The sequence below is a fragment of the Ptychodera flava genome, chromosome 11 (genome assembly GCF_041260155.1).
Source record: "Ptychodera flava strain L36383 chromosome 11, AS_Pfla_20210202, whole genome shotgun sequence".
NCBI lineage: Eukaryota > Metazoa > Hemichordata > Enteropneusta > Ptychoderidae > Ptychodera > Ptychodera flava.
The window spans coordinates 25869700-26440367 of record NC_091938.1 but is presented as its reverse complement, the minus strand read 5'-3'; the positions used below and the strand labels follow the sequence as shown (position 1 = coordinate 26440367).

The 570668-nt window shown below is 38.3% G+C and overlaps 12 protein-coding genes and 6 long non-coding RNA genes across 27 annotated transcripts; 9 read left to right on the top strand and 9 right to left on the bottom strand.

Annotated features, from left to right (window-relative positions):
- Positions 1-14706: 14706 nt before the first annotated feature.
- LOC139143957 (adhesion G protein-coupled receptor F5-like) lies at positions 14707-56405 on the bottom strand. The gene is made up of 24 exons (XM_070714580.1): positions 56155-56405; positions 54389-54716; positions 41274-41563; positions 39518-39667; positions 38289-38402; positions 37768-37862; positions 36768-36953; positions 35952-36020; positions 34891-35011; positions 34606-34779; positions 31341-31413; positions 30020-30161; positions 29194-29243; positions 27216-27336; positions 26554-26651; positions 25890-25989; positions 25318-25439; positions 24509-24616; positions 23105-23165; positions 21585-21670; positions 19628-19754; positions 18288-18329; positions 17439-17639; positions 14707-16072 (listed from the first exon to the last, which is right to left on the bottom strand). The coding sequence occupies exons 3-24, from the start codon at positions 41350-41352 to the stop codon at positions 16004-16006; spliced, it is 2388 nt and encodes a 795-aa protein (XP_070570681.1). The 5' UTR covers positions 41353-41563; positions 54389-54716; positions 56155-56405; the 3' UTR covers positions 14707-16003.
- Positions 56406-68092: 11687 nt separating this feature from the next.
- LOC139143951 (adhesion G protein-coupled receptor L4-like) lies at positions 68093-104417 on the bottom strand. Of its 2 annotated transcripts, XM_070714572.1 has the most exons (28): positions 104205-104417; positions 100193-100373; positions 96552-96787; positions 95863-96034; positions 94399-94590; positions 92434-92769; positions 90612-90794; positions 88533-88727; positions 87183-87290; positions 86545-86639; positions 85787-85975; positions 85347-85415; positions 84468-84576; positions 83816-83938; positions 82895-82970; positions 81978-82134; positions 81360-81409; positions 80746-80860; positions 80245-80342; positions 79953-80052; positions 79386-79513; positions 78656-78745; positions 77790-77859; positions 77413-77498; positions 75291-75417; positions 72035-72076; positions 70382-70594; positions 68093-69958 (listed from the first exon to the last, which is right to left on the bottom strand). In XM_070714572.1, exons 5-28 carry the CDS (start codon positions 94520-94522, stop codon positions 69896-69898), a joined length of 2946 nt encoding a protein of 981 aa, XP_070570673.1. In that variant the 5' UTR covers positions 94523-94590; positions 95863-96034; positions 96552-96787; positions 100193-100373; positions 104205-104417; the 3' UTR covers positions 68093-69895. The 2 variants fall into 2 exon arrangements, with proteins under 2 accessions (XP_070570673.1, XP_070570674.1); XM_070714573.1 differs by lacking the exon at positions 92434-92769 and having other exon boundaries at positions 68104-69958; positions 104205-104381.
- A 14427-nt stretch (positions 104418-118844) lies between these two features.
- Positions 118845-128517, top strand: LOC139143950 (uncharacterized). The gene is made up of 3 exons (XR_011554697.1): positions 118845-119152; positions 123999-127400; positions 127659-128517. It is a non-coding gene; the product is annotated as an uncharacterized lncRNA (long non-coding RNA).
- Positions 128518-130172: 1655 nt separating this feature from the next.
- LOC139143949 (uncharacterized) lies at positions 130173-192416 on the bottom strand. 2 transcript variants are annotated; one of them, XM_070714570.1, is made up of 13 exons: positions 192217-192416; positions 170692-170833; positions 145398-145557; positions 144924-145142; positions 139100-139247; positions 138288-138391; positions 137786-137922; positions 137101-137295; positions 135183-135313; positions 134483-134589; positions 134119-134324; positions 133685-133752; positions 132701-132852 (listed from the first exon to the last, which is right to left on the bottom strand). In XM_070714570.1, the coding sequence occupies exons 1-12, from the start codon at positions 192323-192325 to the stop codon at positions 133686-133688; spliced, it is 1725 nt and encodes a 574-aa protein (XP_070570671.1). In that variant the 5' UTR covers positions 192326-192416; the 3' UTR covers positions 132701-132852; position 133685. The 2 variants fall into 2 exon arrangements, with proteins under 2 accessions (XP_070570672.1, XP_070570671.1); XM_070714571.1 differs by lacking the exon at positions 133685-133752 and having other exon boundaries at positions 130173-132852.
- Positions 192417-212582: 20166 nt separating this feature from the next.
- Positions 212583-218586, bottom strand: LOC139143947 (uncharacterized). Its single transcript, XM_070714568.1, has 2 exons — positions 218554-218586; positions 212583-216120 (listed from the first exon to the last, which is right to left on the bottom strand). Exon 2 carries the CDS (start codon positions 216102-216104, stop codon positions 214101-214103), a length of 2004 nt encoding a protein of 667 aa, XP_070570669.1. The 5' UTR covers positions 216105-216120; positions 218554-218586; the 3' UTR covers positions 212583-214100.
- Positions 218587-226865: 8279 nt separating this feature from the next.
- LOC139144442 (low-density lipoprotein receptor-related protein 1-like) lies at positions 226866-371688 on the bottom strand. Its single transcript, XM_070715142.1, is given in 88 exon segments — positions 226866-231459; positions 233157-233307; positions 233649-233736; positions 234377-234459; positions 235637-235762; positions 236143-236247; positions 237187-237318; positions 240003-240126; positions 240768-240970; positions 241376-241585; positions 242042-242111; positions 242748-242873; positions 243510-243683; positions 244386-244609; positions 245106-245284; positions 247617-247879; positions 248373-248495; positions 249093-249233; positions 250586-250720; positions 251385-251495; positions 252246-252374; positions 252965-253087; positions 253834-254199; positions 258240-258362; positions 259275-259511; positions 260400-260639; positions 261008-261204; positions 261987-262134; positions 263122-263171; positions 263583-263770; positions 264400-264746; positions 265550-265792; positions 266007-266255; positions 266863-267252; positions 269048-269218; positions 270440-270559; positions 275249-275365; positions 275919-276176; positions 276395-276587; positions 277154-277358; positions 278118-278298; positions 278638-278871; positions 279360-279488; positions 280299-280423; positions 280872-281144; positions 281795-281924; positions 282361-282495; positions 282934-283065; positions 283477-283605; positions 284170-284457; positions 284915-285027; positions 285524-285701; positions 286206-286388; positions 286391-286429; positions 287117-287242; positions 290531-290566; positions 292190-292434; positions 293408-293575; positions 294051-294255; positions 299094-299300; positions 299685-299819; positions 300511-300642; positions 301167-301292; positions 302529-302654; positions 303810-303935; positions 304059-304220; positions 304682-304759; positions 304991-305107; positions 305597-305716; positions 306214-306354; positions 306822-306944; positions 307843-308047; positions 308798-309038; positions 310278-310449; positions 310869-311108; positions 316038-316167; positions 316447-316460; positions 316979-317150; positions 317914-318136; positions 318972-319134; positions 320184-320432; positions 329739-329873; positions 330770-330892; positions 331218-331355; positions 333550-333576; positions 335506-335628; positions 338280-338390; positions 371497-371688. Coding segments are annotated over 88 exon segments (14262 nt in total). The 5' UTR covers positions 371576-371688; the 3' UTR covers positions 226866-231246.
- Positions 371689-376686: 4998 nt separating this feature from the next.
- LOC139143946 (uncharacterized) lies at positions 376687-382159 on the top strand. Its single transcript, XR_011554696.1, has 6 exons — positions 376687-376926; positions 378064-378285; positions 379681-379845; positions 380164-380983; positions 381559-381610; positions 381927-382159. It is a non-coding gene; the product is annotated as an uncharacterized lncRNA (long non-coding RNA).
- A 3946-nt stretch (positions 382160-386105) lies between these two features.
- Positions 386106-389445, bottom strand: LOC139143945 (P2X purinoceptor 7-like). Of its 2 annotated transcripts, none has more exons than XM_070714565.1 (4): positions 389136-389445; positions 387597-387812; positions 386947-387187; positions 386106-386670 (listed from the first exon to the last, which is right to left on the bottom strand). In XM_070714565.1, the coding sequence occupies exons 3-4, from the start codon at positions 387172-387174 to the stop codon at positions 386407-386409; spliced, it is 492 nt and encodes a 163-aa protein (XP_070570666.1). In that variant the 5' UTR covers positions 387175-387187; positions 387597-387812; positions 389136-389445; the 3' UTR covers positions 386106-386406. The 2 variants fall into 2 exon arrangements, with proteins under 2 accessions (XP_070570666.1, XP_070570667.1); XM_070714566.1 differs by having other exon boundaries at positions 386947-387182.
- A 14249-nt stretch (positions 389446-403694) lies between these two features.
- LOC139143944 (cornifelin homolog) lies at positions 403695-411467 on the top strand. The gene is made up of 5 exons (XM_070714564.1): positions 403695-403809; positions 408909-408990; positions 409700-409781; positions 410280-410428; positions 410841-411467. The coding sequence occupies exons 2-5, from the start codon at positions 408928-408930 to the stop codon at positions 410961-410963; spliced, it is 417 nt and encodes a 138-aa protein (XP_070570665.1). The 5' UTR covers positions 403695-403809; positions 408909-408927; the 3' UTR covers positions 410964-411467.
- Positions 406261-407646, top strand: LOC139143943 (uncharacterized). Its single transcript, XR_011554695.1, has 2 exons — positions 406261-406571; positions 407427-407646. It is a non-coding gene; the product is annotated as an uncharacterized lncRNA (long non-coding RNA).
- A 2533-nt stretch (positions 411468-414000) lies between the features above and the next one.
- Positions 414001-423264, top strand: LOC139143941 (cornifelin homolog A-like). Its single transcript, XM_070714563.1, has 5 exons — positions 414001-414111; positions 419340-419430; positions 420184-420265; positions 420997-421145; positions 422670-423264. The coding sequence occupies exons 2-5, from the start codon at positions 419371-419373 to the stop codon at positions 422820-422822; spliced, it is 444 nt and encodes a 147-aa protein (XP_070570664.1). The 5' UTR covers positions 414001-414111; positions 419340-419370; the 3' UTR covers positions 422823-423264.
- Positions 423265-427314: 4050 nt separating this feature from the next.
- Positions 427315-470608, bottom strand: LOC139143938 (nuclear receptor subfamily 4 group A member 2-like). Of its 4 annotated transcripts, none has more exons than XM_070714561.1 (9): positions 470562-470608; positions 467453-467622; positions 466364-466833; positions 434469-435769; positions 433732-433861; positions 433007-433176; positions 432299-432540; positions 431387-431565; positions 427315-429613 (listed from the first exon to the last, which is right to left on the bottom strand). In XM_070714561.1, the coding sequence occupies exons 4-9, from the start codon at positions 435678-435680 to the stop codon at positions 429357-429359; spliced, it is 2190 nt and encodes a 729-aa protein (XP_070570662.1). In that variant the 5' UTR covers positions 435681-435769; positions 466364-466833; positions 467453-467622; positions 470562-470608; the 3' UTR covers positions 427315-429356. The 4 variants fall into 4 exon arrangements, with proteins under 4 accessions (XP_070570662.1, XP_070570663.1, XP_070570661.1 ...); XM_070714562.1 differs by lacking the exon at positions 470562-470608 and adding an exon at positions 470213-470279; XM_070714560.1 differs by lacking the exon at positions 470562-470608 and adding an exon at positions 468589-468688.
- On the top strand, positions 468865-472773 carry LOC139143939 (uncharacterized). Its single transcript, XR_011554693.1, has 2 exons — positions 468865-468955; positions 472677-472773. It is a non-coding gene; the product is annotated as an uncharacterized lncRNA (long non-coding RNA).
- On the bottom strand, positions 471915-492402 carry LOC139143940 (uncharacterized). The gene is made up of 3 exons (XR_011554694.1): positions 491902-492402; positions 491481-491509; positions 471915-473388 (listed from the first exon to the last, which is right to left on the bottom strand). It is a non-coding gene; the product is annotated as an uncharacterized lncRNA (long non-coding RNA).
- A 2709-nt stretch (positions 492403-495111) lies between these two features.
- Positions 495112-512597, top strand: LOC139143937 (outer dynein arm-docking complex subunit 2-like). 2 transcript variants are annotated; one of them, XM_070714557.1, is made up of 18 exons: positions 495114-495233; positions 496037-496276; positions 496888-497063; positions 497507-497711; positions 498294-498537; positions 499436-499693; positions 500160-500320; positions 500795-500963; positions 501286-501432; positions 504823-504909; positions 506407-506616; positions 507115-507351; positions 507734-508060; positions 508588-508769; positions 509073-509187; positions 509791-509979; positions 511155-511376; positions 511846-512597. In XM_070714557.1, the coding sequence occupies exons 2-18, from the start codon at positions 496050-496052 to the stop codon at positions 511957-511959; spliced, it is 3270 nt and encodes a 1089-aa protein (XP_070570658.1). In that variant the 5' UTR covers positions 495114-495233; positions 496037-496049; the 3' UTR covers positions 511960-512597. The 2 variants fall into 2 exon arrangements, with proteins under 2 accessions (XP_070570659.1, XP_070570658.1); XM_070714558.1 differs by lacking the exon at positions 504823-504909 and having other exon boundaries at positions 495112-495233.
- A 1457-nt stretch (positions 512598-514054) lies between these two features.
- Positions 514055-517257, bottom strand: LOC139143935 (uncharacterized). Its single transcript, XR_011554692.1, has 2 exons — positions 516936-517257; positions 514055-514283 (listed from the first exon to the last, which is right to left on the bottom strand). It is a non-coding gene; the product is annotated as an uncharacterized lncRNA (long non-coding RNA).
- A 23156-nt stretch (positions 517258-540413) lies between these two features.
- On the top strand, positions 540414-548596 carry LOC139143936 (carboxypeptidase N subunit 2-like). Of its 2 annotated transcripts, none has more exons than XM_070714554.1 (2): positions 540414-540567; positions 545834-548596. In XM_070714554.1, exon 2 carries the CDS (start codon positions 545845-545847, stop codon positions 546943-546945), a length of 1101 nt encoding a protein of 366 aa, XP_070570655.1. In that variant the 5' UTR covers positions 540414-540567; positions 545834-545844; the 3' UTR covers positions 546946-548596. The 2 variants fall into 2 exon arrangements, with proteins under 2 accessions (XP_070570655.1, XP_070570656.1); XM_070714555.1 differs by lacking the exon at positions 540414-540567 and adding an exon at positions 541145-541597.
- Positions 548597-549000: 404 nt separating this feature from the next.
- Positions 549001-564846, top strand: LOC139143932 (uncharacterized protein aq_1088-like). 2 transcript variants are annotated; one of them, XM_070714551.1, is made up of 3 exons: positions 549001-549321; positions 556704-556832; positions 558939-564846. In XM_070714551.1, the coding sequence occupies exon 3, from the start codon at positions 559337-559339 to the stop codon at positions 561170-561172; it is 1836 nt and encodes a 611-aa protein (XP_070570652.1). In that variant the 5' UTR covers positions 549001-549321; positions 556704-556832; positions 558939-559336; the 3' UTR covers positions 561173-564846. The 2 variants fall into 2 exon arrangements, with proteins under 2 accessions (XP_070570652.1, XP_070570653.1); XM_070714552.1 differs by lacking the exon at positions 556704-556832 and having other exon boundaries at positions 549007-549321.
- Positions 564847-570668: the final 5822 nt, after the last annotated feature.

Sequence of the window (570668 nt, the reverse complement as noted above, 5' to 3'; positions counted from 1 at the left end):
ACTGTAAAACATGTCTACTTCACTAGCATGGCATTTGCTAATTTAGCTGAAGTTAAGGGTTCTGCAAGGTAAAATGCAACTAACTACAAGATTTCCCAACATAAACAATGGTCAAATTGTCTTGTTACCTGAACCCACCGATTCACTTTACATTATCATGTGACATGTAGCTACAAGAGCCTGCAGCTAATTCAAAGTTTTTTACACTGTAAAGTATGCACAAAACTACTGTTAACGCTTAGCCTCCCTTGTGAAACATCAGTTTCACTGTACATACTATTACCTTGACACATCCAACTCCAACACACACACTTTCTAAGCATGGCTAGGAATTACTCCAGTTTGCCACATAGACAGCTGTGACTTAAAGTTACTGTAATATCATACAATTATTAGTGACTTCAGGACAAATCAAGATTGGCTGCACCATAAAGAAAACACTCTTAATGTTTGTCTTATATTATAGCTTTGAAATTTAATTTGAGGTTCCAAGGGATAGCCTTATTCACATTTGTTCAAATGAAGATGAAATCACTCATCTGATAACTTTTAAAGTTTGTTTCAAAGTTTGTATGTTCGTTGGGATGACTCCATTCAGATTTCTTCACATGTGGAAATTTGCATCTGTAAATTCTGTAGACCAATTATTTTTCACATTTTGGTGATAAAGAAACTTTTCATGAATTGCCTTTAGATAGCTTTCAAATACTGCTAAATGGTGTGAGTCCCTAGGGTTAGCTTCACGCTAATTTTATCAAGTGACATTAAAATGAATTTTGTGGCAGTGCAACCCTTTCCATAAAAATAGCACAAAAAGTATTAAAGGTATACTGTCACCTGTTCCAATTTTGCCACAGTTACCATGGAAAGAGAAAATCTAACCTATCACAGATTTTAAGCGGGTGGCCGCTTTTCAAAAACAGTGCCCTCACATGGGCATTTTGAATGACATGGAACTCCCCTTTGACCATATATAGGCATATTTAGATTACAGGTGACAGCATACCTTTAATACAAACAGTGGCTGCATGTAGATATGCTGAATGATTCTACAGACTCATAAAATACTAGCACAGTGTGCATTGTGTAAACCACATCATGGCAAATGTTTGACTTTTCATATGTAGGGGTTCACATTCTCTGTTTAGCCCTCTAAGGAGACCGTGAAACGTAGCTCATTGTACTTACTGAGTGCAACCTTTTTTGGAGCCTTGGGATTGCTCCACCTGCAACCAGATGAATGGTTGCACAGGGCTGCTGCAGATTGATATTGTCTGTTTGTTGAATTCATTAACTATAAAAATAAGTAGGGAAAGAAGTTTGATTTTATTTTAAATTTAAGTTAAAGAATCTTAAACAAAAGCAAAAATAAAAGAAATTAGGAAACAACGACGACAAAGGAACATTCCCATTTTTGAAAAAAATTAAACAACTGTTCAAACAGTTGAACAATAAAAGGGATGTCATCGTTTCAATATGAAAACAAAAACAGAAAGAATCACAAAGAAAAAGTTAAATTTTTGTTTGCTTTAAACATTTTTCCCTAAAAGAAATTAAACCTCTTTTGTTTTTTCTGTATTTTTTGTTTCTATGTGTTGGTAATAATTTCATGCACCATCATGGTTTTTTCACTTTCATAAAGGCTTTTTGTTTTTTGGGTTTTTTGGGTTTTTTTTTGTCTGGAGCAGAAAATACACAAATATATAAATATCCCTAAAAATACACACCATTACATACCCAGCTAATCCCCAGGCTCGCTCTTCTATCACACGCGATTGTGCAGAACCTTAGTCCAAGCTTGGCGGTACTCTAAGCTTGGGTGAAGGTTTGCCAATGCTCTTCGGCCAAGCTTGTCGTCGATAAAGATTAATCCAATCTTGTTTGCAAATCTTGAGATAAGGATTGTGTCCAAAGCTTGGAACAGGGTTATTACCAAATCTTAAATCAAGCCTAGCTGGGATTAAGCTTCACTGAAGCTTGGCATTTAACCTTCACCTAAGGACAAACAACGGAGCTGTTACGTACGGCGGAAAACGCAGATACGCAGTTTGGTCGATATCGTATTGTATTCGAGTGATGTGTCCAAAATTCAAACGCATTATGTATAATAACCCCTTTATCATACATGCATCCATTGGTTTTGATCATTTCCCTGGCGGCATTTCGATACTCGATACGAAATCGACAGAAATAGGCCCTTCTTTATTCATTATTCGCGCCATACTCATATAGAAAGTTGGTTGCGAAGGAGTGATGGCAACCGTTTCACTTGTTGATATTATTCCGCTTTTGGGCCATTCCACTTCACTGGGTGGTTGTGGTAAAATTTCAAATTAAACGATTTAATTATTAAGATGTCAATCCGGGTTTCCATAATTTGAAGGATGTTAATATTTATATAAAATACCGAATTAAATGTGAAACATAGGCTGGAGTGTGTAAAGTGAGTAATTTTTCAGCTCTGAAAAATACTCAAAGCCCTTCATGAAAGTTACGAGGCCCACCAAAATCCGGTCAAAATCGACCTCGCGCAGCTCCCGGAGGAAAACGTACAGATATCTGTACGGCCTCGCCTGAAGTTGTACGAATGCAACGTGGATGTACATTTGTATAGTTGTGCCAGTCAGTTAATCTTGAAGAATTATCCATGTCCGTCCTTACACGTCCAATATGCCGAATTTATCATCTTAGAAAGGAATTTGTGAGCGGATTAGGGAATACTTGAAGTGAGTACAGCTTCGTAACTTGTATATACTGATTACTGTGTACATTTCGTTGCAATTTACGAATAAACCATTTCAAAGGTATTTACATCGTCTGATCGTATATTTTTGTCACTGGCTTGCCTAAATATGACTAAACTTGTTTAAACGACCTACATTAAAGTTTGTCTTTCGTGGGAGTATCTTTACTAGTAATATGATTTGTGTCAAAAACTTAACAAGGAACAGGATCACGAACTTTCTGAGTCACTACAAATCGTAAAGTGTGGTGTGTGCATCTCTTCGCTGTCGTGTATTTTCAGAAGTGTAGTCGGATTTTTGTGGCTCATTTATGGCTATACTCGATATAATTCAGTACATCGGTATTAAACCTTGTCAACAAGAAACTTGTCATATAGCGATTAATTCATAAAAGTCGTGATGCAGTCGATCAAGCCGCATTCTTCAGCTGTGCAGACGACATGAGCACCGGGCGTACTGGACAGTGATGACAAGAGGCGTTCCTGTCGCGATGTCGGTCTCAACGCAAACATATTTCAACGCGTTCGTGGTTATTTTATCCAAAGCCCGCTTACTGGTCTATATTTTTACTTAAATGTGGATCATAACTTTCAAACCAATAATTTGCCAAGACTCTGCAGCAAAATCGGCTCCCTAAACTGAGCAAAAAAATAACCCTTAATTAGGTCAAATGCTGGGTCAAGGGACCCAAAAGCTACAGTAGAAACGAAGATGATAAAAAGCTTATCCGTAAAGTTCGGCCCAAGCTTTACTGCCCAAGCTTGGAACAAGATTTGGAAGTTTAAGCTTTTATAAAGGTTAGTTTGCCCTAAGCTTCAACAAAGGTGTGCAAGGATAAGCTTCAGCTAATCTTGGGCGTCCCAGTCTTAATTTAAGGTCGGCACGCAAAGTCTTGTAATAAGCTTCGACGCTAATCTTCATCTAACCTTCGACCAAGCTTGGACTAAGGTATTGCACAATCGCGTGTGTAGGTTGACAGCCCCCAGGCGTCACTTGTCTTCTACTGTCGCGTGTCGGTCACATTTTGTCGTCTGCGCCGATATCAGGTTTGTTACTAAAGATAGCTGCACGCGCGCGCGCGCGACTTTCGTTCAACGCGTTTCAACGCTGCCTGAAATTCGGACAAATTTTGTTGTTGCATGCGCGGGTGTTGTTGTCGGAAAAGCTTGTTGTCTGAGCCATAAATTCATACGAATAAGTGTAACTTTTAGTTGCCATTATAACACTAACAGATTTTATTTTCGTCGTTCATGCGGAAAATAGGGACAAATATTTATTTGAGTTGTGTAGTGTTTGCCTTACCACAAAGTTGAGCAATAAAGTAAAGTAAAATTTATGCATATTAATGAGAGAAAAACATGACGTCATTTGCGATCAGTGCTATTCGAATTCTGATGCAGCGCAAGCGTCAATTTCGGCATCAGATCCGACAAGGCCATTAGCCTAATTTTTATAAAAAAACGCCTGTAAGTGATTCTGTCTTCGACACTGTTCAAACAGTCCGCATTCTCGCTTGCCAGAGCAATGATTTCCGCTCCGCTGACCTGCGCAAAAATCTCTGACGGGTAGGGCTGAGCTGTTGCCGTAAAGAGGCCCGTCGTGTACGACGATGAGTTTTCTCCGTTTATCTATATCAACGATACTTTGTATCAGCGACAAGGTGTATAATAACATTTACTGGCTAATAAAAGAGGTATATTTTATAAAGGCATGTTATATCATAATAATTTGTTTCGTATTTTTGTTTATTTACGAGTACTCAAAAAAAAAAACATGGCGGCGCCCAATGAGAAAGAAGGGTACACTTCCGGTTACTCGCATAGTATATTAATATGTACCGGTATGACCACGGGCATTCTGTTGTTCTTAAATGATGGTGTATAAGCGTGTAAACATGATTTCGTATTTTAGTTTCCGTTTGCCGCTGGAGAACTTACATCGTGATTTAAAAAAAATAAAAGCCTAAAAAAATGAGGTATTATTAATACAAAAGAAACAGTCGCATTCTGCTTGTTCACCTAACTGATTATTCTTTCTCACGCCCGGTCTCTCTGCACCGCGGCATGCACGGCAGAGTTCTTACCAGCGCGTATTTACCGCAATCATGAAGCGCGTAGAATGACGATGGTACGTTGCTATGACTGCCGTGTACATGAGCGCGGTGGCTGGAATGGAACGTGCACGCGACGACAGCTATGCACGCGAGCGCCTTTGAACTGTCGTCTGCTGTCCTGGCCTCAGAAATGTATATATACACAAGGGTATGCTCATATGAACATGGAACCTGACGATGTGCGTTACAAAAAAGGGGGGACAGGGGGACAGATATTATTACCCTCTGAAAAGTCCGCAAAGGTAAACGATTTTTTATTTTTGAAATGTAACTCATTGACGATAGAATGTAAAATATAGAATGAAAACAAAGAAAAAAATGTGAAAATGTAACCCTTTGACCTGCCAGGCTTGTTCACGTTCCGTTCGACCAAAACAGACTTAGTAAAAAGAAATGCACATTTGAAATAATCTTTCGGGTTCTATCGAAAGGCTTTCACTAAAACTGAAAAAAAATTAAATGTTCTTCTTTAGAATATTATATTGGAAGGTTTTTACTACGAAGAGAAATAAAAAATATGTCCTTTCTTCTGCGCATGACGAAACCACAGAACGGCATTTGCTATATATTAGCGTATTTTGCGACGTTCGAACATCCAAAGTCGCTACCGGATAACGGCAATTTGTAACGCACATAGTCAGGATTAGCGATGCATTTATTCTCGGTCATATTTCGAATATCTACTACATGCCTATCATTTTCATAACTTGATGTGTGCTACGATGCCATTTCAAATTTCATACGTCGTTTTCCCGACGGAATTCGACTCATTTCATCGGTAAATAATATCGTCGAGAAATGATTTGCATACCCTTGTGTATATATACAGTCCGGGTCAGCTCCAAAATTGGAGACGCTATACCATAATATTTTCCCCCTCTCATTAGCCAATCAGCGGCCAGCGCGCCATCAGTAAAAATTGTATTTCCTGGCAACCTCCACATGCGTCCTTCGTTACGTACGCCATACTGTGTCGAACTCCCGCGCCGTATTCTGTCATAATGTCGAACAGTTGTGAGGCCACTCTGTCAAAACACAATTTCAAAATCGCGTACCAGTTTTATTCTGGCTAAGACAACCAAACCCCATATATCGCTGTGATTCCTAGACTCTGGCTTGAAGTCCTGCGAAATATAAATCGTGTACCTACACAGATCGTTCAGAATACCCCATTTGTATCGGAGATGGCAGCGATACAAATTCTACCGTATGGGGAACAGTTGTGTGGCCACTCTGTCAACACATTTTCAAAATCGCGTACCATTTTTAGTCTGCGTTTGACAACTACAAAACAGGTATCGTTTTAAAGCTCTGACATTGCTCTTCTTTCTTGCAAAATGTTATACGCGTACCTACACAAATAACCTTTATAACAGTATTTCTAATAGAGATGACGAACATCCACAAAATGATTCTCGGTACTTGAGCGAAATCGATAAACAGGGGGTAGAAATGAATCGTCAATATTTCGAATATTTGTTCACTAATCGGACTCCTTGTTGGACATGACCTTCTGCAGAACACGTGGATTATGTTGACTGTCGAAATTCGTCGAAATTCACAAGACAGGGGCTTAATAAGCGGCCCAAAACTGCCGATCACACTTGGTGGGTAATTTGTGACCAAGCGTGACCTGTACTTTATTAATGAGTTAATGTGGTCGATGATTGGCTGAATGCCGGAATACATTATCATAATGAGTCTCCAATTTTGGAGCTGACCCGGACTGCTTATCAGTCTTCAGACCATAAAACAGACTCTTGTTTAGGTAAATGCCAGGTCAAATAGCAAAGTACTCAGCCAAGTTGCTGGGTAATTACCTAATTTGGTGTTCCGATAACTCGTGCGCCAAGTGTAATATTGTTAAACACTGGCTTCGTATCGTACAACTGCCACATTGTATTCTTGCTAAAGAAGCTTTTCTGGAGCAAATGGTAAACAACACTAACGATAGATCATGGTTTAACTGTTTAAGTGCTTTAATTAAAGACAATGAAATGGACTTTCTCCTTGATAAAGCTCCATCACTTAAACACCACAAAGTTATAACTGGTTTAATGAAAACAAATTTACTGCGAACGTCAAAATGAACCGGAGATCAACTTTGATAAGCCCCTATCAATTTCCCTCGCAATCTTCCAATATCCCTTGGAAAACACCGAGGTACTTTGGTTAGTGTTGCCGATAAACAGGCCAATAAACATACAGGCGCCTGCTGTGTTACCGCCATTCGATCTCCCTTCATTTCTGGCTCCCTTTCCGGGAAGAAACCATTTTGAAGCCCAAAGTGGTTGACAAGAAATGAAATAAAGCATGCGATTTAAGACCTTTAATTGTAATATTAATTTCAAACTCGATTTTTCACAGAACTTGTTTGCATTGTTACGTGCGTTGATCCTGTTATCGTAAAGTATTTCCCGTATGCAGTCATGTCACATGACATACTTGCAAAGCTTGCAAAGTAAACAACTGTCAGTGTGAGAGCACATGGATAGGCAATAGCAATGTTTCAAGTACAAGTTGAGTTCCACGGTAAAATTAGAAACATTCACACGGAACGACTGAGATACAGCCAGTTGGTATATCTAGTGACAGACAATGTCGTTGTACTGAGTGAGGCCCTGATTTGACTCTCGGCCGGCCGGTGAACTTATACTCATGGAAATGCCTAGCTGCAATAATTGTAGCCCTTGGTTGGTGGGGATTGGGCTTCTGTCGTGCGGCTCGCGCCTTGCCAGCCCAATCCCCACCAACCAAGGGCTACAATTATTGCAGCTAGGAAATGCCTAGCTGCAATAATTGTAGCCCTTGGTTGGTGGGGATTGGGCTTCTGTCGTGCGGCTCGCGCCTTGCCCCAACCGGGGCAAGGCGCGAGCCGCACGACAGAAGCCCAATCCCCACCAACCAAGGGCTACAATTATTGCAGCTAGGAAATGCCCAGTTCTGCGGTATTTCATTATGAATCTATGACATTGTTCACAGTGCTGAGCATGCGATGCATTTCTGTGGCGATACTGGTTTGGGAAACGCCTGTCAACCATTTTTCTATGATGCTTTTCTTGCCTAAAAATCCATTGTAAGGCAAATTGACGTCGACAGAGAAAAAATATTCTCACGATTTTATGAACTGGCATACCTTGATTACATCAGGGTCTCTCTATGGGCCCTAATGCAGTGCACATACTGATCGACAACCATAGATAAGACAGCAAAACTCAGCCGAAATTTCCGAGATTAACTGACACAGTGTTTTATATCGCTATTTTAAATCAAACTGATTACACAATCTCTGGATACAGAAATGGCATTTTGGTGAAATTTCAGCATCAAAAAAATCCAAAAACTTGACATGAGGACATCATGTGCCGATCAACAGCATAGTGCACGTGTGAAACTGGCATGCATTGACTCCATGGACTGTATAGAGCGTAGAGAAACTCTATGATTGACTGCACGGAAAAGCAGTCTGCATCTTGCGAAAACAACAACATAGCAGTGAAAACTGTAATAGTCACCAGTAAAAACTCTTCACAGATGAAAGGATAATTGCTTCAAACTAAGAAACTTCATGTTCAGAGGATGAAAATTTACATCGTGGTCCGTGAATGAAAATAAACAATGGCGGACGTTACTGTGTAATGAACTATACTATTTAGGTGACGGGGGTGGGCAGGGTCAAAGGATCAAGAAAGTACTGAAAAAACGTGTCATTTTCCCAATGATTCTGTCTCAGGAACTTCAGCGTCCCATTGTTTTGTAATATATAACAAGTGTGCCATGAGCTTCGTTGAATACACTGATATCAAACAGCCATAGCTGTAAACTGGCGCAAAATGGTTTGATCCATGCAGAAGCTTGCATAGGGAGATCGAATGGAGATAGCACAGCAGGCGCAGTGTATGTTTACTGACCAAAGTACCTCGGTGTTTTCCAAGGGGTATTGGAAGATTGCGAGGGAAATTGATAGGGGCTTATCAAAGTTGGTCTCCGGTTCATTTTGACGTTCGCAATAACAAACAATTATGAAGTCTTTTGGAAAAATTTGATCACTGATGAAAATAGTAAACTAAGAATGTATGCCAAAATAAAACGTAATTTTAGATTAGAACCCTACTTAACACAGTTACAAGGTGAGAAAAGAAAATTGCTCACCAAACTTCGCATTAGCAATCATGATCTAGCAATTGAAAAAGGGAGACACACTGTTCCAAAAACCCCAATTACTGAAAGATACTGCAATCAGTGTAACACCAACAGTATTGAAGATGAAACACACTTTTTATTAGTCTGTCAGAAATACAAAGTCCAAAGAAAGTACTTTTTCAGTAAAATCAATTTCCCAAACGACGATACTGAAAATCAGCTTATTTCTCTACTAACAAAACAAGAGTTATCTTTTAATGACAAATTGCAGATTATATTTTTACCTTATATAAACAAAGAAATACCTATTTATATTTATTATTAGCTACTATTATTATATAATACTTTATCTTTATTGAAGAAAAATGTGAACTTATTTTTGTATTACACTGTTATTGCTACAAATGTGATGTAAATCCTATATTTACAGGCAAGCTATAAAATATTATTATTATTATTATTATTATTATTATTATTAATATTACAAGTTTAGGGGCTATAAGTATTATATAGAAATGTAATAACACTAGTTCATTGAAGCTCTGGGAATTCTGAAAAAGAGGTGTTGTTCATTTTAATTTTGTCAACAGGGGTGACTTTAATTGTCGTACGTATGTTCTCTCCGCCTAGTTAGGTGTTCCTTTTGACATCACTACCGTTATGAATATTCATATACTTGCAAAAACTGACAGTCGCTGTGTCTGACAGCGCGTGCTCACAGCTGCTGAGCTGCACAGCGTAGCTTTCAAATGCAGGCCCATCGTGGCAGTCGTGGCGTGCACAAAACAAGGCACAGCGACTGTGGAGAGTCTATGCCAGTGTAATTGGCATTGTAAACGTATCTTCAGCGTGGCATTTGTAGTTGTGGCGAAAACCATAACCCTCTCCCTATGCTGACATTGTTGGGGGTTTTTTGTTCTTGTGCATTAAATGTAAGCAATCAAGGAAGTTTGCGGATGGAAATAGAGCAAAGGCATGAGTTTTCCGCGAGATCTGTGCCACAAATATAACTTTACGCATGTGCACTCTTTTGCCAGTGTAGTCTGCCAAGATGAGCATGCGCAATTGAGTGAACGTGCGCGTGAATGTGTAGTCTGTACACTACGTCTCGTGCTATATAATCATGTCGTTCAGCTTTGCATGTTGACAGAAACTGGAATTACTGCAGAGAATACTTTTCAGGACATCACATGTGAGTCTCTAAGGTAACAAGCAGGACGTTTAGGAAATCCTTTCAGAAAGTTCACGCCGCCTGTGGCCACTTTGTGGAGTATAAGCTTATAGTAATGTTATATGTACATGGAGCGTATATAGTATTTCTACTGTACAGTGTACATATTGCCGGATAATATGCGATGGAATTTTGCGTTTCACGTCGTTCAATCATTTAGATGGAAATGCCGCCCTTCTCCAAACTTTAAAAAAAACAGGGTGACAGATTTGGAATGCTAACTCTTGTATATCAAGAATGGCGTAATTTCATGAGAAGACATTTGTATTCGAGCACGGCTACAGTTTTTGATTCGAGAACTCTCATCATGGACCGTGGTTGTATTCAACAATCGAGAGGGCAAGGGTGAGTCGAACTTTTTCCTATGTCCATGTAGCACTCGTGCAAAAATAAGCGAATCCACAGGCCTTTGACGAATCAATAAATGCGTTTTTCACCAAACTGAAAGGTTGAAAGATCCGTCCGTCACTTTGGGACGAGCTAGATAAATGCAGTCAAACCCAGCTGGGCACATAATGTGACTTTGTTCTGGAAATTACGAAGACGACCGGCCGTGCGGTGGAACTTTGCAACAAAGTTTCAATGTCTGAACTGACGTACTTGAATGACAGGCACAGGAAACGATGACCAATAAAAACGCATTCTTGTTGCATTTTGATAATAATGTATCACAATGACACAGAAATTATGCCTCCTCCCGGCAGAAGGGCCATGGCCAATTTTTAGCCCTGCTACAGTATGTCTCAGTGCTGAAAAGGCCATGTTGTTGTCAGGTTGTCATGGCGACTTTTAAAGTTTGCATACAACTCTGAGAGTGAAACGGGTTGTTAATAGGTCACAAAACTTTTGAGTCCCACTGTCGTCCATTATACCTGTTTCCTTGGGTATAAAGGTGTGCAAGTATACACATCAAAAGACTAGAAAATTCACTTCATGGGCAGAATCTCGTAAAATAGCCTTTTCTTGTCTGGTTAAAGAAAAAAGATACCCCTGATCTAAAATATGCATGGTTTTAAATAAAAAAAAACTGTGGTTACCTAAATGGTTGCCATGGCAACATGAAAAAAAATGAACATGGAGTTCCTGCTGTGATAAATACACTTAGGAGAGCATTTGCGTAGTAACTGTGATTACTTTTAATGGAATTTGAAAAAACTTTGAAATTTTAAAATGCAAATAGGTTACTATGGAAACAGGGCAGTAAAAATGGATATCATGTTTTGTCTTTCTAACCCAAAATAACCCTTTGGTATAATATTTCTGTTGATTTCTGGATTTTTACACTGGATATTTGGTCTTTCTAACCCAAAATATCCCTTTGATATAACATATTCTGTTGGTTACTGGATTTTAGGTGGAATCTTTGAAAAACTGGTAATTTTTACTCCTGAATGGTTACCATGGAAACATCTCACATTAAAATGAGTGTGATTTTTTTTGGTGTGCTAACAAGAAAAACCCTTATTATCAATTTTTTACATCAATCAATAGTTCTTTAATAGGAATTAGGGAAAAAGCAACATTTTCAATCCCAAAATAGTTACCATGGCAACTCGAAACATTAAGATAAGTCTGGTTTTTGTGTTCTCTGACCCGAACTCCCCCACTAGGTAATTTTCTTATCAATCAAAGTAACTTTTCATGGGATATTAGAAAAACTGAAATTTTCAACCCCTAAAATGGTTACCATGGAAACATGGGGCAGTAAAATCGATATCATGTTTGGTCTTTTTGACCCAAAATACCCTTACGGTGGAATTTTCACGGAAATCGAACCTATTATTATTCACGTTATTATTTCTATATAATACTTATATTAATTATTATTATTATAAGCTGAGTCTGCGTATGTGTGAATAGGTCGTCAAACTTTGAGGCGTCACCGTTATCCACTACACATGCTATACGTTCTTCAAGGGCTATGATCTGCAGGCATTGATATCAAATGACTAGAAAATTCACTTCCGGGATAGAATCATGCAAAATAAATTTTTCATTGTCTAGATATAAATAAAAATACCCTTTACAAAAAAAACTCTTCATTCATGCGGGGGCTACCAGACCTTTTCTCTGGGCTACCAACTTCAGAAAATGGTAGCCCAATGGGACTACCAGGCCAAAAAGTTAATTTCGAGCCCTGAAACGGCACGGACATTGGATGGAAACATTTTTCAAAAATTCTTAAAAATTTCTTTGAACTTTGCGATGAAAAAAACTAAACAATTTAAGGTTGTTTCTGTTCATTTGGTATAACCGTGGAAGAAAAAAGAAAATTATTGATTCATCGCTCGTCCGTTCTGAGAGTTTCGAAAACAGGTCTATGATCAGCCAATGAAAATTGGTGGTTTTCATCGATCATTTCGTCGGCTGTCTACGCGAATGCTTGGTTCTGATGCTGAAACTGATGCTGGAACATGACAATCCAAATCACATTCGACTGATTTTTGAAATGACTCCGGTTTAATTTTGACGCCAACTTTTCTGACTTGTCAAACTGCAAAGGCAATTATAATTATCTCTTCCATTTCTCTTCCTCTAACCAAGGGCGCCATCCCACGGCGCCCAGAAGTATTACTTGTTCTTACCTCGAAAGTCCGTTATTGTATACATGTATTTTCGAAATTATTAATCATCCAAGAATAATGAAAGTGGTTTTATAATTTATCGCCGCAATTGAGAAGAACGGGAAAATTACATATCACAAACTGACTGCGACCAGTTCGAAGGAGCAAAATTTGGGCAGTTAGCTATTAAAGCTATTAGCTATTAAAGAAACAAGCCAGTGACGACTTTGGCGATAGGTGTGGTTAACGTCAACGGCATTGTCAACTAGTCACGCGAAATGCTGGTGTTGTTGCCTCCAAAATTGCCACTGATCGAGTTCCAACCAACATCAAATCTTTTTGTGTATGTATATGCGACTACCTCACCCTTTACACCAAAAACACCATTTCGGACCTACTGTACGAATTAAGGTAGTGTGCACCTCGAATGTGAAAGACTTAATTTTTTGTGCTTAAACTTTCCTCAATGAAACTGTCAAGCATTCTCTTACCAAATCAAGAATACGAACCAGGGCTCGCCGTGCAAAGTTTGGTCCTAGAGAAACAAATTACCTGTCATTTACCGATATTTGAAATTCAAAATAGCGCTGTTCACGGTTACAGGTTTGTTACTAAATATAGCTGTACGCGCGCGACATCGGACACGCAGCTTGAAATGCGGACAAATTTTATCAATGTTGCATACATGGCCGTTTTTTGCAGCTTGTACTCTGAGTCGTGAATATGCCTTTCAGTATTCATTGTTACACTAGCAGTCGCCCACTAAGATGTGTTTTCGTCGTTTTTGCATGCGTAATTTTCAAAAGCGTAATCTAAAAATGCGGACAAATATTTATTTTTGCATATTAATGAGAGAACAGTGACGTAAACTGTGAACAGCCCTATTGCCGGCCGACCACCCTCGTTGCCTTTAGAAAAGTAAACTTTCCAATTTTCAAAAAAAACTAAGACGGTGAATTTTTTCTTATTCCCATAGCTTTAAATTGAGCCCCCATGAGGGTAGATCAAACAAAATAGTAAATTTTAATTCTGAATATCTTTCTCGCTCATCTTTATGTTTGCTACGAACCATTAGTGGATTAATGGATATAATTAAATAAGACAGGGTTAAATAAGACGGTATCGTCGAGTAAACCCTGTCTGGGTGAAGTCACTGTACCATTCCGACGACAGGAATATAAGTTAAACTTTGACCCCGAACCGCGATACATCAAATACTGTAAGTGTAGTCATAGGCCTTGAAAATACAGAGGTCCTATTCGTGAACGAAACGGTTTGAAGATCACAGAATTCCTAGAAATAAGATTTCGTCGTATTATGTTGCACTTGCACTCCATCGAGTCGTTAAACTAGCCTGGGACTCCATCCTGTAGTTTTTGGCCTTTTTGTCGACACGTTATTTTTAAATACATCGCCTTCCATGATAATATTTCATTGTAATCTATGCATTTGAAGTGTTCTTCACACTAAACTTTACCGATCGGCCCATACAATATATTATACTAATGTTTGTAAAATTGTGTAATAAAGCAGTCTGATTGATAACACAAAACTGCGATGAAAGGAAAGGTCACTCCGATGGAGGCGAGTATCCCATGGCAATATGCTATATCATCTGTATATTATCTGATAATTATCGTGAGTAGAAATCGTGTTTTTGTTTCGGTGCCCATGTCAACTTAATTGATGTTTTTACGCTCCGTCGCCCTGGGTTCATCTGACCTCGTTTCAAGTCATCAGCGCAACGCTCTCACATTTCGCTACTTGTCATCACCACCGCGGCACTGATGCGCGACAGCATGAATGTTGGGTGGAGATAAAACTTCTCTGGCTTGAAAAAAAATAGCGCCCACAGAAGAAACTGACATCTGCTTATGAAGCCGGCCAAGGATGAAGACAATATCAGACTGTATATTTTACATACGGTTTATTTATGATCATGCTTGTCCCCAGACGTTTGCTCAGTAAGTATATAGGGGAAAGCAAAAGCTGTTGGTGCTATCAATAATACATTTACAGCTTACGACATTATGTTCCCGCCTCCTCGTCAAAACTAGCGGCAACTGAGGACTACGATCACACAAACAGCCTGAAACTCAGAAAAGTAAACAATACAACACCCTCGTATTACAAATACGCATTTATATATATTGACTTAAAATGACCTATATTGTATAAAAATCGAAATAATAGAGCGGGGCTAACTACAGATGACATTGTAAAGCTGTCAATTTAACGTAACACTGGCATTTCATTAGCGTGTTGCATCAATTCAGTTCGTACACCGACATAGTCATTTTAGAAAAGCAAATTCATATAAATGCATAATATAATTCCACTCAATATGAATACTTATCACCGATTAATCTTCTGTAATTGTCATAAAACCACAATAAGGAAATACAATGACAGCACTCGTTTGAACAAATTCAAAGCATTTCATCGCTTATTGAAAACAGACTGAATTGTATGAATGAACGTTCCTTCAGTTTCTAATTCTACTTGATTCCATCTGCTTGTTCATCTGCCAGCGCACAAAAACAAATGAAATTCTCCAAAATATTCTTGTCACACTGAATTTGATTGTAGAGCCAGAATCGAGAGCGACAGGTAAATATAAGAACACAATTTAGAGTTTGAATCCTTTGGTGAAAATGAATTCTACTGATAAATTATTCAGTCAGCATTTTAATTGCATCGCTGTACATATAATACAAAAGGTATGGTATACTTAAAGGTAAATCCGTAATGTGTTCATGTGTGGTGTTGTGGAGTACAAAACAAACAATTGAAAACCTATACTGACTGATACAACGGGGCATGAATTCAATATATCAAAATATCCCCCACCCCCACCCCCGCTGTTTTTCAAAAAGTTTCCACCCGTCCGATTCCTTTTGCGTTTTACTGAGCGATATCTTCGTTTTATCCTCTCCTTGAGACAAACATCTGTCATTTGTGTCCCTCTCATCAATGAACGCATGTTAGTTATTGGTTTCTCTTGCTCTGCCTCTGGAACTTGTGGCTTAGGAATTCGTCAAGGTAATGTTCCTCCAATCGGCACTCCTGAAGAAAACTGGGCAACATCGATCACTGCTTGGCAGAGATCACACTTCACAAACAAACATACAAATTATGATCACGTTGAATGGTATACAGCATCAGCCCAGGATTTTTCAGCCGTAAACCATGCCCCGCTTTCAACAGATTATTTGATTTCTTCAATTTTGATATCGTCTGACACACATGCGACGCCGACGCGGTTTCTGTGGACGGCCTGCAATACAAGAAAAAAAAGACAAAATAGGGTCGAATACGTCAATAAAATTATAAGCAAATATACACCTTCGTAGATTTTTAATTAGACCTATTTCCTCGCCTTGAAAGTTACATCTCAAGATTAGTGTGAGGTTGTTAAGTAGCATGTGAGTTTTGTTATCGTAAAAAAACGCAAAGCGCGATCTTGTATATACTAGTAACTATATTACTGCCCTATGTTTACCGCATTTAGTTGGCTGTAACGTTTGATGATATTTTCATTATTTTTGTTCTTGAAACAAACACATCTTCTAATACTTTTCTCTCCAGAGAGCGTTTAGGGTAGAATGTGCCCCGGGCAGGGACAGAAATTCGGACTCTCAAACTTTTACGTACAATTTTCGTTTTGGGCTACCGCGAAGCTTATCGTATGCGTCGAATAAGCTCTGTCCGAAAACTGTGACCGTGGGTGTAATATATATCAATGTGGAATCAGAGAAGGCAAACTTTTCCTTTTTTGAGTGTTTCAATTTTAGAATCCTATAAACGTACATAAGCTTATGCTGCAAATAGCGTGGGTGCTCATTACCTTGGGTTTTTCTTCTTTTTTTTTGGGGGGGGGGGGGTTCGTTGTTTTTTTAGGGGTTGACGTTATGGGGGGGATTATCTGACTTTTCTTTCACAGCGGACGGGGGGTCCGGTAAGCGGAAAATTGATAAAGGTTAAATTTAGGAGGGATGCCACGTGAGATGACAGGACAGGAGTAGAATTTGGTGGTTTCACTGTGCTTTGAATCCAATAAATGCAGACTATGCTATGATAGAGGTGACAGACTGACACAGTAATCTACGCGATGGCATTGTTATATGACTACCAATATGCTCAATTAAGAGGCTTCTTTTGTCCCTCATAGATAATTATGACAGGTCTTACTCATGCGCTTGCCCTATGATGACCTAATCTTCAACAGAGTGAAAACGTCGAACGTAGTATTTTAGCGCGAGTTTCTCTTTTTTTCTCAAGCTGCAGTATACGCCACCGTCACGGTAACGTTGTTTATAGAGACAGCAATTTACTATTCTGCAGGGAACAGACTGATGCAGTGTTCCACTGAATGGCATCATGATATCAATCACACAAAATTGCTCAGGCATTTCGAAAAATAAAAATAAAAATACCTTCTTCCAACCCTAAAAAATGACAAGTCCCTCCAAGAGACTTAAACAGTGACATTACCCGATACCTTTTTGGTGCACACTCAGGTTAAAATCGTATAGTGTTACCTAAATGTTATGGACACCGTAGGCAATACTCATGACTTGGAAATTGTGAGTGTGGAGCACTTTCTCTTACATGAAGCCAAGAAAGGTAACATGAAAACGTACCGTCTGGAAAATACCCTCAATGGCCACGTTTCTGTTCTTGCTAATATGTCGTCTGCGCACTTTGTCTTCCGTGATCGAACGCATGATTTTCATGTTCTCGTTGCGTATTTTATATCGCTCTATTTCAATCAACTTCTCTTCTTTCAGTGCCTCCCTGTGGAGTTGGTCTTCGAAATATTTGACTCTGATGGCTTCCAAGAGCTGAAAGCAATACATACAAAAGTTGGAAAGTGAGATATTTAAGGAAAAGAAACAGCAAACAAACAAAGCAAAAACAGCGAGCAACATCATGATTAACTGTTCTGCCGTTCAGTTTTAAAATTGCTATGAATCCTGAAACTGTTGGTCAAGACCTGGCCACAAATGACGAGCCTAGTGAACTCTAACTCTTGATCTGCAGCAAGGTGAAGATAATGGCAGTGCTCTGCTTTCCTGACGTACCAGGTTGCATCATATAGACGTAGAGAAAACAGGTTCATGGTTACATCAGATAATAGACGAATCGAGGCAGTCATTTTGATTTGCCAAGCCAAACAGGATGAATATTGATAAACAATAAATGAGTTGAAGTGGATGTGTGTGTGTGTAATACTGTTCGATAATCAAGTTGTTGCGTACACAATCATGGCATTCTCATCACAAGTAGTACTCTTGTTATATATATCTGACACCTGCCCGGTGCAAGCCAAATGATTCCCTTTTTATTATCATACATTTAATCTTCAGTATCCTGTCATCATCGCCACTCTACAGCCTCAATATTAACACAGACATGTACATTCAGTATGAATAACTTCCTTTTTTGGATTGTCTATAGATTGATAATACTGTATGGATATTAATAATTACCTCTTGGTTAGTTGCACAGAATCCTAGGAATATCAGAGATGCCTGAAATGAGACAAATAATGTATACAATCAAAACTTGGTATGAATGTATGTATGTATGTATGTATGTATGTATGTATGTATGTATGTATGTATGTATGTATGTATGTATGTATGTATGTATGTATGTATGTATGTATGTATGTATGTATGTATGTATGTATGCATGCATGCATGTATGTATGTATGTATGTATAACGTGCGATACTATGAGTTGAATTAACACGATTGGAACTAATTTGGGATAATTGGATTTTCATATTTTTCAAATTCTCAAAAGTTTTAGGTGTCCTATAGCTGAATGTTGCAATATTACAAATTAATTATTAAAACAAGTGTGTATCTTAAAAAGAAAAGTAGATGAGGTTACATTTGCAGATTAAATCGACATTACTTCACCATCCACTTATCCCAAATTAGTTCCAATCGCGTTGATTGTTGACCTTGGTACTTTAATAGAAGAATAAGGAGTTGAAGAAACAGTCTCAAAAGTTCACAAAAAAAATATCTCAATAAAAAGATATGTACCACTCAATGCAATATTTCACCGTATAATTAGACAATTAACTAATTTGATTCAAAGTCAAGTAGCTTTCTCTACCCGGCACTGAGTATGGCCCGTATTGTACAAGTTTACATGAAGGTGTACGATACAATAATGCAAATATGATGATCCAATAGGAGTGTCACTGCCCTAGGTTAGGCAATGAGTGACATTTGACATTTTGAGTAGTTACTCGGGTTCAATTTATCAATTATGTTATCTTCTACTACATCATGATGAAGTACCTGATACTTGGCTTGCCAACACAGTGAATACATTATGTAAGGTACATGTACCGTACATTGTTTTGGTCGACCATTGAATTACAACCCAGACAAATATTATTCTTTCTCTATAGTAACAGATGGTAGTGCTGCGAATGAACGGGTCAGACAATGGATAGTCCCAACGTTTTCTTCTGAGGAGCTCAAGAAACAATGGTTGGTGCACAATGACAGTACTAGTGATAAAGAACTATACACTACTGAGCTACAAACACTATTGGAACTAATTTGGGAGAATTGGATCTTCATATTATTCAAATCTCTCAAAAGTGTTAGGTGCCCTGTAGCTGAATGTTGTAATATTACAAATTACTCATTAGTGCATTGCCAAAAGAGAAAAACAGATAAGCTTACATTTGCAGATTAAACCGACATTACTTCACTATCAAAATATCCCAAATTAGTTCCAATCTTGTTAGTATTAAATTACAAACCATGTAAGCATTTCAAAAACAATCTTGACATATACTTACAAAGGCGAATAAGGAGGTTGCGAATATATAGGTATATAAGAAATAGGCGTTCATGGTCGTCATTTTACCGAAGATCCACGTCATAATCATAGTCGGAAACAAAAGGCTCACAATTAGCAAATCATTCCTGTGAATACAGAGAAACAAGTTACATATAAACATTCTTCAAAAGTATTGTCTATTTGCTGCATCATTCCTTTATCTTTTTTTCAGTATTTGTTCTACTGCAAATGTTTAGCTTTAATCCACGGAGTATAATGAAATGCCGGAGATTTAGGGACCGTCTCAGATTGTTGTATAAGTTCAAAAAGCGAATATTCGTTTACGGAGAGAGGGGGTTTGACCTCCATTCAATAGGGCCGTTCACAGTTTACGTCACTGTCTCTAATTAATATGCAAAAATAAATATTTGTCCGCATTTTCAGATAACGCTTTTGAAAATTACGCATGCAAGAACGACGAAAATACATCTCAGTGGGTGACTGCTAGTGTAACAATGAATACTAAAAAACATATTCACGACTCTGAGTATTAGCTGCAAAAACGGCCATGTATGCAACATTGATAAAATTTGTCCGCATTTCAAGCTGCGTGTGCGATGTCGCGCGCGTACAGCTATATTTAGAAACAAACCTGTAACCGTGAACAGCGCTATTAGTGAAGTTCACTTTCGCACTTTTATTTTTTGATTACAAGTTCTCTTTACTTAAAAATCAACAAAAACTGCACACTAGTGCGAACAAATTTTACTGTAATTATTTCCAGCTCGTTCGTGTCATACTGGCGGCGGTTAGTACTCAAACTTGATAGATTACTTGACGATGTAATGTTCACCGGGGAAACATATTATAGAAATAACGGGCGACGCGCTGACCATTAACGTTTATTTGTGGGCAAGGGCGAGAGGAAAGCCAAAAATTAACGGGCGAGGCTTGCCGAGCCCGTTAATTTGGCTTTCCTCGAGCCCGCGCCCACAAATAAACGTTAATGGTCAGAGCGGAGTCTGTTTTTTCCATTATATTATCAGCGAACCCGAGAAAACCGTCAAAATTTGCGAAAATTTCCGGAGCGAACGACAACTGGGCCCCAGAAACTGAGCAATACGCGACGCACTGTCACGTGCGCTGTAAAAATGGCAAATCCGGAGATGTTTTCAGAAAAAAGTATCTCAACATGACCTACAAGTGCTTCATTTTATTTTGTGATTGATGGTGATTTACGTTTGAGCTGTAAAGTTACGATACTTTGAGTTGTTAATCTTATTATTCATATTCACGGGCATGTAAACGAACCATTACTGTGTATTTGTGGTCAGTCACGTGGTTCAGCTCGACCAATCAAAATGCGACAGGCAGGGCATGATAATATCTTCAGTAACTATAGCAAAAATGCTACATTGTACTCTCAGGTAGGCGTCAACATTTCGCACTTTTGAACTTTGGTTTAGGGGGAAGGGGGAGGGGGTGTTGATGTTACCGAAGGAATTTCGTTTCATGAACTTATGCGACAATCTGATGGCTCTCCAACACTCGCCATGTTAGCATTGCTGTTAGCACTGATAATTGCATTCGTATGGTCATGATGGAGCGTTTTAGCATGGTGCGGGGAGTAGATAAGACAACGAATTGATATCCGCGTCAACATTACAAGCAAATTATGGTCAAAAGTTTGATACGGGCGTTCACCTCCTCTCTGAACAGGGGGTTGTCCTATCGACCAGCGATGCAACTGACTGACCATATGTATAATATATCATTATACCAGAGTCGTGCGTGCTGCAAGGAGGTACGCCATTCCGTTGTAAGATACATGCATGATGTGTACCTATACTTTATGGGTATGCAGTAAAACATTGGCACCGAAATCGTGAAAATGAACAAAGAGCAATCAGAACATTTGCCACGCAAAGCATGCCAAAACCTTCGGAAACAAAGAGAATAAACGTTATCAAGCTCACCATAGACGATCTTTCTCGAACCAGACGAATTCATCCTCTCTTTTGCAATACATCCGATGGGTTAAAATCAGAAGTGATAGGTTTATCTGTTTCGGTTAAAAAAAACGGAAAGCGAAAGATGAGACATCAAGTTCACATCTAGAATGCATGATGTACAAAGAATTCTCCACTGTCAATGCAAATGATATGTTTTAGACCGTTTGACAAGGTAAGTAATACGCTTTTACATTAATGAATATCATGATGTCTCGCTTTAACCACCTGAAATATAATTTCTGTTAAAATCGTTACTTATCCTTGACAAGGTAATCGAACTTGGCATTGGGAAAAAATTGCGTTAGCGCTGCCAACCTTAGAGTAAATTGTAAAAATTTCTCTACCATTACACATACACTTTACACGGGCTGTAACACAGAATGATTTTTCATGCTTTTCTTCCCTGAAACAAGTATTTATTCATCTCCCAAAGTATGTTGACATTGAAAGTATTGGGCTTGCAAACACAACACACTTTGTATAATAAGTAATGTCATTATTGCCAAATGATATTCACGTCAGAACCGTACTTCGGTGGCCAAGAATAACAATAGGCACTACACAGTTCTGTTGACAAAATGAGCGCTGGGCACTCTGACAAAGCAGAATGAAAAATTGCCTTTTATCAGACCACAATACACCGGTGCTCCAGCAGGTTCAAAGTTCAAGTATTATATAGTTTGCCATTTGTACTATTTCAATTTGTATTTGATGAGCCTGAAGGCAAATGTATTTGTGGACAATAAGTATCTGAACTGAATTGAACTGAACTGAACTGAACTAAATTGAATTGAATTGAATTGAACTGAATTGAATTGAATTGAACTGAACTGAATTGAATTGAACTGAATTGAACTGAACTGAATTGAATTGAACTGAATTGAATTGAACTGAACTGAATTGAACTGAATTGAATTGAATTGAATTGAATTGAATTGAATTGAATTGAATTGAATTGAATTGAATTGAATTGAATTGAATTGAATTGAATTGAATTGAATTGAATTGAATTGAATTGAATTGAATTGAACTGAATTGAATTGAACTGAATTGAATTGAATTGAATTGAATTGAATTGAATTGAATTGAATTGAATTGAATTGAATTGAATTGAATTGAATCGAATTGAATTGAATTAAATTGAATTGAATTGAATCGAAATGAATTGAATTGAATTGAATTGAATTGAATTGAATTTAATTTAATTTAATTTAATTTAATTTAATTTAATTTAATTTAAGTTAATTTATTTAATTTAATTTAATTTATTTAATTGATGGGAAATTCAACAAATAGAATGACGCCATAAACCATACAAATTTAAAACCTTATAGGTCCTATCTAGGGCCAGCAGAATCCCACATAACAAATGCTTCTGCCTTGAAGATTTTCTATTTGAATTTTCAGATCGCTTTTTTATGTAGTTTATGAAGTTTTTACAAGGCTAAAACAAAACAAGGCGTTCGAGCGATATTGGGACTTACCAAGGAGAACAGCAAAAAGATGGATTCCGAAACAACGGCGTCATTTTCTTTCAGAAAACAACTGAAAAAATATTAAAACGAGGAACGATCAAAAATAATATATGTCAAATGCATATGGCGGGATTTTAAAATGTTTAAAGTTTAATGTGATCGGAAGATAGTGTAAATGGGGTAAATGAGGAGATTTCGATTCGAGAAGTCGACTTGAAGATGTTAATTGATATGATCAAGGAAACTGGTCGTGACGGGGGCGTCACGATTTCTGTTTCGAATCATTCGTTTGATCGATAATGAGAAACACCCTAGCCAAAGACTAATGACGTTAGAAGAAACATGACACAGTCAATTAACGACAAAGAAAGCTCCGTATCCTCCTTATATCCAGAATTAAGTCATATTTTGACATCAGTTGTTTTGCTTTCCTCGCCATCCATTTACATCTCAAACTAAATCGTTCACAAAATTATCGGTTCATGAAATCACACATAATCTGGAGGTGGAAAAAAACTTGGGGTTTTTCTGAGCCTTGTGGGTTGTCACTTTCGACTTGCATCAACCAAAATCTCTCCGCCCATTTCGCAAGTTGGCATACTTTCATTGAAAGACTTAAATTCTGCGCAAACTTTCTTTTAGAAAACTCTAAAGCATTCCTTTTTAAAATCAAAATTAGGGGTAACCATGCAAAACTTGATAAGAGATAAAAAAACCAACTCAATATTTACCGCTATTTGAAATTCAAAAGGTCTGCCTTTCCTGTATTAACTCTATGGATGAAAATCAAACTTTCGATTTCTACAAAATAATCTGCCGAAAATTATGTGAATTCAAAGAGCTTCAAGATAAGACCCGACTAGTGATAGTTCGAAAAGTTCGAGAGTTCAAAAATATCTGTCCTCGAGGAGCATTCAAACTTAATCAAAATGGATTTGAACTAGTTGTCATTGGGGCTGCCCAGGCCGGTGTACTGAAACCTTTTCTGTTCGTTCCTGTATCAGCTAGTCCAAAATGATAGCCCTCAAGATATTGTCGTCCTCAGATCTTATACAACGCAGGTGAGAAGTCAATTTCTAAACAAAGAGTAGCCATTTGGTCCAGGTCTAGATTGTGGGTGTTTTGGCTTTGGCTTGTCGCGCGTCTTAAAGGTGTTGACTTTTCTTGAGAAACATCTTGTTAATTGCTTGCAAGATTCTCTTTTTTTTCATTGACTCAACACGATACTGACCTATAATTTATCGTCCAGTTGGTTTATCATTCACCAAAATCGAACAAGCGGAAAACTAAATATGACGTTGACAGCATACCGTATCATGTGAAGGGTGTATGGTGTTCACAACAGAGAGACAGTTCCAGGCACGGTTCTGCTCTCTCTCTCTAACTCTTGGAGCTATGTGCTTGCAAACTCACCTGTACAAATCTGTCAAGTTCTCCGAGCCCTGTGTTTCAGAAGCTGTAACGTAAGCAAACGTGGCGACAACTATCGGGAAAACCCAACCCAGAATGGAGTACAGCAGTCTGTAAAAAGGTTCAAGAACATCTCTTTGTCAAGTACTAGTCGGATCTTTACATCACAGCATTCCATTTTACTTGTTATGAAGTGACACCGGAGTAATTCAATTCTTTTTTTTTTAATTTTGCGTTCACTCAACATTTTGATTATAAGCGGCTGAGCGTAAAAATCCACACAAGAATTTTACCAACGCAAGCTTTATATTTACTCAATTATTCCCATGTAATATGAATGTTCATTCGACAATCAAAGCGGAAACTTCTTTTTTCACCTCAACAATTTACAGCAGCCACTTCTCAATTATTGGTTCTCGTATTTGTGGATGTGTGAAGTGCTTGTTAACAATCTTCTGTTCTCTATTGAAATTTTTATCAACAAATTTTCTTTGTGATATATCTAATAATTAACACTGGCCTTGAGGGTTGCTCGGCTTGACCTATTCCGACGGGTCAGGACAATGATCCCTTTGATACTAATGAATGGTACTCTTTTGCAAGATGTAAACGTACTTTTTGATGAATTCTGTCAGAGGTGACACTAGCGTGCACAAAGCGATATCCGTTAAATATTCACCATTTACTGTGAATAATTAGCATCGCAATAGCGCATTTGAAAAATGTCAATTACACATTTGCCTGATCGAATACTATTACACTTCGGGAATTACAAAGATTCTATGAGGACATTCAGGTTTTGCGATTCTTACCTCCTGTTCGATACACAAACGTAGTACTTCACTTTGAAAAACACCTGTAAAATCTGACACAGCATCCAGGCATTGCTGCTCATGGCTTCAACGTAGACGAACAGAGACAATACGCGACAGCCCTGGGTAAGAAAACGGGGGGAAGAAACCTAATATTAGAACACGTCACGCCGTCGACATGAATACATTTAATATGAAAATAACTGGTCACCGTGGTGAAAGAACGGAGTATCTGTAACCTTCGTATACGATAACGATGTGAACAATTCGAAAACAGATCCTACAGTTTCCCTGTTTTTGTTTGTTGTTTTTTATTTTCATTATCAGGTCAGCCTTTCCTTAAGAAAATGTACATTGCTGCAAAACGAAGGGGAAGTATATGTAGTATGTCGTTTGTTTTGTTTTGTTTTGCTTTGTTTTACGGTTGCGTCAACTTTGAGATAAAACGTAAGCTGTGATGCAATTACCAGACTCATCGGCTTCGGTCGCCTAGTCATGCTTTTTTGGTCAGCGCGCCTGCGCAATACAGCAAATGTGACAATAAAGGGGTGAAAAATACGATTTTTATTCACCTGCGTGTCATTCAGAAAGAGGCCGATGAGGACACAGACGGGAAAGAATAGATAAGCCAACGTTGCCTGGGCCATCACGACATATCTGTCGATGTCGATGCTGAAAATCAAAATGAATTTTCTCTGATGAATTGAGAAGAAACTCATTATCGTCAGTTCTGCTCCAGTGGACCATCCAGACATATTGTTGTCATCAATTCATTCTAGTAGTAAGGATGAACAGGGCCCCCTTTGAAATACGCATTATCTAAAAAACCATTCACGTTCAATTCAAACGTGAAAATTTTCAATTTAAGTCTGGTCAAAACATGTCTTGCCAATGTCTCGACGTGAAAGTACCAAAAGTACTCACAAATATCTCGATAGATGGATATCAATTCGGGTCAACCTGTTCACCCCTATATTCCCTGTAAACAGGTCCAAATCGCCATTGATAACAATGGATTTGGGTCAAACCATAGTGGTGGAAGGGTTAAGACACCGCCCAAGCATTTCTATGGTTAGATTTCGGACTGTTTGTGTTTTAAAACACCGGACAGTGGTACGCTTACAACTGGCGAAGTTTTACAAAATACTGTTCACACGGTAGGACATAATGACCACAACTTCAAAAGTTCACAATATTGTGATGTTGGGCGTCGGGATATCACGGACAAGTACTCACCGTGACATACAGATCAGGATGAATGATATCAGTATCAGTATAGCTGCTACGATGCTAGCTATGATCAAAGCGTACTTCTTGCCAGCTTCAAGAAAGGGCTGAGGTAAAAAGTAAGGAAAATACATTAAAGGTATACAGTCATCTGTAATCTAAATATGCCCATATATGCTCAAAGGGGCGTTCCTTGTAATTCAAAATGCCCATGTGAGGGCGCTGTTTATAGAAAGCGACCACCCGCTTAAAGTCTGTGATTGGTTAGATTTTCTCTTTCCATGGTAACTGTGGCAAAATTGGGACAGATGACAGTATACCTTTAAGAACGAGAGTTGATTATTTCTTGCTTAGCCTACGGTAAATTTCTAAAAACCAGCCATACACTGCGTATAATCATGTTTTTTCACTTCCTGTCCCCCTTCAGACAACAATCACATCCTCATGTCAATAAAATGACACCTTTGAAATGATAGCCACATCACGAAATATATGTGATGAAAAACTACTACTCTGGTGTTGCTTTAAACGAGTGTCAAATGAAATGGCTCTCTACGCATCCCCGCCCACACACAAGAGTATTCTCTCATACATGGCATACGATGCCAGACTAAAACAGCTTTGGTTTCTATTATGGGAACTTGGCAATGGACTTGATGTAAAATACTTACCACTGGCTTCGGGCCCATGATCGATTTGATCACAAAACTGCCAAGGATATTGCATTTGCAGATAGTATAACCGCCAACCAGGTCGACTTTGACAGCTCCACAGCCTGTACCCATCAGAATTCTGGAAATTTCAAGAATTAATGTTTCAAAAAATATCATTGAAGGGACACAACGATTGTATTAATAAAAAGACCTGACAACATGCAAGATTCACTCCTTTGCTAAATTCTCGGGGAATGACAATTATATAGTAGATGAAGATGGACAGAGCAATTTGGTTTCATATCAACCCCCACCCCTAACCCCTACCCCCGCGCTGGCGTAATTTACTATCATGGTGGTGAGACTCTGCTGTCATTCTCACCACTACAAGTCAGGCATTCTGGTTCTCCCCACCATATATGGTAATATCACCGTTGATACAGGAAATTGCCACTGGTGAGACTCAAGACTGAGGATGGCCAGCTTCGGTGACCAGTCCAGTGAAGATGGAGAATTTTCCCAACCATAGGTGAGAATTCAGGCTGCCAAACAGTTCGCACTATGTGTTGGTGAGAACCAGAATTTCTCATCTGGTAGCTGTGAGAATGACAGCAGAGGCTCTCCACTGGGGAGAAAATCGCACTTTCTCATCCCAGTCACATTGTCACGTTTTCTTTTCCATGGTGATTATAAATGAAGGGTGCCAATTCTGAGCACAGTGTGGTTTTATTCTTCTACAGCATTGACTCGACAATATATGAAACAATTGAGGCAACATCTCACGAGACATAAAGGCATTATTGAATGCGCAAATTGAATGATGTACTGTGAACTGAAAACAGTTATTCATTAGGTTTCATAAATAAATGATAGTCTCATACAATATGTCAACGTAGATACTTCATTGCATTGTCTAGGTGAACTAATTATTGAAATGAATTGTCTACACGCGTTAGGCTAAGGTAGAACGCGCCTAGGGACAGACTCTCAAACTTTTATCATTCTTTTCTGATGTACCACTCGTTGGGGTTCATTTTAAAGCTCTTAGTGTAAGAAAACTTTTCATTGGCTTAGTTTTTCGAAATTCGAAAATTTTTATTTTTCTTCATAGAGTTAATATTGGGGTGGCGGCCATTTTGAATTATTTAAAGGGTTATTTGCTTCTCTAGTACCAAAACTTGCACGGTAACCCCCCCCCCTCCTCCCACCCCGGATTTTTATTCTTGATTTCGGAAGGGACTGGTTAAAATAATACTTAAGGAAAGTTTGAGCAGATGGTACTTTCGAGGCGCAGACAACTTTAACTGTCCTCTATATAGTCCCTTTTCATAGTTGGCGCTAACGATTGTCGTGACCGATGGAGGAGATATTCCACTGGCAGCTCGTGTATATGACTTGAAACTGGCCCAGGTTAAATAGCGATTACATGGCATCATCACCTCGTTCAGATTTTGTCAACTATCTCGATCACCGATAACATTATTATCGGCAAAGGGCCTAGGGAAGGACGGGAATCCTGGGAGAGGAAGGAAATCCATAGTCTACTGCCTGATAATTGTCGAAACAGTTTAGCCCCACTCTTTTGTTCACACAGTCAAATGTTTTCTCCGCAAATTCTGAATAATATGTCACATCTTGGGAGGCAAAAGAAAGCTTGCGTATTCTTAATTCTGACCATCCCCAATTTAGAGTAAAAAGTGTATCCTTTAAGAATTGTCTACGTTCACGCTGTAGTCTCAGAAATCAGAATTTATCACCAAACTTTTAGCCGAACTATGAGTGCGATGACTCGACGCACGCAAATAACCACAGAATCGGCAACTCGTCAAAGTCTAGGAAAGAGCATATGATTCCATTTTTTGTCTAGAAAATAAAACGATTTAGATTATTGTGGTTTTAAGTAACGAATTTGAGACGGGGAGTTGTTTTTCCGAACACGCTGTCTGGATAACTCGACAAGCCCGAATAAATGAGAGTACTATTAACACAAACTCACCCTTCCTCGTGTTCAAATTCAATATAGTAACACAGTGAATTGTATCCAACCTAGGAGAAAAAGGGGAAATGTTGCTGTAATTCTGGAGTTGCTTGAATCGCATCAGGTAAGGGATGGACCATTAGATCTCGGGAGGGGGTGTTCAAAAACCAAAAACAAACATTCAAAGCGAAAAAATCTCCAGACTAGTTTGCAAATAAAAAAAGTCAGAACGCAAAAAATGACAAATCTGACAGTTTACTTTAACAAAAAATTAGCACATTATGACTCACATGGAAAAAACATTCAAACATTTACAATTGTAAAAAAATAAAAACATATTCACAATCCGATCGTGACCACCCCACCTCCAAAGATCTAATGGTCCGTCCCTAATACTGTACGATTCCAAACACGTTTAAAAGCATAGTTTCTTAGTTTCTGTAACAGTGTTTTCTTTCATAAAAACGAATTGCTTAATCTGTTTAAGTGAGCGTAATGCCGGATTTAGATTTGCTGCAGATGAATCCCGCATATCTTCCGAGGTACGTCACTATCTCAGAAAATAATTTCTTCTTACTGTAAACATGGTAAACGTATTGAGGGGAAACCAAATGCCGATTGTTCAACACCACGGTGGCATTTTGGACCCATTACAATTGTGCACGCATGGTGAGCCTTAAACGCAATGTATTGTGGGGGCAAGAGTGGCGAAAAGTTTAAACCCTGTTCGAAGATCACAAAATTTCCTTGAACTTTCTATGAAGGTTTGGAACACTCTCATGAAATTGGCAGTTGCAAAATAGAATAGAACAATTAGTCAAAGGTCAATTATTCTTCGTCTTACCTCATGATGGTACATCGTCATCTCAACATCATTACTGATTTCCAGAGTGTCTGTATCGTTGTAGACTATTACCGACACAACTTGGGAGTTCAGTTTCGTTACTGTCTTGGTGGCAGTTATTGCCTTGACCCACTCACGAGGTCTGTGACGAAGAAACAGTTGCATGTGAATGATATGTGGGGTTTCAGTAGACGTGTGGTTGCTCCAACAATTATTGTTGTTTGAAAGCCTGCGTGCCTGAAGCAAAGGACGTACTGGATAAACCTTCTCCGACTCATCTGAATCTGTCAGTCTTGTTCTAGTTGAAACTAACAACATGCGTATCTGTACGGTGCATCTCCTGTAATGCTTCAGTGCAGACTAAATTTACTGTGCAACCCAATAATGGTGATTCTGACTTGGCGAAGAACATGTATACACATTTCAGGAAACCACATGCGGGTTTTAGAACGTGTCTATACGGCCCCATCATTACCTGTAACAGTCTCTGAGAAATAATCCCTTTTTCGGGGTGTGAAAATTTGGAAATATTTCAGAGATGAGTACTGAGACCTCAACGGGTCTGACACTACGAGGATAACAGCGTGGGGAATTTCTTTCCGAATCGGTGTTAAGGAAGAACGCACCTCGGGGACAGAAATTCGGGCCTTCAAATTTTATCAATTTCCTTCTGACCTACCACTTGTGGGGGCTCATTTTGAAGCGCTTTGTGAAAGAAAGGTTTTTACCGTCTTAGATTTTCGAAAATCGAAAATTTTTTTTTCCAATAGAGTTAACACAGGGATGGCGGCCATTTGAATTTCAAATATCGAGAAATCACAAGTTATTTGTCTCTCTAGTACCAAAGTTTGCACGGTGACCCCTGATTTTTATTCTTGCTTTGGTAAGAGAATGGTTGAAAGTTTCATTGAGGAAGTTTGAGCAAAAGTTTAAGCCTTTCACTTTCGAGGTGCATATTACCTTAAGCGCCGAGTAGAGCACAGGCCTGAAACACTAGGTAGTTGACAATGATGTATCGCTAGTGATTTTACAGAACATTGTACACGGTCTGTACATTTTGGGGTCTATATTTGCCGATTTCGATGATACAAATGTATACAGGGTTAAGTCTGTGCAAGGGAAAATTTTCTAGACGCTGTCACAGTCCTGTAGAGACGTGTACTGTCAGGCGCTGAAATTTCAGGCCCTATAACACCTTCCTTCACATGAATTGACTGTCACAATATTTCATTGAGATGGTCAATGCAGTCACCCTCTGGCAAAACTTGGCACAATAACAGACATAGAATAAAAATGAGAAAGAAGGAAAGCTAAGTCTTACGGTGGTTCCACGGGTTCTTGTGGAAGGACGTCTTCCGGGTTCTCGTAGAGGTAAGTTATTACAATAGTAGCATCTGCGATGTATAATGGAAATATAACAGTAATTCAACAAATTAAGGTGCCTGAACGTTACCTATACGTCATAGACAATGTCAATTTGGCTTACATCTTCCGCCTAAAGTTTTTTACTTATGCCTTTCAAAATCACAAAGGAAACTTCAGCGAATTTGGATTTTCAAAAAAGACGAATTGCTCCTCATAGTAAGACCTACACTAGTTCAAAAGTCTGCTATTTTCACGTACTCTTCTTTTTTGGTCACTTGCGGCGTGGTAAGGTAAAATGACGGTAAGTTTTTCCAAACTGGACTTCTCGTGGTGTTTGATTTAGCAATAGACCACATCAAACGACGGTCAAAACCGAGTGGTTTACCAGTTGTATATTGGTATTATATCACAACATTAAACTGAAATTCTGGCGTGAAACGTCAAATTTCTCTAAATGAGAGCCCGTGCCTGTTCCAGCCGTGCCACACTACGAATATTGCACGATTATTTTCACGTCTCGACCAATCAGATCGCAGCATTTGCACCATCAATATACTGATATGATAAAATAAGAGTTTGACGGCACTACCTTTTCATCGGTTCTCATAGCGCATTAATTTTGAAGAGTCAGGTTATGATATCAAGTTATTGGATGCGAGGTTTCTAAAGAAAAAGATTTTTTTACCATGGTTACTGCAATTGTTACTTACCCATTTCTTCTAAGTGTTATGGAATGTGAGAGCAATATTCTTTTTTATGTGGATTAAATTTCACGTTTGATGTTTGCCGAAACGGAAAGAGTCCCTTCAAGCCCCTCCTTCCCACCCCAATTTGATTTCTTAGGTATGATATATAACACTTTTAAGCATGCTAACCATCAAACTAACTGTAACCTTAATTATCAACCTCTCAAAAAGTTGGTTTTGATGTGCTTCTTCCAAGGAAAGTCTGCAATTAATGGGACGCTGCACACAGCCTATTTTGCTCAAAATCATACTTTTTGCAAATATTCATTCAATTTTAATTAATTTGTAAACCAAGATTGGGTTGACCTTTTACCTTGTGAAGCAGTCGTAAGTTGTGTGATAATTTATGCAAATGTATGCAAATCACCCGAACTACTGGCTTCTCTTTTCTACAACTTTCAAAATTTTCAAATTTTCTGAAACATTCACATTGTTCTTTAAATGCTATATAACAAAACGAGTATTTTTTTGGTGATACAGTTCTCAAATTTTATATAGGAGGCATCAATTTGCTAATCATGTTTTAATCACTTTTTTTGATAGTTTGCCTTTAAACCCGTGCCATTTAAGAATGCGGATATATAATGCAAAAGAGAATAATAGTTTTTTTTACATAAACTCTTCTTTCAAGTCAAATATTACATTTTAGAAAATAGCGTCAATTTTATTTCTTAAATTATTTTTTTCATAAATACCAAAATTTGTGTTTTTCACCAAAAATATACACTACTTCCTTTTTTGAGTAATCTATTGCTACCATACTAAATTTCAGAGTCTCTGCTTTTTGAAAGAAATATAGTATGAGGGGGTTTCCTTGTATTCTTAAATGAGAAATATTCCTTTGAAAAAAAACTGTGATAGCAACGTGTAGCTCCACCTTAAAGTGATTTCCAAGGGGCTAAGGAACTCTTGCCGTGGAAACATTGTCACTCGGATTTCTGTTCGTTGATTGGCAAAAGAAACTGTTACATTAAAATCTGTTATTTAATAATTTAAATAGGATTATATTTTGCTGATTATATCTGCAAGAGAAAATTGCAAATTGAATCCTAGTGAATATTTTATGCCTTTACAGTATGTCACAAACTATCGAAAAAAGCGTCTTGAGGAAGATTTAGCCTATATGTACGTGTACAGCTCTTAAAACCAGGTTCAAATATTTATATCGGAGTCCCGACGTTTCAGACACTAAAGGCTCAATAACTGAAATATCTGTGAGTATTGTGTGGTCTCGTTCCATGCACCACTAGTTTCTAGGCCTGCTTCATGAAGCATGTTGAAATATTTATAATTATATGGCTTTTCAAGACAGACTTCGTATGCACGACGTACATATTTGTTATAATGGATGCTACTATATATACGCAGTTATCATTATAATATGACATCTTCAGTATGAAGCGTGACAGAACAGTTTTAATTCGCACAAATGTATCCATGGATATTATAACTATGCAATGCAAATAGAACGTTAATGACGATATCAACGAAGCACGTAGCATGTACTTCAGATGTCAAGAAAACGGGCCAGTCATGTTATCTGCACAAGCTACAAACTGTGTGTATCGGTGTGATAAAACGGGGTCTTGGCTAAGAGAATATGATTAATAAATTTCAAAACCACTACAAGACATGACCATAATTTGGGCCAATGGCCTTCAAGGTAGAATGCGCCTCGGGGTGAGATATTTTGATCCTAAAATTTGTAAAATTTCTAATTTACTTTTTGTGGGGGCTCATTTTAAAGCTCATGGAGTAAGAATTATTTTCACGGTCTTACGGTGTCGGCACATGGATTGCGGACATTTTGAATCTCAAAGCTCGGTAAAAGTCAGGTAATTTGTTTCTCTAGTTCAATACTTTTGCATGGTGATCCCCGAATTTATTCTTGATTTGGTAAGAGAACGGTTGAATTTTCATTTAGGAAAATTTGAGCAAAAGTTTAAATCTTTCACTTTGGAGGCTCATACTATCTTATGCGGATTTTGTCTTTCTCTTTGGTGTTATACGAGCCGCGGACGTTCAGAGTTTTACAATATTTATTCTGCTATGCTTCGTTTGTGGATTCATTTTGTCTCCCACAGAGTGAATAAAGATTTCGAAATCTTGGTTATGGGAAAATCGAAAATTTAGTTTTACCCATTAAGTCATTACCAAAGATAAGAGCTCACTCGGGGAATAGCGGCCATTTTGAATTTCAAATATCGGTTAATTTTTAAAGAATTTGTTTCTCATCCCATATTTTCCCTGATTAAGAAAGATAATTATTTAACGATTGTTAAAAAAGGATTTTTGAGAAAAAGTTACAAATATTCAGTTGCAGATTGCGATGAGTGATTTGTCTCGAACTACGCATTTATGAAAAGGTTGACGCGAAAATGGAGGACAGAGAGGCAACTAGGAACACTTTCGTTCAAGATAGTGTGCTTCAAAAACAATCACTACGCCAATTATTTGTGAGTGCATTACACTTACTTAATTCTCTCAACAGCTCATCTGGCAAGATTACAAAACTGTTCATTTTTGTTGGCGTACCGTCCGTTGGTTTAGTAGACGACGTGTCCCTTCTCTCCCTAGAGGCGGAGTTGTTCGACCTTGATGGCACCTTTAAATCCCAAGTGACGTCAGAGACCAGCAAAACTTGATAGACTGAAGAAAACAGAGTATTTTTGATAAGTTCAGCTTTCCGTCCTTCAATTGTAATAAAGCATCGTGTTGAATCAAAGATGTAGACAGTAATTTAAAGTTCCTTCAACTTACTTAAGTTCTTGGTTCTGATGAAAGTACCATGGCCAATTTTGCTGTAAAAGGTTTGAACGGAGTCGCTGAAGTCTTCTAGATGTTGGAGGACTTCGGGAGATCCTATCGATTGACCAGAAGCCTTTGAGAGAAGAACACAAAGCATTTCACTTCTAGGTTTCATTGATCGCTGAATTGCTGGGCAGATGTTTGTTTTATGCGTTGTTGATGAATAATGAAAGAATGATCTATGAGTTGGTAGATTTGACAAAATGCAAGGGGGATAGTGGGTAGTTATGTTACTGGGCTGACATTATGGATGGAAATATGAGAGTGCATGCTTCATCACCTTTTCCTTAAGGTAGTACGCCCCTTGGAATTGAAAGTCATACACTTTTGCTTAAACTTTCCACAAGGAAAATTTGAACCGTGCCCTTTCGAAATCGATTATAAAAGTCAGAGACTACAGTTCAAAATTTTGTACAAGAGAAACAGATAACCAACGTTTGAATTTTAAAAACGCCCATCATCCATGTGCATGTGCATGTGTCATGTGTTACGAAAATGGATTTCCGGCAACGAAACTAAACAAACACATGGTTTAATGACTCGGTGGATCAAAAAATGAATTGCACATTATTCTGTTCGTGCAAATATTCGGTGTATGGAAGCAGTGTGTCGGTAGAGATCAGAGGATTAGTGGGAGGTTCTGTCGTAAAGTCAAGTCAAGTCAAGTCAAGTCAAGTCTTTGTTGAAATAGTATCCCAATTGGGATCTTGATCATAAAGTACAATAAAGGTTTTGTAAAATCAACAACAAAAAACACGATTGGAACTAATTTGGGATAATTAGATTTTCATATATTTCAAATTTCTCAAACGTGTTAGGTGCCGTATAGCTAAATGTTGTAATATTACAAATTACTCATAAAAACAAGTGTGTAATGTAAAAAGAAAAGCAGATGAGATTATATTGTAGATTGAATCGGCATTACTTCACCATCCAATTATCCCAAATTAGTTCCAATCGCGTTAAAAAAGTACATACGAATGCGTTTGTTGTGTGATGGTGATTATACTCACATTGCGTATACGGATCCATTGGGACGCCATCTTTTCATCTAACAATGCGCTTATCAGCTCTATCATGTCCTGTGCAGGAAAAAAAAATGGATTGAAGTTTAATTAAAGTCAATCGGAACAATGATAAGACCTTGCAGATCAAAAGTTAAATCGTCAATATAGCCACTTTGTCTGTCTCTTTGTTTGTCTATCTGTCTGTCTGTCTGTCTGTCTGTCTGTCTGTCTATATGTCTGTAATGACGAGTGTTTGGCAAATTATAACATTTTCTTTCTTATCCGGAATGTATTTTCCGAGTGTCTCTGTGTCCATTCACTGTCTTGGATTTTATGGAAGATGATTGCATTTTTCGCAAGTAACTGAGTTCACGTTCACAACATTTTACAATTTTTATGATTTATTCTGTAATTACTTTTTATTATTTTCGACCAAACGGACATCACATTGCATTAGCTACAGGTTTCATCAAAATTTGGCAAAAATCTGAATAAAAAATTGACTAGGGTACATTTTATAAAGGCAACAAAAGTTGACTTTGGCGTTCAAAGGTTAATATGAATTTAATGTATATACATTTCACGAGTCATATATATATATACAATGTATATGTATATATATATATATATATATATATATATATATATATATATATATATATATATATATATATATATATATATATATATAAATTTATATATATGCATTTGACGAGTCATATATATATATAACCGGGAGGGCACATTGTATACATTTTGTGTATATTTATATATATATATATCGATAGATAGACGGATAGATAAATAAAAACGTTTATGTACTAGGATGTATTTCTCCTTTTCTTCTTTCGTTCCTTTGCGTTCGAGCGGGTCTTTCTTGATAATGACGTCAAGAAGACTGACAGTCAAGTTCAGATCTCCACCATGAATGTCTGCGTCGGTGGAGAATCTCTCCTTAAATCTGCTCAGTGCCTCGCCCACGTCTGAGATGTTTTGTGCAGTCGCTGCCTGTTAAAGAAAAACACGGAGTGCTCGTATCGGAAATACTGGATCACAATGACTAACGCTGTCTGCCCTTCAGTTAGTTGTCACAATATTTCAAGTGGCTTCTGTTCCATTGTTGTTTTGAGGCTCACAGTAGAGTGTTCTCAGACAATTTTTAAAGAAGTCCATCATTAAATTCAGCAATTTGTCAATGACTATTTACGTAAACGAAAGTACCCCGTCAACACTTGATGGCGCTTGATGGGTTAATAAGGTCCACTCGCTTCATTTTACCATATATGGATAAATGCAAATTTGCGGCTACCCAGTAACTTTGACACAGGGACGAAATGTTTTTATCCCTTCATGTGTCAACAATAATTGTCTTTTTTTCTGCGTTTTTGGGGCAGATAGAGTGTCCGATATTCAAATGCCGATGTCATCTTTACTCTACAATATGCACTGAAAGTCGTCACGCCGACGAAAACAATTACGTACAACACGATTGGGACTAATCTCGGAGAACAGGGTTTTTTAATAGTTTAATTTTGTGAAAAGTGTACCCCATAAATGAAAGTTGCAATATTACAAATTACCCATAAAATCGAGTGAATTGCTAAACAGAAAAGTAGATTAAATTTGCTGATTAAACCAGCATTACTACAATATCATATTCTCCCAAATTAGTTCTGACTACGAGCTACGAGCACCATCAAAGTACTGTCCCTTTTAAACAAATACTTCTCGAGAAATTATGGCTTTGTGTGCTAATTTATTCATTCGTTTACAGAGTAATTTGAAAGTGCCGGGGCAAATTCAAGTAATTATAAGTCCCTACCATCTCCAGCTTGGTTGACAGCTCATCAGACACACAGTTTATTGTATCAACATCGCCCCACTTCCCATCTGCGTCACAATAACGGCGCATCTTCCCTGCGATGTGAAAAACAAAGGAAACAAACAATCAATCAATATACAGTCGTTCATTCTTTATCACACGAACTTTGCAGCGGCAAGTACACTGTAATATGTAACTATCGAATGTACACCGTTGGATTATATTTCGACTACCAGGAATTTGTATTGCTTCTTAGAGTCTCTAGCCCAACTTGCCACTGATATGTGCATGGAACCTTATCGACAAATAATTATCATTGCCGTATATGCTACTTCAGCTTATTCTAGAAACACTCATTGTCGTAAAAAAAACACACCTCTTTGCGGCAGCAGCTTGGTGCTACCCGCAAAGATTTGATTTTTGCGTAGGTCAGCGGAGTGGAAATTATGCTCTGGCTCGCGAGAATGGAAACTCTGAAATCATGAAATTCATGATGAAAAGTTAAAACGCTATTGGCTTACCACGTGTCCCGGTCGGACAGGGGACCCGTTTTGTAAAACAATTCCGTCTTGTTTCGTCCCATTGCACTTGGAAAGTATCGTCCAGACCGGATGGACATTCTTTGCCTCTGACAGCTGGAAACAAAGCAAGATCAGGTGAATACCGATGTCAACAGCATAAGACGATCATCACAGTTTTCGCCACTTCTCGACAGATTTTTGATGCATGCAGTATTGTACGATTATCAATGATCTGATTAAAATAAGACGTACAGTATTAGATATATCCTTCTCTTTTTCGAAATGGTTCTATGGGATTTGCCTCTGCGGCACTCCGTATGCAATGCTTGCTCATTGATTCAGAAAAATGTCCCTGCTAATCAGTTTTTATCGGTTTCCCGAGATCCGAAATGAAAGATTAAATATCGACTGTTGATATTAAAATAACCTATGGAGATGTTCAGGAGCAATGTTTGGGAACAGTGCTTTATTTATGCGACAGTGGTATGGGTGCATGACAAGTTTTAATCACAAACATGGGAAAAGTACACGGCTTTTCTCTGTTTGGTTCTCATTTGAATCGAACACTTCCGGTTGTTGTATTTTTCACCGGCTTGAATCTGTGTCGTTTTCCTTCATACATAAACCTATGCCAGCTTGTGACGGCGACAAATATTCCAAATCGTCAGTGTTAGCGCAATGTCAAACTGGATATTAAACTCACATGAAAATGACCTATTCACTTTGCAAGGCAAGTTTCAGACAAAATCCGAAAATGAAATTTAGTTTAAGTGTAATGTAATCCGAAATGTAAGCAATGTTCAATTTGTGAATATTTTGCACAACATGGTGAAAAGTAAACAACTACTTCAGATTCAATATAATCAACATACAAATTATTATGATGTGCTAAGATCATCAAATATGCCAGGCAGTGAGTTCTTCCCAAAATTATTTTCGTCAATCATGGCGAAGCATTTTTCAAAGGGAGAATGCTTCACCATATTTTCCGTTTCAGTATAGTTAGGCTTAGAACGATTGAGTCAACTGCAATAGCGATACTAATAGTAGAGGAAAACCCAAAAGGAAACCCTCCACAAAGGCGGTTTAGTGATACATAATTTGCCAAAGAAACTCCCTGAGATTCTAGTAGTGTGATATTTTGACACATAAACAAGTATGCTCAGATACTCACCTTGCATACGTTCGTACAAAATAAATAAACGATTAAACAATCATCGCGGACCTACCATTTCCACAGTCTGGAGCCGATGCTTTCCAGCATAGCCCGTCGGGCTGTTGTTTTTTGAAACCTTTCATGCAAGAAGCACATTCACCCATGTCCGGACCGACGTTACTGTTAACTTTGTTGTCCTTGCTTCGTATCTGTAGGTCGGTTGCTGAAAAATGAGCATAATAAGCTTATGTTTAAAGTTCTTCTGCATTACTTTTTTCTTTAATCACTTACTCCACACACTTTTGGAGCCTCTGCCCTGTGTACTGACATTCGTAATCAACTGAGAATGAAGTCGTGACCTTGAATCAAATATTAATACATGATACAGAGGGCAAGGTCACGATTTATATTACCTGTCAGCAGAGTGATGCTGCTTACAACGATGATGTCTGATGATACCCGAGCTGAATGCGAAGTTTACAAACACGAAGTTCACAAATGTTGTTAACTTTCCACTTAGCATTCTTTGTCAACCAAAGTTTGGGCCTTTCCAGTATGAGCTCATTGACAATGTTTCAGGGAATGTCGCACGGTTTAATGTCTCTAATAGGGAAGAGATAATCTTAACTCCGTTTTGTCGGAACCTGGCCTACAAGAGGAAACTGCGCCAGAGCTGACTCGCAACTTTGGATGATTTATGTCCGTATGGTTTATATTATACTATCTCATCAAAGGGGTAACAAAGGATGTAAGAGTAGTATGACGTCGCTGTTTGAAGTTAGAGTCACATGATAAATCAAGTTATGTCTCATCATTTGTCCTGAATAACTGAATTTTGGGCATTCTTTGTATGGGAGGAGGGGTGATGGATTATCTTGAAAAGCGTTCAGATCAACAGACTAGGTAAGCTGTATAATTTACTTCGATGTAATCCGCTGTACACGAAATACCATGGACCGGTCTAAAAAGGCACGAATTCTATTGATACGTAGTCCAGAGGGACTGTGGTTGCTATTAATGCTCATGAGGTGAATTACGTCACACGAGGTACTATTACGTAAGATCAGGCACTGAAAAAAACATCGCCATGATGGCATTTCATCTTCTTTGTACCACTACGAATTCGTCCGTTAAAATTTTGCAGCTTTTATCCTTCTTCCACAAGGTTTCTTGTCTGGGCAGCTCGATGCTCCTCGAAATCGGTAGTGGGAGACTGTAGTAGAACTAACTACCAGCGCGAACAGACGGTACGACGCTTTCTTAGGGTTGACCATTTGATATTCTGGGGGGTCTGGAACATTGATGAGGTAGCATTTTTTTACCTGATCCATTGTACATATTTTTTCCCACTCTCCCACCTTTTACTTGTCAACCCTTCTCTAGCTGATATTTTTCTTTGACATTTGCTGGAATCTTTTTTTTTTCGAAAATCTTCCAGACCCTAGAAATGGTCCGTCCCTTGTAGTTTGTGCATTGAATTCAATCAATAAGGGTCATGAAGTCGACAGCTTCTGTGCCCTTACCTGAGTCATAACACCAGCGTGTTCTGCCCTTTTAGTCTATAAATTGTCCCCAAAATGCGTGCACATCACGCACATACAAGTTCATGAGTATTCCATGATCTTTCATCGTTCGATGTCAACACGAATAGATTTAGTACCCGGAATCTTCAGTTCTTACTTCAGAATTTTGTCAACAGAAAGTAAAATTCATGACCAGTCGGACCCAGTGACCGAAAATTGTTCCTTCAAGGCTGACTGACTCAAATTCCAGAAAACAAAGTTTAATATGGAAAGTTTGGATTTGCTAGGGCAGTCCGGAGTACTTACCGTTTCGCTCGCAAACATAGTGATACCTTGCAGAGTAATTACAGAGCGAAATATCCCCGGCTTGGCCCGATCCTAGCATGGTGACTGACACTCAAGGTTTGTCCGGTTGGCTCCCATTAGGTCTACACGACCTTTCGGGTCATTTTTCAAGAAATTGTCAAGGTTTTGTCTCAGGGTCTCCGCACATGCTAACCTTTGAGTGCTTGCCTCACACACTTCCTTCGCATCGTTGTACGTCAGAGGCACAGTACTGATCATGGTATAATAGGGTCGGTGTAGAGCACCCTGCTCTGAAAAGGTAAAACAAAAACTATAAGACAACTGACACACGGGCGGGAATTTAAAGAAGTCATGATACTCTCATGAGGACATCCGAAAGTCAAGGTTAAAATGGAACACGCCTCGGGGACAAATAGTCGGACTCTCAAATTTCTACAAACCTTTTCTGATCTACCACTTGTGGGGCTCATTTAAAGCTCTTGGAGAAAGAAAAACTTTTTCAATCTGTTTTCGAAAATCCAAAATTTAATTTTTCTCCATACAGTTAACACAAGAATGGCGGCCATTTTAAATTTCAAACATTGCCAAATGTTGGGTAATTCGTTTCGCCAGTTCCAAAATTTGCACGGTGACCGTCGATTTTTTATTGTTGATTTGGTAAGAGAATGGTTGAAAGTTTCGTTCAGGAAAGTTTAAGCAAAAGTTTATATGTCTTTCACTTTCGAAGCGCATACTACCTTAAAGAAGGACGCAGAACACGTTCAAGAAAGGATATATATTTCCTTGGTGTTATTAATGGAAAAAAATATGTTTAAAACTTGACGCTCCAGCTCTGGCTTTTGCAGACCAGTGTTATTTTTTCTCCCCGCTGACTGATTTGATCTTCACATATTGAATTTGGTCGGTGTAACCACCATGACTGGACTTCACTCTGTATTGAAGAGACCTTTGAATTTATCAGATGTGCCGCCATCACTCGATATTGCTGATATGCACTACTTATAACATCAGAAATATGCCTTATTATAGTTCATGGGTAATTTGACTGTTTATGGATATATATGGATCAGCCGTTCGTGTTAAGATACGGACAGAATCTAACGTCATGCAAGTCAAGTTACACCGAAAAAATTCAATTTGCAAAACATATAAGACTACAGGAAACATCACATCACGTGGTTCAACCCTCTTCAGTAAAACAAGATAATGCGTGTACAAGTAAATCGCACAATGGGAGAATAATCATCGGGAACCAGGATAAAGAACGGACAGTTGTCCCTAATTGCCAAGATAAGTCTGTATGTCCGTCGAAAGGTGACTGTCAATCTATAAAGGTATCACTTTCAAGGCCAGTCTCAACAGGAGTCAATGCTGAGATGGTTTACATTGGCCTCGCTGACACAACTTTCAAGACACGGTTCACTTATCACATACATTCATTCCAAAACAAGACCTAAGAAAACAGTACTGAATTATCAAAGTTTATTTAGCGTCTTGAGAACAATGACAGGGCATCTTATGTTCATCGTCGACTATATCTATGGCATCGAGTTGCTCTAGCACAATAAAAGATAGAACCTTTGCCTATCGGAACAAGCTGCAAATAATAAATGCTGATAACGTTCTGAGTTGGTCTCAAAATGTCGCTAAAAATATCAATATCATTTATCTAACTTTTAAGCTACCTAGGACCATATACCCTGAATAGGCAACCTAAAAGGTAGCTTCGACAGGTGCTGTCTGACGATTGCAAGATGTAGGATCCTTTGCTTTGGCATCGAGTAAAGTTAATTTCCCATGAGGATACACACACACACACACATATATATAGGCCTATAGGCCTATGGCCTGTTCAGATTGACGACTTTACGTCGGCCTAGGTCCGGACCTGGGCCGGGGCCGACGTAAAACACCAATGTGGACACGCTGAGTCGGCCCTGGGCCGACACAGTTTGGTCCTGGTGAGAAGGGGGGGGGGGGGGGGGTTCAGGGCCGACACAAAATTTGGTCCTACGCAAATCGCCAGTGTGGACACGTTGCGTCGGCCCTGGTCCCAGTTGACCAGGCCCCCGCCATAGTCACCCTATTCGCACAAAACAAACGACGTTGAAACTAAAGTTTACACCTATCGAAAGTTTTCAATCCAGTCTTTACATTTTAATATCATCCCATGTACTCAGAAATTCCCACCAACCTTTGTTCCGCAAACGAGACCATGTCATTCGATTCCACAGTGCACGTAATAGACTAGAGAGGCATGTCAAAAATGCCGCGCACTGGTTATTTCTCCACTGCGGTCTTATATATACCACATGCTCATCCAATAAATAGTGAAGATTTCTCCGATGATTAAAAGGGCAAGTGGTAGTCATATTTGCCCTTCTTGTGCGTAAAAACGCAGGAAAATCATGAACAGTAGAAACAGCGTGCCATTATTCAAATGCGCCATTTGAACTTTGACAGGTCGTACAGGAGTGTTTTTCGCGGAGCCGTACAACTTCGAGTCGAATATATTAATCACATGAACAGTCTTCTCTTCGTAGATGGATCAAAATTATTGTAACAAATTGCATGAATTTCGTCGCGATTTGTGTTTTATTTACGCGGAGTACTTTCATTTAACAGGTAAAGCGGCCCGTCACCCAGTAGATATTTTCATTCATAAATCCCATTAAGTCGAAACTTTTGATACATGGAACGGTATCTCTACCAATCAGACATACGAACTTGGTCACGTGAACGTGTCAACTATTGTCTCGCGCTGTCGATGTCAAGGCAAGTCGGCCATCGGCGCGACGGACATAGCTTTCACCTCGCTAGCGACGGATAGCCAAAGTGATTTAAAATATTTACGAATATATTTGTGAAGTAAAATGCAACGACATGATCGAAACAGTAATTCTCATTCTTAGGGATGCCGTGGCTTTTGAAAATGTCACACAAGTTTTCGACTTTGCAGAGCGCGAAAAATTTGGTTCGATGACACACATATGTATTATTAGGCCACATTGCATGTTTGTTTGTGGCCACAACGCTGCCGTCACCGGTGTCCGTCGATGTCATATGGAAAGCCGTTCGGGACCCCCGGCGACAACAGTCAAACCAATGCAAAATTACATAGGAATGCAGCGGCGACAACTGTTACACAAATCTGGCAGTACAACTGGCGACAACAACAAAATTTTGACCGGCACCGACAACTCCAGAGCCGACAACTGTAGAATATCACCCGACACCTACAACTTATCACCCGACACCTACAACTTAAAAGCCGACACCTACAACTACAGCTGGCTCACTGGCCCGGCAGCGGCAGCGCTGTTCATTTGGAAGCGCCTGCGCACTTTGATTGTACTCGATGCCGCTGGCGACAACTCCAGTCAATTCAAGCGGCGCCTACAACAGTGGTTTGTTCATTAGTAAACGCATGCGCACTAAGTTGTACCAAAATCCGCTGGCGACAACTCTTGGCACTGCTTGCAGCGGCGGCGACAGTGCTGCTCATTGGTAGGCGCATGCGCATTTACATGATACCAAATGCCGCTGGCGGCAACTCTGGGCACTGCTTGCGTCGGCGGCGACGGTGGTGCTCACTACCAAACGCATGCGCATTTAGATTATACACAAGACCTACCAGTCTGACAGTGTTGTTAATTTTTAATAGTGAGTAATGCAGTTTTAAGGTCTATCGGGAATATTAGGAACTATCACATGTATACTACTCTCTCTCTCTCTCTCTCTCTCTCTCTCTCTCTCTCTCTCTCTCTCTGTGGTCCTTTTGATCTATAGTAAGATTGGTTATTGTAATTTATATATCATGATCCCATAAGGGGATACGATTTCAATAAATGCAATGATCCTTTCATTCACCATATCGTAATATTTAAACAATCTTGGTAGAGCCGATGTGTGGAGTTGCCCTCATTTTCCTTTATATTCATTTAGGCTGCGTTCACAAAAAACGGTTAGGGGGGGGGGCTGGAGGAATTCAGGGGGGATTCGAAAATTTTGGGGGTAGTGGAGGGGGGACTTGAAAATTTTGCTCTACCTGTAGGGGGTACTTGAAAATTTTTGGGTCCCTTTTGAGTTTTACATTTTCCAATTCCAAGTTTTTGTAGGTAATTCAATGAAAAATGAATATCATTTTTTTATGTCATCAAAATGTTGTAATGTTAGTAATAATTTAACAAAATCTAGAACCATTTTGTCACATTTCATGACTTTTATCTCGAAAAAATCTAAAAGTGTGATTTGTCGTAAAAAAACAAACTTGAGCCTCGTAACAGGGCAGAAGCTACTTATTGATTTCTGCAATATTTCTATGCAATATAACAACTACAGTTTCTTGCTATCCCCCTACAGTATGCTCAAACACACAATATTTAGTTTGTCGACAAAATTTAGTTTGTCGACAAAGCCTGTATATATAAATATAAATATGTATTTGGTGATAATTTAATTGGAGTCCAGACTGACAGTCAGTTGTCAGTGATACAAATGCATGGTACACATACATAGGCTGTGATAGCAAGCTGAATAAGCCATGGACAATTCAACATGCTGTAGGGAGTAGAACAAGAACGAAGTTGTAAAACTGAACAAAAATATTGCCAAAATCATCAAAGTTTATACAGCCTACGGGTAGTGTCACTACCAGATACTACCCTGCTACTGCAGTGTCACTGTCACTGCATACCTGAACAGTGACAGAGACAGCTCTGATGTACATGGTAGTTGAAGAAGGGTTTGGGTCAAATGACACTCATGACAGTGAAACTCACTTGTACACAAGATCAGGCCAGAGAGCAACACATGGAAGAAAACATATAAATGTTTGAATTCTGGCATATGAGAATAATCAAATATTAAAAAAAAAAGATGGGGTCACCATGCTTGATTTTCTAAATTTTCACACTCTTATTATAAAATGATACAAAAGTAAAACTTTGAACAGTAAAGACTCGAAGAAAAAATATGTGACAAGATGGAATTATTTATTTTTTAACCAAATTTGCAATTATCACACCCAAAATTTCAGAGATTAAAACATTTATTTGATGGAATATTTTAACTTTCCGGTATTGTCAATTTTGAGTAGCATCTAATTCATATAGGTCTTGTAGTTTTGAAACAATTTTTGGTAGGTCACTGTGCAATACGGCAATTAGCCAGAATTCACAATTTTCCTACTCTCTCATGATTGCATTTTGTGTGCTCTTCAACGGGAGCAATTGATCTGACCAGAGTTGGATTAACTCAAGTTGGCTTTTAGACCAATACATCTAAAAAATTCATTGATGCATTTAAAGAACTTGCCTTCAAGTTGGGAATATGACTATACAAAGTGCTAATACAGGTAGTGTTGAACACCTGTGAGCAGAACGGCACAATACATGTTTATTTTTTCTGCGCTCACATCCTTTACAAATATGCGGGCCTGTGATAGTTGGGGGGGGACTTGAAAAATTTTGACCATATAGAGGGGGGGCATTTGAAAATTGTTTAGGGTACTGAGGGGGGATCTGAAAAAAAATAAGATTTCAATCGAGATTCCTCCAGCCCCCCCCCCTAATCGTTATTTGTGAACGCAGCCTTACATAATATAGATACAAACTTTATTTTAGAGAAGTGGTTGGGGTGTGCGACATGTAATTAATACACCCGTCCCGATTTTAGACCTAACATCTCGCTATTTTAGGACCCCATTTCAGATGTATTTCACCGTAGAGCCAGTTCACAAAATCCATAGCGTCGAAATTGCACAGTATTGTTGGATGAATACTTTAAAGCACTTGCCTGGCAAGGTCGACGTGACCACATCCGTTGGTGGGTGGTCTGGGCCAAGCGTACCGGAGTCATCTGATGTTATCGCTCGCTAGCTATGCGGCATGATTTTTCGAAAATATTTGGTGGAGACAAACTACTAAATATTTAGGTGTTAGAGCCTTGGTATAATATTGCTAGGTAAATTTGGGATACGAAATCATACCTGAGAAAGACATTCAGATGGGCAACATATATATTGTGAGTACACAGCCCTATCATTCCCCATGGGGATGCAAATTTCACCCTACTCATTCGTTACGAATGTTTAACTTTGTTTTCAGCTATTGCGTCCAGACTGCAACGATAGTTTATAAAGTAAAATCTTTATTGAAATCGTATCCCCTTATGGGATCATGATATATAAATTACAATAACCAATCTTACTATAGATCAAAAGGACCACAGAGAGAGAGAGAGAGAGAGAGAGAGAGGAGAGAGAGAGAGAGAGAGAGAGAGAGAGAGTAGTACACATGTGATAGTTCCTAATATTCCCGATAGACCTTAAAACTGCATTACTCACTATTAAAAATTAACAACACTGTCAGACTGGTAGGTCTTGTGTATAATCTAAATGCGCATGCGTTTGGTAGTGAGCACCACCGTCGCCGCCGACGCAAGCAGTGCCCAGAGTTGTCGCCAGCGGCATTTGGTATCATGTAAATGCGCATGCGCCTACCAATGAGCAGCACTGTCGCCGCCGCTGCAAGCAGTGCCAAGAGTTGTCGCCAGCGGATTTTGGTACAACTTAGTGCGCATGCGTTTACTAATGAACAAACCACTGTTGTAGGCGCCGCTTGAATTGACTGGAGTTGTCGCCAGCGGCATCGAGTACAATCAAAGTGCGCAGGCGCTTCCAAATGAACAGCGCTGCCGCTGCCGAGCCAGTGAGCCAGCTGTAGTTGTAGGTGTCGGCTTTTGAGTTGTAGGTGTCGGGTGATAAGTTGTAGGTGTCGGGTGATATTCTACAGTTGTCGGCTCTGGAGTTGTCGGTGCCGGTCAAAATTTTGTTGTTGTCGCCAGTTGTACTGCCAGATTTGTGTAACAGTTGTCGCCGCTGCATTCCTATGTAATTTTGCATTGGTTTGACTGTTGTCGCCGGGGGTCCCGAACGGCTTTCCATAATGTCAACTCGGATCCCGATCTCTCGTCAGTGTTTTCTTCTGACGGACTTTCGTGTTTGCAGTTACACATATCTCGCCCGTAGATACATCCATTTCCTAATTTTTTTAACTTTACGGAAACTCTGTTCTGTTGTGAGTGTCGCGTCTGAGTCAACTTTCGAAATACATCGGATTCCACAGCGCTGTACTGCAGAGAATACAGCTTTACAGCTGTCTTCGCTACAGCCTTACGCTGCAGCGCAGCGCTGCAGTTTGATTCCGAGCGAGAATTTTCGGAACTTTTTGTATGATGAAGGACATTTCTCGTTGTTAGTTGTATCAAATCTTAAAAGAGTGTTCTTGGTGTTCGGAATCACGATTAAGGGGAACTTCAGACCACAGTACGCGTAGATGGAGTAAATATATAGATCAGGCGACACAGGAATTAACGTTGCGCTCGAAACTTTATTTCCCCAGGTCAGCCTGATGGCTGCCTGGGGCAACTCTTAGCTCCGAGAGCCTGGAGATATGCTCACTCCAAGGCTCCCAAAGTCTGACTCCCAAATTTACAATACTTTGTCGACAAGAAAACTTGCCAACGCTTGTTTCACAATGATTAGGCCTAATACATAGTATGCATGAGACATGTCACAACACCATTGTTTTAATCCAACCTAATCCAACCCTTCGTATCGGAGACGTCTTACGCGTAGCACTGCAGCGTCGGTAATTCTCGTAATTATCTTCACTTAATAAAAAAACACTCCCAACCCCCAAACCAACCCGCGTAGATGAGGCTTCGTATAAAATAAAGACAAACGACTATAAATAATTAGATTTCTCTGTTGAACAATACCAATATTTGGAATCAAAGCGAGTCTACTATATACTAACTATTTGACCACAAAAACGCCTCGAACAATTGTCAGTTCGCAGACAAAAGACGCAGTTCCAACGATCATACACAGTTCTCTTGTTCAACTTCGGCAAATCTCGAATCTGCTCACCCTTCAAAATGTTGATACTCTTATCTTCTCATGGTTGATCTGCCTTGACGTGTTCTTCGCTGGCTTCCTTGGGTTGTGAATGATTCAGCTTGCCTCTGTAAATATCACCTTCTCCTGTAATTTGTTTCGGTCTGAATTCTGCATTGTCCATCCTTTATGTCATCCGGGGAATTTCACTCAGGTGTCCGGGAGCGACTCGCTTCTCGAAGTTCTATCGGGAAATTCAATTCAGCTTTGCTGTGAGAGGCTTCGTTTTCTTCGTTTTCGGGGAATCATGCGGCTCAGATATTGGCAGAACGACTCGCTTTGTAGCTCAAGGCTCGACCGGTGCAAATTAGGGAGCATTCGTTATTTACGGGGGGGCCGGTGGAAATCAGGGGGGGTGACTTTTACAAAACCGCTTTTGAGGGGGGGGGGTCAAATTTTACAATCAATGATTGAAGGGGGGGTCAAATTTTACAAAGGTTTGTATTGAGTTATGGAAAACAAAATTGACTTTGGAATTTCACCGAAATGTTGCTTGTGTAACCGGTGTTTCGAGACGGCAGAATAATAACCGACCGAAGCTCAGCCAAATTTATTTCTCTAGCAGGGCCAACAAGTCCGAGACTGGCGTTAACCTCTCTAGAGCAGCAACAGAGCATGTAGCCCTGAGTACAGGTCTGTGTGTTCCTGGCGTATACGGCCTCCACCACAGCCCTGCAACAGTCTGTGGAGATAACTGGGTCTCTGCAGCGAGATTCAAAATGGGGATCTCCATGGGTACACAACTTGTCGAGTATGTTATGTTTCAGAAAATGAGCGGTTTTGGAAGTTAGGAGAAGTCAATCGCATCTTTTCTGGATTGGTTAGGAGGTAAAGGTAGGCAGGGAAAGGATTTTGCCCCAATAGAGCAGAATGTCGGCCAAAAAGACCGTTTAGTCTTCATTGCGGTCCAGATCCAGGCCGCAGAGACCTCAAGTCTGTTCAAAAACCATTGCAGGGCTGTGGTAAAGGCCATATAATGCTGGGAACACACGTGCACACACCTGTACGCAGGGCTACACAGCATGGGGCATGAAATGAGGAACCAACACACAGCCATATAATTGTAACAAGCAACTTCTGTATATTACTATATTGTGTCAAATATCGAGGTCTACATATAAAATAGTAAAACCGTACTTCAAAACTATAAATATTACTCCATGGTAACAATAACCGTACTGATCGAGCTCCCGACGGCAGGAGTCGAACACACTTTCAGAACAAAACCTCTGTTCAAGCCCTTTCTAAATGCTTAACAATTTCTATGGAAAACTTAACGTTACCGCAGAGGTACCTCAGACTTGACCACGCGGCTGGGAAACACAAATAGTTCACACGCAACTTTAACTAATGTTCGATGATGAGCACAATTGTAAGTCCCTTGTAATGTCTGCACATGAAAGTCGGCGACAACACACGCAATTCACTGCTAAGCAGCGTCCAGTTCAGCTACCACGGGAGCAGCCATCTTAGATTTTTGTTTACTTCCGGTCGGGACATGCCAAACTAATCTGAAGTCTTCCTCTGCTAACTCCGCGCATCGACAAAAGTTCAGTGGAACAATCATAAATAATGTTCTCATGACAATCTCAGACATCTGACTGAACTCATAAACGGAATAAAGTTCACAGTTAACACACAATTTGCTGCAGAAAGATCAGCTTTCAACTTGTGGTGATATTATCATCTTAGCGTGCAGTGCGTATATTGCAAATATACGGCACGGCTTTCACTTGTGTGAGCAATGTTCGTTCCATCGACTAAAGTAGAGGATGGCGTAGGGTTTAAATAAACAGTCCGATCGGCATAAAATTCGATCTCTGCCACTCACCGGTTTCTTTACATATCTGCTGACTTGAGTAAGACTCAAAATAGAGAAATATCTGACTTAAAAAGCACACGCTGACACTGACAAACCTTCCAGTGCCAGTGCAGCATGCAACGTAAAACACTCTCTGGAAAGTTCCCATCTTGGACTCCCTAATTATACAGTGATAACACACAAGAACTCCCAGGCAAAATAGAAAATACACAGGTCCACCATACATAATCTATGAGAAGCTATGAATAATTTCTTTTAAATACAAAACTAGCTAAATCTGTGTATTTATAGACTCTTGATTATTGATATTAATGTACTTGATAAGACTAGGGTAGATACCAGTGCATGTGTGAGCAAGAAATTTGATTTTGGAATTTCACTGAATTGTTAATTCACTATCTTGTCAGAGGAAACTATGAATAATTTTTTTCCATTACAAAACTAGTTAAATCTGTGTATTTATGTACGCTTGATTATTGATATTAATTTACTTGATTAGACTAGGGTGGTAACAAGTGGATGTTTGTGCAAGAAATTTGATTTTGGAATGTCACCGAAATGTTGATTCACTATCTCGTCTATATGGAAACTATGAATAATTTTTTTCCAATAGAAAACTAGGTAAATCTGTGTATTTATGTACTCTTGATTATTGATATTAGTGTACTTGATTAGACTACAGCGATTGCAAGTTCATGTGTGTGCAAAAAATTTGATTTTGGCATTTCACCAAAAATGTTGATTCTCTAGTATGTGAGGAAACTTTTTCAGCCCAGGGCCACAGGGTGCGAAGGGTTAATGAATCAAATCTGATGAAATTTTTTTTCATGGGGGGGGGTCAAATTTTACAATTGATGAATTGAGGGGGGGGGGGTCAAAATTTAGAAATTTGATTTGGAGGGGGGGTCGCTTTTTACGTTTCATTTGTCGCTCAAATTCCACCGCCCCCCCCTCCCCGTAAATAACGAATGCTCCCTTATAGAAACATGACAGTTGAATGACTTTATGATTTTGCCTCTTATGTAGTTTTCCCGAAGATTATACTGTACTCATTTATTCAGTGAACTTACGTTGAGGTGTAGGTTTCGGGTTTATCGCCAACCGGGATCGCCAGGTACGACGTCCACATTGAGCCTTGCCTTACGACTGAAGCCTACCCGCGACGTTACTGAGCCATTAAAATAAAACGATCGACGGTATCCCCATTCGATTCTCGGGAATATCTATGGTTTTAGCGACTCGAAATTTCGTTGGACATGCCTTCTATGTTTCCATGTGTGGATTTGTCGGGTCAACTTTTTGTAAAAATGTCATGAGAGCGCGGCATCGATCACGACAAATCGGTCTGTGTCCGTCGCGACGTGCAGGTATGAACGTTGCTGTGAAAACGCAGGTATCTGTTGGCGGGTAGCGTGCGTCATTATGCGGGTCAAAGGTGGCGGGGTTGACCTTTGACCCGCATTACGACGCACGCTACCAGCTGCGTTTCCACAGTTTGTATGAACGGTACCATGCAGGGAAAAGTTCCGGTTGATGACGTACAACAGGGGTAATATGGATTTCTTATCTGTGCTGGTGTACGTCACACAGGTGGAGATACGGGCCAGTTAATGTGATAAATATATATAAAGTTTTACTTCAACTTGATGACTCCCGTAACTTTTGTCTGTTTTTCATCTCAAAAAGGCCGAATGTAATTTCATGTGTACAAAAGAGAGACGAGTCCTTGAATTTCCATATTGCCATTTCCTCATATTTAACGGTCTCTAAACAATTAATTGGAATTGTCTATCAATTTTTTTCACTTTTCAGCTTGTCATCATGGAAATCAAATGATATGAAAGAACCGCTTGCAAACACAACTGACAAATGGAACATCGATCTGAACAGTAAGGTGTTTTTATTAAATTAATATGAACTGTTTCTGAAAACAATGTGATGCTATATTATTTTAAAGTATGAAGTTATAGACGATTCCCACATCTCGTAACATCACGAAATAATTTCTCTATAAAACACATTGAGATTATCGCGCCACCAATTTCATAGTCTATCTCCCCATTTGTATCTAACTTAGTATAATGAGCCTCGGCCCTCTTATTTCCGGCCTTTCCTGTGTGACAGCCAGGGGTTCGGAAGAACTGTCCATGAACCTTCAGTACTGTGCCCCTATGTTTTAAAACGTGGAACATTGCGATCTACAACTATCATTTCGAATTCCCCGAGCATTCCACTTTATTCACACGGCCTATTTCTTAATTTACCTCTCTTCCTTCCCTGCAAAAAACCTCGTAAAATTTACCATTCAATCCCCGAATTCTGGTTGACCAGTCCTGGTAGTTTTGAGAACACTTTTTTGTCTTCCATTCCACGTATAGATTTGAAGGAGCCATGATGCTGACGCCTGGATTTTGTTTTCATGAAATCAGCAATTCACCTTCCTCTTGATTAATTTAAAAAGCATAATCACTTTAAGATGAATGTATGGTGGGCCATAATTACAACAAAAAAGAAGCTTCATACAGCACTGATATAGTTGGCATATGTGAGATTATCGGCTTACCGTAAAAGATCACTTTTTGATTGAAACCGTGTGAACGTTTGGTCAACTATCAACGGTTGAGATTGGTCGTGTTGGCGCGATTTTCGAAAGTTTGTTGAGTTTGTTGAATTAAACTTGAAACACTGCCCTCGGGTTACTTGGTCATCTATGTAATTTGTCTTCACAATTTTACAAGATTGTTTTGATCTGCCACTCGTTTGGACTTATTTTGAGGTCTGAGAAGAAGAGAAGTTTTTTCACTCTGTTGTGTGTGTCTGTGTGTCTGTGTGTGTGAGAAAATAAGATTGTAATCTCATATAGTTAGCAGTTGGTTAACGTCAATTTTGAATACTAAGGTCGAATATAAAATATGTCTATTTCATGTAACCCGACCTACCCTAGAAAACCCCACCGACGTCAAAAGAGGTTTTTTCGTATTTTCCAAAAAATGGGGTCAATTCTCTAAATTTTACCGTATTTACCATATTTTATGAGTCTCACCAAACAAAACTGATTTTTTTCAAAAAATTCCTCCGAGTACATAACTTGCCTAACCTTCCGAGATATTTTACCGGAAACACGTAATTTTTTTTATTTATCCGAAACATCATCGAAGTTAGAGCGATAATTTGCAGTGCTCATCTTAAATTTTGTGCGGCGAACCCTGAATTTTATTCTTGATTAAAACTTGTCGTTAAACGTTTCCTTGAGCATTGTATGATCAAAAGTCTACAACTTTCATTTTGATCGACTTATGAGCTTCAAAGTAGTATAAGTGGAAGTCTACTTACCACAAACGAAGCGATGTTCGGATGAACTGTTACAGGGCACTTCTGCCTTTACAGTTCCATCCCGGCCAAGCAGAGATGCTTGGCAAGGATCGTCATTGTCCTGGCGAATGAGAATGGAGATCACACTCAGTTCCTTGGTTTCCCAAAAAGCAACATTTAGAACGTCATGTGTCTTGTTCCACGGCAGAGAAGATATCAGAGGGTAGATCCAAACTCGCCATGATATATCCATCTTTTTCACACGCCTTCTTCGCTTCGTAGTACAGCAAGGGTATCGTGCTTATCCTGTAACACGACGTCTTATGGCGGATCTCGCCATATCTGCAAGCTGTAGAAATGGAATCAAATGCGACATCTTTAAAGGTACTTGCATTCTGATCTGACCTGGAACAGAAGATTCTGGACAGATTGTGGAAAGAGTTAAAGGAAAAAAGGCCGGAGAAGATCAAGAGAGAAAGTGATGTGAAGGACAAAGCAAAGACGCAGAGGTTGAAAGGTGTGGAAAATATTAAATTTGACATCACAACGCAACTGATCATACAGCCCAGCTAATTAAAACATAAATTAAAATTTGACGATGCTAACTTAAACGCATTTATTGCTTTCAAATTTCCTGCATTTTTGGAGGGGGTGGAACATTAACATTTTGACGGAAAATATACATGAAGTTAAATGTGTTACATTTGCACATAACAAGATGTAAAGCACATTTCGCGTTGTTTCGAAACAAAAAATATATGCTGTCACATAGACGACATTTGGGCTAATTTTTCAAGTAAAAGCGACAGTCGCGCAGGGAAGGGCAGTAGAGAGCGTATGATTTAGAAAGGGCCGGCGGGAGATTCTTGTGTTGGGGAATAAGTGAACTTCAAATCCTAGAACTATTTTGTATTTCAGAGGAAAAGAAAAGTGTTTAATAGTTTTTTTTCTGTGTTTTGTTTTGTTTGCTGTTTTTCTTCAAGAAGGCACCATCGGTTGATTGCGACGGACAACCGCGTATTGCATACACGAGCTTTCACTGTGGACCTAATAAGATACAAATTGATCTCCCCATGTGTTACGGAAATAACTCATTCCCCAAATATTTTCTCAATATTTTACACAAAATTTGATGTATCTGGAAACTGTTGACACCTATAGTCTTAATTTAAAGTCTTTCACTTACGAGGCGCAGAGCATCTTAACAATTATTTTCCCTTTCGCTGTAATCACCAATCTAAGTCTCAAGGAAACTCATTGCTATTTTGTAAAATTGGAGTATAGCGCCGTTCTATCGGTCATTTACAAAACATACTGAGACATTTCATGTTAAATTGAAATTAATCGCATATTTTTTAACTCCAGCTGTGTACCGACCAAACTTGTCGCGTCACGAAGAATTACAATTTTGAGGTATTTCAATCGCTCCATTTCGCAAAATAGCATCTCATCTACCATGCGAGATGTTTCGTTGAAATTTTAATGAACGATATTTAGTGGCAACATTCGCCGTTTTAAACCATTCTTTGACCAGTAACGTGTTAATAAGAGAAGGGTGGCATTGTGAAAACCCGCGGCAAGCTCAAGTATGAAATGGAAGGAATGAAAATACTCTTTGCCGATAGATCAGTTTCAATAATATATTTGGAGGTATCGTTTGTTCAATATTATTGACGTGACATCCCTAGCAAAATATCACGGCTACGTAACGCGGTTGTGAAATGTGAGTCAAAGGAGCAGCTAGATTAGAACAGGGTCGATATTATTGTTTACTTATGCTTACTTACCTGGACAGAGAGGTATCTGACTTATGCATAGTCCCAGTGTCAGGATGATCCATTTGCACCTGGCGATAGCAACGCTCACCGCAAACGTTTTAAGACAGGCGTCCTCACACCACTTGATCGACTTCACAGCCATCTTGGAAGTGAAACTGGCATGAATCTAATCAGCAGTATCTATGACAATCGCGTGGACACGCTGACATTGCGTTCATGTAGAAAACACACCCGCATGCTCGGTTTCACTATCTGCTGCCATGGAGACGCGCGTCGTGGTGCATGACGAACCCAATTAAGTTAAATGAAATTTACAGCAAGTGTCTTCGTCTAATTTCACTTCGTACACATACTCACCCAACCATAAATGGCTGTACGTGTGAACTGACAAATTCAGAAGTAATGGCGCTCAGGTTATTACTGTCGCGGCAACTTTTTATTGTCAAATGTGTATTTCTTAATAAGGTGAATATAAGTAAACTAGCTCAGTAGTCACTTGGCTATCCCAGGCTTATGCGTTAATTTCTGTGGGTTTTGCGTTCGCCCACCATCCTATGCGACAATCTGCCAAAGTATTTTGCTTCAACTTTTTGATCGCCTTAGTTTGAACGCGATAGTCTTTTCTATTCGTGGGTCCACAGCCTGGTGCAAATAAAGAAGATTAATTTGAAATGGAGCACAAATGTAAGTACTCTCTTGACTTGATCAGCCGAAAACAGAGCCCTGGGACAATACATATGCGCATGCGCCGTAGCTATTATTTCCTTAAGGGAAGGACGATAAAGACAAAAAAAGCACGTTGAAGAAGGTTGTTGAGATCGGCGTGGCAACGAACAGCTATAGGTGCCACCTCATTGGATGGAATGTAGTGCAAATATCAACTTCAACTTTCACGGGAAACGAACGGAAAATCGAGTAGCTACGTAGAGTGGCATTGTCCTTGAATTTTTTGCACATCTTGTTGTGATGCCAAAGATCTACATTTGACCCTGAAATTAAGGGCACATGTTGCAAAATAGAGAAAAAAAGAAACCTTCTTTGGCAAGATCCTTAAAATCTTAAAGCTTTCCGATTTTGGGAGGATGTACTCCGAAGGTTTGTTGTGATACCACAGGGAAATCAGTCTCCGATGTTTGCGTGGTGTTTGTTTATTTGTTTGTTTGTTTGTATGTTTACTATTACATACAAAGTAAACAACAACATTACTTAAACTAAAAAACATGACGATGTATGTTTGTTCGAAATTCAGGAGCTTCATTGGATGTGTATCGATATTGACGCTTTTGGGCCATTCTGACGGGTGTAGCATGGTCCTCTTACCCATTCCAGACACCTGGTACAGCCACGTTTTACCGAATAAATATTCGTGGTTCAAGATGGTACTTCCTGAAATTGTAAATTTTTTGTTTATGTGACCTGGTAATATTATTACTTTGTATGATTTGGATTATTGGGTTTGTTTTGATGTCATATTTCTCACTGGCCACCCCGTTGTCAAGCAGTTTTCGCTATGACAAAGAAAATGCCGTTAGAAGAATATAGGACACAATCAAACACACTGAGACAAGTAATGTCGGTATAGGCCTACAGTACGGAAAAACAAATAATCGTCGACAGGTGAAAAGAAGAAAATACGGAATAAATTGTTATGTCTAGTAGCAGTCTTAGAGAAATTAGGATAAAATAGGAAAATAGGAATAGATTTTTTATGCTGTCATGGATATGCTGTGTTATGTGTGGATTTGCGTTAACTTCGGTGTGTTGGAATGTTTTGCTACTGCCGTGTGCATTTTACAGAACCCAGTATACATGCATTCTCCATGCTTCTGGAAAAACCACTCACAGTTTCTATCAATAATGCATTATATTCCCTGAATTGTTGAAATCTCTATTTTTAGAATTAGTGTGTATTCTCCACGGCTGCAGCTTTCACCTTAGACCTTCAAAACAAAGCTGAAGGAACGTTTGTGAAAATGAAGGTCTAGATAATCATCATTAATTTCTAGGTTACCATGCCAACAGTGACCACTGCAAATGTTTTATTAAATTTCCTGAAAATGGAAATACCGCTGAAATTTGATACCCCTTCCTACGCATGGAATAAAGTGACGCAATCGTTGACATTTGCAAGACAAAGATAATATCTCTGTGAATAATTTCAAATATGAGTTAATTGAGGTCATTAAAATACGCATGCATAAATGTCCATGTCTGTCTGTCCGTCTGCCTGCCTGCATGCCTGTCTGTCTGTCTGTCTGTCTTTCTGTCAGCCTATCTGTCTGTCTGTCTGTCTGTCGGTCGGTCGGTCGCGGTCGGTCGGTCGGTCTGTATATAGGTAGGTAGGTCGGTAGGTAGGTAGGTAGGTAGGTAGGTAGGTAGGTATTTCAATTCAAATTTATTTCAGTACTTATGACCTCCGGCCAATATGTACAAAGAGTAACATTAATGTTGAATACAGATGGCTAGTCGAATTCAGTAATTACATCCAGAAAAGAGAAAAAAAATCAACTTATCTACAAAAAAATCAGCGTTAGCAAATACAACTCTTGTGATATTTTAAGTACGCTTGAATTAATGGTAAGATCTCTCCTGCGTTTTGTTGCTACAAAGATATATTTGCTCAATTTCCTCAAAGTGGCAGTATTTTGGGATGAAAGGAATATCTTGAATTTGTATATTACAGGAGGGTTAAAATAACAGGAAGAAATGTATTTAGCTCTCAGGTAATTGTACATTGGACATATTAGTAGAAAATGATCTCACCCTCTATATCTATGTATGTATCTATGTATGTGCATAAAGTATGTATGATTTACATATGTTGTTCGCCACATGGTGTAATACCGTTTCAAAAGTGAGATAATACACACAAAATATTTATTTACTTTTGATTGAGGAAAGAGAGTCGAATATTTGACTTTCAAGGTTGTATACACAGCTTTTATCTGATTCTACAAAAATTTGCAGCCATTTGTATTGCTGTGTTTTGACGGTCAGTACTTACTCCGTGTTTCTCAACCACAGATTGTGAGATTGTCCGAACATAGAAACAAGTCGCTACCAAGGTACCTCTTTATGCTGTGCAAAATCTGGAAGCCAATAGAAGAAAGTAGAAACACGCATCCCGCACACAACTTAGTGTTATTTTCCCGAAGACAGACGCTAAAAATGTGAATTATAAACACGTTTTTAATGTTGAGTGCACCTTTGGGACAGACATTCGGGCTCTAAACTTTTGGTCAAATAATTTTCTGGTCTAACGCTTGTTTGGGTCATTTAAAGCTCTTGGAGTAAGATATAAATTTCACCGTCTGAGTTTCCGAAAATCGAACATGTTATTTCCTCCATACTGTAAACACAGATTTGGCGGCCATTTTGAATTTTAAATATCGCTAATCGCTAATATTAGGCCATTTGCTCCCCCAAGCACAAGACTTTGCTCGGTGACCACTGGTTTTCATCCTTATGATTGAAAGTATCATCGAGGAAAGTTTCAGCAAAGAGTTTGAATCTTTCAGTTTGGAGGCGCATACTGCCTTATAAGCCAACACCCTCACGAGTCACCATTAGATCGATGTTGATATAAGCAATGCGCATCGCGGGATCCGGTCCAGCGCATTAGTTTCATTTTTTATTGGATTAATCACATAAATCTTATAGAATTGAGCGATCACAACTGACACCGTTTGTAATATTCCGCCTAACAAACAAGATCATAAGAAATTCATTGAAATGACGCTAATAATGATACGCTTTCTCTTAAAAACTGATGTTAATTTTCAACTGCAAACAAATATTCCCATCAAGTTATTCATAAATCGTCAGTGATGCCAAATCTCTTTAATTTATCGATTCAGCTTGCTAATGGAGTGTTTGAAAATACTTTGGTACTGTATAACATCACACGGAAAAATTTTCGGATAATTAAGGTACTATGTGCCTCGGGACAGATATTCGAGCTCAAACTCTTGCGATGCTTTTTAGTCTCCCACTTGTTGGGGCCAATTTGAAGCTTATGACGTAAGTTTCCACCCGCTATTCAAGTTTTGTGAAAATCGAAAATTTAATACATCCCAAGAGAGTTACCACAGCGGTGGCAGCCATCTTGAATTTCAAGAGAAAGGTTGATATTGGGTAATTTGTTTCTCTAAGACCGAATTTTGCGAGGTGTCCCTGGCTTTTATTCTTAGTTTTGAAAGGGAATGATTTAAAGCTAGCTGTCTCAAGACATGTCTGGGTAAAAGCTTCAGCCTTTCAACTTCGAGGCGGTTACTACCTTAATATTCTCCGTTAACAGTGCCAGTGACTCACACTGGAAGTCAGTTGATCCCGATACTCAAAAAAAAGACTCATCGATGCACTTGGTATAACCAGACATCGGCATACACATCCATGTATCTAGGGTACCGAGCGGTAGATGTATAGAATGAATGGCGTAAGAGAGATGATACATGAAAAAACTCTTACTCGCGTCATCGATCAGACAGTCTCTTTTAAGTTGACGCCCAATTACAAACGTAAAGTAATGTAGTTATGTACAGGCGACATGGAGTAACCGTGTGTGGTCTACTGCAAGACCATGGATCTCCGAATAAGTCAATGAGACGCGGGAATGTGTTTTACAAAACAAACATTCTTCAAAAATCTTTGCTGGACAAGATAGATCTTTGTAGAATATCGCCGGGGAATGGCCAATGTCATCGTTTCGTTCATTGTAAAGGTCACCCCCATAAATCTTTGTGTACATTTACAATCTTGAAGTCATTAATGAAATGACCTGAAACAATAATCTATATTTCGAATTATGATTAAACTTTTCATTATATACTCAGCTGCCGAGCACAAAATAATAGAAATGAATAATAAACACGAAATTACTGCAGCCCTTTCCATCTAAATACAATCCATCTAATTAGCGCGAAAGAAATGGACGCAAATTGAATTAACTTTGGATGTTATTGCAATTGTTAATGCCCGGGGCTAATACAAGATTACAAAATGCATAATGGCGCGTGACAGTATAAGAGATTCTCTTCCAGGTGAAAATAGTTGTACGAGCCACATAGGGACTGTGTAAGATCACGGTCTCTCAACACACCAGAACCGTCGCAAGATACAGTAACTTTTCCGAGAAAAGGTCAGAGGAACTGGACGGAGATTACAGGGGGTGTAAGGCTGGTGTTTGGGGGATGGTTTTCGCGCAAGCATTGTGAAGGGTTGTAAAATCTCACGCAATCCTTTCGGGGAGGGTCAACATTTATTATTTATTTATTTATTTTTCAACTATCACCACTATAAGAGGGCAGGATGCGGCCAATATAGCACTTCATCCAAAAATATAAAATTATAATACATTTGAGTCTATTGGGCAAACTATTAATTCCCTTTTCAAGGTAGTCTTGCTGTATATGCACATTTATATGGACATATTGTTAAATATTGACGTTTTGGCGAATAACTGCCGATTTTGCTGGAGTGTTGACCGGTGCTTTGATTACTGTGGAAGTTGCATTCATTGGCCTGTCCCATACTGCTTTTATAACGTGTAGATATGGCCGGAATGAATGGTACAAGCGATAGCTGAAAGCACCTGCAAATATTGAGCGTTTCTTGTTCCGATTGGTGTGTAGTTGTCGTTTCTTTTTACGCTTTCTTTTCATTATTAAGAGGAAGGCATGAAATTATCCTCACTATTTCACATTACGCTTTACATGCTGAGAATGACGTACGATTGAAAAACAAAGGAACAAAAACAAATGTGTTAAAAGCAATACAACGATTATATCATTTCACTTAGATCAATACATATTACTGAGTTTTCAATACGTATATTCTTGCTGCGGTATTCTGATCGTCTGAACTTCGGAGCGCTCATACGTCACGCACCTGTCCTCATTTTGGGTCAACCTGCCAAATTAAAAGGCGTTCACAATTACTTATTCTTTGTTTCTCTTATGTGGCTCTCCTTGGAATACTTCAGCACCGCTATCGGCGTCACATTACGTTCAAAAACTGACTTAAAAACCCCGAAAGTGAAAGACTTCAACTTTTTGCAAAACTTTCTTGAAGGAAACTACCAGCCATTCTGTTCGAAATCATGGATCAAAATCATGGGTCACCGTGGAAAGGTTAGCATCAGAGAAACAAATGGCCACCATCCCTTTATTAATTCAGTGGGGGAAAAAAACAATTTTTCTTATTTTCACAAAAAAAAGACGGTGACAACTTTATTTACTCAGAGAGAATCAAAATGAGCCCATATGAGTGGTGGGACAAGGAATTATCATCAAAAATTTGAAAATTTGAGTGTCCGAATATCTGTCCCCGAGGTGCATTTACTTAGATTTTACATTAAAGCAACTCCAGTGTATAAAAATGCGAAATTTCACTTTAACGAGCAAATGGTCATATTAATACGCGGACAAGAGAAGAAAATTTCATACATATTTGAGTCTAAAAGATGTCTTTAACATCGATGATTGAGTGTCACTATGTAAAAATCATTAGTAAATTAGTGAAATTAGGCCAAGAAAAATAGAAAGTTCGTTTCTCATCCTAGACATATTGCAAAATGATGCGGTGACGCGGGGTTTTTTTCTTCGCAATTTTTTATTCTTCAACCAACAAGAACGCTTTAAAAAAAACACATGAAGAAAGCAACATAGGAATGCATGCAGAGATAAATGTACAGCAGTGTTGCTTAAGTTATTTTGTATAGCAACAGTTCTGGGGTTTGACTGTTAAAGGTACACTGTCACCTGCTCCAATTTTGCCACAGTTACCATGGAAAGAGAAAATATAACCAATCACAGATTTTAAGCGGGTGGCCGCTTTTTAAAAATAGCGCCCTCACACGGGCATTTTGAATACCAAGGAACGCCCCTTCGACCATATATTGGCATATTTTGATTACAGGTGACTGTATACCTTTAATGCAGCAATGCACAGTTTTGATAGCTAAATATAATGGAATGTTAGTGTCAGTTATTTTGTTTACAGTTCTGTTTTATACAGCACTGTGTTATGCACTATCGTCGCGTATTTTTGCGGATTTTCATTTTATTTCCTCATGAGCAGAAAAAGGTTGACGCGGCGGGTCTGACGAGCGCGAGGATGAGAAACAAACTTTTATTTTTCTTGGCCTTAATTACGAAATTATAACGAAAGTCTGTCAGTGTTTCAATAAGGTACCGTCAATGAAAGCACTTAATATCTACTCGTCTCCTACTCACACACTATCAATTTGAAACCAGATCGTGTGTACTAAACGCCAATTGAACAATTTAGCTGCGGTGTGACCCTGCAGAAAGTCGTTCACCCTAATATGTCGGCGGTAAACCTATTGAAACAATATAAACAAACGAAATTGTTAAGAATGACCTTTGCGTTTGTTGACACGGCATCCACTAGGTTCTCTCCATCGTTTCCCGATGATGATGAACAATACTTGCGTTAGGATTGTTACAGAGGTCAATTTTCTTTGACGTCAACTTTGCTATTATGACGTAATGCCTTGACCAATAAGTCAAGAAATCATGAACAAACACCATAAAATGATAATGATACCGACCTAGCAGAGTGACAGGGTCTGATCAAGCATGCGGCATGATATACACATTTACAGAGGAGATGCGATGAGTTTATATTTTACATGCGTGTAAATAACCACTGTATGTAAGAGGTATGTTTACGAATATGGGGGGAAAGGGACAACATAGCAGTATGTAACTTCCGTGTTTAAGTAATAAATGGTGCTATCTTTGAAGACTTTGAGCCGCTACTCTGTTTCTGTATCCCACCGTCCTCTTGCTAGACATTCCCCGAAGGGAGACGATGAGCAGTAAAAGTATGTTTAGGCTACAGAATGCAATTTCTGTTTTAATTGAATGTACAAACCCAAATAACATTTTATTCTGTGCGATATTTGCTTCAAATGTAATTGTGCTCTTACTATAACATCACTGTTTGTTGGTTGGGAAGGCAATAAAACGAACCTTTGAGAAGAAATAGGGTCACAGTGAACCGTGCAGTGCCGTGGGAAGCTTGGCGTGTTCAGAACAAACTACCAAGGACGAACCATCTCGTCCCCATAACGGGGTGGTTAGAATGAGCCGCCGAGGGTAGGAAAAATTCTACCTAAGTGTAAGCCTTACATTTTTTGCCTTGCGCCGACTTTTTGAAACCAATGTGGATAAAATGTAGACTTTAACCCCGTTTTGGCAATCGATATGAAGAAAATGTAGAGACGACATAAGTATTGGACAAGAAAGTAAATTTCCCCCTCCAACTTTTAATTAGAAAATCGTATAGTTTGAGCTTTGTTACTGTTAAGATATGTACCCAATCGAGGACTGAGTGCCCCCTCCCCCACCCCGGGAGTACGAGCACAGTTACACTTATTTCTGCGTTTCAAAATTTGACAAATGCACAAATTTAATGTTAATGTTTCTGAAGGGACTGAGCGTGATGCTATGCGTCAGAATTTCACCCAACCTGTTCTACGTAAGTTCAAGTCACGTGATTCAGGATTCTTGCCGCCCTGCGGGTGTTCTTTTTTCTATTCGTGGCATCCTTTTCAAAACCCAACAGCCAATGAGGCACATACATTGCCTTTGTTCCTGAGTTCTCCTCGCCAATGAGGCGAAATAATCCCTTATTTTATGAGTTTTGTAACAATTAAGCAGGAATATCTTCTGGATACATTTGTAATCCAGGGAACAAATGCAGGTATTCGTTCTACAGAATCTTCATCAGCTGTCAAATTCTGACCACAAACCCGTGGGAGATGATGAAACGCTGTTCTCGTTTTGCTTTTTCTAAACAACGCGTCTTTCAAAGTCAGATAAATTTGCGGATAAGCTTCATGTCTACAGCTTATATAATTGATGCTATTTCACAAACCTGTTGTTTTGACGTAAAGTTGGTCGGATTTGATCCTGACTATGTCATTGCATTGGTATTGGGCCCGGGAATGCTTATAGCATTTAAATAATGATTCCATGTGTCCAATGTGGGGGACAATGTCTACATACAGTAGTCGTACACGTGTTGTCTAAGTTTGCACGATCTGAAAACATATGGACGGAATGTTCCATGCATAACATCAGAGTCCGCGAAACTTTGGTTTTGCAGTGAAGTGCTTGTGGCTTGCATTGGCATCACGAACCATTTTTAACGGATCATCCTTAAGAAGAAGTCATACAACAAAGTCTTCTTGAATTTCATTCAGCTTAACATGAACACACACCATTGCAACGTGTATCATATTTTGTTGCATGCTTTTTAGGTCAATGTCATGAACCTTATGGTTATGTTAATTTATTCGTCGAGAATAGTGGAATCGTGTTTCAGGTCTCCGTGACTTCGTCGGCGATTCCGTCAACCATGAAATGATTGAAGATTCCCCCAAGCAAATGACTCTCCCTCAGCTTCAATCGATTAAATTGTCAATTTTAGCTGGCTGCAACGAACGGGCAAAGTAAACATATCGTGTAAAAATAAAAATATAGCGAAGAAATTCATTCAACTGTTATTTGATCAATCGACGGTGGTGGTTATCGTGAAGTGACTCTAGCGTGAAATTAATCCAATTCTCTGAAAGTGATCAGCAATGGTGTCGAAGATCAGCTGCAACCTACCTAGTCTATAGTTGAAAATGAATCGTTGAGGGGCTGACAATTTCAAAGATATCCTATTTGAGACAAATACCCAAATATACACAAAGTTATCTGAGTCAGATCCAAGACCATCCCGAGGGGGATTGTTGAATGTCGCTATGCTGTTTCTCGAGACATACAGTTAAGGAGGGACTGTCGTTTGATCGCTTAAATTTTATTTCCTTATTTTGTTCATTCCCTCATGGCGGTAGACAGTGTGTTGTTTAACATTTTCATACTCTATACAATGACACTCGTACAATACTGTTGTTTACTTTGTCAAAACACCAGGAAAGACAATTATTACTTGATGTTTTTATTTCCTTATTTTGTTCACAGTCCCTCATGGGGGACTGTGTTTTGTTTTACATGTTCATACTTTTAAGACGCTCCTACGTTACCGTCACGTACCTCGTCTTAACACCATGAAAAATAACGGAAGCCTAATTAATATTGCATGGAAACTTTACTATATATCATTAAGACACTTTATTTGACGTTCGGGAGACATTTCAGCGTATCGGTGATCTGGGTCAGTGAGCTACAAAGGAAAGATCACGCATCAAACCAAGGCAAGCGTGGCTAATTTCCCGACGTTGCATTCAGGATAAAGCCACGCCGCCATTTGGCTGCCATGGAGACACTGTAATTATAAGACTAGTTCCTGTCTTTCTCTAATATCTGACTGCGGAAATTATTTTAACTCGTTGTTTTAATAAATTGGTAAACTCTCAACAACATAGCAAATAATGTAGTTGAGGTGTCTCCCTGCATTCTTTCATCCATGTCGCCATGTTTTTACGCTTGACTAGTGAGAGCGTATCTTCGCTTAGATTTCGAGGTAGAATGCTCGTCCCAGGGCTTTGGTGTCAAAACAGACCAACCCAATTTGAACATTTACTGTCCTGATGATAAGTGGTCCACAAAATCAAACTGGAAGATTCGTAGGAAAACGGGATGAGGGCGCTTTGGAAATGTGTCCAGGAGACGCGGTGTGGTAATTTCGACCAAAAGCACGGATGCGCCACTTTGTGATCGAAATTGTCGTCCTACTCAAAAACATCAATTATAGTGTAGCATTTTGTTTAGATATTTTCCTAAATTGACCTTGTGGCCTAATAGTGTGGCGATCTGAAATACACACGCAGTATCCTGACTCTAAGTCTTTTCAGGAGTAGGCCGACTCCCTTCCCTGGTGAGAAAGCAGACGGTGACAATGATCTTCTCGGTGTATGCCTCTTAGTGAAGGAAAGTTGAACTACCGAGGAAATTCCGTAACCGTAAAAATGGAAGATGAACGGTACAAGTAACTGCGATATAGCCCGACGATTGCTTAGAATTTTACCCTTGAATTTAGTTTGTATGACTGACAATGAATGACCGACAGTAACCCACCCCCACCCCTGCTCGTGGTGCATCGTGAGAATCCTCTCCCTTGTTTATTTTCGTGGCCTCTGAAGTAACCGTTCATCCTCTTGTAGTGAATGAATTGTTTAGACAACATTGACATTGACCGGATATGTTGACAGATAGTTCAGCCATGCTCGGCGTTGAGAGATACTTCCATCCTGTTAACCTTGTACTTAGATTTGAGCGACGTTCCTCATTATAGACGCATACCAAAGTCATGACGATACGCAGATCCTCGCTCAATATAAACTGTGCATTTTAGTGTGTTAACCTGTTGAAACGCCCCGACCACTAGACTTGTATATAGTCCTAGAAGTTTACCGTGTAACTTGTACGTTACTCAGCTATTAAAGTACGCCGACTTAGAGTATATCTGAGTACCTGTCGTCGTCTCTACTACCCGACGTTCTACCCCAGAGTGTACGTATCAATTTGAAAGCCGACCATAACTAGCCGCATCACAACCGTACGTGACATACCAATAGAATCGTATGGAAATTAATCAGCAATATTTTGTGTGCTTTTTCCCGTTCAGTATAATCCTTTTATGAGTTTTCATGAGTTTATTCTAATGGCAGTTATGTTGTTTAAGAATTTATCACCATAATATGAAATTTTGATCCATACATTTAAGGAATTTTCACTACTTCTTCCGTCTTAAATAGTTGCTAAAGTGATACACTGTCTTTCAATGTTGTTTTCATGATCGTGACACATTGGGCTACTTTATGAATTGCAGATACTTGCCAATGACCATTCGGACATTCGTTCACCGTACGCGATTTCTCGGTGATAACATAAAATTGTGGGTACTTAAGACACCGGCATAATTGTTTGTACCTTCGATTTTGTCGATGCCAATATCAGTAAAACTCGCTGTTAGATCAAGCGCTTGTTTTATTCTTTTAGTCAAATATCTGCCACATTATTTGAAACAGTGATTCAGTTGAAATTGACATTATTATTTATGTTCTTAGAAATAAAAGCACGTAAATTACAATGTCACAGACAAAGTTCTAATACTAACATTTTTCTTACAGGCAAAACTCATTCTCATTAAGAAGAAATTATTTCTTTTCAAAACATATTAGCGGAAGAGTAGCATTATTAGTAAAGCCATATTTCTTTCATTTTAGAAATTATCCTTGCTAATGGGGTTTAATGAGATTTAAAATTTTAATGAAGTGCAACATGTACAGTGAAAAAGTGAGAGTGTGGGCGGCAAAGCCTATCATGGTCACGGATAAAAGTTTAAGGCTTGAAAGTGAAAGACTTAAACTTCTGCTCACACTTTTCTAAATGAAACCTTCAACTTCTCTTAACAAATCAACTATAAAAATCAGCGGTCAGCGCGCAATGTCTGGTACTAGAAAACACCTAACATATACTGGTATTTGAAATTCAAAAGGCCGCCATTCCTGTGTTAACTGCATTAGGGAAAATAAAATGTTCGACTTTCGGAAAACTAAAATGATGAAAATCTTTCTTATTCTAAGAGCCCCTACAGGTGATAGATCAAAAAAGAATCGTAAAAAATGTGAGAGTCCGAATATCTGTGCCCCGGGGGCATTCTAATTCAAAAAGGGCACTGGCCGGTATATCTACTACATCAATCAGTGTATGGACATCGTTATTCTAAGACATGTGGGGTGTATGTACAGTCGATATATTGTTGGAACATTTAAAATGTATTTATTTTGTAATTAGCCAATAGGAAAAGGGAAAATTCTTCTGGAACAAATACAATTCTTCAAAATCTTTGTCTGGCTGAAATTGAACTTTACTATAGTCGACATTTTAGGATATGTTTGTTTGTTGTTTCGTTTCAAATTGTTTTTTTCGTGTCGATTTATAATCTCTGTATGATCGCCGAGATTATTTAAAATGCATGATCTCTCGATTTTGAATTATAAAAAGTAACATGAAATATTCAGCTGGACAGCGCTGCTAAGATCAGGTTGCTGTCTAATTATCAGGAATGCATGATAGCTATTAAATTGCATACAAACCCTGAAAATACAGAAAGAAATCCCAAAAACAAAGTGATCCTCACAAGAAATATGTAATCTAAAAATCACATCAGAAATCTTCATGTGTATCACAAACATTATAATTATAACAAAGTGTAATTTTTGTTAACATGTTGGTTTGAAGTTAATAGATAAATTCCACAGTCTGATATACGACACACACTCGTCCAAGTTGTTTCTTGGTTCTGTGAATTCCAAGTCTACAGAGCATTGCCAGCACTATGAACTATCACCATCTATGGATATCTTCTGCATTTACCTGTGTGAGCTGATTCTGTACAAAATGTCGTAATTACTGTTGTACCAGCCATTTTGGAGTTATCACTTAAAAACTTGTTTTATATCTTGTTCTTGAGAGTAATAAACAAGTCTAGCCAGTATTGCACAGTCGTGCACAGCAGGACTAATGGCATAATTACATCTTCTAAAATACATCAATTTACTTTTTTGTCATCTGTTGTCAATGCTGCTTTCATAGATTTATATATACGATTTTTTTCAGTGAAATACGGTTGCCCACTGTCTTTTGACAGCCTATCCGAGGACAAGTAGAATGTGATCATCACTTTTCATTATTCACATCGGGTCAAATGTCATGAAACTTGAAGAGAATTCAGCCCCTTAGGAAGTTGTAGTTCGCTGTAGTTCGACGGTTTAGAACACTTCCTCAACCGGCGCGACCTGACGGTGTTGTTGTCTCGAGACGGATCGAGTGGCCTTAAGAGAACGAAAACAAAATGAAACAGTTTATCGCTACCAATCGTCAATTTCAACTTCAAAAGACGTTCACAGAGTTTAAGATATTTTCCAATCGGTGTGTACATGTAAGCCATCGGCATACATCTGTGAGAATTATGATAACTTCAGACTATCGCCAGCGTCTTAATTTTCCCTTTCATGATAAGATGAAGGGCGAAATTTCTGTCGGATAAGCAATAACGCAGCCGCAAAAAAGTAACCGCGCACTTCTGAAATTTCATCTTAAGAAAAGGGCCACACAGAGTTGCAGTAGTTGATATAGATATTTATAACATTATTTTGGGCATCTTCAATATGTAATTAACTTTGCGATATGTGATCTCCTGAACACCTGAGCGACTCTCCTAAAACTACGCATGTGCACATCCGGGGCTTACGTACCAAGGAGAAAGCGTTCACAATGACGTCCGCTCTCTGTTTTTCCTTCATGGCTTTCATTCGAAGAGTGTCCTCGATTCGCTTCTTTCTAGTCGTGATCTCCTTGTCGATGTCCTTCCTCATAGCGTTGCGAATATCTTCGGTTTCCCGAAGTTCCCCGAGGGCTTCTCTTTCTTCTTCGTCGCCGAACAGTTTCACTCTCGCTGACTGAAGCAACTGCAGAAAGTGCGAATACATGTGGATATTGCATTATACATGAAAAACTGCCGCGTTATTTCTTGAACAAGGGAAGAAGAACACGCCATTCAGAACTAAATAAAGTTTCTGACTTACTGTGTATAAAACTGCATTTTTTTTTAAGTTCGAGTGAGTCTGTGCACTTTAATAAACACGATTTATGGGTATCATTGATTTATGAGAGTGACAAAATTGAAAGCACCGACAGCTACATATATTTCGATTGCAATAACGATGTATTCATCTATAAGTTGCGCTTAATCTGACTAATCGTGCGTAACGTGAATAGAAAAAAACATGTGATGAGGCGCAATTGTAAGTCACCCACTTTAATATGCTTCCAGTGTACAATTACTCTATTTAAACACACGAACAAAATTACCGAGATGACACAAATGACCTTGGCCGGAGCTGGGCTAGTGTCATCGGCCCTCTTTCCCGATAACGGTGAAAAAGGATTCTTTATTCCCAAAATACCGGGATTTATGTCCGAGGGGTACAGCTGAGAGTGAGCGAAGCGTCTTTGGGTCACCTACATCATGTATAACGGTCATCGCCTACTACACAGGCGTTCGGAACGGCAAACGACACTTCTACACGTAGTCATGGTTACGTGTAGTATTTTTTAGATTTTCTTGATGTTTTCTGTGAATTTAGACAATCAACCTCGTAAAGAATCGTTGTAAATTAGCAGACTTCTTCGATATCAGAATATTTCGTATAGTTGTTTTCAGAATGCCCTGTCATAAACTGCGTCACACGATCGCATGCGGACGAGGACTGTGTTGAGTACGTCCGCTAATTTAAGGTAGTATGCACCTCGAAAATGAAAGACTTAAATTTTTGCTCAAACTTTCCTCAATGAAGCCTTTGACTGTTCTCTTACAAAATCAAAAATAAAAATTAGGGGTCACCGTACAAAAATGGCGGCCATCCCTGTGTTAACTCTATCGGGAAAAATGAAATTTTCCATTTTCGAAAAACTAAGACAGTGTAAAGTTTTCTTACACTAAGAGCTTTAAAATTAGACCCTACAAGGGGTAGATCAGAAAAGGATTGGAAGAGTTTCAGAGTCCGAATATCTGTCCTCGAGGTCCGTTCATCCTTAAGCGTACAGAACGCGATCAGTGCAGTGCAGGTTAAGGAATGTAGTTCGGAGAGAATGTGCATGAAAAGTCCAGTTCAGAAAACGAACATGTGATTTTTTTTTGGTTTTCTTTGTTTATCTTCTAATATAGAAAACTTGTTTTGTAAGAGGAAGTTCAACAACATTGATAAATGTGAATTTCGCGAGTCTGAACGGCCGACTGTCCTACCTATAGTCCCACCATTATAATTCCAAAATTGTCGAACATGATTGCGTTCATATAACGATGAAAAGGTCATTTACTCGTCAGATTCTTACACACTGTGACTTACCTCGTGATTGGTTGCGAAGACGGCAAGAAAGACGGTAGAACCCTGGGACAGAAAACAAATACGATGAACTTTAGGTGATTAACATATGTTAGGAACAGAACCGTTCGATGTTGAAATGAGACAATAAGATTGATCAGACATAACGATATTTGACCTTTTATTGTTCGGCATTTTTGGCAAAGCTTCAGAGGCGGCGAGCGTTTTTTTTTTAATTTTTCGAACCAGCAAAATTCCCCACCAGTTACTTTGTTACTGATGACATAGAGTCTAGATTTTACAAACTGTCCACAATAATGGAGGCATTACGTATAAAGGCAGTGTTGACAGAAGAAATTCAACTCTACATGTTCCCATAAGAAAACAAAACCAACAAAACAAAACAAAAACTGGAGATGTTAATATTTTACAAAAATGCACTATTGAAATAATGACGATGTGGACATCTTAGGTGCAATTTCAAAAAAGAAATTTCCAAATTGGCTATAGTAGAAGCGGCAATTCCGAGAAACAATTTGCTACATACTTGCTAGGTGTCATATCATATTAATATTTTACGCTCTATTCTCCTTCAAAAAGGCCTAAAGTAAATCTTCCAGCCAACAAGCGAAACTAACCATTAAATATTCATTTTTTAAATATCAGTAGAAATACAGTCGGAAACATTTTGAAAATATTTTTTGCTTAAATACTATTCAACAGATAAAACTTCAGGTTTTTCGTTACCAGTTGCCTGTGAACTCCAATCTTTAACTGTTTTAAGGATCACTGCTGTAAGTTTTGGTGACGAGTTTCACTAGTTTTGTTTTTATCGTCAACTACAGTTTCTTGTTCTACTCCCAAAGCATGTTGAGATACACAGTATTCAGCTTGTCAACTCAAACTGTAAATAAAGTGCGTTGTTATTGTTGAAAAGTGAATTTTGGTGCGGACTAGCATTCATATGTATATAACAAACGGCGCATTTTACATGTACAAACAAAGGGGCCCCAGTAATCTGGTTTTGTTGTTGTTTGTGTTGTTGTTTATATTGATATTAGTCATGGTATTGTTGTTGTTGACAAATTAAATTCAACGAAAATAACTATTGTGTTGTTGTTGTTGAAAGGACGCTGTCATTATTTGACCCGATACAACTCTCTCCCAACGTATAAGTATATGAAGAAAGTAGATTTGGAGAGAGTTGCATTGGGTCAAATAATGATAGCGTCCTTATAGTGTTTCTTAAGACATCTGTATTACGTTTGAAATAACAACAAAGAAATTGTTATGTTCGTTTAATTTCATTAATCAACAACAACAACAACACGACTAATATATAAACATAAAAAACAATACAAACAACAACAACCAGATAATTGGCCTCCTGTGGTGCAAACGCTTTGTTGGCGTGCTAAATACTTGGTGTTTCAAAACACTTTAGGAAGTAGAACAAGAGCTTGCAATTGGCACACACCACAAATAGCTGAAAAAACTACTAGCCCTTTATTTTATCATTTCAACACATCCTGATACCATCATGAGACATTTATCGTTGGCTTAACAAATGTCAAACTCTGAGCGATAACTATCAGGCGATGGTAAGATGCCGTATACCCATTTTACATTCGCCAATATACATTGTACTTTCCTATGCTTGATATGTCGTCAAATGAAGTTGGTCAACTTGAACTTGATTCAGATAATGTCACTGCACTGTTAACAGGAAAACTGTCACGATCGTTGCGAATTTTCTTGTGCAATCGTACACAGTTTATCCGCTAAGTAAGCGACGTTAGCTGGTTGCTAATTATTGATTAATCATTTCAGCAAGCTGCAGGACAAAGTGATCGATCATAACGTATGCAAAGAAAACTATAATGAAAAAATTCATTATTATTTGATCGAATCGATGGTGATTGCGAACTGGCTTTGGCGAGCAATTAATCGAACTACTCGCTGGCTTCTGGCGATCAGCAATTATAGCATCGTGTCTGCCTGACTGTCCCTAGGGGACATGCATTGTCACAGCGGACTATTTCTAGGGTGTCCATAGAAACCGCGATTAATTAGAACACGCGAATTGTAAACGAATGAACTCATGGGATTGACCTCAAAACCACTCCCTAAAACTAAATTTTGTGCAAAAATTTGACGACGAACTGAAGCTATGATTTAAACTTCCCTTCCCAAAACACGATACATTGCTGAAATATGTATTAGTTTGTTAAAAGTTTAAACTCGTGACTGGCTTTTAAATAACTGATAATTCAAAACAGAGGCAAGGAATTGAATCATTCGCTTAAATATCTTCTTTGCATGAACTTTTGCATTGTAAGCTCTTATTTTGTACCTACTTGCGTGGGATTACTAAAAGTTTTGCTATCACTTCGCTGTTACGCGATCACACAACTATCAGAGCAGCAGACTTTGTTGATGATTATTCCTTCATGTTAAACAGACTTGTAGAAATTGTACGATGCCATGGAATAGGACGTTCTCTAAAAGGCAAAGAATCTGATGCGAAAATCTATGGATTCGGTTGTCTGGATTTTACAAGGAAGATCCCAGGAGAAATTTAATGCTTATGATAAAATATTTTATGTCACTTTATTTTCTTCTGAACTGTGTCATTATACGGTGCATACATTTAAGAAGGGATTGGGTCAGCTTCTGACAGGCAAGGTATCTCGTCATTAGTGAGCGAATTTGTCTCGGTTTTCGTGAAAATTCGGATGCGGTATATAAGAATGACCGTCATGCGATGTAAGTCGCAGGAAAACACATAGTTACAGTGAATATTCATTCAAGTTATCTTGTCCAGTATACTGAAATTGGTTTACGGCGTTGTGTTGTGTTTGCGACGATTGTATGTCGTGTTTTCGGCCGTCACAACATCCTTCACATTGTACCTTCAAGTAAAACACATGTAACCATAGTAACTTTCTGATCATTCTCATATGTAAAATTTAAGAGTTCGCGTTAGCGCGAAATGTGGTCGCATAAAGACGTTGCGTGTAGTGCGATAATTCTGACCATGCAGTAACATCGTTCATGTGGATTTTCCTGCCAGACACAAATCAAGTTCTGTCAGACCCGACTGAATTAAAATTGAATCCCGACAACAAGCACCGACACACGTGGGCATCCAACCAAGAGAGAGTCAGGGTAATACTTGACTGTCACGTGCCATTGTTTTAACGGACCACAGCGGAAAAAGATTTTCGGCATTTTGATATATTTTCCAATCAAAACACCGAAACGTCACGGTGCTTCCTACCTCGGTTAATATCGCGCCTGCGTACAAGTATCCAGACAGGAGAGAATCGGTGACGATGTAGACAAATTGGAACATCCATGTCCCCATCATCGACATTACGAGGAACATTCCACAGTGTGTCTCCTCCCTACAAACAAATACAAATATGATCTTCATCTACGATTGCTGGTATCAGTGTAATATGAGAGATCTCATTTTCATCAACAGTATTTTTTCTCATCTTCATTTGAAAACTTAAAAAAATCCACCCTTTTGTGAAAATTTGGAAAGCAAAATGTACATCGGAGTCCATAAAGGGATATAGTGGTCTGAACTGCGCCTGTGCGAGTTTCTTGTTTACGAACAATGTATTTAGTGCACGATATCAAGATGCAACTCATCATCGTAGCTGCAACATTTAAATTATACGATGATAGATTATGACAGACATGTTTTAACTGTCATCAATCACCATTGTGCCTTGGATACATTGTCGCCATGGGTGGTATGGGTCCCATACGACCTTTGAGCGCAGTTCCGACGACTATATCCCTTTAAGGTAGTGCATTTTTACGAGAAACTAAGACTTTGCCCTTTTATAACTCCAAGAGTCCCGAAAGTGATAGATCATAAAAGTAAATATGGAAAAAATTGAGAATCCGAATACATGTCCCCGAGGGGCATTTTACTAAATATCGATACAAACTTGTCGTCAATGCAAGTCTATAGGTATTGGATTATAAACTTCCAAGTGTATCGTCATGCATTCGCTCTCATTCGGCCATCACACACACTTTTGAACGCGTTCAAGGTACACAGTCACCTGTAATCTAAATATGCTCATATATGGTCAAGGGGGCGTTCCTTGGTATTCAAAATTCCCATGCGAGGGCGCTGTTTTAAAAAGCAGCCACCCGCTTAAAATCTGTGATTGGTTAGATTTTCTCTTAACATGGTAACTGTGACAAAATTTGAACAGGTGACAGTATACCTTTAATTATTTGAGATACCGTATACCAGTTTGACATTTGGTGTGACTGCATCAAATGTTGTGGCATTAAAGAGGAATATCGCAAATCCTGATTACGTGCTTGCCCATAAAAATATACAGCATAGCATATGACTATTACAAGACGTTCAATTACATTGACCTCACTGGATGTAAAGGACAAGTAATGCTATTTTTTGATGATATTTTTGTTTTGTATATCAATTGCAACCTCTTATTCTACTCCTCAAAGAATATTGAAACACCCACTATTATGCTTGTCAACTTAGCGTCTATATGTGTAAAATGCATTGTTATTGTTTACATTTGAATTCTAGTCCGGACCAGAAGTCAGTTTTCAACAATAACAATGCAGTTTCACATGTGCAGGCTGAGTTGACAAGCTGAATACTGTGTAGATCAACATGCTTTGGGGAGTAGAGAAAGAAATTATGGTTCACATTCAAAACAAAAATTATAAAAAAATTATCAGAAGTAAGCATTACTGGCCCTGTAACATCATTGTTGTAAGTTCGTACAGTCACTTAGGGGGTCATCATTAAAACATTAAGAGTCAGACTTTTCAAAATGTAATGCAATTATCCTTACACAGGAACTTATGCAGTTTGTTTTCATAGCAAGTCTTTTACATTAGGTCTGATTTTTTCGTGATTATATGCCTGTTATTAACTTTACCTAAGCTACGCAAACTAACACCATATTTTCCACTTTATTTTTTTTTGTTTATGGGATTATCTGCGGGCTCAAAGTGTTAGCGCCCTCAGAGTTGCCAAAATATGTAAAAATTACACATGATTTGAGCAAACTAGAGGGCGCAATCTCCGTTGAAGCCGGGGCAGCTGCAGTATAACGTGGACATGGCACCCAGGAAAGAAACAGAATCCGACTCTGATCGTTCGTAGCATTTGAATAGATCAGACCCGCAGCTCACATTGACAATCCACACTACAACTCTAAGGTGTGCGACAAGATTACTACAAGTACGTCTTAAGTTTCAATTGATTCCTTTGACATGCGTTTTTCATTCATTTGCTTGCTTTTTGGTTTAGTTTTATTTTTTATATCACGGTTCGATTTTTTTGCAGATTTTTTTAACATGTACATCTGAAAATGTGTTTGGGCAAGGTGACTCACCAGATTTGCTCTATTTCAATCGGATCGTATTTATCAAGGACTGTGTCGAAGTAGCGGAACGAAAGCCGCAGCAAAATCAGAGTAACCTGTGAAGGGAAACACACGTTATGATTTATCAGTCATCAGTGCGCATGTGTTAGGTTTTCCTTGCTTCTGCTTCTGGGGACTAATTGTCGCTCGACTTCCACCGCAGATGTTGACGTAACAGCGAAACTTTGTTTAGAATGGTAAATTCCGCGCCATTGTGCGAACGACACATTTTGTCGTCCAAAACCACGTCAGATTTACCTCGACACTGCAATGAGCGACCACCGATACAGTTTGTTCGCAAAATTCACCTAATAAAACATTTATGTTAGAGAAAACTAAAAACTTACCACGATAATGACCAGTGCAGCAGCTGGACCAAGCAGGGTTAAGTTACCGGTTCCTATCGTGTGGAGGCAACTACAGGACAGAAAATACAGTCATCATTAATGACAAAGTCCCCGCTGGATCAACTGTTTTTCGGAGCTATTGATTCCTGTTTGGATTGTAACAGATTGTGTTTGAACTTGGCACAATCATTGTAGCGCGACATGGCACACGTATGTTAAGACATGGCTCCCTGTACTTGTACTGATTTACTAATACATATGAATGTATTAGAAACAAATCGACATCCCTGTGTATGACAATCTCTTGTTCATATCGCTCAGTGAGAGTCTCTCTTGTTGAAACAGAGTCTGTCTTGTCCTTGTGCCAACTTTGAAACAAATCGATCCACTGCAGGCAAATTTTGGTGACGCACTACTCTAGACGTGAAAATATTGTACCAAAGTGACTACCCGGCGGCAATATAAGATCATATCGTAAACCAACTCGATGTGCATACAAGACATATCCTTCTACCAACATTGAATAAATCCGCCAAGGTATCGCCGATAAAAGTTTTCAGACAGTCGGACGAACATACTGACTGACAAGACTAACACATAAGTCCCTACTCCGCGATCATTTAAATATCGACATACTCGCACTTAACTTTCTGTTAGTATGTTCCTGTGCAGCATTCCAGTGATTCAATGTAGTTTTTTTATTCCTACATAACATCTCGCGAGGTAGTATACAACTCGAAAGCGAAAGGTTTACACTTTGGCTCAAATTTTCCTCAACGAAACTTCAAATTAATAATCAAGCGCTTGCTTGCCTTTGGCCGCAAAGAGATAAAGAAATTCATGGCACGTGGTATCAAGTCCCTTACCTGTTTTCCCCGCGGCTTTGACTTTCGAATATTACCCAGAACATCGAGTATACCATAGGTACGACCCAGCCAATTACACCATAGATAAGCCTAGGAAGGATATATACACCGAACAAGGAGACGAATTCAGATTTTGACCAGAAAGGGAGCGACACAATAACGACAATATAGTCCCTTTCAAAATTAAAGCTCCATAAGCTGTAACTTTTGACATATTTTCCCCTATTTTTGTTTTCAATGATGACTTACTTATGTTAATTGTCCTATCAAATAACACAGAATCACACATTAGTTTGGGATCACAACACGTACCATAGGCCAACAACAAGCAATTTTAAGTTGCCAATTTCCATTCTGGTCCGGACTGGAATACAATGTTGTTGACATCTGGCGCTTGGCGCGGCTGATTTTTTAGCGGCTGTGCATCGGCGTGGGAGGTAATTTATGATTTATTTTTATGGAAATACATCATTTTCGGAGAACTGAACATATTTTATTGACGTTTTAACATGTTTTACTGAACAAAAAAATAGGTAAAATAGGTAAAAGTTACAGCTTATGGGGCTTTAAAGTAATTAAAGTCAACGTTTCTATAACCTTATCGCTGCAGGAGCCAAAATATCGTCAATTGAAGAAAAAGTATCTGACCTTGAATATTTCTGATCACGGATGTGCCTTCATCGTAATAATGGGAAGAAGAAAAATATTTAAAAAAAATGTGCTGACTTACTTATATTTCCTATTGCTGAGAACGTAGAACTTCAGTTTGACGAATTGTTGAACACTGTAGAAGGCCATCCAGATGAAGTTACCCAGCAAGGCCACGTGCCAAATGAATTCAATGATGGTACAACTGGACTGTACATTAGAAGTAAAAGCATTCCATTAGGCCTAATTTGAAACGGATTTATAACAATAAATGTTCAGCAATACAGCACCGAGCATTTTCGTGTTGGAGAAGACGTAACACCAAGTATGTATGTATGTATGTATGTATGTATGTATGTATGTATGTATGTATGTATGTATGTATGTATGTATGTATGTATGTATGTAGTTGTGTGCATCTCGGTATGTACCTACCGTCGTACTTACATATGTAGTTACCAATGGAGGTGGGAGAGATGTTTTAGTACATATTGGTAGGTGGCTAGCACTTTAATGTCTTTTTCGTTCACTGCTACTTTCAGACCACTAACACTCTAGGATGCCGTATCTCTTAACTTATTCTCTGGAATGAAAGTTTGCTTTTCACACTATTTAGAAGTCTTTCAGGGCATCGTTGGATGAAACTTACCCCTTCCGTGGTGTTCGACAGATTGAGCACTACCGACAAGGGTAACAAAATAAAAGACGCAGCCATGTTTCCCAGTACAAAATATCGATCCCTCAATAACCTGTAAATAAAGTAACGAAATTATCAATCGAAATTACAAGACGAAGGAAAATAACGCGTTCTGAATATCTAAAATCATGATTTCATGATCTGTTCAAGTGACAACACAAATTTCTTCCGACATTGACAATACAGTTTGAAGATTTCAATTACATTTGGAGATTCAAGGGTTAAGTAGAAATCAGCAACTTGCCTTGACAACCCGATCGTTATCAGTGTGATAACCATGAGTACGATAGCTATGTAGTCCGTCGCCAGAAGAATACCATATCGAGCTTCAAGGACGAACGGCTGAAAGACAAGAGAGGAAAGATACCGACCGAATTCATTGGTATAACGAACATACTGGCTACTGAGAATGGCAAATCAATTAGTTGGAATTCTTCACCCTCAAGCTGTGGTGGCACTGTAACACTCCAGAAACAACTTTGTCAAAATGCGGCGATATTCCACTGGGAGTAGAACAAGGGCTTGCAAATGTACATAGAAAATGAAAATTGTTGAGAAAATCATTAAAAGTTGCAACAGCTCCTGGTCAGCTGAGAAGTGTAACAGCCTTCCGATGAGGTTAAGAACAAAAACGAAATCAGGGTAGTTTTGTGAGGATAAAAGTGTATACTACTGCCCATTCATTCATACAGTATTTCCCGGCGACATGTTACCCGTTAGAAAAATAATCGTAACAACAACTCACCACTGGCTCTTTTCCGATCGCCATGACAACAGCAAAATTTGTCAGGTGATCACATTTACATATAACTTCTGGACCAGAAGTTTGGACGTGGGTACATCCATCGGTTTTCCAGACGCTTTTCCGATTTTGAAGGCAAAGGATAATTGAAAGTAAGCTTATTATCGAGAAAGCAATGTGTCGTGTCAAGTCCTACCATCGACCCTTTTTAAGGTTCTATGGTTCTACCGATGATACATCACATTGTTATGGTAATCATGTGCGCATGCTCAGTAACTTTACACCTTCGTGAAATTGTTGTGTCGAGTTTGGTAACTTCATTTGGGATGTAATGTCGTGTGCTGACATTATCATAGATTCTCAAGCACTTTAAACTTTATCAAACTATTAAAAGCTGTCTTTTTCTGCATGTCTCGCTATGTGTTCTACCTCGAGATGCCTGTCTATATTTGTATCCTTTTCCCAGTCTTTGTGCATTCCCTCGTCCTTGTCTTTCTCCTTCAAGTGCTGTTCTGAAATGTTTTATGTGCGTGCTCACTCTTGGACGATGTAGTGGAGTCAAAAAAAACATCGGTCACGTTGACAAAAGGCACAAAGATTCAAGTTAAACAACTCACCCTGAGGAATCACCATATTGCATGTAGGAACACTTGGCACCGTAACCGAGCTGAAAGACGAGAAGTGTGCGAGACTTGGATTAGTGGGCCAATTACTGATTTAAGAAGACATCACACATGTAACTTATCTGACTCCAGAATGAAGGAAAATAAACCCCTTTTCGCTTTATTTATCGCAACATCTTCTCATTGTCAGTTGTTGCTGTTGACTCTTATCCATAATTTGCTACTAATATAAACTTAGCAAACTCACTGGTTAACAATGGATTTTTTTTAATTTATTGATCGATCAATCGATCTATTGAATGATTGATCGATCGCTTTAATCAGTTATTCCATTATTTGTTCGTCTGTTAGCTTGTTTGCTTTTATTGAGCTTCTGGCCGAGTAAAATTCATCGTAAAATAATGAGAAATAGATTCCACGATCTTCTCAAAACCATAATTGTTTTTAACAAATTTAACTATATTTTTTAATATTACACACTTTCTATCTCAGTCGGAAACAAAGTCCAGACCCCGATAAAACGATATCGATCTATTTTCTCATCGTAAATCTAAGCATTTGACAGATAGCGAAATATCTTATTTTACGTCATCACAAAATACTATGACGTACCTCTTTTGGTTCAAACTCTATTGTGATTGGTTCTTCCAGTGCTTTGATTGCACCGTCGTTATCAAACATGCTGACAGAGATGACTTCCGTGTTCACTCGTTTCACTATCTTAGTTGCTGTAATGGTATCGACCCATGTCCTCGTCTCCACCTTTCTCCTGTGTATGGATTGTGAACGCGGCATAGACCATTACATTTCGGGAGGGGTTGTCGGAGGTTATATGAGTAAGGTTTAATGTAATTTTACCATCCAAGGTTTAAAATAAACTGTTCAGAATTCAATGACCCAGTTATAGAAGTTTTATATAACAGTTTAAATTCCCATACATTTTTGTTTTTCAAAGCTCATTTCCGATATCTCATAAATAAAATATCTTATAAATCCCTAAATACAGGAACAAGAAATACCGTTACCAACATCTGACATCAACATACCGTGACAGCTTGTGGCTGATGACCAATGAGGTCACGCCCTCTTACGATGCACACAAGATGGATTACCAATCTTACTTTGTCCAACGCAAAATACTTTTATTATGGAAATTGAGAATACTACAGACTCACAATTAATACTCTTTTCGAGCAGTAAACCTCTCCAAGTAAAGTTTCTTTACACAGAATGACAACTAGACATATCATGAGTGAGCCCAACGTAATGAGCATTGTTTCGAAAATTCTTGACAAGAGTGTGAAGTAGAGGCGACAGAACATATTTCATTAAAAGGAAAGAAATTGCGATTTTACAAAGTGAGTTGATTATTTTTTCCAGAGTTCTAAAACAAAAAGGCAATCGCGAAGGGAACGGTTTCGTCTGTTATGCGCGTGTTGTAACCATCCAAGGTCCTTAAAGGAAGCAAAAAGTTTTTATGTCGGTCAAACTAGACGTTATGATTAAAACAAGTTTTAACTTTAACTTACCCGGTTCCGACAGATTCCGGTGGAACAATAAGGTCAGCGGGATTGCGGTACTTAAACGTTACGACGATAAGCTCATCTGGAAGAGGACCAGATGGTATTCTTTCTCACTTCCTTGTTTAGTTTTTACTCATTAGCTAACAAGAGGACTTGAAATTGGTGGAAACAGTCCGCTGTTATTCGCCGGTAACCTAGGGAGTCGTTGGAATAAGGGATAGCTCGAGGCCCCTCAAGAAATCTTTCACTTCGAAGGTTGTGTCAACCGATATTCACTCGGGCTGTTGACATTTTTCTCGAAATCAAACCAAACCTGAGGTTTGATAAATTTTAAGCGCTAGTAGCTGTACCTCTTGATGATTTTTTTGTCGTTATTTTTGTTTTGTATATAAACAACAAACTCTCGTTCTTCTCCAGACGCATGTTGGAACACCTCTAAGTTGCTTGTCGAAAAGCATGTCTACATTTGTAAACTATTATTGTTTAAAGTTGAATTTCAGTCCGGACCGGAATTCACTTGTCAACACTATACACATATACGGAATGCGTTTACGAGCTGAATAATTGTCTTATCTCAACATACTCAGGGGAGAAAAATAAGAAACTGTAGTTGACATTAAAAACAAAAATAGTGAAAGAAAACATCAAAAAGCCATTATTTGCTGGCACTTTTAAGAGACAATGGAGACGAATGCCTCCCCATTTGACATTACAAATAATGCATTAAACATTGAAAGGTAGCCTTTGTGCTACTAGATGAAAAATTAAACAAAGGATTTCAGAGTTCCAAGCAACTATATAAATTTTCATGAAATACTTGGTAAACCTTCTGCAGTGTAAGCATTATCGTATGTTGTCTTAAGTCGAGCTTTATTTGTCAAGTGTATGTTATCTGGCTTTAACCGTCTTAAAAACATTACAATTTACCTGAAGCATTTCTGTGTAGCAGATACGAGGGCAAAATTAAGCATGTGCCATTACAAGCATTTTCGGAGTTTTCTACGGAGCGTTTCGACATCCGGTTTGATGAGATCAACTCGATTTTCATACCTAAAAAGGAGAGACAAAAAATCGATTGTGTATATACAATTTTATGTGTTCACATCTGAATATAAAACATATCACTTTGGTACCGTTAAGGTGGAATGCGCTTCCTGGACAGATATTAGGACTCTACAATTTTCACAATTCTATTCTGGTCTACCACTTATGGGTCTCATTTTATAGTTCTTTGAGCAAAAATTATTTACGTTGTTTTCGAAAATGGATTTTTTGATCCCACAGAGTTAGAACGGGGATGGCGGCCATTTTGAATTTTAAATCTCGGTAAATGGTAGGTGATTTGTTTCTCTAGTACCAAGCATTGCACGGTGACCCGGTATTTTTATATTCTTGATTTAGCAAGAGAATGCCTGAAGCTTTCATTGAGGAAACTTTTGGCAAAAGTTTGTCTTTCATGTTCACTTTCGAGGCGCGTACTTCAGTCAACTGTTATCTTCAATTTTCGTAAGTGTCAGCCAATTACACATTTGCGAGAGTTAGAGGGTTTTTCAACACAGTAATCGTACGACGTACATACCGATATTCTTGGTGCTTGCCGCTGTGATGTCGTTCTGCTTAGCCATGGACCGTCCAAAGGTTTCAATGGCTTCGAAAATGACCAGGACGCCAGTGTCGTAACCCTTCCTCTTTGGAAAGAGAGCAAAAAACTCGAATATGAAAACAGAGACACTAAAGAGTTTGTCAAAGCAAATCAACGATTCTGCACTACTGAGAAAAAGCTGTGGTGACAAGTTGAACACTAATAATCTGGACATAGTTTTGGCAGTATAAAAAAGACTCGTTTGTTAAAACAAAACAAAAATAGCGTAAAATATACAAAAAGATACAGTTTAAATAGTTCGTTGAATAAACCAAAGTGCGCCTGACTCGGCAGTTAGGATTACATCTCAGTGGTGTTGATTTGCTGTGGTCTCTAGATTTAAGTACATATCATATCTGTGATTAAAACATGACTCTCAAAACTGTAGTTGTACTTTATGTCAGGTTCTCAACTTTCGGAAAATTATATCCCACCGAGGCTTGAAAAGGACAAAAGTTATGAAACTTATTTTATGACGTGCAAAGTGCCTTACGCTATACTTGTTTCTTATATCCCTAATAGATCCGTTATTGTTTGACCTGCGGATGTTCATCACATGATCCTCTCGCACATCCCATGCCCTTGCACGTGCATAAAATTAATCCATATGTTAGACACAGAATGACTTTCCTCGCAACGATGACCACAGAAACCCCTCTATATTAAATTTCATTTGAAATAAACTCGTATTGCAACTTCATCAGAAGGGTTTAAAAGGTCACCAACAGAGGGCTCACTGGTTGTCTTGATTGTGCAAGAGCATGGTCTGGCTATATGTGAAATATCCCATCTCCTGTCAACACCATGTTGCCTTACCAGATGAATATTTTTCCACATGTCTTCCTTGCCACCGTCCAAGAGTTTACTTGCAATCTCTAGGAAAAACTGGGAGAGGGAAATATACAAATATCACATTTTATTACGTACTCTGTGCTTTGCCGAGAAAAAATTGCTTGAAATGAGCATTCAAAACGCAAGAGTCATTATCATAGGTTCTCTATGGTAACTGAATTATACATAACATATTCAGGCGGTGATAGTCGTAACAGGTCAATAAACACTTGATGATTCAAAATATACTCATGCGAGTAAATGACTTGGTTACTTGGCGTGATGCTATCACCAGTACTGTAACCTCAGTCCTTTCATAGTGGTTTTAGCACCGACCAAGATGACGAACAGTCATAAGCATTTCCCGAATTTTCACATATGAAATATCATATTTGATATTCTGCAACAAAAGGAGTAACACCTACATCAACGAATCGTGATTTCTCTTCCGGGACAGCAGGGAACTCGACTGCGCCGAGGTTAGCGATTTCAATCAGGATCTGCGCAGATAGTCTGAGATCACCTCCGTAGATGGCGTCTTTCCTTTCATCCAGGAACTCATCAATGCCGCCCATGTGATCATTGGCGGCTTCAGTTGTGTTGATACTGCTTACCTGTGAAAGACAAGAATTAAGTTGAATCTGTTGCCATAACAAGGGGTAAATTGTTCATTGTTTGGTGTGGGTGACTGTATTATTGTTAAGTCCACGGTCTCTTCGCCCACCTGTGAGACTTGGTTCAAGTCTGTGATTGTGAATGTTTGAGTGGAGTGAACGCAATGATTTGTATTTTGCTTTCATGTGAAACGCGCGCGTGAGTGGACGCGATGAGTAGGGTGAACGCGATGAGTGGAGTGAACGCTAAACAGCGGAGTTTCACCCGGAATAATCCGGCAGAAACTAACTCACTACTGCGCAGACTCAAACGTGACGCATTCAATCGCTGGGAAAACCTGGCGTGAGCTGCCAAATTCCGGATAGGTTTGTACGAAATAGGAGAGACACAAGAGAAACTATTATAAATGATTTTATTTTTTTAAATTCACCGACTTGAACGAAGTCTACCCACCTGTGAGAAATCGAACAAATGAGTTTGGCGTTTCGGGTGAGTTTTAGCGGTGTTTCTTCGGAGAGGAAAGGCAGAGTTTTCAAATATTTCAGGAGTCCTTGTGAAACAAACTTACGTCTTGCAGCTTTTCGTGTAACAAGGCCGATGTACATTCAGTGGTGTCAGGCGCCAGCCATGTCCCATCTACGTCACATTTCCTTTTCATGATACCTTGAGACAAAAAAGAATGATATTTTCAGATCAAAACCACTGGATTGAAATCAATGGAAATTCAAGAGTAAGTCTGTCTGTCTGTCTGTCTGTCTCTATCCGACTGTCTATTCATGATACCTTGAGACAAAAAGAATGATATTTCCATACGAAAACCACTAGATTGACATCGATGTAACCTCTCTCTCTCTCTCTCTCTCTCTCTCTCTCTCTCTCTCTCTCTCTCTCATAGGTTAACTGCCGATGACAGTCAGGAATTTATTAATCACGGTTATATCGGGTTGAAACTGTTATCTTCGAAATGTTTTAGTTGATAAATTAGTTTTACATTCATATATGTAATTGGTTGACTCCACAATATTTTACCCCTGCAAATCGGCTTACTATAGGCTTCAGGTAACTTTGGGATGTACCATTCATATGATATATACTTTGCGATTGACTAAAAGACAATTAGTTCATATTTATTTTCAAAAAAAACTCCCTCCGCCTCAAGCCGAAATTCATCAGGATAAATCATCTTTTATTGATATTATTTTTTACCGTATGAAGATCCAGGACAGGGTATCCATGGTGATGAACAATTTGCTTGCGTCTTATTCCACGTGACGCCCTCAACGGTCTCTGCCTCACAAGTGATTCTAGCCTGACCTGTAATGAAATACTACATGGTGTTAACTTGTTCTGAGCACGAGTAGGGAGCGACAAATTAACGGGGGAGGGACAGGGGACAATATTTGGTCATTTTTCCACGGCCTCTACGAGCTCGACATGAGCCACACTTTAAGCCACCCCTCCCCATCTTGTATCAAGGAAATAGTTTACATGTAAAGGTACCTGACAATTGAAATAGTATTTTTTTAAATTAATTGACTTTTTGATTTGCTTTTTTCTAAAACAACAGTGATTATGTGCTAAACCGGCATCATTTCAATGAATACTGATATAAACAATAGATATTTAAATAAATGTCATTTCTGATGGTTTGCCATATTTGTGGACGGGAAGCAACAACAATGTTTGAATGCTAAATGAAAAATACATGATTTTAACACTTAATAATTTTTACTTTGACACCATCGGTTAGGGGTACGAGAATCAATACAAAAAATATCTACTGAGAAAGGACAACATGCATAATTATATACCATGTGTTTGTCTTCAAAGGAGAGTGCAGTGCTCAATGCAGTAATGAAGAGAATAATAATAATATCAAACGCCATTGGGGTGTTATAAATACTGTACGACAACCAAGTCACGTGACTATGGTGCCTTTAAATCCCGGAAACAGTCGTTTTGGCAGGCTACAGATTAACCCTAAACTAGTGAGATTTTGGATGATCGTCGTCCTTTGCTTACTTATAAAGGAGTTTTACTAAGTCTTGTACCATCAACGATACTATGTTTGAATTTGGTATGTCTTATCGCACTAGGGAAATTTTATGCACAGTTGGATATGAATGGGATTTTATGCACGCTAAGTTTTCTAAATGTTCTTCAACGATACCCTCTTTGCCGGGAGGGGAACATTTCTGTTCGTGAAAAGTGGCATGTCCCTATTGCCTTTTTTAGTAATCAGAGTGACATTGATGACTTCGCCGAGAAGCACAATCTATTAAAAAGTTTTTTTTTCGTCGTGACATTGACTGGCAGACAGTTAATGGGCAATAACATTGTAAGTGGTCTTAATTGCCTATGTACGATGAAAAGTTTAACTGTTGAAGGCCATTGTCTGGTGTAAACACAGTTCTCACTGACAGCTCTCATTGTACAGCCCCCCCCCTCCAACTTTTATCTATAATCCCTGGGTTTTCAGTGAGCAATCGCCGAAGAAAATCGTAAATGGCACGCCCCAAGCGCTACACAAATATGCATATATGGGGAACAGCTTACTGAGGCTATTTTGTGAGCACATCTTGGCTTCATATTCATCCTCTTCGTTAAGTTGGGGAAGACAAAGGTCACTGTCTCGGTCCAAACGATAGCCATCATCACAATCACAGGTAAAACCGCCCTCTGTGTTCACACACGCTTTTTGAGTATTGACTCCACCGCAGTGTTGCGAATTCTCCTGGCACTCGTCCACGTCTGGAAAAATAAAGAAATAAAAGAACTAATAAACAGTAGTCGCTGAAAACTTCCAAGGTTTCTCATTGTCTGCCAGGGCTTTTTTTTGTTTTTTACATGTGAAGGATGATTGCGCTGTTTTCCTGCAACGATTTCATATGACACAGGGAAAGAGTTCAGCAATTTGGAAGACTTGTATGAAGCATGAGACAGCTTGACAAGTTGTTTACGATGTGCTTCGGGGACAGATATTCGGACTCTCAACCTTTTACAAAATTATATAACGTTTTTGACTACCAAGTGTAGGGGATAATTTTGAAGCTCTTGGGGTAGGCAAACTTTTCAAGGTCTTAGTTTTTCTAAAATCGAAATTTTTCCCCTAGAGAGTTAACATAGAGATGGCAGCCATTTTGAATCGCAGATATGGGTAAAAAATGGGCACTTTGTTTCTCTATGTCTGAAACTTGCTCGTTGACCCCCCCCCCCACACACACACACACACACCGATTTTTATTCTCGATTTTGAAAGCGAATGGTTGGAAGTTTGCTTTGAGAAAAGATTTAGCTAAAGTTAAAGTCGTTCAATTCATTTTCGAAAGTTGTTACTCCTGTGGGTGCAGGGACTGTGCTGATAACCTGGATTCGACCGTAGCTCCACTTGCCGTAGAATAGAAACATATGTACGATCAATCAAATCTAAACTACCTGGTTTTTACAGTCGCCGTGTCAAGTATCTTTTCCCAATGGCGTTAGCGCAACATTACAAGATTACTTTTTTAAAGCCAGTCACACGAGTGAAGGGACGCAATTACTTCGAAAACAGCAGGTTCCGATTCCAATGCGCTTTACTGAATGCCTACTTGAACTCATTTCTACTGGACAAAGCGTATACCTGTTGTTAACTTCTTGGATTTGTACCTGTAAGTACGGTTACAAAATCAATTTCCTAAAACCATAACAACACTAATGAGGCCATGACATTCTTCACCTATGAACATTTTCTGTGGTAATGGTCGATGTTGTGTCTTTTCAGCACCCCTCTAATACAGACATGATGTCAAGAATTAGTATACGCCTCGAAAGTGGAAGACTTAAACTTTTGTTAAAACTTTCCTTAATGAAACTTTCCACCATTCTCTTACCAAATCAACAATGTAAAATTCGGGGGTCACCGTGCAAAGTTTGGAACTAGCGAAACAGATCACCAAAATTTTTGCAATATTTAAAATTCAAAATGGCCGCCATTCGTGTGTTAACTCTACGGGGAAAAATTAAGTTTTGGATTTTCGAAAAAAAAACTAAGCCGGTAAAATTTTTTCTTTCTCCAAGAGCTTTAAAATGAGCCCCCACAAGTGGTAGATCAGAAAATAATTTTAGAAATTTGAGAGTCCGACTCTGTCCCCGAGGAGCGTTCTACCTTAATGTAGTACATGAAGTCAGCATTGTCTTCTCTAAAGAGTTATGAAACTTGGTGGGAAATATAGCGAGCATGTATTTGACAGTCATCATATTAAATGTAGCTTATTTGTTCGTGGTTGTTTTAAGGCAGTACGCGCCTCGAAATTGAAAGTCTTAAACATTTGTTCAAACATGCCGTAAGGAAACTTTAAAAATTTCCTTTCGAAATCAAGAGTAAAAATAGGGGATCACAGCGCAGAATTTGGTTTACTAAAGAAACAAATTACCCAATATTTACTGATATTTGAAATTAATTGGCTGCAAACCCTGTGTTAACACTATGGGAAAATAAATATTTTAGATTTTTTTTTAAAAACTAGGACGGTGAAATATTTCCTTACACCAAGAGTTTTAAAATGAGCTTCCACGAGTGGAAAACCAGAAAAGTATAAGCCTTAATAGTTATCCCCAAGGCGCGTTCTACCGTAGTAAAGACGTGTAACTCACCACTGCATGACGTCATCTGTATTTCAGGGTTCCATTTGCCGTCCACACATTCGGCACGGTCATTGCCAATGACCTGAAAACCTTCTTTACAAGAGATGAAAATTTGGAGACCTTCTTCAAACAACATCCTCATCCTGTAGCCTTCGTCTGTCTCCGTGTCAATGCTACACCTCGGTTGTAAAGCTGGAGAAAAGAAATGAATTTAACAGGAGCTATGAACGACGTAAGCAGAGAAAACTTCAAATTTCCGATTCATTATATGTGGTCACAATAGCGCTGTTCACGGTTACAGGTTTGTTACTAATATAGCTGTACGCGCGCGACATCGGACACGCAGCTTGAAATGCGGACAAATTTTATCAATGTTGCATGCGTGGCTGTTTTTGCAGCTTGTACTCTGAGTCGTGAATATGTTTTTTAGTATTCACTGTTGCACTAGCAGTCGCCCACTGAGATGTATTTTCGTCGTTCTTGCATGCGTAATTTTCAAAAGCGTAATCTAAAAATGCGGACAAATATTTATTTTTGCATATTAATGAAAGAACAGTGACGTAAACTGTGAACGGCCGTATTCTGACAAGTTCCTTTGATTTCGGAGAGTCGGACAATATCAGGGCGACTCTATAACCTGGAATTCTGAATCGTGAACTGTGTTTACAAGAGCAAGGCCACTGTTCTGTTGAATATACTCACGTTTAAACGATAATAACACGACAAAATAATCTGAAAGTAGGCACTTGGAAATTGTACTCGTACGTACTCAGCGTTGAGAATATTGCACTGTTTTCATGTATGATATAAAAGTATCGTCAGTACAGGACGGATATGCTGCAACTCGTAACGTAGTGCCTCCAAGTTGAAAGGCTTTCGTTCAAACTTTCCGTTAGGAAACTTTAAACCAAGTTCCTTTCGCAGTCAAAACCAAAATTCCTAGGTCACCGCGCAAAATTTGGAACTAGAAAAACAATTTACCCGATCTTTACCGACACTTCGAATTCAAAATGGCCGCCGTCCTTGTGTTGAGGCTAGGGAGTGGCGGTGCAATAAAGTTTTCGATTTTCACAAAAATAAGCCAGTGAAATTTTTTAGTTACTCTACGAACTTAAAAATGAGCACCAACATGATGTGGCAGACCAAATAAGTACTGTAAAAGTTTGAGCCTCCGAATATCTGTCTCTGGGCGCATTCTAACCAAGGTCCATCCACAGGACCTTGGTTATGCCATATAACCTTGATATAGAACAAAATTCCACAATCTAGCAAAGCTGTGACGAAAGAAACAAGTTCAAACGAGACAAGTTTAGATGAAATTATTTTAGTGGTCTTCGCTTGAAATAGTTAAACATGCTTCGTAACTTTTAATAGTTATTGATATGCATATTTATGTTTCCTACTTTGTCAATATCAATATGGAGTGAAACTGAGATAAAAACATCAGCGAAAACCAGGCTATTCCGACGTCTGGCTACTCTCCCCCTGATTTGAAAAGACAGTGGAACTGAGTTTTTAACTATGCTGGTTTATCCCTGCACTGTAATTTCTCTCATGTTGTTCTACATAAACCAAATTTCATATTAAAAGGTGATTCAAGCCAAATGCCAATCATATCAAACGTAATCAAATCAAGCAATTCAAATAAAATCATCTCAAATTATGTCAAATCAAATCATACCAAATCAAATCATAGATCAAATCATACAAATTCATACCTGATCAAATCAAATCACATGATCAAATCAAATAAAAAAACCTCGAGAAAACTCTGTCAAATTAGCTCGGTAGAACATTTCAATGCCAATGGTGACCAATTGGCACTGCTCACCTTGAACTGGTAGGGGAAAGTATAAATCAACTGTGTTCAGAGAAAGGTCAACGGTAGAGGAGGCCCCCTGAGTGCGTGAATGTGTCGCTGCTTCTGTGGGTGCGTTATCGTTTGTGGTGTGCGATGTGGCGCCTGTGTTGGAAACCGTGGATGCAGCAGTTGTAGGAAGTGTTGCTGTTGAGACATCGGTAGTTGGCGCTGTGATTGCATCGCTTGTGCGTTGTGTAGGAGCTGTGGTGGCTCCATTTGACACCGTGATTGCATCACTTGTGGGTTGTGTATAAGTTGCGATTGGTTCAGTTGTCGATTGCCCTCCCGCTGAGCATGGCACTGGACCTGTAACAATGAAACACGTGATCGTCTGCTTGCGACAGCTGACGTGGCTGAAAAAGGCTCTGAGTAAATGTCAAATGTCTGTTAAAGGTATACAGTCACTTGTAATCTAAATATGCCCATATGGTCAAAGGGGCGTTCCTTGGTATTCAAAATGCCCATGTGGGGGCGCTGTTTTCAAAAAGCGGCCACCCGCTTAAAATCTGTGATTGGTTAGTTTTTGTCTTGCCATGGTAACTGTGGCAAAATTGGAACAGGTGACAGTGTACCTTTGACTTAGCAACACAGCACATTGGCAAAGATGTAGATCAGACTGGTGCTGCAGTTATCCCCGTTCAAAGTTTATTTGTGCTGGGTGAAATATTATGGTTTGATGTAGTGAGATTATGTACTGTTAATACTGCTGACGAACAATTAAACTAAAACAGTGCTGCTGCAGTCGATTGGCTATGTTATTTTGCAAATTGTACCGCTGGAAACTTTTGACCAAAATGTGTGAGCTGAGGATAATTTTGACCAAGGTTCATCGGCCAGGAAAACTTCAGACTATAAAGGGTTATGATGTAAGCAACTTTATCAAATCTTACGGGCCGGTAAAATTTGACAAAAATGAATACGCTAGATTCAGTAAATCCACAAGACGTTGAACTTCATACGTCGGTAAAAACAGGTCAAAATGTATGCTTGCAACCCTATCAGAAACATTACATGCGCAGAACGAGTGGATGTCTCTCTTGGGGGATATGAATTCATTGGTGCCTGAAAGTGCCCCTCAAAAACGTATTTGCATCTCCGATGGTGTGCTTTTACTGTTCGAAGCCCATGATCTGGGATCGAAATGTGGATTTATTGTATCAGGCGAGAATTGAACAATTTCGAAGTGGACAATAACTACAGGTGTAGGGGCGAGGTATTCCAATCGCCGTTTAGGGCATTGAAGCAAAATATACTAACAATCGTTTGACATAAATACATTGTATATAATTGAGTATTACATACTCGGTATTCTAAGTCCACCTGAGTTGTAGGTCTATCAGGCCCCTTCCTATCTACTATTTCAGGGATGTATATGTTTATTGTCAACTAGTATGTGGCTCAAAAGTGAACAACTTAAACTTTTGTCCAAACTCCCCTCAATTAAACTTTCAACCATTACCGTCAAGAATCAACATCAAGGGACACCGAGTAAAATTTGGTACTGGAGTAACCAATAACCTAACATTAACTACACGTGGAATTCAATATGGCCGCCATCCCCGTGTCAATTCTGTGGTATTTTCGATTTTCAAAAAACTATCAAGGTGAAATGTTTTCTCACTCCAAGAGATTTAAAACGAGTCCCAACAAGACCAGAATAAAACTGAAAAAATCTTAAGAGTCAGAAAATATGTTCCCGAGGCACACCTTAAGCTAATGGCACCTTGATGGAATGAATACATTGAGTAAACAACCCACTGGCAGCTCATTTGATGTCCAGCTTCAGCTTTGCCATCTACAAAACAATTTGGACTGTAACTTGTGGGACACTATGGGCAAACAGAACCCTCGTATAAACTCCCAAGACATATGCACACCTTCTCTTTTTCATTTGCAAATGTCTTCTTGTGGAATTGTGAAAACTGTACCGCTTACATTTCTCGCAGATGTAGGAAAACTCGCTATCCGGGTCCTCAGCTTTCCATTTACATCCTTGCCCATGGTGGTTGAGCTGTAGTCGGGACCCCCTTTCTTCGGTGGGTGTACTCGGTGTTGCCATCGTTGTCAGCCCACATGTTATTCACGAAATCAAAGCCGATCCAGTAGGGTTCATTTTGAAACACATTTCTGAAATATAGGCAAGGGGAAACGCTATAAGTGCTGTTATTTCTTTTGACAATACTTAATCTTTGTGTCCATTACTGGCTTTCAGCGACCATAGTTCTCTAGGGAGAAGCGCGAAGTCCGCACATTTTGTTGATGATTTCCTTATTTCCTTATATCAGCGATATTTCAAATAAAGATATGTATTTCCTATCACAGTACGTCTATGTGTTCCTATCAACGGCGATTGCAACCTCTGAGCACTTGACCAAATTAACACTGATGTTAGTCCATAACATTGCCCATTTTGACCGATGAGGGATTAAATCAGTCGGTCAAACATTTAGCAATACACAAATGACTTGGTATCAAAGATGTAAAGATATCATCAACAAAAGGATGTGTAAATTTCGTGCTTCTCCCAGTGATATTACTAAATCTTCAAGTTAGATCGATCGGCCAATGTATTATTACAAGTACTCGTTACAAGTTCAGGTCACCAGTTTCTTTTCCTACAATCTCTCCAATTTCGTCTTTACTTTCGAATCTGACAGTATTTTATTACCCACATCCAGATAGTGGTGACACTTAGTGTTGACGCCTCTACGTGGGTGTAGCTTTAATACAAAGATCATAATCGCCCACAAAAATGTAAAACTTGTAGTCAAGGCAGATTCAGTGTTTGGCTACTAATCAATTCATCACTGAGGATGACCATATCAACTCACATGCCTCACAATAATGAAAAACCGGGTTTTTTTTAAATGAACAGAAATAGATCAGTCAATCACTCACACACCGTAAGGATGGCAAGACAGACTTGATTCGGCCAATGTCCTGTTACAGTTCATCATCAGTTTGTTTCTACGATAACAGATTAAACAAATCAAATTTATATAGAAAGAAACCTTTTTTTGAGTTGGCCGTAAGAGCTCTCTGACAACTCTTCATTTACGGTTTCGATGTCGCGACCGCAGCCAGGTGACGATGGACAGCGCCCTCAGTAAAGGAAGCTTGACCACATCTTCCTTATACTAGTAATTGTGAACTACGAAAGTAGGGGTCCTCCAAAAGCTGCTGTGGAAGCGACTGGAACCCTAAGGATTATGTTGATTTGTGAAATTGTTCAGCGTGGGAGCAGTGTGTTACAGCTAAATGGACAAATTGCAAACCCTACTCATTCTGAGAAGTTTGGTGGCGTAGTGTCTGTAAACTTTATCATAACACTGAGCAAACACAAACATTTTAGAATGAGGAATGAGAAAGGATCGCAAGTAAAACACCAATGCTACTCACATAAGGTCCAGAACGAAGTTAAATTTTGCCTCCTCACGCATGATCACCAGTGTGCCGCCATGGCCAGTGCAGGTATTTCTTGCTTGGTTATATTTCTTTGTATTGTGATTTTCAAACAATAAACACGAGGTCCCGTACATCAACCAGTCTACGGGACAGTCGTCGGTAACACCTGCGATACGAATGAATGAATATATATATATATATATATATATATATATATATATATATATATATATATATATATATATATATATATATATATATATATTATATGGCGTTTTATTGTATTTATTGTTGTCTATACCAATTATATGTGATATGTTACTTCTCTCTCTGATTACTGCTATACATCATTACTAAAATTTCATATGATCTCATGATTCAATCTGCGTACCTTGGCAGTAAATACCCCATTCATTGTGTGACATTACACCTGGTGGACGTCCACACTTCGGTTTTGTCCATACATTGGGAGAAATTGCATCGAATTATCAATACTGAGCTATCCTGCGCTGTTGACAATATTATGGTATTTACCAATTGATAGCCGTACAGAATTCTCACTTGTTCATCAAGTGAGTATCATATTTATGCAGAGTGAGACTGTACTTCGGTGCATCAACATTTTATTCCATAGACAGATAGGCTACACCATCATTACAGTGTATGTTCTGAAGTCTATTTACCTGCAGGTCGTTGACAGATCACGGATTGTTTTGAGTCGCATGCCTCGCTCTCCAGTTCACAAACACTGCTACTTATATCAAGAAACACACAGTGCTTGTCGGACTTTGGATGACCAGGCTTCCACAAGGGTGAACTGTTGTCGAGAGGACTGCCGTTGTCCCACATGAACAAAGATGTTTGAGTGTTATCCCGTGTAATGCCGACCCAATACTTATCGTCTTGATTTGATGCACGCCTGTTATCAATGACAGTAGAAAAAACACTCAGGGGATGTAATATATTCAAAGTGTGGTTTCCTGGCTGACTATGTAATACTGCTGCGTAGCATACAAGGGGTGAAGTTACTTTCTTTTTACCAAGTTTGTGCTACATGTAAGGTCGATCGTCTCGTTTGAAATCTTTGAAAACGCCAAACGAGGACTTGACAACATTTTTTTCATCCAAAGTCCCCGCGCCCCTCCAAGACATGTGTACGCGTCTCCGTGTTAGTTTCTAACCCATGTACATAAAACGTACACATGTATGTTACTGGTACATACCCAGCTGTACGTCCTGATGGGTAAATGTATATGTATTGTACAAGCTGTGACGTAAAGGTCACGTGATACCCATCGTGTTAGATATCGTTCGTGGTTGGTTTAAATATTTGCATTTCGCTCTTTAAATGTAAAACCACTTTATAAGTTAATAACCATGTCCCTGCAATTTGATGATGGAAATTAAAAAGGGATTAACCTCACATCAATCATTGAAATGGAAACCTCTAAATAAACATCGGATTGAGTACATTCTTTGTTGTGAACAATACACGTTCTCATTACTGGTGATTAAAAAAACGACATTTTCCGGCATGGAAAAAACGCATGTGTGCCAGGCTACAACTACGCCTAAACATGTCGGATTCTTAAGGAGAAAACCCGTACATATATTTACTTTACTTTACTTTACTTTACTGATGGCCCCTCTCAAGGACCTAACGATGCATTTCAAAATGATATTCAGAATATCTGATATTCAATAATAACGGAGCAAGTATTATAACCGTCACCGAATTTAGTACTAGTATCATCGCGGGACTTCCAAATATACAATCGACAGGAGGGAAAGGTCATGTTTCCAAAAAGAGACCGAAGATTTAAGAGATGATTTTTTTCCCAAGAAATAGACGTTCCAATTTCTTTGACCCACCCACAAATAATAGGGGAAAGCCCATATACTATATGCTCTCGTGACAAACCTGTTTCAGTTTATCTCTATCTATCTATCTATCTATCTATCTATCTATCTATCTATCTATCTATCTATCTATCTATCTATCTATCTATCTATCTATCTATCTATCTATCTATCTATCTATCTATCTATCTATCTATCTATCTATCTATCTCTCTTTTTACTACCCATCTATAAACCTAACTACTTACCTACCTACCAATCGATCCAGCTATCTGTATGTCTGTCTGTCTTCTATGTATCTACATATCTATCTATCCGTATATCTGACAGACAGATATGTCTACCTATTTGTCTGCCTTTGTAACTGACTATCTTTAGTAATGCAGTAGTATTTGTGTGCAGCTCTTCTCTCTCTCTCTCTCTCTCTCTCTCTCACTCTCTCTCTCTCCTCTCTCTATATATATATATATAATATATATAATATATATATATATATATATATATATATATATATATATATATATATAATATATATATATATATATATATATATATATATATATATATATATATATATATATATATATATATATATATATATATATATATACACCTACTTTCAGGAGTAGACCTACTATTTCGACACTTCGAACTACAAACACACTGGATTCTCCTTGATGGTATAGCACTTTTTTTAGCCCTAGTTCTGGGTTTCCAATTGGTATATGCGCTCGGAAAGCTATGGTTTATCGTCTTTCATTTTCATCCCTGACACATATCTTGAAATTTGCATGGTCTGACATTCGTTTTAGCTAGACAAGACAAGCTACAGCGGTTTACGAACTGAAAACAGGTTGTAAGCCTGCATTCTCGGACAGGAGGGGCGGGAGATTTAACGGGGGACCTAATATCAAGGGTATGTGGGGACACTCGAAGGGATGTGGTGACTAAAAGGGGGACTCGAAAAAATTGCCTGATCAATATGAAATATGTGTTGGGTTGTTAATAAAATAATCGCAATCATACCCAGCCATAATCCGAAAACACTAGGTCAAAATTCGTAATACAACTTTATAAACATGGACATAAAACAGCACAGAACAGACAGTAAATCACCGGTACACACAACAAAGTCAGGTACATGGACCTCTGGCCAAAAGATCAATAAGTGATTACAACATTTGGCTAATTTTGGGTGGTTTTGTTTGTGTATCCACTACAGTTTCTTGTTCTACTTCTTGGAGCGTGATGAAAAAGTCCAGCACAGCCACATGAGTACAGTTAGCATTGTTATTGTTTAAATTTAATTCTAGTCCGGACTAAAATTCCTTTGTCGTCAATAACAATGATTACGGTCTTTACACATGCACATACAGAGTATTTACCAAACAGGATTTTGTTATTCTAGCATGCTGTGGGGAGTAGAACAAGAAACTGCAGTTGATACACAGAGCAAAACATACTTGATTGGCCAAAATGTCCCTTTCATACAGATATGTTGATTGTGTCCAGTTTTCCTGAGAGGTGAGGGAAGTCATCCTGTTTCCGAACATTTCTTATGTAATCGCAAAGTGAACAGTAGCTGTAATGTTTACCTTCATTTATAGTTTGACTTGTAATTGTACAGATAACACTATTATTGTTTATCAAGAAACTTACTACAGCCTAAAAGTAAATTTGTAACAACACTTACGTATATACATATATACTTTCATATTACAGATAAAGCAAGTTCTGTCAGGGTTAATATTTAATAGTGTACCTGTAGATTACCATGAGAAGTGAAATAATACTTTTGGGTGAAATTTCTTGAACACATATTCACTTATAACCATCCCATTCTATTCAAGTACATTTATATCAATTTACAAACATCTATAAATGCACAGATATTACTTGTTTTATATTGGAAAACTATTGTTCACAGTTTTCTCATAGACTTCCAAGTCTAAAGAATCAACATTATAGATGAAATCAAGTTTTTTACACACATGCACTTGTTGCCTGCCACTTCAAGCAAAGTACATTTACATGAATTACTAAACATAAAAAGTACAGATACAACTTGTTTTTAGAGGGAAATGTTAATAGTTTGCCCGAGAGACTCCCATGTATTATGAATCGACATTTTTGGACGAAGCCACACGTTGCATTTTAATAGTTGCGCAAAAAAATGGTGACCCTCCCCAAAAGGCATGTGTGAACTTTCATCACCCTTCAAAAATGCTTGCGCAAAAAGTGCGACCCCTGTACGTAATTTCTGTCTAATCCCTTTGAGAAGATTTCCAAATTATAGTAATTTAACGCATCGTGAGCTTGTTAGGGGTGCACTTGAAAAATCTGAGAACTTTTTCGGATTCCCCCCTCCAGAGGTGTTTGTGACAGCAGCCTAATAATCGTAAGTTACATAAAAAACATGAACTGTTGTTACATACACATAAAAATATACGTATAAAATACATACACTGTAGAGCATAAATATGTAGCATCACTGGAGTCTTGAAAGTGGGAGCGGGATGCAAGTTTTCCTTGACAGTACGTCTTCGATTGCTCATTTGTCATGTCCATATCCTTGATGAAGTAGCAGGGTGATGCATCAGAACTAGCATGCCACCCCGCGGGACAATGGTCCGTTCCGGTCACAGCTGTAATTGAAGAAACGGTGAAAAACAGTTGCTTGAGGACTGAAAGATTACCTTTTATGACCTGCACAGCTCATGTGTGCAACTGTCCATGCAAGTGCCCTGGCAAATATTTATTCGTTGAACGCCGTTGAACGTTGTAGAATAAAAAGGTAGGTGACCCAAGCTTCTCAAAATCAAGAATACCCGCCTCTACCTGTAATAACACAATTCTCTACTGGCAGATTGATCATATGGAACGCAAGGAGAAAACAAACGAGGGAAATGTGCTTTTACCCGTTTTTAGCGAGTGATTTTAAACTTTTGCTGAACACAGGACATATTCTTTCTCATCTTTGAAATGATTGGAAATTGTAGAGGCATGCAGAAATGGTATAGACTCTGACAATCTGTGTAATACGGCACCAAGGAGATAATAAATAGAAAGATAGATTTACGTATCTATTACCTGCAACTTCCTGGCGTCTTTTAAGGCAGAACGAGCCTCGACTCGGGCAGATATTCAGACTCTCATACTTTTACAATCCTTTTCTGATATACCACTCATAGGAGTTCATTTTAAAGCTCTTGGTGTAGGAAAACTTTTTACTGGCTTAGTTTTTCGAAATTCGAATTTTTTTTCCTCAATAGGATTAACACAAGGATGGCGGCCATTTTGAATTTTAAATATCGGTAAATCTTGGGTTATTTGCTTCTCTGGTACCAAAATTTACACGATGACGCCTGATTTTTATTGTTAATTTTGAAAAAGAATGGTTGAAAGATTCCTTGAGCAAAAGCTTAAGGCTTTCACTTTCGAGGCGCATAGAACCTTAATGAGTTATTTTTCTTCGGTTTGTAAGATGCGGTTGTACTCCCTAAATCATGTAGCAATGTTTAGTATTCATCTTATCAATAGGTCTGTATGTGCGTGGGTAAATGCTCAATTTTTGTTTTGTCATCGGCAATATTTTGAATTCGCTAAAGGTCTCTCCCAGCCCAGACATCTCAACTCGGAACATCAGCACTTTTACACCTGTAGTCTGCCGCTGATTCTTATACTTTTTTTCTACTAAACAAAATTTAGGAATTTATTTCACAGATATACCAAGCTAACGTTTGTTCGTCGTATACCCTTATGCATGTTTTTAGCAGCTCAAGTCCTCGGATGGATGGTTTCGCTGCAACTATTTGCATCTACCCGTCTTGTGTTTTCTTGTAGTATAAGCCATTCGCAGTGTCATATTGGAGCGCGGCGTCCATGTCGTTGAATACATACTACTTATGCTATGCACATGGCATAGAAACGGTATTTGTTTGTACACATTATAGTGCGTGAACTTCATGACTTTCATTTTTTATTTATATCTTTGATTAAGTATAACTGCATATTTCTCAATTTGTGCAATAATGTACCCCCTCCCAGACCATAATGGACGACGAAAGGAAAATTTGCACAACGTAGTGAACGAAGCGAAGCCGAGTAAGCTTATAATTACGTTGCGCAAAGTTTGCTTGAGTCCATTATTGGCCGGGAGGGATTACTACTGTTTGTTTTATACTTTTTGCATTGCCAGGGAATTTGTAGATGTAAAAAATACCTGAGACCACGAGACATTTAGTCTAATAGATTATCAGTAATAATCTGGTGGGGTGACGTCACGAAATCCAATTGTAGAAGGTTTCAATATAATCACAGAGAAACATTGACAGAGTCGCAACGCTTGCATGCCTTTTGTTCCATGGTCGTCTCGGTAGACTATTGGCTTTTCATATTCAAATGAGCTTCAAAAGGTGTAAACTTTTTGGAGGCTTTGTTGTGGTTGATAATTACACGAGATTATGCGAAAAATACGACGAGATGGCATCGTACTGCCAGTCGCGTAGCAACCATAGTTACTTTGTGAGCTCTCAGGCCAGCAGAAAACGCTGCTTCACGCCAATCAAAACATAACACGCCAGCAGTTTCATTAACATGTCCTTCCTTGACGCACATGTAAAAGACGGTATGACTGACCGTAAACCATTGAGTAAAACCAGACAGTATCGATAAAGACTTTCAAATTTGGTTCAAACACACTCATTATATATTCATAAAAATATGAGAGGAATTTTTAAAAACGGTAAAACTCACTTTCCTGAAGCTCAAAACAATCCCGTTTTCGCCAGCACGTCAATTCCGCTCAGCACCACACGACAACAACAACACAAACTTTGTCGAACATACTTTCGCTTAACAATTGGCGAAAATCCGAAAATTACCGAAGGATGCATGGTCGGAACTCTTCGGAAAAGAGAGGCGAGAGCAACCTGAGGCGAGGCGAACATGGATGGGTTACGTAACCGCTTCACGCCTTAAACAATACCCGTTGCGACTCTGCCTATGTTTCTCTGTGATTAATTGACTGTATTGTGTGTGTATGTGTGCGTGTGTGTGTTTGAAGTACGTATTAATATGTCCACTCGAATTCAATTTTATTTACAAATATTTTAGCTTGATAATTTTAATATGATGACCACGTATTTCTCAACGCACAAGTAGATCTTTTGTGTGCATGTTGTCTTAAACACTTCATTCCCGGGTATTTCCCATGAGACACAGGCCGAATACATGCTACACTGCCTAATGCCATGGATGTTGCTTAGCCCAGGTAGCGCGTCATTGTTCTCAGTCATTCGACCGATGAATAGTAATACAAATTTTCATTTCCTTCACTACACGTGTGGCTGTTACTGGCCTTGGATATTAATCATCGTCCATGCATTTTCATTTATGGATGGCGGCTTTCAAAATAGAGCGGTGCATAAATTATTGACAGGGTGTTCTGGTACCGTGGTACCTTGTTCTCTGAGTTTCAATTGTGTTCTTATAAAGCCGTACAGCATTCAGCGTAATTTCACAAACAAAATCCCATGATTAAACAATTCTAGCAAAGCTGTTAAATATCAGCCGAACATTTTTTTTATGATTGTATGGCGATGAAATGTGACAAAATCCACACTTAGTTTTTCCGCCCTTAGCTTGTCAATAGACAGAGTATGCACATTAAAGGGCCAGCAATGCTAACTTTCGATGATTTTTGTATCATTTTTATTTTGTATGTCAATTGCAACAGTTTACTTCTTTTTCTACTCCCCAAAAGAATGTTGAAACCCCCTCTATTTAGCTTGTTAACTTAGCGTCTATACGTGTTATTGTTTTCATTTGAATTCTAGCCCGGACCAGAAAGTCACTTCAACAATAACAATGCGGTTTACACACGTATGGGCTGAGTTGACAAGCTGAACACTGTGTATATCAACATGCATTGGGTAGAAACAAGGATTTATGGTTGACATTCAAAACAAAAATTGTGAAAAAATTATCAAAAGTTAGATATTACTGGCCTAGGCAGTATGCACCTCGAAATTGAAAGACTTAAACTTTTGCTCAAACTTTCCTCAATGAAACTTACAACCATTTTCAACTCAAGTATGAAAATCAGGGGTCACCGTGCAAAATTTAGTACTAGAGAAAAATTACCCAACATTTACCAATGCTTGAAATGCAAAATGGCTGCCATCCCTGTGTTAAGTCTATGTAGAAAAATAAAATTTTCGATTTTCAAAAAATTGAGACTATGAATTTTTTTCTTATTCCAAGAACTTTTAAATAAATCCCCACAAGTGATAGATCAGAAAAGTATTGAAAAAATTGAGAGTCCAAAATTCTGTCCCCAGGCGCGTCCTACCTTAAGACGAAATCAACGACCAACGCAAATTCAGAAGAGTTGCTGGTCCACGAGGCTTTTACTTACGAGGTGAGTTGATACCGTTCTCATCGGCTTTTATAGCGACATTGAAACATATACTTACGCTCAATGCTTAGACCTACAGCCACCATCACTACAACTTGGGCAAGACTCGTCTTCAGCCTCTGTCGACACCTTCGTCTCCGTCCACACATGATCAAAAACCTGTAAACCAGCTGGGTTAGGAGGTACCGAGTCCTGGCTCCCACGGTTCCCAGCTCGCTTAAACCTGGCTGATTATGAACTGATCCACACGAACATCACTCGGGTGTCGTTTCATCTCATTTTGATGCGTTTCCATGGATACCCCTGTCGCCGTGTATGTAAATAGGCATTGTTGAGTTGTCGCCTAATCAACGACACAGCAATCAACTGGCCGTCTCAGTTACATTATTGATGAAACTGTGTTCATCGTAATATCTCATCGGCTCATCACATTATTTTAGATTGATACGATGTCTCCGACACTTCGTCAGAACAACGCACGGTTCGTGACTCGCCGACCATTGCATTTATAAACTTTCATACCCACGTCACACCCCCCCCCCCCCTCATCGTTTCATATTTCGACTTATGGTAAACTCTTGACAACATTCTCATCGAAATCTCATACTTGAAATTTTCCCTAACATGACGTTCAATTATAGTTTTAAGCACAACTAGTTAACCTAATTGCCCGATTTTCAGATGTAAAATAGCCTTAACTCTTTTTGTATGTAGCTTAGGGAGGAACCATTTGATTTAAGGGGGTAGATGCACGAGTTTCTTTTTATCAATAATCAATATTAATAATTCAAAAAGATATTTAGTGTCGTATATATCCACTTAAAGATGTTCAAGACAGCTTAACAAATAAAATGTAATAAATAATTCTGCAAGGACAGAAGATTGACAAATTCAACACAGGAAGACAACCTTGAGAGGTCAAAAAGACTTGTACATCATCATCATTATCGAGATTGAACAGTCCAAGCTCATAATCAGTTGATTAATAGCTGCTGATAAACTGTGTATACTCAGGGTACATGATGTTTATCACGCTTGTAGCGTCTACGCAAACACCAAATTTCAAAAATTAGAAATTAATTTTCATGGAATGCCGATCATATATGTACGTTTCGATTATTGCGAAACAAATCCGGGTATAAATGTAACACCCTTTCTTTTTGTGCGAAATAACCGTTTATGGCACTTGCAGAGTATTTACATCGGCTGACTTTAATACGCAGACGGGTAAAACTTATAGCGTCCCTCCATGTTGGAAATAATATCTCACGTAGGAATAACATATACCTCACGTGCATGGGACGAATATTGCCAACGTTTAATGAATGTACCACACATGGCTAAGTCAAGCGCAAAAAAACACAAACTTTCATGACTTACGTTATGATTCTAAATTGCGAAATACATGTAAAGTGAGAATTCAGTGGATTTCGATTTGCAGACAGAGATATAAGGACCTCGAACCACTGTCTCAGATTCAGCGGTGATCAAAACTGCCATCTTTGTGTGGAAGCTTCAGTTACTGAAAGCATCAAGATCCTGTGGTATATCAATCCTTTCGCCCCGACATGTCAGTCGTGACACATGGATATGCGTTACCCTTGTGCAAAGTTTTACTTAAAGCATTTGGGTACTGTCTGTATCATTGCTTTAAAATAAAAAAAATAATAAACGAAATTGCTGCCTGAGCGGCCATGGGGAGTAACCACAGCACTTTGTCATTGTGCGGGGTTTGGAAAGAAATATGTTGAGCAACTGTGCGACGACCCTGTGCAGGGAATGTTTCATGATAAAAGTGGGCGCCAGGCGACTATATTTTGATCATATTGTGATATGTAACCCATAAATATTGCAATATAGTCTGTATACCAAGTTTGAATGAAATAGCTTCAGAAATGCCAAACAAAAAGGCCCAGGGCGGAAGAACAAAGCCAAATCCATAGACCACCACAGACATCCCCCGCGGGACTAATTACGACTAAAACGTTTCCATTGAAAGATATTTCTCAAGACTTGCGTCATTTTTTTCATTTTAGAACATCGACGGTGACCTATTCGCAAGCACTGATGCAGTACACGAGATGATATTCCCGTATGATCTGATCATCGACAGGCATTTGGATGTCTAATAAGAATTGCACAATGTGTATCATTCAGTTTTAGTATGTGACAGATATATGGTGGATGCATGTCATGTTTATGATTGTAACTAGCATAAAATTGATGTAATGAAGAATTGGAAACCCGATATCTTTCAATATACTGGTAATATGATCATATCTTACAGGGCCAGTAGATTACTATCGATTATTTTTTCTACTATTTTTGTTTTTAATTATGCAGTTTATCGTTCGGCAAGAGTTGTTTTAGGCCCCCGGAAATCACTTTAATCCTGACTTTCCATGGAAGAAGCACATGAATTACAACTTTTGGAGGAGTTTAGAATTAGAATTAGGGTTAGTTTTAGGGTTAGCATACTCAGAAGTGTTGTATATATCTTACCTAAGAAAAACATATTGGTGGGAGGGGGAGGGGGGACTTAGGGATTCTTTTGTTCTACTCTCCAAAGCGTTTAAAGATAACAAACATGTAGCCTGTACATGTGTGGACTACATTGTTATTGTTGACCAGTGAATTCTGGTCCGGACTAGAATTCAAATGTAAACAATAACATTGTATTTTACCTTAATAGACGCTGTGTTGACAAGCTAAAGGTTGGTGTTTTTTAACATGTTTCAGGGAGTAGAACAAGAACTTATCAATGGCATACTTAGCTCAAAAAAGTAGTAAAATTCGAAAACAAAGTTACAGCAACTTGCCCTTTGAAGCCTGTAGCTGCAATATATACAGCACTTTTCCAATACTGCTGGAAACAGGAATGCGGAGCATTAAACCGTGACTTAGTCCGGGGTTAGTTCATTCTGAGCATGTCGGTGATGCATATATAATCACTGTCCATCTTTTTCATCTCCAGGGGTCCTGCATATTATTTTATTGTTTACGTCATATGCGTCGCACGTAAAGAGCCCACACAAACTGTAGGACGGGAGAAATACTCAGATTTTAGAGTTCGAAAATATCTGTCCCAAAAGCGAGGTGTGCTCTGCCTTGCTCATTATCCAGGTTGATTTGATCACTAAAATATAGAATGCAAGCTTTTTGCTGCTAGGTTAAGTTGGCATAGAGTTTTACACTAATGTGGTCAATGACAACATTTCAAATGTTCAAATATATATATATCAAATATATATCAAATTTATATATATATATATATATCATATATATATATATATATATATATATATATATATATAACATACATACATTCATGCATACATGCATACATACATACATTTACCTATACCTACCATACATACATACACATACATACATACATACATATACATACATACATACATACACACATACATACACACTAAATACACACACACAGTAGAGCGATTCCTCTTTCGTAAAGAGCACAGTTCGCAAGGCTACATCGAAAATCAGGTGACACTGTTCACTCTATCGTATCCAAGCAGCAAGTTTAACACTTATATGAAGTCGTGGGTAAATTACACGACAGCTAACATACACGTGACCCAGCTAGATGCGAATGAACTTTCATGTGCGGGCGCTGTAATTGTCGTAAATGAACCTATGAAATGCTCCTGGAAAATAACAGAAGATAATTACAAAGCTGACACAGTGTTCATCTGAGTGCACTGGTCGAGCACTTACTTTTTATTTTGCGACATCGAGTAAGAAAACACTCTTGATTGGGATCATTGTGCATATACAAGTGGAGATAATTGGATGTATGATAATGCAACTATGTTCGGCGATCTCGATCCTGGAAATTATACATGTTGGCGGTTTAAATAAGGGCGTCAACATTGTGTCTTTCACCATTCGCTGTCGTATCCAGCAATTCTTATATTATCACGAAGTTCGTCAGCTGAATACATCCTCAAGATAGGAGCAAAACAAGTGTAAAGCGCGGTCAGAAACCATTGTTAACGGCGTAGGTAATATGACTTGTGAAGCCCGAACACACAACGGAATATATTTGAGTACCTGTATAATATATGAGCACGATTCAAGACCAACGGACACAAAACTTTTGATACAAAAGGCTTTCTTGGGACACTTGTCATGTGCTCTATCCCTAACCCAAACAGCCAACGACTCCCTAGGTCGCCAGACATCAATAAGAAACGATGACGGTGCTACTTATCTTCACTTTTGCCAGTGCAAGTGAAAAGCCTGCTGAGGGGCTCGAAATACAGTTGGATTGGAAACAGTTGATGTTCAATGCAGGACATGTTGACATTGAACAACACGGAAAGTTCAATTGCAGCAGAAGCCCATTGCATTGTGAGATCACGCGAGACTGTGATATTTATCGTTACCAGTGGGTTTCCAACTCTGTTCAGAGAATAAAGTTAATTGATTATTTTTTGTATGTTTTTTTTGGGGTTTTTTTGTATTTTATGAATTTATTATTGAGGTCTTCAATAATGCTAACAACACTTGTAGAAATGTGAGTACAGTTCTATCAAATCATGAAGGTAGGAGGAAGTCACCTCCATGATCAAACCTTACACAGTAAAAGCAAACATACCAATAAGTCCTTTTGTATAAGAGTCTCAGAGATACAATATTATGAAATTCTAAAATGGATTATACATTATGATGTAAATTAGAATAAGTGTTTAAGTTAATTGATAATTACTTTTAGATGATCAATTAGGTTTCAGAAAACAGTACTGAGTATTCTTGCCAAACAGCTTTAAACCATCTGACGGATAAAATTTTTCTCAATATTGATAATGGTAACTTTAATGGTGTTCTTTTGCTTGATCTGTCGAAGGCCTTTGACCTAATTTATTATGAAATTTTACTGCAGAAATTAGCAGTGTACAGATTATCAAACAGTGTTATTAGATGGTTCAAATTGTATCTGTCAAATCAACAAATTGTTAGTTACATTGGCTGTAATTCTGATCTTGGGTCCGTTTTGATTTTAATTAATGATCTCCCATCATCTGTGGATGCAAATTCCTTACATATGTATGCTGATGACCAAACGTTGCTTTGCAATGGGTAAAGTATATCAAGGATCTAAATATAGCAATGAACAATGGCATTCTTCCAATTTCGAATTGGGTCACTACCAATGCAATGTGTATAAGTGCTTCTAAAACAAAAGTCTTGTGATAACGATCCCTTATAAGTTGGAACGTGTCAAAGAAAATTGTGATCCTTTTTCTATTCATATTGCTGGTACAAATATTTCCTGTGTGGAGTTTGGTTCGATTTTGGGCCTTACTCTTGGTGAGACTTTGCCCTGGAACATTCGTGTTAATAATTTATGTACTTCATTGAGTAAAATAATTATTTTACAAGTAATTCGTAGAGTTCGTCACTTTACCCCCATGGGTAATCCCATTGCGTTATATCATGGTTTGATTCAAAGAGCCTTAGATTATCGCTGTATAGTTTGGGGTAACACGACTGAAAATAGTCACAAAGTCCAGGCTCAGTCTGTCGGTACAACCCCAAACACTCTCCGATTCAAAGTACCGGATACATGCATATAAAATGATCCGATGTGATTCCGCGAGAAAGGACGCCCTCTTCAGTGAAAGTTGGATAGCACTGACACCTGCATATAGCTTATAAAGGCTATATACACACGTATGACGTCAGCCATAATGCATTGCTAATTTCATTAAAATGCGCTTGATTAGAGAGGTATGATTGAAAGTGCATATGTATGCAAGACATTTTATTAAATTTCACCCCCCCCCCCCCCTGCCGTCTATTAATACTTGGGAAGTCTGTGCATTGATACGAATGTATTTGACTAGAGTAGAGAGGTCAGAAGTGAGTTGATGCACAAAAAGTTTCATATTGGAATTTCACCCCAAACTATTAACAACTTTCCCCACACTCAGCAAACTAGCTACAGCTGTGCATTCCAATGTGTTTGACAATTTGCATTAGGTAAATGACTCCAGTGAGCAACTGATGGAATACTAATGACATCTTTCAAGGGAAAAAACTAGCTTTGTGTGTGCATTTATATATGCTACATAATGGATATGAATGTACTTGACCAGAGTATGGTGGTTATAAGCGCATATACATGTATTAACAAAAGTTTCAGTTCACGATACATGTGGGTAAACCATTAACAATTTTCACAATACCTTAACTAGCTATATCAGTGCATTGATATGTGTTTGACAATTGACATGAATGTAATTGACTCGAATAGGTAAATGAGCGGTGCACATATATACAACTAAGGTGATATCGGAATTTTCATCCAAAACTATCCATTCACATCAAATGGGAGTCCAAGGGTATACATACACACATATAAACAGGCATTTAGCATGGGTTCCCTATGGTTAATTATAACAGTAATATCGTTTTGGTAAGAGCAAGACCTAGAATGTTGTAAATATGAAAAAGACATGGTCAAATTCCATAGAAGAACAGAATGACAGGAGCACAAATAAATGGGTAAACGTAGGTTAAACATGAGAGTCTATGGGGCAAAGGGTTCTGTGAAGGTCGTACATGCATTTCAATCTTTTAAATTGGGAACAGGGGGAGGTTAATGTTTTACAAATTGGAGAAGGCAGGGGTCATGCTTTAGAAAGGCGCCACATTTTACATGATGGCCTATCGTTGATTTCCTCCAGCCCACCCCTCGTAATAACTGAAAGCGCCCGTATTTGAGTATAAACTGTTAAGTATTATGTCCGTGAAGCGATAAACGAAATTTGCGGGAGAATCATTAACACACAATCAGACGATATATCAAATGCTGGGCAAAACAAATGAGAGAGAGAGAGAGAGAGAGAGAGAGAGAGAGAGAGAGAGAGAGAGATCTGCATGAAAAAGTACAATACAAGATGCGTGTACATAGAACCTGCTGTTTATTTTGTGGCTGAATCATCACTCTGCTGACAGTGAACGGAGAGTGCAATGTTTTCTCTCTACTTATCTACATACGAACAAGATACGTATGTTGATGGATAGCAGTTACGCTATAGGGCGCTGCTGGAGGGACAGCTTTCGCGGAAATCACCTCATCCCCAGTTGCTAGTTCAAAGGTCTTGTAAACACTCACGCTTTGAGTCATACAGTTTTAGCAAAAAAAGCGGTCATATCATGACGTGAGTACAAATTACTAGTAAATAGACCAAAGTGAAAGATCAGCACGTTCTGCGTAATAAAGCTTTAAACACCACATCTAGTACCAACATCGATTAATACCAACTCGTAGGGAGATCAGGTGCGCGTGTGCCAATTTTACTGTTTTACATACAATCATTTCACTCTGACTTCATCAGCGGTTTCTTGTGCATACGTCAGAGTGGCGGGCAAGTTTCGACCTCAGCGAAATTGAAGTCGCCCTGCTCACCGTTGATGAAACGTCGCTCAAGATTCTGTGTGGTTTGTTTCCACACCCCTACATGTTATTATGCATGAAAATCCAACCAAAGCGCGTGTCTATGTGTAGTATTGCTCGCTTTAACTCGCTCAGTCAATGTCACAAATGTTATGTGTGGTAATCAACTTGATCAGGCAGTGAAAAAACTTAAATTCAGTGCGAACGAGAATTTCACTTTAATATCTGAACGTTTTGCCAATAATTAACTTTTGTAAAACGAAATATTGCTTTCAACGCAGCAATATAACAGTACGCATGCTCAAAGGACGACCTTCGCCCGCTTGTTGAAGCCTTCTCTACTACTTGATCTTCTACTTCTATATATGCAAATCTGCTTATGACATATTACTTGTCAAATGCTGCGTGATAAGACAGTGGGTTCAAAATATCTATTTATTATAGTGCTTCCTACATAAATCAAAATTCTGTCAGCTATACGGAAAGTCAACAAATAAAGTGGTTGCGGAATTCTGATGAGTACTGTTGAAGTCGACACAGAAATATAAATCATAAAATGAAAATAATTAAACGCTAGCGAGTGTTGGTCTTTTGGAGATGGTTCACTGGCATCTGAACACGATTGGATCTATTTTGGGATAATACGGAGAGATGAAATCTTCTCTTTAAACATGCTTGGTTAGAGACCCTTGGGCTGCGCCTTTTTCGTCATGATTGGCATATTATTACATCATGACGTTATATTGATGTAATATGATATTATGATCTCATATTGATGCATATTGATATGTTGCATATTATTTATACACCATGATATCATTATTTATATTGATGTACTATGATACCATATTGATGCATTTTATATTGATATACTTTATTTTCTTTTATATTGATTTATATCAATAAATATACTTTATATTATATTTTATATAAGCAGAGAACATCGGCAATAAGCAAGTACAAACTTCATGATGATCATTCAAGTCAGAATAATTTCCACCAATCTCATTAAGATTTCGTACACATAATGATAGTTGCATAATTTTTAAAGCCGTTACTAATAATTAGCCGTATTGGTAATCGTTTGAGTAAATTTGCGCATGAACACAATTATTTAGAATGCGTATGAGGGTGTACGCACTCAGCTTTATGCTCTCTTAAAAATCAAATGTCGACCGTTTACTTTAAAGTTTATGTCTTCACTGATATTGTAAGCAGTACGTCAAGTAGTGCCTTCCAGTTCATACAATGTATATCGAACTCTTCTAACGCAGCAAAATATTGCCATTGGAGGTCTAGTGTGAAAGTAAACAGTCATGTTTGAAAAATACCAACTAAACTCGCAATTTCAAATGGCGACTTGTTAACGTGTCACCGGGCATGCGCACATTGCGATGTGTTGTTGGGAGAGTGTTTGAGGTTTTTTATGAAACCTATGCCCAAACGACGCTAACATGTGGTATATTTTAGCGGCGATACTTTCGTACTAGGGCAGGGAGTGAAGTTAAGCTAACTTATTGATCATGATTGAGGTTTTTAACAAATTGGAGACAGTTCGTGTTGGCGAGCATTGCTTGACAAACAGCAAGAAAGCAGTAATATTCATTGAAAGAAAGAAGTGTTTCGGAGATCAGTCGCTGAAAAAGTGACACCGGTCCAAATATTATACCCTGCCTCCAAACAGGAGACCATTTGCCCTCGGGTAAACGAATGGTCACCTGTCCTCGGGTCCGTATAGTCCATTGTTTTGGTTACAATGTTTTTATTACATGCCTCTCTTACATAGTTTTCACTCCATCATTTATGGTCATTTGCAAATCATACGCTTATGCTTTATTTCTATGTTTGATGAAAATCTATTAAAAATAGAGTGATTTCATATCGAATCGCGCATTGGTATATTTAAATCACTGTGATGTGGTTTATCGATTTTTTTATGCGTAAATTTCCAAAAACCTTATTTCCTATGTAAAACATGTAACTTGATCATTTTAAATATCTAAGTTGCTGGGTTGAAAATAGTTCCGGTTCACTTTCACTCAAATGATTACTATTCGTCAGCGACAACTTCCAATTGAATCCAATGAGGCACGCTACGTTCCGAACTCGATATATGAGGCATGCAATAAGTAATACTCCGTCTGTCCCGCTCCGTATTGATGTCCAGTGCAATTATATTCTGATATAGAGAAGAAACTTTCTTTGTTTCTGACTTAATTCAATCACAGACAAAGAGAAAATTTCTGTAATTCAATGCATAGCGCTCCTGAACTTTTATTTTTATGCACTTTTGTGCAAAGAAAACAAGAGGTAATGAATAAATTACAAGGAATCAACTGGGCATGTACCTGAGGTCATCAAATGACCTGATCTATGACGTACCCGTGACGCAATACGCAAGCCGTATTTAGCACCGAAGTGAACTGGAATGTATTTTCACGCCCGGTGATTCTGTGCTTTCTCAAATGCTGATAGGATTTTTCAATGTTCGGGCATCAGCAGGCATAGATGACATTCTCAAATACATAAACATGATTGAAAAACTGATTACCTTTTGAGTACTTGAGCTTCAATTTAAAAATTATACCAATATTGAAGTGAAAGAAAACTTCAATTTGAATACGGCTAGCAAAAGCCTTGGAAGGTTACTGATAAGGTGACTTAACTTCGATTTGTGAAAATTCTTATGAAATTCACAAATATAAATTTTTGGGGCAATTTTCTCATATTTTTGTGCTCAAAACATCATTTTTTAAAAAGCTGGTTCAACAGCTTTCACATTTACATTATAGGTTCCTAGGCCTGTCTGCTATCTATCAGGCGCAAATGATGTTAAAATGTGAACATTTTCTTCTTATTTTCAGTGAAACAGGTAATGATATACCTGTTTCAGTCATTTCAATATTTGATTTCAGGTGCAGGAAAGATTTTGTTGTTCACATTCTATTCGTGTTTCATCACCACAGCCATATGACACGGGGGCTACGAAAGTCTTACTTTGATTAATCTACTACACCACACATGTCGGGCATATGTCTGCCTCTTGACCTTTGCCCTCAGTTCAACGTTGCTGCTCTTACGATCGTGTGTCTCCTTTTACGATCAGCCATAAAATTGTATTGCCAGTCATCCGAGTAAACGACACCAGTGTTTGGTTCCTGAGATATATTTTTATCGTTTCCAATCTAATTGTTTGTATCCCATGGATGGGTACATTGAGCTCTTTGTTTGGGTTGAAGATCTGCCTACATGTACAGAAATTTATCTTTGTCGGTATATATGGGGCACCTTCAAAAGCTCCAAAGGAAAGTTATTGGAATTGGTTCCTGCGAAAGGGGCAACTTCCCTAAACATCTGTAGGGGAGGGCTACGTCCATCTGCGGCTTAAAGATCACATTGATGTGCCGTCGCTTACCAGCCCCTGAGAGGCTTAGAAAACACACCGATGTTTTACCGTTTTTGTCACAGTTACTGTCTGCCATCGGAGAATTACCAGCGAGAGGTTGTCGGGATACAGAAACAAAGTATTTGACTCAGGGTCTTCCAAGAATACACTGTTTATTTCTTATCCATGGATGTTACATACTGCCAGATGTTGTCCATTCGTCGCCTGTATAATTTTGTAAACATATCTCTGATATACAATGTTACTGTATACATTTATGCAAACTCATCATATCACCCCCTGGACATACGCATGCGTGATCAGATCATCTCACACTGCTATGTCACTGTCTTTATCATTTTCTGGTTTGATTTTATAAGTTCTTGACTTATTGGCCACTCGGCGAAAGGAAATTCGAACAAGTGCAATAGGTGAAAGGTATCAAGCGTAGCGGGCGAAAGGAAACAAGTGTACGACCTTTTGACATCAAAGTTGATGATGTCAAAGTGAATGATCACTGGAACACCGTACATGTAATATACCACGACCAACTGGGGTCAAACAGTGCATTCCTTACAATAAAGGTTTGTGTGCCATATACTCCTCAGTGAGAGAATGATTATTTACTGAAACAATGTATTCGAGTGGGGTGTGAGCTAAGGGCTGTCAAAACATATTAATATCAAACCAAAATTTTTCACAACAGATTAGCAATGCGATGCAAAACATTCATTCAGCAACAGGAAAGTGTGAAAGGCAGCTTAGCGTGTGTGAACATTATTACCGATTAGAAGTAACTTTCTACGATGTACTGAATAATCTGAAAGGGTCCCTTGCTGCAATAATGTAGCCTTGGTTGGCCGTGGGGCTTGGGCTTCTGTCGTGCGGCTCGCGCCTTGCCCTTGGTTGGGGCAAGGCGCGAGCCGCACGACAGAAGCCCAAGCCCCACGACCAACTCAAGGCTAAAATTATTGCAGCTAAAAGTTGCCATTGCTCTATCCCAAAAGCATGATGAAATACCTACTATTTAGCTTGTCAACACACTGCCTTTACATGTAAAATGCACTGTCATTGTTTACATTTGAATTGTAATCTGGGCCGGAGTTCACTTGATTAACAATATTCAATGTACAACTAGGAAACTGCCTTTAACATTGACAGTCAAAACAAAAACAGTGAAACAATCACCAAGACATACAGATACTGGTCTTTAATGACCATGCACAAGATGTTTCATCAGGGACTTCTGACTATATTTCAATGACAGGGTCATCTTCAACCAAGCAATTATTTTTTTTTCAATTTCGACGTTAAACAGCAGGAACTCATCTGAAAATATATAATTTTGCTTGATCTAGCACAGCCCTAATTTCGACAGAAAAGACATTTTTTGGAAAAAATGGATACAGTCTTTTCCTAAAATAACAAGTGATCGCACAGTAGCAGAGGCAAAATAATCAAAACAGGATATTTTATTTGATTAATTCACAGAATTGATGTATGTCAGACAATTGCAGACTTATGTCTGAAAGCCAGACAAAGGGGCAATTGGATCAGTTGTTTAGAAGATGCTTTGATCATAGAACCCCGAGAAAGTTTTTTCCCGAGGGTCTATGGTTTAATCAAAAAATTGTCTTCGAAACAAGATTAATCTATCTGGTATGATTACGTTTAGAACAAATGAATGACAAAAGCCAATGGAAACTGGCATTGATGTATTGAAAGTACATAATTTGTCATCCTATAGAGTACGATGACCGGCTATAAATAACACATCCTGTGATTACCAATTCCCGTGTTTACTTTTGGCGTACACATAGTGCTTGGATTACAGGCTGTCAAATAATGACATAGGTACATATTACACAGCTTGATAACCACGAAATTGACGAACTAATTGTTAAAAAGTTATAAATCTACCATAATTTGACAGGTATGAAGGAGTCAATTCGTAGAAAGTACTCAAAGTGTTAGAAGCAAGCTAGACAAGCCATTTCTAAACAATGATTTGACATATATGACAAAAACATCGCGAATCAAATACTGAATCATTTCATACCGTGTCATAACCGGAATGAATTGAAATGAGGACACCATTTTCATAACTACTATCGTAAACAAACACAGTGGGTGGTTTTTTCCAGATCAAAATGAGAAATATATGACTTTTTTTTCATTTTGTGACGAGATCCAAATGACATTATCCCTATGTCTTTCGATCAAGTTCACAGCAATAGACAAGCTGCATTTCAAGAAAGATCGAAGTTGACAGACAGCACGCTACGAAAGATACCTGTTTCTAGTAACACAACTCGAATATGTTGCAAAGTTTGGCAATTTTCATTTATTTTGCTTGCTGTTCACCAAACATTGTCATTGAAGATACATAAGCAGTCTGAGGTAGGATTTGCAATATAGGTTAGGGCAGATTACGGAAACAGAACAGCACAGTGTACATTCTTATGATATTGATTTATTTTTATCCTTTGATATTCTATATCCAGGGTCCGCTCTTTTAAAGTCACTTAAACTTCAAGTTTCCAGAAGCGTATGGACCCTGTGTATCTCAAATGACAAATGCATGTCTACATCTCACCGACCATTAAGCTCCGCTTTTTACTCATATACCATTACTCTGGATTTTTCTTATCTTGATATAGTTCATATGCGGTTCACTTTGTCATTGTGTGTGTTTCTTAGATATATAGTTCCTGGGATCGGGCTCCGCCAGTTGGATGTGTGATGAATACAATAAAATAAGATAAAGTAAGAAACAAGCAAGTATTTGAAATACAAAAATATGAACAAAATAATTTTTTTCTTTTCAAGGCTCAAAGCTTTCTTTCTATTCGAGCAGCGACCATTAGAAATACACTAACTAGATTTCGGCTATTGCGCAGCGTCTCCGAAGCGCCTAGCCAATTGATTGCTGAAATTCGGTGTTCTTGTTGAATTATTTCACAAACATCCAATCAGAGCAGACACCTTAAGTTGCTGTAAAATAATGACAATTTACCATACCCTTCCGAACTGCTGCACATTGCCAATTATTTTTGTCTGGTCTATGCTGGAGGTAAAAAAAAAAAATACTATGTCAGGTATTTGTTGTGTTGAGTTATCTCGGGGAGCAAGACATCTGGTTGGAAAATAAGATGATCCTAATCAAAGAGGTCAATAGGTCTGAAAGATTTGCATAGTGAATGCTAATGAACCTTTCACTACAAAAGTGTTTTGTATCAACCGACCACGGTTGGCGTGGTTCATACGCCTCGGGACAGATATTCAGACTCTCAAACTTTACAATTTTCTTTCTGACCTACCACTTGTGAGGACTCATTTGAAGCTCTTGGACTCAGAAACATTTTCACTGTCATAGTTTGTAGAAAATCGAAAATTTTAGTTTTCCTCATAGAGTTATCATAGGAATGACGGTCACCAAAGAGAATGAGGAGCAGGTTGTTTATATTGTTGAGCTCCAAATTCTTTCTGCCCTACCAGTGCGCCCCACCCATCCTTCAGTAAAGAATGCTTGCCTATATCATGATGAACATCGACGTGTTCGACTATACCACAGCTGGGAGATACCTACTAATCTGTTTTTTGTGTCACGGGCGAAACACTTGTGCAGTGTTTAATAGCCGTCGTTTGACTTTTACAGCAACTTATTTCAAGCCATCCATCTGCCGTCGTCAATTTCAAAACTTTTGCAGGCTACTGGAAAATAACATTTCGATATTGCGACACGGTCAAATGTATATACATAAGGATGAACTGTATGTCGGACGAGTGAAGTATTGTGATTTTTACTTGGCGATAAAATCAAGATCGGGGCAGAGGTGTTTGTCTCCTCTCAGTGGAATTGAAATTCGCCTGCCGTGTATAGTGTAAATGGACGCTTTCCTATGCGTTCGCTTCATCAATTAAAATCGCAGTGTCATAGGGATCCGTGTACGTATTACATTACCCGGGTCAGACGTCGGGTGGGCCGAGTCGTGACGGTTGACGACGACCAATAACAATTGGAACACCACATTTTTTAACGGGCGCCCCATAGTGATAGTGCGTTTCAACGGGAAAAGACACGCATTGCATGTCGAGATATTGCGTTGTTTTTCGCGCGTGCTTGTGTCGAAGGATAAGCCCGTCTCCACCCTGCTCGCTATCCGGACCAGATTGGGCTACATGATCTAAGGTAAGTCGGGTAGAATTCGAATGTTCCTGCTAAAGAGGTTGGAGGCTCAGAATCTCGGTTTTAAAAGCCTTATCGGTGTCGCCAAATCACAGTTAGAAACGTGATACAAGACGTCTTGCACAGATACGCGTCTAAATGTAGGCCTATATGTATTCTTTCACTGTCTATGTAATTGATGGGTCTTTAAACAGTCTCACGTGAACACAGTCAGCAATTTCACCGACATATTGTTCGAGTCAGCTAAGATTCTACACAGTCATTTAAACGGACACCATTTCTACTCGTTCAGAATATTTGGTAAAATTTGCGCCGATGGAGAACTATATATGTATTTTCGCGACATGCTCCTGGGAAGAAACAGTATTGTATGCTTATAGCGTGATGTAAGCATGTCACCAGTCATATTCCTGGATGCAACTTACAATTATACAATCTAAAGATTTCAAAGTACGTAGAACGTACAAAGAAGGTAGGCAAATATACCTTGCTCTGTCGTTCATGTTCATCATATATCTAACACACTGTCCTCGGACTTACGATATGTCACATTACATATAATGCTCAATCAATCGTATGGTTTATTGTATGGGAAGCTTCTCATGCCCGGAATCGACTGACTCCCTTTTCCAGTATCCGGTTAATCTCGCTGTCCAGACGCTACAATAACCACACACAAAAATCTGAAATCTGAATCCATTTGAGCTAGGAAAAAACCCTCTCTATTTTTGACACCAGTGTGCACACTGCATTGGCACAGCACAGCATTCAACTGAAGCAGTTTGCATATTGTCGACTGAAGTCCTCACAGGCGGCCTCACGGATACCATGGCATATCACTCATACTCTAAGCCGTATTAATTCAGATTCATAGCATGAACAGACAATGAAATATGTGTGCGTGGACTAATACACTGTACAGTAACACGGTATATATATCAAATCATAATCGGATTACATGGCAGGCCATTATCAATTTGATCAACAGGGAAAAATACTATTACAGTTGCGCTATAAACTGCGCTCTTCTTTAGACTTCGGTTTAACTAGTACTGGCAAAGCAGTTTTAATATTTAGGTCGCATTTTTCTCGGTTCAGTGTGGACGATGCTAGCATGATTACATCGCTTTCTACCGAGTTTCAGATTTTCATTTCCGAGGACTAAGTTCATAAATTGAAAACATGAAATAGAGGCTGTTTTCAGACGAATGGAATAGTGTTAGAAAGAATGTTGGACATGCGCCTGAACGTCAATGAGTGTAGCCCGTGTGCCCTGCAGCGATTTTCAGGCACAGCTTTGCTGCTTGAACCCTTTCAGCAGCATCTGTAATGGCCAACCATTTAGTGATCGAATTCCACACAGCACCGGACAGCGCTCATTTAATAGATGGATGGCGTTTGCGAAGAACGTGACTCTTAAATTGAACACTGACGACGTAAACAAAAATGTTCACCGAGTTGATCTGTCCACATATGGACACTCACAACTAAGCTAGCTGTCGTGCACCGTGTTTGAAAAACATTTCATTTTTTCTTGTTTCATGAAATCAGCTGCTCTTTCTCTAGACCACTGTCTTACCAGATCTTACTTCTCTAGATCACTGTCTTGTATTCGATTATTAAAAACAAAAACAACCCGACTGTATGACATAATTTGTGAATGTTGACAACAAATTAAGATGTAAGTGTATTTAACATCCGAAATTAAAAAAAAAACAATCAAAATAGTCAGATAAAATGAAAATGGAAACCTCAACCCAAAATAAATGTTGAAGGTTTGCTTCAACTATACTTTGTCGATTTAAACGCACATCTCCATAGCAACGTAACTGTTTTGACCTAGGAGATATGTGTATTTTCTGTAACCTGACCTGATTTAACCCTTCGGCAAGATTTACGTCCAACCAGAAACATTATCCGTATCCCGGAGACCAGATAATGGAAAATAAAGAAAAAAAGCGGCCGAGCATCTCTTTTTCCAAGCCATGTTACAGAATTTGTTTTCCTTTCCGCCGTACTGTAAGATTTTCTTCAGTTGTGCATGAAACCTCTCAAAACCCCGACTTCGGTTAGGCAATATTACGAAATAGCGAGATGTCAGCCTCGTCTTTTGCGCCATTGTCCTTTACTAAAAGACTAAAGCTAAGCATATTAATTGGGTAAAACGTTTAATTCGTACTCGTAAGTGAGAGAGTGTCGTTTAACGGAGAAAATAGGCTTGGGTTATATTTGACAACGATAATTTATACGTATTACCACATGGGGGAGCGGAGTCAAAAGTTCGCATTTAGAATTGAAATGTGGTCCATCACAGTGTTCATCTATGGAGTACAAAGTTTGTAAATCCCTGAAAAACTGCTTAACCTATGAATGTAAAAAGCATCGTTTATTTTTATGTAACGAGACAGAACCACATGTCACAGTAACAGCATTAAAAGTGCTCGCCCTTGAGACACTTAATACATCTACAGCGAAGAATTGAAGTAAAGAATGTTCTGGAGGAAGTTAGACTCGCTTGCGTGTTGACTCAATTTCTATTCCGGAAGAAATACGTGTCGTGGTCAGTAAGAACATGATTTATCGCCGCACATGCATGGGGAGAGGATACTTGTCTTATTCCATTCTACGAGGGGGCTATGCATCGTATCCATTCGATGATAGTTGGAGTATTTGACAACGAATTTGGCAGCATACAACCCACATACCTTTGACCAAATCGTAAACTATACCCCCGCGCGTGTACATTTTTCTCGTCACGGTCCAAGAGCTTTTTTAATGACCCGGTCCGTACGCTTTCTTTCCACCCAAGCAGTAAAATTATTTCTTGAGTTTTGGTGAAAGAAATCGTTCAAGGAAAAAGGTTATGTTCGAAGATTTCTTAGAATGCAAGTGTTATATATCTAGTGCAAACAACATATCCTGCGATATTTCGTTGATTTAAAAATATTTCAAGAACCTTCAAAGGGCTGGTAGCTGTGTAACTTTTGACGGTTTTTATCACTATTTCCGTTTTAAGTTAAGGTAGGAACGCACCTCGGGGACAGACATTCGGACTCCCAAACTTCCACAATTCTCTTCTGATATACCACATGTGGGGGTTCATTTTAAAGCTCTTGGTGAAAGAAAACTTTTCCAGCTTAGTTTTTCGAAATTCGAAAATTTTTATTTTTCTCCATAGAGTTAACACAGGGGTGGCGGCCATTTTGAATTTCAAATATTGGTAAATCTTGGGTAATTTCTTTCTCTAGTACCAAAATTTTCACGATGACCCCCTATTTTTATCTTGATTTTCAAAGAGAATGATTGAAAGATTCCTTGAGCAAAATTAGAGCAAAAGTTTTTCACTTTCGAGGTGCATACCGTATTACTACCTTAATTGCATTTTTTTTCAGAATCTGTTATCCCCAGTTGAAATATCCACCACAGCGTCTATACGTGTAAAATGCACTCCGCTATTGTTTACATTTGATTTCCACTCCGGACAAGAATAGACTTGTCAACGATAACAAATGCAGTCTATACATGTACAGGTTAAGTTAGCAAGCTCAACATTTTGTATCTCAACATGCTATGGGGAGTAGAACAAGAAACTGTAGTCGACATTTGAAAGAGAAAAACATCAAATGTTACATCTTACTGGTCCTTTAAAGAACTGTAAAGTAATAATAGGTGTACTAATGCACACAACACGGAGATGATGGGAGTTGAAAGGTGTGTTCCCAATATTCTTAGCATAGTATTAATAAACAGTAGACTGCTAGCACACTAACCGTGATGATTAAAGTTCAAATTGTGGCGTGTTATCGTGATGCTCTATCTTTATACCTCTTGCTGATGAAAATGAAGAGCAAGTATACTGAAATCGGTAAAAAACAAAACTGTAGCAGTGCCAGTAATAACAGTTTGTTGCTTGTAACGGTCTCATACAAAAATGGAAAGGAAAAAAAAGGAATAACTAAAGATGCAGAAAGATAACAATAATAATTCGTATAATGGCATCATTTTCACCTTGATCACTTGGCCTGATTTGTCTCAAAGATCATAATTATAGTTTATATGTTAGTATCGAATTTTCGACCTCAGGGAAAATCAAAGAAATTTAAATTAACTGGAGATTTTGAACCTCTCCCGAGATTTTAGTAAGTAGACGTTCCCTTAACGCGACACTTAAGTTCAATCTGATTAAAAAACAGATATAGAAATGGCGATGTGTCCGCCTTTGCTCGTTTTAGGCCGCCATGTTGGCAGATAGTAGTGCAGCCGTCGTAAACGACACGGGAGTAGCCAATAAGCCCGTTTCAAAAAACTCTAACCAAATGTGTTTTCAGTGTTTTAGGTACTGATATAGAATTTAAGAGAATTCTGGGCGAGACGATATTTTGGAGGGGAAAGTAAAAGCTGATCGCACCTGCACGATTTGACAAGCTTTCCCTCCCACCCACATTTTCCCTATTGCCCAATATTGCCGTGTACCCTCCAAGCCCCCAAACTCCCTAGTACTCTCTCCCCGCTGCAAAAGTTCCCCTCTGCCCTCTCATCAAACATAATTTTGTCCTTCCCACTAGAGTGTGCTTAAAATAACATAAACACAAGTTTCCCGGCCCACTGACATAAAAGAGATGTCCTCTTCCCCACCCACTAAGAAAATAAAACAAACGCCATTCCGCCACCGAAGCATTTGTGAAAACCATTTTTACACTTACAGCTTCATTGGCTGTCTCTGATAGAACAAGACAAACAAAGGTGGGAATGTCGACGTCTCCATCTCGACATCGGATTTTAATGAGATTGAAGCGAGTTGCGTGCAAAAGCGTATCTGACATCAAACACGTCTTTTGATTATTTTCAGATTTCAACATTGCAGAAGAAGATGACATGGAGTAACATCTGTGTTACATCACGCGCATGCTTGCTTTATTTCTTGCCACTGTTGATGTTCAGTCACGTTCAGGGGCAACTGTCTCCCAGCGAAGTCGGTGATTATGACGGCGACTGTCCCGAGGGCTGCTTATGCTATTATCCGTCAAGGGAACCGCTATTTGTGAACTGTCGCCTCGCAGGACTTTCAACGGTTCCCGTAGGAATTCCACTCACCGTAGTCGTTCTTGACTTATCCTACAACAGCATAGAACGATTGCCCACAAATGCATTTGGGTCCCATTTGGCTTTTTTGTACAGCGTAGAACTCGCCTACAACAACATCAAAACAATCGAAGATGGCGCGTTCAACGAGCTGACGAAGTTGCATGAATTGACACTGTCTGGGAATTACGTCGGTGAATTCTCTCCAGAAACATTCGCTGGATTGAGCAATTTGACGAGCCTGTTCTGCCACAATTGTATTGGCATAAATAATTTGGAAAATGGCGTATTCGTCAACGTGCCAAAACTTCAGCGCCTGCTATTAAGAAACTGTTCAATTTCTGATATTGGAGACCGTGTTTTTGATCACGTGCCGGACCTGGCGTACCTTGATTTATCTGAAAACGGATTGACAAGACTGCCCAAACTGAACAACTTAGCAAGCTTGAGAAACGTGACTTTTAGGGGAAATAGAATAACAAGCATCGATTTTACAAATTTATGGCATTCATCTAGACTGTTATCCTTTGATATCGGCAGTAATCACCTGACTAATTTGACCACTGAAATGGTTGACTTTCTATGCGCCTTGAACGAGGACGTCCAGGTACTGATGGACAACAACCCGTGGACGTGTGACTGTGACATGAAGCTCGTCGTCGTTAAGTGGCCGCGAGTTCCGAGGGTGTTACGGGAACAGATTACCTGCAGGTCCCCGGTAAAATTTGACGACATGGATTTGTGGCACGTACCACGCGACCAGATGTGTGCAAATCTGGACACAGCACGTCGAGGCTCTGTAGGTGACCCGTCGGGTGCTGACGAAGCTCTTGGTGAAGAAAAATATGTCCCTATCATAATCGGCGTAGCAATAGGCAGCGCCCTGGGTACATTAGCGTCTACGATCATTATAGTTGTCTGCATCTATCGATGCAGGAGTAATGTGTCACGCTCATCTTACATATAACGTAAGTTACATCGCGCACGTGACAATTTAATAGTACATCGAAACAACCTCTTGCCAGCAAAATAGATGGCTCATGAATTTAAAAAGGGAAGTGCGTCTTCACGCCTTGCAAGATTTGGTGTTTAGTTAGAATAGCATGTATAAATCCTCCAAACAGAAATGCACTGTTCTGTTTCTAGGGACAGTAAACATGTTTTATGCAAATAGAGCATGGCTGAAACAAATCTTTGAGGCTTAGTCTTGTATGACCCCCACTCCTAATGTTGACAAACCTTTCCTGCCTGGGATGTATAATGGGCCATTCCTTCACGACTGGCGTTAAAAGGACCATGGCTGTAGCTTACACAATATTTTCATAATTTTTGCAAAATAAACCCGAGTGAAGTTTCTTCTTCTCCTGGAGTACTAGTATGTTAAAAGTACAAACAATCAGCCTTGGAAACGCCCCGTTGTGCTCAATAAACAATTGACAAAGTCCTGTTCGAACAAAAATGCCTGTTGCCTACACTGCCAGTGGATTACTGCACACATGCAGACCATGTTGACAAGCTGGGAGTATTGGACGTTTCAGTGATTCCCCAGAGGGGGGAACTAAGATAAAGTTACTTTAAAACACCTTAAAAGCTACAGCTATTAAATACACTCAGTGTGTCAGTTTTCGGACAGGGTAGTGAATTTCGCCCAAAGCCGTTTCATAAATGACGAGCACTACGAAATCTTATTACCATACCTTTTGAAACTTTATTGTGTTTATCCTCAAACTGTGAACACGACGAAAGTGGTATTTAGGGGGTCAAAGTTGCCAAATTTTTGACCCCATGTTTAGGGCGTAGTAATCGGACTGCTATCGCAGTAATCGGACGTCGTATTTGGAATGTGATTAGGGGCTAAATATTGATATTTTGAAACTTCAAACCCCCGATTTTCATTTTCGATGTGTTTAAAAAACTGTATGTGGGCCTAAATATTCTTGATAATTAGTTACGTTTAATCCATGGACAGCCATATTTCGACGTGTTTGGCGCTTACCTACCGGACATATGGGTTGTCTCTGTGTGTTGCTTTCGGCACCTTTTATCATACGGCCTGGCTAACTTTGCCAAATTTGTAGCGCCCGAAATAGCTTCAACCAAGAAAAACTATTCAAAACGGGACATCAGTGTCACTTCACTTATTAGGAGGCCGCATGACTTGTGAAACATTATCAATACGGAACGAAGTGAGTACTATGAACAGCATGTGATTGAATGTCCGAAAACTGTCACACTGAGTGTAGTTATAGGGAATTGTTTTGACGGACTTTGTGCATCCTTCTTCTATCTCGCCAAGTAACACTACCGACCAGGCACGAAATGTTGTTTTTCATCAACAACAATTTCTTGAAACATATCCGGGATTCTACGAATAAGAAATCTGTTAAAATGTCGGCCTTATATGCCCTCTGACACAGTATTTAGATGTCAAAAGTGTGTCAGCTGACCCCATTTTGACCTATGTCCATCGCAACTGTAGTACCCGCCTCACTCGTTTCGTGGTTGATATTTTGAACTCTAATCTATGATATTGCATAGCATGGTGGATGTTAACATTTGCAATTTATTATCAACCAGTTTACACTACAGAACAAAATGAATCCACGACACCTAACCTGGGTTTTGAGATCAGAATTTAAGTGAACGGTTTGGACAGATACATACATTCCAATTTGTTTGCTTGCCGGAAAAGATGCGTCGACTTTTGGACAGAAGGAAACTAATGAATGGCTATTATGTACAAGATGTTGAATTAACCCAGATTTATCGACATCAAAGATGCTTTGTGCTATGTTGTGAGATCTTTTTTACGGAAGAGGTTTGCATTCTTTCATGCTTTAGAGAAGAATCAGCCGACATACATCAGCAACCATATTGGATTTCATGACGTCATGGAAATCTCGCGTGATTTTGAAGTTTTTCATCAAGCGTCATTTGAGTGAAGGAGAAAAAAGTTTACGGTCAGCAGATTTGAATTTGAGTAGGTCAAGGTTACTGGAATCACATACTTGTTTCCTTTCATTGGATTAATAGTCTGACCTTGACATGTATGAAAATTCCAATCACACATGTCTCATTCATACAACAGATGATGACAAACAAAAAATGTAAACGATATTTCCATGTGTGTCTCGTTACAAGGTAGTATGCGCTTCAGCTATTCTTGACCGCGGACATCCGGGAACTTGCGGTTTTCACGTCATTTTTGCGTCACACTGCCTCCCATCTGCCGTGAGAACAAAATATTGGAGTGTGGATTTTTCAACCTTTACACCAGTATTAAAAGTTTCAACATTATGTCAATGATAAACTCTAAGTTCTGTCCTTTGTCACATAATTTCTGAATTGTTCACTGTCCTGTATAGTCAAATCCCAATTCACCTCACTCGTGTGCGTGAGGTGAAAGTGACGTCACTCCGCCGTCAAGAATTGAGAAACACTGTCACGTCAAGAAATATATATATGATTCAAGAAACTTTTGCTCAAACTTTCCTGAATGACACTTTCAACCCTTCTCTTACCAAATCAACAATAAAAATTGGGGTCATCGTGCAAAGTTTGGAACTAGCAAAACAAATTACCCAACATTTTGCGATATTTGAAATTCAATATGGCCGCCATTCCTGTGTTATCTCTATGGGGAAAATAAAATTTTTGATTTTCGAAAAACTAAGCCAGTGAAAATTTTTCTTTCTCCAAGAGCTTTAAAATGAATCCCCACAAGTGGTAGATCAGAAAAGAATTGTATATATTTGAGAGTCTGCCTCTGTCCCCGAGGGGCGTTCTACCTTAACATGATACAGACCGACAACTCATACGACCAATAAATCAAAACAGGATTTGACAACATGACTTCATTTACGTCTTTTTTATTTAAATCGCTCACCAACTGGTGGAACAATGATGACAAAATAAAAAAGACAGAAATCCCTTTGAAACATGCGAACTGTTAAAAAAAATAATAATCAGCCATGATGAGGACGATGAATGTAATAAATAATTTTATTGTAAGAAAAAACAAGTCGTGATTGGATGACGCTTATCTCAAGATCCAATGACAGATAGCCATTGACAAATGCACCATAATCAACTAAAAAAATTTAAAATTTTACAGCTTGCTCAAATTAAAAGAAACATGTTTTGCATTGAGCAAAAATAAAAAATTCTCAATATTGTGGTTGCATAATACATTTTTTTTTGCGTTTGTTTTACTGTATATTTTAGACCCAAAATAACAGGGTTCCGTGATTAAACAAAACGAAGCTTGACAAAGGCTGCAAAATTCTACTCGAGGGAAAAAAAAGATCAAATATATACACACACTGTTGCTGATAACATAAGCTGTAAGCAATTTGGGTTACACATTTCAAATACTAGGAAGAGAATGTCAAGCCTTAATCCTAGGCGTTAGTAATTCACTACATGGGTTGTAGCTATAAATACAAACATGGCTTCTATTCAATTAAGGTGACCTCCCCTAAAATTCCAAAATACTATCACTATTATTATCAAACGTACATCATTTGACGAAGGTATTAGTTGGTATGGCTTAATTAATACTACAATTTCATAAACTATGTTATTTCTTGCCACAGGTTTATTCAAAGTGGATATTGTTTCGAAACTTTTATGTTTGACTATTGTGACTGAGATAGGGAGGCCATTATGTGACTAGCATTTCAGGAGAAAAGATATATCTTGATACAGTACACACTATTACAAATAACCTATTACAAGGCGTTTTTTTAAACTGTTTTAGTTTTTGAAAATTCAAACATTTTCTGTCACATTAAAAGTCGAACCTCAGTTTACACAATAAGGCTGATGAGATTTGAAAAGCTCTCACTTTTGAAAATTTCAGTTCCACCCAGTCTTTCTTGTATTATATTTCATCCATTTATATCTGCATCGAGTGCAGACAGGATAGGCCGCACATGCTATTAATAGATTGACTTATAATACTTGGAAATAACACACAGGCTTGAACTGAAATACTATCACTTCATTTTCTCTTTGCAACGGTTGATAAGCCAAGCGGTACTCAATCATATTATAGTGTAAGTTTCCTGTTTTCCCAGCCAGGCCGATGGGGCAACACAGTCAATAGCTGTGTGGACTTGTGTTTTATTTTCCAGTGTATTCTGTTCTGTTTGAGAAAGGTTTGTTTTAATCACCAAATCGAGTCATAATGCCTTGTATTCAACAAAGCCTGCATGTAATGTTGAAAGTTCTTGTTGACAACTGAGTTCTCTATTAGAACACTTTTGTCAGCGAAAACGTTGGTCGGGCTAATACTTCGTAATCCATCACATTTCATGGTAATGGTCGAGGAAATTTATGTATTTTACAAAACAAAAATAATTTTGTCAAAAGTCAATGTTACTGTCCGTAAGTAAAGTTAGCATAAATTATTTTTCAACATTGACGTGGTTTAAATGAACAGGGAAGACGTTTCCTGAGCTTTGATGTTTATAGGTGATAAAAGATGCAGGAAAAATTTATCAGGCCAAAATAGTTAAATGGTTAGCGTCCCCACACGTGTAGGTTTTTTGAGATTTTTCATGGAAAGAAGCAGTACATTAGAATAGGACTTTTTAGGTTTTCTGCCAACAAATAAAACCTTGTTCACAGATTTTGTAAAATGTACTGAAAACGCCTGCATGCTATTGCTTGCAGATTGTCACATTGTAATACAATTATGAAGGTGAAAGAGAAGTTGCTGCTTTGATTCCTGAATGGGCACACTCATTTTACATGAAAAACATGTACATATAAAACTTGCATGTCTATTTTGTGTTTTTATCAATGTCTGCTTAGCTTTCAAAATTTTAAGTGGATGCAAAAAAAAAAGGATTTAATCATTCTGGCCTTACAGAGAGAGAGAGAGAGAGAGAGAAAGAGAGAGAGAGAGAGAGACAGAGAGAGAGAGAGACAGAGAGACAGAGAGAGAGAGAGAGAGAGAGAAAGAGAGAGAGAGAAATTACAGCCATCGGCATCAAACTATTGATTCTCAGCTAAAAGAAGCCCAAATTCTGCAAACCATGAAATCAGGAAAAGCAGGATTGTAGTGTCTGCATCCATGCACAGGGATGCATTTCTGACAAATCTGATGTCCGACGTTGCTTGCAGGCACCGTTGTGGACTGTACATGGTAATATCGTGCTTCTCGGGCAGTTACCTATGGTCATTTATCATCCCCTGGACACTTGACCATAACTCTACCCCTGACCACTTAGCTCTAACTGGTGGCTAGGAAGTGCCTTGATGATAAATGTACAGGGGCTAACCATCCTGATAATACAATCTCTATCATGACTACAAGTGGCCAACCTAACATTATCACCCCAGACATCCTTGTTTTCATAAAAAAGAATTTTAGGATGTGGACACAAGGGGTAGATGGCCCCTCAAGGCGAGTCTTTCATATGCTTCGATTTTCACAATACATTTCTCTTGTCTGTTGTTTGTATAGACTTAATCTGCGCATATCTGATGATGATTCACAATATCACATTTTTTCCTGCTGTAAAGTGTTAATATACTTGCCTGTGTCAGTATTATGGGCAGTAGAAAATCAGGTAAGGACAGGACAAAGTTACACTGACAGGAAATCTTGGGATGAGGACCGGTCAGAATCTCAGTGCTCGGTCAAAGATCCATAGATTTGATTCTTTTACTACAGATGAAGTGTGAATTACTGAATTTAAAATTCCACTTTTTTGAATTTCCAATTACATGAATATAAAGCTTTGCAAAAGCAACAAGGCTGTGAAAAAATATTTTCAATAACCATTTAACTCATTCCTTCCAGGTCAAAAAGTTAATCCCTTATCTACCCTGTCTGACAGATCTGACCAATGTTCTAATGCATGCTGGGATAGCCAGTAAAGAAACATCAAAGCTCGAGAGAAATCTTCTTTTCGTTGGTGTCAATGCTCATTTTTCAAGGGACTATTTTTTCTTGATAAATGCACATGTACATAACATCTTCACGCGGTAAGGAAATACTCAGAACACATAGACACATTTAGCAATGTTCTCATAAAAATTATACAGGTACCCCATGAAACAATTGGTAACAAAAAACAATTTGTTACAACACGCTGGTCAATACTACAAGAAACAGCACAAGCTGTGTAGCTTTCTACATTTCCTGAAAAAAATTCACTTTTTAAAGGTTGATTACAAGGACTGGCTGCTTTTACAGTGCAAATAAAATTCTTTCAGCAAGATTCTGAAATCCCAGCTGCCAAAATACCAATTGGAAAATTCTGAGGTAACAGCAAAGAAAAGGCGTTGCTGTGATATTGACGAAGATTGTTATCATTGGAGACAGAAGAAAAAAACATACATGTTTTGTGCAAAACTGAGTGAGTTAACACTTAACCCTTTCCCCTCGATGATTTGGTCCAAACCCATTGTTATCAGTGGTCAGTTTGGACCTGTTTACAGGAAAGTGGGGTGAACCGGTCAAAGATAAGTTTGAAAGTCTCGTCTCTGACTGCAGAAACACTGCGACGATAATAACTGATTTCACAATTACCATGCTGGCTTCATTAAACAGTCTGTATTGATACATTATTCATGTTGCATTTGCTGCCAATGAGGAAAGGGAGAAAGATGAACCCACACTGTCCACAACAATCTGGAATACCCGCCCTCTGCAGGTAAATATTATCAAAACTTTTGTTTTCACTGGCATTTTTCATCTGGTTTTTGCTCATACCATCACGATACAACTTACAAAGTTTCGCCTGATGAAATCCCCTTAATCGATCATGATGCTTACTTCTAAAACTCAAAATGAAAACTACCAGCGACAAGTTTCAAGCAAGACACCATAAAAAAACAAACCTCTGAATGATCATGATTTTAAGACTCGTATATACAAATAATACTGATAGTTGGCCAAGAGGATGGCATGTCAAAGAAAATTATAAAAAAGAGAGTATTTACATCCAAATAAAAAAACATAGCACACAGGTTCAATACACAGAGGAAAAACCCCACTGCTAAACATATTTCGAAGAACATTTCTTCAGCAACAGGAGTGAGTCTTTGGACAAAGCATTTGTCGAGTTCCTTGTGCTTGAGTTGCATCTGAGTGCCCCTGATTGCTTTTTACAGAAACCTTGCGGCATTATTCCAGTCAATCAGCATCCTTTGTTGCTTTGAAATATGTCCTAAGCAATTCACGTTTTGCCACACAGCCTTGGTGAAATCTTCTCAAAGTATCGGTTTCCCGTCGTCAGACAGGGCAATATTGTCAGAAATTCTCACCATGTCTTGGAACAGGCTTCCTGGTTTGTCCACGTGTAATCACGACTGCATCATGCATCACCATCGCACAAGAGGGAACTGATCAGACACTGACCAATTAAACATTGTCTTTCAGTCATATGACATAACTGGGCCAACCACAGGCAGTGTCATCACTGTCTGCTGGTCATGTGATCCATCAGCTGAGTCAAGCAACATTAACTTGCATCAATCACCACAAAGTCTTCTCTGATGCATTCTTGCCCCGTCATGTGACATCTGAGAACAGTCCTTTTTTTCTATTGGTGCATAGCAGTCATGTGACTCATTATCATAAAGACCCTTGTGATGAATAACTTTCCCTAGACACAAAAAGGAGAAACAAAGAAAATCATTACTTGTCCATCTTTTACCATGCAATGCTGCAAGAGTGATAAGAAAGCCATGTAATGGCATCGCCATATTTACTTTGGCTACTTTTTTGCACCAAGGAAAGCAAAAATATCTAAAACCGAGAATGTTCCACTGCAGTATGAATTAAGGGGATGCTGGTTAAACAATGTCAGCTGACGTGTTCACATGTGAGCTGATTCAAGATTAGTTGAATAAAAAGGTACAAAACTGAAGTGCTATACAAAGCAGTGAGTGCACAGAGTAAAATAGTAACTATTTGTATGCAATGATATATTCATATGATGTATTGTGACAATGACACTCAGTGACAGTGAGAAAAAAGTTCACATCAGGCAGCCAATCTGACAGTAACACAATTTTTAAAGTAATTGCAACACATCTTAGAGGTTGACAGATAATAATTCAAACGGAGGTAAAATTTGTTATTTGAGTTATGCTTGAGAGAGAGAGAGAGAGAGAGAGTGCAGTACGGGTGATTTTTTTAAAGTCTGTGCAAGGGAACAAACGTGCTTGGAATCTGTGAGTATTATTTTAAGGATGCTGTGTAGGTAGATTTTTGTAGGAAAAAATCTTCAAAGACAGGCAACTGTTTATTTTTGGACACACAGTGCACAGCAATCACGTAGGTGTGAAGATGGTGTGCATATAGATTTACACAGACACACATATCCTTGCACAAACAATAGTGTAGTGACCAATCATTTGTAAACAACTGTACACATCACCTGAACACAGACACACACGCAAACATAATGTTCCACTGCAGGCACAGATAAGTACCTCAGTATTTGTAAGACTGTTTGACAGTCCTCACAGAGTCCGCCTCTTGTCTTGTTCGGTTTAAAGATCTTCACATCCAGATACGGCAGAAAACAAAAATGTTTTGACATTTTTGTGAGTTTTTTTATAAAAAATTTTGATTTTAATCCTGAACATTATAAAATAATTGAAATGAAACATGTAACTTCTGGTGGGAAGACAATGCTATTGTCACCACCAAAAAATATCATAGATTAATATTGGAACAACATATTTTATAAAATCCTTTCAACAATACATATCATCCCATTGTTTTCAATAGGGTGGGTGATCCCACATATGAGGAATTGGGGGGGGGGGGGGGGGGGGGGTGAAAGGGTTCACAGCAGAGCTTGCATAGATCGGGAAGTTTTGAGTAACTACCAACAGGTACAAAGTTCATAATAAATACTTACCTTTTAGTTTTTAAACTGTTGGTATCTGCTGTGATAAGTTTTTTGCCAGAAGCTGATTTTGTTCGTTTTCTGTGTGCGTTGCTATTTGTGCTATAACTATTACTACTGCTACAACTTTGCATTGTTTTATGGCCTGACGTACTATCTTCCGCACTTCGCCTGACGACGCTGGTCTTGGGCCTCTGGCTACCGATCTGCTGTGAAAACTGCAAGACAGAATGTGTCAACCATGAGAATCAAAGAGGTCGCTAGATAACAGTTGCAAAAAGTTCACACACAGTTTGCCTTGACAGGGAGTCTGAAAGTGAGAACAGCTGCCATTATTTCAAAAAAAAATTTGTTGCGACAGTGACCTTTGACCTACCTTTTTGTTGATCACACAGATAACGTCTTGCATAGGTAAGAAAACTCCATGGTTACGATGACACCAAAAGTAGCGTTTGCCATTAAAGAAGCCATCATGGCGGCCAACTGAAAGACAGAAGTAAAATATGTGATTTAAGTCACAGGAATATTGTTAACCTATCATCCTAACTTTATTCCTTGCATTGGACAAGACAAACAGGATGGGAGTGATCATATCACTTTTGATTCTACAGCCATTTAAAATACAGTGGAAGGAGCCATAGCTATTGTATTGGCGTTAACTCGGTACATTCCATTCCTGCAGAAGGGGATATCAGCATGTCAACAATATTCCCTGAATTAAAGTCTTAACCCTTTGAGTGATGTAATTTTCCCACCAAAATTATAGTGCAACATTTTTCAAATTTTTATAATTTATCTGTAGTTTTTTTTTGTAATTTTGGAACAAATGGACATCGTATTTCATTGGCTACAATGTTTTAGCAAAATTCCAGCAAAAATCTGAAAAAATTGACCGTAGTATATTTTGTGAAGGTGACAAAAATTTACTTTGGCGCTCAAAGGGTTAAATAAAATAACATAGTACGAGTTCTACCATATTTTTGTCCAATGAAGAAATCTGCCCAATGGAATGAGGCTGTTTCATGTGAAAAACAGGGGTTTCAAGGCAACTTTTAGGAGGGACTTTAGGTGCTCACCTGCAGCTTCAAGCTGTAACCCTACATAAACAACATGTGTAGAGCCTACATTGTCCAAGTGACCGATATATCTTACATATCCTGTCCGTTCTCCTCTCACAACAACGTGATCATCCACTTCTATTGGTTGTCTGTAAGTGTCAAGAAAAACACAAGATTACTCAACAATATTCACAAGTGTATCTCTCGAAGGCTTTCAAAAACTAATATATAAATCAGAAAATATAGTGAAAGTAAGCTAAAGCCCAATAAATACCGATACATAGTATACCTCTATAGGATAATTACTCCATATTTGGACACAGTCTTCTGAGATGCCACCAATCATGTGGCATGTTCATGTACACCTATAGAGGGCGCACTACTACCTGTTATACAGCCATTTCTGTCGACTCGCTTTGTTGGGCAACTCATAAATTTCAGTGCCTTCAACATTCTAAGTAGTCTTGTTTCGTTTGTCTTTTTGAATTTGTCCTACATGGATGTAGCACATTTGTTTTCAGGCAACATGTCAATTTTAAGCATGCCAACACAAACCAAGAATACTTACATTAACACTTTTTGTAAATCAATGCTTAAAGGTTTGACAATTCAAATTTTACCAAGTTGTTTCTATAAATTACGCTCTATTTAAGTTGTGTTGATTTTATTTCTCTGGTCATTTAAACAAAAGGAATATTCCTCAGTGTTTGTTGAGAAATCAACGTGTGGTTTGAACCAATTAAAACAGGGCACTGGACAAAATCATTTCTTTGAGCAGACAAAGGATTTCTGCTGTGTCATCTAAGTGAAGTGTGCCCTGCAGAAAATGTCCCCGTGAGCAAACACTAAAGAGTACTGGAAGAAGAAACCACGAAAGTGAATTCTACATCAGCGGTATTTACCATTCACTCGAGAGACAGATTGACAGGTATTTGAACGGTCTAATTACACCAAGAAGCTATCAGCATGACAGGTCAGCATGACAGGGATGAAGAGTGACGTACCACCCCTCTTTTGTCCAACTGCATTTGATTTGAACATTTTCGTACTTGAGAGAGAAGGTGATTGACCTGCCAAGAATGTCTAATGCCCTGTGTCAATATTTTCACTCATTAGGTCAAGATAAGAACATTACGCTGAATGTAGACGTTTTAAAAGCTGTCTTTACTGAGAGTGGATACTTTAATTGTACCCTTGTGGTGAGTAAATCACACAAATATTTGTGTTCCATAATTGATGATCGATCTGCAAACAGCTTTTGGTGGGTTTTTTTTCTGATTCTTCTTTTCGTTCTCTGGTTTCTGTAACTCTTCAAAGTTTTTCTTTCTTTTAAAAGTTTAAAAGCAACAACATTGTGTTATTGTTTACAGATCCACTCATCCCATTGAAAATAACAAGAATTCCACCGTAGAAAAGAGTTCATTAAAATTCCAACCTTCCCATAATTCCTTTGGGTTTCTAACGTTTTTTTTCTGGCGGGACGGTTTTTGTGAACTCCTTGCTATCATGATTTCACTCTCATTTTGCTAGTCAGTCAGCCTGTACATTTTAAAATTTTCATGAATTTTGGCTGCTTTTTCGTTCTCTTAGTATTTTAGTAATTATATTCTCTCTCTCTCTCTCTCTCTCTCTCTCTCTCTCTCTCTCTATCTCTCTCTAATCACAAACAAACACACAGATACACAGACACAAACAGACACAAACACACTGGTTATCAATACGCCCCATGTGGCAGACATAGTCTCAATCCCCTCTTCAGATATTTTGCCCAAAAAAAAGGCTTCCTAGGTTATTATTGGTGTAATGACATGGTCCTATTTGGGACATGATATACGTCATAAAGGTTGCAAATAGTTCTCTTATATTTTCCAACCGTAACGGGGAAAAAACACCTACCCTGCAGATAAATTATACATATGGTGTCTGTCATACTCACCTTCTATGATTCATAACAGCATTTCTTTCCATCAACACCTGCAGTGGTACTCGTTTCAAGCCGTTATTATTTTCTAAGGAATAGCACATGGAACATTTACATCCCAGCAGTGGACCCGGCACTGCTAGGGATGTCGAAGTGGAACATACACTCTGCGACCGTGGCACCAGGGGTGGCTTTTTCTTCATGTTCATGCTGTAGAGAGAGAAAAAGAGAGAGACAGAGAGACAGAGAGACAGAGAGAGAGAGAGAGAGAGAGAGAGAGAGAGAGAGACAGAGAGAGAGAAAGAGAGAGCGAGAGAGAGAGAAAATCAGTGCACAAAGTCAATGAAACTAATGAGGGCATTTTAAATTTCGATTTTACAACTGGGCAGTGAAACAGATGTTAAAGCACTTATTATACAAATTAGATACATATTGAGATTTTGAACAAACCAGATTTGTCAAGCACTGATCAAAATGCTATATTTATTAAGTAAACTTAGAAGTGATCACTTCTGTTACAGCATCAGTGGAACTGAAACAATAAATAGGAAACAACTTGATCATAATTTGGCCAATATAAAGAATTTGAACATCATGTCTGTCAAGACTTACTGAATTATTTTCACTATTCACTGCTTGAAGTGACGCTTGCTTAAAATCACCAAACATTTTCCAGATGTTTTCTTCATTTCACACTTACCTATTTATATACGGTAAATTAACTGATTCACACTCTGAGTTTTCGTGGTTACCATGGATACCATGGTTTCCTTGTTCGTCATGCCCCCTGTGACCTTCAACTTCATTTTCAATCTTCACCTCACAGACTCTCGTTCTCTGATAGATTGTAACGAAACAAAAATGATGCATTGAGTGAAAAAAAAACCAGGTTGGTAAATGCAGAATTGTAATGAATTTGACTGAATTGCTCAAACCACAATCCCATGGTGGAGGGGCAACACTCAACCACATTCTTTAAAAGGACATCGCCCTCACACAGTCCAAATGACATTTCCTTTGTATTTTTGTTTTCTGGATATCTGTTGCTCAAATCTATTTTTTTATGTGAACTTTGTTATTTATGACTCTGAACAACTTCGAATTACAATAAATATCTGTATGATATCTGAGATGGTTTAGTTTTTTAACAAATCACTATCAACACCCCAATTTGAAAAAGATAGCATTTTTTCACTACTTACATCTTCCAGCAGTTCCTCCATCGACTGTACTTTGTTTCTGAGTCTCTCAATTTCAGGTCTGACCAACTTCAACTCTTCTTCCAGCTGAACCTTGGCATTATTGGCTATCATGGAAACACAATATAAATATATTTTAACTCTGTTATGGTAGGATGTGCCGCGGGTACCGATATCTAGAATGTCAAACGTTTGACAGTACTTTCTTGGTCAACCACTTGAAGGGGTTCATTTTGTAGCTTATGGTGTACGTAAAGTTTTCTCTGGCTTATTTTTGTAAAAGGCAAAAATTCAATTTTCCCTGATAGAATTAACATAGGGGTGGTGGCCATTTTGAATTTCAAGTATAGGTCAATATTTGGTGATTTGTTTTCCTAGTACCAGATTTTGCAGTGACATCCGATTATTCATTCTTTATTTCACAAGAACGGAATAAAGTTTAGGTGTCCTTACAGAAAGTTCTAGGAAAAGTTTACGTCTTACACTAAAGTACCTTAAATTGAAATTGCGATAAAACCCTACCATTTGCTACAGCAACTCAAGGATCTTCTCAGAGGAAATATGATGCTTTCACTGAATGAGATTTCATGTGACTGTTATACTATTTTGACGTTATACTATTTTGGCCAAAAAGAAGAGTGTGTGAACCATCTAACGCATAGTACTAACCACTTGAATTGCCTGTGGAAACAAGTAAGCTACAGCAGTCAAGTATTATTCTTTCCCCTAACAATGAAATGACTACGGTATTCCACACAACACAGAACTGATGGGGGCAGGTGTGAATTTTCTGAGTTGCCTGTGAGTGTTTTTACCTTCTTGCCACTTCCTCTCCAACTGTTCAATGTCAACCATTGAACACTGCATCTCTTTATCCGACTTCGCAACCGGTCGCATCCTCTTGACAGAATTCGCTTTTTCGTTTACGACTTCTACTGGCAATGAATGGTTCGTATGTGCCACCTGTTTTTGTCAAAAAAAGAATAAGTGAGAAATGAACGTTGAAAAACTGTAAAAGCTGTGTTAAAATGGAATTTTACAAATCAGCATAATTCTGGGGGGTCCAGTTTTTATTAAGGTAGTATGCGCCTCGAGAGTGAAGACTTAATCTTTTGTTCAAACTTTCCTCAATGAAACTTTCAACTATTCTGTCACCAAATCAATAATATCAATATAAAATCAGGAGTCACCATGCAAATTTTGGTGCCAGAGAAACAAATTACATAACATTCACCAATATTCGAAATTCAAAATGGCTGCCATCCCTGTGTTAACTCTAAAGGGAAAAATAAAATTTTTCAATTTTCAAAAAACTAAGCTGGTGGGTATTTTTTCTTACTGCAAGAGCTTTAGAATGAGCCCCCACAAGTAGTAAATTAGAAAAGAATTGTAAATATTTGAGTTTGAATATCTGTCCCCGAGGCACATTCTACCTTTAGTGAAGGAAAGACTAATCGGAAAACTTCATTACTTTCATAATGTGATTTGGGCCAATGTTTTTCAGGTGCACCTAGCAAGCATGAAAAATCCTTTAATTAACTCCATAGCCTAACCTTCACACTCCAACTGAACAGAAAACATGGGGCCCGGGGGCACCGACGTCCTTTGTGCCTCCTTACTGTTTATTATTTGCCATAAATGTGAAATCTGGCAAAAAGTCAAATTGTTTGGACATAAATGAAAGTTAATGTGAAAGTGAATCAAGAATAAGAGATGGAACTCAATAGGATCAACAATATCTAAAACAGGAAACGGTGAACTTATATGATACAGAAGGGGAGAAAATTTAGCCACAAACTATTGTAATATAATGGACAATGGCTAATCTAAACCAAATTACTTAAACTGGATTGTTGGCATTGATTACACATGTATTTATTGTCCATCAAATAGAAAATAAATTTGGGCCATTGACTAAAAAACATTTGCTTGTTACACTCACCACACTTGTACTTAGTATTTGGAGTGTACACCTATCTACAATACAATGATAAAAAGTTTGGACTCTGAAGGTCAACAGTGCATCTTTAATGTATGAGACTAAATAAGCTTACCCCTCAAGTATGTATAGGCCAAAAACAATATTTAATTTTGAATTATGTAGCGCAGGGAAGGACATAGAATATGGTGAAAAGCAAACTAAATATAAAAACTGAATATACAATTATATGGAAATGTTGTTTTACAGTCATGAGTATCTAGTGTGTGCCGAGAGACATATTAAAATTGGACAGTATCATCCTGACCAGAGTTTGTCTGAGTGGTTGTTTCCTTCTGATTTTCTGACATGGTGATAGGTACAAAATATTATGTTATTCACCATAGTTAAGCAACATAGCTTGCATTTTGTTCACAGTAGAACTGAGTTTAACATGTAAGATAACTTTCTCATAAACTGTAAATTCTGGCTTGTGGCAGCTCAAACGTCGCAATACTACATTTTTTGATATGATATGGAGTGACTTGCACACATATGCAATATGCAGTGACAGTCGATATATTCATAGTAAGAGTCTACTACATTCAAGCATAGTGATGTTGACAACTACATGCATGCCAGTGCACGATTTCAAAGTAGCCAGGAGGAAATTCTAATAGTCTTTTAGTGGAAATAGGCCCTATAGGTATTAAACCACAGTGAAACAAACAACATTAGTTATCGTGACCTTGCTAAAGTGCAATCTCGGATCATGTATGATCTGATGATCATGCCAAATTACCATGTCGGATTATGCCGTGATTCTGAAGTGCGCGTAAATCGGTCAACATAAGCACACATAGACTCTCGCCAGTCGCTTGTACTGCTTGGTCTCGCGTAGCTTTCGGTATTTATACAAGCTCGTGCCTTCGGCACTCGACCTTGCGCCTTCGGCGCTCGATCGCCTACGTTGGATTACTACCGCAAGTGACTCCGGATCCGGTCAAAAGAAGGCACGAGGACTGTCGACAGTCCAAAGCACACACTGTCTTCAACAATGATGCTTCGGCGCTCGATCGCCTACGTTGGATTACTACCGCAAGTGACTCCGGATCCGATCAAAAGAAGGCACGAGGACTGTCGACAGTCTAAAGCACACAATGTCTTCAACAATGATGTCAAAATCAATGCACAACTGTCGAAATTACCCAAATAAGCAACAGAAACTTAAAGGTATCGCTGTGTCGAAAGGACAGTACATCAATATAAAACGACGCTAGTTTGTTATGACATGGAGGTAGAAGGACAGAGCGAATTCTCTCGCTCTCACCCAGCTATTACTAACGGGCCGCCGGTGGGATTGCCTCGCTAAAGCCGGTAACGAAGGAGCGTTTCGTGCCAAAAAAATACATGACAGCAACAAAAATACAATCACCGTGAACTTCATATTTACAAAACATCATCAAATAAATGCTAAAAGCTTCAAAACGTCAAAATTCGCACAAGACCGAGAAACAAGACAGCGTCGGTTTGATTTTTCAAAGTCCTTGCCAGGAGCTGGTCCTTGCAAAACAACGCTAACTTGTTATATGCGCATGCGCATATTAAGGAGAGACCCATTTGATTTCGGGGGGGGGGGTATGCAGGAAGTGGGTATGGGAACTTTTTTTGTCAGAGAGACAGCATTTTTTAATTTCAACTGTCACACCTGCATCAATTTTTTTATCAAATGGAGTAGCAGTGCAATTTTTCAAATTTAAGCCAGTGTTTCACATATCACAGGATGGTTTTATATATTCATTTTACATTCCAACGAATGAAAACAAAATGGAAAGTCTAGTATATATACAACTTTAAATTATAGAACACTTTTTTGGCAAATCAACAGTGATCAGTACTATACCTGCTTTTCTTTATAACAGTCAATTCCTTTTAAGTTCTCAGGGGAGATGTTATCTTTGTGGTCAGAGAAAACAAGGCTCACACATTGTATTTCATTATATTTGTTGTTCCTCAATTTTTCTTTGACAACTTGTAATCTTTCTAACATATTTTATGTTGAGAGAATAATATATTGGTTTTTACACTAGTTTATTGACTCCTGTCTTGTTTTTCAATTTTCACAATGTACAGAAGTCAAATAGTCCCATCTAGATATTGCCTGTACCATTGAGATATTGCAACAGAAATCCAGAAATATGATTTCTTGGGTCAGAAAAGGGAAGGAAAACATCGAGTGCACTGAGGTGTAAAGTAGTGAATGCTTATATCATAAGTGCTGGGAAAAAAAACCACATGAGAATTGCTTGTGGTAAAAACATTTGCGCTGCCTATGGCAGCATGCTAGCAAAGAACACATGAGAATGAATTTCCAAAATTTTGCTCATTTCAACTGCATTATGACAATTCCTTTTTTATTTATTTCTGTCTGTTATGAGAATTTTTTTTCTCAAGCCATTACAGGCTTATTTTTTCTTTTATTTCACCTGGTGACATTTTTTTTCTCAAAATCCTCCATACCCCCCCCACAAATCAAATGGTTCTCCCCTAAGTGAGTCCTGACCTATGCGGGCCAGTGGATTACTTCCTCAGTAGAACTGATATGCCTGCCGGTACCATCATTCTTCAGTCGATCAAAGGCGCCTTTCGTACCAAAAAATACACGACAGCCGCAAAAGTGCATCACTGTCAACGTCATAACTATAGAATATATTGAAATGCACAGTGAAACGTTCAAAAAGTAAAAAATGTGCCCACACCGAGAAACAAGATGGCGTCCGATTCGATTCTCAACTCAGATTTTGTCCTAGAGTTGTGCGCATGCGCAGACGGTAGCTTTAACGAAAGCGAGTCAAAATCAAGTAAATATAAAATAAAAATGGATAAAAATATTGTTTAAAAATAATACAAGGCATGTATCACCAATTTTGAACATTTCTGACGGCATTTCAACTATACGAACACCCATGCCAAATATCACAATAATCAAATCAGTGGTTTTGAGGAAAAATTGAAAATAGTGGTTTTCACAAAAAAGCTAAAAAAGTGACTTTAAAATGATTCAATCAAAAAAAGAAAAAAGACCGTTTGAGATACATGCCAAAGTGACCACCAGACCAAATTTCAGAAAAAGTTACTGAAGCGTTTCTGAGATACCTGCGTCCACAGCATACGGCCCACTGTATGCAACAACAGAGGCCGCGTCATCACATTAGTACTTTGGGCCAAAGGCCCAAAGGACTAAAAATCAATGCAGTTGCTTGTATTACCCAACTGGACAAAAAATCAAAGAACACCCCTCAAAAAACACTCATCATGTTCCTGAACAATTTCACGCCTATTTTGCTCGGTGGCAATTCCTCTTTGTCAGCGACATTTCAGAGATTGCACGACTCATTGCCAGAGAAGGGTGGAATAGTTCTACAAAATGCAGGTCACTCTTTTCATTTCAGAAAGGAAAGTAAAAAAGGAGAAGGAATTAGCTGAGAGTAGTTGATCTTTCTAGTGGTTTCGCTTCACTTTATTTTGATAGTGATGTATTGTTGTGCTGGCTTTTGGAAAGAGAAGCTCTTCACATTTGGTGTTGTGAATAAAAGCATTCCTCTTTCACACACACACTCCTTTAAATTGCCCCTATCCCCCTGCGATGGTAACAGCCTGCTCTTTCAAGTTAGAAAGACACTCAAGACCTAAACATACTTTGAAACGGGAATAAGGAGCAACCATTATTCTTGTCACTTTTTCGTTGCTCCTGTGTGAGCATTGACAGAGCTCTTTGTTAAAGGAAGTATAAGAAGGTTATTGATGTTGCAAACATTACACCTAGGACCCCTCTTGGTCACACTGATTATATGTGAATTAAGGGGCAGGACTCACCAAGAACTACCGGTACATCTCCTTCTCAAAAAATATTTTATCAACCCTTATCTTTTTTTGTGACAAAGTACTAAATTAGCAAATGTGATAAGAGGACATGCATAGTGAGGCTAGTTTATTTTGACCAGCCAGATACAGTACACAGGCTTTGTGCATTGACAGGTTCATATAGTATGCAATCATGCAAATATTTCTTTAGAGTGCAATAACATGTATGCAAATATTTCACATTAACTCTTTGATCAAGCGCCAAAATCAATATTTGTCACCGTTCTAAAATATACTCTTGCAATTTTTTTTCAGATTTTCGCCAAAATTTTGATAAAAAACTGTAGCAAATAAAATATGATGTCTATTTGATCCAAATTATCCAAAAATTTACAGAAAAATCTGCAAAAACTGGTAAAATGTTGTACTGAAATTTTGGTGGAAAAACATTACGGCACTCAAAGGGTTAAACTAGGACCTTGATGAGGTCTCCTGAAAAGCAGCTCTCTTGCTCCCCCTAACCTCCATCAACAAGAATATTCTCCAACAATTTTAATTTTTATACCCCCTTACCAAGGCACAGATTGTACAAAATGAAGCGGCAACATCTCTCATGGTGGAATAGTCCTACAACATTTCAAAGCGGGAGAAATGTTAGCAGTGATCATTACATTTTCAACAGCAAGTCAACTCTTAAAAATAGTATCCACTGGGAAAAGTTACCGGTATACAGGTCAAGTGTTTCTTACTGTAAATAGGTAAATACCTGTGTAGTATTTGGAACTGGAAATAAAAAAGAAATTCATAACCCGTAAGCAAGCAAAATAACCCAGAAAAGTCCATCAAATATTACGTACCCCGTTGATTGTAGGTTGAGGTGTTGTCTTTGGTAAATGATCACTTTGTAGGCTTTCATTTGAACTGCTGGGCCTGGCAAAAGATTTGCTGCTACCCCGTAGCTTTCTGGTTGGGGAAGTCTGGGGGGACTCTTGTGGGGTGCTGTTGGACCTTGGCAACTTTGGTGACGATAAAGATGATGAGCACTGACTACATCTTGAACACGGCCTGTTGAAATCCTGTGAAAAGGAAAACATTGTAAATTTGTAAATTCGTAAATTTTTCATAACAATAATCCCTGAAAATGTAGCTGCATATCTTAAATCAAAGAAATATTAAGATAAAAGACAAAAATATTTGATCGCATCGATGGCATTCTAGGATTTATATTCAAATGAATTCACAAACACGAACATGTAACGTTTAACCTATGACTACGAATATCTACAGTTGTGACCTTCAACGAGCTAATTTTATTCATTTTTTTTTCTTACCTTATTTTGATTCGTTGGGGCTGGCCCCTGATATGAAGTTATTGAGGGTGGGGTGGGACTGGTAGAGGTACTGGTTCTACTACTTCCTAGACTAGCTTGGCGGGGGAAATTCCTGAGACGTTGAAGCTCTTGCTTCTGTTCAATGATTATACCTTCCAGTCTGCGGTAAGAAGAAGACAAGAAAGGAAAAGTTACAAACGTTCACTGACAGGTAAAATCCCGGAGACATTTCCGCTACAAGTACAGTATCTATGTTTGATAGATGAACATCATGTAAAGAGGAAGCTATATTAAATTACTTGCAAACCATGGTCAAGTACTATGGCACAGTTGGTCAGGCAGGACACATGTTTATGGTATATACTGTGCTGGTACCTGCATTACATGGTCATGTCATACTGTACTAATTATTACATGATCATGTCGTACTGTACTAATTATTACATGATCATGTCGTACTGTACTTATTATTACATGATCATGCCATACATGTACTGAACTAATTATTATGCGGTCACATCATGTATTTTATTACTGCTTTTTGTTTTGTCATGTTATTTTGTTTGTTTTAAAAACTTAAGGTATTTCCCTCTATAGGCCTCGCAACCTTTTTTATCTCCTCAAAGGAAACATTTGTGTTGACAAAGTGTAACATACAGTAGGGAAAAGGAGTTCTGCAATATTTTGTACATACTGTAAATGAAAACACACAATTCAAGAAATCAGTGTGTGCCCTGATGCACCTGTGCGGTATGGTAATATTCACGGATAAGATGTTGTCTGTACCATCATGGTACACCTTGCTATGCCATGTACCACAGAGAAAATTCCCCACCGTATGAACTGATTAACCCTTTGAGATCTGTAATTTTTTCCCACCTACACTGAGTCCAACATTTTACCAATTTTAAGAACTTTTCTGTAATTTTTTTGATAATTTTGGACCAAATGGACATAAAATTTTCATTGGCTAAAGATTTTTATCAAAATTGTGGCTAAATTCTGAAAAAAATTGACTGGGTACATTTTATAAAGGCGACAAAAATTTACTTCTGCGCTCAGAGGGTTAAATTAATACAAATAAACAAACTTTGCATATTCATGTGTTCTAGGTCGGCATACAGTTTGGCAGACATAAATTACATAATGTTGTCTGAACAGTTTATGAACAAGCTAACCTCTAAACAAAATTTTTCAAAAATTTAAACAAACCAAAAATGTTAATGAATTAAAACTATTAAACATCTGTCCCTTATCCCTGAACGAGTATCAAAACCCTGTAGCTCAAGTAAAATTCACAAAAGGACAAGTCTCGTTGCCAGGTCTGAAAACCTCACTAGAATCTTCACAGGGTTCATTCACCGAAGCAACACTTATGGTTGAACTCTTGGTAAATTACATAATAGTGCACCAACTAATTCACTTCTTGCTTGTTTCCCCTTTATTACATCTCATTTTCTCTTCTCTTTTCAAACCCTTTTTTATCAGAGCAACATCAGTTAAGCCACAAAGACACAATGTCATGTTTTTCCTTAATTAAAACCAACAATAAGCTCATACAGCAGCTCTGTTTGCTACAACTCTCAGAGTTTTCCCCCCTCTCTCTTTCTTTTTTGTATTGCTTAACCTGTTCACTGCCGAAAAACACTTTGCTTGTCCACTTCTTTGACTCGCAGAAGCCTGAATGGGGCCGCAAACAGAAACTTCAATGGTGCGTAAGGATTTCTTTGTGGGTAGAGTGATCAGATTCCCACCACTTGATCACTTACAGGTATCACGTATCACTCATCTCTGGGGACTATGTTGTTGGCCATTGTGGGTTTCTCTGTTGCCCAGGTGGATGAACAACCTCACCCTACTTTCAAAAGGTCACGCTGACAACCACCTTCAAGGACTCCCTGACATTGTTTTTTCATCCGTCTGTATACCCGATCGTCTATTCAGATACCTGACACAGAAATTTTGGCCAGTCTCACAAAGGATTTATGTACACAGGTGCCCTTAGCAGAGAGGAGTTTCAAAGGCAATGTCAGTCTTTGGACTAAGTTTTCTTCCAAAACGTTTCATTTTATCCGAGCTGTCCACTTAGTCTAGTAACCTATGCTATGTCTGTCAATGAATGGCATATATTTGGTATAAATTTCACTGTGTTAGTTTGAAAATATTGATATACTCTCATGCCACAAGGTCTTCAATTTATGCTGCCCAAAAGTTATTTATCTCTCACACATCAAGTAGAGTACTTTGCAGCTTGACTGGAGTGTAATACAGTGCCCTCTAGAGTTCAAACTTTGAACTAGACACACACTACCGGTATTTAGGCATAACTCCCACAAGCTGATTGCCAATCAGTATCCAGCTTTCTTTCAATAAGTTTACCTTTGATATTTATGAATGGTGACTGACTCAATTTCTCCTGGAAAATGTGCAAGTTTAAAATCTCAGAAATTTGACTTTTTTCCATCGAATCAATTAAAAATTTTTTGCAAGTATCACAAACACAGCACTACATTATCAAGTCCAATGATTTTTTTAAATTCAGAAACAGAATATTTTTAATTTAGGCACAGTCAAAACACAGTTTCCACTATCACAGTAGAAACTGGATATGTTACTAGCAGTAGGCAGCCCACGCAATTTTGATACAGTGATACCACTAAGCCAATCCTCTCAACGATGGTTTACTCAATGTCCCATGGCTGCTTTAGACAAACATACTGGCTACTCAAGTCTCTATTCAAACAAATTTATCATGTTACACCACCATTTTCAAATTGCTGAACAACTGTTTTATTGGTTCAGGGAGACTTAATCGGAACTTGTCAGCCCTCGAGCTTGATGAATTTGTCAAAACAAATGCAATATCTCTTTACAAATTGGATTTTGCCCAACGAGTTTAGCAAACTAACCGGTTTCTCTACCGGTAGAGGGAATATGAGGTAAGGTATACAGATCTCCTCATATCAGGCATAAGGCACCAAAGACCGCTGACATACTGAATAGGAAAGACATGAAAATAATAGCCATCCACTGAAACATGTTGAGATACAGTGTTGAACGTGTGGACGCAGCCTGTAGGATTCAAATTGTTATTGTTGATGAGTGTGTCCTGGGTCATACTAGAATTCAATTTAGCAGTAACAGTGCATTTCACACGTACAGACGTTGAGTTGGCAAGCTAAATATTAGGTGTTTTAATATGCTTTGTGGAGTAGAACAAGAACTTGCAATTGACACACAGAGAAAGCATTTACAAACCAAGAATATCCACAGATTGAAAACTGCAACATTTGAATGACATAGTGGAAACTTTGATAAAAATTTTCATTAATTTTAAATGAATAGTCTGGATGAAAATTCATTTATCAACAACAACACTGGACACTGCACACATACAGGCTGAACTGACAACTATAACACCGAGAATTTCAAAATAATTTTGGTAGGAAAGTTTTCTCAAATATTGAACCAATTTAATAGAAAATACATCAAAAGTTACAGCTCAAGGAGCTTTTAAATCCTATTTGTATATATGCACAGTCTGTCATAACATGTACTTTATATTATAAATGAAGACAAGTGCGGTGATTCATACATCATGTACATAAATATTTGGAGTAGCGATGACACCGCATCGCACCACAGTATGATGTATATGTATCCTGACTCAAAGCGAGACTTTTCTCGCATACGACATTTCAATGGAGTGAAATCAAAAGATCTTGTTGCTATGCAACAGCCCATGAGCAAGAATCTGTCACAGTCATTAATCTAAGTTTGTTTGAAAGGGCAGCCCACGCCGAACCTTCCTTGTCAATTATAAGTCAATCAGATTTGGCTTGGAACCCAATGCCCTTGAAATTTCTGATTGTAAGTAAATTAGATGGCCCCCCTCTCAGCAGACAATAAATGACTAAGGGTTTGACAACTCCTCACTTAGTGAGAGTATTAAGGACATAGTGGTGTATAAAATGGCAATTTGCACATTCCTGGCAACTTCAGTGAAAATACTCAATTATAATGGTGGGTAATGAACTTTTAAATGAACTCTTAAAGAGGCTGAAATTTACAAGGAATGTTAAAGAGAATAGACTATACATGTACATGTATCTATTGACTATAGATCTGATGGAATTTGTATTTTTCCCCCTTTTTTGTCTGTAGTTTTCAACACCACAGTCATTGAAACTACCTAAGGTAGGGGGACTGACGTATTGCAGTCAAGTTTCCACATGTGCCACAACCTGAGATGCAATTTTCCTGGAATATTGCCAGATTTTCCAGAGAGCACGTGTGATGACTGCCCTTGGCCATTGACTTCACTTAGCAGCCAGAATGGCAACCAACATAGGGGCATTCAACACACGCAGCCAACATTTGTGATTTTTTTTATGATTTCAATATTCTTTCCCTCCACTCAAACTAAACCGAAAGACATCAGCCACCGTCTTTGTCCCGAGTTCCTCATAAGTTTGGCTTTATTTAACAACTTACAGGAATGCAAACGAGCTCAGGAATGACATCAAAATGCCTAAGTCTTTTTAGAAAATTTTATCTCTGAGCGAGAGATGGCGTTTTATGGATGACCTTGGTGAGGATATGCCATTCAACTACTCCTAAACAGCCCACATTAGTGAAGTTTATTACAGTATAAAATTATTTGTGTGATCAGGCTGGCAAAGCCTGCCTACATTTGTATTGTGACAAGACTTCTACACGCAATTGGAATTCCCCGACACACCAAAAAAAATAATGTTCAAGCTGTAAAAAAGTTCAGTACAACTTTGAAAATATAGCTTGGTATCTATTTGGTACGTACCGGTACATGATAGAAACGATGAAACTTATTTTAATAGAGTTTCGGTATTTCATTTTTTGGCTCTCAAGGTGGGCTGCCCCTTTTCTGTTTCCGTATAGACATGAAGCAACCTCTTTACAGGAGAGATTTGTTAGGTAATATCAAATCTTTGCCCTAGGAGAAAGTACCTGATTTTATAAAACAATTTTTTTTAACACACAAGGGGTCAATAGGATACAGGTATATATTTGTATTTGTCACTATCCACATACCGGTACAATTGGCCTACCAGAGGGCGATAAACATTTGCTTCATAATCCCCACAGTACTTGTAGGATTCAAATTTGCCGACACACAACACATACAAATACATCTGATGAAATATGTGACTGCAGACCTAAGGGTAGCTGGTTGATTGTTTGCGTCATGTGAAGAGGACAGATCAATGACCTACTGACCCCAGGGGGCAGCATGGTCCGCACACGGAATGTGGTGTCAGGTAATCTATACCTGCCATTTGGGAAAAAACCTGAACCCTCTTCAATCTTTGGACTATGTGAAGATTTTCTCTAACTACTTTAACAGTTGCTGGCAAATATTTCCAATGATGAAGGAGCCAGATTTTTTTTCTCAATCTTTCTGACTGCTGAAGCGTTGCTTTTTTGAAGTTTGCATTTCCAACCTACGCCGGGGAACAGTTGCTGAACAGCCTGACGAACATCAAATGCCAGGACCATCCAAAGATTTGGCATCACCATTTGACATCATCATCTAAACCATAAAACACTATCTGCGTCAGACCTCACGAGGGCATACTTTGACGTTACTATACATGCATAGATATATGTCATTCCATATCAGAGATTATTCATCACAGTTTAGCCTAGCTGTAAGTCCCTATTTAATAGTAAGTTATCGTCCACTTACATGTACATGTACCTTACAATGTCAAAAGATATGTACACTGTATACATTTGTGAAGCAGTTACAAAAAACTGTCACACAGAATTTGTTTTCAACATATAACCTACATGTTATTACGCCCACAAAAGTAAGCCGATACTGATTTCCCAGCTGTCATGATAATACTCAAGATTTCAGTATAGTGTGCAGCTATAAATGTGAAAATTACTCACACACTGAACAGACAGATGTAAAAAACCAAAAAGATTTAAATATGGGTACTTCATATGATTATCATTCTGCTTCATAAACAACAAAAAATGTTCACAGTTTGAAACTACCATCAACTGCAAAAAAACTGACGATAAAAAAGAACTAGTGTCTCAGGGTTTTAAAACATTCAGCTGAATAAACAATAGTTGTACTAACTGGTAAGAGAATGAACAGCACTCAATTATAACTATAAATTTCCTATCATTATGAACTACATGTGCGCATCCAACAAGAAAATTAAATATTGCTTTAATTGTGTTAGTTATTCATGTCCTACAGACTCTACGTCAATCAACCTTCATGGTACTAATACGCACTTACCGCCTTGCTTATCCCCCACCCACATGCATGTACAGATGGCAGTGACCCCCATCCCCCCCACCTGCTCCTTTCAAATGGCCTGATGCCAGTCGTATGTTTGACATTTACGGCGTGGGTTGGAGAAAGTCAGGGTTTACAATCGTAGGCCGCAGCGCTGACGTATCAACTGTACGACTGAGTAGATTTACTGGGCATATAGTTTATGGTAAACTCTGCTCTGGCTTGTTGTTTATGTTGAGGAAAACCTAAAACCTACATAAATCTACTTGATAGAGTCATCACATCGCTGAAGCAGTTTACAAGTCAAGCTTCTTTGCATTCCGTCCTATATATAGTTACTTTGGTATGAGACCAATATCTCTCTCTCTCTCTCTCTCTCTCTCTCTCTCTCTCTCTCTCTCTCTCTACTCTCTCTTTCTTCCCCTCTCTCTCTTTGTCTTTCTCTACCGGATTAATTAAAAAATTCAACTGTGATGTCTATTCTCAGGTCCTTTTTCCGCCTTACATTTAGATATATGGCTTTCCTCTCATCCTTTGCAGCTTTGTTCAATTTTCTACTCTCTGTTTATATAAATTCTTTACATAAACATATCAAAAAGTAATAATATTTTGCAATTTCAACACAAAGCTAAGTAAATAAATGTGACATCTTAATAATATTATTCTGAGAGTTGCTGAAAGCTGCGTAGTTTCCAAACTCATTTTTCTTCATAGTGTACTTTCCAGCCCACTCTGATCATATTTTGTCTGTCTTTCACCGAAAATGATGTGTGAGAATAACTATAAGATTAATCAATCCATTGAAAAATAACACTTTGATGGAAATTGGACAATCAAAATTCCTGATACCTCTACCCCGTCTTTATTAGTCTTAACGTATTCACCCCATTTCCATTTAAACTGGTCTATAATCAGCACTGATAACAATGGGCTTGGGCCAAACCATATGGTGGAGAGGGGATTCAGCTACCTGTGTATGTGCGCTTGCGACTCTTTAAGGCACAATGTGTACAATATACTATTAAATCCCTTGTGAAAACACTGATTTAAAACATCATAAATTTCAGTTTGCAAACTTTGCAGTTATATATAAATCTATTTTGCTTGAAACAATTCAGACCTAACGCTCTTCATCCTGTGTAAAGAGAAGCAAAACTCACAGATCAAAAGATTTGTTCTGGAAGGTGAAGGATTACAAAAATATGGCTGACCAAGACAGACATTATGACAATTAATCTGGCGAGATAATAATTAAATCAAGATTAGAATCAGGGCTGTACAAGGTTGCATTATTTTGGCAGGAGAACGCATTCTCAAAATTCATATAGATCTTCAAGGCTCTACAGGAAGAAAATCCACAAATGTTCGCGTTCAATATTGCATGATTCCCATTCAAAGTTTCAAGTTCTACAGTCAAATTGATACAGAAATGCCTGGCAGAGGACAAGACCACTTCTTCCATTAATATTGGTCTTTCAATCGCTGTTCCTCTTGGTTGAAAGCAACCTCATTGCCAACAAATACCAAACAACCAAACACTCTGCTCTTTTTTGTGTCTCAGAAGTCAATCAATGCCGGATACTTCTCATCCACAGAATCCTTAACCCTAAACAACCAAGCAAGTTCAGACAGACAGCCTAGGTCCCAGAAATCAAAGCTACCTGATTTCTTTTTCATTTCTGAAAGAGTCAGCTAAACAAACTCTCCTTCTGCCGTCTCTGACTGGTGGCAGGAGTGTGTGTATTTGCTTCTGGAAACCCTTAGCAACATTGACATGTCAAGCCATTCTCCTCAACTGGTGTTTGCCTTCATTCACTGGATGCATAAAAAAACCCAGGGCCTTCAACGGTAGCGTTGCATAACAAACCCTTTCAAAGTGTGTGAGGGGGAAAAAAGAGCCCGGGGCCTGAATAACAAGAATGACTCAGAAAGGATCTTCCTTTTGATACAACTTTCAATTTCAGCCCCCTTTTTGATCGTTGAAAGAATCCCGGATGAATGGAATCGCTGGGACAGTCATTACAGATTCTTCTTCCTAATCAAATCTGAAAAGGACTTCTACAGACATTTAGCTATCACCATGACGACATTTCGCTCATCATTTCTACAGTGAATCAGAAGGTACAATTGATGGTGTTAAAACGGCGTGAAGAAAAAAAAACGTTGCGCTTGATTCCCACGTTTTCGTTTGGGTACAGAGAAACAACTGACGACAGTAATGGACATGACTAAACTTGACACAGTCATGACTCTATCCAAAAAAGTAATTCATACCGTATTTCTGACATGTACACCATTTATCCAAGATACACAAATATTTGGGTTTCTGAAGATATTTTTTTAAAGTTCCCTGAGATCTCAATAATATACAAAAGAAAAAAACCAAGTATTTCACTTTTAGACATTTTCTCAAACAGCGACAGGCATGCAGTGCCAACCACCCGATTTCACAAGACCCTACACGTAACACTCATAAATCCTTTAATCCAAAAGAGCTATTTGTTACATTTTCTCAGGCAAAATCCTTTATCATTCAGGAAAGAATGAATAATTCATATCTTACAAAGAAACATTTTACCATCTCTTACATCAATATAATCATCCACTTACAGTTGTAACTTTTCTCAGACAAAAATCATCTAAATTTTTGTCAGAAAGACTTTAACTTCTATTAACCCTTTGAGTGCTGTAATTTTTCCCACCAAAATTTTAGCATTACATTTTCCCAATTTTAGGATTTTTCTGTAATTTTTTTGATACTTTTGGACCAAACGGACACTATATTTCATTGGCAACAGTTTTTTTGTCAAAAATTTAGCAAAAATCTGAAAAAAATTGAGTGGGGTATATTTTATAGAGGCGACAAAAATTGACTTGGCACTCAAAGGGTTAATAACCATATTCCCAATGAAAATATTTTTTAAAGTCTTGTCTGGATGAAGAAACAATTTATGATGATATGTCCATACAAACTTGATGAGCCAACTGTCACCTTATGAATATGACGCTTACACAATTATCTCAATGTGGGAACAGAAATCCTGACTTAGTGAACTGTACTACAAACAAACTTTAAATCTGTTCTCCTTAAAGATCAGGCTGAGGGTGTTAGACCTGATTTCTCAAGAAGAAAGTAACAAAAGGGTGTACACTGAAGTACATTCATACGCAGGGAGTTAATGTCAGGCCCTGCAGTGACCAAACTTTGTCCCAAATTAACTGGCTAGAGGTGAGACTACCTGTACAGGTACTGTACATCCTAGTGTATTAAATAAACAAAACAGAGTTAAGTATTGAAATAGTGGGTATGAGGTCTGGGATCATTGATTATTTTACCTAACCAGACCACTGGATTTTACATATTTAAGACTCAAGCAAACATTAGATATAATTAATTGATAAAAATTGCGTGCTAGAACCCAAAATTACCAACTTTGTCCGATCATTTAGGATCACTGAGTGAACACCACAACTCTGCTTTGGATAACCAAGTGAGGACAATTGATTTTCAATAATACACTATCATGTGATATCCGGCCCCTGTCTAAATTTATCAAGAAGCAATTCCCACAACTCTGCGACACATCAAAGGGATGTCAAGAACAGAACCCTCATTATTATGAAAATCCATCCCTGAGGTCCCGTCGTCTTTAATCTCCTCATGGGATGATCGGGGTCTAAGATTTAAATTTATTCCCTAATTCATCCAAGCTACCGGATCTTGAACAACCGCGCACAAATCTTGAGGGCTTCAACGTCATTATCTAACCAGCCACATCAGAGTCTAATTTTCTTTCCCCTATGTCTCTGTACCTACTTGATGAACAATCCTGATAATTTGGAACAATGAACCAGCAAAACACAACTCCACAAAGGGGGGCAGGGCGAGGGGAAAAAATGGAGAACAATGCAAAACAAACAGATTCTCCTCCCAAAACAACATTTTTCGAGAGCATGGAGCATCGACAGAAGAGGACAAATCAAAACCTACAATGAGAATATAAACAGTTAATTGGGCCATCCCTCATTCAAGCTATGTTTATTCTTCCTATCTCACACCTCGTTGCATATTCAATCCTGGCGCCTGGAGCTATCGTAGGCCTTAGAAAATCCTCAACGTAACAACTTTTAGCAGTGGCTGAAGACAATGACAAAAGTAACCCCTTCAGGTTATCGGCAACAAAAGTTCACAGTTAAACAGACAAATCTTTTGTAGCATGAGAAACAACAAATGGTGCTACCGAGATAAAAAAAAAATCACAGAAATTTGAAGAGAACTTTAGCTTGCCAAATACAAATACCTATACAGGGATTAGCCACGTAAAAATTACCAAGGATGGCAAAGATTGGAAACCAGCTGACGAAAATAGCACAATGGCACACAGTGTTTGACAAACATTTGCATAAACAGGACTTGACAGAGCTATCCTAAATTTAACCTTTCTAAAGATTCCAATGAGCTACACACAAAAGGGGAGCATCTTAGTTGTTACGGCAACCATGTCACTGACCTACAGTACCCTTTACGACCTCTGGTGTCTTTGCCTATCTGCCATCTTTTTGCCGAAAGCACATTCACACCAATGTTTAATGAGAGTTTTCAAAAGGATTTTCAAACTTCAGGGACTTTTTTTCCAAATTCCATCACTTTTTTGAGTGAATCTCTAAAAACCTGCATTCAGTCACCGCATCCCATGCTGGTTTGTTCTGATCACAAGCTGCATCCAGGATATCTTCCTCGGTAAAAATATCACCCGTGTCTAGTCACCATGCACCTTCTGTCTCCTTTTGAAATTATTGTGACTTGAGATATCCAAACAGTTTATTCTCTACTCCAGTGAACATGGCTTTTTGGTCACCTCAATGTACTGGGTTGTATGGTACACATTCTTCATTACCTCAATGTGATTAATTTGAGCGGTTCACAATCCTAAAGGCTCCTGCTTCAACAGGCAGCAACTTTCAAGACCACTTGATGGCAAATAAATACGCCAAAAAAAGGAGAAATCCACATGTACAGTACTGGCATCACTGAGTTAGCTTTCACGAGTGTTTCATCGCTATGTTGATTTGTATTGCCTTTACCATTCCTTGTTGTGCACAATACGGTAGATTTATACATTCCGTACTAAGTTCCTGATAGAAAACCCTTGCAAGCCAGTGAGAGCATCATTTCGATAGGTCTTACGTGAGAAAAACAGAAATCAACTTGACAAGACGCCATTTTAGTAGATCTATGAGGGCCATCATTCAATGCTGCCAGGAAATATTACTTCAAAGTCGTCATTGTGACGTGCTCAACAAGCAACAAATCTTACATTCGTGAATACCGTTTAAACATCTCTACACGACGTAAATGAGAAACAATTGTGATATTTTTTCATGCCACATAAATTCAACACATTCATTCAATCTTGATGACATTACTGGTTGGTATCTTTCTGCATCACCAACCATCGACCTGTATTTATAATGTCCTTGGCAAACCTTGGAGATCCCCGATGAGAACAATTTGGTGAGTGTAATAATGTACAGTGCTGACAGGGTAGAAATCGGCCAAGTACAGAAATGCTGTCAGTATCCACTATGACTTAGCAGGCATACAATTCGTAATGTGTGTTTCTAATTCAAAGATCTATAGGGATGCTCACAAATTTACGTGAAAAGCTTATAGATTTAACATCCCCCTTTGTTGCTACAGGGTACAAATCCATCCATTCTATGAGGGCTGGTTGGATCATGCTTTCAAAGGGGAGGGAGAGACCGCTGTGTTAGAATTTGTGGAAATACATACACAGTAGTGGCAAGGATGGGGTTGACTTTATTCAGGTGTGTCCAGGGCAACCACTCACAGTCACCTCAGCTGAGAAAACGAAAAGACATTTGGTAGGATTTTTCCTCCTCATATCAGATAATTCATTTTTAAATAGTTTGTTTCTCCAGCAAGCTTTTCTTGCAAAAGCATCAGAGCTAACAGTGACCATGTTCAGGTCCAAGGCTGTCTGTTCTCTGAGAAATCTATGAAAACTTTGTGATCACAGCAAACAAAGCAGACAGAGTACTGACAACAGAGAGTGTGCTGGTGGAAAAATACCGACCAATCCTGGATGAGTTCTAGAGGAAGACTGTACAAGGCAGACTATCTGATCATACCTGAGGTACCCAACCACCCCCCCATCCCCATCCGTTAGTCAGAGAGCACTAGGGTGTCCCACCCTTACAAGATGTTCCGTTCTGGCCCAGCTCCTGGGGACATGTCCTTGAAAGACCCCTAGTTTAAACACTGATCAACATACAGACACAACGGGCAGCTAGCATCTTGAATTTCGAGTGTTTGTTGATGTGCACGCTTGCACATCCATCAGTTGGGATAAAATACCAGGATCAAGACTGATTAAGGGGCTGTTGGGTGACACGCAAGGAGGGGGAGGTCAAGGGTTATTACCATGACACTGGAACGGATGAGCAGGTGCAGAAAATACCACAATATCCATGAAAAAAGCCAGACACTCCATATGTTTCAATAGTCAATTTTCGATTCTGTACACAAATATCTGTGAACGTCTTGGCAACAATGACTGCCCTACGGTTCTATCTCTGTCTGATGAGAGTGGCGTGCTGAATTAAGCGGCCAGCATTGTCACTGATGAGAAAGTTGTACGTCAGAGGAAATTTATAAGGAAAGCTGGCTGCTTGCCCACAGAGTGTTCGCCTGTGAGAACGGTTATCAATTATCAAATGGAGAAACCACTGAAAATATTGATAAACCTAAGTACGCCAGAGATTTTCTCTGGAATGAAAATGATAGTTTCTCAGTATACATTATCTTACACCTCCACTATTGTGTGAAAGTGTCGTCATGGAAGTCCCACTACTTGCTGTTTAATCGTTAGCACAGATGATTTTTTACAAGTACACTGTACTTTACCCAATAAACACTCTACAAAAACCCAAACCTAAACCTTATACAGTTCTTAGCTGAATCTGTATCCAACAATAGTATATCAGAGAGGGGAGTGGGGTCGAGGATTAAGTGTTCGGTGATGAAAGCAACTTCTGCATGGAGTGAAACGGAAGATAGACTAAAGTGTTCCCAGATATGCCTGACTGCAGACTTTTTCAAAGCAAGGCAGGGACAATTGCTGCTTTTCCCAGTCACCACTTAGAGATGGCATCAACCTTATTGTTTCCTGATGGTGTGGATGGATGTAAACGTGGGTGTGGGCAGCCTTGATTCGGGGATGAATGGACGTAATTGAGGACTTGGCAAAAGTGCTGTATCTAACATTTGCATAATTCATTAATCTAATTGGTAATTGATACAGAGGATTAAACTGGGCGAGCAGTTTCATTTGAAGTTAAGCATATAGTATAATGTCTTGCAAAGTTCAAAATAATATTAAAATCTCACCTACCAATATAGGAGAGTACCTATTACATTATGCTACTTGAAAAGGGGCATTCTACAATTTTGTTAGATAGAGCTTAAGATCTCTCACATTTGTGACCAATGTTCTAGATCTAACAGACTTAGCATAAGATACGCTGCGAGTGATCATGTGAACTGAGTTTAACTTAGTATTTTCAAAGCCACTTTCAGGTGCATTATTTTGAAAACATTCGATCAGTGGGAAAATTCACCTAAACAGAAACTACGTAACACTGAATTGGGTCAGTGCCAAGAAAGAGCTCTGAAAGCATGATCAAAGCCAGATCTGTCAACACCTGGTGAGGAATCATTAGCAATAATTACATGGAGACAGAAACCTAGAACATGCAAAGGCAATATATTAAAACCATACTGAGCTGTCAATTATCCTATCAATTACAGCTTAGTGTTTTGACATCGGTCAACAGGTTAGTTTAGACAAATAAATTACACAATACGAAAACCGTTCAAATCCTCCATGGATATATATCATACACACAAAAATATATACTGTTTATTTACTGATTACGAGGTCCATAAGTTTTGCAACTTAATTTCCAACTGAAGGTAAAGTTTCTGGGTAGAACCATTGAAATCTAGCGTACACTCTCTCTGCTGTGATACAATCAACTGTACAACATTCAAAATTTTAAATTCTTCTTTCCTCAATGTCATCAAAGTGCACTTAGAAATTGAACCTATAACCAAAGTTTGTGTGTCACTCTGAATGTCCTAGGACTGTTTCATTCAATTGTCACTGATGTTTTTTCCACATTTATTTTTATAACTTCACGTATGCAACACAGAGTTGGCCATTAACTTGGTCTTTACGGTGCGATTTGAATTTCAGAAGCTATCCCCTCCGAAACCATTTTGTCAGAAGCAAATACCCTGGACAAATACAAGGTACTACCGGTAGTTTGGAGTAGTTATCTAAAACAGGGGGTAATTCCCATGGTTGAAACAGTGTTCATGGTTTTAAATTTGTCACTTTGAAAGAAGAAATCATTTTCTTTTCTGTTTTGGAAAACTTTTCCTAATAATTTTCTTTCAGATACATCTATGGAGAACAACACTAAAACACATGCTGTCATGACAAATTTCAAGATTCTTATGGTTGATGTCAGAGCATAAGTCTCACAAATGAACAGAACTTATACATAAGCATACCTGACACTCACACCCCTTTTTCCCTGGATGTAGGTCCACCCACCCTTTTGAAAACATTGGGGGTGTATCAAAGCGTGACAGTGGCAGGGTTCAGAGTTACAGATCTGTCCTGCACTTCGGCCATGTCTTTAACCCTTTCACAGTACACCACAATTTGGGCCAAACCTTTTGATATCAACGGGAAGTGTGAACCTGTTACAACAGTATCTGGGATGAGCTGGTTAAATGCAACCAACAGAAACAAATGGGTGTTGCTCTTCATTATTGATTACCCATGAAAATAGAAACAGTTACGAAATGAATACTGACCACAACTGGTAAACATTACGCTGCAGAGTACACCGTACTATATACAATGTACTGAACACATTTCTGTATATACATTGTACCAAATGAATGTAGTTGCCTGTCTATAGTTTTGAGTGGTACAACTTTCTGGGCAATGGCAGCTCTGCACGGCCAATCTGTCAAAACCTTTTTCCGCTTGTCAGACATAAAGACGGTTCCGTAATTTATCATCCCCCATGGACATAACTGTCATAAATGTCACAATAAAACGACATTTTACATTTGACATGCACATGGTGGCCTGTACAGCACTGTCCAGGGTGTGTGGTGAAGAAATTAACCTAGCTCACAACAAGAGCTGGTTGTATGTGTGTAAATGGAGTTGGAGAGAATAAAATTCACACAGTTTAGCCCTCTGAGTGCTGTAACTTTTCCCACCAAAATTTTAGAGCAACATTTTACCAATTTTTATGAATTTTTCTTTATTTGTTTTGACAATTTTGGAGCAAATGGATGTCACACTTAGTTAGCTACAGTTTTTTATCAAAATTTTGGCAAAAATCTGAAAAAATTTGACTGGTCTAAAATATATTTCGTAAAGGCGATAAAAATTGACTTGGCGTTCAAAGGGTTAAACTGAGGATGACTTGGCTAAGCGGTTCAGGTGGTACAGTTGTGAATTCTTCAATCAACTGGACTTTGCATCAAAGGCCTTCCAGTTTGTAGGAGAGTTCTTTGAATTAAAACTTTGAAAAACAGAAACTATCCCCAATTAATCGACATAAATGTCAGGAGCAGGCACTAGAGTCCAATTTACCGACTCTTTTTTCTCAAGGAGACTGGTTCACGGTTACTTTCATAGATGTGAAGGTATGTAAACCGGTAAAAGATTTTAAACCAATGGTAGTCCTCTTTTTTCTTCTTTTTTTTTTCTCTTCCCCTCTCTGTGTCCTATTGTGAATTGCAATTACTGGCTACACAGTACAGGCTTTACGGTTGGGCAGACATTTTGAAAGTCCACAGTAGACTGCTTGGGATCAAAAACCCAAGCCAGACAAAGGCCGGCTTTGGATTCTTTCACGCCAACCAAACAGAACTCTGCGCTGACAATGCAGAGCAGAGCAAAGAAAGAAACTTCAAGGGAGAGAGAAAAGAATGCGGCGACGGCCACAGATTACGTGACTGCAAACTTATGAATTTTACAACATTTAAACAGTGTGGAGATGAAGAAAGGCAATCTTTTTTTCCCACGATCATCGTCCCTTGTGTTTTAGCAGCAGTCCACCTGTCTTGCAGTGTTGTTGTTTCCAGTAACTCCTATCGGTATTGCAGAACTCGGTGATTGCTGTGTGCACACACGGTACACTTGACTGTCAGCTGCTTAAATCCTTTGAAATGTGACTATTTACTATTTCAATACACTGTAAAGTATAGTTACTTTACATTTCTCTGCAACTGTCGATCGCACTGGTTCAGAATCCTAACTTCTCAACTTGAAAGTATGGTAATACACTAACTTTTCCCCTATATTTCTCTGAAAATTTACCCCAATTTTTCGAAAAGCATACAAAAATCAGAACATTTTGACTCTCACATACCGGTAGGTATGGAACATTTTATTTTTTTCCTCAAATTTTTGCAAATAACGAGGAAATCTTCGGCAATGTTGCCAAAAAATTTCTGAAAAATTGCAAAATCTGTTTGCAATGAAAAACATTGTACCTTGTGTTACTTCACTGAACACCAATTGACAAAATCTGTAAACAGGGACAGAAAACCGTGCCCTTTCTGGCTGAGCTAGAAGGCTTTCACAGTACTGGCATAAATTGTTTGTGAAGTTTTGGGTTGAAGATACACGATACGATGTTATCTCTCTTCGTCAATAACAGAAATATTTTAGTCAAATAAGAGTGAAAGCTGAGAAACCTGAATCGACCTTCTGCAAAGCCACAACCTTTTTGTCAAAAGTTAGTGAGCAGCACAGTGAACACCGAGAAAACAAACAGGATGTGGTTCTCCTAGAGATATGTAATGATTTGCTACGCTCTGATTACAGACCTTCTTTGCCCACCTCTTGCAAAAAGAGCAATCCCACACCGAAAATTATTAAACCTGAATGAATTCGATTTTTACATACATAGCCGCTACAATAGTCCAGTTCTCAAACTGTTGCAAAATATGTGAACTCCTAAAAAGAAACAGGAGCACAGAGTACACAAAGCAAATTGACTCAACTCTTTGCAAAACTGTAACATTTCTGTCACATTTTCAGAGAGCAAATATGCACTATGCAAACAGGATGTGGCTTTATAACAAGAAGTGGATACCTTCTCAACAGTAAAGGTTTCCGCACGTGGCAAATCTCCCCTTGCAGAGAATATTCACTCTCCACAGCTAATATTACAAATGGATATACTTATGCTAACCACTGATGAATTTGTTTGAAAAGGCCTCCTCAATCAGGTAATCATGGCTAATTGGTAATCTGCGTCATATACCAGTAGGTTTAAGAGTAAATATAAATTGCTAAAACAATAAAGAGTTGCTAAATGATGTTTAATATACTTTTCACCTGAACTTTCAATTTATGTGGGACCACAATAGTCATGAACGTATCTGGTGGTTACATATAGTTTGACACAGAGATGCACGGGCCTTCTTCAGGGATCTGAACTTACTTGTCCTTGTTTGTAACCGTGTAGACCACACAGTTCAAGAGTCATTCTAAATACGTCACTGATTGGATCAAAATGCTGACTTTCACTCTCATCAACATAGAGACTGTTGCTACGGAAATCATTGAACGATACGATTCTTTATTTTTTTCACATTCAACATTTGTCTTAAAAATTTAAGGTGTGAGATCTTTTTCATTTTGTTTGGTTAAGTTGATATTAACATCAGGCATAAAAGAAACCATCACAGCATTGCCCATTTCATATTCTGATGACACAACGGCTGAGAAGGCAGGAGTATGTGATAATCAGAATTGCGAAATATGTCATTGAAAAGAGCTAATTAGGTTCTCAAAAATCCTGGCAGTCTTGAATGGCACACTTTTCATTCCTTTTGAAGCTTAGATAAACAGTCCTTTCAAAGAGTCCAGCACAGTACGTGCATAATAAGGATTTCGTGGGCCTTGACTCACATCTCCAAAAACATTTGTGTGCCTGTGTATTTGCATGTAACTGTCAAGTCTTTCTTTTTGTTTGTTTTCTGTCTCATTAGCATGCGTGACCAACACAGAAACCTGGACACGCTGTATGAGAAACTAGCCAAGGTGCGGTGAGGCTGCAGGCTACAGACCGACCAACCGTGCTATTCTGCTCGGGCTTGTGTCAATTTAAACAAGAATCGGGAAGCAAAGTTTCCACAACCTTGAAACAATGGGAAATTTTCACACTTGACAATTGGCGGACAGGCTATTTTGAGCTTGGGTTCTCCTCCCACGGTTTACAAAATAAATACTGCCTGGCAGAGAAGAGACAAAGGTGTTAAAAGAAGGCGTGAAATCTGTGACGAGTAAAGTTGTGTAGTTAGCAATTGTTGTGATGGTGGGAAAAGTATTTTATGTTGGGTTTTTCCTGGTTCGAAACTGTTTTTACAAAACCCAATGACAAATCGAAATACCAAATGAAAACAATAAATTGTACTATTGTAAAGAAGTGTTATGTATAACTATTAAAATAGGACATCAACAAATTTAAAGGGTTGGATTGCCTGAGTCATGGTTGTGAGGTTTTTTTTCAAATTTAAATAACTCAAAGTCATGGTTACTACACAAGATTTTTTAAAACTCAGTGTGACCAATCAAAAACGTGATCTTTAACTGTGTACAATAATAATGGGTGCATATCTTTTTCCACAGTGTTTCCTTTATTTCTACATATTCAGAAAGTCAAATTTACATGTAGGACACATTTGTACAAATGTCATATTTTGTTGGATTTTTCTGGGTTTTTTTTCTCAAGTTACTGCATAAGAATGGCAATGCTTCCAACATAATGAAGTATGGAAATGGAATCTTTATATGTCACTTTTTATACAATATTGTACCATTAATACTGCAAAATATTTGCTCTAATTCTTTTCATGTTCATGTACCAGTACAGAAAGTTCAGAATGAAGTTGTAGAAGTGGGCAAGTGGGCCTGTTTATTTGATTATAGCCATCATAAGACCAGGATCAAGACATAGGCAATAGTCCTGAAGGCTGCTTCGTTATCCTGTAGAGCTATTTGACATATCTTGACACCAGTTTCAAAGTCCTGAATTCTTTCTCTCTCACCCAAATGGTCACAGTAATATACATGTATGTACGTCTGTCAGACCAACAGGACAGCAAGTTCAAAATCAGAGTTGTTCTCAAGCAGAGTTGGTGGTCCTGGACATGAGACCACTGACCATTATCTGTGGTCACCCCCTGATTACAGAATACTGTTTGACCATATAGCTTACTCACTGGGCCATGGGTAAAATGAATATCTCATTTAAAGCCCTAATAATTTAGTACTAAGCATGTCAAAAGATCAGACAGTTGAATAGCAGCAGGTTTAAAACTAAATTCTCTGATGTGGCTGGGTTATTTGTGAGTTGAAGCAGCAAAACCAACAAAAGATGTAGTACACTGGACACATCCATAGTCTGGGAACACTGATTTTCTAAAAGTTGTTGATTTTGGAGGTGATGGATTTTACATGATCTGAGTTGGTGGAGTTACACATCCGCTTGCGCTTTTTGTCCAGTTCATGATGTCATCACAAAGAAGGAAGGATTACTGCAGTAAAACACAGACAGCAGAGTCATGTCCACAACTCAATCAATCAATGTTATGAGTTTTTTTTGCCATACAATGCGCTGTCGTCTTTCAAGAGAATACATTTGCCCTTTTTTCTCAGAAAGAGTGTGTTGCTTGTAAGATATTGTGCCTCGAAAAAACTCATTACCAGTTTCATTAAGGGGATTTACGTGAAAACAAGACAACAAGGACTTTTGTCAAGAACAACATTGTTACGTCTATTTGAAATTGGTTTTGCTTGTCTTTCCTCTTCATCAATGAAAGAAAGGGAGGTACAAACAAATACCTTGATCCAAACAACTTAGATTTTTGTTTTGAAGACTGTCCTTTACAACTTGGTTCACCGACCAGTTTCTTAATGGTGATGAGGGTGTCCATCAGTAGCTGACCAATACTTAATTAAAATTAATTAAGGGCCACGCTAATTACCTACCGGGTACAAGGAGACCGCAACCTGTAAACTGGGCAGTAAAAAGTGTTTAGGGGCTGATGACAAGATTAGCCGGGTTATGAAGAGAAATCTCCCATTAGCCAATTATGGTAAATACCATAATCACCATAATATCCATCCCAAGCCTGAATGCAGTTATGCAGGGTGACATGTGTATGGCCGTATTTTCATATATTAAGCCTATTATGATCAGTTTTGGATTACTGAATGCAAACCTCGATTAGGGTATGAATTTTTCGTTGCTTGGACTTAGAAAAATGAGACTCGTCTAATTTATATTAGAAACTTTTAACTTGATATTTTACTAGTGTACAAATCATTCCCGTTTTTACCTACGTTGATGTGTAAGAAATTTGAGACATACAGAACAGCAATGTACATGTATGTACTGTGGTAAACTGATTTATATACTTGACCATGACACAACAGTTTCAACATAACAGTTGGACAGTTCGATGCTGTTTTGAGTTTTCAGTTGGTTAACATTGTGAAAAAACATCTTGCAGAAACGGCAGTGGACGTAAAAAAGATCACTTATTTTGCAAAGCGAATGAAATGCAAAGTATTTGAGGTTCATGTTAACTTTCTCTTGCAAAAGGGTGACTGACAGGTTTGTATTGTCAGAATATTGGAAAATAGATACAGGCTCCATTTACACAGGTGCGTATATTTGAGCAAGTTTGCAAGGTGCATCATGGTGCTTTGTGCACAAGGAGTTCACTTTTGACTTGACTTTGAAGCCATCTGTGTTTGTCTTTTGAATGTCACTGTCTTCATCAGCATAGCAGTACAGTACATGTAAAATACAAAAAAAAACAGGTCCTTCAAAGGAGTAAAAAATTGACAAAGTGAGATAAAGACAGACATTGGACCATGAATCCAAAAGACACAAGCAGAAGGCAACTGTGCAGCTTATTACACACTGGAAGGGTCAAAATATACTGGGAAGAAGGCCAATTTGGAGCAAAAGGGAACCAAACCCCTGAGGGCTTCAGAGAAAGATGACAGAAGACATCGAAATTTGAAAAAGAAAGGACGCGAAGAGTTAACAAATCAAGACAGGCAGTCACAGACAGCTTTCAAAAATGAATGCTAGAAATCCCCAATAAGCACTTTAAAAGCCCACTACAATACAGTGGGCTATGATATCTTTGCTTTACAATTCTTTCAACATTGGTGGAGGCTTATTGAGGATTACAACATAGCAACAATGAGAAAAGTTAATCCCTGGGTTAATGATACTCTTTGGCCCGCCATTGGAATCTAGTTCTCAATTTGAATATATGCAAATCAAAACAAAATAATCATAAGCCACCGAAGAATACAAAGGCTTGGGAATTTTTGCTATGAAAACAGTCTCCGACTGGATGAGTTTTGGAATGCAAGACCCGAGTATTCAAATGCAGCTCAGTTTCTGTAACAGAGTTCCTGGGGTTTTTTTTGGGGGGGAGGGGGGGCAACTGAAAAGCGTGCCTAGCTGATCACTAAAGGACGTCTGAATGCAAATTACAGGGCAGCTAAATCAGATGCACTATTCTTTCATTGGTTGGAGCAGCTCAGCTTAAAACTGTCTCTGGCCACGACATGTCGCTAGCAGTGCCATGAAAGGGTCATTTGAACAAATTAAGTCCTAGCCATGGGTATTGCTTATCATGAAATGAGGAAGGCTAATTCTTTGCAATTACTTTTTTTTTCTCTTTTTCCAGTGCTTTCTCTCTCTCTCTATACCTTTGTGTAGGCGAAACAAGCATCTCCGGATGTGTGTATAATTGAGAACTGGTCACAATTGATAAAAAATCGCTCTCTTCAGGGAAGGACGGATTACGCAGCACCATTGTGGCTCACCATTTCTGTTTGATCAATTGGAATCATCATGGCCGCAGGTGATATTTAGGGGTTGGGCCCCTGCAGCAAAAACGGCTCCATGGAAAATCACCAGTTGGCCGCTGGATGGTACAGGACTACCCTGAGGGGATTTTTCACTTGATTTTCTTGAGAGTGCCTGGGAAACTGGTGATTAATTTAGTTTATATCGTTCTGAACGGCATTCACAGACAGATTAAATGGTCAGCACAGATGGACAAACCCGGTCTATTCACCTTATCTCTATGACAGAGTATAATCCACCCTGCATAAAAACAATGGCAATACAAAATTTTACATGGAATTCTTGAGGTGTGGATTCAGTCGAACAGATTTGATCTAAGATGTGGCAACTTTATGCATTACATCATAACCTTCCATTTTCAGTAATTAATGTCCAAATTGAGAATGGAAAATCACCACGTTAATGATGCTACATACCGGTACAGCGTTAAGATTTAAAAAAAATGCCAAGAAGTTGCATTGTGTAGCAAGTTAAGTATGCACTGAATCACAAGAAGTTTCTAGCCACTTGGGATACAACATCTTTTCACTGACAACCTACATGTGAACAGTAAGTTTGCATTCACCATTTGCACAACTGCCGTGAGTGGCATTGTACAGCAAGGACAATCTAAAATGCTGACATCACTTTTCAGCAAGGTGAATGACTCCTTTTCACGTGATCTTTTTTTAACACATGCATCTGAACACATACTTACAGTACATGTATACATGCAAAAAGAACTTAAAACCCTGTAGTCAATTGAACACGTCAATCACAGTAAATGACAACCGAATGGCTGGGCAAAACAAGAAAGCAACTTTACAGCACTTTCAAACACAATTATCTGCATAACAATAGAAATTAAATTGGAGTCCAAATGAAGACAGACAGATAGAAAAACCAAAAAGTTTGACTAGAACAGTTTTTCCAGTCGTATCACGTTTTGTCCCAAAGTTTGCATTCACTTGTCACTTTGGAGCATCTGGACACATTTTTCAACTTTCCCATTATCTGCTATTTGTCTCATTGCGGCCATAAATTGTGCCATGGAATTACCCCATTGTGAACAATTAATAATTCTGTTAACACCAGTTCTGGAAATTGATGCCATTAATCAGAGTAATTCTATTGAATCTCACTTAGCTGTACTATCCTGTAACATACCCGGTACGCTAACTTGCTTGCTGGTATCAAAATTTCCCTATGATTAGGTACATTCTCAGAGTTTGGATTGTTTAACTTTCAAACTAGTACAATACATTTTCACATGCACTTTAATACAGTGTTTTACAATACACATGTACTTTAATTTATATTCCAGACAACTAAATGTACCGAAACAAGTCTACCTATGCACTAAATGAGATAAACCTCTATGATCGATCAATACTGTCTCAGAAGTCTAAGCTGGAAATCATTATTTCTGAATCTAAGACAAGTATAATTAGGGGAATCATGGGATTTGCATACTGAAATATCTGGTATGTTTTTATTTATTTATTTATTCATTTATTCATCTATTTACTGTTCTCATCTCTTCTGTTAAGTCTTACTTGATGGATGATTGCAACAAACAATAACATCAGAATAATTGAAAATTTGTCAATGATTGGCAGTTCATTTCTGTTTTTCCATTAGTTTTATAAGATGTAGCAAAAAGTTTATATCTAGTAATTTTGTCTTAAAATTTTAAGAAATAATGACAAAGTTTCCAGTTTAAGGAGCTGTAAATTATTTTGTGTTAGTTTTATTTGGATGCCTTCTACTACAACAGTAACAACAACAATCTTTTTTTGCAACTGTACATGGATATTTTGCAATGGAAATAGCGAGGATCTGCTTTACTTGCAAACACAATCAAAGGACTTTTGGAAAACCGGTTGTGCTATCTTATTACACAGCTAAATCAGATTAAACTAAACTCTTACAACTGTTGTAGAGCCTCTGGTATTAATTCCTGAGCTTAATCACATTACAGCTTGGCTCATACTTTTTGATGGTTTGGATGAATGACAGCGGACATGATTGTATTTAAATTACTACTTCATGATGTCCTTGGAATCCATTGGATTAACAAACAAAGTATCCAAAGATGAAAAGAAAGATACTTGAGATAATTGACATCGATGTAACACTGTTACACTGTTACATATAAGGATACAAGGTTGCAAAATTATACTGAAAAATGATACACTGGCTTCTGATCATTCAGAAGTTTGTTACATTGTATAGAGTGGTACCAGTGGTATTGCTTGACTGTTCTTGGTGTGGTATCTTATACAATATGATTTTGCCTCCTAAGTGAGTCATAAAACTCACAGGCAGTCAACCATATTTTAAATACCTCAAGATTTCTACAGGTAAACACAGAAGATTACAGAAGCCAAAGTACAGGTTTCAGTTGTACACAAATTTCTTTCAAGCAATCTATAAAAAGGTGAAAAGATGCATGAGTTTAACTAGTTTCACGAACAATCACAACTTTTTGCCATCAAAACTATCTCAAACTCCTGCTTTGATTACAAGTCAACTTTTACCCACAATGCATTTGAACATAATGTAGTTTGCCCCTCCCCCTCCAGCACAAAACAAAAGCTACTGAAGGTAGCAAGAATCCCATATATGGACTGCTTCATTTAACTAACCACCTATGAGTCATAGAACATGATAATATATCAACTGTTGCTTCGCCCAAGAGGGTTACTATTCACAATCATACCACTGATTTCAGCTGAAAGATTGCTGACTTTGCAATGAGCTTGCAGTTGAAATCAACACCTGCAACAAGTTCAGTTCAGTTTGATATTAAGTCATCTGTTGTGGTCAGTCTATGGTCTGAATATGGATGTACTCGTACATTTAGTTATTTTTTTTCAAATATCAAAATTACTGTCAGCATTGGTAGTCATTCGAACATTAGTGTGTCATATTTTCAAAAGTGTATGCAACAAAATTCAATTTGGCTGGTGAGTGGAATAGGAAGAGAAGACTTACTTTTTCTTAGTCCTGAGCAGATTGGCCACATCAGCACAGAGAGGCACAACTCCTTTCCTTGTACTGTTGATGACGAACGCGACTGCTTTAGCTGCCACATCTTTGTCTTCAACTAAACCTTCTATGTCATTGCTGGATATACCTGCAACACACAGAACACAATCATCAGTACCAGTGAATTTAATTAAATTGATCTGGGCACTTTCTACTGCAGAAGTTCACATACTTTGGTATTTGTGTGATATTTAGCCCACTTTGATACTCTTAATAAGGCATATCTGCTTTGCCATGCATAGAGGAAAATTTCTTTTTAGGAGGCCTACAAACTGTAAATGTAAAATCAACCCGGACACTGTGGTTTGGACTCAAATTTTTACAATTTTCCTTGTCGTCTGCTGTAAACATGGTGAAGTTTTCATAACTATTTTGTTTTTGTGAAAATCAAACATTTAAATTTTCTCCTCAGAGCTGAATTAGGGTAAAGTGGCAATTTTGAACTTCCCATATTGATATTTCTGTAATTTGTTAGAGTTCTACCTCTGTACTGAATCACCTGAGTTTTATTCTTGATCACGATGGTTTGAAGATTCCTTGAGGAAAATGGGAGCAACTTCCAGTCACAAATTACATTAATGCAGAGTGAGTGCACGAGAAAGTACTGGTTGGAAAATGAAATAGGGCAATGAGGGCGAATAACGTCCTGTAATGTATACTGTGAAAACAATCTTTCCCACATATAGCGCCAGACTAACATTAAAATCAAACACAAATAAATTAAGAAAAATCATCTTCCGCTGATCCTGTATTACCGCCCTATCAAACCAAAGAAAACATTTCCAAACATCAAAGGTTAAAGTTTTTTGGGGTGATTACATTATTTACTGTGGTGATGAAATTAAAATAAAAAATTATTTGCATTCCAAAGGCATAAATCATGGCCACTAAAAAGGTTACCGTACCCTACAAAATAAATGTGATGTTTTGTGTATATACACACATTTGCTGTGAATGTTATGAATGCATAAGTGAAATCATCAATTTATTTCTCACCCGATGTAGACATAGTTTTGGCTGATTCCTGTATCTGCAACATGCTATGGGAGAAACCATGAGCAGAAAAGGAGGAGTGATACCGTTCAATTTATGTAAACAACCCTTACATGTACCGGGGTAAATGCCAAATTCTATTGAGCATACATGTAGATCCTATGAATTTGTGCTTTTTACCTCGTAACATTCACCATTGTTTTTTACAATCTGTAAGTGGGAAGTTTCTCCATCAAAGTTATTTGGCAGTGCCAAATTACATTAACAATCATGTATCTACTTAATTTAAGATATGCGGGTTGATTTTGCAAAGATTTACAACTTGGTTCAGAGTCATAGGGGATAATGGCCTTGACTGGGTCAAGTACGAACACCGAAATATTTTAATTTGAGAGGAAAGTCATTACCAATCTCGTAGAGGATCTCTCTTTCTATTAATAAATTGAGAAAAAGGTGAGATTTATGAGTGTTGATCAAGTATGGTGCCTAGAAACTACTTTGTGCCATCTACTGTTAAAAATAAATGCAAATATGTTCTCACAACTAAATCAAACTATGACAGGTTGGGAGAAATTTAGTGCAGTTAGGGGCAAATGTTTTGGAATGCAGAAATTCCAAGGCAGAGGGGTCGACAGATCTATTCATGAGGAGAAAGAGTGAAAGAAATAGTAAGAACAGTGAGTGTGTGGGAGAGAAGGGATATCTAGTGGAGAGAGAGGGGGAGGGAGAGAGAGGGTGGGTGGAGGATGTAGGCCTTTGGTATGTACGAACAGACAAGCAGCACAGAGAGTAAGATAAGCTGCAAACAGTACTGAGAACAAGTTTTTGTAACTGGCGATTTTTACAAAGCAGGAAATGGTGGCTAAATTACTATTACATAAATGCAATGCCTCGGTTCTTGTCAATATTCACCGGTCGCTGTCTCATTTTGGAACATAATTGTGTACGCTTTAATGAACATTTGTTTGAACCTTGTGAAATAAACCAAGCTTTGGTGATATGAAGATATCCCAGTAAACTATTGGAGTGTACGCTTCCTTCTCTACATCAACCTTCAATATTCTTTTTACATTTCACTCACTTTGAGCGGGTCCACTTTACTGATCAAGATTCACAAGGCTGTTGAAAGTTTTCTGTTTTTATAAGCCAAGAGCACACACCCTTCTTGACTTTCAATTGAAGTTCAAATATCACAGCACATCAGGGAAGTGACATTGACATTGCATATTCAGTTATGGCATTTGTAAATAAACAAGTTCAAAGCAATAACTCTTTTTGGAAACCCATTACACACCATTTGACGTCATGAAGGGCAAGTTTGTCAAAGAGACAAGAATTTGACCACAACTTTGGACAGGGTTAAAGAGAAATACGTCAAAGTGAAATACACCCCCTGACAGAATTCGGAAACTGTTAAGTAAACAGGCATGGCAAATGCAAAGGTGCTGTTCATCAGAATAGCAAGTATTTGACAGTGAACACAACAGAGGTTACCATGGCAAGTCATTCACAGCTCTCTTTTGCCGTACAGCCGGATTATCTCCGTAAACACTTTGGCATCATCAGACTAGTCTAGTATCACAAATACAAAAAACACTTGCACTGATTGTGCCTGCTGAAAAAACTCACAGACACACTGACCGGTGGTCATTACATGAAACAAATGTCACATGACCAGTGCTTTGAATTTGTACAGTTATAACTGCATGATGTCTTCATCGGTTCGTCTGAAAGGTACGGCAAAGATATTTGACTGTGACACTGCGGTCAAATAGGGGCGTCAACAACAAATATTACATGAACCACAGAATAAACATGCTTTATTTTTACAGAAAATCAACTTCTGCTTCTGCGATTGCTTTTCCGGAATTCACAAAGCTTTATGAAAATCTTTGAGACAGGTGAACAAACATATCTTCTGGCAAGCCTATTCAAAAGGAAAACAATCTAAAACTTTTTTCTGAGAGAAACAATTGTACAGACACACAAAACAACAAACATGATGACAGTACACAGGATTACACTGAACATACGCTTTTGACTTGGTCAGAGAACAGAGAGTATGGAATAATAGAATCTCACACACCAAGAACCTGGGATCAGATTTCTCCCATGAGGTGGGGATATTTTGTCTCACATGAGCCGCATTCTCACATGACCACAAAATGCGTTACCGGTAAATTCACACTGGAAACATTGAATGATTTTTTTAACTGTATCAGTGACCATCCTACCGGTACTTCATGGCCATGCACTATTCCGTGTCACTAGCATGAACTCTGTGGTGAGTTTCACTGCCGAAACCCAAAATCCTTCTCTAGACGAGACATCCATCAGGAAGAATTGTTGATATGTTCCAAGTGCCCTATGTTCACTAGTTTTTTGGAAAATTCAACTGTCTTTTGTGAGTCTGTCATCAACCACATACGACATTATCCAAAATCAAGACAACGCTGTCGTCTGCCACTGCAGTGTGACCTGGTTACTTTGTAGTTTTGGTCTGTGTGCTATGCATTGCGCTATTGGATAACATTTTGCACATGGAGAAAGAAGCCGTTTTTATCCAATCAGAGTTCATGTAATATATACCCCTTTACTAGTGTATGTGCATTTACACACAGTGTGGAACAATTTCTGAGAGTGTTGGATCGATTTTTCCCACACTGTTGATCCCACAGTCCCAGTGGCCAAGGATGTGAGAAAACAAGATTTCAATGGCAACATTCTACTATTTGATGGATTTGATGAATTTGTCAAATTTCATCTCCACATGCGAGTTGGCGCCAGCAAAATTAAAATTTCCATATGAAGGCAAAGAGCTGAAAAATGTTAAATTATTTTATATTTGCAGTATAGCGTAAATTAGTTGCCGAAATTGGGGATATTTTGCCAATGCCCTGAGGAAGTAATTATGTGAGCATCCAGGGGACAGTATGGATGGGCATCCATCACTTACAGATCTCCACAGTGTTATTTTGATTAGTTTTTAAGAAGCTGATGTGACCTCAAAAACTTCAGTAACTATATTATGTGTAACCTGAACACTGGCAGAGTCAGATAATATTAACCCTTTTCCTGCCGAGCCCTTGTCCGTTATTCTCCCAAGTCAGTAGAAAACCGCCCCATAATATGTGCCTGCAAAAGATTGGCTCTCCTGCATGTTATCCTGCCAGCCATTTTGGCAGAAATCGCCCATTTTCAGGGTAGTTTTAGCCGTACTTATACGTGTTAGACTTCGATAATTTCTACATGCCCGTAGACAGGGGAAGGAGCTCAAGGGTTGCTGCAGAAAAAATTGAGGTCACCGGCTTTGTTTGCCCCTGGGAGTGCGTCATTTTATTGCCGTTTCATGTTTATTTTTTCGGAAATAAACTCCTTCAGTATTACGCACGTCCGCTAGGCACAAACATCACCTCACTCGTCTGTTAGTCAGAGGCCCTGAGGGTCGTGCTAGGGGTGCAGAAGCACCGTCAAACCTGTCCTGTTTCCCCAGGGTAGGGTCAATTGAATACGTACCTCCAACGACTTGGCAGTGTAGCACAAAAACTACGTTTTTGCCGTTGTATTAACGACATGGCTGAGCCATTGAAGCACAGCTTTACGTAGTTTTGCCAGCTCAGTTGGGAGTTGGCTTACGAGTGTTACCGTTCATTACTGACTTAATCGAGTGGTCCTCAGTCAGGTACGGTTTGTACCGACATGGCTTGGGCTGCAGCTAACCAGTGATAACCAGTCACTACCCCCAAGTCTTCAGTTCACTTTTGCGATGCACGGGTGCAACGCAATATGCTTCCATTGTTCTAGCCATCGACGTGTCCACATGCTGGCAGCCATATTGTACTGCTAGCTGGTTTGCATAACAAAAGCAGTCCCTGCTAAAATGCAGACGTTATCCCCGTACATGTAGCATATTGACCTCATGTGCCCTTTTGAATTCTCTGTACGCAAACAGCGTACGTAGTTACCAATGCATCGGCAAGAGGATACGTTTGCCTGCAAACCAGAGCCAGTACTTCGGACGGTGGAATAAATAAAAATCCAAAGCTACGTCCATTGAATGGCACGGCCAAGGCAGTGAAGGACGTTGCCTGGCTTGAACTTGCAGAGCTGAAGCCCAGCTTAGTACGTCGGACACCAGTTTGTAATGGTATTTCCGAGTCGTTCATATCCGTTCCATGGGAGGAACAAGTCGAGCTCGCCGTCCGTCAAAAATACGTTCTCATTTTCAGTCACGCACAACTGAATAAGTGACTTTCGTCTCGCACCATCGGCAACTGCCATATCTGCCAAGTCGTTTGCAAGAGGTAGCCTTCTAGATTAGCATTGCCGAGTTGGTCAAGTTCGGCAGCAATCTGTATAGTGCCAGGCAGCCAAGTACGTCCAACTCCGCCAGAAAACGTCACCATGCTATCCTGCCAAGTCCGCTAAAAAGCGGTAAAAAAAAACCAGCCCCCTCGGGTGTGGGGGACTGGCGGACAGGTTTCTGCACCTTTCCCTGTCCTTGGACTCCCTGTGAACCCATTTCGAGAGCAAACGCCGTTCCTCGACCAAAACCTGTCCTCAAACGACCCCTAGCGTGAGCAAGGGTTTGCTACACGTAGTTCCGTCGACTAGGCAGGAAAGGGGGTACCAAAAAGGAGCCCGATTTCCACCGCCTTAGGAGGATAACGGCCGTGGCTGCTCAGCTTCTAGCTACACCGAATTTCAAGCGGATTTTCACCGACTTGGCAGGAAAAGGGTTAAGTAATCTTACAGGTGGAATGTTGCTCAGGTCAAGAGTCACTGGTACCTGGCAAAGATCAGCAGACCGTACTAGCAGCTAAATCACTACAATGTGATAATTTATGTGAAGTCATATTTCTTAAAACTTTGAGAGTGTTTTTTTCAACTGTTATACATATATTCCTTGTTAACTTTTACGTCTGAGGTGAATAAAACTAAAGCACTGGTTGTCCTTCTACGTAAAACTGAAAACAATGCAAATTTTTCCACATATTTATGAAGAGTTTAGGGGCCATTTTAAAATTCCAGTATTAACAAAATTTGAGCTTTAACACTGCTCTCCAATTTCAGTCAGTAAATATGCAGATGACTTTGCATCCTGTTGCATATAAATATACAATTCAGTAAATTCTTAATCGGATTCAAACTCACTGTCAAGCTACGGCACCCAGTCACCAAGTGAAGACATCACAGTCAAACACCACTTGACTAAATCCCCAAGAGTGGTTCAATTTTCACACAAGGCTGTTACAATTTTCCTGATAAAATGACCTACTGTATTTAAAAGTTTATCTGCAATACAAAAGTGAATGGTGGTGATTTGAGTGTAAGTTTGAAGAGGTGGACAGGATTATGGTGGGTGGAAGTTTGCCATCACAAAACTAAAGACTCCCTATACATGTATGGCGTAGGTGGACACAGATACCATGATACAAGTACTTGGGATTAATCAAGGATTAGCATTTAAGTTCTTTTTAAATGAGATTATCTCGTCTGGCAATATGTGACTCACAGATGAGAATCATGACAAGTTCAATGCACAGAATAGCTATGACGACATGTCACATTCTCTTCAATATGGTGACCATTAGATTCGTAAATGTATTTGACAATTTTGTAAGCGTACTGTACATCAAGCTTCAAACTTTCAACACCTACACTTACAGGCAAGAACTTACAGCAGTAAGCTTTCATCCCACGATAACCAATGTGGGCATACATGTACCTGTTGCACTGAATTAAACCAATCACAGTTGTGAGACACAAACTGTGACAGAGCTATAAGAAACGTATGTCAGTCGAGAATGCAGCATTCATTGCCTCTAGGATTAGACGAAAAACCTCAACAAGGGTAGAATAGAGGCAACTGACATATTTTTGCCGTCCCCGATGAGACTGTAGTTTAAGTACCGCTGGAATGTGATAAGAATGACTGCACAACCCTGGTAATATTTACTTGAACTCTTTGCCCTCAGCAAAACAATTAATCATCGTAGTCTATACTTAACGTGCGTTCATATTACAAAGCAGGAAATGTTTCTCATCTACAAACCAAAATTCATGTCTCAACATTGACAAAGTAGTAATGAGGTTTCTAAGTATGACTTGCAGGTGTCCGTGAGCCTTCAAAGACAACAGTCACGTGCACGTCTTTCAATTTATTCTTGAAAATGGAGACTGGGGACACAACAAATTATGAGGGGAAGAGCGGGAGAGGAGGGGGAGAGTGGTACATGGTGAGATGAAAGACAAACAACATCAGGGGGACTGACAACAGGGGATACACAAAGATTGGTCTGGTTGCTTACCGGTATAAATCAAAATGCTTCATTTGACCCAGATATGCTTGAAAGGCAAAGACGAACAATTGATAATACACAGTGACCTGGTTTATTTTATCCTTGCTGGAGAAGATCACTCCATTGACATCGCCGCAGCGGCTAACTACATTTATTTACAGCGGTTGCGAGCAGACCTTTCAGCGTGTCATCTCCGAGCAATATTTTTCACAAAATATATCTGCCAATCCAGAACATCCTCTCGCTGATTTGCTTTCCTTGCATTTTGAAATTTCTGCATAACAATTAACATCGCAACCAGTGTAGCTGCAATGATGTGACAAAAATGAAATCGGACCAAATTTTTTTTTTCAGTCAACTTCGCTTCGAAAATCAGCAAAGAAAGAGAACTTTCCATTCCTTCAGAGCTACATGTGGTATGCATCTACTTGTGAAAATACACTTGTATTGAGAACAAGCATTACCAGGCATGTATTTCTGCCAAATATTTGTCGCTGGAATCTCTCCGGCAGTGCCTTGTTTGCATCTGCTTCCCGCTTTGTCTCAATATATTACGCTGTTTAATCGCAGCCGGCTGAGCTTTGTTCGACTAGTTCATGGATAACGCCAAAGCAATCTGGTGACAAGTCGTGAATGGCCTACACAAGGGGTCAATCAAGGTCACCATAAACTACTTCCGATGTTTATTTACGTGTGATAGATCTTGTTACCACCGCTGGACAAATTATATCATTGGTGATAAAGTAACTGCTAGGAATGTTGTCTTATCTGGAGCAGTGTGAGAGGGGCTGTGAGCAACAGTCGAACTGCACGTACAGCTCTGATGTGTTCCTACTATGTGTGGTACAGGGTACACTGGTACCATTATCCAGCCTAGAGTAGCTTAGGCCTGTGCTGCTAATGATGTACAACAACCTAAACCATGTATAACTGATAAGGAACACCAGCTTGAAAATGCACAGGTCTTTGTTCCTAGCAATACACACTGCAGTAGATCAACCCTTTGATCAAAATGGTGTCACCCAAACCAATTGTTGTCAATGGTGAGTGTGGACCTGTTAACAAGGAATTGGGGGTGGGGAGGGGGTGAACAGGTTGAGTTGTTATTCTGGGCATAAAATGAATGTTAGAAATAAGTATCAAGATAAAGTTCAGTCATTTTATCCAATGTATTAAATCAATGATATAATTCAGTATCATAATCTGCAGTACTTTAACAAACTACAGAAAATCACAGCATGTGCATGCACCGAGGAAATTTTAAATTTTGAAGATGATCAGTGTGCAAGTCATCATGTGCATCTATGACAGCTAAATGAGTTCTATTCCTACTCTTTGCCAGCAAATGAATAAATTGAAATACACACTGTTCCTATGGATACGGAGAGACGACAAATAAAACAAGTGTTCTCACTGACGTTTTAGATGATAGCACATACAAATTACCTATCTTCAAAAACCACACATACGTAATACTCATATAGAATTACTCTCAATGGGCCAAGAGCCACTCCTCACAGATTTTTCATGTTTATCCTATTACACTGAGGTATGGGCCATACAGGTCTGAAAAATCTCTAAACAGTAATTTATGTCACAATACTTCTTTGAGGGCAAGCCTGGGTTAGAAAATGTGCAGTTTATTATTGACTGTGAAACAAATCAATTTCCTTTAACGTTTGACAGACAAGCCCTACCATATAAGCTGTGGTATGAAGACTAAAATGTGAGTCTTAGGGATGGACCATTTGATATGGGGGGGAGGGTTCTGGAATATTTTCGAAAAAAAATTCCCAACAAATGTCAATAAAAAAATCGGCTGACTTGAAAAAATAATGTACGATGGATCAGGTAAAGCAAAATGCTACCTCATCAATCTTCCACAGCCCGCCCCCTCCCCGAATATCAAATGGTCCATCCCCTCCACTATAACATGTGTTACAAAAATCACTGTCCATGTGCCAAGGAATTCTGTATTGTATTTGTGCTCTGGTAATTATTTTCAGACTCCATGTTTTGGTTTGAACAAGTCTGAAAATTGCCAGACTGTAGACTGGTTTATTGAGAACACGAACTACAGTACTACCGTACAGATGTATAATCTCCCTTTATGATGTTGCTATGTGGTTTTTATGCTGATTATCAGTAACAACTAATTTTATAATCAATTTGTACACCTAGTCCATAATAGAGTCAATGATATATTGTACCCATGTCTCACATCATCATGCCCTGCTATCACAAACCATAGAAAAGGGGCATATGGAAAGCTGACATTGTCAAAAATCCGGTTTTCAGTCCTTAGCCTTTCCATTTTTCTATGAATTTCATAATTTTCAAGATGAAAGTTGCATTTTTGACAAAGAATCATGTTTGCAATCTGCAAGCTTTCCTTGGAAGCTACAAATATATAGGGATCTGGGCTATATCATTCTATTTTAAAGGCTATTGACCTACATGAACACTTTCTGAATCTTGTTACTTTGACGTATCAGTTTTGCAGACGTACATCGTCGAATGTTTCTCCCCTTCCTACGTAGACAAAGCAAAAGACGATATCCCTGACAGTCACGGCATAATCGCTACTCAACACCGCTGTTTTACGATAACATGACTTTTCAAAGAAACAAACTCTATATTCTGTTGAAGTGCCTGTGCAAAAAATCTTCGGTCAGATGTGATTTCACATTGGCATGAAAGATGTAGTAAATGTACGGTGCCACTGTGCACAAACACCTTTGATGTTCTCTGAAATATCAGCATCAATGGAAACATAACCCTATATTCTGAACAAATGCGTAAAATAAACCTGATGGAACCACATCAAACATTTCACATAACAATACATGAACATTTAATAATCCTATTAAAGGCTGGGACTTACCGGTAGACTATATTTTATACATATTGCAGTATCAATTTTTTTTCTCTACAAAACCTGAAATTCAACTCCCTAGCCATGACGTGGATGACTCACTTGTACAAGGACTGTTTTTCACTGTCAAGTATACAACTTACAAGCATGTCAACAGGAGACCTATAATGTTTACATTGCAGAGAGATAAGAAACAGGCAGCCGTGACATTCACCAATACAAAGTGGCACCAATATTATGACGATGCAAGGACACCGACGCACGTTGTGAATGGTATAATTCTGGTTGTGTGTAAAACTATTTGATTTGCTACTACAAATATAACGAAACAGCACTTTTTATATTATTCTGTTACATTTCACCATGTGCACAAAGTCGTAAAAAGAGTATACAGTCACAAATCTACATCAAAAGGACAACCGCATCGTTACATTCAGTGACGTAGATTTGTCCGACTTTTTTTCGCGGTGAACTCAAATTTGGTAGACTCTGTGTTGCAACACGTAAAACCAGCTATCAAATGACAAATATTTTCAAAGTTATCTTATTCTCATAGTCTGGATGGTCATACACTCCCATGTACCCTGCGCCCTTCAACGCAGTCACTATCAATTGCTGTGCACAGCTACCGTATTGGGTTGCTTTTTAAGTCGACAACCACTTGGCTAAGTAAATTGTTTTTCTTCTTTTTTTTCTGAGCGCCACTTAACCCACACTGTAAGTCTGTGTTGATGTTCTATCCTGAAATAACATTCAGCAAAATGTCAGCAAATAAAATAATAATGATCAATAATTTTGCATTGTTTCAGCATGTGCCTCTTATCAATAAACTTTAACAGAACAGTTTGCAGTACATTTCAATGAGCATGTTTTCATCTTGTGATCAGTATAACATATTTGTTTACATTTTCCATTCTAAATTATTACAAAACAATGCTGACAAGCAGGGTTACGCTATCTGCACATGCGCACTACAGCAAAAGTCATGCAGTCTAAATGCACCATAAGTACAGAAAAGTAACTAACTTGACCAGGAGACAGTCAAGCTGCAAGCAAGCTAGAATCTCATGTGATATGACACCCCCCCCCCCCCCACCAACAATACATGTACATGTACCCATCCCTGTATTATGGTGTATATACTCTGGTGTCACTCCTGAAATGCATGTCAAAGCTGTTGGTAAAACACTGCTTTGTTTTCTACTTGGGCTTGCCCCTTCTGATTGTTTTGCTGACTCCCGTCTCCAATTTCATTTGATGAATATGATCTTCTGGGGCCTCTTACGGAACCAAAGTCAACTCAGTACCTGTCTCAGTGTCTGTAGTGGCATACAGGACAAGCTGTAATGCTAGATCCCTCACCAAGAATGATAGTCTTCCAGAGAAATGCTTATCACAAGTCTACATGCTTGTAGAGAGAATGGGACCACGCTTAGAAAAGTGACCATCAGAAGGAACGAACTCAAATTCACAAAGCTCCACTTTAGCCTATCTTTTACATGGGACAATTACAGTAGAAGGAGGAACGGATGCCTATTGCTTTAAACTGAGAAGTTTAGACCACTGAACATGTATGAAGTTAGTAAATAACCAGCATAGGCTTGCACTGCAATGCACAATCACTCTTCTGCCTGCACATGTTGATAACAATTTCCGATTATACTCTTCAAACTCTAACAACTGATCAGATAATGGTTGGGATTTTGAGATTGTTATGTACATGTACAATCTTTCCGCCAATGAGGAAAATGTAGAAAACACAATGTCATATCCCTTGAGCAGAAAAATGTTGGCAAATTCTACATTACCGGATGTATATCTACTAAGTATATTCATTGAAATTCATTTTCATCATTTCCTGGTCATTTGGTCTTAAGGTAGATTGCATCTCGGGGGACAGATAATAATCTCAAATTTTTGCAATATTTTTCTGGTCTACTGCCTGTGGAGCTCATTCTGAAACTCTTGGAGTGAGTAAAATTTTAACCACCTAAGTGAAAATCAAAACATTATTTTTCCCCAGAGTTGACAAAAGCACAGGGATGGCAGCCATTTTGAATTTCAAATATTTGTAAATTTAGATCATTTGCTTTTTTAGAACCAAAATTTGTCCTGTGACTGCTGATTTTTTATTCTTAATTTGGTAAGAGTGTGGTTGGAAGTTTCAGTAAGGAAAGTTGGAGCAAAAGTTTAGGTTTTTCAGTTTTGAGGCATGTACTACTTTAAATAGCAGGGACACTTTGGAAGTTTTGTTAAACATTGTATCAATACAACACACCCTAAAACAACAGTTCTGAACACACTGAATGTACCAGTACCTCTGTGAGAAACATCAGTATAGCAAAAACAGTTTTGTGTGGACAATGAGACAGCTGGTGTGTTTAGCACAACATTTTAAGACAAGACAAATGTACGAAAACTCTGGGGAAAAAAATCGTAACCATTCTAGAAAGTTGTATCACATCAATGTGGAAATGGAACATTCTTGGAAGAGCTTCCGTAACATGTTAACCACATGTTTGAGAAGCATGCAGGTATTTCTATTCAAATACGCAAACTTGTTGATACATCCTTGACACTCTGCCAATGGTTTCTTGTTCAAACATTTGGCTAAAACCACTACATCTGCAATATATATTCCTGTAAATCTTTCTGCAGTTTGCAGCTGGTTTTGCAACCCCTGAAAGCTACAAAAACCTACAACTCTATGACTCTCTGGTACAGGGAAACCTCTTCTTTACATTTACCATTTCCTACCGGTAATAACCTTAAAAAATACAAAAATTTTTTCAAAGTTCAAAAATTGTTTCCTTAATTCAAATTCTCTTAAAATTGTTATTTCTCAACGCAATTTGCAGATTTTTATATTTTGGATTCCGAGTGTGAAATGCTCGTGTAAAGTTAAAATGTACCGGTATGTAGTAAAAGATCACCATATTAGGGGAAAAGTGTCATTACAGATATGTTTTTGTAAATATGTTGATTATCGATTTTTCGATGACATTGACTCACTATACAACCCGTAATGTGCTACTTCTCAGTCAAAGTATTCGGTGATAAAGTGTATATACATTAAATGTTGCAGTCATTGATGGAAATAGTTACTTTTCTCTCTGTTTTCATAGTAATGCAAAGTGCAGTATGTTATCTCCACTTGTTCCTAAGCTGCTATATCCACAAACAGTATGTACACATATACCCTTATATAAATGTACATACACTTTTTTACAATGTTTTCATTATATTTCTGTTGGGTGAATTTTTTTCCCTTCAATCCTTGATTACACAGTATTTACACTCAGCTGGTCCCAATACTAAGCTTTCATGTGAAAGAATTTAAAGTTTCTTCATTCTCAAATACTTGATGTATCATAACTGACTTGGTAATTTCAAACATTAGCCAGGAGTCACTTTCTTTGAAAAAAAATCATAAAATTTAATAAGTAGTAAATATTTTAAAAACTAGAAAACCATAAAACTGACATGAGGCTAGTGATACCACAACAAACTGTCTATTTGTGATATTTTATTTGACACAAAGTGGGAGATTTCTGAACATTTAGCCAAACTATTGAACTTTCAAAACGTCACTTTCGCTTCAAATATCAGATACTGTTTCAAACTCTATTTATTTGATGGCTACCATTAAAATTTTATGAGCAAACTATCACATATAAGTCGACTGCGGCTACTGTGAAGTGAAAAGACCTGTCAGCGACTTGTGACAAGAAAAAATGACGCACGTTATGAACCCTGCCGGAAACTTATGCTATTTTGTAAACAAAATATAGTATCGGAAGAAAATAAACATGTTCTCAACCTTACAAGGTCCTACGTGACATTGAGTAATTTTTCATTCAAAAATAACTTCTACTTGTGTTTTTGTACATCTAGCACTTTAAAGATTAACTTTTCTTTAATTTTTACAATACTGAGAAGACAAAGCAACAGGACTGTCGTGAAATATTTCATGGCTAAATTTTTTGGAAGTTGTGGAGAGGACCAGTAGCCAACACAACACACAACACATAACAGTCATACATATATACTATAGGCTTAGCAAATATAATACACCAAGTATTTGAAATTTGATCATAAGCAATTCTGAAGAAAGTTTTTTGTTTTCTGAGCTGTTTTACAGTCAGCTGTGATAAATCAAGTCTGGCCTGCTCTACTTTACTCCCAGCGCCACGGCAACCGGTAACCCGGCATAAGACGTTGTTTATCCAGCAGTCTATCAAATGACTTAATATTGTTTGCTAACATGATCTCCTGTCAAGTTGTGCAAACAATATGGATATGGCTGAAGTTGGTGTTTGAAGTAGGTTATCAACACACTCAGCATGCCCCGTTAAGTGTCCCCTTTTGACCTTTTTCTTATGTGCCATTAACCTGAATTTGATTACCCCCAGCTGATAAAATCATGAACTCAGTGCTAGGATATCACAACGCTGTGTTACAAACGCCTGCAGACACACACAGCATTAACAACCTATCATTTTGATATCGCTACGGCGCAACAGAGCGGTATCACCGACAGCGACCGGGGCGCTTGACACAGCTGCAGTATTTTCTGGTTATTTTCACCCCTTTCACAACCCTGCTCGGTGGTGTGGGTTAAACCACACCATTGAAAGACAATAGGGTTGCACCACATTGAGAGCTGGCAGGGGTTGGCAAGCAAGAAGGCTACAAATGCATGCACCTCAGGGACAGATATTCAGACTCTCAAACTTTTACAATATATTTTAGGTCTGTCACTTGTTGGGGCTCATTTTGAAATCAGTAAATAGGGTTTTCACCTGCTTATTTTCATGAAATTTAAAATTTTAGTTTTCCCATAGAGAGAACACAGGGGTGGTGGCCATTTTGAATTTCAAGTGTCGGTAAAGTTTGTGTAATTTGCTTTCCTAGTACCAAACTTATACACAGTGCCCCCTGATTTCATTCTTGATTTGAAAGTTTCCTTGAAAAAAGGTTTGGGGCAAAGTTTAATTCTTCCAATTTCCACGAGTGAAGTACACCTTGAATGGTAAACAAATGTCAATTATGATTAAAAACAAACCAACAATAGAAAAGTAACAGACTTTTCAACCTTGCAAACAAATTACTTGGTATTGAAATTGCTTCATGATTAAAAGGGCTTATTATTTATTAAAGTAGATATGATTAGAAATGGTCACTTCAATATTAAACTTGATGTTTACTGCTTTCTTCATCAAAATGATGCTTTGTACGACAGCTGTGCCATGCGATGGAAGAGGCCATTGCCCTCACAGCCTTGCTTGGATTCAATTAAGAAAAATGGCACTTCAATGCATTAATTAGAAAATCAAATGAATAAAAAAGTAATCATTTATTGATACGATGTGATGATTAAAGTGGTAAAATAGTTAGAGATGGACTGAATTACAGCCTGCAATATAGGTTGAGAAGACTCAAGGCTGGCTTGCAATGCAACTGAAAGTACCTGTGCATAGATTATAGTATTGTGTGGTTCACACTCCACATGAACATTGTGATTCCTGACAGGCACTTCATGTTATGTATAATACATACTGTAACTAACTAACATATATCTAAATCTAATATTCAGGGACTCTAGCAGTGATTTTTGTGGGGGAACATTGGTAAATGATTTGGGAACACTGGTAACATTACTGCTGTCCCTCTATCTAATTGCATTGATATACCAAGGGGAACACTGGTAAAATGACCGAGGAATATTCATTGACCAATAAATTTTCAACACCGTGGACTTATACAGTAGCCTTGCAAAACACACAGTAAATGATTGAAAACAGATACTAATTTCTTTTCACTCATGACATTGTGAATTCTAATGAAGTAAGCAGTTAACATGAATTGTTTGTTTTCGTGTTGACACTTCCTGTTTGAAATCATGAGTAGTCATGTTATTTATTCTGTGTATGTTTTATGAAATGGCCAACGTAGACCAGAATTACTCAGACGGTACATTTGCTTCACAGAGAACAATTTAAAGCTAGACAAACCCCCTTTTCTGAATGATAAGTACATGTAATATTGACGGATTCTAAAGTTCCCAGGAAAATCTCTCTCTAAGCAACATTCTTTAAAGGAGACTGAAATTCTCACAGCAAATAGCAACACTACGATTCATTTCAAAGTTACAGGTACTTAAAGAAAACACATTTAATAGTAACTCATTTACATCAGAAAGACACGGGCATGGATAAATAATAGAATTGCATGATCATGGTCCTATGGACATATCTGAGCGGCTACATTTGACCAATGGGTTTTGGATATACTTATCAGAAATACTGCGGCGACAGTACCCTCCCTTGTCAGTACTAGCTCACGGCGACAGTACCCTCCCTTGACAGTACTAGCTCACACACTGAGCATATACCCACTGACATACAGGTCACCTCTTCATACAAGTTATAACACTGTAAGTCTTTCAGCATGCAAAACAAATAACACAAGCAAAGGCCTGGAGAGGATGACAAATCGGGCGCCGTCTGCACTACTTTCTTGTCGATTTCCCCAGAAGTGGCTCTTTTTCATCTGAGTTTCTCTGGTGGCTGTGAGCATAAAGCAACCATGACGTACACTGATGTGTTTGTGAGAGAGAGGAAAAAAAGAAAAACAGATCTGACAATAGCGGAGGCAAAGAAGACGAAACTGACAAAAGGTTCTATTCTTGTCTTTTGAATGCAAATAGTGTTTCTTTCAAGTGAACCTGAAGACTAAGCAGCCCAAGAAACAAACCCCTCTTACAACTAACTCCCCTCTCTCTCTCTCTCTCTCTGTCAATTCACCGCTGACAAATACAGGCCTGTGAGGAACTCTGCCTCAACAGACCGAACACACCGTACAAAGGTTGTACAGATCACCTGATCGGACTCCTAAAGAGAGATCCAGCCATGACATGACTCCGTGGCATTGTCGTCTTCTGCCACCTAGAGTGAGCCTCTGAAAAGAAGAGTGAAATTGATACTCAAAATTTACATAATCAGTATTTGAGCAAGCTTGTGTTTTCACAGTTCCTAAGACCACTGAACGAAGATGTGGCCATAGTTTTGTGATTCTGGAATGTTGGGATCCCAATAGTATACACCAGTACCCCAACGGAGGGGCATTTCCCAAAGCACCTATGATTGATACACATGACCTTCAAAATCAACTTTAACTTGAGACTTCCAAACCACCATGGTCAAAACAGAGGTGGAGGAATTCACGGTGGATCTCTCTGCATACATTTTCCTTGACAGAATGATGACCTTTCCCCTAGAGAGTTATTTTCTGATGTCCAGTTGATGCTCAATGGACTGGCTGGATTGTCCAAACAAAGGCCATACACAGAGAGAGAATGGCCATCTCACATTCTGAAGTCTGCAGTGAGGCTCAGTAAACTCACAAACATAAAGCATGTACTGTCTGTGAGAATGTCAGTCAATTCTTGAAACTCGCGTCTGATGGGTAACAGTGGGCAGAAGCCATCCAAAGGTGGTAGTTGCGACACACTTTTATACAGCTGCCAACTAAGCTTCGGCTTTCATGACACCCTCCCATGACTTGAGCACGGAAATACGTTGAGCTCTGTGCGGGTGACTCAGGACTAGCTCTCTCAACTTCCGACAGTCAAGTAACACCAGGAGCTTGTGTAAAGAATTCATCTGTCACCAGGGTGCCTCGGACAAGTCCATGATTGTGGACACAACAGCATCTTGAAATGTCACACATCTGGCAAACATTTAACTAACGCTGGCGCTGGCATACAGGCAACTCTTTAGAACACCTACCCTACCAATGAAGTATCATACAACTAAGAAGCCCACTTGTTGAACAAATACTTCCTCATCATTAAAAGTCCTGTCTTTGTCAAGTTGGTGATCATAATACAAGAATATTTGAGATAATGTGAAGTTGATAATCACAATGGAAGACAATATCAGGTTGGATTTGTCTCTTGGATTTATTCATTTTGCAGTACGCTAATTCTCAAATTTTAGTTTTGTTGTCGAGTATTTTCCATAATAACCGACTATTATCAATGACTGTCTTCATGCCAGACAAAGTGAAACAAGTCTTCAAGTTAAAAGATTATCACTTCTGGGTTTTAACTTTTACTCAACATCGGCACGACTCACACCCTCTTTCATGCCTACACACTTCATTGAAAATGTAACTATGTTGGCTAAAATGATGGGGTCTGAAAGCTCTTAAACAGTCTAACTTTTGAACCCTTTCCATCCAAATGGTTCAGCCTAGAAATACCACTACTGAATAAAGCCAGTCCATTTTAAGTCCAGGGACAAAAAAAGGGTTGGAACAGCAAGCTTGGGGGGGGGGGGTTGTCATAGCTGATGAAATGAAAATGAGAAATAATTCATACACTTCATTAGAAGCTGCAGTCAGCAAACTTCAACTGCTGTAACAGGATTTTTGCCAGCTGGGATTTGTGAAAAATATTACTGAAAAGCAAAGCTGGGTTTTAGGAGAAAAATTATTGAACAGCCCCCACACTGATAACTACTTCACGCCCCCTTCTCATACAATCCCCTGCAAAGCCCTGCCCCACATTTTTACTGTGCCTCTAAAGAACATTTCTTTGCCTGACATGTTCTACCGAAAACCCTGACAGTTTGGATAAATCACCTTCCCTGGAATAAAGGAATAATATATCCTTCAACGTTACGTGCCTTTTACAAAATAACCTTTCATGTGTGAATGTTTGGTCTAAATTATATGTGACAGACTGTCACTGTCTTCCAGCCAGAACATGTACTGCATTTTAGTTTTATATCAGAGTCAATACAAGGCATGAGTTGCTGCTACACATGAGAATTTTCTAAACGATTTTCTGGGTAGTCCAACAAAGCTTGGCCAGTTCCACACCCCTCTACTGAAATGACCACGTACACACGATCTCTCAGTCGTACAAGCAATTGGATTCAAGACACCACAGCGATGTAGCAAAGGCCTAAATGACGTCAAATGACCTATTAAAAAGAAGGTTTGCTGCAAAACAGTCCAACACACTTCAATGACCATTCCCATAAAACGTCAATAAAAGCTGTAAGATAGCGCTATCCTATCCCTTGAAAATCTACTCCAGTTCGGCATATCAAAAAAGCTATGTCCTTTCTGTAGATTTTGGGGGTTTCTTTTGTTGGGCCGTTTTCTCTTATCCCGTCTAACTATCAATCTGTTAAATAGTAAATAATAGACACACGATGCTTTCGAACGGTTCGGTTTTTTGTGTTTGTGTTGAATGTGCCGATTGTTTCATACTCTGCCCGACCATAATTTCACTTTACGAGATACACAATCAACCTTCAACCGAGGCACATACCCACAAACGCATCCAAAGTTACGAGTGTGTGACCAATCTCACTGCGGTCTCATTACCAGCAAAGTTTACAACTCAATTGCATTATACCACTATTTTTAGTGTACCTTTTCTGATTCTAATTGGTGCGCTCGTAAAACAGTAACCATTGGAGCATTCAATTAGAATTAAACATGGTACCCACACTCTGTTTGTAAACAAATTATTTATATATTCAATTTCGATTTATAATAATACTGTTTGACTGTTTGAGGCATCTGCAAATATTAATCTGTTGATTTATCTCAGATCCTGAACTGTTTATTCGATAAAGCCTAATTTTTTGTCGCTTTACGTGAAATATGGATAACTTTGTCGTACAAAGTCCTAAACCCTAAACAGGATTCATTGTTAAAAAAGTATGTCATGCTGAAAAATGTCAGACATTTATTGAGAAATTGTTCTTCAAATTAACAGCCTTACATTTTTTTTTAAATTTCAAAATTGTGATAAATGACTATGACGTCAAAATTTCCATTCAACATCATGGAAAACATGGTATTAGTTTCCATCAACATTTGAGAGACAACAAACAGATATTGCTTTCTTGTCTGTACAGACAAGCGAATAAACATTCCCTGTCATGCTTTAAAACCAACAGTTATATAGGGCAGTGCGCTACTGTTTGTCGAGTTACGTCAAACCCAATAAATCATAAACAGCTTCGCGCCTCACACAGGGAAGAGCCGAGGCGGGTCTCCATTTTGACTATCAACAATTTACACAGACCCCCACGCTCGTTCGCGCTCGTTTCTCTGATTTCGTCAGAGCTGTGGACGCAGCTTTGCCAGAGACACAAATACTGGCTGACCCTGCATTCTGTTTGGCCGTACACAATCCGAGAGATGGCACTGTTAATAGTTATCCGTATCAACTGGTTACGCCTTTAGTTTTTCTCAGTTTGCGCAAATCGCAGACTTTACACCCCCCGTTTTCAGCTTTGTCCGCGGGAGGGGTGACCAAGCCTAGAACCCCGTTCTATATCTCAGGACTATGAGTTGTTGTTTTTTGTAAATTTAAGATAAAATTATAAAGTTCCATATTAAACTGAATTTAATACACGATTTCAGCGCAATTCATCTATGTTGGATCACCGGAAAGTAGCATTCCAACATCTCTCCCCTGGGTCTGCAATAATCCGGTAAATGACACCTATAAACTATGTACACGTATTTTACATGTAACTGTGCAGTCGAGTTCTGCCCGTTGTTGGCAGGACCGCGTCGCGCTAAACAGAATGTTTACCAATTTCACACCTCGCCTCCCATGTGATTTTATTAAATTTCAACTTGTGAGACCCGCTGATTCAATTGCTGACAGGAGTTTTATCCGAGAAACATTAGTCTTGAATCCATTCGCAACTGTTTTGTGGGAATCCACTGAGTCGATACCTTGTCCTGGAAACTTGGCCGCTGTATCCGATTCTAGCCAAACCATGTTTAATTTTCCCTCCGATCTTAGATATGAAAACCCCTGGAAACCACTCTGAGATATGTTAAACTTTGTTTGGGGCTCGATGCCAAAGACAGTGGACGTGCTAGATACACGTAGCTGGTAAGCCCAGTTAAAATGACGCTGCCTTTGTCATCTGTCAGTGTGCTAGCCAGTTCATTATGTGTGCAACTGGCCATAGATAATTTCCCCTCCGATTGTCCACTTTACCTTCATAATGGAAAACAACAAACCTGTCAACTTTCCGAGCGGTTTTACTCCGCACGCCGCTTGGCCGAGAACATCAGAACGGGCATTAGAATGTGTGGATGGCAGTGTGGGAGTAATTACTACAGATGTTTTGGTGTTTCAATCTCCAGGATACACAATCGTAGGGCCTGTTTCTATGACATGACTCACTGAACGGATAGGGTTAAACTAAAGACACACATTTGTACACTTGCTCGGCCATCAAGCGATATTACACTTACTTATATTCGCTCCGGAGAATGATCCACTCTCGTTTTCCCAGTATCTCAGCCACGATCCGGTCGCGCTCTCACTCAGCGGTGGGCTCCGATCTGAACTAGAATTGTCCATTTCTGCATGATTGTCACAAAACTACTCGCGTACGATGCGTTAGTTCCTTCCGAGAGGCAGCCATGTTGTACAACAAAATGGTCCGAGTCAACCGGTAAACGTCACTGAATAGCAAGGGGGCAGACGGTGAACGGAACAGCTGCAAATAACATCGAAGAAATATAACCGTTTGGGCTTGAACACAAATTATGATGTCAAAATAAGGAACTATACAGCCCTCATGACTCACAACTTTGTGAAGAGAAAGCGGGATCGTAAGACTCCGGGTAACTGCGAACACCCATTCGATTCCCGGCGGGAAGTGAAAGTAACAGCCAGGCCATCAAAGTTGCTAAGAGAAGGGAAAGAGTCACTCCGTCAAGGAACTGGTTAATGAATATTCATAACCTTATGCATTATTTATTTTCCAGTTGCCGTTCTACACTTTCTCTGTGAAACAATATAAAAAGACATGGGGAAAACTTGACAACTCATCAATCATAAACTGTGCAAATGTTACGTAACATATAATTGAAAAAGCGTGGAAAGTAAAGTTTAATACTAGGGAAAATGCGGATTTTGTCTAAATTGCAGCAAACGGGATCAACTGACACACTTTTACAGTAAACGAATCCTCGGAGCCTCTCTCAACAACTGATGCGGAAGTTTGCTATTTCCAAACGAGCTTAGAATTAAGAGTATATACTATAATCAATGTGCTATAATCATTTTTCATTTTATTTCAATGACAGGTAAATATATTTGCTTCATAACTTGAAGGCCTTTTTTCCTACTTCAAGTAGACCTACTACTCCTCGGAATTCGACGTACATTTTTTGGCAAATCCAGTCAAGTCAGGCTGGAGTAGTTAACAGAAAGCGATATGTCTGGCTGCAAGTCAAAACATATCGAGAAAGAGCCGGGAGAGGGGCCGTCTGGTATTCTTCTAGAAGTACAAAAGTTTCAATTTCTTTTCCCATTCCAGCCATTGAAACAGGTCGGAAGACAATGAGATCGCTGGTAGCAATACAAGCAACGATTGGAAATCGTAAACAATTCTTATTTACTCCTCCTTTCTGGCGCAAACTCAGTTTGAATACGGTCCGCTCAATGGGACTGGCAGCACGCTCGTCCACATTGTGCCTCCCTGCATAATGGCTATGCTTGCCTACCCATGCTGAATTAACGGCCACTAGCGGAACAGTTGCCATCTAACAGGCTCGCTAAAACAAAAATACAGCACAAAAGTCCGTGGTGCTCTGATGAACGCCGCCTTATCACCCGTTATTATTCAACTCAGTGCGGCTTATGTAAGAGAGTTGTAAAGTTCGTTGTGTCGAGGGACCGATCGTTCGGCCAAGAATGAGCGGGGATTTCGTTGTTACGGTAACTCTTGCCCAATTACACATAATTATTTCCGGTGAATAATGTTGTTTGTTTTGCTCTCATTCGATTAAGGCTGCAGTCATTGGGTGATACGCCATCAAGTGGTTAAATGGCTAGTCTCAGAAGTGCGGGAAAAATATTAAAGATCTGCTTTGTTGAGCTGACAACTTTGAAGCCTTGTAAGGACATATACAGACTAGGACTAGGTTGGCTAGGGCAGGAGACTATGGTTATTAACATATTGTACTTGTTAAGATGTAAATGGTGACTGAATTGTCCATAGGGCTGGGCAACTTGAGAGTTGCAGGTCACAATAATAAATAAATACTACTACTATTAACATGTTGTTCACTGTAATTCAAAATGAACGATGTCAGCGAATTCACTGGCAATGTTCTATATATCGGTGAATGACTCCCCCCCCCCTTCTAGATACCGATAGATACCGCGATCCCCTCCCCTAGTCCTCCAATACTCTCAATTTTTAGTCGTAAATATATTATAATCTCTCTCTCTCTCTCTCTCTCTCTCTCTCTCTCTCTCTCTCTCTCTCTCTCTCTCTCTCTCTCTCTCTCTCTCTCTCTCTGATGTTCAAGCGATCATGCAATCTGCCATGCAATTTGAGTTTTATAGTGTTTCTTTATATTTTAAACTCCAAAATTACTTACTGTGATATTGACATTCTAGTATTGTTATATTTTTAATATCTACGCAATAAAACTGGTACTTGTTACGACAAGGTGATATGTTGTATTGGCTAACCTTTCACGCGATCATCACACTCAAGCATACATAAACACAAATGCATATACATACGTACCGTACATATAAGTATATGTAGGTACGTAAATATATATATATATATATATATATATATATATATATATATATATATATATATATATATATATATATATATATTGTATATAAAGATCGATGGATCGATAGATTAATAGATTGATAGACAGATAGTGAAAGGATTCCTAGTTCGACTCTCATTTATGATTGGGACGTACGTACGTAGGAATCGAGCTAGGAATCCTTTCACTTCTGTCTGGTGTTTACATGATACATGAAAATATATATATATATATATATATATATATATATATATATATATATATATATATATATATATATATATATATATATATATATATATATATATATACATATATATATATATATATATATATATGTAATGTATTATATTTATATATACATATATACATATATATGATGTATGTGTCTATGTGTCTATGTATGTATGTATGTATGTATGTATGTATGTATGTATGTATGTATGTATGTATGTATGTAATAAAGAAGCAGATTTACTAGTAGATCTTTGGTCAATTATCTGTTTTCAATTCGCCTTTGGACTAATCATAACAATTTAGTATTATAATGTTGAAGATTTACCGGACTTTACTAACTGAACTAATAAATTTGACAGACATTGCCACCCGTTGCTAACATCTGTCAACTGACCTGTGAATCTGATACAAACAGTCGAACAGTGCTTGCTTCGTCTGCCAATAGTTTCTACATAAAAAGGTCAAAACGCTCTGAAAAGTAAATTTTCTACGACTGGACCAATGCACGTTGTTTGTTTTATTTCTCTGTTTGGAGCTCACACGATATTTTAGATTTGTATGCTGGATGGGAGATGATGTGCCGCTCCTGTTCTTTCAACATGTTTTTCCTGCGAAAATCAATCGATGGATTCTTTGCCAACAGACGCAAAACAGGAAAAGAGTTCAATGGGTTTTACATTTGGCCGGAAAGACTGGGACATTTGTAACAGTGAAAGCAGCTGTATCTTCCATCGAACTGTCTGCTCTCACTCAAGTACCCAGGGTCTCATGACATGTTTGCTAGATATTAAATCTAATATGTCACCCCTGGGTGACGTGACCAGCTTTTCGTGTTTGAACATCATTTCTTTCTGACCATCATATTCTAATAGACATTGTTTGAAAATATAATCCTCTCTCTCTCTCTCTCTCTCTCTCTCTCTCTCTCTCTCTCTCTGATATATTAAACTTTTTTAACGTTCTATATCCAATATAGAGATCTGTTTGAGTCGCGTTTACAAATTCAAAGTTTCTGTAAAATGCAAGTTTGGATAGCATGTCATGTTTTAACAGCGCACGAGTCAGCTTGGCAATTTTACTGTCTCTTACTGTGATCCCATCTATACTTAGTTATCTTGCAATATTTGTATGCAAACCCACGGGCTTATTGTTTAAAATTTTAATCTACACCAAAGTCTTACATGGTTATTCAATAATATTCCCGCATGTATTAATTCTGTTAATGATGCTGATTTGTGGTGAGAATTTCACATGTGAACAATGAAGTCTATCTCATCTTTAGGATAGAATGCGCACCAGGAATAGTGGTTTTCACTGCTTCTCTGATCTGCTGCTCCTATGGATTATTTCGTAGCCTATGGAGTAAATACTGTTTTTCACAGACTATCTTCATAAAAAAAACAACAAGTACGTTTCCACCATAGAGTTAATGCAGGGTATAGCAATCATTTTGAAGTCAAAATATCGTTAAAGTTTTAGGTAGTTCAAGTTTTGACTCTCGTCCAAAGCTTTGCACAGTGACCCCTGATTTTCATTCTTGAAGATCAAGAATCGGTCACAGTTTCTTCAATGAAAGTTTGAGCGAAAGTTTAAAACTTTCTGTTTTAAGTACCGAATAACGATAATGTCACTTCATACAGCAATTTAAGTTGTTGATCTGGAAACAGCAGTCAGCTAAAGTTGAATGTGTTGAACGGATGTGAAGTGAACGGCAGCCTTTCTCCATCATGTAGTAATATATCGTGTGCTACGTGGCCAGTCTCGTAGCGGAATTAGTAAAAAAAGGAACACAGGCTGTGACATTTCACAACTACTTTCCGCTATCGGTGTTTTTGTTCTGTGTACGTATACAAGCAACAGTTTTACTTACTATGCTGTATCGTTGTAGTAAGCACGGTACCAAGGCTTGGCTATGCACTTCAGTTGTTGTCGTCGGCATGTTGATATAAGTCCGGACTTAAAACCCACTTTAAAAAATTCACATACGAACATATGTAAGTCAGTACGATAATGAACATAAGTTCGACAATTTCAATGGAAAGGTGATAGAACAGACCCGTTGTTCGACACACAGTATGAAAATATATGAATAGCTTGTATTTATGAACCCATTGATGGTTGAGTTTTTTTACATTCGTTTCTTACAAAAGAAATTGTATGTAAGAGTTAGCTGTGACGGTTCTGGAAAATCGAGTGGCCGTGGGAAGAAACACCCATTATCAACGTTGACCTTGTATCGCCTTCTGGTTCTGTTATATCTGTTTGACGTCGTGGTGAGCACGGTTACTGTACTGTCGGCAAAACTTTGATATAAACCCCTGTATCCGGCTGATTCTATGCCGAAAACGGGTGTTCAGGCGCGCAATTGTCGCCGTTCGGCCTTGTTCTCAATTTTGAAAGAGGAAAGCTCATGAAAAAGGCCGAAGAAAGTCATCCATTGTTAAAAGAGGTCGAGGAACTCTCTCTGTACTTTTTTTAGATTATGGACCCTGTGGCGAGACTATCAAGGGGAATTGCGTACCCATGCGTGTTCCCAAAATCACTGGAAAAGGGGCGTTTTTTGTTTATTATCACGGTCCGTGAAAACGAGTAAGAGGGGGTACCTTTTTCCAAAACCTGGTCCGTATAAAAGCATTACAATACCCTTTAAAACCTGGTAAATAATTTTCTTGTCAGTACAACCATGCCATGGCTAAATTGAAAATGAGAATGCTTTAGATAATGACGTCATCAAGTACACTGTTTTTCCAAAAAGTAATCATGTTGCTTAAAACTTGAATGAGGCAAGCGGGTAATGAATACAGCAACAATAGTCTGTATTGATGTGTTAAAACGATCTCATTGCTCTATACACTGAACGTTGACATGGTTATAACATTACTGTATTTTGAAATTATCTCTCTCTCCTAGAGTTTGTAAATTAGGGTTGTTTTTGTTTGTTTAATTTTCTCCTATTCTTCTTAAAATAAGGGTGTCTTTTTGTCGAAAATCCCAGATAAGGGGTGTTTTGAAATACCGCGGAACAAGGCTGAGCTTGCATTAGTACCCACCCAAGCATCCTGTGAGTGCCACCGCCTGGCTTATAGACACGTCGATTTAATGGTTAACAAGTCGAAAGTCAAGAAATCTCTGATTTCGATTCAGAAACAGTTGAATAAAGGGAAACAATGCGCCGAAACCGTTCAGAACGTATAGTGCTATTGTAATTGCGAACTTTCTCACATTGTGATCGGCTACAGACTTGCAACGTCGAGAAACCGAGATATCTTACACTGCATGCATGAACGGATGCAGTTTAAACAAGGGATCTGCGGTTTAAAGGTAAACAAACCGTTATACCGCATGAGCAAAGAACATCCGTACGGCTTCCCCGGGTGTGCCGTGTATTATAGGCCGTGGAAAAGGCGTGGTAGGGGTAGGTATTAAAGGCTGGGGATTTTGACGGTTGAATTACTTCCATCCCATTTGTAACTGTCTCATTTACTGAGAGACTCAAAGCCACATAACCATAAGAGAAGCCGATCTCTTCAGGTCCTGAGAGACCCACACCAGGGTAGAATTATAGACGGACAATGACAATCTAGTAAAAGAACAGGACGCAAGTCGTGAATTCAGAGGCAAATGTCATTGATAGAACATTTGTCTGGCCGGAAATGTCAGTTTGTTCTTTGCATTTGAATTGCATTTCAATGCAATCTTCCAACGGATTGTCGTCAGTCTCAGTTGTTCACAAGAATGATTAAACATTTCTGTGAAAACTGACCGAAAAGCTGAAATGATGGACTCTCTATATATTGTTTTCCAGAACATCTTGTGTGATCATCTTCATCAATGAAATCGTATCCCTCGCTTGTTTCAAGGCTGACTTTATGCAGAGGGCTGGTAAAATGTATGGTTCCAAAGTTGTAATTTTTACATGACTAACCCGCTTTGCCTGTTCCCTGAATGACACTACAGCGGTTCCAATAGAAGGCTTGCAGATGATGATAGAATTAAAGTTAAACTGCCTGCTCGAGGCGGCTCATCGAATAACGGTAAAGAGAAAATTCAAATCCCATACAAGGAATTTTGAACGAGATACTGCACTACACAAATCATAAGCTTACCGTCCATATTTGTGAAAATTGTACTGTTGCTGGCGCAAGATCGTCAGTTGACGAGCTTGGTGGAAGTTTGACCGAATCCCTCTAATGTGAATTCTCGGTGAAACGGACGGTTGACTACCATATTTATGTCAATCACTGTAAATGTTTAACTTTGGCAGAAATAGGTGCAGGAGAGGGAACGCTACGTCCAATATTGAATGAGTTTAACTGGCGTTACGATCTGACTGACAGCTTTTGCAAGCTTTAATGGTATTTTATCCATTCTACAAAACGAGGTATGGGTTTCGTAAATTTGGCGATGAATGGACACTTCATCTGGTCTGGCGACCAGACGAACACATGGTAAAACTTTCAGATCGCTAGACCATACAAATTACCGCAAACATATGGGAGGAGTGCCATTTCACAGCAAATTTACAACTGCACCATTACGTCACTGTTCTGACCCCGCTTTTTTCCGACGGGACGGGTGTTTGGGGAATAGAGAAGAGGCGGCGGCGATTTACATCCATCAAAGCGACGTAAATCCCGCCATGGGTGTTCGGTTTATTAAAAAGTTTTGAATCCCACCGTGGAGGTCTCCTCTTCTATACGTCCATGATCACACACATGCACAAACCTATATGCAACTGTGTCATTTATAAAACTTTGTTCAGTCTGGACCCTTTGATGCATTAGTGGTTTTTAAGTCTCAGAAGAGTGGCCTAGGAGTGGTTGCATTGTGTAATCCTAACCACCAGCTTCCTGTACAAATTTTACAAAAAAATTAACTAGACCGAAGGTTTGCCTGCCAGGTATTTCTCTTTCCGTTGCTGCGTAATGAAGCCCTGTTTCTCCATCCATAGTATTCAGGCTCTGCCAAGGGCTGTACACGTTACCTGGCAATGACTCCGATTTCTCATCTTTTCTTTAGACAAGAGTGGAAAGGTTAACCCCTGTCAAGAAGATGTTGCGCTGGTTTGTACTTTATATTTCAATTGATGACAAGTCATAACCAAGAAGCAATACTCTTCAATGTAAATTTTATTTCAACACAAAATGCATTAAAAAACTGTAATTTTCCATTTTAGTTACACATGGGAGCAAACCCATCGGATGCCAGCTACACGCAGAGGTCGAAGTCACTATGCTCTTTCGACACCATTATGTTCGAAATCTCCGCAACAAAATATACAATCGAGGTAGGGCTACTGAACCACTGGCAGCAAATAAATGTTCTTCCAGATGGCACCCATCGTTTGTCGCTTTCTACAAAGCGGCAATCTTAACCAAACTTTGCAAGTATGTTTAGCCTACGGTGTCCATTTCGATGAACACGTGATCCTGTACCCTGGTCTGACTTTTGGTTTATTTTTTCATTCATTCCTTTACTTTACCATCTTTTTACATTCTATACAGACTTGTCATATTTTTCAGTCTGTCTAGCTAGTCTTTATTTATTTATTTATTTATTTGTTTGTTTGTTGTCTTTTCATATATTTGCATGGTCTGTGTATCTGTTGTTAACTTTTTGATAGTAAGTCTGAGATCCCTGTTTTCAGTAATCTAAATCTAATATACATATATACGTTGGTAACAGAAAGTGGAAATGCATGTACTTACATGTACTATCAGTAGCAGTAATCTTTGATGATTTTTCGCAATTTTTGTTCCTGATGTAAACTGCACTTTCTTGTTCTACTACCGAAAGCATGTTGAGATATAGTATGTATTCAGCTTTTCAACTCAACCTAGCCCCATGGGTAAACTGCATTGTTATTGTCGACAATTGAATTCTGGTCCGGACTAGAATTCAAATGTAAATAATAACAGTGTACTTTACACGTGTACACAGTGAGTTGACAAGCTAAATAAAATGTTTCAACATTCTTTGGGGGGAGGTAGAGCAAGAACTTTCGATTGACATACAAAACAAATGTAGTGAGAAAAATTCATCATATGTTACAACTACTGGCCGTTTAAAATGACTTGAAATTCAAGTTTTTATTTTGAGTTTAAAATTATCCAATGAGCAGTCCATACGAGCATGTGAGAGCAAGGCATTGAATAGACAGTGAATAGACGAGACTAAGTGCACAAAACATAAAAAGCGCTGTAACCGTTTCTAATAGGTTTGTACCAATTATGTCAAGCCTCTCCATCTACACTCACATGCAAACGATGCTAGTTAACCGTTACTGATAGCTGTCATTCAACTGACAATATGTGAACCCCTCCTGATATGAGTATGCCTTGCAGCCCTTGATAATTGTAATAACTGTATATATTATGCCTGTCAACTATTTACTGATATCCATCATTTAACTCATTACAATGTGAGGAACATTTTAACGATTATACTTGTCCACTCTTCATACTCACACGAGTCAATCATACATGTCAACCCATTCTGATAGACATCAATGGACCTATTACATCTGTCAACCCCTTGTCATAGCCGTCAATAAACACATACATGTCAACACTTTCTGACAGCCGTCAATGAACCCATTATTGTACGTGTCAACCCATTCTGATAGCCACCAATGCACCCATTAGGGAGCGTTCAGTTATTATGGCCGGGGGTGGGCCGGCAAATTCTTCCTGCGCATCAGTCAAAATAAGTGAACCCCCCTACCCATTGTACCAAAAAATTGATGACCCCCCTTTCAAGATGACAAAAATTTCATGACACCCCCCCCCACATTGCTTGAGTAAAGTTGCACACACAAACACCTCGGGGGTATGGAGCGATAGAATCCCCCAAAAAAGAGCTTAGATTTTTTCAAATGACCTTCCTTACAAACTCAAAAGGTGTTGATGCTCAGATTTCCCCTTCTGACTTGCTTATAATTTTGAAATTACCCCTCAAAGGGGTTGGACAGAAATTACTGGTGGAACGCAATATTTTTGCGCAAGCGTGTGTGTACAAAATTCTGATATTTGGATTTAATTAAAAATCAGCTGTTGATAATGTTGATTCACTATACATGGTATACATATATTTTCTCATACATATGTGAGTAATGCAAAACTATATCTATGCATTTATAGATATTTGATAATTTACATAAATGTACTTAAATGAAATAGGGTTGTTACAACTGGCATGTGGACAAAAAGTTTGACCTTAGAATTTCACCAAAAATGTTCATCCACTATACATGGGAGTCAATGATAAAATTGTGAATAATGTTTTTTCCCATGAAAAACTTGGTATACTTGTGCATATACAGACCTTCAATAATCAACATAATTGTACTTGATTAGAATATGATGGTTAAATGTGCATATTATGTGTTCAAGAAATCTGATTATGGAATTTCACGGAAAATGTTCATCCACTATACATGGGAGTCTATGAGGAAAGTATGAATAATTTTTTTCCAATACAAAAATAGGTAAACCAATGTATTTATGTACTCTCGATTATTGATATCAATGTACTAGATTAGATTAGGGTGGTAACAAATGGATGTGTTTGCCAGAAATTGGATTTTGGAATTATACCAAAATGTAGATTCACTGTACATGGGAGTCTATGAGGAAAATATGAATAATTTTCTTCCAATACAAAACTATCAAAATCTGTGTATTTAGAGACATTTGATAATTCATTTTAAAGTACTTAGTTAGCCTAGGATGGTTAAAGGTTGATATGTGTGCAAGAAATTGGATTTTGGAATTTCACCGAAATGTTGATTCACTATACATTGGAGTCTATGAAAAAACTTAGAATAATTTTTTTACAATGCTAAACTTAATTAATTTGTGCTTTTATAGGTGTTTGATAATTGATACAAATGTACTTGATTCAAATGGGGTATTTAAAAGTTCAGATGTGGACAACAATTATGATATTGGAATTTCACCTAATAGTATTATTTTAACTTTTCATGGTACTAGTAGTCTCAGTACAGGTAACTGTTAAATGATTAAACTTGCTATATCTCTAATATGTAAGTAATAGGAATTGTTCATTACCCTCAGTGCAGTGAGCTTGATTTAAAATAAGACAAGCCACAGAGTTGTCAAGTTAAGATGTTCATGTGACTGATAATTATACTTTTGTTCGGATTTACAGGTGAATAACTTCAGAGAATGAAATCATGCAACGAATCATTTGTATCTCCCAGAATATTTCTGAACACTGAAACTGCTTTTTGACGGGACGGATACTTATGAAAATTAAGTGACCCCCCCTCTGAGCTGTTTGAAAAACACATGACCCCCCCCCCCCTTTGCAGTTTTCAAATTTGAGGTGACCCCCCCTGGATTTTGCCGGCCCACCCCCGGCCATAATAACTGAACGCTCCCATTATATCTGTCAACCCTTCTCATAGCCGTCATTGAACACATTATATACATGTAAACCCTTTCTGACAGGAGTCAATGAACCCATTACATCTGTCAACCCCCTCCCGGACCGATAGCAATCAATGAAGTCAATGTACATGTCCACCCTTATGATTGCCATCAATAAACCCATTATATCTGTCAACCCTTTCTGATAGCCATCAATGCACCCGTTATACATGCCAACCCTTTCTGATAGACATAATAATATGCACCCATTATATCTGTTTACCCTTTATGATAGCCATCACTAAATCAACCCTTTCGTAGGAAGCCATCACTGCACCAATTATGCTTCTGTGTCAACACGCACAGAAAGTCGACATTGAATCCCAAAGTTCTTAAATGTCAGCCTTTACTAATAGTTACCATTATACCCATTATGAACCTTTCTGATTTCCATCCTGAACCAATTCCTAGCGTGATTTTAAATTCTGTCAAATTGCAGTCAACATATCTATATTATACTTGTCAATTTCTGATATCCATCAATATATCCATTTTGCCCCGATGAAACCCTTTCCAACGGCCATCATTGTACAAGTTATCACCACTTTACACCTTTCTAATAACTGCCGTACCCTCTGTACCATGGCATGTCTGCCAATCTCTCCATATCAACCCTCTCCCGATCAGTGTTAGTACTTTTGTTATAGTTTTTCTCCGGCAGGACTTTATCGTATTTAACGATCAAGATCCAGGAACACGATGCAAATAAAAGTTAACTATTACTGCTACTATGACTACAGCTAACACATTCGCGCAGGGATTTATTATACCCCTCAGACAATTTCTCATATCCAATACTGCCATGAATTTGCCTATCAATCCGTTCCTGGTAACTATTAGGGAGCATTCGTTTTTTTTACGGGGAGGGGGTTGGAAGAAAATTATTCATAGTTTCCTCATCATAAACTACAATGTATAATGAATGTATAGTGATATTCCAAAATCAAATTTCTTGCACACACATACACTTTTACTCTAATTCAAGTACATTAATATAAATTATCAAGTGTCTATAAATACACAGATTTAGCTAGTTTTATATAGGACAAAATGTCCTTAGTTTCTCCATGGACTACATTATGTATAGTGAATCAACATTTCAGTGAAATTCCAAAATCAAATTTCTTGTTCAAATGTATGTAATTACAAAGTCCAAAATTTTTTCAAACACTTCATATAACACCCTATTTTCAACAATTTGAGCTATTTCCCAGTATTCGAAGTATTATAAGCTTATATGTTATATCGTGAACATGGCATGACACTTATTTCTGTCGATCAACTTGCACATTTTATTTTTGTGAACAAAAGTGCTCTTTTCCGCTTGTTATCACCTGTTCAGACACAATAAAGCCACGTTCGTATTCTGTTTTATATAATTTTTGGTCAATTCTGTAGGTTTTTTGCCACAATTCCATACAAAACTTCGTAAAGTTTGACCCCTACCTAATCATTGATAGTAAAATTTTACCCCTTTTGTAAAATTCATCCCCCGATTTCCACTGACTTCCCCCCGTAAAAAACGAATGCTCCCTTACTGTGATCCGGGGCATCCGTCAACCTTTCTGTTCCTATTCAGAGATAGCTGTAGCCCTGTGCGTCTGTCGACCCTTTCATTCCAACTCTGAAAACAACAATGCAAGATATGTAGCTGGTTATAGGTAGCTTTGTGTCTTTTTGCCATTGCAGCATGATCAGAGAAAAGCTATGAAATCAACCGACCGGCACTCTGGGAAACCAGACTAACATTGAGATGGGTAACATGAGGGTAGGGTAGCGTGGTACAGCAGTCAAATATCCAGATCCTTTTGAAAACTAGGAAGGGTAGAATACATGAACTTTAACTCATGCATCGCTATACTTTGATGTGATTCAATTGATTGCAGTAGGATGGATAGACCTATATACAGGGAATGGGGGGGGGGGTTTATAAGCGTCCCCCGATGAAATGAATCCCTCTTTGTCTACTCTGTAAGCTACCCTTTCATCCTTTCCCTTCTGGTATCATAAATATTTATTAGGTGTGTTGGTAAACCCTTTCCAAGGACTCCTGTCTGCTTGAAGTCGATACAAACAGTAATATTTCAACCTGAAACAAAATTATAAAGGCATCAAAAAGGCTGTTGAACCCAAGTGAAAATGTTACAACCGCAGTGGACGGACATACACACACACATACACACATCTACAGGCTCCGCCATTCTATAGATATTTAAATCAACTGGGAGCTAACCACTCCCACTGAATTTTGAACGACATTGATTATATTACATGAAATAAATTAAAAGTATGTTTTTATTTACTATGCTGTCAGGAGATTGAATATTTCTTTCCTTGTTGGTTTGTTTTTTATTTTTCCCATTCTACATAGTAAGAGCACTACATGGAGAATCTCTGGAATATCAGTTAGGGCGAGGAATGCCGGTGAATAATGGATGTCACGACCAGGTTAAGGTGGAGTCAGTGAAAGACGATACCTCTGTAAACACAATACAAGATGAACAACGCAGCCAGCCGCTCTATCTTAGACCTCAAGCAATTTTATTGGGGACTTTTGTTGATGAAATTTACGAGTTCCCTCAACAGGCACTTTCCAATCCATAAATAACAAGAGAAACGATTTTAACTATTTTGAAAATCTCTCTCAAATTTGAAAAATCTTAATCATACTGATATGTCTACTTCAGGGAATTAAATAAAAGTAAGGTATTTCTCGAAAACTAGACGACTTGGAGCGATCACTTAGGGTTAAAATAACATTTCTTTCCTTTTAAAACTGTCTCTCTGTCTCTATACAAAGAAGTTTGACCTCAGACAGGCAGACTCCACCGTACAGACATTGCGATATCTGAGTTGTGCGTGCTCCACGTGTCTAGGATTGATTTAGCATGTCGCATTTTACTAAGTTTCTAGGTTTGGCCGGAGTTAAAGGAAATGTGGAGAATATATTAAACATTTGATATACATGTGCGCTGTAGACTCACTGCATCAGGTACGGACGATAACAGCGTTAGGTTCCAATCAAAGGATAAACATACGCTCTCTGAGAGCATGGTTTAACTTATCTTGATCACAGAGATGGACTACCTCTTAAAGGTCAACGATGTTTACTCCAAAAGCTGCTTTGTACACTTCGCTCATATTATCTTTGGCAACTTCAACTTATTCCCGAATGGAATAAAGAAAGGACGTTGGAATCACTTTAGAATCAACAAAGTTTGAAAATTTTAGTGAATTTTACTTGGCTGTTACAAGTTCCAGGCGTACGGAATTAGTCCCACATATGCCAATACTACGATAATAGTGTTATTTGAGATCAGAACTCATTTTCCTGAAAATCCGTCCGTCTGACACTTTCTACCTTAATCACACTTTCTCCTTATATTTTTTGGAGGGGATTCGTTTTACACTGAAAACAGTGCCCATTTCTTTGCCTTGGTAGATACAAAACTGAGAACACGATTGGAACTAATTTGGGATAATTGGATGGTGAAGTATTGTCTGTTTGATCTACAAATATAATCATCTGCTTTTCTTTTCAAGTTACACACTGTTTTATGAGTAATTTGTAATATTGCAACATTCAGCTATATGGCACCTAATACTTTTGAGAACTTCGGAAAGTATGAAAATCCAATTATCCCAAATTAGTTCCAATCGTGTTTGAGTATCAAATATGATAAAAAACACAAAAATAACTTTAGAAACGGTTGGCATTCACCAGAATCTGCACGGACGTCATAAAACAGGTGGAACCCTTGTTGCAGTGCTGGTTTAGGAAATGCGTGCCAAGGGTTAACATGGCTCCACAGCTGTTTTTGCAATGCACAGGATCTCAGGAATGGTGCAGGTTCTCGAATTACCGGTGTTTCATTACCCAATGCAATACTTTATGTGTTGATGCCAGTTGTAACGTGAACTTTACCAAACGCCAATTTCAGCACAGTTATTTGCATTCCTCTCCGTTCAAAGCTTCAACACGTTTCCGAAGTACCAAAACAACAGATAGATTATTGTCCAGCGTGTGGAAAACAGGGGAACAATGATTTGTTCACTGTGTATACAATTGACCCATACTCGGCATTCAAGAAGGCTTTCCAAAAATTCAAAATACAATCACACGTTATCTTGAAAGAAACAATGTATAAATGAACAAAAACTTTTGTTTTGAAGCAAAAATATTTACTCTGCACCAAAAGAAGCTACGTATACAAATATCAACAATTGATAACCTTTTAGTTGAAAATGGCATGGCGATCAGCTAAAACGTGCTATGGCTGTTACTCCAAATATGTTGCGATGGTGTTCTTTCGTACACGAGCAATAAAATGTCAAACACGATCAGGAGATGAAACATCGGATCTGGGGAGGAATCCTTGAAAATTTTTATCTCAATGCCCCTATCTACTGATCCACCGAGGGGTGTAAGAAAGTCTGTTGATGCGAGGGTTACCGAAGTTAAGGTGTTCAACCCCCTCCCATTAAACGGGCCTACGATCAAAACCAAGGGGTTTTGGCTAAACTATGATGGTGAAAGATTTTAATTAAAAAAATGCACTTGTCTTGGGTATGGAGAAAAAACTAAGTATCCGTATTTTCGTTCTGATTGTCGCATGAATATATATCTGACCTTTTGAGAAATAGGGCGGGGACAGTCAATGAACTCCTGGTGGGTTCTTGTTTGCATTCAACAATAGAGGGCGATGTTTCATTGCCTGAGTAGCCTGGAGACAGCCTGTTGGTCCTGTCCCCACTTCTCTTCACAGGCGGCCGGGACGTATTGAGTATTTCTCACTGTTTTCTCTATCCTCTCCCTTTCTTCATGCTCTGACTGATCGGAGTAAATAAAATAAATAATTATATAACCTAACCTAGCCTCTTGACTCTTGTTTTATTTTACACCCGATTACAAGGACGTTTATCTCTCATATACACATCTTGTAATTAATTAGTAAACACAACTAATTATGCTAATCCGTGGACTTATCAGGACTTTTATCGGTTGGGCAACATTGCGAAAGATAGGAAAAGTTCCTTTTTCATCTACATCTCTATTTGAATTGATCAAAGTTGATGAAACTTGCCATGTACATTGCAGATACTATGATATAACATTTTTGACAGTCCTTTAGGGGCGGCGTCAAAAGTTCAATGTCGGATAAAAAGCTTAATCCTTTTAATTGGGGTTTTGACCCCGAAAAGTTTCTATCCGACAAATCGATTTAAGGTCTTACCTCTGAAAGGAGAAACCTGGACTTTATTTGTATTGCTCTTGTTCACTCATCGATAAACTTCAAGTTTGTTGTTAATATTGTTGTATTTTCATTGGATAAAACACAAAATTAAAATGTGTACTCAGTGTAAATGAAGTATTATTTTAGTCGTTTTTTATTTCACCCCATAATTGACTGGTCCTTTGCTTCGCTTTACATAGAAAGAGCCTGCTAATAGGTTCAATGTAAGTCGATTAAGTTTCTAGGGAGGGGGGGGGGGAAACTAACATTGAACTTTTGACGTCGCCCCTTAGCATTCTTATTTCAACTACTTATGCATACTTAACAAACTTACCTAATTAGGGAGATATATTTGAATTGACTCTATCAAAGTTGACGAAATTCGCTATCTCCATTGAAGATACTATGATACCACATCAAAAGTCTTTCGGCATTTTTACTTCAGCCACTACAAATTTGCATATATAAAACTTCCTAATTAGGGATATATATATCTGGAGTGACTTTATAGAAATTGATGAAACTTGCTATGTTAATTGAAGATAATATGACATAACATTGTTAAAACTTTTTTAGTATTTTTCTTTCAGCTATTAATTTGCATTTTTAACGAACTTTCCTGATAAAGAATATGTCATATCTGAACGGACTTGATCAAAGTTGACAAAACATGCTATGTACATTGAAGATACAATGATAATATAACTGACAGTCATTTGGCATTTATTACACCAGCCAGTAACCAATTTGCATATTTCACTAACTTTCCATATTAGGGACATGAGACTGAAAGAAAACTACAGAAGTTTATGAAACTTGCTATGCATATTGCTGAGGCGATTGTGTAAGTGAAAGATATTTTGCATTTTCCATGTCAGCTAATTTATAATTTGCATATCGAGTGAGCTTTCACAGTTTGACATATAAAGGACTTGACCAAAAACAATTCCACTTGCTTATATAAAGTGGTGGCAGTGACAGCAGTCATAGAAATTTAGTCTTTTTATTTCAGCTATTTACTACATATTTGTATACTTAATGACCTTTAGAATTAATCTGTGGTGAATATTGTTCATGATGTTGATCATAACAGTTTCAATAAAGTTGCAAACATGTGGAAAAGTTACAATTTATAGACAGCTGCAATATATACTGAAACACGTGACCATTTTTGTTCATATCTGGTATAGTTTGTGCTCCCCATCTTATCTGTATTTGATAAGCCTGAAGGCCAATGACGTGTATTTGTGGACAATAAAATATTTGAATTGAATAATACTGGTAATGATGATAATAATGTATTGCAATGAGTGAACTCTTATTATCAGCTGTCTGTTTTGTAACTATTTATGTGAGGCATTCCTTGATGACATCCACTCCACAATAGGCCAATCAATCTCGTTTGCCAAAACTTAAAAAATTCCAAATCTCTCCAAGAGGGAACATGCATGATGGTCAAGGTAACGCTAGGCAGTATGGGTAACAAATAGCAACTATGGCTTGTCCCTGATTTTTCCGTGCTGGATTCAACCTCGTATACCTTGGTTGCTTGACATTGGTATCTAACATTAAGACAAGAGTTAAATTATCTTTGGAATGTATAATATGTAATGACACTGTTTAACAATAACAAATTTTGGGATCCTTTGTTGTTTTCATCGTAAGCAAATCATAATGCCACACTATGCAGCCAAGGATGCCGAGGTGCTACAGGCATTATCTGATAATATCGTGTAACTTGTCAAACTGGAATCTTATAATAGAAATGGTAAATGCCTGACATGCGTCTAATTTTTAAGTTAAAAACTATCTACTGTTGATTGACCAATCAGAGTGCTCAATTCAGGGTGTTTTATTTACCCGTAAAGCCTTGGTCACCAAATTCCAGAAACGAATGACAGCGCCGTAGTAAAGTACTGTCCAATCAAAAGTGAACATGTCATATTCTGTAGACATCTGGTACGTTTTAATATTCAAATTTGGTAACACAGCAGAAACCAGCTGCAACACAAAATCTGCTGTGCCCTAGGGCATTTATATAATGTGCCCTAGGGCATTTATAGGATGTTCCATTATGTTGGAAGGCTATTTCACAAATAAAAGTTTTAATTCATATCCTAAACATGTTACATTGACAAAGGGGACGGTTGACGTAAACACATTGAAAATGAAAATATATCAGTTAGGGGCGATAGTTTTTAAGTCGGATAAAACCCTCGTACTCGGGCTCTTCTGGTATATAAAGTCCAACCCTATGATAAAATGTCTCGGCCTGCGGCCTCGACATTTTATCGTTGGGTTGGACTTTATATACCAGAAGAGCCCTCGTACTCGGGCTTTATCCTATACTTAAAGTCTAAGATTAAAAGAAGAAGGGTACTTTAAGTAGATGTCAAATGTACGTTTTTATTGGATAATATCTGATAAAAACTTAGAAGGGTTCGGAAGTGAAATATGCTGGACATGCTGTCTTACCAGATAATATTGGATAAAATCTGTAATTTAGCAATAAGCACACCCAGCGACAGTATACCCATGGTATACCCATAGGAGGTCGTAGAAATGTTCGTCCCCAGGGGTAGGGGCGGGGATAGGTGTCTTGGTCTCAGCGCAGGTTTCTTCTTGCTATGGTTTATTTTATTTCAATACGTTTGACTACGATATGTATTGCCAATAAAGATTTATACTGCCAACCTTTGCTGTCTTGGTCTTATGTTAGCACTGGTTTTATAACGATTTCTTTTTCCTCTGTCCGCTCATAGACAGTACTGTCTATGGTCCGCTTCGTTGTGTCACGTATTTGTCCTTTGACAATCTTAGGCGATTTGTCACTGTGCTGCGTCTATTATCTGGTGCGTTTAATTGCCTAATGTGCAAAAGCAAGCAAGGGTAAATTACTAATCTGTGGACGCTGTCAGCAGATTATCACCAGAAGTCAACAACGAACGCACCAGCAAGGTCTGTTATGCCTTCCTGGCATGTTCGTTGTTGACTTTGTCAAAGTTAATCCGGTGATAATAACCTTTATTGGCAATACATATCATAGTCAGCCTGTTGACTTTGTCAATGTTAATCCGGTGATAATAACCTTTATTGGCAATACATATCATAGTCAAATGTATTAAAACCAGAAAAACAAGAATGACAAAAGTAATTAAGGTCTAACTTTAGGTACTGGAGGTCAACTTTAGCAACATGCATAGCAGAAACAAGCCCCTCTTAGTTTAGCATAAACGGTCTTCTCCCATCTACTGTCTATGGTTGCAGCTGGTCTGTTAATATGTAACAGTTCATAAACAATGACAGGAAATGAGTCAAGATCAGTGGAGTTTGCCTGTTTTCACTGGCATGCCTTCTGCACATTTGCAGGATTTCACTTTTTCTTCTTCATTTGCACATTTTGACACTGATGTGTTCATTTGAACAAATTCACATCTCAACCCCTGCATCTACCTGTACACCAAATACTGAAATGGTAGCTTTGGCGGTATGGGAGCCTTTGTGTGTGACGGACATACATCGGCACATACCCACAAATATACAGACATGCAAATCAGATGCAAATGAACTGATTCAGCTTATACGATAACCTCACATTGGTACACCAAATGTGAGCTAATAAAATAAACCATGCAAGAATAAACCTGTGCTGAGACCAAGACACCCCTACCCCCACCCCTACCCCTGGGGACGGACATTTCTACGACCCCTTATGGTATACCACAAGATTTTTGACCAGTTAACGACATATATGTATGAGCCATAGCGAGTGCATGTATGTTGTGAACTTGTCAAAATCCAGTGGTATACCGTCGCTGGGTGTGATGTCTTGCACTCTCCAAGTCATGCCCGACAAAATTATCAGACACTGAATATAATGACAATGTTGAGCGGTCATCCTGTAGCTACGATTGTGTATGTATGTAAATTACCTCGACTATACATGTACATAACATGGTCTGTATGTAGATGTGTATACATATATATGTGTTGTGTGTGTGTGTGTGTGTGTGTATGTGTGTGTGTGCACACATGCACATGCACGTCCATGCATGATCTCACATACTGGTACATACATACACACATCTGATACCAAAATATACAGAAATGATTGTCTAGTACATGTATATACTTTATTTTTTGAAAAAAGTGGTTTACATGCACACCATGTAGTACTACCAATAGGCTCACAAGCTGATGCAAGTAAAAACTAATAAAACCTGTCTGATTTTTGTTACGAGTTGAAAAATCTCTAAGTGAACATCGCTGTACAAGATGTAGATTCACACATATCCATTCTCTTTGGAGAGTGAAGGGATCTAAAAAAATAAGCTGTATACTTCAGAATTATGACTTAAACTTGTGGCAGGAGGGGGCTCATTTTGAAGCTCTTGGAGCAAATACAGTTTCATCAGCACATTTTTGTGAAAGCTGAAAAGTAAAGTTTCTCTGTAGTGTTATAAAACACAGGGATGGCAGCCATTTTGAATTTCAAGTATCAGTAAATATTAGGCAATTTGTTTCTCTTGTACCAAAATCTGCACGGTGACCATTGATTTTTATTCTTCATTTCAAAAGGAAATAGTTGAAAGTTTCTTTAATAAAAATTTGAGTAAAAGCTTGACACTTTCGACTTGCTGGCACATACTACCTTAGTGTACCAAACTGAAACGTTTCTAAGCTTTCAATTGAGTTGCAATTTCTCTCTTGGTGTTTTATTGTCTTTTGACACGAGCTGTAAATTCCCTTTACATCAAGTCACTGTTGAACAGGACTATCTTGCTACCAGTGAAAATCCTAGTTTGGCTGCAGAATGTTTCATCTATTTGCTGGTAGGTTTATCAGTTGCCCATTATCTGTATCTTTTGCATTTTTTGCGATAAGATCGTTTGAAATGGGGGCTTTAACAGACGAGCATTTATGATTCAAAGACCCCTTACTAATATCACTGAACATGATTTTGACAGACTTGTCCCGTCAAGGAATGCATAAACATGGTAATTTTTACAGATTCGAAGATGGCGACTGTGACCGAGAAAGTGATATGTATAACAGTGATCTTCTCTCTACCAAATTGATTTTTGTGCCGTTTTTTTGATAAATTTGACCCAAAAAGATGACAAAACTATGGTTGAGAAGTCTATCATATTGAAATTACTGATTCCTTCTTACTGTCTGTAAGATTATTACAGTTGTCTGAGATATCCCACAATGCACTGCTCTTTCAGTGGTACTGTTAAGTGTGTCTTTTTACTATCTTACACTGCGCAATATACTCCACATATAAATATGTTTTCATGAACGGCAACTTTATCAAATCCGATGATGACTATAACAAGAAGTTGGGCAAAACCATCAATATTTAAGAAAAATGCTTGTAAAAAATTAGAGTGAGTTGGAAAGCCTGTTTTCTGAAATTGAAATTTGAGACTATAAAGTTGCATTCACTCTCTGACAAGCTCATAGCAGCAGGAGACGAGGCCACATTTATGGAGAGTGTTCAGTATCAGATTCTTTTACCCTTTGAACCCTGACCTCAGTGACCTTTGACAAGCTCATCTTGGTTTCAAACACCTGATTATTTTTAAAAGGGACAATGACTGTTACATGTATATTTTCAGTATTGACGTTACCCTTGGTGATTGCCGCTGATAAAATGCAACATGAAATCCACTCTATTCTGACACAGCTTTCCACAGCTATTGCATTGAAAGGGATTCTGGTTGCTATGGCAACCCATGTGAATGATGAACATCACGTTGTCCTCAAAAGTGACACCGCAGTGCTCGCATCTCCATGTCCTGCTACCGGCTGCCTGCCCACTGCTTGTCGAGACCGCAATCTGTGACCTTGGTCTGTTCGATTGCGGTTCTGAACGTACAGCGCCCTCAGTGTTAGATTTGTCATGCTGGAATCCTCTAGCATCCTCACAGTCTCTTTGCTGCGTATTACTGGTGCTCGTGCTGACGTCAGTTGTTTGCACTCTGTCCGATGATCCGATTGTCAAAACTTCAGAATTTGTACAGTTACCGAGGCCCCCTCCTGTAAAATGGGAAAGTCTCTTTTGTAACTCTGACCCTGTGTTCATTGGTCTGTGTCTTTTTCTGCTTCTCTCCTCTAATTCTTTCTGTTCTTTGCTGACGTCTCGGAAGTACCCATGCAGTAGGCTTGCTTTTCTCTTCTGACTTCCAGTTATGCTTGTGGTGGCTTTGGTTCTGTCCCTGGCTGGCATGCAGTCTCTGTCGGCTTTCTCGGCGTCGTCAGTCATCTTCGTATGCTCCGTGCTGTCTTGTCTCTGTAGCATCTGTTCAATACAATTCAGGCTGGAGGAATTCAAAGGAGCAGCATCGGTACTCTCCTGTGTGTTTTCTGAACTTGCGTTATTGTCGTCTGATTCCTCGGAAACTTGAGAATCGGTTTTGTTGCCTTCGATGCCAGAGCCTCCACTTTGAAGATTCTTACTGGGGGTCAAGGAGCACACATTTGAGATGACGATATCGTTCCCTTGAATACACGAAGTAAGCTTGTCCTCATTTTTCCTGGTTGGGTGGAAGGCATCACTTCTGCCGTTGTCACTGCTGACTGATGGAGAGTGGCTTGAGCTCGTGGCCCGGGAGCTGGGTAACCCCAAGGATGTAGGAGGGGTGTCCTGGGATGGGAAGTACTGATTTCTCATCCCTGGAGCTTCCGGAGCAATTTGTGGAAATGCAGGCGATGCATTTCCGACATTGATGATTCGGCCGTCGTTCAGAACCATCCAGCTGGGTTCATGAGGGGTTACACTGGATGCACCCCCAGCGGCAATTGGTGATATGCGTGAGAAATCTCCCTCGGGATTGTCGTTGTGAGGTCTGTTGACACTGGGCGCATGCTCTTGCTGGTCGCGTAGGAACCCAATGTTTTGTTCAAGACGTGTGACTTGAGCAGGGTGCATCATCTCTGGGTTGGGCATCAGCTTGTCGATTACGGGCATCGCTGGGGGGCTCGTCTGTTCCTCTAGTTTGTGTTTCTGTTTGTGCCTCTGGAGAGAGCTTGAAAATGAACACCGGAATCCACAGATGTTACAGATGTAGGGTTTGTCGCCTTTGTGGTGGGTCATGATGTGACGGTCCAGTTTTTCCCTGTTGGGGAACGCCAAGTTACACTTGCTGCAGATGTGCTCCGAGCTGTGAGTCTTCACATGGGACCTCATCGTCTGCATGCGGCTGAAGCGGCGATTGCACACCGGACACTCATGGGGTTTCTCTCCACTGTGCATGCGCTTATGCAGCACCAACGTGTACTGTCTGGTGAAGCTCTGGCCACACTCATCGCACCTGTACGGTTTCTCACCGGTGTGAACGCGGAGATGCACCGTAAGATTATACTGACGGGTGAACGACTGGTTGCACAGCTCGCAGCGGAACGGCCGACTGTGCCCGAGTTCGTGAACCCTCCAATAGGACCGCCTTGAGAACATCTTACTGCAGTAGGAGCATTTGTACTGGTTCTCAGATTCATGAGTTTGCTTGTGTACCGTCAAATTGAGATGCGATGTGAAGGTCTGGCTGCAGATATCACAGGTAAAGAGTTCCAGGCTGCCCTCATCGGGGCTAGCAGTAGATGTAGGCACCAATTGGACATCAACATTCATTGTGGACACCCTGATCCTGTGGAGAGAAACAACAAAACTTTTACAGCAACTTTATACCTCATGTCATTGACAAATGGGGAAAAAATAGCTCTTTGTTCACATATTAAGGCCTTTGAGCGCTGTAATTTTTTCCCACCAAAATTTTAGTGCAAAATTTTACCAATTTTTATGAATTTTCTGTAATTTTTTGATAATTTTGGACCAAATGGACATCACATATCATTGGTTACAGTTTTTATCAAAATTTTGGCAAAAATGTGAAAAAAATTGACTGGGGTATATTTTGTAAAGGTGACATAAATTGACTTTGGCGCTCAAAGGGTTAAAATTGACACACTTTCACCTGTTACCATACTTTAATTTAGCCTGTTCTCTTGTTATACCACTATCAAACCAACATCATTGTCAAGTTGTTGTGCTGAGAAAAGAACCAATTGATATCCAGGGTGGTGTGGATGAAATTAATGTAGCAGCAAATCAAATTTTTTCTCTATAGTCAGTCTATTTTCTTCTCAAGCTCGTGATCAAGATATTTTTTTTCTCTTCAACCTTCTGACAAGTTCCTCCTAATCCTCCACACCCAAGAAACAAAATGGTTCTACCTGTTTTGATATTTGTCTTTGCCTGATGTTTCACTTGTACATGTACAAGTGACGTATGTGGCTACATTTGAATTTAATTAGACAATATTTTTGGGTGAAGAATATTGCTAGCATAAATTGCCCCAAAAATACAAAATTACAGATTTCATCAGAAATTCAATATATATTACTAAGTCATCTATAGAAACCTGTATACCAAATTTCAAAACTATCAGACCAGTACTTTTTGAAAAAAACATTTTTGACCAAAATGGCAAAAATTGTCTTAAAAATGCAAATTTGCATATTTCTGCACAATTTGAATAAATCTGAATATAGATCATCCCTAGGGACATATGTACCAAATATCAAAGCTATCTGACCAGCAGTTTTGAAGAAGAAGATTTTAAAGATTTTTTTTACCAAAAATGACAAAAATTGCCTTTAAAATACAAATATGCAAATTTCACCACGATTTGAACAATCTGACTGTAGTCACCCTAAGTAAACTGCATATTAAATTTAAAGCAATCGGACGAGCGGTTTCAGAGAAGTAGATTTTTTTACCAAAAACAGCAGAAAATGCCCCAAAAATACAAATATGCAAATATCACCACAATTTGAACAAACTTAAGTGAGGTCACCCCAAGTGAACTGCATATACAATTTCAAAGCAATTGGACTTGCGGTTTCAGAGGAGAAGGCAATTGTTGACGGACGACGGACGACGACGACGGACGACGACGGAAAATCAACCTATTTGATAAGCTCCGCGTCGCTGACAGCGGAGCATAGTGTGGGTAGAAGCATGAAAAGAGAAAGGAATGCATAAAGATGTAGGTACTAGGCTTTTACAAATATTAAACATCATGACACATAAGTCTGAACTGAGGGGCTATCAAAACCCTCACATTCTCTGTTATTTGCCTAATGACCTGAACAGGGCATCGGATCTGATAAAACCACCTGGAAGAGGGACGTTTATTAATTTTATCTAAAAAATAAACATTGATGGACCACTACCTCCACTAGGTACACTAAAGGGAAAGGGAGACTACCTCCATACCCTGGCAAGAACTACTGAGAACTAGGACTGAGGATGGTATATTTATAATGGTAAAAGCATGTCCTTCTGAATATGAGCTGTCACTGTTGCTGGTTGTTTCTAGCATGGAGGTAGTCTCCGCTACTACCTCCATATTTCTGCAAACAAATTGATAATCCTCCTCTGTAGCTGGTACAGCCATGGAGGTAGACTCTCCCCCTTCCACCTCCATGGTGGAGCCAGCTGATGGGGATGATTAGGTCAGGCAATTCCAAGATATTAACCGCTCTCTTTTAGATCCCATCGGGAGGTAGTGATTCATTATGAGTAGAAGTATGGACATCAGAGAATACTTGGTGCAGATATGCATGAATTAAGGCCATTAAAGTAGAGTTTTACTGTAAACAGCGGAATATAATCGGAATCCTCCACAGGCAGCAATCGCGGGCATTATCTTCTCCCTATAAGGTGTGCTACCTTCATGTTTCTGCCCAATTGGTTTATTTGAGTGATTAATAGCATCGAAAATAACCTTCGGTACAGCTTTCCACTGTCCAAAGAACCAAAACCATCGCTTTCAAAGGTACCAATAGTCAATACCATCACGTGTACACTGTTTACACTTATGAATGCAAGTGACCGACCTTCGATCATGGATCAACTTTGATAAAATGCCGTTCTCATTCTTAATGCTATGATTTTATAATACATCACGAGACAAACATATGCCACACTAAAATGTCTCACCTGTAGAAAACTGGACTCAAACTCCTACGTTCGAGCGTAACAATAAAAATACCATATTCGTCGATGATTTACATACCTCTGGGTTGCGTCCCAACTCGTCCCTGACAGTTGACCCGGAAATTATTATAGCGCCCTCTACGGTAAATGTGCGTGACCCTGTCGTTCTTAATTGGTTAAGTTGTCCGTTTTCTGACGACAGTCAAATTTCTCCCGTATTTGAGTTGTTTGATCACATTAAACTTGATTTATATTTAGATGTATTGTGGCTATGCTGATGAGATGAACTACTTGCCACACGATTCATCTACTTTGGAGTCCAAATAGATGTATTTTCACATTACTTTCACTAGTTATATCACTGTGTTTAATTTATTAATTTCAGTCATAATTTATCATGTTAAACTGGAGAAATGTGCATCTCCTTGCTATGAAATGTATGGATAAATTTGATTGTGAGCTCGATTTACCAGATGCAATCTCTGAAAGTTGGCTGTTGATGGAAAACTTTGTGGAAATTTGAACTTTTATGCATGTTCCATGAAAACAATATGGCCGGTATAATGAATTTTCCCTTTCAATTCACAAAGAACTCAGTCCCCAGAGGTTGATATGCAGTAAAACTAAGGCATTGTAGTCACTACAATTGGTTCATGAATATGACAATTGAAACTAATTCATATAATAATTACTGCAATGATATTTTTATTGTATTAACACGTTATTTCGAGGAAGTGAGACATAAATTTGAGGATGTTTCATAAATACCAAACGAAGCTCTATAGGGGAATCTGGCGAGTCAGTAGCTGCAACTTTGACTAATTTTTTGTACGTCAATTGTGAGTTCTTGTGCTGCTCCCAAAAGCATGTTACAGTGAGGAGCAGTGCAGATTTGACGTTTAAGTAGAGCTGGATATTAATAAGGTTGTAGTATATATCACCTACTTTGTTCCTAAAAATGTACACTTGTTTCAAATATTGCTTTACTAGTGGTTGGTTCTCAAAGATGAAAATAATAAACAATGCACAAATTCTAATCACATTGAACAACTAGTTTCCTGTTTAATTACGGCTTTTTACTAATTAATGATATCTTAGAACGCATTGGAAATTATATAGCCCCCCCCAGACAATACAGCACCACACAAACATGGCACTTCGGACTTAGGCCATTGACCAATGTTTCTTGTCACCACAGTATTTTGATATGTTATCTGCATGCTCGACTTTTTATTTTACATTATATTATTATTATTAGTTTTTTGTATTGAGCTCCCCGATGTCTGTAATTGGCTACATTTACCAAATGCACAGTCAGTTGCCTGTGATGGGTGAGAAAGCCCTCGTCAACTTGCTACAATCAAGTAATATTTTCTGGTTGTTTTGTCACCATACTGCGACTTTGGTAGTTTTTGTTAATTCACATTTTATACCCAGTGTGCTGTGTTTGTGCGGCTGGGTCTGTCTGGGGCTTTGTAATTTCCAATGCATTCCAAGATTCCATTTCATCAAATCTGCGCCGCTCCCCACTGTAAAACACCTACTATTGTAGTCCGTGGGCTGGAGGGGCCCACCGTGCACCCCCCACATCCCTACTACTTGGGTATTTTTTTTGTTCTTAATAGGACCTGCTGAACAAGAAAAAAGATGTTAACATTGGATATTTTGGGATGCACTACCTATCTGGGCTGGTTTTTGATTTGCATGTGCCGCAAAAAATGGCGAAAAATGGGTAGGGGTAGGGGGTACTATATCCTCCCCTACATTGAGTAAACTAGCGTGAAATAGCACAAACCATACAGTTTTGGAATGCTGAGATTCTGCTCTTTATGAGAAACACCAACTTTAGCAAAATTAATTTGTGTACATAGAGTAGGACGACTTTAAAATGAATTTTTTTGACAAGTTTGAAATTTTTACCCAAAATACCATGTAACAATTGTGATTTACTTGTTATTAAGCAAGATTTTGACAGCTTTTTGTGTGTTTGATTTATTTGTTCCCACATGTTAAACAAGAAAAAAGTGTTAACATTAGATATTTAACTATACACTACTTCTCTTGAGTCAATTTTGAATTGCGTGTATCTGTATGGGGTGTGCAAAAGCTAGGGGTAGGGGTACAACATTCTTTCCTTGATGAAGTAAACTGGCTTGAAATGCCATATACCTTATAGTTTTAGAAAGCTTAGATACTGGTCTTTCTAAAATGCATAAAGTTTTAGTGAAAAAATATGACGTCATAGAATTGGCTAACTTTAAATCGATTTTTTCTGGTAATTCAGTATTTTTAAACCGGAAGAAAATACGATAACTATTGTTTCCTCCTTATGAAGCAAATCAAACACATTTATGGATCTTATTTACTAATTGCAATGTGCTGAAGAAGAAAATAAATGTCAAAATTGGGTATGTACCATGCATTATTGTCTCTAGTCACTTAAAATAGCAAGTTTTGCTACATGGTATATCGTGAATGGGCATTTTATTGTTATGCAATGAACTAATGCACAGCCTAAAAAGAAGACTCGAAAACGTGCACACATAGTCATATTGCCATTTTCTCCTTCAAGTAAATAGATTATTGACGACTGTCTATTGTGATAATTTAATTTTTAAATATTTTTCTATAAAATATTTTGTTAAGGCTTATTTGGAAAATTGTCTATGCCCCCTTGTCTTACTTAATATAGCAAGCATTACTAACAATCTATTAGACCGAGGCTAGAGGGGGCGTCTACGTGCACCTCCCCCCCTCACCCCACAGGATAACAAACCTGTAATTTTCAGAAGCCTTGGGATCCCTAGAATAAGAAATGGGATTTTAACAGACAAAATATAGGGACTCAATAGCTGTTACGGTCATGTTTTGAAGGGTACCACAAAATCACGATTTTGTGACCCACGTGCATTTTTGTCAAACCTGTCTTCTTGTACGTCATCTGCTGAGCTTACTGTTTAACATGACCTAGCTTATGGGGTACCATTAGAAAGTTTTTTTATTCTTCTTTGAAATGGTATATTGCAATATGCAATATCTTCGATAGTTTTCATGAAATAGGGCCAAACCTTACCCCTTACCCCAAAGTTTTACGTCACAAATTACTGTCAAAACTAATCTAAATTCCACCAATTATTTACCTATACATAATACAAAAGGCAATACTGTGTATTAACTTTGTGTTATTTGTCACAGGTACAAGTAGAAACTTGGAATAAACTTTTAACAGAAAAAATATTGGGATCCTGTAGCTGTAACAGTCATATTCTGAAGGGTACAAAAAAATAACAGTATTACTGACTCGCATTCGTTTTTGTTAAACCTGTCTTCTTGTAAGTCTTCTGCTGAGCTTATTTTGAACATAACGAGGCCAATGGGGTACCATTAGAAAGTTAATTTACTCTTCTTGAAAAGGATATGTTGCAATATGCAATATCTTCTACAGTTTTCATGAAATAAGATCAAAACTTACCCCATACTCCAACGTTTTATGTCGCAAATTACCATCAAAACTAATCTCAAATTCTACCAATTATTTTCCTAGACACATTACAAAAGGCAATTCTTTGTATAAAATATATTTTATTTGGTACAGGGACATGTCAAAAATATGAGTTAGACTTTTAAGAGACAAAATATTGGTATTGAATGACTGTTACTGGCATGTTTTGAAGGGTACCGTGAAGTCAGAGTATTACCGACTCGCATATGTTTTTGTTAAATGTGTCGTCTGGTAAGTTTTCTGCTGAGCTTACTTTTTACCATAGCCTAAATTATGGGCTGTCATTAGAAAGACAATTTATTTGGCTTTAAATGACATATTGTAATATGCAATATCTTCTATAGTTGTCATGAAATAGGATCAAACCTTACCCCATACCCAAAGTTTTATGTCACAAATTACTGTCAAAACTAGCAAAACTAGCATTTAATTTCGATATATTCTATAAAAAAGACAAACTTAGTATGAAACCTTTTTTATTTGTTACAGAGACATTTCCAACTATGAAAGATACCATTAACAGGATAATTATTGTGATTTAATAGTTGTTAGCATCATAGTTTGAAGATAGCAGGATATATGTTGTTGAAACCCGTGAAATTTTATTAAACAAGTTTCCATGAAATTTATCTACCAACCTTTATTTTATCCGTAACGCAGATTGTCGGGTATCATTACAAAGCTTTTATCACTCTTTATTTTAGCATATGATAAAGTGCATTATCATCTGAATTGTAATGAAATGGAAAAAAACTTACCCCAGCCCTTAGTTTTATTTTGCAAACTACATCTGTTCGAAAACTTTGCAGTTTGCGAATTTGGGATATGGGACAAGTCTGGTCCTATTTCATGAAAACTATTAAAGATATTTCACATTACATTATGTCACTTTAAGGCAAAATAAATTTTCTTTCCAATGATAGCCTATAAGATAGGTTAGAGTAAAAGTAAGCTCAGCAGATGACTTACAAGATGTCACATTTAAACAAAAACACATACGAGTGGGCAAGACTTAGACTTTACAGTACCCTTCAAAACATGACAGCAACAACCATTCATTCCCAATATTTTGTCTGTTAAAAGTCTATCTAATATTTGTAACATGTCTCTGTAGCCAATAAAACAGATTTCATACAAATCATTGCCTTTTGTAGTATGTCTAGGTAAAAGTTTGGTAGAATTTGAGATTAGTAGTGATAGTAATTTGCAATATAAACTTAGGGGTGTAGGGTAAGTTTTGGTCTTATTCCTGAATACTTAAGAAGATATTGTATATTACAATATGTCATATCAAAGAATAAAAAATTACCTTTGTAACGATACCTCAATAGCCGGGTTATGTTAAAAAATAGGCTCAACAGATGACTTATAATAAGACAGGTTTAACCAAACGTATGCGAGTTGGCAATACTGTGAGTTTGTGGTACCCTTCAAAATATGACTATTACAGCTACAGCATCACAATATTTTTTCTGTTAAAAGTTCGTTTCAAGTTTCTAACATGAACCTAAAGCAAATATACTAAATTTAATACAAATCATTGCCCTTTATATTATGTTGCGGTCATAGTTGTCAGAATTTGAGATTAGTTTTGACGGTAATTTGGAATATAAAACTTTGGGGTATGGGGTAAGTTGTGGTCCTATTTCATGAAAACTATAAAAGATATTGCATATTGCAATATATTATTTTAAAGAAGAGTAAATTACCTTTCTAATGATGCCCAACTTGCTACATTATGTTAAAAAGTAAGCTCAGTAGAAGACTTACAAGAAGACAGGTTTAACAAAAATGTATGCGAGTTGGCAGTACTGTGATTTTGCAGTACCATTCAAAATATGACTGTTACAGCTACAGCATCTGGATATTTTTCTGTTAAAAGTTTATTTCAAGTTTCTAACATTTACCTGTATCAAATAAAACAAATTTGATATAAAGCATTGCCCTTTGTATAATGTCTAGGTAAATAATTGGTAGAATTTAGGATTAGTTTTGACAGTAATTTGTGACATAAAACTTTGGGGTATGGGGTAAGGTTTGATCCTATTTCATAAAAACTATAGAAGATATTGTATATTACAATAGTCATTTAAAGGCCAAATAAATTGTCTTTCCAATGGCAGCCCATAATCTAGGCTATGGTAAAAAGTAAGCTCAGCAGAAAACTTACAAGACGACACATTTAACAAAACATATGCGAGTCGGTAATACTCTGACTTCACGGTACCCTTCAAAACATGCCAGTAACAGTCATTCAATACCATATTTTGTCTCTTAAAAGTGTAACTCATATTTTTGACATGTCCCTGTACCAAAAAAATATATTTTATACAAAGAATTGCTTTTGTAATGTGTCTAGGAAAATAATTGGTAGAATTTGAGATTAGTTTTGATGGTAATTTGTGACATAAAACGTTGGGGTATGGGGTAAGTTTTGATCTTATTTCATGAAAATTATAGAAGATATTGCATATTGCAACATATCCTTTTCAAGAAGAGTAAATTAACTTTCTAATGGTACCCCATTGGCCTCATTATGCTCAAAATAAGCTCAGCAGAAGACTTACAAGAAGACAGGTTTAAGACAGGTTTAACAAAAACGAATGCGAGTCAGTAATACTATTATTTTTTGGTACCCTTCAAAATATGACTGTTACAGCTACAGGATCCCAATATTTTTTCTGTTAAAAGTTTATTCCAAGTTTCTACTTGTACCTGTAGCAAATAATACAAAGTTATTACACAGTATTGCCTTTTGTATTATGTAGAGGTAAATAATTGGTGGAATTTAGATTAGTTTTGACAGTAATTTGTGACATAAAACTTTGGGGTAAGGGGTAAGGTTTGGCCCTATTTCATGAAAACTATCGAAGATATTGCATATTGCTATATACCATTTCAAGAAGAATAAATCACCTTTCTAATGATACCCCATAATCTAGGTCATGTTAAACAGTAAGCTCAGCAGATCACGTACAAGAAGACAGGTTTGACAAAAATGCACGGGGTCACAAAATCGTGATTTTGTGGTACCCTTCAAAACATTACCGTAACAGCTATTGAGTCCCTATATTTTGTCTGTTAAAATTCCATTTCTTATTCTAGGGATCCCAAGGCTTCTGAAAATTACAGGTTTGTTATCCTGTGGGGTGAGGGGGCGGGGGAGGTGCACGTAGACGCCCCCTCTAGCCTCGGCCTAATAGATTGTTAGTAATGCTTGCTATATATAAAGTAAGACAAGGAGGCATAGACAATTTTCCAAATACGCCTTAACAAAATTATTTTATAGAAAAATATTTAAAAATTAAATTATCACAATAGACAGTCGTCAATAATCTATTTACTTGAAGGAGAAAATGGCAATATGACTATGTGTGCACGTTTTCGAGTCTTCTTTTTAAGGCTGTGCATTAGTTCATTGCATAACATAAAATGCCCATTCACGATATACCAATGTAGCAAAACTTGCTATTTTAAGTGACTAGAGACAATAATGCATGGTACATACCCAATTTTGACATTTATTTTCTTCTTCAGCACATTGCAATTAGTAAATAAGATCCATAAATGTGTTTGATTTGCTTCATAAGGAGGAAACAATAGTTATCGTATTTTCTTCCGGTTAAAAATACTGAATTACCAGAAAAAATCGATTTAAAGTTATCCAATTCTATGACGTCATATTTTTTCACTAAAACTTTATGCATTTTAGAAAGACCAGTATCTAAGCTTTCTAAAACTATAAGGTATATGGCATTTCAAGCCAGTTTACTTCATGAAGGAAAGAATGTTGTACCCCTACCCCTAGCTTTTGCACACCCCATACAGATACACGCAAATTCAAAATTGACTCAAGAGAAGTAGTGTATAGTTAAATATCTAATGTTAACACTTTTTTTCTTGTTTAATATGTGGGAACAAATAAATCAAACACAAAAAGCTGTCAAAATCTTGCTTAATAACAAGTAAATCACAATTGTTACATGGTATTTTGGGTAAAAAATTTCAAACTTGTCAAAAAAATTCATTTAAAGTCGTCCTATTCTATGTACACAAATTAATTTTGCTAAAGTTGTGTTTCTCATAAAGAGCAGAATCTCAGCTTTTCAAAAATGTATGGTTTGTGCTATTTCATGCTAGTTTACTCAATGTAGGGGAGGATATAGTACCCCTCACCCCTACCCATTTTTTGCCATTTTTTGCGGTACATGCAAATCAAAAACCAGCCCAGATAGGTAGTGCATCCCAAAATATCCAATGTTAACATCTTTTTTCTTGTTCAGCAGGTCCTAAAGACCAAAAAAATACCCAAGTAGTAGGGATGTGGGGGGGTGCACGGTGGGCCCCTCCAGCCCAAGGACTATTGGTGTATAGGCTAATGTCAACACATTCATTGTATACGTGTAAATTAAGTATGCTCTTAAGTTGTTTACATTGGAATTCTAGTCTGGACCAGAATTCAGTTGGCTACAATACAATCTACACATGTACAGGCCGAATTGACAAGCTGAATACTCACAGTGTATATCAACACACTCTGGCGAGTAGGACAAGAAATTAACTGTTGTTGACATTAAAAACAACAACAGGGGCAAAAAAAATCATAATGTAAAGCTGTGCTGGCCCTTTAAGACTTTCATAATTACCAAACTGAAGTTGAGTCTTCCATACAGCTAACGTTTCATTCAACACATTCGACCTGAACTATATAAATGCACAAGGGTCATTGCCACTGTAAGTTGTATCTAAAAGGAGTGCAGAGAATACTAGTTACGGATAAATAGGAATAACATTGCACAGTACTTTCTGGTATTTTTATTCTGAATATGCTTGAAATATAAATCACATGACGACTCACACACAAATTGATACTTTACACCAGATGAATGTCATTTTTGCGAGCCTTTAATGTTTATTTCTCAAAATAAAATGACCATCACAATCCACTATTGCAGGGAAATTTTTTCAAATAAATACAGATTCTTCTGTTTGTAAAACAACAAAACACATCAGCCGAGTTTGTTTTGACTTAGGGGCCGTGGATAATTAAAACATGCGCACTGCAAATGCAATTTCTGCGTTAAGGGGGCAGGGAGAGGGGATTTGGATGTATTTTGATTACCCTGCGCAAAAATGGCACTACATATTTTTATATCACAACATCTCGCTACATGTTTTTATGTATCGCAAAACATCATGCTATGTTGTTTGGTGTGTACCAGGCCAGTGTGGCACCGGTGCATGACCAGCATTCTTTAATGCAAGATTCAGATGTGATTTTAAGATACCAGATCGGTGAGTGATTTTAAGGCAAATACGATATATTATGTATGAAAGCACAAAGACAAAGAAGGCATAAAGTTAAACGGCATAAATTGTGTTACAAAAGGAAAGAGTTATAGGTATGCCCGTATTAATCAGATTACAAAGATTCGGTGTGTTACCGCATTGTTACAATTTGTTGCAACTTCATCGCGTGACGTAATTACTGATTGTAAGTATGCTGATACAGACTGAGGATTGGTTGGATTTCCACTCTTCCAAACTTTCATTTAGGACGGAGGGGGAGGGGGATTGAGGCCAAACGCAATCAGTTGCATTTACCGTGTGCATGCTTTAATTATCCATGGCCCATAGCAATTAAACTTTACTAGTATGTGGGCAGGTGAAAATCTGCGTACTTTACTCAGGGATATTGACACTCTCCCCGTTGTGTCACACTGATCACACACACATAAAAAAAAAACTTTTGAAGTGCCTTTGTAACCCCAAATCCCCAAACTTTTTAATACACATATTTGAACCATTACATACAACACTGGCCGTACTTCATAACCATGAAAAGGAGGCTAAACTTTGTAAAAACAGAATGAAGGAATATAAAAAATATTGCGCCCTTATAAATACAGAAACAAATATTTAAACAAACTATGTATGATGCAGATAACAATAGCTTGGGTTCCTGGGAAGTTATCTGCACCAAATGAACAGAAACTCTGGTTTAGTCAAGGTCCTACTGACTACAGAACACAACAACGTAGAATCAAGCTGGTTGAATTTTCAACAATCAAAAGTAACGAGTCATCAAGGTTGAATGTACTCTCATCAGTTCAACATCAGAGTAAATGAAAAATCCAAGATTAATGTAATGTGTCTGGCTAGTAAGTCTACATAAATATACGGCAAGCTGGAATTTTACTACGCTGCCACCGTGTTTTACTGTCAGCATTCAGTATATTTCAAAAAATATGCTGAAAAAGAACTCTGTCAAACGTGCAGCACTTCAGTGGGGCATAATTTACCATATTTGGTAAAATCGCAAACACCTTTTCTCTCCTTATAAGGTGCGACCACTCAAAACTGAAGTGCCCTGACAATAAACACTCGCCACATTTGGAAATATGCAAATAACCATCTCCCTTATAAGGTAAGTACAACCAAATATGGCATGATAGCAGGACTAATTTGCATTGTAGGAGCTTGCATTGCTGATAACACCTATGAAACCAAAGATGACACAGCTGTGAGACTTACCTATATCACTCTACATTTTGTTTCCAGTCACTTAACTTACAGATAAAAGAATAAAATTTCTCCCGACTGATTAAAAATTACTAAAATATCGTTTGCCTCTTTCCCTCTCATCTTTGGTACAGAGATTTACATAATTTCTAAATTTCCTCCCGTACATTTTTTAAGTCACCTGAGCTTTGAAGGAAGAAATGCTAGGTGAGTCTAACACAGCTGTAACAAATCGTACGCGGTGCCACTTATATATAGTAAATAGCTGTTCAGAAAATGAAGGTCTTCGTTGACCACCATCTACAAAATCTACATCAAGGAATATGCATTTCGGATTTTTTCTCAAGGATGTAAAAGTATGCTGTATTGGTGAACTAATTCATGAATGCACACCATGCAATAAATACTTCAAAAAATAGAACTATCATGATTACAGCGTGTTTTGGCTACACATAAGTAGCGAAACAAGCCACTAATCCTACATATCGGCAATCAAAGATATTTTTTGCGGAGCATAAATATAAAGTATATGCCTTTCACAAATGTGGTTTGGTAGAAACCTTGCCACCACCAGTGAGTGCGGACAAGTTTACAAAGAATCAGTGGTGTGCAGGTCAAAGGGTCAAACCCCTTTGTTTGGTCTCTCTCGGTTATCTAGACAATTCTGTTGCCTTGATTGGCTACTCGGGAATAATGAAAAAAGTATCAGGTCATTTGATTGGTCTGTCACCAACTTGTGAGTATGGAGGCTGATTGGCCATTTCACCAGGTGGCACTGTAATTTTGTGGTTGATCAGATAAACATGCGTGGCAAATGTACATATATTAAGGATTTTCTTATTTGCAATTCCAGACTTTTGTTATGAGTAGAAAAGAGGGTAGACAAGCTTAGCCTGGGTCCAAATATTGGGTCTGGGCGTCCTAAACTGACTGTCCATCCTTAGGGTTTCATCTTAGAATATTTAAGACTTATGTACAAATTGGTTCAAGATCAAAGAAACTCAGTATTCGGTACTTAGGGTCTCTTGCTAACACTGACCTTGTCAAATGTCATAATGCCAAGAGTTTCAATGCAACTTTTTTTCAAATTTCTTTTCACACCCTGTGATCAAAAGAAAAAGTTTGTTTCCTACATACCGAAGTGCTGATTACTTATTTTATTCCAATCATTACTGTGGTGAGAGACTCGAATAATGTAATATGATGAGAATAACAAACGTCCTTTGAAAGTCTAGCTATGAGGTATATACAGATGTGTTGGTGCAGTGCCTGTGTTTTGGATTGTGGAATATTCCGTGTGTGAATAAAATCAGGGGTGTACAGGTACAACCAGACGGGCAGTTGGTTGGAAATTACAACTGGCATTTTGAAAGTGGTATATTGCGATATTGCAAAAGTTTAACGTCTCACAAAATAATCTCTTGAATTGCAAGACTTTTGGAAATGACAATAAGTATATTTGTTACCTTGTTTTATACTGTGCAATCTGTTAAAATTCATGGATACCGGTAAGCGTGATAAAATTTCACATTTCTTTGCGTACTGAAAGAACTTGAATAACGTTACCAGAATATGATAAACAAACAATACAAACGACATCCTGCATATCAGATGGTAAAACTATTGTTTGTTACAGTAGGTAAAATGGCAAGAGATTGTAAACTTGTATAAGCACCTACTGTATGTACTTTCAGTGACATTCACACACAGAACAAATTTTTTTCAAGCAATTATTTTTAACAACACCAACCACAAAATTACTCACATTTATCAATTGTTCTGTAAATACTGTATTGATAGAAGTCCGAAAAATTTCTGGCAAGATTTGCTTTTTTTCTCATGTTCTGAAGAAATTTAAAATAACCCTGGTGGGATATTTTCCCCGATGAGTGACCTCACGCCTTCTTTGAAGGAAGTGTACTCATTGTCAGGTAAATTCTGAGAAATAAAGATCTACTCATCAAGGTGTTGAAGCCAGAACATGCAAGAAAGATTAAGGGGTCAAAAGTCAAGGGTCACGGCCTTTAACTCTAGCTGCACAGTGTGTGTCATATATTTAGGGTTGCCAGATATTTCTCTGTGTACGCAGGTACTTGTAGCCTCAAAATTATAGACAAAAATATCAGGGTTAAAATTTTCGACTCTCTTTGTACAGTCCTTTCCCAACACACCTTGACAATAACTATGCTCTCCCTCAAAACTCTCTACAAATATAAAACAAAACTGCAAATTTTCCAACAAGCTACATCTTCCGATAAAAGTCTACTACCGGTAATCCTTCCATCCATTCTTTGGGAAAAGAGAAATAAATAAATAAAGCAAAAGACTCTGAACATCCGATGCTAAATACTCGACGCCAACCTGCAAATGTATAGCACCATGCTAAATTTCCAAGATTTTTGAATTAAAAACAATTAAAAATGTTATTTGCAAAAATCACACCAGTTTTTCAAATCAATGCATGTCAATCGCTTCCTACGCTCTGCTCTGAAGTCATCACACTTTAAAATAAAAATAATTCAAATTACATAGCTGCAGTTATCAGAGCTCTTTTATCTTCAAAGTCTTTCATAAGCGAAAGCTACACGTTTATTTACATTACACGATATTTGACTTGACTTGGTACCCTACAACAGTTTTCATAAGTAGATACTGGCTATACAAAAGAACATCTGACGTCTTGTTCTCAGGACCAAATTCCAGTTTTGTTATCTTGTATAATTTTGCACGGAGCTCTATAATATTATTTTACTGCAGAATTGGATAATTTTCTTTGGCATTATCCATAGCATCCGGATCGTTGTAATCATCCCCTTCTTCTTCCGGATTGAGAGGACTGGTCTCATCCTCTGGCTTTAAGAGTAAAGAGTCCTTCTTGTCTTCTATACTCGTCAGTGAAGACGCAGCACTGGCGCCCCCGCTGTACAGAGTGTCGTACATCGGGTTTGAAAAGTTGGTGGCCTGTTTCAGAGTGGAGGAAACACACAAGAAACAAACCGTTAATCAGATGCATGATGGGGGAGGGAAAGCGCTGAAACACACACACAATCTGCTTGCAACTTACTTGAACCACGAAAGTTTCTGCAGAAAAAAAAAGAAATCTTAGAAACCAAGTTTGACATTCAGAAAGAAGGAAAAAAGAAGATTATTACACTGGGGTAGGGACACAAGGTCGTAGGACAGTCATGCAGCATGGTTTGAAAACCACAGATGCCACGGTGTCACGAAAAAAGTTCCAGGAAAAGGTGTGCCAAAAAAGAATAAGACGTGTTGCAGGGTGAAAAAAGTCCTAAAGAAAAAAAAAAAAGAATATTAAATGATTACACAAGAATTTACAAATACATTTGTTAAACTTCTGAATCTTTCCCCTCCAGCTCCTCCAAAGTCGCTGTTGCGATTGGCGTAGTTTCAGAATATTGGGACTCGGATACTTCCAGGGTTGTCGTCATGGGCGTGTTTTCGTTATAGTTTACAGTGTCGTAAAGCTGATTGGAAAAATTTACATCCAGCTGCATGTTTGGAAGATAAAGAAAGAAAGAGAGAAAAAAAACACAAACTGAACGATTTGAAAATGATGATGTCTTCGCTCAGGAGACCACATCAAAACCAAACAAGCCACATTACGACAAGCCAAATCGATATCCATTTTGCGAATTTTTTTACAGCCACTTTCACATCAATTCAAGATTCATTTCTGCAGATCATTCCACAAACAAACAAGTACAACCAACTTTTTCAGAGGGCGCCCTCTGGAGGCCCTTTGGAACCTATTAAATGGCGGACAGTCACTCTTGCATCAGTCCCTGAAACTGTAACACCTCAATTCATAGGAAAGTCGCAACAAAGTCGCCTTGATGCCTATGATACTTACAACCACAACATCTCCTTCAAAGTGTATGTACTGGTGTTTTCTTGATTACGTGAATCTCTGAAAATAGTTATTTACCCCTTTCACCATCATCGTTTGACCTGAACCCTCTGTTATAAATATGGTAGAGGACATGTCTACCAGGAATAGGAGTTGAACAGGTTCAGAATTGTTACGAGTAAGGATTGACAGGCCGGAATGACTGACCGAAATCTACTTTGACAAAATTCAACACATGCAGTACATGAAAAGCCCATTGGCTGCATCTCTTTGTAATTATCTGATATCAAAATTTATTCACATTCTTTTAACTCTCCCGATTTTGATGAAATGGCCTTTTAAAGAAAGAATTGACAACTTGACAGTTTTCTGTTCATTTTATATTTTCTGCCATTTTTCAAAAACTTGTCATGGTACACAGACAAAAGAATATATCATCCAAGTGTACCGGTGTGCCATGAGATCTTCCAGAATACCGATATAACAAATTATGCAAACGTTCTTTGCTCTATACATTGAACAAAACTGTCAACACAAAAGTTGCCATGAATGACATCACCACCTCCTGCCATTTCTTGCCAAGAGAGGGCGCTATCCCTATACCGATCAAACATTCCATCTTAGGGCTGACAGGGTACAAGAACATAACAGACACACACCAATATGGTTGTGAAAATGGCTGTAAAAATCTTACACAGATAAACATAACATGGAAACACTTCAGCTGATTGACAATATTGCAGTAAATGCATTGGAAAATTACTGATAGAATTAACACAAAAATTCATACCTTATCTGATTCTAAATTAAATCCTGTGTCTAGTAAATCCGGGGCACCATCATCGTCTTCATGTTGGTCATATAAAAAGGTAGGATTTCCTATTTCTACGTTGGTGGCGCCACCATTTTTCATTCTTTGGTGTTGAAAGCCACTAAATTGTCTATGTGAAGAGAAGTTGTACAAGAAACCTTTTAGTCATCACTTCCTCTTTTTTTAAAAAAATAATATTCCATCAAGAGCTTGAACATAATCCCAAAAATAGTGTGCCAGAAGACAAAAGGATGCATTGTGACAAATATGAGCAAAAATGTAATTTTGTAATAAGTACCCTTCAGGTCATCTTTAGAAAAATGTTTTTTACGATGTTATTTGTGGATGCTAGCAAAGGACATTGCTTTGCCAATTTTAATGACTTTATTCACTTTTGATTTTTGCACAAACAACATCCTAGGGTTTTTCCTGAACGGAAAAAAAATGATATTTTGATCTGCAAATCCTCACCTATTTCTTCTCCTATAGAGTATAATTATAAGTATAACAACTATGATGACTACAGCTAGTATAAGAGGTACTGCTACTGCCACTGAAGCTGAAAATGAAAGAGAGAAACCGCACATTCAGAGATGTGAGTGGCTATCAACCTGGGTCCATATACTCAAGGATTTTCAAGGACTTTTTTGAGCTACAAATATCATTTTCCAGATATCATTTTTGCGATAAGTCATTTTTATAATATCTTACAAATCATATTGTTTCAATATCATGACCAGTCATGTTGTAACTTTTGAAAATTGTGGCTAGTTTATCAGTTTTCCAGGACTCAATTTCATTTTCAAGACCTTTTCAAGGACATTCCGGGGAGTGCATGGACCTTGTTATCAACAGAAGTAGGTCACCTGAGGCTGGAAATACACAAAAACAAATTGCGTAACTCTTTCAATACAATATTTAAATGCCAACATCGGTAACTTAAATAAAGTTAAAATAGCAGTAAATATATTGAATCTTCCAATTCTGACTCCCCAACTTTGTCCACTTTCACAATATGGTAGCTGGTTTCACTTTTGTAATAACAGATACAGTATTTGGCTTCACAGATCTATGTGACACGTATGACAACATTAGTTGAACTTCAAGTTGGGCAAGATTCTATACACTGTATCATGGCAAAAGTTCTTCACAATATTCCATTAACCAAAGTTGATTCCGCGAGGACACTGATTACTTACTATTATCTTGCTTTTTGGCTCTTTTGCCGGTTTCTCCTTCTTTCTTCACCGAACACTTATCTCCGGTCCAACCAGAGTTGCAACTGTTGAGAGATGATTTACACACTGTGAGACACAGAGTCTACCATCAAACGAACTAAATCACCTTACTGCTGTGTGATATTTTGTCCTTCAAGACGCTTATTCAGAATTCACATCACAAAAAGTTGCTATACCAGAAGATAATTCTAGTAATGATTTTTAATTTTCTAAAGTTGAGTTTGTTGGTAGTTAGACTCTGAACAGACCCAAACAGGGACCCCTAATTTCTTGTCTTGTTATTGAGAAGGGTTTTGCAGTGTTCGTGCAAACACTATGGGCAATTATATTACCATACCCTGTCCATTGCGTTTTAGTCGGTCGAGCTGAACCACGTAACTGCCCACAAATACACAGTAATGGTTTGTTTTCATGCCCGTGAATATGAATAATATCGTAAACATAGTAACTTTATGGCTAAAACGAAAATTGTTATTTGAACAAAGATCATAATCAACCACAAAATAATATGGAGCATTTGTGGGTCAAGTTTTGACCTTTTTTTCAAAAAACTCTCTGGATTTGCAAAAGTTTTGCAGCGCGCGCACTACTCAGACAGATTCTGGGGCACCATTGTAGTTGTCATGGGAAATTTTCGTAAATTTTGAAGGTTTTTCGAGGTTTGTTGATAATATAAATGAAATAACAGACTCCGCACGGACCATTAAAGGGACAAAGTCGGCCGTTTTTCATGAATTTTGTTTGGTGCGAGATACTACTTAAATTGTTTGACATGTTGAAAGATACTGAATGACTGGGTGACCGTGCATTCTCGCGATGGTTTCATTTATCGTGTCTAAAACCGGGATCGAATATATGCATGGTCACCCATTCATTCAGTATCTTTTAACATGTCAAACAATTTAAATAGTATCTCGCACCGAACAAAATTCATGAAAAATGGCCGACTTTGTCCCTTTAACATTTATTTATGGGCGCAGGCGAGAGGAAAGCCAAACTAAGTTAATTTTGGGCTTTCCTCTCGCCCTTGCCCATAAACAAACGTTAATGGTCAGCGTGTTTCTATAATCTTGCCCTATCCATACGTCTCATGTTGCCACATCATGTTGTTGCAAAAAAGAATTGGACTGATCAACGCAAACAAAAAGAGAGGGGATCAAAGCTGCTTGTTTTCAGGGAGTGTTATCAATTCTGGGGGTTAATGTTGGTACATCAACTTACTGGCACTCTACACTGAACTGGTCGTTATGGACACAGTTGCCATTGAGACCACAATCTAGCTTTACACAGGCTTCTACAGATGCTTTCTTCTTCTCACACTGTTCACCTACAAACTCCTTCGGACAACTGAAACAGTTCAAAAACACACACATCATGACATCATCTCCAAAGGATAGAACAAATCTATCTGCAGCAACCAATTAGATTCTATGTTGTTTCAAGTGACACAGGACAGTATTAGAAACAGCTTGTAAAATTTTACACATTTACAGTTCAAAAATTCTCATATGATGAACCTTTTTATGCAAACTAAATCTGCCATAATTGTGGACTGCAGATGATTAACAGATGTGTCCCTGGTGAGTTTCCAAAACCGAACGGCAGTTTCAGATCACAATTTTACAGTGATCTAAATATTGCTTTCATCTATTTTATTTATGTTCCATGCAATCGGGTGATAAAGTACTTGAAATGGATTGTGTACTTGGTGTTCACTGAATACTTACGAGCACACAGGGTCATTTCCCAGTGTTGTACAGGTGCCTCCATTTTCACAGAAGCCTTCACAAGACCTATACTCACAATTGGAACCCGTCCAACCAGTATTACAGCTGGGTGATCAGAAAACAAAAAGATTGTTATTGAACAGACACATGCAGAGTTGAGTGGGATTTCTTAAATTTGTTGTAATTTGTGCCTTTCGACAGAGGGTTTAAAATGTTTGCTTTCTCAAGGGAAACTCTTAAGCCAGTGTTTTTCATAATCAAGAATAGGCAAAGAGCCACCTTGCAAAGTAGTTAGGGATTACAGAAACAAAATAACTGAAAATACAGATATTCAAAATTCAAACTTTTTAAAGCTCCAATAGCGGCGACTGTGTAATAAAACCAATCTCAAAATATCCTCAGTTTTTCAAGAGTTTTCTTTGAATGGGACCCATTGGACAAAAGTGTATGACACTGTCATAAGTGTAGAAAGTGGCAGGTAAATTCAAATGTTTTAACATTATCGTATCGTATATCTAATCATAGGACAGAGAAAATAAAGATTACAACTACAAAATGTTGGCAATCGTGTGTTGTGCATTCAAGTAAAGGGTATCATGCTTGCTACTTTTATGATTCCGATGTGTATGTGCAGGAAATACCAATTTTTGCACTTTTCCGGGGGTGGCACCATTTGATGAGTGTGGCACCTGTTTATTGTTCAGCCTGTGGAAACATGTGGGCACGGTCCAAATCAGTGAGCAGTGATACTTCTATACACGTCCTTCAGTTAGCACATTTACATGAACCAACATAGATTACAAACATAATGCATAAAATGAGGAGCTATTGGGGCTTTAAATAATGCTTGTAAATTTATTGATAAAAGCTCAGTACCATATGCAGTGCAGGGCAAGCACAAATGCAATACAGTAACTATACCTTAATTCTTTACACTGATTTTCACATTTTTTTGACATTTACATTTAGAAATACATGCATGCAAACCAGCTGATGACAAAGATGACATTTTGATGTCTGACAAAAAAGTTGATCCATGTTTACCTGCACTTTGCTTTCTTTTCCTGAACATTTTCATAGACACAGTCACCGTGAGGGGAGCAGTCCAGATGTGCGCAGTCGTCTGGGCGTGCCTTCTCATGCTCACAGTACCTGCCGCCCCATTTGCCGGTGCAGCTACGAATTGTGAAAAGGAGCAATACAAATCAATCAGAGTGGATCATATAATCCGGTGACAAGAACATGATATTGCGAATACAGTTTGATGGTTGCACAATCGAGGAAAAGTCATGTGGTAGAGACGATTTTGTTGAAGTAAGTCACTAGCATCAGCGAACCTAGATAACTGTCTATCAACCAACCCACTGAATGCTGGAAGTGTGACATTGTTATGTATTTACTATCATTTAGGGTAAGCAGCCATATCTAAACAATTACTGTGAAACAACACTATCATCCATCTTTTGTTTGCCGCAACTTAATTACAAGTACTGATACTGCAGTAAATTTTGCAACAACTTTACAAACCAATTACACACGAGTGATAACATTTAGATCAATTTCACTGTCCATTCTTAAGTGGTTTTCACTGTACAGCTACATTTCTCCACTCTGGTTCTTGCATGTGTTCATGTTGACACTGACTACGTACAAAGACATTTCGTCTTTTCTCTTTGGAAGTTTTATGAAATCAATTGATTTGCTCTGAGATAAAGCCGAACAACAACCTACACCTCTGAGGGCAGTGTAGTGATGAGTCTTAATTGAGTATGCAACTCAAATGACAGACATATTATCCATGCAAAGTATTCACCGATCAAGATCCTACACATGTACCATTGTGCAGCAAGTAGATAGGTTAAATCTGATTGGTGGATTGTCATTATTTATAGCAACTTAAGGAGTCTGCAACCAGGCCTATGCTCTACCTGATTGGTTGTTTGGAAATAATTCAACAGAAACCATGAGTTTCAGCCTACCTTTGGCCAAAAGTTTCCGAGATGCTGATCACTACCCCTCAAGGTTTAGAGGGCATGAGTGTTAGGGTCGATGGACACAAACCTTCAGTGATTGATGCATAATCATATCTGTAATATGTGTCCACTAATTCAATTGGATATTTCGTTATAAAATCATGCACAATATTTTATATATATATATATATATATATATATATATATATATATATATATATATATATATATATATATATATATATATATATATATATATATATATATATATATATATTTATCACATACATAGACCCAGTTATCCCTATAGTATGACGTCACACTATAGGTATATGACTATGATGAATCCATATTCCACATGTGGTGGATATGGGACCCGGACTACTTTTAAAACGTAAACAAAAAATCAGCTGTTCAGTTCAGAACTTATTTTCAAATCCCTCAAATGCAAAAGTGGGAGGGTAATGAAACATAAGGAAATATGGAGTATTAAAATATATGTGTAGAACACAAAATACCGTCGATACTAGAATTTTTATGAATTTGTGTTTCTTGTTGTTGAAACGTTTGATTTGTACACGCTGACATTTTAACGGTATGTTACCGGCCTTTTGTGTTGTCTACCTCGTCAAAATTGCCCTTCTCGATGTCCATCAAACAACATAATAAGCATAGCCGATAACCCAAGACACGTACCAATCATCCCTACAGCAGTAAGAATCTTTTCTGAAGCAACATTGACGGGTTTCAAATTCAACATCACGATCAATGCTGCCGCGGCAGTCAACCAGTCAAGCCCCCGGGGCGAGCTGATGAAGCAAAGAGCGTACATTATTTCTGACAGCAATGACGATACTCCAAACTTGAGACTATGAGAAGAAACGCTATTATATTTTTCAAGAGCGACGAGTTCACAATGTTATCAGCGCATTTAAAGGTGCAAGCTATTGTTTTGTCCATGCACATTGTGCATCACGTTTCCAGTATTGTACCTTGTTGTTGAACTTCCATCGTCTCGCGTCTGAGCTATTTAGAAAGACTCGTTGCTTGTATGTTGTCTTACCGATTGAGTCAGAGCCGAACACTGTTCTTCATTATATTTAAACACGCTCATTTTATTCGTAAAATATTAAACATACAATTGACAATTTCATAAAACATAATAATTGTTAATTTTGAAAATTTCATACAAACTTTGCAAAGAAGAATTATTTGAATGATGTTCGAATATTGACAAAAATAACCCGTTCTCGCCAGCCGCGGCTGAGTGTCGCCACATCCCGCTTGTACGTCCAATAATTTTATGAATGAATTTTCACTAAAATTGATGTTATAGTAAGTACCAAATAAATACCTTGCATTAAAATCCATAGTCTTTCCTATTTCCGCTTGATTTGCACAGAAAAAGCCCTATGAGAGACGCTAATTATCCATACGAGCAGCCCCAACATGTTGAGCTGACCACAGTCAATTCTGTGACCCAGCCACGACCGCATAACACAAGCCTATGAATTCTTGTAAAATACTCCCTCTCGTTTTTTCCCAGTAATTATCATTCCTGGAAGGTTTATTCACGGAAAACTGGGTCTATGCATGTGATAAATATATAATCCCCCCGTATTCCTCACTTGTGTGTCTGTGTCGCTGACTCGTGATTCCCCGTGTAGCGGCCATATCCCCCCGCGGGGAATCACTCGTCCGCGACGCAGCCACACTCGTTCGGAATACCGGGGGATTATATATAAATATATATATACATATATATATATATATATATATATATATATATATATATATATATATATATATATATATATATATATATATATATATATATATATATATATATATAGAACAAGTATCTTTGTTCAATTTAGGCTGACTTACTTGCACAGAAGATCTGTGGTTGTTTCATAACAATGGCCGCCATTTTTGCATCTCCCGACACAGAGATCAACTTCGCACTGTGAGCTGTTGTACCTTGGCGTACACTTACACCGCTTTGTACCTCCTAAAAAGAAATAAAAAACGAAAGTGATGCACAGCATAGATGAATATGACATTCTTTTGCTGTTTAGGTTACATTGCAAAATTCCTCCTGCATACCATCTGAAGACAGACAGACAGTGACCATCAGTAAAGTGACCATGAAGATTTTTTTTTGTACAGGTCCACCATGATGTCATAGATAGTAACCTGATTGCTGTAGTTCAGAACATTTTAAAGATTTTGTAGGGTGTTGATAGAATCTCAAAAAATGATGATATACAAGTGTTACCATAATCTGAGTAAGTCCGGATAAGGTCAATACTGTCTCTCTAGGCATAGACTAATATATATACATCAATCTAACACTGATTTCAGAAAAGAAATGTTCTTGAACGGCTAAAACAAAGATTAGCCCCAATATACTGTACAATATTGATAATTTTATCACAATTTAAGCAACTTTCAATGAAGTAATTCCAAGGAAGCTGCAACCTAATATCACTGGACCTGTTCGTTTTTACGAAGGCAAAATAATTTGATGGAGAGCACCAGGTAACAGGACATGTAGGGATCGATCATAAGATTATTACAATAGGAACGGAAAAGCCTAGAACATCAGAGTTTGTGAAGGCTTTGGTCAGGCAAACATGAAATTGAACTTACCTTCCAACAGACATTTTCCGTTATTCTTGCAGTAATCCTGGCAGTCTTTGAGCTCACAACGCGGCCCTATAAAGGGAGGCCTGCATACGCACTCGGCAAGCTTGTTGCCGCTAGGGCTGCTCACTTTACAAGTACCGTTGTTCAGGCAGAAGCTGTCGCACAGGTTGTTCAAGCAGTGCCGGCCCGAGTAGCTTCCTTTACACCTGGAAAATGCAATCGGAGAGAAAAAAGGGTGCCGTTTCTGCAAAAACTGAAGCCAGGGGTTGTCACTTGCCAGTTCCAGCAGAGAAAAGAAAACCATATCATAACAATATCATACACGAAAATACAAATAATCTTGGTGAAAGATTGAGTTTCATTATCATCCATGTCCTGACTTTGCAATATCACTGGCAGATATCACTGTATCACACTCACCAGCATTTTGGTTGTAAGCCCCGACAATTACAAGTAGTAGATCAGAAAAGGATTGTAAAAATTTGTGAATCCAAATAATATATCTGTCCCTACGCACATTCTACTAACATTTTAAGAATTTCAAGTGTAGAAAATTAGCTTACATGGTGAACCATGCTACAATCAATGATAAACTCTGAAAAAGTACTTACTTGCATGTAGGTATGCCATGTGGAGTTGTACAGGTACCGCCATTTTTGCAGTAATCCTGACATTTATCTATGGTGCAGCGTGCACCTTGGAACCTGTCAGTGCACACGCAGACCGGTCGGCCGTTTTTGGGTTGACAGGTAGCATTGTTAAGACAATGGTTGAAGCAAATGTCAACCTGGCATCGATCACCCGAATACTGCGCTTCACATCTGTAGTGGAGGAATTACATAATGCGATGTAGGCAACTCAAACGGAACGTAAACTCATTGTATCTGTTACCCTTTTTATGTGTCTTCAAAAATTGTCCTATCAGAAAAATGATTTGTAAATAAAGAGGACAGCTACCATTTGTAGAACATAATGAAGTCGATTCTCCTGTTGGTTTTTCATTATCGAGTGAGCTTCTCAGTTGAAAGTACTTTTCAAGAGATTTGGTAAGAAAATAGTTCAAAGTACTGTTAATGAAGACATTTAGTCACTTATTCTGCTTTGACTTTGCAAAACGTTCCAGTTTGATTTTTGTCCGATTCTTTTTGATGGAAGAGCAAAAGTTATAGTATATAACCATTGCAGTTCAACAAAATATTTTGTGATTTGAACAACATCCCCCTCCTAATCCTTACAGTTTGCTGTTGCAGTTCTCAACAGATCTATGTCACTGTTACCTGCATTTTGCTTGACCCTCGCTTGTGTCACACGTGCCACCATTCTCACACTTCAGATTTTCACAACCATCTATACCCGATAGAAAAACAGGAACAAAATTGTCAATGGGAGAGTTTTGCCATCTTTTGCACCACCTGTCGTTTTGCCATCTGTATGCTGCGGTAAATTGGCAGTTCATGCTAAAAAGTACGGTATATACTTTAATAATAAATCAATCGCTAAAGTGAAACCAGGTTGTATTACAGTAAAAATAATTGAAAAAATTTTGGAACTTTCAAGAAATTATTGTGTTACCGTAATAGCTCACAGTGTACTGACTTGAAGGGTCAGCATAGCTGCAACTCTTTATGATTTCTCCACTATTTTTGTCTGTGATGTCACCTACAGTTTCTTGTTCTTAACGCCCAAAAGCATGTTGAGACACCATCAACTTAGCTTGTCAACACAGCATATATATGTGGAAAATGCAATTATTGTTTACATTTGAATTCCAGTCCAGATCAGAGTTCACTTGTGAACAATAACAATACAGTCTGCACAATGTACAGGCTGAGTTGACAAGCTGAATACTGTGTATCCCAACATGCTTTGGTGTGTAGAAGAAGAAACTGGAGATGACATTGAGGTAGTATGCGCCCTGAAAGTCTAAGACTTAAAACTTTTGCTAAAACTTCCGAAGTATCCACGTGGTAAGAGATCACTCACCCGAAGAGACAGGTGTACATGAACCATTGGGATGGGTTACGTAACCATTGGCGCAACTGCAGACAACGTCTCTTTGTCCAGGTAGACACAAATCTTGACATTTACTCTTAAGACATGGGTCTTCAACTGCATAAGTGAAAAAAAAAACAACAACAAAAAACAAAATAACAAATAATAAGCACTTACAATATAGTAAACACCAGGAAGTATTTGTACATGCACCATCTACCGTAAAAACCCTATGAATTTGACCAGAAAAAAATAATTACAATTTTAAATTGTTGAATTATTAGAAAATTAACAAAGCCAAAATAATTTTAGTGGTCAAATTATTATGGATTTAAAACTTTGACAGTTCATAAGTGATATGCGTACCATCTTGGATGATTGAAACACATAAAGGTGACTTTCTTGAAATCCTGACTTAGACATTCTGTGCTGTACATTGTATGGTTCTGTGTATTTTACTAGAACATAAAATGTTCAAAACAGTTTGTCATGATTGGTTGGTTGAGTTACTAGAGATTGAAAGTCCCAATTTCCATCGGTGGTCAAACTTGTATGAGGGTAAAATAAAATTACGCTTTGAGTGAAAAAAAGGGTGGTTGAATTAATAAAGTGGTCGAATTGATAGGGTTTTTATGGTAGCTTTGCTGCTCCTATACTGATGGTTTTGTTGGCATTACAGAGATTTATCGTTTCACAATGACTTAAATCGACTTGCACAATCTTAAGATCGGAAAAATAGACCTAGCTACTAACCTTGTGGTTGCTTCAGTGCATGCACCACTACAATGTCCGATGCTCTCTCAATCCGCGATAGTAAGATAGTGACATTACCACCATACTTGGGTACTTTGAAGAGGGTTTTGGTTTCGTAGGATATACCGTAAATGTACTCTTCAAATACATCAATCATAAATGGTTGATGGCCACCTGTGTGTTAAACAAGAAAACAGGACATCGTCACAGCTCTAAAGATAGCTATCTAAAAGCAAAATGATGAACAATGTGTGTAGGAAGTGTTTTTGTTAAGGTTGGTCAGGAGGTGAATGTTACAAGGTTGCCCAGTCATTTTACCGGTGTTCCCCCTCTGTATATCAATGCAATAAGATAAAGGGGACAGCAGAAATGTCATCAGGGTTCCAAAATCATTCAAAATGTTCCATAACTTAGCAAAAACATGGAGGAACAATGGTTAGGAACAATTGTAAAAAACCACGCATTCTGCTTTGCTTTTTGATAAATCTGACTAGAGATTTGTCAATCCCCATTTTACAGGGAGGGGGTGGAGGGGTTAATGGAAGTATCGCAGTGTATTTCTAGGTAGTATCTGCCTCTCATACATTGTACATGGAAATTGTCACTGCTCCTTCAAAATCATGAAGGCAAATCATGTGTTACTGTGCAAAGTATAGGTATTAAAGTACTTAAAATTGACTGATATTTTGAATTCAATACTAGGTATCTTTTTCCTCATAAATATGCAAGACCTTTGCATTCTGATGAGCGATTGCATCTTGTAGTTGCCCAGATTATCCAGCAAGACGCGGCAAAAAATGTGAAAGACTGCAATGTTGGTCATGTAAAAACTAAATGGTGGTAAAATATAAACGGTAAAAAAAGCAAGGAATTTACCTCTAGGAAATCGATGAATTACAGTTCTGTCTGTACCGTCAAACTTCACACTCTCGATGGAATGTGCTTTGGAATCAGCCCAGTAAAGTCTGTTGATGGTGAAATCAATGGCCAATCCTGTTGGCCATTCCAGATGATCACTGACAAGAGTTCGCCGACTTGAACCATCTTGATATGCACACTCGATCTTGGCATCATCTCCCCAGTCTGTCCAGTATAGCATTCTGTCATGAAACAAAAAAAATAACACATTATTTGCTGTACATTTTGCTCATTTGGCGGTAATGGCTGTCGTGTGCCACCATACAACACTGAGAACAGACAAACAGACAATTTTTGATCGAATGTCATTAGGTAGCAGAAAAGGGCTATTTTGGGAACAATTCTACGGATTCGAAGTCTTCATGTTGAACAGTGATGGCTTCTCAAAATTTATTTGAAATATTCACAACAAAACAGAGTAATTGCTCGTTTTCCTAAACCAAGTAATTTACCATGATTATGATCTGTTCATTCATGAATACGATATTTATAATCTCATAATAAAATAGGACCAATGTCCCTGAAGCTACTATAGACGTTGATGGTATAGAGGATACACATAGCATATCACCAGATATAGTGAGTGCAGAGGTCCTTTGGCAGTACACATGTATTCTCATGGCAGAAGAAATCTTCAACCTAGACTTTCAATGGGAGTACGGACCCCGCCAAACTTACTTGTTTAGAGGGTTGACCACGACGGCATGTGGACGATCCAAGTTTGTATAGATCAATGTCTTTCTTTTGGTGCCGTCGATGAATGCTACTTCTACAGTCTTGAGGTTAGCGTCAGTCCAGTAGATTAGGTTGCTAATCCAGTCGATAGCGATACCACGCGGCTCCCTAAGCCCTGTAACCTGTATATAAACAGGGGAACAAACGATAATTATTATGAACCAGAACTTTTCATTTTACAGTGAAATGATACACCATGCATGAATGCAATTGAGGAAAGATATTTGAAAGTTGTATGCATCTTAAAAACTTAAAGTTTGGCTTGAAACTTACAAATTCTTTTGGAGATTTAGCCAACAACATCCTATCAGCTGGTCACAAAAATTCGAAAGTACGCAAGTTCGTTTTTAAAGAAATTGATCCAACTTTTGTTTTGGACCAACTCAATAGTATATCAATTACCAAGGCAACTGGTCTTGATTCCATCCCGGCAAAATTACTGAAATGTGGAGCTCCTATCATATATACATGTAGGTCCCTCACTTATTTATTCAATATGTCACTACGTACTGGAAAAATTCCTGACCAGTGGAAAATGGCCAAGGTTACACCACTTTTTAAAAAGGGTAGCAAATCTGACATGAACAACTATCGTCCAATATCGGTGTTGCCTATAGCTACAAAGATTTTGGAACGTGCTGTTCATTCTCAACTTTATAGTTATTTAAATGAGAATGGCCTCATATGTGAAAACCAATCAGGTTTTAGGCCATCACACTCTACCGAAACTTCCCTTTTAAATGTTGTCGATTATATTCTCTCCAACATGGACAGTGGAATGCTGACAGGTGCTATTTATATTGACCTATCAAAAGCTTTCGACACTGTCAATCATGTGTTGTTGTTGGAAAAGCTGTCAAAGTTTGGCGTGAACGGTCTTGAACTTGATCGGATGAAAAACTATCTAGCAGATCGCACACACCGCACGAATATAAATGGATCTCTGTCAGAAGCATCACCTGTCCAAATTGGAGTGCCCCAAGGCTCGATTTTAGGGCCACTTTTCTTTTTGATGTATGTAAATGATCTGCCATCTGTAACTAAATTATGCAAAGTGGTTTTATATGCTGATGAAACCGCATTGTTTTATGCAGCAGATGACTTACAAAAAATACAAAACTCGTTACTCAGTGATTTTATATCAGTTAGTAAATGGATGGATACAAACAGATTAATCCTTAACTTTGACAAAACTAAGTCCATGATTTTTGGTACACCTCAACGTCTCAGAAATAGAAATTTAGTTTTGAAATTTAATGATATCGAAATTGATGTTGTCAGTCAATTTAAATATCTTGGTGTTGTGTTAGACCAATACTTAAACTGGGAATCTCATGGAAATATGATTGCCAAATCTGTATCGAGACGTCTTGGAGCCATATGGTGTATACGCAAATTTCTCGACCAGAAAACCTGTGAGTTGATGGTGAAAGCGTTAGTTTTTCCATTGATGACGTATTGTGGCGTTGTCTGGATGACGTGCAGTAAAGGAATGCAAACAAAGATTCAGAGGTTGCATAGTAGAGCAGCCAAATTAGTTCTTGGTAGGGGAAAGTTTTCTTCGTCATCATTGGCCTTATCTCATCTAAAATGGCATCCTATAAACCATCAGTGGAATATACAGTTAGCTGTGATGACTTGGAAATGTTTTAATAGATTAGCCCCTCCATATTTGTCTACTGATTTTCAAGAGCTTATTTTGTTAAGCGCTTCCAAGCGTTTTACAAGATCTACTGTTAGTGATAAATTAATTGTGCTCATGTTCTGCCTACAGAAGGGTAGAAACACATTTCTGAATAGAGGCACAAGACTATGGAATATTCTACCCTCATATATAAAATCTCAAAAGGAACTTTTTAATTTTAAATCTTTAGTGAAGAAATATGTTTCATTTGTACGCTTTGTGTTTTTAAGTCTCGTCACTTTTGATGTACTTTTGTCAATTTTATTCATTCTACGTGTCTGTTTTTATTTGTTTGTTGTGTACCTTTTGCTTTTTATGCAGGACGTCGTGGGAGATCATAGAACACCTTGTGTGGGAAATGAATTGACTTATCCTGTTTAAATAAAGTAAAATAAATAAATAAATAAATTAAAGTTTTCAACTTCAAGACTTGAACTCATTCACTTTCAAAACCATTTGTATATAATACTACCTTTGACTTTCAATTATCAGTAACTTAAGGTAATTTGTTACCATACTACCAAAATTTGTGTGCTGACCCCAATTTTTATTCTCGATTTTGAAAGAGAATGATTGAAAATTTCATCGAAGAGGGTTTGAGCAAAAGTTTAAGTCTGTGGATGTTGAGGTGCACTTTCACCATTCCTGTGAGAGTACTTTTAAAAAGTGTTATGAATAATTTTATACAGATATTTTTTTAATTTGCATATTATTGGACATTACCGGTATTTGGAAAAAGAGCTACTGCTGTCAACTCTTAAGAGACTCACAATTATCTGTTCTGACGCATCTCTCTTTCGTCGCCTCTGTCCCCCATCTGACCCTATTCCGGGGGGACTCAGCCCTCTTCTGTTGATCGTCCCATCATGCACATTTGTCCAAAACATGGTCTGGGTGCCAAAGTGGTAGTCGACACTCTCAATTCTTGTGGACGTCTCGCCCTCATATTCACTGTCATAAGTATGCCCGAGTCGATCAGGATCCAGATGTCGAATTTCACTATCATTTGGAATTACAAGATAATCCGGATCACCTGAAATCAGAGGATAAATACATATAGGAGGAAGATTTTCAAAGGAGTCTGGTAAAGTAATGGGAAGAGCTTGGCATGGTAACACATCGGTGTTACCCTCCACAATACATATCCTGAATCCTACACAACTAATTCCCACACAAATTCCATGGTACTTTCTTGGACATAAGTGGGATCCAGACGGTGAGGTGATTAGAAAGTTTGTTTACATTTTGAATGTAATGTCCTTATGATTCCTCTACTACAGTCAGGTTCATAAGATCTTTGGTAAATATTTTACTGGCTGTACCACATGATCAGCAAATGTGATCCCTTTCTTCACTGTCCACATCATCCTTTCAATGATGTCCATACGACAGTACCAAAGTGATTCCTAGCTTCACGTCCACATAATCTTCCGTCACGCCCACACCATCCAAACACAATGTCCACAAGACTGTGGCCAAGAATCCCAGTATGATATCTAATGGAGAGTGGGAATTTTTTAACTCACCCTCAGCTTTACACGTTCCATCAGGTTCCTCAAAATACCCTTCAAGGCACCCACACCTGTAAGACCCCTTTGTATTGAGACACACTTGAGAACACACCCCGTATTTCTCACACTCGTTGACATCTGAAGAAAAAAGAAAGTTCTGAACTGTAAATGGGTGAAAAACAAAAACATGTTTCTTTTTGCACACCAGACTGCTTTAGTTTATCACATACGATGCTAAAGGCTGAAAAACTTGACCCTTCGACAACAATTGCTAGGATCATGTTTGCCAAAGATATTGTTAAGAAGTGTACAATCTTGTTAGAACTTTCTGCAAGCTGATAAGGTAGCCATGATGACACAGGAAATTTCAAGCAGCCACAACACTCAAGGGGCTGAATGTTCAAGCTGAAGAGAGATAATGAATGTGTGGATAGTTCTCTTGTAAAATATACTTTTTGAGCTTTTTCATGCTTGTTTCCCACATGTTTCATTTAAGAATGTCTATGCAATTTCTTCTTTGATCGTTTTCTACATATCCCTTTTGTGGTCCAATTCTGCTGATGAAATTACAGAAACTGTGACAGGAACCACTGTCTGAATGAGTACGGTGAAGGTAAAGTTTCTACGTCAAATCACAGCTCAAACTTTTTCTCCCGTTTTCAATTGTAAGTATATTTTGCATATCATTTAGTTCGCACATGGACATAAAAATGTTTGTTTGCAGGTAGACGTTACCTCCACAGGTGCGCCTATTGCTCTCCAACTCGTATCCCTCGTCGCATTTACAAAAATGGCCACCTTCCACGTTTATACACGTGTGATGACAGCCTCCGTTGTCAGTTGCACACTCATCAACGTCACCTGTGCCAGGACGAGCTGTCAATATGTGAGACAGAAGGATATCTTGTTAGACTCATGATATGACGGGCGAATTTTCAAAACTTCAAGAACTTGCTGCAGGGGACAAAAATCACTCATTTAAGGGATGTAATAGCATCTAATTTACAAAACTGATAAGCATAGAGCAAACTATGGTACAGCATTCAACAGTTTGTCAAAACGTGGACAGATATTAACGCCAAAGATTTCCAAACTTCTCAGAATGAGATACACAATACCTTACACAATCTACCATATTACGGTAGGTTATATCGAAATCTGCATTACATTAACTTGTTTATGCCACATCAAAATGTTTTACAACTGTAGATGACAACTTGCCTAGCTGGATGTATTTATGATGGTCTGACCAGCTGCCTGTCAAGTCATGACCTGACAGGCAATTTGATTTGTAACGTAAAACTGACATAACAAGAAAACCACTGTCAGTGACTCATGAAGCATGAGTGTGACAATTTTCAACCCTCTCTCTTGAAAAACTGAGTGAGACTACACTGCCTCTTGTGTGATTAATGGATTAAACTATTTTCAAATCACTGGTACAGAAATTTGCGAGAAATTTGTGAGAAATGGACACTTTCTCGCTGTATTGCGAGAAGTAAGCAAGAATACATACTTTCTCGCGATCAAGCTACGAGAACTGTGCTTTCTCGCATGCATCTGGGATAAATTGAATTCTAGCAATCAATCAGCGAGAACTATGTTTTCTTGCTCTGCATCTGCGAGAAAGTGTGAAATTTTTGTGAAATGCTTACACAGAAGAATACAATTTCTCGCAGATGCAGAGCGAGAAAACAAATTTCTCGCTGATTGGTTGCGAGAATTCAGTTTTTCGCAGATGCTGAGCGAGAAAACACAGTTCTCGCCAGCTGATTGCGAGAAAATTAAATTCTCGCTAAGTTTTTGCGAGAAAGTATGTATTCTCCCTTACTTCTCGCAAAAAGAGAGAAAGTGTCCATTTCTTGCAAATTTCTCACAAATTTCTGTACTAGTGAATGGTTTGCATGAAAAGATACTGCATTTGTACGTGGAGAGGGTTGCCCATGAGAAGGCAGCTGCATGTATGGTGGTGTTATAGACTGTATTACTAACGCCTGGTATTTGTCCATTTTCAAGAATTCTACCATACATGTACGCATATATGGGAAGAGAATTCAATATGGTAGACACGCTAATTGTTGATAAGGATTAAATTTTTTTCCTGCTTAAAGGGGTGATTAATTTTTTGCTGTAAGTGCCGATCACCAGTGGGTGATACATGGTGCAGTTGGTGACAAAAGCATAGCCTTGAGCGGTGGAAACAGCCATAGAAAAAACGCGACACTCACTGCAGTTTGCTTCATCAGAATGGAAGCCGTCTTCGCAGTCATCTTCATGGTCACACACAAATACATTTGGAATGCATCGATGATTGGCACACTTGAACTCGTACGATTCACACCTTGGACCTGAAGTGGCCTGACCTAAAAACCGACACACATAATATAATCATGCATTTCAGACTCATGAGATTCAAAATGGTCATTAACATAGGCGCCTTAAAATGTCACGTGGCATAGAATGCACCTCTGAAATATTCTGACTCTAAAATTTTACAATACCTTGCTGGTATGCCACGTGTGGGGACTCATTTTGAAGCTTGCGGAGTGAAAAAAGTTTCAATGTCTATTTTTGTGAAAATTGATTTAATTTCACCCTGTAGATTTAACAGGGGGAAGGAAGCCATTTTGTTTTTCAAATATTGGTATACTTTACTTCAGGTACTTTGTTTCTCTTGTACAAAAATTTGCATGATGTGTTGTGAAAGATTGAAATTATTCAGTGTTTTTTGTTACATTTTCATATTTTGCATGCTATAGCTTGATGTTTAAATAGGATTCCAAAGTAATATGACACCGTGTGAACGTCATCAAAAGCAGAATTTGTTTCAACACATGGAGAACTTATTAGCCAATGATGTTCTTGTTTATTCTTATGTTAAACCAATAGTTCTGTGTTACCTTTCTTTTAAAAACCGAGCAGTGAAAACAAAAATTACAATGTATTGTTGTACAGCTTTATACTTGGTGGACAAATGACACCATACAATATGGGTTTTTCTACTCTCATGTCCAAAAGCAGACTTACATGTCTCGTCTGAATTGTCACCACAGTTGTCTGTGCCATCACAGACCATAAAATTGGCAATGCATATGTGGTTGTCACATCTGAATTTATCTGCTGGGCATTCCAGCTTGCCTGAAAGAAATTGATTGGTTCACGTTAAAGACAATTTATGACGGAAGTGTTCATTCATGGAACGGAATGTACAGAACTGCATGTCAATTCTCTATCAGGGTGCTGTAACTCACTATTTTTCTAACTTTATAAACTATTTTTTATTAATGGATAGAATGTGTACATTTCTACTCACTATACATGCTACCTATCATATTTAAATCTTGTTACATATTGTACAGTTTATGTTAATGACAAGATTGACAATCTCGGAGGGACAATAAAATTCATTCCAGAATGTGACTTGCATTCAAAAATCAAGTTACAGATGGAACCTGCTTCCAATTACCACACACTTGTATTACTTTTCTGAGATTTTTATGTTTTTTTGTATTGAGTTAATCTGTTCACCCCAATTCCCTGTCAATGGGTCCATACTTGCGATTGATAACAATTGGTTTGGGCCAAACCATTGCAATGAAAGGGTTGATAAAGTAAATCTCAGAAGTTCTCTATTTATTATACTGAAACGGCCTGCATTGTTCCCTGTTGCCCATTGTTTAAAACTTGATTATTCCGGGACAAAAACCTGAAGTCTTATAATTCATAGCTAAAAAGCATTTGAAAATATAGAGTTCATTGGTGCTTCATAGCTCATTTTTTTTGCAGAAATACTTCTGGATGAACAGACACTGATGAATTTGTTGAAAGGCAAACAAAGATATTGGTAGTGTATACATATTAAAGTCTTGAATATAATTTGCCACTTACTACACATGTATGGGTTTTCATCGGAGCCATCATAACAGTCGTTATCACCATCACACCGCCAGGGTAGAGGGCGACATAGGGTGTTATTACATTGGAATTCTTCCGCACCACAAATAGGGCCGATAGGTCCTGATGAAAACAAATGACAATAAGAAAGCAAATATTTTGTGAATAATCACCTTTAAGCATATTGTTTGTGTTAACTGTAAAAGTTTTGCATAGATTCTTTCAAAAAAAAAAAGTTGTGCTGTATCTCCTACAGCTATAGTGATTTTGAAACACTACTGCACAATGCATGGTGCTGACAAGTATTTCTTCAAAACAAAACCGTGGATTAATCATATACCATTCACAGGCTGTGTCCATTTATTGAGTTTTAATCATTCAACTACCAAATATCTTGACCAGATATTATGCCTCTTGCCAAACAGAGGTAAGCTACAGTAGTTCCTTGAATTGTTAATCATATCAAAGAACCTCCGGGAGAAAAAAGATTATACTTTCGAAATGTGTAAAACTTGTTTAAATCTGTAGAAAAATCAAATATGAAGCTTGTACTTTGTTAGACAGAAACACAAAGAAGTAATTAATAAACACAATTTCTCATACAAAGTATACAGAACAGAATTTTACAAAAAGTAGGAACCATTTCCCTCTTTTATCTACAACATCCCCAAGAACCGAGGGAGGGAGGCATGGTTTGAGTCATTGTGCCCTACCTGTGTCACAGTTTGATTCGTCAGAGCCGTCTAGACAATCAACATCACTATCACACCTCCAATCTGCTGCTATGCAGTGACCGTTGTTACACTGAAATTCTGCAGAACTACACGTTGTGACACCTGTGAGGCGAGAAAAATTGCTAAAAAATTAGAATAATCTGCTTGCAATGATCAGATTGTGTTGCAAGTTGAAAAACATCCTGTGCCAAAACTAAGGGTTAGTGGGAAAAGACAGTATTTCACTTCAGGTACATGTAGTTTGCGCAGTGAAATTGAAAGATTTAAACTTTTCCTCAAATTTTCAGTGAGAAACTTTAAGCCATTCCCTTTAAAAATCATGAATAAAATCACGGGTTATTGTGCAAAATTGGGTATTAGAGAAAGGATTTACCCAGTATTTACAGGCTCTTGAAATTCAAAATGGCCGCAATCCCTGTATTAACTCTATGGGGCAAGAATTAAAATATTTGATTTTCACAAAAAATCAGCCACTGAAAATTTCATTTACTTCATGAGCATCAAAACAAACCCCCCACAAATGGTAGATCAAAAGAGTATTGCAACAATTTAAAAGTCTGAATATCTGTCCCTGAGGTACATTCTACCCTAGTAACTAGTGCATTAGCTACAGTGTGGGCCACTATGAAAAGCCTTTCCCTAAGTATGCAAAGGTTTAGGTCCACTTATCTTTGCTTCTGACAAAAGTGATTCAAACTCACAGAAAATGAGTTTTCATAGCAGCCTGGCTATTTTCCCATTAAAATAATGGAATGGTCTCATTAAACTGTACTAAATTTATAAATGGTTAAGATTCTACCATTTTAGTGCTTTCAGTAGGGGGTTAGCAAGGGATGAGTCAAACATACCACATCCTGAGCCTGTTTCATCTGAGTTATCACCGCAATCATCCTCCCCGTCACATATCCAACGGCTTGGAATACAGCGCTCATTGCTGCATCGGAATTCACTCTCTGAGCATTCCCTGGCAACGCAGTCCTGCTCATCGGAGGAGTCCCCACAGTCGTTGTCGTAGTCACACTTGAAGCGCAAGGGGATGCACCTGGAATTGTCGCAGCGGAACGTTTCCGGCTCACAGCTTTGCGACTCACAGGCGTCACTGGGTTCATCTGACAGATCGCCACAGTCGTTGAAGCCATTACAGCGCCACCGGAGTGGGATGCAGCGTCCTGTATTTTTGCATTGGAACTCACTGGGTGCACAGGTTCTGGCGCCTAAGAAAGTAAACCACACTTAAAAGTGAACTCGTGCTCATTTTTTCAATAGTTTTTTTGTCATGGTCATGGGTCAAAGTTTCTACTATAGGTTACAAGAGGTATCAGAGTTGCACTACTGCATAAGTGTGTATACATGTACATATCAACTGCACAACATACAATGTAATAGCTGTATCTATGTCAGCTGCCAAAGCTGAATTACAAAAGCATACCATCTTGCCACAAAAGATGAATTGTGTGATCTGAGTTGACGAAATGTCAGCCAACCAAGCAGAATTATGGGAGTTGGCCACCAAAGCTGAGCTTTGTCTCAATATATAAGTGTATGGGCTTCGGCCCTCAAAGCTGAATTATATCGTGAGTCTATGGATGCTGGCCACCAAAGCTGAATTATGTCATTCTTCAGTATGGGTGTTGCTCACTGATTAAAGCTGAATTATGTCAACCACCAGAATTATATAGTTAGTGTAAAGTATGGGTGTTGGCCATCAGAGATAAATTATGTCAGACGTGTACAGTATGGTGTTGGCCACAAAAGCTGATTACTTATGTCATGAGTCTATGGGTGCTGGCTACCAGTGCCGAATTACGTCATTAGTGTAAAGTATGGGTGTTGGCAATCAGAGCTAAATTACGTCATAAGTGTAAAGAATGGCTGTCGGCCACCGAAGCTGAATTACTTATGTCATGAGTCTATGGGTGCCAGCCACCAGAGTTGAATTGTCATTAAGTACTAGTGTAAAGTATGGGTGTTGGCAATGTAAGTTGAATTATGTCATACTGTAAAGTATGGGTGATGGCCAGCAGAGCTAGCTGAATTATTAAAGTGTACAGTATGGCTATTAGCCACTGAAGCTGAATTAATTATTCCATGAGTCTATGGGTGCCGGCCACCAGAGCTGAATCGTCACGAAGTGTACAGTATGGGTGTTGGCAAACATGAATTGAATTATGTCACTAGTGTACGGTATGTGTGATCGCCACTAGAGTTGTTAAAGTGTACATTATGGCTGTTGGCCACTGAAGCTGAATTAATTATTCCATGACTCCATGGGTGCCTTCCACCAACGCTGAATTTTGCCATAAGTGTACAGTATGGATGTTTACCCCATGAGCTGAATTATGTCATAAGTGTATGGTATGGCTGTTGACCACTGAATTATGCCATAAGTGTACAGTATTGGTGTTGGCCAATGAAGCTGAATTATGTCAGAAGTGTACATTATGGGTGTTGGCCACCGAAGCTGAATTACATTGTGTGTCATAAGTGTACAGTGTGAGTGTTGTCCACCAAAAATGAAGTATATCATGAGTACCTGGAAGGGTTTTGTTGGCCACTGCGACTGAATCAAGAAACAAATGTACAAACATCATCATTATGTTATTAGTGTATGATCGTTGGCAGCAAATGCTGAATTCTGTGATGATTCTATGGATGACAAGCTACCAAAGCTTAATTACACCAACCTTAACTTGCTATTAAAGAAAATGAATTCCCTTAATGTAATTGTGTTTAAATGAATTACATGCCATTTGGCAACATGCTACCACTTATAAGATATAAGTTGTCTGCCATTTCATACACATGTCCCTTTAAAGCCCCTGTAGCTGTAACTCTTGAAATTTGTTGACCTGATAAAGGCTTTCTATTTTCTCTGATTTTCTTTAAATTCTACAAATTTAAAGGATATAGTCTTTTACTTCTGAAAAATTGGACATTGACAAGTAAATTTAAACTTTAACCATTATTTGGATTTCCCGCGATTTTTAAAAACTGGTAATATTACAAAGAAAACAAGTCATTGACAATGACATAGTCCCCACTTGTAATAGGAGTATTAGTCTTGATGGGGCAGGGAAATGAGGTCATTAAGAAGTATCACTAAAGTGTATATGTTCAAATCTATGGACACATAGGTCTATGTCATTGTTCCCAATTTGAAACAAGAGGCATGTCTAAGTTATGGTTCTAAATCGGGAAAAAAGATCAAACCTCTTGCTGTATCGGCCAGCCAAGAAATACATATGTGCATAATAAATGAGGTACAAGATGTGACATCTTAAGGTCTATAATCCTATCAAAATTGAAGCGTAAAGAACTTGTGGTTACTGAGTTATGCATATATATGCATATTCAAGGTCAAAGGTCATCAAGGTCACGTGACATTTTGAAAAAAACTTTGTACTGCTAATTAATCCATATATGCCAAAATTCAGACCTCTAGCTCTATTGGCTTGCCCACAAATATATATGGGCATAATTAACGAGGTAAAGCATGTGTTGTCATAAGGTCTCCCATCCTACTAAATATAAAGGACATAGCACTTGTGGTTACCTATTTATTGACATAATCGTGTATTTTAGGTAAAAGGTTATCGAGGTCACATGACATTTTGTCAAAAAAATTCTATCCTATAGTCTATCCCTATATACTAAAAATCATACATTTACCTCTATTGGCTTGCTCAAAATTAGATATGCACATAATTAATGAGGTACAATATGTGGCGTCATAAGGTGTCCCATCATACCAAATATGAAGGGTGTAGCACTTGTGGTTACTGAGTTATGGACAAATATGTATATTTGAGGTCAAAGGTCCCCAAGGTCACGTGACATTTTGTCAAAATATCCGAGATATCTGCGTGAACGGATGGACTCACATGGATGGACTCACGGACTGACATGACCCAATCTATGAGGCCCCCTGGACTTTATCTTTGGGGACTAAAAACTGTGTCACTGCATCCTTTTTGCAATATGAATACGATGAGAAACTAAATTTTTATTTTTCTTGGCCTTATACATGGGAGTCTATGGACTGCCTTATACATGGGAGTCTATGGACTGCCTTATACATGGGAGTCTATGGACTGCCTTATACATGGGAGTCTATGGACTGCCTTATACATGGGAGTCTATGGTCTGCCTTATACATGGGAGTCTATGGTCTGCCTTATACATGAGAGTCTATGGTCTGCCTTATACATGGGAGTCTATGGAGGTGAAAACTAAAAAGTCCTCTATCACGGCCAAATTTGATCTCATTGTGAAACAAATCGACGTGCATCTGTATGAGGTATGGTACTATCCTTGTACCAAGTTTGAACGAAATCGCTCCAGGCGTCTCTGAGATATCTGCGTGAACGGACGGACGGACGGACGGACGGACGGACATGACCAAACCTATAAGTCCCCCCGGACGGTGTCCGTGGGGACTAACAAAGCATATGATGTCCCAGTGGAAAACATTCAGCACTATGCATTATATTGGACTGCTCTATTGTTTCTGTGAAGATTCCAATGCATATATGCACGACGTACAGTGTTTTTGCTTTATTTGCATGAGGGCGCCATTTTATGTTTGGGCAAACGTTTAGTATTTATCAAGCTCAAAATTGCACATGCAGTCCCAGTAGTCAGTTTGTTATACTTGTATAAACATCCCTCAATGAGTACATTCCCATCAACTTGTTTTAGTTTGGAAAAGCAAAAGTTTGGTTGAAGATAGAAAAGGGATTGTAGTGTTTTGTTTACAAAAGGTATCATAGCAACCATTTGCAGTAATAGTATCATACCATGCAATTTGAGAAGAGTGTCCTTTTCTCATGCCATAGTTCATTTGCTATGCACATAGATGTTTAGATATTTATCGCTTTCATTTAGCTTGAATGTCTTGCATTATAATGCGTATTTTGCCTGATTGGTTACTTCCGTCTGGTACAGAAAGTTGGGACTGATAATTTTGATCACACAAGGATACAACCACACTGTCAAACAGCAAAAGTTGCATGCAATCTGGTGGCTGATTTGCCACTTTACCAAAAGTTTCTACGAAGAGAGAAATACAACTCATTAGTGCCATATTCACAATAGCACTCAGTTTTTCTATATGCTACTAAGATCTTTACGGTTTACAAACCTTACAGGGTCAGAGAGGGTCTAAACATTCAAATTTATTTGTCATTTGTACAAGTTGTTTCTGAAATAATGCGGTATTTTGCTCTCCCGTCAACTGGATTAATATCCAACTTACTGCAGTTTGGCGGTTCATCAGAATTATCTCCACAATCATTGTCACCGTCACATAACCAAACATTTGGTATGCAGCGTTTGGTGCTCTCACACTGGAACCTGTCTTCCTCACACGGAATGTCTTCTGTAGAAAACAAACAACGGTTTAAAAATTTAAACCTCCATCACTTCAACCTCTCTGTACATTGGTCTAGTCAATCTATTGAAATAGCGTTCATCGCAATTTCGGGTTTTTTACTAAATATAGCTGCATGCGCGCGACTTTCAGACAAATATGCTGAAATTCGGACAAATTTTGTCGTTGTATGCGGGGCTGTTGTTGCAGCTTGTAGTCTCAGTCATCAATTCATACGAATAAGTGTGACGCTTAATAGCCATTCTAACACTTGCAGGTTTTATTTTCGTTGTTCATGCGGAAAATGCGGCCAAATATGTATTTATGCATATTAATGAGAGAGAACAGTGACGTCATTTGCGATCAACGCTATTAATGGGGCTAAACAAAAGTCTAGAGCAGAAAGAGGGTAAAGCATGCTAGTAAAACAAAACAAGACGACAATAGAAACATTTGATTTGAGGAAATCTAGCATGAGATGTATAATATGGCAAGGTCAAATTAGATGAGTTTCCTTTGCTATGTGCATGGTTTAAGGTAGTATACGCCTCGAAAGTTAAAGACTTAAACTTTTCCTCAAACTTTACCAAATGAAACTTTCAACCATTCTCTTAAAAAATTTACACAATAAAATTCGTGCGTCATCGTAAAAAGTTTTGAACTAACGAAACCAATTCCCAACATTTTGCCAATTAGAAATTCATAATGGCTGCCACTCCTAGGTCAACTTTATGGAAAAAAATTAAATTTTGGATTTTCTAAAAAAATAAGACGACGAAAGTTTTTCTTTTTCCAAGAGCTTTGAAATGAGCCCCACAAGTGGTAGATCAGAAAAAGAATTGTAGAAATTTGAGAGTCTGACTATTTGTGCCCGAGGTTCGTTCTCCCTAAAGAATTTTACAGTCCCTAAAATTGTCTCACCGCAGCCCTCTTCATCCTCTCCTTGTTCACAGTGCCTGGTTCCATCACACCGCAGTGAGGCCATGATACACTTTTCATCCTTGCTGCATTTGAACTGGTTGGCCAGACAGGTGTGGTTCATGCAGTTCATTTCGTCGGAACTATCTTCACAGTCGTCATCTCCGTCACACAGGAAAGCCGGGTTGATGCAGCGTCTGTTGTTGCATTGGAACTGCCCCGCCCTGCACACAAACGGACCTGCCACCACAAAGACAGCAAGACAATTAAAAGACATTTCTTCGCATGAACTCAAGCAAACAAAACACTCCAGTGAGAGATAACATTATAAATTCATTTCTCCTTACTGAATTTCTTCATTCTGTTGGGAAAAATTCACAAATTTTACACAAATTTATTTGTTATGCTGTCATGTACTGTTTTGTTTGAATCACTCATACACCAAAGTATTTATTTAAGCTGCATAGCAAAGTTTTGGTCTGAAACTGATAATTACAACCCATTGAGTAGACTGAAAAAATTCTTCATTTCCTGAGTCCCAAACCATTTTTGTCCATGATAATTTTTGTCAATGTTAATTGATCCTATGAATCATCAAATTTTATTAGAATCCTATTATTTTCAGTGGCAGTATTGGATTTTTGTATAAACGAAGTCTCACTCTTTTAAAACTGAAAGTTTGTTTTCCAATCAAACTTACTACTTCCTCTCCTCCATCATTTAAAACTCCATCAATTGTAACTTTTGATGGATATTTCACGACTTTCGTCCTGTCTGTAAAATGCATTTCATTGTTCTACTTCAGAGCCATGTACTGATGTGAACTTTTCATTACCAGTCATCATAGCCAATATTTGTGTTACTGGTGTATGTATGCCCATTTTGATTGGTGTAAACTGAACTTCAGGCCTAACATGAATTCATTTGTCAAAATAACATAATCCGGATTATGCTGCATGTGCTGCACTTTGTTGGCAAATGCAGCTAATACCCTGTATTTCAACACACTTGAGGAATAATAAGAAGAGAGCGTACTTGTTCTATAGAACCAAAATATAAAAATATCATCACGAGCTACAGCTATTGTCTGAAGTAAAACATGGCAAAATTTCACGCGTAAGCACTTACGACACGAAGCTGGTTCATCCGACCCATCCCCGCAGTCGTCCTCCAGATCGCATTTCCACCAGAATGGAATGCATTTGTCGTTGCGACAAACAAACTGGCTGGCGGTACAGTTCGACAGGCAGGTGCTCCGATCGGCTGCCAGGTAAAAGTTATCCGGACACGCACAAGTGCGCCCCCCTCCAGGCGCAAGTAGACACAAGTTGCTGCAGCCGCCATTGTTCTCGCACGGATTTCTTGGCACTGTAACAGAGTAAGAGGTGAAAATCTCATGTAGACTTCTGCCGTGAATTCAAGCAATCTATTTCATTGTGATAAGAAAATGAACACTCTTTACATTTTGCCTTCTTCATTTTCCTTGATTACCTCTACCTGTACAAAACCAAACACCCTTAGCAGGCTGGTATTATTTGGGGCAATTTCAACATTTTGCCGAAATGAAATAATGCACACAGTCTGATTGAAGATAAGTTACAGTACATGTGTAGCGTTTCAGTGCAGAATTCAGAAGCAATTCAATCAAACATGTTGACTTTTTCAGACAATGACACCACTTTAAGGTGATGTGAGGGTTTTGGACATAGCAATTTAATTCATTGAAACGCACTCACCTGCTGGTTGGCGTAAAGGATGGTAGACGTGCACGTCCATGGGTCTGTGTACCGTGGTGACCAGAGTGGTGGGATTTGCCCCGGTGTATTTGTGTGCTCTGTGTATTCCCTTGGTCTCCCAGTCACTCCAGAAAACATAATCTTCAAACACGGAGATGGCAAAAACATGCGGCAAATTCCCACTAATAACTGTTCTCCTGCAGAAACCAAAAGGTTTATTTTATTAACATACATGTAGTTAGGAAGGCCTATGAGAAATAGTCCAAGTTACAAGTTCTGAACTATGATGACTTGGCATATTTGAAAACAACTGTGTGTGAAAACGCAAATTACAACTATCTCATAATATGTACCTGAAAATGACTTTCTAGATGTGAACTCGTATACATTTACACATTTCCACAAAATGTTCATGTCTGCGTCACAATTTGATTCCTCATGGTACAAGAGGAAGATATTGATAGGTGGGGCAGTTAGCGGAACTCAGTTTAAAGGGCCAGTTGCTATAATTTTTCATGATTTTTTTCATGTTAACTGTTCTACTCCCCAAACACGAGATGCACAGTGAATTCAACACAGTGAATGCAAAGTGAATTCTCATCTTGACTAGAATTCAAATCTAAACAACAACTGCGTTAGAGTACCGGTACATATTATACATTTAGACTTTGTGTTGCTAAGCCATATAGTTGGTGTTCCAATGCTTTGGGAAGTGGCATAAGGACTTGCAATTAACATACAAAACAAAAATAACAAAAAATCATCAACAAAAATAGTGAAAAGTAACCATAAGGTACAGCTACTAGCTCTTTAAAGTAAAACTTAATTATTTTAATGATGAAATCTAAACTTCCCCGCACTGAGATTTCAACTTGTTGACTTTTAATACAGTGCAAGGCATTGGTGTAAAATGTGCAGAAATGTAGCCTTGCCACAGCTAACATCTTCACAAATGGGTCATCATGCAAAATTTAGATACCTGTTTGTGCCGTCCACGTCTGCAAACTCAATGGTGTCTTCTCTAGCATCTGCCCAGAACAGTTTACCTGTAGTGTAGTCTATGGCTAATCCATTTGGCCATCCTAACTTCTCCGTTATCAGATGAACCATTCCACTGCCATCCATACCTAAATTGTGAAAGGAATACACACAAGGGTTACGGACAGTCAATCTGTACACCCCTATTCCAAGTAAACGGGTCCACAATGACTATTGAAAAAAGTAGGTTTGGGACAAACTACGATGGTAAAAGGGTTAATAATGGGGAAAGCACTTTGTACTAATTCAGTTGCTCTCAAACAACAGAATCTGATAAGTATTATGTTGATACAGTAAAACCTGTCTAAACCGACCCCTACAGGGACTGAGAAAATCGGTTTTGAGAGGTGTTCGGTTTAGACAGGTCCTTTTAATATAGAGTTCTCTTGGAATGGGACTTGGCAAAGGGTTCAGTTTAGACAGTATTCCAGTTTATACAGTGTTCAGTTTAGACAATTTTCACTGTACATTGTTTCAAGATACAGTGGCAGTGGAAGTCAGCTGGGTGCTTCACAATGGAGAGTTTTAAACTTGTGCTAAAATTTTCCTGAATGACTCTGAACCCATCTCTTTTATGATCAAGGATACAGTTCAAAGGTCAAATTTCAAAGTTTGCTACCAGTGAAAGAAATAAACAAAACGTTTAATTCTTTAATGCTACACAAATGTTCACTTTAGCAAGAAAAACTGAAAATTTTGATTTTCACAAAAGTAAGATGGTGAAAACTTCTGTTGGTCAACAAGATTTAAAATGAGTCCAAACAAGCCCCTGGTCAGCCAGGCATTGTAAATATTTGAGAATCGGAAAGACACTTGCTGAAGCCAACCTGTCGCAATGAATTGAGTAATGTGTAAATGATCTGCTCTTAATTCCCTAGTCTAACATATGAACGGATTAAAATAAATTGTTTATCATTGTCTATTAAAGGCTGGTTTTTCAAAAATTACATTTAATTTCAAAACAGCTTATATGGACTGGTATTACGAGTAGATGAAAATGTATGTAGATACAGATAATGAGCTTAATGCACTAGCAGTGTGATGCAACAAAGCAGTGACCTGTGTGTACCACATACCTGCTCTGCCTATGAACGGTTCTCGGCCCCAGTCTGTCCAATACATATATCTGCAACAGAATGATAGAATTAACATTTTTCCTTATGGACACTTTAATCCAGGCACTGGAATACTGATCGGACCATGGAAAATGACTCCAGACAAAACCACCCACATTTGCGACAGCAATCAAACCAGGGTCAATGTTGTTTAAATTGACAACTATATGTTACATGAATAAATGTGCCATTAATATGTAGAGCTACCTAATCTCTAGGCCTATTACAGTAATTTTATATTTTCACCCTGTTACTAGAATATGATTTTCTTTCAATTCATGAACTTCAAGAGAGGTAAATTCTGACAATTATTGTTTTAATTATTTTGTCTATCTCCTAGCTGTGGCATCTTTATAATCCTTTTTTCTCTCGACTCCCCTCCAAAAACTCTCACATGACAGTATACTAAGAGCTAGACGTACCCCGAGAAAGGGTCGACGACGATGGCCCTTGGCTCGTCAAGACCAGAGTTGATAAGAACTTTTCTGTAGTCTCCGTTCAGCTTGGATACTTCAATAGTATCACTGGCCTTGTCACACCAGTACAGATTCCTGGCCACCCAGTCCACGGTCAATCCATCTGGATTACGCAAGCCAAGTGTGTGTAACCTCTGTGAATGACACAGTATAGGTGAATCCTCATTGTTTCTTTCGGAGAGGGGGGGGGGGGGGGGGGGAATTGCCCCTTTATTGTAGCGTAGATGTGTTCTTGTGCAAGATTGGGTATAACTATAAAGTTTGTTTCTCTTTCACTCATAATCTTTATTCTTGATATTGAAAGAGAATGGTTTAAGTTTGCTGCATGAAAAGTTTAAGCAAAAGTGTGAGTCTCAGGGTGCACAACACCTTACAGATACAAGACTGTTGACAGATATAAAAGTAAGGGTCCACACACTCAAAGACATTTAAAATTCAAGAGCTTTTGAGGACTTTTTAAGCAATATTCATGGACTATCTGATTCTGAGGTCCAAAATATTAGTTTCAAGGTATTATTTTCACAATATATCAATTTTCTACAGTTTTTTGATTTTCAGATATTGTTTTTCATAACATCCTGCATGATCAACCTGTAATTTTTGGTAACTGGGGTGGCAAATCAATTTTCCATGACTTATTCCAAGACTCAGTATCATTTTCCAGGAGTTTTCAAGGACTTTATTGGTTGCTTGAAAATTCAAGGACATTCGAGGAGGATTCAGACGGTCCCAGAAAGTAATAAAAACACTGACAGCTCAGTACCTCAACTGTGGCATTCTCCACGTCTAATCTGGCTCGACTGATGTTGCTCCTTTGGCCTGTCACATCTGACCAGTACACGTACTGTTCCTGGACATCGAAATCAAGCGCCACGGCATTGACTAGATCTGAGATAACGATATCATAATTCTTGACGCTTCCATAAAAGTCGAGCCTCCTGAGATAGAACCGATTGGAAAACAATAAATAGGGATGGACGTCTGAGCTGTGCTTGCAGGTTCTTCCATCAGCGTCCAGCTGGTATCCGACTGTGCAATAGCAACGATAGCTGCCTCGCTCATTGTGACAAAGCTGACTGCAAGGCAGTGTTTCACGACACTCATTCAGATCTGAAAGACAAACAAGAGAAAGAGGTGTCAACAAATGATTGTAATAAAGTTTCTTCTACAATTTTGGAAAAGGTTAGGATGTGCCTCGAGGTCAGATATTTGAACCTTCAAATTTTCACAATACTTTTTGGATGTACCACTTGTGGGGGTTCATTTTAAAGCTCTTGACAAAAGAAACATTTTGACACTCTTAGTTTTTCAAAAATAAAAACTTTTGTTTTTCCCAATAGAGTTAACACAGCCATTTTGAATTTCAAATATTTGTAAATGTTACTTAATTTGTTTCTCTAGTGCAAAATTTTTGATGTGGCTCCTGATTTTTATTGTTGATTTGGTAAGAGAATGGTTGAAAATTTATTGAGGAAAGTTTCAGCAAAAGTTTAAATTTCTCACTTTTGAGGCGTGTACTACCTTAACCATTTACCAGTAGGCATACCGGTACATGTATTCATAAAGTGCCAAAAAACATAAACTGCAATTGATAAACAGTGAATGTAAACGCTACCACAAAGGGCTGATGCCAGTCTCTGCAAAGTTTGGATTCAGTGAAAATTGCTGCAATTTCGAGTACACTTTCAGCAATTTCAAGTACATCTTGAAACGTGCAAGCCATCTGAACAGCGTTTGCTGCAGCAATATTTTCTGTCATAGATTAGAAGTAATTTTATCTCCTAGCACAGTGTCAGGAAGGTGACAATGCATTTCATTGAAAAAAGGATTCTGAATCAAAGTCTGACATAGGACAACCAATCAGAGTTCTACCACAACATCACATGACCATTCTGCAAAGCATCAATACACACCTTCACATGTTGAATTATCACTGCCGAGAACATATCCTACAGGACACAAGCATCTGAATCCAGTTTGCAGATCCTCACATTCGTGGCTGCAATGGTTGATGTTTGGATGTTCACACTCATTGATGTCACAACTTCTCTCATCCGAGCCGTCTCCACAGTCGTCTGCCCCATCGCATACCCTGCTTGATTCTATACAGGCACCGGTGTCACACCTGAATCGATCGGCTGGACATGTTACATGGCCTGAGACACAAAAAAATTATAAATTTTTGATATCAGGATTCAAACAAATGATTAGAAAAACTACTATCTAATTATCTACATCTCATGGGAAGAACAAAAAAAAACATTTACAAACACAACTGTCATTCCAAACTCTCTTTTTTACTGATATGTACCTGACTCTTTCATAAAACTATTAGCAGTAAAGCACATGCATCAGAGTCTTAGAACTCACCACAATTGCTGTTATGAGGGGCCTCGTCTGAAAAATCATGGCAGTCGTTGTCACCGTCACACTGCCACTGCTTGGGAATGCAACGTCCGTTTTGACACCGGAAGTGGCTGTCTTCACAGCCCGGGTACTCGCATGACTCCGGCTCATCAGAGCCATCACCGCAGTCGTCGTCATGGTCACACACCCAAGACATCTGAATACACCTTCTATTGCTACACGCAAACTCGGAGTCATCACAAGTCTGCGACTCTGTGAAAAAAACGCCAGATTTATTAATTTTCAGAACTAGACTTAATCGGTAATAATCACTTCGATAATGGAAATCTTTGAGGTGAAACTCTAGTATAGTGAGATGACTGACATTTGTTTGTTTTCCAAAAATTCATGATGGGGCCTGAATCTAGACTAAACAAGAAAGCTATCGAGCAGGACACAATGAAGAACGACAACTATTTCCAAATGTTTACTGGGAAAGATGACATTCAACTATTATTTCTGAAGTCTGAGCAGATTGTTTGGGTTTGATGTCCGCAGAGACCACTTTGAGGGATCCAATCAAAGGCTCACTGGAAATGTCTTGATAAACTTACTGTATCTCACTATGTTATATCACTTGATACACTTACTGTTACAATACGCCTGCTTTGGAGGCTAATCCAAAATATTTTGACACATCTACTACATTTCTGCTTTTGGGGGCTGGTTACAAGCCCTTTGACATACTTAATACATCAGCGCTCAGGCCCCACCCTTAATCTGCAGAATTACTTGCCATCCAAGAGGCCAATCCCAAATGTTTTGATTCTTTCACCACACCCTTTCCAGAGGCTAATTGCAAATCTTTGGACAAACTCACCACCACATCCCTCCTCTGGATGTTCATCTGTTGCATCTCCGCAGTCGTTGTCTCCATCACACTTCCAATTATTCGGGATGCAACGCCGTGCTTCCACACAACGGAAGTGATCGGCATCACAGGTCACTTCCGTGCAATGGTGCCGCGTGCCATTCTCATCAGATCTATCACCACAGTCATCATCAAAATCGCATATCCAGCGGGTTGGAATGCAGCGTCCATTATCGCACGCAAACTGGTCACTGGGACAGTCGTATCGGCACTTGTCGTGTTCGTCGGAGCCATCGGGACAGTCGTTGTCACGGTCACATTCCCAAGACGGGGGAATACAGCGACCTGTTCCACATCTAAAGTATGAAGCTGGACAGGCATCTGGGGATGGTGTTAAACCTGTATGTATAGAGGTGAAGGGTCAGAGGTCAAATTGTCAATATTGAAAAGAAGGGAACATTTAAATGTTACCAGTGTAGTACTGTTACAGTTGTAAAGTGTCACTAGTGTGGTGTAGTAACAAAGGGGCAAATATCTAATGATAGTACAACCAAGGTGCCTGGAAATTGGACACCAAATCAAGGACTTATCAGTGCTATATAGTGAGCCATCTGGTCATTTAAATTGGTCATTTGGTAATCAGTGAGCCACTTTTTAACTTGATAGTGATATCTCTTTTTATTTCAGCCAACTACAGACACTTCATGCCTGTGGGGGCATGATTACAGATAATTCAGTATAGAAACATGGCTGCTTGTTACTACATGGGATGAAGACTGAATAAATATAATAATAATATTTTGGATGATATCATACTCTGCATTGCAATATAAAATTAATTTGCAGACATATGAAGTCCAATTTCCACTTCGGCTGTAAACTTGTGCAAGTTATATGTATAATGCTGCTTCACAGGGGTCAGATTGTAACAATGGCATGTGATACAGTGTTCACAAGATTTTACGGAGGCACTTTCTTCTTGTAACGTTATCTTGACCTTGAAGTCATCGGCAAGTTGAAAGAAATTGAGGGGAAATGGGTGGTTTCATGTCGTGTCACTAGATCTGACATTTCAAGACTGCTTCCTATTTCAAGTGGACGCTCTCCAAATATCTGTTGTCCTAATAAGTGATACTATTCTAAGGAGGAAAGAGAAGAAAGCCACACGCCATTTCATTCTGTTATGGCATATGCTCACAGTGATATACGGACCCTGAACTCCTTAGCTCAGATTACAAGTGTGTCATTGATGAAGATTCAGATTACGATTTTCTGGACTTTAAATTAGAAATACTATTTCTACACAATTTTTTCTGTTTTGATTGATTTTATGAGATCTTTGCATAAAGTTCCAAGTTAAATGTGGACTGTTGGTATTTAATCAATACTAGATATGTTTGAAATATGTTAGCGATTTGAGTGCTGTATTTTTTCCAACCAAAATTTCAGTGCAACATTTTACCAATTTTTATGAATTTTTCAATAACTTTTCTGATAATTTTGGACAAAATGAACACAACTTTTCATTGGCCATAGGTTTTTATCAAAATTTTGGCAAAAATCTGACAAAAATTGACATAGGTATATTTTATAAGGGTGACAAAAATTGACTTTGGCACTGAAATTGTTAAAACAGAATAATGGCCCTTTAAAAACAATTTCATGGTGGGTTATATCCAAGAGGTTTTCTTCTATGGAAAATCATTAATACAATGAAACCTGTTGAAAAGCCGAACCCGGCTAAATTGGATACCTGTCTAAATTGAACCCTTTTCCCAGTCCCATTCCAATAGAACTTTGTGTTAAAAGGACCTCTATAAACCAAACACCTCTCCAAACTGAACAATTTTCTCCGTCCCTGAATGGCTCAGTTTAGACAGGTTTTACTGTATATTGTAACTTTTGAAATTTGTTGTTTTTGACAAAGCTGCAATTTGGCTACAAATAATTTTGAAGTGCAATTTTTCTAAGTACTTATATCAGAGACCATATTTTAACTGTTTCATCTAATACTGCATATATGTTGAGGTGCTCAGCTTTGTTTCTATCCTGATCTTTATTTAAGGTTGCTGAATCAACTGGAAAAATGTCCTTGTTTAAAAAATATGGTACAAAAAATTTTGCTTGCCGTCAGTTTTGTCTTGCTGAGAAATTCTGAGGAACATGAATAGTCTAATCTAGCATTTATCCTCACCGTCGCACTTTGCTTCATCCGAGTTATCACCACAGTCGTTTTCGCCATCACAAACCCAGTCCTCCAAAATACACACAGCTGTGAGATCGCAGTTGATGTACTTGGGGATGTCAATGCTACCGATGGGGATTGTGAAGCCCGGCGGACGGTAGGCAGTGCAGTTGCGAAAGGCTGTGGAAGACCAAGAAAAAATTTGGAAGGAGATTGTTAGTCTGTGGTCAAGGCTAAGTACCTTGGTCAATTTCCTGGAGATCTGAGACTGAATTTGATGAGAGTAGTGCTGACAACTGCAGTATGATGTTACGGTATAACCGTCCATATATGATATTAGAAGTTCCAGACTGAAAAACAGACAAAATCTGTCCATTTCGAACATGCATTTGCTGCTGCAGATTCATGTCATAACTCTTGACTTGTGTGATTTTCATATTTTTATTCTGACACTGGCAGGAACAGATGTCTAATTCGCCATTCTGGAACACAAATTTCTGATAAAAGATCATCAAACAATGCCACATAAAAAATTAACCTTTTGAAACAAACAATAGCATTGTGATATGCCGTATAATTTGCAATTTCTTCAGCACTTTTACAAAAAAGCCAAATTTGCAACAAATTGAGAAAACAAAGATATCTGATCTAGATGTATGTATTTTCATTGACTATTAATTGTATTTTGTGATAGTGTTAACACTGAGAATAGAGCCACTTTGAATTTGAAACACTAATGAATTTGAAGCAATTCACGGCTTAAAACTTTCACAGAACATTTTACACTTACAAATTTAAACTAAATCACACTGTCACGATGGTGAAAATAAGCTGCTTTTGGACTCATTTTCTCCAGCTTTATAACCCTTCTGCTCATCAGTGAGTGTAAGATGTATTGGCAGATACTATGTTATCACTGAGCCAATCAGTGTACTACTATGACCTTTGAACTATGGATGTAACTTGAGTGAAAGACAGAAGTCAACTTAAAGGTATACAGTCACCTGTAATCTAAATATGCCCATATATAGTCAAAGGGGCATTCCTTGGCCCATGCGAGGGCGCTGTTTTTAAAAAGCGGTCACCTACTTAAAATCTGTGATTGGTTAGATTTTCTCTTTCCACGGTAACTGTGGCAAAATTGGAACAGGTGACAGTATACCTTTAAAGGTTTGTGTATTAACTCAGTTTAATGTAACAGATAGAATGGGGCAAGGGCTGATTCTTATAGCTTCCTCAGTACTACTGCAGCAGAAAAACAATAGATCGAACTAGAAGTGAAAGACAAAAGTCAACTATAAAGAACGTAGTTTAACTAACAGATAGAAGTGGGCTACAGGCTATTCTGATAGCTTCGTCAGTATTCTTGCAGCAGAAAAACAATTGAATAAGCACACTCACGGCAGCCCATTTCATCAGATGAGTCATGGCAGTCAAGGTCCCCATCACATCTGAAAGTATTACTGATGCATTGCAGTCCACTTCTGCATTGAAATTCATCGTCCTCACACTCAGTACTTGCTGTGAGTTTAAAGGTAACAAAGTGTCACTGTTATTCCATCACTGGTGCACAAACAAGATCTTTCCGATTGTTGTGTCAGTTTATTTTTTCCAGAAGATATTTGCACTTGAACAAATGATAATTCGTTGGAATAACGAATCTTCAACACCAAGGTTGAAGACAGTTTACACATTTTCTACTTACTATACAGAGGTGATTTTACGGGTTTTGTTTATCTTAATATTTCCTTAAATATTTAAAATAGGCTGTAAGGAGAAATGATAGTATTATTGATTGGTATTACCATTGTTAATATTATTATGATTGTTAGTAAATGGAAAGAACAGTGTAATAATAGGCATGCATGGTGGGCTCTAAATCGACAGACACAAGCGATGAATACTCAGTCAAATTTGTTTAAGGGACAAAGATGTTTTCTTTTCAAATTATTCATCAATTTTTTTTTTTTCAAGTGCGGGTGCTATTCATGTTGCTCTGCTCAATTGATAGCTAAAATATCAGTCGTCCTATCTCTACTCCGTCCCTGCTCGTAGATGTTACAATAAATGCTGTGATGACACAATTTATGGTACACACCAAAAATAATGTCAGCAGCACATTGTGAACACGCAGGGAGTGAGCACAGATTTGATGATAGATAATTCACCATTTATGGATAGATATGAAGGTACATTTGAACAGAAGGTAATATAGGATATTGTTTCATCGCTGCTGTCTGCCGACAAGCAAGTGGAACTTATGTGAGCTTGGCAAATGCTGATGTCATACACCTTAAGCCCATGCATCCTTATTGTGTAAGAGGTTGACACGTCCACCTTTGAAGATGTGAATTGCAATATCAGAAGTGGACAAGTAAATCTACCTCATTTGCATATCCATACAAGAATGTTACTATATATGCTAATTTATCTCATAAACAGTGGAAATTCTAGTGATTGGATTTGAGTACAGGTTGCATATCAGTAGGTGACTTGCTGGACAGGTGGTTGCATTTGGTAGATTCTGTAGAGATCAGAGTATGGGCCAACTGCCTAGTTTGACGGATTTAGTACGGGCACAATAATGGCAAATATATGGCCTTCCTAGATGAATCAATCCAGTAGTTAGTTGTACTACTTGGCTGTGATAATTGGTATAGATGGATAAGGCCAAGGAACAAGCTGACAAGTGGTCATGTACCGGTACCCTTCTACCACATCATTGTATAGTGATTATCTGAATAGATGAGTAAGACGAAGTGGCCAGTGGGTATGTGGTCAGACAAGGTAGGTAGTACGTGCCTTGAAAGTGAAAGATTTTAATGTTTGCTCAAACTTTCCGCAAGGAAAATTTCAACCATTTTTTTTTTAAATCAAGATTAACAATCAGGGGTTATCATGCAAATTTTGATACCAGAACAAAAATTTAATGAACATTTAGTGATATTTAAAAATCAAATGGCCACCATCCCTGTGCTGTAACTCTATGAGGGAAGATAAAACATTCAATTTTCACAAAAATGTTACAGCAAAAACTTCTTTTACTTCAAGAGCTTAACAATGATCCCAAACAAGCGGTATGCAAGAAAAGAATCATAAAAATGTGAATATCTATCACTGACGTGCATTCTACCATTGAAGTTTGTAAATGGTTGCGGTAAGATGGTCAAACAGATCCTATTCAATCTGAAATGGCAGATATTGCATCAGTTGTTACACATTGCACACAGGGAATGTGCTGGGCCAGCAGGCACATTACAAGGAAACAGCAGGATGACTTCACAGTCAATGGATAAACAGATGGATATTACTGAAATTGGCGGAATAGAAAATTATTACTGGTATCAGACGCAGGGTGGTCAGAAAGAATGTGACTGGTTTTGACACTTGGTAAAAATCGTTAATGCTTATTTCTTCCATTGCTCTGCATTGAACAACATACGTCTATGATAAGACATGAAATGTTTTGATCAACCATGTACATCGAGACGAATATCAGAGGACATCAGCAGATCCACTGGCAAGTGATTACCTAAACTCTACAATACAAGTGCAGATGATCATTGATAATGATGAGAGAAATGAATTGTACACAGGGCAAAGGGATACTGTTTTTGGAGATGTTATCATACATTAAAAAAATTTTTAAAACTATGTTTCAAAGTTATGGATTTATAGCTTTTTGATTACACCATGTCAAATAAAGGACCCTGATTGGATATGCAAATGTGATTGACGTGTCAATGAACATAAAGTTTTGATTGAAACCATGCCTTTTGCATGGTGCTATGAAAAATTTTAGGAAATATATTATGTACATTAAGGTAGAATGCGCCTCGGTGACAGATATTTGGACTCTCAGATTTTGACAATTCTTCTCTAATCTACCATTTATAGGGACTCATTTTAAAGCTCTCGGAGTAAGAGAAATGTTCATCATATTAGTTTTTCAAAAATTGAAAATTTCTTTTCCTCCATAGAGTTAACACGGAGACCATTTTGAATTTCAAGCATGGTGAAATGTTTGGCAACTTGTTTCACTAGTACCAAAATTTGCAGGGTGATCGAAATCTGATATTTATTATGGATTTGGTGAGAGAATGGTTGAAAATTTCATTGAGGAGATTTCGAGCAAAGGTTTGTCTTCTACTTATGAGGCGCATAGTACTTAAATATACGTTAATTATCTCATGCAAGTTACAAGTTAGAATAACCATACCAGCTATCAGCTGAGACTTACTGCTGTCTGCAGAGGTCAGTAACACGGATTACACCATCGCCAAAAAGGAAACAAAAGGGTAATAACATACTGTAACTACAAGCAATTCCAAATATTACTGCTGGTCACGCTACTGCTGGGTCAGTTATAAAGAGCATGGGTTGGAGATCTCTGGGTGAAAATTCCAGTATGTGTAACATGGAAAACTTGGAGAAGGCAAAAATAATGAATTTTGGATGCTGTCCTGTCAGAATTGCTATTTGTATATTTTCCTTTGTAGATTCACTGTCAGAGATCGGGTTCACGTTTACTTCACATGCACAATACAATTCACAGAGAATAAAGATTGAACATTTTAGGACTGTATGGTGGATCAGTATTTAAATGCTCTAAGACAAAATGAGGAGTGATTTCTGTTTGTTTCTCTGACATGAGCATTGATGTCAGGAAACACAACCTTTGTTTTTAGATTCTTTAAGGTTTTCCATGTTACACAGCACATCTACGGCGGGTTGTGGGACAAACACCTCATCAAATATGCAAATACAATAAAACAACCTTAATTGCGTAACCAAACATGCCAAATGCAGACTATAACTAAATTGATCACAATTTCTCTTTGAGTCTCAGTCAAGCACAGCTGTTTTCAATGACTCAAACTGATTATCTTTGTATCATTTTTGTTAATTTTGCACTTTTTCAGATCTCACATCTCTGAAAATCAACTTTTCATACAAAGTTTCTTATCAATATCGGATTGCACATTGAAATGATTTGTGATGTTCTCTTATGATAATTACAAATTTGTAATGTGACTTCTAAACAATAACAATGAATTTTACTGTAACAAATCAGAAACCATGGTAACCGTTTTGGTATACCTTGTTGATAGCAAACTTAAACTGCAGTGAAGTATTGAGTTTTTCGATCTTCACTTCCCATGATGCAACAGTGAGATGGTGCATCAGGAGTTCATAGAAGGGAATATTGTTAAATTCAAAATACTTCTCAACTGATAAATGACAAACAAATGAATCCAACTTATTGTTTGTGAGTTCCAAGGTACCATCATAAAATTTTGACTGATTTTCTTCTATATAAATACAGTGATCAAGAACTTTGGGGAATAAGTCATGAAAAGTTATGATCATTTCTAGCATGCTAACACCACCTGTACACCTTATACAACAACAAAATAAAAAACATCGAATCCTGTGAAAAAATATTGTCATTATCATATAGCACGTCACAGCTTTCCCGACCAATTAAAATTTCAATAAGTTTCAAATCATCTACTTTATAATTTCAGATGCTTGTGCACAAATTACATCAAATTCTTTTCATAGATTTTCAAGAATGAAACTAGAAAATCAAAGATATGAATGACTGGGTTTTTTTAACACTGTGAGAATATTTTTTGAGAGCAAAATTTAAACACAGGAAATATTTGGTGAGCTACTTTTAAATAATGTTTAAAATCCCCATGAGGAACTTCAATACGGTACTGCATATACATATATCTCTTATAATAGGGAAATGAAAACTTGACAAAGACTGCAATGACCGGCTGAAAAAGATGAATTGAACTTTATTAAGAGTCTAAAATGTTACTATCAAACAATTTCAGTCAGATTAATAAGTTTTGATACATAAGAGAGCTTGAATGTCAATATAAAAAGTGGGCCAGTGAACACAACGTGACCTAGATCAAAACGTCAAAGAATTTCAAAGTGTCTGTGGTTTAACGCGTTAGTTGGAGTGAAATTTTTCATCATGGGGTAAAAAGACAAATCAGTTACAATAAAACTGAAAACTTTACACGATATCCGGAAATTCATAAACTGGACAAAAACAGACTTTATAGTTTTGTTGTTATGATAAAAAAAATTGCGATTATCCCAGGAAGAAATGGAACAGCCACAAGTCTTTTGATGTGGAATGTCCCATTATGGGAAGTGGGTAGGGAGCCAAACAAAAAGTACAGTACTCACCACAGCCAATTTCATCGCTGTTATCATTACAATCATTTTTACCATTACACTTAAAATCCATATGTATGCATCTACTGTTTGTGCATGGAAAGTAGTCTGGTCGGCAACTTCTTCTTGCTACAAGAGAAAATATTTCACAGATCCTTTTAAGATGCTGTTACGTCTTTACGTGGGTGATTAGCTTAAATGAATGAATGTTACAGGGCAAATACCTGTAGTTTTTTGATGATTTTCTTTTCACTATTTTTTTTTTGTATGATAATTGTCCTTGTTCTACTCCCTAAAGCATGTTTGAACACCTACTATTTTGCTTGTTCAAAATTATCAAAAAAAAATTACAGGAAAATTCATAAAAAAAAATATTGTACTAATATTTTGGCGGGAAAAATTACGGCGCTCAAAGGGTTAACTGGCCACTTTCATAGACACTAAGTTTCCTTGTATCATATGGTATGTTTTTTTTGTATAAATCAGCCAGTTTGATTAAGAAGACACTAACAGATGTCTTATTTGATGCATTTTGCTAACAAGCTGTAATTAAGCCCCTTTTGTACTAAAGTCAGCATTACAATGTGGTGAAATTAAATTGCCTTTTCAATAAAACAGGATAATTTGTAAAAAAATCGGCTGGTCGATCATGCTTAAACAATATGAAATAAATTAAACCTACCACAGTATGCAATAGCCTCATCAGAATCATCTGCACACTCAGGGAATCCATCGCAGGTATACTCGTACGGAATGCAGGAACCATCTCCGCATTCAAACTCGGATGGGGAACACTCAATGCCTGGCGGTACGCACCGAGTCTCATCAACCAGTCTGTAGTCTCCCGTGCAGTTGCATGAGACTGTTCCCTTCTCGTCAGTGGAACAGATCGCTTGATCATCACAGCCGCCATTCAGCTTGCGGCATAAGTTCTGTTCACCTGTAATACGTATGTACGAAAATGACAAACTGAAATTTTTACCGAGATTTGAGCTCTCTTTAACAATAATCCTACATTGTGTGTTATACAGGTGTTTACTTTGTAAGGCATCTAGTATCTGTGTGTTGCCCCATCTTTCAGATAAGTAACTTTATAGTCATGACAACTGCTTCTATATGAGTATAGAGCTATGATATACAGAAAGGCATTAAACTCACAATCCTCAGCATCACTGGCCACTGTAATTATGCCCATTGGCTGCTGGGCAATATTGCTGCGGAGGACAGTCATTTCTTCTCCGGTATATTTATTGATTCGAATAACGGCGCGCCTGACCCAGTCAGTCCAATAGAGATGATCCATGTAGACAGCTAATCCAAATGGATGAACTGGTTCTGTATGCACAATTACCTATTTGATGGAAAGTGGAATGACAGTCAGGTAAACAACAGCTTATGAGCGAGTGATTCTATTGCGTATGATGCCCCACTGACTTATTTATTAAAAGGACCAGGAGCTTTTTTTTCACTTTATTCGTTTTTAATGTCAACTATGGTTTCTTGTTCTACTGCCCAAAGAATGCTGAGGTACCAAGTATTCTGCTTGTCAACTCAGTTGGTACATGTATAAACTGCATTGTCACTTTTGACAATTGAATATTGGTCCTGACAAAAATTCACGCATAAATAGTAACAGTACATTTTATATTGTATATCAGCTATGTTGGTAAGCTCAACACTTGGTGCTTTAACATGTTCTGGGGCATAGAACAAGAACTTACAATCGACGTACAAAACAAAAATAGTGGGAAAATCTTCAAAAGTTACAGCTGCTGACCCTCAAATATTTCAATAATCATATTATTGACTTGCAACCCTCCATCCTCCTCTCGCCTGTATATAAGTCGATCTTTGTCACAGAACCCTATTTGCAAGATGTTTCCCTACATTTTGATGAATGGTCTGTTCTTTGCTCACCTGTCGGTTCCCTCCTTCAAAGTCGCACCTTTCAATCTTGTCCAGTCTGGCATCTGACCAGTACAGCTTGGCTGCCTTGTGGTCAATGGTGAGACCATTCGGGGTCTGAATTTCCTCGGTGATGATGGCCTTCACATCAAAGCCACCTTGGAAAGACTTCATTATACTGGGATTGTCGTCGTTCCAATTGGTCCAGTACATTCGCCTGTTGTCGGGAAGAACCAATGAGATGATGGGTACTGACTGATATTCTCATAACATGGATACTATGTAAAAGTACCTGTGATAGGCTAATCTGGGACCTTCATCTGAGACTCCCAGTTTACGATGCCATCTGGCACTTGTCCAAGATCATGTTTTTTTTTCGCAATCTGGGACTGGTCCTAGATCGCATTTTGCAGTATGGAACCATTCCCACATTAATTGCACTTTTGTGCAACTCTAACATTGCACAACATTTTTTTTGCTGCAACTAAAGTTGTGAAGCAAAGATATTGTCCATAAATGACCAAGAGTGTGATACGTCTTCAGGTGTATTGATTACACTACTTTTAGCAACACACTTTTCTGTAGACAGTTATGAGGCAAAATGCTGCTAATCTTTTTCAACAAAAATACAAGAAATTGTGAACCAAGTGACAAAGACATGCTAGTTTAATAATGATTGTTCTTCCTATCAGCAAATTCGGTCACTGACTGAAATAGTGAACAATCTTCAACGACTGAGTACCTTCTCCTGTAAGTTGTTATCAGAACAACGTTCAATGTTATGACGATAAATTTACATCACTATGCAAATCAATGCAAAACTTTCTATGCAAATCAATGCAAAACTTTCTACCAACATGTCAATCACTTCAAAAAATATCTTTGATTGAGTAGTGAATAGCAGCTACACATACATGTAAGTCAATTGGAGACACTACTGGTATCACAAGTCACTGATACAAAATGGCTGACTCACCCTTCACATACGTCAAGCACAATTGCTCTAGGATGGTCGGCTGCTTCCATTCTGACTAGGACTTCCCTCTCAGCGGCAGTTTCATCAACTCTTATCCTGTTAATTGTAGAGTCTGTGTAGCCTGTCCAGTACACCTCCTTGAATATGACATCATAGGCTAGGCCTTCAGCAGAGCCGATACCTAAGTTGCAAAACGCAGTGAAGAAAATTGTTGAGATTTCACATTTTTGCCAAAATATCATATATTACTCTAAGTTACGTAGTAGATATTTTGTGGCTTCTCTGTGATATATACCCTCATGTAACAAACAAGACCAGATGAGTTAAAATAAACGGTATTGAATTTATGATCCTGTAAATTTTCCATGTTTTTTTCTGTTTAGGTACGAAAAGCTATCAAGCATTGTTACAACAATCCAGGACAAGTCAAAAAGCTTTAAATGTGAAAATACGCACGGACATGACTACATCCTCCCAGACTTTGTCCTGGGGACTATTAATAATTACAATCATTCTTCACCTGAAATGATGGTTCTGCGTCCAGTCCCATTGAAATTCACCATCTGTATGTTACCCTGTTGAATGTCGGTGTAGAAGATGCGCTTGTTTAAGTGGTCGAATGCCAGGCCAATCACACTGCGTATGTGCTCCCCATCTTCGATTGCTTTGATTGGCTGATTAGGATTGGACTGATCAAAGAGATGAATGCTCTTGATGATTGTCCTCTCAGAGTACAGCAGGAATGTGTCGTAGTCTGTTGCCATGGATACAAAGGGAAGCGAGAATTAAAATCTTTCTTATTTCACCAACTTCAATTTTGAAAAATTTCTCATTGGAGCTCATAAAATCTGCAAAACAAGATTAGCACTTCAACATTTTAAGTCACTGAAAATTGCAGGTACAGTATGTATCATCACAGTTCTGCAATACACCCATATTACATCTAATATGGGCAATAACTACTTGTCATTGATGGAAACAACTTCAAATATTAAATTCTACAACAATGGTTAAACTTTGTGCTAAAGTTTGATTGCAAAGATTCCAAAATAGCTTAAAGTGGCACTATCCGGTAATTTTGACAAATTTTTTCACTCATTTTGTTTTTAGTGTCAACTACAGTTTCTTATTCTTCAAAAATAAAGTTATCCAGTGTAAATTTTTTTGCCAAAGTCAATATCAGATCAATATGGAAATAAGTGGTCTGCCTGAACTCTGTTGGTTTGTTATATGTTTACTCACCAATACATGACTTTCCATCATCAGCTAAGCGGCCATGGGCACACATACATGTCTTGGTGTTGTTACCAACATATAGACACAGCTGTTCACAGTCTCCATAGTTGTTTGCCATAGAGCAAAGATTGGTACCTGTTGTACAGAGAGAGAATGAGACAGACATACAGACAGACAGAGACAGATAGACAGAGAATTAGTATTATTGACAACTTATCTGAGTCCAGAAGAATTTATTATCATTAAATACAGATTATGTTCATGTGATGTACAAAATGAAGTTAGTTAAACAATGAAAATTTGAAAAACCAATGTTTTATCAGTTGTAGCTTTCAAGCATATGGAAATTCAACACTAGAACCTATCTATCCTCATGAGTCAACTTAGATACCAATCAGCCCACAATCTAAATTGCCAAAAGAGAATACAGAAGAACATACATTATTTGTACAGTAGTGTGACTTTGTTGACAATTTAGGAGTCTACACAGAGAAAACTGGTCGGTGTGTTAGGTGTTGCTACATTGCTGTATTATGTTTGAAATGTTAAAGGCCCAGTAGCTGTAACTTTAGATGATTTTTTTTTTCACTATTTTTGTTTCAGATGTCAAGTACACTCTTATTCTACTCCTCAAAGTATTTTGAGACACGCAGTAATCAGCCTGAGAACTAAGTACTGTACATGTGTAAATCACATTAATGTTGATAGCTGAATTCTGATCTAGTGGACTAGAATTCACACATAAACACTAACAGTGCATTTTACATGTATGAGCATGGTGTCAACAGGCTACATAGTATCCCAACATGCTTTGGAGAGTAGAACAAGAAACTTTAGTTGATATCATAGACAAAAATAGTGTAAAAATCATCAAAAGTTGCAAGCTACTGGCCCTTAAAAAACTGGCAGGTATATGTTTACATGGATCAACAATGAGCAACAAACCTGTCTGTCTGTTTCTATTGTAGACATGCACATCTTTGATCATCATGCCTACATCATTTCTCATGGTGATCAGTCCACCGCCGTTATTTTTGTTTGCCCTGTAGATGGCGCCCTGGTCTTTTGTCCTGTCCAGTAAAAAAATGGATATATAAATGAACAAAGTCTGACTGTGAATACATTCAAAAAGCAATTGTAAAGCTTGAAACATGGTAAACCAAGTATTCATATATGGGAAATATATTGACGTAATAATGTATATTGTATAAGTACATGAATCAAATTCTAATAGCTTATTATATTGTAAGAACAATTGTATCATACCCTCCATATTTTACAACAGTACATAATATACTGATACTCACAGGCAAGTCTGTCTACATTTCATATCAAATTTTCAATTTGTTGCAACTAGTTTATAGGGTCTATATCAAGATCACAACTGGTGGAAGAGACATATCACACAGAAAAAATCCCTAGTAATGATTCTAACTTGTCACATGACTTGCTCTACAGGAATTCACCCGCACACGTGTGTGCTCACATGTGCATACAAGCCCCAATCTCACAGCTTACCTATCAGTCCAATAGATGAAATCCCCAAACTGTGTCACAGCAAACGCATCTTGGTGCTCGTCCCGGATGACTGATCGGGAGGTGCCGTCGAATCGGACTCTTTCTATCTTGTCGGTCCTGGCATCACACCAATACAAGTAACTGTCCTCGTAGTCAATGGTGAGACCGTTGGGCCAGCCCAAGCCTTCCGTTACGATGGCCTGTCTCTGTGATCCATCAGTCCTTGCTCTCTCTATTTTGGCCTCAGTACCCCAATCACCCCAGAAAATGTAGCTGCAACATTTGAATTCAACAAAACTCTATAAAATCTACAAAACATTGACAATGTTTCTCCATACATATTCATAAAATTTCTCTGTGTTCAAGTTTTAACATTCACCACATTAGTTTTCTTAGACTGAACACACAGCTTACCATTTTACATCAAAAATAATTTATTTCCATATTTTTGATTCAGCACATTTCTTCACAGCTCTATACTGATGGGGACCTATTTGTCTTGTCGTTCACATATTCCTAAACACATCTTGCTATTATGATTAAGACACTGGGCCCAATCTCTATTATGAAAATGATGGAGTTTTCTTAGGGGGGCTATCCTGCAGTTTTTGAAACAACTGGACCCCATAGGATTATGTTTATCTGTAAAATTCCTCTGTGCGGGCATAGGGTTATCAGTCGAGCCTAAATACGTGATAATTTAGTGTTAGTTCAAAATAAACTCGATGACAAAAACATTCCATGAGATGCCTGCTTTTCACTAGTACCTATCTATTCTATTAGCAACATTCAGCTTTATACAATTATCAAGTTATTCCATTCGTAATATTCTTAAGCTGTTTTATTTTCCTGTTTGTTTATCCATATCTCTCACCTCTCTTTCCAAAATCTGAGACAAAAAGTAATTTGCCTTTTAATCTTACCCTTTAACTGGATGTACAACAATAGCTCTTGGTTTATCCAGGTCAGTGGAGATCAGCACATAGCGGTTACTGCCGTCAACCCTGGCAACTTCAATCAGATTCAGCTGCTGATCTGTCCAGTAAATGTTTTCTAAAAACAAGCAAAGAAAGGACATCAAGATTATTTGTTTTTTAAGGTAGTATGAACCTCTGAACTTTCACACTTCAGCTCAAGCTTTCCTGAAGGAAACTTTGAACCATTCTATTTCCAGATCAAAAATAAAAATCTGGACTCACCATGCAAACTATCTACTACAGAAAACAAATTACCTAAAATTTACAGACTTTTGCAATTCAAACTGGTCGCTATCTCCATGTTACGTCTAAAGAGAAAAATTAAATATTTTGATTTTTGCAATAATAAATTAAGACTATTGTTACTCAATACCATATATGGTATTGAGAAAAACTAAAATACCATATAAGGTATTTTACTATTCTTACCTTATATGGCAGTGAGTATTTCCCCTCATTACCATATATCATGGCAGCGATTACACCACATCATTGAAAGAGAACAGACTTACTAGCAATCCAGTCGACAGCAATTCCTTCAACTCTGCCCAACCCATTGGTGAGGATGTCTTCTTTTCCAGTTAAATCTCTCTTGACTCTGTGGATTGTACTTTGCATGGTGTCAGTCCAGTAGATGTAATCCTCCTCTGTCAAGACAACCAATCACAAGAATGTTGCAAAAAAAGAGAATTTAGCCGTTTCCTGTCATTATAGTAAGACTTTTTCAAAACTTTAAAGAAAGAAACAGATTCAGCATATTCTTAATACACTGAGTCAAATCTTTGTTATGAAAACAACTGAGTTTTCTTCAAGGGCCTTCCATAACTTTTGATGCAACTGAACCCCCTAGGATTACAAGTGTATGAAATCCATAAGTTTTTGACGCACCCCCTAAGATTAATAATTTCTGAAATCCATAACTTTTTGAAGCAACTGGACCCCCATCTGTGATTAAATTGATTAGTACCGGTACAATTGTTCAAACTTTGCAAAGTAATTCATAAGTTATGAGGATAATCCGCCTACAAGGAATATTTGAATATATATACACTAACCACAGATACATGTAGAGGTGATCAACGTACCTGCATCAAAATCTATGGCAACAGCAAGCGTTGCACCAGTGATTGGAGTGAGTACGTCAGTGTTGACATCTGGATCAAAGGATATTCCACGAATGCCAGTATCGATGGAATACATCAGGAACGAAGCAATACCTGGCAGAAATTACAACACAATGTCAATAATTGAGAATGATGTTAAAACTCTGAGACAATGAAATTTATGAGACTGTGCAGTATAGAAAAAGTAGAATAAAAGCTTGATCAAAATTGGACTGATATTTGAATAAACACCAAAGTAACTGACAGTCTAGGTCAAAAGATCCAATATTCAAAGTCGAAGTGGTCCCTCTACATATCAGCCACATGATTATGATGGCGTATACACTACTATATGGAAAATGTAGACAATGGATCTTACACAGATCATTTGTTGTCACACTTGGAATTTCTTGGAAATTCATGCATCATGTACACATTTCTATGGTAACATGTTCATATGGTAACATATTGATACCATGGTAACAGGTAATGCTTACTAATACCATGGTAACAGGCAATGCTTACCCTCACACTCAGAGGGCTGTAATTTGCTCACAATGTACCCTGCAGTACACTGGCAAACCCTGTCTAACGCTGATACAGGCAGACACAGCTGCTGGCACCCTCCATTGCTCTTCTCACAGGCATTGGTCCCTAAAATTGAAAGCATACAGATGTATAGACATACAGATGAACACAAATGCATGTATGCATATGGAAATGGGAGCTAAAATATGGCAAAAAAGAAAGCCACTTCAGATAAACTGTAAAGCAGATTAATTTATTTTGTAACATTCAACAGCTTATATGCATAGGGATTTTTCTCTGTGAAAGTTTTAAAGGCACCAGCGTCCCAAAGCTGAATTTTGCAGTCTAATTGTGCACCTTTTGAATAGCGCTCTGAGAGATGAAATAGCTAGTCTACCGAAATCTCTATGGATGAAATGCAAGGAGTATTTGGTTCTGACAATGAAGCTGTTTGTATTTTACAAACTGGAGTGCTGATCTGACAAGCTTTGATATCTAATTTTTCATTGAACCATTGAACAGTGCTGCTGACTAAATAAACAAAAATTGGTTTATTTCAACGGTCGTTGACAACTTCACCCTATTTCCCTTGTACACAGGCTCATATCTAAAATTGGAACCAGTTAGTTTGGACCACACCATTGCAGTGAGAAGGGGTTATAGACATCATGATGATGAGCAAAGTCAAACCTTGTTGTCCAGAGACGTCATACATGGCCATGTCCATGATATTGGGACTGTGGTTCCGTAGCACCTTAACCTGCACACTCATGTCACTCTTAGACTTGTATCGGATATTTTCACTCCCTCTCTCTGACCAGTAAATATGTTCATCATTGACAGCGATGCCCCACGGCTGGATGTTATCCTCCTGATAAACAGTCACTGGGTTCTGACCGTCGAAGTTGGCGCTGCGGATCGAGTGGCTGCTTTCATCAGTCCAGAATATATCATTAGTTTCCATATCCAAAGTCAAACCTGATATCATAGCAAACAGCCCAAGTTAAAGTCTCCAAAAATTTTATACTGTTGTGAATTTGCGTCATGCATGAACACTTAGCAACTCTAAAGACATCAATATCAGATGTCTACTAATCATCTACAGCATAATGTGAAGTTACAAAATTGAATACAGCCTGATACATAGTTACAAATCTTTGTACACAGTATTAAAAGTACTAGTTTAGCAGGTAAAGGAATATGGACAATATATTTGCAATTTGTTTTATTCTTTGCATTCTACTCATGTCAGGTCACATTTTGTTGTCTTCTTTCATAGTGCTAGAAAAATAATCACAAATTATTTATCTCATGACAGAAAGTATCTAAATTAACCAAGTTCAATTAAGAATGAATTATACTAATTAATAAATTAACAGCTGTTACTGATTCTTGTTTTGTAAAACTGAACATTCTGGAGACATGATCCGCATACCTTTGGGTTTGATGGTTTCTGAGCCAACTGGCTGGATTGTGCTTCTATCTGTTCCGTTCATGTTTGCCATCTGTATCCGTGGATTTTCACCATCGTCAATCCAGTACATTTTTCTGAAAAATGACAGAAAGCATTTTGAAATCAGGAAAAGAAAAAAATGCTACCCATAAAACAAAGTATAATTACAATATAACTAATAACAATCTTTATCCCATTTCTAACAATTCTCTCATCTATATTTTCGTCAAAATGGATATACATTGGCAGTAGATAATGCCATGACTGCTACTGCGCATCTTTTATTTATTTAGCAAAAAATAATATTTTCAAAAGTGACACCTGACATCTTCTTGTCATTTTCAGGAACACACGAATATAAATGATAGGGCCACTTAAGTTCCTGATTTTCAGAAATACATGAATATAGAAAATGGGACCCTTTAAGCTCTTCATTTTTATAGGAATACACGATTAAGGATGACACGGACCCTTAAGTTGCACTATCAACAACAGCAAAGTCCCTCACCAATCTGTGGAGCACATGATGTACATGCAATGTCAATCACCTTACTCTGTCAGAATCTTGAACAGCAGATGCTTGGAACTTACCCAATTTTAGGATTGACAGCAATTGCCTTGGGTTGATTCAAGTCGGTGCTGACGATGGCGTTACGGAAGGAACCGTCTAATTTGGCCACATTGATGGTTTTCTTGTTGCTGTCATAGCTCGTCCAGTACATATTCCGTGATATCCAATCAATGGCAAGACCGTATGGATTAGTTATGCCTGAAATATTACAAAAGCAAAAAAGACTTTCAAGAAGTTGTCATTCTTTGAGGATCAGAGTGCCATATGTGAGATTGAGGTAGAACGCCCCTAAGGGACACATAGTCAGACACTGACAGTCAGACACTGACACTCAGACACTCAGTCAGACACTCTAACTTTCACAATTCTTTTCTGATCTACCACTTGTGGTGGTTCATTTTAAAGCTCTTGGTGTAAAAATTTGTATCTCTAGGACCAAATTTGCACGGTAACCCTTGATTTTTATTCTTGATTTTGAAAGAGAATGGTTGAAATATTCCTTGAGGAAAGTTTGAGCAAATGTTTAAGTCTTTCACTTTGAGGCACATAATACCTTAAAACAGTTATTTTAGTGTTTACATTAAATCAACTCTACCAAAGCATGATTAAGATAAGCTAGCCAGTCAATAGTTGAAGTTATTGCATATATTCTACTGTGCAGAAAAGGAAAAACACACAAGCAAACATTGAACTTTGACCCACCACTGATAACTGTCTCCATCCCTGTACCGTTGATGTAAACTCTCTTGATGGTGTTGAGTTTTATGTCAGTCCAGTAAATTCTCTTCTCTACCGCATCAAAGTCTACACTTGTTGCATTTTCCAATTCCGGCACTGTCATTGACGGAATGACGTTGAAGAATCCATCCTGGAGGTCAATTCCCGGAGTTCAGTTTGCCTCGTGAAGAGCAGGAAGTGGTCGTCAGCTGTAGAGGAACCAAAATGGAATGTGACTGCACTGTTCTAAATTCTGATTTATTTTTGTGACGGGAAATTTTCCATCCTTTACAATATTCCGTTGCAAAAACAAAGCTTTGGCTTTTACACTTTAAAGGGACAAAGTCGGCCATTTTTCATGAATTTTGTTTGATACGAGATACTACTTATATTGTTTGACATGTTGAAAGATACTGATGGTTTCATTTAATTTGTCTAAAACCGGGGTCGAATATATGCATGGTCACCAATTTATTCGGTATCTTTCAACATGTCAAACAATATAAGTAGTATCTTGTATAAAAAAAAATTCATGAAAAATGGCCGACTTTGTCCCTTTAACAAAATACTTTCTCACAGCAGCCATATTACCATTGTAGTGAAATGCATGTAAATTGTATCCTCTAGAAGCATATGATTATACACTGGAATTCGCAGGCTGTATGATCATGAGAAAACTGTCAACTGATTTGGTATTGAATTTTTTGTGTGTTTTTTAGCCATTTACCCGCCTATACCTTTCGGACTTTTGAAATGACGCAGAGCAAAGAATTTGTTTACTCTGGCCTTACTGTGTATACTGCCTTCAGTCCCTGGGCAAAAAATCATCGTATTATGAAACAAAAATTATGAACTGATGACTGAAAATGATAGATGTGATAGGGAGCAAAAGTTACCTCCACAGGATTTTCCATCAGGTGCCAGTTTCATGAGATGTGGACATTTACAGACGGGCTGGTTGGATGTTCCAATCACGCACAGATGAGTACAGTCAGCATTGGCACACGGATTTCCATTATTACCTAGCACAGTGACAGTGTGAGGTCACCCGGAGAGAGAGAGAGGAAGAAAGTGGTACAGTGAGACAATAAAGATAGAGAAGGAGAAGAAACCGTTGGCAGGGCAATTGAGGATATTGAGCAAATGCAGTAAGCACACAAGCATCGACAGAAGGAAATAAATATAATTCCAAACAGTACAAAAGAAATCACCAGAGATGTAGGGGGAAAAACACAACAAAAAACATGGTTAGTGAAAAAAATTGTAGACAGTCTTCAGCAACATGCTTTGGCTTTCAGGGCAATCAGTTTGTTTTGTTCTCATGACAAGGCAGGAATGATCTGGCAGTCAGGTCGATTAAAAAAGTCTGAATGGAGAAAAATTACACTCCTTTAAGCAGCTCCCTCTTATCATCAACATAAAATGCATTATTTTGAGGTGTTGACGAAAACCACCCATTCACAAATAGTTTGTTTACATTGAACACACTTAATCTTCACTGATTAAACCTGTCTGTACTGGTACTTCAGATGCTGTTTTGAGTATGCTGTTTGGGAGGGATAAGCTTTGTACAAAATTCAAGCCACTGAAGACTTTTTGATTTTTTGATTTTCCTGATGGTATTATAAACCCAAAATAACACTGACTAGGTCATGAGAAACAAAGACTAAAACTCTGCCCTCACAGCAAACCTGAAATATCATAGCTACCACCAAACCAAATATCTTGTAAAATGCTGTAATTTCACCTAAAGTCAATAGATACACTTATTTGAAACTCACACCAGAGCAATTCTACAGCAAGGCAAAAGCAACAATTTTACTCCAATTTGGATTCTATGAGATTTTGCTGATCAACATCATTTAAAAAAATTACAATCAATGCATTTCAATCACGGTTAGTTAGGATTCTGGAAACCAAATACTTTTTTCTGACAAAAGGCTGTATGAGGAAAATAGGCTTCTTCTACCCTCTATACAGAACAAAATATTTGAAATCAGTTGACACAAAATGTAAAATTGCTTGAATATCATGTCATACAATGATTCTACAACATCTCTTCGGCAAAATGTACCTCAGAGACAGATATTCTGACTGTCAAATGGTAACTGTACTTTTCAGATCTACCCCTCGCATAGGCTCATTTTGAAACTCATAGAGTAACTTATTTTTGTGGTATTCAAAAATGTTATTTTTCCACATAGACCTAACACAGGGATGGCGGCCATTTTGAATTTCAAGTGGCAGTAAAAATTGTGTAATTTGTTTCTATAGTACCAAATTTTGCACAGTGACCCCTAACTTTTATTCTTGATTTCAAAACGGAATAGTTTAGCCCTTTCACCACCATGGTTTTACCCAAACCCATTGTTATCAATGGTGATCTTGGACCTGTTTACAGGGAACTGGGGATGAACAGGTTAAAGTTTCCTAGGTAAAGTTCAAGCAAAAGCTTTTGACGCATGTACTACCTCACCCTAACAAATTTTGGAATGACCATATTGCTTTCTACAGCAAAGCTGGACTTCTAGCGCTGTAACTCAGGGTGAGTTAAACTTGACAGATTTCAAATATGTTGTTCAATTTAGATAACTTAATCTTCTGAGAAAAAAAGTTTCTGTAATGACAGCCAACACCAGCGCCCCCAACTGCACCCTAAACATAAGTTATTTCAGCATGCCTACAAAACATTTGCACCACTTGTTAATAATAATTAACAAGACCGAGTAGAAATTCAACACTGGATGGTATCAGTGGGACATGCTAACACAAATCATGTTAGTGGGGAGTCATTCTTTTTTGCCAAAATATTTATTGAAACAATACATGAGCTGTAACTTTTGATAATATTTTCACTATTCTTGTTCTATAAAAACACTTTCTTTTTAATCTCCTGAACCATGCTGAAATACAAATGGCTATTCTTGTCAACACAACACATATTGTGTAAAATATGGGGTTTTTTACTGTTGACATAAGTTCTAGTCCATTGGACAATAATTGTATTGAAAAGTTCGACATGACTTTTGAGAAGAAAACAAGACACAGTTTTGTAACCAGAAGAAAAACTGGAAAATGTATCAAAAGTTACAGCCAATGGAGCTTTATAATTTCTCACCCTAGCTGACAGCAACAATCAAATACAATTTTTTATGGTAAAGGTAATAGAAATATGACTTCCATGCATCTGATATTCTACCACATAATCATTACGCCACCTTAGTTTTTAACTACATGGTAAGTTTTTCTAAACCAATCAGCTACACCCATAGCCATGACAACGCATTTTTGGACTAACATTAGATCCCACAATATCTGAGAAACTGAAGGTTTTCAAAACCATTCGCAAATTTTCCAACATAAGCATGCTTCATTTTTTTCACAATCTTCAAACAGCAGTCAACTCACAGCAAAATTTAACTCGTTTGTACTTTAAAAGTAAAGGGATGTAAAAGATCTCATTTAAGAGAGCTGCAAATCATTATTGACACACTGACCTCTGACATCACAGAAAATGTTTAATGACCTGTGATGTCATAGATACTTGCTGTATGGACACATAAAGTGACCTGTGAGAGATCTCAAGTAAAAGATATTTCCTCACTTATCTTTGACACCATTACAGGAGGTACTATTTCTCTGAAAACATGCACATACTATTTCAGTGGCATTAGTCCAGAAATATTTGACAACCAAATCAAATTTCCAGCCTAGTTATGAGCGCTAAAATCAGTTTATAGCAAACATATGATGATAAACCTCACCAAGGATGATTTCAATGAATGACGACATTATGCAGTGGCAAATTTCATTTCAAAATAATTCTGTATGTTTCTATGATCAAGGTATTGCACCCTTCATTTGAAAATCTGAGCATTCACTCACAGTTGTAGCCATAACTCTTTTAATAGACACAAAGATAGCTTTGCTGATTAGAAAACTGAAGGAATATGTTTCAAATTTACTGAAACTCCAAAGATCACCAATTGCTAGTGAATTTCACTGTAACATTGACTTTGTTTGCAACTTTCAATTTTGAAATACATCAGGAGGTGAATCCATATCCAATATTCACCACAGGCCCTTTGTGACACACTGGTGTGACTGAGATTTTGAGGCTTTTAAATTGTGATTCAAATGCCAAAAAGGGAGAAGTTCAATCATGTTTGAAAGTACAATGGCGAGAAAACCCATAATGTACAGAAATATTTTGCAATTCATGTCTCTGACATCTGCATTTACCAATTATGTCATCCATTGAACTCATAACCTATATTCCTTTCATATTTTCTTTTGCATTTTTGCAATACCTGCAGGTTGTCTAGATGAGTGGCGTGCTACAATGCCTGTGAGTAAAATCAGAGTGTTGCCTGGTTACATCAGGAACTGAGACAAGATGAAAGAGACAGGCTAGAAAGAGTTCAAAAAAAAAAACTAAAAATAAAAGGTTAAACGGCCAGTTCTGACTTTTGATGATTTTTCCACACTTTTTGTTTTTAATGTCAACTACTGTTTCTTATTCTACTCCCAAAAGCATGTTAAGAAACACAGTATTCAGTTAATCAACTCAGTCTGTACGTGTGTAAACTGCATTGTTATCGTTGACAAGTAAATTCTGGTGTGGACTAGAATTCAAATATAAACAATAGATTGTAGTGCACTTTTATGTGCAGACGCTGTGTTTGGCAAGTTAAATTGTGGGCGTTCCAACATGCTATGGGGAGTAGAATAAATACTTGCAATTGAAATTTTAAACAGAAATAGTGAAAAAAAGTCATCAAAAGCTACTGACGCTTAAAACAAAAAGTGGAGTTAAAAAAAGAGCAATTCAAAGGTGATAGGATTTGACAGTTAAATCTTAATTTTGTGAAAATACCCCAATATTTTGAACTTTTTTCTGTCAAACCCTGCCACTCCCGATTGCAAAATTAAAATGTCAATATAGGTGTGACAGCAGAGATGAGAGTGGAGAGGCATGAAAGAATACCAAGCGAAGAAAAATTACTTGAAGACTTTGATTAAAATTCTAGGTGTTGCACGTCGTGTCAAGGATACAGGGACATGGATGTTACTAGAGTGGCCTTGACTTTATATCCTCAGTGATGAACCATATTTGTTTATAACATCATTGACAACTAAGTAACAATGAAACATATTATCCATCACATACAATCTTCCTGTAAGGAGTGGCCAATGTCATTTTTGATTATAAAAATGTACTAAATTTGGTGAAATTATCACAAATTAAAGCAACTTTTCCATGAGAGAACAGTTTCTGGTGTTAACAAAGACAAAACAGTCAAAACAAGACATCACTGCCTGGAAGCCTTTTTTTGAACTTGACAAAGCTTTTGCACATATAATTTAAATTTACTTAATTTTAGTCAGCTTATCAATTAGTAGTCATACTGATCAAAACAAAAGAAACCAGAAAAGCAACACTGGTTTGGCAATATGTGCTATTCCGCAAAACAAGCTCAGATGTATTTTTCAGAGGGGAATGCCAACACTCTATGTACACTTATATTTTTGAATTTATTGGCTAAAGAATAAACAAGATACCCTGTATTCTATTGTACAATCAGTGTACGATTGATACCTTTGACAGAATTTTCAGTTTGGCAGGATTACAATCAATTGATTCTATGCGCTTTCTTTGTGGAATGAAACAGCTGAATTTGAACAAAATGAATCCAGACTGACGTGATGAAGATCGGAATAGAGAAGTTTGATAAAAGAACAGAAAAGGACAAAGAAAGGTAAGAGCTATAAAGATGGACTATAGCAAAAGCTACGTGCAAAGAAGTCCCATCTTCCTGAACTATTTTTTAACTCACTGCATTGTATTTTTTTTTCAACTTTGAAATCTTAGAGACATGACGACTTCTGACTTTGTTTTGAAACTCACAGGTTATACAGATATTTTTTTTCACTTCCAATTTCTCATCTGCTGCCATGGTTACCCCTACCTGTAGGTTGCCTCGTTTTGTGGTGCATCTGGACGTCGAACGGCTGCGTGGTCGTTTTCTGGATGACCGTGACGTTCTCCCCGGTCCATTTGTTGGCACGCAGTACGGAATCACTCCTCCAGTCTGTCCAGTACACGTGACCCTCAAAGAGTGTGACAGCAAATGGATGTGACAGATAGTCATGGCCGTGCAATATCAAAAGAATATCAGATCCATCGTACTTGGCAGAGTGAATCGAATCAGACCTAAAGATAGACAAAAAATCCATCATGGCTACCATTTTCCACTCTCTTAAAATACAACTGATCAGAAATTTATTGCACTGTCTGCAAATTGTCACCACTTCAAACCTTTCACACCAGTTTCTGACTGCAGAGGTTCACCTTTGCTGTACAAAACAATAGGACTGTACCAACAGTTTTGTTGTGAAAAGGGTAAAGGTCAGATGTGACAGTTCATTAGGTGACGCTGACTTGTGTTTTATATGATTTTCCATGACAGTCAGAAGCTGTTGTAACCTGTGATGATATTTTATTTACCAGTATTGTTTTTCATGTCAACTACAGTTTCTTGTTCTACAGCCCAAAGCATGTTGAGATACACAGTATTCAGCTTGTCAACACAAGCTGTATCAGAGTAAACTGCATTGTTATTGTTGACAGGTGAATTCAGGTCTTGACGAAAATTCTGATGTAAACAATAGCTGAGCAGTGCCTTATATATATATAGACGCTGTGTTGACAAGCTGAATGTTTCAGCATGCTTCTGGGAGTTGAACAAGAACTTGGCCCTCAAAAAAAATACAGAAAGAGACAGCAGTGCCACATGAAGTAGTCAATCATAGAAAGTTTTTACAAACAGGGCTATATCTTACCCATTTTTGGACAGCACAAAACATATCAACTGTACACAAGCTGTTAGTGCCTAAAAGTGTTGAATTCTGTTGTGGATCAAGTTAGTCTCCGGTTATTGCAACTTTACAGTTCAACAAATTCTCAGTTGATTTTCTTATTCAATGAAGTATGTGTGCCATGTAAAACTTTCAAAAAGTAGTCTTACATATAAAACAGAAGAGTATTGCCTATGAAAATTCAGACAGTTAACAAATTTGTGTGAACAGTGTCACATCTATAATGCATTTCAAGTGTGTACCTTACGCATATTCAAATCATACAAGGCTGGGGAAAGATTTAACTGAGAGAGTGAATTGACCAATACCTGGCATCGATCCAAAAGATTCTTTTCTCAAGATAGTCTATACTGAGTCCATTGGGCCAGCCGCCCTCAACGAGAGAAACGTTCACAATCACTTGTCTTTCTTCACCAGCCATCGATGCCCGCTCGATGCGCGGCTGACTGCTCTCCCAGTCAGTCCAAAACATTAATCTGGAACAAAATTCATAAGAATTAGTCTGAAATAAATACAGTTAGTCACAGATGTAAAATTTCATCACTCATTTGGTTCATGAAAATTACAGTGAGGGTCTGTGTCACTTGAATTCAAGAACTTTAAGGGAGTTTTTCGGCAATTTTCAAGGACTTTTTGATGTCAAAATATCAATTTCCAGATAACGTCTTTACATTATATCATTTCTACTTGTCATTTTTGCAATATCAAGACTAATCATGTTGTCATTTTTGAAACTTGTGAGGTTGATAATCAGTTTTCCAGGACCTTCCAGGATGCTTGAAATTCATGAACTTTCAATGACTTTCCAGGAGCAAACAGACTCTGGATTTACTCTACCATTATCGGTAAATTTGGTAGATTGAGTTGAAAGACATTAATCACTGCCAGCTGTTTACCACAAACCAGATGTACATGTAGGTGAGCAATTTCCCACAATGCCTTGCAACCTACCCTTCCCTAGGATCTAGAGCAATGGCTCGTGGGCTTTCCATCTGGCCAGCAACCAGGGTGGTCCTCATGCTACCATCAAGTTTGGAAACCTCAATTTGATCGAGATTGCTTTCTACCCAGTAGAGGTTGTCCCCTATCCAGTCTACTGCAAGACCCTCAGTTGTTGCAAGACCAGTTTGTACGACTGCTTCAACATTTGTCAGACCTTCAGAAAAGAGGAGCAAGTTTTTAAAAAGATCAAATGATCAAAACCAATTTAACTTTTAAAGAAAATGTACATAATTATTCACTTTAATCTGTGCAAGACTCTTCAATTAATATATATAAAAATAGTGTCAATGACACTGTAGCTCCCATCCTGGACTATTTAGTGTTTGTTCTTTGGTCAGATATTTGAACATGTGTGAAAGGGATAAAGTGCATGAAGTGAAAATACTTAAATGAAATGTACTGGAGACAGTGAAATATGTTTAATGTAATTATTCAGAATATAAAATGGAAAAAATACAGAATTAGATATATCGAATACTGTGATACAACCATTAACTCAACAAGTCATTTACAATGACATAGTCCCCACTTGTAATAGGAGTATTAGTCTTGATGGGGCAGGAAAATGTGGTCATTAAGAAGTATCACTGGAGTGTATATGTTGAGATCTATGGGCACATAGGTCTATGTCATTGTTCCCAATTTGAAACACATGAGGCATGTCTAAGTTATGGTTCTAAATCGGGAAAAAAGATCAGACCTCTAGCAGTATTGGCCAGCCAAGAAATACATATGCGCATAATAAATGAGGTACAAGATGTGACATCTTAAGGTCTAATATCCTATCAAAATTGGAGGGTATAGAATTTGTGGTTACTGAAATATGCATATATATGTATAATCAAGGTCAAAGGTCATCGAGGTCACATGACATTTTGAAAAAAAAAATTATATTGCTAATTAATCCCTATATGCCAAAAAATCAGATCTCTAGCTCTATTCGCTTGCCCAGAATTAGATGTGTACATAATTAATGAGGTAAAGCGTGTGTTGTCATAAGGTCTCCCATCCTACTAAATACAAAGGACATAGCACTTGTGGTTACTTATTTATTGACATAAACATATATTTAAGGTAAAAGGTCATCGAGGTCACATGACATTTGGTCAAAAAATTTCTCTCCTATAGTTATCCCTATATACCAAAAATCAGACATCCAGCTCTATTGGCTCCCTCAGAATGAGATATGCGCATAATTATTGAGGTACAGTATGTGGCGTCATAAGGTGTCCAATCATGCCAAACATGAAGGGTGTAGTACTTGTGGTTACCGAGTTATGGAAAAATATGTATACTTGAGGTCAAAGGTCACCGAGGTCACGTGACATTTTGTCAAAATATTGTTTTGTTTTGCTAAGTTATCCCTATATACCAAAAATCAGACCTCTAGCTCTATTGGCTCGCTCAAAATTAGATATGTGCATAATTAATGAGGTACAATATGTGGCGTCATAAGCTGTCCCATCATACCATACATGAAGGGTGTAGCACTTGTGGTTACTGAGTTATGGACAAATATGTATATTTGAGGTCAAGGTCACCGAGGTCACTTGACATTTTGTCAAAAAAATTGTATTGCTAAGTTATCCCTATATACCAAAAATCAGACCTCTAGCTCTATTGATTTGCTCAAAATTAGATATGCGCATAAGTAATGAGGTAAAATATGTGGCGTCATAAGGTGTCCCATCATACCATACATGAAGGCTGTAGCACTTGTGGTTACTGAGTTATGGACAAATATGTATATTTGAGGTCAAAGGTCACCGAGGTCCGTGACATTTTGTCAAAAAAATTGTTTTGCTAAGTTATCCCTATATACCAAAATCAGACCTCTAGCTCTATTGGCTCGCTCAAAATTAGATATGCGCATAATTAATGAGGTACAATATGTGGCGTCATAAGGTGTCCCATCATACCATACATGAAGGCTGTAGCACTTGTGGTTACTGAGTATGGACAAATATGTATATTTGAGGTCAAAGGTCACCGAGGTCATGTGACATTTTGTCAAAAAAATTGTTTTGCTAAGTTATCCCTATATACCAAAAATCCGACCTCTAGCTCTATTGGCTCGCTCAAAATTAGATATGTGCATAATTAATGAGGTACAATATGTGGCGTCATAAGCTGTCCCATCATACCATATATGAAGGGTGGTAGCACTTGTAACCTCCACAAATGTAATAATCTCCACAAATGTAATATCAACCATAATTGTAATAAAATGCACCCATAAATGTAATATCACCCATAAATGTAACAAAAATCAACCATAAATGTAATAAAAACACCAACCACAAATGTAATAAATGGTAACCATAAATGTAATAAAAAAATCACCCATAAATGTAATACTTGTTAACCATAAATGTAATAAATCTATTTTGTCCTTGCAATTGAGGAATTAGCCCTTAAATATTGATCTATGTAATAAGGAAAGCAACTCCACACATTATTCATTTCTTAATTGTTTGCGTTTAGTGTGTTTTGCATATTTGAAAGTGTATTTTACGTTTCGCTGTTTGTGTACAGAACTGACTGGCCATGGCTAGACACAGCTGTAATCTGAGTGTCAGTGCAGTCTCTACTCCAGAGTGGGGAAGACTCTATAAGACTACGATCCTTTAACGCCGTTTTTTCGAAAATTGCCATACTTTCTTAATCAATCTCCTCAAATTCGTCTTCAGTGGATAAATTGTGTGGAATAATCGATAGATTGTCTGTATTCCCATGTTGTCCCACTTGAAGTTTGTTCCTTCACTAGGGATGCTAGGATGTCTAATTTTGTTGTTGTACTGTGTTCAATGTAGTGTTCGTATTGTTTTGTACTAGATTGAAATATATGTTCTCGTCAACATGTTTTGTGTCGTAAGTTTCTGTTATAAGATTTTATATTTCTCTGTTATTTGTTCTGAGTCATCTGTCATAAACTTTGTGTGGTATCACTGGTTCACGAGTTATTTTGACGCTTCCTTATTATGTAATTATCAGTGTCTAGAACTGCTGTTCCACTTCCATTATCTAACGGTTTGATCAGTACCTCGCTGTTTTCTGATAGTGTTCTCAAAGTGTTTCGGAAAGGAAACCTAGTTTCAGGAAAGTATGCAATAACATTACACTAGTCTTATTAAAGTTATTATTTACTCAGGGCATTGATAAACAAATGATCACATATGCAAGTTCAAGTTTATTACATTTATGGTTGAGTTTTATTACATTTATGGTTAATTTGTTTATTACATTTGTGGTTGCGGGTTGTTACATTAATGGTTGACTATTTTATTACATTTGTGGTTGATTTTATTACAACTGTGGTTGATATTACATTTGTGGAGATTATTACATTTGTGGAGGTTACAGCACTTGTGGTTACTGAGTTATGGACAAATATGTATATTTGAGATCAAAGCTGCGTGAACGGATGGACTCACGGATGGACGAACAGACGGACATGACCCAATCTATAAGCTCACTGGACTTCATCAGTGGGGACTAAAAATTGTGTCACTGCATCCTTTTTGCAATATGAATACGATGAGAAACTAAATTTTTATTTTTGTGGCCTTATACATGGGAGTCTATGGAGATCTGCCTTATACATGGGAGTCTATGGACGTGTAAACTAAAAATATGCAAATTTCACCACGATTTGCCCAAATTTGGGAAAGGTCACTCCTATGCACTTCCATACCAAGTTTCAAATCAATCGGACTTGTGGTTTCAGAGCAGGAGATTTTTTGACCAAAAATGGGAGAAAATTACAAAAAAATTCATGAAAAATAGCAAGTCCAAGATACTGACCCAAGATGGGCGCAATCATTTCATGTCAGCCCAAAGTACTTACATGCTAATTTTTCATGTAATCTGCTCAGTGGTTATTGAGTTTTTTCAATTTTGACTGTTTTTACATTTTTTCACTTAATTTGCATATTTTTGGCAATGACAACTTCATTTGAACAAAATCTCATCTACAGCCCATCATCCATGTACACACCAAATATCAAGATGAAATGTGCAGCGGTTTTGGAGTTTTTGATGTTGACGGACAGACATACAGACATACAGACATACAGACATACAGACATTTTCCTAGCCTATAAGAATAGCTTCCATTGCCATATATACATATGGCTATGGGAGCTAAAAATCTGCTTTGAGCAATCCGTAATTTTATAAACCAATTTTTCAACTACCTTGGTTTGGCCCACAGTTGTCAACGGTGAGTGTGGACACAACTGCTAACTTCAAATTTACATGTGAAGGAGATCAAACATCGTTCTTTGGTAAAAGATACTTAAATATATCAATTTGTGTTCTTCACAAGATTAATTGATATCTGAATATCCGAGTTACATGGTTTTCTTGTTTGCAGAAGTTTTATTTAGTATGCAAAACATGCTAGGAACCATCTAGTGACATTAAAAAATTTGCATATATTAGAGATGAATATCTATTAGGTATTTTTCAGAGTGTTAAAGATAATTTGTGTAGGTTTTGCAACATAAGATTTGCTTGTTAACATAACTGGAATTAATTTAGAATAATTGGATATCGCAGTAATGTATGTTTATTCAGCAAATTTAAGCTCATCTACTTTTCTTTTTTGGCAAAGTCACTACATTACGGGAAGGCTCCATTAACTTAGGAATACCCGACTTCCCTAGAGGATCAATTTCATAGACCTGCCTTTCCTACAATGGCACTACAATGGCACCAGCTGGATTAGATAAACATAACTATGGAACATTCACACCTTGGGGATTAAAAGTCTTCTGTTTGTCACCCAAGCTGGTCAGGCAAGAACTCGAGTTTCAGGTACTATGCCACTTAATGCAGCCTTCCCCTAATGACTTTTATGGATAATTCGTAATATTGCAACTTTCAGCTACATCTATAGGGCACCCAACACTTTTGATAAATTTGAACAAATAAAAGAACCTACATGTAATTCTCCAAAATTAGTTCCTATCATGTCTGTTTTGCTCTCACCTGCATTAGTATCCTCTGCAGACAGCTCTCCTCTGTATATCTTGTCATCCACAACATCGGTCCAGAACACGTACCCTTTCTCAAAGTGGAAGTCCAAAGCGATGCTGTTGCGTAGGTTTGATATCAGCGAGGTGTAGCTCATGTCGCGAATGTTGATGCGACGCAGCTCGTGACGATTTGAGAAGATCAGGAACGGGACAGACGGATCTGAAAATTCAGGAACACGAAACAGGGTTGATCATTGATATAAATATCTGTAACATGCTTTTGAAAAGACCTTTGAAAGTTGATACGAATGCAATGTTTACATTGTTTTCACCAATGTTGAACTCGTCTGTCAAGGATTCAAAACCCAATCAGAAGGTGCCACTTAACTGATTCATAAAATGAATGAAATGTGTCCCAACTTTCTGTCTGAACCGTATTTATGAGAAGCCAACAAATATGACTACTAATTCTACAATTTCTGCTGCAAGTATTAAAAGAATATGCAATACCTTTCATTGACAAAAATAAGTTCCATTCATTGAAGCGGTTGCACATATTTCACTCATTTTTTTCAGTGTCAAATGTTTTCTATGTAAATCTTACCAACACTTTTACATGACCACCCATCAGGCTCCAGAATATAACCTTCGTAGCAATCACAGATGTACGGACCTCTGCTGCCCTTCACGTTCACACATATCTGACTGCAGCGTCCTTTTTGCCGGCAGAAGTCTTCCTCTGAAAATGTCACAGAATTGGCATAGAGCAAGTTTGGAAAAAAGTCAGTACAAAGAATACATTTACAATTTCCTTAATCAAAGGGCCAGTAACTGTAACATTTATGGGTTTTTTTAATTTTGTCTTCATGTCAACTACTGTAACAGTTTCTTGTTCAACTCCCCAAAGCTTGTTGAGACATACAGTGTTCAGCTTGTGGACTAACCCTGTATGTGTGTAGACTGCATTGTTATTGTTGATGGGTGAATTCTGGTTCAGATTTAAATTCATATGTACACAAAACACTGCACTTTTCACGTAGAAAGACTGTGTTGACAACCTAAATTGTAGGTGTCTCAACATGTTGTGGTGAGTAGAACAAAAATTGTAGTTGAAATGCAAAACCAAATTTGGTAAAAACAATCATCAAAAGTTGCAGTTACTTGTCTTTTAAATAGAAACGAAAATCAAGTTCAGAATACAGATTGAAAAGAACAAAAAGCTAACAAATTCTAATTTTTTGTATCTTCTGTTACGATTATCAAAATTTTCTCATGAACCATATCCCAAGAGTATTTACTCCATGAAAGGCAAGTGCTTTTTAGTCCACAGGGCAATGTGCATGTACACACAATACTGACTCAACTGTTACAGAAATCACTTTTTATGCAGATACTTAGGGAGTTGAAAATATCAAGCCTACTTAACTTACCTGACCTTATACACTGTCTCTCATCTACATCTAGCTCCATGCCCTCTGGACAGCCACATCTGAAGCCATCAGGAGTGTTGTAACATATGTCACTACACTCTGAGTTGCCACCTAGTTCACATTCATTCCTATCTGTTAAAACAAAAAACAAGCAGCATTCGCAAATGAATATCGATATTTTGTATTGTATCCGTGAAAATACAGGTCCTCTGAAAAGTCACAGTGGTCCATACACTGAAAGTCACTTCAAAGATTTTTGAGGTTTTTTCAGCAATTTTCAAGGCCCTTTGAGGTCCAAAACACCATTTTCAAGGTATAATTTTTACGATGTGACATTTTTATGTATTATTGTACAGATCATTTTCACAATATCATAAATGATCGTGTCCATATTTTCAAAAATCCTGAGTCACTTATCAATGTTCCAGGGTTTTCCAGGCCTGGATTTCATTCTCAAGGACTTTTCAAGGACTTTCAAGGAGGATTTGAAATATTCAGATTGTTTTAAAATCCAAGGACTTTCACCGACTTTCCAGAAGCGTATGACCCAGAAACTCAAGTCAAAAGACAGAAATATGACAGATCAGTCGCTTAACTCAAAAGTCGGTTTGAAAGATGAGGAGAAACTGACTGATTACACGGCACAGTGCACTTACCACATGCGGGACCTTCATCGGAGCCATCTTCACAGTCATTGTTGCCATTACACAGAAACTGTGGCTCCAGACAGCGGGTTGACAGGCCACAACTCCACTTGGGAGGCTTACAAGTCCCAACATGAGCTGTTACAGAAGACACACAAGAAATAAAACATTAACAGACATGTAGTCAAGGAGGACAAGATTTAGTATCTACTTTGATAACACCTGGGCCATATTACAATTCTGTGTTATCCTGGGGAAGCTGAAAATTTGATATGAGGTGTAATCCAAGATAAAACAAATTACCACCATCAGAAGGAAGGGACCCACTCTCTTTTGCAGATGTGTGAAAGCCACATATAAGATTAAGGAAAAGTATGTAAAATATTTTAATTAGCAATTCATTCATATCTGTAGAGTGATATACTCATACTGCAATTATACTATACAAATTTGCTACAGATCAATATCTCGTTGCTATAGAACTGCACTTCTTGCAAATCTTTCTTTCAAGATTGGCGTCTTTTAGGTGGTGGCGCTCACACTCAAACTTGGAGAAAGGGAGGACTGTAGATTGTTGACAATGTTTGATTAAAGAACTCTGTAGTTCCTATTGCTCTAATAAGGAAGAATAATGTGCCTCGGAGACAGATACTCAGACTCTCAATCTTTTACGATTCTCTTTCTGTCTACCACTTGAGGGGGCTTATTTTGAAGCTCTTGGAGTAAGTAAAGTTTTCACTGGCTTATAGCTTTGTGAAAATCAGGAACTTTACTTTCCCCCATAGAGATAACACAGGGATGGCAGCCATTTTGAATTTCAAATATCAGTAAATGTTGCGTAATTTGTTTCTCTTGTACCAAAATTGGGACAGAGACTCCCAATTTTTATTCTTGATTTTGAAAGAGCATGGTTAAAAGTTCAGCCCTGTACCAAAACAAACTGAACTTGAACTTGCATTTGAGGAAAATTTGTTTAAAATTTGAAGTCCTTTATTTTCGAAGGGCAAACTTCCTTAATTGGCCACATTTTAAGAATGCAGTATGTAGAAAATGATTCTAAGATTTCAACAATGCAAGCTCATACCGATTGACGTAGTCAAGTTTTCAGGAAAGAATGACTTTATAACTTAAGTGGTACTGAAGCATATCTACAACTTAAATTTTTATCTCCCTTTTAGCGCTCAGCTAATTAATTACAATAACACCAACTTTTGTCATAGTTATCCGGAAGATAAAAAAGTGCGGCCTTTTTTCAGAAATTCTAAAACTTTTTGCCCAGAAATCAAAATGCTTGGACAAGATATATGCTTTGACAGCTGATATCAAGATACAGTGATTTTTTTCCTATTTGTGGCATTTTTTTGAAATACTTACCACAATCAGCTTCATCAGAGTTATCATCACAGTCGTTGTCTTCGTCACAAACCCATTGTTTAGAAATGCACTGGCCATTGTTGCATGCGAACTGGGTCAATGGGTCACACGTCTTGTCAATAGAAGCTGATGGAAAGATCAGCAGAGACAGAAATTCGTTGAAATTCAATTCAGTCAATTATTCTGATACGGCATGATCATTCATAGGAGTCATCTCGCAATACTGATTTGCTTTCAAGTAATGCTGTTCTGAAAGTTTCAAGGGGCCAGTAATGCTAACTTTTTATGATTTTTTCATTATTTTTATTTCATGCGTTTATTGCAAATTCTATATCCTACTCTGAAAATAATGTTTAAACACCTACTATTGAGCATGTCTACATGGCGTCTATATGTGTAAAATGCACTGTTTGAACTCTACTCCAGACCAGAATTCACTTGTCAACAATAACAATGCAGTTTGCACATGTACAGGCTGAGTTGACAAGCTGAATACTGTGTATACAAACATGCTTTGGGGAGTAGAATAAGAAATTATGATTGACATTAAGATTAAAAATTGAAAAAAAATCATCAAAAGTTAGCATAACTGGTCCTTTAAATACAGTTTCTTGCATACAGTCAAAACAATTGTTACAAGTGCTCAGTGTTCGCCTCAAACACAAACAACTTCAGTATGAGTAATCTCCAACATTACTATTGACAAATAAATTCTAATCAAGACTGATAATTTTTTTCAACTCAACACACAAAAGTTGTCAATGAAATCGTATAAAGAGACAGCTCTATGTATATACTACCTTTCTGAAGATAGAACTCGCCTCGAGGATGGACATTCAGACTCTCAATTTTCACAATGTTTTTGGTCTGCCACTTGTGGGTGCTCATTTTGAAGCTAATGCGGTAAAGGAAGTTTTTATGGGCATAGTTTAATGAAAATCGAAAATCTAACTTTTAACCATGGCATTAACACCTGTATTGCAGCCATTTTGAATTTCAAATAAATATTGGGTGAGTTGTGTCTTCAGCACCAGAATTTTGCATCCTGACCCCTGGTTTTCATTCTTGATTTCCAAAGGGAAAGGTTTAAAGTTCCATTGTGATACGTTTGCGCAGAAGTTCAAGTCTACCTTAAGTCTACCTTAAGTCTATCTTAAGTCTACTTTAAGTCTGCCTTAGCAGATAACATACTGAGAGTGCCACACTATACCGAACAATTGGTGCATAATACGTACATGTTCTTGTATGTACATTGTAAGCTCTGTGAGTTGTGCTACTTACTACAGTCAGCTTCATCCGAGTTATCCCCACAATCATCTTCACCATCACAGCGCCACCTTCCTGAAATGCAGTTGTCATTTGAGCATTGGAACTCATCTGTGTCACAGCCAGCAGGTGGCCGAGGAGCTACAAACAGACAAGAAATGGGCACAATGATACAATATATTCAAAGAAATTACAAATATATCTCGTGAGACATTGATTGCAAGTTTGAAGAACACAACACCTAAAAACAACTTGTATACTTACAACAATTTTCTTCATCAGAATTGTCGCCACAGTCATTATCGCCATCACAGACCCAAACAATTCCGATACATTTGTCTTCTGTACGACATTTGAACTCATCTCCATCCACGCATATAGGATCAGTGCAGTTCCTTTCATCTGAATTGTCACCACAGTCATAATCTGTAGAGGAGTTAACATCAATGTTTTTATACCAGAGAATTAACAGTTCCCCTAAACTGAGTTTGCAAAGTGCTAAATAACATGGCAGCCATCTCAAAACTGAGATAAGGAAAAAAATTCCCAATTCAAGTTTTGCAGCAAATTCTCAACCATTTTTCTCATTGATTTTGAAAAATGCAAAGGCTAAAAGTCCTTACAGTAACAATCTTGTAAACAAAGTATATGGCAAGTATTGGGTTGTTGACTGCACGGCAACAGAAGCCTCTTCTTTGATGAGCGGCGCACATGGCACTTACGATCTCTCTAAAATGCCCTCTTCATTGGCCAATATAGATAATCCTACCTTATAACTCATTATTACAGTAATTGAAATTTCTATGACAATTATAATAAAAAGTGGATGAACGAAATAAAACAAGTTCAAAATATGACAAAATGAATGGGTAAACTTCTGGCCATACCTCCATCACACCTCCAGGTCATAGGAATACACCTTCCATTTGCACAGCCAAACTGAGTGAGCTCACATGTTGGATACACTGCAATGATATGAGGAATTCAAAGGCAATTTGGACAAGGAGGTTAACAGCAAATTGTCACCAATTGTAAGTACCGGTAACTAACAGTATTATCGATTTTCCATTGTAGAGACAGCACTCTCGGATTCAAAATCAGTTACGACAGTTTAACGCTGCTTATCATAAGTCTACCGGTACGCCGCAAACAAAAGGAAACAGCTTTATCACAAATTGTTAGCTTTTGACACTTACCACAGTCGCCAGGTTCATCTGAATTGTCACCACAATCATCGTCAAGGTCACATTTCCAATTCAGTGGCACACATCTTCCGCTACCACACTGGAACTGATTTTCTCCACAAGTATTCTCTATGAAATGAAAACATTATTTTTGAGAAGAGGTTTCAATCAAGTTGATTACAAACAAAGCTCCTGCAGATGAAGTTGGGTCTTCTCAAACCCTCTTCCCTCTTCCCTTTTATCACATTCCACTTTGCCACAGAAAACAATAGGGATGTACCACACTATGCTACTGAAAGGGTGACCCAATCATTCATGCCTTTCTGCATCACCGTATGTTCATTGACTACAGTAACTCTGACCCAGAGTTTGTCAAAATCTTTAAAAATGTTGAAAAACTGTTTTACATCAAGTACTATCATCTCCATCTCTCTCTCTCTCTCTCTCTCTCTCTCTCTCTCTCTCTCTCTCTCTCTCTCTCTCTCTCTATTATGCAAAGTTTGTAAATACTATGTATGCTGAGATTTTCAAATATACACTCAGGGCAATTTTGCTGACACTGATAATATGGTTGACAGTATTCACTGACTGTATAAAATTAGCACAAGCAAGACTTACCCCCACACAGTACCTCATCCCCACCATCTGGGCAGTCGTTGTCACCATCACAGACCCAGCGTTTCGGAATGCACTTGTTGCTGGTACACTTGAACTGATCTGTTTTGCATGTAGAGTTGGCTGAAAATAAGATGAACAAAAAACAAATACAGTTACAAAACAAAACAAAGCGAGAGAAAAAAAACTTTTAAACAATGTTCCTCTTTTGTGTGGAAATTTAGACAAAAAGCCAATGTGTATGTAATATTTCAGGTTTTTGTTGAGAAAGTAAGTTGCACATAAATTTGAAAAACATACTGTCTCTTTTTGGAGCAGTAAAGTTCAATCAAAGTGACCTCAAAATTCATAAAATGAGTTTCTGTTACAAGATTTTACAATTTTGAGTGACTTCTTTCATTGTTGATAATTCTTCAAAAGTATTTTGCAACTCATTTGAATTGACAAAGATTTATTTTGCATGCTCTGCATGTGAGTTTGCGTACTTCTCTGCAAAGTTATTTTATCAATATCTGACTTATAAGCCAATGATAGTAGACTATGACATCACTTTGTAGCCACATTATCAAATCTCAGTCTGTAGGATGAGGTCAAATGTTAAGACATAAATGAAGCCTTACAACAGGTCTCGATGTTTTCATCTGAGTTGTCGCCACAGTCGTCGTCGCCGTCGCATTTCCAGTCAGCGATGATGCAACGTCCATTATTGCAGGCGAACTGATAATCCTCACAGGTGGGCCCAACTTGTCCGTCGGTATTGTCTGTGAGAGAGAGAGAGGAAACTCCAGCAAATGACAACAAAACGGGACAGTCTCACTGACTGCCTGTAGTGCACCAAGAATACAGATTTCTATCATACCCTTGTCTGAAAGATTTACTACAAGTGGAAACGAAATCCAGGCAGTGACCTAATTATAAGCTTTTAACACTAAATAAATTAAATAAATTAATATAAATTAATATAATTATGTTGCTTTTGACTAATAAAATTAGGATAACTCAATATAATTATGCTGCATTTTACTGATAGAATTTGCATAAATCAATATCATTATGTTGCATTTTACTGATAAAATTTGCATGAATCAATGTCATTATGTTGCTCTTTACTGATAAAACTTGCATAATAAAATCTATATAATTATGCAGGATTTTCCTGATAAAATTTTCGTAAATCAATATAAGTATGTTGCACTTCAAGCATTATACTGTAGTGCTAGACACTTACTGGAGCATGAGACTTGATCTGATTGGAGTTCATGGTCATCAGGACAGGCACAGACTTTGCCGTGGGGAACAGCCAGACAGAGAGCAGAACAACCACCATTATTTTCTGAACATGAATTGCTTCCTACAAGGACAAAAAACAGAAATTATGAGAATAAAAAATGTGAATTACATCTATGACTTTTAAATCGCAACATGTACATGTAGCTCTTTAAAAGACAAAATTTTATGAGAATGGGGAGGAGGCTAAGTGAGTGTAAAGGTATTGTTTGCTGCCCTCTAGAGTTGGAACTATGAAACTGACAGCTTACATTACTCACTGCAATAGTACGCTGAAATTGACTACGCTGCCTGAAGGTCTGGTAAAGTATCTGAAATTTGTGAATGTTACAGATAAGTTGCCACAATTGAAGGACACCAAAATATTGACACAACAAAACCAAAAGAAACTGTGGTGAACTACTTAAAGGGAGGGGTCATCGGAACTGGGTGTGTGCGACTTTCTTTGGGTCATCGGAACTGCGCGTGTGCGACTTTCTTTGTTTACAAACAATGTATTTAGTGCATAATATCTAGATGCATCACAACAACATAGTTTAACATTTAAAGTTTGCGATATTCATTGTTTACAAACACATTTTACCTTTCATCAATCGCCAACATACTAGATACAGTGTTTACATGTTATAGGTTGAAGGGGGACCCTGGCAACCTTTGAGCAGAGTTCCAACGATCCCCCCACGCCCCTCTCAATAAAACCATCTTCTTCATGTGCCTAATTTTTGAACTCTTCAAAATTTGTGTGAAAGAGTCTACACTCACAACTGAATACACTGTACTTGGGTGAAACCAATATAATACACAAAGAGGTGAAAGAAGGCATCGATCAGGATAAATTAACGTGAACAAAAAAGTTCCATGCACTAGACAAGAATGAGTTGATCATGAAAATACCAAGCTGAGGAAGGCACTGAAAAAAAATTAATACAAAGATCACCAAGAGATTTGCAAGAATCTTTTACCTTCTTGAAGCTGTTGATCGTAGACACCGATCTCAAATAAGGGTGGATTGTCAACTCGTACCAGCTCGGGGGTACCGCCTCTCACAGGGTAACGGTATATCTTGCCAAGCCTGTATTCTGACCAGTAAAGGTAGTTGTTGTAAAAAACCAGACCGAACGGATGCTCCAGGATACCGTCAATATGGAAATCATCCCTATGAGCCACCTATCAAAAGTTCAAAGGTCACAAGAACGAGTGAGGATTTCTCATTGCATGTATAAGAGTGTACTGGTACAGTTTGAATTCATTAACATTTACTTTTTTTTTTACACAGAAGGTTAGTATTTTTGCAAAGCTTTAGAAGGACAAATAAGTGCTTTGGGAACCCTGCTGCTGTTTCTTGTGATGCCTCATTGAAATTCCGTTGATATACAGTGGGCAATTAGCCTGCAGCTTAAAGTGGCCCCGGTATACTTCAGTCTCACCTAAAAGACAGCTTACCATACTTTATACCGCGGCAACCCACACTTTCAATTTTGTATTTTGCGCAGTGATCCCCCTGCACTTTGCTGCTGATGTTTATTCAAAAGAACTTGCTTTAAACTTGACTGCAATGTATTTTGACAAAGAACACAGACATATCACTCTGTGCAAGACACAATTGCATGTTAACCCTTTGAATACTGTAATTTTTCCCACCAGAAAAACAACATTTCACCAGTTTTATGAAATTTTATGTATTTTTTTTTATAATTTTGGACAAACATTTCATTGGCTACAGTTTTTCATCAAAATTTTGGCAAAAATCTGAAAAAATTTGACTGGGGTACATTTTGTAAAGGCGTCGAAAATTAACTTTGGCGCTCAAAGGGTTAATGAAAGGTCTGTTCCACTTGATGGAAAATAAAGGTAACTAAGTTATTTTCTTCTAATTTACAGAAATGCCTGGGTTGCTACGTCAAAATACTGACTTACGGTTTGTCTGTCAGTACCATCCAAGTTGATCACTTCAATCTTATCATAGAAGGCATCGGACCAGTAAAGTTTGCCACCTCTTCTATCGAGAGAGAGACCGTTTGGCCATAGGAGTTCCTTTCCTCTTACTGACAGTGACGAGACAAACTCAGTCCGATCTGAACCATCGAGCTTTGCCCTCTCAATTTTGGCCGGAGGGTTAGTTCCTGCATCCTCGGCCCAATCTGCCCAGTAGAAATAGCTACAAGAAACAAATGATTATAAATTACCCAGACATCTAAATGAGATAGTTATACAGATACAGTCAAACCTGTGTATAGTGGTCACTCACTGGACTAAAGTAAAGTACATGTGGCGGTGGCCTTTCTATAGAGGGTGGGGTTGTGGCATTACTTTCAGGGTGTGTGGTATGCTGAGTGGTGAATTAGGAAAAGATAACAGCAATAATTTTATTTTTATTTATTTTATTTATTCTTTATTTCAGACTGAAATGTCCATATAAGAAAAATACAAAAGGAAGCACCTGAAAAATTCTCTCAATCCCTGGGATATAATGAAATTCCATAACATAAATCTTGAAAATCATAATAAATTTATTTAGCTTATGAAAGCTTGTAGTGCAAATATAAAATTGGTCAAAGTAGATTTTCATTTCTTGCTTTCCAGTCTGAGTATTTCTTGACAGGTTATTCAAAGTCAGATATATTGACCATTATACACACAGGTTTTGTTCCCCATTGGAGCAATTACATCCTTCTGCAGACAGGAAGCTTAGTTTTATCAGTTATCTGTGGCTCCAGAATGAAATCAGCTATGTTTTGTTACATCTTAGGCAGCAATCATGTGTGGGGGGAATGCCACTATCAACACTCTGTGTATTGTAATATCTCAAGATCTCATTTTCAAGGGTGGGGGGAACATGTCACCCATTTGTGGTTATTTTGAGGGGGATTTTATTTATGCAGGGGGGGATTCTGCAGTCGTGTACTCTGGAGAAAAGCCTCAAAACATCAAAAGATCTTTTACAGCAACACCACAACACTTATAGTTCTTTTACCGGTTCCATGATGCAGTGCGCGCCAGGGTATACAAAGCGTACGTTACGCATAGAACTTTTTAGCCGTAGGGTACACGCAGGGTATGTTAATCATAGAACTCTATGGCAGATTACACCCTGACCTATACCGTATTGTCGTCGCTGATGTTTAGATTATACACGGGGCATTATTTGGTATTGCAAATTTGTGTTATTCGTCTATAACAATCCGTTGTACAAAACAAATAGGCATGTTTCGCTGTTTTGAGCTTATATACAGTGTTTGATAAAGTCACTGCAATGCATTGTGGGATAACCGGGAAAAGGTCTATTGACTTAAAGAAGTCCGTGAAAAGTTTTGTAACACCTGTTCTATTTGAGCTTCAAAGAAAATAAAGTTACATGACAATAAAACATGAATGACCCCCTGACCCTTTCACTTACCCACGTCCAGGATCAACCACTATTCCTCGGGGGTGTCCAAGGTCTTCATTAATGAGGGTCTTTCTGTGATAGCCAGTGAGGTTAGCCACACTGATGGTCTTGAGTCCATCGTCTGTCCAGTAAATGTTCTTCCCCAGCCAATCGACAGCAATGCCCTCACAGTTGTAGATAGCTACACAGTAAGATATGAGGAAGCCATCATTGAGTATGAAGTATGCATTCCTTTGGAGTACTCAGCTCGGACCAACTCATAAGTGAAGGTAAATAATACTTGTTTGCGTACTGATGATTTCGCATCAGTGGTTGTTTGAAGAGCTTGTTAACACTCTGCCAATCTTTTGCTTTCCATCGAAATCTTTAGTGACAAATTAAATTTCTTAATTAATTAACAAATATGATCATAAAGAGGGATCTGTTAATTTTTTTTCATAAAAAAAATAAGTATATTTTTTGGCATGACGAATTAGTTGTTAAATTATCAATGCCTGTGTTTGAGGTCTCAAATATTAACTTCGGTAACGTCAAAATAAAGTGAAAAACACTTGTCTGTTATAAGAGGGTAACAATTTGAAATAATATATTCAGACTTACAGGTCTCTATCAGAGTTTCCTTCTCGATGGAGTTTTTCTTTTGTCGACCAATTACAAAGCGTGTGCTGTCCGAGTAATAGATGTAATCTTCTGCCGCATAGAAGTCAACACCACGAGGGTTACCAAGGTTTTCCACTGGAATGATGATTTCTCCGGAATCTTCATCCGGATCAAACGGAACGCCTCTGATGGTTCCCGGCTGTCCTTTACCATAGAACAGGAACTGGTTTGATGCATATGCTGCAGAAATACAAGGGTATGAATTAACTCTCGGGGACACGTGGTTATGTATGCCCATCACCAAGCAGCGTGTGAGCAAGACAGAAATGGTGCATTTTTTTATTTTTGCTTCTTTAGCTTAATTTTCTTTTGCTATGCAGCAGCACCACAAAATGAACTCAAGCCATACCAGTCAGAGCCAAAAAAATTTAACCACTCTTTCAGCCATTTTCTTCAATCACGGCCAAAAAGACAACAATTTAAATTTTTCATCAGAATATATCATGGCTGATTGAAGCAGCGAATTCTTTGTCAGTGATGTGCAAGGTAAAAAGTTCATTTATTTCTCTATACAACAAAATTAAACAGCCATTTTGTCAAAGACTGGGCATTTCACAAGCCATTCAGCACAATGGAACAGCCATTTTGTCAATGACGGGGCATTTCATAAGCCATTTAGCTAGCATTTCATTCCAGGGCGGCTAGTCACATCACTTTTTTTAAGCTGATATGGATTTTACTCCACACAGCAAACGTGTGCAGCTCGCCAGCTTTTGTTATTATTTGCTTCATTGATTCATATTACTAATATTTTTTTGCATCATTAGTGAAAAAAAATATTCTAGCAGTGCAACGTGAACAACAATAGAAGAAACGATGGGAAAAATAACACAGAAGATCAAACAGATGGACAGAGGATTTGTAATTGTAATCACAAACAGAAAGTATAGACAATTAAAAAAAAAAGGAAATGTACAACAGCAATGCAGGTCAAATATAACACAGATGTAATGGCTTGATAGAAAGGAAAATTATTCTTCTTTTTCTTTCAGTTTTCTGGTGATGTCCGAATTATTTTTTTTTCAGAAGTAAAATGTGCTAAATACGCCTGTGTGGTGTGACAGTGATTTGCAAAAGTCTGGTTGCTCAAGACGAGAACCTCAGTCCTTCTAGTCTTCCATACATTGGTTCATTGGTTTCTTGTCACTTTTAAAGAATATGAATTACAATTTTTTCACATTGGACATGATGTGTTTGCTCTCAGGAAAAAAAGATTTACAACTTCACACTGTTACTGGATCATGTTTTAGCCTTTGGATATGTGAGATTACAATATACCATTATATAATATAATATAAGCCTTGTTCGGTATGCACCAATAATGCTCAGTAATTTCTGGCATAATAAAGAGTTGATGTCATGGTTTTGCGAAGGAGGCATTCCTGGAATTTTGAAAGCCAGCCCCTAGAGCTGAGAATGTTTCTCCCTATAAAATGGTCGTCAACAACTCTCCATGTTGAACAAAAAATGGCCAAATGATAATCATGAGATGGTAAGTTTTTCCACTTGACCCTTCCACCCCCATTTGCTAGTATTTGGGTCCTCCCGCCATATTGAAATCAACAGGAACGTACCATAGTCAGTCAAAGACCTGTACACAATTTGAATTCATCTATTCACCCCAATTCCCTGTCAACAGGCCTACAATCATCATTGATAACAATGGGTTTGGACCAAACCATGTTGGTGACAGGGTTAAACCAATGCATGGGTAGACCGAGAATTTATTTACAGCAGAAAATGAATTTGAATATGCAAATTTTGAGATCAGTACAGAATTCAGACATCGATGGCAAAACTGAAAATGCGGCAGCTAACTTTTTTCTGGAAAGCGCACAATAATTTTTTTTACAAGGATCGAGAAAGAAATGATAGAAAAGGTGACGGAGGAGGATAAGGAGAACGTTACTTCCTGGATCAGGTAGGGGGGGTTTATTTTTTATATAAGAATATTTCACTCAAGTACCTTCATCTGGAATAAAGAAGATTGGTGATGAATATGGGATGGAAGGAAGCAATGGAGAGATTGAAGTGGTGTTAGTATAGTGAATCTTGCAATGTTTTTTGTAGTCATAATGTGTGTGTGTAATATACATGGAATGTTGCAACAATGCTTTGTACGTGACATTTTCAGTGTACAATGATGTGTTCTGATGCATGTTATGATTTGATCATCGTTTGTGATGCAACATAAATGTACGTTTAGTATGTGATGGGGCTGGGTTTGTTATATCCTGGGAATGTTAGCTATTAGTTTGCTATATGTATGAATTCTGTTAAAATTCTGCACCTACATGATGGCTTGGATTTAGTGCCGCATGTTGGACAGATGTCCAATGTGTGTAAAGTGAATGTATTGTTTAATATTTAGTAAAAATGTTTTTTTTTGTCATGATGGCTCTAAGTAATTGTTTCTATCCACACTTCTACAATGATTTGTTGATTAATTGCTTTTTCGGAAGTAGCTTCATTAGATCTTAAATGAAAGCTTCTGTTAAACTAATGACAGATGAAAGATTAGAGTCTGATCTAAATGTTAGCACCGATTGGTTTCTTGGTTAGTGTCTATACCATAATAAACGGAGACAAATACATCTGGTTATGATTTGTTACGAATTAGCAGTTCCTAATGGGCTGGTTACTGAAGGTTTTGATATGTTAAGAATTAGCAGTTCGTAATGGGCTGGTTACTGAAGGTTATGATTTGTTAAGAATTAGCAGTTACTAGTGGGCTAGTTGGGACAGGCTAGCTGTAAAAAACGGTTACAGCCTGGCATCGCAGGTTGCAGTGGTATGATACATGTATGAATAACTAGTCATGGTAGATGGGTATGACGAGTTATGTATTTTTCCTTATTCCAGTTGTTAATTTGAGACTTGGAGGAGATAAGGCAATGGTACAACAGATTAAATTAAGACAACAGTTCGAGAATAATTAAACAGTTGTAGGTACAGAAAAAAGTGGCGATGAAATTCTAAGTTATTTTTTTAAAAAAGCTTGGAACTCTACTGTCTATGGAAAAATATGCTGTGAAGAGCATTTTAATAATAAACACAAAATACAGTCTGCAAAAAACAATGTGTTGTACTACTTGAGAACAATACAGGTGATAATGAATTATTAGTTATCAATGATATTGTACCGTATCTGAAAACAAAAGTCATCAAAAGTCACAAGCTGATATTTATATTCTCTGTTGCCTTCTGACTTAAAATACGCACCTAAGTTACTTCATTAACATTCGTTAAAATTACTGTTGTTTGATTGGTCAGTGTGTTGGTCATGTGACTGGGAGTATGAATGGTGTAAGATGTGATGGAAAACAACGTGATCATCAAAAATACATACAGAAATTCAAAACATGAATATGACATTTGATCAAATTTATTAACAAGCAAGAGAACAGTTAGATTTATGATTTATTTTGACAACACGAAGTACTAATATAACAAATTGTGTAGATATGTTCCTCTTCTACAATTTCACTATGAATATACCAGTATTTTGGTACACAGAACCAATTCTCATGGTTTATCTCAGGCAGATTCATTGTACACTCTTCTCTACTCTGTCAATATCACTCAGTGAAGATGCACTCCCTGTAAGCTCAAAAGTTTTTTACTAAAACGCTCCAAAAGAAATCAATTTTTGATAGCCATTTGTCGGCCATGTTTATTAAACACATGAAGATCTCTTATAACACATGAACAAGACAATTGATTCTGAAGAAAGTTTAGTGAATTTTGAAAGAACTTGTTTTGATTCATCACTGATATCTGACAGTCAACTGTTTGCTTTTTGGAAGAGAATCAAGCAATTTTCAAATATTCCGGCAAAATTACAAATAATATGAGATTTCATCGGCAGCAAAGAGAAAACACATTTGATTTAATACCTATAACATACGAAAGTATGATCAAAATTAGAACAGTAAATCGAGAACACCTGTAACACACATGGAAACCAACATTATGATGTGGCGATGTGTAGGGTAAATACAAAACACCACAAACATGATGAAAACACCAACTGACATTTAACATGAATTTACACTTTACAGTCTACACCATGATTCCTGCAACAATGAAAACATGCAAATCACTTCCAGTTTTGAGAGATTTTTTCAACCAATACTGGTACTACCTATGGAACGGCTCTAATTGGTAGGATGGGGACGACTGGACAAACAAACTAACGGTCGGAAAGTACAGTACGAGTGGTTGTGAAGATTACGGAAAAGAAGGGGGAATGTTCACTTCTCTGAAAAATGTTCACTATAAATGCTTGGGACCAACTAGTAAGCGCTCACAATATATTTTTCTTTGTTGACATGCAAATGTACCAAAAAAATTCTAAGACAATGCACAGGAACAAATTAGAAATTTCAAATATTAGGTGGTACTGTATGTTACATGTCCAATGCTTAGTAAAATCAAGTCAGTTTCTGGACATCAGTTGGTATGCCGTAATGGCTGTTCAACAGGTAAAACATGCAACATCCTTATATCCCCAACAAATTTACGCCACCCAAATGGGACCTGATATTAAATATGAACAACAAGGGTAGCTGTACCGCTATTTCAACAATATTCATACATTAATCAAAGACCTGGCTGATGATTGCCGTGAGTGTTCACCATCTAGAAATTGATATTAGCACAAGTAACACGGTGCAGATGGAATGAGACACGTAAATTTTGGACACCAGCCGACATTGGTGTAAAAATAAACAGTCTTTTAAAATGAAGAGAATGGGGAGTACATCATCACAGTGCCCAAAACAATTTTTCAAAATGTCTAGCTGTACAAGTTATTGCAGTTTTGATTCACTTCATACGTACATACAGGGTAATTGTTCATGGATTTGGGACGTATCATAAGTTCAGAGAAAACTCAATGCACATACTTCACAGTAAACTAGATTGCTACATTTTCTTTTGAAAACCTGAAGAGTATTTCTGGTGCTCGCGCTGATGACTCTCTTCCCAACATAGGGTTTCAAAAACAGATTGCTTTTATGACATAACTAGTTGTACACATGTGTACTGCCTTGATTTGGATCAGGGGGGGAACTATACTACACTACAATATAAACTGAAAATACATACCAGTGCAAGATTTGCCATCACTGGCCAGCGAATAGCCAGCCACACATCTGCAAAGTTTGGCACCAGCGGCTCCTATGAGACACAGCTGTTCACAATCACCTTTGCCATCGTTGCTTGCATTCATGATCAACTAAAAATGAGAGAAAGTGAAGATTCAAGATTACACACATTAGGATACTCACATGGTCACTCAAACCAAATGTATTTTACCTCTGTTTTAAAAGTTACAATGAAATTTCCTGAGACCATCCCAGTTTGATTGATGTCAATACGAAACTTGAATTATGATGTGTACGCGTTCTTCAAAATAATACAGCCTCTATACTGTAAAAGTATTCATTACATTTCATTGTGATTTTCAACTGCACTTTAATCTTATAATGATATATTTTCACTGTCAGAGATTCACCTCCATGGACTCTCCTGAAAAACAGTTCACATTTTCCCCGAATAAAGGAAATTTGTCTCTCAGGGAAAAGAGAATCCTTGTGTTTAAATTTATGCTTCTACCGTATTCTGCAAATGGTCATAACTTTACCTTACTTCAAAAACAATGCCCTCGTTTGTCATATTTGTCAGATTATCGGTAAATGTTAATATTCAGTTCCATATTTTCTTCTTTTTTCCAGGTTATCTTTACACGGGCAAGCTCTGAACTTGCATTTCACAATGTGATCAATTGAATCAAAAACATCCCTTGGCTGGGATTGGTATTGATCGCTAAAATCACTATCTCACATATCATACATGTATAGCACAGTGGAAAGTGAGTTCACTGCTCTTTTTGCCTCAATGTGTTGGTCTGAAGAACACCAATTTTAATGCTTGACATTCAAATACTATTTTTTTCTGACAAAAATTTCTAGGAGCAGGGCGTTTCAGTGCAGCAAATAAGAACTTCTCCTCGGACAGAAATCAAAATTTGCAACTCTTTTACTTACTTTGTTTTTGTCTGTATGTATGATACACTTGTAAGGCTCCGGCACGGTTCATACCATCCCTGATCTGCTCAACCGCTCCTGTAAACTTGTCTACTTTAACAATGCTGTTGTCGTGCCAGTTGGTGGCATACAGAAAATTTTCAAACATGGTGATGCCATACAGGTGCTCAACCTGAATGAAAAAGATTTAGATGGATAAAAGGTAGCAAATTTTGCAAATTTCTCATGAAAACAGTATGGGCATCGTTGAAACACTGTCTGACAAAATACTTAACCTGCTATTGTACTGCTGCAGGTGATCGAAGCAAAAACACAGATGTAAATGCATCATAATTCAAATACACAATCATAAATATGGATTTGTTGTTGTGTAAACAACCTTGAGAAGTTATGATTTGCGACTATGCATAAAATAGCTTACAGAATGCTTGCATAAATTTATAATGCTGACATTCAAAAATCTGACAGGAACCATAGAAATTGGCTTTGACAATGTTACACAGAGTAAATGCGCAACAATCCAACCACAGAAATTATTGCAATTTGCCATTTTGATAGATGAAACGTTTCAAATTTGCTTGAAATTTCTGAAAGTTTTCTTGAAATTGTCACCATTATTGATGACTTTCAGCTTTGCTTTGACTGGAAACCTGTAGAAACAAAATCTTTCACAGCAGGTCTCATACCCACTATGTATATCAATTATGGTTTATATGTTACATCACTCTTTGAGCGTGTGCTTGATCTGATGCATTTACCCTCATCTATGAGTGTGAATGTATGATCGATATTATAATGTAAGTAAGGTAAACTTTGAAGAAGTGTTTTGTGAATGTTGCCAGTTTCAGACAAGGTCTAAGTCACTGATAATTGATGCAATTTCAAGTTAACTTTAAAATGTTCCCGCTGTTCTAGTAGTTCAAAAGGAAACACACCTGTTCTCCATTGACAACACTCCTCCTATGCGTACCGTCATAGTTCATGCATTCAATGTAGTCAAGGTAGGCGTCCACCCAGTATACTTTCTTCTGACTGTAATCCAGGGTAACTCCGTGAGGAAAGACAACCTTGGTTTCCACCAAGGTGCGTCGGTCCGTTCCGTCCATGTTGGCTCGCTCTACTTTCGGGTGTGAACCCCAGTCAGTGAAGAACATCAGCCTTCGAATGAAGAAAGAAGACGACGAAATCAAAATGTGATGGTCTTACTGTTTTGTTTACAGCAATGATGATTGCAATGTAACAGCACTGGTAATGTGCTCAATTACTTGTCGCTTGGGGGCGCTCTTCATGAAAGTGTACATTACATATATAATAGAGCAAAGTAACGAAAAAGCTTTCAGAAACAGGATTTGCACTAGCTATGTCTTTGAGATTTCAAGAAAAACTTTTTGAGTTGGCAGTTCCAGATGACAAAACTACAGGCACATCAAATGAGTGGCCCTACTGCGTAATTCAATACAGTATAAAACAGGTGTGAATTGGATGAGCCCGTTATATGTAGATCATTTTATCATCCTTCTAAAAAAAGCGAGTACAACACCTTCAGACCAACACAAGCTATGGTACATGATATAATAGCTCTGGAGAGACTAAGAGCAAAATGTACCAGGAGCTCCTATAGGTTCAAAATACAATTATCTCCTTGAATGTGCAAATGAGATGTATACTGTCAATCTCTTCAAATAATCCTAAACCCTTTCACCACTGTGGTATTGTCCAAACTCATGGCTATCAATGGGGTTTTTGGAACTGTCCACAAGGAAGTGGGGATGAATAGATCAAAAGGAGACTTGAAATACTCCTACAATGCATCCCTAATACTGAGTACTCAATGCACCAGCCCTTCGACGGTCACCAATTTTGCACCTTTCCCATCAGCTCAAAAGCAAATTCCCTGTACACAAACATCCAAACTGTACCCTTCTCAGGAATCTCTAGCAAATCACCCAACCATCCCACCCTCAATACAGCCACAATGTCAAATAAGACTTACCCTTGCTCAGGGTCAAGTGCAATACCCCTCGGATTGACGAGATCAATGTCTATCAAGGCCACACACAATGAAGGTCCTGGTTTACACATGAAAATTCTATTGGCAACATCATCTACAAAGTAAAAGTTGTTTGCAACCCAGTCGATTGCAAACTGTTCAACATCTACAAAGAGAGACAAAGAAAATATCATGATCACATGCACTCTACATTTTTTCAATATAATATTTAAAGGGCCAGAAACTGTAACTTTTGATGATTTTTTCATTATTTTGTTTTTTTTGTCAATTGCAAGTTATTGTTCTACTCCAAAAAGCATGTTAAACACCAACAATTTAGATGGCCAATGTCTGTATACATGTAGAATGCACTGTTTACATTTGAATTCCTAGACTAGAATTTATTTGTCAACAACAACAAAGCAGTTTACACATGTACAAGCTAAGTTGACAATCAAACTGAATACTGTGTATCTCAACATAGCAAGTAGAACAAGAAACTGTAGGGTAGTTGACATAAAAAATAAAAACTGTGAGAAAATCGTCAAAAGTTACACCTACTGGCCCTTTAAAAAACCTTGTACCTTATAACAACTGTGCAACAATCATTTGTGATGGAATAGAAAAATGAATTTGAGAGTTTTTAGCCTGCTAAATTTCCTGATATTGTCAAGATATAATAAAGAACACAGATCATCTAACATCTAAGTGAGGAAATTGAGCGCCATGTGTTCAAATGGATGAAAAATGTTTGTGAGAGGATTCCTATGCATACATGCACCATGTCTACCATACATTGTACATTGGCATGGAGGCTTGTGAATTTGATTGGGGTAGCCGTTTCTTATTGATATTTTTCAAAATTATACAAGCAGTACCTGTCCACAATTGACCAATTGACTACTACAATGTTATAAAATTGATGTACCAATCACACTATGAACATGTGTAGGTCACGCCAGAATTTCCAGCACTCAAGGTTTATTGTGATTCATTAAGGCAATGGAAAATTCTGGAATTCCAGGCAGTCAAGGGTGTTTTATACATTTGTATACAGATACTTAAATCAGTAAGTAAATCAACATTGAGGAGTTGTAGTTTGAAAGTAAAATAATGCAGATATCAAACAGTTCTGGCACATTAGCCACTTTACAGTACACATACATGAACTGTACATGGTGGGTCAAAATGGGACAGTTAAACAATATGACTTACGGTCAAGGTGAAAGAAGATTTCGATTTCTTCAATATTCTCTGGATCCATGGTATTTCCATGGGCACATTTTAGTTTGCTGCCACCAGTGCCAAGTTCATGATCAATCCAACACACTTTCTCCTTCTCGCGATTGAAATCCAAAGCTGCCGCTCGGAGGGCTGGGATGAAGTCCTGGGTGAAGTCGCTGCCGTTGAGAGAAAGTGTCTGTATGTTTATCGAATTGGCCACAACCAACTTGGGTATCTCATCTGAAATGTAGATATTTGTGAAAGAGTTTGATCAATACCAATCTATGAAAAAAGTCTGGCCTCTTACAACCCTATGCCTTGCAGCTTACCATACAATAATGAATTGATAATATTACATTTCTGTTGATGCCACACCATGCTATACTGGGTTCCGTCTGATATTGTCCATATGTGGGTACTTTATATTTATTTTTTATTTTTAAATCCATCATCCAACAGGCAGAACACCCAATTACAAGATGAGGTACATAGATCCCACTACCCAATGGAGCAATGAGGAGTAAAGTGCCATGCTCAGGGGCACAACACTGTGATTGAGTCTCGGACTCACCATCCTCTGACAGTGAGTCCATTACTCTGGACTTACCGGGTCTAAAATCACCATCCTCTGATAACAAGACAGGTACCCTAACCACTGCACCACACTGCCTCCTTATTTTGAACTATTATATTCAGTGGTAACCGTTGAATGATACCATAGGTCACCCCGGGGTCAGGGTTCAAAGGCTTTACTAACAGAACACAGTGTAATGGATTTACCCCTTTCACCACCATGGTTCAGCCCATACCACAGGCGACCCAGACACTATCAATAAGCTTATTATTGAGTTTTTCTCACTGTTTTCTCTATCAGTTCCTCTCCTTTTCTTCATCACAGTCCCTCTATGGATATAGGGACTGTGTCTTCATGCTCTGACTGATCGGAGTAAATAAAATAAACGGTTATATAACCTAAACTAGCCTCTTGACTCTTTATTCATTTTACACCCCATTAGGGAGGAGGTCATTTCAAACAGGCGGTACCTCGCGCGGATTCCGGGGTATCCCGCTCATACGTTTACCTCGGTGATTACCGCACCTCAGGTGCCGTGAATATTCATGACGAACTCATTACCGCAGGCTGGAGTTGGGCCATTCACACCTTTATTTTAGTCCCTTTTGCCCTAATGATCGAGGTATCTCCGCGGCATTAAAACGTCCGCGGTAAGTCCGCGGGAATTAAAAAGCTGGGAGGGGTGACAGCTGTGCTGCAGTTTACGAAAATCAACCTGATTTTTTTTCTTACTTTGCGCGATAGCTGGAGGGACGTGCTGATTATTTTTAGCCGCAGACGTTCAACACTCGTCGAAGGGTCTCAAATTTCAAAACAAAAGATCAAAGGTCAAAGGGTTGAAAACTTGTAGCAATTTTACTGCAGTCTCTACATTTTCGCCTACAAATTACTATCGTAACTGATCATATATTACCCACCACATTTCACGGAAATGCTCAATAAAATGTTAAATAAAATTTTCAATAAAATATTAACTGAAGCAAAACAATGGATTGAAGCTCTGTATTCAAGATTTTACAGAACAAGGTAGGTATGCTCCAGGTTTTAAACGTTGAGCAAACAGAAAAATGTGTTTTACAAAAATAACCTCGAAATATTTTTCATTTTCTAATTGGAAATTAGTGTTTTTTACGTTGTTTGCATTGTAGTTTTCCAAGTATGATTGAGAAATTTAACATACCAGCTAGCGTGACTGCCTTGAAATTTATTTACGGATCTGGTCGAGAGCAAGTCAAATAATATTCTATGCATAAAATTTGACAAGCTCTGCAAAATGCCGCAGTGGCAAACTGATCAAAATCATGATCGCTCATGCTGTAATGCTGCCAGCTGACTGATGTCAACAGTAGACAAACATGTTTAATACGTATCCTTTGCCTATGACAAGTATTTAACGTCAGTTTTCAGGGTAATGTCATTATTAGGGCAAAATTCGAACGCTGACATGCTCCCGCTTTCTACATTTGCGGAATTTCCGTTTTCTGTGTCCGATCTCCCTGAACTTGCATTTGATTTCATCATGTTGAATAACGCTTCACCGTCTATGTAGTGATTTATTTTCGATGTCTTTCTCCGTCTGCTTCTGGTCGTTTCTGAATCCTATGTGCGTTTTTTTAGATTCCCTCGCAAATACGCTCCGATACATATTTGTTCTGTCTGAAATAGTGGGCCCGAACACGGCCTTCTAGACTATCTTACGACCAAAGGAAGTGTATTGTTTGCACGCTTCCTCTCGATCAGACATAAGGCAAGCTAAATATTCTGATAACAACGGAACGGGACTTGTTTTAGTTGATATATTACGACAAATGGTGACGAAATTTGAAGTATCAACGAAGGGTCCCGCACAACCATCGCAACATGCTGCCGACGCGTCTCACTGAACAACAATAACTGCCCTGGCACGAACAGTTCAGACAATGCAATCGTGAATCGTGATATCGGTGAACCTGTTGCTATCAGCGTAGTACTAGTACCGCGATCAGCGAAAGTGTATACTGGGAATCGCTCTCGAGGTCAACCGGTAACCTTGCTTTCCCGACTACAGTCCGAATTATTCCGACGTTCACGTCGGGTATAGCTTACCATAGGACTAACGATACGCCCACGAATAGCCGACCATTTCCGAATGAAGCCGACGTTTGTTTCGCTCAAACACGGAACAGAAAGTCGACGTGTCTTTGGAAAATCGGAAAGAAAGAACCGAAAACTCTCATTCATCAGATCGTACGCTGTTTGACGGACCCACGCGTCCGCTAAAAAGGGAGAGTGGCGCACTGAGTGTGGAAGTCAATAAAGTTGCTTCAACACATTTGATATTTGACAAACTGTTAACGATGTTATAGGTGTGACCGGCGTTTATCCCGTTTTGAACAAAAAACAAATGAAAGTGTTACATTGCCAAACAATAAATACGCTGAAGAAGACAGGCCACCTGACAACGCCGGGGGAGGTAGTCGGCTGAACGCAAAGATGATAATCATTTGTAGGGTTTCATTCATTTTTTTCTGAGGAATGATGCTGAAGCATTCACAGTATTTTGACTGTCATGAAGGCAGTATCCAAAGACTCGGGGCGTTTAAACAGAATGTAGGCTACAATTGATTAATTGAGTCTATTCAACGTATGTTGCTACTAAACCACAGTTTGTGGAGGGACTGTGACTAAACACTGGCAATGCACTAATGCAGACTTCGTGCGTAGTATTGTAGACATCAGTGATACACATTAGTGTTGCAGGGTTGACGAGTTCAACGCCCTCTCCGCAGTCAGTCTCACGTTCAACAGAGAAAAGTCGATTTCACATGTCCCCTGATGACGCAGTGCCTCGCGAGGGCCGTGTTTTGAACTAGAAAAAAAAGACAGAGTTGAAACCGACCGCCACAACGAGCCAGCATCACCAGATGTTGAACCGGTTATAACGCGGCCAAAATTACAGTTAAACTTACCGAATAAACGAGACAAGAACTTGTCTAATTTAAAAGCAAACTGCAAAAAGTGGGCAGGTTTTCGCGAAGCTCGACGGCAAAATCTATGAGGAAACATATCCACGGTTTAATAGTTCAGCCATGTATCTGATAAGTTAAAAACAATGACGTCGCTACCATAACAGTACAGCACTACAACATTTAATAATTACACTACCGTCAAATAACATCAGCAGATAGTCAAAATAACCAATATTTGTCGCGATATTTTCGGATGTTACGACCAACCAGAGGAGATCTGGGGTTGTCCTGTCTTGACCTCGAAATTGCAGCGGAAATATTTCCCAAACCCGATGTCGCCGTCACACGTAGTCAAAAACCGTCTGTTCGCATCTAGTCTCGTGCCAAATAAAATATGTCGCTAAGTTTCGATGAAGTTTAAGCTGCGAAATTGCCATTTTAACATTTGTTGTAGATCGCTGGCTGATCCGGATATCGGGGTTTTTTCTCTCTCTTTGTTGCAATTACAAGTGCAACACACAGAGCACCTACGGTTTATTTGACGGGATCACAGAAAACTGATTACATTATTACTTCGAGTGGTATCTAAATACAACCCCGTGAATCTTTGAATAACATCGGGATGTGTAGAAACATAACAGATCGAACGGGATCGGGATCGGGAACCTGAGTTGTCGGATCGAAGTAACGTACATTCAAAGTTCAAAGTTCGTGCATGTCGTTTTTTTTATACCACGTCGCACGCTCCCAATTCTGAGAAATTGTCTTGGGACCATACTTCTATCACAACATGTTCCTCGCCACCCAAACAAGCTTCTGTGTTCAAATTTTTGAAAGGGAAAAAGATAGCTCCGATCTCGGGTGTTCAAATAAATAACCAATGTTTGTCTACCTTGTTTATAACATAGTAAAGTTGGTAAGCTTATGCATTACTAAAACCATGACGTAAAGTTTCGCACTGGGGAAAATTTTTAACGTAAGCTGTAGAGTTTTATTATTGCTTCAGAACTTCAATATTGTTCAACAAATAGACCTTTAGCTGTAAGAAAGAAAACATACTTACATTACAAGCATTTTTACGTCAAGTTATACCATGGTCTCTTTCTTTTCAACATCACGTTTCTTTGTGATCAGTGATGTCATTTTTATTTTAGAAATATGATCAACTGCCCGATGTTACAGTCGGGAAATAGTACAGTTTTAAAACTGCGAGCATCTTTCCAATCGGCGTACACATTATTGGTGGAACCGAAAATATTTACATTAAAGACTTCCGCATGCCCTTGGATCACCATATCTGTACATGCAATGCTACATTGTTGCAGAAGTTTTTTTGCACATTTTTTGTGTGCGTGTTTGTTGCAATTTTTCTAGGTCACTTCGACAGACAGTACGCATTGAAAAGTCCCGAGCGCGATTTCTAATTTAAGAACGCGTTTTAGGAAGTGCCAGATGACCGTTTTAGGATCCCAGGAGGACATGCAATCTGATTCGTTCAACGATAGACACTAGTGTCACTCAACCTAAATTGCGGTCGACCTCTTCAGACCCCGGTAAAAGCCATTACTGATATGACAAGTTGAACACTGTCAGATGACCGTGTGCGAGTCCTTGCTCCTTCGCTGGACTTGTCACACATCGGCGTTACTGTCGGCAAGATCAGAAGACTACGTCACAAGCTTAAATGACGTGCCAAACGGTGCGGTTTTCCGCGGGACAATTTATGCATGCGAACTCATTAAAAGGCGCTAACTGCTTTACCTCACGTCCCGGCAGGGTAAGAGGGACACCGCGGACTCCACGCGAGGTACCGCCTGTTTGAAAATGACCTCCTCCCTTACACGGACGTTTATCTCTAATACACACATCTTGTAATTAATTAGTCAACAAAACTAATTATGCTAATCCATGGACTTATCAAGGGTTGGTCAACATTGGAAAGATAGAGATGTGTTCAGTAACCTTTCCTGTCTTTTGCGATGTTGACCAACCCATAAAATCCCTGATAAATCCACGGATTAGCGTAATTAGTTGTGTTGACTAATTAATTACAAGATGAAATGTCCTTGTAATGGGGTGTAAAATAAATAAAGAGTCAAGAGGCTAGGGTTAGGCTATATAGTCATTTATTTTATTTACTACGATCAGTCAGAACATGAAGAAAAGGAGAGGAACTGATAGAGAAAACTGAGAAAAACTCAATAATAAGCTTACTAATAGTGTTTGGGCCGCCTGTGCCCATACCCATCGTATTAATCAATGGTGAGTGTGGACCTGTTTACAGGGAGCTGAGGAGGGAACAGGGTACGGCTTATGTTTCGATATCAAACAATGCAAAACCCTCATCCCATATGCAAACATTCAAATCATACACACCTGCCATCGAAGAAGACAGAATTTTTCACATGCTAGAAACCCTATACAGAACGGCACGGAGTTGGCTGGTTCTATGCACCGCAATGCACAGAGGCTTTTGCAGGTTTTTCTGTTAATTTATTTAGCATGGTATAATCAAACAACTTATCATACGATTGCAAGAATTGGTTTTATGCGCCTTCTGTAGTTTTATAGGAGGGCCATATGTGTGTCCTTCATCCAGCTCCATACTGGCATTTAGACAGAGTTCCAAAGAAAAGTTGTCATGATCTCGTATGAAAATAGGCTGATTTGACGCCCCGCACAGTGATTATAAAATGTGTAATTATATGGTTTTCAAGAAAAAAGTGTGCACTTGGTCATTAGCATGGAAAATTGTCTCCAAGTACGCATCCAGTGATCCATGGAGCCATTTATGCCTTGCCACATACGGTACTTTGTGACATTTTCGTAGTAACAAAAAAGTAACAAACGCTGAATCTATTAGTATTACATTGATCTGTTTCCCCCTGTTTTTATATTTCAACTTTAGAGACTTTCTTTGGCTCATTTTACATTTAAATCATTAAAAGAAAACTATGATCAGTTCACAAATTTTTTGTCACGTCATTGTGTTACTCTGAGATCATTGAGAATTATTAGCACTTTTCTCTGATAGCTTTTCTCAATTCTCAATCTAGCAAATTATGCACCCCGATTTTGACATAAAACTACACTAAAATTGGCAGACAGTATATCTTGATTGACTTTACTGAGAGGTTCAAGGTCACTGCCAAATTGAAAATACTGCAATCAGCATAAAACTAGAATGGCAGGTAATTTGAAATATGAAATCATAACAGGTTCAATAATCAGTATCATCCTTGGTCAGTAAATTAACAGGTCCAATAATCAGTATTAGCCTTTGTCAGTAAATTAACAGGTCCAATAATCAGTATTAGCCTATTGTCAGTAAATTAACAGGTCCAATAATCAGTATCAGCCTTGGTCAGTAAATTAACAGATCAAAGAATCAAATAGAAAATGACAATAATAATCATGCAGGTATCTTGAACCACTGCTTCGTGGTAGGTGTCCAGAATGGGTTAAATCTTAAATCATTCTGTGTTGCTAGCGTTAGACAGAATGGTTGGTTATTTTTAAATAATACCATGAACATGATGGCGTATGCTAGGTCGGCTTTATAAATGTGCTGTGTACTGGTTGAACAAAGACTTTTGATAGGGCAAGAGTAGGCCATGTAGTCCTCTTAGTTACAGCCTGCTGCAGGACTATGAACGTACAGCACAGTACTAAGAACAAGCTTGTGCACTTTGTGTACAGACACTGATAGAAAACACTGGGCTTTGCCAATTTGAATTAGTTCACTAAAATCCAGCCAGTAAGCAACATGCAAACATTACATATTAGTTCAGCATTGCCAGTAGTCAAACAAAGCATTGCACAAGACTATATACATAGTAGTCAGTACAGGCATACACGGTATTTCATAGGATTAATTGGAGATCGGGCCATCCATGTACGGTAGATATTTGTCGGGATTTGTCGGGATTAACTTTTCCTTTGCTGACTTGAATTTTGTATAGTGACTCTGTTGTGCTCTTGGCATCTCAAAGACTATGAGAAATTCAAGTTCAAACCAACTGGTAATAGCAGTTGTCATTTTGATATTTCAAAACTGAACATCTGTATTTTGACTGTCAAAGGGCATTGAACAGACAACATTGTAGAATCAATGGAACCTGTGAATTACAGTTTGATGTACCGGTACTCATTCATTGAAAATTGAAAAACCTTTCAGGTAATTTCAGTTTGGTAATGGTGAACTGTAAGCATTATACCCTCTCAACTCTGGGAGAAAAAAAGAGACTCTGGGGATATAAGACGAGAAAAATAAACATTGCCAAAACTGGGAGTCACTGCGTCAGAGAACCTGACCTATTAGGTGAAAAGAGCAGGACTTGTCAAAGACTATCTCCAGAAAAAATGAGTAAATCAGAAAAAGGGCATATTTAGGGAAGAAAAATTGAATGGGTATATTGGTGGGATTTTTGTACCAAATGGCCACTAGTATGAAGGGCTAGGTGGGTTGGTAATGGTTTCCAACAGAAAGACATGTATGGTGGCACCTACACAAATAGGCATGAAAATTGGCATCACTAAGGTACCTGACTGCATTACAGTGCCAGTAGCTGTAAATTTTGATGATTTTTCACCATTTTTTGTTCTTTATTTCAACTACCCGTTTCTTGTTCCACACACAAAAGGATACTGATATATGCAATACTATGCGTGTCAACTCTGCCGGTCCATACATGTACTGTACGTAAATTCTTGTATGCAAACTAAAATTGAAATGTAAACAAAAGTGCATTTTACATGTACAGATGATGTGTTGACAATCTTAATATCAAACGCTTTGGAAAGTAGAACAAGAAACTGTGGTTGACATTCAAGACAAATATTGTGTTTACATTTGATGCCGTATATTCAATGGTTACACAAAAGTAGGTAATTATCCAGCAAGGTAGCTGAGCAGTTTGTTATATGCTCTGGCGTTTACCTAAACAAGCCTCGGATCTGTTATATTGTCTGAAGACTGATATTAAGGATTCCATCAAACTCAGCAGGCAGCTCCTCCACTGAGTTTTTCAATATTTTATTACCCCTTTTGAAACTCTCCCATGAACAGGGTGCCAGTGGAAAATGGTTTGTTTGAGTACAGAAAAATCAGTTTACTAAGTGTAGGAGCTCCCTGCTGAGTTTGGTGGATTCCTTATCAGTCTTTAGACAATAAAATAGACTCTTGTTTAAGTTAACGGCAGGGCATACAGCAAATTGCTCAACTAAGTTGCTTGGTAATTACTTCATTTGGCATGCCAAATATACCCGCTTCACCTGTAAAAATCAGCAAAATTTACAGCCAATGGCCCTTTAATGTTTGCTTACAAACTAACACATGAAATAACATTAGTACACACACAGTGAATCCTGACTACAAATCGTGCCTTTTTTTTTAATTTCCAGGCTACTTGTTATAAACGTTCAAAAATTCAAAACATACACCACAAACATTGGAAGCTCACCTTGACCTTTGATACGCGACAATGGAAGATGAATGATGGACAGAAAGTAGGATAACAGTCATGAAGGTGAAAGTGACAAACGACATAGCTGAACACTTCAAAACTTTTGATTTGTGGTGTAATTTCAAAACACGCCACTGAGAATGGAAATTTTTTTCTATATCTTTGACTCAAATATTTTTGTAAATATTCAAAAGAACTTCTCCCAATTAGAGAGTTGACCATCTTTTGTAAAATTTTTGAGGCTGCAAATTTTGAAAATCTGAATAAATGCCTTGGATTGATCTTTTGCTAAAATACCTTTAGAAAACATGCTATATGCTAGAACGAGATAAGACATCCTGTTAAGTCTACCTTTTGAAACGGAAACTCAAATTTTCATGACATTTCTCTCAACTTTGAAAATCAAACAATCAGAAAAATTACTCATTTAGAAAAACCAAAATGGCATTATGGGTAAAGGCAGGGAACTCAATCTGTATTGCATAGGATGAACATTCCCGTGGGTATCTAGACAAAGGATGATGTTGAATCTGCATGTGATTACCATGACAACACTTACCACTGAGTGAGTCACAGCTTCGGCCATCTTGGTTCAGTTTGTACTGACCAGCTCCACAGCTGCATCGATAGCTGCCGATAGTGTTGGTACAGGTCTGTTCACAGGCACCGATGACGTCTGCACACTCATTTACATCTGTGAATGCACGGTGACAGCAAAGAAATGACAAGAATATAAACGAGTTTGAACTTCAAAACCGAGTTTTGATGTGACCACCAAGACATGCAGGTAGATCTGAATCATCTGGTATCATTAGATATTTTGGGGACAAAGTGACTTTTTCCAGTATTATTTTTTTTGTTCATGCTACTTCTAATGTGTCCATCCTGATTTACTGTGAACGGATCCGTTATTATCAAAGCAATGTGGTTGTCGGCTAGATCACTGTGGTAGAATGGTCAAAGAATGATATCGGATGATATGAATGTCACCACTGATGACAAAACAGGTTTAGATAATCTAACACATATCACTGTGAGTCAGTTAACCCCAAACACTTTAAAAACCTTACCAGTACATCATGTATTTTCATTCAATTCCCTCTTCTCTAATCATGCAGAGCTAAAAACATTTTGTCTTACATTTTTTTCAGCATGTTTCAAAGTTTTGGTCCCTGATCTCGTAAATCATGCAAATTTTACAAAAATGATCACAGGACATTGACTTCCTGCCATTACAATAGCACTGATTGCAAATGATGTCATTTTATTTTCTCTCATTAATATGTGCATAAATAAATATCTGTCCACATTTTCCACATAAATGACAAAAATGAAACCTGCTTGTGTTACAATGGCTACTAAAATTAAGTCACACTAATTCGTATGAATTTATGGTTCAGACTACAAGCTGCAACAACAGCCACACATTCAGCAACAAAATCTGTCTGAATTTTAGGCAGTATTATCTGATCTCATGCGTGCATTTCCAGCTACATTTAGTAACAAACTTGAAATCACGATCAATGCTGTTTCAATTTGAGACTTTCACTTTGAACATCCGAAATGGTAAGGAAGACATGACCAACTCACCTACACACGAAGTACCATCCGTGTCAACTTTGAAGCCTTCATTACAATAACACAGAGGTCCAGTGGGACCATTTCGACATTGATACTGGCAATTGCGTGTATCACAGGCAGTTTGATCAGGAGCTATGAGGAAAAGATGAGGAAAAAACACACATAATATGAGAGTCATTGTACCAATGTTTTCATGAATATCACAATCTTACATGAGAAACACAGCATCCTAACCAAAGTTAATATAGTGCATGATTTTAGGCTAATGAATATATATTGTCTATTGATGATGAATCAAACAATCTAATTAACATACTTCGTATCAATAATGAACACATTTGTTTATGGAAATCAAGCATAAGATGCCAAAATGTTGTTAGCAGTCATGTGTAATTTATGATAATGTATGCAAATGAATGCGAGACATAGTAGGTGAAAAGCTTGTAATTTTACTCACAGCAATGAGCTCCTTCATCAGATGCATCCTCTGGACAGTCAACATTGCCATCACAGAGCTGGTTCACATGTATGCAGACAGTTTGCCCAATACATTGGAACTGGTTGGCCCCACAAGCGAAAGACGTTTGAGGTGAACCTGGTGTAAAGGCAATCATTAATCGCATTTAAATTAACTTGGTGTGGAGATGTGTCACCAACTAAAAACCAGACTTTTATCTGTCAGTGCAATCAATCTTGGATTACTCCAAAATTCTAACTTTTTTCTCCTTCTATCCAAAACAAGGATGATGTGATCAAGCTAAATGACTAGCACTTTTGAAGGAAATGGTGCTTATTGCATGTAAGTATGGGAATATCGACCAAATATACTTACATGAGCAAATTTCAGCATTTTGTTAACAAATACTTAATGAAGCAAATGTCTGAGAAACTAGCCATTAAACAAATTTAAATTTTGGATGATGAGTGCTTCTCAAGAAAAAAATGAAAAAACTTGCTCTGAACATTTTCATATGCAAATTTCATCATCATTTGAATAAGCTTTCAGAAAGTCATCCTTGGAGACCTATTATATGATTTTCAATATAGTAAGACATATGTGACTTATGAGAAGCTGTTGAAGTTAATTCAAGAAAAGAGGAAAACGTTCTCAGAAATCTTGTGTTAATACATAAGTACATCCATGAATCCAAACACACAAACACACAAAATACATACATACATGCATACTTTTATACAAAGTTTGCATACACATGTATGGTTCATACAGACAAAAGGCAAGCTGATCCAACAAGTTCCCAATGCTTGCTATCAAGACATGTTGCAAATGAGAATTAAAAGTGCAGCACTAAAAAAAAGGCATTCCATCAACAATTCAGCAATCACACCAACCTCCTTTTGTCGTGAATTACACATCAATACATCATCAGTATTGACACTATATTTGTAAGACTGCATGGAAGCCCAGCCATGTGTTAATCATTTCTAAGACTATTACTTTTTTTTACAAACCACACACTGTGATGGAAAGGTCTTCCTTCACATAAGCTAGTCAAAATATTGGGTTATAATTTCACAAACACTTTTTATACAAAGCCCTATGAAGAGCAAATTAAACAGCAGGTGTTAGAGAGCAATGAATATGCATATTATACAAGAAGTATCAAAGCCAAAATTAGTTTGGGTTTTACTTTCACATACATTTTACTGATAAGCAAGTTGTTATTCACACTTTTATTCAGTCAACTACAGAATGCTTATACTCTGGCAATGAAACTGATTTTAAATTAGTATTGTCCCCTGTCACCTTACACCTGACATTCATAAAGAGAAATCACAAGAAAGAAAAATGTTGGTCATTCTCAAAACTAAATCCAGACTCCCTAAAGCCACAATAGCTGCGAATTTTACGCATTATTTTCATGATTTTCTTTCAAACCAAAGTTGGTTTGTGCAGATGTGCTAACTGAAGGACGTGTATTGAAGTTCCGGTATCAATGTCACTGCTTGTTGATTTGGACCATGCCTACACATTTTTGGAGGTTAAATAATAAACAGGTACTTAACTAATAAAATTGCACCCCTTGGAAAAGTACAAAAAATATAGTATTCCCTGCACATATACATTGTGATCATACAAGAAACAAGCATGATGCTATTTACTTGAATGCACAACACACAATTGCAAACATTTTGTTGTTGCAATCTTTATTAGATTTTGAAAATGGCAGGAAATCTAAAATAGTGTTAAAACGTCAAAATTTACATTCCACTTTCAACACTTATGATAGTGTTATACACTTTTTCAGTCTTTAATGGGACTTATTCAAAGAAAATTCTTGGAAAACAGGATATTTTGAGATCGGTTTATTACACATTCGCAGCTATTGGGGCTTTAATTCGCTTTGTGAAAAATTCAAACACAGACAGTGAAACTTGTTGATAAATAGAACACCACTGCTTTTAACATTGCAAGACACTCGTCAGGTGGCAAAGAAGCCTTGTAAACTATTCAAAATAGAATTGCATGAAAAATTTTGAGTTTGTTCATTATCCTGCATCTGTCTATATGTTCAGTCTCCTAGCGTAACTGGAGGGACGACAGTAAACAAATGAGTGATGAGGCAAGGTTCATTGTATGCGCTTTGTGACTACTAAACTCTTCACTTTATTGGCTATTCATTATATTGAGGGATTATTCTGATAAAAAGAAATCAGTTGTTAACGATAGCATGCCACAAAATCAAAGCAATAGGCACAGAACAAAGGAAAGTCAGGCAAAATTGATATCGCACACTATGCCTGCCAAACTGTGGCGACATTGTACTTACTATAAATACAACGTGAATCGGGCTCCGCTGGTGTTTATGGTGTGTTATGCAATTGGTAAAAAATGTATTACATGAACGGCATGAAAAATGAAAGGAAAAACATACAAAAAGAAGAAATAAAACATCTGATGGGTGAGAATGAGTGAGAATCGAAAGCAGAGCTGAAAAAATTGAGAGAGTGGAGCACAATGTACATGTAATAAGTTGTTAAATAAACTTGTTGTCCTTGAAATTATGGGATAGGTTCCGTTTTTGAATCGCTACTACGGGATAGGATGCAGCTCAGGAGTTCCAGTCACTGAATTCTTGGCTATGTGAGCTCTTGTCATAGGGTGGGACAGGTCAAATAGATGTACAAATACATTTAACCCCCTCTAAAAGTTCGGGGAAATTTGTGAAATATATCACATGTACTAAATTCCTCCCTGTCAAAAGTTTACAAAATTTGCAATTTTTTTAGCTCTGCATGTGGTGTACATTGTGCAGAAGGAGAGGTATGAATGAAACATGCATAAAAAACAATAAGAAGATGAAGATGAAAATATTACACAAACTCTGAAGAGAAGATCGAATTCAGCAATGCAAATTGGTTGAAAGTTAAGCTGGCAACGAGAGGATCTAGGTACCACCAGAGGGCGCTCTTCACAACTGCTGGATTGTACGATACACTGTCTGCCAAAGATCATGTCATTGAGATTCAGAAATACTATCAATGCAGTATAAACCATCAAACTAAACCTTTACCAAACATTTTCACTAGGATTATGCTGCATCATGGACCACTCGAATACTGCCCTCTTTTGATAATAATTACAAAGAAATCCATTTAATGTTACAGAGACAAACAGCTACATTGAGTTTTGATGGTATTTTCATTCTATTTTGCTCTACAAACATTGTATGTTTTCTTCTATGTGAAGTACGTACCAGTATGTTTGAATACAAAAAATTTGCCTTGCTAAAATGCATAACTGCGTATGATAAACAATGTCACTGTTGACAAATGAACTCTGGTCCAGATGAAAGTTGAGTTGTCTGTGTATTACATACACTCAAACTGAGCCAAGTAACATTCAAACACGTGATTGTGACAGCAGAGTTTGGCAGTAGAACACATCGAAAGTTACAGCTGATGTCGCTTTACGTTTCGTGAACATATCAAATCTCATGTTTCGTGAACATACTGTATCACATCTCAGCACCATGTAATCGGTGTTGTGTCGGCTAAAATATTGATATGCTACCCATCACCAACAATGACCACGCTGCATGGCTTCCTGGACGAAACTGACCCCACCTACTGACCAAGTACACCCAAAATGTTAGACCAACGGATATCATACTGAGATTCTTACCGTAATAGTTGCGAGTTTGACTCATTCAAGACAGACCACAAAACATACATGTAATAATCCTACATTCTTAAATTTTTCAGAATTTATATTCAAGCTTTTGCTTCATAATTTTAACTGCATGCCTTCACCAACAAATCCTTTTTAGTCCAAAAGAACACATATTATTCATTACAATGAACCAGAAAGACTACATTCATACCATAATTTATTCTACTATCTTACACTGATTGTATGAAAACATATCAGCCTACCAAACCCATTCTTTACCATCTGACAATGATTTATCATTAGCAGTATCCATGAACTTGATGTGATTTCTTGCATTATCAACATATGCTAAACTTTTCTTTCAGCATTCAAGGTTAACCCAGCAAGATACCGAAGACTATATCGAACAGGCACATCTTTCATGCATCATATTTTACTAACAAGTTGAAATTCATAACTTCCGAAACCCAAAGTCGACATTCATCCTTTCATCCACTTTCCCCCATCTTTAAGGCTATTTCCCCCATGTAATGGTACGACCCAACAGCAAATAAACAGCAGAATGGTACATGATTGAGGTTGCAGGGGAGGATGCTTGACTTTCTACACTCACATTCATCGATTTCTTCGTCCGAGTTGTCCCCACAGTCGTCTTCTTGGTCGCATCTCCAGCCTCGCGGGATGCATCGGTTTGTCGTCCTACACTTGAATTGACTCGCCGAACATGTGAGAGCAGCTGTAGGACGAAATGAAAGTTGTAGTTTATCTCATTGTGGACTGGAAGATTCGTCGCTGGAGGCAGGGCTTTGGCAGGGCTTTACTCAATACAAGAGGAAGAGTGCAGCCTTGCCTCAAGCGACGGATGTTCCAGTCTAATTTCATTGCAGCTGCTGGAATGTCCGAATCAAAGATCTGATGGGTACTAAAGGTGACACCATTACTTGCAGGCAATCACTCCAACTTCTTGCAAGCAATTCATACGTTGCATTTTAATCCTGATCAAGTTTCAGGAATACAAATTGGAAATTACAACCATACAGCCTTAAGCATACATTACTGTATTAGCCTTTTCCCTAAAAAAATCCACTCTTCCATGAAAACAGGTCATTTGCATCGTAGCACTGTACTGCTAGTCCCTGCTTAAGGTAAAGGGCGACGAATTCGGACGCGCACACGCTTTAGAACGTTTCTGCGCAGATTTACTCCAGCCTGCCGCAAATGGGTTATTTTGCAGCGCATGTATTTAACATCACCTGTCATTGTTGAAATTGCGCTTTTACCTAATTTTTGACCCAGTCTCTTAGAAATACATGTGACCTTTAACCTTGTCATATTTTGACCCCCTAGGAAGCTGGATTTTATTCAATATGAGCGCAAAATTAACATTTCTCTCCCATTTACTTGGCGCATATTACCCATTCACCTGGAGATATTGTAAAAAGTAGCGTGGTGAAACCCTTTTATTAAAAGTGTAAACTAAATGGTATTATGTCAGGATTTTATTCGCCGAGTTTGGTCAAAATGACACCATTCACAGCGACAGGAAGAAAGTTCGAAAATTATGTAGTGATATAATTTCGATATCGTAATTTTGTAATCGATACTTATGTTAAAATTTCTTTACAAACATCATGAATACTATACATTCGATAGATATTGATCTTAATCCTTGTATTTATTAAATTAACTCATTTGCTAAGCGTTTTATAATTGCTTTCTTTAGTTTAAGTGAATTATATCATTTTTATTTATTTCTAACGACGCCATTTTAACGTCAGTTTCCATGGAAACGAGCGTGGTGACCCCCATTTTTTATTTCATTTTTGCACTTGCACAACTTCAAAGATATTTGTGCAAAGTTTCAAGAAAATGACACCTCAACCTAATTTTGACGTAATTCGTAGTGCTTCCCTGCTTAATCCACACATGGCAGATTACAGAACCTGTAGCGGTAACTTTTGATAAATTTTTCACTATTTTTGTTTCTAATATCAACTATATTTTCTCGATCTACTCCCCAAGACATGTTGAGATACACAGTATTCAGCTTGTCAACTCCGCCTGTACAGTCATGAAACCTGCATTGTTATTGTTGACAAGTGAATTCTGGTCTTGACTAGAATTCAAATGTAAACAGTAACCATGCATTTTATATGTACAGAGCAGTGTTGACAAGCTAAATAAAGGGTGTTTAAATATGCTTCGGGGAGTAGAACATGAACTTGCAATTGATATAAGAAATGAAAAAAATGGGAAAAAAATCATCAAAAGTTACAGTTAGTGGCCATTTAAAAATTGTGTCACCTTAACTTCAGTTTAACCCTGTCTGAGGACACTGACTGTGGTCGTACTTTGAATGTAAGTGACACAAATTGATGTGGAGAATGAGGTAAGAACCAGTGTTTAATCTCCTGACAACCTATAAAAGTACACATAACATGTCAAGGCATGCCTCAATGATCAATGGTCTGGCAGGAAAATCACCATCTTGAAGCATTTAATCGGATTAGCTCAGGCATAGATTCATATTAAACAGCCCACTGTGTGTTGTATCTGTGTCAAGTTCGCTATAAATGGGTCAGGTCAAAGAAAGGGGGGTCAGGTACTTTGATGGAAGAGCTATAAATAATCAATCAGTGCTGCATGACTGAAGCCAATCTCATCTCTGTAGGGTTAGACTGGGGAAGCGATGGGTTCAGGTGTGTGGTAAAGGTGAGGCAGGTTTTGCCTGTTTTAGTTGAGCAGGCCAGGTTACGCCAATACTGTGTACTTTCATTGGCCTGTACGGCTGAGATCATTCCCCAAAATTATCTACAAGATTAGATAGGAAGTGGGTATAACTGCTGTGACAGGGGACTACAAACCCCAGCCTTAAATCTATCATACCCCCCTGTGGGCTGAGTTGACAAGTTGAAAACTCGGCATTTCCTCATGACTTTGGAAAAAGACCAAGAATTTTGCATATTGGACAATATATTAGAAAATACATTGTAGGTTACATGTACATCTAATGAAGCCGTGAGACAAGCCATTATACAAATTTCCTGCGTAGCAGTGTCTGGGAAGTGAAACCAACATTTAACAGATCACAGGCATTGTTCACCGTAGAGGAAAGTGAGAGTAACAGGAAGCTGGAGGCATTGAACTGATGTGGAATTTTCATCAGGCCTGAATTTGTTTACGGTTATACAAAAATTAGCGACCAAATTACAGAATTATATCCTCCTATTTTAAAAGAGCTGCATTTTTAATGTCAAAGGTGAAAGTTGATAGGAGAAATTTCCAAATACATTCACTGATGGTCTTTTATCTGGTCCTTGTTTCAAACTCTTTCAACCCTAAAACTTTTAGTTTCGAGTTACTTAAAAACGATTTTCATGAACTTACGACAATCCTTTTCATCACTGCTGTCCCCGCAGTCGGCGTCTTGATCGCACTTCCACACTAAGGGAATGCATTGGTCTCCACTGGCGCAAGCAAATTGAGAACTTGTACAGTCTGTGGAGAAAAATTATCACCATAGTTAGACATACTAGGATGATGGACACATAATTCGTGTATCTAGTATCTGTGCGCCTCACAGTCAATCTGGCCCACAGGTAATAAAAATGTTCTATTTCACCTAAATTGCCAACAGATCTAATCTAAGAAATTTTGGAAAATCCTAAATTGAATCCGAGAAATCAGAAATGTGAACAGTTACAGGGCGCACATCCTATTACATTTACAAAATGATTTTCTCTGATAAATACGTGAATGATACAGACTGTGATTGGAATGCAATGACATTTTGAACAGAAGTAATATTGCTCGCAGGCTATGAGGCCAAAAATAGAAATGGTTTTTGGTCTCATCAGTGTGTGCGTCAATTTAGACATGCATGTAGCCGTGTCAGCATTTATTTCAGGGTCACTTTATAATCATGACAATATGTTGCGTACGGCAGAAACTGTAACATTTATTGTCTGTACAGGATCACACACTCACAATTTACAATTCTGAATGGTCAAGTTATTATTGTCATCCATGCAAGATGTCAGAATTACCATATTGTATGTAAACATCTCTGATTTGATTTTTTATCAATGTTGGTAGTTGGCTCACATAAGCTCAAAAAAAAGAACCAAAAGTAAAATCAAAAACCATGTTATCACATCATTTTCATAGGAGAGTCCGGAAGAAGACCATCATCAAATCAAAAGAAGGGGATACAAAACATTACGGCGACTGATGAAGGGAAATAACTGAAATCTTGAAACACTGTTAGACAAATCAAAACATAAAACAGCTTTTCTGGGACCTAGGTCACATGACCAGGATGGAAAGCACTATCAATTAACAAGTGTCTGGCCATGTATTCCACACAAAATAACTACAATGATCCCCTCGGATTGGATGTGTGAAGTTGCATTCATTGCCTTAATACACACATGACTACAGCACACCTCTGGCACTGAACACACATGAAAACATGACCTCTTGGTGAACCCAATATATCGCAGACAGAGGTCAGGCTATGCACAATTAACCTGGCGGGCGGTATCTGAATCACGACACAAATAGATACGACCATCTGTCCAGCAACTAATAAATTTTGCAAGTTTCAAACGGAAATGCCTGTCACAAGACAGGATGTTGATATTCAAGCCATAGTTACTAATGGAGGAGGAGAATTAGGGAGGGGATATGGTAAAATATAACTGCCTGCATTTTATAACAAATTGAATGTGAAACATGTGAAATTAAAAATATACAGATATAGTGGAAAGAATACCAGTACAATAAAGAAGAAGGTTGCAAAGTCTCAGATTCCACCTCAAGGACCAATATTGGGATTTTCAAATTTTTCAAGTAACTTTTAATCTTCAACTTTGGGGAGGGGGAGGGGTGTTCACTATGAAGTTTATGGAGTAAAACTTTTCAAAGATTTATTTTTGTGAAAATCAAACATTTATTTTTAACCCATAGAGTTAGCACAGGTCTGGGATGGCAGCCATTTTTAAAAATATTGAGTTATCTCAGTCTGTAGTACCACTGATTTCATTCCTTATTTCAAAAGAGAAAAGATTAGCGGGCCTTTCCTTATGGAAATTTTATGCAAATGTTTATTCTTTCAGCTTGGAGGAACAAACTAGCTGAAATCCGCTTATAAAATCATAGTTGGTAGCCACTGTAAAGTCCCTTTTGATTCATTTACAATCATCTAATGATGATCTTTACGTTAAACAAAAACCCACCCTACCATGAATCTGTCACTTATAGATGGCATTTACTAGGTTGTCCCATTGTGTTACAATAACATACCAGTATTTACAGTTTAAAGGAACGGTTGCTTTTTTCCTTGGAGTCTGATCGGACTAATTTTCTGCTCACTGAGATTGACATTAAAGACATTATACATAACAATTTCCTAAAGCAATAAAATGCAAGATTAAACGTAAAATGCAATTTTTTTATGACTGCCATTGGAGATAACGAGTTCTAGCTGTCTGCCACAATGCGACACATTTCTGACCCATATGTTTTCTTTCACACAAATTTTACACACTGCTCAAACTGTACGCATTGTATGTATTATTCCAACATACCCATTGGGCTGACTCAAGGAATTTTCTTGGACTCAAATTTCAAGAATATGCTTAAATTTAATCAAGCACTTGTGAGCTAGGTCTTGAAATTATGGTGAACACTGGTTGTAATGTTACAGTATCATAATTACCTCATTAAAGCTAACAACAAGCATGCTTTTTGTCGTCTTTCTTCCTTTATTTATGTATGATTGTCTATTTTTTGTTTGTTTGTTCACTCATGAACCAACAGGTTATTTCAATTGCATGTTCACTGTTAAAAATTTATTAAAAATACACATAAAAGTGTATATATGAGAAGATAGATAGATGGATACAGAGAAAACAAAACTGTTACAGATAAATACTTAACGTAAAATGTACAGAAAATAATTTACATATTTAGAGCATTATTAGAATAGAAAAGTCAAGACATGTTTTGCAACATGATTTTACAATCACAGATCAACAGATGGTTAAAAATTGACATGTAAAAATGGAAACATATAAACAAAAATGTCGAACAATTCCGCAACATGTACGCTGAAGATTCCTTTCTCCTTTGACGCACTTTTAACCATAATCAGATCCATTATCCAGAATTTTTAAACCATTTTTGACATATGCAAAAGAGTGAGCCAGCCGGCATGTTCTGATACCTTGAACAAGCATTCTACACTTGTTGGCATATTGCCAGTTCTCCATTGATGCACTCACTGTAGCACATGACTGAATGAGTCACATTTTTTGGATCAGTCCCAGGTTTTTCTTTTTCAGTGCATAATATCACACAGTGTGACACAGGTCTGTCAAATTTTAGATAAATTCACCATTAAATTTCTAATAGTTCAGAAATATCAGGGAACAACTCGAGCTTCACTGAAAATTTCTACATGTTGCTTGGCAACTCCAATGTATAAGTGTTATTACAGTAACACCTTGACGATTTGCTTAATTAATTTAATGCGGTCATTGAAACAATTATGTGTGGATACGCTGCGCAAAGCATCAACTGTTTGTCACTGAACAAACTGACTTGCTGCTGAAAAAAATTGGCAAAGGCAAGCCTGTTCCATCAAACCTACCCATTTAACATGAGCAGTGCAAATGTAAATATCGGGAATGTTAGCCCATGGCACAGGTGTGTTTGCTCTCAAAACTATGAGAATGGTAAAGTTACTCAATATTATTCATGTCATGCAACGATACATTAATACTCTGCTAACTATATGCGAAATTGTCAGGTTATTCGTTGGAGAAATGGCTTGAAAATTTTTTTTACACAATGTTGAAGTCTACTAACTGGATCAGAACGAAAACAAATCTGACCAACACAAACGTCAATTAACTTCTCTTTCACCATGACAACACAAACTATATTTTGTATTTAAAACACTGCCAAAACAATGTCATCCAGTGTGAAAAATAAACTTCCGTACCATCAATCGAAACACAGACAAATATTTAAAGAATGCGGAGAAAAAGAATGGCCATACCAGTAGATCAACAATTTCAATTTATGGCAGCATGCCGAGATATTAAAACCTGACAAATAGACTGTTCTCATTATGAAATAGGCTGCTGGCAACAATAAATTGTACTTGGTTTTGTGTCACCATGCTTTATGCGTATTTTACCACCAATGCTATTCTGATGAAATTTCACCCCATCTTCCTCATTTATGATGGATTGTTTTTACCCTTCAGGGAGTGCATGTGGATAATCAAAGCATACATATGACCAAAAAAATTGCGTCAATGACACTGTAGCTCCCATCCTGGACTATTTAGTGTTTGTTCTCTGGTCAGATATTTGAACATGTGTGAAAGGGATAAAGTGCATGAAGTGAAAATACTTAAATGTAATGTACTGGAGACAGTGAAATATGTTTAATGTATTTATTCAGAATATAAAATGGAATAAAATGGAAAAAATACAGAATTAGATATATCGAATACTGTGATACAACCATTAACTCAACAAGTCATTTACAATGACATAGTCCCCACTTGTAATAGGAGTATTAGTCTTGATGGGGCAGGAAAATGTGGTCATTAAGAAGTATCACTGGAGTGTATGGGCACATAGGTCTATGTCGTTGTTCCCAATTTGAAACACATGAGGCATGTCTAAGTTATGGTTCTAAATCGGGGAAAAAGATCAGACCTCTAGCAGTATTGGCCAGCCAAGAAATACATATGCGCATTATAAATGAGGTACAAGATGTGACATCTTAAGGTCTAATATCCTATCACCATTGGACGGTATAGAACTTGTCGTTACTGAGATATGCATATATATGTATAATCAAGGTCAAAGGTCATCGAGGTCACATGACATTTTGAAAAAAAAAATTATATTGCTAATTAATCCCTATATGCCAAAAAATCAGATCTCTAGCTCTATTCGCTTGCCCAGAATTAGATGTGTACATAATAATGAGGTAAAGCGTGTTGTCATAAGGTCTCCCATCCTACTAAATGCAAAGGACATAGCACTTGTGGTTACAAGTTTATTGACAAAACATATATTTTAGGTAAAAGGTCATCGAGGTCACATGACATTTGGTCAAAAAATTTCTCTCTATAGTTATCCCTATATACCAAAAATCAGACATCCAGCTCTATTGGCTTGCTCAGAATGAGATATGTGCATAATTATTGAGGTACAGTATGTGGTGTCATAAGGTGTCCAATCATACCAAATATGAAGGGTGTAGCACTTGTGGTTACTGAGTTATGGACAAATATGTATATTTGAGGTCAAAGGTCACCGAGGTCACGTGACATTTTGTCAAAAAAATTGTATTGCTAAGTTATCCCTATATACCAAAAATCAGACCTCTAGCTCTATTGGCTCGCTCAAAATTAGATATGCACATAATTAATAAGTACAATATGTGGCGTCATAAGGTGTCCCATCATACCTACATGAAGGCTGTAGCACTTGTGGTTACTGAATTATGGACAAATATGTATATTTGAGGTCAAAGGTCACCGAGGTCACGTGACATTTTGTCAAAAAAATTGTTTTGCTAAGTTATCCCTATATACCAAAAATCAGACCTCTAGCTCTATTGGCTCGCTCAAAATTAGATATGTGCATAATTAATGAGGTACAATATGTGGCGTCATAAGGTGTCCCATCATACCATATATGAAGGATGGTAGCACTTGTGGTTACTGAGTTATGGACAAATATGTATATTTGAGATCAAAGGTCATCAAGGTCACATGACATTTGTCAAAATATCGAGCTATCTGCGTGAACAGATGGACTCACGGATGGACGAACAGACGGACATGACCCAATCTATAAGCCCACTGGACTTCATCCGTGGGGACTAAAAATTGTGTCACTGCATCCTTTTTGCAATATGAATACGATGAGAAACTAAATTTTTATTTTTCGTGGCCTTATACATGGGAGTCTATGGAGATCTGCCTTATACATGGGTGTCTATGGACGTGTAAACTAAAAATATGCAAATTTCACCATGATTTGCCCAAATTTGGGAAAGGTCACTCCTATGCACTTCCATATCAAGTTTCAAATCAATCGGACTTGTGGTTTCAGAGAAGAAGATTTTTGACCAAAAATGGGAGAAAATTACAAAAAAATTCATGAAAATAGCAAGTCCAAGATACTGACCCAAGATGTGCACAATCATTTCATGTCAGCCCAAAGTACTTACATGCTAATTTTTCATGTAATCTGCTCAGTGGTTATTGAGTTTTTTCAATTTTGACTGTTTTTACATTTTTCACGTAATTTGCATATTTTGGCAATGACAACTTCATTTGAACAAAATCTCATCTACAGCCCATCATCCATGTACACACCAAATATCAAGATGAAATGTACAGCGGTTTGGAGTTTTGATGTTGACGGACAGACATACAGACATACAGACATACAGACATACCGGTACAGACATACAGACATACAGACATACATACATACAGACATTTCCCTAGCCTATAAGAATAGCTTCCATTGCCATATATACATATGGCTATGGGAGCTAAAAATACTTTAGTTGCTCAGAGGGGGAGGGAGTTTAGCTTATTTCAACTGTCCAGGCATAAATTAATACCAATTTAACAAAGATTATGCCATGGTTATGCTATGGGCACTTTGTGTACTGTATATATACAAAGGTATGTTTAATATTCCATCACTGTGCATATTTTGTTTTAAAATGTCTACCTTTTTCAGTATTTAACAATTTTGGAGGAAGTTCAAATCATAATTTCGCTGTTGTATTTTCCCATTTTGTTCTGGAGATGGTTGAGGTCATGCTACGAGTTTCATTTACCATACATGCATAAATACAATTTTCACACTTTACAAGTATCACTACTAACTACTGAAAACAAGCCTACTTGCATCTAAATAGCTACTACACAAATTCTACTTGATAGGAAATGGGAGAATCTAATTCCTGCCACGGTTTAAATTTACAAAGGAGTTCATTTTGAAAGGTGATACTTAACTTAGTGTTTTTGAAATTAGGTTCTGTAATAATGTAATTAGATCAGCTTAATAACTACCCTGTGTTTCAAAAATGCAGAACTAGAAATTCAGAGAAGTATCGGATAAAATGTGATAAAACTACAAGTCAACTTTGGTTGGAATTTGAATAATTTATTTTAGTCAGAAATTCGCTGTCGTGACAGTTACCGGAAATTTAGTAAAGGCAGCCGAAGAATGATTAATTTCATAATCAATGTTCTGTCTATATCATGCTTCCCTCACAGTTTCTGGTGTGCTACTACGGAAACGGCCTGTAATCTGATTTTCTATCATTCATCCTTTGAATATATGATGAGCACATATTTAGTCTGGCTGGCTGACTTTGCCCTAACACCAATAAACACTGTGTACTTTCCTGAGTACAGGATTGATGCTGGAACATTACAGTATTAAGGTAGTATTTGCCTAAAAAACAAAGATCAAACTTTTCCTCAAACTTTTCTCAATGAAATTTCCAACCATACTCTTTCCAAATCAAGAATGAATATCAGGGATCACCGAGCTAAGTTTCGTATTAGAGGAAAAAATCACCTCACATTTACCAATATTTGAAATTCAAAATGGCTGCCCTTCGCTGTGTTAACTCTTTGGGGAAAAATAACGTTTTTGATTTTCGAAAAACTAAGACTGAGATAATTCTTCTTACTCCAAGAGCTTTAAAATAAGCCCCCACAAATGGTACATGCGAAAAGAATTGTAAAAACTTAAGAGTCTGAATGTCTGTCCCCGAGGCGCATTTTACCTCAAAGACTTTATGGTAGAATGTGCCTCGGGCACAAAAGACCGGTGTACTATATCCCTAAATCTGGAACTAAGCCAGTTAAAGCTCTGGTTCTGTGGTTCCCAGATAGAGAAAGTGACTGCCAAGATTATAACCTCAGGCAGAGGAAACGTAATTACTGAACAATATCTACATTCGAAAAGAAAGTGTTTATACTGACGGGAAATTTGAAGCTTTACACCTCCAAAAACCAAACTGAAAAATTTCATTACTTAGGCCTCTATTACAACAACTTCAGGGAGAAGAATAAGAAAATTTACTTGCTTTCAAGAACACCAACAATGAAAAAAGACCAAATGTTATTGTCTGTTAAAGAGTAAATAATCTCAGCTTGATTGATGAATATCTTAAATTTCACGTGGTTTTTCAATTAATGTCAGACCGGTGTCAACCAATGGTTCTGGTCCTGAATTAAAAGGACGTGTGGAATTCTGTTGACTCAGTACGCCCAAGAGAAGCTGTACACACAAACATATGTGTACAAATGCGTATGGAAATACACATATTTCTATGTGGGCGGTTTTCGCACGTGGGTTTGTTTATACCGTGGTACATTCAAATTCCGGCTGAGGCTGAGGACACTGTTTACAGATCAGTGGTACACTTCCTATGGCATAACAACACCAGCAAATCAGCTGAAGTGTATGATGCTTATCTGATAAGATCATACTTCAGAGAAAGAAATTTGAAACTTGTACATGTCTTAAGCTGTATGATATTACAAAGCTGATGGCAAAGATTTAAATACAAGCCTAGTCTAGTATCTATACAGTCGTTTTGGAGCTTGCAGAAATAACTACATGGAGGCGTAGCAACTGGAGAGAAAAGCTCAGTTTATTTGGAGCTCTGAGAAACAATCAGAAGGAGGTAAAGCTACTAGGCAGCAGCCAAACACTAATAAGGTTGTCTAGTATCTATGCCGTTTATGCGGAGCCCTGAGAAACTAAATAAAGGGATAGCTTCTAGGTAGTAAAGCTCAATGGTAGTGTGGTCGGTGGGATCCCCTTGCAAATGGAATTAAGAATGCAACATGTGTAATCTGATATCTACATGATTGCATAGCAGATCAGTAACTATACAGGGTTTAAAAGTTCATTCAAGGACAGTGACTCAGTTAAACACTTACTGGATGTAGGTGATCTCATTTGTTTTTGTTTTTGTTTTCTTTAATTGTTTAACTCCCCACTTTCATAACTGTGTGGCATGTTTAGGTGGGAAAAAACTGTAAATATTTACAGTAAAGGGCCAGTAACGTAACTTTTGATGATTTTTTTGACTATTTTTGTTTTTTGATGTCCACTGTAATTTCTTGTGCTACTCCTCAAAGTAAGTTGATATACGCAGTATTCAGTTTATCAACTCAGCCTGTACATGAGTCAACTGCGTTGTTATTGTTGACAAATGAATTCCGGTCTGGACTAGAATCCCAGTGTAAACAATAACAGTGCATTATACACATGAAGATGCTAAGTTGACAAGCTAAATAGAGGGTGTTTCATCATTCTTTTGGGAGTACAATAAGAACTTGTGATTGACATACACAACAAAAATAGTGAAAAATATCACCAAAAGCTGGCATTACTGGCCTTTTAATTGGTAACCGAAATATTATGAGAATGTTTGCAGAAACACAAATATTTGCAGAAACCTTTTATTTGCACTTGCTCTACAACATTCTGCTCTTAACAGTAAGTTGTAAACCGTAGTTTTGCATATAATTATAAGTTCTGTTTCCCAAAAATTTGCATGTCAATTTGTTTCCTTTAACAATTCACTGAACTCCTAGCATAACCGTTCGATGACAAGTTACATAAGGTTACATAGACACATACTTTTTCTCTGAACCTCATCAAAAATTTGCTCTCACAAATACAGTACTTCCAGTAGATGACCAAAAAGTTTTGTGTCAAGTTGAGGCTTTAGACAACAATTTTACATTATTAATTCCACTTACACCAAGTTAAATGTCAACTGAAAAAGTACAGATCTTGCAGCAAAGGCAACACACACACACCACACACACACACACACACACACATATATATATGAAGGTATATATTATATATATATACATATATACCGGTATATACATATGAAGGTATATTTAATATATATATATATATATATATATATATATATATAATATATATATATATATTATATATATATATATATATATATATATATATATATATATATATATATATATATATATTCATTCTCTTTTTGAAAGAGCAGCAAAGGTTACTACAAAGTGTTGATCCAGGAAGTGCAATTCTGAGAATGACAGGAAGTTGTACTGCATTTGTGGACAGAAATTTCCCTTGGAGACACATACACGGTCACTCTAATTACAGTCAGAAAAGACACCGTGACAAAATCGGGAAATCTTGGTATTTGTTTTCCTCAGAAACCTCAATTCATCAAAAAAAAAGACTCCCTGCTTAGCCGGTTTGCTTTATACATCTCCGTGCCCTGACGGAAGCCAAGAAGGAAACCGCTGCACAGACAGATAAGACAGCATTTATAGTCTGAACATAGCGGTGATATCCAGTTAAATTGCTTCCTTTTCAAGGGAATTATTAGCCAACAATGTCCTTTCTTCCCCTGAACTGGTTCACTGATCCACTCACTTCACAAATGGAATTGAGGAAATTGCTCAGCCTAGTTGAATTTCTATAAAAATCACTCTGCAGATTAAACAAGAATTTTTCAATTTCACATTTCGCACTTCGTCGGTATCAATTCTCAAGACAAGATCCAAGACAAGATCTGGCAAGACATTGGACAAAAAGAACAATCAAATTCCAATCACATCACTTAACTCATTCACAAATGCACGGTGTAACCTGGTCTCTTGATCAGTCGCAAAGTTTGACGTTCCAAAACTTTCATCAAACAGAAACTGGTCGTTAATACCCTCTAATAATATTAAATTCTTCCCTGCCCAAATTTCCTTCCTGCATATTATATCTACTTACGACGCAATAATCCTACTTTCTGATCCATTTCTAAGGATTGTCACTGTACAACCTTTTCTTTCTTTGATATCAGTCGATAAAGGTGAGGCTGCTTTAACCCTTTCACCCCCAGTTCCCTGTATACAGGTCCAACTTTACCATAGAAAACGATGGATTTGGGACAAACCATGGTGGTGAAAGGGGAGGCTGCTTTAATACCTGAAAGGATCACTATCCTACTTTCAGGTAAAATGTGGCTTGGGGACAGATATTCAGACTCTCAAATTTTAAAAATACATTTCTAATCTATCCCTTAATGACACTCATGTAGCCCCATTTTCAAGCTCTTGGAATAAATCAAGTTCTCACAGTCATATTCTGTGAAAATCAAAAATTTAATTTTTCCCCATTGAGTTGATCACAGGGAGGGTAGCCATTTTGAATTTCACTTGTTCGTAAATGTCAATAGGTGATCTGCTTCTCTGGTACCAAAGTTTGCAAAGTGACCCCTGAATTTTGTTTTTAATTTTGAAAGAGAAGGGTTGACGGTTTCTTTGAGAAAAATGTGAAACAGATTTAAGTTTTCAGTTTCGAGATGCGTGATATGTATGTGCATGTCGGGTTCAAAGCCTACGTAGAAACCTTTGAAGGGTAGTACATCACTTTCACAGTAGTAACCCATAGCAACCACATGTCAAATGCCGGACATCTGTTGGTATCTTTCCATGAATTTAAAACATTGTAAAAAGGATTTTCCAAAGAACCTTTAGTTCACTATTGAGAAGCAATGCCCAGTGTATTGTTGTTGTTGTTTTGTGGATTTTTTAAAAGGGGAAATATCCTGTCCTTTGATGGTAGAAATGCAGGAATTTTGATAATGGACTTGACCAGTGCATTGATGTCTATACCTGGAAACTGATGAAAAAAGACTTTCTTACTGTCTGTCTGTTGAACAATTTGGTATTGATGTATGTTCAAATAATCGCATAATTCCCCACCCCCTCCTTGTATAAATTACAACATCTGGATTTAATATTTTTCAACCAACACTACAACAGGAAACATCACAAGCAACCCTCTCATGATAGAATAATTTCCATCAAACTGACCCATAAAAGATTCAAGAGAGTTCCCTCTGACCTTTGACCTTTGACCAAAAAAGAAACTTTATGCACATGCGCGAGTACATGAATGAGGATGAGTCAACGACATTTCCACAAAGTCCTCACTTGACTGGAGGAATTCAGAGAAATGTGGCAAGTTAGAGTGCAGAATCGATAACCCCATGGCTGCTAACTGAATATTAAACGGTGCTGTTAAGAATTATGCTTCACAGAGTAACTATTAATGTTTGGACACATGACAGAGGGACCATGGTTTGGATAACGGATTCAGTCACAGTGTGATGGTGATGGTGAAATCACAGAAGTGTGATACTGTACATGTTTGTAATCATAGTATCACTTTGTAACAATCTGTAATGTTATAGAACAGCTTTACAAATGTAGAATGAAAAGAGATACACAGAAAAACACACCAATATAAAATTGATAATATGTACAATATATGTATAGTGTATGTAAAATGTGTGCTAGCTGTTACAAATTTGTACCTAATGAGATTGGTTAATGTAATTTGTTTCATTGCATATGGTGATTTTATGGTCAGTTTATCTGTCACGATTTCAGTAATCACTCTGCATCAGAAAAGTTGTCTTGTTTCACAAACCAGTCCATGTTTATTTTGGGGGGTTTTTCAGCTGCTCAATTAATTGCCTGCCTTCAAAAGATTTAGAGTGCATATTACATATTAACCAGACTATTTATTCGCTATTAATTCTGACACAATGATTAATATTTGGCCCTCTTAATGTCAAATATGCAAACTTCTTCATCTTCATTTGATATCAATATGTGGGAGTATAATACACAAAGATCTAATATAGCAATCTGATGCTGAAAACGATACTACTGGTAGTTCTATCAGTTTGCAATCACCTCTAACTTGAATACTTATCATATTAGCTAAATTTGAACCAGATGCTGAATATGATGTCCACATGGATCAACCCTCTAAAATTTGTACTATTTCTTTATCTACCTCTTTAAGTCTAAAAACAAATTAATAAATAGTAAAATCTATAAATACCAAATTTGTTGTTGATGCTACTACATTTTTGTGATTCACATTAATGTTCAGATTGTCAAAGTACATATAGCACAATTAGATATATACAAGCTGAAGGGCTGTTCAGCTTTCACATACAGCTTTAATAAAGAAGAAGCCTACATTTTATCGATATATACTCAATATCAAATGTCTCTCAGCAGAAAGAGACTCTAAAGGTCTTTTACAAGCAATTCGCTTCAGTTCTAACTGCCAGTCTAGGCCGTCTCCAATAAACACTCCTATGAAACTAATTAGCCATAATATGTCTGCACAGCACGACAGCTGGTGCACGCTGACGCAAACGTTTTGGAAATCACGTTCTATATTCTGTGCCAATCTTTGTCCTGACAACACTGAAGGATTTCAGGTAGAAGTAGAGTTGGATTATTATTGATTTGACAGTCTGTGTGAAATCTCTTGAGGTCATATTAATATGCTTATATGGCTGAGGTTTGTGTATGTGCCATAAAACCACGCGCATATTGTCAACCTTGGCTAGAAGGCATGCTGTACTCTCTTTGAACAGAGCAACTGTGCCAGCTAGCAGGCCTCCGAAGAATCAGAAAGGTGATGCAATACTCAATGAACAAGTCATCGTTGATGACACAGTCCCCACTTGTTAATGGGTACTTTGATTACAGGTCCTCAGAGAGGATAGAGTCCTCTTCATTAGGTCTGTGATAAAAATACTTTTGAATAAATTCGCTTGATACATGTTTGAGTTGTAGTTCAAGACATGAAAAAAATCGTAATAAAATTGCCACCCGGCGGCCATATTGGATCGTATCACAAAACAAATCACTGTGCATATGTATGACATAGGTCAATGTCCTTGTACCAACTTTGATTAAAATCGGTTGAGATATGCCTGAGTTATGGCTTTGTACATGAAAAAAATCATAACAAAATGGCCGCACAGCAGCCATATTGGATCGTATCACAAAACAAATTAAGGTGCATATGTATGACATTGGTCGATCTCCTTGTAACAACTTTGAATAAATTTGCTTGATACATGTATGAGTTATGGTTCTGGACACGAAAAAACGTAATAAAATGGCCACACGGCGGCCATATTGGATTGTATCACAAAACAAATCAATGTGCATGTGCATGACATATGTCAATGTCCTTGTACCAAGTTTGAATAAAATCGGTTGAGATATGCCAGAGTTATGGCTCTGTACATGAAAAAATCGTAACAAAATGGCCGCACGGCGGCCATATTGGATCGTATCACAAAACAAATTGATGTGCATAGCTATGACATTGGTCAATGTCCTTGTACCAACTTTGAATAAAATCTGTTGAAACATGCCTGAGTAATGACTCTGTACATGAAAAAATCGTAATAAAATGGCCGCCTGGTGGCCATATTGGATTGTATCACAAAACAAATTGACGTGCATATGTATGACATAGGTCAATGTCCTTGTACCAAGTTTGAATAAAATCGGTTGAGATATGTCTGAGTTATGGCTCTGTACATGAAAAAATCGTAACAAAATGGCCGCACGGCGGCCATATTGGATCGTATCACCAAAAAATTGAGGTGCATATCTATGACATTGGTCAATGTCCTTGTACCAACTTTGAATAAAATCAGTTGAAACATGCCTGAGTTATGGCTCTGTACATGAAAAAATCGTAATAAAATGGCCGCCTGGCAGCCATATTGGATCGTACCACAAAACAAATCGACGTGCATCTGTATGACATATGAAGTAATCCTTGTACCAAGTTTGAATGAAATCGCTCCAGGCATCTCTGAGATATCTGCGTGAACGGACGGACGGACGCACGCACGCACGCACGCACTGACGCACGCACGCACGCACGCACACACGCACGGACATGACCAAACCTATAAGTCCCCCTGGACGGTGTCCATGGGGACTAAAAATTTGCGGATATACAAAAGTGGAGAGCTCCATCAGTGTGAATGGGTGTCATTGTGTCAAAGGCACTGTGACAGCTTACACAAGCTGGCATTGATAACCACACACAGAGTTCAATGACCTTCTGGGTATAACAGCACTCGCATCCAGACAACCTTTATGGCACATGCAGCTAATCCTAGTCTAAGTAAACCAATATTTCATTTGATAATATCCAGACACATACACCATGTCTCAAGGACAATTGTTCACTCTGGCCACGTCAGTACCGCCCAACTGATCACTTCAGAGACCTTTCAACATTCCAAATGTTCCCAGTTCCCGAACAATAGTCATTCACCAATCACCACTGGCATTGCCTACACCTGCTCATTCAGCTGTATCATCTCCTGTGGTTTTGCATGCATGTGTGATCATACTTGAACCCCCCCCCCCCAATCAAATATCACATTTATCCTTGGTGATTTTTGTAAGTGATCACATCTTGAGAAAGATATGACTTGTAACCAAAATGTAAATTTTATAATTGTAAATGCAACGTCAACACACTGAAAATTGTTGTCTGTTTTATAGTCACCTGCATAACATTTAGTACAGGTATTGCATCAGATCTTTCTGCTTGACTGTGCTAACAGGTGGAAGTTGAAACGAGACCATGATTGACTCACTTTTAATCCCTTAACAGTACCTGCATCTATAAACTGTAAATAAATACTGCTTGTGAGGGGAAAAAAGTCTGTGACCTAGATAGTCTACACAAAAGATATCCCCCCCCCCCCAACCCTATGTCAACATGCGCATAACACAAGCAACCAGTCTTTAAATCCGGTCCAAGCGTTGGTGTTTGCAAAGCGCAACTGTGGCAGTCACAGGCGATTTTATAATAAGTACAGCTGGTTGGTGATTTTACGCATTAGTTTGGACAATTCTACGCAATGTCTGTTACCATTTTAATGTCTCTGATTTGCACAAGCTAGGTGACCATCAGATGAATTTACTCAACATGAATTTCTGGAGTCACATGAGGAAACAGTGGATTTGAGATTGTTCAATATTTTTCAGTGGTCCTTATCATAACGTTTGTTTTTTAGATTTCAGACAGTAGCCAAAAACACCTTCATGCTTTTTCTTCCGTTCAGCCCGGAGATTAAAGTATTTGACGATAGGCTTGGAATGTGTTTAAAAGGTTCTAAATTGAAAGTTTCACAACATTCATAGTTGATGGAAATATTAACAAATTTGTCAAACTTCAACTCAAGAAATAAGGCAATTTTTTTTTTACACAAGGACAAAATCCAACAAATTAGGCATTGAAAATTTAAACAAACATTGCAAGGTTTTGCATGATATAATTCTTCAAAGACATTTTTAAAAAGCTAATCACTCATAAACTGTTAAAACAAATACACCAAAAAACCGATAAAGTTCAAATTTCAGAGTTTAAAAAGTTAAAAGAATTTTCTCTTCACTTGTAAATACAGAAGGAAAACTACAAATTAACTACACCGGCCCAAGACGCTTGGCTTTGCGGTAGCAACTACTGGCTACTACTAACATGACAGTCTGCAAAAGTTTATTCTGCAAAAGTTTATTCACCAAATTTATTCTGTTTTGATATTCATATGCCCACAGACTTGAAGCAAGTCTACAAACAAACTCATATAGTGCCGAACAACCCATGCAAAACTTGAAATACCCATTGTCAACAGATATTAATCTTCCTCCTACATATGTATTTTTTTTCCTTTTTTTCTTTTCTGGTCAATTCATTACTTACAAAAACATATACAAGAAGACTTGTTTGTAGTGTGTTTATACAAACAGAAGATCAATTTCATTAATTGAGATAGTACCAGCAGAGAAGTCAAATGACACAGTATTTTCATGTTTGTATATTTTCTCTTCTGGTTATGCGTGTCTTACGATGTAACACACCATCGCAGACTGATGACAACATTGTCCTGTTGTGTCCTACTGCAGAGCGTATTTTGAACAAATATAACCAAGATCCAGTCACGAAATGTCACATCCTCTGCATGTGCCCGCAAAGAAAACTGCGGGAATGGAAATTAGAGTTGATTTATACTCAAAGAACACATTATTGTCATGGCAACCTGAAATGAAAATTTTCGGAGCAGACACGACCACTTCATTTCATCTCTCAAATTTACACCACCTGACGCTCTCTGTTTCCAGTATGTACGTCACTAGACAAACTCAAAATAGTCTAGAATCTCTACCATTTCAGAACCCTAAACCTGCGCAGCTTTAAAAGTCAATAATAATTTGATAGTTTTGAGAAACCATACCAGTGATCAGATTTTAGACCTGACTCAATATGAGCTGCTAAAAGAATTGAGTCCCTCTTTTTGTGATATTACTGGGGTGCTTTTCTTTATTCAAAATCAATTTTACATTCCTATGATGACTGAAACATGTTCATCCATGCCCATTATACTGCTATTTGTGTCCTGCTTTGAGATATCATATGCATATTTGAAATATTCAAAGTGTGAACTAGCAGTTATGTCAATAAATACCGGTATTTTTTTGTATATTGGGCAATATGGCTAGAAAAGACCAAACTGTCCACGCATGTTTTCCATTATGGAAGACTACTTTGTAACATTCCCCCATGAGAAAATTACAATTCTCTCCTAAATGATTCCAAAAGGTAAATATTTAGTCTCTATTCCGTCAGGAAATATTTCGTTTTCAATTTATTTTAATGTATAGGTATTTTGAGCAGACACCTCTTATTGCAGGATTTTCCGTTGATTTTCATGTACATATATATGTGTACGTGTATTTGTACACTACCAGCCATAGTTTTCATCCAGTCAACAGAAAATTGGACTTTCCCACGAGAATACTGACCTGGTGATTTTCAAAGTACACTAAGCTGGTATTGCATCATCCAGAAATGTACTAATCCAAGAAGTTGATTTATTGCAAAAGCATGATTCTTGAATTTTCACACAGTCAGAAATTTGTTGGACATTATAGGAATTCTTCCAAAATTTTTTCTTTCTACAATTTACATCAAACTGTATTAATAGCAAATGAATGTCATTAATTTATTAATATGTTTCACATGAAGACTTTTGTTTACTCTGATCTGAACCTGAAATGGAGTTTGTGACTAAGTGCAAATTTTCCAAAGCACTTCTCTCTTTGGTATTTACAAGCACGGCTTGTAAGTGCGACTCAAATGTTAATGGGCCTCTATAAACGTTATTAGGAGATCAATGCACGTAAAATGCATCGTGTTTCGCATCGTGTTCCATTCCAACCCCAATCGCCTTGCGGCTGAGTACAATATATTCCGTGTTTACCATGGGTCATACTGAGCATTCCAGCGCAATCACAGAGTGCAATTGAGGTTATCAAAAGCCATGCAAGTATTTTTGGAATCCACTTTTATTATTGTAAAAGGGCAGAGCTATTTTGAGAACCATAATCGCTTCAGGAATAGAAACAACGTCGGGACATTTTTTAAGCACATTTAATCCCTTTCAGTAATTTTCAATGACATGATTTGAGCATTTTTTTTGAATTTGTGGAAACTTTTCTCAAATGCGGCATATGTACAATGGAGAACCAATCCACAATCACTTCTGTGTTTCATCCCGGGGTCTCTTTGTTTCTTGGGGTCTCTTTGTTTCTTGCGGTCAGTAAATTGATACAGAGATCCAAAATACTAGATAAACTCACAGTATAGTGTCAAGGACTTTTAAAAGGCTTGGTTTCATACCTTCTAAGAAATAAGATTCAGAAATGACAAATAACAGTCTCCATTAATCAAAATCCCTCCGAGAGCCGTTTCGCTCATTTGTATTCTGTACAAAGGAGTTAGATAACAGATACCTAATAGGAATGTCTGAAACATAAAAACCTGAAAAGATATTCACCGCAGTGTGGTTTAAGCCCTTGTAGGAACAATCAGTAAAGATGACTTGAGCTGATATGGATCGGAATCCTCAATTGTAGAACATGTCTTTCCGATAACCTGACCCTAACTTTTCCCTCAAGTTTAGAAACAAGTACAATGAAGATAAAAGGGGCAGGTTTTATCAGTTTTATCTCTATGCAAACAGATTAACTGTGCAAAACTTTCAACAGAGAATTAACCAAGGACTAAAATCACATAAACAGTCAATGTCAACAACCACTGTTAGAATCACGGATTGAGGACTTCCCGTTTGACATAATTTTGACCTTGTCTGAGGGGCACAGTGAACTGAAACGAAGAGTGTCACGAAAAATTCTTATTCTCATGGACATATTTTACGAGAAGCTCACGTCTTTTGGTCCATATACAAATATGCACGATGCCCCAGGTCATTTGCATTGCAAGTTCTGGTCACTGAACTTTCGAACTTTGTACAACTATCCTTTGCAAAGAGCATCAAAACCAAAAATACAATTTGGTGTACTTCCGCTGCTTTAGCTCAGACAGCCTCACGTTGTACCCAAGTGTCAAATTCTGTAATAGCAGACGATGCCGATGGGTTTCCATTCTGGAAAGGATGCCGACTAGTCACCGACAGTTTGCGGTTGGCAGCTCTGCACAACAGCGTTCTGTTTTCAGTTCAAAAGATGGAAAGTTTTGCAATAAATGTAAAAACTATCGACAAAACTGAATAAAAAAAATCAAGAATGCAAATCAAACGTACATTGCAGTTTTAAAGCATTCATGATGCAGCCTACATGAAGCAATCAATTTTCATGGAGTAACTTCAACACGTGGCCATCTATTTTTGACAACACTACCACTGAATATGTAAAGCCGGATACCACAAACCACAAATAGCTTTGCAGTGATACTAACTGACCCAGCAGTGTATTAATGAAGAACAAATCGTGACTGACCGGCGGACTAAAACTCTGAAACACAAATCCAGCACACGCGCTACACATTCATCACCACTGCAGAGTGTAATCTTGAACGCCATTAAGGTAAACACAAATTGTAAAATAAGTTCAGTTTAACTTTAAGGGCAAAAATAAACACATCACTACATCTATTCACTACATATTTCCTGTTTGTAATTTTTTTCTGTCTCAAGTACCTACTTTCCTGCTTCACTGATCTGACATGTCTTCAATGAAAGATCAAGTTGTTCTGACCTCTCTAAGGTCACATGCTCTGTCAAAGGTCACCAGGTCACCAGTGATTACTCCTCTGGTTGACTTTGGCGCGTATCACTGGCCAAGTGTCGGCCAGACTCGGACACATTCCAAGACACAAACTGCCTGCAGCCTTGGTGGTATAATACTGTCTGGAACACAAACAGTTGATCAAATTGACGACAAAGGGCTATATCCATGAGCCTCGTAACAGCCATAATATTTTTCCTGGATAGCCAAACTACATAACACGGCATTCCTTCAACACAAAATTTTCCATCAAACCAGACAGACAGACTACATGTACCTCTTTGCCAATTTCACTTCTCAGCAAAAACTGTAAAAACTTTAACCCTTTCAGTAGCTTTTTGTCACCTTTATAGAAATTCTTTTTTTCAAATTTTTCTAATGGTTTGATCAAAGACCATAGCTTATGAAAAGTGACGTCCATTTGGTCCAAAATTAACTTAAAAATACACAAATTGCATCAAAATTGGTAAAATGTTGCACTAAAATTTTGGTTGTAAAACTACAGCACTCAAAGGGTTAATAGTAACTACTCCAGCCTGGAAGACTTGGCCTCCTTGCTCTGACAAAACATATATCATCCCTGATTTGGTTGGATTGACCTATCGCATTATAATTCATATTTCTTTGTAACACTGGAAGATGAGATTCTATTGCTTTGTTTACAACTCAAACGGGGTCAGTCAAATGTTCAATGGAGTGATCACTCATTAGACAGATAGCATTGTCCAACATGTAATTGATGAACCATTTGGTTTTCTGTGAAGGCAGGAAGTCCCTGCAATTAATGACACACCCCGGTGCATTAGTTTCATTGTCCTTTTTATCACAGCTTTCAGATCGAGATACAATGCCCTGGGATTCCTGTCCTTTGGGTCAGATCTCATTGATTTCAAATGTTAGAGTCCAGTCACACTTACTTTAAGGTAGTACGCACCTCAAAAGTGACAGACTTAATCTGCTCAAACTGTCCTCGGTGAGACTTTTGACCATTTTCTTACCAAAGCAAGAATAAAAGTCAGGGGTCACCTTGCAAACTTTGGTACTAGAGCAACAAATTACCTACAATTTCCCGATATTTGAAATTCAAAATGGCCGCCATCCCTGTGTTAACTACTTTATGGGGAATATAAAATTTTCGCTTTTCGAAAAACTAAGGTGGTGAAAATTTTCTTTCATCAAGAGCTTTAAAATGAGCCCAAAATGAGTCAGAAGAGAATTGATAAATTTGAAAGCCCAATTTTCTGTCTCCGAGGCGTGTTCTACCTTAACACTTTGAGTGCTGCAATTTTTCCCACCAAAACTTTAGTGCAACATTTTATTAAATTTTATGAATTTTTCTGTAATTATTTTGATAATTTTGGACCAAATGGAAATCACATTCAGGGCTCGAAATTAACTTTTTTCCCAGGTAGTCCACTTGGGCTACCATTTTCTGAAGTTGGCAGCCAAGTGACAAAGGCTGGTAGCCCATGCATATTTTAGTTTAAGGGTTTTTCATTAACAGACAAGAAAAAGCTATTTTTCAAGATTCTGCCAGTGATGTGAATTTGCTAGTCATTTGATGTGAATACTTACACACCTCTAATAACCAAAGTAAACTGGTATAATTGACAACAGTGACACTCAAAAGTTAGGTGACATATCATTGGATTGACAACCCCTTTCATTCTGTGTCCAGTTGGGTTTGACTGCATATAGCATTTAGGTTGGTCCGGACAAAAGGAATGCCTAGAACTGACTGAATTTTATGTTCCAGGCATTTGTAGTCCGTGTGGACTACCATTTCACGGATATTAGTAGCCCCAGGGAAAAGTTGGTAGTCTGTGGACGCGGGACTACCGCTAATTTTGAGCCCTGACATTTCCTTGGCTACAGTTCTTTATCAAAATTTTGGCAAAAATCTGAAAAAATTTGACTGAGGTATATTTTGTAAAGGTGACAAAAATTGACTTTAGCGCTCAAAGTATTAACCAGGAAAGGGGAGAAATTGAGTCATTGCATGTTACTCTACCCTCCATTCAACTCATGTCATGGGTCAAAGCTAAAAGTGTCTCCATTAAACCATCTCATTAAACATTTATCACATTTTCAAATCAACTTTACAAGTAGTTGCCAAACCATGAATAAGTGAGTTCAATAAAACTGGAATGTATAAATGCCAGACAGGAAAATACAACGTTTCAGTGGTTGAACAACAAAGGAAAGCAGAGAACTGCCCAGTTTATTACAGCATCTTGGAGTACAGACTACCCAGATGTGCATAACACAGGACACAGTTCATAATACACTCTTTTTTAAATAGGGTTTACATAAAACTTAAAGTCATACTGTGGTTTTACACTCCCATCACAATTATGGACTGTATACACTTATGTGTACTATTTATTTTCAAGGTGATTATCTTGGATCTCGACTTCATCTTTTTTATGGATGAAGGCCAAAAGACCAAGTCGAGATGCTGAACAACAAGGGGATGGCACAATCCAAAAGATTAGCTTTTATAAAATCAGTATTTATTTCACTGATGCAAAGAACAAGTAGAGGGCTCCTCATAAACGTACATACCGGTACATGTAGTTTACACATAGGAACCAGGATACAACATTAATCTGAATATTTTCATACTTCAGACAGTGTAATATATTTCAAACCACACAATACAACACAATTCAAACAGAATAAAGAGTCACATGCCTATCAAAGCTACCGTGATTGGACAGGTATCTATCCCTAGGGTTTTTGCCAAGTGGAGTGTAATGTTGGCCTGATTTGTTTGTAAAGCTTCAGTGCACACAGATATCTTGCAAAGACCTGTTAAAATCACACCAACAAGGAAATGTGCGAAGGTGCCAATGTCAGATTAATTCTGAATCACATGATTTTTGTTTATCATACTATATAGTTCTTTTTGGAACAGAAGTTGCTTCGAAAATTCTCAGCATCACTTCAAAAAATTCTGTCTGTAAAGCACAAGACGTACACTATCAGCATACAGCTCATAGTCTCAGTTGGTGATTTTATCAGGTCTGAAGGAGTGCCAATGCATATGCTGCAGACAGAAAGAGCGAGAATTATCGACTGGAAGGCAGACGTGATTTGGCATGCCATTGGGTTGTGTAAAAAAATCGTCTGAGTTCCATCGCGTGTCTGGAATTTTGAGAATTGAACTTAATAGAACGTCAGACTGTCTGAGATACAACATACATGTGCAAAATGGGCAGGACCTTTTTGATGAATCGGAATTTGAGATTCACACTTTACAAATTATCTATAGAAATACTTAAACAATGAAAAAAAGCCTGGAAAAACAGCAACAGAACCCAGGCAGAGTTGATTGCGACTAGAAAACCCTAGAACAACCAAATTAAAATATACACAGGCACATACAGTATTTGTAATTTCTCTTCTACAATTTTTCAGCCTCAGATGTTGTTTTATTTAAAGATAATGTCATGCACAAATATGTTCTTGTTTAAAATGTCACCTCAGTGCAATGCATACACCCTTGCTACCAATATTCAATTTTGGAAAAACACAGTATACAGTGTCCTTTATTATACTTTTCTGTCAATGCTACTAGATTCTCACATTCTTAATCATAAGAAAGCTTGTTGTGTTTTGAAATTCTCATTTTGTGACGACAAAACTCTCTATGAAAAGCGACAGCCTATGTACACAGAGAAATATTAAGATGTAAAGTGAGATAATGAGATAGACGCTGAGTGACCATGCATATATAATTGGTCCTTTTCGCATCTCAGGACTTCTTTGAGGTGTAGTTTGAACCCTGACCTTTGAAGAAGGCTGACAAGAAATTGCACAGAGAAAATTCAGAAGTAAATTTGCTCTAGCTTCTGATGCATCATAATTTCACCTTGCCACCCCTATTTCCTATTCTAATGGTCTGGCATATAAATTGAAAAAAGATGGGGTTGCACCAAAATTTACAACAATTACTTTATTAATGAAGCTATTCATCTACCGAGACAGACACATTTTTCTCTGCAGACGGTTGGATTGTTTTTATCAGACTTTAGACATTCATCGTTTAAAAAAATGATATGAACTGACATGACTTAAAAGCATGTCATGCTTTTCCTTGTGATTGTTAAACCAACCAAACGACACCTTAAAAAAATTTCCATAGATTTACAAGACAAATGGCAATTGTTGAGAACAAAATATATCATTCATTACTCAAAATCTTGATGCTGGCATAAAACCATCTATGAATTTTTCAACAGTTCCCCCCGGTGACTGGCAGATCACATTACAATGAGATATATAACACTGAAAAATGAATGCCAATCTTAATTATTCACTGCAGGGGGAATAAAGTGCTGGAAATTAGAATAAATAATTCACACCATGGACAGAGTGAAGGACAGTCATTGAACATCTATCCACCCGAGACTTATATTTCTGTCAAACATTTCAAAATTACAATTTCTTATATCATTATGGTGGAAGCAATCCAGATGGAACTAGGCAACTACAAGTGTTAAGTAACCATTTGCTTGAGGAACTGAAGATTTGACATAAACATACATAGCACAGAGCCTAATAAATTCAGCACACTTGTTCACTGAGTCTGAAGCATGACTATTTTAAACAAATATTTACATTTCCAAGCATTTATTTCCTCTGAGAAATATGACAGGCTGGTTAAGACCTTTGCACACACAATACAAATCATCCCCCAAAAAATTAACCCTTTGGAGTGCCTAAGTCAAGTTTTGTTGCATTTTAGTATACAACACCAACATTTTCTTTCAGATCTAGACAATTTTTTTCAGATTTTTAATTTTGGTCAAAAAGTGCAGCCCATAAAAATTCATGTCCATTTGGTCCAAAATCATGGAAAAAATTACAGAAAAATTCATAAAAATTGATAAAATGTTGGTCTGATATTTGGGGGGAGGGGAATTACAGTGCTCAAAGGGTTAATATTCTACATAAATCAGATTATAGAATTGTGTTTTCACTGAATGATGGTTGTTAAGCTCTGTGAAATTTTTATTACATTATCAATGTTTGAACAGGTCCACAACCTATGTGTAATGTAAATATTATGAATTCTAACCATGCTAAACAAGATTTTATTCATATTTCTAATTTCAATGGTTGGCTAGGTCTGATTAATTTTCAAATGCAACATAACAAAATTTATTTGATCTCATTATTTAACACCATCTTCAAAGATGATGAGACATTATGCTAATAACTGTAGTTTTTAGTAAGAACAGAAAAATAATTGTTTCAAGTGTAGACTTACTCATAAACTTTACCGATTGTATTGGGGCAAAACAAGGTCTTACTTCTTGGGAAGGAAAATGTACATTTGGAAAAGATCAATCGATCCCATTTTTTGAAATCTTCGAAATATAGAGTAGATACTGAAGGCAAACGCAGTATCTATATAACATAAAAACACACCTGACCTCACTTATCAGTCAATCAAACAAGTCTTTCAGCTTAAATACACAGTCCTTCTCAAAGATAAGATACTGATTTGGAATAACTGTCCGGCTATAAAAACCATAGGACTCAGCATTGAAGAATCACCGTGGTAACAATCTGAACACACAGGATGTGGAGTTTTGATAAGTATATCCGCCATATCATGACCTTGGCTTAGAAGGTTGTCTGCCCTGATAGTATACCCCTATAAATCTACAGGGTTTTTGTTAAGGACAGATAAACCTTACCCGGAGTTCCCAATTTATGTTACCAAAGTTCCCCCCAGCACAGAGGACATTAGAAGTGATACTAAGGTTCAAAAGCATGAACTCATTTTTCTAAACTTTAGCAAAAACACCCAATCTCAATCTGTTCTCATTTCTATATACACGAACTTCTCACGAATGCATAATGAGCCATGAACAGGAATTACACAACCATCAAATTTGTCTCCTGGAAAACTACATCTTGATAAATAAGTCATTAGTCTGAATCTCCAAAATCAGCTCCTTTGCAGACTTTGTGACGGTCAAAGTTTTCCTTCTTTTTATTTAGTGATGGTAAAACAAAAAGAAAACTTTTGCCCCACTTTTACTTCCCCCAGAAGACAAAAAGTAAAAATGTCCTGTTCTGACATGAGCAGACAAGCACCACATGTTCATGAAAAAAGCTCCATACAATCTGCCAAGCTTTTCCGTCCTTGCGTTTGCTGCAGACATGATTTAAGGAAGGCCACACATCAAATTCCCAGGTGGCCATCAATTAAGTTCTATCAGTCAAATCGTGTATTCTTAGGTAAGGCATACTACATGTAACATCAAGGCCATTTTCAGAATCTCTTCACCACCAGTATTCAACTCAACATCTCTGTAACTTATACATCACTTCACAGAACAGAACCAGGCTGTCTAGCCCTTTCAAAACTATGGTTTACTCCAATTGCATTATTTCCTCTGGCACAGTTGGACCTCTATATCCAAGGAAAGGGGTGGAGGTTGAAAGGTTTGACCATGTGCCCCTCCGGGTCACTTGTAGCAACTAACAATGACAGATTATTAAAGCACAAAATTCAGTGTTAGTGCCAGGATTTTTTTCAAATTAGCAACGGTTTGCTAATTTGCTAAACAATGTGGCTATATAAATTCATGCCAAAACCCATTAGCCACAGCAACAATTGATTAGCCACGCAAATATATTACTCAAAACACAAAGATCATTAGATGCACAACCAGAGTGACACTTTTATTCAACATAAACAAGTTTGGATGTCACTGGAACATTTCTAAACACAACTGCTTCAATGTATATAGGTTCCCATATGATTCTACTGCCATTCTTGTGTCTGGTTGCTTCCGGAACCCGGAAGTAGTGGTGCAAAGGTGATCGCAGTTGAGTGATTGATCTAACAATGTACCCAAACCTTTTTCAGGGCGAAAAATTCAATTTGCAAGCATGGCTAAAATTTTGCCAAATGACAGTTTTACTAGCATTTTGTGAGTGTTGCGAGCACCAGTGCAAACACTGCAGTAATGTGACAAACACTTGTTTTATTATTTTCATCCAGGCTTCAGAAAAAAAGGCACTCACTTACGAACACTTACAACACTTATGGCATCGATTACTCGAACAAAATCGTTTTGTAGTTCTGCAGACAGATGGTAATGTAATTTAAGTAAGAGGTACCAGATCTCTGCAATAAATTTAAGTCTGTTTGAAAGAAAAGACTGACATGCTTAGAAATTAATGGGATACACACAACAAACCAACAAATGACCCTTTCTGTAATTAATCAGGATACTGTTATGTCAAAGAAGTCATTTGATATTTTTGGTCTTGTGAAATATTTATTTCTCATCAATTATGACTGCCTACATATTTCATCACAAAGGCCATATTTTAAATAAAAACAGATTTCATTTTTCAACTTACAAAGTACACGTAAGTGGAGGGACACAAAAACATATTGATTATTGTTCTTCAATATACTAAATTTTTTGATTTCTTCTTTAAGGTAGAATGCGCCTCAGGGACAGATATTCACACTCTCAAACTTTATCAATTCTTTCCAGATGTACCACTTGGGGTTCATTTTAAAGCTCTTGGTGTAAAAAAACTTTTTACCAGCTTAGTTTTTCAAAATTCAAAAATTTTATTTGTCTGCATAGAGTTAACACAGGGATGACAGCCATTTTGAATTTTAAATATCGGTAAATCTTGGGTTATTTGTTTCTCTAGTACCAAAATTTGCACGGTGGCCCCAATCTTTATTCTCGATTTTGAAAGAGAATGGTTGAAAGATTCCTTAGGAAAGTTTGAGCAAAAGTTTAAGTCTTTCACTTTCAAGGCTCATACTACCCCAAAATTATAAAACCACTTCCAATATCATGTTTTAACAATATCAGGTGTTTTCCCTACTGAAATGTGGCTAACCTAGTTTACGATGATCTTATGGTGCAACCCAAATGTTTCTCTGTATAAAACTACAACAACAACACTAAGACGTGGGCCCTCAGTAATAGAGTAGTATTTCCGAAGGCTGACAGAAAGGAATAAGAGTTAATGGACGGAAATTTAGTCGAAAGCTAATTATGATAATAAAGGACCAGAAAATAGACAGGAGAAAATATTTTTATGCTGTTGGGTGTCTTTTAAAGCAACTGGGCCTTCACTGTTCTGTGTAAGGTCAGAAAATGTGACACATACTCGTGACATCCTGTTAAAACAATAGCACTAAGGTGATATAAGTTGACACAATGGCTATTAGGCACTGGAATGTGCATTCTCTGAAAGATGGGGAGGGGTGGTCAATTATGGGGGAAAATATATGCACAATTAGAACTACTGATAAAATATTAATTCCAGATGCATTGGTGTGCGAAAAATGACAGGAATCTGGAAAATGGAAAGAGATATGGAATTCTGAAACAAAGCGCGCAACGCTCTTTGCCCACGCTCTGAAAATATATCAAGCCAACGACAAATTATATAACGTCACACTGACAAACCCCCCTTCCTACATACATTGGTCCATCCCTAAGTTTCTGGAGATTTGCCAAATTTCCTTTACTTTTCTTTGTAAGGGTTACGCTTGGTTTCATAACCTACTATAATATGGGTGACTGCCTGGGGCACTGAGCCAAATCCTTGGGACAAATCATTTGTCTGATTTTATACAGACACGCACAAAACACTGTTAGGTCCCATCCATGCTTTATCAAATTATTCATGTGCACATGAAAACAAAAATTTGAGGTCGCACGCAGTCAAAATATATGTACCGATGATAATACGACATAAATTCAATTGTATGCATTTGAGCCACATATTGATGGAACAAATTCAAGGATAAAAGTTGTTCAGCCTAGAGTCTCTGCTGTCTTACATTACAGACTGGCAGTAACTTGACGCGTAGAAGAATCATTAAAAAGGTTAGCAGCTGTAACCCTGGATGACTTTTTTTTCACTATTTTTGTTTTTCATGTTAACTGCAGTTTCTTATTCTATTCCCCAAAGCTATTGAGATACACAGTATTCAGCTTGTCAACTCCGCCTGTACATGTGTAGACTGCATTGTTATTGTTGACAAGCGAGTTTCAGTCCGGACTAGAATTCAAATGTAAACCAATAAAGTGCATGCCACTTGTAACGGTATGTGCTATGTTGGTAAACAAAATGGTTGGTCTTTTATCATGCTTTGGGAGTAGAAAAAGAACAAGCAATTGACATCCAAAATGAAAATAGAGATAAAAAATCTTACAGCTACAGGCTGTTTAGTTTTGGAAAAAGATCAAAGTATATACAGGTCATAGTTGTCAAGTTGTAAAGAGACGATGGCCTATTGTTTACATGTGATTGTGCTTATTCAAAGTTTAAAATCGGTTTAGATACTTATTATAAATTGTAAATTACTGAAATTGAAAAAGTTCATTATCCTTGTGCATGCATTTAAAGTACATGCACCAATTTTAATTTCATTGACATGTGGCTTGTCTCTACATCAACAAAACAAGACTAACAGAAACAGCAGTGAGAAGATATGAATGTCTGTCTGTAACTACAGAGTAGTTTTTTGTGGAAGAAACAGGTCCAATGTAGTCATTGCCAGCCACCATCATACCATAATTAACCCTTTGAGTGCCAAAGTCATGATGCCTTTATAAATTATGACACTGACAATTTTTTTTCAGATCAACACAATTTCTTTTTCAGTTTTTTCCCCAAAGTGTTAAGGAAATATTGTAGCCAATGATACGATATGTCCTTTTGCTCCAAAATTACCAAAAAACTGAGTTACAGAAAAATTCATAAAAATTGGTAAAAATGTTGCACTAAAATTTAAATAGGTGGGAAAAATGACAGCACTGAGAGGGGCAGCTACCATTAATATGTGAATAGAGGCCAAGTTTTGTAACACCATGCATTGATGACGTTTACTGGGGCCAGGTATCCCATTGTGAAACAATTACCTAAGTACTCACCATTCAGCTAGTACAGTGCATTACAGTACACGTGCTAAACACTTAAGTGTTTATACAGTGCACCTGTACATGTGCTAAACACTTAACTGTCTTTTTGTTGTTAGTTCAAACGTGATATTGTTTGTGTCTTCCACTTATGCATCTTAATCAGGCAAATAAACTCCACAACATTTCCATCCAACCTATCATCTTAAATTTCCCTACATGTTGTGCCACAGGTCTGTCGCCACGCCTCAACAGGTTGTTCAACTTCTCTGTGATCTGATCCTATTCATTTCACCACACAATAGAACCCACATATGAGAACACTTACACAAAACTTTGCATAAATTTGCATATCTGCCAGAGACAGATCTGAACGCTGTGGTCAAGATGCAAAATACAAACCTTCAAAATTAAAACACTTACGGAACATATCAAAACTTTGATATCTCAATGTTCATTTGATGAATTTCACACATAAAAATACTTTTTATCTGCTACACTTCCTTAATTAACACTGTAAAAATAAACATAATTTTTTGGAAATTACAGAGATGTAGATTGAGTGACTGGCGACGTTGAAAATTTGCCGCTCCCTATGGAAAGAGGCAGAATGTCTACAGTTAGGCAAAAAAAATGATTTGTTTCTGGTCACTGCCCACATCACTTCAAAGTGTGTATGTCAGCTTTTTTTTTCTGTTATTCATTTTCCCCTATGGAAAAATGGAAAAATTGTATCAAATTCCGCGAACAATTTTTTAAAAATTCGAAGAAAAAAATCATGTCGCCGCATCATTTTTGCCACATGTCAATGACTAGAAACAAACCTATTATTTTTTTTGGCCTTACATTGCCAAGCCAATCTTTTGTGGATATCAGTCGGTGTTTTGCCAGACTTTCCTCTTGCCAAAGGCACACTGTGCACCAAACATATGAATTTACAGCTTTACAACATAACTTTGCTGTAAAGCGCAACCCCCTTATCACCACAGCTCAAGTAGAAATAGCAAGGAATCAAACAAGCTTGGTATGTCAAATTTTTGTGAGCTGACATTCATGTTCAGAAGCTATGATAGTTCTTTTCAATGGTACCACTATTTTAGAAGCAGTATCAATCGGTCAATTGATTCATGGACAAAACAAAACAAAACAAAACAAGCTTGGTATGTCAAATTTTTGTGAGCTGACATTCATGTTCAGAAGCTATGATAGTTCTTTTCAATGGTACCACTATTTTAGAAGCAGTATCAATCGGTCAATTGATTCATGGACAAAACAAAACAAAACAAAACAAGCTTGGTATGTCAAATTTTTGTGAGCTGACATTCATGTTCAGAAGCTACGATAGATCTTTTCAATGGTACCACTATTTTAGAAGCAGTGTCAATCTGTCAATTAATTCATGGACAAAACAAAAAAAAAACAAAACAAAACAAAACAGATCGTGGAGACAAATGACAAAATCACACATGGTCTTTCATCTACATAGAGAATTTATGGCAAAGAACCAAGATACATGTACACAAACACTTGTATCACCAATAACTTTAGTTTGACCTGTAAGTTTGCAGGAATGCAATAAATTTCAAACGCTCTCGACCGTCACTTACGAAATGCCAGCAAATCAATATGCGAAACAAAAATGTATTCAAATACTGTCTACTAGTGGGGGTTACACAACACTGGGTCACTCATTCTTGACACCATCTTCACAGCCTTACCTTCAAGAACATGTGACTTAACCATCCTGGGGACCAGTGCTATCCCACTTTCTCCTTTATTTGCCTTTTTTTAAAATTCTTTTTAGTAACTTTTAGCAAGTATACAACGGTTAAATTTCAAACATATGTTTTACCCACCAAACTGGTTGGTAATTTATGGGAATTTAATGATGCAGCCTGACTACAGTGATAGGCGGCAGTAAAATGCTTGATCTACAAAATCTTGATAAACTATGCACAGGAACTTTAAAAAATTGCCAGCTGACCAGGTCAAGCAGTAATGGCATTAGCAACCTCGTGTTGTTTACAAACACTAACAGGACTGAAGTAGACCTCAAACGATCCTGGGAGCTTGTAACGATTAATTCTGCAAGATCCAGCATTACATGATCCTTCAGTCACATCGGGGCTGGGTTGAATTATGTCATTTTGTCCATTGCGAAGGGCATTGCCTGGTACTGGTACGGTCACTCCAGAACTCCATTTGGCAGTGGGCTTGGAGGTCATTTTAGCTGTATTTTTCCACTGGTAAGGCCCAAATTTAAGAATCTAATAGAGAAGACACCCCTTGCTCCTGGAGTCTTTCAACATTAAATTTGTGTCTTCCACTCTCAATCGGTTCAATAAGTTGGTAAATACTAAATGGCAAACAGGTGTTTGCGCTGTGCACCTAACTAATTATGGCCATGCGTGCTTGTTTCGTAAGGACTACAAAGTCAACTAAAATTAAAATACATTAAAAATTCTTGAGAAGTATAGCGTTCACTTAAGCATGATAAGCTCAGAGCGGAACATACATGTATTTCAATACGACCCAGTCCCCGTTCAACACGTGGATGCGTGGACGTTGACATCAACTCCCCCCCCCTCCTTCCCGCATAGGGTCAGTTTAAAGTTAATCGCCGAAAATGTAAATATACAATACATGCGGGTGCCTTATAACGGTTAACAGAAAGTTTGAAACGACATTTAATTAAACACTTCCTGGATAATCAACTTAGCCTTGGCATTTCTTTAGTACGAATAGTTGTCAAGTGGAAATTTGTTTATATGACTAGTCGATAGTCGGCGAGAAGCGTGTACCTGTACGCAGGGCCTCATGAATCGTCTGGTTCGTTCAGGCATGATCGCTACTAAAGCGCCGCTGTCAGACATTGATATATGTCGGCACGTCATGTGACCAAAACACAACCTGGCATTGATTAAATAAGAAACAATCGCGAAATGCCCCGAAACCCCCCTCTGGTTGTTACGGACTGATTATAATTTCATAAACTGTCGGCTACTTTTGTTGAAGATCACAGTCTGAATGCCAGTTCATGAGTATAAAAGGGAAAAGTCAGTCGAGTCGACTGTGAGCGTACAGCCGTGACATATCTCCACGACTCAAGGACACCGAAGGACAGTTAACACGTGTCAATGTTTCTATGTTTGACGCCGGTGCAAAACGCATAGCTGGGCATACATAAGGGACTTTCCTGTCCTAAAGTGTCGCGATCTTTGTCAATGTCCGGTTTTGGGCTGAATACTTGGACCAATATCCCGGTCAGCCGGCAAACTCATAAAATTAACATGTTACGTGCACTGAGAGGTCAATTTGTGCCGGCGCGCCAGCATATTTGTGTACACTCTATCCCTCGGCGTTTCGGTGACAAAGACTTGTTTTGAAAATACATTCCTGGTCTGCGTGCGGTAGCCGAAAATCTAGCTACTTAAAAATGCCATCTTAGACAGGTGACAAAACAATAACATGAAAAGGGCACAGCCCACCACAGACAACACGAACATGGCCGTCGTTCGAAATATTCCATTGCACTGTGACCGAGCTGTTACATACACACACACGATGTATTGTATACATACAACATGCCCAACAAAAATTAACGCGTTACCTTCCGATTTCCCTTGTCGAAATACGCTGGAAAACAGCACACAGAAGACTGTCAGCGACGTTCCTATTCTCAGCAGCATCTTGGCTGCCCAGTTTAGATATATCCGGACTCTAGTAGAGATTTTTCCTCTCTATCTATGTGTCGGAGACCGCCTCGCCGATCAGAGTGCGTAATACAACATGCAAGAGGGGACATATACATATGCAAATTGTGTGCAGTGAGAGTAACCTGGCATGCATGGAGATGATGTTACACAAAGACTGTTTCAAGATCCCCAAACTGCGTGGTTCACGCGAATTGTGTGTGGCAATTGACGTTCGGTTGTTTAATAAAATGAAAATTCCAGACATACGTATGCTACACGTCCGAGTATTGCTTACTGGCAAAACAGAAGTACAAATACAAACTTAAACGGTTCATGTTAGACATAAGCTTATAGGCGTATAGTTGTTTATGTATGTATGTATGTATGTATGTATGTATGTATGTATGTATGTATGTATGTATGTACGTACGTACGTACGTACGTACGTACGTATGTATGTATATATGTATGTATATATGTATGTATGTATGTATGTGTGTGTGTATGTATGTGTGTATGAGAGAGAGAGAGTCGATGCCTAGGACAAATAACAAACATTTGCCGCCGTATGCAAATTTTAAAATTTACTGTTTTAGAGGTTAAGTGGAGTATGCTCTCTAAAGATCTCTCAAAAATATAAGAATACGCAATCCAAAGCATATGTAATACAATAATTTGATGAAATAAGTGAAAATTTTAATCTATCTTATCAATGACGGTTGGCGATACAACGCTTGGCAGCGCTTAGTTAATACGATGAGATCAAAGTACATAGTTTATTACATACTTGATGAATAAGAAAGTACTGAATTTCTAAGACTTTATTCACAAAGTTTGGCTGCCATTTATCGTCATTTTTACAGTGTAAATTTTGGAAATAGTCGTTTTCTTTCCTTTGCCTGCCAATATCTGATATATATAGTTGAGTATGTATTGTTTATGTATGTATGTATGTATTATTAAAGTAATATATATATATATATATATATATATATATATATATATATATATATATATATATATATATATATATATATATATAATTATACATATTCCTAATTTAACCCTTTCAGGCCTAAAACCCTATATATAGGGGTAGTTCTGGTAAGTTACCAGAAAGTCAGGCCTGAAAGGGTTAAGGAACAATATAAATTATGCATAAGTGAAATATTACGATTTTTTATATAATTTTGCTGCATAGCAACCGCGAGAGATAGCAACACATTTCTGACGATGTGTGCTCCGATGAACAAAATATGGTGACTTTTCACAATGCTGCGTTTGGTATACGTCTGGTTGTCGAATATGATAATATATAGGGCTTTCCTTTTACAAAAAATATAAGAAAGTCGGATTCTCATATTGTTTCCACATTGTTGATATTTAAAATATCACTAGTTGCAACTATAACTGGCGACCTGTAGATATATGTCCTTCACTTTACGGATTAACTCGCTCTCTCCGTTTAACTGACAAAGTATCCCCCGAATCGAATTATTCTACATCTCAAAACGCTCGTTGATGGCGAATTTGACCTTTGACTTTTCGATTTTTTCCGTCCGGCTTATAAGATTCCTTGTTCTCGGCCAGACAAACTTTGCGATCATCGGACTGTTTGGCTATAAAGTGTTTTTTTCAAATATTTTTAGAGGACGAACACATAGATATTATGTTTTGTCACGTCTTCTTATCAGCTATACCAAAATTACTACCGAATGCACGTCGTGGCCACGCACATGACGGCAGCTAATTAACTATGGACGGGGTACCTTGAAACAGAGCGCCGAGTTTTTATGAATGACGCACTATTTCCCTATATGGAAACCGCGCCAAATTAATTAGCAATCGGTCGAGCGACAAGTACTATCATGACAACTTATGTTATGTGACATGTGACCGCATGTGACAGACTGCGTAAGTGAGAAAAGATTGCTAATGAATTTGATGAATATTTAATATCTCGTAAAACGAGACAAATAGTAATATGGCGAGAAAAATGTGTTCAACTCAATGTGACTCCTTCAGCCGAACCTACTATCCAGGTTCGGCCTTCGGCCTCACACTGCGGCCTTCGATGGACTATATCCAAGCAACGCTGCAAGCACCGGTGACACCAGGCATGAACGCGTAGGAAATACTACAGCGCATGAGAAAGATGGCAACCAAGACACCTCTATTATCCTATAGCCTCGGCCTATACAGTCGTTTTCTGTAGGCAAACAACTGCAACAGATTTTTTATGTAGTGTATAATACCTTTTATCGCCCACGGACAATGAATGATTCGTACCAAAAATACAATTTTATGCCCGGCTTGTATGCATAACCTGTTCAGAGGCATCAGTATGTGTCCGAAATTCAATCCGAAGTTGGTGATATGAATTGCCAAACGCTTTAGATTGACGTATTACAAATTTACAATTTACCCGGCAGTTTGTTGCCCTAAGTGCTATCCGAGTTTATTCCCGCAATTAACGTTTACTCAAAAGGCTGTTTTTTTAATCTTCGGAAATTCTACCACGGTTTTGCTGTATTTTTGAATTTAAGGTAGTTCGCGCTCTGGAAATGAAAGACTTAAACTTAAGCTCAAACTTTCCTCTAGCAAACTTTCCACAATTCTCTTTCAAAATTAAGAATAAAAATCGGGGGTCACCATGCAAATTTTAATACTAGAGAAAACATATTACCTTTATTTGAAGTTCATAATGGCCACAAAACTAAGCCAATGAAAACTTTAAGACTCCATAAGCTTGGAAATTAGCCCCCCCCCCCCCCCCCCCCCGTGGTAGGCAAAAAAATATTGTAAAAGTTTGAAGGTCCGAATATCTGTCTCCATGGCGCATTCTACCTTCAACTGGCCGGGACTTCCTGGGAGGCTAATAAATTGACTGAACGGTAACCCTGACATACAAAATGGTCCGCTGATTCTGTGACCTTCAACAGTTTTGCTAGCTGCAATACTTGTAGCCCGCATAGGCCATGCACTGCGGGCTCAGCCCTGTGTGCAACAGGTAGTTTTTTCGCTATGGCCACACTCTCTCTCTCTCTCTCTCTCTCTCTCTCTCTCTCTCTCTCTCTCTCTCTCTCTCTCTCTCTCTCTCTCTCTCTCCGAGGCTCAGTCCGATCTAAACTCTAAATATCAATACTTCCAGAGCTTAGAAGACGGACTGGAGTTTTCCCAGGCCCACCATGAATAATGGACTGAACTCATCACGGCCGTTTTGTTTAGGCTAAGTGAGAACAGGTCAATACAACAACCATGGCTGAAAAGACATCCCATTATGACTAAAACAATGTACTATGTGTACAGTTAAGCAGGGTGCTAACGAGATAACAAGCGAATGTATGCGAAAGAGCAACAATCTATGGAGCGAAGGACCGGATGTTTCTCATTGTTTCAAATTTCGGAGTGACGTGTCGACTTCGGTAAGGTTCTACGGCTCAGTCGTGCCCTGAACAGTTTGTAGGCCAATTTCCAACCGTAAAGGCAGTTCGCGACTTTAAAGTGAAAGACAAACCTGTGCTTAAACTTTCCTCAATGAAACTTTCAACCGTTCCGTCACCAAATCAGAATAAAAATAAGGTGTGCAAAGTTTGGTTCTAAAGAAACAAATTCACCAACATTTACCGATATTGAAAATCAACATGGCCGTCACCTCTGTTGCTAACCTATGTAGAAAAATAAATTTCTAATTTCTGAAAAAAAAACTAAGGCGGTGAATTATTTTCTACTCGAAGAGCTTTAAAACGAGCCCCACAAGTGGTAGATCCTAAAAGAATTGTAAAAGTTTGAGAGTCCAAATATCTGTCCCGAGGCGCATTCTACCTTAACGTAACAAAAGGTAAATAATGAAGGTAGTATTTTTTCTGTTAATTTTAATTCAACGAGGTGTACAAAAAATAATCGATATCTTCAGTTTTTATGCCGACAGAATAAGAAAATAACGTGATTTAAGGGAAATTGTTTTACACTATTTTGTGACGTCAAAGGTTCATTCTTCCACATCATGCGAACACCTGTGTTACGTCACGGGACCGTGGTTACGTATTTGCTTCAATTGTCGTGTAAACTGTAATCAGCGTCTCGGAAGCGGCAACAAAAAGCGCGAGAAGCTTTGCCCAAGGCTATGTACACTCAGCTTGAGCGCGGCACGTACAGCACAGATCGCATGCGCATTTTACTGTTGGCGTTATCAGTCGCAGCTGAGCTATTCTTGACATGACGTGCCACGAGCGGGCGCCACTAGGTCTATCGGAGCTAGGGAGATATTCACAGGAAAGTGACTTTGCACCTGTGCAAACGCAGATCAATCGAGCACAGCATGTGTATTTCGCTGTAAAATTTCTGATCTATAACAAATACAGGGCATCTTGAGTTCGATCAAATTAAAAACTGCCTCATGCATATCATTAAATTATGTAGCAAACATCTGCACAGGGTATGCAGGCAATATTCGTCAAGGAGTTATGATCAATAAATGTCATATATCAAACTCTTTTTATATCATACAAGCCTTACCTTTGTAATGTGTGTCGTTACTTCACCCTCGCTATCTCTGCATACTATTTCGAAGAAAACGGTCTATATCTGTTAATTACCCTCACTAATCCCCTCCATTAATTTGTTCTACCGATCACCAACGCGGGTGGGGGGGGGGGGGGGGAGTAACCAAGTAACTTGTTAGCAGCTCATGAGGCAAAAGTCCGGCAATACCCTGTCACATCTGTTTGGAGGCCCAGTGGTTCAGAATGGCACGATCAGATTTCAAAGTGACTTGCTTTGTTTTAAATTAAGCGTACTGGTAAGTTGTGACAGTTGCATGAATCCTTGTGTGACTTTTCTTCTTAAAGTTGCAATATGGATCAGAATTAACAGTTTTAAACGTTTACATTTCGGCGGTGGACCCTTCCCGAAAAATCGGTAGCCATTCCACTTGAAGATTCGACCACTAACCGGAACGCGGAGGTGACTCTACTTAGAGTAATCAGATTTAATTATCGAATAAATTGCAGTTTTGGTACGTACAGAACTGCGTCCTGTTCCGGGGGTACGGCGCAGAATTTGAAACGTCATTTCAAGACTTTGATTATGCACGCATGCGTATTGGGTGTATGATAAAGTTCGCGAAAGTGTGGCGTGGTGTGCACGTGTGTGGACATGGCAGCGATAGTGAAGCGCTCGAGCTCTCGGCGATCTTTCCTTACCGACTCCACGAAAAAACGGAGGAAAGCAGCAAGAAACGCCGGCAAAATAAACATTTTTGGTCAGATTGATAGATGGAAGAAGATAAAGAGTGACAAGGGACTAGCACACCACGTTGATGTTGCGAGGTATTTAATCGATTGGTAAGTTGAATCCGGGGTTAAATCATTTTGTGGAGGGACCGTGATTTTACGTCCTGTTTGAATGTGTCTGAAGCATGTCAGCATGCATGGGAGGTACTACTACAAACGAGCGATAGCAGCAGTTCTTTAGTCATCGCCGGGGAAAGTTGTGGCCGAGGGAACGACAGCAATGCTCAGAGGTAGCCACCTTCTGTTCTCCGTAGTGGGTATGGTCATATATTTTTTACATCCATGGTATGATGGAGCTAGAGCAGGCGTTCGGGCGTTACAATGCGATTTTGACTATCACTCAATCAAATGTTGCACATTTCTGGTCTGTAGACCATAGCCAGTATAGAGTTGGAAGGGGACTCGAACTCGGTCTGTAGTTAATCGAAGCATGGACGTCGCGAGTCCAGACGTATTATAGTGGCATGATATATAACGGTATTTCCATGTGATGATGTGGGCAAAACACCACCTCTATCAATAGTATCATTAGAAGGTGTTGAATGTACGGCAAGGGCTAACGTGGTCATGCTTCAGAGAATGAACAGTATTTGAAACAATGTGATGATATGAGAAATCAGTGTTTTGTGTTTAATCCGCAAAATACAACATTAAATTTATGTCCCTGAACCACTTTTTTCCCATTATCATCGAAACTAGTGTAGGCAATGCCATCGTTTTCAAAAACACAACTACGTCAGTTATTTACCATCCTTCGTTTGTGTACACATATATTTCAAAGTCTTTCTCAGTTGCTGTTGACGTCAAATCTTTTACTGGTTTTTCAAATTAGCTTAAAAAGGAGTAAGTCTGCATGGAGTTGATCAATTACATGTAGCTGATAGCTTGTTTCAGTTATGACTCTGCGTTCAGATATTCTGAGTGCTATTTAAAGCGGCAGGAGCTGAAATACAAGTAATCCATGATGTGAAAATATAGCACCAGAGTTTTTAGTGATTTCATTGAAAAAATTATTTATGAAAATACCATTAGAATGAATTCTCAAATGCTATTTTGGAATGCGTTGCATTACTGATGCATTCTGAAATGGCAAATACTTGCGTTTACGTAGATATTGTTTGCACCAAAACACCTTTAAGTTTGTCTATTAGTAGATGTACATGTAACCTTGTCTATTTCGGATCACAGGGAATGTGGGGTGGTGTTTCTGCACCACGTCATCAACAAACACAAGTGGATAGTTTCAATTTGTTAAACTGGATCTAACCATTGTCACCATGGCCCTTTGGCAGAGAATGCTGATGAGGAGAAGGAATGGTTAAAAAAGAACAGTAAAGCCCACTCAGTTCTGCGAAACATCATCTTTGATAGACGTTTCCTGAAGAAGATTCCATTTTATTTGAATGCAAGGTAGGAACATTATATAGATGGTAAATATTAGTGTTTACCATGACATATTAAACACCTACCCAGTATTACCTGGTCATGAAGGCAATTGCGCCCCTCTATTCCCCGAGGGGCCGTGTGTTACCAGAAACACATCGCTATTCCCCAAAGCCATAGGCTGAGGGGTTATAGCAATGTGTTTCTAGTAACACATAGCCACAAGGGTAATAAACGGGCACTATAGCCCGAATGAAGACCAGGTAACAGGTATTTTATAACACACCACTCGCTCATGTTGTATTATGTTGTAGTTTATAATGTGTTTTGATATTTTGCACTGCAACAATCCATTGTGACAAGTTTACTTGGCGATATTTCCACAGCGCTTACAGTTGTACGTGGTGCCACTTTCTTTCAAAATATATTGTAAGCATACCTAGCAACATCCTTGGTTGCACTTAAATCTTTTCTGTCAATGAGCTGTTCAAGTTCCTACGCTGTTGGAATGTTGTGGAAATCCATTACACAGAGAGTTTTGTCACACATCCCGGACACACATCACATTCTAGTCACCTGCCATTGTAACAAAGCTGCAGACAACACTATCATGTGACTGGACACTTTTCCAAATTTAGTCAAAACTATTTCCCCAGGGAAATAGGTTTTCAAAAAATAACCTCTGACGTCACTTTTGTAGATTCAGCAAGAATTAGACATCTATTTTCTCGCCACATGACATATCTGGCAAATGGCGACACTGAATGAGCACGTGGCGAGTTATAAAAAGTTTTAAAACCAACTCATGCTTCAACATTGAAGTCCAATCCTTTACCAGCAAACCTATGTGAATGTCATCCCAAAAAATTTTAAATTTGTTGCCTCAGTCTTCCAAATATAGTGAAATTTTACATTTTTTATTTTCGCAAATAAAGAAAAACTTGATGTTTTATTCACTAACTCTATATCCATCAGTCAATGACTTTCACAAAGGATTTCAGCTTCCATCCATGCGATGAGAATTTTAAACAATTAGAAAGCCATGCTGTTGTAGAAAGTTGCTGTGTCATGTTACAATGGGCAACTTGAGCTGTTGATTTTAGGGTAAGGGGAAGATGAGAGGAGAAGAGGTGTACCATGATGTGAAAGAACTGAGAGAGATGTATCTTGTTTCCAAAATGTGATATCTCAATTCCTAATGAGCTCTGTAATGTTTTCTGTTATGTGTATTCTCTAGAATTGGTGTTGCTGTGTCTGCTGCACCAATACCACATCATTGATGTGTGTCTGCTTACACATGAATACAGCAATACCACACGAATAGTACTGATAGTTTTCTCTGTATTCATTTGTTTGTAATGAACATATCATCATTCAGAATCTTTTTTTGTATATGAAGTCTACTCTTCTGTCACTTGGCAGGGAAACTGGTGAATTAGAAAATTTTCAGCAGCAAATACTTCAATATGCTAGTAAGAGGGGTGCCTATACACTGCCGGTTTATAGAGCAAGAAATCGTCTCGCAGCAATTGATCATAACATTCACTACAGCAGAAACATTAACAAGAATAGGCATGGTGAGATCATGTAAGTTAAACTCAATATATTTTGTTTCAGTCAAGCAAAAACCTACAATTATGTAAAAAAAAAGACAACAAGTACATGTATAGAGTCATGTCAGAACTCTGTGATATGTATGGCAGGAACAACAATGTATATTGCCAGCCAAATGAACAGTTTCACACATTGTGATGTTACAGTACAAGGAGATACAGCAAATGAATGTGTAGCTCTATCTTAAATCCATTACTATGTTAACATTAAGAAATTGCAAGGCACAAACTTTGTTTTGAAAAAATCATCAAATAGGCAAATGTTTTTTTTGTTTTTTGTTTTTGTTTTCAGGTATAAAAGAATCTACAACAAGAAAAGTGGGCGATGGATAGCCTCTCCACTGAAGGTAGAGAAGACTTATCCCCACATCAGAGAACTCAAAAAAGCTGTCATTCAAATGAGACTAGCTGATGAGGTTGGAATGTATCGACCAATGGTACTTGAAGACTCAGACCCAAGGAGGATCTCTGCAAACTTAGCTCCTGTAATACCACCACCAGTATCAACTTTGGTGCAAGAACAAATTGCTCGCAGATCATGAGAACACTAACAAGCATTGAAACTAAATAGCTCTGCACACTGTGTTTCCGCTGCCGCTCGTTTTTTAGTAAAAATACGATCATTTAAGGACTTTTACGAATTTTTTTCATCGGTAGTTCGTAAATATACGATCCTATCCAACAGCGATATTTCGATCGTATTCATGAATCATGGTATTCAATCTCATGCTACGGACATGTTTAACATCGATAAGGAGCTATAGAAGGCCCCCCAGCTTCAGAACAATTCTTTCAATCAAGACACGTGCTACATATTTTTACATTTGTAAAACACGGCCTATGATTGGTGTATCTTCCACACTGGGATAGTTATTGACCAATGGTATATACCCAAACAAAGTCAGCATAACTCGACCATATTCAAGATGGCGAGCAAACGTCCTTGTGAAGCAGGCGATGGCCTCTTTCGTTTTGGATTTTCTCAAAGCAAAGTGGCAATGTCAAATGTAGGACAGAGAAACGTAACCGAAGAAAAGAAGCAGAAAAACAGTAAAGAGTGCCACCAGAAGAAAACGAACAGGAAAAAAGCTGCCTTCAACGAAACACGGAAGGTCAGTTTAATATCCCAGACAGTCACTCGACACGATGCAACGCCGGGCCTGTGTGTCACAACAAGAATAGAATCTGGTTGCGACACACAGATCTCGCATAGCGGCGTGTTGAGTGCCCGTGATCGGCGATGCGATGACACATGAATTTCAATCGGAGAATGTTTTTGTGTATTATGTTGTTATTATTATGTTGTCACTATAGTCAAGGTTGAATCTCGTGGAAATTTGCTAGATTTTACGGTCATTCTAATTGGAATCAAAAATGTGGTGTCACCGACATTTAGGCCTATATTCTTGGAACGCGATCGGGAAGTTTTCAGATAGTACCAGGGGTTAATTAGAGCGAAATCGATGAAATCTGCACTGGAAAATTGATCGGGCATTTGCCTTGTGACGGCACTGTCTCGGACAAGGTTATCAATCGGAGCTATAATCATTGCATTTGCAGCCAAAATGCATATTGGAAAATGTGCCTTTATTAAATTAATAAGTATTGGATTTATTTCACAATAAACTTCAGCAAAGGAACAAGCGTGATTCCATGCATAATTTCCCATTTCAATTTTTTATTCCAGTGAGTCAGTGTGTCTACATTTGTGATTCTAGTCCATCCGGACTTGTGGAAAGGTAAATACTGAATTTTCTTTGTGGTGTGTCAAGTTACTAAATTGCTTTGCATGAATGCTGTAGTAGTCTAATGTATGCTAGTTTCAACTTGTAACAATCTTGGTGGTGGTAATGCTAGCTAATGTAGTAATGCAGTGGTCAAACTGAATTGTTTCCTTGTTAAATAATCTAACTCCTCTACACCAGTTCTGTTGTAATTGCTATCTATAATTCCTGGCATAGTAGTTTAGACGATAAAGTTCATGCTCCTCACCTGTATTGTAAATGTATATGTACATAGTTTGAGATGCTGAAATCATTTTATGTTTTGTTTCAGGCAACCTTTCCATGGTTGGATTATGACAGAGAAAGGTGTGTCATGCTATGTAAATGGTGTCTTAGGAGTGGAAAGTCAAATACCTTCACATCAGGGTGTAGCTACATCACTTAAAACAATTGTCGGAAACACACCAAAATAAAAGATCATCTTGCATCTTGTGAATCCATGGTATACAGATGGATATCACTGACAACTCAGTGATGAAAATAAAGAACTTTATTGTAAACAGACTAGTGTGTGTCATTGTGTTGTTTTGAAAAAAACAAACTGAATTGAAAACAATATATGTGTTAATTATAATAAATCAAAGATAAAAAAGCAGTTAATTGTTGCATTATAACAGTAATGGCTTTATTTGGGAAACTTTTGCATTTACTAATAAATTTTGAAATTTACTAAAAGTTTTAAAACCCAATTCGTAAATTTGCTAAAATATTTCAGCAGCCAGAGGAAACCTGGGCACAGTTTGTATTGCATTCCTTCTAGAAATTCCACCATCATCATCTTATGGATGCTGGAGTCAACTGGTACAATAGAGTGACTGTACTAAACTTAGCAAACAAATACAGGATTTAAAAGTTTCATTTTTATTTCATAAAAGTTTCATGTAACATTTGAACTCATTAAATGGTATACATGTGAGCCTTTGATTCTCAGTGTGACAGTTTACATCTTGATCTGTGCAAAGACAAATGACAGAGACCAGCTGTCTATAAAGTTACAACAATTTTGAAAGTCACATCATCTGATATGATGCGCCTTCTTGTAACAATATCTTGAAAAAGTTGCCATGAGATGTAGTTTTTGTGGACATTTTTTCGAACTTAGTCCTAATTTTGCTCAATTCAATGCTACCTGAAATGTTGGTATAAGCTGGCCCACTTCATCCTTGTTTACAGTTTTTACCAGAAGTGACAACAGTCAGAAACTTTTGATGAGACTTTCAGTTTTTACCTCCCATTTGCCATACATATATGGCAATGGGGAGGTTATATGGTTGAAAAAAGTCTGTATGTGAGATGTCTGTCTGTATGTATGTATGTATGTATGTATGTATGTATGGATGTCTGTCCGTCCAACGCAAAAACTCAAAAACCGCTGCACGTATTGAGCTGATTTTTGGTGTAGTGATGCCATACATGATGTAGATGTGCCGTTGTTAAAATGAACTTTTTAGTCCCATAGATATGCTAATGAGGTAGAAAAAAAAGCGAAAATGGTCAAAAATCAATAACTCAGGAACTACTCATCTGATCATTGTCATATTTGGGTTTTAGGTACCTTGGGCCCAACTCATTTAAACATATAGATTGGATGTCAATATTTGATGCTTTCTATTTTTAATGAATTTTTCTTTCTTTTTTTGCCAGTTTAGTAAAAAATCTTTTCCTCTTAAACCAATGGTTGGATCGCTTTAAAATTTGGTGTGCAGGTACCTTGTGAAAACTCAAAATAGAATTCATCAAAATTATGGCACAATTAGCATATTTGTATTTTTGGGCAATTTTTGCCATTTTTGGTTAAAAAAATCTTCTTTGAAACTGTGTATGCCATTACTTTCTAATTGGGTGTGCAGGTTCCTAGGAGTGACCTGAAGATGACTCTGTGAACTCAAGCTGAAATTTGCAAATTTTGTGGTACTTTTTGTCATGCTTTCAAATTTGGTACATAGGTGAAATCTAGTAGGTCATTCATTCAAAGTCAAGTACTGCCTGTGTGAATGAGCAGATTATGATTGTGCTGTTGCAGGCTGAGGTGCTATTTATAGGAATGATGCAATGTTAGACAGTAATTGATGTTTTAACTGAATTTGACTTACATTGTATGTAACTCTTGTACTGTATAAACCCTATCAATTCACCCAGAAAAAAATAATTAATATGATTTTAAATAATTGAATTAATAAGGATATCAACAAAGCCAAAATAATTTTAGGTGTAGAATTATTAGAATGTTCAACTTTTTTGACAGTTTATGGTGAAATGCTTACCATCTTGGAGGATTAAAACATGTAAAGGCAACTTTCCTGAATCCCAACTTTGACATATTCTGAACCGTCATATATTGTGCTCTGTATGTTATCTAAAAGAAATTGCTCATAATAGTTTGTCATGATAGGGTGGTCAAATAAATAGAGGTAGAGAAAGTTCTAATTTCCATTTATGGTTGACTTGGTAAGGATAAACTAAAATTACTTTTGAGGAAAAAAATAGAGTGATCAATTAAAAGAGTGGTCAAAGTGATAGGGTTTTTATGGTAAAGCTGGACTGTAAGATTCCTCATGTGCTATTTATAGCAATTATGCAATCTGTGTAAACAGTGCAATGAAAGTGTTACATGATTCCTTATAATGCTTTTGATGACCTTGAACTTCTTAAGTTGCAAACATTTGTCTCCTCTGTGTGCTTTCTCTGAGTACCTACAGGCTCAACTTATTCAACAGAACTTGCTTGCAATGTTAATTTGAAAGTTAAAATGTGCTTGGTTAATAGGATGAAATACTGATAAAGATAACCAGCTGAAGACTCTTTATAACCTGACAGATATGCTGTTTTTTATGAAGTAAATGTTGATAAGCAAGTCTTGTTTACTTTAATTAGAATGTAATTAACTCTCATTTATATTATTATAAGCAGTAGTATCAAGTTGATCAAGCTAATATTGACAAGTTGGTCGGCTGTTGGAGGTTAAAGCTGTAAAAATAAATGTATGCATGTATGCATGTCTATCTGTTTGTCTGTCTGTCTGTCTGTCCATAGACCCGTGTTTTTGGAGGGTCTATGGTCTGTCTGTATGTATGTATGTGTATGTTAGTTATTATGTGCGGATGTATGTCTGTCAACATTAAAAACTCCTAAATCGCAGCACCTACCATCTTAGTATTTGATGGACAGGTGCATCGAGGGGTGGAGATGTGAATTTGTTGAAATAAACATGTCAAAGTCAAAAATATGCAAATGAAGGGGAAAAAAGGAAAAATCCTACAAATTGCTAAAACTTTGTAACCACTGGCCAGATTTGGTTAAAACTTGGTATGCAGGCTCTTTATGGTGACTTAAGTTACATTTCTTCAAATTGTGGTGAAATTTTGAAAGTTGCATTTTTTGGCGATTTTCCCATTTTTTGTCAAAAAATCTTTTCTGAAAGCACTCATTCCATTGCCTTGAAAACTTGTATGTATGATCCTAGGGTGACCTTTGTCAGATTTGTTCAAATTGTGGTGAAATTTTCATATTTGTATTTAGGAGCAATTTTTCCCATTTTTTGTCAAAAAATCATTTTCTCCCAAAGTATTTGTTGGATTGCTGTAAAACATGATAGTCTTGATCCTAGGGTTGTTTTCTGTCAGACGTGTAAAAGTCATTATGAGATGGAGCATTTCATATTGCTGGGGTATAAGATTAATTTGGACTTGCAATGGAATTTTCTCAGTCAACCTGTAAGAATGGAATGTCATGTGTGTACTAGTAGTTAGTATCACTGCAAAATGGGAGGACAGTGTCATTGACACTATTTTTGTTGTATCCATCAGTGTAGCTTGTTTTTTATACTCACTAAGGCCAAGAAAAATAAAAAGTTTGTTTCTCATCCTCACATGCGTCAATTTAGACCTGCCCCATAAACCTTCGTTTCTGCTCATGAGGAAATAAAATGAAAAAACCCTCAAAAATATGCAACGATAGTGCATAACACTGTGCTCTATAAAACAACTACACAAAATAACTGACACTAACATTCCATTCAGAACTGTAGACATATGTCACTATTCTATTAAGCTGTCAAAACTGTGCATTGCTGCACTATAAGTCAAACCACAGAACTGTTGCTATACAAAAATGCTACAGCAACACTGCTGCGCATTTATCTCTGCATGCATTCCTATGTTTTTTCATGTTTTTGTGCGTTCTTGTTGGCTGAAGAAGAAATATTGAGAGAGAAAAAAAGATGCATCACTGCATCATTTTTGCAATATGTCTAGGATGAGAAACAAACTTTTTATTTTTCTTGGCCTAATACTGACATACCAAATACAGTTCGTGAATGCAACATGTGTGCAAAATACATATTACGGTATAACAGGAATGCGAGCTTGAACTTGAGATATGATAATGGTAACATAAGGATCTGCAATTGATAATTATAAAGTACAGAAAAAACATTGGGCCAAAAGCAAAATGTTTTTCAATATTTTGTTTAATGTCAAGTAAAGGTTCATGTTTTATTCCCTGTTACTGAGATACACAGTATTCAGCTTGTCAACATTGCCAGTATATGAATAGACTACTTGTTATTGTTGACAAGTGTATTTCAGTCCTGACTAAAATTCAAATGTAAACAACATTGAATAGAACAAGAATATAAACTTGATGTGACAATCAAAATACACCAGTGAAAAAAGCATCAAAAGTAAAGCTACTGTCCTGTCAAATATCAATAAATAGAATGTTGCAACAAGTACATGTAGCTAGATCATACACTACTCCAGACGAGATGGATGAAATCCTGTGTACTGGCCATAGGGATCTGGATAGCGATCCCTTATAGCCCAAACACAACAACTAGGTATAACACATCTGTTGCCAGCACCAAGACGTCCATGTTGCCACACAATGAATTGCCTATAAGCTGCATAGCGATTAGATTTACTCAGGTCGTCTTCATCATCCATAGCCAATGTGTCATTCCTATATGCCCTAGCAATGGCAAGAATCAGCTCATTCAATACAACAACTTGAAACTCCTGGAAGAAAAAAAAAGCTTTTGCTATACAATTTTGGTATGTAATACATACACAGTATACACCACACAGAGAGAATGAAATAAGAAATCAATTTCATTATATTTAGTAACTCTTATTGTGAAAATTATTCTAAATTGCTTGTTTTCATATGGTGTTACTCAATTCTGCAGCAAAAATGTACCAATGTTCTCTAAATGTTTTATTGACACATGTAGACTTGTAGGCTTACTGAATGTTTGATCATATTTCTGTTTGTTTTGAATATATGAAACTTACTTCCAGCCTTGATACACAGTGAGGTGGGAGTCTCTTACAGCAAAGTCTTTCCCTCTCTGTTGGCATTTGCCTACAGTTGCCACAGATACACCAGTCAGGTTTGCCTGCTTGAGGTGGTGGATGGTATCCACCAGACTTGTGTTCAGTTGGTTCCAAAAGATTAAAAACCAAGCCTGGTTGCTGATCCACCATTTTCAGAACAAGATCTTTTAACTGATCCTTTTTCATGTTATTTTCTTGTCTCCAGATTGAATAGAGAAATAAATGGTCATTTCAAACATGAAAACTCTGCAGTATTGATGACATTGGGAATTAAATTATGGCAATAATGAACAAATGCAGTTGTTCAATATTTAACTTGTATAATCTAAAACATCTCCAGAAAAAAGTTACCTTTCCAGTCCCCATTTACAGAATTTGAATACATCAGAACTTGACTGAACTGCACATGTCTTTTCACAGTTTTAATCTAAGAAAAACTTGTCTCCAAAAAGCAGGCCCTTCTGAATGAGAATTTCTTTGTCTTTGAAAAATACCAGCTATCAGTATTGAGACATGGATATAGCTAACATGTAAAACTTCATGGCCTGCATCCAGTCTGATGTATTATGTTTGTTCACCGAGGAAGATATCTGCAGACAGGTACTTACTGTAATCCTTTGTTTTCTCTGGGCCAAGAGATCTGTGCCTTCTTGGAAAGTTGCCTGTTGTACTACCCTTTGTCTTTGTCTGACTTGTCCACTTCTATTTCCAGCTGTCAACCTGTGTCCTCTCCCTCTCCCTCTACCTCTACCTCTTTGTCTTCTCCCCCCTCTGCAGTTAAGATTTTCTTCTTCAGAGTCTGAGGTAGCACTTGACATGCTGACCTGCCATTAAATAATATTCATTGACAATGAAAAAGCGTTTAACACTGAAATTACTCAATTTTTCATCAAGAACATTTTCCATGAAAAAATATCTGTGGCGTGATGCAATCAAAATAGCACTACTCTCAGTCCCACAAGCTGTAGTCTGAGATGGCAGTTGACCATCAGCATGAACGTGGACCCTCTTTATGGTCTGTGATTGATGTAGCAAACAATCAGTCAAGCATGTTCCCATGCCATAATAATATGGAACCTGTAATATGTGTAACAGGCATGGTTTTGTTCATAAGCAAAGAGACGACGGTCTAGTCTCATCTACCTCAATCGAGCCTGTCTGTCAGGCAGCTACCGGTCGCCAGCAGTGGCGGGTAAATAGAGTAACTGAACTCGACAAAAGCTGTCAAATAAATTTAGCATGCGAATTTCACGTTCTTGTCAAAATATAATGAAAAAGGAACGAATAACACAACGGGGAGAGGATTGTGTACAGAGAGGGAAGCGCTCTCGGAAACGGTTGTATATATGCATGCGGTAGCAGAAAATTTGTGTTCAATCTCGTCTGGATCTGTACGGTGATCCACGAGATGCCGTACCACATTCGTCGCTGATGTATTGATGAGAAAAATCATTTGCACAGCTTTACTTTTTATCACATTATTACACTACATTCCCGAAGCATCCAGAGATGTCGGCTGGTTGTGAGCTCGGTCGATGCCCGTCACGGCTATGTCGGCCAGTGGGACCGTCGGCCAGGGGGCACGGTTACTTCTGGCCACTTTCAAAGTTTCGTCATGTATAACAGACTAGTGCATTTCCATTCTCATGAAGTACAAACATCATTATTAGTGTACGCCTTGTACACACATGCGATCTTGAAATATTGATTCCACACTTTCTTTTATTCTGTTTATGGCTTGGATATGATAACAATAACATTCAGAAAACAGCGAGCGCGTGGTCCATGCTGAACACGTATTTACTTACGTGTTTCTGCGGATCGCCCGCGTACGATCGATCGAAACATCGTTTAATTACAGAACATCGTAGGTTAAAGTTTCTTTCATCAGACTGTGTGGAAGTTGTCATCGTTTACGGTTTAGTTAGAATTACATCTACTTGCCGCCGCGACTGGCCTAGCTGGTTAAATTTCCGACAACTCCGACCGGGCAAGCTCATCTCATGATCTCATTCTTACAAGCCGCGCCGACTACTCCGACTGGCCGAGCTCACATCAGGCCGACTTTCTCGTATTCTTTTCGAAACATAACGAAGCGAAGAAAGTTTGGCAAATGAAAACTTTACTATGAATTATTCATTACTTACTTCAAGTTCCGCCATTGTTGCATCAATATTATTGCTGTTCGAGTCTCGTGTACAACTTCTCAGGGAGAGAGAGGGGATCATTGACGTCATCAATCTTGGCGGTCTTGATCACGTGTACAGCAGAAAATCCCAATGTTTTTGTTTTGAAAGTTTGTTTACAAAACAGCTTTTCTAAGCGGCCGAAACGTATCAAAATGAACGAGTTTGTGTGCCGGGATTGGCGAGAGGTCTATCTAAGAAGAGTACTTCACCTTAGTATGGCCTATTAGCTGTAGTTTTACAAAAAATAATTGACAATTTTGATCCATATTGCAACTTTTCTTCTTAAGAACTCTCAAAGTTGAAAAACATTCGTTGATGACAATGTTCAGAAAGTACCCATCCCCTAATTGTCCTGGTTCCAAACATTCTGTCAACTCCCCCTCCCCTTCCCCTCAACTGTGTGATTTGGCCTCGTGGTAGGTATAACCATACCCCCCTCTAATGTCTATGGTATAACCTGCAAACTGTTCATAGTGACACTGAACACTGAAGGGTCCAAGGTTTTACAATATTGCCATATCATTGGCACGTTTTTGTTCTAATAATAAAATATACATCATCTTCTAGGTCCTTTCTGAAGTACGTTAAAATATATATTTTTTGGTTGTTTTACAAACACAACGGAATGTGTAAAAATAGAATGTTTTTGTTTACGTATGAAAGTCCGAACCGCAATTCACTTGTAAACAATAACATGTATTTATGAACAACCACACAGGCTGTGGTGGAAAAGTTGACCACGATGAAATCGGGTATGGCTTTTGCAGTAGAACAAGAGACTGCGTTTTCCAAACGGAGCAAAGAAGATGAACACTGTATCAAAAGTATACGGCTATCAATGGAGCTGAAAGTGACAAAATTCCGGGGGTCTTTTGTACGTAATTTATTAAGGCATTTTAATCTTACGATAAAAATGACGATGTGACTTCAATATTAGAATTCGGTACAGCCTACCCATTTTGATTTCGTTCTTTCAAAAAGTTCTATCGATATCTACAGGAGAAATGAATACATCCTATTCCGAGGAAGAAGTTCCTGTCTCAGACTCTCTGAGTATGGAAATCAAATATCACAAATTTCCAAGAAGCTTTCTTGATGAAGTAACAAAGGTGATATCGAACAAATTAGTCACAATGAAGATGCAGTTGCCCAGAAGAATGGTTTTCACGAATTTGCTTATGAGTGGATACACGATACAACACCTTTGAGCATATTTACACAGACGTGCAGTCGGCAGACGTAGACAGAAATACAAATGTGTTAATCAAGTTCAAGTTTGAAAAAGCGGGTAAATGAATCCGAAGTTTGAAACAGACGAAAACTGCGAGCACCGAAAGCAAATGTGAAAGTAAACCTTGGTGGCGCTGTTAGCGCGATGCTGAAGGGTTGACTCTCTTTTGCAACGATTATTCGAACTTTCTCTTTGCAACCATACATATCTAAAGACTGTCATCGGGTTTCTTTACAGTCTTCATTTTCTAATGTTACTTTATTTCCTTATTCCAAAATACAGTACTCTGTGTTATACCTTTTTCTCTTATCGTTGTTGTCAGAACCATAGACGGTAGAGAACTACACTGTCTACAGAACAGACAGTATAAAATACAGTAGCTCTGCATGGCAGGACTGGCGTTATACGCCCTCCCACCACTGATATTACTGTGGTGGGAGGCCGTTATAACGCCGGTAACACACAGCCCTGCTACGCAGAGCAACAAATACAGCACCAAGTACAAAACTTGTCAGGGCTAGAGAATGCTAGGGCCGGGTCGATGCAGGGCTCGAAATTAGCGGTATCCCGCGTCCACAGACTACCAACTTTTCCCTGGGGCTACCGAAGTCCATGAAATGGTAGCCCACACAGAGTACCAAAGCCTGGGACATTAAAGTCAGTCAGTACTGGGCATGCCATGTCTGGACCATCTACTCTTTGAGATGAGCTAAATGCAGTCAAACCCAGCTGGACGCAGAAATGCCAGACTATGACTTTGTTATGCAAATTACAAGACGACCATGCTGTGGAACTTTGCAACAAAGTTTCAATATCTGAATTGATGTACAAATGCAGGCACAGACCAGATATGAACTGAATTGCCTCGCGTGCACATTTGTAAAGTACTGCAGTGTTCTCCCTGAATAAGGTAACAGGGGCGTGGCGCCCTCTTGTAAATTCCGAGCCCCCCTTGCCAGAAATGAAAAAGATTTATTTTTTGAAAAATAAAACAATAAAATGTACGGGGAAAAAAAGTTGACAGTGATTTACAAGCAAAATGCGAGCGTGAGCGTCGATCCTGCAGACTGCAAACGTAATTCTCATCGATCTTGCAAATCTCGCGAGTTTGTGATGTCATCCGAGATCATAAGCCCATGTGCAACTCATCGAAGGCAGCCATATTTGCATGGCTCAGTCCGTAACGTTACGTTAGCCACGGTCCCTCCGTAGGGACTGTGCATTAGGTAACCGACTTAGCTGAGTAAACATGGCAAGGAGCTTGAGGGTAACCAAGGACAGCAGAGTACACTGAAGTTTTATAGGAGGTTAGAATTTCGTTTGTGTATTCCTTCCAAAAGCAAAACAACCTAATTTTAGGCTCGGCTGGTCGGACTTGTATCAGGATGAGAACACGTGAGTGTTATGGTGATAATTTTGCCATCGATGAGTAAATGTATGTCTCTAGACTCGCTATGTTTTCGTTTGTAATAAAAGTTATGGAACACTGTTTCAGATCTCTTTTCCTTTGAGTTTTTTGTACGAAAAAAATATGAAAAAATGCTCCCCAAACCTGAGTGTTATGGTGATAATTTTGACATCGATGAATAAATGTATGTCTCTCGCTACGTTTTCGTTTTCAAAAAATGAATCTTCATAATTGAAATCAGTGAACTGTAATAAAAGTTATGGTACACTGTCTCAGATCTCCTTTCCTTTGAGTTTTTTATACGAAAAAAATCTGAAAAAAATACTCCCCAAGTGCCACCAAATAACACCATTTTAATCGCTGTTTTTCAAAAGCTCCAACGGCAGGAGGGGGGACACCCCCCTCCTGACCTCCCGCGACCGCTAACGCGGTCGCTTGTGGTGCTTCGCACCACGTCTTCGCCCTCTTCTCAAAAAATCCTGGGGAGAACACTGAGTACTTCTTGGGGTATTGGCTTTTATGGCATTACATTGTTTTTATTCCCGAAATTAATCCAATCTATCTAAATTTGACATTATCCCCACTGTATTACGCAATGAAAAAAAAGAAAAGAAACCATTTGAAAAATTATGATCCAACAATATCTGTCGATGCAAGTGCAAATGGCTGAGCAGGCTCTTAACTGGCAGAGGTCGCGTTTGCGTATAAATTCTGCATATTTCACATATAATTGCCATGTAGAACGAGTTGACCTACTTCACAGTATCTCAATGCGCCCAAAAACGATACAATCATCTGTGCCGCGCCGTGTAGCAGCAAAATGAGTTCGTGACCTTTGAAGTACGCGTTTCAAAAAATAAATACCCATGGGAACCTGCTCACCACGCCACGCAACTCATGTACAGCTGACTATGGTGCACTTGTCAGGCGATGGTCGATGATTCTGGTTATTGCCTATATTGTCAAGTTCAATGCCTAATTTACGGAAACACGAACTCTGTCTAGTGTATTCGAAGCTCTGCGTACAGGTTGTGCACACGGCCTCTACCACGTGCTGTCCTGTGGACAGTGTGGTACAAGCCGTCGGCCTACCACCGTACCGCCGGGAAACGCAGACCTATTGTACGCAGGAGCATGGCAGGAGCTAGCCTACTGCTCCTGATTTAACATCAATGCCAACATGGAAATCTCATGAAAAATTTGTCATTGTTGGTTCTGTAGCTAATACAATCTTGAAAAGCAACTTAAAAGACACAGACTGTCAATACGTCGCCATAATATTATGCTGATCTCAGCGGAACCATGCCGGAATATAAATTCGCTGACACACACACAAGATTGAAAAGTGTCACTCTACATCTCATTCTCAGAGAAAAATGCATTGATCAAATATTATGACGCTAACCTTCGATAATCTAGCTTTTGGTTCGCTATGTCCAGAGTAACCCACACGATTCTTAAAGTCAAACGTCGACACGACGACATCAACAGTCGAAACTCAAGATTAGCGATCAGCGCGGCCGAGTGACTGAATTCAGAAATCACTTTGTGTAAAATGTTTTAGTGCAGCAGTACATGAAGTAGGTCATGGCCTTGGACTCTGTGCACGAACCTGATTGGACACTTCAATACCTTGACCCAAAGTTATTATTCATCAGCACTTCCATGCCATGAGGCTAGGTAGAGAACGTATTACGTACGCAGTGTACGCTGTGTGTTAGGAACGCACACAGGGAATGCACAGCGTACACTGCGTACGTACGCAGGGCTAGCGAGAGAGTTGCCGACATCGACGGTTATTTACGAAAAAAAATAAAAGACTGGCATTTTTGGAAGCGATCGAGTAGCTGAGGTAGGCAGGGATACGACTTGGGCCCAAGAACGCTGAATTTCGGCAGTAATTTGGCTTTTTACGTCAAGTCCAAAAATGGATTTGAAGTCACCAACTCTACGTACGGGTCTTTGCAGGGCTGTGGTGAGCGGGGCTATTAATAGCTGTAGCGGAACACACAGCATCGTACGCAGGGCTAAGAACGTATGTACTCATTTCTGGCGATCGAGCAGCGAGGGAAACAATCAATTACCAAGGATGAAGCTAATTTGCTAAACGATATTTTATCTTGAATAGTGAGTTGAATGAGTAATAAAATATCATATTTTTAATGTTCAATACGAGGTTGAAACACGGAGGGACCGTGGTTGAAACCAGAGCTATCCAGCTGTAGCCAACCTGACAAGCACATTTCACAGCGCCCTCAAACAGTCGATTGTTTTCACTTGTCATACGCGGCGTAACAGAAAAATTAAAACTTTCATAACTTCATTAATATCCAAGCCACGCCCACCAAAACCTTTTCAGTTCTAGCCATTTGAATTCTGAAGATGTCTACCAAATTTGACTGAAATACGTTCAGCCGTTTTTGAGAAAATGGACCAACAGACAGACAGACAGACACACAGACAGACATCGCTGCGACATAACCTCGCTGCGCGCATGCGCACGCGAGGTAAAAATGATGGCCAACTGAATGGAAACGCATTTTCATTACATTTTGATCAATAGCACCGAAATTTAGCCTCCTCCCATAGACCCTCGAAGGTCTATGCACCTCCCTACTACAGAAAGCCCATGGTCTGTTTTTAGACCTGCTGCAGTCGTGCTGAGAAGATCGTGGTCGTTGCCATGACGACTATCAAAATTTGCATTCAACTCTAAGAATGAAACGGGTTGTCAATGCGATGATATGTCACCAAACTTTTGAGTGTCACTGTTATCAATTATACCAGTTTCTTTGGGTAATAAAGGTGCATGTGCAAGTATTCACATCAAATAACTAACACGTTCACTTCATGGGCAGAATCTTGAAAAAAAGCTTTTTCTTGTCTGGTTAATGAAAAATCCCTAAACTAAAATATGCATGGGCTACCAGCCATTTTCACTGGGCTACCAACTTCAGTAGCCCAAGTGTGACCAGGGAAAAAAGGTAATGTCGAGCCCTGCGATGGGTACAAAGTCGTTATTTGACAGTGTATAAATATATGTTTATAACTCAGAATGAGAGAGGATCTGACGGTACTAGAATTTAACACACGTGATCAGCAATGGATTGAGAAATCGTTAGGCCGCATTTAAAAAAATGGTGAGGGGGGGAGGGGCTGGAGGAATCGCGATTGAAATCTTATTTTTTTTCAGATCCCCCCTCAATACCCTCAAAATTTTCAAGTCCCCCTCAATACCCTCAAAAATGTTCAAGTCCCCCCTAATTACCATATAGCCGCATATTTATTAGGAATTCACGCAGAGTAAAAAAAACATGTAATGTGTCGTTCTGCACGTAAATGTTCAATACTATCTCTTATCAGCAGGTTGTCACGTAGAGCCATACCTAGGGCAAGTTCTTAAATTGATTCATTTTTAAATGCATCAGTACACTTTTGGATTTCTCAATCTAAGCCGACTTGAGTTTATCCACCTCTGGCCAGTTCAATGGCACCAGCTGAAAAGCACACAAAATGACAATCATGAGAGAGTATGAAAATTGTGTATTCCTAGCTACGTTTAACCAAATTGTGAAAAAATGAGCACAGTGATCTACCATTTTTTTTTCAAAAGTACAAGACATATACAACTTAGATGCCACTTATAAAATGTTTTACAAAATTGACAATACTGGAAGGTTAAAATATTCCATGAAATTAATGTTTTAATCTCAGAAATTTGGGTGTAATAATGGCAAATTTGATAAAAAATAAATGTTCCATTTAGTCACACATTTTTCCATTTAAATTAGAGTCTTTACTAGTCAAAGTTTTACTTTTGTGTTATTGGTACAATGAGATATGAAAATTTCATTCACTGCATGAACTTGAAATGAATGGTTTTATATATTGATTTTAAGTGATTTTAGAAAAACCGACTTTTCATCGTATATTTGTATAAGGTCAATTGTGGTGCCCATCTTTTTTCTCTAATATTTGATTGTTCTCATATGCCAGAATTCAAAAATCCATGGTAACTGTTAGTCCCCTAGTCTTCTATGTGTTACTCTCTGGCTGGATCTTGTGTACAAGTAGATGTATGTTTCACTGTCAATTGAGTGTCCTATGACCGAAACTCTTCGTAAACTACATCAGAGTCAGAGCTACATGTATCACTGTCACTACCAGTATGTAGTAGCAGGGCAGTAGTTGTATTAACTTTTTATTTTGACAATATTTTTGTTCAGTTTATACAATTGTGTTCTTGTTCTATTCCCTACAGAATGTTGAGCTATCCAGTATTCAGCTTGCCAACACAGCCTACGTGTACCGTGCATTTGCATCATTCAATTATCACCAATATTTAGACAAACGGGCTTTGTTGACAAACTGAATATTGTGTTTTTCAGCATGCTGTAGAGAGACACCGAGAAACTGTGTTTGATACATTGCATAGAAATATTGAAAAATTATCAACAGTTGAAGCTCCTGCCGCATTATAAGGCCAACTTGTTCTACGAAAATTTAATGGCATTCATATATTTTTAGACTTTTTTGAGATTAAAGACATAAAGTATAACAAAACGATTCTAGATTTTGTTTAATTATTACTAACATTAGAACCATTGGACGACACTGATCAAAATGTTGGGAGTCAAATATTTTCAGGTCCCCCCTATAGGCAGAGCAAAACTTTCAAGTCCCCCCTCGACTACCCCAAAAATTTTCGAATCCCCCCTGAATTCCTCCAGCCCCCCCCCCCTCACCACTTTTTTGAACGCGGCCTTATATACGTTGCACTTGAGAATAAGTCCATATCGGTAGCGGAGATCAGAGGAATAACGAATGCGCGCAACTATACGAACAAATCCCCAAGAACTTAAACTTTCACCTACAGGATTGGTGAGTTTCCGATTTAACTATAGTTGATATTTTGTATATTTGTTTTGCTTTCTCTGAGATTGATAAATTAAGGGTTGCTTTATACGTTCTCAGACCGAGATTAAGTAAAATTTTGTCGAACAGTTCTTGTTACTTGTGTTGTATAATTATTCATCGATAACCTTTGCATCGGCGATAAACGCTGTAGTGGACAAAACTGTCCGAAATCGTAAACATGCTTAACCCTTTAGGTGCTGTAATTGTTCCAACCAAAATTTTACTGAAACATTTGTACCAATTTTTATGAATTTTTCTGCAATTTTTTGATAATTTTGGACCAAATGGACATCACATTTCATTGGCTACAGTTTGTTATCAAAATTTTGACAAAAATCTGAAAAAAAATGACTAGAGCATATTTTCTAAAGGTGACAAAAGTTGACTTTGGCGCTCAAAGGGTTAACGGGCTGGTGAAAAAGAGACATCTACGATAAGACTGCCTGGTCGACAAAGAACCATAGTGACACGCCCACACCAAACAAGAAGCACGAACCATGCAGGTAAACAAACAAAACAATGCAATGACAATAGACAGGGCAGGAAGCTGTCGTTGCCAAAGAAAACTTCGTTGGAAAAGTAAAAGCTCAGTACAAAAAGAAACGCCGAGAAAGAAGAAAAAAAGCGATGTACAAATAATCTCCCCAATACTAAAAGAAAACAAGCGACCTAGCGGCCGATATAGCTCCGCTGTGTTTATGTACAGAATAACTATTTTTGACACATGTTGATGAAGAAGGTGGAAATCTTTGATAACTCAATGCAGTGGCCAGAAAAAGTGGCTAAAATAAGCTGCAAAATACAAAATTGAAGATTTCATCATACTTTGAATATATCACATCCGATCATCCCTAAGAACATGTCAACCAAAGCTATCTGATGAGTAGTTTTTTGAGAATAAAATATTCTGACCAAAAATGGCAACAATTGCCCCCAAAAATAAAATTGCAGATTTCATCATAATTTCAAAATATCACACTTAGTTATACCAAATTTCAAAGCTGTTAGACCAGTACTTTTTGAGAAACGCATTTTTTGACCAAAAATGGGAAAAATTGCCCCAAAAATTCAAAATTGCAGATGTCATCATTATTTCAATAAATATCATTTAGTTCATCTATGGAAACCTGTATACCAAATTTCAAAGCTATCAGATAAGTAGTTTTGGAAATACACATTTTTTGACCAAAAATGGCAAAAATTGCCCCAAAAATACAAAATTACAGATTTCATCAGAAATTCAATATATATTACTAAGCTTATCTGTAGAAACCTGTATACCAAATTTCAAAGCTATCAGACCAGTACTTTTTGAGAAACACATTTTTGACCAAAAATGGCAAAAATTGCCCCAAAATTACAAAATTGCAGATTTCATCATTATTTCCATAAATATCATTTAGTTCATCTGTAGAAACCTCTATATCAAATTTCAAAGCTATCAGATGAGTAGTTTTGGAAATACACATTTTTTGACCAAAATGGCAAAAATTGCCCAAAAATAAAAAAAATTACAGATTTCATCAGAAATTCAATATATATTACTTAGTTGATCTATAGAAACCTGTATACCAAATTTCAAAACTATCAGACCAGTACTTTTTGAGAAATACATTTTTTGACCAAAATGGTAAAAATTGCCTTAAAATGCAAATTTGCATATTCTGCACAATTTGAACAAATCTGAAATAGATCATCCCTAGGCACATATGTACCAAATATAAAAGCTATCTGACCAGTAGTTTTGAAGAAGAAGATTTTTAAAGATTTTTTTACCAAAAATGACAAAAATTGCCTTAAAAATACAAATATGCAAATTTCACCACCATTTGAACAAATCTGATTTAAGTCACCCTAAGCAAACTGCATATCAAATTTCAAAGCAATCGAACGAGCGGTTTCAGAGAAGAAGATTTTTTACCAAAAACACCAAAAAATGCCCCAAAAATACAAATATGCAAATTTCACCATGATTTGAACAAAATGAAGTAAGGTTACCCCAAGTGAACTGCATATAATATTTCAAAGCAATTGGACTTGTGGTTTCAGAGGAGAAGGCAATTGTTGACGGACGACGACGGACGACGACGGACGCCGGACGACGACGGATAATCAACCTATTTGATAAGCTCCGCGTCGCTGACAGCGGAGCTAAAAAAAAAAAACTGAATAATGAGGAGTAGTCAACACAAATGATGTGGACTCAAGCGATGATCCCGATACAAACTTAGATAATTTCGACCCCGATAAAATTGATAAAATGACGGCTTATGCAATAAAATTCTATCTCAGATTTAACCACGTTATGAGCAAATAGAAATGATGGCCTTCAAACCAATACACACGACATCAAAGAAGAAGATTTGTCAAAGACATGACGAGCGGAGAAACGCAGACTTTGGAGAGATACCGACAATCAACTTATATTAACAGCTATCAGCAGATGAAGTTAATGATGATTATTGGTGTGGGTTGGATGATACAGTGAGTGAATGAGTTGCATAAGATGGTTTTGAGTTCAAAATATAATACACCTACGTAACAGATAAGACACCCCCAGCAAAGTTGTGTAATAAACCTTGGAGTGAAGGGATTAAATGCGTGATGCAGCTGAATTTATAGGTAAAATTTTCGGGACAGGTGAGACTTGGTGCACGGGCTGGGGGATCGTGCTTGGATTGGTGATTAAGCATTCGCCTTGAACTCATTTTGATGGTTAAACAACACCATTGAGTATTGACATTAAATTATCGTCACTTCGTTATTCACATCATTCTTTGTATATTTTTCGTTTGCTTTACATATTAACAGTTCTGTAGACACGACGCTTCATGCTGATGGTACACATATCAATACTGTCAATTTGAAAGTAATTATTTGTGAATGTCGTAGCTAGGCGCGTAAAAATTCTTGTGAACTACTATGGGAAGTCGACTTTTTTCTCGATCTAAAACACAACAGGCTGTACTGTTGACCAACAGGTCATGAAGGCGCGACATAGGCTTTTTCTTTATTATCGGATAATATCGTCTAAAATGTCTAAGTTAGAGAGTTCCAGGAATATGAGACCAAAGGGATCTAATAGGGATAATATTATCAACATTATCGGTAAAACAGTGTTTTCAGAATTTTCCACCCATCTGCTTCTAATATTAGACTCTAACTTAGATTTTAGACCAATATTATCGATTTTATAGGATATTATCCGATAAAACAGCATGTCGGGCATCTGCCTCTTCCCCACTCGTCTAATATTAGACTCTAACTTGAATTAATGTTAAGTTTATTCACATACTATAGGCCACCGGCCTCAAAGTATTCCATGTCAGGTATCAAACAGATGTACAGGACGCTCTCTCAGGAATTGGCGAGAGAGAAAAAAAGAAAGTAACAATAGCTATACAAAAGCAGGTGTTATTACATCGTTGCTGGGTCTCAGAACGCTTCTTCATACCAAAAGAACAAATTTCGCTAGATTGCGTAAAACAGTTGTACTCTGAGTCTGCATGAGCAAACTAAATTTTTGGTTTGACGGATTTAACTTAAGTAGAAATATTTTGGAATGTATTTGTTCTTAAATCTTGATAAAGAGGACAAATTACACAGAAGTTGAATTCATCTTCAATTGATTTTAAAATACAGTAAGCACAGGTTCTTTCTGCACGTTCGTTACGTAATTTCCTATCTGCCTCAATGCGTAAGGAATGCATAGATACTCGAAAGCGACACAAGGCCTCTCTGTACCGGTCATTTTCAATACAAGATAAATACATCTCTTGCTTAAAAGAATATTTGAAAGTACGGTAACAGTCCAGTTTGGGAAAAAGATGTAAATTTGAGCTCCAATTCTGAGAGTCAATATCTCGACATCTCTGTTTGAATAAATTAATAAAATTAACATTATTACCCACACTTTGGTTGAGCCATGCTTCACCCATGCCAAAGGAAAACAACAACATTTTAACATCATAGGCCCAACATGGTTTACACTTATTAGCTTCTTCACATTGAAATAAATAACACTTGTGCACAAGACGATGTTGTGGCATTGCAAGTAAACGTAGCCAATACTTAATAATCTTTACAAGTCTACATGTGCGTATCGTAAAACGGCCCAACTCACCCCTGACAGCGAGGGTGGATGCATTGCCATACAATTTCAATACGAAACGACAAAATTTATTTTGCACTATTTCAATTTGGTCAGCCGTGTGGAAGCCCCACATTTCACTCCCATACGTTAAGATTGGGAGGATTTTACTATCAAATATTTTAAATGCAAGATTAACATCGATAGTACCAAATCGAGCGATGGCTTTCTTAACTTCAAACACTGCCTTCGAGGCTTTGGCTGCTAGATGCCGTTGAGCTTGGTCCCATGAACCTGAGCTAGATAGTACAATACCCAAATAATTATAGAAAGGTACAACTTCAAGTTTCGTGCCATCTAGAAACCAATTTTCGTACGATTTTAATCTCCCTCTACGTCTGAACACAACTATCTTTGATTTACCCGTGTTTACTTTTAGTTTCCATTTACGTGCATACAAAGATAAATTATTTAAAAGACGCTGGAGCCAATAGCTGTTGAACTAAAAAGAGACAAATCATCGGCAAATAGTAAATAAAAAAGTTTTTTACATGCAATATGAACTCCTGCAAAATCGTGATGTAGTGCTTCCCCAAGGTCATTGATAAAGAGCGTAAACAGAAGAGGTGACAAGATGCTGCCCTGCTGGACACCAAGTTCACATCTAAAAATTCAGTTATTCCTACAGGAGTTTGGATACATGCCTTAACATCAGATTACATAGAGCGTTACACTGTAAATAATTTACCCCGAATTCCAACTTTGAATAATTTATAAAAAAGCATAGCATGATTGACCCTGTCGAAAGCTTTTTCAAAATCAATAAATGCACAATACAGCCTACCACTGAGTGACATATAACGATTACATCTAATGATTGTATACAAAATAAAATGTTGTCAATGGTACAATAACCTTTCCGAAATCCAGCTTGCTCTTCTACTACAGGATAATTATGTTCAATCCATTGAAGTAATCTACGGTAAACAATGTCACTAAAAATTTTGGTAATGGTTGGTAACAAAGTTATTCCCCTGTAGTTGTTAACAATTTCTCGAGAACCTTTTTGTGTAGTGGAATTATTAAACCTATAACCCATTGACTAGGAAATGAACCTGTATCGAGAATTTTATTACAAAGCGCAAGGAGAGCTTCTTTAAAAGACAGTGGAGCGTGTTTGAAAATATCTGGTGACATTCCATCAATGCCTGGCGCCTTATTGGTTTTTAAACGAGAGATAGCACCTTCCAGTTCTGCCAATTTAATTTCATGATCAAGTAGGTCAATATTAACATCAAAGTCAACATCTGTGTTGACATCAAGATTCTCTAAGAAAAGTTTGACTTCTGTATAAAACATATCATCTGGTGAAGTAGTATGTGTTTCAGACTCTGAGAATGAATTAGAAAAGAAATTATACCAGTCATTCAGAGGAATCTGTTTTGATGGACCACAGGTTTTACTTTTCAAGAGTTCCCAAAACGCTTTAGAATTTTGTTTTTGGCAGCCATTTCAAGCTTTAACTTTTCATTCTCCATATAGGACCCTTTCTTTAACTTTAGAAGGAACGGTAACTATTTCTAAGTAAAATATAGCTATTCCGACTATCTTTAGACTTACGAAATTGTCTTAATGCTTTGTTGACCCGCTGTTTCATTTGATAACATTCTTTATCAAACCAATCATTTTTTCTAGGTGAAGAACGAAATTGAGACTTTTTTGAGGATTTCATAAGACTTGCCGCATTTTCTAACATTTGCGACACAATATCTGCTGCCTGAAGGACATTGCCAATGGCAAGAACATTACGAAATGTATCTTGAAGAGTACCATAAGTTTCTCCTGTCCAAAACTTGTGAAATGTGTCTGCAAGTTTTTCATTCCAGTAGAATCTTTTGGGCCACTCCGAAACAATATTTTCTTCTAAAACACCATCAACAACACCGTTAACTGCAAGATTAAAAGTCACTGGAAGATGGTCAGAATCGGTCTTTGACAGACGGCAAAATCACTCAATAAACTGAAATCACAAACAAGGACAAAACATAATCGATGACACTAGCCCCAGCGTGTGTAATGCATGTGAAATGACCAACTCCCTTGTCTCTGTACAACCTACCATTAATAATTCAAGAAGTTGTTTACCATAGAAATTAGTACACTGATCATTCGAAGCTCTAGACGGAAGTTGTTCAATAGGAACAGTAAAATCATTATAAAGGGCAGAATTTTTCACATTTTCAAGTAGAACGTCTGGCTCTTCTGTCGTCCTGGCATTGAAATCACCACAGATGAAATATTTATAGTTTGGAAAACGTGCTATGTAATTGGCGAGTTCATCCTCTAGAATTGGAAACATGATTGACTAGAGTATGTGCTAGAACCTTGTGGTGAAAAAAAAAAAACAATACAAAGAGCAAAATAATTTTCTTGTTCTCCCTCAAAATGTACTTTGACATGCATACAACGATAATATAGCCCATACAGCTGTTTTGACCGGCTGTAAACAGGGCCAGGCCACTTTGATATAACTAGTTAGAGTAGAACAAGACAATCCCAAAATACCTTAGAGGTGTACTGGAAACACTATCAAATGTTACTGCAGCTAGTTTATCAGCAAGTTTGCACGACGTAAACTGGATTGTAGGGAACACTGATATCTTCGCTGTCAGCTCATACAAATCACAATTATCATATGAACAATACGCTTATTCATAACCCCCTGACTTCGGTATGCATCCATGTAATATTTGCTCAATATAAAAGGACATTAATCATTGGATGAAATGTTGACATTTTATGACTCTTATCACGATATAGAAGCCTTCCACCCTGAAACATAATGGTTTTTCCCACATTGTCATAATCACCGTTCTTGCGCATGTAGCCTTTATTCAAGCGCAGTGAGTGTCGTGAAGGTTTCTTCCCGTGTCTTATAGGAAAAGTGGAAGTTGGTGAAATAGTTCGGCTTGCAAAACAAACCGAGGTAAGTTTTTTGGGGGAAGGGGATAGGACTCGGTGTAGGGTACGTGGATACTCGCAGGTCATGCGCATCTGACTGCAGGCGAAACACTCAGAGGCAGCGTGATCGGTCTGTGCTCTGAATGCTGCGGCTCAAAGGTATTAAATACAGGATTTGTCACCATAAATAAATTGCGTTGTCGCGTCCGAGTTAGTGAGACACCATCCCCTTAGCTTCAAACACACCACCATTATGGCATATTACATGGTTATATCAAAGTGGAGCGTGTCCACTTATACACTCTGCAGTACGTATCGCGCATACACCTGCAAAATCCGGATCTCAGTCATGACAGGTGCAGCCAACGGAGCTATTCATCGAAAAAGCTATTCCAGGAGCAATTTTTGAGGGCAGGGGAAATTTTAATTTTGCTAGGGCAGGGGACATGTTTTTAGGTGGTAGGGGAGCAAATTTTAGTTTTTTTTGTAGGGCAGGGCGGATATCGGTTGATTGTCCTGGGGACAGGGCTTGGCGAAAAACTTTTTGAGGGGCATTGTTTCCAGGGCAGGGGAAATTGGCAAGTTTTTTTCGCCACAGGGCGAGGGAGCTTCAAAAATTCTCAGTGGGGAGGGGAAACAGGCAAAAATAAGTGGGGAGTGGGTAAAAATGAAGTTTGAGTGTGGGAGGGTAAGTCGAAAAATTTTCTGTGGGAGGGCAAATTATGAACAGCTAATTAATTACCCTCTTGACTTAAAATTAGTCAGTTCACATTATTTGTCATGCACAATATATCTATCATAGTAAGGACCTTTTTAAAAGTGCATTGTTCGTTGGCTGCACCTGTCATGAGCGAAATATATATGTATGATTTTCAACTTCGACACTTGCCCTATAATATTTTATTGGACGCCATAGCTCAGTATATATGCCTACGTGCTGCTCTAAATAATACACTATTCAAACGGGTCAAACAAACATCTCTAATTGTATTTTCTCTGTCTCAAAGCCACTTGACATAACTTGTCACTAAGCCTGTTTTGTGTTATTCCCCGCTGAAATCACAGTTGACAGAATTTTTTTTCTGAAGTAGTACAGTCTAAAGCTGTTTGCTTTTCAGTATATCTCTCATCAAGTTGATCTGTGTACTTGTTTTTCGATTTCTACCTTTGTAAAGAACTTGCTGGTATTTACTGAAAAAGTTTGAAATCGGAAAACGATGGGTGTACACCGAGCTCTGTTTAGCGTGACAATTGACACGTTCGCAGACCGTTGTCGCGTTCCCCTGGTCTCGCATTATATGTATCACAATACAATTTGAAGTCAAAGCTTCTCGAAGTGCAAAATTTGCAAGCAAATTACTTTCGTTGTTGCGCTTCAAATAATGCTTGTGAAATACTTGTTCTCAATATGAAACTTGGGATCGGGGCCTCAAATTCGTACGTGTACGTGATACACTACACATTCTCACTAGAGCACAGCCCTGTGATCAAGACGTGCATATGTGAAATCTCAATTACATAGCGCTGGTTTATGCCGGTCTTCTTGCGAGTAGGTCACCAGCGATTAACCAGAGTGCCACTAAATGTCACGTTTCTTTGTCAACTTGAAGGGTCGTACTTCTTTTGTCAGTGTTTTACAATGTCGCCCTCGACACATGTCGCTGTTGGTTGTGACAGACGGAGTTTTCTCCATACCTTTGGAGTTTTCTCCGTAGTAGCAGAGGTGCGTGTCACAAGTTCATCACCAAAGTAACAACAAAGAGCGTGGATCAATAGTGGAGATATATATCAAAACAACCGACATAGCCCTCTGTACGATGCTATGTTGCACAGCATCGTATGCAGGGCTACCGAAGACGACGATCACACGTCTTATGACGTCATCAAAAATCAAGAATTTCGACACACTGATCTACCATATATCACATGTTGTCGGGACTCCTTTGTAGTTTTTACGGTAAACTCACGCGCCCTCTTACGTGAAATTTAGAGAGTGCACGAGGAATCACCCAGTTGAGTTCACTTTAGAATGCCGTGCCGTAGCCAAATCACTCAGAGAACAGAGACCTGTGTAATAAATGTCAGTTACCTGTTTATAAAGCATTGGCTGTTTTCCGTGTCAATTCTGTTTGCCATTTCCATCGAGGAGTTCCGGCGAGGGGTCCCGGTGGTGGCAGTCTCGGAGCAGCCGGGTACGCACGCTCGTTAGAAATTTCGCGGAAAAGGGGGGTAATTTTAGTTGGACATCACGGAGAAATCTAGGTCCGTGAAATCGAGAAAAAGGGGTACTTTTTCAGATCACCCTCCGAGAATAGGTCTTCTCCCAAGACGCTTTCTTGTTCGAGAGAGTAAACCCAGCAGCGGTCCCAAAGCCATAATCCAGAACCGTCCCCGGAGAACCGTACATCTATCGTGAAGGTGATTGTAGCTACGTGCCCACCCCTCAAATCAGTTTGATAAAATTTAGTATGTTCCGGCTGTTTAGAAATCCAGTGACCGTCCCTGTGATGGTAATCTTTGTTCTTGTGTTTTATGAATTGATACGCTGTAATTACGGGGGGGAGAGATAGCTAATTCAACATCCAACAACAACATCCTGTATGATTAGCAATATGGCGGTCGATGGTAGAGGTGTTCTTCGCGGGAGATGCAAAACTTGTGCAGAATGCATGGAATTTGTCAGTGAAAATGACAGTCTGAGATGCGGTTATTGTGGCTGTGTACCTGGAGTACACACAGTGATTCCAGAAGTGATTCAAATGTTGGAAAGTGAGTTCTCAGAGTCAAGTAAGTCTTTTCAAAAACTTAGCCACAGTCCCTCTGTGGATAGAGGGACTGTGACTTAGCGAAACTCATAAATTAATAAATGTAGCTTGCTGCGGATCCGTAGCCCTACCACTCTCTAAATTTGCTGGTTGTGTTGGGGGACTCCCCCAACACAACCAGCAAAGGGAGTGGTAGGGCAACGGATCCGCAGCAAAAATATAGCTAGCTGTGCTGTTTGGTACATAGTGGCTGTGATATCGCAGGGGTGCTGTGGAATCTATCGAATGCGCTCGGGTCAAGGTCTGTGGCAATGACCCTTGACCCGAGCGCGTTCGATACACGCCACAACACCACTGCGATATCACAGCTTGGTCCATAGCTACAAGTTGTAAGGCATCGCTGGTCAACTCAAGTCAGCGAATCAACATGATATTGATAATGCCCACTGTTATTTCTAGTTGAATCAGTTGTCATTTTATAGATTGTACTAACACTTGCATGAGGTGTTTTGTAGTTGTAGTATTTCTCTTGGGTTGGTTGTCATTTATTTGGTAGATTATCTGTTCAGGTTATTGTAATAAAAGTTGCATGTGGTGTTTTGTACTAAGAAGTATTTCTAGTTGAATTAACTGTCATTCAGTAGATTGTACCCCGGTTTATTGTACTGACATTTACATGTAGTGTTTTGTACTACATGTAGTTGTATTAACAGTTGAGATTGTAGTAGATAGATAGTTACCTGAAAGCAGGAGAGTACTATTTATCTTTGCTGAAATTCTGTGAAAAAAATGTTTGCTGCTGGTGGCAAATTTCCCTTAGCTACAAGTGATTTTTCTACAAAAGGATTTTTTCTTTGTTTTTTTTTTGTTTTTGCAGCTACAGATGACGGATGATGTCTAATAACTCAAGAGCCATCAACTAATACAAGATCAAAACAGATCAGAAAAGTGATTGTATATGAGTGTGACTGATGAACATATGGTGAAGACAAAACATTGAACGATCACTGTATTTCAAGTTTTCATTATGTTACTAAGCATACATTGAACAAGGCAGTCTGTTACTGTGCACATCAAACAAAGTCAACCCATGCTAAGCTAGTGTATTATGTGTTCCTTTTTCACCAAGAGTCAGCACACTTGCTTTGAAATTGGTAAATTATGGTATTCAAATGTCTTTGCAAACATTAGGTAAAATCTCCCAGATATCGGAAAAAAGGGGGTGTTTTTCGCAGTGATTTTCTCCCAGATTTTCCCAAAAAAGGGGTGTTTTTCAGAGAAAAATTCTGGGAAAAGGGGTACATTTCAAACTCTGCTAACGAGCGTGGGTACCCACCCATCCAGAGACTGCCACCGCCGAGTTCCGGCGAGGGGTTTGCCCGCTGAGCACGCGTGCATCCATTCATTGTGAATGAATTTGATATTCTGGTTCAATCACAATCACTGAGAAATGCACCAATCAAAACGCAGGAACGACTGTTCCTTTCCAAAAACGATGACAAATCTTATCAACATGATAGATTTGTTATGTCATCAAACTTACAGTAACTTGTTGCGTATGTTTATTTGCCCTCTTGGGCGTTGATGAGAAAGAAGGCAGATGTATCTGTCACTGAGTTACGTATTAGATAGGGTCATCGTGTTTCCTTGGAGTTCTATTGAATCTACAAAGTGACGCATCTGTCTTAACCTTCTGAACCATCTACAGATACCGGTCGCAACTTTGACTGGAATTCATTTATTTTTTATTATACTACCCAATTGTTACGAGTAGTATAGCTGGACGCAATGGACCATCAAGCATATGTATGGTCGGCAATATATATATATATATATATATATATATATATATATATATATATATATATATATAATACACATTATATTTATATACATACATATATATACACATTATATTATATATATATATATATATATATATATATATATATATATATATATATATATATATATATATATATATATATATATATATATATACAAATTATGCCGACTAAAAAGTAACGATATCACTTATAATTTTCATTCATCCTGCAATCGTCAGAATTAAAGTATCCTTTAAGCCCCATACTCTTATCAATATGGTCCGGACGTACCATTGTACTGCTATTCTTGATTCTAGGTGGTGCTGAAATTTGATAGATAACATTTGCTTTGGTGGCGACATTTTGAAACGTACACTAGTACATCATAACATCACAATTAGAGCAGTACTCAGCAAATGAGATTAACGAACAAATTTGAATAACTTCATCGTTCAAATTCGAAAAACAAATATTTTACATCATGATACCATTGCATAATTCCACTAATTGACACAATTTTTCTCACGTTTCAGATTTTGAGTTCGAGAGAAAATGGCTACTGACATTCCTCTCGGTCCCGTCACAAAACAACCAATCAGTGCGAACCAGGGTCAGGTACGAGGATGAATCTAACTTTGCATATCATAACAAATGATTCCCGAACGAGGATTTTGATACACTTTTACTTCGACTATGCAACTTCTCAGTCCGTAAAATTTAACGGAAACCTTCTCCGCGTGCAGCTTATATGCATTAGTAAATATAGTTAGGGAATGTACTTGTTTAAACTCTGAACCCGAATTTTCACAGCCAAGTTGTATAGCATAATTTGATTTTAATGATTGACTTCTGCTTTTAATTTTATTATCGTTTTTTTAAAGGCAAAGTAAAACTTATTGACAAATAATTACTTTGATAGTAGAATATGTCTACCATCAACATGGAGCGTCATGTCTATATAACTGTCAATATAGGTAAATCAAACGAAATATGTACAAACTTTAAGATTTTTTTAAAAACAAAGTGAAAATAACATATCCCGTCAATAGTGCAGTTTCACTGTCAAAATGAAAACGAGTTCAAAGCACATCCTTTTACACCAAGTCTCATAGAATCCGAAACTTTACCTGTAAAATCAACGTTGTTTTCATCTGACGAAAGATGTACAAAGTTTTCAACCGTGAGAACAAGTAGAATTTCAAGTGTTTCTGCTTTTAACCCACTTTACTACTTATTTACATAGCTTTGCTTGGGATATCTAATCTGTTACATAGGCGTATTAGTTTTTGAGCTTATTCTTTCACTGTGTCGTCCCCGCCTTCAGATAGTGATTCCTCAGAAATACCTGCCTCAACGGCAGTGGTCCACCAAGCTGGTAGGCGATTGCTGTACTGATAAAGGCCTGTGTAAGTACCCTCGGTTACATGCAATGTACGTGACATGTACATGCAATGTACATGCAATGTACGTGACATGTACATGTAATGTACATGACATGTAATGCAATGTACGTGACATGCGACACCACATTGCCAACACTATGATAACGAGTTCGAGTGTGGTGTACCTTTCATGTCATCTGTTAAACTTTTTGGTGATATTTTCTTCATATCTTCCCCTTTCATTCGAAAATTTCATAATTTTGTGCGGAGTTCACTGATGAACTTACGCAATGCTGTAAATGGACCCGTAAAACGGACCCAGTACGCTTGAAGACATTTGAGTCTGTGTTCACTATTTTAGTGTGGTTTTTTTTTCAAAACGAGGTAATGGCAATCATTTGCTGGTTACAGCACAGTACAACTAACTCCAGTACTCCGCCAGTATAATTAATGCATGCTTGACCCTGACGGGAATTACACGTACAAAAAAGTCACTCTTTCCTATTGTCATAATTCTAATAGGTTGCAAAACCTTCTGCTGCCCATGCTGTGTGGTGCACCGAATAGCTCTGCAGGTGGGAGAGACAGAAAATGCATGCCTGCTGGCATACTGCGTTCAAGGAAACATTTGGCCGTTACGAACAAAGCTAAGGACGATGGTCAACATCGAGGTAAGGTTGTTCATATATTTTTACATACATTTTGCATACATTTTACATACATTTTTACATACATACATACATTTTTACATACATTTTTACATACATACATTTTTACATACATATATTACATACATACATACATACATACATACATACATACATACATACATACACACACACACACACACACACACACACACACATACATACATACATACATACATACATACATACATACATACATACATACATACATACATGTATACTACATACATACATAGATACATACATACATACATACATGTACATAACATACATGAATACATGCAATCGGTATTAATATTCCATGTCGTGTGGTTAGAAAACTCTTGGACGACGTTCGTTCACTTTTTTCACAAAATGTTCAACATTTGTTCCCCAGGGAAGTATCTGCGACGACTGTGTGTCTTCATGTTTCTGTGGCTACTGTGTTGCATGCCAGCTATCTAAGGAGGCCGATCTTCTGGAAAAGGAAGGAATCTTGGATTTCACCGCGAAAGCGTAGACGATACAGCTGTACCAGAAACCAGTACTCCCAATTAATCATCTTTGCAGTTGGATGTTTTAAAAACCTTGAAGACCAAATTCACTCTTTCCATATTTTTAAACAAAATGATGTATCTCATGACCCTTTTGGCCCAACGATAAAATTTTCCAGTTAAGTGTATTCGAAAATGTAGGTATCGGTTGGTTTAGAATCCTTTTTTCCTGTAAATCGGCTTGTTGCATGAATATTTCCGCTTTTCCACTCTTACGGTAGATCTAAAATGCACATTGTTTATTGAACTTTCACTGTTACAGCTCCAGTCCTTGTGACTCTTTCCTTTAAATTGCTAATTTATCGTCGACAAAATTGTCATATGACTTCCATCTTTCCACGTCATGCGTTCGTAATTATAACGTGGAGAATCTCACCATAATCGATGTCCAAAACTTAATATGAGGTGGAACAGGGCTTTCAGTCAACGCCGAAATCTATACCTATAAAATATTTGGATAGAACTGTTAGTTCTTCTTACACACTAGACTGAAAGATTCATCGTTTGAGGGCGCTCTCTACTTGGGCTCTCGAAAGACGGATCTTTCTTTCAGTCTAATTACAAACAAATTGTGGTTTGGACCATGAGTTGAAGTGACTTGAAGTTGATTCACTCTGCCTCTATATCAGACAAATCAATCAATCTCGAATGCAGAAGCCTTGGACTCAATAGCTGTACATTGTGACAAAGCAGATAACATAGATAGTCAATGACCTTTAAAGGACATTCTTAAGCTTGATTCGTCATTTCTCTCTGTAACGAATCCCCGGTCGTTCAATGAGCTCTAACAGTATGCTCGGATTTGATATGTCACAAAGCGAACAAAATCCGACGAACATTATAAATCGCTCTCTCAAACCCTACCTATGTTTTGTATTACTTATATCAATAATATAGTATCCCAGAGTCGGTGTTTCTTGTAATGAGATGTAATAAATACTCACTTAATTCCCGACCACAAAACGATTGAATTTAATTCTCATCTAAAATTCTTATTTACGCAATTGTGTCTATGTGCGTCTGTTTGTGAGTGTGTGTGTGTGTTTGTGGGGGGGGATAGAGAACTTCGGGTACACTTCATGGCTAACCGAATTTTTTCTGTTGTATGGTGTGCTCACAAGATCCCGCAAATCGGTCGGCTACAGTTTTCCCCGTCGTTGTAGGGAAACTCTGTCGTAAAAACTAAAAATAAATAGAACGTACTTTCAGGACAGACCTAACCCACTTTCAATCCCCACACGTTCATTACTGCTTTTACTAAATTTACTATGTGGGTGTCAAATGTATCCTGTTTTAAATTTTATCAACAGTCGAGTGTCGATGCTCGGCGCTGCACTGAACAAGGCATTGCAAAGTGGTTGATCAGTTTGTCCACGAGTCTCTGAGTTTCATTTGTGTTTGCGTATTTCGTGTGCCATCAGACCTTATAACGAGTGTAAAAAAGCAAAAAACGTTCTTGTTTGAAGAAATGATTTGATATATATCTAAAAATATTGGTACTCCAGTGGTCTTTCAGTTTTGATACTTTAAGTGTACTCCAAGGAACGAGAGACTGTATTTAACAGAGCACGAAAATACTGGCGCATACATCAAATGTACATGCAACGGCTGATGGAGCTTCAATAGTGTGTTCGTTCCGGCACCTTTATTATTTATGGTTTGAACAAAGATTTACAAACAATTTTATCAATCTCAGGGTGTGATCTTTATACTGTTTGCTCCTGGGTAAAATAAATCTCGTATGAACGTCTCTTTGTGAACGCTCACAACTGATTTGTTACAGTTGGTGATTAAGCTTTATCTCAAGTGTTTGCAGCAACTGTTGCCGGCGACAAGACTGGTTGACTAACCAGTGAAGCGCCACCAGTGGTGCATTTTGTATTGCTTGCTGTTGACATGATCGCATACTGTATAACAACCAGAGCCAGTTCGTCTCCGTACACGCTGCATAGAACTTTAAGATAACTAAACATGTTACAGATAGAACTAGAGGTGCACCAAAGCCAAACCAAGGGGTATTGTAGTCAAGTAATCGTAAAACGGGTATGTTGGTCAAGAAATTTCGTACCGGACATGAAATTTTGGTGCGTATAAGTTTTCGAAGTTTTTTAATCCCCAATTTCAATATCAATGAAAATATTTGACCGGCTGGACAAAACTGGCAAATGAGCATGTGTCATAATTTGAATTTAACTGACCGTAAACAATATATTTTTTCATGTTGTTTAAAGGGCCACGCATGCAAAATTCCGAGCAAAAATATATATGGAGATGAATTGCTTTAGCGAGAATAAAAATGGAGGAGAGAGAACGTGCCCCAGGGTTGACAACAGATCGAGTAAATTATCAGTGTTAATGTTTCGACATAAGCAAATGGAAAAGTCAAATTTATTGAATTATTATTGTGTTGGCACGGGCGTTGTTTGGCCTTGTTATAAGATATCTTGAATCAGAATGCCTCGTTGTGATGCTACCGCGTTCGTCATCAAATTCAACTTGAAGTACACGTGACACAGCGTGACCATTCGAGAGTAGCTGTCAAAATATTGGCATAAAGGGCAAACACACGGAACCTGCCAAGGACTCTTTTTGGCACACGAGAGAGAGAGAGAGAGAGAGAGAGAGAGAGAGAGAGAGAGAGAGAGAGAACACACGGGTACATACTTACCCAAATACACATATTACAAGCGGACTCTGAGCTAATGATTGCATGCAGTGCCCTTTCGTGAATATCGAATCCGAACACAGAAAGCGCTTACTGATTATATGCAGAGACACTGTTTTAATTTTTGTTTATATTAAAGAAATAAAGTGTCTGTGGTGAATGTAATTGCGCCATTGGGCTACTTGCGATTGGTTTGGATTCATATAGAAATGGCGATTGGTTGTCGTTTATAAATGTTTGTATAATCTACCTGACCAGGCTATACAAATAACAGACTGCATTATCGCTATACAAACCATTGCCACCGAAATTACGTAAGGTATGTAAAACTTTTTAAATACTTTCACTGTGTACTGCAGTTTGGTACATACATTCTGCCGTGACCGTGTTGTTGTTTACTGTCGTTGACTGTGGCAAGTTCTTTCTCCCGTAGATTTCTGAAGACGGAGGTAAGTCGGGTGGGACCCAGAATGGAATGAGTATAGGTAATACGCATGATTTTCTCCGACTTTTGCAAAGTGTGGCTCTCACGGCAATGGTCATCATAATCAGGGCGTGTTTGGTAACAGTCTGCTGCTGGTACGGTCAGGAAGTCACAGACAATATTAAGGGACCGTTCTTTATATTGTTGTTTCCCTCGATATCAATGTCGTGAAATTATTCGTGTGTGTCTTCCGGAGACTGTGGTACATGTTCTCTTTACACCTTTCCTTTGCTACGGTCATTTGTTGAGTATGGCTTAGCCTTCAATTTCACTTTTGGCGTTGGAACAAATACGCTATCGTAAACGTCTGCACCCGTTACTCTGAAATAGACACTAAAACGGTGTGCTAGCGGGAAAAATGTCCCAAAATGGGATTTTTATCTTGATTTCAACAACACAGACTTGGCACAATTAGTCTCTGAATTAGTTCATTGTTGTCCTTTACGGAGACAGTTGGCAACGTTTTTGACATTTTGGCAATAAGGTTCGCCAAAAAAAATACTGGAATTAACAACGAGTGGTGGCCCAACCAAACCAACCCATGCTACAGAGATCACACCAATTGGATTCATACATCAATACATTACGTGTACTATTATTACTAGTCAAAGTGAGTGTAATTTTTCTGTGACAAAAGTAGCTATTCGTCGACAGTCTCGGTTCTCCTACATATAATGGGTTTAAAGCTTTAACAAAACCAGGCTGACCCCATTTAACAATGCCACCGGCAAGGGCGGGGAGGGGGGGGTATTAGGCCTATAAAATGCTCGGACACGACGTAACTTGGGCCTTTTATCGAGGCAAGTCACTAGATATTGTCACTTTACCATAGGGACAGTAGCTTTAACTCATGAAGATTTCAAAGTTTTGCAGTAATTTCGTTCTGCCCATCAACTAGTTTCTTGTTTGGCCCTCTAAAATCATGTTAAAATACCCAGTATCTGGATTGCCAACACAGCCTGTACGTGCACAGCCATTGTTATTGCCGAAAAGTGACATAAGGTAGGACGCGCCTCGGGGACAGAAATTCGGGCTTTCAAATTTTATCAATTCTTTTCTGATCTACCACTTGTGGGGGCTCAGTTTGAAGCTCTCGATGAAAGAAAAGTTTTTACCATCTTAGTTTTCCGAAAATCGAAAGTTTTATTTTTCCCCATAGAGTTAACTCAGGGATGGCGGCCATTTTTAATTTCAAATATCGGGAAATTTCAAGTAATTTGTCTCTCTAGTATCAAAGTTCGCACGGTGACCCCTGATTTTCATTCTTACTTTGGTAAGAGAATGGCCGAAAGTTTCATTGAGGAAAGTTTGGGCAAAAGTTTAAGTCTTTCACTTTCGAGGCCCATATTACCTTAATATCGTAACATCTTGCAACACATTGCTGGCAATCTACGTATCCTAAGTAAAATAATTTAACTGATATGATTCTCATTAAAAAACAATATGGTAGCTGTGATTAGACAGTTGCCAGACAGGTTTCTGGGATTAACGGCATGGCATGCTACCACAACTAACTGTGGAGTAATTATTTATAATCAGGGAGGTGTGAGGTAAGTTAAGTACTGTTCTGTTAAAAAGCGAATTTAACTGTTACGAAACTAGGACTAGTGCGAACAAAAGAATGTTGTGATTGTGTTTCGTCAATGAGAACTGGCGGGTCTTCACAAACGCTTGGACGGAAATATTTTGACTTACCGTAAATACATAATGTATGTATTAAACACGCATCCATAGTGTTATTGAAAAAATGAGAGTCGTTTTCCGTCGAGTCATTACCGACCGAGCAATCGATTGTTTTTTCATATTCTAGCCTCACTGAGACTTGAAAAAATTACACAAAGTATATCCACTGCTGTCAAGCTAACAGCATGAACCGTGACCCGAACAGCCCTTTGGTTATTGACTTGAACATGAGAGAAACAGTGTGTCTCGCTTTCACCTCCACATTCGGCAACAACCGCGTCAGACTAACAACCAACTTATAGCCCTGTGCATATGGGCGGCAGGTACCATGCATGTGAAAAATAATTAAATTCCTTCCAATTGAGCAAACAATGGGAATACCATTCCGACTCAAGGTAATAGCAAGGTATTAAGGAATATTTTATTCTGCCTGCTCCTTAATGAGTGTTGTTTTGAAGTTTGCCATCATTGCTGCCGGACTTCGATACAACTATTGAGGTACCTCCGTGATCGATAAGACTTGAGACCACATAAATTTGAACTTGGTTTCATAGATATACAATAAAGTGTGCGGTGGACAGGTGCGCCATCAGAGACGTTGCAGTTTAGTGCAAGTGTACTCAATGAACTTGAGGGTGGGCGGGACACGGATCCAGTGCTTCCAAAACTTTCATTAAAAACCAATATGTTCCACCATTGAGGCATAAAGAAATCGTTTTCTCCTCGACTGTTGTAAAATTATTTTTGCAAACCCTTTGCGAACCCGGTACGACTCTGTGAAGGTAAGGTAAACACCTACCTGGGGAAATGGTCATTCAAGTTGTTTTGTTGATGCGGCACAGTCCCTCTATCCACCTGTGGATGCCGGTACAGTCCCTCCACCCACCGGTGGCTGGAGGAACTGTGTGCAGGTTAAAGGTCACCAATTTCGTAGACAGGCGCGAGTCCCCGGGCGCTTTAACATAACAGTCATTAACATAACAGTTATTTGTACTGTTATGCAAATTGATCGTTACGCTATCAGAAATCCCTTGAGAGAACCGTGACACTGCCCTGGTTATTGAACCACGGTCCCTACACAGGGGGACCGTGATTTAACTACATGTAAAATTTAAAAAATATGGAGGGTTTCCTTTTGTAGATAATGAATGATAACAATATAAAAAGTGTATAGTAGCCTTTTGTAGATAATGAATGATAAAATGATAAAATAGCCGAATGCCTTGATCCAAAGATATTTTGTACATTTCTGTAGATACTCCTGCCGACCTTGGGGTTCTAGGTTCAGTTTATGTAATGAAACGCAGAGTGCAGCCGTGTCGAGAAAATGTAATGTTATTTAACGCGCAGTTAATTGAAATTTAAGGGGTTGGTCAGGATCTGGCTGCCTCCTCCCGAAGATGAAATTTTTAATCTTATAAAAAGTCAGCTGTATGATTAATTAGAAACAAATCAAACTTCATATGAGAGTCATTGTCAGTAAATACAGCAGCGCATTATTATTGAATACCTGACATTGCATTTTGAAGGTACCCGTCTGCTTCCACCGAAGTTGGCGCTGTTCTACAGTATGAAATACCTCTATTAAAGTAGAAGGACAGATTCATTTTAAAAAATACGATTTTCAAGAAATACATTAACATATCATACAATATTATATATAGAAAAGGGTGGTCCTAATAGTAACTTGTTAAAATCTGCGCAATATTAATTACCATGAAGTCATGTCAGCCTTGAAGTTTAATTGGTGAATGGAAAATGAAATGTACACAACAGGTCTGCTATAAACACTCCCCGAAGTGCGCCAGATACTGAAACCGTGTAATGGCGTTTATGGCAGGTGTAATGCATTCAGTGCAATTGTGGGCTGATAGGATATAAAAGTTGCGCTCTCGTATGATAAAAAAAATCGCAATGACTTCCCTGTTGAGCATTTGCAAAGCAATGAGTGGCCTCACAGATCCACCAACCTCAGGAGTGAGAGCCGACCATTTTCGTAAAAGTACATCCACTTGCTGTGCCAAATGGTTTGGACGGCCCTTCTATCAACACGCGTGAAATTTGTCAGTGTGAGTGGCTTAAAGGTAGTACGTGCCGCGGTTTTGAAAGACGTAAACTTTTGCTCCAACTTTCTGGAAAGAAATACTGTAAGCCATACTTTTGCAAAATCAAGAATAAAAATCAGGGGTCATCACGCAAAATTTTGTACAAGAAACACAAATCATCCAATACTTCTCGACACTTAAATTTAAAATGGCCGCCCTGCCCGAGTCAACTCTATGGGGAGAAATAAATTTTCAATTTTTCTCATTAACACGAGCAGGTGAAAATTGTATTGCTCCATGTGCATCAAAATGAGCCCACACTAGAGGTAGACTAAAATGAGGGTCCGTATATCTGTCTCCGAGGCGAATTCTATCTGAGGCTGTAACATCAGTTTGCCGATTGCAGAATTCGCTCCCGTTCATTTATTTTGAGTCTTGCGCAAACCTTCATTCAGAGTTAGGTTAAAAATGAGACTAGTCTAAAATTAAATTTTAAGAGTATTGAAAGAGTAAGAGTATTAAACAACATTTCAGGTGACACGGATAGATTCAATATTGACATGACCGATATGTCGAGAAGTTTTAGTGACCCGTCGCGCCAAAAAAAAGTTCGCTTCAGGTTAACGATGTGCAGAAATTCACATACTTTATGGTGTATGCGTGTCACATCTTTAATCGGATAATTGAAACATTTGCACAGTAAGCCGTACTCATTACAATACTTCCAACCACCCCCCCCCCCTCCGAACAGGTGGAAGTGCGAAAATTCGAAATCCTAATAAACATGCATTTTAGTGCGAATTTGCACACTATGATCGAAATACCGTCGACCCCTCCTCCTGTTAACGCAATAAGTTTGGTTTGTTCTGCACATGTATCTATCATCTACGGCCAAGTAAAACTGCAGTGTGCGGCTGATCTTTTTACATGTGACTTTTACTGTTGCGATCAGAACATTGCTACATGGGAAGGCAGTACATATTTCCTCATTCTTTTGGTAGTTCATCCTTTCCTAACTCTTTTGGTAGATGATGGTAGGAAGAAAATAAAAAGCGGTTGAGTGTGAACGAAACAGTCCACCTTCCGCCAAAGGAGTCCGGGGCGAGGAATAAAGTAGTTTGGGAAACTCTCTGCTCTCATTGTCCGGCTTCTCATTGACGGAAATGTACCTATCATTGTCGTAGGACCAAACCCATAATACTCCATACGGCATTTTTTTGAAGAATCTGTAATGTTTGTTGCTATCCCATAATATGCAGTTGCACTGACGAGGCAGCCTTTCTACCGGGGGAAATTGTTCTGCTTCAAAGTGGGTAACATTAACAAATTACAAAAAAATCGCCCGCACTTCTGTCTAACCAAGAAACGTGGTGCTTCTTAACGATAAGGACTAATATTTAAAGCCTAGCACAACTTTAAAAAACACTTATGATTTTCCTTTTTCTTTTTTTCCCAAATACTTCAGGTTTCTTTTTGTATTTTTGGTAAAGAAATAGATGCTTGCCATGTCGGGTGTAATCCTGACATCGCAACCAGAGAGTATTAACACTGGTAAGGTGAGTGAACGACACGATCTCATAAACAACCGATACAACATACTGACCTGTTGTGATTACCTCAGCGTTGAAAGAGCTTTGTACTTGAGCGAACTCTGCCTCAGGGCGAAGTAAGCGTCCTTCGCATGATTGGCACTCGTTGAAATTCCTCACGGACAACACACGTACAATGGCAATACGAGCAGCCCGCATCGCAATGTAGTCAGAAAGATGATTTTGTCTGTAACTGACTATCTTCTTGCTTGTTCGCCAGCAATATCGTTTAGGATAAAACCCTATGTGTATATAGGGTCAGTAATTGTCGTAATTGAGCTGAGATCTTGCCAGCAATTGGTCATCGGCAATTTCAAAACAGCAAAACAATTCTGAAATACTTTATCTTTACCTGGCCGTATTCAAGAAAATATTAAAAATCTTTGGGCAACCCGTGCTTCGATTGTCTGGTCTGACTGATCATCCCTTCGCAATAGGTTGAAACAAAACAAATAATGCTGTACTGGGACCAATCGGTTTTGACTTCCTTTGTACGGCCTTTTCAAATTCTAATTTTGGAATACCGACACTGAGTTTGAAATCGACAATAGTTTGAATCATCGCTCATTCAAGTTACTCCCTTAATGCTGGTATAGAGTGCCATGTTCAATTGATTCTCAGAAAACTTCTTGTCTAAGTCCCCTTTTCTTTTTAATTATGCTCGAACATTTGCCAGGTTACGTCATAGTAACGTTCATTCTTTCTTGACGTTTCCCCCAGATCATTATTCCACAGAAGTACCTGCCAAAACGAGAGTGGTCAAGTAAGCTTGTAGATGATGCCTGTACTGATAAGGCTCTGTGTAAGTAGCTGTATCAAATTCCTATACACTTCTCAGTTGATAATGGTATAGGCAATTAGATATTTTTGAAGATGGGGTCTAACTTAAAAAATATTTGCAGAGCACAGATTACCTAGAATTTTTTTTAAGGAATGATGATTTTTGTAAAAAATATTCATATTTGGTACACCGAAAACAATGTGTGGATTCAAGTTTATTGTAGAGTTGACCTCCATGTTGAAATTGACCTTCGTAATGCTGTGTGTGTAAAACAAAAAGTGGTGTAAATTTGGAAAGCGGAAATTTAAATGCGTGTCTACATTTTGACCACCATCTCATCTCAACATGGCCAATTCCTAAAAAACAGACGTAAGCGACGACGTTCAAGACCTGGCTGTAGAGGGCGTCCTGCGTGACGCCCAAATATGCTTTCCTCTAAACCTGCAATCTACCTCCATTGCCTCAAAACCTACAATCTCTTCCTCGCAAAACTATATTTGGATCCATATATATATATATATATATATATATATATATATATATATATATATATATATATATATATATATATATATATATATATATATATATATTATATACTTCTTACAACCAAGACATAGCGAATTCCACTCAAGTTATAGGAAATAAATTTAACTTTATTGGATCTCATTCAATTGAGACTGGCTTTTGGGATATTTGGGATATTCCGAATGCAAAGAGTCGTAAACTTCTTCTTTGATGTGCTTATACAGGTATGAGTGCCGTCTGTATGCCTTGTTGCATGGTGGAGAAGATAGCTCGGCAAGTGGGAGAGACTGAAAATGTATGCTTTTTTGCATACTGTCTTCAGTTCAATATTTGGCCATTACGGACTAAACTGAGGACCATGGTCAACATTGAGGTGAGTGACGAGTGCACGTGCCCCGTGATAATCCCTCAATCCACAGTCGCATGTGGTTTGGTGCACAGGGGCGGACGGCTGGGCCTCTGACGTGGAACCTTTTCATTTCTTCAGAGGGGGCCGATCACCGTCTAGCTTAAACCACAAGCTTCTGTGTCTCAATCCATTCGATTGTCGTGGTGTTGGGACGCACACGCATCGAGTTGCAAACGAGTGAAATGCGCGCTTTACCCAAGGCCACTGGGCTCGGTCACTGTGTTTTTGAAAAAAAATTCGGGCGAAAAATCATAAAATACGCAATGTTTTAGTGGTGTTAGTAGAACGAACACGTTGCCAATGACTGATAGCCTTGATAGTGGTGTGATCGTGTAGTGCAGTTCAAACCATTGTATCGTATGCGTGTGTCCAAGCACAGCCTGGAGGGACGATGGTCCAAGCAAGGCAAGTGCCAGACACAGTGCATACTCCTCTCCTCTACTTATAACACAACAGGGATCCAGAAGTCCGGTTGTTGTTGTTTTTATTGTTGTTTATGTTTATTAGTCGTATTGTTGTTTATCAATAAAATTCAATGAACATAACTGTTGTGTTCTTGTTGTTTCAAACGTAATGTAGATGTCATAAGAAACACTACAAGGACGCTATCATTATTTGACCCGATGCAACTCTTTCCAAACGAACACTCTCCATGACTAATAAACATAAAAAACAATAACAACAACAACAACAACAACAACAACAACGAAAACCAGACTTCTGGGTACCCTGTGATAATACCGAGAGAAAGTGAAAGAAAAATTCCGTTAAATCATAAACAGACTGAAGACGTTTGATCATCTCATTCATTTCGTGATTAGGGAGCTTTTAGTCATTACGGGGGTGGGCCACGGGTGCTTGGAGTTGCCAATGTAGTATGCATAGGCACCTGTGGGATGGGACGGAGGAAATGTGGATAGTCAATCGTGTTAAAGGTGACCCTATCCCCAATTACCCAAACCTAAAATGTGATCCTCCTTCTCTTCCAATTTGTAAAACATAACCCTCCCCTGTACTCAGTTTGATGTATGACCTTACCAGAACCGCTTCTTCCCAGAGACTCCTGTGTTCACCCCGTTTTCATTATCCTTCGTTTGTGCCCTTGTTATTCAGTTACTCTTTTGAATTGTCCTTGTTCTGCATAATAGGTCTTTCTTGTACCAATACGACAAACCTACATATGGAGCACGCGCTACCAGTTTATATGAAAGCTCCCATAATACACAACTGAAACACGCTCGTACAAAGAAGTGTTTGCAGCGACCATGCCATCACTTGCAAGTAAAATAGATTAATAATATTAAAAATTCAAAGATATAATGTAACTGACTGGTGCTTTAAGCGTTTACTAGGAATTTTTCTCGCTTTATGTGTCAGAGTATTACGCCGTCGCGCTGCGTAAAAAGACGCCATTCCATACCAAAAATCGTCCTCCTATCCCCTGGTCCATCTCTATTACTCACGTGCAATGATATGACTTTTTTGCAGGGAAGTTTATGTGACGACTGGGTCAGCTCTACCTGCTGTGGCTTCTGCGCTCTGTGCCAGATGGCCAAGGAAGCTGATCTGTTGGAACAGGAAGGAATTCTGGATTTCAACGCCGACCGAGCCCTAGCCCAAATCGAAATGTCTGCCCTCTGATAATAACGTGTGTTCTTGTTCAGAATATAGCACGCAATGTATATGAAAAACGTCGGTGATTCTCCTGACGGTCGTACGGTACATCGCAAGCCCTACTTGTACATTATTTCCCAGTCTCCCTTTCTCATTGCAGTACGTTGTCCATTAATTAATTAATTAATTAATGTAAAGGAAACTGCTCTTATCATAGTATGGTAAATTTGTCGCATTGTCCTTTTCTGGGTCGTTTTTGTGCAAGAGACGCGATTTATTACATCGCAAAAATTAGCTGACGTTAACACAAAACTTTCTCAATATACAGGTATGATATTATTTCTAATTCTTTCAAAGTTTATTTCCGAACTGCAAGACGGCAAGATATTGTACAAGACATACCTGTGAAACGTATTGAGGAGTGTTCGCTGTATAAACTTTCCTAAATAAAGTCATCTGAATAAACAAGTGCTGCTGTGTTGGTCAGTATGTATGTATGTATGTATGTATGTATGCAGGGGTTTCATTAAGAGCCGGCAGCCGGCGAAATTGACCGGTTACTCTCACGATTTCGCCGGCTACTTTTTCGGAAAATTTGAACTCTTTCATCGCTGAAATATTTTTTACCTTCTGAAATGATACGGACAAGTTTCACAAACTGTGTAGTCAAACTTTGCAACGGCTTTTATGTGAAACAAAATTTAGAAGACGAGCGACTACTACGATCGCCTTGTACTACGATGCAGCACGGTCTTGCGTATACTACCTTAATAAAATCAGAATAGCAACGGACGATTCTATTGGCTACCTGAATTGCTGATCCCGATGTGGTGACCTTTATATACGCCGATGAAAACGTGCGTACTACACCTGTCGGCTGTCATTAGCTCAATTCAAAATGGTCGATGAACAAATGAAGACGGAAGCGATCGCAAGGTCAAGCTTCTCTGTATGAAGTGGGCCAAGAAACAAGAGAAGGATAATTACGTGGATTTAAACTGTTTTCGAAGACAATGACTTGATTTTTTTCTCACGAAAAAACTTCCCGATTGCAGTTCGAATTTAAGTAAGCCGCCGTGCGTTGCACCGTGGTAGGCGTAAATGTCAAGGTATATAACCAGCTGGACGTATTATATGTACTGCTTTTCGGTCTATCGACGCCAATAAAAACGTCACCCAGAGAGTGCTTAAAATACGATCGGACCTCTAAAATTCACTTCAAAAGCGATCGTCACGTTAAATCCAAATGTGAGCTTCTGAACGTACAAATTTTCATATCCTATATCAAGGTTCTTACTTTGCATACCCATATAGTCAAATAACCTTGAGGGTCTTTGTTTCTATTTACGAAATATATGGTAATGATTGTCATTTTTTACCGTTATTGATAAATAAATTATCCCTTTTACCTCCCCAGTGGTATAAAAGTTCTTCATCTACAGATTGCCATACCGAACATCAGGGTTCTTACAATAATTTTTAAAGCATTACATTATTTTAATGAAAATTTTCTCGTTTACTGTGCTTAAAATATATGTGTTTCATCCAGGATGGCATCAACAAGGGGATTTTCCACTTTAATAGAAAATTTCGGGGATTTCACCAGTCATGTGTTCTACTTGTACCTCTACGGTGTGACTGGCACCATTTCATTGGGGGGAGTGGTCCGCCTTGACAATTAATTGGGGTGCCAACATTTCAACAGAGGGACATCCCCTAACCGCCTGTCTAGATGTAACACTGTATAATATCATCTACATATCAAATTTATATCATTAATAACTAGTGAATTATTATGGTTTACCTCCTAAAAGCATAGAGGCTCTAAAGACTTCAGTTTTCTTTGTTCAAAATATCGTCAACATTACCACATTTTATTATTTGTAATAATGAATTATCATATTTAGGCCTAATCTCCCAGGTAAAATGGCTTTTATGATATGAACACAAATTGCCCTGGAACACTGCTGACAATTCTCTAAAAATACTAGAAATTCATGTGACTGTGAGCTGTAAAAAGTGAATTTTAACTCATTTTTCAGGGTTTCCGGCCTTCGGACCCTCCCCCACGACGACCGCTTTGTGGTCATGGCAGCTGTAAGCCGCCTACTTTTTCATTCTTGCCCCCTACTTCAGAACTTAATGAAACCCTGACTGTATGTATGTATGTATGTATGTATGTATGTATGTATGTATGTATGTATGTATGTATGTATGTATGTATGTATGTATGTATGTATGTATGTATGTACGTATGTATGTATGTATGTATGTATGTATGTATGTATGTATGTATGTATGTAGTATGTATGTATGTATGTATGTATGTATGTATGTATGTATGTATGTATGTATGTATGTATGTATGTATGTATGTATGTATGTATGGATGGTATGGATGTATGTATGGATGGATGTGGTGTGTGTGTGTCCGTGTGTGTGTGTGGTATTCATAAATCTATCCATAGAGAAAGATAGATAGAGTGGCAACGGGTATTGTTTAAGGCGTGAAGCGGTTACGTAACCCATCCATGTTCGCCTCGCCTCAGGTTGCTCTCACCTCTCTTTTCCGAAGAGTGCCGACCATGAATCCTTCGGTAATTTTCGGATTTTCGCCAATTGTTAAGCGAAAGTATGTTCGGCAAAGTTTGTGTTGTTGTTGTCGTGTGGTGCTGAGCAGAATTGACGTGCTGGCGAAAATGGGAGTGTTTTGAGCTTCAGGAAAATGAGTTTTACCGTTTTAAAAATTCCTCTCATATTTTTATGAATATATAATGAGTGTGTTTGAACCAAATTTGAAAGTCTTTTATCGATACTGTCTGTTTTACTCAATGGTTTACGGTCAGTCATACCGTCTTTTACACGTGCGTCAAGGAAGGACATGTTTATGAAACTGCTGGCGTGTTATGTTTTGATTGGCGTGAAGCAGTGTTTTTGGGTTGAGAGTTTCACAAGTAACTATGGTTGCTACGCGACTGGCAGTACGATGCCATCTCGTCGTATTTTTCGCATAATCTCGTGTAATTATCAACCACAAACAAAGCCTCCAAAAAGTTTAACACCTTTGAAGCTCATTTGAATATGAAAAGCCAATAGTCTACCGAGACGACAACGGAACAAAAGGCATGCAAGTGTTGCCACTCTGTCTATATGTTTCTCTGTGATCTATCTTATCGTATTTTTCTATTCTTTTTCATTCCATACCTTATCTGGCCCTATTTTTGCTTCCCCCTTGCATCGGACAATAGTTTGTGGAAAATGTTCTGACCAAAGAATAAATTTTTTTAGCATATATTGTGATAATAATAAAGTTCCTGTATGAGATCAGATCCGCTTCAACAAATAAACCATCCAAAGTTTAAAGTAATCGTACAAACCGACGTAAGAAATTTGAATAGAGAAATGTGCTATTAGATCAAAGTGACAACATCGGTTCCAATCATATACATATGCAAATTTGTCATCATTTTAATTTCAGAATGAGATCATCCCTTTAAATCTACAATTAAATTTTTAAAGTTACTGGACGAAAACTTTTAGTACAAATGATATCTTGCCCGAAATTGAGAAAATTTTGTCATAGCTGGCGGCGGTGAAGTCATCTCTACAAACATAAATACCATACTTGAATGCTTTTGGCAAAGTGGTTAACGACACTATGGTTGAATTTCATTTTACATGCAATTATCACCATCATTTCATTGAAGTTATCTCAATATTGAACTTACGGTAGTATACGCCTCGAAAATGAAACTTTCCTCACGGAATCTTTCAACCATTCTCTTTCAAAATCACGAATGAAAATTTGGGGTCACCGTGCAAATGTTGATACTAGAGAAACAAATTACCTAAGATTTACCGATATCTGAAATTCAAAATGGCCAGCAACCCTGTGTAAACTCTATGGAGAAAAATAAAATTTTCGATTTTCGAAAAAATGAGACGCTTAAAAGTTTTCTTACACCAAGAGTTTTAAAATGAACCCCTACAAGTGGTAGATTAGAAAAAGAATTGTAAAAGTTGGGAGTCCGAATATCTGTCCCCGAGGCGCGTTCTATACACTTTAAATTTGGAAGCTGTTTGACAATTGGAATAGTAAAAATATGACGTTTCCTTTCACTATTAATTAATCAATTTAGCAACCCGGGATGAAGTAATCATCAATAAACTTTACACAAAATTTTCATAAATTCACGGCAGCAGTAATCAAGATATCCACAAAATATGCAAATTGATAATAAATTATGCGAAGCTTGCTACCTGAATTCAAGATCTTCGTAACTGCACCTGTCCACGATCTTGTTGTTGAATGTGATCACATGTTTTGGAAAAATCGCTTCCTCAAATTAGACCGATAGGCATACAGACAGAATAGACACACAGGTTAACAGACAGGCAGAGATCGAGATGCGGCATCGCTTCCCGCGTCTCAATACGGCAGCTAATCACAGTAAAACACACAAAACGAAAATGAAAATTGCAGTGAGGAACATTTTGATGCAGCCGGCGACGAAAAAGGTTAGCATACGAAATTATAAAATTTATTGCAAATCAATGAATTTTAAACATCTCCAAAAATCATTCGACAATAATACAGCACCTCTCTTTGAAAAAAGAATAACAGCCGCCATCGTGATATTTCTGTGTCAAGGAAAAAAGGATGAAAGTGAACAAGCGGTCAAAAACTACATAACTCTGAACCAATTGGAATCGATAGTCTGTACTTAATTACATTAAGTGTGAAACGACCACTTACAGTGCAAGTGATGAGATGAAAATATGAAACTAAATGTTAAGAAAACATCATGTACTTTTCAATTATTGATTTTCTCGGTCAAAATCATATTTAAACAAAGCAATATCAATCTTGACGAAAACAGATTAACAAAACAAAAGTACTGAACTACATTTACGCAGAAAAATAAATTCTCTCCCTCTCACTTGAAAATCACGATTGGCAGTAAAGCTTGGCTTCCCGTCCACCGAGGAAATAATGTCTCTAAGAGCTTGCCTGTGAAGCTGATGATTGTGAACGTATCATGTTGGATAATGTGAATCTACTGCCATTCCATTGATTGTGAATATTTACAATGAAAAAAAACATTTCATAATCTCAAAATCGAAATTTACAACGGAACAATTAAGTAGAGTAACAGTGATTTTTTACAGGACATTAAGTTCTATTTCCTTTGACTGGTCTCTGCTTGTAAAATTTCATCATAATGAGAGTGTCGTTTGTGAGAGTGAAAAAAAATCGAAACAGTTTTTACAGCATGGTATAAAGATACAGGATAAAAATTTTCATAATACTTTTTCCTATTTCGCTGCTTTATACCGGACACAATGTGCTCTTGATAGGTCCATCGCCTTTGAAGAGTTTTTTTGCAGATTTTGTAAAGAAAAGTCAAATCAAAAAAATGCCTGAGCTTTACTGAGCATGCTCTCTTCTCTGCAAGAAATCTCGCGAGACCAAAAGTTAAGCATAGTGAACACAGAACAACCCAGCGATATTATCATACTTGTTCGTTTAAAAGCGGAATTTTTGAGATTTCAGCAAAAAGCGTGCTCAAACGATCTCTCCATCTTCACAGTTTCGTTTGTTTTGTGGAATAGTATTGCTCTTTTATCACTGACTTTCCTTGCCTGACCGTTGAGTTTGACAAAAGGTACTCAAAGGAAATCGTTCTTTTTCTGAACAAAATCAAATTCGACTAGGAGTTTACTTCAAAGTTTTAACTGCTCCTGAGAATTTCGAGACTGGGTAGATTTTAAAAACAAATCTATTTTTCTCCCAACCTGTTCATAGCTTCCTGTCTTTATTTGATTCCATGAACTCGAATCGCCATCATGTTCTTGGAAGATAAGTCCATGATGATGTTCGTTTTCCTGAGGTATTCTCAACTGCATGCAGTGTATTTTTTTCTCCTTTTACGCAAATTACCGACCAAAAGTAGTCGTCGAACTGTATTGAAATAGTTTTGCTTTACTGTCACTTGGTCACTTGCTTCTATCCACAAGTGCATGGCGGAGACGTGTGCGCCATGTGGAACATCAGTAGTACTAAACACCTCTGGGGGCGCACTTTTTTGCGTGGTCCTCAATAAAAAGTAAACGAGTGACTATTACAAATTGTGTGAACATACAGAGAATGGTAGTTCTTTGGGTCAAAGAAAGCACTGAATATTGTCCATCATATTCCAATGATACAGCACACTTAGAAATCACCTGCGTTAACAGAATGGATTCATATCATAATGGCTCACATTCCCTACGTCATTTTAGACCATTTAACTCGGGGGAAATTTTCCAATAGTCTGACTCCGGAAAAAAAGTACAACATATTAACGTAATTTTGCGCATGTGCTACATGGACCACTCTTCTGAAATATCAAATATGTACATATAATTACAAGTCTAAAATCCAAATAGCTGAGGATTTAGTCCATGATGAAGCTCACTCGCCAGGTCACTCGTCACCAAATGTCTCCACAGTTGTGAATGAGGAATAAACAGGTCGCGTGGACGATGACGTCACTTCGGCTTACTCGAACTCTCGTATTCCTAATATGGCAAGTTGGGCTGAAACATTCTGGACAGCATGGGCGGGGCCGGTATACCCCCTTCTAACTTCAGGTAGTAGAGCCGGTGAAGACCCTGTTTACTGAGAGTGCGCAGTTCCGGGATGAGGGACAGCAGCTTTGACATGTAGTTGGTGCGGCCCTCTACGGCCGGGCAGTTGGCAATGTGATCCTGGAGGGCCTCGATGAGTTCCTCTTGGAGTCGCTCTACCTTCTTCGGTTCTTTCAAACCGTTACGTTCTGAAAGTAAATGAAAGGTATTAAAGTAAGTAAATTCATCAGCAAACATTCATAGACTTCATGGTATATGCACGGTTACTCTGTTCTTGGTGTCTGACATAACACATTTATCAAAGAACTTATTTCCATGACAAAAATCGAACGCAAAGAACCAATCACACCATCAACAGAACACACATGCCAATGCCATAACTTTCTATTACTGTACTGAGAAAAGTAGACCGACTGTCTGTTCCGCAGCTTTAAACAGAAGTACTTTGTCCTGGGAAATCTTTTTACAGGTAAATATTGCACGAGACTCCAGATTTGGTGGGATCCGTCGACACACGGAGGTACAATAATTCGCACCAGTAAGTTCGTGAATTGGCCACGTAAATGACGTAGTTTCCGAAGAGGTGGACTGCATTAAAAGGCCAATAATCTGTAACGTTTGATGGATTTTTTTATATTTTTTATCTCATCTCTTCTTAAAATACAGCTTCTTCTCCTCCTCTTACAATCATGTTGAACTGCCTTCTTTAACTTGACAATACATTTTGTTTTAACACGATTGGAAATATTTTGGGATAATAGGATATTGTAGTAATATTGGTTTATTCAGTAAATTTAAGCTCATCTACTCTTCTGTTTTTGCAATTCGCATATTTTTAGGGTAATCTGTAATATTGTAACTTTCAGCTATAGGGTACCCGACACTTTGATAAATTTGCACAATAAATAGATTTCTACCATTTCAAAATGACAGATCCTATTGTTTTCTTTGAAATTGTCATTATTGTTTTGTCCATTCCCCAATTTTGGGTAATTTGAGAAAATAGAGGGTCATGTCCAAGGTGGCCTTGAACAATAGAGAGGTCATGTCCAAGGTGGCCCTGAAAAATAGAGGGTGATGTCCAAGGTGGCCTGAAAAATAGAGGGTCATGTCCAAGGTGGCCTTGAAAAATAGAGGGTCATGTCCAAGGTGGCCTTGAAAAATAGAGGGTCATGTCCAAGGTGGCCTTGAAAATATAAGGTAGTGTTGTAATGAACAATTTTTAGACATTTTCAACTTTTCAATTTCAAGATATCTTTTTAATACAAAATTTTACCAGCTACTTGAACTCCTTGTATTTTTTAAGTAGATAGAATAAAAAAATACAATTTTAACTATTCTACTTTGCCTTATTGAGGTACTAACTTCAAAAGTATGAAATACCTTAGTTTCCTGAACATCTACCACGCAATGAAAATGACAGTTTAGCAAAATAGGAGAGTTCAAAATGTACTATCAGCAGTCAAACAAAGTAGTGGTTAAAACTGTTCGAAAAATCGCAATTTGACAACCGTGATATATCAAAAACAGGTAAAGGATCAAAATTTGTAAGATTCAAAACATTCTGCAGAATTATATGATAAGTACAGTTTGCAAAATTTTTGTTTATTTCACTGTATTTACATTTGCAAAACAAGCAAATTTGACTAGATTTAGTAAAAAGCAGTTAACTTTGTTGCCAAGTAGATTGAACAAAATTAAGAAATTTACCTTAGTCTGTAGCAACAAATTATGGTCTGGTGCCTTATTTTTCAATAATTTTTGACAAACTTTTCAAAATCCTATAAACCCAAATATTTCCAATCGTGTTTTTTGCATAATGCCCAATTTAGTATTGTTGACAACTGAATTCTACTCCGGACTTGAATCTATTTGCCTACAATAACATTTCACATCGGCAAATCGCTACTCTTTATAATAACAAAAATGCGCCAAAACGACATCACTGAGGAAATTCTCACCCGTCACGAGAGTTAAGGCCGTCAGACACGCGAATGATGAGATATCGATGTCCATTCGATGGATTACTTCGCAGAAAGCGATGATGTAGTCCAACCATTCGCCGAAGCCGAACACTGCCTGGCAGCGATGCAGGACCTTGCCGTTGCAGAACACGACGTGCTGTTCGCTTGGATGATATCTGGAAAGTGGACACATAAATGGGTGATATTGTGCACACAAACGTCACAGGTAAATGTGAAGTCGCAGCTGTGTATAAATCTGAAGAAACCCTACATGACGGGTTTGATTTTACCTCTTCGACCACTATTGCACCAGTCATACGATATTTCAGTTAATTTTAAATAAGTATAAATTTCCTAATAGCGATAAAAGCTACAAGCTCGTTTATTATGACAGAGGAAATAATTCGTCAGCCGTCGTCTATGTCGGGAATGGGGAACAGAATAAATGGTGTGAAGATTTGGCTCGTAAAACACACCTAGAAAATGTACATTTTTCACTGTAGTCCATCGAAAAAATCATTGGCCCAAGTCTTTTGAGAAATCACAAGAAAATAGGGTCACTAGACGCATTTTTAAGCTGGTGTTCTACTTTGTCTAAGATATACTGATTTGATCTTAAAATGGCAGCAATTTGTTTTACAAACTCTACGAAGAAAGTTTGAATAAAAAGTATCAAGAAATCCACCGGTTGTAAAGTTCTGTTTTTCAACTCCGAGAATGAGTATTACTCTGCCAAAGTCCTACATGTAGTCTGAGAGTAACCGTGACTGTGTAGTCAAGAACGGCCATCGATTCTCAAGTTAAACTCTGCCAGTCAAACTAACATATAAATTGCGGTGACATGTGAAATAGAGTCAGTTTACATAATTTGTGCGCAGACGAGTGAGAATGGGAGATTGGTGAACTTACCGATAAGCTATCCGCAAGACAAGAATTTCAAGTGAGGCAGTTTGAAATAGGAGAAATCTATCCTCTTCGGGCAGATTGTTCCAGCCGGGTATTTTTCCCGCCCAATTCTTGATATGGTGAAACGAGGCGCAGAGGTTGTCGTAGAATTGTTGAAGCCTGTCGTGCGGATCGTTCGGCTTCATGGCCATCATTGACATTTCGTACAAGTCAAATTCCGCCTCTGGTTCAATGGGAACTCTGAACTGTAAAAAATTCAAATGACGAACAAAATCAGATAAAATCTCATACATTGGCTAGAATAATGCGTTCCAGATAAAACGTCTTGTACGTCCGATCATCCAAACCCAGAAATAGTATATTCGAATTGGGGTGGTCGGCAATAGGTATACTCAATTCTCAGCCCCTGAAATCGCTTTTTGTAAGGCTTCACTGATGCATACAGCAACACTTAACCTCGATAGTTTGTAAACCTCCTGAAAGTGTAATTACGTCATTATTTGTGCCAAAAACTAATGGATTTAAATTACCGTGCATATCCTTCAGGTGTCTCACATGATAGGATACTTCGAAATGTACTTTTTATATACACATTGCTTACCATATGTACAACGGGGTACTGTACATGCTCTAAGCTAGTGGCAAAATGCTATGACATAGGCTGCAACTGTAGTATGAAACGAATATTATAGTCTAACAAGACCTATTTACCTGGCTGTAGTCCAAAGAAGACTTTGTCGGGCAAGTGTCCAGGAACGCCCTCACCAAGGCTGTAATCATGCTGACTGGCGATGGTGGAGATTTAGCTCTGGAACGAGTCTGGCGAGCTACCGCGCTTGGCAGTCGTCCTCTCCTTCCCTTCAGGCCATCTTTGCGAACGACTGTCGGATAAAAAAAATGACAATTTTAGTTGTATTCTGTCAGCGATTGTGGCTTATCGAGTCAAACTATGTCTGTCCTACGGCCATGATCTTGAGCTCTGGGATAGATACTCTAAGATTGCTATCGGAGAAAGAATTCCAAAATGTCGATGCGTTGGTTCTCTGCTAAGCCTCGGAGTTTTTCTAGTTGTCATTGTGAGAAACTTGGCGGAGTCATTTTCACTTTTTTCGACATTTGCTTGAAAACAAAATGTAGGAAGATAATTCAAATTGAAATTCGCGGTAGTAGTACTGTTGCCAAAGATCTCGTCTGTTGCAATTTTTGATCAGCCACTTTTCGCAAGTTAAGTTATAGCAATACAAACTATATCAAATATGAGGAACGACAATTATTCCATCCAGAAAAATTGTCATAAGGACATCTTTTTCACTTTTTCATTTACGACGCCAAGTTCTGCGAATACTTTCTTAATTATTATTATTATTATTATTATTATTTTTTTTTTTTTTTTTTTGGGGGGGGGGTAAAATTCAAGAAGGTCATAGTGTGCCTACCTTCTTTCATCATACCGACTTCTAAACATTTCTGATATCGGCAATATTGGCAGTGGTTCCTTCTTCTCTTGTCGATTTTACAGCGTTCTTTCCCCAGGCACATGTACCTCGAGTTTTTCTGGACTGTTCTCTGTGGAGAGAAAAGAGCACGTGCGATTTATAAGACAGGCGTCGAACGTGAGAGGGCGCGCCTGACGTAAAGTTTTGGTATTTTCTTCATTATTGTAGAATGTCCTACGGGGCAGGTATTCAGACTCTCAGAAATTTACTTTACTTTCCTTTATTTCGATCATGAGAAAAAATGTTACAAAAATTCCTTCAAGCATGTTCCGTCAAGACAAATTAGTATTTAAGTGAGTATGGACATCTACTTTAAACGTTACATGTGTCGTCGTACTGGACTCCTAATTATGAATTTCAGACCCCCTTACCCCAAACCATATACGTTTTTTATGAGTTAACAAAATGAATTGACTATGCAAACTTTCACTGAACTTCAAACGACCACCTACTTCACCCTATGCGGAACAGTTTTTGTCTCGAAACATTTGCACCACGCATTCGAAAAACAGGCGTAATGGTATTGAAAATGCATTTTGGCAACTCCATTCGTAAGTGACGTCAGTACCTCGCTGACTATAAAGAACTGAGAGTTGTGTTTATGCAAGAAGTGAAAACAAACACATTTTCCGGTAAATATTCGGAGTTTCGGGTATAATTTTATGGTGCATACATACCTTGAAGAAGCCTTTGCAGCCCTCACAGGCGGGGACCCCATAATGAAGGCATTGGGCATCGTCACCACACACAGCACAGGGAAGATTTTTGTCCTGTTTCGGTTTCTTCTTTTTCTTGTTGGTTCCGAGAATTTCGCTGACAGTGTAAGCCGATGAGAGTTGCCGTAGGCCAGGGTTTCCCTGCAGCTGTCTTGTGCTGCTCAGAATGGCAGCAACAGTTAGGTTACTCCTGGTCAGTTGGATTCTGTCCACAGAGAGCGAAGGGCCTGCATGCGTAACAGCGCCCCCAGCGGCGAGAGTTTGCTGTTGCTCGGCCGACTGGTCATTGACGGAACAACCCCCGGTCGGCAAGGTCACGCCCTGAGGTACAGGTTCTGAGTCATGAGTTGAAGCCTGGGCAAGTTTTGCGGCAGAGGTTAAAGTTTCCGATTTGATTTGGATTTGTCGTGAAGGAATTCCTGTTGCAAAGTCGTCACAAAGTCCAGCTTGCAAATCCGACGGCAGATGATCACTAGATGGAACTGTACGATTATCACTGTTGCAATGAGATTTATCCATCGCTGGCTTTATATCAAGTTCACTGTTACTATCGTATGTAACAATTGATGATGTCACAGAAGAGATGGTAAATGACTGGCACAATCTGCCGTCCCCTTCTGACGACCAAATCTGCTCAGAGTTCGACCCTGTGAAGAAAGTCTCATCGTCGAAGGAGCTCGTAGAGGGCGGTATAACTATTTCCGTGCGTGGCTCGCTGGACGCAAGTGATGTCCAGGTATTTTGGCTGAAGGTGGCAAAAATTTCATTAGCATTCTCTTGCTTGTTTTCTCCAAATGAAAAGCGGTCTTCAGCGTTAGCTTCGTCTATTTGCTGATCGGTAACGATCTCTAGCGAATCCGCGAAAGCGTCATCGGTGTTAAATGGCATGGGCACTGGCAAAGGTACATTGTTCGCCTGTAAGATATCGGCGATGTTTGCATCTCTTCCGAGCGAGATATCAGAAAGACCGTCCTCTGACGTGTACTGGATGTCGCCGAATGGTGATGCGGGCAGACTGGCCGGCAGCAGATCCAACACATCGGCATTGAACGATTCAAAAGTGGGCTCGTTGTGGGCACTAGGAGGGTGAGAGAGGTGAACGCCGAGTAGACCCATGCATTCCTCGTTCAAGTTCTCCAGGACGGCTACATTTTGCAAGTGGCCAGGATTCATTGTCACACTGACGACAACACGGGGAAAATCAGTCACGCAAGTACTGTCCGGTTCTGATGAGGGCGCCTTTATTCGTGAATTACGAGTGTCTGTAATGTGAAATGGAAAAATAGAAAATAAACTATTGTATTGTATTTCTTGCACATACTTGACATCGATTAGAAACATAGCTGTGAAATACCTGGCTAAAACGCGCGCTTACCTCCCCAATGAACCAGATATGAACTGTAAATGCTCACGTGTTTCATTGTATATTGCAGTTATGTGTAAATTTTAACCTTTGCCACATGTTTGCAACTTCATTGAAAGTATTATGATCAACATGATGAACAATATTCACCACAGATTAAACTCTATAGGTCCAAACTAAACTCTATAAGTCATTACGTATTCAAATACGCAATTAGCTGAAATAGAAATAATTAATTTCTTTGACTGCTATCATTGTATGACCACTTTATATAGCAAGTGTAATTGCCTTTGGTCAAGTCCTTCAAACAATATATTCCAAACTTTGAAAGCTCATTAGATATGCAAACTATTAATTAGCTGACATGAAAACTTAAGTGCGAAATGACTTTTAATATTGATATAACCTGGTATAATCATCAATATACATAGCATGTTATGCCAACTTTGATCAAATAAATCCAAGTATATATCCCTAATTAGGAAAGTTCATTAAATACACAAAGTAGGAATTGGCTGAAGCGAAAATGCTTAATGCCTTTCAATAATGTAAGCCTACATAATAGTATCTTTAATGTACATAGCAAGTCTCATCAATTTTGGTCATGTTAAATCAAATATATGTCACTAAATTCAAATATATATCCCTAATTTCAAAAACTCATTAAATATTCAAATTAGGAGCTGGATGAAGTAAAAATGCTTAATGACTTTCAGTGACGTCATATCATAGTATCTTTAATGTACATAGCAAGTTTCGTCAACTTTGGTCTAGTCAATACAGATAAATATCCCTGATTATGAAAGTTCATCAAATATGCAAATAAGGAATTGGCTAAAGTTCAAATGCTTAATGACTTTCAATAATGGTCTTTCATAGTATCTTTAATGTACATATCCAGTTTCGTCAACTTTGGTCTCGTCAATTCAGATAAATACCCCTAATTAGGAAAGTTCATAAAATATGCAAATTAGGCATTGGCTGAAGTAAAAATGCTTAATGACATTTAATAATGTTCTATCATAGTATCTTTAATGTACATAGCAAGTTTCATCAATTTTGGTCTTGTAAATTCAAATATATATCCTTACTTTCAAAAGGTCATTAAATATGCAAATTGGGATTTGGATGAAGTAAAAATGCTTAATGACTTTCAATAATGTTAAATCATAGTATCCTCAATATGCATACCAAGTTTCGTCAATTTTGATCAAGTAAATTCAGATATATACGCCTAATTAGGAAATTTCATTAAATATGCAAATTGGTAATTATCTTTCACGTCACCCCTTTAATAACTTTCACAGCTGATATATCTTGATGTGATCAACATTTGTAGCAAATCTCATCAAATTGTGTGCAATCGTTCTCAATGTATATCCGGTTTTTCTAAAATCATTAATTATGCAAATGAGCAAAAAGTAAGCAAGCCACACCCACCAAAAACTAATCAGTTCTTACCATTTGCAAACTGAATCTATGTACCAGATTTGATTCTGATCTGATGAGCCGTTTTGAGCACACAGACAGACAGACACACAGACAGACACACAGACATCATTGCGACATATGCTAACGTGTCAACACGTGAGCAAAAAACCTGTACCGATGTAACTTTTGATAATATTTTTCGTTATCGTTATTTCATAATCTCAACGACAGTTATTTCTAATCCCCATAACATGTGCAGATACACATGGTACTGACTCAGCTGGTCAACTCAGCCTGTACATGTGTTGACTGCATCGTTATTGTTAGACTTGGTTCAAGTCGGTAAATTAAACAAAAAGAAAAGAAAACCATTTGTTATAGTTTCTCTTGTGTCGCTCCTTTTTCATGGAAACCTATTTGGAATTTGGCAGCTCAGGCCAGGTTTTCCTGGCGACTGAACACGTAACCTTTGAGTCGGCGCAGTTGTGAGTTAGTTTCTGCCGGATTCAACAACGCTATGAGAGTTTTTAATACGCATAACTCTTGAGGGATCGAGAGGTAACTCCTCCCAATATGCCAAATACGATGTCATCTTATAGATCAGTAAATACAAACGTCATCTCATCAATAATTTAAAGCAATGCAGATCGTGAAAGAGAGAATGCCAAGTCTGTGATTCCGGGAGAAACTCCCCTGAATAGCGTGCACCCTACTCATAGCGTTCACCTCACTCACGCGTTTCACATGAAAACAGAACACAAATCATCGCGTTCACCCTATACTCAAACATTCACAAATCACAGACGTGAACCACGTCCGTATTGTTGTTGACAAGTGAACTCTGGTCCGGACTAGAATTCAAATGTAAACAATGACGCGACGGTTCATTGTTCATGTACAAACGCTGTGTTGATAAGCTGAATAGTAGCTCATGCTTTGGAGAGTAGACCAAGAACTTACAACTGAGAGGAAATACATGTAAACTTCAAAAGTACAGCTACTGGCAAAACGATCGTGCTTTTCAGCATTGTGTTAGGATAGTAATCGATTATGCGCCTCGAAAGAGAAAGACGCGGAACTCTTGCTCAAATTTTCCTCGATGAATATTTCAAACTTTCGTTTATCAAATCAAGAATAAAAATTAGGGGTCATCGTGCAAAATTTGTATTAGAGAAACAAATTACTTGACATTTACCGATATTTGAAATTCAAAATGGCCGCCATCACTATTCTAACCCTATGGGAAACATAAATGATTCGATGTTTAAAAACACTAAGACGGTCATTTTTTATTCCGAGAGCTTCAAAATGAGCCTCCACAAGTGGTAGAACACAAATGTATTGAATAAATTTGAGAGTCCAAATATCTCTCCCGGGTGTGCATTCTACCTCAACAGTTATGTGTAATGCCAACGTGTCCCGGAATTCATCTTCGACTCGGAGATAAGTCTAACCAGAAAATCAACACCCTGGACGTTCAGCATCTGCTCTGTATAGTAAATGTCACTTGCTACAAAACTACGTTCAGTTTGCTAACCTACCTACACATTTCTCTCGGGAATAACGGCTTTGATTGTATTTTAATTTGCTTAGATAATCACAAAAGTAATATGTTACACAAGTTGAAGGTCCGAGTGCGGTCATTGATCCTTCAGTTTATCTCTGTCGACACTGTTATCTTATTGTTCACCGCATGCATGTGTATGAAGCAGATACTGATAGCTGAAAACGTAGGTCAAAGGTCAATATTGTCTGTCTACCAAAAGTCCTGGAGATACATTGCTAACCAAAGTATTGGAGACGGTGTTCGAAGTAATCACCCGTGTAGTGTTGGCGGTATTTCCCCGGTGTTGACCAATGTCAAATTTAAAACCACAAAAAGGTTTGGAAATTCATTCATGTCTACACAGGTAAACCGCCAATTGGCCGGTATTTAGGCGCGACTGTTGATCACAGACTATGAAATATTTGGAAAAAAAGTAAAACTTGTAATAATGGATGTGCCCGAATGCCATTCGCGCTGAATTTGAACTGCGGGGTGGTAAGGTAACAGTAAGTGGCAACCAACATTGAAGTTCACATATACACACTCAGACACGATCTGACACGAAGGTATCTGACATCGAGTGACCTTAAACCTTATATCAATCGTCTTTGTCTTTCCACAGACAGATAAAGTAATTAAATAAAATGATGTTTTGCAGTTGGGCTATCGATGTTGCCCTTGTTTTGTTTATGCGTTATCACTGCGCTCCCAGGTCAATGAATTATGACGTAAGCATCATGTTCCAATGACGAACGACGCCAGTTTCTTTCCAGCGTATAGCTAATGCTCTTGCTTATGCCTTTCGTCAATGAAATGTGAAATGCACTGCATCCATGGTGATGCACTTTTACAAGAAAGGACAAAATACATCTCAGTAGCTATGGACGTACGCAAACATCGGCACCTCCTCGGTTCATGTTATTGGCAAGGAACAATTATGTGGGTCCAGTTACCCAATTCCCTATATTTTTAACGCGACCCTAATTTTAAAAAGCCTTTCGTAAACGCAGAGGTGCTGTAAAGTTACGATACTTTTAGTTGTTAATCTTATTATTCATATTCACGGGCATGTAAACAAACCATCACTGTGAATTTGTGGTCAGTCGAAAACTTAATAAACACACGTTAAAACAGGCGAATTATATAATTCCAGGAGAACTTCAGCAACCGCAAGACAAGAAATAAGAAAAGACTTCAAAATAATTGCTTGAAACCTATCTAGCCTACTTTTGAAAAGAGTGAAATCGGCGCAACACGGTTTCTTTATTAGAGCCTTAGGACAACAGTAACACATAAATACACGTATGCTTGAGCTTGCAAAACCATACTGTCCACACGCCATCGCCCACGGTCAACATGAAAAACTTGCACCTCAAGCTCTGTCGTCAACTGAGTGGCTCAAAAACACTCGCTGACGTTTATAAGTCTAGGATTTCATTTTATGCTAAAGCACATTTCCGAGGTAAAAGACAAATTTTCTTAACGTCTGTGAACTGTTCTGAATGGCACGGTATTATCCGACTATTGAAAAGTTAAAATGTATTGATGAAATAAAACGTGATCCTTGATACGTTATCCATCAACATTAAGTCTACATAAACTGTTAATGAGTAAAGTAAAACAATACGTGCAAAGGAATATCGTCTGAAGAACTAATTTAATTTGCTAAACAAGAATTCATTCAAAATTCATCCTATACCTTCAAGAGTTATCTTGATTGAAAACTCTGCCATAAAATCTGCGATCTTTGTTGTTCTGCATCTTATAAGTAAAGTAGACAGTATTCGCCCACGAAGTCAAAAAGTATTAACGGTAGAATGCACCCCGGGGACATATATTCTCAGGCTTTAACTTTTACACTACTTTTAGGGGGTCTACCTTGTGGGACTCATTTTGAGGCACATGGAGTAACTATAGTTTTCACCGGCTTATTTCAGTTATTTTCTCTTAGGGTCAACACAGGGATGTGTCATGTGTCGGGAAGTGATGGGAAATTTGTTTCCCCAGTACCAATTTTCAAACAAATTCTATTCTTGATTTGGAAAAGGAATGACATTTAGTTTCCGAATGGAAAACTTGAGCAAAAAATTAAGTTTTTCCATTTCGAGGTGCGTAAATTTCGTCAAATTTAGTTGCATCCAATAGGATTGAAGAGTGACCTTAATCCTATCGAGAGTAAATGAATTTAATTCCAAATCTTGTAGTACACGTAAAGGGTGCTTTACAAATGTCACTTTATATTTCCTCGATCGGACGCTAGGGGGACAGCACGGTCGGGACAGGCAATATCACGTACAGTCCTGTACACAGTTACTATCGGAAGAAAAGCCAAGAACGCTTTGATGTTCAGGGGATCGTCGGGTTACACCGCCTCACAACTTTGAATGCGTAGATATTAATTTACTGGTAGTCAACATACAAATACAGTTGATAGAATTTAAAGGGCCATTATTTGTAACTTTTGACCGTTTTTTACCTCGGAAAATTCCATGTTGGAGGCTCATATTTGTTGCAAAATGTTGTTTTACGAAGAAACAAACATGATTAGTGATGTTATAGCCACATAAAACTGCTAATTTTTGTTCAAACGTGTTGCCCTTCCGACCTCCTTTGTTGACGTCTGGCATGCTCAGCGTGCTGGAGAGAACGCAGATATGGTGACGCCGCGATCACGCCACATGTACAAGTTCACGTTTATTGCGGGATCAAAACAACATTGCGTCGTGGATTGCCAGACATCTGGCTACGCAACGTGCTCGGACAATGGACTACGAAGTAATTACCGGGCATAAGTAATGAATATTTATTTTGAAATTGCTGTAAATGGCTCGCGCAGGTGCAGAAGAATGCCTACGTTGCAATCCGCGTGTAAACAGAGTTTGTATTTCTGTCCGGACAAAAATTGAAATTTTCGTTGTAAAATCACATGTTGTTTAGTTGTAGGGCACGTAATGTTTCCGAATAATATGCGATTCGCTGTTATTTGACAGGCTATTCAACATGAGCCAGCGATCATTTCAATCAAAACTAACGGAAAAATCGCCAGAAGATACAACTAATGGAACTTTAAATAGTTATTCTTTGTGTTTTTGTGTGCAAAGATAGAAATAAAATGCTCTCTATAAACTGACTATTGACCATCATTATTGCTAAAGTGTTTCTCAACCCCCTGAATGATCGACAGCAGAGAAACTACCTACTGTCTATCCCTGAACAGAATACCATGGTTTCAAGTTTACTGGAGTTTGTCATCAGCTCCTAAGTATGTATTTTTAGGTGAATATCCCGTAATTGTATCATTAACGTCTTTGTTCTCTTCTGTCTGTAGAGCGGTGCTTACGGTATCATTGTTATTGACCGCTCACAGGTTTGTCGACATGTCCCCCACTATCACCATCAGCGGTCTAGGAAAACCCATTGTTTTATAGGTGTTAATTTTCCCTACCGCAAGGATAAGGCTTGTTAGGTTTTTATCCTGGAATCTGTCACCCCTTTCTCTAATCACCGAAAAGTGAACGACCTGCTAAACTTGGATAAATTGATGATTCACAGTTTTATACATAGATAATGAAGTATTCTTTAAAGGGCAAACTCAACTGTCACTTTCAGAACGGCGAACCTTTGAACAAACTTCTCATTTGATTCCGCTTCCTTTGTACGGTGATTACAATGCAGTAATTTTGTCACCCGCCATACTTATAACATGTAAATCAATATACACAAAACTTCAAAGTTTGAAGTCTGCTGGAGCTGACTACTTCCATGTCATGCTCTACTGAAGACGCTAAATGGTAGCTCGCTCTCACACGTGCATGGACTTGATAATCTGCCTTTTTTTTTCACATGAACAAGCCAAATTTTTCCCGACATAAAAATACGGGATTTATACTCTGGGTATTTTACGTCATGACCGCCCTTCGGTACGTCATCAATTTTGTTGTGTGGCTCTTTTCTATCTTTCAGGAAGCTCGTCAATGTAAACAAACAACGATAATTTTTCCGCGGTCAAAAATTAAGCCAAGCAAAAGCACTTCAGCGAGACGTTCCAAAGTCTATAACGTAGTTTCATGTTGTGTCAGCAATTATCTAACAAAGCACGGTAGGAGCTCCTACTTCCATGAACAAAGTGATAAACTTTGTCACTTTGCTAAGTATGATTCGCTGTGTTTTACATCTATCTCCCATACAGAGGCTCGCACGCCTAGGCAAACCGTCAGCACTAGCGCTGATGATTACAATTTACAACACCCTGACGAACAGTAGCTGGTATAAATACTTGGAGTCCATATCCTATGTTATTCACACGTGTTGTGTTTTATAGGTATACATGTGCAAAAATGTCAAATTTGCTGTGTTAGTCCGCAATACAATGCGCCTATAATAAATTAGATTTTTCTTGTAAAATATAGTAAATTTGAGCTCTTATGAATAATGCATAACCATAATTTCCACACATAGTTTCCACAGAATTGAAGTTTCTTTCAGTTTTTGAGCGCGCAACTTACAGTTTGGGATATATACGGCAATGCGCTGCAGGATCGGTACAGTTACGTCACAATCTGTCTGGCGGACAATATGCCAAATTTGTACCCACTACAAACACATTTGTTATGAAATTATCCTTACATAAGGCACCAGCAGACTGCGAGAAGAGGGCGTCTTTGTATAAAGTGTTGAACGTCGCAAAACCCAAATATCATGGCATTGTAACACCCGTGTTTTGTAAAAGTATATGAAAAGCATTTTGGAAGTAAGTAGGCTGTAACATCAACAGAAAATTTGAAATTCAGAAACATTAAAGAAAAAAATGATTGCCGCCCAAATTCAATATGTTATCACCAAAACTGTTAATCATTATGATTTTTTTCCTGTTGCTTGTTGGATAGAACACATTTAGACGCACTGTCGACGGACAATGACCTTTCGGAATTACGCAAGTCTAATGGGCATGATGCGCTCGCTCAGACAGAAGGCGAACCACGTCACCGTGTCTAGATGAATGGATAGATTGCTTGCTTGCCTACAGTGCCTCCTTTGGCATGGCTTCCAAAACAAATGATGTTTTTATCAATGAGCGCAAAAAATTCTGCTTTGAAAGATTTCCAACTTGGCAAATAGTAATATCAAAGACACCAAGATCTAGATCGAGCGCAATTTTTTAACTGTTGGCCTTTATATGACGATTGCTCGTTACGTTCATGTGCCACGTCGTACCGTAAAATGCAACCGATTAAATAACAAAAACATGATATATGTATATATATATATATATATATATATATATATATATATATATATATATATATATATATATATATATATATATATATATATATATATATACGCAAGCTCAAAAAACAAAAGCGATTAGGGGCAAACCATTCGACCTAAGGGGGAAGAGATAGACGTAACAGCTTAGGCAGAATTTGTACCTTGTCACGGTGACAACATTTCACCTATTTCGCTGTTTCCATATACAAATCGCAGCACTACACAAAAACTAAGCAATATCTTTGCGCAGTTCATGACAATACCTTATCTTCGTGGGGATTTAATTTCGCGCTTTGTCAGCGTCATCGATGCGCTACTCACACTGCTTTGAATTGGCGGTTGGTCAAAGTCTCCATGTGTATCTTGTCACGCCACTTACAAAGAATGCCGCTCGCGCCGCACACAAAACACACGTTGACACTCTTACACCTCTGGTAAAACAATGGTGTAGTCACAGTCCCACCACCGATGTGCATTCATACTGCTCCTTCAAGAGACTATGAATGAATTTGATTGCCAAAATTTTGCCGATTACAAGTAAAACTTTGCTTTTGTGTGTTTGAGGAATTTTTCCAAAAAATTCGTTCCCATTTATCGACCAGGAATTTTCTTCCAGAAACTCCCCATCCCAAGAGTAAAATCAAACTGTTCTCCCTTAAAAGGTATACACTGCGGAGCCGTGTTCATGCGAAGTAAAATACTAAAATGCAGTTTCTGTGGGGTAGGGGATGTTACTATTGAATCATATAATGGACAAGCGACTGCGTGAAACATCTAAGGATAAAGAGTTTTCTCAGATGTAGTTCACGACCACATCAAACGATTTTTGCACGTTGACACCTTTCTCACATATGTACCATGGGTACGAATGTGATTTGTAAAACTATGTTTCGCATTCTTTGGAGATACCGCCAAAAGCTTTAAACATACACCCGAGCAGCTGCTAGCGAGAACTGAGATACGCCGAAGAACGTCACACTTGGGTATACAGCCCCTAGTCTACCACTTAGGCACCGCCCCTCTCCCGAACCACTTGGGAGACTGTGACAGCGAACAGAGAAAACGAAAGAACAATACAAAAAGAGAATACAAAAGAAAAATTAGGGAGAATATAAAATGGCAGGTATAGTGCCAAAGGAAGCATTCTTCACTCATGTGGCTTAGCCCGAAGATATGATTGGAGCGTCCGTTTCTAGCTCCATGATTGGAGTGACTTGGATAATTTTACAACTTCTCAGTCAAACTGTTTGGAGCTCGAAAGGCGGCGCGTCGAGAGATTCTGACTAAAGAGATTGGGTGAGGGTTTCGCGAAATACAAATTTGTTTGCGACAAACTGTTCCGATATCTAGTTTGACCTACCATTTCTAGGAAGATTCACCACCGCTGGTAAACCAGGCAGACTTTGTTATGCAATTTACACCTTTGAGACTAGCATGACTAGGCGTACGACAAGTACCCTGAACGGCAGTCCTCGTTTGAAGTATCTGCCGAATAGCACCGATTAGCTTTTCACAACTACTTTACACCAAACGATGAAATGATTAATTCGCGGTTCGTGCAGTGAAAGTTGCAGTTCCTGACGGAATTAAGGCTGAATGCGCCTCGGGGACTGATTTTCGGACTTTCGATTTTTTAAATTCTTCTCTGACCATGGACATAATGCTCTGACCTACCACTTGCGTAGGCTCATCTTGAAGCTCTTGGAGTGAATAAATTTTTCACCTTCATAATTTTGCCAAAGCCGATAATTTGATTTCTCCCATAGAATTAACACTGGGATGGCGGCTACTTTGAATTTTCCAATAACCGGTAAATTTCGGATAAATTGTTTCCCTTGACTACCAAAATTTGCACGGTGACCACACGATTGTTATTATTCATTTCGAAAGAAAATGGTTTTGAGTGTCAAGTTTCATTGAGGAAAGTTTGAGACAAAGTTTTCAGTCTTCCTTTGTCGAGGCGCCTACTATCTTAATTAATCTAAAGACAAGCATGCGCAGATTATCCGGAGACGGGAATTTTGACAGAGATATTACCAAGCTGACGGCGGTGGTGTCGATCACCGTGCGTGGACGTATCCCAAAGACGGTCTCTGGTATGTCATGGGTACGTCAGTGCTGGTAGGTACAAAGTGCCCAGCCACACAAATGAATCGATTGAAATGCTGCATGTAGTACACATGACAGGAGGGTAAAGTTTACAAATTGACTGGTGTTAATTAAACCATTTTTTAAAAAAACACCAGAAACTTGCATTTAACCAAAACAAACTTGTCAGATCGGCAGATGTTTTGAGATGCCTTATAGCTTATGCGCTTGCATATGCTCACCGTCTTTCTGCTAGCTACGAAAAATGATGTTGACCCATGACCTCTGATCCATTTGTGGTAGATACCAGTGGACGATAACAGGATAAAATGAAGAAAAATGTTCTGAGGAAAAATGCGAGCATGCAATTGACTAAGCCTTGAGTTTTACAGCTCCGAATGTACCAATGCAATAACCATGCCAACAGAAGGGTAGTAGAGAGCTGTTCTCTTCCCGTGCATGTTTACACGGAGCACCGTGGGTGAAGGGACTGTGTACGGAGGGACTGTGGTTATACATCGACAAGCTGGCAGTAATCCCCAAGGTAACGAAATTTTTTGATGGCCCTACCTGTTAGCTGGCGCAGATCCGCAGGGGTGTAGACAGACATCTAGGCAAACACTGTAGCAAAAGCGGGAGGTCGCTGTGCACACACTGTGTCTTCTATTCTGTAGATTAAAAGCGAAGTTCTGCTGCTCAAAAGTCCGCAGCGAACTCGTGAACTTCGACTGGTCGTATGGAAGCTGAGGCGATCAGCTGATCTGTACAAACTTTTAAATCCCCAAGGGCTGTTTACCTATGCATTGTTACGTGATTGGGTGTTAAGATTAATGTGGTGTGACGTCACGGGATTACCACTACAGACCAGACCGAGTATCGGCCAACCACTTCCGTCATTACAAAAACAAAAGGTAGCAATCGATTGTCTTGGTTGGACTATAGAGCTTGTGTTAAGGTAGTATGCACCTCGAAAGTGAAAGACTTAAACTTTTGCTCTAACTTTCCCCAAGGAATCTTTCAAACATTCTCTTTCAAAATCAAGAATAAAAATAGGGGGTCACCGTGCAAATTTTGGTACTAGAGAAACAAATTACCCAAGATTTACCGATATTAGAAATTCAAAATGGCCGCCATCCCTGTGTAAACTCTATGGAGAAAAATAAAAATTTTCGAATTTCGAAAACCTAAGCCGGAGAAAAGTTTTCTTTCACCAAAAGCTTTAAAATGAACCCCCACATGTGGTATATCAGAACAGAATTGTAAAAAGTTTGAGAGTCCGAATGTCTGTCCCCGAGGTGCGTTCTACCTTTATAGTGCTACCTCAAGGATTGGGTGCCCGGAGAAACCATAGAGATAAAAAAAAAGAAACTAGGCGTCCATCAGCGATGGAGACACCGAAGTTTAAACACACCACAGTCCCTCCAAGGGTTGCCCGTTTTTCAGTGATTGATCACAGTTCCTCGATTACAAGAGACGGTGAGACGAACAGCAACAACACTGTCCTTTCACCACTCGACAGTTGTAGAAGTGAGAAACAGATACGTGCGAAGCCCGCGAGTGGATTCCTTCGAAAAAAAACCCCAACTTTTCGCGCGATAATTTTGAAAGTGGGATTGTAGTGTCGGAACGGAGCTGTCAATGATGATATTACACATACGTATCCGTACAGCTTGCTTTTTCTGGCTGACTACAACCACACTTTTCATATTATGTCAGTAAAACAATAATTGACAAATTCCGAGGTGGGTATAAACTCATACCCATCAGACACCGAACACAAAGACATAAAGTGAGATACAAAATAAACTTGATAATTGATCCTTCGTAACGAGATTTTCCCTGCACAAGAAAGGAGTTTGAACACCAAGGTACAGCAGGATTTTCTCTCCTGAACACGGTGAGACTTTACAAACCTACATGGCTGCCGGTGGTGGCGTTTAAAATTCGCGTTGTGATGGTTGCTGAAGTCTCGGGATAGCTACCTGAGATTGCGTACAGTTGGTGAAGCATCACAGGACACAAGTCATGAAAGTCATAGAAGGTGCCCCAAATTAAAAGATATAACATTTCTCTTGAACGAGGATGTGGAGCTTTCTACATCCCTCTACCTATGTGCAAACACTGTCAACACCAAGTTGTAGGTGCTCGTACAACATACACATGAGCCATTTCGACGTCGGACCAAACTGGTACAAAAACGATATAGCTTTTCCATAAATATGTTCATAATTTGTGTCACTTAAAACGCATGCATTTCCTTTTTCTTCTGTCTCTCAAAAAAAGTACAATTATGGCATTGAAAAACAAAGTATTGGTCTTGTCAAAGTATTGCCAATATTCTATGCGATGTCATTTTGAACAATGAATTTTAGTCCGGACAACAATCAGCCACCGACACAAAAATTCGATTCAAAGAACACAGTATGCATATATAAGCATGAGATGACGAGCTGAAGGCGGACACAAAATCGGTAAACACAGTCAAACGTTATACCCCGTGGAGCTCTGAGATCACATGTTAGACATGAAGTAGATTTTATCGTCCGTAAGATTTTATCTAAATGTAAGGGTATTTTTAATTTTTTTTGTAATAGTACATAAATCGAATTACGGTTCGGGGTTGTGTCTGAAGGGAGGGATCCCTTCCTACCTCAGCAGTGTCCTCATTAATAATAATAGCAATAACAACAACAACAACAACAACAACAACAACAACAACAACAACAATAATGATAATTATTATTATTATTGTTATTATTATTGTTATTATTATTATTATTATTATTGTACTTGGGCCTCAGCCCAAGTACATTTGTTTTCATTCCGTGGGAAAAAACTCTGTAAGGTATAACCATTTCTGGCTGAGACCAGGGAGGGCAAAATGTCTTGGCTTCATCTTTCTTGGCATAATAAATGGCGTAATGATGCTAACTTTAAAAAGTGCTGCTCTCAGCCAGTCATGAATAAGTGAGATGTGAATATAAATGCTTCTCTATCTGAGTTTTTGCCACAAAATCTTCTGAATATAATCAAAATGTGCATCGAAATGCAACAATTAATGCACCCTCCGCTTCCTAAGCGATGGCACGACCCTTGCTACACCCACTGGACGAGCCAAAGTGGGAGGGGTAATTTCAGTTTGGTCGAACAGGAGGGCTCGAGACCAGAATTTAACATTTAAACTTGAAACATGTTTAATCACTGACAAGATGTGGACTAGTGTTAATCACAGTGAAAGTTTGAAAAGGAAAGGTTTTATATCCCGCACACAATGAAAAACATTACGACTGGAAACTGTACCCCCAGTTGAGAATAGTAATGCCCACAGCGATGAAGAACACTTATCCTTGAACTGAGAAAACCAGACCATCATTTCGAAATAGAGCTGCAGATTCGAGAAGCTCGTTCAAAATAGCTAGGTACACCCCGTAAGGGGTGGTTTCGAGTTTTGAGGGCAAATTTCGCCTCCTTCATATAGAAATCGTACGTTTGTTTTTCCAGGAGAACACACCATTTGACACAAAATTTGCATGTAAAGGGGTCGCCAGTAAGTACGTGGTCAAATCTGGCATAAGAAACAATATGAAATGTTGGGTAAAGCCAGTCCAAAATAAACTGATTTGAACTTTTGTGTTTTGTAATTTATACCACTGCAGTAACATTACCTTTTGACAACATCACACAATGTAATACGTTTTGAAACTGAATACTCCGACGTATTCTGTGTCTCCTTTGCTAAAAAATACGGTATGCCGATTACCATGTAAGGAGATGATGACGTCAAGACAGATTTGTAGTGCGTTTGGTCCTGGATGGTGCACGAAGTTTTGTCGAGGTAGCTTGTGTATTTATTTCCTAAATGGGAGAGATTAGGGTCGATCTAAACGAAGGCCGAAGAATGTTATGATACTCTAAGCGAGCTGAACTCTAACGCGAATGGTTGGATAATTTGGAGGATGTCTAGAACCGGGGTCTAGAGTGATCTCGTCTCATAAGATTATTTGGCGGTCAGTATTGAATTTCAACTGCGTCACAAGTTTGCAAAATGAGTATTCCGTCGAACGGTCAACGAACGATGTTTTAGAAATCTGGAGACATGGCACATCGCATTTTTATTTTAGTATTTTATATTTTACAAAAGATTTAAGAAGCAATGATTTTGTCGAAAATTCTGAAAAAAATATAGGAAGATTTGATCGCGAACACATTTTCACTTGGGGTCAACTAGCCCTGCGTACGATGCTGTGTGTTCCGCTACAGCTAAGGGACGGACCATTAGATCTTGGGAGGGGGGTGGTCAAAAACAGAAGAAAAAAAATTTCAGAGCAGAAAGTTAGGAAAAAAAAAATCTTCAAACTAGTTTGCAAAATAAAAAAAAAAAAAAAAGAAGACAAAGGCGTAAAAAAAAAATCTGCAAAAGTCTTTAAAATTTTGAATTTTTTTTAGATTTTACCGACAGAAAGCAACTTTCTGTATTTTTTAGTACATCCTCCCGGCACATTTTTAATTTTAATTTATACATTTAGAGTGACTGTATCCCTTATACTGGAAGTTGTGATTATCTTATCTTTTCAGGACTTTTGTATTCTGATCACTTGAAAATTATGAAATTATAGAACCTGTTTTCCTACTTGTTTCCTGCGTACAAACCAAGCAGGTACACTAGGTAAAACATTGAAACTATGGTATGGTTGTCAAGACAGAAAGTTGTATTTGCCTTTTAAGATCAAGGTAAACAGATGCAGGCCACATCATTTCATTTTTTTCACAGCATTTTATTGCAATGATGACTGCAAGAATGGGTGAACAAGTAGAAACACGTCAATAATGATAAAACAACATATCAAGTCATTATGTATTATTTTGCTTTTAAAAAGGTATTTTCAATTCTTTTTTCTCAAAAAACAGCCTCAAAAAACAACAGCAACACATGTTTTAACATTCAACAATACACTACGTAGAATGCCATCTATCCATCAAATCCCAACACAAAAACACACAAAAGGGGTTGAACTTTGAAAGTTTCTCGATAGCAAATACTGAATAAATCTGAATGAATAATCGTTTTTGTGTAGCAAATTTCAAAGAAATTGGACAAGCCCTTTCAGAGAATACAGATTTTTTGACCATGAATGGCATAAATTGCCCTAAAAAGACAAATATTGAAATTTCAACACATCTATACACATCCAATCAATTTGGACATGCTGCTACAGAGAAACAGATGTTTTGATCAAAAAGGGCAACAATTGCTCTAAAAACACAAATATGCAAATTTAACTATATTATTTAGCTTATTTTAGCTTCTCAGCTTGTCAAAATCAATGTGAATCATGAGATATGCATGATGTTTGGTGGGGTGCATGTAGCCATTTCACCACGCAGTAGAAAGGGAAGCCAGGAAACCAAAATAGTCATTTTCAAAACTATAGGAAGCTACTGAGGAGCAAGAAGACCATGTTTCAGAGGAAGATGTGTAATCCGAAAAAAATGCTCCCAAAGTGCCACCAAATAACACCATTTTTATCTCTATTTTTCAAAAGCTCCAACAGCAGGAGGGGGGACACCCCCCTCCTGACCTCCCCCGCAAAAATACTCCCCAAGTGCCACCAAATAACACCATTTTAATCTCTATTTTTCAAAAGCTCCAACAGCAGCAGGGGACACCCCTCTACTGACCTCCCCCCCCCCCCCCCGTGACCGCTTGCGTGGCCGCTTGTGGTGCTTGGCACCACATCTTTGCCCTCTTTATCTTCAGACAGCGACGAACTAAAAAAAAATTATAAATCTGAAAATTTACTCTGAAAAAAAAATTTGCACAGCTAATCTCAATTGGAAAAAAAAATTTCATAAATTTACAATAGTAAAAAAAAAATTTCACAATTTCATTGTGACCACCCCCCCTCCCAAGATCTAATGGTCCATCCCTAACCGCCCCGCTCACCACAGTGCAAAGACCCGTACGTAGGGTCGGTGACTTCAAATCCATTTTGGGACTTCACGTAAAAAGCCAAATTACTGCCGAAATTCAGCGTTCTTGGGCCCAAGTCGTATCCCAGCCTACCTCAGCTACTCGATCGCTTCCAAAAATGACAGTCTTTTATTCACTTCTCGTAAATAACCGTCGATGTCGGCAACTCTCTCGCTAGCCCTGCGTACGATGCTGTGTGTTAGCTGTAGCACATAGCATCGTACGCAGGGCTAGGGGTCAACCGGATGCGCTATTTTGCGGGTTGCGGGCTGCGGGTTGCGGGCATGAAAAAATGTGTGTTTTTTGATATCATTTTCGCCCTTCTCACACTTCAGATTAGTTCAACCGCCGATAAAAGCACAATTTTCAAAATCGTTTTCAACGCCGTTTCAAATAATTTTATTGTGGTGAACACGATTATAGTCCTAGGAAACTTTTCAAGTCACGCTGGATCAAATGCTTGAAGGGGGCATGCCGGCATGGAGCGACTATCATACTGCAGGTGCAAGTCATACGTTCATGATATTAGGAGATAAATTATTGAGAGCTGCAGAACACAAACTCATCCAAAGTAAACTAAGTCCTTTGTTGTACGTCTTTTTCTTTTAAAGATTTCATGAAAAATACACGGCATTTACAATACACATCACTTCTACGCTTTTTTAAGTCAAATCTTTCCTTATGCATTGCATTTAACTAGGCATTGTTTAATTTTCTGTATGAGTTGCCCTGGAACCGAATTGTGAATGGTTGCATTACAAAGAATTTACTTCCTATGGCCTGATACTAGAAATGTAACAATTTTCATTCCGCGATAAGTGGCGACATTTCCGAGGCGCGATTTTTTTTTTGTCAGTCTGGTATTACGTATATTTCTCACTTACATCCATGGCAAGAAAGAAAAGTGATTCAGATCCCTAATTATTTGTAATGGCCAGGCAGCTCGGAATAAATAAATTGGTCCTCGGAATCGCCGCTTTTAGTTTAGCAGATTTTGATTTTTTTCAGAAACATGACGTATTTTCACCCATTTGGTTTGGTCTGTTATAGCATCTTTAGTCCAAAAAATCAAGTTTACAGCATATATGTTTTCAACAGCCTTCAAATGTACAGTATTATGTTAAAATACACCATATAGTTGTGTTTCATTAATTTTAACCATCTTGACCTGATGGTGAAATACGGACTTCGCAGGAAAAGGGATACTGTACGATAGACCTGATCATCATTATTGATAAATAGACACACATTCTAAAGGTTTTATTTCTTATATACTATATGCCATATTACATATATTAGAAATCTAGCCATAATTCTAAAAACCCGCAGCCCGCAACCCGCAACCCGCACTTTAGCAGATACCGGGGTCAACATGGGGTCGCAGCCATGTTGCCTCAAAGCTAATATTTCTGTCTGCACTCAAAAATGTCGGATATGAACCTGAAAAATCGATGCAATTTCGTCAAAATTCGGCGAAATTTCAGCCTATAGACAAAATTTCATCTAGGTAAGGTAAATTTACTGAAATTTGATCGACAAATAATCCTTTGCTTGAACGTGACAGCTCGCCTTCTCCGGGAAGTCAAGTATCCAGCTGCCCATACACAGTTGCCCATATGGCCAGGTTTATGAGATTGTTTTCAAGCGAGCGAGCCAATAGAGCTAGAGGTCTGATTTTTGGTATATAGGAATAACTTAGCAATACAATTATTTTGACAAAATGTCACGTGACCTCAATGACCTTTGACCTCAAATAGATATATTTGTCCACAACTCAGTAACCACAAGTGCTACACCCTTCATATTTGGTATGATGGGACACCTTATGACACCACATATTGTACCTCATTAATTATGTGCATATCTAATTCTGAGCAAGCCAATAGACCTGGATGTCCGATTTTTGGTATATAGGGATAACTATAGGGTAGAAATCTAAATATGCCCATCTAAATATTAGACATCTACCATCGAGAACAAAAGAAATTTGCTGTAATTTGAATATTTAAGGAGTTTAAGCAATTTTCACTATAAATAAAGAACCCCTGCCTCAAACTCCACAAAAGTTGCTAGACATATTTTGCCGTTGTCATGCCATTGCTTCGTTTAATAACCAGTTAATCAAATGCCTAATTGACAGGAGGAAATTCAAGACCATATTTGAATAGTAGCATATATTGTCCTCAAAATTACTCTATCACGGCCCAAGTACTCATTGCCTTCAGCAATACTGCCTTGTTATTATTATTATTATTATTATTATTATCATTGTTTATTTATTTATTTATTTATTTATTTATTAATAAAGCGTCAATATCCAAAATAAAGTGATCAAGGACGCTGAATAAAATTACATCACAAAAGTAATTAAAATTTAAAAAACTGCAAAAACATTTAACACCTGAGTAAAAAAAACCATTTAAAAAGGAAAGTTTTAACAATGGTTTTGAAAGTCGACAGGCTGGGAAAACGCCGAATATCTAATGGAAGACTGTTCCAGTATGGGAGCTGCTACACTGAACGAACGATCTCCATATTTTCTTTGTACTTGATGGCATTGAAGAAGCACAGTCCCTCTATCTGGATAGAGGGACTGTGAACAGAGTCTTAACTGATTAGCTGACCTCAAGTTTCGACATGGAAGATAGAATGAGATCATATTTGAAAAATAAATTAATCCCCTTTAGGTTTTGTCATTGGAATGGCATATCGTATCTTTATTTCAACAGAACAATCTTATACAGTCGTAGCTTCATCGATAGCAGCCAAATTTAGACTCTGTCTAGTGCAAACATGACATAGATTTGAGACGAGCTTGTGCTGGCCTACTGCAATACTAACCTTCCATTAAGTACCATGGCTTTGATGTTACACTTACAATTACCCGAAAATGAATAAAGTTGCAACTGAAACGCCAAGATACTCACTGTCTGATATGACTGACTCTTTGAACAACCTTCATGAACAATCGCAACTTATCACCCTACTGTAAGCTTATATCGGAAATGAAACAAGCCCGGACGTGGATTTAGGCGATAATTTTCAAGTGTTTTTTGACCTAAGAATGTTTCATAAGAAACAAACATTTGATAAAATACATTTCTATTTCAAACGATTGCTTTCTTTTAGAGTATTACTTAGGATAGGGTAACTTGATAAAGACAAAGGAATTCAAAGAGGGCGTGGTTGCAAAATCGCTAAATATGATCCTTGCAAAGAGATTTTCCATCCTTGTGCCGCGTTGTCGGAAAATTCGGTACACACGAGAAACGCTGGGCGCCGGGCCAAGCCCTTGTAATGGTAGAAATCAATGATCATCTTAGGGTTCCTTTATTGAAGAATAAATGTAAACTTCTATCTGAAATAATGATTAGTAGAATTTCAGTCTTACCGAAACTTCAAATAAAAAGGAAATATGAAAAGAAATTCGTGTGTACGAGAACCACCATACCCGATAACCATCCAGGTTGTTCCACAAAGTGCATAGACAGACAGACATAGCAGGAAAGAGACTAAGGTAATATTCCAAAGGGCCTATTTTTTGTAAGGACACGTCCTTTGTTCTATAACTGTGCTTATCTAACGCACACATGAAACGTCCTTGCTTTTCTTCCCAGTGTAATTCCCCGACGGGACGATCTGCGTTCTACTCAAGGTAGATGAGCCTCGAAGAGAAAGTTCAACGTTTGCTCCAAATTTCCTCAATGAAACTCTCAAATCGAAAACACAAATCAGGGGTCACCGTGCAAAGTATAGCACTTGAGTGACAAATTACCTAACATTTTAGCAACACTTCAAATTCGAAATGGCCGCCATACCTGTGTTAACTCTATGGGAAAAATAAAATTTTTGATGTTCGAAAAACGAAGACGGCGAAATATTTCTTACTCAAAGAGCTTTAAAATGAGCCCCCACAAGTGGTAGATCAGAAAAGAATTGTAAAAAATTGAGTCTAAATGTCTGTCCAAAGATAATTCTACCTTAATCTCCAACAGACCTTTGCGATGTGACATGTTTTGAAATTTTACGAATTGTGAGCTGTCGATGGAGAGTGATTGAAATCATGAAAGATTCTATCTGTATCTCATAGAATACCATATGTGCAATGATGAATAAAGATCGAGACGGATATTAACGCTACTAAGACGTCCACACAAAGATGCATATGATATGATATATATCTATCATTTACCTGCTGTTACAGTTTCTTTCCTGCGAAAAGGAGGAAATTTCAACACCGGGGTACTACAGAACTGTCTCTTAATGGCTCAGCAAGCGAGGGGAGCCGCTATAGCTAGTTGTACTGTTGTCTTCGGTAACGGCGGCGCGTCGGTTTTGTATGCAAGTTAACATAAGTGTTTGAAAGAAATTCATAGAGCAACACCTACGCTATCATTGCTTCATCATTATCAGCTAGCTTTAGACTTTGTGTGATGCAAAACATGACACAGATTTGTGAAGAGTTCGCGATGGCGACGGCTGCCTACGAAACAAGACGGGAACAGTCGGCGTGATTTAGCAAGATCACGCGTTACTTTGTTCATACTGCATGTTTGGTAATGATAATGTTGACATCCTGGTTTTTTTGATGTTACATGTACAAGGACACGAAAATGAATAAAAGCATGAAAAGAAGCTATTGTGTGTCTGATATTACTCAATGCTATCTATAAATATATCATTCAACCTTCATGCACAATCGCAACATATCAAAGCTACAGTAACTATATATAAAAAAAGCAGCAAACCCGGACAAGGGCTTCGGCGAAAACTTTGTAGACGGTTTCATAGGAACAAAATTCACTTACATTTCTACATTAGATAAATGATTTTCTTTTTAAAAACACATTCATTTAGATATTCGCGACTTGATAAAGACGAAGGAATCCAACAAGAGGGCGTGGTTGTAAAATGATTGGCGGGTATGATCCTTGCCTACATATTCCTCCTCAGTGCCCTTATCCGAGAACCCCAAGTAACTCTGAGCAACATTCTTGTCATGGTAGAAACCAGTGCGTCTTTAGTGATGGATGAATGCAAACACAAACATAAGATCATGTTTAGTCAAACTATAGATGAACAATTGCACTGTATTCTTCTGTCTCACCGGAAAAGTGACATCATCCTTCACCCTTTGAGCGCCAAAGTCAATTTTTGTCACCTTTACAAAATATGCCCAGTCAATTTTTGTCAAATCTTTGCCCAAATTTTGATAAATAACTGTACCTCATGAAATATGTCCATTTAATCCAAAATTATCAAAATATTTTCAAAAAAATTCATAAAATTTGGTAAAATGCTGCATTAACATTTTGGTGGGAAACATTACAGCACTCACAGGGTTAAAAAACAAGATAGGAGAACAGCAGAAATGTATGCGTTTGGCAACAGCCATGTTCTTCAATAACAGTCTAGGTTGTCCAATATAGTGCATAGCTTGAATCTGTCACTTCAAATCAAAACGGGCCCTGTTTTAGAGTGACAGGTTCATTGTTTCGTGTGTACTTATCTAATGCGCATATTTTATCACCGTGTCCTTGCTTGTCTGTTTGATACTAATTCAGTGAAACAGTCTGCGCTCTACCCAATAATCTTATCTTTAAGGACGCTTGGATTTTTACACAACGAGGCAAAAAGGGAAGACTCGATAACCCACCAGCGGGGTCAAGACGGTGGTAAACTTTTTACAAGATTGGGGGACTTTAGGAGGAAGAGAGGGAATAAAGTACTTTAGAGAAGGAAGTTGCGAAACTGGAAGCTTCAATTTTCTTCTCAAAAGTTGTCTTTCGTTGACAACGCATTAGAATGGTACAATTACAATTAAGGTAGAAGGCACCTCCAAATCATGGACAGACATCCGGACTCTCAAATTTTCCCCAAAATTTTCTGATCTGTCGCTTCTTCGGGGAGCTCATGTTGACGTTCTTGCAGTAAATGAAGTTTTCACTGGCTTAGTTTTTGTGAAAATCGAAAACTCAACCTTTCCCCATAGACTTAACACGCGTATTCTGATGATGGCGACCATTTTGAATTCCAAATATGGGTAAATGTAGGGTAATTTGTTTCTCTGGTACCGAAATTTGCATAGTGACCCCCGATTTTACTCTTTTTTTGGTAGGGAATGGTTCAAAGTTTTCTTGAGGAAAGTTTGACCACAAGTTTAAGTATGTCCGTTTCGACGCGTATGCCACCTTAAGAAAACACACCAGCTGACGATGTCTCAACATGCCTTAACTGGCTGCCCCTGATACAGGAACGCCCGCGCCAACACAGTAATCTGACAACTGACCACAAATGGGAGGGGGCGTATGTCGTGTCCGTTGGTCAGAGTTGCCTGAGGGTGTTAAAGTATGTCGTGTATGGAAACAAGATATGCGATTCGCCTTCGTCTTCAACCTTGCCCGCTCGACCACTGCAGGAAAAATAGCACTTTCACTCTGCAAATCTGTATGTCGCATGAGGTATGCACCGACCATTCATCGCGGCATCATGGCCCTCAAACTTGTTCAAGAACAAACACATATGAAAGTTAAACAACAATAATTCAAAATGATGTTTCGCAAACTATCACAACTAGCAGCACTGACAGGTCCCGAAGAAAAAAATGAGGGGGCACGACCCCCCCCCCCCCAAGAAAAAAAATAAAAATAACTACAACAAATCTGGATATTCAAAGGGGCCAATTCCGAAGTACCATGCGGATGGCCTCCATATTTTTACTCAATGACAACCATAAGCTGACAGTATCATAGTCTGAAATGGCGAGTCCATCTGTTTTCCGAGTTTATTCGATGAAAGGGCTATATATTCAAATGACTGACGATCACAATTCTGCAATAATGTATCATCATTTCATCGATCACTGTTATCATTGAGCACAGTTTGTACTTGTGAGCACTAACACTGACTGTCAAAGTGTGGGAATAAGTAATGACAGCAACAACTGACTACCATCGGGTACTAAAAGTCAGACAAATGGGCTGTGAAAAAGGTTGAGGCAAATTAATTAATCTAAAAGACAGGTAGTTTTGCATTGCATTATTTTCATAGTTTGCCCAGCAGACTCCAATATGTATACTTATCGACATTTTTGGAAACAATGTCACATTTCTTGTACACATGTGTAATGCCAATCATATCTAGTACGAGCACTTGCATCGATTGTGAATCGTGTAAATGTACAGATATGGAAGTCAAAAATGATACTTTTGGTTGGAATTTGAAAATCAAATTTCTTATACACATATGCTCTTTGACCTACCTATCTTAACTACGTTTATTGTCAAAAAAGGCACATAAAACTCACACACACACATATAGATACATGTATATAGATATAGATAGATAGATAGATAGATAGATAGATAGATAGATAGATAGATAGATAGATAGATAGATAGATATAGATTGGTATGGCTAAAAAAAATAAGAAAATATTTTTTCTTGTGTCCCCGGCAGCTCGTTTCCATTGTTGTACATGAAACTAACAACAGACTGGATAAAAAGAGAATCGGACATAATCCTTCAGGTATTGACCAAGAATCAGTGAATACATTGAGGGTTGAAACAGATACGGAGTACCTCTTTCATCAGCGCGTTCCTGTAATACTCTGATGCTCATACTGAGACACAAATGCTTCTTCCAATTTATCAATTCCCCTCCCTCATCCTCTGTCTCTGTCTCTCTCTGTCTCTCTCTGTCTCTCTGTCTCTCTCTCTCTGTCTCTCTCTGGGTCTGACTGTCCCTGTTTGTCTCCGTCTGTCTGCCTGTCAGTCTGTCTCTAGCTCTGCCTGTCTCAAGTCCGTCTATCTGTCTCTGTCTCTGTCTCTGTCTCTCTGTCTCTCTCTCTCTCTGTCTCTCTCACACACACACACACACACACACACACACACACACACAGAGGTGTATAATGTATTTGATAAAAAGGGTACTGTATCGGCAATAAGCGAACGACCCAAGCCGGGACACTCCAGGATCAAAGTCAGGGCCGTAGCCTGCGGCCGGGAGGCGGGGGGGGGGGGGGCAAGGGCAGCAGCGCTCGTCCTGGAATTTTCCTTATGTCGATATGTAAATTTATGTGAATTACTCAAAAACCTGACCAAGCTAGGTTTTGCCCCCGCCTTGGCTATTTGGTTAGCCACGGCCCTCAAGATGGAACATGTCCAACACTGATTTAAGAGAAGATGGTCATGGCGATAACATCAGCCCGCAGACGATGCAAAGGATTTAATCCTACCTACATGTATTTACACTACAAAAATAGGTTTCTGTGGTTTTCAATTGAAGTTTCGGATGTGATTACTGATACGACCTGCATGTCAGAGGACCCAAGAGTTATGCAACTTCGCTGAAATATTGGTTTATGGGGTTTTATTGTACCTCTGTCCCGACCTGGTCAATTTATCTTGTTGAGAGTGCACAGTTTATAACTCAAGTCTGAAGAGTGAGTTTAACGAGACGTCATTCAGCCGAAGTCACATATGGATCTCCCTTTGACGCGCGGGATACTATAGTATCGGCACGCGCATCGAAATATTGTTCGAATGTAGTGGAATATTACCCAAGAGGGGTTTATGTGCCCTAGGGCAGGTGACAATTTGCCTGGCGTCAGGAGAGCAAATATGTCCCCGCGTCGAGGGTACATAGTCCCATTTTTTGCCTATAATATTAATGTCTTTATCACATGCAGCTCCTAGATATTTTCATAAAAAAATATAAAAGAAAATTACAAGCTGGATTTCAATGGTAGACGAAAATAAGACGACTGATTGAATGGCGCATGGATACATTCGCATGACTGTGATGCAGTGTGTTCCCTTTTTAATCCAATACCCGTCCAGTTGAAAATAGTTCAAGATCACTTTCAGTAAGGTGATGACTACTTATCCCTGCATCCAATGCGACAGGAGATGTTCGACATACGAGGCATGCAGTAAAAGTTCGGTTATTCTTTGCACACTTCAATTGATTATTTGCTTGCAAATCAAGTTCAACAATGCTGCCGTGAGTTTGATAAGACCGCCGAAAGCTCGGGACAAAGACGCCAAATTTCATTGCAAATTTTATATATTCAACAAAATATAAATGATGGCATACAATCATGCAAATCATTTATTATGATACTAGCTCTTAACAAAGGAGAGATTATTCCAACCTGATCACCTACAATCAAATGATAATGGCTTACATTAGTCGAGACAATATAGCATTTTTCTGTATGTATATATATATATATATATATATATATATATATATATATATATATATATATATATATATATATATATATATATATATATATATATATATATAAAACTTGATTGATACACTCTACCACAGACAGTTGTTTGGTCCGGACGTATTTTTATGAACTTGTGACACAACGTTTCGCTCCAAAACTGGAGCTTCTTCAGGTGTACTGTAGAACGGAAAATACAAAGATCGTGCTCATAAATAAATGCTGTACGTCACAAGTTCATTAAAATACGTCCGGACCAAACAACTGGGCGTGGTAGTGTGTATCAATCAAGTTTTCTATATTATTCCACTCCACTCTCCACTGGGGATCAACTGCTCACGTCCTATTGATAGAATATATATATATATATATATATATATATATATATATATATATCTAATATCGAATTAAAAGTCTTTATGTCTCGTAAGCCTAACTTTTCGTATGTCAGTCTGCAGCACAAAGACTCCCTTAAATCGATACCTGCCGCCCTCACGAAAATGATTATATGTATGTACCCGAAAACTATCACTCTTTTATTCCCGCTCTTTCTTTCCTGTCGAAAGATTAAAGTCGCGATAAAAAAGTCGGGTCCATCATTATCTTGCAGATTTTAATTTTAGAGAATAGCTCCCCATCGTTGTCAACTCTACGGATAAAAATATTTCCATATTCACACAAATGAAATTAAAACTCGTAAAAAGTGTGTTTTTCTCGAAGGATTCTAAAGTGACATCACATAGGGTGGAGTAAAGAAACGGTGAGTCCAAAACTGTACATGATGTAGCATTCCGTCTTTAAGACCCCCCCCTCCAAGACCCCCCGCTGAGCTTAGAACAAAGCTTACATGTAAATGTGCGCGATGCTTGCTCCTTTGCCGCCCCCAACAACCATATCTGACATTTACACCGACCGTCGAGCTTTATTTGTCGGAAGGTTTCGAAAAACCGAGTGATAAATGTATCCCCGGCGGGCTGAGCAAATTACGTGCCTGTGGGTTTCTGTTTGCCTTTCGGGTGGTAGAGCTTTAAAAAAGTACACCGAAACCGAACTCCCTATCAACCCCCTTGTGTTTGAGTCAACAGCTTGGCCCTTTAATGAACTCTAGCTGCCGGCGTAGGGGTCAGCCAGAGGACGATCATAGGGGCCCATTACCCTAGAAAAGGTTTATTGGAACCTATCAAGACTGGCACAAGAAGTGATGATTGAGTATTCGTGTCTTCATTTCGTTTGGAGGATCATCGCGTAGTATAGTTATTTGAAAGTAGGGGGATATAGGCAAAAGGGAAAGAATAGGGCTTAGCAAAGAAGTATCGCAAAAACACCAAAAGTTAAAAAATGCAATAACCTGATTGACAAAGAAAAGAATGGCTGCCGAAGCGTGACTCCAAAACACTGTCATTTCTGCAGTATCGTTTTCTCTCTTTTTTGAAAGTTGCCTCTTAAACCTGTTTTTGACGGTTTTTTTTTGGTGTTGACATGATATCTTAATATTTCACATCAATGGATCGGCGTACATAATCTGAGCAATCCATATCTTTAAAATGAAGATATCGCTCAGCTTTCCCCCACGCAATAATTCATGAGTAAAGAACATTTTTACGACACTCACTCCTCCATGTCATAAACGTCGGTTTTATTACTTGATGCTGGCCAGAGATACTTAGACGGCTTGTTTCCGTTATGTCAGCATTGCTGACGCAATAACCCTTTTCGTTTCACATGTAAATATGACAACGATTTTAAGAATATCCACAGTGCGAAAATAAGAATTTGTAACTTTGGTCGTAATAAGTCAGAATTGTATTAATTTGACTGTCTCGTCCACCAGTTACCAATTCTGCCTTTTTCAGAGATTTGCAATATCCCAAAAATCCATAAACTTTGTGGTGTGAGTTGAAGTACATCTTCAAATCCTGCTACCTGCACTTGGGTCAAAGTTCAACGTCATGAGAACAGCAAGCCTAACTTTCGTGCGACTATGCCGTTGGAGGCGCAAATCCATTTTCGAAGGTAATGGCTTCAGCCATTCGCAAGCGCGGCGTGCAATTTCTCGGGACAAGATAGTGATATAAATGTGTAGAACATAAATTCGTAACTGCATAAAATATGTTATTTTAAACAAACAATATTTTCAGGAACGAGGTGATTAAGTCACGAGGATTTTTTATTTTCTAATTTTTTTGACCGAGAGAAAATTTTGATATTTATATCAAACCTCGGGTGATCAACTGGCCTTTCTACAAAGTACATCAGCGTTCTTTTGTTTGTGGCCACGACAGTTAATTTTTTTCTGAAGTCGATTGTATTTTCGTGTGCTCCCGAGAATTTGCCGACCGAAGTAGACGCTGCCATTATGGATCGCATGATGCCATTGAAATAACGCGTATTATTAAACTTTTTCTTAATTTCAATGGTATTTTGCCGCGAATAATTGTGATCAGGTCGCTAGTTTTCAAACCTGGTTCCAGAAATCGCACTCGATTCTCGTTAGGCCTGATTAAGTGACAATTTTTGAAGTGAGTTGGAAACTTGACTGAACATTACAGCTAACCCGAAAACGATGTGGTTTATGCTACACACGAGTTTGACCCATGCAACCAACTTGTCGTGACTGGGATGCTACTTTCGGCTGAACAATTGAAATAATCGAAGAAAGCACAGCCCGTCCATGAGCACGCGCAATCTGTGTGAGAGGAAGACCAAAGGACTGTCACTGGGTATCTGCAACCTGACGGGATCGATGGATCGAAGATCGAAAAGAAGCCATGACCCTCCTCCTTGATAAAAGGAAAATAAACACTGTGATATGGTGACCCTCCTTCCGCCCTGCTTCCAACTCAAACAAAGAGGAGGAAATTCTCCCCAAAAACAATTATGCACAGCATCATGTTTCTATATGAGACTGCCCTTGGTTTGTCAGGTTAAATTTTAGACACAAAAAGACATTTGAACTGTTAAACAAAGTTCCAAAACTCTTCAGTCGCCCATAGGATGTTCAAATGGTTGTCATGACGACCGGGAGGACACGAGTTTCTGATGAGTTGTCCAAAGCGACAAAAAAGAGCTATATAGAAAATGACTGCAGCAAACTCACAAATATTGAATCCACTACGAGGTTTGAAGTGTGTAGATGTGGTCATGTGATGTAGTACATGAACATATCTGAAAATACAAGTCACCCTTTCAATGCGTAGTCGATGCAAATAATCGCACCATCTCCAACCAGGCCAGGTTAAGCGACAACAATAAACTTTGCATCCTAATTGTTCTACAACAGGCAGATTTGAAACCCCAAGGAGCTAGATCTCTTTGTAATTGTGTGAGTTCTTTATTGTAATCCGTTCGTACTTTTTATATCATTACATACATAAGCATTTCTCTCAATATTTTATCCTTGTACAGCAGTGTATAGGTATGTGTGTATGGTATCAGCAATTTTGTGGCGAGCTTTGTTGACTTCAAAAGTTCTACGATATGGCAATAAAGGCCTGTTTGGGTTACTTTACTACTCCAAATTTGAACTGAGTGACGAAAATGATTTTACTAGTAGTGCAAACATGGAGGTAGCATATACACATAGTCTTTGGGGTAAACTATTTGCTGCTCCTCACAGTCAGAAACACACTGACACCCCCGCCCTCCGCAAATCAAAAACATAGTGACCCGAGCAATCAATCAAATGTCGCGACCGATGAAAAACCATAAAGGACGCAGAATTTGCATATCTCTCGGCTGTCGAATTATTATCGATGTGGGGAGTTTATTTGCAAAAGGTCGTTGGAGAGGTGTGTCGCAATTGGCTTCCATTTTTCACCCTGGGGCTTCCACGCGAGTAGCGAAAATACCTCTCAAGCAGTCTTGCTCTATAATGGCAGAATACTCAGCCTTCTTTGGCCGCCCAGTTATTCACCCACAGCGGATCTCAAGCGAGAAGTGATCGCTTTGTTGCTCATGTCATGAATGGGTTACACATGTCTTGTCTGATCTTTTCCTCCAGCGATGACCAACGGTTTCACACAGTCATCCCCATGGTTGGACCATCTCTGCATCCATGGTGGGATCGACTAAGCAAAATATGTCCACTTGACGCTGGGACCTCTGCTCAGTTCCTTTCCCACCTCCATGGTTGTAGTTTTCGGTCAGAAATATTAACATAGTAATAGTGATTTACGAGTTTTACCCCTTTATTTATTTCCCTTATACCCACACAGATCTGACCAATTACCGAGACAATTTTGCTTTACAACACAGCAGCACCTGTGGTGAGAGGTATTATGGCGGCGGCTGCAGTTTCCGTCTAGAAGTCCACGTATAATTAACAGTAAACGATTTTTGATGAGCGCGTTGGTTCTGTCCTAAATTTCTGGGAAGCAAGCCTGTCCTGTCTCCTCAAAAGAACCTTTCTTGTAAGAGGAAACGACATACAAAAGCGATTCGGTTGAACGCCCTCCCTTTTCAGGGTACTACCTCCGTGATCTCACGGTATTTGCACCCTTGATATAAACAAACATCGTGAACTCGTATATTAGATTGAAAAAGTGTACTATATAGGTAAGAAACTCAAACCGCAGGGCGCGCTGTTGGTCTGTGAATTCTGGCCCGTTTGCACAACGACTCGCTGAAGTGGCAGCGATCAGCTGATTGGTCGTCTGACACTGTACAAACGAGATTTAACTATTTATAGCCGAGACTTCAAAGTTGTGAATGGGTACCCTCGTCCCATTATTATTTTAATGAGACCTTTGCACATTTCTTGGTTCTGACTCGAAATCTGCCGAGACTCAGATATTTGACCAAAATAACCTCAATTCGTCATTTTTTAATGGCTACTATTCTTATCGCCACTACTAGACGCATTCTCCCACACGTTTCTCTAACGCACTGTTGAAAATCCACGGATATCACGAGAAAGCATCATATATAAAAAGAGGATAGCTGGCTCACCGGTACATGCCGTGATCCGCTGGTAACCCGTCGCGAATCACACTCCTCCCCAGTCTGTTTCCACGTCTTGATCGATAACTTCCCCATCACATGCTTGACAACTTTTTCTTTTAACTTTTTGGGACGACGCAGAAATGACGGGCTCCGGGACAGAGGTCTGTGCTGGTCCGGCTCGGCGCACTGTTTGATCTGTTTGATCTGCGGTGAGGTGAGGTGGTTTTTTCTGTGTCATTCAACTTCGGTCATCCGTCGGTTCATAAAAGCGGAGCAGATAAGGCGATTTCAAGATAAATCACAGCGTGGAGAGACTGCGGACTGAACTTTCCACCCTGAAAAGCGTTTCTGGAGATCTGGTAGGGTGGGTGAAGCTTGCAACCAGATCTGGGTCAGCTTGAGCGACACGACACCCAGTGTCGTGAGAGCCCGTCGCGAGTTGCCGACCGGAAATGCCCTACGTCACGTCCAGGGTCCTATTGAAGAAAATGTAAAAAAAACTAGATTGACCGAGTGTGCACTGTGTTTTCTTTGCAAGAATTACACACAACAGAGCAAACCACGTTCCCAAACCATACAAAACTCGCAGGTGTGCATTTTCTCGCCAGCTCTTGAACTTCGATGTGAAGATTTGCAGCGCAGTCCGCCGGTTTATGCTGCTGTAATCGGCAGATTGCGCGTGTACTAGTGGGCATCATTCGAATTCGATTAAAATAAGACAGCACTGTCTTAGAGACACAAGTAAAATTTTTTACCACGAAACTTTAGAAACACACATACACGAAGGTGAACTTGCTCATATGTCATTTATAGATTAAAAATGTTAATTGTATAGTTTTGTTCTCCAAGCTCTCAGTCCATCGTGTACGGTACTCAAAGAGTGTATCGCAAGGTGTACAAGTGGGTCAACTTTTGATTACCATGGTGATAGTTTTGTTACACTAAGATGAATTTTTCGCGATTCAAAGATCAGAATGTTAAAATTAATTTTCTGCAAGCTCAATTTGTGGGGGGTTTTTTGTTCTTTCTCTTTTTTTGGTTTCGAGAGTTATATTAAAATTATGTCTCTGTTTCGGGAAATAAATGAAAGCATACCTGCAAGAGCACACACACATCCACGGTTGCCAGTGCAGGCTTCAGAGGGCTACTGCGACGTATTCCCCCAGACCACGATCACTCAACAGACCGTGCTCACACCTGACAGTAGGGCTGCAAAGTGCCTAGAGTTTGTGTTGGAGTGACCTTGACAGATTCTCCCATTCATCCTTCAAGACAACGGAAACGAAAACATCACGTGATTTTTATGCGTCATCTTCCAGCTACTGCCCTCCCCAAACCCCCATTCACTGGTCTTTCAAGACATTTCGAATTCGCTTATGCAACAAGACCCGTCACTGAATCGTTACTCAGCAAAATGCATTATATATTGGTCGGGAAACAAAGGTTGGTTGTTTGACAAAGAATATTCTCTCAAATGGTTTAATATTACGGCTTGTTAGATCTATATGCGGGGCACATCAACATCTTTCTTAGGAAACTTACTGCTGATAGGAAAGTGGGCGACTTAAACTTTCGCACATCTTACCCAAGAAGACTTTCTGTCACAGAAAGGCTCCTTGTGCAGTAAATTTATGTTCAGACAAGAAATTTAACTGATTCAGAAACTAACAAAACGTTGACGGTGAATTAACAATGCAGGATGACAAATATTCTGCACAGGGAAGTTTACTTTCAATTATCATGAAAACAAGGCGGTAAAACCTTAAAATCTGTCTACTGCTTTCAAAATGCGTACATACAAGCCGCAGACCAACGAAGCGTCAAACGATTTTGAGAGTCTGAAAATTTGACCCAGGCGCAGCCATCTTAAAGGGGCGGGGGAGTTTTAGCAGCTTTATCACTGAGCAAATTGACTAACTATGCACAACTTTCAAATGAGATCAGAAGAGTGAAGTCACATAAACAGTAAATGCCAACGACCATTAAAGCGAGAACCAGGGATTGAGGACTGTTACTTTGAACACGTAATCTCCACTTCTGAAATTTGCTCTCTTTAAGAAATGTAAAAGTGCAAAAAAGCATAACTGGCTAATTCACTCCGCTTTCTTGAAAATAATGGAGTATAGCGAATAATATTCACCAGGAACAACTACAGAACAAAGTAAGTTGGCAAGAATTCTCGATTGAAGTTTTGACGAGTCATTGCTCACTTCTCCTAATTAAAAGGTTACCCTTGACGGTGTGCTTGTCTTGCAAATAAGACCTTTTCCCACCTGAGTCAGTTTAATCCTTGCAACATCCTCCCCTCCCCCGACTTATTTTTCCCATTATGCTTTACATATCATGTAACCTTTGAAATTTCCTCCGCCCTAAATCTCAGAAAAAGTTCATATGGTCCTGATCTCGTGGGTCCGATATCCGGTTCATTGTGATCCTGCCAGCGTCAACATATTTCAACTTCCGAGCGAAGTGAGCAAAACAACGTGACGTGTTTATTTGTACAGAAAGGCCTGTTTGCCGTGCGACAGGTTATTTGTGCGTGGAGAGGTTTCTGGTACTTATTTGACGCAGGGGTGAGTTGATTGCAAAACACTAATTGTGAGTACCCAGAATACCATTATTTCTTATTTATACAAACCTATTCATCTTTGAAGATGGTCAAATATAGACTCGCTGTTTATTGTGTGCCGGACAAAGTAGCTCCACTCTCACTATCATGACCACCGACAAAGAAGACATCAAACACAAGAGGATAGAAGATATATAGATGAACTACATGCAGAACAGTAATCATCGTCATCTTCATCATCATCATCATTAACATCATCATCATCATCATCATCATCATCATCATCATCATCATCATCATCATCATTAACATCATCATCATCACCAACACCACTACCACCACTGCTATCACCATTGTCGTCATCGTTGTCGTCGTCATCACATCATCAAAATCATGATCATTATCATGATCGTCATCACTGCCACCAGCCCTCACTTTCAGTGATGTTAGTGGAAGAAGGTGGCGGATAAAAAGTTTGGAGCTCATTGCACAATAATGTTGTAATGCCCTTTCTGTTTGTAAACTAGAGAATGATGAACTTTCTTGCCTTATTCTAAAACATGAAGAAATGCCTGCTGGTTGACTAGTCATCAAAGTATGAATTGTGTAATGCCTGATGATATTTCTAACGATTGGGTTTCACTCCTGACTAGAAATCGCAACAACAACACAGTGCGTGTAGTTGTGTTCTGCAGGGCCTTTACCCGGCATTTCAACACTTTCAGGAAGGAGGAAAATGCATTCGTTATCTAGAATAAAATTACTGGCGAGATTTTTTAACACCGCTGCTCTTCCTTAAACACATACACATCTGTTAAGATGGCATTGTAAAAAGATACCTTAGTAGCCCAATGATGAAATTCGAAAGGTAAGAGTTCTGTGTTGTGAAGTCAATTCCTTAAAGGGACAAAGTCGGCCATTTTTCATGAATTTTGTTTGATACGAGATACTTCTTATATTGTTTGACATGTTGAAAGATACTGAATAAACGGGTGACCATACGTGTATTCGACCCCGGTTTTAAACACGATCAATGAAACCATCGCGAAAATGAATTAATGGTCATGACCAATAATTCATTTTTTCAACGGTTTCACTTAATTTGTCTAAAATCGGGGTCGAATATATGCATGGTCACCCATTCATTCAGTATCTTTCAACATGTCAAACAATGTAAATAGTGTATTGTATCAAACAAAATTCATGAAAAATGGCCGACTTTCTCCCTTTAAGGTCAACCCTCTTCTAAGTTTGCAGTTATGAACAATAAAAGTTGAAGACTGCACCTCGGGGTCGTCGGTCTTTCAGACTTGAATATTTTTACAGAACCTTCCCAGAGTACTGCTAGTGTCCCTGAGAATGAATCAGAATATTATGTTAAATTATGAGATCTCACCGTCTTGTTTGTGTTAAAGTAAAAAAACAAAATTACAAAATTAATGTTCGAATTTCAGTATCAGTAATTTTAGGTATAGTTCGTTTCTCTTATCCCCAAATTTACATCATAGTGACCCCTCTTAGTACCCACAATTTGCATGGTGACCCCGATGTTCCGTCTTGATTTTGGAAGCTACTGGTTTCAACATTTCTTAAGAAATGTTTGGGCAAAAGTTTCTATTTCGAGGCGCGAGTTACCTTGAATCAGTAGGCCGTGGTGATATCCAAACCTGTTGAGTATGGACAGAGAAATAACAGAACTCTTGACATTATAAAGGCCATAAGGTCGTCACGTGAGTATATGGTAGTTTTAAGTCCCCCATACAACTGTTTGCACTGCGGTTGTGTTTACAAGCGACAATTCAACTTCCAAAAGTGGGTGATATCAGATAAAATGTCTGGAGATGAAGTGTTGTCACATTCGTTGACAATGTAAATGATTTATTTTTTTACCTTTTGATCCGGCCAATCATTTGTAGACAGCTGACCGAGTCACGGGATGACAGCAGTACACATAGATATTCCTAGGAGTTTTCAAGTCTTTGGACACTATGTCTTTGCTTGGATTACATTGGATGAATTACATGCCAAAATGTGTGCTTACCAACTTTTATGACGGAAATGTAATGTTCCAATTTGTCAATCAGCTACATAGTGTACAGCTAGCTCTCAAAATAAGCTAAATGTGCCCAGAGTCGAGCTCAATCATCTTTCAATTGCATGGTCAATTCGTGCATGGTGTTATGGAAATGGAATGGAATAAGCTGAAAACTAGTAAAATCTTCCGAGAGAGTGTTCTCTTTAAAACGTATTTCATGTTAAACATTATTAGGAAGAATTTTAACTTTGTCTTTTTGTAGATTTTTAAATGTTACATTAAATGTTTGTCCGTTTAAAATGTATGTGGTTGTGTAGTACAGATTTCCTAATCTTGACGGTGATAAAGTCCCTTTAGACTTAACCAGGCCACCTTCATGAAACGAGTCAAAAGAAATAAGAATATAATTAATATATATTTTTCGATACAAACTCCTTGCGGTTGGAGAACATATATTTTATCCGACATTTCGATTATTACTATCAGATATAAGACAGTATAGTTAAACTCCGATTCCGACAATGCCTAAACCAGCCACTTTGTTTACTCTCAGTGTAATCGTAAAGCGGGGTAAGTAATTGTTTGTAAACAGACAAAAATAAACAAAGGACATGTGCAATGGACGATTCACGCTCTTCAACAGCATTTGTTGCAGATTTTTGGAAGATTACTTGGTATCCATGATATTTTGTTAAACAATTCGATGGGGTCGTAAAATAAAATTCTTAGGCGTCAATTGTAAGGCGAATTACTAACACTCTACAACACGATTTATCCTTCTTTGTGGTAATCTTTGTATCAATATAGTATTAAACATATCATACTTACCACGATTGTGTCCTATGAATGAGCGTATCGTGATAAAAACCAAATCAGATGTGTCCGAAAGTGGACAGCAGAGGGGACAGACTACTGAACTTGCACACGAGCCAAACAAACATGACACGAGAGCTAGACTTTAAAATACATATTTCATTGATTTATATGGTCTTAATCTACAGAACAAACATCAATGTTAAGAAGTTTGTACATTTCTCTTTGTTTCTATCTAATTTTCAAGTACATTTCTTTCAATCCCGACCGTGCCCTCTAGGACACTGAGGAATCGTACCTGAGGGACATTTTCGTAAAAAGCTACCTGACCGACGGTCATAGTATGCTTAATCTCTGGTGGCGACAGATGCAAGCATGTTTCACAAGGAATCCAATTTACTTTCTTTATCATCATACCATTTCCACTGATTTTACAAACTGCACACCGGCGGCCATGTTGGCAAGCTTCCATTAAACTTCAAGTTGATAAATGGTGTACAATCGGACCCTCTAGTTTATCCATAAACTCCTTGTACAATTCCTTGTCATTCAAACTATCAAAAAATTGGCAAGATGTTTGTGCTTTGAGACGATGAGACGATTCAGGCACGTTGAAAATCGCCATAAATTTTAGCACAGAAACGTGATGTGTTCAGTCATAGAAACCTGAGTTTACGTATTACATACTGCAAGTTTCAATTTTAGCAGTATTTTATACAATGAAGGCGAATGTTCAATGAATTAGGTAGTGAAGCATATACCAACTCTGAATACAAACCTAATGTAAAGATAATAAAATAAAATATATTATATTTTGGACTATGACAGGTTTGCTGAACTTTTCAAGCGAAAACAAGACGAATTCTCAATTCAAGTCGCGTCTTCTTTCTTCCACGTTTTAGTGTCCGTAGATCAAGAGCAACGAAGTCTGACGTTGAATTCTTTGTAGTAGCGGCTTTGCCATGCAGACGATACAATAAAATGTCCTTGTCAACTGAACCTTCTCAGGATTAAAATGTCCGACTTTTGACAACTTTGATATCTCCAGTGTTCTATGGAAAACCTACGCTGTGTAGATTTTCTGGAAAAACGGATATGACAACGGTACTTACAAGGTACGTGTGGATAAACATTTGTAAACGTTAGATACACTTTTGTGTGCTTGCATGCACGTGGTTTGATTTGTACTATAGGGTGCGTTTCAATTCATTGAGTACGTGTTTTCTTTGACCAGTCTATTGACACGTGCAATGAATAGACGAAAAAAGTTCAACGTCAAAATGATCTCCTATCTTTGGTAAACGAATTCATATTTTGTGTCGATATGACTGTCTCCTAATCTCCTAATGTCTGAAACTGACCAACAACAGTCCCTCAGGTTTGAAGCTTTTTCTGGATATGTCATGCCGGCTCGTCAAAGTTCTGACCCCTTGTACAACTTCGTCAACATCACTTGATTCACCTGTTTTGCCATTTACAAGATATACACAACTTCCTTATCGGCCCTTCAAGTGGTGAAATGAGTCTCGCCTTCTGTGTGACGTCTGTTGGTCGGGGCACTCTTTCATTATCTTGTCTATCTTCTTTCATGTCATCGTAAGGGTGTCCGTAGATCTAGAGCAAAGATAGCAAATCCCGCATGAGGATCTAGAGCAGACATAGCTATGTAGGAATTCACCTCCATTTTCCTTTTGTTTCTCCCTCCAACCGCATCAGACAAACTTTTGTAAATAGATCACTGCACTGACGTCGGCTGCACATCGACTTACGTGCGGCTGTTTGTACTGAACGTGGCAAGTGTTAATAGGCGTCTGGTACATTGCATCACTACACTGGCCTCAATCCTGCATTATCCATTTCGCTGAATTTCGACAAGTGTTGTTTGTGCTGCTTGAAGCATACAGAGTCACACGATCGGAATTACCACTGTCGTCACTCTGTTAGAATCTGTTTTCTCGAATTTCACGAAAAAATACAACACTGACAAGTTGCGTTCCCGATTGACACGCATGCGGAAATCTCATTTACGTTCCTTAATATTTTCACATCACCAACCTTAATCGGTATATGTTCAGGCATTGGTATTCATAATCACTGTGAAATTTCCTGAGCCCATCCACTGCTAGTTGTGCCATGCAGTATACGTTTGTATGAGATCTGCGACTTAAAGTATCAATCCAACTAGTACTTTCGAATACGTATTACGAGTGATAGTTAAGTCACATTTACAGTTGAGATTGTTAAATTAATAAATTATCCTGAATGAACAATTTCAACACTTCATGTTTGATTGATTATGCGACTTTTCAAGATATGTTCATGGTTTTATTTACAAATAGTGCAATATCGCGTTGTTGTTCATATTTCATTTGACTCCCATATCAAGTTTGCGAACACATAAACACTGTCATATGTGTGAAAACCTATATTGTCACATGTGTACATACATACATACATACATACATACATACATACATACATACATACATACATACATACATAATACATACATACATACATATATACATACATACATACATGCATAATACATACATACATACATATATACATACATACATACATGCATAATACATACATACATACATACATACATACATACATACATACATACATACATACATACATACATACATACATACATACATACATACATACATACATACATACATACATACATACATACATACATACATGCATGCATGCATGCATGCATGCATGCATATATACTCAACCTGACCACTTAATAAAGTAGGAGTCACGGGTGTTTTAAAAGTGCCTTTCAATTGCCTCTCGAGTAAAATATACCCGAACTGAGATATCTCAGAGAGAGAGAGAGAGAGAGAGAGAGAGAGAGAGAGAGAGAGAGAGAGAACTGGTAGTTCACAGTTTGTGGCTCTCAATAAAATTGTTGTGTTGATACATACTATCAGGTGTAGTATATCATCTCTCGGTACAAGAACTTGACAAGTTTGTTTATTTGTCTGACAATGGAAAGATATCTCTCGGTCATTGACATCTCTTAGCATCTATGTCAAGGCTATTTGTAGATGGCACCAGCACATTATATCACATCAGGTTGATACGTTTGAAGATTGTCAGCAGTTACACGTTTCGTTTTCTCATTGTGAGATCGCCTTCGCGTCGCACATCAATTTAATTGTTTTAGAAACAAGAGCTCTAACTTCAATAGAAGTGCCCCTCCAAATTCACGAACAGGATGTAAACAAAGTCTTCAAATCTCTTTCTCGTGGAGAAAGAATACTTTTACGAGCAATGACCGCCAATGGAATCGGTCGGTTGGACGGTTCATCCTAAATGAGCAGAAATCCCATTTTTTTTGTTTTCCAATTACAATACGCCAAAGGAGATTTTCAATCGCAGTGGCAGTCAATCTAGATATTTGGTTGAACTCCGTTATCATCCGATGTCACGGGGGGGGGGGGGGGGGGGTTATCAAGGACAAGAAATGCTGCAATGATTCCAGCTACAATAAAAATGCATAAATCATAGACCCTGTCCGTCAGATTGTAAACCCAGTACTGTAAATCATCTTCCACATTAACCACAGGATGACACGATAACCCCAGTATGTTAAAAAAACCAGTGATGCGATTTTCGTGGGATTGCTAACAAAGAGAGTGCATTTCGGAGCTTTTCGGGGAAAACTGGTTTGTTTGGCGTTGCAGGTAAGAATACTGCCCACCAACGCGCATTCAGCCATCAAGGTCACCGACCGGGCCTCTCCGGACAACTTGAAGGTTGTGTCAACTTGAAGTGATCGCAGGCTGATACGCTCAAATGTAGGTCTATTGGTCAGACAATGGTAAAATATCATTTTAGACACAGGGTACACACCGGTTATCGACCTCGCAGCCTGGTCAGTAATTAAGGTCATGATTATCAAATCCTGAACTTTGAATTTGATGTGGCCCGTATAGGCCATCCGAGAGTCGGTTTTACTCGGGTGGCGACTAGAGAAATAATCCAACCTGGCTCTCTTATCGCGAATAGAGTGCACATTACTGCTCTGCAAATTTGTTCGTATACCTATAGGGCCTAGAAGAACCGTGACCAGATCAGTTTATCTATCGCGAAAAGTAATAAGATAAAACTCCCCAAATCTACTACTATCGCTTTTATCTAAATAACAATGCTAAATGACAAGTCTCGAGCATTGTTTAAGCTTAATTCGTTTGATGATAATTGATAGTAACACTCAGATGTATGCCCATCACTGAAATCGGTGAACTTGGCACTGCAATTACGAAAAGTTACCGTGTAATCACGTGGTAATGTCACCAGGTAGTATCTGACCCAATCTGATTAAAATTGGATTAAGTGATAACAACGTTTCTCGGGCCTATACCTCTACGTGTAGACTTGCTCCAAGTTTGTGGGAATATGTTTATTAAAACATAAATTGAAGGACTAAACATCAGCAGACCGTCGCGCTAATGGTAGGATGTCGCGTAGATCGTGGGGTGAACGCCTTGGCTTGGCCAGCCGGTAACTCAGCTGCCGATAAAAGCCAGGCGACTGGCGGCCAGGCTACTCTGCTTGTTCTTTACTGTTCTGGTTTGCTGATGACCACCACACTGCTATACCGACTATCGTCCAACGATAACAGTAAAGAAAAAACCGCCATCCTTACACCTGAGTCAGATGGTCAGTTGTTGTCTGTAATATTTCTCCCTTACGCGTGTAGCACTTTTCCCATTCGCATGTAATTCAGTTCCATGCAATGGGCTACACTCACGACCTAATTAAAATTCAACTCAAAAACCGGGGAATGCACATGTTTTATTTCTCTCGTCAAGCTCTCGAAAGCTGTATATGATACGTTCGGGGCGGGAAGAAAAGCGCGCGAGGGAAAACCGTTAGTCGTTTCACGGAGCGCGGGCTTCAGTTAAAGACTGTAAACTGGAAAAAACTATATGTATCATATTAAACCGTTGACCTCTACATGAATGACAGTCCTTCAACACGCTACTACCAGTCGACTTGGACAACTATGCTCAAGGATATTTGAATAGGTCTTCAAATTGTAGCCCTACGCCCGCTTCATGCTGAAGTGTCGAATAGGATGTCGCGTTGTTGTCAAGGTGACCACAGACAAAGGGGATCTCCTGGTCTGGGAAGTTAACCCATTCTTTGCTGGGAAGTCGGACGGTTTGATGTAGCTGACAAGCACATTAAACCATACCATTACTGTAAACGGTACAAGCCTGTCCTTACTGTCTGAGTCGATACCATTCGCCTTGTTGCTTAACATTGTGAAAGAAGCGAATCATCAACTGTACATCACGTTAAAATTTGTAATGGTCAAACCATAGACAGTAGAGGGGGTTTCCCCTCTACTGTCTATGGTCAAAACATTGATTTGCGTTTGAGAAACCCTGGCAATCTGTCTATAAAGGAGACAGAAGTTACTTATAAAACCAGTCCTTCCATTAGCAAACGCCATGATTCAATAGAATATGACCTCATTGAATAGTAAAATAAACCAAATTTTCGTACTCACAATCTTGCAAAGAGTGACCTTCCATTCAAACTGTTATCAGTTTACTCAGGTATTCTATTGACCTCTCTCTCTCTCTCTCTCTCTCTCTCTCTCTCTCTCTCTCTCTAAGACACTGGGATGGTAAGGTACGGCGCGCCAAATGTTTCAAAAATATTTATCGATTCAGTGCAAAAATAAACTGTCTTTCTCGATTGAAATAAAAATTAGGTGTCATTACGGAAGAAAATAAGTAAGTAAAGTATAATTAAAAACCAAAAGACAGAAATGTCATTTAATACAATAGTTCGCGTAAAAGGTGCAATTAGTGCTGATTTTACGAAAAAAGTATAAGATGTTTACAGTGGTACGTACACAAAAATCACAGAAAAATCACTAAAAAACCACTAGTACCACTCGGGAAAAAATTACAAAAATTAAAATGTGAACCACATACAGAAAATCATTATAAAAGAATCAGACAAAAAAGCCATGCATACATAAAATTATTTATGTACCTAAGAAAATTAAAAAGCAGTACGTCTCATAAAAAACGTATTGTAGATAATCAAAAATATAATATGAACCACCAGCCGCTTTTAACAGTAAAGAGAGAAAATCACAGAAAAAATTCGGCAGTGATGGCTCTAGACAAAAGTGGACATCATCGACTAAAAAATAAATAAATAAAATAAAATAGAAATAAAAAAATAAAAAATGCCATGGACACAGCAAGTACAAAAAAAAGCGTGGGCCTGTGGAAAGAAAAAACAAATGAGCACTCGCCACTGCAAAAAAAAAAAAAAAAAAAAAAAAAAAACGGAAAAAAAGGAAAAAAAAAAACAAAAAAAAACCCCCGAGCACTCGCCACACAAAAAAAAACCCAAACGCGCGAGATTACAATTAATTTATTCAAAAAACTCATGGTTCACGTTTCCTTCGATCGATGAATCCCCAACAGCCGGGAACGATCACCATATACTCAAATGTTTGACGAAATATTAATTGAGCATTTCAGTGATAACTTGACATCTTGAATCCCAGCTGTTTGGCTAGGCCCAGCCAAGCAGAGCTACTTGAAACCGTACTTGATGAAGTGAAGTGCAATATCACCTAAGAACGTCCAGGTTAACTGTGAATAGTTCCAGAGAGTCAAGTTAACTGAGCCAATTTGAGACAGTCCACAGTTCAGATCACGAGCGAGACGTACAACCCATGTCCCTTCATAGCAACACTGCGAACATATGGATGCCTTAGGTGCGGTACGGCAGGGGGCTCACATGCAGGCCTTGCACCGAGCCGCTCTGTCATCGCCGTTATATGATTTCTACACGGTTACGTGTGGTTCGATACATAGCGGCCGGCGTGTTGAGAGAACGTCCATCGTTTTCCGTGTTCGACAAGACGAGCGACGCAACTATAAACAGTGTCACGTACTATGATGCAACCGCGATCCCTCAGGACCGGCACAAGCTTAACGAGTATGGCGAGAGTGTCCGGCCTTCGCAACGCCAGACACTCTCATTATACTCGCAGGGCTAGACCGGCACATACACGACATGTCGATCCCCACTGCAGAAAGCTTTATTTCCACACAGTCCAATATATGGAGCTACGATATTTGTGCAGTAGCTTATACATAGCTCTGGGTGCCAGGGCGGTGAGTTACCGGCGTTATACGGTCTGGCCGTGTAACGCCAGTAACTCACAGCCCTGCCACCCACAGCTACATTAATCAGTTATACAGAGAAATAGCGGCTGCTTGATCAGTGTTTGTCAAGTCGGGCGCGATCGCGTTCTACATGTACTACTGAAAACGTTGCCTCGAATCTGAGTGTTTTAGCCTGAGTATTTTTTTCCTTTGCCACACTCCGTTTAGAGGCTAAACCCACGGTAACACCTGGTTCGATACACAGCGGCCGCCGCGTGCAATTTTACTATGCAACTATGCATACCCACACGGCGGCCGCTATGTATCGAATCACACACGTAACCGTGGGCTAGCGGCCAGCCATCGTTTTATTGGGGTAGGACTCCATGGCTTTGGCACAGACTGTCTATGGTTTGGGAGAGGCGGCCCTACACTGTACAGCGAGGGGATCGCTGGTCGCCGGCGGCGCGGCGTGTACTGTACTAACGACGGGACCGCCGGCCGCTAGCTTACCATCTCAAGGGGGTACATTGAGGCACGCCATGAGCGAGGGCACCGCTGACAGCCGACGAACCACCACGAATGATTTGTCCACTTGTAACTGTTTAATATAGAATGGGACGTGTCGGTAACTTGGACGTCCATGAGATGATATTGAAGACTAGAAGCTGAGAGTCATCGCTGAAATGCCCAAAATATCTTGTCCAACATCCGAGTGTGATGATCCAAAACCCTCTGGCACTAAACTCTAACAATCAGATTGAAAATTATTCAATTTACATGTTTGGCTTTTTTTGCGGGGTGTCCCACTCTAAATTCTTTTCTCGAACGGGCCTCTTTTTTTCTACTGGTTTTCTTTTTTTTTTTTGGTAACCTCGTTTTCGGGTTTTTTTTTTTTTTTTTTTTTTTTTTTTTTTTTTGTAACCTCGTTTTGGTGTTTTTCAAGCTGACCTCGTTTTGGTTTCTTTTCAGCCTCAACGCCAGCGCGATCTCGGTCGACTTTTCAGTTGTGATTTTCTTTCTTTTTTTTGGCAGACCTGATGGTGGTTCGCTTTGTTTTTTTGTAGTAGAGAAAATACTATTTTTGGTTTTGTTTTTAAGCATTTCAATATTTTTTTGTGTGTGCTTGATTTTTTTTTTTACTTTTTTCCTTTATAATCAGCATTCATTGCAGCTTTACTTCAAATACACGTGTGTGTACGTCAGTAAGTATGGGATTGTGGTATTTTCAAATTTTTGCAAACAGTTTATCTTCTCATTACGGTTTAAAGGGTATTTTACAATTAAGTATTACATAACATTCTCCCCTTTTTTGCAATAATACTTTTCTCGTTTATTTTCCTCCGTAATTCCATCTAATTTTTATTTCAATTGAGAACGACGGTTGCACGTCATCTTTATCTGTACAGACAGATTCAAATATTTATTGACACATATTTTCAAATGAATGTTATTTTTGTGAAAAAGTACATTAATAAAATAAAATGATATGGACGAAAGAATTTTTTTCTTTATTATTCATACACGTTTAAGACTTTATGTAGAAAGAAAAATTGACAGTTTATTTTTACTCTATGATGATAAATATTTTTGAAACATTTGGCGCGCCGTAGTTAAGGCATGAAATCAACAAGATCAATTGGGTGTAAATACACTTGCACTTGTCGTACCAACACGAGTACACAGACTAATCGTGCCTAGTTGTGAACAAAGTTGTCTGCTTGTAGACAATTGGTGCTGCAATTTCGGTGACAGCGTGTAATTTGGTATCATCAATTTTAGCTAGTCTGTGAGGCATGTTACTCGAGCAAACAATTGAAACTTTGTTAAGTATAATTTTTTGCCCTCGACATCAATCAGTCCGATATCGGATGATATGTGCGCTTTAAAGAAGTTTTACAAAAACAAATAATAATTTACACTTTTGGTGCAAGTCTGAGTGATATGGTACAACTTGCAACTTCGTGGCCATCAGCAAGGAACACTTACCCTTGGAGTTCGCTGATGGTTTTAAATTGTGAGACTATGATTTAAAATTGGCAAATGTCCATTTCCCCTTGATTTGGAAATGATTTTAGCCCGCTTGAGCTATGTGTTGGCAAGGGTTCAAGACTTTAAAGGGAGGGGGTCGTCGGAACTGCGCTTGTGCAACTTTCCTGTTTAGAAAGAATGTATTTTGTGCATGATATCTAAATTCATCCCGTCAACATAGCTGTAAAATTTAAATTTCAGGATATTCATTGTCAACAAACATGTTTTAACTTTCATCAATCGCCAACGTACCCTATAGATACAGGATTTACACCGGTCGTAGGGGTCCCTGGCAACCTTTGAGCAAAGTTCCGACGACCTTCCCCCTCTTTAAACTTCGGATGTCTTCTACCCTGAACGGTAGCTTTTTCAGTGACCTTCCGTTTATTAGATGATACGGACCTTGCTGCGGATCCGTAGCCCTACCACTCCCTTTGCTGGTTGTGTTGGGGGAGTGGGGCAAGGGGAGTGGCAGGGCTACGGAACCGCAGCAAATACTGACCCTGCTACTCTTTGCAGACAGCAGTCACATCCACCTTAGCCCTTCAGGCCGTAATTTTACAAGGACGTGTATGGCGACGTGTCTACACATCTGAACTTAATTTTTAAACTGTTGGATATTGAAATGGAAACGAAAAGACAATATAAACGATGGACCTGATCACCAATTTCAATCTTGAATACCAAATGATTAATTTTATGAAGAACATACAGGAAAGGCAGAGTTTTTAGGTATGTGTTTTCTGAGTGTGACAGTTTTCTTAAATACAGCAAACACATATTTTTATAGAGAGTTTTTACATTCACTTTGTCCAAATTACGTTAGTATAGATCTACCACGGTTGCAAAGAACGCTTCGGAAGTACACGGCCTTCTGGAGGGAGGAGTCTACGGTATGACCGAACAGGCACCTGTATGCTCACAGAGGGCAAGTATCTACAGTCATTATCAAAATCCAATTTAGTGGACCAGGTTTGTTTGCAAGTGTTTGACATGTCAATTTTGTCCTTGTGACTTGTGATAACCTCGGTCATAAAATCACTACAATGACTAAAGGCACACACATAAAAAACGGGCCGACCAAAGAGTGAGGGGACGTGTAAGGTCTATAATTAACTCTGTTCAAAGAGACTCGCTATGTCGGCGAAACTTTTCCACTGTTCCTCTCAGCCTCAGTGAAAGCCAAACATCTGAACATAATATTCAAAAGCATGTTAAGCATGCACAGACTCTTCTTCAGTAAACCGTCTCGCTGTCAATGACTTCTTGCATCGCCAATTCTGCTTTCTCATGGAAAGTTCAGGCGCGTTGATATTCAATTCATGCTAACAAGAGACGATAATGACATGCAGTGCGCGTCAACGTTTTGAGATGCCATCAATTGGTCAATTAGGGCCGCATGACACTCGATATATGCAGGGAAGTTTTCAGGTCCGTGAACGTGTGTTATAATAAAACAGATATTCATGAATATTTACAAAATCAAAAATTTACAAAATCAAAAAATTTAATCTTCTACAGGAACGTTGTGTAATTCATCCAAACTAATTTGGGTCACTTTAGGGCCTAACTCGTGTGTTTTCAAAAGTACCAGATTTACAAAATTTTTACCCCACCAAACAATAGCAGACGGCGCAGACGCGCATATCAGATCTCTACGGTGTGCATGACTCTGTACTGAAGCGAACAGAGCACTTTAACGATTGCACTAACATCATAATATTTTAACGATGAAGCCAATAATATTGTTCAATTTTAATAATTTTGTTTGGAATGGCCTGACACTATCGAAGTGTTTCATTGACTTCTTGTGCAGATGAAGAAGCAGCCTAAGAGAAAGAATTTGAGTGACGTAGTCTTGTTCTCGCGGGCAAACACATTGAACAGTAAGAAAGCGCGTCACAAAATTCACTGGTATTGACAAAGCTTGGCCAAAGCTATAATGTATTTATAACACGCCTTATGCTCTTTCCGTGTTGTTATTCGTCAAAATACGTCACGTGACGAGAAAACAGATACGTCTGGTCCCCACTGAATCGACAAAAGCGACTTTAGAGGATATTTTTGAAAGACTACTTCCCTGGGGAAATAGTTTTTGCCCAAATTTGGAAATGTGCCCGGTCACGTGACAATATGCGTAGTGTCGTCTGCTGCTTTGAAACAATGGCGGGTGACTAGAACGTGATGAGCGATGAGCCTCTCTCTAAAACAGCAAGATTTCTTTCCGAAAGCGTGGGAACTTGAAAAGCTCATCGACGAAAAAGATTGAAGTGCAACCAAGGATGTTGCTAGGTACTCATAGGATATTTTTGTGAAGAAATAGGTACTATTGTTACCGCTGCGGAGAAATCGCCAAGTGGACGTGTCTCAACGGATTGTTGAACTTACCCTTTTCCATGTACTTTGCACAACACGGAGGAGACAATGATTGCATGGGCGCAAGCAGAATTCGATATCTACCTATCTGTCCCTCTGTCTGCCTGCATACCTGCCTGTCCCTGTCTCTGTCTGTCTGACTGTCTGTCCGTCTATCTGTCTGTCTCTCACTGTCTCTGTCTGTCTGTCCGTCTCTGTCTCTGTCTCTGTCTGTCTCTCCCTCCCAAAGGTGCGAGGAGTATAATTGATGACAGTCGCTCAGACATTAACAAGCTACCTGGTTTGCAAGTCTAATGGCTAAGTATGCATACATGAGCCTCGGGTTTTTAAAGAAGGGTCCATCGATATGTTTGTCAAATTGCATTGGAAAGTTCTAGACAACATCATGCAGTATTAAACCACCATGCTAACATCTTCCATCTTTTTCTCCTCAACGGTGGAGAACCTTCATGTACTTTCGAGATAAGCACAGGGACGGCGTAGGCGTAGTGCTATTCAACTGTCACAGCAAGAATTGTAAACTCATCACTGACAGTGAAAACAAAATCGTATTTTTTCCTCTCCCAAGCTTTCTGACTCGGCACGGCGGTCCAAGACACACATTGGAATTAAAGGTCTCTGAATTTCGAATTAATTCGACTGTTGTATACAGTATTTATATGAGGTTATTAATGCTGCTCTTCAGTTATCAACTTTTGTCGCTCGTTTTCTTCGTTCCCTAAAACAGATCAGGGGTTTCAATTACTGACAAAAACAAGTAGTAGTTGTGCCATGAATTCTAGCCATCGAAGTGCATTCAGTTGTACACGAATCAGAGTCATCCTGTTGGTCATCACATTGTCTAAAATATCTTGTGTAATTGTTTTGCCTGTTCAGTGAAAGTACATGGTTATCAAATGTTCGAAAATATGCAAGAAGAGATTATACCGCAGAATTTTTCTTCCAGACCAATGTTATGTAATGCATACTGGAATATCTCCGGCTCGTATAGACTTACGAAGACGTTAAGCACGAACGTGAACCAAACCACTGAAAAAGATATTCAATTGGTATGGGATAGCCGCACGGTCACTGAACTTTCAACCGTGGCGTCTTTTGTGAACTTAGGGACTGGACAAAAGTTACAGGGGTGGAGGTAGTAGGGCTTGTGTTTTTCAAAATGGCGCTGAGCGAAAAATAGTGACCTTTCAAAAGCGTTTACGAGAAAATAAGTGACCCTCCCCAACTTTGAATTGCTGCGCAAAATACAGAGACCCACTGCGTGTCACAGTACGTATCAACAATATCTTAATTGACATATAATTTCTCATTTGACCTTTGAACTTTCAAAGAATAATTTTTAACCTTTATAAGTAAACACTTTTATGCAAGTTTTCAAGTAATTCGATGAGAGAGAGATCACATTTCACAATGAATAATGCCATCATCTACTTGAAGTATGATTAGCTATTCAAAATCAATATAGTTTGGATTGTATTATTGTTTGTCAAGAAACCTATCTTACAGCCTAAAAGTCAAAATACATGTAAATGCACAGATACAGTAAGTTTAGTAGGAAAAGATATTAAATAGTTTACGCCTTAGACTACAATGAGAAGTTAATTAAATATTTTTCGGTGAGATTTCAATATCATATTTTTGTTCTCATCTGTACTTTCAAATACCCTATTCTAATCCATTACATTTATATCGGTTGCCGAACATAAAAGCACAGATATAGTTAGTTTGGTATTTGAAAAAAATATTTATAGTTTTCTCGTAGACTAGACCATTTTTGGTGAAGTTCGAAAAATCGTTCGAAAAATCAAATTTCTTTTACACTCATGCACTTTTTACCTCCCACTTCAAGCAAAGTATATATATATATATATATATATATATATATATATATATATATATATATATATATATATATATATATATATATATATATATATATATATATATATATATATATATATATATATATATATATATATATATATATATATATATATATATATATATATATCGTCCATATCTTGCCTTTTTACAGTAGTGCACAATATGGCGTCCCAACAGCCAAAAACAACCACCCTCCCCCCTTTAATTTCTGTCCAGTCCCTTAGCTAGGGCCCCAAGAGATTTTGCTTGGTGCGGTGGGAAAATAACTGAAACAAATCAAAGCCCCTGACAAAGACAACTTACAGTCAATCCGTAAATCGCGGCTTTGTTCGAAGTGAACAGTAAGAAACATTGACGTCATTTTATTCGGTACATTATTCTATTTTTCCAAGAGACGGCTTTTTTCAAACTGTTAATCTGTAACGCGAAAAGACTGTTACAGACATTTTCTCGGACACGAATTGGCGTCATTGTGGTGGTTGCTATTGTGTATTCAGAGTTCATAAAGGTCACTTCACAAACGGTCTTTCCAGTGAAACTTTTGTCATTTGTGACGTTTACTCAGTGTCATGCTAACTCGGATCTAAGTGCCGTCAACACATTGGGAAGAAGCATTGACGTATTTTGGCAACCCGATTTCCCACCATTTGTAAAAGGGGGGGGTGCGTCATGCGAGGGTTGGCGAGAAGGGCCGCGTGCGAGTCCCGCGCGATAAAAAAACAAAACAGAAAGTTTGATACATGAAACCGATATTTGCTCTGCTGATGTGCAGCGTCCTCGGAAGGTTGTATTTGATTGGTCGGTTGTCACCATTCACAGCAACTTAGGGAGTCCATTTGTGCGCTGATCTTCCTTTAGTGTTCCTCGAAAAAATGCTATGCATAAGGAAACATAGCATGTTTGACTATTTAATGCAAACCTGTCATCAGCAATTTTACAAAACAAACGAAGACACGATGAATCCACAAGATGGATCTTTAATCCAACTCAAAATGTACAACTATGCCGAGTGCGCGAACTACATATGTCGTGCATCTGATTTAAAATTCCATAATGTTCCATAATATTAGACCTAAAGCTCGAAATAATGCCCGTAATGGATAGACCGCACCCTAAGATCTTTGAGATGGCATAATGCTTAATAGATTTACATAGAACTGTTTTTCACGAGTTTGTTGCGGTTGATGCATTTTTCGCTTTTATTTCGATATCATCGGACGATTTTACACGGGTTTGACATGTCATGTAGAATCAAGTTCTTAAAACCCCTGCGCCCACTTACAAAATAAAATAAATTTTGCAAGTTTTAAATGCAGGGAATTAGGAACTGATTACTAAAATAGCCTCTTCTCGAAAGTGAAAGATTTAAACTTTTGCTCAAACTTTGCTCAGAGAAACTTTTTACCATTCTCTTACCAAAGCAAAAAAAGTAAAAATCAGGGATCACCGAGCAAAGTTTGGTTTAAAAAAATTACCTATGCAATGTTTTCCGATATTTAAAATAAATTCAATATGGCTGCTATCTCTGTGTTAATTCTATGGGGAAAAATAAACTTTTAGATTAAAAAAAAAACAAACTTAGAAGGTAACTATTTCTCACTCAAAAGATGGAAAGTGTTTAGCACTTTGTTGATCTGTGTGCACAGCTTCGCGATAACTGTTACCAACCCAAATGATTCTCCATTAACATTGACTTAGATTTTACTACTAAAAATGTTTGTTGTTCATAAACCTACCAGCAGTTTAAACTTCCAACAGCCTATTTCAGCATCTTTGAGGAAGTTCAGATCTTCATTATTTGACACTGGAGGGAACGGTGGCGGTCGCGTTTGTTTAAAGGGGGAGTGGGATTGCGGTCAAATGTGACGGGTTGCTTGGCCATGAGCTTGTTTCACTTGTCTCAATCATCTAAGGTAAGACAGTCCCTTTAAGATAAAATAAAATAAAAATTGAGAGACTTTTCGAAGTAGAAAACATAAAGCAGAGAGGTCGACAGATGCGTCTTCTTTAATAGATAGGTGAGAGGCGACAGCAAGAGAATGCCACGTAAGGATAGACGTCGCCGTACTCTACACCTGATTTAGGTGTAATCTGCCATAGAGTTCTATGAGCAACATACCCTGCGTGTACCCTACGGCTAAAAAGTTCTATGCGTAACGCACGCTTTGCATTTGGCTGGTCCCCGCCTCAGTGACAAGCACGTCTAGCTAGTCACGTGAGACGCAGTGATCAGCGAAGCTTTGCATATACCCTGGCGCGCACTGCATCATGGAACCGGTAAAAAACTGTTTATCGAGTGTCGAGCCCATACAACGACGACTTGGGCTGTCCCAATATAGAATTGCTTGCAAATGAAAAGCCTGGCACATTAAAAGGATGGTATTTGATCCTGAAAACCAGTCTTGTACTAAGTTACAGCAGGAAGAAAGTGATTTTCTTTAGTCTTGGGTTTCCAAGCCTCGCGCTACAGTTTAATACAGGCCTTCATGTTGATCCAGTGACCCAGCTAACATTTGTTATTAATAACAGACCACTTGGCGGCAAATGTGTATTCCAAAGTGAGGAATTCAATGTTCTTGGCATTCATGATCTAGATATACCCCAATCAAAATAATGTGACGCGAACACACACAATCTCGGAATAACATATAATTAGCGATCAATTAAAAAATTACTGCAAGATGCGCCAAGGTTTGTGATTTAAGAACCCATTGCCAGACCATTATGAAAAGATATTTTCATTTCTGCTTTCATGTTTGTCGAAGGGTTCTATTTACATTTTACGACCACCTTTCCATGTCATATAGGCACAGATCAGGTGTCTTCGGACGCTGGTTCTATCTTCTTGAAGTTCCGACGCATTCTTTGGGAGTTCACGCCATTATTTCGCTTGGCAAAATGCCAAATAGCTGCCAGTTCTTTAAATACCGCGGAAAATTCACAGACACGATTATCTAAAGACATCGGTTCTGTTTCTTTGATATAGAATCACTTGACACAGAATTTATCTTAGCATCACAGATAGATTTTAACCTGATCCTGTACATAGATTTCGGTATTATATCACTGTACTCAGTTTTTCACTATTTGGCAAAATATTATTGCCAGGAATTCACAATTTGGATACTCTCTCATAATTATCATTTTGTGTGCTCCTCAGCAGGTGCCATTGACCTGGCCAGAGTTGGATTAACTCAAGTCGGCCAATACTTATAAATCCAAAAATTCCACTGATGCGTTTGAAAATGAATCAATTTAAGAACTTGCCTTGCGAATATGGCTCTACAAACTGCTGATAACAGGACCTGTGAGCAAAACTGTGCAATACATGTTTATTTTTTTTCTGTGCATGTATCCCTTATAAATATGCGGCTATATAATGATAATTTCGGGGGGACTTGATAAATTTTTGAGGGTATTGAGAGGGGATCTGAAAAAAAGATTTCAATCGCGATATTCCTCCATCCCGACTCACCATTATTTGTGAACGCAGCCTGAGTGTCTACTTTTGTCCCTGGCATGGGACTGACCTTGTTTCCCGTGCCCTGTAAATGTCCTCACCACAAGAAACTATCGCGTGACGGACTCTGCTGCTTTTTCTGTGTGAACTTTGGCAATCACGCCACTGACAAGTCTCAACATCGCTTACATCAGCTCGTGACACACAGTCGTCATGATTTATGAGCAATATATCCTTACCGCGAAAAAAAAAAACTGGAACACAAAAGTTGAACAAATTTGGTTGTGGTAGACGTACAGCGGAGTACTGTAATTTGTGGTTGGGAACAGAACAAGCTATGGCTGAGTTTCTGTACAGAAAGTATATTCTAACCACGTTGGCTTTTTAGAGAAAATAAAAAGTGTGTCGCTGTCGATGTTGTGTTTGGAAATGGGAACGGATAAAAGAGTTTAAAGACCTAAGGAAGTTAACCTCATGCAGTCGTTGAAATCCAGAAAGTCAGCCAGACGTTAGTGGGTCGGAAAAAAAGCCTGTACTGTAAGAGACAGTCCTCTTAGAGAAGAGCTGCAATATGCTCTATGCTGGTCCAAGCGGATTCCATCTCCTCATCAATTTGATCTTGGCACAAAGACAGCCTATCAGAGGTTCAGGTGTAACTGGGTCGCTTTTTTATCGCGTTCTTGTAAAATATGCATTGACGACTAGGGCATGTACGATCATTGTCTCAGAAGCGATGGCCTTATTTCAGTGTATAGGCGTCACATGCCTACCTCATGGCAATCTGCTGGTGGGCACTTTTCGGCGAGAGAGCTCATCTCAGGAGGCCGCCCGACACCAAGACTGGCAAAGGACACAGTGGTGTTCCTTTCACGAACGGCAGTCAGAGTTTTGGTTCGACACACATTTACATGAAATTCAGGTTGTAAATTGCAGTCACTACTCTGTAAATGTGTCTGGCTACTGCATATTAAATACATTCATGTGAACACATTGTAAGATATCATAAATAAATCATAGTCTATTTTCAAATTGTCCTATTTTAGGTCAAATTCTCCAATTTCACTGTTTCAAACTTATTCTTGCTACCAGAATATATGCCGTCTATAATTTCGGTTGGTTTCTCAAAGTCAGTTCCCTTTAGGGTTGAAATGCCACGGTGTGTAAAAAAAGCAACTGGAAATTTCAAGAGAGCAGACATGTGAGGAAAAGTAGATTTTTGCATAGATAACTTTGACAGCAAACGAAATGTGGTCCGCCAGGTCAAGTAGTATGTCACACGCATCGACCTTATAAAGTCTGGGTCATGCTGACCCAACACTTGACACGACCACAGTCTTTCAACACAGGTGGGGCTTCGACGCGGCTACTATACTCCAAGTCATATCTTCAATCCAGACGAGAACGCCTGAGACATGACCTCAAGGAAAAAATTTAATATTTGCCATTCGGTCACCGGGCTCTTCGCGTTGAAAGGACTCCGCGTTTTCATGTGTAAACACGGACATATTCTGCCTCGTTGTAAAGTATCTTAAAAGTTTGAGCGTCATTGCAAGTCTATTGAAGATGATCGTAATTGCACTTGCCCAGAATAATTGTCTCTTTGTTTGTGTCTAGGGGAACATTGACAATATCCCTACTTGCTTCAATAATGCTGTCGGTAAGACACTCAGAGTGACATGAAGAGCGATGTATCCAAGGAGATGGGAAGTAATTGAAAAAAAGGGCCGTATTTCAAAACGGTATCGTCCTGAACGTTGCATTTTAAAAGCTTTCATAATCTTATCTATCAATTCATATTTCAGAACTGCACAGACACAAAAGTTGGACAAAGTTCTGTCAAGATAAACATAGTTATTGACCAAAATGTCTTGGTACACCAACCTTAATTACAGTTATACCAAAGCGTATAGGGACCTTGAAAACATGGTTTCATTTCAGCAATTGAAGAGAGGGCTATTTTGTTCAATACACGAACAACCAAAATTTCACAGCTTTCAAGATGTTTTCTCTCTGAAAGGCACAGTATACATATTTTCTGAGACTAAGTATTTTCATAATTTACGAGTCTATGATTTTATTTATTATTATGTTGAAATACAAAGTCTTTGTTCTGTTAAAAAAGTGGATCGTACACAATATGGAATGCCATCCATTTCGGACTGGAATTCCGATATCATATCAACAAAAGCATGCATCGATTATATAATTATACATGTGTACTACTTGAACTCTTGGCTTGATTTTGAGGAGGAGAACAAGAAATAATGTTTTGTAACCAGAACAGAGAAAATCGATCAAGAGTAACTGCTGTAGTGGTGTTCTGAGTTGACGAACCGTACATCCCTAGAGATTTGATTATGTTATCACTTCTACAAATGCACAGCCATCGTGACAAAACCGCAAATATGCACTTTGTGGTTAGAGTCACGTGCTCGGTAAAGACCACATCTATTCGTGTTCAGTCTTGTTCCACTTATAAGTGGGTGAGCATAGCTGAATAAGACCTCAGCTTTCTTCATTTGATGGAAATAAAGTTTTCTGGTGTGGTACAGAAATTTGTCTGTAAAGATGAGACAAAGTCGAACTGATCGAAAGGCAGTGAGAAAGCGTCACATCTGAAGTAAAGAGTATCACCATTGCGCATGCGCCGATATGAATGCACTGTAGGTTGTTTACATGGAAATATGAAAATATTGCCCCTGGCCTAGATACCTATGTTAGATGATGGACTGTTTAACGGTTTGTTATGTAAACAGCGTGAAGTGTTTGTACGTTTAAAAACTTACGTGATGCGTGGAGCAAGGACATCACACAGCTGCAAAGAAATCAGAATAGTGACGTAAGAGAGAGGTGTGTTGACGTTACAGAAGCTCGAGTCACAAATTGTGATTTAAAAAAATGAAGTATTGATTACAGAATCTTTCCATTTCAGAACAGTACGGAGAAACTTTACGGAACTTTATGTCTTGAAAAAGTTCAAAACTGCAACAGGTCAGAGGTCATCGTCTTTCCTTCGAGCGAGTATTTTTGGGATAAATCCCATCCTCGATGAGAAACAGTTCAAGGTTTTCCATTTCGAAGTCACGTGATCATCTGATCATGAAATTCACCAATGATGGTTCGAATTTAGATCAACTTTTTACCAATATCACTGCATTTGTTATTTAATTCGATGTCATTTTTGTCGCTCCCTGATAATTTACTTACCTGTATCCGCACATTGCACTCTTTTCACTGTCAAGTTCTCGGGGGCCAAAATTTACAGTGGTTTACTTTGAAGCATTGGCATTACGCGAAGTAGACATGTTTTCTAAATTGAGGTGTTGCCAACACTGTCATGTGTAATTATCAGCTGAGCAGTAATTCCAGTCAACCACAGAGAAATCAACTCTGCCAAAGTTGAAACATTGTCTGCAGGAGGTCAGACGTAGTCAAAACAACTACACCTGAAAGTAAGTGATAAGACAGTGCTCGGACATATGTGGTGGTGTTGTTTAGAGTACGTCTGACCGTCTGCTAGAAAATGTTTCAACTTTTGCAGATTTGATTCGTTTATGATCGACTCATGCTACCGCTAATAGCTGTTAATTGTATCTGACAGTGTTGGCAACACCTCGATTTAGACAATATGTCTAGTTCGTCTAATGCCAATGCTTCAAAGCAAACCACTATAATTTGTCACTGTTGCTATACACACTTCAAATACTAATTATAATACGAGTAATGACAATAAACTGTGAGCGATTAAACGTCCAAACAAAATAAAAATATTTCAGTGAAAATATATGGTTAGCGGTATTAGGATATCGCTGCAGACAGTTGAACATGCTTAATATTAAATAAACACGGATTAAAGTTGTGAGAAATCTCTTGTTGGCAGACAAGGCTTTATTACCATTTCTGGTTCCCAAGGACAAATAAAAAATGGTAAACAGATTATTTTGATCGGTTGTTATCATACATACAAATGTTTTTCCCCGTCCCATGACCTGGTTCCAAGGTTTTAACATAAATCGTGCGAACTCACCTCTCAATCAGGGTATAAAAGTGTCATTCAAAAATTAACCAATTCATCAACAAAAGCATATAAATCATCATTTTCATCTGCACCTCGCGTTTGTTTCGTCTTCTCCCATTTCCACTTCCCCTAATTCCGTTTCTCTCCCTCTCTTCCCCTCGCTATCTTCTGTGTCTCTCTACAGTGTCTGTCTATCTGTCTGTCCGCCTGTCTGTCTGTCTGTCTGTCTGTCTCTCTCTCTCTCTCTCTCTCTCTCTCTCTCTCTCTCTCTCTCTCTCTCTCTCTCTCTCTCTCTCTCTCTCTCTCTCTCTCTCTCTCTCTCACTGAGCATCGATAAACGGCACAAAGATGCAGGTAAAGATCAAAGTAAAACACGTTTATTTCTCTGTTGTGCCCAAATGGTTGTGAACTGAGAGACATATTTATTTGTGGTTAGCTGATGCCACAAAAAATGCGACTGTAAACAAACAGCTCGACGGTTCTCCTTTTGCGGTTACCGTCAGATAGTGGCGTGCAACCTCGACCTTAAACGCCTTTGAAAGTAATCTTAATGCCATAAAACGTCCATGTTGTGTGCTTTTTGCCCGACATTGAGTGAAGGTCAATGATCGACCCCAGTTTACCGGATAGAGGGGGCAGTTCATGCACTGGCCAAGGTTGAATGATGTTTGTACCATTGTTTCACCGGTGGAAAACAGCGATCCATGGACGATAACACCCTCCCCAAAACATCAAAACAGATCGGGAGAGGATAAAGACATTATACTGATGGCGTTGGGTACGTTTAACATATTCAAGGTACTACGCACGTTGAAACGGGAAATTTTAAACTTATCCTCAAATTTTGAACAACTATATTTTAAAAATACAAGAATCAAAATCAGGGGTCACCTTGCAAAGTTTGGTAACAGAGAAACTATTACCGGAAACTAAACGTTACTTGAAATTCAATATGGCCGCCATCCTCATACTCAACGTATGGGGAAACAAAAAACTTTAGATTTTCATAAGAAGGAGAAGGTGAAAACTTCATTGATTCCACAGGCTTCACAGTGAGTCCACAAGTCAATCATCATACTCTCCCACATTCTAGGATTGCATCTGGAGCAATCTTCGACGAAAGTCCGTTTAACACGGTAAAAAAGTGAATTGTGTTGAGATAATATCGATGCAAATGACCAAGAAATTGGACTCCGTTCTGCACGTAACTTTAAATCTGTATGAAATTTAAAGTAAAACATTTGGATAGTTCGTGCAAGGGTCAACCAGGTCAATTATAATTCTTTATTGGATACTGACCAGTCAATGCGACTGCCTGTTACTATATACTAGGCCTATATTTTTTATTCAGGCAGATCTCGTTCCCGCGCCAGAGAAGTGAATTTGTCTTGGGGGGGGGGGGGGGGGGGTTAGAGTTGGGGAGGGGGGGGGGTTACAGAGTTTAATGACATGCAGAGAACGTGTACATGAAACAGCGAACAGGCGCTCCACTATCTTAACAGGTAGGAGATTTATGATGACGAATGTGTTCGAACTCGCAACTAAACAACCGATAAAGATGATCGGTCCTTGTTTGTCTTGACTAAACGTGTCCCCATTCTAACGGTTTTTGGACTGTCAACAAGGATTTTGAAAGCACGTCTGGTACGATGCGTGTTTTTTCGGAAAGATGTGTGGTACCTTGGGAGTTTCTGGTACTGTAGTGATCATATGTGTTCCGGGCATTGTTCATATGCCCATGGTACAACGAAAAGTGTATTGCGATCAAAAGCAAATGTGGTAGTCAGTTACTTAAATGTTGAGAAAAGATACACGTCAGGCTTATCCCGGTCCATGAAGGGCGCTATTATTAATTATGCCAAGGGGTCAGAAGAACTTGAAGGGTGACCACTCAAAACATTATGACCAGAACTGGCAAACAAACAGGGAAAAGATGTCCGGCTACGGTGGTTGAGGGCGTAGTCGGTAATAGTATCCAAGACCTGCACGCACATGATTTGACGTTACAGAGGTAAAGTAAAGTAAAGTAAAGTAAGCCTTTATTGAAATCGTATCCCAGTTGGGATCTTGATCATAAAGTACAATAAAGGTTTTGCAAAAACAACAATGAAAGAGTATATATAATATATATATATAAATATAAATATCTATACATGAGGTCTGTGACTGCGATAAAAGCACTTTAGACCTTCAAGCGATTTTGTACAGTAAAAATTTTTACGCATAAATAATGTCAGCGATTGGCAAGTTTCTTAAATAGTGTTTCGGGGAAGTATTTCGACAGTGTTTCGAGTTTGACAATCGCCGACATAGGATCCCTTAAAAAAACAAAAGTATTACAAAATTTGTTAAAACCGCGGAGGGCGCACTTGATGCCCGTTTGACTGCGCATGCTCATCATCTCGTAGCAACGACAGAAACCAAAATAGAGAGAGGCACAGGCAGTAGAAGGAGGTGTCTGTTATTGTGGTCCCTCTAATACCGACTTTTGCGATAACAGCTCGTTTGCAAAGACACACAGGTAATTGTTTTAGGAACACAGCATCATATACTTTGTCGACAAATGCAGAATCTATTTCAAAGTTGGCCGACTTGAGTACTAAGTGTCGTTCTCATACAAGTAACGATGAGCCTCGCAATCCAACATGGCGTACTGCATGTGAGCGAACAGCGGAGTGACAGTCAATATTTTAAGATATGACAGAGTTTAGCGGGGATATTTTACATTGTATGTCTTAGAGATTCAACTATGATGTCTTTTTAACGTGTAAAAGACTTCAGGGACCATATTTTGCGTCAAAGCGAACATGTAAACAGATAAACAATTTGATTCGTCTCACTGTCCTTTTAATCGTTTTGGGTTAATGTCTACGAGTGGGAAACTAAATATTGTCAATGTATTATTGAATTCCACTAAACAACGAGCGATAGTTAATTCGATATGTTAGACGAATATCAGCAACGTAAATTTCATCGTATCGCTTCAGTGAAAATTATGTGTGTGTTGGTACATCCATCAGCTTTAGAATTACTTAGTGATAAAAACGATAACCAAAACAATGAACAAAATAAATCAACTCAGCGCCGTAGCCTGTCTTTTTTTCCCAAATTTGCGATAAACATAGAGATATGAAAAACAAGGAGAGTTGATTTTATTTATAGTGAACTTCAGCATCCCCAGTGGATAATTTGTAAAACACAATTTTATTTGTTTATATCATTCGTGGCATTTTATCCTTCATGGATCGTTAAATCTTTTTTCTCCTCAAATTGTTAAAGACAGATGAAATAATCTCACTGCTCTCTTCATAACTTTCTTGACAGACAACAGCTAATCATGGGTCAGACGTTGACTCGTGCAGCACAGTGGACCTCGGCCAGCGATGGCGGCGCGGGCAAACTTGAGTTCACGCCGATTAATGAGACCATACTGAACAACATCATCAAATTCGTGGAGAGTTTCCCTGGTAAGCATCCCAAAGAAGCACAGATGACCTTCAAGAAAGCACTGGAATGGCAGACAAGTCTGGAGCCATCAGCTTTCTCTGGTGGCTATGAGAACATGTAAGTTTTCATATATTTCTTCCACAAATTCAGTCGTACAGGATAGGTTTGGCAGTCTAGTCATTCTCTGTTGGTGTTTGACAAATTGCATCCCTCACCTTGTTAATTGTTTGATAATGAGTTGGAGAAAAGTTATAGAATAAATCACTGTTCATTGTTCATGGAAAAAATGTCTCAACAAGAAATACAATAATTTGACTTTATCTTTTATCATGGTTGCGTCACATACTTTGCAAAAAAGTAAATCATGACTGTGATATGAAAAACTACAGGAGTCTGGGCTCCAGTCACTTGGCTTTTCGCAGCAGAAGTTACTGGCTGGGCCAAGTGTGAGGGCCAAAGCATTCACCCATGGATCTGTGCAACAGCCTATCACTAACACTACAGTCTGCTTAAGTTTGTTTCTTCAGTTTATTCTGTTTTGATATTTATACACCCACAGACTTGGAGCAAGTCTGAGACTACAGTAGAAAGACCATAGTATGTCTTTTGCCCCAGAAAAACATTGTTGGGTATCTTGATAGTTAACATTGATATGAATTTTACACAATTTCCCTTGTCTTTGTCAATCAGGTAGATTTGTATCCTACTTTCTCATTTCCACTTTGCAGTGAGGATGGTGGTTTGAAATCTTCTGCCACGGACAAGGAAGAAACTCCACTGCTGGTTATGGAGAAGCGTGGTGAGGTCAACTACGTCCTGAAAGTTCTCTCTCTGGAGCAAGTCAGTGCTGTCTTGAAAGCTGCCGGAGATCAGAAAATCAATGAAGCCCGGTGTATCTTGGAGGGTGAGCTCAATTCACTGTTATCTGAACCATTCTGTGGTGTAATTCCTTCAAATCTGACACTGTCGTCTTTTTTCCCCACTTCTCACATTGATGTAAGTCACCATCACGACCAAATCTTTTTTCCCTATATTAATTGTGAAGTTTTGGTGCAGACCTGGCATATCTGCCTCAGTAAGTTGTCATTGGTCGATAACAGTCCAGATCATGGGTCAATAACAGTTCTTGCAGGTCAATGTAATCATGAGTTTGATAACTAAAAGACAACTACTGTAAATTATTTCAATTGCCAAAGGTAAAAATTGGTCAATAACAGTCTTCAGAGGTGTACAACCTATAGCCACGTAATCATTACCTTCTAGAAGTTAAAAGACAGCCATAGGTCGATAATGGTTTTTGTAGGGAAATAACTGACATATTGTATATCTACCATTTCTGTCTCACAGCCAACAGAGATCCACTGGTGAACATTCTTGGTGAGGGTTTTGCCAGTGTGGAGGGAGAGGACTCGGTGACAGTGCGTCTTCTTGAACAGATACAGAAGGAGGAAGGTGAAGCCAAAGAGGAGAAGGAAATGAAGTTGAAAGTGGCTCTGATTGTACAGCAGTTTGATACACAGCTGATGAGTCTTTCTATCAAGGAAATTGCAAAGTAAGTCACTGAATCTGGTATTCTGGGTGATGTGTGTGGCACTGGGAATTGTGGGTAAAGTGGCATCATGGGTAAAAAGTAGACCGGTGGATGGAAATGTTATCTTTAGTGTAATAATGTCACAGAGTAAAGAGTAATATTCTGGAAATTTTCTTGAAACAAAATGTAAAATTATTGTCGAAAGATGTGTTTATCTGAACACACAGAATACATGCCTTAGAAAATGTGTGTTGTATGTTTATGCATACATTTATGTGGCAGCATTTATTGTGCAAAAAGAATATGAGAACATATTTTTCTTTTATTTTATCATTAAAGTAATCTGTGAATACCTGCATTTTCCTTTCCTCTGAAATAAGCTGGGTTTTTTTTTCTGAACGGTTGAATCATGTGTATTAGTTTTCAAATCAGGATCAATGTGAATACCGTTACAAATACATTGTATGACACTAGAATCCTGAGACGAAAGAAGTGGAAAAAACAGATGAATTCAGATTTGGTATTTTCAGAAGAAAATAAGCACACATCACTGATGTCAATTATTTTTATATACTAATGTATTTTCACTTTCTGTTCCAACAGAGAAGTTCGTCTCAGACCCGAACAAGTGGATCGTGAAGTGCAGCTTCTTAAGTCATTCTCTGGAGAAGATGAGAACTGTGTGTTAGAGTCCATTGACTACACATCAGATTATGTCTTTTCAAACGGCTGTCGTGCCCCACCATGGAGACAAGTACATGGTGACATATGCTACCTGAAGATCAAACCAATGGATGGTGATTCTCTGTCAGTGACAGCCAGTACTGCCGGTATCTTTTTGAACAAGGTGAGAAAGAGTATTATTGAAACTCGCTTAATTTTTGTCGCCGTTACAAAATATACCCCAGTCAAATTTTTCCAGATTTTTGCCAAAATTTTGATAAAGAATGGTAGCCATTGCAGTGTGATGTCTATTTGTTGCAAAATTCGAATTCAAAACAAATACAGAAAAATGTTACACTAAAATTTTGGTGGGAATAATTACAGCATTTAAAGAGAAAAGAAAGTGGGATAAAAAAGAGTCGATGTCCTGCAAAAATACATATCCCTGTATCGTGCCCTGTCTCCATGCCTCCATTTCATCACAACTGAGATGCTGTGATTGTCAATTATTTCAAAAGTGTCGGCGCTAAAGTTTCAGACTATCAGTTTTAAGTCTGCGTATTCATATTATGCTACATTAATACCGGCGATTAGATTGCTGTTGTGTTTGTTAAATTTATTTTTCTTGTAAATTTATACAAGTTGATGTGTAAAAACTGATCCAGAGCCGCTCATGATAAAGTCTCCGGGATCCATCGAAGAATTGATTATCCTAATGTTGATCAAGTGTACAGGCGAATGCCCTCTATATTTTCAGCTAGGTAATTCCGGTGCACTTTCTACGTCATACAAAACAACAACAACCCAATCAATTTATGAAATTAACCCCTGCAAAACAAGTTAGGTTTTAATCATGTAAAATAATCCCACAGTAAAATATAAGTTATTTTTGTTCTAGTTGTATGAGCACCATACACTCTTCGCTGATTTCAAAGTTTATATCACTTGCTGATATGTCTTACGCCACAGAATCTTCATGGAGATGCTCTCAGGTAAGTTTACTTCAAAGTAAAAAAATTTCAGCTGCATTATGGTTAATTTTTTTTTCATCAAAAATCTCTCTCCCTCTCAAAAAACAACAGGGTGCTGAGAAGGATGACGGCGACATTGACTTTGAGAGGGAAGGTGACATCTACAAGGACCTCATCTGCCTCCTCAAGGAGAAGAGCCCCCACTTTGCCGACAAGATAGCCAAGAAAGACTTTTCTCTCCAAGAGGAGGATGGAGACGAGGGCAAATATGAAATCAGACACGACGATGATGGAGACTACTCTGAGAGAAAGGACCATGACAGAGGCAGAGACAAAGACGAAAAAGAGGAGAAGGTTGAGAAACAAAAGGTATGATGACTATGGCTTTGATTCATTTTGTTTACAATACAAAAAAAAGACAGCAGTGTATTTACAAATATTTTTGGACAGAGTTTGGTCTGTCTGTATTGTTCTGCAGAAGCTAAATGGGAAAATCCATCACCATAGGGCACTCAGCGCTTGATTCCAAAGAGGCAGGGTAATGCCTTGAGTGACAGATCTTTCAGGCTACACAGGGTAAACCAACCTATGTATTCAATTACACAAAAACAAATTATCAACATAGCTGCTATAAACAGTCTTGTATGTCAAAGTGTGAAAGAATCCTATGAACCATATCAACTAAGGTGACATACAAAGACACATACATTCAACGTGGTCACCCCCATTCCCTGTAAACTTGTCCACAATAACCATCAATCATAATTGATGTGAGCTAAATCATGATGATGACAGGTTGAATTCACCTCGTCTCTTTGTAAATTCTTGTATTCAGACGACCAAAAAGAGCAAGAAGAAAGCCGGACAGCAGAAACTAGAACCCTCACTGAAGTGGAGAAACCTTGGCCTGGCCCAGGAAGAAAATGAGAAGGAGGAAAAGAAAGATAAAGAAAAGAAGAAGAAAGTTGTCAAGGAGAAAAGACACTCCAGAATAAGGTCAGTTGGAAAATCTTCTTCAGCTTTAGACAATGTCCTGTAGAGTTGATTGTACAATGCATAAAGCTGTGCTTCTTTGAATGTCACATTTAATTTCTGCTGCTGTCTATATTTAAGAATAATTATATGTACTACCCTCGGCATTACTTTGTGACAGAAAAGTGGTTTAAATTCAGCATTTTGCAGCAGTTTCTGATAAAGATCTGAACTATATTTTGGAATTGTTAAATACCTTTTTGTGTCAACTCCCCCACAAAACCATCCATAATAGCCTCTGTCTGGAATAGGCATTTAGCAGATCTTGGTCAAAGTTTTTGTATGGTCAAATCAGCGTAACATTTCCCAAGCAAAATCCAGAGTGACCATAACAGTCGTGAGGACCACGCTTGGCCTGGGTCAAGTTGAAGTTCAGTAGGCCACTCTACAAAAGTTTCTCCTACAGCTAACAGGGCCAATGTCTTTGACACTTTACAGCAGCGAAGGGGGCAAGAAAGCCAAGACTCCGGCACAAGAGGAGGAGGATTTCAGCGAGAGCTCCTCTGAAAGTGAGGAGGAGGAGGAAACCCCAGACAGACGACAGGAATCCAATGCAGACCTCCCCTCAGAATACTGGCAGATTCAGAAACTGGTCAAATATCTCAAGGTTGGTGCTCAACTTCCTTTTTCTTTTTTTGAAACAATATTTTCGTTCACTTGGAATCTATAAAAAGATTCACCATTTGATCCATTGGAATATGCTTGCTAAACAATGGGATGACAAACTGGTGAGTTTTCATGTTGATCAACGTTCAGATAATCAATAAAAAAACTTCCTTTTTGATAATTTTCAAGAAATATGATAATATGAATAAAAATATGATGTTATTTACAAAATTTACTTTAACATGTACATTTATTAAATGTTCATTTATTTGTCTGTTTTTTACCCTAAATAACAAGTATGTATATATGTTTTTTTCTCTCAGGGAGGTAACCAAACAGCCACCATCATTGCTCTATGCTCAATGCGTGATTTCAACTTGGCCCAGGAGACCTGTCAGCTGGCCATTCGGGATGTTGGCGGTCTTGAAGTTCTCATCAATCTCCTGGAGACAGAGGAGATCAAGTGCAAGGTAAAAGTCGCTAGTCGTGTTGGACACCACTGTGTCATGATGTAGTACTGTGTTGTGCAGTGTCTTGCCGTGCCTTTTGCTGTGCCGTAAAGTCTAGTTTTGTGTCGTAACCGAGTTATTGCTATTGCTCACGTACACAATGCTGCACTTTCCCCCCATCATTGAAATCTGTGTTGATCTTTACATGGCAAAAAATCAGCTAACACTGGTACATACATGTGAACATACACACACAAACACAGACTCGCTTGCTGCGTACCTTCAGCTATGAATCGCCTTTCTGTAGCACTGACTAGTGAAGAAATGCTGTAATCATGACACAGAGCCATGACTAAGCATATTTCTTTCCGAAATCCTAAAACATTCCTTTTTGTGTTGTGTTGAGCAAGTACTTCATTTGTAAAAGTGTTGCAAAACAAAAAACTCCCCTGAAGAATGCTGTGAGATACAATGTAGCTTTGGTGTATAAGCAGATTTCAATTTCTTCAAAACAACCAATCATTCAAAGAATGTCTACAATAGTATTCAGTTTAATCGTTTCAGCATCTTATCTCATTTCCCACTCAGTGGGTTCCACTGAACAGAATGAAAACAATTAGCGTTGCAAATTACAGAGTTTAAGAAGTGTTGACAGCTAGATGTCATGTTCTGCCTGATCTGTCCCATTATCATTGTCATACATCATCAGTAAATTTTGACAAAAAAATTGATCTACTGCCAAAAGTGTTTTTGACAGTTTGATGCCGAAATTTTAAACATTTATTTTGATGGTGATAATTTTTGTGTGTGCATGTTTTCCCACCATTGTACCAATATCAATGAAATACATGATCACACTCATTCCTTTACCAAAATGGATTGATCTAGCTCCGTTCATTTACAATAGACAGGCTGGACTTGTATACTTTGTAAATGGGGATGACAGAGTCCGGCCCTAATTTGTTCAATCCACATCCTTGCATTTACTGTCATTGACTCATGTAAAATTATGAGTCCAGAGCTTCCACTCATTTACTGTGGTTTGATTCCAAGAGTTTCAAAAGCCAAGTGGGGTGAACAGCTCAATTTTCACTGTAGATTGTTGTCACCGATGACTCGCACATTCCTGGCTTGCTAGGATATCATAACCCATCCTCCCCCTATTCCACTGTACAATGAACTAACCCAACTGAATCACATAACACACAGTTATTCCAACAACAGTAGATATAGGTAGAATTATGCATTTTTGACTTCACATTTGGGATTTAACTAGCCAATCAAACCCTTCAGCTCAAATACCTACTTTAAATCCCAAGTTGTCAAGGCACCAACATTTTAATTTACCGTTTTGATCAGTAAAACCTGCACACTCACCTGTAGAAAAAGCATAAAAAATACTCACCCAATCTTCGTTAGTTTCTCAGCCACAAACTCTCCAACATCCACTGTTCCATGCCAAAATTCCAGACAGCAAACTGTCTTAAAACTAAAATCATCAGAACTTTGAAAAAAATCTGTACAGGGAATCAGACAGTGAGAACAAAGACAATTTGAACCCTTTAAGTCTATATTGAGTTTGAAATTTTGGTTCAGTCAGTTCGATAGAAAGACACATTTTTGACAAATGATGTGTATATCAGTATGAGTTAAGGTAATATACATTTTTCCTCAAATTTTTCTCAGGGAAACTATCATCTATCATAATTCAGAATGAAAGTTAGAGTTCAGTGTGCAAAGAGAAACAAATTACCTAAAGTGTACTGATCTTTGAAATTCAAAATGGCTGCTAAACCCTGTATGAACTCTATGGGGACAAATTAAAATAATTTCAATTTTCATAAAAATATTGTAATGAAACATTGACTTCACAGGCTTCAAAAAGAGTCCACAGAATCTGTAGACTAGAATTGGTTAGATTAGCTTGAGAAATCCATTCCCCAAGGCACGTCCAACTTTAATATTTCTAAAACCCAATGGTGTGTCCACTGAGAGTATGCAGACGAGAAACGGAGATTTTGCCTCAGTTGCATGCTGTTTCAAATTTTGGCGGGAAAATCTGATATTTTGCCGACAAGGCGAATTATTTTCCGTTTCTGCTCTTGTCATGAATTTTTTTTTTTGCACAGTAATTACACGTTGGAAGTCATCAAAAAACAAACTAATCTTAAGAATGTTAAAACCTTTTAATATATGCACACCATGAAGTGAATATGTGAAAGTTGATGTTTTAAGATGAATGTAATTTTTCTTTGTGCATATTTTATCTGATGAATGTTGGGAGTGAGAAAGATCATGTTTTCTCTTTCAGGTCATCAGAACTTTCACAAAAAATATACACATTCCTAAGCCACTGATAAAGTTTTGTAATATAAATCTATCACACTTTTTTCTCTTTTGCTAACCACTTCTAGTTTAAAATTAAACCTTCCATAAAGTTTATATTCCTAATAATAAGACACTCAGGACTGACTAAACTCTGGATCAAAATGGTGGATTAAGATTAACTTATTAATCAGCTTATAATGACAGATGTACACTTTATCTGGGAAAGCACCATTTAGCTGTAATTTTTCTTTCTTGTTTTTTCATATTTCAAGAGACAAATATTAAAAATTTTGTGGGGTGTAGCAGAATAAAAAAAAGGACTCTTGATCACGAGAAAATCAGATTGAATTTTTGAACTCAAATTACATTTTACTCAAAATGTGGCTGATTACTCATTCAATTCAAATGCAAACACTGATTGTAGATGAAAACAAATTTGTGTTTACTCCATATAATCGTCAATTAAAAACGTGAAATGCCTCCAAAGGCTTTCATTTTTGTCAGATTTAACATTTCATTCTTTAGTATCAACATTAATTTGCAGTGTATGCATATAAGTAAATTGAATTCAACTCATTACAACATGTGGGGCGTTCATATTCAAACTAAGCCCCTATAACTCACAAGTTGTCACTCTGTTTACAGTGTCACATATCACTCAAAACATTTTCAAGTTCGAGCTGAGAGTGTTTGCCATATTTTACTGATGACTCTGTCACTTCAATTGAAAAAACTGAAACTTCCAATGTGCTTTTAGCTAACAGATGTGTACATATAACTTGCTATGCCAGTATAACATTTTTAACTATAGGACACATCGCCACATGATAGTTAGAAGTACAGAATAAATATACCGCTATTTTAGCCATAATCATTTAACATACAGCTTTACTAAGGTGGAGGCTAGGCTATCAATAATGGCCGTTTATAAACTATTTTTGCTTTTAAAGTAAAACTAATTCCTAAACACCTAAACTGTAGTGGTATGAACTAGTAGTAGTAATGGAAAAAAGATTGCACCATTACATGTCAGGGGTGACAGGTCCCCTTTGAGTTGACAAGTGTGATGTTGTTTGTCATCAGAAAACAAGAATTTCAGATAAAATTCCAGTTACTGATCTTACCCCTGATGAAGAATTCCTTGTGGACCCACAAACAGAGAGACTTCAGGTATAAGGCCACACTAGATAATGTTTTTGTTTCTGGTAAAAAAACCCAAAAACAACAAAAAACACAAAAAACCAACAACAAAATTAACAGTTACATTTTAAAGACTTCATTAATTTCACACTGTATGACCAAAATGTTTTAGTTCACATTGCTTTTTTAATGACTACTCGTTTCTGCAAATGACCCATGATGAGAAACAAATATTTTATTTTCTGTGGCCTAGTGGAACGCTTTTTGGTCAGGGATACTGAAGGTTAAAATGACATTAAAAAGTTTATCACATTAACAGAATTTGCTATGTATACTTTTCCCTGACTTATTACAACATAACATCAATACACGTCGGATTTTGATAACTATACCATATCCGCCAATTATGCAGGATTTGGATATTTTTCCTGGAATTAACATCCACACTCAACAATCAGATTTTTTACCTTAAAATATTTGATAAAGAAGGGAATAACACAATCACAAGGAAAAGTTTGTTGTTTTTCCAAAAAGAGAAAAAACATGTTTCATATTTGTATCATATTTCACACACAGGACACTACAGTACTGTAAAACCCCAAACATAAATGTAGGATTGCTGGTGCATTAGATCATATCTATTCATAAGAATATTGGCCATGTGGATACCGTTCATTACTTTCTATGGTTATCAGTGGATAAGGAAATATTTCACTGTGTTGGAAACTGATTTTCAACCTCCAGGTCAAAGTGCATGATAGAGTTCAACTGTTAGCACTGGCTGATTGAATAGCTCCCTGACATGGTCTTAACAAAACAGTAGCCCGATAGGTCTACATGTGGCCAACTCCCAGAGACAAACATACACACATATCAATTCATATATACATAGACACAAAGATCTAGATAAACACACACTCATACACACACAAACATCCACATCTATATTACATACCATAAAAATCTAATCAGCCATAGGACACCATCATACAGCCATTCATCTTGAACAATAATCCATATACCATCAAGTTCAAGTTCATGTCACATGAGGCCCTCATCTCACATCCAACCCAACCCTACCCTACACATTGTCTTTATTGATGTTTCCTTATTAAAAAGTTGGATGAAATAACCGATTATATTATATTTCAATATTTTGTCTGTCTTATGTGCATGTCAGTGTTGGTGTATCATTTTGTAGTTTGTTGATGTGGATTGCATAACTAAAAACTGAGTGTATCTTAATTCTTATCATAAAAATGTGCAGTAATGCATGATGCAATGGCTGTTTATATATTCTGTGTACTTATCTTTAGTTTCTTGTAATTTTGCATGATACAAGTCTTTCAGCAGCGTTTAACAAATTACAAATTCAGATCCTTTTACTGTGCAAACTTGATTTTTATTCAAACAGCCATAATACTGTTTACTTTTTTCTAAAAAGATATATATAAAAAGATTAAAAAGATATATATAAATACCTAGTTGCAAAAATGGTTATTTGTCAATTTTGTCCTCCATTCATAGATTGGATCTTTGAAAATCCTGAAGGAAATCTCGCGCAATGTACAGATCCGCCGTGCCATCGCGGATCTTGGCGGGCTGCAGACAATGGTTGAGATCTTACAGTCTCCCAACAAAGATCTGAAGTGTCTGGCCGCCGAAACCATCGCCAATGTCGCCAAGTTCAGACGCTCCAGGAGAACTGTAAGACAACATGGTGGAATCAAGAAACTGGTGAGTCGTTTGTCCATCCCCTATTGTGCTTAACCCTTTATCACCCGTCGTTTTGCCAGAATCGATTATTTTCAATGAGAAGTTTTGAGAAAAATGGGGAGAACTGGTTAAAATAATGACTTGCCTTTATTTTGGGGGTTAGCTCCATAATAGAGGAATATAACTTTTCTGATATTTGCTCAGTGTTTGTCATTGTAGGAGTTTGCAGGAACTATCATGTTCTCCCCAATTCCCTGTGAACAGGTCCACTCTCACCATTGATAACAATAGTTTTGGGCCAAACCACTGTGGTGAAAGGGTTAACCTGATCACCCCAATGCCCTGTATATACATAGATCCAGATACATGGGTTGGTATGTACCACCATCGAACGACCTCTTTGGTGTCCTGAGTCTATAGAACACCACGTCCTTTCTATTCTGGAGTAAAACCATTGAAATCAACTCAAATGAAGTGTTATTGATAGCGCTGTTCTTACCGGCTGATTTTTTTTCCCAGGTTGGTTTGCTGGACTGTGCTCCCCAGGGATCAGAATCCGACAGCCCCGAAGTGGAGAAAGACATTGACGTGGCACGCTGCGGTGCCTTGGCCCTGTGGAGCTGCAGTAAAAGTACAAAGAACAAGCAAGCCATCCGCAAAGCGGGCGGCATTCCATTGCTAGCAAAGCTACTCAAGTCACCTCATGAAAACATGCTGATCCCCGTCGTCGGAACCCTCCAGGAATGCGCATCTGAGGTAAGGATCCCCACATCTGTGTCAAGCCATTCTACAACCTGACGTGATACAATAATAAGTTACAATAACAATCTATTCTAAAACAATAATGCACTGCGATAATAATGCTCTACGATAATAACTACGATAATATGCTCTTTGAAAGAATTATTTTTTCATGTTAACATGGTGCTCTTGATGAAGAAAATTTTATAATGATGACAAAACATTTCAAATTATTTCCATGGGTGAAAGTCATTCGAACGAAGTATTGACAATCATGTTCTTCATCGTTGAAAAGATACATGTAATGATAAGCACAGTCAGTTTAGGTCAGATTTTTCACGGTGTTTTTGATACCACATTTTATATTGTCATTTCTCCTGTTACATTTGTCACCCAGCAAAGTTACAGACTTGCCATAAGAACTGAAGGCATGATTGAAGACCTCGTGAAAAACCTCAACAGCGAAAACCCGGAACTCCAGATGCACTGCGCCAGCGCCATCTTCAAGTGCGCGGAAGAGAAAGAAACCAGAGACCTCGTCAGAGAGTATGGTGGTTTGGATCCCCTTGTCAAACTCCTCAACAATTCTGAAAACAAGGAACTGCTGGCCGCGGCAACTGGAGCGATATGGAAGTGTGCCATCAGCCCGGAAAATGTGCAACGATTCCAGGAACTCAAGGCTATTGAATTGCTGGTTGGCTTGTTAAATGAACAACCAGAGGAGGTGAGTTGAGTTTTCCTGGAGATAGAAGGTCAGAGTTTCCATGCTTCATTCTGATTGATCCAAGTTGATGTGATTGAATGCCTATTTTGCATAGAGGCTCCCTAGGTGTGTAGTAAAAGACTTATATTCTTGACGTCATGGTTGTCCCCTACTTTAAGCTTGAAGTGCTTTCACAATTAAAACCATAGTGGCTTTATACTCAAGTTTAGTTTTTTCACAAAAATCTCAGTTTTGTCCCTGCATCAAAATAAAGTGCAATCTAACCATAAATGGCTTTGAAGACCCATCCATATTAATTGAATCTTCTCACCATGCATCTCGAAATTGAAAGTAGTTTTCTGTGCTTGAACTTTACTCCGAGAAACTTTCAACCATTCTCTTTCAAAATCAAGAATAAAAATGTACAGAGTATAAAATCTACCCAAGCAGTAGACTACAAAAGTATTCTAAAAATTTGTGAATCTGAATATCTGTCCCAAATAGGCCCATTTTACCTTGACTTTCATTTTCATTTACTCTGTTGACAGGTGTTAGTCAATGTAGTGGGCGCCCTCGGTGAGTGTGCCCAAGAACCGTCCAACAGAATGTCAATACGAAAGGCTGGTGGAATTCCACCACTTGTCAACCTACTGACAGGTACCAACCAAGATCTGCTAATCAACGTCACCAAAGCCGTCGGAGCATGTGCAACAGAACCTGATAATATGACGTGAGTACTGAAATCTCAAAGTACGGCAGCCAATGGTTTCATCCGTCCTTGAATCTAGAACTAAAACAAATAATTCCAATATTCAAACATGGGGGTGTTGTTGTATCAGTGTATTTCATTTCAAGTTTATGTAAGCATAATTATAGTAAAGGGTGTCCATATCCTGAATCTCAAAGACATGGCTTATTACGACTACTTAGTATTCAAGAACTTTTTGTTTGAAATAAAAATATCTTTCCTAAAATATTTCGTGATGTTTTTTTCATCTTTGTAACATCCACTGGTTGTTTTCTATCTTGACAGTGTAATCGACAGACTAGATGGCGTGCGTTTGTTGTGGTCTTTACTCAAGAATCAGAACCCTGATGTTCAAGCCAGCGCTGCCTGGGCTATCTGTCCATGCATTGAAAATGCTAAGGTAAATATATACTGACCAGAGGCGAAAGAATTTTATAGAGTTTTTTATCATGGAATGTTCACTTTTTGGAATTAGTTGTTTTCAGTGTTCATTTGACCTTGTTTACTGATTCCTCCAACTCGATAGAAACTTCACAAGAGTAGATGGAGTTTGTTAAAGTTGACATATTTGAAGAGTTGTAAAAGAGCTTTGCTAGAGTCAGATAGCTTATGTATTCCTTTTGGCCCAGCTTCCCTGTATGTACATGCTTCCAATCCACACTTTGAAAAAAACGGGTTGTACATGTACCTAAGCTTAGAGGGTCAAAGGTGAAGAAACCCCTGCAGCAAGTCATTCAACATTGCAGCACAGTCTAGATCAGTTTTGTTTTTTTGAAGTCATGCTTTGGTGTATTCATTGGAAACTAGATCATCAAGAAGTGTTTGTGAAGCCATGCATCAGATGGTATATGTAGATGGAAGACCTATGTGTGGATGTTGCATGCATATGTTTAGCAGTTAATGTAACACATCCTAGTCCGTGTATCACAAAGCTGCATTTACTTTGCACAAGTCATTCACAACTGATACTCACTCCCCCATTTCGCCCCTCCTCCCCACACAGGATGCTGGTGAGATGGTCCGTTCATTCGTCGGTGGCCTGGAGCTGATTGTCAGTCTACTCAAGTCGGAACACATGGAGGTGCTCTCCAGCGTGTGCGCCGCCATCGCAAATATCGCCAAAGACGAAGAAAATTTAGCTGTCATCACTGACCACGGTGTCGTCCCAATGCTGGCTAAACTGACACCAATGGTAAGACTTTGGAGTTAATAGTGTTCTTTGCATATGATTTCAAACCCTTTCTACCAGGTATTTTGTACAGCACATTTTTGAGTCAAAAAGACACATCTTCTTCAACTACATCGGGAACTCTTCACTCAAATATGCATCTATAATGGTTCATATGCATAATTATTTGATCTTGCAATTATTGAATAATAAGCCAAGGCTTATGTCAATCATATTTGCACAATCCAGCTCAATGAATTTACCTAAATTAAGTTGTTGTCATTAGAGTTTTAAAACCTTCACTAGCCGCCAAACACTCTATAAAATGTTTTTGTACATTTTGCTCTTCACATGGAGAAATATATGCAATAATTGTTACCATTGTTTTAGCGATACTCATCGATACATATTACAGTCTGGGATCAATTAATAGTAGGGTGATGTTGTTCTAGGATGTAACTCTTCCACTGCTCCAATAATGTGTCAAAATTTTTATTATTTCTCTGAAAATAATGGATCCATATTTAAGGTTTCTCATCAACGTGGGGATCAGGTAACAATATCATTAAGAGGCTGTTCCCCCCCCCCCCCCACCACCTCCAATCCCCTATGGCCCACCTCCTCAATCCAAGTCCTTCCATGTCTTGAGTACTTTCCAATTTTTTCTAAAGAGTCTGAGAAAGGTTACTTCCATGTTCTGAGCCAGTGTTTCATGTCCCAGAGAACACGGCATGTTTTATTCTGGTTCCCTGTTTGCACCCAAACTATCTCACCGGGTGATTCTGCTTGTGTCTTGATTTTCATTTTTCATTCGGAAAGACATCCCTATGTGCATGGCCCACAGTTGTGTTTGCGTTGTTACACATCAATCGAAATGTACAAAGATGACACATATCCCCCAAAAAGTCTGTCAAAGCAACATCTCCCATATTTTGTTGTCTTCATAGTGGTAAGCTTCTGACAGTCAGTGGACGATGAATGTTATCGACAAAGTTTCAGACATATTGACAGATTCGAGTTCACCATCCCCCTATTTTCAAGGAGGCATAAAAACAATACGCCACGTATTTCACATTCCTTACGTCTATCCAAATTTGTGAAGGGATTTATTGAGACATTTGACCCTGCAGAAACTAATCATAATGTCATTTGATAATTGCCATGGTACTGACATTTTTTCTATCTGTGATATTCTACAGAACGATGACAAACTACGGAGACATCTGGCCGATGCCATTGCTAGATGCTGCATGTGGGGTAACAACAGAGTGGCGTTTGGAGAGCACGACGCAGTGGCACCGCTGGTCGGTTACCTGAAATCCAAGAACAAGGAGGTGCACAGAGCCACTGCTGAGGCCCTGTTCCAACTGTCCAAGGACCCTAACAACTGTATCACCATGCACGAACACAGTGTTGTCAAGGTGAGTCATTTTATGGTGCCACCAGTGTCCAATTATAACAAATCGTTTGTTTTTGAGTGTTGCCTATCCTAAAGTTTGAAAACTCTTCTTGCCTCTGCAAACAGTTGTAATTTACAACTAGAGTATTTGTTTACATTGTCCAACTCAAAAAAACCTCTGTTCCCACCTTAAAAATAAGTACTCATTCATTGGTTTGATTGAGGATGAGCACGAGCCATTGATTAAATTCAATGCAAATTAATTATTTAATTTATTCTGTTAGCCTTCTTTATCAATTAAATATTTTCTGGCTTGGATTGACAACATTTAATTGATTAACAAGATAAAAAAGAATTGGTCTCAGTCCAAATCTAGACATACCGAATGATATGTAGATAACTCTCAACAGTAACGACAAACAGCTGCAGTGTTACTGTTTGTTGACATCAATACTTACATCTTCCTTTTTCTTTGCCAACCCCATTTACAGCTGTTGATGGACATGGTCGGGTCAGAAGATGAGGGCCTGCAGGAAGCTGCAGCAGGATGCATTGGAAACATCAGGAGGCTGGCATTAGCCAATGAGAAAGCAAAATATCATTGATTTGACCAATAGGAATTCAGATAACAAATGAGAACATTCAAGACTATAACTGTCAACCAATAGGGACAGAGGTTACATTACTGACACCTTTGCCCTAACCGAAAGGAATTGCAATTTTCATGTACAGTCACACAGAAAGCATTGCATTGGACTGGTTGAAGGAGGAACACTTTTACTGTATTTTCAACAATGAGGTATTTTTTACAACAATATCGGTAAAAACAGTTATTGACCAGTGAATTATTGTATTTTGTGATAAGATGGATAAATCCAATAAAAAAACCCCTTAAAGAGTGTATAAAACATCATTTTCAATCGTTATTAATATAATTTCTTGTTTCTTTCCTGGTACATTTGTGGTAAATTCCCCCCTATTCCACAAAAAATTGTCCGTTGTAGTGTAAATAACCAATGCCAAATCCACCACTATTTACTTGTCTTTGGAATAGACCACACCTGGAAAATCAGTAGGGCTATACCATTATTTCAATGGAATTGGGGGAGAGAATTTACATTTCAACCAAGCGGTCGTGTCTTTTTTTCCTTCCAAAGTCAGCTTTGACTTTTGTACCATGCCTTTGTAAGATATTCAACCTATACTTAATGTATAATAAAGTGTTTCGAGTTTTTTTATTGAATATTTCATTGTTGTTGTCAGTATTTTTCCCAATTTTGTGATATGTATGCATAGAATGATAGAATCTGATCGACCTGTAAGTGAAAAGAAAACTATGACATTTGGTCGGAATTTTGCAAGTATTTCAAAAGTGAAAAAGGTAAACAATATAAATACAAAGTGCTGAGACATTTAAAAGTATATGACGACACTTTACACCTGACATATTGATGTGGGATAGGTCGTTCACTTTCCACAGCGGTAAATTGCAGTCCTCCCTGCGAGACCGCCCTCTAGCGGTAAACTCTTTGGTCGATGATTTGAAATCACTATTTTAACTGCTATCGTATTTTAGCCGTTTCTTTTGCAATTTCTGTTACATACTGTCAAATATTTGTTTGGAGTGAAGTCAGTGCAAAGATAGAAATCATTTTTTAAGTCGATTGTCAACTTCCGAATCGAAAAAAAATCGAACGCATCGTCCCTGTTGCACGTGCCGCGCAGTAAGCTTAGGGACCGAGCACAATTAACGGCAGGGGGGGGCCGGAAGAGAAAATGGGGGGGGGGCCCACGAAAAAAATGAGTGTTCTTGGGGTGGGCCATGAAAATTTCAGGGAAAGTAAGGGTGGGCCACCAAAATTTTTTACACCATGACAGACAGAGAATATTTTTCAGCATTTTTTTCCTTGTTGAAGCTGAGTTCCTTGTTAAACTTCTTGTAGCATGATGAAATACCAAGTCTTAAACCTCACAATGCAGTTTGTTATGTGTAAAATGAGCAATATTATTATTGAAAATTGACTTAATTTGTCAACAGTAATAATGGTTGGTAACGATACAGAGGCTCGGTTGAAACTGGTTATTTCATCATGCTATAGGAATCCCTTATAGAACAGGAATGCCTGTCAGTACCATGTGAAATTAGCATTCACATGGCTAGTTGGCATGGCTTAATGCATGTGCATAGGGAATAGGCAGTCAGGCAGTCCACATTCATTTCAGAAGCACGTAGGTAACATGTGTATAGGCCGAAATATTTAAATGAGCTAGCCATTCACATACATGTGAACGAATGGTTATTCTGAATCCACTCACACGAATGGTTATTTTGAATGCACATATGAATGACAGGGTCATCCTGGCAGAAAAAGAGCACCATGAAAAGTACTGATTTGACACCCGATTTTACTTATTTTGATGTTGCCGTTATGAATTTGGTAAACATTGTTACATTTGCATGTTTGCAAGGTGTAAGCAAACATCAAATAAGTGAAATCAAATTCCAGTAAAATCAAGTACTTTTTAACACAGCCTCTTTCGGTGAATTATATGATACAATGGTTGGAGATGTAATTTAACCATATTTGGCCTAAAACTAAGACAGGCCAAACAGAGTTAAAAGCAACTCTGACTCACCTGAACACAGCAAACACAAGCAGACTCACCTTTCCAAACGTTCAAAATAAAAAGCACAAAACATATCTGTAAGTCTGATGACCAATTTAATAAATTTTTGGCTTCAACAAATTTCATAGACACAGTGAAAAGTGATTTAGTCAAAGATTAGTTTTTAAAAGAGTTCATTTAACTCTGGCCAAGTCTTGTCTTTCATGTCCTATTTTGTTTTGAAATTTGACATTGAAGACTTCTTTATGTAAGTCATGATTATTCTTGCCAAATTTCTCTTGGGCCTTGGCTGACATGCACACTGAAATGAAACAGAAAGACGAGAATGAACTTAGCAACATTTATTAAGACAACAACTTTACAATAAAGTTTCAGAACATGTGTGTGATTTGTTACATACACATAGAGGAATTTTTTACATACATCTTTGCGAGTGCAAAATTAATACATTGAAAGTGTAACATATATGTCTAGAAATGTATTGGGTTTGTGTATGTTGTATTGACTTGACTAGTTGCCACAGCCACTATACCGATTAATTTATGTACATCTTTACAAAGTGAGGGCATCACAATTCATAATTTGAATCAATACAAGAATGTTTATACATGAGGCAAACAAATTATTGAACTCATTAAAATTACAGCTGCTGTCCCTTGAAAATTAAGACGTTTCACATTTCTAAATATTTTTTCTGTCTTTCAATACAAGGCTTCTTACCTGGCAATATCATATTAACATGGATTTTAAAACTAACCATGTATAAAAGAAGTAAAAAATGCAAGTAAGACCGGGTGGTACAAACAATCATAAGTTTTCATAGCCATGTTCATCCTACGATCTCCAGTAGTTTTGTTTTTTTTTAAATATTTTCATTTCGCCTATTTTTTTTATAGCAGTGTTTTTGCACTGAGTGATCATGGACGCAAACTAAGCTTAGGGATGGACCATTAGACCTTGGGAGGGGGGGGTGGTCACAATGAAATTGTGAAAATTTTTTTTTTACTATTGTAAATTTCTGAATTTTTTTTTTCCAATTGAGATTAGCTGTGCAAATTTTTTTTTTCAGAGTAAATTTTCAGATTTATAATTTTTTTTTAGTTCGTCGCTGTCTGAAGATATAGAGGGCAAAGATGTGGTGCCAAGCACCACAAGCGGCCACGCAAGCGGTCACCGGGGGGGGGGGGGGGAGAGGTCAGGAGAGGTTCCCCCTGCTGCTGTTGGAGCTTTTGAAAATAGGTGTTATTTGGTGGCACTTGGGGAGTATTTTTGCGGGGGGAGGTCAGGAGGGGTGTCCCCCTCCTGCCGTTGGAGCTTTTGAAAAATAGAGATTAAAATGGTGTTATTTGGTGGCACTTGGGGAGGATTTTTGCGGGGGGTGGTCAGGAGGGGAGTCCCCCTCCTGCCGTTGGAGCTTGTGAAAAATAGAGATAAAAATGGTGTTAAAAAATAGAAGATAAAAATGGTGTTCTATTGGTAGGCACTTTGGGAGCATTTTTTTCGGATTACACATCCTCCTCTGAAACATGGTCTTCTTGCTCCTCAGTAGCTTCCTATGGTTTTGAAAATTGACTATTTTGGTTTCCTGGCTTCCCTTTCTACTGCGTGGTGAAATGCCTACATTCACCCCACCAAACATCATGCATCTCATGATTTACAATTGATTTTGACAAGCTGAGAAGCTAAAATAAGCTAAATAATATAGTTAAATTTGCATATTTGGGTTTTTAGAGCAATTGTTGCCCTTTTTTTATCAAAACATCTATTTCTCTGTAGCAGCATGTCCAAATTGATTGGATATGTATAGATGTGTTGAAATTCAATATTTGTCTTTTTAGGGCAATTTATGCCATTCATGGTCAAAAAATCTGTATTCTCTGAAAGGGCTTGTCCAATTTCTTTGAAATTTGCTACACAAAAACGATTATTCATGCAGATTTATTCAGTATTTGCTATCGAGAAACTTTCAAATTCAACCCTTTTGTGTGTTTTTGTGTTGGGATTTGTTGGATAGATGGCATTCTACGTAGTGTATTGTTGAATGTTAAAACATGTGTAGCTGTTGTTTTTTGAGGCTGTTTTTGAGAAAAAAGAATTGAAAATGCCTTTTTAAAAGCAAAATAATACATAATGACTTAAATGTTCTTTTATCATTATTGACGTGTTTCTACTTGTTCACCCATTCTTGCATTCATCATTGCAATAAAATGCTGTGAAAAAAATGAAACTGATGTGGCCTGCATCTGTTTACCTTGATCTTAAAAGGCAAATACAACTTTCTGTCTTGACAACCATACCATAGTTTCAATGTTTTACCTAGTGTACCTGCTTGGTTTGTACGCAAGAAACAAGTAGAAAACAGGCTCTATAATTTCATAATTTTCAAGTGATCAGAATACAAAAGTCCTGAAAAGATAAGATAATCACAACTTCCAGTATAAGTGATACAGTCACTCTAAATGTATAAATTAAAATTAAAATGTGCCGGGAGGATATACTAAAAATACAGAAAGTTGCTTTCTGTCGGTAAAATCTAAAAAAAATTCAAAATTTTAAAGAATTTTGCAGATTTTTTTTTTACACCTTTGTCTTCTTATTTATTTTTTTTTATTTTGCAAACTAGTTTGAAATTTTTTTTTTTCCTAACTTTCTGCTCTGAAATTTTTTTTTTTTCTGTTTTTGACCACCCCCCTCCCAAGATCTAATGGTCCATCCCTTAGGCGTTGTTCAAGCCCAGGTTTGTTTTGCGTTAATGGCCACACTGTACACCTCCCTCCGCCCTGTCCAGGTATACAGATACGTACTTTCTTTTCACCCCTAAAGTTCAGGTTAAAAATGTCGGGCCAGATACAAAACCAAGCTTCCCAGGAAAACATCAGTGTGCAGAGAAAAGCCTCTCTATAGGGCATACTAATTTCGTAATTGTCCTTTATAAATATGCATTTCAACTTACCGGATGAATGGAAAATTATCGTCCACGACGACTTGCTATCTCGGTCACTGCATCCAACACTGTCGCGGGGAAATACACTTTACCTTCATGCCAACTGAAACATTACCACTTAGACCTAAGTCACTTGCTGTTTTGACTGAAAATGTGTCGTCACTGGGGGAAGAAATGACCGAGAAATCAGCCATAATTCGTAGGTTTCAGCTGGTTCATTACTTCAAAAAAAATCTGCGCAATCTCATTTGAGAGATGCAATGTGATATCCGATAACGATCGTGTGGGAACACAAAGCATTGGTCAAATTCGAAAGGTCAAGGGTCGTGATCGTCGCTAAATTTTGACATGTCAAGTACGCGTAAACTGTTCTTTTAGATTTTTCTAATAAGCAAAAATTGACTTTATATGAAGAGATCAGTTAAAATACGGACGTCCAACACACTAAGTGAACCCTGTTGCAATTCTGATCAGCCTCGTTAAATCCCTGCGTACTCATTTACGGGACCCTTACGTTCATACCCTGTTGCGTCCCGTCCACTCTTCCAACACAACTCTTTCCAAAGTCACGACATCATACATCGTCAGAACCGTTAGTCCATCCGGCTCGACTTTTGAACGGTTTGGGGATGAACAGTACCTGTACTGCGTTTCCATTAAGTTTTATGTAAGTTGTAATCGCGAAAGTTTTACAATGGCAGATGCAGAACCGTCGCAAGTGTGTTCGTCGTTGTGTGATGATCTGACGTACATGTACATGACTGCATAGCCAGTTGCTGACGGACGTACGCGAAAACGTGGACCGTATGAGAAAAATAAATGACAGATCCAACCATATTACGTCTGGAAATGTGAGTACCTTTCAATAGAATGTAGGTTCCGATCATATGGAATATTTAGCGGTGAACATGTGTTTATTATTGCACATTTTGAAAATAAAATAAACGATGTTTAAAATTTGATCTGTGCTGATTTAATTTAGAGGCTGCTCACAGACGTTTGCAGCCATCTGCATGACTTCCCCCCGGGGGGGTCACTTCCATTACTTGCCTATATGTATACTGCCGCCCAATGGGGTGGGTATTTCAGCAACTTGGTCTAAAATGGGGGTATCAATTCCACTGCAAACCAAGGTCTAAAATGGGGTTGATTTTTGAGTGCCACACAAGACAAATTTCAACCGTCTGTTCCCGTCTCGCTCGCAGGGCTCTGAGCTGCACTTTATAAGCATCGATATCTTTTTCTGTGGCAGGGGAACCATTAAAGAGACCCCCTGGCTTACGCCAAAGTAAATATCGACTTGGTTGTCAAACACTGTCACTGATTGGTAAGAACTCCATATATTGAAGATTTTTGCCCAATAGAAAATACCCAAACAAAGTGGTTCCTAGTATTGATCATGACAGACAGGTCAACCATGGCCACATGAAGTAGTGTTGCTTTACAGATGAACAGCGAGGTTTGTTGTGAATTGCAATTTCAAAAAAACCCACTAGTCAGACTGTAACTGCAGATAATTGATAATTTGTAGAAGCTTGACCAAAATTCGGTGAGGGTGAAAGACAAAATTTTCTTTCATCAAATTTTTTTGGTATTTCCTTTGGAAATCATGGTTTGGCCAGCAACAACATAGTCCTAAACGCGGTACAGTGGTAGGCTTTGCCGGGGCAAATACTTGCTTTTTCCGTTTTAAAAAATTTTGACGCTTTGACTTTTGACCTGGGTCAAAGGTCATAAAGGTCTAAAAGGGGGTCCTAAAATAACGGGATTTTAGGTCTAAAATGGGCCCTGGGTTTTATACCTGCGGCCGCACACCCCTACCACTTCTCTGAACAGGTACCCCCCCCCCCCCCCGGGACTTCCCTCTTGTCATATTCATTGGTTTATACTGAAAATCCCTGGTCTCGTTTTTTTGAATGGAAATGAATGAAACCAATGCTAATTATATTTAAGGGATAGGTTGTAACTTCATAATTTTGGCAGAAATTGTGTTCTTCGTACATCAACTACAGTTTTTCTCTCTTTTCAAAATCATGTTAGCCAGTATTGCTAATGTTATTTTATTTTCTAAAACACGTTCAAATATCCAGTCTTCACGACCTGTATTATGTACAGTCAGCATTGTTATTGTTGGTAAACACATTTTGGTCTGGACTAAACTTCAATTGAACACAATAACAGTGAACTTTTATAATATACATGCACACAAAGTGTATGTTGGTTGTATTGATAATATCAACGAGCTAATTCAACTTAAATTTGTGAACCAATGAAGTAAGTGCAGTTGATACATAACAAAAATATTAACAAAATCAAAAACTTACAGCTTTATACTGTCACTTTAAAATGGCAAACCGTTGCTTCTGTAGCCACTAAATATTTAAGTCTGAGAACAATTTAACTGGTAAATGTGACCCATGTGCCATTTCTATAGTGCAAACATGAGTAATTTCACCTGAAAAACTTAACCCAAGTAAAATCAACTATACACATGAGTGCCGCCTAATTTATTTAAATTAAATAGACAATAGGGATGTGAAAACATGAGAATTGACAACAAGTCAGTCCTTGGAGTTTATTAATGCATGTCTAAATTTTTACTGCCACATGTGTAAGCTACCATTCAATCCATTGACAATCTTCCCTTCTATCATGAATTCAATAGGACTGCTAATGAATGGTTACTTCACATGGCTGAGTCTGATTTCACATGCATAGCTAGTGATGAATGTTCAAATTTTAACATGTCATATTTCCAATACTGGCATGTGGCAGGTTGGACTGCTATGGACTGCCTATTTTTCCTCAAATAACCATTCAACCTGTTCCACACAGGAATGTGGACTGGCTAATAGGCAGTTCAGAACTAGAATACGTAGTGGACACACAGGAAAAAAATACTGAAAAAAAGGAGGAAAAAATGGCATTAATGGGTCTTTTATAGTTAGCCCATGAAGGACTATTCCAATGGCAGACTGTCATTACAGTGGAGTAGCATTGAATATCTTGGGTAGTCATAGAAAGGCAGACACTGGGTTGTGGAAAGTGCATTGAAATCACAATGGTCATGTTATACATTTTTCCCCAACATCTGAAAACATCATACAGATACTCAGTTGAAGTAAAGTTATTTTATTTGTTTATTATTTATATATTTATTTGTTTATTATTTATTTCAAGAATGCAAGAATGTTGTTTTCACTAAAGCATATATTAAAAGTTATAAGGATTATATATGTGTACAACTTTGTACCTATGTAATCTTTCTTTTTTGGGGAGGGGGGGGCCACAAAAATTTTGTCGCCGGTGATGGGGGGGCCACTAAAATTTTTGCTGGTGTTAGGGGGGGGGGCTGTAAAAAATATACGCACCACATATTTCTCTTCCGTCCCCCCCCCCTGCCGTTAATTGTGCTCGTTCCCTTACGCAAGGCATCAAGCAAGATTATTTGGTCGGATTCTGTCTGCTGTACATAGCCGTACTCGAGCGAAGGTGCCGTTTTTAAATTGAATTCTAGGTGTCTAGAGCATGTTTACGACTCAAGGCTGTTTAGCGATTTATTCGGGAGGGAAATTGGTTCGTCAGCTTTATCAATAACATCGTATAGAAGTGCTGTTCATTTGTATTCATGGCACAACACACCGCATGAACCCTCTCGACAGGTAGCTAGCTCGATCCGTTTGATGGCAAATGCAACAGTCACAGATCCAGCTATAGGTATGATCGAAAAGCGATTATTTTGCATTTATTTCCATGTCACTGGAACCGCCGTCCGTTTTGTGAATTTTCCTGTTTGACGTAGTCTTGCTCGCCAGCCTGAGACCGAGTCGTCGATAATAGCAGAGAATCTATATCTCATTTCCTTTTCCGTTTGGCTATATTAGTCCATGCAAAGGTCACTTTTGGACCCGAATCCGCACAAACAAAGACAAGTCTTGCATTCAGCGCCCACGTAAACGTCTTAGAGAGAGGAGTGATCCCAAGGCAACTACGTTGCGACGACAGCTTTGTATCGATATCTGCTGTACAGTCTCATCGCATAAAACCAGCGATCATTCCTGTGCAATAGGTAAGCTGACTTAATTCTCATTTCTCGTCGAGTATTCTTAGGCCTAAATCTGTCATTTTTGGTCGACGCGAATTATCATCCACACGTTTCATTTGCTTTTTTGTAATCTTGAACTGGCGAAATCGCTGATTTTCTGCTCTGCCTCCAGTGTTGACGGACAGCACGCTTGGCAATCAGTTTCAAAATGGTCATCAATAATCGGTAACTAGGCAAAATAGACAAAAACAAAAAACAGAAGCAAATTCAATAGGTTTGCTAGTTTGTTCTTGTCCTCCGTCTCTTACACAGAACAATTCAATGATGCGGTGTTTTACGTTATATTAGGATTTTTTTGGTTTGATTTTCGGGTTTCAGCTCACAAGATCCTAGAACCGATATGTTATGAAATAAACAAAACCAGGAGTGTCTTCACGTGTATCGGTAATTCGGACACACAGCAAGATGAGGACGATAGGCTCATGATTAAGAAATGTACACTTACAGTGCGTTAATGAAATCAAATAATTTTCTGACTTGCTCAGCAATTTAATTAATTTATATATTCACTCAAGAAAAGAACGTAAAAAATGCTGACACGGCAAGTCTTGCCGGGCTGAAGGATTAGAAACAAATCTGATCTGTCCTGTTTGGTTTTTGGGGACAGTACCCGCTACCTTTGGGTCACATGTGCTTTGTATTTCGTCCATCAACAGCCAAACGTTTTGTATGTGCTGTTTCCACTAAAAGTCACATTGTTCAGTTTGTCAACACTGGTGTAAATCGATATCTGATGACATTGTGAATTTCGACGAGTTTAAAATGTCATTGTTCCGGTTGCTGTTCATGCCCAAATTGTATCTGTGTGAAAAGACCGAGTTATGCGTTGTTAGAGGGCGTCCTTTCCTCCCTCTCCTTGACACGCTACCGAGAAAACGAAATTGTAGTCGCCATGCAGACGGAAAATATCCCTCCCCCCATGAAACATTCCGCTGGCACGGTGTTCAAATTTAACGTTGCATGTATAAGATAGAATCAATGAAACCCAGACAGTGAGAGAGAGAGAGAGAGAAATTCAAAATGTTCGATTATATAACGATTTCCATTTTGCAAAATGCCTCGCACCGAGGTCAGCCAAGAACACCGCATGCATCGCTGATATCAATATTTGAAGCAATACCCATGTTATCTTGACGAGGGCAGTATCGAATCGAAGTCGCTCCCGGCGTTGCATTTTTGTCTTTGATAATTCTTTCTCCCGATCGATCGAGGAAGCCGTGCTGCGAAGAACATATGTTCAATTCCCAGATAAGCCTAGACAGTTATAGATTATTGCAATTCTATTTAGAACAAGGGAATAAATTTCTAATACGGTGCATGAATCTGTTTTTGAAAGTATATCAGCACAATTTAAAAATTCAGATGGTAGAAATGAAGAATTAAAAAAAAATCGACCTTGCGTCATTCATGAGTACACGAGTACGACCTTCATACTCCCTTTCTGGCGTGTTTTTTCGTAAAGAGAAGGGAAACGTAAGTTCACGAGAAAAAGAAAACCATCAAATAAAAATATCTTGCACTAGAAATTTGCGGAGACTTTAAAGTGTTTTGAAAATTACGTAAATTTATGATCAATGCAATGAGAGCGTACTGTAATCGACGCATCGATGGTATGAGACCAACTGATAGGCAGATAAATGGGGGAAATTGATGCAATTCAGAGCCGCACACAGAAATCAGACAAGTGAGAAGTGTTGACCCCCTCTTCACGAGAGCGTAAATTATCAAAGATGCATATAATGTGCCTGGTTCTCGAGTTCTATCGTAGGTCAGTACGGAATTTCTCAGGGTCGAATCTGATGTATTGCGTCGTTTTTTATTTTGCATTCTAATAAATTTGAAGTTAATATTTCACGACAAAACACTAGCTTTACTTGAATGTAAAGGATGACTGCTGATATGTTGGAGGCTTGCACTGCAACTCATAAGTGAAAATGTCTATTACTCTGACCCTGGTCCTCGATTCTTCAAGCTAGCGTCTCTGAGACCATTGTCTGCATGAAAAACACGGCGTGATTAAAATAAGATGTAAAGACGGTGACATTTCAACTCTTGCTTGTTATCTGCTGTTCTCGTTAGTTGTTTGTCGCGTGTGCCACCTTGCTCTCTCTACATGTAATGTTTAATCGAATTGCATGAGTACGCCGCTTGATACCGCCAAGGACTGATGTCGGTTTATTCCAAGGCAACGTGCCAATCCAGGACCGTAGTGAAAGGAAACGATGCCCTGGAGAAGAGTGGGTCTTCCTGGATTCCGACCGCACGCAGCGAGAGCAATGTAGATTCTGTCATTTGCACTGTACAACAGACTTTTTGTCATTAATTACAGTGCTGACGGCCATGCTCAATCCATAAATTTCCGTCCTCATATTGTCCGAACGTCGCGGATAGCGGCGTCTTGGATGACAAACATCGCACTTCCTTCAAGCGGTTGTCTATTTTGCTGACACTTCAAGGCCGTAGCCTGTCCTGGATTTCCTGCGATTAATCTGAACGCGACACTGTCTCAATATTTTTTAAGTTCTGCAAAACCCCTCGCATTGTGGGTCTTATTACTTAAACTTACGTACGTCCCTGTATACTCTTTAAGGAAATACGCTCCCTCAAAGGGAAGGTTTTAAATTTTTGCTCAAATTTTCCTTACGGAAATTGTAAACGGTTACCATTCTCTTTCATAATCAAAGGACAAAGTCAGGAATCAGCCTGCAAAGGTCAGGATCAGAGAAGCAAATTTTCCTTAAGATTTACATATCTTTGAAATTCAAAATAAAGGTCGCTATACGATGGATTACCTCAAGGGGGTTAATTTTCACATACAAAACCATGGAAACTTCATTCACTCCACATTCTTCAAAATGAGTCCCCCATAAGTAGCACACAAAGAAAAGCACCGTGAAAATAGGATGGGTGTCCAGAAACACTGTCTCTGGGGCGCATTCCCCCCTAAAGATGAAACGGTAATACTATAAGACGCGCTCTGCAAGAAAAGTATGGTTCACTAATAATTATAAGTGAGCGTTGTTATTGACTTCCTCCACCCCTGCGACCCATGATAAACGTTTTGATTTACTGACTCAACGGAGTGATGTAACTTCTTCCCATTGCAATCATAATGTATTATTTGTCATCCTGCTAGGGTCCTGAACGGAGAAGTATCATATAAATATTGAAAATAACTGTCGGCCATGGAGAGGTTATTTTGATGGAAATATATGAGGCGGCTTTTCTTATTAAAAAAACAAGTTTGAAGCTTGAAGACCCGCTGCCTTCTTGGATTGATTCTTCAACTGTTGACGGACACGACAGCGTCGTGTTTGGAGGTTTTATATTTAGAATGTTTTGAATGTACATATGTGCTAATGTCAATAATTGCGCCATCAGTATATATATTCATAGATTACGTCTGGAACTTGTCTTACATCAACTGAGTGAGCATAGACAGAGATCACGGCCGGTAGGCTTGTGACCTTGTTCACAGCGCCTGGGTCGTCACTTCAACATTGCGAGATCATGATCCGAGTCCGGTGCGATCGTTTACGTATATAAACAGTGTCTGATTGCGGCGTTTCCTTTCATCAGAGAAGTTTGCACTAGGTAAAACGCATTCAAAGGGACTTTCTTACATATTTAATACAAATACTAGACTACAAAGAAGCTCATTCACTGTTTGATCGTGCCAACTTGAACTACCGCAAAGAATTTTACTTTTAATAGGTTGCATGTTCATCGCAAGTACAGTGAAAGCAGAGAAACTTCGATTTCTCAAAGGTCAAAACTTATCTTCAGTTCAAACTGACCCAGTATAGGGCACTGCTAATGTACTGTGCGTAAGATAATACGGAACATGCGCACATTGACGACCCGTGTCATTTTATACATAGGAACTGTATACGAAGTCATTCGTGCAAGGAACTAGAATTCTTGACGTGCATCGAGACACTTCAATGCGAGAAAAGGAGAGGAATGGTGTCAGTGGCATGCATCGATGATCTTCGCTGCTTGTCCGCATCGATGCGAGGAGTGAACACATCACCTTTTGCGCGTTTGAGGTACACTTACTGAGACAAAAAACTACACACTGGAGATAATGAGGCGAGGGCCAATAATTAATATGAAAGGAGAGACTATTTCGAGAGGAACTACTTCGTGAAACAGAAATCTGCGAAGCATTTCATGGCAAATACTGATCCTTTGCGAGAACTCTGTCGTAGAATTTCGATAGTCCTATGCTATTTCGATGATTCAATCCTCTGTCCGGGTCCTCAACGCTGGTTGAAAGTCGGTTTGTTTTACATGTATGTATGTTTTAAAATTGGTCCATATGACGAGCTCCAGATCTTCCACTTGGCAAATGTTCACTATCGGGCAATTGTCTACGATCAATCCTGCAAAAAATCGTATGCAAAAGTAACTGGTTACTTGTGATCTCTAACGCATTATATCAGGTGTGTTGGGACTTAAGGTGAAACGAAAAAGTAACATTTCTAGGAATACTGACGGTGCAATCTGTTCAAATCATACAACGTATTTCTAGAGGCACCTGGTAAATTCTGACGCATGCGTGTTTGTATTTGAAGCAATTTCAGTACCCTGGAGTGGTTTCAATTGCTATCTATATGTCAGGGAGATTGGACCATAAAACATAATCTTGGCAGCCTTTTGATATGCGGAATGTGTAGTTGTCAGAAATAGCGAGGAAGTAGCATTCCCGAAGTCAAAAGTGCGCGTGTATTCAACAAGACACAGAGAAGGCACAAGTGATTGTCACTGTCACTTGAAACAAAATGTCAGAACTACGAAAATTAAAACAAAAATAGGACTAAACTCAAACAATTAAAATGTGAATAAAATGATATTATCAAAAGCTCAAGAAGTAAAACAAGGTTTATTCATGCCAAAACTTATTCCCGTTTATACGGAAACTCAGCGAGATCGGAATTGCAAGAATGTCCTTTTTACGTAATTATCAAGTATTTTCGACTCGTACTTTAGCCTAGGTCTTGTCTACAGAATGGCTGTTTTCGTGTTGACTGAGACTGTTTGCTTCTTTAACAGTGCAGACTGAGTACGAGATTCGACGGCGAATTGAAAGCATTAAAGATGGAGATTAAAAAATCCACTTAAACAGAATAGGTATTGGGGAGATAATTTTCCAAGTTGAAATACCGTATGAGCTAAAGACGGATATTGCGGGTTATTAGTAATCTGGAAACGACCACAATCTCTACCTGGAAGGGCATGAGTGGACAATTCTACATTTCCAATCGTATAAAAGAGATACGCAGTACAGTTCTTCAGCCGCGACGACCTTATGTTAGCTATGTGTTATATGTCAAGTAAAGGCGTTGAGTCGACCATCAAGTCAGGTCTTTGGTTTTTAGATGCATGTGTTGTCGCCCTTGAGAGTAAAACCGTAGTCACACTGGTGACACAGAAATACGACGCACTGAAACACAGTAAGGTGTACCGTGCCTGTTTACAAACACACGGCCCCTAACCAGCACACGCGCCCTATCGCACCACATCCCCCTGGGGGTCGCGGAAGAGTACTCCTAATATTTTCTTGGGTGTGGCGCCCGAAGTGAAAACATCAACGCGTGTAGATTGCAAAAATTGATCCATTATTATGGTTTTCTTGACAAAATTGGGAAATATTTACCGCTATCAAATGGCATATAGATTTCCTTCTAAAGCACGGGACGTTCCTTACGTTATATTGGCCCATGTTAAAGGTTTTTACGGATGAAAAGTCGACCCATGTTTAAAGATTTTTACTCGTTCGAGCGACACGTATTTTGTACTACTTCCCAAAAGGAGTACCCCCGGGCGTATAATGCCTGGAAAGCAGGTAACATAACACATCAATACACACAAAAGAATAAATGTAACCACTGACACTCACACACAGACAGAAGCTTGTACATGTACAAATAAAGTGGGGCCAAAAAGTTGTTTGAATAGTTAATGGTAACATACATACATGTGGTTTAGATTCACTCAAGACTTATAGGATTAAGGTAGAATGCTACCCGGGGATAGATATCTGAACTCTCAATTTCTTATAATTTTTACAGTGTACTGCTGTTGCCTAACACCTGTTTGGGCTCACTTCAAAGCTCCTGGAATGAATAAAGTTTTTACTGGCTCATATTTTGTGAAAATTTATACAAAACTAATTTTATTTCCCCTCATAGAGTTAACACAGGATTGGCGGCCATTTTGAATTTCAAAAGTCGGGATATTGGGTACATGTCCAGTGCCGAATTTTGCTTGTACGAGAGATAGTTGTCCGTCTGGCTGCAAAGATATAGATTTAAAACGTTCTTATTTTAAAGGATAGTTTTGTTGGTTGCCCCTAGAACCGATTCCAAATGACCTACAAAACACGCAACACGGTTAAACCAAAAGCATTACGAGCCATGTACGTCGTCAAAGGGATCTACTTTGCCGTGACGGACTAACATCGACGCTTGAAATGTGATAAATAGGATGTAAACAGCAAATGCACTGACCCAGCGCTGTCACCTGGATCTCATACCGGACGAAAACAGGAAAGCGGGAAAGATCTGTTACATTTTGGTGTTTACACTTTCATGAAACCCTACCGTAGGTCAAGCAACACAGCCAGCTACATTGTATGAGTGATGTATAGTCTAGAACACAGGCGCTTGGAGTGTTCCGTGTACAATGACGTAACGTTTTTGATAAAAAATTTTGCTTGTATTACATTGAACACCCCAAGCGCCTGTGGGCGAGATCATCTCTGTGATCAGGTATACTGTACCCCAAAGCTTACCGGGTACCTGAAACCACAGAGAACTCTAGCTTTACTGATGCACTAGACAGTCGCTCATACATGGTATGCGCCGGTTTTTGTCTTCATGAAAGAGAAAAAAGAGGAAAAAATCAGTCTTTTTCTGTACAATGAAGAGGAGTTATCGAATCAGGAATTAGACATAAGTAACCGTACTGGAAAACTTACAACTTGAGGGAAATACATAAAATTGACAAAAAAAGTTGTTCCCAGAGATACAAAATCATATCATTTATTGTGTAATACGAATACTGTACAGTATATCATTTGACTCGGTTAATAATCAAAATGAAGTTGTAAGTAGCGCTCTGTCATCTGATATTTGGACTTTTTTTTCTGAACAGAACATTTTACAGCAATTGCTTCTTTTGTCACACAGGAATAGATCAAATGATTTCATATAGAATGGCGCATTTGATCCTTAAGTTTGCGTTGCGCGCTCACAAACTTACAATAAATGACTGTAGTGTTGTAATTGAAGAAAGGTATGCTCAGTAACATGATGATGATGATGATGATGATGATGATGATGATGATGATGATGACGACGACGATGACGACGACGACGACGATGATGATGATGATGATGATGATGATGATGATGATGATGATAATGACGATGACGACGATGACGATGATGATGATGATGATGATGATGATGATGATGATAATGACGACGACGACGACGACGACGATGATGATGATGATGATGATGATGATGATGATGATGATGATGACGACGACGATGATAACGATTATGAGATAACATTCTGGACTTGTTTTTTTTAGTTGTTATTGGCATTTCTCACCAGACTCCGTAGTGTGAGTTCATCAAAGGGCATGCACACGGTATGTCGATTCTAAGGTGATGATGATATATTTCGCACTATTGTTTATACGTTTCTATGGGTGTTGACAGTTACAGCTACACGAGCCTCAGTTCTCTAGCGTTACTGTTTACACATCGTAAGTTCTTCCACAACATAGCTGAACCATGACATTTCATCTGAAAGCTAAAGTTACTGAAATCGACCTACTTTTGGACAAAATAAGTCGTTTTGTCATACTTAACTAAGAGAAAGTATACTTGAATTCTGTACGATCAGTGTGCAATCCATTTAATAAACACCTATTAGTATTACATGGTCATGAGGGCTATAACGCCCGTTTATTACCCCGAGGGGCAGTGCGTTCCCAGAAACACATCGGCCGGAGGCCGTAGACCAAGGTATAGCGATGTGTTTCTGGTAACACACGGCCGCGAGGGGTAATAAATGAGCGCTATAGCTAGAATAAAGACTAGGTTATATGTGTTTTATAACAAGCCACATATTCATGTTGTATTATGTTGGGGGGTTTGGTGATTGTGTTTTGATATTATGCACCGCAACATTAATCCATTGTGACAAGTTTACTCGGCGGTTTCTTCACAGCGGTAACAGTAGTACCACTTCCTTCCAAAAATATTCTGAGCATACCTATTCTGAGCAACATCCTTTGTTGCACTTGAATCTTTTTCATCGTTGAGCTGTTCAAGTTCCTACGCTGTTGGAATTGAAAATCTGTCTGTGAAAAGTTTTCTTACACCAAGAGCTTTAAAATGAACCACCACAAGTGGTAGATCAGAAAAGAATCTACCTTAAAGGTGACAGCAGCAGATTAACAGAATACCAATGAACTTCAAGGTACAAGACGGAACCAATCTCTTAATATTGTGTAAATCAGATTAGACTGAGCTGCAACTTTCTCATTTTGTCCACTGCAGAGTAAACACCCAAGTCTGTAGAAAACAGGCAGCACAGTTCATGGCCTGCGTATTCTCCTTGTCCGAACCTCTTGAAGTCAGAATGTGAAATCTTCACTGGCGGGAAATAACGATTAATAATCAAACAAAAAAAAAAACAAGTCCGACATGGGACACACGCTTTAATTTGTTATCTCACTGAGGTAACCCAAGAGTCGACCTTTCCAGAACCGGTCATTTAGAGCTGATGAATTGGGCCTTCGGGTCAAACCACACACCGTGAGTTCCCCCCGGAGGATCACATTCTTTTGCAGTTAAGTACGTCGTTCGCGCCTAGAAATTGAAAGAATTACGCTTTTGTTCAAACTTTCTTCAAAGAAAACTTTAAACTATTCGCTTTCGAAATCAAGAATAAAAATCAGGGGTCAATTCATAAAGTTTGGTGTCAGAGAAACAAATTACCCATCATTCACTGATGATTGAAATTCAAAATGGCCGCATTTCCTGAGTTAACTCTATTTTAAAAAATAAAATTTTCAAACAAACAATCCTGTTAAAACTTTATTTACTCAATGCGCTTCAAAATGAGCCAAAAATGTATTGTAAAAGTTTGAGGGTCCGAGTATCTGTACCCAATGCGCACTCCGATCAGCTATAGATCAGTATAGGAGTCAGAAATGTCCCTGGACCGCAATATTACCAAACACCTAACGGTACAAGGACTTGAATCAGATTTGAGTCAGGCACAAGTACTGAAGTAGGTCTTAAGGTAGAATGCGCCTCGGGGACAGACATTCAGTCTCTAAATTTTTACAATTATTTTCTGATCTACCACTGGATGGAGCTTATTTTAAAGCTAAGAAAAATTGTCACATCCTTAGTTTTTCGAAAACAAAATATACCCTTTTTCTCCATAGAGACAACACAAGGATGGCGATCATTTTAGAATTAGGTAAATATTAGGTAATTTGTTTCTCTAGTAACAAACTTTGCACGATGACCCCTAATTTTTATTTACGATTCGGTAAGAGCATGGTTGAATGTTTAATCGAGGAAAATTGAACAAAAATCTAAGAATTTCACTCTCAAAGTGCACACTACCTTAAGTAGGATACTTGTCGAAATCAAGTGGATCATGAATTATTAGTAAAGGTATAATAATGATTGAAATAATTGTTTTTCTGTCATTTGTGTCTGAGCCTTAGCAAGTATATGTCTCGTTAATTACTCGAAAAAAATAAAGTTATCACCATCAGTCTGACATATTTAAGAAGACTTTGGACAGCTAGTATAGCATGACAAATAAAATCCGCCAAAAGGATAAACCTGTGACCAAATTTGATTTTAAAACCGATGTATTTGAAATAAAACATCACGTAATGTGACTACCGGAGTAAATACAGTGCACAAGTGTTTCTACGAAGTCTGGTAGACTGCAAAATATTTACTTTTCCTTTTATGCGAACTATGATTGAACTTATCCAGAACTACTGTCTCATCGCAGTAAAAACAAATAGAACGTTTAGGGGAATTACAACGAGCGTTAAAAGGGACATGTAAGGGGCAACCAACACAGTTGTTCGTGCAAGATTTCTTTACTCAATTACTGGTGGGCGGACAATGTTTTTTTCCGTATCAGCGAGCGGTAATGGGCGGCTTTGCCTCATTGGCAGACGGGTCAGGGCAGTTTCATTCTACTGCTCAGAGGGCACTTGCGATTTGCAAGAGAAAAGTATTTACATTGGCAAGGTCAAGGAGATGGTACTGCGAACATTATGGGAGAAGCCATTAAGGAGTTTTATGGGGTATGGGGAAGCGGGGAGATTTTCTAGCGGCGACTAGGGATAACGGAAAATTTATCGGCGGGAGGAGAATTAAGTTAGAAATAGTAATTAATTACCCACCTCCCCCCCCCCCCCCAATTTAAATTTTTATACGAGTACGTTGGAATGGGTTACTTATATGTAAAACACCAAGGGTTACAATTTCTGAAAATTGCCTCGTTTACTGCCCCTGACATATCTCACTTTTTTGAAGGTCACTTCAGTGCAGCGATTGAACGCACTTTGTCATCGACCTATATATGACTCGCTGTGGGCCCACCTTCTGTGAACCATAGGCACATCGGCGCAGAGCTATTCATAAACTTGCGCAGACTAACACTGCGTGACCGAAAATTGACGAGCGTTACTTGTCTGGGTTTTTTTCCTATATAGATATGTAAGGCTTGTTAATGTACTTGAATGAGAAGGAAATGCCTTGTTTTCTGATGCTACAAATTGAAGCTTAGCTCCCACCGTCTCAAGGCGTCATAGTCGAGAAGGTTATGAGAAGGCAATTGTTATGATATCAGTAATATCACTGAACATGTTTATCCGAGGAGAGAAATGCGAGTGTGGACGGAGGCCGAAAATAAGTACAGGGTCTAAGCTACAATAACAGTTGCATTAAACTCCCGTATTTTCTACACGTCACCAAGCCAACCAAGATTGCGTTCCATTCGCGTACTGCTATTCAATTTAAGTGGTTGACGAATTGGTGTACTCGTCAATGATGTCAGAAATGTAAACGAGCGACAAGAGTTTGCGCGCCAAATGATGTTTTAAGCAAACAAGTTGAACGGAACGACGACAACTGAGGTCTATCTGATCTTGTTGTGAAGTTCATCCGTCGATCAACTGGCCAAAAGAGCGTTTGAGTAAACACAAAGGAAGGCGATTATGAAATATGAAAATAAATCTACGTTCGCCAGGTCCCCCTAAAAGCTTTCATGCCAGGGTCTGGCCTTGCAATTTATATTTATAGTGGCATAGAAGCGACATGGTTCGGAACAAAGATGAAATATGCATGGCTTCTGAACTGACCGTGCTGACGAGATTAACATCAACATAGTGCTTCTCAGCAGTTCGTGAACCGCATTACCGAAGCTCTCATGTTGGAGAGAAAGAGCTACTGTCACCTGTTCCAATTTTGCCGGGGTTACCATGGAAAGAGAAAATCTAACCAATCACAATTTTAAGCGGGTGGCCGCTTTTTAAAAACAGCACCCTCGCATGGGCATTTTTAATACCAAGTAACGCCCCATTGACCATATATGGGTATATTTAAATTACTGGTGACTGTATACCTTTAATGCAGCAAGATTTCTATATACTCTCATTTCACTCACGACATCAAACACACATTCATTTCGCATTCGTTCAGCCGAAAACCATTCAGGTTTTCTCTCAGTGCCTCTAAACGATATCTTTTTAGCTTTATAAACCGTGTCGCTGATGATATGTTTACCAAGTATTGACCTATTGACGTTAAAAGCAACATGAAATTCAAATTCAAAGTTCAAATTGAACAGCGCCCTCACGACTATACACACGAGAACTATCACGCTCAACACGCCTCGGGGACAGATAGTTGGCCTCTCAAATTTCTTCAATTTTTTCTGATCTACCACTTATAGGGCTCATTTTAAAGCTCTGGGAGAAAGAAAAACTTTCACCGTCTTAGTTTTTCGAAAACCCGAAATTTTATTTTCCCCATAGAGTTAACACAGGAATGACGACCATTTCGAATTTCAAATATCGCAAAACGTTGGGTAATTTGTTTCGCTAGTTCGAACCGTGCACGGTGAACCCCGATTTTGATTGTTGATTTGGTAAGAGAATGGTTGAAAATTTCGTCAAGGAAAGTTTGAGCAAAAGTTTAAATCTTTCACTTTCGAGGCGTATACTACCTTAAAACAATAAATTGCGGAACTGTTTTAGTGAATGAATACCAAAAAGGCAGTTTATCATACAAAGTTTTTACTATTTTCACAAGGCGTGAATATAATTTTCAATTCTCTATGTGAAACTTTACATATTTTCGGGTGCATCCCAAAATACTATTTCTTTATTCAAATTTACTCACACATTTCCTGTACACGTGAGGAAACATGCAGCCACACAACGGTCGGTGAAAATAGCGACATGACAAATTCAATTTTAAAACTAACATCATGAAAATAATGGCCACCGAGGTTTCAATCAATGGTGTTATTCAGAATTAACAAGGATATGATTATAATGGATGCGTCCATTTGCACGATTCAACGAGAAAGTGTTTTTCGTGATTGTTTCGAGGGAGCGTGCACCTCGCCCAAAATTAAATCGAGACAAATTTTACAAAAAATGTATTCATTCATTAAACCAACAGACTTGGGGAAAGTCTAGATCTAGTCCCGGGTTTATTTAACCCGCTTTTGTGCAATTTAGATTATCTTGGAAATACCCACTCTTACCAAAACTGCTTTTGTCCTGAGGCTAATGAAATTAACTGCCAGAAAATTCAATTTTAAAACTGATGAAACTAAGGACACTAGCAGGATTAAACGATATGAATAACTATTTTGCTAACAGCAGGCATTTAAGTCTGTGCAGTGTGCCAACTTTAAAACAGCTGAAATACTTTTTTTCAGATATTAGACTGTGGATAATTCTACTTGAAGATGCAATGAAACATGGAAGTCGAAAAGAAATGAGTTCCGTTTCCCTAAAAGCTGAAACATGCTTACCCACACTTTGGTGACGTAAAGTGGCTGGTGATCGAATGCGATGAATCACGCTGAGCGAACAAGAAACATGTAAATTACACTGAAAGTGTATATCGAGGTGCGGAACAAGGCTGCCGATTTATCGGCTGGAATTTGTTCCTGATACTATTTTCAGGCATATCGTAAACTTGTTAGGAAAGACTGGGCACAGTTGCTTCCACTGTTAAGTCTAAAAGACACCGTTACGTAAAAATCGTCTCATACATAGCCGTAGTTGACGTAAAGAGATCAACAATCTAGGATGATTGGTGTGCCACGAAAGAGGAAAAAAACATTTAAATCATGCCGAACTGTGCATCAAGGTGGCCGAACAAGGCTGTACACTTATGGTTAGAACGCTTTTCTGGTACTGTTTTTACGTTTGTCGTAAACTTTTACGCAAGACGCAGGACTGTTACATCCACTGATAAGTCCGTCAGAAACTGTAAATCGTGCATAAATACGATGGGACAGATATCAGGGTGGAATGCTCTTACGATAGCGACTATGTACTATGAGTACATAAACCCTTTGAGTGCTTTAATTTTTCCCACCAAAATTTTAGTGCAACATGCCACCAATTTTTATGAATCCTTCTGTAATTTTTTTGATAATTTTGAGCCAAATGGACATGACATTTCATTGGCTGCAGTTTTTTATCAAAATTTTGGCAAAAATCTGAAAACAATTTGACTTAGGTATTTTTTTAAAGATGACAAAAATTGACTTTGGCGCTCAAACGGTTAATCCTATACCTTATTTGGGGTATTTCTTTTAGCCTCTGAATGATCTAAAACTGGCTACGCAAGGAGTCAGTGTCACTGATAGTTGTGACGCTTTAAATTTAATGTCACTTGTTTACTGGGTTTACTATCACGAGCAGTTATCACAATTTCTGTAAATGTTTAGCCACCATTTTACATCACCGATGAAATATTTTAGAAGCGTTATCTCCGAGGGACGATTTTTCTCTCCACTCCGCTTCCCCTTTTTACAACCCCTCCCTCTCCCCACTACTTCTCCTCCCTCCTTCCCCTCTGTCTGTACAACAATAGTATCGTTAAACGAAATGTTTAAAATGAACCTCAACTGTGTTATTTTATGGTATTATTTGTGACCATTTCCTCTTTAAAATTTGACGTGAGATTTTTTAAGTGGCCGCAGCACCAACCTGGGCGGGAGCAGTCTGCGCAGACAGTCAGTAAAATCGCCATTTGGCTTTTAAGGTAGAAAGCATCTCGGAACAGATATTCAGACTCTCAATTTTGTTTTACATTAATTGTGTTTTCCGCTTGTAGAGGCTCATTTTAAAGCTCGTGAAGTAAATTAAGTTTAATCGTTTTTTAAATCGAAAAGTTATTTGCTCTCCGTGGCATTAACACAGGGATGGCGACCATTTTGAATTTCAAATGTCGGTAAATATCATGTAGTTCTTTTTTCTGGAATCAAATTTTGCACGGTGACACCGAATTTTTCTCTTGATTTCGACGGGGAATGGTTTGAAGTTTCCTTCACAAAAGTTTGAGCAAAAGTTTTAGTTTAGAGAAAATCTAACCAATCACAGATTTTAAGCGGGTGGCCGCTTTTTAAAAACAGCGCCCTCACATGTGCATTTTGAATACTAAGGAACGCCCCTTTGACCATATATGGGCATATTTAGATTACAGGTGACTGTATACCTTTAACAAACTAGCGACGTATAGGCTTCAAATTAGCTTTATATGCCGTAGTTTGTTTTTGTTTGATTCAATGACAGCGGTTGTTTTGATGTGTATTTTGTGGAATGTAAATATCCAATAAAGGTTGCGAACGATGTTATTGTATTTGTCACGGTTGTGGAGGGACCGTGTTTTTGTATAAATATAGAAATAACGGGCGACGCGCTGACCATCAACGTTATGGGCAAGGCCGAGCGGAAAACCAAAATCGAATTTGTTCAGAGTTTTCTGGTCAAGCGCGTGTAAGCTCGAGGCTCATTTTTAAGCCTTTGTGCAGAGTAACAATTTCCAAAATCTTAGTTTTGTGAAAATCGAAAAATTAATTTCCCCATAGAGTTAACACAGGGATGGCGGCCATTTTGAATTTCAAATATCGGTAAAGGATAGTAAATATTTTCTCTTATGCTAAACTTTGCACGACAACCCCTGATGTTTATTCTTGATTTGGTAATAGAATGATTGAAATTTTCATTGAAGCATGTTTGAGCAAAACATTTAAGTATTTCAGCTTCGAGGCCCTGAAGGTAAAAAAGATAAGGCGAACAGCGATTAATACACAGCTACATTCAAACATTAGAACATAAGCTTTTATGTGATGATCATTGACACAGGATCATAGGGATAATATTTTCAAAGTTAACATTTCTATGCAGAATGTCCCGTTAAATCTATAAAGAGAAAATAATACACGAACAAACTGGATAACAGCAAATGGTTTGCAGCCAACATCAAATCTAATTCTCAGTCGAAAGAATTTATTTCTGTGGGAATAATTGGTCGTTGAACTGCTTCACAACCTTGCCGACATTTGTACATACAAATGAAAGTCTCTGATCATTTAAGCATCCAGTCGGCCTCTCTCGATTCTCAATATTTTCTTCGACGTTGTCTCCAGGGTTAAGGAAATCAATTTGTCCTGCTAAGTGGCTGACCTTTGTGCCCTAGGGTCGTCTGGGCCAGCAATGCTAATCCTGAGAATGGCTTGTTAAATGCAGCGCATATGCAACAGTGCAGCAAAGTACCTCGTAGTCCGATTGTGACCTGTGAGCGCCTCACAAACTGCGCAGATAAATGTCAGGACTTTTTTGTTCGAATGTTTTTTTTTGAATTTTTATGTCTGGCAGTGATAAATTTAATTGTCTTTTCTCGCTTGACAGGTTGACCATTCTTGAATATGTTGAAGGAGCAGGCTAACTATTGATGACAGCGCTCGACTGTCGGGAGCATTAACATGACTGAACTATCATCTGTAAAATGCAATAAATTATTCAGTCCATGGCTTTTTGTATATTTGTAGAGAAAAATCAACAGAGGGGAAAATCGCTCAGGAACTTTCAAAATACTGAGATGCGAGGCCATACTTGGCACGTTCAATATCTGTCTCTGTTCGTCGGTTTATTTTTGTACGAACCTCTTAGCCTTGCGCTGGACGTGTCATTCGGTGTTTCTCACGGCTACTCTTTCGAATACGAGCGGCTTCAACGACCTCCCACAAATCTTTGCCACTATCTTGTTTGAGAAAAACATTTTCTTTCGTATGGGGTATTTTTGTCTTAAATAAGTGTTACTGGGCCATAAAACCTGCACGACCTAATTCCTCCTGACCCCCTGATGTTTACGAACTTCATTTACGCGGGGGGGGGGGGGGGGGGGGGAGTTATTCCAGTACGCACTGAAGGTCAGCAGTTTCTAAAAGAACTACATTAAACGTATACTGTCACCTGTTCCAATTTTGCCACAGTTACCATGGAAAAAGAAAATCTGACCAATCACAGATTTTAAGCGGGTGGCCGCTTTTTAAAAACAGCGCCCTCACATTGGCATTTTGAATACCAAGGAACGCCCCTTTGACCATATATGGGCATATTTAGATTACAGGTGACTGTATACCTTTAAGGTAGAATGCGCCTACGGGACCGATATGACTTTTCAAATTTTTACAGTACTTTTCTGATCTACCAAACTACCACTCTTCATTTTGAAACACTTAGAATAAAATAAAGTTTTCACACTCTTATCTTTGCGAAAATCGAATCAAACATTTATTTTTCCCCTTGAGCTACTACAGGGATGGCGGCCATTTTGAATATTTTGATTCTCTGCTGCCAAATTTTGCACGTTGACCCCTTTCCTTAAGGTAGTATACACCTCGAAAGTGAAAGACTTAAACTTTTGCTCAAACTTTCCATAAGGAATCTTTTAGCCATTCTCTTTCAAAATCAACAATAAAAATCGGGGGTCACCATGCAAATTTGGGAACTAGAGAACCAAATAACCCAAGTTTTACCGATAATTAAAATTCAAAGTGGCCGCCATCCCCGTGTTAACTCTATGGAGAAAAAATTCGAAAATCTAAGTCGGTGAAAAGTTTTCTTACACCAAGAGCTTTAAAAATGAACCCCCACAAGTGGTAGATTAGAAAAGAATTGTAAAAGTTTGAGAGTCCGAATATCTGTCACCGAGGCGCGTCCTACCTTAAGGAAAGTTACACATTCAAGGCCTATTCTACTACCTTAAGTTAGCACGAATAAATCAACTATTTCTCCACTACCTACCTGACAATCATGGCGGCGATTTTTCCTACGAAAGTGAAAAAATCCTGCGAACATTGTTAGCGTTTTCTAAAATATCCTGATTAAGTTGGAATTATCAAACAGAAAGAATAAATATCATCATACAGCGCCGTGTCACTTTCAACTGTGAATTAGGGCCACCTGGCTCGATATGGGACGTTTTCAAGCCCGTGACCGAATACGATAACAAAATGGATATTCACGTATACTTGCAAAATATGACCCATAGTATAAAATTATATTCATTTAATCTTGTAAACTGAATTAATTTCGGATACTTTATCGTGTTTTTAGAGGTACTGGATTTTTCATTTCACCATAGCAACAATGTAGCAGACGACGCACGGTTACTGTAAAGAGAGTAGTTCACCATCGTACGTGCTACAGCATATCTTGACCATGGAGCCAATGCTAAATTTTATCAACTTTGTGAGGAATGGTCGACCTGACAATTTATAGGTGTACTTTCAATGGCTATCCACTTGTACAAATGAACGGACAACCCAAGAGAATGGATGTACACACTGTACGTGATTATTCTATGTGTTTGCGTGTGCTTGTCCAAGCCGGTCCCTCTAACACACATACTTTCGGGGGAAATTGTGATTTTTCTTTGATTTGTCGGTATTTTAACGGCAATAAAGGAATCCGGCGTTGACTATTGACGTTATTAATGAGTTCGGACAAATGAAAGCCAAATGAACGTACCTGGTTCTCTATTTTTTTCTCTCACCTTTGTCCGTAACAAATGTTAATGGTCAGCGTGTAGCCTTTAATTCATTCAGTCGATGTTGCAGTAATGAACTGCCTAGGAATAGATCTGAGTCTAATAACACGCATATAGCCAATTTGTTGCCTTTATATAAGGACCTGGACCCATGCCAGACTGTTAGCCGGATTACAAAATAAACGTTGGCTACAGACCAAAACGTTTACGATGACAAATCATTTAGCGATAAATAAAGTTCATTTTCACAGTATCTTTCATCATATGATAGGGATTGACTTAGCCCCGCTGTCTGTTTCGGCAGAGTCTTTAGAACCTAATAACAAATACTGGCAATATGAGAGAGAGAGAGAGAGAGAGAGAGAGAGAGAGAGAGAGAGAGAGAGAGAGAGAGAGAGAGAGAGAGAGAGAGAGAGGGAAAGAAAGATAGAGACAGAGATAGAGAGACAGATAGCGAGGCGGAATGACGATAAGTCATGTGAGATAATGATGATGACGACTTCAGAGAGTTAAAAGTTTGAATTGAAAGCGGCGCAAGGGATAGTGCAATTTTGAAAAGTAGGCGCCGAAAAAGTTCCCTCCCTTGAATAAAGTATACAGCTCTCGTTGGCTATTCCAGTGTTCTTTCTTTCAGGTCTCTTTAATGAACGTAGACATTCAATGCTCCATTTCCTGAATAAATATTCATTTATGCAAAACACATCAAGGGTTATTGTAGGTGTAAAAAAAAATGCTAATTAACACTATCAGAAGTCCTTTGGGATAATTGGATGAGGTAAAAAGTGTTTTATTAGTTTGTTTACATTTTTTATGGCACAGCTAAAATTGTAATCACCATTTTCGCCGAAATATACTGTACACTGATAAAAACACGAAAGGAAAATAAATTTGTAGATTTGTTTTCACCTTTCATTGCCATGCAATTATCCTAAAGTAGTGCCAATCGTTTTAATCACTCATTGTCAATGAAGAATATTCATGAGCCTGAACTTGCGCACTTCACAAGAGTGAGACGTTGTATTAGCTCAGTTATATCGAACCGATTTGGCAGCAGTTGTATAGTCATTAAGTTTAACCGTACTTTGGCCGCGTTCACAGAAGGACTGTGACGTAAGTAGAGCGACACAGCGTGTCAATTACCTGCAACAAAAACACGCAAACGATATTGTTGCTGATCTAACAACAATGCAAAGAGATGGAAGGGGTCGTAATTAACATTCTCTTATCAAACGTTGACATCACTTGAATCGTAAAAGGTCAAGTTTTTCAATTTCCTCGCCATAAGAGTCACTATTTTAGCCTTTTAGGTGAAAGTCACAACCCACTTCTTTTGGCAGCGAGAGTTGAAAATTACTGGAGAATCATTCTGAATTGTCGAGATTTTAAAGAAGCGGTAGGTAACTCTGTGATCAGGGACGTTGCGCAAATTTAATTTTTCATTTTCTCCGGATTTTATATAACTGACAGATTTAAAAAGCAATTGCCGAAAATTTGGCATTAATTTCGATTTTGTGCATTTTAACAAGAATCTATGTTTATTCTCTGTGTAGAATTAAGTAGAATGCCGATGCGATATGCATATTTACGTTAACCTATGGGGATTCCGTACTTTAACGTTTTACAATGAAGGCAGATGCACTTTAATGCAGCGTCTCGGCCTTACACTTCGTGTAATTCTGACTTTCTTACTCAGAACACCCGCTCATTTATTTTGGGTTTCGCTCATTTAGTTTTTGCTGAGTCATCACAATCAAAATCGATTATTAGAGGAAAAGAATAATTTCAGCGCGGGTATACCTACCAAGAACATATACCGTTAAAACGTTATTTTACACTAAATCAAACTTAAATTTAAATGACTCAGCGAAAACTAAATGAGCGGAATCCAAAATGCATGAGAGGGTGTTCTGGAATTCCATGATAATGCCAACTGCCAGGGATGACTGTGATCCACCCCTCTTGACTAGTGGTTTGATCCAGAAGCCCGATCTCGCTCTGCATGTCTGCTATATAATACCGCAATACACCTCGCAAAAGATCAAACTTGTCTTTTCTCGGTTGGCCACGACTCGGCAGAATCGGTTTGACCAACGTCGCTGGTTATTTTTTGGCTGACAATTTCTTTCATCCGTGCAAGAGCTGGGACCTAGGCAATCAACACGGACCAAAGCCACATCGTGACGTCATCGCCGATCTCAAAATAGCTCTGCGATTTTCGGCGCTGAAAGGAAAATCGAAGTACTTAAGGTTGACGACAACGTTACAATACCAGGCTAGGAAAGGCTGCACATTCAACTAGCAATCTCACAGCGGTGTTCGAAGGTATCGGGGTCCACTGACATTCACTGACTTGCAGACGTTCACGGCAAGACGACACAAGACAAGAAGCTTTGCTGATTTCTTGTCGAAACTGACCGGCTAAGGTAGAAATTGCATTCTTTTTTCTTCAATCTTTTTTCATTTCAAAATGCTAACGAATGTCCCGGCCCGATTCTCAGAATATTACGACAGCGCGACTTTGAACACTCAGCAGAGCTTGTAACCGTATGTGGGTATATGCGCTGGTGTTAAACGTCTGTCAAACAAAGTACATGTGTTTTATTAACGTTCTTTAATTAGCCAAACTGCGACCTGTGAAAGTGAATCGGAGGCCAAAACCAATGCTATATGGCATGTACGCAGCGTGCACATGGAGCGCGGTTCGTGTTCTTCGCTCGAAAACCGCAAATTGTCCGTATCGCTTGCACTTGAAACTGACACTCTCTCCCATTTTAAAAGAATGGATGTGAATGCAGCACTCTTCGCGCATCCTTCTAATGGGCCTTTAACAACTACTGGGCCTTTAAATTACATTTTTTTTAAATCTTAGGACACTTTAATGTTTGATTACCTTTTCCGAACCTCGTATTGTTCCGCGCGATTTGAACAGGGTCGGGTCACGATCTGCTCGAGTGCTCCTCTACGCACCTAGGATAGAGCTGGACCGCATGTACCATATTGTTCAATGAGATTGGAGGGTGTGCAAACTCCAAATTTTCTGATTCTGTGCCTCTGACAGAAGGCGGAGACAGGATCACATCGGTACCATGAGCAATATATATATATATATATATATATATATATATATATATATATATATATATATATATATATATATATATATATATATATATATATATATACACACATACATACATACATACATACATACATACATACATACATACATACATACATACATACATACATACATACATACACACGCGCGCGCGCAACACATGGCATGCCCCTGACATCTTATCGCCTTCGCTCGGCTTCCAAACCACTCCATTTGAACACTCGCTCATGTACTATTTTGAGTTTTGCTCATTTAGTTTTTGCTGAGTCATTTCACGTTAAAGTTTGATTAAAAAAGAAAAAGAATTTAAAATAACGTTTAAACGGTATATTTGCTTTGTTGCTTATTGGTAGGTATACCTGTGTTGCAATATATTTTTATTCTTTCCTCTAATAATCGAATTTTGACTGTGATGACTCGGCAAAATTAAATGAACGGGGGTTGGTGATACCTATTTTTCTCTCCGCCTTGTCACTTTTGATTTTGAATTTGGAGGAAAAATAAATCCATAATTCAATAATGTGACAGCAATTCATATTTTTCATCAGTCTTTAAATATAACTGAAAACGTGATGACGTTTGTACTTTCAGGTATCTCACTTTATGTGCGAATCTCTAAATTCCGTATTCGAATTTATTTATCACAAACAAAGCCCATCGTAATATATCCATAGTATATTTCGCTTACAATCACAATCATGATTAACACACAAGATTAGAAAATGTGACGTCATCGCCGGGCTATATTAGGTCCCTCACAGTCGGCTGTTATAAATAACCCTACAAACACTGGTATGTAGTAAGTAAAATGTCTTCTTAGTAATTAAAAGAATGGTCACTGTGCGTTGTCCTCACGCGCTGATCACTTCGATTCGCCTACTTTAGATGACACACAGCTCTTGATGTGGTACTTTTAGTCACGGCCTTATCCACAGTCCCTCACCGCAATATTAACAGGTTGACCCCTCTGACCACACAAGGTGTCACCCGTGTTGTAAATAGTTAAACACTTTCTTTATTTCTTGCTCTAATCGATCGAGGTCTATCTTTGGCTTTATCATCTGAAATTGTGGCCATCTTCCAAAGTCATAAATGCTGTACAAAGTCATGACACTCTTGTCAAATATCCAGTGAAGCTGATACTGAGTGATTTAATGTGCGTACACATGAATCGCTCGGTACCGGATTGACCTTGACTGCACTTTGTGCCTCGCATTGTCCGGGTTACCGTGTTTGTTTTTGTTTGTTTTTGCGACATGGAGGTGTTGAACTTGGTACAAAGGAAGAGAACCGTACCTAAGGTTTAAAGAATGCTTTTAACAAGATTACATTGATTGTGAAGAAATCAATAGAGATTTGTACCGAGTGCGTCAGAGCACATAGACATCTCCCCCTACTGTCTATGGTCGGAGCGGACTTCACTCGAGCTCTCCATTGTAGTGGAGATTAGAGAGCTGTCAATACCCGAAGAGCGAGGACGGGAAACAGTCCTTCCAGACTTGCAGAGCCCCTCAACATTTTCCTCAGCGAAGAGTCGCTACTAACCGATAGGAATCGGAAAGATCGACATGCCTGATACACTTTGCAGAAGCAGCGTATTTTGATCGCCTCTTCTTTGATCAGCTAAAGTAACATGCACTACCACGCTGACATTCTTTCGACCGGGGCCCAGGACGCCCGCCCAGGCTTGCCAAGGAACATCTCTTAAAAGAGTGACACTTGCGCTTATCCGCTTATCTTATTACTTTAAATAGAAGTACATCAAGATATATCGATTTTTGCAGTCCTCGACTGAGTAACGGTCGAACCCCCCCCCCTGCCTCCCCGGCGACGAAACACCCAAATCCCTCTGTTGCGACACAGACAGTAAATATTCCCCTCTACTGTCTATTATTGCGAGAAATCAGCGTGTGTTGGCCTAAGGGAAATAATGACATGGTCCGACGACCATTCCGTTTGCCCGTCACATTAATGGGTTTCTAGTTGCACGATCGAAGTCACTCTACTTATTGTAAGCCACTTCAAATTACGCATACACGCAGAGTTTTCGTTTTGCTCAATAACAGACCATTCTTTTGTGACTGTCTTAGTTTTACGTTGGTCGAAAGATTATTTAGTGAATATTTTCAAATTTCCACCGGTGGCAAAATATTAACTTTGTGAACTTTAATCGCATCGAATTCTTTCGGTTTTTTATTTGTTTTTTGTTTGTTTTGGTTTTCTTTGCTGGATATGCTGAGGTCCACAGTCCTGAGTTGCAAACCTTGGTGATGACATCAACTTTGGTGGCGCTATAACCGTTCTGCCGAAAGTCATTTACCGTGGTAGTATCAGAGTATTGTCTGGTGTATTTTCTTGGTAGAGAACTGAGGTATCTAAACCAAAACGGTGCACATGCAGGCCAACCTTTCTATTTTAAAATTTGCTTTGGTTAATGAGACGCAAAATTGCGTTCGGAATAAAACTGTCCTTCAGCGTGTATACGCCTTCCGTTTGGTTCTTTCTTATTTAGAGAACGGCGCCACACACGGTCATGCGTTGGGACAGAGCGCTACAGAAGTGATACGTTTCAGAACCGTTTGCCTCGATTTATTTTTCAGGGGGGGGGGGGAGACGAGCGACCATCAACCTCTGTGCTGTTAATTACAAATTACTTCTAGTTTACCTTAGAATTGAAATTATTTGTCACGAAAAGTTAAATAATTTACAGGTAACATTTTCACAAGTTTCAATATTTAACAGTGGCGTGCTTGCACATCGTGGTCCTATTTGCAGAAACCAAACTCAATCGCTCAATGTTGCAGTTTTTAATAAACACACGGTGTGCTTCTGATATTCGATACAGCTACTTTTACGTCCATCATGGACCCTGGAGATCCAGGGGCCGTGCTTCCGTGCAGTTTTTATCAATACTGACCCTGCGGCTGAACGCAGTCACAAGAAAAACCTTTCACAGCCAACATTGAGAAATACCGACGTCCAACACATGTCAGGTGCTCTCAGAAGATGAGACTTATGGACGAATAATTACAGCAGTGATCATTTACAACAATGTTAACATCTTGCTTCGTAATACAAATGCTCCAAATTCTGCAAAATAACGAAAAAGTTCCACGAAGCAGCTGAAATGCCATTCGTCTTTATGGATGAATACGATGTATTTTATTAATGAGATGACGAATATAGTTAATTTTGTCGGTCAAGTTTCAAGTCTGGTAAAGGAAGCGCCTTGGACTCATTCTTACAGTCGAATTGCATTAGTGGCATTATATTTTGTCTTCTTTCTCACCGTCTGTTTTTCAGACTATTACTTTGTAAAGTTGTTCGTGCTTTTTACAAGTACATGCGATTTGCTTCTCGAGGCTGTCATCATGCTGTCTTCTAGACATTTTGTTTTTTTCGCCGATATGGTTGTTGTTGTTAACGAGTTATGGACACATTTCAAGCCTTCAAGCCTTGCTTACTTTGAAAAATAGCGAAAGTGGCTTTCAAACGACATAGTTTACTCTGAAATGTTCTGTATTTATCTTCTTTTTTTCAGATATTTGACAAATGATGAAGGTTGAAGTAGCCCTGATAGTGGTTCTTGCTTTGTTGACCGAGTTGGAGGCGAAGGATGCGAAGTATGTGATACCGTGTGACTATGGCTGCCATTGTGTGGATAATTTCTGGATCCCGGACGAGGATGAAGAGAGCTCCGAGTCGTCGCCTTTCATCTTCAACGCGTCTCTACCCTACGAGCATTTGATCCAGTTCGGTCGGTACCACATGCTGGAGATCGACTGCAGAAGCCGCAGACTTGAGAACCGCATTCCAGCGCTAATGACCAACGCCACCCGTCTCCTTCTTGCCCACAACCACTTCGAGTCTATCCCCGCAGGAGCGTTTCGAGAGTACACGGAGGTAGCCGAGCTTGATCTAACCTACAACGGCATTAAAGAAATCCATGAAACCGCGTTCCGCGGTATGAAGAGTCTAACCATTCTCTCCCTTACTGGCAATGAACTTGTCTCGCTACCCGATGGGATCTTTAATGGTTTGCACAACCTTTTTGCTCTATATTTGGACTACAACGAGTTCAAAGAATTCCCACATTTCAAACCCCTGGAAAACCTGTCAACGCTGTATATGAACTACAACAAACTCGAAAAAATCACCGCTGACGTGTTTGCAGATACTGTGTGGATACATCGAATAGGGCTTTATGGCAATAAGTTGACCACGTTCCCTGCTTCGTTCGCGCGCTTTCTGAATAACTACCCGTCATCCCTTGTCACCATAGGCGGCAACCCCTGGAGGTGTGACTGTCACATGCTGGCTATCAAGGAGATCTGGCCTGCGCATCCAAGACTGCTCTTCGATACGTTCTACTGCGGCACTCCATCTCGCTTGAGAGGTCAAAACATCTGGCATATAGAATCATCTGAACTTCTTTGCGGTGTGGCGGACGACTACGAGGCACCCACGCAGGAGCGGCCAGCGCCGAAATACACCTTACCTAATATGATGGGCGCAGCTATTGGGGGCGCGCTACTCGCTACTGTGTTAACATGTGTTGTGTGGGCAGTTCTGTGGAGGAAGGGACGGTGTCGGGGCAGAGCAGGCGACACAACTTCGTTTGTACCAATGGAAAATAAAAATTTCAAATTCTAAAGGAGAGTTCATGTTATGTCACCTTAAACCTCAACTTTGTATCACTTTTCAATATATAAAGTACCGATTTATCAATCACTAATATATATGACAAAAGTGAAATCAGCAACTTGCAAGGAAATGCGTTTGTTTTCAGAGAAGGAAATCGTATGATGTCGTCTATTTTGTAAAATCAGTTGGGTATAATGATTTCGATGTAAAAAGTTAAAGAAGCCATGATTATTCAAATTTACAACACAATCATTGTAAATTAAAATATTCAAATCCTGAATGCAAATATACAGAGTATCGGAATCTAAATTTGTATAATTTTTACCAGTAATATAATTGGTCGTCAGGTATAGTTTAACGTGAGGCAAAAAGAAAAAAAAAAGAAAAAAAGAAAAGGCTTATCTCTCATCCTCGAACGTGTCGATCTAGACTAGATGCTTCGGCGGTTTTTTCCCTTCACGTTTCCTCGAAAAAAAATATCAAAAATGATTGTGCAAAATTAAATATAAACATGCCTATGCTACGAACGCCAGAAAAAGTTGGTGTTTGTTAGATCACATGCATGCACTGTATAAGTTTACAGCGCTGAAGAAGATATGCTTATCTTGCTCCGTATCTGAGAATGACCGTTGCATGTAAAGTTCCCTTGTATGTCATTTTATGTCGGTGGAAGAATTTTGTCAGCTAAAAAAAATAGGGCCGCATTTTTGAAGCAAAATACCTTGGACGAGGGACAAATCTATTTGTATTGTTTTGTTTGTCTCAGTCTAGTAAACAACATTTTAACATGTGTCACAAGGTTTGAGTAAACTTCATTGGGAGTGTATTTTAATAAGATAACCCTAACTGGTTCGAAAGCTGTAAATAAATTTATTTTTCATGCCAATAAATGTATAATTATATGTTTTTGTCGGTATACATTCATTTTACTGCACAATCTATTACCTTGGAATTTATTAACTACTTAGTCTGCGGAATAAATTTTTCTAACGTTTCCTTTTTTGTCAGAGATTAAACGCCTGTGTTGGAAGCAGATTGTCGCATCCGTCAGAAAATTTACCTTTTAGATTACAATTTCAATGGAAAACAAAAGGCTATCGCATCTCCATAATCCTTTTCCAGACTAGAACAAAGGCGATCCCAGGGATCGCCAACAGGGCCTTTAATTCTCTTTTCCAATAGCGTTCATATGACGTTATAATCAAAACCAGAGTTATTTTGAGGTTTACATCTATATATTTGCTGTATTTAAATATTGTTTGTATGTATAGTACTGTATTCTCATTGACTTTCGTGTGTCGTGTTCGAGCAGTTGATTAAATGCAAGACGAATCCAAAGCTGGTGTTGGCATTTCGCATCTACCACGTGAGCAACGGATCTCTATTGTGGTGAAAGTACTTTTCAGTATGTCTTAATTATAGTCATTACAGAAGCTATTTTTGAAACCTCTTGCCACAATTATGCCACTTTTGTATGGAACATTACACCAATACGGATTGTTCGTTTACAATGCCGGAGTCATGCCACAAAGCTACTTTTACACCAACACCAATGTATGTGGGAATATAATAATTGCTCACTGTATTCGCTGTACGTTTTGATAGATGATTTAAATAAAAAGAGCGACATTGACAGTGTCGCCATGTTTGTGCTGTTTCATTTGGTATATTTCCTTTCGTTGCGTGATGTGCAGTCTATGTGTGGAATGATAGCATTTGACTCTGCAGCATGGATCGGTACCTGCCACGTGGGTACCTTTCACAACTAGGGATATAATTCATTTGTCAACAATAACATTGCATATTGTATTGGCACTGCTAATGTTTTGTGTTTCAACATACTTTAGAGAGAAGGAGAATTTTCTCTTCAAGAAAATGATGAAAATGTCATCAACATTCGCATTTGTATAACTTCACATTTGTTTGATATTTTACTTTTCACCCGTCCTTCTTTCATATTCTGGCGTTAGTTCTGATTTATATTTAAATTGTCCCTTGCACTGACCTAGTCGCGTACGTTTTGCTTCCTTTGGCATTATGCCAACGCATGCGCACTCATCTTCGCGTCAACGCAAGGAAAAGTATAATATTACACGAATGCCAAGTTGGCTCTGCAAGGGTGTCTTTTCGAGCAGAGACCCCCCCCAACAGAAACATTGGTTAGGGAGACTGTGCATGCGCACTGGATTGTTTATGAATGCTAATTCGCTGTGAAGTATTGGCTAAGGACATACTGAGGTGCCCGTTCTGTTCTCGTCAGTTGAATTTTCATAAGGCGTCTCGGTGGTGTGTCTGTTCGTCGTCTTAACAACTGTGCAGCTTCAAGAAACACACCTAACTTACAGAATCACTCTAGCATGAACGCTAACAGGTTACGAATTAAAGGTAAGTGAATATCATCGTCGCCTTCACCTCTATATATAAGCGTGTCCTTCATAGATTGTGTTGATCAAAGACGCGAGTTTAAAGTCAAGCGTTCCATACTCTATCCACAGGCGCCCTTGTTTAGATATACCTTGGGCAGCTCCAGTGACACAGTGTCGCGCCGTATATCTAATCACAAGTTACTTTGGCCCAATCACCCGACGACAATACCAAGGGCCCAATCAGCGTCATATAGGAAAAGCGAGATACTTGTAGTTGGAGGCGTTCAACTCCGCCATCATGCCAGCAGATCGTGGCTGGTCAATATAACCATGTACGGGTGTAGCCTAAGCTTACATGGTGGACACACCTTTTTTGTGATCGGTTGACCTATCTTTGTTCGGATGAGGAACCTTATTCATAGAAATAAAAATAGAACGTTGTTTACGCAATTTTGCATCCACCGTTCTCTTTCAAATACAGTCGTCGGAACTGCGCTCAAAGGTCGTATGGGACCCATACGACCAATGCAAACACTGTATCCAAGGTACGATGGTGATTTATGAAAGTTAAAACGGGTCTGTCATAATCTAAATTGTATAATTTAAATGTTGTAGCTATGATGGTGAGGTGCATCAAGATATCGTGCACGAATTACATTGTATGTAAACAAGAAACTCGCACAGGCGTGGTTCCGACGACGGTTTCCCTTTAAGGGAGGGCACGACAGGGTAACTTAAAGTCTGGTCATGGCGTCGGCAGCTTTTAACAACATTACACGACAAGCGTGATTTTATAAATTGCAGCGTCGACATTTTTTCAGGCATGACGTTTTCGAAGGAAATAAACGTCATTTGTAGAACAGAAACAAATACATTCGACTTTTCATGACATTTTAAGGTAGAACGCGCCTCGGGGACAGATATTCGGGCTCTCAAACTTTTGCAATTCTTTTCTGATATACCACTTGTGAGGTTTATTTTAAAGCTCTTGGTGTGAGAAACCTTTTCACCGGCTTAGTTTTTCGACTTTCGGAATTTTTTTCCATTAACACAGGGATGGCGGCCATTTTGAATTTCAAATATCAGTTAACCTTGGGTTATTTGTTTCTCTAGTACCAAAATTTGCACAGTGACCCCCAATTTTTATTATTCATTTAGAAAGAGAATGGTTGTATTGTTCCTCGAGGAAAGTTTGAGCAAAAGTTTAAGTCTTTCACTTTCGAGGCGCATACAACAGTAAGGTTCCAAGGACAAGAAATTGACCTTTTTAAGCTAAAAATTCTCTAGTGAATAAAAGCTCAAAACCCCCGTAAATTATATATTTTCGGAAAGCCTAGATATAGGGGAACATTTTGGTTACCGTAGTGTCACCATTGTTTGCATAACTATCACGTGACAGGTAATTTGCATAACCTTTCAAAAATCGGCTTTCCCTATCTTTTGTTTCAATGCTTTGAAATATAACTCAGAAATGTTTGTGAGTGCAAGCTGTCATAGCGATCTTCCAAAACGTGTCTCAGAATTTTTTTAAACCTCCTAAAACAATTTTTATGCCAGAAAAACTTCCAGAGCGGTTCATTTAATGCCAGTCGATTTCTTTAAATTGTGCTCCAAAATAACCAAGCAAGATATAAAAAATCTGAGACACACTTTGAAAGAGCGTTGTGACGGCTTGCATTCCAGGAAGTTTGAGTCAGATATTTGGAAGAATTGAGACAAAAACATGGGGAAAACAGATTTTTTGAAAGGTTATGCAAATTACCTGTCACGTGATAGTTATGTAAACAATGGTGACACTGTTGTTACCAAAATGTTCCCCTATATCTAGGCTTTCAGAAAATATATAATTTACGGGGGTTCTGAGCTTCTTAACCACTAGAGAATTGTTAGATTAAAAAGGTCGATTTCTTGTCTGGAACCTTAATCTAGATTCCAACTATTTAGGGAGATGTCATCACCTACGGCCCGTGGGTAGGTAGTCGGAGAAATGGTAAAGGCTGTTGAACAAAAGGGGTTACTCAAATCATAGTAAACAAGCAGGGATCACACAGACCTTTCATATGTAATAAGTGTTCTAAGTATCGCCAAACGGGTTATTTTAATGTCAATTTTTCACAAGTGCCCGCATCTGGAGCGGAGGTCCCCTCCTGGCCTCCCCCACCGGTGCACCCACGTATTCACCTCTCTACTAAGGCTGGCTAGTCATCAACCAGAGATATTCAACACTGCAGTGACAACTAAAAACACCGCACCTTAAACTTGTACCAATATGCTTGCCTTTGTTGCATCTCACTGCTGGAGGATATACTGGATGAGTTTCGATTGCATAGATTCCGTGTCTATAAACACGGAAATTTTAAATGTATGTAATGATGTTTGAATGCACAGCTTTAATGTATTGGCTCGGTATCTTATCCTGTATATGAGTTTCTCGCCGTCGGATGGTGGTATAAAAAAGGTCAAGTGTGATTTAGTGTTCTAATTATCACCAAATGACACTGTTTCAATATTACACTCTCATAACATTCAGCTTTGAAGCCACTTGCTTATCAAACAAGCGTCAGACACTTTCATGTTTATAAACATAGAAACATAGAAAATATGAGATATATATGGCAGTTTTTTATAATGTTATTTTGGAATAATATAACAGAAATCAACCGTAAATGTACACAGCAAAAATTGGTCTCTGTGGCAGGCCCTATGCAGGCTCTGATACACGTTGTATGGCGCGTAATGCATGCCAAAATTAACATCCGTTTTCTTACACCACTGACCGAATTTTTCCACTAGTCATCCACATTCGGCTTGCCGATTTCTGAACCCACTCACTGAATTATTCAAGTGGTTAGCGATTTCTGAACCCACTTACTGCATCCTTCACGTGGTCAGCGATTTCTGAACCCACTCACTTACATTCAAGTGGTTAGCGATTTCTGAACCCACTCGCTGAATTCTTCATGTGGTCAGCGATTTCTGAACCCACTCACTGAATTCTTCATGTGGTCAGCGTTTTCTGAACCCACTCGCTGAATTCTTCATGTGGTCAGCGATTTCTGAACCCACTCACTGAATTCTTCATGTGGTCAGCGTTTTCTGAACCCACTCACTTACATTCAAGTGGTTAGCGATTTCTGAACCCACTCGCTGAATTCTTCATGTGGTCAGCGATTTCTGAACCCACTCACTGAATTCTTCATGTGGTCAGCGTTTTCTGAACCCACTCACTGAATTCTTCATGTGGTCAGCGTTTCTGAACCCACTGACTGAATCCTTCAACTGGTTAGCGATTTCTGAACCAAGTCACTGAATTCTTCAAGTACTGAACTCCCTAAGCTCAACTTCATTAGTTTCTACTTATGACACGAAACAAGACCCCTACGTCACACAGCGTCATGCCTACGTCAAATGTCGTCACAAAAATTGTGGTGTCAATTTTTATTAGAATGCTAAGGGGTCGAAATTTACTTTGACCTCTGAGTTTTACGTCGACAACAAGTGCGTTTACGTCAACTAACACACTCTGTCAGTGGATTATTTTTATTTTATTTTTTCTTCCAGGCCTTAAAGCCCCATTATTTTTAACTTTTAACCTTTTTTGTTCGAATTACATGTTATTCCCTTTCATCCATCTTGAAATGTTGTTCAGTGAAGAAATAAGCCAAATTTGTGCTTCTGTATATAGTGACATACAAACGCTAAATACTGCCCGATCGAGTTAGATTGCCGCGCGGGTTTGTTGACAACGCACATGTATACGTCTTGCAGCATGCCTTGCACGAGTGATCGCTCGCATGGAAGTACAGCTCTCGTCATCGTACGGTTTCAGAAAAACGACAATATGGTAATTGAATATCGTAATTTAACTGCCTGTAGCTAGATTTAACTTTACCAAAGGCGATTGAAACCTCTACATTCAGTGTTGATAACTGACTTTGAAATCTTAAATTTCAGCTTCGAATGATCGTGATGACAATAACCTTAACACAGAAGTGATATTTGCAATCAATAGCGTTATTTCACGGTGACCTGTAATTGATTTTGAGACGTACAGTCGTGCAAAATTAATTCAGTCCGGTGATTCTTTTAAAGTGTCTTTACTCTGTACTTGATGGTGAAATAAATTTCTTCTGGTATAATGTCTCGCATTTGTTTTTTTTAACTCGTCGCCACGTGACTTTCTTTTGTTGAAAAAGTGTCCATTTCACAAGTTCTTTTGTTTAAAAGTGTCCGATTTACTAGTAAACCGGACAGTTTTTAACAAAAGAACTGTCCGATTTACTAGTAAATCGGACACTTTAAAACAAAAGAACTTGTAAATCGGACACTTTTTAAACAAAAGAAAGCCAGGTGGTATACAGTAAAATATTCGGTTATGGAAATAAGAGAGCATGGTTAGAACAATGGGCACGAGGCGGAGAGTGGTATAACTAAGTTAAAACAAGGAACATTCCTAGGAAACGATAAAAGGAAATGTTCTTAACGTATTTTAAGATCTTAGAATAGTTAAGTGTCGTATAATAAGAGGCTCTCATCAGCCAACAGTCCCAAAAAATTCCTGGGGCCATGCCGCGCCCTGCCCGGGCAAATGTCCACGGTCGCTGGCTGAATGACCTGCGAATGATTTTATTTTGTTCTCCTCTGTTTAAAAACGTACTGTTACTGTGTTTCAGAGGATACAGAACTTTGGGCAAGTAAATTTACTTTAATGTGTATCCGCGCACTTGTCTTCCTTATAGCTAAAGGCATGATACTTTGTAAATTTAAAGTTCTGAATCTCCATCAAAGATCAGCGGACATTGTCAATATGCAATGATTGTAACGAGAAAAGAGAACAAATCGGAAAAAAGAGGGTGAGAGAAGAGAAAAATTACAAAATAACGGAAAGAATGAAAGAGAAAAAAGAAAAAAATTGTTCATCCTGAGTGGGATTCGAACACACTTGCTGGGGGGGGGGGGGGAAGCATTAATCCACACACCTCATGTTGTTGTATGTTTGAAGCTGCAATTTTGTTTGTATATGTTCTCGAATTCATTTTAGGGGGGCAGTTTGAGTCTCGAAAACGTGAAAATTGAGATCGCCAACACGATTTTATCGGTTGTTTATTATGAAACAGCGATAGGATTTTAGCAAGCGATGTCAGCAATTCAATTGTCAATTGAACACGTGGGTCTAAGGCTAATTATTGAGAACATACTTTTTGTCACACGAGGAAACTCTTTCAACACGAAAGCATACATTTGAGACCATCTGATACAGCAAAATGGTGACATAAGTGTACAATTTGCATTTAATGGCAAGTTATCATGATTGTGTCGATAAGGTGCTTTTTCTTGCTTACCAACACGATCATCGTGTCGATAGCCAGAACGTTATTTGGGGCCTGCCTTACGCATGGACCGAATATTAGGCTACGTCCATGCTTAGCGGTACGCCATAGCTCACTCCGAACGTCTCTAGACTACAGCCTAAGCAAATTGTGCAGATATATGTGTCATGAATTCTTTAAAAAATAAGTAAACAACAGAATCAAACCAAGAGGTTAGTTTGCTGTTGGGCCGGGTGTGCACGGGGACGACTTTGCAGTGAGGCCGGCCGGGATCTCTCTTGTGTTCGAACTTCTAACATGCCTGGGGCGCCATTAATGTTGTGCTCGCATCTAGCCGGTTATTGTACTACGGTAGTCCTTATGAGGATTAGATACCCGTTACGTTTGATATTATTTGGAAATACTTTTAAATTTACTAAGTAAGACTTTTATACTGTATTCAAGATATAATTTGTTCCTTTCTATGCATTTTCAATTACGGCAACGATATGCGAAGTTGATGGGCTGTACATGTATTGCCTATCCTGTACATACAGCGTAGCCCGCCGGCCGTACACCAAACTTCGTTTGAGTAGACAGAGCAGAAGCAGTCCCGTCATTTATTTTCAACGACATTTTCATAATACTGCATAATGGAAGAAACGACTAGTTCAATGATTACGATGGTGAAATATTGAATTTTTATTTATATATGTTTTTCTCTCTCAATTCATTCAGCAAACTTGATCTCCGTACCGTCGGTCACAACGTGCAATGCCTTGCATGAAGCTTACAATCGACTGCCTCCATCCATCGTTACTTTAGCTGTTCAAGACGTTTGTTTGCACGGCTCATTATAGTCGGAAAATCTGTAAACACCTACATATTTATATCTTTCCAGTATTTCGCCGAACTTTTGCGCGTCTTTGGCTGAGTCTCCAGTTTCGATTGACCAGACCTTTTCGAAGAGCATAGGTTTCTATGGACGCCACAGTAAAACAAAACTTGCGTCACAGTCCCTCTATCTATAGAGGGACTGTGCTTGGGTAGATTGACGGTGGTGTCATTACGTTTCGTCTTGTGTGTCAAGAAAGCCTGACTTCTGGTCCGGACAAGAAGTCATTTTTCACTCCTTTTACTGTTCATTGTACACGTTTTGTGAGGCGAACTGGGCATGCGAACCATGCGATTCAGTATCTATTAGATTCATTTTCGGGTCACATCTTACAAGCTTTGATAAAGACCCCCTAGCGTAATGGTCAGCCACCTTAAGAATCCGTGAGTGAATTTGACGGGTCTCTTTTTGAGTGACCGGATTATGATAGAAAAAAATATCAAGTCTGCTGAGGTGCCTAGCGGAATGTAGGCAAGTAGTCAAAGGATTCGGTGAGTTGGTTCAGCAATCGCTGACCACTTGAAGGATTCGGTCAGTGGGTTCAGAAATCGCTAACTTGTTAAAGGATTCAGCGAGTGGGTTCAGAAATCGCTAACCACTTGAATGTCAGTGAGTGGGTTCAGAAATCGCTAACCAGTTGAAGGATTCAGTGAGTGGGTTCAGAAAACGCTGACCACATGAAGAATTCAGTGAGTGGGTTCAGAAAACGCTGACCACATGAAGAATTCAGTGAGTGGGTTCAGAAATCGCTGACCACATGAAGAATTCAGCGAGTGGGTTCAGAAATCGCTAACCACTTGAATGTAAGTGAGTGGGTTCAGAAAACGCTGACCACATGAAGAATTCAGTGAGTGGGTTCAGAAATCGCTGACCACATGAAGAATTCAGTGAGTGGGTTCAGAAATCGCTAACCACTTGAATGTAAGTGAGTGGGTTCAGAAATCGCTGACCACGTGAAGGATGCAGTAAGTGGGTTCAGAAATCGCTAACCACTTGAATAATTCAGTGAGTGGGTTCAGAAATCGGCAAGCCGAATGTGGATGACTAGTGGAAAAATTCGGTCAGTGGTGTAAGAAAACGGATGTTAATTTTGGCATGCATTACGCTCATACACGTTGCTCTGACAGGGGCTGGCACACAGATCTGCGTGATGTCGTCCTGAGCACAAAGTGACGTTGTTCACTTCTGTCTTTCTAGATCTGATTTCCTCAACGTTGTAGAATTCCATGATCCTCGTACAGAATGGCAAATCTAGCCGAAGAGCTGAAGGGATATCACTGCCATTTTACTTGGGCTCTAGAAGACAAGTGCTACAGAACGATCCAGGTACGCTTTTAAGGACATGTTCTTTTCGATCCCAGGATCCTAAGGGACCGTTCAGCTTTTACGGCCGGGGGGGGCCCGGCAAAATCCGGGGGGGGGGGTCATCCTAATATTGGAATCCGCGAAGGGGGGGGGTCATCACTTTTTCACTGGTAGGAAAGGGGGGTCACCACATTTTCAAAAACATAATACCTACAATAATGTTCACTTTATGCCATGGCCATGATCGACCCTCTTTACCGGCGGGCCGCCTTCAGCGGCCCAAGACAATAAATTGACTTTCTGTATTATCCATGACCCTCTTAACGGGCAGACGCCTTTGGCAGCCCCTAGGTTTACTTCGTGCAACGGCCATGATCGACCCTCTTTACCGGCGGGCCACCTTCGGCGGCCCATAACAATAAATTGACTTTATGTAATAGCCCATGACCATCTTAACGGCCGGACGCCTTCAGCGGCCCTGTCCAGTACAGTTTACTTTATACAATGGCCATGATCGACACTCTTTACCGGCGGGCCACCTTTGATAGCCCACTAGAATAAAGTTGACTTTACGTAATGGCCCATGACCTTCTTAACCGGAGGGCTGCCTATGGCGAACCACTCCAATAAAGTTTACTTTATACAATGTCCATGGACATAAGTTGTCTATGGAAATGAAGTTAAAATTGCCTTACAGTCGTCCTAAGTAACAGACGTTTGCATGGATGTGGCTGAGAAGTTTGTGCACTGGCATCTCTGCTACACGAATAAAGTGCGCCGTGTACCGGAGTTCAAATCCAAACCGTGTGGGTAAATTTGACATATGGGTTTTTGTTATTTTTCGGGGGGGGGGGGCATCAAATTTTTTCTTCTGACAAAGGGGGTCATCTTTTTTCACGAAAAATGCAGGGGGGTCTATATTTTTTTGAACACCGGCGACAAGATTTTGCCGCCCCTTCCCCCAGGCCGTAAAAACTGAACGGTCCCTAATATATACCACCTTCTACTTTGTCGAATTCCCTTGGCATTGTCAAAAAACATGAGACATACATCTTCGAGATTTAGGTAGTGTTACGCGCCTCGAAGGGAAAGTGAAAGACTTAAAGTTCTGCCGAAACGTTCCGTGAGGTAACTCTGAACTATTCCCTTTCGAAATCAAGAATACAAACCATTAGTCACCGTGCAAAGTTTAATACTAGAGAAACAAATTATCCAATATTTACAGAAACCTGCAACTGGCCGCCATCCCTGTGTTAACTCTATGGGGGAAAAGCCAATGAAAACGTCAATATCTGTACTCCATGAACTTTAAAATGAGCCCTCACAAGTTGTAGACCAAAAATTTATTGTAACAGAAAAAGAAAAAGTTTTTGAATCAGAAGTTGGCGCGTTATACCTCAAGAGTCTTCGTTTGCCGTCAATTTACAGAGTATAATTTGCATGCATAAACAGTCAAGAGAACCAAATCTTTCTCTGGAATTGCAAAAACATTTTTGCCCTTTTGTCAGTGACGATTAGTTTTTAAAATGAGAGATTGTCTGTCATGCTCCGTCGTCGCCTGTCAACTTCTTTGATATCTTGAAAACCTGTAAGCAACCTGTCCGATCGCTCGATGCGCTTATTCAACAGGATACCCTAGTTTAGAATCATTCACATTATTGTTTAACTTGCATATTCGTATTTTTGGATGATTTTCGTGGAGTGCAATTTATGGAAACAAGTTCTCTGAGACTTTCAAGTCATGCTTTTCAGATTCCCGAGGATAAGCACAATCGGATTTGTTCAAATCACGGCCAAATTTGCATATTGTGTTTTTTTTTCTGTCTTTAATGAAACAAGCTCTGAGAACATGTGCTAAATAGGCGTAACATTTGTTTTGTAGGCTCCCAGTAATTTCGTTCTTATACGTACATAATCATCTTCGCGGAATTTGCTACATGTTTTTGAAGAGTTCACTCCTTTGCAATTTTGCTGAAAAAAACTATTCCCACAAACGACTTGTCCAGCAGCTTCCAACAAAGACATGGGAGCGAGACTTCTGTTGTCCATGGTTCTAGTTTGTCTGGAATGCTTAGTACGCTGATTGTTTCAACTAAAATGTTACATATTATTTTCTCTCTTATACAGAAATTAATGCTGTACATCGACACACATCTACACGATTACCCTGATGAGACACCTGTGCCGGCAAAGGCCTTGAAGGCGTATCTGTTCGTATCAAACGTCAAAGGGAACACCAAACGCCCGACTGACGCCCTAGAATGGCTTGAGAGAGCCCTGCATGATAATAAGCAAGAGCTGGACGCAAATCCTGAAGACGATGGACCTCGAGGGGACGAGGTGGTGCTGCTTGCCGATAAAGCCTGGGTTTTGTTTCAGCATGGCCAGGCGTCAGATGCTAAAGAAATCCTGAGAACTTTGGAGAGTTTTGGCAATCTGTCAGATAAAGCAGAGGCCTACCTGAGTGCCCATCAGGCATTTGCTTTGCAGTGGTTCGGCCCTACAAAATTTGAAAACGCCATTGCATGTTACAAAAAGCATTTAACATTTATCCGGAGAAAGTCTCCTGGATGTTCGCAGATATTCGGCTGCAGTCGAAGAAGGACGATCGTGAACATGACAGCGGCGGACTTTCCCCAGCTGTTAAAAAAGAAGAAAAATCGCTACGAAAACTTCTGCGTCTTCGACCAAACCATGCTCTAGCAAGGGTATTTTTAGGAAGATGTCTGCTCAAGAAAGGGTCCAACGTTGAAGCCACTCACCACTTCGAATTAGCCTTCGAACAGGCGGGTGAAAACACTACCGTGCTGCAGCGTATAGGGGAAGCGCTTGTTAGGAATGGGTATCTGCAGCAAGCGGTTGGCATTCTAGAGAGGGTGTTGTCCATCAACCCTAATTCGTCCTTTGCTCTAGAGCAGCTTGGGATTGTGTACAGGAAGATGTACTTTGAAGATAAAACAAATAACGAACCATTAAACAAAGCCTTGAGTTACTTTAAAAAGGCCGTTGAAAACGATGAAAGCAACTTTGCGGCAAAATGTGATATAGCTTTCATATATTCATTGCTCAAGAAGCTCGAAGAGGCTCGAATAATGTATTACGACCTCACGCAAACTGAAGACTTGCGCGATAAAGCATGCGCACACTTCAATTTTGGAAAATTTCTCGAGATCAATGGCGAGTCTCATGGAGATACCATGGAACAATATAGACAGGCCATGCAAGCTGACAGAGAATCGTTATTTGCTGCTGATGCTGGGAAACGATTGCTCAATCTGTTGAAGAAAAGATTGGATCAAGATAGAAATGATGTAGATGCCCTAGAGTTCATGGGGTGGTTGTATGAGACAACCAACCACACGGAAAGTGCATGCTTCTATTATGAGAAGGCGTATAACCTGAAAGATTCCGAATCATCGCTTCAAGATTTGGTAACGAAGTTGGCTCATTTGTTCCTGCAATCCGAAAATGTCGAAAAGGCAGAAGAATTTGTCAATAAGATACGGAAATACGACCAGCAGGCACATTTAGATATGAAAGGGCGACTTCATTGCTTAAAAGGATCGATTCACAAAATTGGTCAGGATATGAAACAAGCGAGGAAAGAGTTTTCACGAGCAGTTGGCCTTGGTAGTTTTGAGGGATTAAAGAACCTTCTTGAAATATTGACGTCTTGTGCCGAGGAAGAAATATTCGAACGAGTTTGGTTCGAGGACTGTGCAAAAGTCATGCGACTTCTGAGGTTGAAATTTGCAGAGTGTGATCGCGGCTCGGAAAACGAGGAAGGTCGACAACATCAGGCTCTGCAGGATGAGTTTACTCGCATTCTATCTCGGCACGAAAAGCGTCTACACGATCTGTGCGGCAGGTTCATTGAAATGCTCAGCTATGATGTGGACGACATTGCTAAAAGTAAAGTGGTCGATGTGGTACTGGAAGCGAGGAATTCCCTTGATAGGGTAATGGTGGACTTCCAAAGTCATCATTATCCATCACTAAACCCGAAGAAACATCGCTGTACCTTTTTTTACCTGCAAAAAGACGAAGACATCGAAATCCGCTTACATCGTAAGCTAGAGAGTCACCAACCTGAAGGGTATCAATGGGTTCGCTTCCGAGGTAAATTCCCGGAACTATTCGATTTCTTAGTCTCCCTGCAGCCATGCAAAAACACAGATAATGAAAGGTTAGTGTTTCTATTTGAGATTACCAACCAGCATAAGCACAGAAAGGAACTAAGTCTACAAGAAGAGATTACTATAGGACGTCACAAGCATCAGGTGAATTTGATAGATCTGGCGAAGTGGTCTGCTATCACCGCTGTTAACACAGTCAGGCAGTTCACGAAATATATGTCGTAAGACCCCTTAAATTGTCCCCTTGACCGCTTCACCACCGAGGAGTGGCCCAAACCTATCGCTGTCGATGTTATTTATGAACCTGGTCAAGGGGAATTGACGGTGACCAGGTAACAATAACAAGGCAAACGCTCAAGGAAATCACCTACAAAACAAATGAACAAGCTGACAAGACCTTATACCTGCCTGTTTCATACGATATTTAACACAACCAAGTTGTTGTATTTTAAAGTGGGCAGTCTTCATTGATACCAAACTACTAGTAGTATTTTCAGATAGCTGACAATGTTGACAAGCTAAACTATAGGTGTTTCATCATGCTATGAGGAGAAGAAGAACTCGCAATTGACATACAAAACTAAAGAGTTGAAAAAATTCATCAAAAGACTCAGCTACTCACCCTTCAAGTACGTCACTGTTCACTGTCAGTCACGTCATCACTTCATCAGGTCTACCATTTGCCATCATCGTTCAATATTTAAAAACGTCATCACTTGGACACGACGTCATCAATTCTGGTGTTCCATTCTTTACTGTCATCCTTTCGCATGACGTCATCACTTTGGGTGGTTCCTTGTTCACTGATACCCTTTCATCATGACTTCGGATGGCGATCCACTGTTTCGCTGCCGTCATTCATGAAGTAGTTCGCCATCAGAAGTCGCAGCCGTGAAATAGATATTATTCATTGCATGTGTCGATAAGAAGCACATTATCTCCATGGCAACATGATAAAAAACCGGACAGTCGATACACACAGTGTGTTGTGTGATGAGAAATAACAATGTCAAGTGTTTAAACATAACGTGAAGATTTTACAAGTTTTGGGTGTTAAAAAGTGCTGTAAAACGATATATAGTTCTGTTGACTTAGTATTTAAAGTTAAAATTTGTGTGTTTGAATGAACTTCAGATTGATTCTATTATCATACTCAATTTGATAATACGATCCTTGACATGCAAAACACGTCACCGATGAAATGTTCGAAAAACTCTTACCTTAGATGATTCGAGCTGTAATATGTTATCCAGGAGTGGGTATATGTTGCGTAAAGCCGTCACCTCGACAGTGAACCACTTTCAATTTCTGTGGGTTTCTACCTTTTATAGATCCCAAGACAACTACAGATCTTGCCGAGTCTAATTTTTTCCTAATCACTGTATATTGATATATCGATGGTATTGAAGTTTGTGATATGTCAATTTAATTAGAAGAAGGAATGGTTTGGATTTGGCCCATGGCACGAGATTAGCTTTGATGCACCCCTCGGTTTTTTTTCAAAAATTGTAAATTCCATTTAGAATAATATAGCCATATGTACACTTTGTAATAGTAATGTAACGTTTATTCATATACATATCTTTTCAGCTTGTACGGTGCAATTCAGATCAGTACCACAACTCAGTGTGTGAAACACACGTCGTTTGTACAATAGTTATTAATGGCTGGGGTATCACAGCAATATCTTAGAGTCCAACCAATTCATTAATTGCACTAAACCAGAATGTGGTACCAATCTGAAATGCAGTGTATAATAGATATGAAGGTTTATTTATAGCACTAAGTGAAATATTGTGTGATGTTAACAGTCACGAGTTTTATCAGAGTTTGTTAAGAATACTTTGGTAGCTGACTGATAAAAGCGTAGACAAGTACTTACTGTCTTACTAATACACAAGACTTCCGTTGTTAAAATAAGAGAAACGGATAAAAATGAAACATGAAGATAACGGTCACCGTTTATCAAAACACAATAATCCGATAACAGCTCAAATCGTGGTTGACACCTGCTTAATATTTATGACACTGATTATTCGTGTCGTTTGGTCATGGATCTATAAAGCTGTTCATAGTGTCTGGCAATTGATGTAGAACATCTCTTTTGAAATGTCGAGCGTTCCTTCGCATCTTCCCATGAAATTTAGTATTACTGTGCCTTCTTGGAAAACCAGCATGTCTTCTGATTGTTGCCTGCTCAGTAATAGTTTGAGAGCAAATGACACATTTTACACAAAGCAATATTTGCACTGCTAGCCCTCATCTGAGTGCAACAAATGACCTCAAATGTTGAGTTTGTCCTTGATATGATGTGTCCCTGAAAGAAGTTTCTGTAATCGGAATATGAATGTTTTGATTAACCGAGATTAAGCAAAACATTAATTAACGTAGACTACACGTCAGGGACAGATATTCAGACCCTAAAACGTTTCCAATTCTTTTCTGGTCTACCGCTTGTAGGGGCTTTTTAAGGTCCTAGGAGCAAGTACATTTTTCACGTTATTGAATAAAAAATTCTCCATAGAGTTAGAACACGGATAGCGGCCATGTTGAATTTAAAATATGGTTAAATATTAGGTTATTTGTTTCTCTAGTACCGGAATTTGCACAGTGACCCCTGATTTTGGGATCTGGCCGAGCGGTTTTGACTGATTCGCTAGGTGACCGGATGCGTACGTTGTGAATTAGAATTCAATCGAAAATTTACCGAATTGATTTGTCAAGGGAATGGTTGAAGGTATCGCTAAGGAATATTTGAGCAAACGTTTGTCGAGGCGTGCACTGAATGGTGTCAGTTAATGGCTTAATGGTTTAGTCCAATTTATCGAATATACTTGAAATTAATAAAATGTTTGCACTCAATTTAATTAGGTGTCTTGGCAGCTTTTGATTGTATTTTTTACGTTTTTGGTTTGTCTGTGGCCGAAAATTATACTGTCGGTTTATTCATCAATTTTATGGTAAATATACAAGCTAGTGTATTTGCATGCATAACAGACGATTGGTAACAATGTTACGTCTGAATTCACAGTTATTTTTGAATTGTAGATATGACGAAGAGATTTGTACAAATATTACTCGCCACAGTCACTCTCATATTAATAGGATCAAATGGCGATGCAACAGTTATTATATGGCACAGTGACTGGGCTGCTGGGCCCACTGTCAGAGGATAGTACGCTGGTCTGGAGACCTTTGAATCGTGCAGAGGAGCAGACAACAGCACGCCCCTGTGTTTGTCTCTTGCTGAGAAGCAGTGAGTACCTCATCCTGTAGGCTTGTTGAACGATGAGTGAAAATACAAGAAAAGAGGATGTTATCATCAACAGATGGTGATTACTTCTTTGCATTATGTTAAAACCTTCATTTAAGCAATAATGTAACCCCCCTCCCGGCCAATAATAAACGAAAGCAAACTTTACACGCCATGTACGAGACGAGGCTGAGTACATTATGGAGTTCAGAGTTTGCGTTATAGTTTATAGTTTTGACGATGCCGGTGAATTTGTAGACGTAGAAAACATCTTGGGCCATAAATGCTGGTTAATATGGATACATGATCAGTAACAATCTGAGCGATGACATCACAAAATTCACTATGTTGACAATAGTCCTACAAAGCTATAGTATAATACAGAGAAATGATTGTTTTCCATCCTAAAAGGACGTGTAGGCTTGACATTGTATTGCATGTCTGAATTTATGTTGATATGCATCAGTCACACATATTTTACAACTTAGAATAATAATACATATGGTTTTCAGTCATTATCTATCAGAGAATACAAATATTGTATTTGATATTGAGTAAGTTGTATTTAGCACGAGACGAGATTTAGCACTCTATTAAGCTTAATTTGAGAACTAAACGTAGCAAAATAAAAGCATTTACGAATGTTTAAATATCGGCACACATGTACATTTTATATACCGATAGACGTATGTATGTATGTATGTATGTATGTATGTATGTATGTATGTATGTATGTATGTATGTATGACTATCTATCTGTTTGTTGCTTGTTGTGCACTTATTTGTACGCATATTGATGGATGGATGCATAGGCGTGTGTGTGATGTTTGCATTCGAAAGTACGTATAAGTCATGAGCTGAAACTGCGATATCCACAGATTTATATCTTAGTTTAATTATTACTAACATTAGAACAATTGGATGAAATTAAAATATTATAGCATTTTTATTGAATTGCCCATCAAACCTTGAATTGATAAAACAAGGGAACCAAAAATATTTTCAAGGGTCTCCCATAGGCACAGCAAAACATTCAAGTCCCCTCTACTGCACCAAAATGTTTGAACCACCCTGAAATTCTCCAGCCCCTCATTTTTTCTTTAAACGCAGCCTTATTGGCAAAATGAAAACATCTTATGTATTACCCATTATCAGGCTAATCGTTTTGTCATAGTTGTTGGTCACTTGGCCGGTACATGTCTAAAAGTTCACCCAAAATGGGACAAAATGACACCATTTCAACAACTAAATTTTCAAAAGTTTGTTCAACAGGAGGGGGACAACCCCTTTTGACGTCCGTACCCCACACATGACCACTGCACAGTTGCTTTGCATGCCACATTTTGTCACAAATATGTTGCGCACATGAGAGAAAATGCCGAGAGAGTTTGACGGTTGACCTCGCTGCTGTTAATTTTATGCAGGAAATTACAATAACAATGCTTGGTCGAATGACGCAGTGCCTTGAGGGTGGGATCACCAGTGGTATATGGGGAGGAGTACCTTCCCGATGGTGATAAGTGGTGCAGATTACCGTCGCCTAGGTGACTGGCGTATACGCGTGCCAAAAGACACCTATGGTTGATTTCCTGTTGACCAGTCGGATGGCAGAGTTGCAAATACCTGGACTGAACCATTTGTTTTTTTGTGGGTGTCGGTGGTACTTTGACAATATAAGTAAAAATGCACATATATTGAGTTTATTGTCTTGTTTATGAGCGGCCAGTATTTCCAACAGCATAAATTATGTGCATTTGCCCTTGAAGGAATAAATAATTTTCGAATAAAACATCGCGAATGTAACTACATTCCTTAAGCTCGACGTACACTTAAGTGCCCCAAAGAACCATGAAATCGCCCGACTTTCGATTGAAGAGATGAGTTTTGCCAAACCGCGTATACAGAAAAGTGGCAGATGACTTTATTTTTAGAATCATAGACAGTATAGCGAGATGTAAAAAATGTGAAACAGGCTCCCCACCTAACTATCCTAAATGTTTTTTTGTGTCGAGTTTGTGTTTGATTCGTTTCGAAAATGTGTTCCTACATTCTTATCCGATTGTTTGTGTTAATGAAATGTTTGTTTCGCTTTGGATATTTGTAGAGAAGTTTGGATTAGTGTGTACGGTAATGTTTTGTTTGTGTGGGGAAAGCTTATGGCGAGACGCAGCCGGACCTATGTTGTTACAAAAGTTGATAGAGTCGCCCTTTGACGCTTGCGTTTCGAAACCCGAGTGTGGTTTCTCATCAGTCGCAGTGTAGATTCTTTCCTTAGTTTGTGTTTGTGAAAATTTATTTTAATGCATTTTAGTGGTCTTGCTTTCCGATTAGCGAGGCAAGTATATTAATTTTGGTCACGTTGTGAGTCCGTTTGGTGGTTTGGTTTGTTTGTTCTATATTTCTTTACTTCGGTAAATTTGTTTTGACTGGTGTGTCTTTTAGATTTTTGCGGAGGTTTGTGAATTTTTAGGCAATAAGTACCACTGCGGGGTACGGATTTTATGTTTATTGGATCAAGATACTTACAAGTATCCTGGTTGATGTGCTTGTGTCCGTACATTTTAATTAATATTACTGTTTGTTCTGGCTTGTTGTGTATAATACTGAGTGTTACGTAATTGCCTTTCGCATTCGAGTACGTAATCGTTTGTGTTGACAATAACGAACCAGATATGAACTGAAAATGCTCACGTGTTTTACAACAGGTTCATTAATAGTAGTACGCTTCACAGAACAATAAGATATATGTTATCACTATATGTAGCTGGTTTTTTTTAAACTTCTCACAGTACTCTAAGAGTTTAATCACTAATTACAAAACTTTATTTAATATGCGAATGAGCTGTCAATTAACTTGAAACTGCTCAATGCTTTATGGGACAATTAGATATCCATCAGATCAACATTTGTAGCAAGTTTTATTTAATTTAATGCTGTAATTTTAGAGTAATGTCACTTTTTACAAAGTTCATTAAATATGCAAATAAACCCTACATTAACTTGACACTGTTCAATGATTCATAGCACAATTAAATATTTATCAAGTCAATATCTGTAGCACGTTTCACCAAACTTTAGTACCGAAATTTCAGAGTTATATACCTAATTACAAAGTTTATTAGATATGCAAATGAACCCTTAATTAACTTTATACTACTAAATGCTTTACAACACAGTTAGATATCTGTCGTATCAGTTTGTGCAGCAGTGTTCATCACATTTGATGCAGTTATTTCGGCGTTATATGACTAATTATACGACTTCATGGAATATGCAAATGAGCTAATTATTAACTTGACACTGCTCAATGCTTCTCAGTACAATTGGATATTTATCAGATCAACATCTGTAGCAAGTTTCATCAAATTTAATGCTTTAATTTTGGAGTAAAATTACTAATTACAAAGTTCATTAAATATGCAATTGAACCTTTAATTAATTTCACACAACTAAACGCTCCACACCACAATTAGATATCTGTCGGATCAGTATCTGCAGCAGATTTCAGCGCATTTGGTGCAGTTATTTTGGAGTTATATCACTAATTACTAAACTTCATAAAATATGCAAATGACCTATTTGTTAACTTGACACTGCCAAATGCTTCTCAGTACAATTAGATATTTACCAAAACAATATCTGTACCCAATTTCACTGACTTGGGTGCTGTAATTTCAGAGTTATATACCTAATTACAAAGTTCATTAAATATGCAAATGAACCCTTAATTAATTTCACACTACTAAATGCTTTACACTACAGTTAGATATCAGTCGGATCAGTATCTGCAGCAGATTTCATCACATTTGGTGAAGTTATATCAGAGTTATATGACTAATTACAAACCTTCATAAAATATGCAAATGAGCTATTTATTAACTTGACACTGCCTAATGCTTCTAAGTATAATTAGATATATATTAGATCAATATTTGTTGCAAGTATCATCAAGTTTGGTGCAGGAATTTCAGAGTTATCTCACTAATAACAAAAGTTCATTTAATATGCAAATGAGAAGATAATTGACATGACACTCACAGTTTCATCATAATGTTCTTAGATTGTCATCTGTGAAAAGTTTCATGAAATTTTGTGCAGTATTTCTTGATATATGCCTACACTGTCATTACCGTCTCCATAGGGAAACCATTGTATGGAAAAAAACGATATTGCATAACTTCATTAATATGCAAGCCACACTGACCAAAATCTAATCAGTTATTGCAAGTAGCACATGGTACCTGTGTACCAAATCTGACTTGAATCCGTTCAGGCGTTTTTGAGTTATCGTGTAAACAGACAGACAGACACACACACACACACACACACACTAACACACACACACACACACACGGACAGACAGACAGACATCGCTATGACAATAGCCCACGTGTTTACACACGTGAGCTAAAAACCGACCCTTGTCGAAGGGTTATTTTCCCAAAATTTGTCCAATGTTTGCAAGCTGGTTTATCGCGATTCTTTTGGCACGCGACATGTTTTGTTTCCTTGTTTGAAAGGGTATCTCTAGAAGTGCGAGTTTAGAAGCTTCAGATAGCTTTCAAGTTTTTGTTTTTTTGTTGTTCGTGGAGTCCAATTTGACTTTTCTTTGAATTGGTGTTGTTGCGATTGTTTGTGTCTCACGATGTAGCGTAGTCACATTATACGACTTTATTTGTTGAAATCCTGAGGTGGTTTTATTCTGTTTGGTTTTGTTGGTGTCCGAATGAATTTTAAGGCTTTTGCCTATACTATTTTTCGGAGTTTCATAGTTTGAGCGATGATAGGTTGTTGTTGAATTTCATGTTGTTGTCGGCTTTTCTTTGGAAATAGCTGATTTATTTCCACGGCCATGTTTTCTGTTACGTTACTGTGATTGTTTATTTTGTATTTAATGTTGTGTTTCAGTTGTTTGTTATGTGTACGATTTTTGTTATTTCTTTTAAGTGTTTGTGTGTTCTATGTCATCTTATCGTATTTTTTGGTAGTTCCCTTTTTGGAGTATTTGGTGGCCCTGAAAAGGGCCGCTTGGTATGGGTTTTTGTTAGCGCTTGGCGCGTTTGTTTCGGCGATAAGCCTAGCTTTTTATGCTTCTTTTCGCCGATTCGATGTGCTTGGTGAGTAGGTGTTGCCGCCTTCTTGTCACTGTGTGTGTTTACATGGACTGTCTGCATAGCCCTTGAATGTGGTCTCGATTTTGATCAAACTTACAATTTAGGAGTATATATCAAAACTGATAAATGATTTATGTGATTACTGTAGCTTTTTCTACATTCAGGACGGGCAGCGACGGGCAGTAATTAGTAGGCAAAACAGGTGGTTTTCACCGTGGGCAGAACTCGGTGCAATGATACTGAACATTAATAGTAAGCCTGTCACCTTGAAGGTAATGCTGTAGGTGAAACAAGACACACGATGGTACAAACAACACCACAAGTGAAACGTACACACAGAAATACACGCGTTCCTACGTTGTGCCCACCCGGGCCACGCGATTAAAATATGACTGATTCTGCTGGATAGTGTTAATTGGGTCGGTAAACAGTCAATTAATAGTTTAATTGACAACCTGGGTGATTGGCAGGTCGTGTCCAACGACGCATATGCAAAGCAGGCCAAAAGACAAAAGCCCCCAAAGTTATTGACAGCTGGCCAGGGGTCACCATGAATACGTAATGAAGCTTCACTACGCAGAAACTGCTTAGTCAAGCCCTTCTTAACCGGTCAAACTCTCTCGGCATTTTCCGGCATGCTCATAATCATGGCCAGCAAGTCTCAAAATTCACCCAAAATGTCACCACAGAATTCATTTGAATAGCCAAATTTTCCAAACTTCCTACATTAGGATGTGGTGTCCCACTCCAGACCCCCCTAACATGAACACTGCATAGTTGCATTGCACCACTTCGTGCCACGAGCATTACTGTTTTTCTGTGTTTTGGAAAAGTTGATTTTGTAATTTGATATTCTGGTTTCAGCTTATTGCTGTTTCACAGTACTGTATCATTTTAGATTTTAAGTAAAAATAGTTAATTGTTAATGTTAGACCGTAATAATTATCACTTTTATATTTGTATTGGTACGGCGCGCCAAATGTTTCAAAAATATTTATCGTCATAGAGTAAAATAAACTGTCAAATTTTCTTTCTAAAAATTTAAGTCTTAAACGTGTATGAATAATAAAGAAAAAAGTTCTTTCGTCCATATCATTGCATTTTATTAATGTACCTTTTCATAAAAAGAGCATTCATTTGAAAATACGTGTCATTAAATATTGAATGTGCCTGTACAGATAAAGATGACGTGCAACCGTCCTTCTTGATTGAAATAAAAATTCGATGGAATTACGGAAGAAAATAAACGAGAAAAGTATTATTGCAAAAAAGGGCAGAATGTTATGTAATGCTTAATTGTAAAATATTCTTTAAACCGTAATGAGAAGATAAACTTTTCAAAAATTTGGAAATA

Bases quoted from the DNA above. Each gene is read 5' to 3' on its own strand.
- LOC139143937 (XM_070714557.1), top strand. From the start codon at position 496,050: ATGGGTCAGACGTTGACTCGTGCAGCACAGTGGACCTCGGCCAGCGAT. The intron at 497,712-498,293 runs GTAAGTCACTGA...CTGTTCCAACAG, and splicing joins TCTATCAAGGAAATTGCAAA to AGAAGTTCGTCTCAGACCCG. The intron at 506,617-507,114 runs GTGAGTCGTTTG...TTTTTTTCCCAG, and splicing joins ATGGTGGAATCAAGAAACTG to GTTGGTTTGCTGGACTGTGC.
- LOC139143949 (XM_070714570.1), bottom strand. From the start codon at position 192,325: ATGGACAATTCTAGTTCAGATCGGAGCCCACCGCTGAGTGAGAGCGCG. The intron at 145,143-145,397 runs GTAAGAAAAAAA...TCCTTTTCACAG, and splicing joins CCCCAACGAATCAAAATAAG to GATTTCAACAGGCCGTGTTC. The intron at 137,296-137,785 runs GTAAGTGTGAAA...CTCTCTCTACAG, and splicing joins AATTTACCGTATATAAATAG to CATGAACATGAAGAAAAAGC.
- LOC139143947 (XM_070714568.1), bottom strand. From the start codon at position 216,104: ATGAATGTTGATGTCCAATTGGTGCCTACATCTACTGCTAGCCCCGAT.
- LOC139143945 (XM_070714565.1), bottom strand. From the start codon at position 387,174: ATGAAAAAGGATCAGTTAAAAGATCTTGTTCTGAAAATGGTGGATCAG. The intron at 386,671-386,946 runs GTAAGTTTCATA...TTTTTCTTCCAG, and splicing joins ACTGTGTATCAAGGCTGGAA to GAGTTTCAAGTTGTTGTATT.
- LOC139143941 (XM_070714563.1), top strand. From the start codon at position 419,371: ATGCTTGCCATGTCGGGTGTAATCCTGACATCGCAACCAGAGAGTATT. The intron at 420,266-420,996 runs GTAAGTAGCTGT...GTGCTTATACAG, and splicing joins CTGTACTGATAAGGCTCTGT to GTATGAGTGCCGTCTGTATG. The intron at 421,146-422,669 runs GTGAGTGACGAG...ACTTTTTTGCAG, and splicing joins GGACCATGGTCAACATTGAG to GGAAGTTTATGTGACGACTG.
- LOC139143936 (XM_070714554.1), top strand. From the start codon at position 545,845: ATGATGAAGGTTGAAGTAGCCCTGATAGTGGTTCTTGCTTTGTTGACC.
- LOC139143938 (XM_070714559.1), bottom strand. From the start codon at position 446,816: ATGTCTGTCTACACCCCTGCGGATCTGCGCCAGCTAACAG. The intron at 433,862-434,468 runs GTATGTATGCAC...TTCTCTCCACAG, and splicing joins GCTGCAAAGGCTTCTTCAAG to AGAACAGTCCAGAAAAACTC. The intron at 431,566-432,298 runs GTAAGTTCACCA...TCCACTTTCCAG, and splicing joins GTCTTGCGGATAGCTTATCG to ATATCATCCAAGCGAACAGC.
- LOC139143944 (XM_070714564.1), top strand. From the start codon at position 408,928: ATGGCTACTGACATTCCTCTCGGTCCCGTCACAAAACAACCAATCAGT. The intron at 408,991-409,699 runs GTACGAGGATGA...CCCCGCCTTCAG, and splicing joins TCAGTGCGAACCAGGGTCAG to ATAGTGATTCCTCAGAAATA. The intron at 409,782-410,279 runs GTAAGTACCCTC...TAATTCTAATAG, and splicing joins CTGTACTGATAAAGGCCTGT to GTTGCAAAACCTTCTGCTGC.
- LOC139143951 (XM_070714572.1), bottom strand. From the start codon at position 94,522: ATGGCAACACCGAGTACACCCACCGAAGAAAGGGGGTCCCGACTACAG. The intron at 75,418-77,412 runs GTGAGTCACCTT...ATTTGTTTGTAG, and splicing joins ATTGAAATAGAGCAAATCTG to GGAGGAGACACACTGTGGAA. The intron at 70,595-72,034 runs GTAAGTCACAGT...CACTTTCTGCAG, and splicing joins TCTTCGCAACCAATCACGAG to TTGCTTCAGTCAGCGAGAGT.
- LOC139143957 (XM_070714580.1), bottom strand. From the start codon at position 41,352: ATGCTAGGATCGGGCCAAGCCGGGGATATTTCGCTCTGTAATTACTCT. The intron at 29,244-30,019 runs GTAAGACGAAGA...TTTTTCTCCTAG, and splicing joins TGACGATGTACCATCATGAG to GTTGGATACAATTCACTGTG. The intron at 23,166-24,508 runs GTGAGTTTGCAA...ATATTTTTTCAG, and splicing joins AACTTGACAGATTTGTACAG to TTGTTTTCTGAAAGAAAATG.
- LOC139143932 (XM_070714551.1), top strand. From the start codon at position 559,337: ATGTTACAAAAAGCATTTAACATTTATCCGGAGAAAGTCTCCTGGATG.